Source organism: Trachypithecus francoisi, unplaced genomic scaffold (assembly GCF_009764315.1).
Source record: "Trachypithecus francoisi isolate TF-2019V2 unplaced genomic scaffold, Tfra_2.0 Lachesis_group4, whole genome shotgun sequence".
Taxonomy (NCBI): domain Eukaryota; kingdom Metazoa; phylum Chordata; class Mammalia; order Primates; family Cercopithecidae; genus Trachypithecus; species Trachypithecus francoisi.
This window is the reverse complement of record NW_022681469.1, coordinates 93,287,951-93,864,666: the sequence shown is the minus strand read 5'-3', so window position 1 is coordinate 93,864,666 and position 576,716 is coordinate 93,287,951. Positions and strand designations below refer to the sequence as shown.

The 576,716-nt window shown below is 39.8% G+C and overlaps 2 protein-coding genes across 5 annotated transcripts; one reads left to right on the top strand and one right to left on the bottom strand.

Moving 5' to 3' along the window:
- The first annotated feature begins 113,400 nt into the window (after positions 1 to 113,400).
- Positions 113,401 to 158,511, top strand: CDCA7L (cell division cycle associated 7 like). Of its 4 annotated transcripts, none has more exons than XM_033192172.1 (10): positions 113,401 to 113,677; positions 143,267 to 143,407; positions 148,377 to 148,514; positions 151,491 to 151,868; positions 153,337 to 153,408; positions 153,520 to 153,690; positions 154,395 to 154,520; positions 155,785 to 155,934; positions 156,916 to 157,052; positions 157,651 to 158,511. In XM_033192172.1, the coding sequence occupies exons 1-10, from the start codon at positions 113,654 to 113,656 to the stop codon at positions 157,679 to 157,681; spliced, it is 1,368 nt and encodes a 455-aa protein (XP_033048063.1). In that variant the 5' UTR covers positions 113,401 to 113,653; the 3' UTR covers positions 157,682 to 158,511. The 4 variants fall into 4 exon arrangements, with proteins under 4 accessions (XP_033048063.1, XP_033048066.1, XP_033048065.1 ...); XM_033192174.1 differs by having other exon boundaries at positions 113,546 to 113,677; positions 148,380 to 148,514; XM_033192175.1 differs by lacking the exons at positions 156,916 to 157,052; positions 157,651 to 158,511 and adding an exon at positions 156,729 to 156,908.
- Positions 158,512 to 158,605: 94 nt separating this feature from the next.
- On the bottom strand, positions 158,606 to 565,814 carry DNAH11 (dynein axonemal heavy chain 11). Its single transcript, XM_033192171.1, has 82 exons — positions 565,461 to 565,814; positions 563,910 to 564,053; positions 548,336 to 548,532; positions 547,535 to 547,727; positions 546,168 to 546,267; positions 542,992 to 543,203; positions 536,824 to 537,054; positions 535,196 to 535,363; positions 525,131 to 525,247; positions 518,644 to 518,781; positions 518,209 to 518,333; positions 517,428 to 517,623; positions 515,828 to 515,932; positions 515,271 to 515,663; positions 506,775 to 507,107; positions 505,980 to 506,234; positions 505,731 to 505,900; positions 505,297 to 505,519; positions 500,365 to 500,481; positions 500,170 to 500,256; positions 486,102 to 486,260; positions 485,102 to 485,185; positions 483,604 to 483,762; positions 480,323 to 480,445; positions 479,455 to 479,577; positions 465,452 to 465,676; positions 463,548 to 463,639; positions 462,233 to 462,359; positions 440,367 to 440,516; positions 437,215 to 437,448; positions 409,080 to 409,211; positions 407,124 to 407,284; positions 403,722 to 403,878; positions 403,450 to 403,595; positions 400,118 to 400,234; positions 392,663 to 392,801; positions 388,031 to 388,123; positions 386,328 to 386,522; positions 385,425 to 385,502; positions 383,035 to 383,171; positions 380,171 to 380,321; positions 378,994 to 379,142; positions 372,255 to 372,405; positions 369,126 to 369,257; positions 363,620 to 363,793; positions 353,421 to 353,625; positions 350,235 to 350,400; positions 349,361 to 349,463; positions 346,873 to 347,112; positions 344,431 to 344,592; positions 343,969 to 344,162; positions 340,314 to 340,476; positions 339,255 to 339,378; positions 338,700 to 338,842; positions 323,449 to 323,610; positions 314,975 to 315,208; positions 308,744 to 308,890; positions 303,005 to 303,118; positions 300,858 to 301,001; positions 300,044 to 300,226; positions 298,302 to 298,403; positions 279,672 to 279,810; positions 272,936 to 273,102; positions 264,499 to 264,734; positions 262,848 to 262,970; positions 224,121 to 224,325; positions 208,305 to 208,469; positions 206,478 to 206,618; positions 197,692 to 197,862; positions 194,913 to 195,035; positions 192,937 to 193,130; positions 191,594 to 191,742; positions 190,610 to 190,737; positions 186,489 to 186,716; positions 179,467 to 179,658; positions 175,635 to 175,754; positions 167,420 to 167,662; positions 165,303 to 165,485; positions 165,109 to 165,224; positions 160,661 to 160,773; positions 159,995 to 160,135; positions 158,606 to 159,093 (listed from the first exon to the last, which is right to left on the bottom strand). Exons 1-82 carry the CDS (start codon positions 565,812 to 565,814, stop codon positions 158,846 to 158,848), a joined length of 13,557 nt encoding a protein of 4,518 aa, XP_033048062.1. The 3' UTR covers positions 158,606 to 158,845.
- Between the last annotated feature and the right edge of the window lie 10,902 nt (positions 565,815 to 576,716).

The window sequence follows — 576,716 nt, the reverse complement described above, 5'->3', positions numbered from 1 at the left end:
TCTTTTTTCTTTTTGTTTTTTTGCTCTTGTGGCCCAGGCTGGAGTGTAGTGGTGCCATCTTGGCTCACTACAACCTCCGCCTCCCAGGTTCAAGCGATTCTCCTGCCTCAGCCTCCCGAGTAGCTGGGATTACAGGCGCCCGCCACCATGCCTGGCTAATATTTGTATTTTTAGTAGAGACGGGGTTTCACCCTTGTTGGTCAGGCTGGTCTTAAACTCCTGACCTCAGGTGATCCACCCGCCTCAGCCTCCCAAAGTGCTGGGATTACAGGCGTGAGCCACTGTGCCTGGCCTAGCTTTGTTCTTTACAGTGTGGAAAGAAAAGAGCTGATGAGGACCTCATAGTTCCAGGCTGTCTTCCCACAACCTCACGTCATTGCTACAAAAGGCTCAGAACACACTTTCAACCAAAAACAGTTCATCTTCCTATCAGCCAGGACCTCAGGCAAAAGAAAAACAGTGGGGCTGATGTGAGTGAAACCTGCTGGAGACTTCAGTCCCCAGAAAGCAGTCCCTCTCCGTATCCCAGCCAGCTTAGCCTGAGATCAGCTAGCCAGAGGCCTGAAGGCAAAAGTTTGGGACTACAAAGACCTTGACATCACCCTCTCTCATTTTACCTTTTTTGTTGTTGTTGTTGTTTTTCAAGCTAATCTAATGTGTTTTAAGCTTTAGCATGCAAGTGGGGTTTCTATTAGCAGCCAAGTCTGCACTGTTCACAGAATAAAGAACCAAAAGGGGATCTACTGTGAAAATAAAAGCCATGAAGCTTTTTATCACTGTGATTTGCATCACTAACTTCCTAGCAATCCATCTGATTTACAATGACGTCTTCATGACTCCAAATTTAGAGCATTTATTTGGGAACTTTGCTTCAGTCTCTTAACAGCTACCTCCTGACAAGGCACATTGAAATGTATGCTGTATGTTTTGGGTTTGCTAATCCAACAGTCAGTTCTGAGATCCATGCAAATGAAAAACATACCAATAAGACACAGAAACCCTTAATTACCCTAATGTATGTGCCGAGGCTCTCCTCCCAGCTCCTCTCTCCCTTCCTCCCTCCACCCCAACCTTTCTTAACTCCTCCGGGCACAATCCACTAGATGAAGCATCCAGCCCATCGCAGTTCACTTAAACGGCTGCAGGAAATTTGTTTTACAAGGCTGGTTTTAACTGAACTACCTGCTGTGCGCCACATTGCTACTGTTTGTGAAATGAATGATGGGAAAGGCAAGTCTGTGATTTCATTTGTTCAGACCGATTACTCACACGTTGCACAAGGTATCATTTGCTTGTCACTTAATGACTGACCAGCCTGCCTGAATCATTAGTGCTGCAGTGCAGTGAAAAGAAGACCTCACGGCATAATGAGGAGCTGAAGGAAGTGGAGTGCTGTTTTACCTAAAAGAAATGGTGCGCAGAAATCCAGCACAGCTGCAGGTGTTCCGATGACAATGTGGGAAGCAGTTAGCTTCCAATTTAGCAGAAAATTAAGAGCGAAAAAACTGTTATTTGTGAGAGAAGATACTCATGGCAAGCAATCATCCTCGCTCTGCATCCACAAGATGAGCATTCAGCTGTCTTTGTCGTGACTTAAAACAATTGGTATCTTGGGCTGCATTCAACACCAGATTGGTGCTTATTATCTGCAGTTTATTCTTTCTTGGGATATTTTGTTCCCCCCCTCCTCTATTTTATGGTTAATTTGCTTGCTTGAATGTAAAGCCATTTAAGCTGAAAAATCTGGATTGTGGCTGATCATTGTGCCAGGGCTGTGAGCTGTATGATACAAGATAATTGGCAATTTTCAAATTCATAATCTATTTTGTTTCACTCGCTTCCCCCCTCCCTCTTCGTCTCTTCTGCTAGTTTTTCTACCCCGTTCTTTGGCATAGTCTTCAAAACTGGCCACAGAGGGAACATGAGAGCACACAAATTCCTCCAGTTGAGACCCCAAACTCCCAAGATGTCTCTTTGGGGAAATGGCAAAGCTCTGTGATGTGAATCCACATACCTCCAGGGAAGGCAGTCACAAAACAACACACACACACGCACACACACACACACTGTTTTCCCAATGAAAGATTTCATTCCGTTTGGAGCCAACACTCAAAGTCATGTTGGTAGTAAAAATAATAAAAAGATTTTTACTTTATTTGAGGTTTTGGTTTGAGGCAGGCAAGAAAATCCTGACATTCTATAAATCAACTGACATGTTCCCATTTGGTTGTGGTCCAGTGGATAGCTCAAACATAGCACGTTATATTCCTATTACCCCTCGCTATGGTAATCAGGGTGATGATAGAGAAATGTGCCCATATCCATGCTGACCAATACCATTTTCTACTTTAAACAAGTCTAGCCCATTTACTCCTAATAGTGTGATCTCTTCTTGTTTTATTCTTTTCTGCTCTTCTGATATGTTATCAGAGTTTACACATTTCAGTCAAGTAATTTGGGACCTGCCACGTTTCCCTCAGATATCTTTAGAGATGAAGTAGTGTGCTCCTGTTATTCTACCCTGACCTGAACACAGAATAATGGTAGTACTCTATGTACAATTTATCAGTGGAACTTGCAGGGGTGATAGCAATATGTTAAGCAGACCAGTGAGTTGTCAACAGCGATCCTGTTGCCTCAACTCAACAAAATAGGCAGAGATTCTCTCTCATCAAGAGGGTTCAGTTTTCAATGAAATGTTTTATTCTTGCCAATGGCCAAGCCTCATTTCCTTGAAAGCAGGAAGGTAATGTCCTGGTTCACTTTTCTTCATCTTACTGATTCCAATGTATTTCTTTTTCCATTCTGTCACTCTGTTATGTCTATGGACACAGCTGCTAATAACATCAGTTAAAACTGTAAAACATCATGTTTCCCATTTTGCAATAATTTTCCACTTGAATTGTATTTTTCATGTATATTTGGGTAAATTCACAGAATGAAAACACAAAAGAGAATAGAAAGCACCAATATGGTGACCAATCATAGGTAAGACAAGCAATAACTTAGCAGACGGAGGAGAAAAACAAGCAGAGAGGAGATAAAAGGGTTTCCACCTGCAGATCCTATTTTATGTTCTGTGTTTATCTTTCATGACTGTGTCTTTCTGCTTTCATGTTACTCCCCAACTCAGGTACTCAATTCCCTTTCACTGTGGCTGTATTTATTTTTCAAAATACTGGCAGGCCGAAATTTCCAACTGATGCGCTGCTTTCTGTGGTGTAACTTGGATTTCCAAATACTCCCCATCCCATGTGGGTTTCATTTTACTACTTCCTCATGCGGATATTCTGCTGTCACCAGCTGGCCTGAGAAAACAGTCAGCCACACTCTATGTTTGTCACCACTAATAGTGACTCCGTCTTCGGCTCTGCCAATTTGGTGCATAATATTTTCATTTTCTCTATATTCATTTCCAATACTGCTGTCAGGTTCCAGCGTCTCCTTCATTAAGCTTCTCCTCTGGTTTCGTAGCAATCAGCAATGAAGGATCTTTTGTGAGGCCGGGGGAGAATTGATCTTGTTCTCCCACCGCACTTGTGGAGCTGCCAGAGCGGGAGGATTTACTGCATGTCACGCAGATTGCCTGGAGGATGCTCTGTGTCCCCATTTGTCACGCGGCTCCCATTGCTCACCAGGCGTGTGGGCTTGTAAACTTATTTCTGAAAACGTGAAAGGATTATCCTCGCTCATAAAATGCAAAATTTGCTTAACTGCCTTAGAAGATTTAAGGCTGTTCCACTTGTTTTTAAAGAAAGGCTTATTTGAATTACAAAGTATGACTGCTGTTGTGGTCGAAGAGAGGGAGGGGATGGCTACAGGCTGGCCAGACAAGACTCACTGTCAATGGTGCATAAAGGAAGCGATCATGTTGACTTCCACGCTCGTCTACACTGTGAAACAAAGTCGTGGCACAGGACATCTATTTCTTTAAGGGTTCTTGGTCCAATCTGCCTAATTTTCCTAATGGGCAAAAATGCCAATGCAGAAGAGCATTGGAAAATAATTAAACTCCAGTTGGCTATTTAACTTTTATTTAGCTCCTAAGGAATGGTAGATTTGCAATAGAAGATACAAAGGCCCAGACCAAGAGTAGAATCTCCATATTTGGTAAGTCTAGTAATATCCTAAATAGGCACATGAAAACCTTCATTTTTTTTATCATTTACAGAATCCCATAGTTATTTTTATACCCAACCCAGAGATAAACCAACTCCTACAAACTGAGTTGTATGTGACATTTATAACGGAATCCAGATATGACTATACTTTTGTAAAAACATCAATAAACAACAACAACAAAAAAGCCCCTTTGTTCCCTTGTTAAAGCTATATCCTTCAGACAAAACACCCTCTAGGACTAGCAATAAAATCAAATCATCTGTGAGAGGGGGCAGCTGTATCTCTTGAGGATCCTTCCCCAAGGCCAACCTAGAAAGCCAGTCTCACCCTATCCATCTCTCTCTGCAGATCCCTTGGCAATGATGACTATGTCCTACTGGATTTTGTATCCCCCACACCCGTATTGGTGATTGGTACATGTTAGTGCTCAGTAGATGGGTGTCTGGGTAAATGGATGAGGTGTGTAGTTCTGTGGCCATTTATTTCTTCCTCATTCTCAATGAATACTTTCAACTCAGATCTGTTCATTCAAAGCAATCCATAAATTCACAAATTTGTAAATGGAGGTGATATTTCTGGTGAAGAGAAAACTTCTTGAGGAAGTCTCAAAATGTGAAGTTAAAGGAGATTTATAAAAGAGAATATCAAAGAGAATGCTCAAATGTAACCCCATGGAATGGATGAAATAAATGATAGATACAGAGATAGAAGAAAGAAATAAGGGCTGTTATGCAACCAGCTGAGACAAATGCCCATCTTCTTCATCTTCTTCAGAGGTGTGTGACAGGAGACTGATTTTAGCACCTGCAGAAAGGGGTGTTTCATGAGCAGCCTTCACCATACTTGTGAGTCAGGAAAAGTTTGCTACTCTTTTTCTGTCACTCCATTTCTTGTCCTCACTCCCAGGTAACTATGCTACATTACTCTGTCACAGAGGGAACTGTGGCACGCTTCACCAGTTCTTACTAAGGCAGGACAACAGAAAGGAGTTCTGTCATGACTCCCTGCAGAAATTACACAGGGTATACTAGGAAATTCTCTGGGGATATAGAAACACACAACTGTTCTACCTAAACATAATCGAGCACCTCTTCTTAGCCCCACATTGGCTGTATTTGACAATGGAATTTTTCCCCTTCACATCCTCCATTTGTCCATTTTGGTGCCACTGCCTTCACTGTTTTTGTTTTCTTTTGCTGGATCCTTTGAGTGGCTCTCTCCTGACTATGAAATAGGCCTCAGCCTCCCATTTGGAGATCACGTGCTCTCTCTCAGGTCCTCCCTGGGCTGGTTCCCTGTGGGTGTCACCATTGGGCTCTATGTGCCGCCTGTCTGTTCCTTCCCATTTATGGCAATGGCAGCACCCTTATCCTGGCCCCCAACGCTGCACTTACGGCACCACTCTGAGCCCTCTGTCTTTTTGCCTGTCATCTAATCAGTCCGGCTAAGGGATATCAAGAGTTTATTCTAAATCTCTTTTCCATTTTTCTGATTTTCACGGTCGCTACCCCAATCTAGGCCTTCATAACTTTGGGGCTGAATTGTTGTATTAGCTTAGATTTTATTTTTCTCATTACCACCCCTCGTAAACACATGCCCACACCTTCACCTTCTCATGCATCTGACATGTAGTTGCTAGATTAATACTACAAAAAGACCATTTCTATTAGGCTTATCTCCTTTTTTCATTTTTAAAAAAAACTTTGATTTTTTTTAATTCACAAATAAGCATTACATATATTTATGTGTGCAACATGAAGTTTTCATATATGTATACATTGTGGAATAGTTGAAGCAAATTAACATATTCATTACCTCACATACTTATCCTTTTTCTTTGCAGTGAGAACATTTAGAATTTACTCTCCCAGCAATCTTTGAGTGTACAGTGCATTGTTATTAACTACAGTCACCATGTTGTACAATGATCCCCTGGACTGATCTCTAAAGAGCTAAAAATAGTCTCCTTTTTGGGGGAACAGCATAGATTTTATGTAATTTTATTAAATATTATATCTTAATATAAGTTTAAATGTGACAATTAATTTGTACCTTAGTGCTAGGAGTACTACTCTGTACAGTTTGGAATGCAACTAAAATGCCGCAGGACAACTACCTGTATTCAAAAATCTCTCTCTTTAGTTTCACGGATCTCCAAACTCTGATTCCACTTCATTAAAAGATGACTTTGACCACAATTAACTCCTTCTGCATCTTTGATATTTCTCCTCAAAGATAAAAGGGTTTTTTTTTTAATCCTTAGAGATGGTTTTAAACAGAAAGAAGGGGAGTATAGATACACTCAGAGGGTCTGATGATGTTACATAAACACCTATATGCATTCCTTTTCACTTAGGACAGGCTTACCCTGACACCCGGAGGATTCTTTCCAAATTCTGTCCCTCACCCTGTGCCTTACAGCGCCTACATTTATTGAAAATTTGCTTTGCACAGATTGCTTAAGACAATATTTAAGATTATATTTGAATTGTCTTCACTTATCCAAGGACAATTGGATATCCAAGGGCACTGGATATCTTTCAGTAAAAGGACTATGGATATTTTTCTCTCTAATTATTTTAAAGCACATCTGGACAAAGCAAGTTTTGAACTACAATTTTTTTTCATAATTTTGCATGAATGAGAGGTGCCAGGGAAGAAGTAGGGCAGGGGTCCCCAACTCCTGGGCCACAGACCAGTACCAGTCTATGGCCTGTGAGGAACCTGGCCACACAACAGGAGGAGAGTGGTGGATGAACAGGCATTACTGCCTGAGCTCCGCCTCCTGTCAGATCAACAATGGCATTACATTCTCACAGGAGAGTGAACCCTACTGCGAACTGCACGTGTGAGCATCTAGGCTGTGTGGCCCTCATGAGAATCTAAGGCCTGATGATCTGAGGTAGAACAGTTTTATTCTCAAGCCATCCCCACCACTCCCCCCATCCATGAAAAAATCATCTTCCATAAAACTGGTCTCTAGTGTCAAGAAGGTTGAGGACCGCTGAAGCAGAGGACCTCTTTGTTCAGCTAAAATCTTGAATGGTTTGTAGCTATGCAGAGGCGAGTTGGGACTTGTATTTGTGAGAAGGGACAAGAAAGCTGAGCAACTGTGCATGAGAAGAAAAGACTTCAGAGCTCTAGAGGCCAATCTGAGAGGAAGGGGATAAGGAGGAAAGTGGAAGGGGAGGGAGGAGTCAGGCAGCCAGACTAAGATGCAGAGTGTTGTGTGGAATGAGTTAGCCAGTGAGAAATCCCTGTCTGGGCAAACAAAGGCAAATAAAAGGACTTCAACTGCAGGAATGACAGAACACCCTACAGGTCCATCAGAGGGATCAACAGATTTGTAGAACTTGGAAAGATGTAGGCCAGAAGTCTAAACTGATCTAGTCTTTCCGTGTTCTTCTACCTGCTTTTATTCTGGCTATGCTGGCAGCCCCTTAGACTGTGCCCACCCAGATTGAGGGTGGGTCTTCCTCTCCCAGTCCACTGACTCAAATGTTAATCTCCTCTGGCAACACCCCCACAGACACACCCAGGAACAGTACTTTGCATCCTTCAATCCAGTCAAGTTGACAATATTAACCATCACACCTTTTTTGTATATCTCTTTAATACTCATAATACACTTTTCAGAATAAATTTTATTTTTGGAAGTTTCAGATTCATTGAAAAATTACAAAGATAATATGGAGAATTCCCATATACCCCAAAGGCACCCAGTTTTCTCTATATCCTAATATGGCACACTTCTTATAATTAATGAACCAGTATTGATCCATTATTATAAACTAAGGTCCATACTCTATTCAGTTTTCCTTAGTTTTAACCTAACATCCTTCTTCTATTCCAAGATCCCACCCGCATACCATGTTACATTTAGCCATTACGTTTCCTTAAGTTCCTTTTGTCTATGACTGTTTCTCAGACTCTCCCTGGTTTTTTTTCCCCCTTGAGATGGAGTCCCGCTCTGTCGCCAGGCTGGAGTACAGTGGCACGATCTGCAACCTCTGCCTCCCAGTTTCAAGCAATTCTACTGCCTCAGCCTCCCGAGTAGCTGGGACTGCAGGCAGCCGCCACCAGGCCCAGCTAATTTTTGTATTTTTAGTAGAGATGGGGTTTCACCATATTGGCCAGGATGGTCTCGGATCTTTTGACCTCATGATCCACCCGCTTCAGCCTCCCAAAGTGCAGGGATTACAGGCAGAGCCACTGCATCTGGCCAACTTTCCCTGTTTTTGATGATCTTGATAGTTTTGAGAGTGCTGGTAGGTATTTTGCAGAATGTGCCTCTTTTGCAATTTGTCTGATGTATGTTTCCGGATTGGACTGGGGTTATGGGTTTGGGAAGGAAGACCATAGATAAAGTGCTGTTCGTGTCACATCATATCAAATGCATATGTTAACATGCTGTCAACATAACTTATCACTATTGATGTTGACCTTGATCACCTGGCTGAGATGGTGTTTTTTAAGTTTTTCCCCTAAAAGTTTACCTTTTTTTTTTTTTTTTTTTGAGATGGAGTGTCACTCTGTCACCCAGGTTGGAGTGCAGTTGTGTGATCTCGGCTCACTGCAAGCCCCACCTCCTGGGTTCACGCCATTCTCCTGCCTCCCGAGTAGCTGGGACTATAGGCACCCACCACCATGCCCGGCTAATTTTTTGTATATTTAGTAGAGACAGGGTTTCACTGTGTTAGCTAGGATGGCCTCCATCTCCTGACCTTGTGATCCACCCACCTCGGCCTCCCAAAGTGCTGGGATTACAGGCGTGAGCCACCGTGCCTGGCCAAGTTTACTTTTTAAGCCTCTTTCTATAAAGGGGTAAAAAACTTCTTTCTTTTGTTTTACAGCAAAATAAAAGGCCCACGTTATCCACGGGGGATAAGTTCCAAGCCCCCCAGTGATCACCTGGAACCTCGTATACTATGGAACCTGACTGCCATCGCTTGAAACATTTATCTTCATGTCCTCCACTCACAAATTTAATACCCTTTTCATTATAGCTAAGCACTTTTGAAAATCATGCACCATGACTATAACTTTTGTAGTTTGAAGTAAGACAGCAAAATTGCATGAATTTATTTTTTCTTCTTCACAATTTCACAGATAGAAGATTAATTTTTACCAGGTAATTTAGCAACCTGAACATATGGTTTTTTTCTTTGTTAGGTTGAGAACTTTCACCTTTTCATTTAAAGGAAGCCCTTTATGGCTCCTCTTGGGCATAGATGAATTGCTGGCATCACCACTCTTGTGCTTCAGGCCATGATTAAGTAAAATAAAGGCTACTAAAACACAAGCATGCTGCGACACTGCAACAGCCTAAATTGATAACTGAGATGGCTGCTGAGTGACTACTTGGCCTGTAGCTTTTGGAGCATGAATACTCTAGACAAAGAGATGGTTCACATCCCAGGCAGGATGGCAGGAGATTTCATTGCATCATTCAGAATGGTGTGCAATTTAAACCTTATGAATTGCTTATTTCTGAAAGTTTCCATTTAATATGTTCAAATCACAGTTGACTGCAGGTAGCTGAAACCTCAAAAGCAACACCATGAATAAGAGGGGATTATTGTAATCACTTCCTCACTTTTTGGCACATGAGATGTTCCAGGTTCACCTTGTGTAGTTTTCACCTAGGTCCTAGAATCAACCGTTTCACCAAGGAGACCTGGTTGCTTTTACTGACAAATGGGATTAGACACCAAGATTTGGATGTTAGATGTGCTCATTGCTACTGGGATGCTGTTGCTTCTATGCTCTCTCCACAGACAAAACAAGGAAATTATATACATATCTGTATGTAATCATACCCATACATATATACATTTTTATATATGACCATCTCTATTAAGCTAAATAAGAGTTCATGTTTATATCTCCAACTCTAATCATTACCATATGGGACATTCTAGTCTCTTCCCCCTTGCTTACCTGTAAATTTTCACTCCAACAGCGAGAAACGTGGCTCCCACAATAATACACTTAAGTCAGTCTAAAATTTGGAAAAAGAGAAAAAGCTGTATATAAATAAGGAGTATGCTAATAGTTTTTCTGTTACAGAAAGCAAATTCTGCCTATCTTGTGTACATTGAGAAGTGAAAACACATTGAATTGTAATAAAAGTGTTCATAGCCCAGAAACAAAATATATGTGTATATTCTACATTAATATACAAACTACACATACATAATTTAAATATAGGACAATAAAACTGAAACATACATATATATGTAACATATTTACAAAAGAAATTCATAAAACGAGGAAGCCTAAACATTTACAAATCAAGTTTTATAAAATATTCAAATTCAAATTAAAATAATGTAATATTATTTTTCTCCTAAATCATTATGTGTGTATGTGTGTGTGGCACTACTGGTGAGTATGTGGTGAGGTAGGCATTCTACTAATACATAACCAACAATGATATAAAATTGTAACTACTTTCCCAGAAAGAAATCTGAGAATAAGAATAAAAAATCTTAAATATATTCTTAGCTTTGGGCTCAATAATTTCTCTTTTCAAAGCCTATTCTAGAAGCTAACACTCAGAAAAGTAGACAAATATTTTTGTTACAAAATGTTTATCACAGGATAACTTAAGACAGCAAAAGATAGAAATGATTACATTAGCAACTAGAAAACAATTAATTTATGGCATCTTCATAGAAAAATATTGAAGTCATTGAAAATAATGTATATAAAGTATTTTGAATAATATGGGGAAAGGATAACATAAAATCAGTTAAGTGAAAAAATTCAGAAACTAAAATTGTTTTATAGTACAATCTCACCTATATTAAAAATTAAATAGCATAGTTTTATAATACATAGCAAAAACTTTTAAATGTACATGTCCTTAGATTAAACACTTCTTATTCCAAGAATTCATCCTATAGATATACTGACTTAAGTGTCAAATGCGTATGTGCAAATATGCATCCCAATATTGTGGTAGAAGATTGGCAACAACTTACATGTTCCCAAAATAGGACTGGTTAAATAAATTATAATACATGAAGACAATGAATAGCATGCATTGAGGCAATGCTGTATGATTATATGCGATCTTGAAGATTTAGCATTAATTTTTTTTTTTTTTTTTTGAGATGGCGTCTCGCCCTGTCACCCAGGCTGGAGTCAGTGGTGCGATCTCGGCTCACTGCAAACTCCGCCTCTTGAGTTTACGCCATTCTCCCGCCTCAGCCTCCCGAGTAGCTGGGACTACAGGCCCCTGCCAGCACGCCCAGCTAGTTTTTTGTATTTTTTTTAGTAGAGACGGGGTTTCACCGTGTTAGCCAGGATGATCTTGATCTCCTGACCTCGTGATCTGCCCGTCTCGGCCTCCCAAAGTGCTGGGATTACAGGCTTGAGCCACCGCGCCCGGCCAAAGATTTAGCATTTAATGAAGAAAGTTGCAGGATAGTATTTTTATTTTCTTAAAACATAATATATTCATATAATTTTTTATACTTATAGGATAACTCTGGATGCACAAGAAACTAGTAACAGTACTAGCCTCTGTGGGATGGGGAATATGGTAACTAGAGGATTGGAGGTGGGAGGAAGAATTTTCACTTTTTTAGATCTTGCATGTTTTGAATATGTTACTAAGTGCATTCATTGTCTTTTGAAATTAAATTAATATTTTAATTTTAAAGAAAAGTACAAGAATATGTAGTAAATTCATTTCAGTTAAGTAATAAGTGGTTTGCTATGTGTTGCAGTCTTTTAAAAGCTGCAACAGTCTTTTAAAGGCTCCCAATCTCTCCCAAACATTCAAGTCAAGGCTTCATACCAGGGCTTTCTGGGAGTAGGGCTTTTGTTTTTTGGTTTTTGGGTTTTGAGGTTTTTTCGGCAATCAAAGAAAGCAGTTGAATTTCATATCTTGTTTGAAGCCCATTAGGAAAAGAACAGCAGTTTTGAGACAGTAAAAGCATCCTCAAAATCAAAGCCACAGAAGAAGCAGCACAGAAAGCCAAGGGTAACTATAAATGTATATTATGGTTATAACATAACCATAAAATATAAATATAAATGTAAAAATTGATATACATTTTATATGCTTATATAAATATATAATTCCCCAGAATTACAGACATTATGGGGAAGTCATCAGAATTCATGGAGGACATGAAAATAGATGGAAGGGTGGCTGAGCCTGTTTTATCTAGATGTGAAGGAGAAGTGTTACTCCATCTGGCATGGAAATCTACATTTCTATGTGAAAACTGTGGACACTTTCATTGACAGTTTCTCAACGAAAACTGAGCAGAGAAAAATAACCAGCAGAAAATATTAATTACCAATCTTAAGAAAAATCAAACGATAAATTCAACTGTGTTGAAAAGGTCTTTTAAAATTCCAGGCAATGTTTAAGACTAACTCACTCATTAGAATTCTTCAATGATTTTTTTTTTTTTTTTTTTTTACCCAGTGGGAAATTTCCTTTCATGGATGTATGATACATGGATCATATTAATGCACAATTCTAACAGAGGTGTCACAAAATCTTATATGCCCATTCCACTGCCAGCTAAAATATTTACATCTATGTTTAAAAAAAAAAAAAATTGGATGTAGGCCTGGCGCGGTGGTGCATGCCTGTAATCCCAGCACTTTTGGAGGCCGAGGCGGGTGAATCACGACATCAGGAGTTCGAGCCCAACCTGGCCAATATGGTGAAACCCTGTCTCTACTAAAAATACAAAAATTAGCCAGGTGTGGTGGCAGGCACCTGTAGTCCCAGCTACTCGGGAGGCTGAGGCAGAAGAATCTCTTGAACCCAGGAGACAGAGGGTGACAAAGCGAGACTCTGCCTCAAAAAAAAAGGAAAAAGAGGATGTATATCCCAACAAAAGATTTATCATGAATAGGCTCCTAGAAGATAACAAAAGAAATTTAACACACTACCATTAAGTTTTGATAGATTGTCAGTTTTTCCTAGTAAATATCACTAATAGAAGCTAGAAAAAATGATCAATTGCTTATGAGTGGTTACTATTTTTAAAATTGTGATTTCAAGAAAACCTATTCCAGTCACTAACACTTTGCAATGGGACCTAAAGCACACAAAATAATAAATAACCATTTGCTTTTGGAATTTCCATCAAGGGGATAGGAGACTTGTGAATGTTGGAACAGTCTTCTTTCCTCTTCAGTGGAGCCTCTAACAGTTTTTATAATGGTTAGAACATTATGATCCAATATACGGCATCATGCTTGGTAATGTCATGCAGGTATTAGTCTATTTGCAGATTGTGTTTTATTACTGCTGCTCTTAGAGTAATAAACAATGCTCTGTGTTATTTGTAGGATTTTGAAACCATCAGAAGCTCTTATATTTGTCACCACTGCAGAGAAAAGACAAAAGGCAGCCTGTTGTTTCCAGTGAGTTCACAATGTATTGGAGAACATGGGGCTTGCTTGAGGCAGAAAAAAATAAAAGTAAGTTCATTTGCAGTTCAGTTATGTCTGAACTGATTAACGGTAAGTATAATTTGTGAACTATTACTGTTTCCTACCACAGGCAGGTTTTATGATTTTCCATAATTATCTGAAACATATTTTACAAACTTTTGACAGCAATAAAAATATAAAGGTCTACAATTTAAGTGGCTCAAGACAAGTTCTGTAGAAATTTGACAAGTTTCTTGCCAACACAGAGAATGAATTTACAACATAATAATTGAAAGGAAAAAAATGAAGTGATCTTAGATCCATGGAGATTAGTTTACAGTCTTCCTTTAATTAGAAGTTGAATTCCTTCTTAAATGGAGATTTGTATTTCTGATTTCATATTATCCTTACTAAAAAAGGGGATTTATATTATTTGTAACACACTGTCATATTTACTGTTAAAAATGTAGATACTTAAATTTTTTTCTATCCAGTGGCCGCAAATCTCAGATTATAAAATCAATGATAACAACTCAGAATTTGTAGCAATGCATTTAGTTAACAGCTTTCTTTGTTATCTCTACTTATGAAAATATGTAATTGTGGAAATCACTACAAGTAAATGTATCCCTTTCAATCTCCAGTTGGGTCACAGACTTTTTACACAAAATTATTTTATTGAATCAAAAAACCTTATTATATTGAACAAATCTCTGAATATCATTAAGTAGAAATATAGTTATATTGCCTTTAATTATATTTATCTTTTAAACAACTGCATCAAGTTTGTATTGCTGCCTAGCAACCAACCCCAAAACTTAATAGTCTGAAATTACCTTCATTCGAGGTGATTTCTTAATTCTCCTGATTCTGTACATTAGCTGGCAAGTTATCCTGCAGGATTCATCTGAGCTTACCTGTTCAGCTGCATTCAGCTGGTGAGCCAACTTGGGCTAAGCTTAGCTATGACAGGATGGAGGCCCATTCTCTCCATGGCTGACAATCATCTGGACATGTCAGCTGGGACTCTTCCATTTTCCTTCAGGTTGGACTGGACTTCTTCATAGAAGAGTAGAGGAGTTCCAAAGCTTCTGCTTCAAAAGCAGAAGCTGCAAGGCCATTTGAAACCTACACTCCTCAAATTGGAGAATGTCACTTCTACCACATCTTGGTCAAACTAAGTCACAAGCTAACCCAGATTCAAGAAGTAGAGAAATAGATTCTATCTCTTTATTGGGGTAGCTACAAAAATATTCTGGCCGTGTTTTCCAATCTACCGTGCCCATATAATTAGAGATACCAAATTTCAGTCCCCACTGGTAGCTCTGCAGATTATGTCTTTTCTCAAGACATTTTACTACCATCTTCTAGAAAACTGTAATAACTACATAGATCTAAGAGGATTACTAATTAGAATGATATCTCTTGCAGTCATGCAGAGCACACATACATGATTGTAAATGGTTGTTCTGCTCAATTTCATACTGATTACTATATTAAAGGCAAGAAGGGGCTGGGCTTAGTGGCTGCTGCCTGTAATCCCAACATTTTAGGAGGCTGAGGCAGGAGGATTGCTTGAGCCCAGGAGTTCAAGAACATCCTGGGCAACATAGTGAGACTTCACCTTTACAAAAAATAATAATAATTAAAAATAGCTGGGTGTGGTGGTGCACATATGTGGTCCCAGCTACTCAGAGGGCTGAGGTGGGAGGATTTCTTGAACCCAGGAAGTTGAGGCTGCAGTGAGCCATGATCACACCACTGCACTCCAGCCTGGGAAACAGAGCAAGACCCTGTCTCAAACAAACAAACAAACAAAAAGGTAATAAGGGCTGGAATATCAATAGGTACTTAGAGATGATAATGAAATAAAGGGGTACTGGAAACCAGAAATATAGGCTCAAATATTTATGATGATAGTAGATTGTAATAGTCAAGAGGTTAGACTGCAGAATCAGACGATTTGAAATGAAATTCCTTGATCGTGAGCTGTGTGATCTTAGGCAAAGTACTTACTCCCCTGTGCTTCAGTTTCCTCATCTGTAAAGTGGGGATAATTATGCCACTTCTCACATCGACTTGTAGTAAGGATTGATTGATATAAAGCACTTGGAAAGTATCTGGCATCTAGTAAGCATTGAAAAAGTATTCATCATCATCATTGGTAAAAGAAGGAGGCCATCAAATTGGGTACACCATTAGAAAGGAGAAGAGGGATTTTTTTCCTGAGTGAAATAATTCTGAGAACCAAAACAATAATCATGTTAAATCAGATCTCATCTTCCAATGCGAGCTAAATGTTTAGGACAAATAGAAGAAAATTTAAGAAGATGATAACGTTGAACATTTCTGAAACAGAATTTTAACCATTTATCTAGAAAGCTTCAAAATCTGGAAAAATGTGTTACTTCATCGAATAATTAGGAATGGCGCAATGCTAACAAGGATAGAACAAAACAATGAAAAGCAGAAATTGTCCAAGGACTTTTGTTGGGTATTTTATTAAAATATCTGAAGTCTGTAAGGAGCCTCTGGGTAATTTCTTAGAAACTGAGGAGTTCAGACCAGGTACAGGGGCACACATTTGTAATCCCAGCACTTTGGAAGGCCAAGATAGGAGAATTGCTTGAGCTTATGAGTTCGAGGTTATGGTGAGCTATGATCACTGCACTCTAGCCTGGGTGACAAAGTGAGATCCTGCCTTCTAAGAAAAAAAAAAAAAAGAAATTTAGTAATTCACAGTGAATATCAGTGAGTTTCCATAGGAAATGTATCTATGTGTCTAATACATATTTATATACTACAAGATGAACATCCCAAATTCAAGTTTGAAATGCTCCAAAATCCAAAACTTTTTGAGCACCAACATGATGTTCAAAAGAAATGCTTATTGGAGCATTTTGAATTTCAAATTCGTGACTTCGGTATGCTCAGCCAGTAAGTATAATGCAAATATTCCAAAGTTTGAAAAAATCCAAAGTCCTAAAAATTCCAAAATCTGAAACACTTCTGATCCCAAGCATTTCTGATAAGGAATACTCAACCTGTAGACATTAGTAACCTTCCAAGTCCCCAAAGTTCTGTTCCATGAACACAGGTAGGGGTGTGTGTGTGTGTGTGTGTGTGTGTGTGTGTAGTGGAAGGTCAGGGTAGTGAGGTGTTTACACTTGGGAGAGTCCAGGAATCTATGTTCCTAATAAGCATCCTAAGAGATTCTTACCATTAATCAGAACTGTGATACACTGCTCCCACTGAAATCTGGTCGATGGGCCAGCAGCATCAGCATCACATGGGATCTTATTAAAATGCAGAGGCCTGGCCTGGTGGCTCACTTCTGGAGGCTGAGGCAGGCAGATTGCTTGAGGTTAGGTGTTTGAGACCAGCCTGGCCAACATGGTGGAACCCCATCTCTACTAAAAATATAAAAAATTAGCCAAGTGTGGTGGCAGACGTCTGTAATCTCAGCTACTCGGGAGGAGAATCACTTGAACCAGGAGGTGGAGGTTGCATTTAGCCAAGATCGCACCACTGCGCTCCAGCCTAGGTGACAGAGCAAAACTCCAGCTCAAAAAAATACATAAATAAAATGCAGGATCTCAGGCCCCATTCCAGGTCTCAGAATCTGCATTTTAATAAGATCATATGATTCCTATGCACATTAAGGTTTGAAAATAACTAGATGACAACGTTTGGTCACAGTTGCATTGTGGTTCCATTTTCCAAATCATTTTCAAACATTGCCAAGTTGGCATTTAAATTACTAGCTATGTAATTACTAGTAGTGTTCTCTTAAATAATGCCATTTCAATAAATTCTACAAGAAGATAAACCAAAGGTTTGTTTTTGCCACACCTGGTGTTTATGTCTCAAGGTATTAAGTTTTGAAATAAAGGCTTTAAAATAACAATTATATGTGTAGAATAACAGAATCATTTTACTAATTCAAAAGAGATAATAATAACTACAACAACAAAAGCTACCCTTTGACGGCATCTTTGTCTAACAATAGGCTCTATTATGTGTTGCTGTGGCTTACATATGTTATCTTACAGAATCCTCAAACTTCTCATTGTAAAACCACAACATTATTTTATCATTATATGGTAATAATTTACATACTTTTGCTAAGGTACAGGTAAAATCTCTTGTAGCTATGCTTTTTTCCTTCTCCCTTTTAAGAAACATTAAAAACTTCACTACTTTGAAGCCAATTCTGCTTTAATTAAATTGCTCAGTTGTGAATCACTTCACTAGTAAATAGAGTAAGCCAGTGGGTACGGCATAGTGCAAATTCTTTTTGTGACTTTTGCCCATTCATTCATTCATTCATCTAACAAATAGTTATTGAGCTCAACATGTTTTGGGCTTTATACTCATACAAGAGATACAGAGGAGAACAAAATACAATCTGTCTTTAAGAAACATAAATCTAATAGAAAAGACAGATGAGGCCAGGCGCAGTTGCTCACTCCTGTAATCCCAACACTTTGGGGGACTGAGGCAGGAGGAAGCTTTTGTGTCGGGAATTGGTAGGTTCTTGGTCTTGCTGACTTCAAGAATGAAGCCGCGGATTACAGTTCTTAAAGATGGAGTGTCCGGAGTTTGTTCCTTCAGACATTCAGATGTGTCTGGGGCTTCCGCCTTCTGGTGGGCTCATGGTCTTGCTGACAGGATTGAAGCTGCAGACCTTCGCAGTGAGTGTTACAGCTCTTAAAGGTGGTGCATCTGGAGTTGTTTGTTCCTCCCAGTGGGTGGGTTTGTGGTCTCCCTGGCTTCAGGAGTGAAGCTGCAGACCTCCGCGGTGAGTGTTACAGCTCATAAAGGTGGCGTGGACCCAAAGAGTGAACAACAGCAAGATTTATTGCAAAGTACAAAAGAACAAAACTTCCACCAGTGTGGAAGGGAACCTGAGTGAGTTGCTGCTGGCTAGCTCCTGGAGCCTGCTTTTATTCCCTTATCTGGCCCCACCCACATCCTGTTTATTGGTCCATTTTACAGAGAGCTGATTGGACCATTTTGACAGGGTGCTGATTAGTGCATTTCCAATCCCTGAGCTAGACACAGAGTGCTAGACAGAAAAGTTCTCCAAGTCCCCACTAGGTTAGCTAGATACACAGTACTGATTGATGTATTTACAAACCTTGAGCTAAACACAGAGTACTGATTGGTGTATTTACAAACCCTGAGCTAGACACAGAGTGCTGATCAGTGCATTTACAATCCTTTAGCTAGACACAGAGTGCTAGACAGAAAAGTTCTCCAAGTCCCCACTAGGTTAGCTAGACACAGAGCACTCTGTATCTAGCTCAAAGTTTGTAAACGCACCAATCAGTGCTCTGTATCTAGCTCAGGGATTGTAAACACACCAATCAGCACCCTGTCAAAACAGTCCAATCAGCTCTCTGTAAAATGGACCAATCAGCAGGATGTGGGTGGCGCCAGACAAGGGAATAAAAGCAGCCTGTGGGAACCAGCCAGGGACAACACACTGAGGTTCCCTTCCACACTGGTGGCAGCTTTGTTCTTTCGCTCTTTGCAATAAATCTTGCTGCTGCTCGCTCTTTGGGCCCATGCCACCTTTATGAGCTGTGACATTCACCGGGAAGGTCTGCAGCTTCACTCCTGTCAGCGAGACCACGAACCCACCGGGAGGAAGAAGCTCCAGACACATCTGAACATCTGAAGGAACAAACTCTGGACCCACCATCTTTAAGAACTGTAACACTCATTGTGAGGGTCCATGGCTTCATTCTTGAAGTCAGCGAGACCAAGAACCCACCAATTCTGGACACACTTTGAGCCCAGGAGTTTGCTACCAGCCTTGGCAACACAACGAGAACCTGTCTCTACAAAAAAAAAAAAATTAACCAGGCATGGTGGTATGCACCTATAGCCCTAGCTGCTCAAGAGGCTGAGGTGGGAGGACCAGTAGAACCCAGGAGTTGAGGGCTGCAGTGAGCTATAGTCGTGTCACTGTACTCCAGCCTGGGTGACAGATTAAGACCCTGTCTCTAAATGATAAATAGATAGATAGATAGATAGATCGATAATACATATATAACAAGCAATCATAACTAGATTCAATACATAGTTTTAATAGCATTTTAAAGGATGCATAAGTGAGGCTCGGGGAGCACTTACACAGAGTTAATGGCCTGTGAGCTGTCATAATAGACAAGGGGACTTGATGAGGAAAGGTGCTACATACAGACAGTGGAAACAAAACAAGCAAAGGAGTGAAATCGCCTGATGTGTTTGGGGGAATGTTCTAGTTCACTATGGTTGTGGAGTGAGTTAGGTGCATGTGTTTAGACATGTGGTTTGAAATGTTGGCAGAGGCTACATTGAGAATGTCAGGCTAAAGAGTTTGAATGAATATTGTCCTGATGGCAATAGGGATCCTTTGGAAGATTTATTCAGGGGAGTGAGATCATCAGAAGTACAGTTTGGAAAGATCATGCTGGCAGAGATGTGGAAGATAGAATTGAGACAGTGGAGACAGCATTGAAAAATAAATGTATAGGCCAAGTCAGTGGGCATAAGGAGAAGAAGACAAATTAGAGAGAAGTGTAAAGTCCAAATGGACATGGCTTGATGTCCAGTTGAATATAAGGGATGCTGAAGAGAGCAGCCTCTAGGATCCTGCTTAGCTTTCTGGCATGGATCCTAGGTGCATGATGGCATCAGTCACCTCAGTGGGGAACACCATAGGACAAACAGGTTTGGAACAAGAGAATAAGACTTGCCATTTGGAGCAGGTTGAGTTTGAGTAAGTTTGTACATTATCCACTGGAAGTGTGCAGTGCACGGCTAGTCTGGGGCCCAGAGGAAAGGCCTCAAATTATTTATGAAATGTCTATTGTAATGGACCATTTATGGAGTGACTGACCATAAGACGTCGTTATTCTCTTATATGACCATTTTAGCTGTCACATGCTTGGAAGGGATTTTCTTCCCTCTGCGTGACATTTTTCTTCTTAAGCAATGCTGTACAGTGGAAGTTGTTGACCTCCATTTGAACAATATATAGAATTAAGTAAAATTCTCCATTCCTTCTTGTAAATCATAAACACTAACCTCACTGAACATTCCCAGGTAGTAGGTTTCTCTCAAATATAACCTCATACATCCCCTCATACCAGGTGAGTTGAACACTTACCAAGAGTTAACTTGATTGGTTCCCAGACCTATTTCATATCAGTGTAGTTGCTATTGTAATTACATCATTTAAATAAATGTTATATAGAGCCATGAAATATGAATGTGAAAGTAAAGATATGGTTTTTATGAAGACAATAAAATAAGTTTGCTGAAAAATTCCTGTCAAACAAGTGGGTAAGACAAGTGTGATAGATCAGGGGAAATCATCAGAGTTTGGAAGAACTCACGTATTCAGATTGCTTTGCGTACATGTTAATTTCCCACTCCACTTTGAGGAAAGAAAGCTGGAAACTGTGCCAAAGGATTGTGGCTATAGTTAATGCAAGAAAGATGTTGAGAGATTCTAACCAGAGGACCCGTTTTCAAAAAGTCTTGACTCTCCATAGTAAAGTTAAATTGTCAAGTTAATGTCCATTTGTAATTTTACATTGAAATAAAACGTATAAACTAAGAACCTTTTAAAAAATATTGTCCCACTTTAAATGACTTTTTTGACTAAGTAGCCAATATTGGTCCTGATCTCTTGGTTAAGGGTTTCTTTGATCTGTGATAAATGTGTCAAATGTTGTCTATAGCTTGAACTTTTGAAGAAACAAAGTGACCACAAAGAACCTAATTCTGAAACCCCCATAAAGCACAGGAGATGGGATCCTCTGGTTGTAGCTCTGACTTTAGTTATGTGCTTGGCCTCAAACAAGTTTTCCTCCTCTCACACCAGTTGTTTCTCTTGGAAAATGGTCATTTTAAGGCAACTCAACCACATTAAAAAAAGAAAAAAAAAGGCCAGGCGTGGTGGCTCATGCCTGTAATCCCAGCACTTTGGGAGGCCACGGTGGGCGGATCACGAGGTCAGGAGAGCGAGACAATTCTGGCCAACGTGGTGAAACCCCATCTCTAGTAAAAGTACAAAAATTAGCTGGACATGGTGACGTGTGCTTGTAATCCCAGTTAGTTAGGAGGCTGAGGCAGGAGAATCGCCTGAAACCAGGAGACGATGGTTGCAGTGAGCCGAGATCGCGCCACTGCACTCTATCTAGCCTAGTGACAGAGTGAGACTCCATCTCATTAAAAAAAAAAAACACACACACACACACAGAGCGAGAGTTTTGCTTTACAAAACACAGCAACAAACTTTACAATCTCTTGCTCCAACACAACTGAAAGGGATGATGTCAGTATCATTTAGGATTTTCTGCTGCCATGTAGATGTTGGGCATGTAGGGATCCTCTAAAACATGGTCCTGCTGTCTTATTTACTCTGGCTTTTTAAAAATGTATAGGCCGGGCGCAGTGGCTCACACCTGTTATCCCAGCATTTTGGGAGGCCAAGGTGGACAGATCACTTAAGGTCAGGAGTTCGAGACCAGCCTGACCAATGGTGAAACTCTGTCTCTACCAAGAAATAAAAAAATTAGCCAGGTGTGGTGGTGTATACCTGTAATCCTAGCTACTCAGGACTCAGGAGGCTGAGGCAGGAGAATCGCTTGAACCCAGGAGGCAGATGTTGCAGTGAGTCAACATCACGCCACTGCACTCCAGCCTGGGCGAGACAGTGAGACCCTTTCTGAAAAAAAAAAAAAAAAGTGTGTGTGTGTATGGTGTGTGTGTGTACATATATACACATATATAAACAAATATATAGTATTTGTTTAAGTGAAAGCAATTAAAGCCACCAGTAAATGTTTCCTGAGTTTCATGCATCATGCCACATTACACCAGCCTGCAGTGAGGGGACTAATGGGCTTAAGTGACACCGCAGTGGCTAATCCCTTAGCTGCATTTGGGAAAACATGGGAAAAATATTGCAACCAAATGTATCTGAAAAGCAAGCCTCTCTAGAAGTCGTATCCTCAACAATGATTTAAGAAGATCAGCAAAGAAAATATTATCTTTCTTTCCTTGTTCTTTTGTTTTAAAAAACCTTTATGAAATACATGTAGCACAAAAAGATTTAAACACAAATCGGTGGCTCATGGATCCAGTTTTGCTTACGTTGCTCTGTAGGATCGACTGATTTTACGTTTAAAAATTGGGAGATTTCATACAAGACTCTGAATCAGGATTTGGAGCTTTTTCACAAAATCAGAAAGGCTGACAAGAATCAGCTAGATTCAGCCATTGTGGCAGAGTGTAGAATATTCCGCAAACAGGTGCCTGTATGTTGCCTGTTTGCTATAAACGTTTAAGTTTGTAGCTCCTAAATTTTGAAAAGTAACGCGGTGGCTCAAGCCTGTAATCCCAGCACTTTGGGAGGCCGAGATGGGCGGATCACGAGGTCAGGAGATCGAGACCATCCTGGCTAACATGGTGAAACCCCGTCTCTACTAAAAATACAAAAAATTAGCCAGGCGAGGTGGCGGGCGCCTGTAGTCCCAGCTACTCGGGAGGCTGAGGCAGAAGAATGGCGTGAACCCGGGAGGCGGAGCTTGCAGTGAGCTGAGATCCGGCCACTGCACTCCAGCCCGGGCGACAGAGCGAGACTCCATCTCAAAAAAAAAAAAAAAAGTAACAATATAAAATCAGCCATTGATACAAAACTCTGGCCCAAACTTCATATTCATTCAGTTATGCTCCTTCAATTATTTTCAGTTTACTTCTATCAATAATTGGTGTCTATTTGTATTTAGCCATATATCAACTTCTGTATTTTCTTTCTTTTTTTTTTTTTTTTTTTTGAGACGGAGTCTTGCTCTGCCACCCAGGCTGGAGTGCAGTGGCCGGATCTCAGCTCACTGCAAGCTCCACCTCCCGGGTTTACGCCATTCTCCTGCCTCAGCCTCCCGAGTAGCTGGGACTACAGGCGCCCGCCTCGTCGCCCGGCTAGTTTTTTGTAATTTTAAGTAGAAACAGGGTTTCACCGTATTAGCCAGGATGGTCTGGATCTCCTGACCTCGTGATCCGCCCGTCTCGGCCTCCCAAAGTGCTGGGATTACAGGCTTGAGCCACCGCGCCCGGCCTACTTCTGTATTTTCTAATTAATAATATCCATTGCTGTCTATATTCCTCTGTATAGCTGCTACATTGCTACCTGCTTCTAATATGTCTTGAGGGCTTTTCTCCCCTCTTTAAATAAGAGTCTTATTCTCTGTATACGGTTTTGGAGGCTGGAGTTCTGTATCAGGCATCAACAAACTTTTGCTGTAAAAGGCAAGATAGCAAAATTTCTGGTTTTGCGTGTAACAGTTTCTATCCAACTGCTCAAATCTGCCATAGCCCAAGAGAGGCCAAAAACAATGGTTTAGTCAGCTCAGGCTGCTGTAACAAAACACCATAGACTGGGTGGTTTAAACAACAGAAATTTATTTGCTCACAGTTCTGGAGACTGTAAGTCCGAGATCAAAGCGCCAGCGGGGTCAGGTTCTGGTGAGGGTCCTCTTCCTGGCTTGCAGACTGTCCCTTTCCTGCTCAGCACTCTCATGGCCTTTCCTCAATGCATACATGGAGAGGCCCCTATCTCTTCCTTCTCCTGTAAGGCCAGCAATCCTATCAGATTAAGACCCCACCCTCAGGAACTCATATAACCTTAATACTTCCTGAAAGTTCTGTCTCCAAATACAGTCACATTGGGAGTTAAGGCTTCAAAAATACGCATTTTGAGGGGACACAATTCAGTCCATAGCAGATAGTCGGTGAGTGAATGAGCATGACAATATTTCAATAATATATTATTTCCAAAACCAGGCAGCAGACTGGATTTGGTCTGTGTGCTGCACTTCACCAGCCCCTGTTCTAAATCATTTCTTGATTTATTTTGAAAGTATATTTTTAGGTTAAGTTTTCTTTCCATCTCTTCTTGCTGTTGAAATCAGTCTCTCCCTAGTAAGCTAAATGGAAAGTGGTTTTTGAATTGCAAAGATAGCTGAGCATGTGCAATATGTATTGATTAGCCTTGGAGAAGAACAGAAGAGGCCAAGATGTGAGGCTGCTCATTAACCTAACTGGCGTAACCGTCCCATTCAGGTAAGTTGCATATAAGGTGCTGAAGGACCTAGGATTATCTGAAATGAACCTGAAGGTCACATCAAAATCATTGACATCCAGATCCCTGCAGCACTGGAGGCCATGACCACAATCTGTTTAACAGAAATTGTTCTTGCCTTACAAGCCTGATCCTTCAATCAATGATGTTGGTACACTTAAAATGAAAACTGGCCAAGAAACTCGCTGTACAAGGTAACAAAACAAACCTTAGTATAATATCCCACAACAGAATCTTTTAATCCGAGAGGACTGTTGGTTGAGAAAAAAAAAAAAGATCTCATTTCCCAAAAACCCAGAGTGCTTCGCAAATTTGCGGACTTGCTCGGTAGATGAGTTGAGAATATATATTTTAACCCTGGGCAGCAATGTTGCCCCCTTGGCAAGGAGGGAAGGAAAGGAATCCATCTCATCCCATGGCTGGAAGCTGCATTTCCTTCCTGGTGAACCGCCCCACAGCCTGATGCTAAGTGGAGCACCCCCAGCCTCCTCCTCTCCTTGTTTACATTCTACCCACACGACCTTTGGCAGTCAGCATCAACAGTGTCAAAGCAATATTCTCTGTTGTTTTCATGGAAGGGATGTGTTGACACGAATTCCCTAGCTGTGAACGTAAACACGATGCTGACAGCAGTGAGGCAGATGGGTTAGCAGGTACCTCTGCTTACCAGGGGCAGATGTTTAACCTTGACATGAATAGCAATTAAGCAGAACTTCAGAAACCAGGGCCTCCCCAGGGGCCAATTAATAATTTGGTGGGGGAAATGCCATATGCAAATTTCCCCCACAAACCACTCCAGAGTGGGCTTTCACCCTCCACTCAGTGGACTGAGCAGGGGAGTCATTTGTAACAAAGCCCTATGGTGTGGGTGTGAACAACTTGTAATTAGGCAAATTGAATGACTGTTACATGTACATCAATTAATTCCTGGTACGAGATACTCAGTGATTGGTACTACCTGTGTTGTACATCGAAGGCTTAACCTTGACAGCAGCCTTTACCCGCCTTGCCTCCCTCCTGTCCCTTCTACACCCACTGCCCTCACTTAATTCTCCTTGAGTTACTTCATCCCAGTTTACATTTATTTATTTATTTATTTAGAGACAGAGTCTCGCTCTATCGCCCAGGCTGGAGTGCAGTGGCCGGATCTCAGCTCATTGCAAGCTCCGCCTCCCGGGTTTATGCCATTCTCCTGCCTCAGCCTCCCGAGTAGCTGGGACTACAGGCGCCCGCCAACTCGCCCGGCTAGTTTTTTGTATTTTTTAGTAGAGACGGGGTTTCACGGTGTTAGCCAGGATGGTCTCGATCTCCTGACCTAGTGATCCGCCCATCTCGGCCTCCCAAAGTGCTGGGATTACAGGCTTGAGCCACCGTGCCCGGCCTACTTTTATTTTATAACAACTAAGTATCAATATACACATTCCAAGCAGTCTTCTAAAAAGAAAAAAGCATCCCCTCCGTCGATTCAAGTGATGTTTATAAAACGCACGTATCTAGCATGTATTGCTCTTTCTGGGCACAACAGTGATAACATCCATTTCCTCTCCCACTGAGGCAAACAAAATAAAATAAGGCTTCTGTGAAAGAATGGCAGGCACAAGTTGGGGACTTCCCCACAGAGTAAATTGTTTGGGGAAGGCACATGATTCAACATAATTGTCCCAAGTTAGGTCCCCCTACTGTGGATTTATGTGGGACTGAGTCATCCCACTAAGAAAAAAGCCGTAGAGGAAATGTAGTTAAATAATCGGCCTCACAGTTCTCATTGCTTAGATTGCGCAGCGTTAAACCCCCTCAGTGCTGTAGTCGTGCCCCTGTAGGGCCGTCTAAATTTGCACACTAAAATGTTATGGAAGGAAAAACAAAATAATTTTTCTACTGTATAGGGCCCCGACAGGAAAAGAATATATAAAAGCAAAGTTTAGGCCTCCACTATAATTTAGTCCTAATGCTTCCTTCATCTTGGACTGAAGGTCCCTGATGCTAAACCCTCATTCGCCACCATTGTTTAGTTTTCTACAGAAGCAGTTAGCTATTTTTTGTCCTGGTAAAGCTGACTATTCAAGAGGTAAGGGATTTCCAAGTAAAAAGGCCAACTGAAATGGAGCAATGGTGAGCTGGTGGGCTCCAGCGGGCCAGGTGTTGCTATCCTGGTAGATCAGCACTCCCTGAAGGAGAGGAAGGTCCAAGGCCAAGAGGAAGCAGCTGGGGGTGGGATGGGTGCCCAGTGAGCACATGGCATAGGACACCTCAGCCCTGGAGGCTGAAGCTTGGGTTGCCTCTTCGGTCCTATATGATTTGGGGCAAAGTATTGTATGGACCATGAGCAAAAGGACCCAAGGACACTCTGTTCAGCATTCATAGAAGAACTGGGCCGGGCGCGGTGGCTCAAGCCTGTAATCCCAGCACTTTGGGAGGCCGAGACAGGTGGATCACGAGGTCAGGAGATCGAGACCATCCTGGCTAACATGGTGAAACCCTGTCTCTACTAAAAAAATACAAAAAACTAGCTGGGCAAGGTGGCAGGTGCCTGTAGTCCCAGCTACTCGGGAGGCTGAGGCAGGAGAATGGCGTAAACCCGGGAGGCGGAGCTTGCAGTGAGCTGAGATCCAGCCACTGCACTCCAGCCCGGGCGACAGACCGAGACTCCGTCTCAAAAAAAAAAAAAACAAAAAAAAAAAAAACCGATGCTCCTCCCCAAATCAAAGCCCCAGATTCAGCAAAATACTCAGATTCAATTTGGGAATGCTTTTTATAGCTAAGTGTTTTCCATTTACATTTATTATATATATAATATATAGTTCATATATATTATATATTCATTTATATTTATAATTTATCATTTGTATATATTTCATTATATTTATAATATATATTTCATTTATAATTAATATATAGTATACTTATATAATACATTATATATTATATTTATATAATAAACTATATATTATATTTATAAAATAAAATTGATTTTATTATATGGCTGGCTGGGTAGATGATTATTTATTGAAATTTTTTCCACACCCCCGTCATGCATCCCATCTGCAGCTCTGACTTTGTTCCATCATCCTACACTAGACACTGTTGTCTCCATGCAACTGTAAGCTCTTCAAAAGTAGACCCTGGGCCTTTTCTCTCTTTTCCACCACTTCCCCTAGTTGCACTGTTGTGCAGTGCTGAGCACAGCATGGCATGGGTGCTCAGAATACATCCTCAAGTATATATTTCAATAGATCCAATATCCTCAAATTGAACCTAGCAAAGGAAAATAAAACCCTTAAGAATTTCAGGAGTCGGGAGCCAGGGAATTGCCTTAGAAAGCACTGAAAAGGAACCAAAACAAAAGAAGAAAAGAAAAAGAAAAGAATTTCAGGAGTCAAGGAACTAGAGTCACATTCATGATATTTGGGATGAAGCCCCAGCTGCTGGGTATACCCCACCTGGCTTCTGCCAGCATCACCAGCACCTCCTCTGACTACTCCCCACCCCTACTCTCTGCTCCAATCATATCTGTTTTTCGGTTTTTCAGAAAACACCAAGTTCTTTCCTGATGCTATGCCTTTTCTTTCCTGTTATCCCTTTATTCTTGTCACACCAGCTGATGAGCAACTTCCGGTTGTTCTTTTCTGTTCTTAAAACTCCCCTCCTTTGGTAGCCTCCATCACCCTTTCAGAGAGAATTTAGATTCTCTTTTACAAACTCCCATATCAGCCTACTCTCCTCTTTTGTAATTCTCATCACATATGTAATGTTCAATAGCCATCCTTACGATAGGCTTCGGGTTTGAGGAGAGGAAAGGGACTGGGGCTGCCATGCCTATTATTTAATGCCCAAGCATCTAACATAGTAGACATATGTGTTGAAGGCATGGGTAGATGGATGTGTAGATGGATGGAAGGATGAGTGAATGAGAGGATGAATCTGTACATGTGTAGGTGGACAGATGGGCAGATGAGTGAATGGATGAGTAGATGGATGGGTGAATGGATGGATGGATGAATGGATAGATTTTTCTGTCCTTCCCTTACTTTTAGGTTTAGAAACCCAGGCCTCTGCTGTGGGCTGGGCTCTCTGGGGCTGAGCTGAGAAGGGACTAGGGTTTTATGGAGGCCAGCCGCAGCAGGAGGTAAATCAAAGGGCAGAACCAAAGATGTTAATCAGAGGTGGGGGCCAAAGGAAAAACCAGAAGACTATCCAAAGAGAAGACCCAGGGGAAGACAGACAGGTATGTTGTGGGGTTGAAAGGCTGCAACCAGTCTCCCCAAGGTAAGAATTAAAAAGCAGCCTGGAAACTGTCTTGAGAGGGGCTATAGTTTGTGTAAGCCTTGTTAAATGGTGTTTTCCTGGTAGATTGGCACTCCCTGAAGGGGAGGAGGGTCCAAGGCACAGAGGAGGCAGCTGGGGGTAAAATGGGTGCCCAGTGGGCATGTGGTATAGAATGCCTCAGCCCTGGAAGCTAGAGCTTCTTCTGATGGTTTCCCAGCTTCTAATGATGAGGAAGGAGCTGTTGAGCATGCTGAATTGTTTTAAACATACTAACTTGGGGAAAAGGTCATTTCAAATATTTTCTCCCAGAAGTTTAACATAGGGATATGCTCTATTATTCCACATTTCTAATTTCCTCAAGTCAGTAGCCCAATGGTGAAACATAAATCTCAAATGGATCATGCGTAGCTCAGTGGTTCTCAAACCTAGCTGGAGATTAGAATCACTGGAGAGTTTCTGAAAAATATCAATGTCAGGTCCTGCCCACAGAGATTCCAATATATTACATTGCAAAGTTATTCTCAGTGAGTGATTCTAATGTGAAGCCAGAATCGAGAAGCCCCTTGCTGCTCAAGAATGCTGTAATCGTGCTACTCACAGTGTGGTCTATGAACCAGTAGCATTGGCATCACCCAGGAGCTCATCAGAAATGCAGAATCTAGCCAGGCGCAGTGGCCTGTAATCCCAGCGCTTTGGGAGGCCAATGCAAGCAGATCACCTGAGCTCAGGAGTTCAAGACCAGCCTGGCCAGCATGGCAAAACCCTGTCTCTACTAAAAATACAAAAATTAGCCAGGCATGGTGGTGCGTGCCTGTAATCCTAGCTACTTGGGAGGCTGAGGCAGGAGAATCGCTTGAACCCAGGAGGCAGAGGTTGCAGTGAGCCAAGATTGCGCCACTGCACTCCAGCCTGGGTGACAGAGCAAGACTCTGTCATTAAAAAAACAAACAAAAAAGAAGGCCAGCGTGGTGACTCACGCCTGTAATCCCAGCATTTTGGGAGGCTGAGGTGGGCAGATCACAAGGTCAGGAGATTGAGACCATCCTGGCTAACACGGTGAAACCCCGTCTCTACTAAATGTACAAAAAATTAGCTGGGTGTGGTGGCGGGCGCCTGTAGTCCCAGCTACTTGGGAGGCTGAGGCAGGAGAATGGTGTGAACCCAGGAGGCGGAGCTTGCAGTGAGCCAAGATCGCGCCACTGCACTCCAGCCTGGGTGACAGAGCAAGACTCTGTATCAAAAAAAAAAAAACAGAAATGCAGAATCTCAGGTCTCACCTACTCTATCGAAATTTGCATTTCAGCAAGATCCCTGGGAGATTCACATGCACATTAAAGTTTGAGTAACACAGCTCTAGTTAACCCAGATGTTATGAGAACCCAAAGAACATTCACTAAGGGCTGGACCAAGAGACACGGGCTTTATGAGTTTCCTAGGGCTGCTGTCACAGAGCACTACACCCTGAGTGGCTTAAACAACAGGAATTTGTCTTCTCACATTTCCAGAGGCTAGAAGTCTGAGGTCAAGGTGTTGGCAGTTTTGATTCCTTCTTGAGAGCTGTGAGGAAGGATCTGTCCCAGGCCCTTTCCCTTGGCCTGTAGGTGGCCATCTTCATGCTCACATGTGTCCTCACTGTATGCGTGTCTGTGTCTAAATTGTACCTTTTTAGAAGGACACCAGTCAGATTCGATTAGGAGCCCACACTACTTCAGTATGGCTCATCCAACAACTTAACTAATTACATTCGCAATAAACTGAGTTCCAAATAAAGTCACATTCTCTTGGGGTTTAGGACTACTACATACGAATTTTGAGGGGACAAAATTCAGCCTATAATAATTGCCTAAGATTTTCCACACAGTTTAATCCAAGGAAACTTTTCTAAGGCAGGACAATAATAAGAAATAAAGGACAAAATGAGGAATTTGAAGTTCTCCTTCCACAGGATGAAAGTGGGCATCCATTCCTAGTCTCTTTGTTTACTTTCATTCCCAGCACAAAATAGTTGCAAAATGCTCTTTCCTTAGCAGAGTCTTGAATAAATCAGCAGCCAAATGCAAATTTCTACCTCTCCAGATGAAATCCAGGGGCACTCCTGAAAAGATCTGGCTGCCACCTTTTGACTTCACCATTTAGAAAATTATCTTCCCAAATGTGCTTTAAAATACCCAGGCAGCTTTAAAAGGATCAGCGACATTTCAAATGAAAAATAGCAAGCAATTTTACCTGATGTGGCCAAATAGATGGTTGGCAACAAATTCAAATTTTGTAAAACATGCCTTGACAGAAAGTGGTTTTCTCTTCATACTCATAGGTCTCCCAGACTTTGAAGGAGATGGGCAGATGGGGTTCCAGTGTGCCAAAGTAACTTTAGTCTCTTCCTGAAATTCTTTTCTTTTTCTTTTCTTCTTTTGTTTTGGTTCCTTTTCAGTGCTTTCTAAGGCAATTCCCTGGCTCCCGACTCCTGAAATTCTTAAGGGTTTTATTTTCCTTTGCTAGGTTCAATTTGAGGATATTGGATCTATTGAATATATACTTGAGGATGTATTCTGAGCACCCATGCCATGCTGTGCTCAGCATTGCACAACAGTGCAACTAGGGGAAGTGGTGGAAAAGAGAGAAAAGGCCCAGGGTCTACTTTTGAAGAGCTTACAGTTGCATGGAGACAACAGTGTCTAGTGTAGGATGATGGAACAAAGTCAGAGCTGCAGATGGGATGCATGACGGGGGTGTGGAAAAAATTTGAAAATAAAATAATGATAATGGGTGAGACTTTTAATCATAGGGAGAGGTTTTGTACTGTTAAACCGGGCTTTCTCAACCTCAGACTATTGACGTTTGGAGCCAGATAACCCTTTGTTGTAGAGACCGTCCTGTGCTTTGTGGGTTTAGCAGCATCCCTGGCCTCCACCCACAAATGCCAGTAGCATGTCACACCCTTACTGTGTGTGACTACCAAAAATATCTTCAGACATTGCCAAATGCCCCTTGAAAGTTGAGCAGCTCTAACCCAAAAAAACCTATCTTAATTCTCCTAATATCCTATATTGTTCTTATTTTTTAATTCATGTAACAAAGTCCTGCTTTGATTAAAATAAGATTTACATAGATGATAGAGCTCAACTTTCTCTTCTTCCTTGTAGCAACCACCACTGTTCTGAGCTTTAGAGAGATGATAAGAAATAAGGGACAATGTGATCAATAAGTTTAAAACTACTGGCATAAGAACATCTTAAATTTACCACAATGCACCATAGTCTAATAATACTGTTTCTTAAGATGCAGCCAGAAAGCATCCTTAAACCCAAGTGAATTTCACAGGAAAAACAAAGTCAACATTTTCTTAAGTTTCTTAATTTAATGGGTTCTAAAATTTATCTAAATACAACAGAGAGATTTGGGAGGCCGAGGTGGGTGGATCACTTGAGGTCAGGAGTTCGAGAACAGCCTGGTCAACATGGTGAAATCCTTTCTCTACTACTAATAAAAAATTAGCCAGGTGTGGTGCTGGGCATCTGTAATCCCAGCTACTCCCAGTGGAGGCTGAGGCAGCAGAATTGCTTCAACCTGGGAAGTGGAGGTTGCAGTGAGCCAAGATCCAACCATTGCACTCCAGCATAGGTGAGAGAGCAAGACTCCACCAATCAATCAATCAACCAATCAATACAACAGTGAGAAAGTTAAACTGCATTAAAAGTAGCATATTTTTGGCCAGGCGCGGTGCCTCACACCTGTAATTTCAGCACTTTGGGAGGCCGAGGCAGGTGGATCACCTGAGGTCAGGAGTTCAAGATCAGCCTGTCCAACATGGTAAAACACTGTCTCTACTAAAAATATAAAATTAGCCAGGCATTGTAGCATGTGCCTGTAATCCCAGCTAATCAGGAGGCTAAGGCAGGAGAATTGCTTGAATCCGGGAAGTGGAGGCTGCAGCGAACTGAGATCGCACCATTGCACTCCAGCCTGGGTAACAGAGTGAGACTCTGTCTCAAAAAAAAAAAAAAAAAGGTAGCGTATTTTGGGATTCTTTGGGTCAGGGTGAACCAGCAGTCATTAGACCAAGTGAGTAACAAAACAGGACCAGCTCTTATTAAGCATGGAAAGCAAAAATGATGTCTTTAACCAAAATTTCACTTAAAAGAACAATTAGTTTAAAGTCTATAGCTTTGCTCTCTCAGAATTATCTTAAAACAAAATTTCACACTAAATTATCATGCGTTATCACAAACGATAGAGGGAACATTTTTCTGCAGTTAAAAAATACATGTAGGAGGCCAGGTGTGGTGGCTCATGCCTGTAATCCCAGTACTTTGGGAAGCCCAGATGGGTGGATCACGAGGTCAGGAAATCGAGACCATCCTGGCTAACACGGTGAAACCCCATCTCTACTAAAAATACAAAACATTAGCTGGGCGTAGTGGCGGGCACCTGTAGTCCCAGCTACTTGGGAGGCTGAGGCAGGAGAATGGTGTGAACCTGGAAGGCAGAGAGCCGAGATTGTGTCACTGCACTCCAGCCTGGGGGACAGAGTGAGACTCCGTCTCGAAAAAAAAAAAAAAAAAAATACATTTAGGCCGGGCGTGGTGGCTCACACCTGTAATCCCAGCACTTTGGGGGGCCGAGGCGGGCGAATCACGAGGTCAGGAGATGGAGACCATCCTGGCTAACATGGTGAAACCCCATCTCTACTAAAAATACAAAAAATTAGCTGGGCGTAGTGGCGGGCGCCTGTACTCCCAGCTACTCGGGAGGCTGAGGCAGGAGAATGGCGTGAACCCGGGAGGCAGAACTTGCAGTGAGCAGAGATCGCACCACTGCACTCCAGCCTGGGCGACAGAGCATGACTCCGTCTCAAAAAAAAAAAAAAAACCATGGAAATGCATATGTGTGTGGGTAAGCAGATGGTCCTCAACTTATGATGGAGTTACATCCAGTAAACCCACCATAAAGCTGACAAATAACAAGTCAAACCATTGTAAGCCAAGGGTGTGTGTGTATGATATCTTTTTCTGTTACAGTTTTGTGTTGCCTCAAATCCTGTGGAATGTTATGTTATAAAAAGAAATGTACAATAATATCTCTCTATATGGATAGATACTTTTTTCTTTTTTTAACTTTTAAGTTCAGGGGTACATGTGCAGGTTTGTTACATAGGTTTGTTACATCATCCGGGTATTAAGCCTAGTATCCATTTGCTATTTTTCCTGATCCTCTCCCTCCTCCCACCCTTCACCCTCTGAAAGGCCCCAGTGTGTGTTGTTCCCCCCATGTGTCCATGTGTTCTCATCATTTAGCTCCCAGTTATAAGTGAGAACATGTGGTATTTGGTTTTCCGTTCCTGTGTGAGTTTACTGAGGATAATGGCCTCCAGCTCCATCTGCGTCCCTGCAAAGGACATGATCTCATTCTTCTTTGTGGCTGTGTAATATTCCATAGTGTATATGTACTACATTTTCTTTATCCGATCTGTCAGTGGTGGGCATTTAGGTTGTTTCCATGTCTTTACTATTGTGATTAGTTCTGCAGTGAACATATGTGTGCATATGTCTTTATAGTAGAATGATTTGACCGGGTGCGGTGGCTCACGCCTGTAATCCCAGCACTTTGGGAGGCTGACACGGGCAGAACACAAGGTCAGGAGATTGAGACCATCCTGGCTAACACGGTGAAACCCTGTCTCTACTAAAAATACAAAAAATTAGCCGGGGGTGGTGGTGGGTGCCTGTAATCCCAGCTACTGGGGAGGCTGAGGCAGGAGAATGGTGTGAACCCAGGAGGTGGAGCTTGCAGTGAGCCGAGATCGCGCCACTGCACTCCAGCCTGGTGGCAGAGCAAGACTCTCTCCAAAAATTTAAAAAAAAAAAAAAAAAGAATGATTTATAGTCCTCTGGGTATATACCCGGTAATGGGATTGCTGGGTCAAATGGTAGTTCTGTCTTTATGACTTTGAGGAATCACCACACTGTCTTCCACAATCATTGAACTAATTTACACTCCCACCAACAGTGTATAAACGTTCGTTTACAACCTCACCATGTGTTGTTTTTTTGGCTTTTTAATAATAGCCATTCTGACTGCTGTGAGATGCTATCTCATTTGGTTTTGGTTTGCATTTCTCTAATGATCAGTGATGTTGAGCTTTTTTTCATATGCTTGTTGGCCACATGTATGTCTTCTTTTGAAAAGTGTCTGTTTATGTCTTTCCCACTTTTTAATGGGGTTGTTTGTTTTTTTCTTCTTGTAAATTTGTCTAAGTTCCTTATGAATGCTGGATATTGTATCTCTGTCAGATGCATGGTTTGCAAAAAATTTTCTCCCATTCTGTAGGTTGTCTGTTTACTCTGTTGATAGTTTCCTTTGCCGTGAGGAAGCTCTTTAGTTTGACAGATAGTATATCTTCCACATGTGTTGCACATAGCAGGTGCTTAATAAATGGCTTCAGAAGAACAAAAGGAGGAGGTTTAATTTCCCAGCTGGCAGGACTAAGGATCAGATTCAGAAATTAAATCAATTTTAAGAAAACACAGCATGTGATATTCTTGTACATGTGAATCTGTGGACTGAGATTCATGCTAGTTATGTACATTTATGCTGCAAGATGTAACAAAACCAGCGTGTTAGCATTTGCCATCTGGGAGCCTCTCACCTACAGACTACTTAATCCTATGGGGTTGCAGAGATAAAGTGTTCCAGAAAAGACCAGACCCTACTTGCTGTCTACTGTAAATAGACACAAGCTATTTTGTGTAGCCTTTATCATCAATGCCCACCCAGCAACATGCATGAATGAACCCCTACAGGAGATTGTGTTCTAGGGATTACAGTCAGAGATGACAAAGACACAACTCCTGCCCTTGGGGAGCTCATAGTCTCAAAGGGGAGATGGATTTAAATAAGAAATATTCAGCAACTGCATAAAGAAATAAATAATAAGTTGTTGGCAAGGACCAGGGGGAGGTCGGAGATGTTTTGCACAAGAGATGACTTTTTATTGAATCTAGCAAGATGTGTTTGTGTTCATCTGGGTGGAATGATGAAGGAGAAGGGAAAATATCAGGCATAAGACATAATGCATGCAAAGACAGAGGATCATAAAATCAAGCTCAGCAAACAATGATGAGAAGTTCAGGGTTACGTAGGGCTCTGGCAAGGCGTCACACACAGGAAAGGATCAGATAATGAAGGGCTTATATCCCCGTGAAGAAATGTGGATTATATTCTGAAGGCAGCAGGAAGCCACTAAAGGAGAGGAGAAAAGTAATAAAACCCTCATATTGATTTTAGAAGATGAGGCAACAAAGAATCCATGGTCAAGTGTAGCTCTCAGAGACAGTGAGAACTTTCATTTCCATGAAAATGATGGGAACACAATTAGAACAATTTTAGACCTAGGACATACAGCACTAAGTGTACTTTCAAATCAATGAGAGTCCAGGTCAGGAAGAAGAAGGGAGAAGTGCCCCAGGCTGGTATCTCCCAGCTCTTGACTTCGGGTCTTAACTGACGAGTGGGCAGCCCTGGGATCCGGGGACAGCTTGTAACGAGAATGGAGTGCAGAGCAGAAGAACATTGTAGAAGACAACGACGAGGTGATTTACAGCTGCAGTGAAAGCCCTTTCTCTGGAATGCTCTAACATAGAGGAGAGGGCCTCATGGTCAGCCTGTGCTGTGCCCCCTGGCCACCACTGACCAGTGGAGAGGTGGACACCTCACAGCAGCTGAGCCTGGAAGTGGGCATCATCTAAGACTCTTGCAGGCAAGAGGGGTTGGAGCCAAATCCCATCAACATCAGGGCTCCACAGAGCAAGTCTACGTGCTTTATCGTGTGACGTCCTGGGAGAAGGCCCTGTTCTGACCCCAGGACTATTCGTTCAGCCTTTCCATAGATACTGAGAGCTTCTCAAGTATCTTTCCAATACAGCTCTACCTTTTTGAGGGAAAGTGGGAGGAACAGAGTTGTTTTCAGCTACCTTACAAAAAGAACCCAAAACGGAAAAAAATAAAAAAAACCACTTAACTAGTACAGAGGATTGATATGTTGCAAATGCTTTAATTGTTTTAAATGGTGGCCCCCTCTACATTCAGAGCCATGTTTCCAGATAGATCTCTCATACTGGGAGCGGACAGTGCCTTATGTGGCAACAGCCCTTGTGCCTTGACAACCCCAGCCCTGTGTTTGGTGAACCAGGACACCCAGGTGAGAGAGACGACACGGTCTTCCAGGTCTCCCTCTTTCACAGTCACTGGGATCCCCAGTCCTGCAGAAAAAGCTGTGGTCGAGAGCTAATGCGGTACAAAGCCCTGTTCAGTGAGGCCGAACGAACCCAGCTGTCAGCAGGATGGCACGTCTCTCTTAGCTCTTTTCCTTCTTTAAAGCTTCCACTAAGATTTCCAGGAAATGTCAAGTTGCTTTTCTGCCCAGTCTCCCTGTTACTAATACTTGAGCACCAAGAGATGAAACACTTGAAACAGGACAGACTAGAAGTAGGAGAAAATCCGAGGTGAATTCCAAAGTAGATGGGCTTTTCTTTTTATGTGTGGCCTTAACACTGTTTATAAAATTTTATGACATGCAAAAGCTGGGAGGTTGGGGACACCCCTAGCCTCTCCACTAGTAATTTGTTTCAGTTAGGTAGAATCATATTCAGATTCTAAATTTGAGATGAATTCTTGGTTAATATGTATTTCTATTATATATAGAACCTAATTAAAATGCTTAATGTTGATGTATCTTAACATATATTTCTATAATGTGTAGAACTACTTAATTTAGCGTAATTATCAAAATGAACCACATCAAACCTTACAAGGAAATTACAACCTGTTATAAAATAAGAGGGCCCGTATTATAGCCGAGCCCTCACCCTGTGAGATACCCTGTTAGAAAAGCCAAATATTGCAAATAAATCCTCACTTCCCAATTCGATGCTGCTTTGGTGACTTGATTAATTATTGTGAAGTGAAACAGCGAACAAAGAAGGATAAATAAAAATAACTTCTTGTATCCAAAAAAGGGTGTAAATTTTAACTCCAATGCATGACAGCAAATGTAAGCAAGAATTATAAACAATGGAGCCTGCTGAATAAATTAATATGCACCAGCCTCTGTTGCTAGAAATAGGCCCCTTATTGTACTGGTAAACTGTGGTTCCACTCAACCGCAAATCTAGCTTTTCTTCTCTACCCTCCTGGGAATTCAGAAACTGTCTTCTTATTAACAACAATGAGGAAACACCACAGCCGAGAGGATCCTGAAAGTGTCTGTCTGTGAGCTTTACCCTTTTCCCTAGACCTTACTATTTTGATAAAGCATTTCTGGGTTTGGTGTGGCTTCCATTTCTCTTAATTCTTTAATATGGATTAGATAACTCTGCCGACATTCAAGTCCCACTACAAATTCCTGCTGGTCCATTTCCACTAGACTCTCGCTGATCTACCTTCTGATTCATTGTTTTTTCTGTTGTTGTTTTTCTTTTCTTTCTTTTTTTGGAGACGGAGTTTCGTTCTTGTTGCCCAGGCTAGAGTGCAATGGCACAATCTCGGCTCACTTGCAACCTCTGCCTCCCAGTTGGGTTCAAGTGATTCTCCTGCCTCAGCATCTGTGTAGCTGGGATTACAGGCAACCGCCACCATGTCTGACTAATTTTTATATTTTTAGTAGAGACAGGGTTTCACCATGTTGGCCAGGTTGGTCTCAAACTCCTGACCTCAGGTAATCCGCCCACCTTGGCCTCCTCGAGTGCTGGGATTACAGGCGTGAGCCACTGAGCCCAGCCTGATTCATTGTTGAAAGTCAAATTCCAACCCCAAAAGTTTATGTAAATATCTTACTTTTCTACAAGCCCCCAACACAAGCTGGTTTCTAAGCACCTATTTTATCGAGCTTAAGACAAGAGGCAAACACTGACCCAGCAACTACTAGGCACGTAATAGTTGTACGTGGAGTGAGAGACCACCCTGATGATGTGTATCACATCCATCAGTACATTGTCTTCCCTTCATGCTCCATCCTCAATCCCATCCTTTCCTGTTTCCTGAGTAACCTTCCTTCCACATATTTGCTTCTTCCACTGCTCTCTTTCCTGCTTCCTTTCTGCCTCTCAACTTGTTGCAAAAAAAAAAAAGTCTTTCTTTTTTTTTTTTTTTTAAACCAAAACAACCACAAAAGTCAACCAACCAACTGACTACATAAACCAAAAGACATCATAACCTTGCCCTTAGGACTCTGAATTCCTGGAAAGCTGGGCAGGTCCAGTCCATCACAAAATAGGCCTATCCACCTAGCAGTGAGATATACGTACAGTCAGGTCCAGAGGAGGCCGTACACTTTTCTTGACTGAACCTTTCAACCCAGAAGAGCCCACTTTCCATGGGTGTCCAAGAATCCCCTTGCCCTGAGTCTCCATTATCCCTTTACTTCCCATGTGGGTGCAGCAAATATCCCCTTTCTTGCACTTCTTGGATCCATGCAGCAATGCCATTTGTCCTAGGCTGTCATATTCTTCCATTAGAACACCTTCAATACCAACAGCCCTCCCACTGTTCATCACATAGCTTTGATGTGTGTCCTTGCCCAAAAGCCCCATCCCACAAAGCTGGATGCTAGGGAGGGCTAATGGGGGACAGGGGTTCACCTGATCTGACTGCTCCTTCCATCTGCCTATTTCTCTTTATTTCCTGACAAGTTTCTCTAACTGGTCTACAACTGCAGCGCCCATTTCCTTGTTATCTAAGACTGGTTCTGGCCAATACTACCTTTTGCCCCTGCCTTTCTGGGGCCATGCTCCAGCGCCCTTCTGAGTGTACAGTTTCCTTGGCTTCCTCTTTGTCTGACTCCCTGGGTACCCCTTCCAGATCGGCTCCTGGGCTCTCAGTTATCCCTTCTTCCTCACCCGCTAAATATTTCCAGTGCTCGTGACTTTAAACATTCCCATTTCTTCTCCCCATAAAAACTTCCATTCCCGTTTCCTTGGAGAGGCTGGTCTCAGCTTGATGTTTGACTTTAAAGGGGGTTTTGCATGCTTTATGGCACAGAAATGACTGAGCTGCAAATTCTAACTATTCATATTTAATAGCTTCTGCCTGGTCTGCTAGGTTCAGAGTGCTTATGGACTGTGACTTCACCCAGACTCAAACCAGCTTGTCAGGGAATCATCAGATTCAGTCACCTCTCCAAAAGAACAAGGTGCCAACATTTTTCTTTGGCATTGTGTTTAGTGGGCATCTGGTCTTAGCATTGCTAAGTACCCAATTTCACCAAGCCAGTCATGCGTTCCCATATCATCAGCTAAAGCCAGAAGTGACACAGGAGAATGCTATGTTATAGTATGCACGTGTGCGCATGTGTACGAAAGCACATGCACAGCTACTGTGGGAAACTAACTCAGTTTGGGAGTCTTATTGCAACATGGAGGAAATACAGCAAGGTCACATTAAGGTCTTTTAAAATACATGATACGTTTTCATTCTTTCCTACTGTAACTGCAAAGTGCAAAAGCTACAGTTCTGTATTTTAATTTACTGACTATGATGTGTCCTTAAATCTCCATTCACTTATTATTCTCGGCACTGGCCCTACTTTTGTGAGTGTACTTGTGACCACCTCATGCTCAAGTGATAGATACACCATAAACTTGTGGCAACAGAGGACTTGTCATCTTGTGGTCATCATCAACATGATTTGAGAGTGCCATGGTAGGACATGATTGAAGAGCTTCAGTACCAGGCGGTGTGAGGTGAGGGTGTCATCCTAAAGGGGCTATAACTACATGAAATAACTAAAATCTCGTAGTAGTATAGAAGTGACATGGTAAATAGGTGCAAAACCATGAACAAATACATATGGAACAGAGCAGAGAGACGGAGAGGCAGAAAGGACTTCAGGATTGAGTATGAACGTATTAAACCTGGTGCATTATTAACACATCTAAAGAAATAAGCTGTTGATCATGAGAACACTTGGACACAGGAACGGGAACATCACACACCGGGACCTGTCATGGGGTTGGGGGATGGGGGAGGGATAGCATTAGGAGAAATACCTAATGTAAATGACGAGTTAATGGGTGCAGCAAACCAACATGGCACATATATACCTATGTAACAAACCTGCACGTTGTGCACATGTACCCTAGAACTTAAAGTTTAATTTTTAAAAAATTGGAAAGATTGGTCTCAGAAGAGAAATAAAAATAAAATGTACAAATTTAAAAAAAAAAAAAAGAAAGAAAGAAACTGTTGATCAAAAAGGAGAGAGGTCAACAAAGAGGACACAACCCAGGACGAGTTTGAAGACAATGTCTGGCAGGGTCCATTGGAACCTGCCCAAGACGGAAACCAGTGTGATTGTCCATCTAGTGCGAGGATGGAAGTGCGGGCCAGCAGAGACACGCCATTGTGTACTCAGAGCTTCTGATTCTTTGCTTACCAAGCAACCCCCTGGTAATTTGGGCCCCCATGCTGCTTATAATATAACATGGAACAATTGTGCTTATAACAACCCATCCATCCTGTCTCTTTGGAAGTAATATTTTTTGTGATAATTTTTATTGCATTCTTCTTTTATACATCAGTCTGTTGTAAGCTTTTAAATGTGAGTCAGCCTCCCTAACAGTAATCAATTCTGGGACTTTGTAAAGGTCAGAGCCCTCTGAACTTCCACAGCTGATGGCCAAACTTGATACCCAGGGCAGAGATTGCTATTTGTTTCTTAAGATGTATTTCCCTTCTTCTGTTACCAACTGTACTTCTAAATTTTAGCTGGATACATGGCCTCAAGTAATAAAAACCATATTTCCAAGCTTCACTGCTCCGTGTGGCCATATGACTAGTTTCTGGCAGAAGAAATACAAGTGGAAGTGATGTGTACAACATCCAGGTCATGTCCTTAAAAGCAAATAATGCGCCCATGTCCTCTCCTTGTCCTTTTTCTCTTTCCTACTTGCTGGAATGTTGACAGGTAGACTCAGATGAGATGAAATGTCCTGAAGGATGGTGTATCCAGGAATCCAGTTCTCTAACACCACAGAGTCACTAAATCATTCTTGAACTTCTTACTCTCAGTAACTCCATAAGAAATAAGTAACTTCTTTGCTGTTTAAGCTATTCTTATTTAGTTGAGTAATTGTTACAGCAACAGAAATTGTAAGACCTAATAGTGTACCATGAGCAGCTGATCTCCTAGGGGACTACTGTTGAAGTTCCCTCAGGCTGACTGGGCGTGGTGGCTCACGCCTGTAATGCCAGAACTTTGGGAACTGAGGCGGGTGGATCACATGAGGTCAAGAGTTCAAGACCAGCCTGGCCAACATGGTGAAATCCAGTCTCAACTAAAAATACACAAAAATTAGCTGGGCATGGTGGCGGACACCTGTAATTCCAGCTACTCAGGAGGCTGAGGCAGGAGAATCGCTTGAACCTGGGAGGCGGAAGTTGCAGTGAGCCGAGATCATGCCACTGTACTCCAGCCTGGGCAAAAAGAGCAAAACTCTATCTCAAAAAAAAGTTCCCCCAGGCCATACTGTTCCATTCATCACGTTGGGAGCTTTCCCACTGGAAATGTCTAGCTAATACAATAATAATCAAGCAGAAAATAAAATGGCAAAAATGGAAACCAAAGTGCTAAGGGGAAATATGCACAGGGACAGATTAAAAGGGAAAAACAGCAGCAGCCACCGTTATCCAACACTTGCTACATGTCAGGCATGTTAAAGGATTAGCATAGAATTAATCCTCAGAATAACCAGATGCAGTAGATATTATTTCTGCATCTACAAATAAGCCAATCAAGGAACCGGCAGTTAAAAAAACTGCCCAATGTAACACAGCTAGAAAGTGACAACGTTAGGATTCAAATCTAATTCTGTTTGAATCCAACACATTAAACTGGCCAAGTCAAGCGCCATGAGTAAGTTAAGTGGACAAAGCAGCAAATTCTCTTACCTTAGACATCAGCATCCTGGCTGGAAGAGGACCAGACTCAGAAACAGTCAAGATTATATACTTCAGAAAGATTTTTAAATATACTCATTCAATCCCTAAATATATATGTACAGGAAGATACAGGAAGAGGAGGAATTATTCAAGACAGCAACTATAAAATTTCATCTGATCATTAACCTGTAGCATAAATAACCACCATTTCAATTTAGAACTTTCTGTGGAATAACTTAGGAATCTGGGCAACCTTGCTCGATGCCTGTTGTTCAATTGTGTCATTAAATCTCATTAAATCTCATTGTAACCATCACATTGATCAGCTCTCATGTTTTTAACCAAAAAGATTGTAAATGTTTTTCACCAAATTTGTAAAAATATATTTATTGTTAACCAAATGTTTTTATTTAGTGATTAACTGGAAAAGACTCCCATATTTAAAATGCTTTAATTTTTTAAAATAACTTTTTTTTTTTTTGAGAGAGAGTCTCACTCTGTCGCCCAGGCTGGAGTGCGGTGGCTCCATCTCAGCTCACTGCAAGCTCCTCCTCCCAGGTTCACGCCATTCTCCTGCCTCAGCCTCCCAAGTAGCTGGGACCACAGGTGCCCGCTACCATGCCCGGCTAATTTTTTGTATTTGTAGTAGAGACGGGGTTTCACCGTGTTAGCCAGGATGGTCTCAATCTCCTGACCTCATGATCCACCTGCCTCGGCCTCCCAAAGTGCTGGCATTACCGGCATGAGCCACCGCACCCAGCCTAAAATAACTTTTTTGAAAGCTGCTAAATTAGAATCCTGTTTGCTCACCAGTTGATTCTCAGAATAGATATTAAAATTGAGAGCTCATCATGCCAGACAGCCTGTTGCCTTTGGGGGCACATGGAGGAATCTGGAATGGGCTAGTCCCAGAGCAGCCTATTGGAGTAGGAGGCACTCATTCCTATTGTAACTGAGTACCCCCATTTTTCTAACAAAAAGAGAATGAGTTAATATTTTTAAACTTTTTCTCTTCTATTCTTTTTTATCTGTTTCTTTCTGTTCCCCACTTCCTACTTAGTCCTTTAGAAATGCAATTAGAACCTTTTACCTTCCCTTCACCAAACACTTCCTACAAGGCAAGTTGAGGTAAGTATGAGCTTAGAAGCTCTAGAGTGGAACTCTTTTCCACCAGGAGACTGCCTCGAAGGACAACAGTTAATCCACAGCCCAAAGTCCGCCCACCACGCACTCTTCCATCTGCAGAGTTTCGGCCACCTTTACAACCTAGTTCTGCCCACACAGGTGCTAACTTGACTGCCTGGTAGATAAGGCACCAAAGCGAGTACTCGGATCCCCACCTGCTCGCTTCCTCCCTTGGGTGCTATTCATGCTAGGCCCCCTTTTAAAAGCGCCCACATTCCTGTTCCAGAAGCCATGCGATACCCTTAAGGCAAGAAGACTATATTTCTTCCCCTAAGCTAGCTTTGGAATAAAAGGTCACTTTCTTTATACAAGACTTTGCTCTTGTTAATTGCACTCTGCAAGTGGTAAGTGAATGAACCTGCAATTTGGTTATGCTCTCAGTGAAGAGTCACAGTCAGACTTGACGGGTTGAATCACAAAGGTAAAGAGCCTTGGAGAATGGGAGAAAGAGCAACCGCTGTATGGGAGTGGTTCTTTGGCCTTTCTCCAAGAGAGGAGGATTTCAGAGCAGTCCCATCCTCTCTCCCATTCTTACTCTCCACTCTCCTCTGCTCCATACCTCTGACACCTTGGGAGAGAGAGTGACTGTGACTATGTGTCAAGTTGATAGTTCCTTGTCAACACATTATAAAATGTCATATTTGTGCCAGGAAACTTGAAGTTGAAATACAGATGAGCTGGTCGGTATTTTTCTTCTGAACAATTGCCCCATCATTGTTGCAGGAGAGGTGAAGTTCTGGTTCCCAGGAAAAATCTGTGGAGCTAAATTACCTTGGTAGTTTTTAGAAAATGTAATATGCTTGTCTGGGTATGGTGGCTCACGCCTGTAATTCCAGAACTTTGGGAGGCTGAGGCAGGTGGATCACCTGAGATCAGGTCAGGAGTCGAGACCAGCCTGGCCAACATGGCAAAACCCCGTCTCTACTAAAAATAGAAAAATTAGTGGGGAGTGGTGGCACACGCCTGTAGTTCCAGCTACTCAGGAGGCTGAGGCAGGAGAATCACTTGAACTCAGGAGTTGGAGGTTGCAGTGAGCTGAGATTGTGCCACTGCACTCCAGCCTGAGTGATAGAAAGAGACTCAGTTTCAAAAAAAGAAAGAAAGAAAGAAAGAAAGAAAGAAAGAAAGAAAGAAAGAAAGAAGAAAGAAAATGTAATGTGCTAGATTAATCATCTAGCCATTAAAAAAAAAGATGTGATTTTCAACAGTTTGAATGTGTGAAAATACTAGTGGTAGAATGTGAATTTAAAAGGCAAGATACATAATTGAATGTGCAGTGTGATTTGAACTTTGTAAACAATGAAACGATGTGAGTTTAGATGGTTGAAAGAGCAGAGAACAGATCATTAATAAAGGTTATTTCTTAGTGGGATTTTTGAGTAATTCTTATTTTCATTTTTGTATCTTGCTATGTTTTCCAAATCTCTATAACGAGCACATACTATTCCCTCCCCACTTCTTCTTCTCCCCTTTCCTCTCCCCCTATTTCCCTCTCCCCCTACTTCCTTCTTTTTATTGATTACCTAATAACTGCCAGGCAATATACCAGTTTCTGAGAATAAACAGATGGAAATAATAGAGTTCCCTGAGGAAGTAGTCACACTAAAACTTCCAAAGTGCAGCCATAAACAGACTAAAGGATCCCTATTCCAATCCCTCCATGGGACAGAGAGTGCTGTTCGGAAACATATCATCATCTCTTTGAAATTTTCATGTGAAATATAGCCAGTGATTATGCTTATTGTAAATTGTGGATTCCCTTGGACAGATGTTCCCTTCAATACAGAAATGCACTAAATAGAGACTTTGGCACCTATTCTTCAAACGAGTGTTAGGAAGCGCAATTCATTTTGGATCCTTCCCAGAACATCCTGGACAAAGCCTGTTGCTGTGACAGCTTGGTGGGGGCATTGGTGCTCCTGTCACATCGTCCCATGTCCCACTTCTGGTTTACTACCAAGAGACCAGACATCAGGATTCAAGGCCAAGTCAGCAAGGCAGCTGGGTTCCCCCCACTCTTTGCATCCTGGTGCCCTCTGATGACTCGCAGCACAGCCTGTCTGCTGCTGATTCTCTTGGACTCCTCATCCTGTCCCAGGGACAAACTCTGGCTCTCCAGTGGAGCCCTCAGCAAGGACCCCTGAGGGTCTGTAGTTGGCAAAGACAAAAGTGTTAAATACCTGGGGTTAAACAGCTGCAGGAGAAAATAAGTCTTTCTCTTTCTCTGGCCTGGCTACACAGCTTTCTTTTTCTTTCGTACTGTTCTTTTTTCTTTCTTTGGCCTTACAGACTGTTTTCAAAGCCCGGCTGAATGGTAGCTTGTGAGAAAAAAAAACCAAAAAAACAAAGAAAAACCATATTGAAAAGACAAGTAAGCATCCAGAAATCTGGAAAGAAGAAAGAAAATCTCATGACTATAACTCTGACCTCAGCTGACTCAAATAAGGTGTTCATTACCGAACGATTAGAACCACCTACACAAGACAAAGTGAATTTCTAATCAACAGGTAGTAATAACAAAACCCCTTCAAAGGCCAAGAAGCATTAGAGTGGATTATCCATGAAGAGAGGATTAGAAAAAGAGAGACCCGGAACCCAGCAAAGGAAACCCCAGCGGGCCAGCTGGCTAATGTTTGGGATAATAATTCCAAATGTATTAAAATAAATTGTGAGAAAGAAAAGGCTGAAGGCAATAAAAGCAAGCTTCACATGATACTGTATATTGTGGATAAAACCATGCATATTTGCAGTAGTCAGTTCCCCAGAGGCAGGCTGTAAAGACAGCCCCAGGAGAGATGGCAGAATTTAAAGAGACAGGAAGTCCACTGTATGCTAATAAGAGTTGCTAGAATAGGGATGGGGGAGGGAGGTGTTTATAACGAAACCTGCCTCACAGAAACTTCTTGTCCATTTTTCCTGTGGCCTGAGGCGTACTGTTTCACAACGTTGAAATGAGAAGGATATAACAGTACTAGACAACTTCACTCCTCCACAGTCTTAAATGCAGTCTTGCTTCATAAAGGACTTCTTCATTCCCTTAAGAAAGGAGAGAAATGTTTCTTTTTAAATTATTTTTTATTTTTTTTGAGACAAGGTCTCATCCTGCCATCCGAGCTGGAGTGCTGTGGTACCTTCACACTCACTATAGCCTTGACTTCCCAGCAAAAAGTGATCCTTCCACCTCAGCCTCCCGAGTAGCTGGGACCATAGGTGCATACCACCATGCCTGCCTAACTTTTTCTTTTTTTTTTTTTTGAGACAGAGTCTCACTCTGTCGCCAGGCTGGAGTGCAGTGGCAAGATCTCGGCTCACTGCAACCTCCGCCTCCCAGGTTCAAGCGATTCTCCTGCCTCAGCCTCCCGAGTAGCTGGGATTACAGGTGCATACCACCACACCCGGCTAATTTTTGTATTTTTAGTAGAGACGAGGTTTCACCATGTTGGCCAGGCTGGTCTTGATCTCTTGACCTCATTTTCTGCCCACCTCAGCTTCCCCCTGGCTAATTTTTAAAACATTTTTTGTAGAGATGGGATCTTTCTATGTTGCCCAGACTGGTTTAGAACTTCTGACCCCAAGCAATCCTCCCACCTCAGCCTCCCAGAGTGCTGGGATTATAGGCATGAGCCACTGCACCAGCCAAATGTCTCTTCTTTTTTTCTCACTTCAGGAGTTTCACCGGAAATCCTTCTCCGCTCTTGACCCTCAAGAGAAGGACTAGAATTCGGAAGGCCACAGCAGAGTAGAGTGATCCATTTTTGTTTTCCCTATATCCAGAGCCTGCCAACATTTTAAAAAACTGTCATTTCTAAGTTTTCAATGATAAGATTTCTCACAGATCCATCACTACACTGAAACATTTGGGAAGAAGCTTGGAATGGATTAAACAGCCTTAGCTTCTCCAAAGCCTTGTATATTCTGCTCTCTTTTTGTCTTCATTTCATTTAAACATTTTTTTAAGATCCAAATTTCATTAGATATCAGCAAACCTTAAACTTTCTTTCTTATTTAATATATTTCAAATATACATAAAGTATAGATAATATTTTTTAAAAATCTACCAACCCACCAGCGAGCTTTATCAACTCTGAATATTTCTGCCATCGTTTTTTATCGTGAGTGTCTGACTTTTTTTTGGTTAAGTTTTTTGTTTTTGTTTTTTTTGCTTATTTGAGATGTCTTTGTTACTTCCAGGAAATCTGTAAATGCTATTTATTGGAATGTTCCTCCTAATTTTTCCATTTTTAGCCTAGGTCAATGAAATAGAACAACTAGTCTAAGCTGGAGGAACTCACTAAGCCAAAGATTATAGGCTCCTTATATAATCACTGGGCCAAAGATTCCTGCAGTTACAGGCTCCTTCTTAACTCTTTAATTTATGAATCTGAAATTCCTTTATGGTTAACTTTTGGATAACTGGTGGCCTTATTACTGAAGGATTTCCTTTCTGACTTGATTTGAGAGTGTGCATTGAGCCTGTGGTTCCGGTTTAATACAGTCCATCCATCAATCCATTCAACTATTAAATGCCTAACACTTAGTAGGCACTGTTGAAGATGAAATAAACACAAAGACAAATAAATATGATTCTTGTCCTCCAGCCTTTATGGTTTATTGAGGAAATAAGATCTACAACAAGTAATGAGAGCAATGGTTTAAGAGACAGGATCAAGGCTTTAGAGGGCTTTATGAGGATCTCCATGAGAAAGCTCCTGATTATTTTGATGAGTACTCAAAGAGGTCTCTATAGAGGATCTGAACATGAATTAACCCTGAAGAAAGAATGAGAAGCCAGAGGTCAAGGTTATGTGTGGGAAGGACATGCCAGGGAAAGAGCAGGAGGCAAATGCAAGTTCAAAAACTGGGAGGGAAGAAAGAGCACAGCTTGTTTAGAGATTAGCCATGTTTAGTTGCATGGCTGGAATGCAACTGTGTGTTGTTGATGGTTTTGAGGTTGGAAGAGGAGGAGTAGAATGAGGAGAAATGAGAGGAGATGACAGAAGAAAGCAAACCAGGAGCCAGATCATGCCCGCTATTTTGCCCATAAAGGAATGTAGCCAAAGCAGAGATTCCTGGATACAGTGTTCCTTTCACTAATCTCCCTTGGCTCCTAGTCTAGCTTCCAGCTAATTAGAACTTGCTAAATGCTCCAGCATCCTCTCTTTTGGATAGCTGTGCATCTAGTTGGTTTTGATTTATTTGATACATGAGAATGTCATGAGGCCATTAATTTACCTCTTTGTAGATTTCTCAAGGAATAAGACCAAGATTAAATCTGTTTTTCCATATCCGGGTGTTGCCTTGTATAATCTTCCAACCAAAAAGTTTCAAACCTTTCTAGCAGAGCCGAGGACAGAAAATTGGGGATCTAGATCCACACAAATGAATTCAAAATTGAATGGTGCTCTCTCAACTTTACCAATCTATTGCACCACAGGTGTTCAGCTCTGCAAGAGACACATGTACCTTTGTAAGGACGAGGAAAAGACAATCTAATAGGGTTAGCCTATTAACATAATAGTGCGGGTTCAGAACTTTTTCTTTCTTGTTAAAAAGCATTTATTGAATAACACTTGTTGAAACAAGTGAAGTAAAACACAGATAGGAGGGAAGGCAAAATTATAATTCAGGATAATCTGCATCAAACACAATAAAACTACATAAGATTGGAGGCACTATGATGTAGTGGTTACTGGCCTGGGTATGTTGCTCAGACAAATCAGTTTTAAACTCAAGGCAGAGCTCTTATTAGCTGGGTGATCTTAGACAACTTACTGGGTCTCTGAAATCCTCAGTTTTCTCATCTACAAAAAGAATCATGCCACCACTCCTAGAGAATTGTAGTCAGGATTAAATAAGATAATGTGTCTTGGGTGCATGCCACATGCTGATCAGGTAATAAGCATGTGCTAACTGGGGCTATTTAAAACCCAGTGGGTTAAGTACAGTCCTAGCTCATTCATCAATTCCCCCAGGAGGTATTTTTGATGCCCCCACAGTACCCCACCATCCACCCTGCAAGACTAGGCTAATGCTCCTTCTAAAAAACATATTCTCATAACATTTTATTCCACCCTTACTTAGGAACACATTCCATTTTCCAATTAGTGGTCTAACTCCCCCCGCCAGCCTATGCACAACTGAAGCACAGGACTGTATCTTGTTCCCCATTGGCTCTCCAGACCCTGCTACAATGCCAGGTCTATGCAAACACTCAGAAGGTAATATATTTCAAAATGTATTACAGGCTCATGATTACATGCCTGTAATCCTAGCACTTTGGGAGGCTGAGGTGGGAGGATCATCTGAGGTCAGGAGTTCGAGACCAGCCTGACCAACATGGTGAAACCCCCATCTCTACTAAAAATACAAAAATTAGCTGGGCATGGTGGCAGATGCCTGTAATCCTGGCTACTTGAGAGGCTGAGGCAGGAGAATCACTTGAACTCGGGAGGTGGAGGTTGCAGTGAGCTGAGGTTATGCCACTACACTCCAGCCTGGGCAACAGAGAGACACTCTGTCTCAAAAGCAACAACAACAAATTAATTAGTTAAATAAATAAATAAAATAAGTTGTAGTTTAAAAAGAAATTGTTGGCAGGCCACATCAGATAAGCAATGCAAAAATGTTAAGATATGTTAAGATGGCAAAACTATTGCCATCTAGCTTAGTGCATGGAACACCCACAGGCTTTAGCAATGGAGGAGCCTGGATTTTAGGTCAACCTTTACTGCTTGGTGGCTGTGTGACCTTGGGAAAATTAATTAATTTCTCTGAGATTCCTATTTGCCATCTCTAAAATGAGGATAAAACAACAAATAAAGCGTGTAATGTGTCTGGCATATAGTAGGCACCTATCAAATGGAAATAGCTGATTTTGTTAATGTCATCTAAATAGTGACATCTAAATGTCATCACCTTTGCTGATGTTTTGGGGAACTTACAATAAATAGTATACGATTTCATTGGGCATGTAGAGAATGGTAGCAAACATTTATTGAAAATTTTTTTTTTAATCTGCCAGGTACTGTCTCAAATCCTTTATTAATTTGTTCAACATCCTAAGAACTCTGAGATAATGTACCATGATTGTCATCATCCCATTTTACAGATGAGGATATTGAATAAAGAGATGTGCCCAGTGCATAGTAAGTAAATTACAGAGCCTAGACTCAAACCCAGGCACCAGGTCCATACCCTTGACCAAGCCAAGAATATAACTTCAGAGAAACGCACTGTGGAAGGAAGACTGAGATGCCAGCCTCTACTCTGCTTTTTATGAGACAAAGTCGCTCCAGCTCTGAAACTTCATTTCCCTTCTGTAATGTGAAGGATCATGCGTGTCCTTACAAGATTCCAAAGTCAAGTACAGACATACTACTTTTTGTTTCCATAATGGTCTCCTGGAAACCACATTGTGAGGTAAATCATTGCCAAGTGTTGCATATTTTCCCACAGGAATGATGTTCTAATTGCAGGTTATATTCCTGAACAAGGCCTCAGAATCAAATAAATCATTAATAGGACCCAAAATGTGTCAAAGGAGAAGATATTAAACAACTGTAAACCTTTAGCATCCTTTTAAGAATAAAACTGTCTTCCAGGTTCTGCAAAATAGGCACATACAAACTATTCCCAGGTTAAGCAAGTACATAAAGAGAAAAAGGACTGGTAACAAATTGAACCCATATGTTGAGTATTCTTGCTTTTAGTAACACTTAATTATTAATGGTATTGCTCTTTTTAGAATTTAGAATAGTTTTGGAGGCAATCATTTAATGGCTCATGGCTAACATTTTTGTTTTCTATGAAAAGCAGAGGCATTGAAAAGAACTCCAGTGATCTCCCTGTTCCTCTTAAAATGGGGATTAGTGTTTTACCGTTTAGTCACCACAGAGTCCAAATATTTAAGGCACCCCTAAGAACTGGTTGTTGGGGGCAGAGAAGCCTCTTGAAACTGGTCTTTTAATTTATTTTCTGTTCTGTGATTCAACTTTGCCTCCACCTCACTTCCCCTCTGCCATATGAGGGACAGTTAGAAAGATGGGGAACCCAGCAGGTTGGAAAATATTGAGCTTCTTGTTCTGTTGCTGCTTTATTAATAGAAGGTATCTGGGGGCTGATTGAATGGATAAACACCCCAAAGAGACGAAAGTCCCTGTTTAGAGTTGTCCTGAGACCCTACTGTTCACATGAAACTGAGGGGAAATAGTGACATACATTGTAAGGATTAGAGCATTTGGAACAATGATGATTATGTCTGTTACTCAATGGAAAAATCCATTTACAGTACAATAAGTGTAATATGATTCCATAATTGTAAATAATTGAAACACAGGGAAATTTCAAAGGATAGCTATATTTTAGCAGGAGAATTACAGTGATTATGTTTTCCTTTGGTCGCTTCCCTAAATGTCTTTATCTTTCTACCAAGGACAGATTCTTTGCGATCCTTTTTTTCTATTTCAAAAGAAAAAGAAACTTGGACTGATAGATGCTCATCTGTTTCTATTTGGTCTGGTATGAAACCCTTCAGCAACATTTGTAGGCTGGTATGTGGTTTCAGTGCATATCCAGGAATTGACCATGTCTTTGCCCTATGATAACATATTAATTAATAAAATAGAGCTGTTCATAACACTGAGAATTGAGATATTAACATTTTTAGCCCATACGAAAATTTCTGGAGTGTCCTGTAATTCTGAGTTACTCCAGTAGATGGCAGTGTTGTACAAAACAGCCAATCAATTGAGGCTGAAGGACCAGAGGTTTTTGCTGTCTTTCTAGAAGAGCGCTCCCTCCCTCAATGCACAAATCACCGGAATGAGGTGAATAATAAAAACGGTATTTTCTTCCGTAGTACAATGTGGATGGTGTTAACGGGAAAGTTGTTTTATCTATTTAAATATGTATGTATTTGGTAATTCTCAGGCCGGATGCTTTTATCCACGATATTAACAGAGAGGGTTAACCCTCTCTGTCCCCACCCACCACCAACTTTAACAAATCTTTGGTTTAAAGAAAGAGGGTCTCAGAGACCTTAGCTGTATTTTTATCTCTTTTCCTATATTACTACTCTGAGGTAAAGGTACAAAGTGAGGGATTGACACCCTTTTGTGGAAAGATCAGATGCTTTGTACCCTAAAGAGTTCTCATCTTGGGTTTTCCACTCACTCCCGGGCTGATTCCCTGATCTCTCCAAGCCTCAGGTTCCTTATCTGGGAGAAATGGAGCCAGCAACTAGTTCCAGATGTGTGTCTCTAGGGATTAGCCGTTTCCACACACACAACTTGCTGACATGCCCTGCACAGCATAGATCCCCAATAAACGGTGGCGATTCATACTAAAATTGATATTGCCATATCAATTGCCTGTCTATCATCTACTCAACCGCCCGCACACACACATATGTGTGTGTGTGTGTATATATGTGTGTGTATATGTATATAAACACGGGTTTATACCGAGATCTGTAACTCGAATAAATTCCATGGATTCATTTTTGCCTTGCCCCTTTCCTTATGTATAACGTCTTTCTCCAACAGTGAGAAACTTGACTCTTTATCTGATCTGGTATATAATTCTAGTATCCTTGTTGGAATACTAGAATTAGTATTAATCACATTAATGGATTAAACTATGCCACGATTAATTTCTGCTTTTATTCAATCTTCCAACATTGCCGTAAACTGAGGCAAGATAATTTTGCCAGCCTTGAGGTGGGATCTGTGTCATTTCTTTTCTTTCTTTTTCTTTTTTTTGAGATAGAGTATCGCTCTGTCACCTAGGCTGGAGTGCAGTGGTGCGATCTAAGCTCACTGCAACCTCCGCCTCCTGGGTTCAAACCATTCTCCTGCCTCAGCCTCCCGAGTAGCTGGAACTACAGGCGGGGGCCACCATGCCTGGCTAATTGTTGTTATTTTTAGTAGAGAGAGGGTTTCATCATGTTGGCCAGGCTGGTCTTGAACTCCTGTCTTCAGGTGATCCACCCGCCTCGGCCTCCCAAAGTGCTGAGATTACAGGTGTGAGTCACCGCGCCCGGCCCTGTGTCATTTCTTAAAGAAGTGTGGACATCAGCCACTACCTTAAATTGATGTATGTATGCTCGAGTGCTGTCTTCACCAGAAACAAAATACTGTTGTTTTTTGTTTCCTTTTATTTTAAATAGGGTCTTACTCTGTCACCCAGGCTGGAGGGCAGTGACATAATCATAGCTCACTGCAGCTTCAACCTCCTGAGCTCAAGCGATCCTCTTGCCTTAGCCTCCCAAAGTGTTGGGATTACAGGCATGAGCCACCATGCCTGGCCACAAAATCCTGTATTAGTATATGAAGATAACAGTTATTGCTTAAGCACATACATTGATGGTGGAGGGATGATGTTTGCCCAGCAGGGTGACTAGGGACTCATGATCTCATGCCCCAAATGAATGGATCTTACACATCATATGACTCAACATACTCATTGTACAGACAAGAAAACTCAGGTCCAACAAGGGTTCCATTTTTTAAATTTTTCTTTTGAAATAATTTTAAACATACAGAAAAGTTGCAAAATTGAACAAAGAGTTTCTATATACCCTTCACTCAGTCTTTTCTAATACATGGCCATAACATAATCTTACATAACCACAGTAAGTTATGTAAAGAAATTAAGACTGGGTGCAGTGGCTCACGCCTATAATCCCAGCATTTGCGAGGCCGAGGCGGGCGGGTAACCAGAGGTTGGGAGTTCGAGATCAGCCTGGCTAACATGGTGAAACTCCGTCTCTACTAAATATACAAAATTACCTGGGCGTGGTGACGTGCACTTGTAATCCCAGCTACTCGTTGAGGCTGAGGAAGGAGAATTGCTTGAACCCAGGAGGCAGAGGTTGCAGTGAGCTAGGATTGTGCCACTGCACTCCAGCCTGGGCGACACAGTGAGACTTGGTCTCCAAAAAAAAAAAAAGAATTTGAACACAGTTACAATACTGTGAACTGAATCTACTAACCTTTTTTGAATTCCTATTAACATCCTTTTTCTGTTCAAGACTCAGCCTAGGAGCCCGCATGGTATTTAGTTATCATGACTCCTTAGTCCCCTCTAGTCTATAACAATTTCTCAGTCTTTTCTTGCCTTTCCTGACCTTGTCACTTTTGAAGACTACGAATCAGTTATTTCATAGAATGTGCTTCAGTCTGGGCTTATCTGATGTTTTCTCATGGATAAAGGAGGTCAAACATTTTTCGCAGGAATGCCGTGGAAATCAGTTTGCACCCTTCTCTGTGCATCATATGACATCCTATGTCTATTACTACAGATATGAACCTTCATTCCCAGACAGGGAGGTGACTACCAGTTTTTCCAAAGTAAAATTACTATTTTCCAATTAGTAATTGGTTAATAAATGTATCTGGGAAGATACTTTAAGACTATGCAAATATCTTGTGTCTCCTTAAACTTATAGCCACTAATTTTAGCATTCTTTGATGCCTACAACCATTTTTACTATGGGGTTTTACCCCCATTTCCTCTTTTCCTTCTGCATTTATTAATAGGATTTCTTCTGTAATGAAGATGTGTCCCTTCTCTCCCATTTATTTACTACCTTATATCACTGTAGGCTCATGGATATTTATTTCAGTCTATGGCTTATAATCCAATGCTATTACCCTTTCTTGCTTGCTCAAAATTACTCCAGCTTTGGCCATTGGGAGTTCCTTCAGGTGGGCTCCGTGTTCTTCTTATATGGCTCTATCCTTTGTGGCTACTTCCTTGTATTCTGGCACATGATGTTCCAGGCCTTTTTTTTTTTTTTTTTCCTGAGACAGAGTCTTGCTCTGTCACCCAGGCTGGAGTGCAGTGGCACAATGTTAACTACCTGCAACCTCTGCCTCCCAGGTTCAAGCAATTCTCCTGCCTCAGCCTCCCAGGTAGCTGGGATTGCAGGCGCCCACCACCATGCCCAGCTAATTTTTGTATTTTTAGTAGAAACGGGATTTCACCATATTGGTCAGGCTGGTCTCAAACTCCTGACCTTAGGTGATCCACCCACCTCAGTCTCCCAAAATGCTGGGATTACAAGCATGAGCCACTGTGCCCAGCCTCCAGGCTCATTTTGTATTTTGTCTGCCCCGGTCTTAGAATCACCAACTTGTCCAAGGAGCATGGTTCTTTTTATTCAAGAGAGATATTTAGAAACTAAGATCTAAGCACTAAATGTGTTCATTGCTACTAGAGAGTCATTGTTTCTAGGACCTTCCAGCAGAGCAAGGAACTGTGTGTACGTATACTAACTCGTGCAGGCACACACATCTGTATGTGTGTGTGTCTGTCTGCCTGCCTATCATCTACTCAACCGCCCACATATGTGTGTGTGTGTGTATATATATGTGTGTGTGTGTATGTATATAAACATGGGTTTATACCGAGATCTGTAACTTGAATAAATTCCATGGGTTCATTTATGCCTTGCCCCTTTCCTTATGTATAACGTCTTTCTCCAACAGTGAGAAACTTGACTCTTTATCTGATCTGCCATATAATTCTAGTATCCTTGTTGGAAACAAATTTACTAACTACATTACAGTAATTGTATACTGTTTCTTTAGACTTTAGACTTCCACTTGCAAGTCAAAATTGTGTTTTTCAAATTTACTTAGGTTTTTTTTTAAGGTATGGGAAATTTTGCTATAATTCTGAAAGTCAAAGTTATAAAAAGTCTGTGCTCAGAGAAAGGTTACTTCCTCCTTGTTCTTGCTACCCTGTTCCCATTCTCTCATCCTTTCTACCTGGTTGCTTGCCATTCTTTGTAGGTAACCAATGTCTTTAATTTATGGTTTATAATTCCTGTATTTCTTTTGCACAAAAAAGCAGATACAGTTATATTTCCTTATATCTCTTTTCTTACATAAAAGGTAGCATATAATAGAAAGGTTTATAAACTTTGCCTTTTACACTTAATATATCCTGGAAACTATCTGTTCACAGAGATCTTCCTTTTTATCTTTTATAGCTGTGTAGTATTTCATTGTGTGGCTTTATCATAGTTTATTCAACCCACTTTCCTATAGACAGATATTTACATTGTTTCCCATATTTTTCAATTATAAACAATACTGTAGCAAATAGCTTATACATATAATTTTTAAATGCTAGATGTGTATCTTTAAGGCAGATTTTTGAAAGCAGGATTACTGGGTCAAAAGGTAAGTACAGCTATGGTAAACAGATTGACAGCTCCTCAAGATGTTACACATAGAGTCCCAGCTACTTGGGAGGCTGAGGCAGGAGGATCACTTGAAACCAGGAGTTCAAGGCTGTTGTGCCTATGATCATGCCTGTAAATATCCATTGTACTCCAGCCTGAACAGCATAGATCCTCTCTCTTAGAAAAAAAAAAAAGTTAAACATAAAATTATACAATTTGGCAATTCTACTTCTAGGCATATAGACAAAATAATTGAAAGCATGGATTTCCAAATGGATACTTGTACTCCAGTATTCATAGCTGGATTATTCACAAAGGCTAAAAATGTCCATCAACAGATGAATGAATTAAAATAATATCGTATATACATACCAGGAAATCTTACCCTTAAGAAGGAAGGAAATTCTAAGACATGTTACAACAGGGATAAACTTTGAAAACATGCTATGTGAAATTGGTGAGACACAAAAGACAAATATTGTATGACTCCACTTACAGGAGTTACCTAAAGTAGTCAAATTCATAGAGTCAGAGAGACAGAAAGTAGAATGGTGATTACCAGGTGGTGGGAGAAGGAGAAATAGAGAGTTAGTGTTTAATGGGTAGAGAGTTTCTCTTTAGGATGATGAAAAGGTTCTGGAAATGCATGATGGTAATGATTACTCAACATTGTGAATATACTTAATGCCACTGAACTGTCTTTAAAATGGTTAAAATGGTGAATTTTATGTCATGTATATTTTATTAAAATTTAAAAACTGGAAAAAATAGGTACATATGTAGTTTTTTTTAGGTATTTCCAAAATCTGCCAGCAGGATTTTGAGTCTGCAGTCCCATGAGTTATATAGGAGTGCCTGTTTGCCCACAGCCTCACAACAGCTATTATACAATGAAAAGTATGATAACAAGTGCATCAAAATGTTATACTTTTTAATTATTGTGAATCTGTTAGGTGAGAAATTGTATCTCATATTGTTTTATTTGCATTTCTCTAATTATGAGTGAGCTTGAATATATTTTCATATAGTCAAGGGCTATTATATCATTTTTGGTGAATAGTCTGCTCATATCTTTCCTCAATTTTTAGTGACTTTTTGGTATTTTTGTCTCTCAATTTTTATAAGTTTTTTTAAAAATACACATTAGGGATATCAGCCTTGTGGTTGTAGTGTATGCTGTAAACAGTCTCTTCCAGTTTGCCAGTTGTCTTTTAGTTATAATTTTGATTATAGTGCTTTCACCATGCAAATGTTTTAATATTTATGTGAACAAATGCATTGTTTTTTTTCTTATATTGCCTCTCGATTTTGAGTCATAGTTAAAGGAAGTTTCTCTACATTGAGGTTGAAGAATTCATCAATATGTTCTTCTAGCACATGTATAGTTTCATTTTAACACTTAGATTTGCTAAAACATTTGGAGTTTATTCTTGTGTATTTTGTGAGATATGGATCTAATTTAATCTGTTATTCCAAATGGACACCCAGTTGTCACTGTGCCATTTATTAAAATTTCCATCATTTCATTTAAGATGTCACTCTTTTCATATACTACATTTCCATATGTCCTTAGGTCTTTTCCTGGGCTTCCGTTCCGTTCTGTCTGTGGATGTGCCGTTACCACACTGTTCAAATTATAGGGCTTCATAATATGTTTTCATGTCGGTGGGATTAATTCTCCCTCATAGTTTTTCTTTTTCAATGTTTTCCTGGTTATTCTTGCATTTTCGCTTTTCTGTGTGAACTTTACTGTCAACTTGCCTAGCTCCATCAAAGTGCTCCACTGACATTTTTATTGGAATTTTATTAAATACATATATTAACTTAGAAAGAACTGGTATCTTTATATTTTTCCACTTACATGAATTTAAATTTTTTAAATATATTTTAATTGATAAAAATTATATTCATTGTGTACAACATGTTTTGAAATATGAAATTGTGGATTGGCTAAATCAAACTAACATATATAGTACTTCATATACTTACCATTTTTTTGAGGTAAGAATACTTACAATTTATTCTCTTGGCAATTTTCAAGAATACAATACACTGTTATTAACTGTAGTCACCCTGTTGTAAAGTAGATCTCTTGAACTTTATCCTCCTATCGAGCTTATATTTCATATCCTTTGACCAACATCTCCCAACTCTCCTGCTTCTCAGCCCTGGATAGCCACCATTCCACTCTCCACTTCTATGAGTTCCACCTTTTTAGATTCCACATGTAGATGATATCATGCGGTATTTATTTTTCTGTACCTGACTTACTTTACTTGACATAAGGTCCTCCAGGCTCATCCATGTTGTTGCAAATGACAGGATTTCATTCTTTTTTATTCTGTTTTTGTTGTGTACATATATCACATTTTCTTTATCCACTTATCCATTGATAAACACTTAGGTTGATTCCATATCTTGGCTATGATGAATAATGCTGCAATTCACATGAGAGTGCAGATATCTCTTCAAAATATGGATTTTATTTCCTTTGGATATTTACCCAGGAGTAGGATTGCCGGATCATAAGAACTAGTATCTTTATAAAGTTCAGACATTCTCTCCAAGAATGGAGGATGCTTTCCCATTTGTTCATGTCTACTTTTGTATCTTTCAGAAGTGTTTTTAAATTTTCCTGATTAGGTTTGTACATTGTTAAATTTATTCCTAAGTACTTTATCTTTCTGTTGGTTCTCTAAATAGATTTTTGTCTCTCATAATATCCTCTAACTGGTTACTGTTTGTGTATATTAAGGCTACTGATTTTTGTTTGTCAATTTTATGTCCTACCACCTTATTATTTTTTGCTAGTTTGTTGATTCTGTAGGATTTTCTCGTTAGATTATCATATTATCTGCAAACAGACAGAGTTTGGTTTCTTTTTTACCCATTCTATTTGATGTGTCTAATTAATTTATCTCATCTAATTGCACTGTGAATATGCTAATATAATTTTCAGTAATAGGGAAGAAAGTGGGTATTCTTGCCTTGTTAGTAATTTTAGTGAAAACACTTTTACTGTTTTCCCATTAAACAAGATACCAGATTTAGGGTTTAGACAACACACACACACACGTAAGCATAAGCAGATATACATGTATACACATATAAAGAAAGCATTTCTCATTTTCTATTCTCTTGAGTGTCTCTATTCTCTGGAGTGCTAAAACAGTTCTGAGTTAGGCTGGGCACAGTGGCTCACGCCTGTAATCCCAGTACTTTGGGAGGCCAAGGTGAGCAGATCACCTGAGGTCAGGAGTTTGAGACCAGCCTGGTCAACATGGCGAAACCCTGTCTCCACTAAAAACACAAAAATTAGCCAAGCGTGGTGGTGTGCACCTGTAATCCCAGCTACTTGGGAGGCCGAGGCAGGAGAATCATTTGAACCCAGAAGGCAGAGGTTGCAGTGAGCCAAGATCACACCGCTACACTTCAGCCTGGGGGACAGAATGAGACTCTATCTCAAAAAAAAAAAAAAAAAAAAAAAAAAAATCTGAGTTAATGGCTTAAGAACACTTTTTTCCCTGTTGAAAGTATTTGAGGTTCAATTTTCATAATTTGTGGAGGGGTGGTTAAAGAATATTCAATTTGTAAAAATGCTTATTTAAGCCAATCAGAACAGAGCTCCTTTGGATTTTATAATCTAATTTGCTAGTATTTGGAAAATCTTACACAGTAAGGAATCGAACATATCTACAAATACAGAGAGCTTCTAGATGCAGTTCTAAAATTTCAGCATGGATAAAGCATAAATAAAGAATTACAGAAGCTACTGGTCTATTTCAAAGAACTGTTCTCTTTCCAGTTGGTATAAATTCTTAATTGATTTGAGCTCAAAGCAAACAAATAAATAAATCAACAGGAAAGGCTAACATACCAGATTTTACCCAACAGGGATCTCTAAGAACCGTCATCCATTTACAGAGGTCACCAAATGGTCAAGTCATAAAACTAAAAGAAGCAGGCACAAGAAATGAAGCAAGCACTCAAAAATAATCCAAATCAAGTCTTGACTATGCTACCAATGGACAAGAATCTGGAGTATAAGACCAAGAGTTGGATTCACCATTGGGTCTCTGATCACCGGTCAGGTGTAGAATCACAAAAGGCTCCAAGGGGCTTGTTGCTTAGGTAGAGTTCATGGAGAGCAGAAAGTGAAGTCCAAACCTATCCAAGTCACAGAATCAAACTGTGCAAGACAAAATGTACCTCAAAATGAAAGAGATTAACTTATTTAGAGTATAGCATTGGGAAAAACCTTCATTAATGCAGGATGTCTCAAAGAAAAGGAAGGGATCCTGGGGTTTTTAAGAATCAAGTGATGCAGGGGAGGCAAGCCCCAAACTGGAGCTTAGTCTGGGAGGGTTCTTTGCTTCACCCAGGAAAGAATTCAAGGGCAAGCTGATGGTAGAAGAAACAGCTTTATCGAAGTGGCAGTGTTACAGCTCCGTGACTGCTCCTGCAGAACAAGGCTATTTCATAGGCAGTGTGCTGAGAGTAGCAGCTCAGGGGAATTCTGCAGTCATGTTTATACCTACCTTTAATTGCTTGCAGGTTAAGGGGTGGTTTATGTAGAGATTTCTAGGAAAAGGGTAGTAACTTCTGTCATATTCTGTAGTGTTAAGAATTTTTACATTGTTGTACAAACAATGTCCAGGACACTTTCATCTTCCAAAACTGAGACCCCATACCCACTAATTGACTCCCCATCTCTCCTTATCCCAGCTTTGGCAACTACTTTCTATTAGTTTGACTATTGTAGATATCTCATATAGGTGGAATCATATAGTATTTTTTTATGATTGCTTATTTCAGGTAGCTTGATGACCTCAAGGTTCATCCAAGCTGTTCATCCAATTCATGTGTCAGAATTTCCTTCTTTAGTTTAAGGCTGCATAATATTGTATTGTATGTATATATGACATTTTGTTTACCATTTATTCATCGATGGACACTTGGGTTGCTTCCACCTTCTGGAGATTGTGAATAATGCTGGTAGATCTTGACGTTTTAAAGAGTAATTAAAAACCTGGGCCGGGCACGGTGGCTCACATCTGTAATCCCAGCACTTTGGGAGGCCGAGGCAGTCAGATCATTTGAGATCAGGACTTTGAGACCAGACTGGCCAACATGGTGAGACCCATCTCTACTAAAAATACGAAAATTAGCCGGGGTACTGGTGCGCAGCTTTAATCCCAGTTACTCGAGAAGCTAAGGCAGGAGAATTGCTTGAACCTGGGAAACAGAGGCTGCAGTGAGCCAGTTGTGCCACTGCACTCCAGCCTGGGTAACAGAGTGAGACTCTGTTTCAAAAAATAAGTAAATAAATAAATAAATAATAAAAACCTAACTGGCTGGAAAATATCCAGAGCTTCAAGTCATACATTATGCATTCTTTCATTCATTGCTTCAACATTTATTGAGCAGTTACTGTAAGACACTATTGAAAGCACTGCACAGAGAAACAGTACAGTGAATTAAATGTAAAGTCTAGTCTCAGTAGTGTGTGTCTAATAAACTTTGTTTTATACTGTTATTCTTAAATTATGCTCTCCTGTAAATAAATCCTGGCCATTTCAAGGCTTAATAAAAAAGACTAAAAGAAGGATAATAGAGATCAAGGGAAAGCAACTGAGATCAAAGGCAAAACAGGAATTCCCCAAAATGTCATCTGGGAGAGTCCTTACACGCATACACTTTTTCATGAATGTGTGAATCCTTATGCTCTACTCTCTCGGAGTGCCTTGTGGACTCATCAAAAAGCCCTGGTACTTGGTTTTTTACTTAAATTATTTTTAAGGCCCAAATAGTTGTACGTATTTATGAGGTACAGAGTGATGTTTTAATACACATATACAATATATAATGGCCAAATCAAGGTAATTATCGTATCTGTCACCTCAAACACTTATCATTTATGTTGGGGACATTCAAAACGCTCTCTCGTAGCGATTAGAGAATATACAACAAATCATTGTTAACTATAGTCACCCTCCAGTGCTATAGAACACTGGAACTAATCCCAGTACTTTGGGAGGCCGAGGCGGGCAGATCACGAGGTCAGGAGATGGAGACCATCCTGGCTAACATGGTGAAACCCCATCTCTACTAAAAATATAAAAAAATTAGCCTGGTTGAGGCAGAAGAATGGCGTGAACGCAGGAGGTGGAGGTTGCAGGGAGCCGAGATCACGCCACTGCACTCCAGCCTGGGCGATGGAGCGAGACTCCATCTCAAAACAAACAAACAAACAAAAAACATTGGAATGTATTCCTCCTATCTAGCTGTAATTTTTATTTTTATTTTTATTTATTTATTTGTTTGTTTATTTTTTTTTTTGAGACAGAGTCTTACTCTTGTCACCCAGGCTGGAGTGCAGTGGCATAATCTCAGCTCACTGCAACTTCCACCTCCCAGGTTCAAGCAGTTGTCCTGCCTCAGCCTCCCTACTAGCTGGGATTACAGGTACCCACCACCACGCCCACCTAATTTTTGTGTTTTTAGTAGAGATGGGGTTTCGCCATGTTGATCAAGCTGGTCTCCAACTCCTGAACTCAGGTGATCCACCCACCTCCGCCTCCCAAAGTGCTGGGATTATAGGCTTGAGCCTCCGTGCCCGGCTAATTTCATATCCTCTAACTAACCTCTTTGCTTTCTTCCCTCCCTCCTATGCCTCACCACCTCTGGTAACAACTATTCTGCTCTCTACTTCTTTGAGATCTACTGTTTTAGCTTCCACATATGAATGAGAACACATGGTATTTATCTTTCTGTGGCTGACTTATTTCACTTAATGTCTTCCAGACTCATACATGTTGTTGCAAATGTCAGGATTTCATTATTTTTAAAGACTGAATAGTATTTAATTGTGTATATATACCACATTTTCTTCATTCACTCATCCACTGATGAACACTTAAGCTGATTCCATATCCTGGCTATTATAAATAATGCTGCAATGAACATGGGAGTGCAGGTATCTCTTAAACATACGGATTTTATTTCCTTTGGATATGTACCCAGTAGGATTGGTGGATCATAAAAACTGTTATCTTTATAATGTTCAGTCATTCTATCTGAGAATGGAAGATTCCTTTCCATTTGTTCAAGTCTACTTTTGTATCTATCAGAAGTGTTTTAAAATTTTGCTGATTAGGTTTGTACATTGCTTCTTTTTTTTTTTTTTTTTTTTTTGAGGCGGAGTCTTGCTCTGCCACCCAGGCTGGAGTGCAGTGGCCGGCTCTCAGCTCACTGCAAGCTCCGCCTCCCGGGTTCACGCCATTCTCCTGTCTCAGCCTCCCGAGTAGCTGGGACTACAGGCGCCCGCCTCGTCGCCCGGCTAGTTTTTTGTATTTTTTAGTAGAGACGGGGTTTCACCGTATTAGCCAGGATGGTCTCGATCTCCTGACCTCGTGATCCGCCCGTCTCGGCCTCCCAAAGTGCTGGGATTACAGGCTTGAGCCACCGCGCCCGGCCTGTACATTGCTTCTTAAATTTATTCCTAATATTTTATCTTTTTGTTCATTCTCTAAATGGGTTTTCTTTATCATAATGTCCTCTAATTGGTTATTGCTTATATATAAAGCCTATTGATTTTCATTTGTTAATTTTATAATCTACCACTTTATTAAATTATTTTTGTTGGCTCGAATGTTGGTTCTGTAGGATTTTTCTATTTATGCTATCATATCTGCAAACAGACAGGTTTTTTACTCATTCTTATGCCTCTAATTGATTTATTGTATCTAATTGCATTGGCTAATACTCTAATACAATTTCTAGTAACAGGGACTCTAACAGGCATCCTTGCCTTGTTATAATCTTAGTGAAAACACCTTGAATGTATTTCCATTAAATAAGATGTCAGCTTTAGGATTCAGACACACACATACCACATATAAAGAAAGTATTTCTCATTTTCTGTTCTCTTGAGTATGTTTTGGTTTTTAAATTATGAATGGATGTTGAATTTTGTCAAGGGCTTTTTCAGCATATATGGAGATAATAATATGATTTTTCCCCATTAGGTTTATAAATTTTGTTTATGATATTAATTAATTTTCTGATACTGAACTAATCTTGTGTTCTCCAGAAAGGTTTTGAAATGTATTAAAAGTAATGGTGAAAACCACAATTACTTTTGCACCAATCTAATAAAACTTAAAGTGAGTTAAGTTAAAATTTTATATCCAAAGTGAAATATTGTATCCTAAAAATTGCTCAAAAGGCCTGAAAAGTGTATGCCCTCATCATTAGATGCATCAAAAAGATTTCAAGGATTATATATGTTACTATATAAACGGAAGCTTACATAGGCTAAGAATAATTTAATAGAAGAGTACTTTATGGAGTTATCCCATGACTAAGTGTGCCATACAAAAATAAACACTCATGTATATATGTATAAGAATATACCACTCAGGAATCAAAATCAGACCACATAATTACAATAACCAGGCGCGAGCACTTCTTTGCAGTACTGAAGCCAGGATGGCCTGTGTGAAGTGATGTTTGGAGTAAGCTCTAAATCAAGTTTCTCAACCTGAAATCACCTGGAGCTTTACAAACTTTTGATGCCCTCCGGAGAGTGCAATTTGGGTAGTCTGAAGTCCATTCTGGTTTACTGGAGCGTTAGAAATCTTCCCAGGTGATTCTAATGTTCAACCAAGGTTGAGACCCTCTGATCTAAATGCTTGCTCTACCTTGTTATTCACTTCATGAATATTTATTGGATGCCCACTACATGCATAGTGATAACTACTCTGTGAGTATGGTTGTGCATGAGTCTTCACAAACATTTTAGTTTTCCTTCTAGGTGTATGATAGGATAACATTTCTCTTCCCTTTAAGTTAGACATGGACAAGTCACGTGCTTTAGCTAATAAAATGTGGGCAGAAATTATGTGTGACACTTCCAAACTGAACCTTTAAAAGCCAGTACACAATTTATAACACTCCCTTTTCCCTTGCTTCTGTAATTGAGAAGTCAGTGTTGAGATGGTCTCCTGTCATCCTGGATCCCTGATGGCTGCAATGAGTGAAGCTTCCCTGCTGACCTGTACCAGGCAGGTATGTAGCATGAATGAACAAGTTGTGTTGGGTTAATCCACTGGGATGTTGGAGTTCTGGCTGCAGCATAACCTAGGCCATTCCTCCCATTACACTCAAATACAGAGATGAGTCCAATGTAGACCTGGACTTCAAAAGGTTCCATTCTTAAGGGGAGACAAAACATGGACATGAATAGATATAACCTAGAATGCAAAGTGATATGAGCATGTGAAGCATTAGTCTTGAGTTTGATTTTTTGGTTTCATTCATTTAACAAATATCTGTATAGGTATACTGCACCTTTAATTTCCCTTCCTTCCTTCCTTCCTTCCTTTCTTCCTTCCTTCCTTTCTTCCTTTCTTCCTTCCCTCCCTCCCTCCCTCCTTCCTTTCTTCCTTTTTCTTCCTTTCTTCCTTCCTTTCTTTCTTTCTTTTCTTTCTTTTCTTTGACAGTCTTGCTCTGTAGCCCAGGCTGGAGTGCAGTGGTGTGCTCTCTCCTCACTGCAACTTCCACCTCCTGGGTTCAACTGATTTTCCTGCCTCTACTATCCAAGTAGCTGGGACTGCAGACATGCGCCACCATGCCTAGCTAACTTTTGTATTTTTTAGTAGCGACCAGGTTTCACTATATGTTGGCCAGCCTGGTTCTGAACTCCTGGCCTCAGCTGATCTGTCCGCCTCGGCCTCCCTAAGTGTTGGAATTACAGGCGTGAGCCATCGCACCTGGCCTGCACCTCCACTTTCTTATGAGGATCAAGATGCCTACATGGGAAGGGGTGTTACATACACAGGTGTGTGTGTGTGCGTGTGAGATAAATGGAATTATCCATGCAAAGCACCCAAACTAATGCCTGAATCATTTTTTGCCTCTTGACGAATGCTGATACTAGCTAACTTTTGCATAGCACTTACTGTGAGCCTGGTATGGTTTTAAGGGCTTGACATATGTTAGTTCATTTAATCCTCACAACAACTCTGATACTATTTTTAATCCCAATTAAAAATGAGGAAACGGAAGCATGGAACATTTAAGTGACTCCCCCAGGTTATTCAGCTTGTAAGCAGAGGAGCGTATCTGCTCTAAAGCTCATGCTGGTAACTTCCTCATCATTATTAACCACAGGTGCAAGATCCTTCCGTTCAGAGTCTTGTCTCTTAGTAATTCGAGTCTGGCCCATGATATTTACTCATCTATGGGTGAGTAACACTCCTCAGTGCTCCTAAGACTGTGATGCCATGAGCAATAATAGGTAACCTTGTGCGTGGAGATAAACCATGTATCAAGGTAATTTTGATGATGTCGGGATATAGAGATTAATAGATACTTAAAAATAGTTAGGCAATTCTAAAAGCAAATAAGCCTTCTTTCTATGCCCTGGAATATCCATGCCTGAGAGCCCGAGCAGAATTTGGGGAAATAAAAAATGGTCTCCCCAGGCCAAGCTAGGGACCTGCTGATGAGCCCTTATAGTCAATGTAAGCTCTCATTTACTTTAGCTGCATTTCAGATTTGTCTCCCAAGTGACATAAGGGAGAGGTTTTATAAACATAAAACACAAATTTGATGTTTGAATTTCAGCAGCCGGCCCTGCTCTTGGACTCCCAGACTCCCGGTTCCCGTTTCTGAAGGCCTGGGCTCTGCTAGTCTCTGGCCCTTGAGGTGCCACTTGGAATCCTTCACTTCTTTCTCTCCTCTCTTCACTAGATTTCAAGCCCTTATGAATGGCGGCAGCTCATACTTCACAGGTGCTTTCAAGGCAGTTAATTGATGCTAATGAAGCTGAAAATATTTAAAATTTAATTTGATAAACATTCATCAAGTTCCCCATTGCATGCCAAATACTCTTCTAAACACTGGTAATGAGGGCAGAAACATCTAGCCTGGTGATTTACACTAAATAGCAGTTCAATAAACGTGTGTAGCATAAAGGAAGGGCTCTTAGTTTGCTCATCATAGGGCTCAGTATCTGATGGGAAAGGCAGACAAATAAGAAAGTACCTGCCACGTAGAGTGGGAATTACCAGCGAGGAAGGTAAGCAAGAACTGCTTGCCCAGGAAAGAGGTCACACTTGTGAAAGGACAGGTAGGAGCCAAGTCAGGTCATTGAGGGAGAGTGGGCCTAGGATGGGGAGGCGCAGAGCAGCATGCTGCATTCAGTCCTCTCCTGGGGCTGCTGCAGGACAAGAAGGCATTTATGGGGAGAGGGGAGGGATGAGGCTGCAGAGCGTGGCAGGGGCCAGCCCAGGGAGGCCTCACTTGCAATTTAACCTGGGGAGTTTGGAGGAATTTAAATAGGGGAATGCATGACCAGATTTGTGATTTACAGCTCTCTGACAGCAGTTCAGAGGTGTATTCGGAACGTGGGAGCACAGGGCAGAAAACTAGTGACAAGAGCAATTGTGTAGTAGGCCCAGCAGGGATACGGTGTGACCGAGACAGTAGTGGCAATGGAGAGAGGGTCAGAGCCTGAGACATTTAAGAGAGAAACTTTTTAAAGGATGTGAGCAGGGAGGGCAGAACAGAGATGAGGAACACTCTAATTGTTTTTGCTTGATCCCTTGGGAAGAGAGGAATGAACTTCACCAAGACAAGATGAGTAGGAAGAAGAGTAGGTTTGGGAAAATCGAAATAGTCTTCTTATGATGGGTGGAAGCATCTATGATGCTTTCAAAGGAGGTATCCGGGAGGTACTTGACTGTCCTGTATGATGACAATGCAGGTGATGATGGTGATGCCATCCTGAAGAGAGGGTAAGCAGGCAGAACAACCCCATGTATACTATTCTTTGTAAAATGATTCTTTTCGGTCAGGTGCAGTGGCTTGTGCCTATAATTCCAGCATTTGGGGAGGCTGAGGTGGGCCAATCGCTTGAGCTTAGCAGTTCCACACCAGCCTGGGCTACATGATGAGACCCCCATCTCTACAAAAAATACAAAAATTAGCCAAATATGGTGGCGGGTACCTGTAGTCCCAGCTACTCAGGAGACTGAGATGGGAGGATCACTTGAGCCCAGGAGGTTGAGGGTGCGGCGAGCTGAGATCATGTCACTACACTCCAGCCTGGGCAACAGAGCAAGACACTGTCTCAAAATAATTAATTCATTTAATTCAATAATTTTTTATTGTACTTAAAAAAACACATAACCTAAAATTTATCATCTGTACCATTTCCAAGTGTACAGTTTGGTAGTGTTAAGTATATTCACATTGTTCTGCAAACAATTTCCAGAGCTTTTTCCTCTTACAAAACTGAAACTCTATAGCCATTAAACAGCAACTCCCCATTTCCCCTTCCCCAGTCCCCTGGGGACTATTCTCTTTTCTGTTTCTATGAATGTGACAACTCTAAGTATTTAAAAATCACACAGTATTTTTCCTTTCGTGACCCGCTTATTTAACTTAATATAATGGCCTTGTTATAGACTGAATTGTGTGCCTCCTGATTCATATGTTGAAGCCCTAACTCCCAGTACCTCAGAAGTTGACTGATTTGGAGATAGGGGTCTTTTAAAAGGTGATTAAGTTAAAATAAGGCCTTTAGGATGGGCCCTAATGCAATCTGACTGGTGTTTTCATAAAAAGAGGACATTTGGACAGAGAGACTCCAGGGACACATGTGTGCAGAAAAAAGTCCATGTGAGGACACAGTGACGAGGCAGCCACCTGCAAGCCATAGTGAGTGCTCTCAGGACAAACAAAACTAGCTGGTGCCATGATCTTGGACTTCAAGCCTTAAGAACTGTGAGAAAATAAATCCCTGTTTGTAAGCCACCTAGTCTGTGGTATTTTGTTATGGCAGCCCTAGCAAACTAATACAGGCCTCAGGGTTCATTCATGTTCTAGCATGTATTAGAACTTTTTTCCTTTTTAAGGCTGAATAATATTCTAGTTTTGCTGCTGTTGTTGTTGTCATGGAGACAGGATTTTGCTATGTTGCGCAGGCTGGTCTTGAACTTCTGGTCTCAAGCACTCTGCTAGCTTTAACCTTGCAAAGTGCTGGGATTACAGACACGAGCACTGCACCAGCCCTGTTGTATTTTTAGATTACGTTTTCTTTATCCACTTATTTGTCAATAGACAGTTGAGTTGTTTTCACCTTTGGCTAGCGTGAATCATACTGCTACAAATGTGGGTATACAATATCTCTTCAGTATCCTGCTTTTAATTCTTTTCAATATATACTCAGACAAGGAATTAATGAATCATATAGGAATTCTATTTTCAAATTTTTGAGGAACTGCCATACTATGCTATTTACCCCGTTTTAAATCTGCACCATTTTATATTCCCACCAACAGAGCACAGAGTTCCAATGTACCCATATCCTCACCAGTACTTACTTTCTGTCTTTCTTACGGAAGCCATGGGTGTAAGGTGATATTTCATGTAGTGTTGATTTATGGTTCTCTAATGATTAGTGATGTTGAGCATCTTTTCATATGCTTCTTTAGGCCATTTGTATAAGATCTTTGGAGAAATGTCTATTCAAGTCCTTTGCCCACTTTTTAATCAGGTTTTTGTTGTTGTTGCTGAGTTGTAGAAATTCTTTATATATTCTGAATATCAACCCTTTATCATATATATGATTTGCAAATATTTTCTCCCATTCCATAGGTTGCCTTTTCACTCAAAGGATTGTGCCCCTTGATGCAATGAAATTTTTGGTTTTGAGGTAGTCCAATTTGTCTATTTTTACTTTTGTTGCCTGTGCTTTTTGGTGTCATATCGAGGAAATTCTTGCCAAATCCAGTGTCGTGAAGCTTTTCCCCTGTGTTTTCTTCTAAGAGTTTTATAGTTACATATACACTCTTCTTTAACAAGTTTGGCTATGTAGGAAAGGGGGGGGGAATCTGAAACCAGGGAAGAACTATTTTGAGATGAGCAGAGACGTATCCTACTTCTAAGCTAAGAGAAAATACCAGAGCAGAGCTAGAACTTAGAGATACAGAAGAAAAAGAATAATGAGTGGGTCTCAGACATCATGGAGGTATATGTGTGAGGGAGAAGAAGGTGATATCCAAAGGCCAGAAGAAAGGGGTGTACCAGATATAAGAGAAGCATCTTTTCCTCTGACAGGAGGTGAAGAAGGTAGGATGAGTGTGGTGGAGCTGAGGTTGTTAACTGAAGGCATATTATGGCAAGATATGCTTCAAGAGGGCTTCCATTTTTTTCAGTGAATCAGTCCCAACATCATCTAATGAGAGTAATGGAAGAGATGATGGTGAATGGTGAAGCTGGGGAGAAGTTACTTAGGGAAACAGGGAGGGGCTGTCTTTGGACATGTTAGAAGAACTGTGAAACCCATTAGGCCAATGGATGTGAATTGATGCTGGTACCAACCCCATGTAGTTTTATCATACAGTCCCTAGCAGCTCAAGTGGAGAATGAAGAAGTCAGGCTGTTGGATTGACTTAGTGTCAGGGTTTTCATCTCTGACATTGTATTTTTCATCTTTAGAAATTTAATTGGGTCTTTTAAAAAATATCTTTCACGTCTCTGTGTAATATGCACATGCTTTTGTCTGTCTTAATATAATGTTGAATTGTCTACAAATTTTATCATTAATGCCATTTCTAAGTCAGTTTCTATTGATTTTTTTTTCCTCCTCATGACAGACCATGTTTTCTTGCTTCTTAACATGCCCAGTGATTTTTTATATAATCCAAGTTATGGTCGGTTTTATGTATACATTTTCCTTTTTTTTTAGATTTTATCACAAAGTTAGCATTTAATATATGTCCAACACCAGAAATTCTGAAAGCATGGAAAAAAATATACATTTCTGACAGGTAATAGAGCACAACATTTTGATTTCATAGAAATTTAAACTTATAATTTGGACTCTTTGTATATTTATTTTAAACAATTGATATTATTACCGCTTTTATCTTTGATTAATACATACAATTTTTCAAGTAAATCAAGGCCTGAGGTATATATTGTTTATGAAATTGTTCCAAATATATGTGAAATTTTATTTTAAGAAGGAATAATCAGTAATTTTTCTCTCACTTTTTTTTTTTATTAATCTAAAGATACCGTATGGTACAGTGGAAACAGAAAGAGATTGGGGAAATCAAGAAATAGTTGAGTTTCAATCCTGCCTTCGTTTAATATTTCTCTGGGCTCAAATCAATTACCCGTCTGCCTCTCATTCTCCTTATCTATAAAGGGATAAGATTGGAGTTAGTATACTGAAGTTTCCTTGTATATCTAAAAGTGCATGATTCTAACATAAATATTTTTAAAATATTGAATAATTCTTGAAAATATGTATATACACGCAAATACCAAATAAACCCTATATAATTATCAGGAAAGCCATTGTAGATTCTAGTCTTCTTTCTTTCTTTTTTTTGAGACAGAGTTTCACTCTTGTTGTCCAGGCTGGAGTGCAACGGCACAATCTGGGCTCAATGCAACCTCCGCCTCCTGGGTTCAAGCGATTCTCCTGCCTCAGCCTCCCAGGTAGCTGGGATTACAGGCATGCACCACCACACCTGGCTGTATTTATACACTTTTCAAAATTTGTAAAAATAATCTTGAGCCTTGTTCTAAGATGCAGTTAACTTACTTTGTAACACCCATTTATTGAACCATTCATGTGTTTGTTCTTGCCGCGTTTAGGGAAGGCCATCAGGCAGGGACAGGGTGAAGGAGAAAGGACAGTACTACTTTAGACTTTCTGGGAGTCTGTGCAGGGGTTTACCAGTAAAGAACTGAGCAGAACTATATTGGGAAGGAAACCAGGGGGTTGAAACCAGTGAAATGGCTGAGACATGTTCTTTAAGATGTGACTTCATGCCCTGTGACCTACAAATATTGACTGAGACCCCAAAACTCATGCTATGCTTACTGTGATTGGGTTTCCTGTAGAATCCAGCAGGGGACATCCATGTCGCCACAAGGCCAAACCAAGGTGGCCCATGAAGACTTAATTTGTGAAATAGAGAAGATTAGGAAGAAATAGGTCTGGGTTTGCAAAAATTATGAGGAGGATGGAAAAGGTACAGTTCTTCTGTTCTCACACATGAACGTGATGTTTGGATCTGCTCGTACACGGTAGATAAGCAGGGGAATAAACCAACAAAATGCGATGTTAGTCTGAGTACCCCCGAGAAGGAGACATCACAGCAGGATTAAACATGCAAGAAACTTATAAGGAGAAACATCTGTCACAGAAAATGGGGAGGGAGAGGCTGGGAGAATCATCAGACCCTGAGTGAATCCCTAGTGCAGGAGAGAGGGAAGGAAAGAGGGGTGTGTGGGTGGAAGTGTCTGAGACTTCCTTAAATTCTGTCAGGAATTTAAGATGTTTAAAACTAAGGTCACATTTTTATTGGGCCAGGAGGAACATGGCAACACCACCAGGCAGTCTTCTAGCCAGTCACCTGATAGAGGATTCTTGTGTCTCCTGGAAATGAACCTGCCTCGTTATCACTGTCACCAGAAAGAGCAGATAAAGAGGTGACCATGCTTTTTGCTAGTGTCAGCAGAACCAAAAAAACTCATGACCTCATTGAAGACATTGACCCATGGAGGAGTGGACCATGCACTGAGGCACACACGCAAACACACAGAGCCTCATCTTTTTCTTCTTAGCCCAGTTCACCTTCCCTGTGGTTATCTCACATTGTTGTCTCAAGTTTGTATAATTTTCTTGATGCAAATGTTTAATAAATGTGCCAATGTCAATTTCCTGGTTTGGATCATATACTATAGATGTGCAGGTTATCACTGTGGTGAGGAGGTGGGGGCTAAGTGAAAGTTCTCCTAATCTCTCTATTATTTTTGCAACTTCTGATTAGTCTATAATGATTTTGAAATAAAAAGTTTTTGAATAATGTTTAACACAGAATCCCAAACATGAGTAAGCCTGCTGGTTTTAAGAACACAATAAAACACACAAAAAAGATAGCCTTCATTATGGAAGCAAATCTCGATATAATAAAAGACGTCTGAAAGAAATGATAGAAGAATGAATGTCACACCACAGAGCAACAGGCTAAAGGAATATACGGTGTGCCTTCAGAGACAAGGCTGCAAACTTAGCAGAAAGGAGAACGGAACACATCACAGTTTTCGTGGCTTTAAGTGGGGTTGAACAGCACTTGAAGTGGATTGAAAATGATGACTATGATGTTAAGCCCAGCAGCCTACCATTTCGTGGAATCTAGTTTTGCTTGGAGCCATACAAGCTGCTGCTTTAATAAAGGAAGAAGCCGAAAACAACAAAAGCAGGATTTCTCTTTGAATCCAGACCAGAAGAAAGAAAATCAGGGCAAATGAGCCATCTACCTCTGCTACTGCACATCTGGCTTCTAATATGATGGTCCTATTCACCACCTCTTTCTCCATCCTTTGGAAGCCACAACATCTCACCATATCACTCTCACCAAGCAAACGTTACCTCTTTTTCTTTGTTTGTTTGTTTGTTTGAGACGGAGTCTCGCTCTGTCACCCAGGCTGGAGTGCAGTGGCGCCATCCCGGCTCACTGCAAGCTCCGCCTCCGGGGTTCACGCCGTTCTCCTGCCTCAGCCTCCCAAGTAGCTGGGACTACAGGCGCCCACCACCACACCTGGCTAATTTTTTGTATTTTTAGTAGAGACAGGGTTTCACCCTGTTAGCCAGGATGGTCTCCATCTCCTGACCTCGTGATCCACCCGCCTTGGCCTCCCAAAGTGTTGGAATTACAGGCGTGAGCCACCACTCCTGGCCACGTTACCTCTTTTATCCAGGCTGAGTCCTACATTTATTCTATTAGGAATTCAAAATGTTTAAAACTAGAGTCACATTTTTGTGGGAGCAGTTTGTTTTATTTTAATTAGTTTTTTCACATATTACTCTTGAGATTTTACTGTTGAATTTTTATTTTTGAAGGGGGAGTTTATTTTTTGTTTGATTTAGAGCAAGGGTCTCACTCTGTCACCCAACCTGGAGTGCAGTTGCCCAATCATAGCACGATACAGTTTCAAACTCCTGGGCTCAAGTGATCCTTCCACCTTAGCCTCCCAAGTAGCCAGAACTATAGGCACATACCACCACAATCAGCTAATTTTAAAATTTATTTTAAAGATGGAGTCTCACTGTGTTGACCAGGCGAGTCTCAAACTCCTGGTCTCAAGTGATTCTCCCAGCCTCAGCCTCCCAAAGTGCTAGGATTACAGGCATAAGCCACCATGCCTGGCCAAACTTTATAGTTTTTAATGTTGTGTCTGTAATTTCTTTTTCCCATCAGCCTATTATTTATATTGTACAAGATCCAATAATAACATGGTGATTTTTAGTAATATATATCCCAGGTTGCTATTTCTTTTTGTATTTTAATTTGCATTTCCCTGGGTACTAAAGCCATCCTTTCTTGTATTTTCTGAGCATTTGTGTATCTCTTTTGTTGTGACACAGATAGCCTAAATTTTTCTCATTTTTCTATTGCCTTATTACCTTTCTAATGTGTCTGAGGTTTTTTGTTTTTGTTTTTTGAGACGGAGTCTCGCTCTGTCGCCCAGGCTGGAGTGCAGTGGCACGATTTCAGCTCATTGCAACCTCTGCCTCCTGGGTTCAAGTGATTGTACTGCCTCAGCCTCCCGAGTAGCTGGGATTACAGGTGCCCACCACCACGCCCAGCTAGTTTTTGTATTTTTAGTAGAGATGGGGTTTCACCCTGTTCATCAGGCTGGTCTGGAACTCCTGGCCTTGTGATTTGCCCCCCTCAGCCCCCCAAAGTGCTGGGATTACAGGCATGAGCCACTGTGCCCAGCCATGTGTATGACTTTTTAAAAATCTACTCTGCCTGTAATCCCAGCACTTTGGGAGGCTGAGGTTTGCAGATCACTTGAGATCAGCAGTTCGAGACCAGCCTGGTCAACATGGCGAAACCCCATCTCTACTAAAAATGCAAAAATAGCTGGGCGTGCTGGTGCATGTCTGTAATCCCAGCTACTTTGGAGGCTGAGGCAGGAAAATCGCTTGAACACGGAAGGTGGAGGTTGCAGTGAGCCAAGATCGTGCCACTGCGTTCCAGCCTGGGCAACTGAGAGAGACTCCCTCTCAAAAAAAAAAAAAAAATTCTACTCTGGAAGTTCATCTTTTATCTATCATATATGATCCAAATATTTTAACAGTTACTCTTTATTTAATGTACTCTTTTCTCACCACTCTGTTTTTAATCAAGATATGTGCACACAGTTTAAAAAATAATAAGCTCATGCCTAGAAGTAGGTTTTCCTTGAAGCTAATGAAGCTTAAACTTCAGGGCCTTCACTTGCATAGGTTCTTCCCAAGGCCCTGGGAGAGGCTCTGTTATGAGGCCATAACAGAGTACCACATTGTCATGAGTTTTTGTAAAATTTGCAAAGCAAGATGTATATTAATTTCTATTTTTGTTTTGTGCAGGTTTGTTACAAGGGTATATGGTATTGATGCTGAGGTTTGGGTTTCTATTGATCCTGTTGCTCAGATAGTGAACACAGTACCCAATAGGAAGTACTCAATAAAGTTCTCGTCTTTATATCTGTGTGTATCCAAGATTTAGCTCCCACTTATAAGTGAGAACTTGTGATATTTGGTTTTCTGTTTCTGCATTAATTCGCTTAAGATAATGGCCTCCAGCTACATTCATGTTGCTGCAAAGGACATTATTTCATTCTTTGCTGTGCCTGCATAGTTTTCTATGGTGTATACATACCACATTTTCTTTATCCAGTCCATGGTTGATGAGCACCTAGGTTGATTTCATGTCTTTGCTATTGTGAACAGTGCTGCGATGAACATATGAGTACATGTGTCGTTTTGGTAAAATGATTTATTTTCCTTTCGGTATATACTGGATCAAATGGTAGTTCTATTTTTAGTTCTTTGAGAAGTCTCCAAATTGCTTTGAACAGTGACTGAGCTAATTTATATTCCCACCAACAGTGTATGAGTGTTCCCTTTTCTCTGCAGCCTCACCAACATCTGTTATTTTTTGACTTTTTAATGATAGCCATTCTGACTGCTGTGAGATGGCCTATCATTGTGGTTCTGATTTGTATTTCCCTGATGATTAATAATGTTAAGCATTTTTTTATATGTCTGTTGGCTGACAAAGTAATATATATTAATGACAATCTGTTGCGACTGCTGCCTCTTCCTTCTGTTGTGTTTAGTGGTGTTGGAGCAGCTGCTGGAATTATTGGGGTTTGGCCAAGGGGATACTGAATTGGGGACATATGCTGTTTGGGTTTAGTGAGATACATTTATGTGGCTCACAGTCACTTCCACATATGGTAAAGTTATTGTTGGACATCTTGGTGTAGGTGTGGCTTTCAAAAATACATCCGCTCATCATGCTAACTCACCCAGCACTGTGACACTAAGGTTTGAGGCCAGAGGTCATAATGAGATATAAATGGGTTCTATTCTCCCAGCACTGGAAGTATGTGAGTAAGAGAGGAGAAATGAGGTTTGAAATTTGTAGAGTCAGAAACTAGTCTATGGAAAATCCTTCCAATGTTCGGCTATGTAAATTATAAACAGAGGACAAGGTTCTCATCCATGCCTGGTCAAAATGGAAGTTCTCAACTGTAATAATGAATCATTATATCAATACACAATACAATACTACAAGGAGAACGTAGATAACAAGTTGGTTTGTGAATAGTTTCAATTCAGAATATTAAGATTAATCACTGCACAAGAAAACTTTAAATGCCCTGAAATTTTACTGTTCATGTATTAAAGAAAGTGAATAGAGCTTTTCAAAATTTTTCATAAATTCTATTAAATTAAATGGCATTACCAATAGCAAGGTGTGAAGCTTAGAGAAACTTTTCTGTCCTTTTCTTTTTTTTAAGAGATAGGTTCTTGCTCTGTCATCCAGGCTGGAGTACAGTGGTGTGATCATAGCTCACTGCAGCCTCAACCTCCTGGGCTCAAGTGATCCTTTTTCTTCAACTTCTGAGTAGCTAGGACTACAGGCATGGACCACCATGCCCTGGTAATTTTTTTTTTTAATTTTCTGTTGTAGAGACAGGGTCTTGCTATGTTACACAGGCTAGTCATGAACTCCTGGCCTCAAGTGGCCAGGAACTCCTGCCTCAGCTTCCCAAAGTGCTGGAATTACAGGTGTGAGTCACTGCTCCTGGCAGAAACTTGACTAAACTGTCAATAATAAAGAACAATTTCAGTTATCTGTGCTAAGTAAAGACTGTTTTATTCCTCCAAAAGAAATGGTGTGACATTATTTTTATATTACAAATGAAGAGGCAGTCAAAAAATATGTACCAAAAAATCAGGAAATGTTTTAAAGGGATGTGTCAGGTAGTTAATAAATAAAAATATGTTTTTTTTTCCCACATTTTGTGGTGTCTGTGGATTTGTATTTTTTAAAATTTGTAACTTTTGTGTTTTTTAAATTCTAAATATTCAATTTTATAACTATTTTTATTTATAAATGTTTATTGTTTTGTTTAAACAGAACTCCCCTCTCCACATATTGTAAGAACTTCAAGTGCCATAGAACCCAGGTGTGCCCCAGTAGTATTTTGAAAATAAGCTTATAATAAAAGCAAGAAGTCTCCTCTGCTACTTCTCCATCCTTCCCAATCCCTAGAGTCATATATATATATATATACATATTTGCATATATATACACACATTTTTTTCAGACAGAGTCTCGCTTTGTCACCCAGCTGTGATTCTATTAGTAATTTTCATATTCCAAAATAATACACTTATACTATTTCTTGATTTATCCAATTTTAGGTATTATGTAATGGCTTCTTCCTTGACAGATTCCAATTTAATCTAATCATTCACTTTTACTCCTTTTACCATCTTTATGTATTTCATCATTACTTTTAGTCAAACAAATAATGGTGCAATGGTGCAATCTCAGCTCACTGCAACTTCCCCCTCCCAGGTTCAAGCCATTCTCCTGCCTCAGCCTCCCAAGTAGCTGGGACTACAGGCGCCTGCCACCACACCAGGCTAATTTTTTTGTATTTTTAGTAGAGGCGGGGTTTCACCGTGTTAGCCAGAATGGTCTCGATCTCCTGACCTCATGATCTGCCCGCCTCAGCCTCCCAAAGTGCTGGGATTATAGGCGTGAGCCACCATGCCTGGCCCATATTTTTCTTTTTTTAAAGCTGTGATTCTATTAGTAATTTTCATATTCCAAAATAATATGCTTATACTATTTCTTGATTTATCCAATTTTAGGCATTATCTAATGGCTTCTTCCTTGACAGATTCGAATTTAATCATCTACATTTACTTCTTTCACCATCTCTATGTATTTCATCATTACTGTTAGTCAAATAAATAATCAATATTTATGTCACAACTCTGCAAACATCATACATTTCAGAACCAAGACTTAAACCACAATTACAGCTTCTCTGCAATACAGCTTTGTGTTTTTGTTGAAGTTTCAAGTTGCTCATCTCTTTCCTTGTATAATATGCTATCCTCTAGTTTCCCTAATGCTTCATTTGATCATTCACAGTTTTCAATTTCCCCTCTTTTCTAGGGCTCTTCCCTTTGGAGTCCTCCACTCTGCTCCAATCTGAGCTGTTACTTCCTCTGGCTGCTTTATAGCTGCTGTTCAAGATTTTCCTTTGACGTTGTCCTTATTGGATCCATATCTACTAGGTCTCTCTCTAATTTTCCTCCCCTGTTTTCCCTGAGATAATCCTCTAATATATGGGAAGTAAATTTTCATATATCAAATAATGTCTTTATTTTATACTTACATCAAACTGCTAGTTTTGCTAGGTATTTAATTACAGTTAAAAATCATTTTCTGACGGGGTGTGGTGGTTCATGGCTATAATCTCAGCATTTTGGGAGCCTGAGACAGGAGGATCATTTGAGGCTAGGAGTTCGAGGCCAGCCTGGGCAACATAGCAAGACCTCCATCTCTATAAAAAAATTTTTTTTAAATTAGCAAAACCAAAAAACAATAATTTTCTCTCTGTACTTTGGAAATATTGCTCCATTTTCTTCTAGATCCAGACTACCTGCTAAGAAGTTTGATATTATTCTGATACTTGTGATCTGTTCTTTCTGTAAACTTTAGGATCTTTTTTTTTTTTTGAGATGCAGTCTTGCTCCATCGCCCAGGCTGGAGTTCAGTGGTGCAATCTCGGCTCACTGCAAGCTCCACCTCCCGGGTTCACACCATTCTCCTGTCTCAGCTTCCCGAGGAGCTGGGACTACGGGTGCCCACCAACACACCCAGTTAATTTTTTGGTATTTTTAGTAGAGACAGGGTTTCACTGTGTTAGCCAGGATGGTCTCGATCTCCTGACCTCGTGATCCACTGTCCTCAGCCTTCCAAAGTGTTGGGATTACAGGTGTGAGCCAACATACCCCACCAACTTTAGGATTTTCTTTTCATTCCTTGTGTTCTGAAATTCTGTGATGACTTGGAATTGCATGAAGGTGAGGATATATCATCACTTGTTATGTTAGCTAATCAGTGGATTCTTTCTGTCAGGATATTTAAGTTCCCATTTCTGGATTGATTTATTTGCCTGTTTATCTATATATGCATCCACATATCCATTTATCTACCACTCTATCTATTTACTTACTTACCTAGTTCTTTTCTATTTTCTCTGTTATCTCAAACTCCCTTAGTCAATATTGGAACTCCTGTATTCATTCTATACATGTCTCATCTTTTCTCTAATACTCTCTACCTCTTTTTCTTTTGCTTTACTTTGGGAAATTTCCTGGACCTTATCTTCAAAATCTTTCATTGAATGTTTCTTTTGACTATTATATGTTTAATTTCTAAGAGCTCTGTCTTGTTCTATTTTGTTCCTTTTTCATACCATCCTGTTCTTATATATGAGTATAATCTAACCTTTCTGAGGATACAAAACAAAGATTTTAAAAATGTTTCATTTTGGCATGTTTTTGCAATGGCTGGTACCGGTTGTTCCTTTCCATGTTTAGGGCTTCCTTCAGGGTCTCTTGTAAGGCAGGCCTGGTGGTGACAAAATCTCTAAGCATTTGCTTATCTGTAAAGGATTTTATTTCTCCTTCACTGATGAAGCTTAGTTTGGCTGGATATGAAATTCTGGGTTGAAAATTCTTTTCTTTAAGAACGTTGAATATTGGCCCCCACTCTCTTCTGGCTTGTAGAGTTTCTGCCGAGAGGTCTGCTGTTATTCTGATGGGCTTCCCTTTGTGGGTAACCCGACCTTTCTCTCTGGCTGCCCTTAAGATTTTTTCCTTCATTTCAACTTTGGTGAATCTGGCAATTATGTGTCTTGGAGTTGCTCTTCTGGAGGAGTATCTTTGTGGCGTTCTCTGTATTTCCTGAATTTGAATGTTGGCCTGCCCTACTAGGTTGGGGAAGTTCTCCTGGATGATATCCTGAAGAGTGTTTTCCAACTTGGTTCCATTTTCCCCCTCACTTTCAGGCACCCCAATCAGACGTAGATTTGGTCTTTTTACATAATCCCATACTTCTTGCAGGCTTTGTTCATTTCTTTTTCTTCTTTTTTCTTTTGGTTTCTCTTCTCGCTTCATTTCATTCATTTGATCCTCAATCGCTGATACTCTTTCCTCCAGTTGATCGAGTCGGTTACCGAAGCTTGTGCATTTGTCACGTATTTCTCGTGTCATGGTTTTCATCTCTGTCATTTCGTTTATGATCTTCTCTGCATTAATTAGTCTAGCTGTCAATTCTTCCACTTTTTTTTCAAGATTTTTAGTTTCTTTGCGCTGGGTACGTAATTCCTCCTTTAGCTCTGAGAGGTTTGATGGACTGAAGCCTTCTTCTCTCATCTCGTCAAAGTCATTCTCTGACCAGCTTTGATCCGTTGCTGGCGATGGGCTGCGCTCCTTTGCAGGGGGAGATGCGCTCTTATTTTTTGAATTTCCAGCTTTTCTGCCCTGCTTCTTCCCCATCTTTGTGGTTTTATCTGTCTCTGGACTTTGATGATGGTGACGTACGGATGGGGTTTTGGTATAGGTGTCCTTCCTGTTTGATAGTTTTCCGTCTGACAGTCAGAAGGACTGTCTGTTGGTCTGTTAGAGATTGCTTGAGGTCCACTCCAGACCCTGTTTGCCTGGGTATCAGCAGCAGAGGTTGCCGAAGATAGAATATTGCTGAACAGTGAGTGTACCTGTCTGATTCTTTCTTTGGAAGTTTCCTCTCAGGGGTGACGCCACCCTGTGAGGTGTGGGGTATCAGACTGCCCCTAGTGGGGGATGTCTCCCAGCTAGGCTACTCAGGGGTCAGGGACCCACCTGAGCAGGCAGTCTGTCCGTTCTCAGATCTCAACCTCCGCGTTAGGAGATCCACGGCTCTCCCCAAAGCTGTCAGACAGAGTCGTTCGGGTCTGCAGCGGCCCCGCTCTTTCCCCTAATGGACTGCAGCTGTGCGCTGTCCGCAGAGGTAGAGTCTACAGAGACAGGCAGGCTTCCTTGAGCTGCTGTGAGCTCCACCCAGTTTGAGCTTCCCAGCGGCTTTGTTTACCTACTTAAGCCTCAGCAATGGCGGGCGCCCCTCCCCCAGCCTCGCTGCTGCCTTGCGGATAGATCGCCGCAGACGGCTGTGTTAGCAGTGAGGGAGGCTCCGTGGGCGTGGGACCCTCCCGGCCAGGTGTGGGATATATTCTCCTGGTGTGCCTGTTTCCTTAAAGCGCAGTATTGGGGTGGGAGTTACCCGATTTTCCAGGTGTGTGTGTCTCAGTTCCCCTGGCTAGGAAAAGGGATTTCCTTCCCCCTTGCGCTTCCAGGTGAGGCGATGCCTCGCCCTGCTTCAGCTCACGCTGGTCAGGCTGCAGCAGCTGACCCGCACCGATTGTCCGGCACTCCCTAGAGAGATGACCCCAGTACCTCAGTTGAAAATGCAGAAATCACCGGTCTTCTGTGTCGCTCGCGTTGGGAGTTGGAGACTGGAGCTGTTCCTATTCGGCCATCTTGCAAATGTAAAGACCATCGAGGCTAGGAAGAAACTGCATCAACTAACGAGCAAAATAACCAGTTAATATCATAATGACAGGATCAAGTTCACACATAACAATATTAACCTTAAATGTCAATGGACTAAATGCTCCAATTAAAAGACACAGACTGGCAAACTGGATCAAGAGTCAAGACCCATCAGTCTGCTGTATTCAGGAGACCCATCTCACATGCAGAGACATACATAGGCTCAAAATAAAGGGATGGAGGAAGATCTACCAAGCAAATGGAGAACAAAAAAAAGCAGGGGTTGCAATCCTAGTCTCTGATAAAACAGACTTTAAACCATCAAAGATCAAAAGAGACAAAGAAGGCCATTACATAATGGTAAAGGGATCAATTCAACAGGAAGAGCTAACTCTCCTAAATATCTATGCACCCAATACAGGAGCACCCAGATTCATAAAGCAAGTCCTTAGAGACCTACAAAGAGACTTAGACTCCCATACAATAATAATGGGAGACTTCAACACTCCACTGTCAACATTAGACAGATCAACCAGACAGAAAGTTAACAAGGATATCCAGGAATTGAACTCATCTCTGCACCAAGCGGACCTAATAGACATCTATAGAACTCTCCACCCCAAATCAACAGAATATACATTCTTCTCAGCACCACATCGCACTTATTCCAAAATTGACCACATAATTGGAAGTAAAGCACTCCTCAGCAAATGTACAAGAACTGAAATTATAACAAACTGTCTCTCAGACCACAGTGCAATCAAACTAGAACTCAGGACTAAGAAACTCAATCAAAACCGCTCAACTACATGGAAACTGAACAACCTGCTCCTGAATGACTACTGGGTACATAACGAAATGAAAGCAGAAATAAAGATGTTCTTTGAAACCAATGAGAACAAAGATACAACATACCAGAATCTCTGGGACACATTTAAAGCAGTGTGTAGAGGGAAATTTATAGCACTAAATACCCACAAGAGAAAGCAGGAGAGATCTAAAATTGACACTCTAACATCACAATTAAAAGAACTAGAGAGGCAAGAGCAAACACATTCAAAAGCTAGCAGAAGGCAAGAAATAACTAAGATCAGAGCAGAACTGAAGGAGATAGAGACACAAAAAACCCTCCAAAAATCAATGAATCCAGGAGTTGGTTTTTTGAAAAGATCAACAAAATTGACAGACTGCTAGCTAGACTAATAAAGAAGAAAAGAGAGAAGAATCAAATAGACGCAATAAAAAATGATAAGGGGATATCACCACCGACCCCACAGAAATACAAACAACCATCAGAGAATACTATAAATGCCTCTACGCAAATCAACTAGAAAATCTAGAAGAAATGGATAATTTCCTGGACACTTACACTCTTCCAAGACTAAACCAGGAAGAAGTTGAATCCCTGAATAGACCAATAGCAGGCTCTGAAATTGAGGCAACAATTAATAGCCTACCCACCAAAAAAAGTCCAGGACCAGATGGATTCACAGCTGAATTCTACCAGAGGTACAAGGAGGAGCTGGTACCATTCCTTCTGAAACTATTTCAATCAATAGAAAAAGAGGGAATCCTCCCTAACTCTTTTTATGAGGCCAACATCATCCTGATACCAAAGCCTGGCAGAGACACAACAAAAAAAGAGAATTTTAGACCAATATCCCTATGAACATCGATGCAAAAATCCTCAATAAAATACTGGCAAACCGGATTCAGCAGCACATCAAAAAGCTTATCCACCATGATCAAGTGGGCTTCATCCCTGGGATGCAAGGCTGGTTCAACATTCGCAAATCAATAAACGTAATCCAGCATATAAACAGAACCAAAGACAAGAACCACATAATTATCTCAATAGATGCAGAAAAGGCTTTTGACAAAATTCAACAGCCCTTTATGCTAAAAACGCTCAATAATTTGGTATTGATGGAACGTACCTCAAAATAATAAGAGCTATTTATGACAAACCCACAGCTAATATCATACTGAATGGGCAAAAACTGGAAAAATTCCCTTTGAAAACTGGCACAAGACAGGGATGCCCTCTCTCACCACTCCTATTCAACATAGTGTTGGAAGTTCTGGCTAGGGCAATCAGGCAAGAGAAAGAAATCAAGGGTATCCAGTTAGGAAAAGAAGAAGTCAAATTGTCCCTGTTTGCAGATGACATGATTGTATATTTAGAAAACCCCATCGTCTCAGCCCAAAATCTCCTTAAGCTGATAAGCAACTTCAGCAAAGTCTCAGGATACAAAATTAATGTGCAAAAATCACAAGCATTCTTATACACCAGTAACAGACAAGCAGAGAGCCAAATCAGGAATGAACTTCCATTCACAATTGCTTCAAAGAGAATAAAATACCTAGGAATCCAGCTTACAAGGGATGTAAAGGACCTCTTCAAGGAGAACTACAAACCACTGCTCAGTGAAATCAAAGAGGACACAAACAAATGGAAGAACATACCATGCTCATGGATAGGAAGAATCAATATCGTGAAAATGGCCATACTGCCCAAGGTGATTTATAGATTTAATGCCATCCCCATCAAGCTACCAATGACTTTCTTCACAGAATTGGAAAAAACGGCTTTAAAGTTCATATGGAACCAAAAAAGAGCCCGCATTGCCAAGACAATCCTAAGTCAAAAGGACAAAGCTGGAGGCGTCACGCTACCTGACTTCAAACTATACTACAAGGCTACAGTAACCAAAACAGCATGGTACTGGTACCACAACAGAGATATAGACCAATGGAACAGAACAGAGTCCTCAGAAATAATACCACACATCTACAGCCATCTGATCTTTGACAAACCTGAGAGAAACAAGAAATGGGGAAAGGATTCCCTATTTAATAAATGGTGCTGGGAAAATTGGCTAGCCATAAGTAGAAAGCTGAAACTGGATCCTTTCCTTACCCCTTATACGAAAATTAATTCAAGATGGATTAGAGACTTAAATGTTAGACCTAATACCATAAAAACCCTAGAAGAAAATCTAGGTAGTACCATTCAGGACATAGGCATGGGCAAGGACTTCATGTCTAAAACACCAAAAGCAACGGCAGCAAAAGCAAAAATTGACACATGGGATCTCATTAAACTAAAGAGCTTTTGCACAGCTAAAGAAACTACCATCAGAGTGAACAGGCAACCTACAGAATGGGAAAAAATTTTTGCAACCTACTCATCTGACAAAGGGCTAATATCCAGAATCTACAAAGAACTCAAACAAATATACAAGAAAAAAACAAACAACCCCATCAAAAAGTGGGGAAAGGATATGAGCAGACATTTCTCAAAAGAAGACATCCATACAGCCAACAGACACATGAAAAAATGCTCGTCATCACTCGCCATCAGAGAAATGCAAATCAAAACTACAATGAGATACCATCTCACACCAGTTAGAATGGCAATCATTAAGAAGTCAGGAAACAACAGGTGTTGGAGAGGATGTGGAGAAATAGGAACACTTTTACACTGTTGGTGGGATTGTAAACTAGTTCAACCATTATGGAAAACAGTATGGCGATTCCTCAAGGATCTAGAACTAGATGTACCATATGACCCAGCCATCCCACTACTGGGTATATACCCAAAGGATTATAAATTACTCTACTACAAAGACACATGCACACGTATGTTTATTGCGGCACTATTCACAATAGCAAAGACTTGGAATCAACCCAAATGTCCATCTGTGACAGACTGGATTAAGAAAATGTGGCACATATACACCATGGAATACTATGCAGCCATAAAAAAGGATGAGTTTGCATCCTTTGTAGGGACATGGATGCAGCTGGAAACCATCATTCTTAGCAAACTATCACAAGAAGAGAAAACCAAACACCGCATGTTCTCACTCATAGGTGGGAACTGAACAATGAGATCACTTGGACTCGGGAAGGGGAACATCACACACTGGGGCCTATCATGGAGAGGGGGAGGAGGGAGGGATTGCATTGGGGAGTTATACATGATATAAACGTCATGCACATGTACCCTAGAAGTTAAAGTATAATAAAAAAAAAAAAAAAAAAATGTTCTTCTAGTGTCTGTTATTTCCTTTTTTGGTGAGTTTATTTTTCCTATTGGTTTGGTCAAATTTGTTTCATGTTGGAGCATTCCCAAAATTATCTGGTATTCCTTGTTGTATTGTATTGTTTATATTCAAGAGTAGCCCATATCATGCTGATTAGAAACTCTGGTGGCATGGAGCTGACGTCTTGGCCACTGGGCTTCACTTTTGGACAACAGAAGAGAGCACTGAATATTTCACTTGAAGTACCACAGATGTCAGTGTGCGTGTGTTTTCCTCCCCCGTTGTCCAGCCTGCAAGTTGGATTCCAGACTTCTGATATACTGCATGAGGAGTAAAGGAAGAAGTCTCGGGTCCAATCACAGTCCATGCAGACTTTGAATCAATTTCTCTGTTTTCAGAGCTTCACTTCTCCCTGCCTTAGGCCATACTTAGCCATACTAACCCTCTTCTGGTTGTTGGAGTAAATTGTATCTCTTCTCTTCCATATCCTTCTCAGGATTTTGGCTGCAAATTCTTCCAGTATGCTAAATCAGTTACCAGCCATCCATTTGCTGTGATTCTTCCGAAAGTGGATTGAAATATCTCATCCCGATATCTTTTCTTCTATATATTTTTTTTTTGCTCTTGTGGGTTTATACTTTTGTTTATAACTTCCCAATCATTTTAGTGAAGCCCTGAGAAAGGGGAAAGATAAAAACAGTCAATCTAGCATCTTTAACAGAAGGATTGCTTATCTTTTAACTTTGCTATGGTGATTTCTTAAATACAATTTTAAAAAATGTTAATATAGGTAAACTTGTCAGTTTAATGTAAAAAATTTCCCCCAAATGGCTCAACAATTTTCCCAACAATATTTGTCGATAGTCTTTACTGTCCCCGTTAATTGTAAATGTTGATTTTTGTCGTATACTAAAATCTCTTATGTACATGGTCCTCTTTCTCAATGTTCTATTATTTTTCCTGTACTAATGATGGCAGTGGTTGCTGCCATCATTCTGGTTGCAGCTGGGAGAGGTGCTGGGGTTGCATACTCCATGGAGCCAGTGGGAGCCCTGCCTTTTCTGAGTTGCGAGGGGCCCTCCCCGTGCCACTGCAGCCACCCAAATCGCAGTGTCAGACCCAGGCCTCCTACTCTAAGGAGCAGGCAGGATCCCTGCCCTCCTGGATGGGGCTACAGCCACCCAAACTGCAGCTGTGGATCTGAGCCTCCCTGTGCTCTTGAGGGAGCTGGGAATAGGCAGGATCTGCCCTTTCAGGTGCAGCTGCAACCGCTGCACCCATGGCTGCAGACCTGGGCCTCTTGATCCAGGAAGCAGGCAGGAGCTGGGGACAAGCGGGAGCTCCTGGATGCAGCTGTGGCTGCCCTCCGGGGTGCAGGACCTGAGTGTCTCTGAAGGCTGCACCCTCAAGTGCCCCAGGAAGGACCCCCTGTCCCTGCAGGCTCAGGGGTGTCTGCTCCCACTACCTGGCCTCTCTCCACTCTCAGCGCTAATTTCCATCTGGGTTGGAATGGCAGCAGGAGGCAGACAGAGTCCTGGGTGGAAAGGAGTGGGGTCCCCAGTAAGGCCCCATCCTCAGGTTAGGGAGGTCCTGAAGGCTGGGGGCTGGGCTGCCAGTCCCAGGGACCTGAGTTGGGACTCGTGGTGCCTCTTCTGGGCCCACCCATGGCCACCCGTGGATCAATCGGCACACACATCCTCCCCTCTGAGGTCCATAAAAGCCCTGGGCGCAGCTAGAACAGGGCAGAGGAAAGCCAGAGACAAAGAGAGCAGAGGTTGGAGGGACGAAGAGACGACCAGCTGCAGAAAGGAGTGGCCTCTCGGCTGATAGCTGGAGACGATGGGATGACCAGCTACAGAGAGGAATACCCTCTCCACTAAGAGCAGCAGCTGCAGCAGATAGCTGCAGAGACATCAAATGTCTTGCCTGCAGAGAGGAGCCACCCTCTCCAGGGCCTCCTTTCTGCTGATAGCTGAACACTCGAAGGAGGACCTGCCTATAGAGAAGAGCTATCCACCCCTCTGAGCTGTTCTAACACTAAATGAAGCTCTTCTTCACCCCTAACTTGTCTGCGTACCTCATTCTTCCTGGATGCAGGATAAGAACTCAGGCAAAGATACTGTGGCCACAGTTTCTATCCAGAAAAATTGACACCCCAGAGATCCTGTAACACTGATACTACAATAATTACTCTATATAATATGTTTTGGTCTTTGGTAGGGTAAGTCTCCTCTTTTACAGTTCTTTTCAATTCCTGAAGTCTCTTCTCACATATAAATTTTAGAATTCAGGACAGACACAGTGGTTCATGCCTGTAATCCCAGCACTTTGGGTGGTTAAAGTAGGAGGATTGCTCAAGGCCAGGTGTTTGAGACCAGCCCAGGCAACATAGCAAGACCTCGTTGCTACAACAAATATTAAAAAATTAGCCAGGCATGGTGGCTGAGGAGCCTCAGCTACTCGAGAAGCTGAGATGGGAGGGTGGCTTGAGCCCAGGAGGTCGAGGCTACAGTGAGCTATGATCACCACTGCACTCTAGCCACTCCAAAGAGGAGGCCCTGGAGAAGGTGGCTCCTCTCTGCAGGCAAGTCATTCGGATGTCTCTGTAGGTCTCTAAAGCTCTCTGCTGTGGCTGCTACTCTCAGTGGAGCAAGATCTTGTCTCAAAAAAATATATCTATATATATACACAAACACACACATATACATACACATATACACACATATGTGTGTATATATGTATACCTGGAGAAGGTGGCTCCTCTCTGCAGGCAAGTCATTCGGATGTCTCTGTAGGTCTCTAAAGCTCTCTGCTGTGGCTGCTGCTCTCAGTGGAGCAAGATCTTGTCTCAAAAAAATATATATATATATATATACACAAACACACACATATACATACACATATACACACATATGTGTGTATATATGTATATATACATAATTTGTCAATTGGCACACAGAATTTTGTTGTATTTTTAATTATGTTTATTTTACTTTACACATTAAATACAGGATTTTGAATAATGAAGTTTTCTCATTCATCAGTATAGTATATCTGTCCCTTTATTCAGCTCTTCTTTTACATGTTTCAGTAACACTTTTTTTTGTCATATACTTCATTTATGTATAATGGTTTCATCATGTAGAGGCATTTAATAACCCATTTCAGTTTTCCAACAGCTCTTTTGATTTTTGAAGATAGGCTATGTAACACAACCACTTGGCATTCTTTTGGGCCGTGTTTTCTATTGTTGGCTGGTAGAATGTGTGCCCTAGATGGAATAACATTAGGTTCAAGGTCCTAATTAATTAAGATTTGCCCTGTATAATGCTAGCTGCAAAACCTCTGAAATAAGAAACAAAATTCCAAATCCAAAGAGACACGAGCTTCATTCAGAACACAGCAGACTCCTCTTGCTCTATGGACAGGGGCCTGATATAGTCCATCTGCCAGCAGTGGGGAATGCATATGCATTTGAGATTGTGCCTGATTATATTTGCTTTGTCCATGTTCTGTACCACCCTTTTGATGTTTGACCAAAGAGACCTACCTCAGCATGACCCGCAGCCTGCCATGCCCTGACACCCTATGAACCCACTTGACATTCTGCAGGTTAATAAAACATTCATTGTTATGTACTATTCAAACTTGACCTTGATAGGACCCCATTTTCCCCCCATTAACTGTTGAGCTCAAATGCAGTCTATTTTATACTCCTCAATTGTTCATGTCCACTTGGCCTTATTGCACCTTTGGAAGTTATCCAGGAGTTGCTATGAACCTGTGCCAGATGGTCTACAATCATGGCTGGCCACACTTTGCCCTATAGGCTGATTGTCTTCTATTCTTTCCACTTAGATGCTACAAAGTTGGGCCACAGAGAGGCAGCTTTCCATCGACAGCCTAAGGCTATCAGTAAACCAAGCAAAGGCTATCAGTCTAAGGCTATCAGTAAACAAAGCTGTGGCTTGTAACTATTAAAGAAGAATCTCAACCTGGCCCTATGGCTCATGCCTGTAATTCCAGCACTTTGAGAGGCCAAGGTGGGTGGATCGCTTGAGCCCAGAAGTTCAGGACCAGCCTGGGCAACATGGTAAGACCCCCATCTCGATAAAACATACAGAAATTAGCTGAGCGTGGTGGCATATGCCTGTGGTCCCAGCTTAGGAGGCTGAGGTGGGAGGATCCGTCCAGCCTGGGAGGACTAAGCTGTAGTGAACCATGACTGTTCCACTGCACTCCAGCCTGGGAGACAGAGCAAGACCCTGTCCTCCAAAACAAACAAACAAACAAACAAACAAACAAAAATGAAAGAATCTCAGAAGTATAGCCCATTGATCCACAGATGGAGACCACCATTTGGATTTCATGAGAGGGCACTACAGCGTCATCTCTGAGCTCTGCTGGGCCTTATTCAAGAGCCTGGTTCTCTCTACCTAGAACTCCCATTTGGCATGTTCCTGACTTCCTGGCAGCTCCTTCTTATGTTAAAGTTGCTCTGACATACCCAAGACATGATTGAAAATGGCGAGGAGAGTAATAAAATGCCCATCAGTAGTTAATGTGAGCTCAAATGAAGCTTAGTAATAATCACAACAGTGATAATGAATGATAATATTGAAGGCTTACTCTGTGCCAGGTGCTGTTGTGTTTTATATATGTTAACTCACAAAATTCTCACAACTACCTCTATCATGATTCTAACTTTACAGATTATTAAATTGAGGTACAGAGGGCTTAAGAAACTGGCCGAAGGTAACACAACCAGGAAGTACCAAAGGTAGAATTTAAATCCAAGCCAGCTGGCTCCTGTGTCTTTAGATCGAACCACTTTCCTCCTTCCAGATTTAATGCAAATTGTGAATATCAGTTTCCGGGAGACACGGGGTTCAAAGCCAGTGCTACACTGCCCACTGTCAGGCTAAGAAGTCGCAGCTGATGCCCCAAGCTTCACAGGATCATGTGGTTTGGCTCCCGCAGTACAGCTCCTGTCATGGCCTTTTGGGAATACCCTAGAGCAGCTTCTACTCAGTTCCCCACACAGTCAGTCTTCTTTCCAACCTGGAGGGCAGGACCCAAAACAGTCCACGATCATGGGATACAATTTTGCCAAAATTGTAATCGTCTTACCAGGTGATGGGCTTATTGCATGGATTTGGGCAGAATCAGGGCTGAAAACTTACTCTTTTTTTTTTTTTGAGACAGAGTCTCGCTCTGTTATCCCAGCTGCAGTGCAGTGGCACAATCTTGGCTCACTGCAGCCTCCGCCTCCCAGGTTCAAGTGATTCTCCTGTCTCAGCCTCCTGAGTAGCCGGGACCACAGGCATACACCACCACACCCAGCTAAGTTTTGTATTTTTAGTAGAGACAGTATTTCACCAAGTTGGCCAGGCTGGTCTCGAACTCCTGACCTCAGGTGATCCACCCATCTCGGCCTCCCAAAGTGCTGGGAGGACAGGCACGAGCCACCGCACCCAGCCCTAATAACTTATTCTTGACTGTATGTCCCTCCTATTTTGTTCCCTAGAGCAGGGCTGACATCCACTGGGCACAGAAGGCTGAGGCCTGTGATACTTCAGGGCCTAAAAAAATGTTTTAATTTTGTCTACAATCAGAAGAAAAAAATGGATATAATAATAATGAACCCAGCCTTAATTATATTAATATTTGTCTTTATATCAACATAGTCACGAAATATCATTTTTAACATAAGTTATGGAGGAGGGCACCTACAAAGGCACAAGCGTCGAGGGTCCACAAAAGTCACCAGGCAGCCCTGCCGGTGTGTATTAGTTATTTTTTGCTGAATTATCCTAAAATTCAGTTGCTTTACACAACACACATTTATTATTTCATGGTGTTCCTGAGGGTCAGGAATCTGGGAGCGGCTTAGCTCGATTGTTCAGGCTCGGGTTTGTCCTAAGGTAAGGTTGCAGTCACCTGATGGCACTGCTGCGGGAAGATCTGCTTCTTAGCTCACTCCTGTGGTTGTTGGCCTCAATCTCCTCCTGCCTGTTGACCAAATACTTCAACTCCTCACCACTGAGCCTCCTCACAAGCTGCCTGGTGTGTTCACAAGGTGGCAGCCGGCTTCCCACAAAGTGAGTGATTTGAGAGAGGGAGAGAGAGAGAGACAAAGATAGGAAAGGGAGAAGACACACAACTGTGACAGAAGCCAGTCTGTGCATTTGATGTTGTTTTTGTTGTTGCTTTTGCTTAACACAACAAAGCTTATTTCTCACGTCTGCCACATATATGTCATGGGTGGCCAGTGAGGTTCTGCTCATCGCGGTTGCCCAGAGACCCAAGCTGATGTAAGTTCCATCTTGGCATATGCATCCAGAACTGCAGAGCCCCAGAAAAGATGTTGAACCACATGCTGGTTTAAAACTTTTTTTTTGTTGTTTTATGATTTGAAGTCATTATAGACTCACAGGACGTTATAAAAATAGTATTGAATTTTTAATGTTCCACTTAGAAAGCAAGTTCTTCCAAATAGAAAAGTGCCTTGCAAGACCCTGACCTCTGAACTCTGTTTTAAAACTCAGTTAGCTTCACCAAACCATATAGTTCCAAGGACTCCACTCATTTATTGGTTGATTGATTGATTGATTGATTTGAGGCGAAGTCTGGTTCTGTCACCCAGACTGGACTGCAGTGGCCCTATTTTTGCTCACTGCAAAAACAGCTGGGATTACAGGAGCCTGGCACCATGCTCAGCTAATTTTTGTATTTTTAGTAGAGAACGGGTTTCACCAAGTTGGCCAAGCTGGTCTTGAACTCCTGACCTCAGGTGATCCGCCCACCTCAACCTCCCAAAGTACTGGGATTACAGGCATAAGCCACTGCACCTGATCTCTCTCTGTCTTTTTTTTTTTTTTTTTTTCTGAAGCTACAGGTTCAAATATGAAAAGAATGGGAAGATGGTTTCATAAACATTAAAACAGAAATTCTTCTTAAAAGTAATAATGTGACATATCTGTAAATACAGATGAAAAAGGCCTGGGCAGACACATACCTTTGATTCAAGATCCCCCCCTGGGTGTTTGTGTGTCGGGGAGTGGGGAGTTGGGGGGAGAGGTGACAGAGGTAAAGAGGAACTGTAACGTCGTCTTACACTTTGAGTAAGTTCATGCAAATGTCTTCGTGTGCTATATGTGTAACTAAATGTTTTAAGAAAAATATAGAGAAGTCAGTGAAACTTTCATTTTTTCATCCTAATCGAACTTCCTCTTTTTTTGATCAATCACGCAGGTAGAGTCACACCAATTAAAATATTTTTGGTTCCATTCTCACTTTACATCAAAAACATCAGCAATTACCTAATTTCTGCCTGGAAGTCTCCATTCAGAAGTCTAATGGGGTCCTGAGGAGCCCTCAGCCGCTAGATCTTTCCTAATATCATGGCCCAGGTTTCAGATATTGGCGTTCACTCAAGGTACCTGGTCCAAACTTTAAGCTTCCCCCTCACTTCAGGGATCCTTGGCTACTTGGCTGTGTGCTTCTGGGAAACCAGGGAACCATATCTGGGGTAACTCTGCCCTCAGCTCCGATCTCTTTAACCACTGAACAGGACCAGTTGGAGTTAGGAGAAAACTGAGTAAATTCCATTAACACAATTCCTTCACTGGCACAAAGGCTAGCCTGTCTCTACACAGGAGTCCTCGGCATTTTTTTCTTCAGCTTCCAGATGTTCCTTCCAAATAACTGAGGGGAGGTGGGGGCTGGGGGTAAGGCCAACCCCAGTGATGACACTAAATACAACATTTAGTGACGAAGGGGAGGACACACACACACACACACACACAATTACCAATTTATGCTCCACAGTCTTAACAGAAAAAAGTGGCCACACGGGATAAGGGCAGATACAGATAAGATAATCTTATTTTAGGGCAGTTTCCCTTAATCCTTGAAATCCTCTACGAGGAATGTGAAGTAACTAGAGACATTGACAATGTCTGGTGAGAGGTCTGGGACAACTGGGAAGCCTCATTCTGTGCTTTACTGCTGACCTTTTTACATCACTGCTGAGGAAGAACTTGCCTAAATACAGTGCTCAATGCTTCTATTTAAGGAAGTGCTTTAAGACCTTGGGCTTTCCTATGTCTTCAACCAAGCTGAGCACCAGAAAAGTCTCCCTGTCACTGGAGGGAAAAAGCAGTCAATGCTGGTGTCTGAATCAGTATCCCTGCCTTCAGCTTCCCTGGGCTCAGGAAAATCTACAGCCTGAACAGTATTTGCTCTTGTTTGTGTCCAGTGGTTCTCTATCTTTTCTCTCTTTTTGTTATCATCAGTCTTGTCAGAACTTTGTAGAAATTTGTGTCTTTTCTAAGAACTGGCTTGGTTTTTTACATTGCTTTTACTCTTTGATTTGTTAGGTGTTATTTTTAATCCTTATTATTTCCTTGGAATTCATTCTGAAATGGGACAGTTCTCTAGCCCTCCCTCACAGGACAGGGGGTTGGCTCTCTGTTCGGCCACCATGAGCTCAAACCCCCTATGCAAGGAGGAGCACACAGGTGCTGGAGCTGGGGTGAGCGATTTGGGCTCCGGCTCCATGGTAGCATCTACGGGTGGGTGTCTGTGACTCTCGAAGCCCAAGTGGGCATGTTACAGCATCGCTTTTTCAGCTTTGCTGTCCGCAGATGGCTTAAGTATTAACCTGTTCAATCCTCTCTTGGTATCCAGGTCTTCATGCAGAGTCCAGGAATAATCAGGTCACACACGGGCTTGAAGAGTGAATGCAGGGGTTTTACTGAGGGTTGAGGGTGGGATGGATGGAGAGCTGGAAGGGGGATGGAGTAGGAAGATGATCTTCCTGTGGAGTTTGGCTGTCCAGTAGCCGGTCTTCTCTCCGATAGTTCCCAGCTGAACTCCTGTCAGTGTTCAACATTCCTTCTCTTCTCTCCTCCTCTGTTGTGCTCTTCTGCTGTTTGTCTGCTTGTCTTCTCCTGGAGCTGGGGGTTTGGGGTTAATATGGGTACAGGTTGGGGGTGTGGCAGGCCAAAAGACAACATTTGGGGCTTGAAAACAGGAATGTCTGTACCCATTTAGGGCCATGGGTTTCCAGACTTGCGGGTGGGGTCTTTGCTGGGGAGCTACCCTCTTCTACCCAGTATTTCCCTGTCTCCTGTTTTATCAATTCTATCCCTTTTTTTTTAAACCTTCAGATGAATGATTAGTTCATTTATTTTAAATATGTATTGTATATTAATAGATGCATTTAAAGTTTTACATTTTCCACAAGTTCGTCTTTAGCAGCAGCCCCCAAGTTGTGACTGGCAATACTTTGGATACTTTTTGGTGCTATTTCATATTTTTTATTTTATTTCCTTTGAAATTATAAGTTAGTCAGAAATAAGTTTTTGGTTTCTAAGAATCTGTTTTTGGTTTCTTTTTCTTCCTGTTATTGATTTCTTTTTTCTTTTCACTGAGACTAGAGAATATGATAGTTGTGATTCTGAGTCTTTGCAAATAACTGATACTTCCTTTATTCCTACTGAATTTTTGAATACGTTTTAGGATATGCATATCCTACATGCACACAAATGTGTATTTTAGATGTTTCTCAATATTTTGTAAGCTTGATCAAAAACTTTCCAGAGATAGATTTAAAATTTCTCACACTAGCTTTATGGATGTTTCAGTTTCTGTATCAGGCTGTTCTTGCATTGCTACAAAGAAATACCTGAGACTGTGTAATTTATTTTAAAAAAGAGACTTGCTTGGCTCTTGTTTCTATCAATATCTCCCCAGCAATGTTTTTTCACCCAGGCAGCAGCAGTTCCTTCCCACAGAGGCAGCAGAATCCAGCTTGGGTTTTTCTGACCCTTGTAGAACCAGGTGTATTGGGCCCACCTCAGAGACATCAGCATCAGCTGAGCAGCACGGCTCTTCAGGGTGTGCTTCATTCTTCAGGCCCTCTTCTTGAATTGAATTGGATTGGATTGGATTGGATTGGATTGGATTGGATTGACATAAAATAGATTAACAGGAGAAAAGCACACAAATCTATTTAACACAAGTTTTATGTGACAGGGGAGTCCTCATAAGGAAATGAAGACCTGAAGTTACAGTCAATCACTTACATGACAAATTGGACAAAGAACAGTGAGGTGTGAAATAAGAGAAGGCAAAGAAACTTGGGCTAAGGTAGTTAATCGGGTGGAGAAGTGACTACGAAGATAAGAGTTGGTTTAACAAGGTTCCTGGCAGCTTGCAGTGGCTCACACCTGTAATCCCAGCACTCTGGGAGGCCAAGGCAGGTGGATCACCTGAGGTCAGGAGTTTAAGACCAGCCTGGCCAACATGGTGTAACCCCGTCTTTACCAATAATACAAAGATTAGCCGGACGTGGTTGCTCACGCCTGTAATCCCAGCTACTCAGGGGGCTGAGGTAGGAGAATCGCTTGAGGAGGTTGCAGTGAGCCAAGATCACACAATTGCACTCCAGCCTGGGCAACAAGAGTGAAACTCTGTCTCAAAAAAACAAATAAATAAATAAAAAATAAACAAGATTTGTTTGTACAGATTTTCCTTGGCTTCAATTTTCCATCTTTGATAAGAATGCTGCTTTCTTTTCAGGGTAGAGAGGGCATCTTCCACATGGGAATTTCATCTCTGGCTTTTAAGAAACAGCATGAAGGTCACAGTGATGTTCATGTACCTACTATGTATTTTTTTAAGTGCCTTTAACTTAAAATAGTGAATATGCCAGAGCAGCATATTTTGGAGTGACATATTCTAAACTCCCTTAATAGTGTGGGCTGGCTGACTATACCAGAGGCCTTTTTCCCTGTGTGTGACCGATACATATTTGATGTATTAGTCAGCTTGGACTGCCTTAACAAAATACCATAGACTGAGTGGCTTAAATAACAGAAGTTTATTCTTTCACAGTTCTGGAGGTTGAAGTCCAAAATTAAAGTGTTGGCCAGTTGGGTTTCTGATGAGGGCTCTCTTCCTGGCTTGTAGATGGTCACCTTCTCACTGTGTCCTCACATGGTGATGGGTGGGGGGCGGGAAGTGGTGGGAGGGGGAGCGAAAGGGGGGAGGGGAGAGAGGGAGAGACAAGGGAGAGAGAGGAGGGACAGAGGGAGAGAGGGAGGGAGAGAGAGAGAGACAGAGAGAGGGAGGGAGGGAGGGGGAGGGGGAAGGAGGGAGGGAGGGAGGGAGGGAGGGAGAGAGAGAGAGAGAGAGAGAGAATATTTTCCTCCTCTTATAAGGCCACAATCCTATTAGCATAGGCTCTCACCCTCATGACTTTATTTAACCTTAATAATCTCTTAAAAGGCCTATCTCCAGATACAGTCACATTGTTCAGGCTTCAACATATGATTTTGGCATGGGTTGGCAGGGGCACAATTCAGTGACTCTAGTTCATAATTCATTCAAGCATTCATAATATCCAACACAAATGTATGAGTGTGCAGTTACCCTATACAATGGGGCCACAATGAAAACATATAAAATGCTTATTCATTCAACCCTGTAAGAAGCACTACATTGTTCTTCCATTTTTTTAAAAACCACATCTGTGGACCACTATTTAACATTCTAAATAATGTCCAGGTGCCAGATGTTGTGGTCATCAAGAAGGAGAGAAGGCACATGAGACAGAAAGGTTGGAGAGGCATTTTGCTCTTTATCAGAGCCTAAAGCTAAAGTGAGAAGCATTTAGAAAACGCAAGCATTTTAAATGGCAGTGTTATTCAACATTGTACTAGGACTTCTAGCTATTGCAATAAGGCAAGAGAAAGAAATATAAGACCAATTGAAAAGGATAAAATAAAATTGCCTCTATTTGAAGATGAGATGATTGTCTACTTCAAAAATACCAAATATGCCAAAGATTGCTGGGTGTGGTGGTTCATGCCACCTGAGCCCAAAAGGCTCAGGCCTTTTGGGAGGCCAAGGCAGGCAGATAACAAGGTCAGGAGTTCAAGACCAGCCTGGCCAACATGGTGAAACCCCCATCTCTACTAAAAATACAAAAAATTAGCCGGGCGTGGTGGCACGTGCCTGTAATCCCAGCTACTTGGGAGGCTGAGGCAGGAGAATCGCTTGAACCCAGGAGGCGGAGGTTGCAGTGAGCCAAGATTGCATCACCACACTCCTGCCTGGGCAACAGAGCAAGACTCTGTGTCAAATAAAAACAAAAAACAAAACAAAACAAAAAAACCCAAGGAGTCTCCAAAAAACTTCTAGGGCTAAGTTCAGTCAGGTCATAGCATAAAAGATCAACATACAAAACCAACTGTATTTCTATATAGTAAGAATGAATGAGTGGAAATTGAAATTAAAAACTATAGGCCAAGCATGCTGGCTCACAGCAGTAATCTTAGCACTTTCAGAAACTAAGGCAGGAGGATCCTGAAGCTCAAGAGTTCAAGACCATCCTGGGCAACATGGCAAAATCCTGTCTCTACAAAAGAATACCAAAATTAGCCAGGTGTGGTGGTGCATCTCTGTTGTCTTCCCAGCTACTCAGGAGGTTGAGGTGAAAGGATTGCTTGAGCCCAGGAAGTTGAGGCTGCAGTGAGCCATGTTCATGCCACTGTACTTCTGCCTGAGTAACAGAGTGAGACCCTGCGTCAAAAGAAAAAAAAAAAAAGAAACCACTTATGATACTGTTGTAAAAGTACCACTTACAATGTCTCCAAAGAAAATAAATACTTAGGTATATACTTAAAGAGCATATACAATATGTATACTCAAAATTACAAAATGCTGATCTAAAAAATTAAAGAGGATGTCTTAGTCCATTTGTGTTGCTGTAAAGGGATACCTAAGGCTGGGTAATTTATAAAGAAAAGAGGTTTAATTGTCTTATGATTCTGGTTGCTAGACTGGGCATCTGGTGAAAACCTCAGGCTGCTTCCACTCAGGGTGAAGGGCAGAAGGGTGTGCAGAGATCACACAGCAAGAGAGGATGCAAGAGAGAGCAGGAGGGGTGCCAGGCTCTTTTTAACAACCAGCTCTAGCAGAAACAGAGAACTTGCTCATTACAAGGACACCACCATTCATGAGGCATCTACCCCTATGAGGCAAACACCTCCCATTAGGCCACACCTCCAACACTGGGAATCAAATTTTATTTTATTATTTATTTATTTATTTTTAAGATGGAGTCTTGCTCTGTCACCCAGGCTGGAGTGCAGTGGCTCGATCTCAGCTCACTGCAACCTCCGCCTCCCAGGTTCAAGTGATTCTTCTTCCCTCAGCCTCCTAAGTAGCTGGGATTACAGGTGCCTGCCACCACGCTCAGCTAATTTTTATACTTTTAGTAGAGACGGAGTTCTACCATGTTGACCAGGGTGGTCTTGAACCCCTGCCCTCAGGTGATCCACCCACCTCGGCCTCCCAAAGTGCTGAGATTACAGGCTTGAGCCACTGCGCCTGACTGGAATCAAATTTTAACATGAGGTTTGGAGGGGTCATATATCCAAACCATAGCAGAAGACATAAATTAACATACATACCTTGTTTATAAATTTAAAAAATCAACATAATAAAGATATAAATACTCTGCCAATTGATCTGTAGACATAATACGATTACTATCAAAATTCCAGTAAAGTTTTACGTAGACATAAGCAAACTTATTCTAAAATTTATATGGAAAGGCAGAGGCCCTAGAGTAACTAAAACAATCTAGACAAAGGTGAATTGAGTAGGAGAGCTCTATCTGAGGTTAAGGCCGAGCTACATAGCTGTAATAATGAGACAGTGTGATATTGGTGGAGAGACAGACACATAGATCAATGTGCCAGAACAGAGAACCCAGAAGTAGACCCACATAAATATGCTCAACTGATTTTTGACAAAAATGCTGATATGGTTTGGATTTATGTTCCCACCCAAATCTCATGTCGATTTATAATCCCCAGTGTTGGAGGTGGGGCCTGGTGGAAGGTGATTGGATCATGGGGGTGGATTTCCTCCACTGGTGCTGTTCTCATGTGATCTGGTTGTTTAAAAGTGTGTAGCACTGGCTGGGCGCTGTGGCTGATGCCTGTAATCCCAGCACTTTGGGAGGCTGAGGCAGGCAGATCACGAGGTCAGGAGTTCAAGACCGGCCTGACCAACATGGTGAAACTCCATCTCTACTAAAAATACAAAAATCAGCCGAGTGTGGTGGTGAGCACCAATAATCCCAGCTACTTGGGAGGCTGAGGCAGAAGAATCACTTGAAACCGGAAGGCGGAGGTTGCAGTGAGCCGAGATCGTGCCAATGCACTCCAGTCTGGGCGAAGGAGCAAAACTCCGTCTCAAAAAAATATATAAAAAACTGTGCAGCACCTCCCCCTCTTTCTTCCTTCTGTTATGGCCACCTAAAACGTGTCTGCTTCCCTTTCTGCCATGGTTGTAAATTTCCTGAGGCCTTCCCAGCCATGCTTCCCATACAGTCTGTGGAACTGCGAGCTAGTTAAACCTCTTTTCTTTATAAATTACCCAGTTTCAGGTGTTTTTTATAGCAGTGCAAGAACAGAGTAACAAAAGCAATTCTACCGAAGAGAGATTTCGCCTTTTCACCCAATAATGTTTAAACATTTCGATAAAAGCCAAAAAAAAAGCCTTAACCTTAACCTCATCTTATAAAAAATTAACATAAAATGGATGATGGACTTAAACATAAAATGTAAAATAATAAAAGTCAAAAAAAAAAAAAGAGAGAGAAAATCTTCAGTATCTAGGTCTAGGCAAAGAGTTGACACCAAAAGTAGGATACTTAAAAGGGAAATTGGCCGGGCACAGTGGCTCACACCTGTAATCCCAGCACTTTGGGAGGCCGAGGTAGGTGGATCACCTGAGGTCAGGAGCTCCAGACCAGCCTGTCCAACATGATGAAACCCCATCTCTACTAAAAATACAAAACTTAGCCAGACATGGTGGCGCGGGCCTGTAATCCCAGCTACTCAGAAGGCTGAGGCAGGACAATCTCTTGAACTGGGGAGGCAGAAGTTGCAGTGAGCCAAGATCATGCCACTGCACTCCAGCCTGGGCAAAAGAGCGAAACTCCGTCTCAAAAATAAATAAATAAGTAAGTAAATAAATAAAATGGAGATTGATTAATTGAAGGTCATAAAATTTAAAACTTTTGTCTTTGAAATCACCTGAAGAACATGAAAAGACAAACTAAAAATTGGCAGAAAATACTTGCAAACCATGTATCTGACAATGGACTAGTATCTAAAACATATAAAGAATTCCTGGCTGTGCGTGGTGGCTCACGCCTGTAATTCCAGCACTTTGGGAGGCCGAGGTGGGTGGATCATGAGGTCAGGAGATTGAGACCATCCTGGCTAACATGGTGAAACCCCATCTCTACTAAAAATACAAAAAATTAGTTGGGCGTGGTGGTGGGCACCTGTAGTCTCAGATACTGGGGAGGCTGAGGCAGGAGAATGGCGTGAACCTGGGAGGTGGAGCTTGCAGTAAGCCCAGATCCAGCCACTGCACTCCAGTCTGGCTGACAGAGCGAGACTGCATCTCAAAAACAAAAAAAGAATTATCAAAACTCAATAGTAAAAAGAAAATCCAATTAGAAAATGGGCAAAAGACACTGAATAGTCAATTAATCCAAGAAGATATACAGATGGCTAGTAACAAATGTAAAGATCTTCAATATCATTAGCCATCAGGGAAATGCAAGCTAAAAACCACAGTAATCTATCACTACACATTTCTCAGAATGGTTAAAATGACAAATAGTGACAACACTGAATGCAGGAGAGGATGCATTTGGAGGATACTGGGATCCTGGAGACTGGATAACTCATATATGTTAGTTGGAATGTAAAACAGTATTGCCACTCTGGAAAACAGTTCAGTAATTTCATGTAAAACTAAATTTCAACTTTCATATGACCCAGTAACTACTCTTGGGCATTTACCCCAGAAAAATGAAAATTACATTCACACAGATATTCCTACAAGCCTTATCTGCTATACCCCGAAACCAAAATCAGCCCAGATGCTCATCCACAGGTGAATGGTTAAAAACTGGTGGCACAGGCCGGGCACGGTGGCTCAAGCCTGTAATCCCAGCACTTTGGGAGGCTGAGACGGGTGGATCACGAGGTCAGGAGGTCGAGACCATCCTGGCTAACATGGTGAAACCCCGTCTTTACTAAAAAATACAAAACACTAGCCGGGCGAGGTGGCAGGCGCCTGTAGTCCCAGCTACTCGGGAGGCTGAGGCAGGAGAATGGCATAAACCTGGGAGACAGAGCTTGCAGTAAGCTGAGATCCGGCCACTGCACTCCAGCCTGGGCAACAGGGCGAGACTCCGTCTCAAAACAAAAAAAAAAAACAAAACTGGTGGCACATACATACCATGGGATACTACACAACAATAAAAAGGAACCAACTAATATACATTGCTACTTGGATGAATCAATCTCCAGAGAATTGTACTGAATTTTTTTAAAAAGCCAATTCCAAAATGTTATATACTGCATGATTCCATCCATGTAACATTTTTTAAATGAAAAGGTTTCTGAAATGGAGAATAAATTAATGGTTACCAGGGGTTAAGAAAGGAGGAGGGGATGTGGGAGGAAGGTGGATGTGGCTATAGAGGGCAACAGGGGGAACCTTGTGTCCTCCTTGTGGTGGTGCATGGACAAACCTATACAGGTGGTGCCCACGACAGAGAAGTAAAACTGGAGAAATCTGAGTAAGTTTGGTGGATCCTATCAATGTCAATGTCAATATCCTAGGTGGGACAGTGTACTGTCATTTCCCAAAATGTTACCATTGGGGGAAACTGGGCAAAGTGTACATAGAGTCTCTCTGTATTACTTCTTACAACTGTCTGTTAATCAGCAATTATCTCAATAAGTATTGTAATTAAAAAGGACACTTCTAGAGGTCTATGTCAACCTTCATATTTGCTCCCAAAGAGGATGAAATAAGAAACAGCTGACTTACAGCTTTTGCCACAGGAGCACATGCTCTGTCACGTATTTGTAGCTGTAACTTGGGGATTTCTAAAGTTTAGAGATCTACAGTGACTACCAAATGGTCAGTGAAAATATGAAACAAGGTTGCACACCAGCCCTGTTGCTGGAAGTGATCGAGATGAAGATACTGAAGCAGAAGCTGTTAACACAACTGTTTTTGCTCACCTCCTGGGTTTCAGTTAAAAGATTTCATGAGGATGAAGAAAATCTAAACAGTTTCAAGCAATTATACTTTTGCCCAGAAGTTAATAAATTTCAAAACTGCTGATTTTAGCCTATGACTTCTGCCTAACCTATTTTGATACATTTAGTTTGCTTTTTTTTTTTTTTTGAGGGAAAGGAGTAGAAAACCAAAGATAAATTTATGATGTCAGGTAAATGGCATGTTTACGTTGCCGTTTCGTTCAGTTTTTCAGCCTTGTAGCTCAGCTCCTTGTTGTTTGTAACATAGACACTTCTTTACTTTCTCTTCTCTTGGAACATGATCTATAAATGTCCCAGGCACTAGTAGGTCAGAGAACACAGGCAGTTTCTGGAGAAAAAAAAAAAAAAGAACTCCATCTCCAACTAATATTATTATCACTTTGACTTTGTCTGATTATTTCTTTTCTTTTCTTTTTCTGTTTTTTTTTTTAGACGGAGTCTCGCTCTGTTGCCAGGCTGGAGTGCAGTGGCACGATCTTGGCTCACTGCAACCTCCGCCTTCCTGGTTCAAGCAATTCCCCTTCCTCAGCCTCCGGAGTAGCTGGGACTACAGGTCCTCACCTCTAAGCCCAGCTAATTTTTTGTATTTTAGTAGAGATGGGGTTTCACCTTGTTGGCCAGGATGATCTTGATCTCCTGACCTCGTGATCTGCCCACCTCGGCCTCCCAAAGTGCTAGGATTACAAGCATGAGCCACTGCGGCTGGCCTGTTTTGTTTTTCTTATTACTTTAGGGAAGCTTGTTTCAAGTATGATGGATTTCTGTCTTGGCCCTCACATGCCCCACCTTTCCTAAGAAACTGCAAAACCTATGCTTCCTTCCAGAAAAAATTCATCTATGTCTCTCCTGATCCCTATGGAGAACTGCAAGTTCTCTTATAGAAAATGCTTGAGAGTTTCAGAGTGTTCTGAAAGAAAATGCAAGCGAGAGATGGAGTGGGAGCAACTGCAGGAAAGAGGCAGGGAAGCTTTTGTTGCTTATGTTGCTTTTCTTTAAAAAGAAAAAGACTCAGACTGTAACATCATTACCTTTAAGTTTACTTGTTCAGAGTCTGATGGAAACAGAACACCTCCTGTTTGTAAGAGCAGTGTGGAAAGGCTGAACATAACAAGCCATATTTAACATGGTTTCAGACTAGCAGAATTTGTTATATTTCATATACAGATATGATTTGCTTTGGAAGTAATGGCCAGAAATGCCAAGTCCTGTTGTACTGAGCCCATCTTGGAATTTATGGTTATCAATTTCATGAATAGTCTTAAGATTAGGCCTTGAATTTTATACTGTCAGAAATCTCCGGGTGCTGGGCTATAGTTAGCAAGGTCAGGAGCTTGTTTGGACTCAAAAGCTATAAAAGAATCCAGACATGACTTGTAGGTCAGAGCTGAAAGCTGTTAAAGACATGATGATCAGATTATCAGATTCGAATAACCAGCTGGGGCAAATTTTACAGCATTAAAGTCTAGACTATTAGTGGATTGCAGAAAAAAGAGCCAGGGATGTGTGCGTGATGAAATGGGGAAAGTCTTTTGAAAAGAATTCAGGAATACTGTTAAAAATGGCCTATAAACAGATAAATAATCATTTTCAGACAGAAATGGGGGAAGGTATCAGAATTCTAGGCACAGTAAATAAACAGGTTGGGATGGTAGTATGTAAAGGACCTAGTTCCTCAATTTTATTATTTTGTTTATTAACTTGATCTTTTAATTTAATGCTTTTTGAGATTTATGCTTATTGATTGATAAATGTAGACCAATTTATTCATTTGAACTGATATACAGTATTCTAGTGTATGAATTAAACAGTTTACATCTACATGTCCTGATAGACAAATTAGGTTGTCATTAGCCTTTTAAATATATTTAGTTGACATGTAATAATTGTATATATTTATGGGGTACAAAGGGATATTGGATACATTTTATACAATGTGCAATCCTCAAATCAGGCTATTTAGCATATCCATCACCTCAAACATTTATTATTTGTGTTGAAGACTTTCAAAACCTTTTCAGCTTTTTAAACATATACAATACATTACTGTTGACTGTATTCACCCTACAGTGCTACAAAACACATAGAACTTATTCTTCCTCTCTAGCTATAATCTTGTATCCATTCCCAGTCCCATTTTAATTAATTAATTATATATATTTTTGAGTCAGGGTCTTGCTCTGTCCCCCAGGCTGGAGTGAAGTGGTGCCATCACAGCTCACTGCAGCCTTCACCTACAGGGCTCAAGCGATCCACCTACCTCAGCCTCCTGAGCAGCTGCGACCACAAGGGCATGTTACCACACTTGGCTAATTTTCAAAAAACTTTTGGAGAGATGGGGGTCTCACAATGTTGCCCAGGCTCCATTTTTAAAATTGAAGTTTGAATCTCTTTTCCCTCTCTCTCTGGCTCTCTGAAGAAAGGCAAAAATGTGAGAGGGTATAGCCTGATAGTAGCACAGATCTGAGTCCTAACTTGGCTCTGCTGGGTCACCCTGAGCAAGTGTTTTAAACCCTCAAAAGCCTCAGTTTCCTCATCTGAAATAAAAAAAAAAAAACGATGGTATTCTGTACAACACATGTTTGTGGTAATGACTGAGTGGTATAATGTGTCAACAGGTTCTGGAACATGGTTAGTGATCAATAAATGGAAGGATTACAACTATTAATACTACTTTATTAGTGTAAAACACTCTAGCTTTCTCAAAATACAATTGCATTTGATACTACATGTTCATCTTTGTAAGAATACTGTCGAAAGGGGTGGGAGGATTGGGGAGATGTTGGTCAAAGAATGCAAAATTTAGATTTGACAGGAGGAATGAGTTCAAGAGAGCTCTTGTACATCACGGTGACTACAGTTAATAACAAAATATTGTGTATTTGAAAATGCTAAAAGGGCTGACTGTAAGGTTCACAAAAAGTGTCAACTATGCAAAATAATGCATATGTTAAATAGCTTGATTTAGCCATGCCAAAAGGTACACATATATCAAAAATCTCATGTTGTACACCATAAACATATACAATTTTTACTTGTCAAATAAGTAAATAAGAACCTTCTCTCACATACAAAAAGAAGAATACTGTTGAGGGGGTTAGGCAGGTATATAGTATCCTGATTTTATAGATGAGAAAAATGAAGCTCAATGATTAGTCTCTAGATTGCCTGGTCGGTGAGCAGTACACCTTGGATTACAACTACAGAGGTTTGTAAATTTCAGTGAGGATAAGAATGACTAGAATGGTGACTAAAATCCAGATTGCTGGGCTCCACCCCCAAAGTTTCTGATTCAGTAGGTCCAGAAGGGGGCCCAAGAATGTGAATTTCTTACCATAGCTCAAGTGATATGGATGCTGCTGATCTTGCCACACTTTGCAAGCCACTGAGCTACACTAGAGCAATGATTCTCAAATATGCCTGCTCATTAGAATCAGCTGGAGGCTTAAAAGGACTAAATAAACCCATAACTGCCTCACTTCCATACCTGTTCTGTTATCACAAATGCGATCCAGCCTTAACACCAGCATACAAATACTTGATTATTCCAAGAAGTATAAGTCTGTACCAACTTTGGAAATTCTGCAAAGCCTGGAAAGTTGTGTGTGTGTTTTTTTTTTCTCTCAGGAATTTAGTATTACTATATTCCTTGGTCAGGCGCCGTGGCTCATGCCTGTAATCCCAGCACTTAGGGAGGCCAAGGCTGGTGGATCACTTGAGGTTAGGAGTTCGAGACCAGCCTGGCCAAAATGGCGAAACCCCATCTCTACTAAAGACACAAAAATTAGCCAGGGATTACATGTGTGTAATCCCCACCATTCGGGAGGCTGAGCCAGGACAATCGCTTGAATGTGAGAGGCAGAGGTTGCAGTCAGCCAAGATCGCGCCATTGCATTCCAGCCTGGGTAACAGAACAAGACTCCATCTCAAAAGAAAAACTATATATATATAGTATTACTCTATTTCTGATCCCAAATTTTCCATTTTATAACCCAAGATTTTCTATTTTTGCCTGTCAAATACTGAATCGGGGCTAGCAAATAGAGATTACTTACCATACCTGAAGCAATAAAGTTTTCCAAATATTATAACAAATATTAATACTTTGACTTTCGTTTCTAAAATACTATATGGTTGGTTATTTTAGCCTTGACAAAATAGAAATTTAAAAACTGCTTTTAAAAATATCCTGCATTTATCTATTGAACTAATGAAATATTTTATGACTTTTTGTTATTTAAGAAGTAATTTAAGTCATTTTTATAGATACATTTATTCTGAACTCTGTATATTGACATTTTATAGATAATTTTTAAGTATACTGCCTAAACGATTATGAAGAAAAATGTAGTTCTTTAAAATCTATGCACCAGAGTGCTTTTGTTGATACCACTAATTAGAAATTAAAAATTTTCTTTTATAAGACCTAAATTCATAGAAAGATAAGAGTTATTGAATAACATGTTTTCATTTTCACTCATTTATTGTCAGTGCCTAGTCAAAATAATATTTTATGTTCACATACTAAATGATAAATAATGCACTTTCTATTGCAAAAACCTATGTAATATGGGTTGCATTAATCGTATTTGGAGTTTACATAGCATCTTTAAGAAATCCCAAATGCTTTGAAAATATTGTTTTACTTACTTTTACAGCACTAGTTTTGAAAAGATGTAGAACTCTCAGTTGAAGGATTCAAGGAGGGAACAGATTCAAAGGTTAATTCAGCACAGGGCTTAGAGCATGGTGAGTACTCCTTAAATTAGCTGCTATTCTTGATATCACTATTACTACTGACTTTTTGAAAGACCACGGGCATTAAAGTTTCATCATGATGTGTATTTTTCTGCATCTGATATATGGACAGATCTGATTATTGATTGTCCAGGTTATTTTATCATAAGCCATTAGGGCGATTTTCATCAGAGCGTACTTACATTGTGAGATTGTGACAACATCATCTTGACATGCCAAGTCAGGAAAATGGAATACCAGGTTGTAATAATAATAAAGAAAAACATTTGAGAAAGGCACCCAGTCAGTATTAGATGATGATTTTACAAAAGACTCAATTTTAGATCTTTGATTCTGCAGCAACTTGGAAATTTTATATTTGAATGTTTCAAATTTAGGGAGGTCTCCCCCTTCTAGGGTAGGTGTTATATAATCACAATGAGATGGAAGTTTCAAAAGACCAAGATCTAGAGAACAACCAGTGATGTTTTCTTGTTTAATCATCACTTTATTTATTCATGACCACATACAATGCTAAGTGGTACTCAGATACTGTTACCAGCTAGGTCCTAGTGTGTTCTGCCCTGAACAGTAAATTAATCACTGTGACAAGAGTTTTTCAAAAAAAAAAAAGGTTTATTCACAAGAGCATGGAGTGAGGAGGTGGGAGAATAGCTCTGAAATAAGCCTCCCTGAAGATAAGGCTTAGGGATATTTATGGTTTAGGGAAAAGGGGTGGTCTGAGGTATGAGGAAATGTAATTGGCACTGGGAAAAAATGAAGTAACAGGCTCATCCTGCACAAATGGAGCCAGAGTTCATGGCATTATATAGGACGTGTGTACAGAAAAATGGCAGTGTTAGCATAATCTGAGGTTGGAGTTTTTGACCCTCTGACATCTCTCAGGCACTTGAAGAATTAGTGGTCTCAACCAGTTTGAACTGGACAGAGGCTGGCCTAAGTTTCTGGAAAGAAAAAAAAAAAAGGAAGCAATAATTACCATGGTGACCTATGAATGTTATCTATAAAGTAGCCAGTGAAGGTTAAGTTTCAGTGTTCAGTGGCCTGGTGTTCAGCAACTGCAGCCTTCAACTTCATGGGAAAAGGATACAACACCAAGAGGCAAATAACCAAAAGCAAGCAGGGGAGGCAGACCTAATGAAATTACCTCTCAGTTGCTCATGCTGCTTCCAGCTCTCTGCAGAAGGTAGATTCTCTGGTGAGTTGTCCAGAGCACAACACCAGCACGATTTTCTGTTATGTGGGGAGGACTAGGGAGTTTGCCCACAACTAAGGTCTGTGGGGAAGGCAGAGATACTACTTCAGATAGAGATGTTTGGGTTCCTTTTACAAAGCAAAAATTGTGGGCCAGGGTTGACATCCAATCATAGCTCTCTCACATCATTTAATGAGGTTAAATAATGGCTTTGTAGGGGAGTAAAACTTCATCTCCATCCTTTTGAGTCCTGGCTGGGTCTGAGGATTAAACTGACATAAAATAGATGAACAAGATAAAAGCATATAGATTTGTTTAATCGAAGTTTTACGTGGCATGGGTGCCTTCTTAGGGAAATGAACACCCCAGGATGAAGTTCGAGTTGGACATTTATATAGTGAATTGCACAGAGTAGTAAAACTGAAAATGCAATAAGGCAAAGGGGCATGGGCTAGTGTAGTTAATTGGATGGAGAAGTGTCTAAGAAGATAAGGGTTAGTTTAACAAGGTTTGTTTGTACAGATTTCCCTCAGCTTCAGTTTCCTGTCTTTGATAAGAATGTGGCTTTCCTTCTTGTGTAGGGAGGACATCTTTCACAGGGGAATTTTATCGCCTGCTTTTAAGAAACAACATTAAGTTCAGAGAGATCTTCTTGTACCTGTTTTTTTTTTTTTTTTTCCTTTTAAGTGCTTTTAACTTAAAATAGTGAATATGCCAGAGCAGCATATTTTAGTGTGGCATTATTAACTCCTTTGGCTTCTAATCACAAATTTCTTACCTTGTTCAAGGTACTGGGGACCAAGTTTTTGCTCTCTCATAGAAACATTTAAAAAGCAATCAAGCATAGATTTCTGACAGACTTCTTAAAGGAAGTTGCAAACATTATGTCTTCTTTTTTTCTGTTGCAGTATGTACACTGTTGCATCTGGGAATGGACACTCATTCTTGCAGTGCCATGATGAAACCCAGTGCTCACATCCTGTGAACCCTATCAATAATAATTATTAGAAAGTATTACTGCAGTGTGATGTTAAAATCCTCTGGTTCCTTAGGGATTTTCCCAAAGCCTGACCAAAACAAAACAAAACAAAACACACTACTATATAACCAATTACTAAATACCATCAAGGGTGCACAGGCTTTGCTAAGTCCAGGAAGAAAATTTCCGGGTTGTCATCTGAAGACTTAGGGCTGGTTATGGCAAATTTCTAAAGAGAAAAGTTCAACAGCTTATAGGTTTCCTGATACAGAAGTAGCTAGGCTACGCTGCTTCAAGTGCTTTGCAAAATCTGACCTGCTTCAAATTTGTGCTCCCTTTTCCAAAATGGATTTGATTTAACCTACAACGAAAAGGAGTGCAAACAAGATCAGCAGTTCATGAAGAAGCAATTATCTTAAAAAAAAAACAAAAAACAAAAAACAAGGAAGAAGAGCTCTGATTGAATTAATTTTCACTCTAAGCTTCCTGGCAGCCAAAGGGAAAAACTTCAGAAAATGGAAAGAATGTTGGATCTGGAGGAATAAGGAATGGTTTTCAGTTTGGCAGTCTGCTGCTGTCACTTAGTGGCAGGGTGGCAGGGATCTCTTAATGTATTTTCTTAGATTCTCTTTCCTTATTTTAAAAATGTGGGCAATAAGAATCTGGAAGGATATTGAGAAGATGCAAGGAGATACTGCATGTGAAGGAAAACTAAAGCATAATAAAAATGAAGTAGCTACAATGAATAATTAACATTATCCAATAAAAATAAAACATTTTAAGTTAGACAATGTTGTATTGGTCTTACTACTACCAGGAAGTAAGAACACTGAGGACTGGAACATGAGAGCACATAACACATGTTGTTTGCTGAACTAACCAAAGAAAGGAAGGAAACCTTTTCCACGTTTTCTCTTCAAGCTTGAGTAAATGTTTAGCAAATTTCATTCACTCACTCAATAAAGATGAACGTCAGATCCTAAGCAGTTGAGAGGGGCTGCAGAAGGTCCTATGCATCCAGGATGCTCTACTGTAAATCCATGACCACGCTTCTAAATAGGCGTGCGACACTGTCCAGCAAAGCTGCTGTGATTTCAGGACAACTTCATTTACCATTCTCCCCACTCTCTACTTCAAGTGTCGCACAATGTCCACAAACTTAATTCCTCACTTTTCATACCTGAGCTCTAAGAAGTATTCCCTGACCTCTACCAGATTGTCTCCCTATTTTACACCACCATAATACCACTTGCCTTTTTTCTCATGGCATCATCGCTCCAAATTGACATTTATGTGCATCATCATTACATTTGTCATTGCTAGTGGTATCAAATTAATATTAATTATAAATCTAATTTATAAAATTTACATCATTGTTATTATTACGCTTATTTGCATCATTGTTTTATTTATTTAGAATAATGCAATTAGGTTGGTAACTGGCTCTTCAGGCTGTAAACTCCAACAGAGCAGGGGCCTGTTTTTGTTCACCCTTCTGTTCCTAGGACTAACCCAGTGCCTGATGCTTAGTAGGTGCCGGGGTCAATTCTACTAAATTAATCAGCATTCCTGACCTCTACAAACTCTGGTGGGTGTGGAGGCCTACTGTGTAATGGCCATTTAAAGTTTCAGAGGGATTTGCAGTGTCCACTTGGGCCCTGGTAAAGAAACCTGGGTTGCCTGTTTTGCAAAGTGAACCCTGTAGCAAATGTTTTGGGAGACAGAATCCTCCCAAAGAGAACGCTGCCCCTTTACAACAACAAAACAAAACAAGCCCCAAAACCGCCCTACAATATTTTCCTGGATCAGAGACAGGGGTTGCAGCAGAAGCTCGAGCCCCAGGGCATGACCTGGAATAAACCCTGCCAAGTATCCTGCGCGCGTGCCAGCTGGAGGCTGCGCCGGGACAGCCCCCTCATTTCTCCCGCGCTAAACCCCGCCGGACGGCTCCACTCCCTCCCTCCGCTGCAGGGGGGAACCCGGCGCCCTAACACTGGTAACTGCTCATGCCGCCCCCAACTGCAGCTCCCTGTCGCGCCGCCTGCGAAGAGAGGGTCAGTGGCCGCGAAGTTGGGACGGTGGTCGGAGCCACGAGGCCCAGTGAGGCGGCACCGAGGGGGCAGCGCGACGCGCTCCCCCCATCCCGGGCGCCGAGTGCGCCCCTCCCGGGGCCCGCCTGTGCTCGGGCGCGGGGCGTTTTTGGTGTGCTGGGCCGTGGTGAGTACGGGCTTCCGTGGCCGCGTGCTGGGAGGAGACTGGCGCCGCGTCAGGAAGCATGGAGTTGGCGACTCGCTACCAGGTGAGGGTCCGGCCGCCCGCCGCCGTCCGGAAGCACCCACAGTTTGACTTCCCTTTGCGACTCGGTCCTGGTGGCCTTGGGCTGGAAACGTGGCCCGTGGCTGCTGCGCTGGGAATCTGGCGCGCCCAGCCGAGTGAGTGCCGGAGTGGGCGCGCCCTGCAGGTGTGCGCGGTGGATCACGTTTGTGCCATGCAGACCACAGAGCCCGGTCGCCGCAGCACACAACTGCGCTCAGCCTGGCGCTCTGCTCAGTCTCGGGTGGCTGCCGGGGGTGCAGGCGGGGAGCTAGCGGGGCGCAGCGCCTGCGTTTGCAGCCCTCCTGAGACGGGGGAGGGGCTTTTTTGTGCACTCCCCGCACTTTCTCCGGGAATTGGCACGGAGATCAGGAAGCTTAAGAAAGTTGTATTTTTTTTTTAATAGTCGATCGCCAGACCAGTCCAGCTTGGATAATGGAGTTTAAAAAGAATAACTTTAGTGTTTATTCTAGAACTTTTGTAAACGTTCTCAAGGAATTAGTAACCATTTGGGGGAAATGGTAACGTCATTGGGCCAAGTTAAACAAGCTACAAGATCCCAAATCATGCACAGCACGACCCCAATTATGCGTTAAGGGCGTAACTATCCTTTAAAACTCATTAGCAAACAGTTGAGTAAGTTCCTCCAAACGTTTCAGTGAGTGGTGGGAATGTGAACGTGACTTCAGTTTTCTCTTTTTACTTCTTAAAAGAGCTTTACGTTATCGTAATGGAGATACACGTTTACTTAGAAGTAAGCAATAAAAACATTTCAAAAGAACTAAAAATACAACCTTTAAAAAGGGAAACAAGCAACCACGCCTCTGCTTGTGGGAGCACAGAGATGCTTTGTGCGAGGATTGTTTTTTTTTTTTCCACTTGTTTTTGTGAGAGTCGCTAGACTCACTGCTTCCACTTTGCCTCCGACTGGTGTTGACTTTCCTCCACCTGCGTGCCTGGCCAGGGAGAAGGGGAGGCGGGGCCGCCAGCATTGGAAGGCGCAGAGTGCCAGGTGCCCGAGCCCAAGCCGCTGTCACCTGCCCGAGTCTGGCGGCAAAGACCGAGCCACTAACGGTAGCTTTGGCCTTTTAGTAGTTTCTGAAGCCTTCCTGAAAATGGTCGTTTGAGAAAAATCTGTTGTTGATGTTTCTGAGAGTATTTAAAAAATGCCTCCTGTGAGAGAAACTATTAAAAGCAAGGGAAACAAACAGTAAAGCCTAGGGAATGAGACAGGGTTCGATTTTTTTTTTTTTTGCCACTGGCTTTTACCGTGCTAATTTTAATACCGTAAAAAATTTAATTACCGTGCTGATTTTAATACCGTAAAAAATTAGCATCCAATTTTTTTTTTTTTTTTGAGACGGAGTTTCGCTCTCGTCCAGGGTGGAGTGTAATGGCACAATCTCGGCTCACTGCAACCTCCACTTCGCCGGTTCAAGCAGTTTTCCTGCCTCAGCCTCCCGAGTAGCTGGGATTATAGGCGCCCGCCACCACGCCTAATTGTTTTTTATTTTTTTTATTTTTTTTAAGTAGAAACAGGGTTTCACAGTGTTATCCAGGCTGGTCTTGAACTGCTGACCTTAGGTGGTCCACCCGCCTCGGCCTCCCAAAGTACTGGGATTACAGGCGTGAGCCACCACTCCCGGCCAGCGTCCTAACCTTCTAGGAGTTTCTGCTGTTGCAGGACTCAAAACAAAAAGCAAACCCTCTGGATGGAGATTTGAGCTCCTTGTGAGTTTAATCAGGAAATGTATCTGGAATTTATCCTGAGCGCCTTGTGAATGTAATCAGAAAATGTTTCTGGAATGTATCACTCCTGCTGTTAGGCTGGAGAGTCCTTTGTACTTCCACCACTGATATATAATTCATGCTTAGGAAACTCAGAAGTCCCAGAATGTATAGTTGGAAGTGAACGTTTACTGCCACATAATGAGGCTAATTTTTGGTAGTTCTAAAACGTTAAATAAACTATTTATCATGTAGGGATTACCCACAAATTATATCCGATCCATTATGCACCAATTAAGGCCAATTACTATATGTAAGATGATCAGGGTTTTTTTTTTTTTTGTTCCCCTTTTCTAAAGACCTAATTGGCAGTGCAAATCAAGATATGTGATGATTTTTCCAGTGGAAATGTTCCCGTTCATCGTAATTTAAATGTGCACAGATTATAGTCTCTAAATTAGTGGAGAGTGGTTCTATGGGATGGGCAGGTGACTGCAGATAAGAGCACTTAATGAACATTTCGGGCACAGCAAGATGTTAAAATTGTGTGGTTCCACCCTGTCTCCCAGCCTTATGAATAAAGCAATGTGATGAACCGCCTGAAGTGGCATTGCTGCACATCGAATGTCGTTCAGCTCAGTGTGCAGTGGGTTTTAATCTCACACATTGGAGTAGGTGTAATTTCTGTCGCTTGGAAAGCACAGAGCTAAGTGTTTTAGCAAAGCAGCTTAGGCCTATGTTATGAGTAACAAGCAAACAAGGAGACTCATTTACTCTGAACTACTTTCAAGTCTGTTTTCCTGCCATCCCACCAGTGTGTTGGATTTGATGTCCTCTGACAGTGATTACGCTTCCCACAGGCAGTAGTCTTGTGCTGACCACTGTGTCTTTGTGCTTTTATATAAAATGACAGAAATACCTCATAAAGGCAAGGGTGTGATCTCTTACTAAGAGCTGTCAACAGTGCAGCTCCCCAGGAGAGAAACTGGTAGGCACTGAATGTCAGTGTTCTCCTCATACTCTCTTCTAGCTCCAGAGTACAGGATGGCCCATCTGAGAAGGAAATGATGCTAAATATTCTTGTAAATAGGCAGGAGCATGCTGTTGAAGGAGTAAAGGGAAATTTTTCTGGTATTGGTCTCTTAGCTACAAAATGCTCCCATCTGATCCTGTTGCTTAACATGTAATCCCAGAGCCCCAGAAGCTGGTCACAGAAAGGACAATGATTTGCCACTTTAATAGTCTTGTATTTAAAAGGCTCCTTGGTTGGTCTGTCTGTGTTCTGCTGGCTACCCCATCCATAGCAGAGCAGGATTCTGAAAAATCAGGAGAAAACCTCCGAGATCATAACGATTCTAATCAGGTACACAGGCCAGGAAACAGTGAGATAATTGTGGCCTAAAACAATTATGAACATTAGAGTAAATAATAAAAAATATTAGAACATCATTGGAATAGAATAAGCCAGGCATATTACATTTAAACCGCTCTTGAGAGTTTTCCTTTACTAAAAGTTATGGTTTAGAATTTTTACCTCCAGTATACAGTTTTGTTTTAGAAAAGACTCAGCTTTATTCACTAAAGTAGAATAGATACAGGCTACTTGAAGTAAGTAGGGATAGAGATAAGAAAGTATTACTGGGGCCATTTTGTTTTCTTTTTGTTTATGAAAAACAGTGTTTTCTGTAGTTTTTTTTGAAATGGGACCATTCAGAGGCATATTTGGTAAATATCACTGAAGTTAACACTCAGAAAAATGTATCTTCCATAGTAGTAAATGCTAGCATCCTGTATGCAGCACAGAAATAAGCTGCGGAGTCTCACAGTGCAAGGGGCCTGAGCTTTAGTTCAAATAAATAGATGGTGCTTCCTGCCTGTTTTCCTTTATGATCATCAGTTGAGGACAGAGGGCTTGCTGATTAGTCCACTGATCAGATACTCAATTGAGCACCTGTTGTGTGCTAGGCATTGGTAGGGTGGAAGAACAAAGACACAGAAAACACTCCTCTTTCCCCACTCTCTACCAGAAGGCCACGCTTGAACTCCCTTCCTCTTGTGCTTTTGCCAAAGCTCAGCTGGCTCCTGCTCTGTGCTATGGAGACCTGGGGGATCTTGGGTTTGGAGAGTAGAGGGAGACCTTAAGAGCCATCCATTTTTGACCCCAAGGAATGGAAACTAGCACTTCCTGTTAAAAGTCATGCTGTGCTAGGTGCTTAAAAGTTAACAAATTTAATCCCCACTGTAGTTCTGTGAAGTAGTTTGTGTTATCTGCATTTTAAAGATAAGGCTAAATTGACTGGTTTGCTCAGGGCAATTTGTAAGGAAGGTTACTCAGCCAGGATTCTGTCCCCAGAGCCTCTGCCTGGCCCTTGCTGCTGGAATCGTGGGGCCTTGGCAAGTCAGGAAACTTGCCTTGTTCCTTCCTCCCTTTAACTGAAAGGGCTGGAGTGTTAACAGCAGCTAGCATAGTTCTTTTTAAGGAACGCACCAGATTATGCTTTATAAACTGCCTATAAAAGTCAATTTGGGAATGTGAGTAAGATCCACCAAGCTTTTACATAGGAATGACTTTTATGTGAAATTTGCATTGTGCAAACAATAACATGTTACTGTAAGCTGCACTGAACCACTTCTCTGCTTCCCCTACTCTCCATGTCCCATTTTCGGCAGAGTTTCCATGTAGTGTTTGCCTGTAGCATAATTGTCATCTTTGTCTAACCTTTACAGTATAATTGCTGTTGGAATCTGCTTTCCTTAGCACTGTCAGCATTACTTTTCCTAGTAGCTTAGAGGTCTTTACGGTTTTCATTTTTAGTGACTGTGTAGTGTTTCTAGATGTGTATTTTGTATATTTTTCTCTTGAAAAAAATTTTTTTTATTAGAGGAACTTTGGTAAATATCTCAGGGTGGTATACTCTAGATCTTACAGCTTGTGTTGGAGTCTGCACTATTTTTAATCACTCTTTATAATGTATTTAATATGTCGTAAAGGGAATGTCCCTGATTTTCAATGGTTAGGAACCTCTGACACATTGTTTTCCTAGGGCATTTCCCATTTTGTTGCACTGTATTAGCTGAGAGAAAGCAGTTTTTGCTGAGTTTAGAACCAAGCTTATGATAACTGGACTGAAAGAATGTTGTCTCCTTGAACTTAGAGCATCTCATAGAATGTTCTAGTTGGGGGGAAAGTGGAGAGTAGTCCCAGAGATCTGTTCTTTACATCTGGTCTGCCTAGAAAACCAAGAAAACCCATAAATGTGTCAGTGGACATTTAGTGGAAGTGACTGGATTAGGGCTATGGGGAATTTGTGCAAGTTGGTCTCATTGACTTGGTGGAAGGCAGGGACACCCCATCCAGAGCTTCAACATTCATGCTTCCACCTGTGCATCTACAGCAGGTTCTCCAGGGTGACTGCATCCTGCAGCTGTGTAGGTTACTGCTCTTGGAAGTCTTCCTGACCATTGCCCCCACCACTGGCTCAGGTGCTTGCCCTGGGAACTTCTGGAGTATCTGGACTGACTTCCCTGATCACATTTATCATACCACACTGAAATTGTTTTAAAGATTGTTTCTCTTACCCTACCACTTACGACTCAGTTTTCATTAGATCTCTTAGCATGGTGTCTGGCATATATTTGATGCTTAGGAGATGATGTCCAGCATGTATTAGATGCTTAATAAATATCCATTGAATGGATGGAAGGGCAAAGTAGTACTGTTACTAATACACTTTTAATTAACATTTACATAGCGTCTTCTACTTTTCAGAGCACTTTGCAGGCATAGTTTGGAAGTCATCAGGGCTGGTTCTTTTCTTTCCAGGTAAGTGGTAGGGTTGCAGTTTCCTGGCCCTGAAGCAGACAAGGCTTTTTGACTTGCTTTGGCCAGTGGAATATGAGAAGTACTGTGTGTCACTTCTAAGTGAATTATTTAAATGCCAACATACCACTTACTGTATCTCATTCCCTCTGCCGCTGCATCTGCCAGCATTCTGCAGAGTGGTAGCTCTATCAGCCCAGGTTCTGGTGTGAGGACAGTGTGGAATAGAGCCTTGGGCTGGCCTGTGATGGACATGTAATGTGAACAAGACAGAAGCCTTTTTTTTTGGTTTTAAGCTATTGATTGAGATTTCGAGTTGCTTGCTACTGCTTTATAGCTTGTCATATCCTAACAGACCAGGACGCTTATATTTCAGTTTTGGATTCATTCACTCTGAGTGATCTGGGGTCATGATAGTCGTGGTAACAAACGTGGTGGGTTTCTTTTTGATTGTTAGAGTGATGAGGGTGATGGGAATGCCCCTGGTAAGTGGTTTGGAGTTCAGGGATGTTAAGTACCATATGGCAGGCAGGAGAGTCCCACAGGATGAAGCAGTTGTTCTGTCCAAAATGTCAGTTGCACCTTGTTGGAAAACACTGAGAACAGACTTGTCCGATTTGATAATCTTTTACTTAGACTCCAGAGAAATCTTAACATTGGCTTCACATGTCCTATCTGCTGACCTCCTTGGAGGAGGAAATTACTTCACACTTCCCAAGTGACTTGGTTCACTTCACTCCCAGGATCTCTGCCAAAATTCTGGTTCATTAGGTACTCATCTGCTGAATAGCTCTTCTAAGCCCTCTGTAAATACATGTCTGAAATGTCTCCCCATTTATACCTTCTCTTTTAAACATAACATTGACAACCTTGCAGGGCTTTTTATTGTGGTAAGATATACATAATAAAATGTACTCTTTTATCCTTTCAGTGTTATTAAGTACAGTCGCATTGTTGTGCCACCATCACTGATCTCTCATGAGCTTTTCATCATTCTAAACTGAAACTCTCTATCTACTAAACAATTACCCCTGTGACCTCTTCCCCCAGCCCCTGGTTACTTCTATTTTAGTTTCTGCCTCTGAGGATATGACTATCCTGGTTATCTCATATAAGTGGAATCATATGGTATTTGTCCTTTTGTGACTGGCTCATTTCACTTAACATATTGTTAAGGTTTGTCCATGTTGTAGTATGTATCAGAATTTTTTTTTTAATGATTTTTCTTTTGAGACAGGGTCTCACTCTGTTGCCCAGACTGGAGTGCAGTGGTGCTATCGTGGCTCACTGCAGCCTTGACCTCCTGGGCTCAAGTGGTCCTCCCACCGCAACTTCCTGAGTGCTGGGACTACAGGCATGTACCACCCTGCTTGGCGAATTTTTCTTTTTAAAATTCTTGTAGAGATGGAGTCTCTCTGTGTTGCCCAGGTTGGTCTTGAACTCCTGGGCTCAAGCAATCCTCCTGCCTTGGCTCCCAAAGTGCTGGGATTAGAGGCGTAAGCCACTGTGCCTGATCTCATTTCTTTTAAAGTCTGAATAATACTCTATTATATGTACATACCACTTTTATTTACTCATCTATTTATGTTGTCAGTTGTTTCCACCTTTTGGCTATTGTAAATACCAGTGAATAAACATTGGTATACAAATATCTGCTTGAGTCCCTGCTTTCAATTGTTCTGGGTGTATGTACCTAAAAGTAGAATTGCTGGGTTATGTGATAATACTAAATTCAATTTTTTCAGAAACCACTATACTGTTTGGCACAGTGGCTGTGTCATTTTATATTATCACCAGCAGTGCATGAGGGTTCCAGTTTCTTCACATCTTTGCCAGCCCTAGTTCTTTTCTGTTTTTTTGATAATAGCCATTCTGATGTGCATAAAGTGGTATCTCATCCTAGTTTTGTTTTGCATTTCCCCAATGATTAGTGATGTTAAGCATTTTTTTCTTGCGCTGATTGGTCACCTGTATATCGTCTTTGAAGAAACGTTAATTCAAGTCTTGTGCCCATTTCTTAACTGGGTTTTTGTAGTTGTTAAGTGAGTTATTTATATGTCCTGGATATTAATCCCTTATTAGATATTATGATTTACAAATATTTTCTCCCATTCCTTAGATTGCCTTTTTACTGTCTTGATAGTGTCCTTTGCACAAAAGTTTTTAATTTTGATAGTCTAGCTTATTTTTCTTTGGTTGCCGTATCCAAGAAATTATTGCCAAATTCAGTGTCATGAAGCTTTTCCTCTATATTTTCTTCTATGAGTTTTATAGTTTTAGCTCTTATATTTAGATCTTTGATCCATCTTGAGTTAGTTTTTATAGATAGTTTAAGGTAAGGGTCCAACTTAATTGTTTTACATGTGGATATATCCAGTTTTCCCAGCACTGTTTGTTGAATATACAGTTTTTTGCCATTAGTCTTGGCATCCTTGTTGAAAATCAGTTAACTGTATATGTAAGGGTTTGTATCTGGGCTCTTAATTCACTTCCATTGATATATATGTCTGCCTTTATGCCAAGACCACACTGTTTTGATTACTACAGCTGTGTAGTAAGTATTGGAAGTCAGGAAATGTGAGTCCTCTAACACTATTCTTCTTCTTCTTCTTTTTTTGAGAGATGGAGTCTTGCTCTGTCCCCCAGGCTAGGGTGCAGTGGCGTGATCTTGGCTCACTGCACCCTCTGCCTCCCAGGTTCAAGCAATTCTGCTTCAGCCTCCCAAGTAGCTGGGACTATAGGCGCATGCTGCCACACCTGGTTAATTTTTTTTTGTATTTCGGTAGAGACGGGGTTTCACTGTGTTGCCCAGGGTGGTCTCGAACTCCTGAGCTCAGGCAGTCTGCCCACCTCAGCCTCCCAAAGTGCTAGGATTACAGGAGTGAGCCACCATGCCTGGCCTGTTCTTTTTTAAGATTGTTTTGGCTATTTAGGGTCCTTTGAGATTCCACATTAATTTTAGGATGGACTTTTTTTGTTTTTACACAAGAGGTCGCTGAGATTTTGAGAAGAAATGCGTTGAGTCTGTACATAGCTTCAGTTAGAATTGTCATCTTATATTAAGCCTTCCAATCCATGAACATGGGATGGTTCCCCATTTCCTTGTCTTCCTTGATTTTTTCGGGGATGTAGTTTTCAGTGTACAAGGCTTTTTTTTTTTTTTTTTTTTTTTGAGGCGGAGTCTCGCTCTGCCGCCCAGGCTGGAGTGCAGTGGCCGGATCTCAGCTCACTGCAAGCTCCGCCTCCGGGTTCACGCCATTCTCCTGCCTCAGCCTCCCAAGTAGCTGGGACTACAGGCGCCCGCCATCTCGCCCGGCTAGTTTTTTGTATTTTTTTTAGTAGAGACGGGGTTTCACCATGTTAGCCAGGATGGTCTCGATCTGCTGACCTCGTGATCCACCCGTCTCGGCCTCCCAAAGTGCTGGGATTACAGGCTTGAGCCACCGCGCCCGGCCTGTACAAGGCTTTTTTCGCCTTTTTGGTTAAACTTATTTCTAAGTACTTTATTATTTTGATGCCATTGTAAATGGAATCATTTTCTTAATTTTCTTTTTATAATTGTTCATTGTTAGTGTGTAGAAACATAGTTGATTTTTGTATTGATTTTGTGTCCTGCAATGTTGAATTGTTAGCTCTCACTACATTTTGTATAATCTCTAGTGTTCTCTACATACACAATCATGTCTCTTATAGCAGAGATAAATTTTGCTTCTTCCTTTCCAATTTGGATGCGCTATTTTTCTTGCCTGATGGGTCTGGCTAGAGCTCACAATACTGCATTGAATAGAAGTGGTAAAAACAGGCATATTTGTCTTGTTTCTGATCTTAGGGGAAAAGCTTTCAATCTTTCATTCATCATTGAGTATCATGTTAGTTGTGGGTTTTTCATATATGGCCTTATTATGTTGGTGAGTTTAAGTTTCCTTTTTTTTTTTTTTTTTTTTTTAAGATGGAAGGGTGTTGAATTTTGTCAGATGTTTTTCTGCATCAATTGAGATGATCTTTGTTTTTCCCCTTTATTCTGTTCATATGGTGTACTATATTGATTTTTATATGTTTGAACTATTTTGCATTCCTAGAATAAATGCCACTTGGTGATCTTGTATAATCCTTTTGCTACACTGCCAAATTTGTTTTACCCACATTTTGTTGAGGATTCTTGTATCAGTATTCGTAAGGGATATTGCTGTATAGTTTTCTAGTATCTTTCTTTGGCTTTGGTATCAGGATAATGCTGGTCACATAGAATGAGTTTCAAGTGTTCCTCCTTCAAGTTTTTGGAAGACTTTGAGAAAGACTGGTGTTAGTTCTTCTTGAAGTGTTTGGTAGAATTTACCAGGAAGCTATCTTGTCCTGGGGTTTACTTTGTTGAGAGGTTTTTGATTACTACTTCAAATCCTTATTTCAAATATATTCAGATCTTTTATTTCTTCATAATTTAATCTAGCTAGGTTATTTCTAGGGATTTATCCATTATATCTAGATAATCCAATTTGTTGGCATATGGTTGTTTATAGTACTCTTAAAATCCTATTTATTTATTTATTTTGAGACGGAGTCTTGCTCTGTCGCCCAGGCTGGAGTGCAGTGGCACAGCCTCGGCTCACTGCAGCCTCTGCCTCCCGGGTTCAAACAATTCTCTGCGTCAGCCTCCCGAGTAGCTGGGATTATAGGTGCCCGCCACCATGCCTGGCCAATTTTTTTGTATTTTTAGTAGAGATGGAGTTTCACCATCTTGGCCAGGCTGGTCTTGAACTCCTGACCTTGTGATCCACCCACTGCCTCCCAAAGTGTTGAGATTACAGGCGTGAGCCACTGTGCCTGGCCAATCCTTTTTATTTATGTAAAATTGGTAGTAATGTCCAATTTCATTACTAACATTAGTAATTTGAGTTTTCTGTGTATATTTTCTAGTCATGTAGCTTAAGATTTGCCAATCTGTTGATTTTGTTTTTCAAAGAATAAACTTTTGGTTTCATTACTTTTTCTCTATTCTTATTCTATTATCTATTTTATTTATATCTATTTTAATCTTTATTTCCTTCCTCTTGCTAACTTTGGGTTTGGTGTGCTGTACATTTTCTGTTCTTCTAATGTGTACAGTTTGTTGGTTGGAGATCTTCATTTTTATTGTGTTTACAGCTGTAAATTTACCTCTTAGCAGTGCCTTTTGCTGCATTAACATTTTGGTAAATTTTGTTTTTGTTTACATTTGTTTCAAGGTATTTTCTAATTTCCCTTGTGATGTCTTCTTTGACCCATGGTTGTTTAGGAATATGTTATTTAATTTCCACATATTTGTGAATTTTTCATTTTTCCTTCTGTTACTGATTTCTATTTTCATTCTATTGTAACAAAAGATAGTTTTATTTCAGTCATTTTAAAATGTATTCACACTTGTTTTGTGGCCTAACATATAGTGTGTCCTGGAAAATTTTCCATATGTACTTGAGGAAAGTGTTCATTCTGTTGTTGGGTCGAGTGCTCTCTGTATGTCTATTAGTTTTATTTGGTTTATAGTGTTACTCAAGTCTTCTGTTTCCTCATTGTTCTGTCTTGTTCTGTTCACTATTGAAAGCGGAGTGTTGAAGTTTCCATCTCTTGTTGCAGAACAGTCTTATTTCTTCATTCAGTTCTGTCAGTGTTTGCTTCATATATTTGGGAGCTTTGATGTTTGGTGTGTGTATATATTTATAATTATTCTATCTTCTAGTGAATTGGCTCTTTTATAAATCTGTAATGCCTTTGTCTTTTAAAACAGTTTTTGACTATCTATTTTGTCTCATATTAGTATAGCCACTCCATCTCTCTTTTGGTTACTATTTGCATTGAGTGTCTTTAGATCTAAAGTGAATCTGTTGTAGACAATGTATAGTTGTATCCTATTTTAAAAAAATCCTTCCTGCCAGTCAATTTCTTTTGATTTGGAGTTTAACACATTTAAATTTAAAGTAATTACTTGTGGGGAATTACTTAATCTTGTGATTTAAAAAATAAGTTTTCTGTATATCCTATGGCTTTTTTGTCCCTCATTTCCTCCGTTATTACCTTCCTTTGAGTTTAGTTGATTTCTTGGTAGTGACGCATTTTGACTCTCATTTCCTTTTCTTCTTAAATACTTTCTGTGTTACCATGGAGATTACATATAACATTCTGAAGTTATAGCAATCTGGTTTGAATGATACCAACTTCACTTCAGCGACATACAAAAATTCTACTCCTATTGTAGCTGTGTCTTTTTCCATCATTTTATGTAATTGAGATAAGGAATTACATCTTTATGTGTTGTGTATCCATTAACAGATTCATAAGTATTTTTAATCCTTTAGAAAATAATGGAGTTATAAGCCAAATTTACAACAATACTCTAGTTTTTATATTTGTCCATGTATTTACCTTTACCTGAGAACTTTATATTTTTGTATGGCTTTGACAAAGTTACAGTGTAGTGATTTTCATGTCAATGGGAAGTACTCCTTTCAGCATTTTCTGTTGCAAATGCCAGTAGTAATGAATTCCCTTGGCTTTTGTTTATTTGGGAATGTCTTAATTTTTATCTCATTTTTGAAGGGCAGTTTTTTTGTTTTTTTTTTTTTAACCAGATAGAGAATTCTTGTTTGATAGTTTTTTTTTCCCCTCAGCATTTTAAATACATTATAAATGTGTCATCCTACTGCTTTCTGGCCTTTAAGGTTTCTGTGATAAAACAGCTGATAATCTTTTTTTTATACTTTAAGTTCTGGTATACATGTGCTGAATGTGCAGGTTTGTTACATAGGTATACACGTGCCATGGTGGTTTGCTGCACCCATCAACCCGTCATCTACGTTAGGTATTTCTCCTAATGCTATCCCTTCTCTAGTCCCCCACCCCCGACAGGCCCTCGTGTGTGATGTTCCTCTCCCCATGTCCATGTGTTCTCATTGTTCAGCTGCCACTTATGAGTAAGAATATGTGGTGTTTGGTTTTCTGTTCTTGTGTTAGTTTGCTGATAATTTAGCTGGTTTCCCGATTCATCCATGTCCCTACAAAGGACATGAACACATCCTTTTTTACGGCTGCATAGTATTCCATGGTGTATATGTGCCACATTTTCTTCATCCAGTCTATCATTGATGGGCATTTGGGTTGGTTCCAAGTCTTTGCTATTGTGAACAGTGCCACGATAAACATACGTGTGCATGTGTCTTTATAGTAGAATTATTTATAATCCTTTGGGTATATACCCAGTAATGGATTGCTGGGTCAAATGGTATTTCTGTTTCTAGATCCTTGAGGAATCGCCACACTGTCTTCCACAATGGTTGAACTTACTTACATTCCCACCAACAGTGTAAAAGTGTTCCTATTTTTCCATGTCCTCTCCAGCATCTGATGTTTCCTGACTTTTTAATGTTCGCCATTCTAACTGGCATGAGATGGTATCTCATTGTGGTTTTGATTTGCATTTCTTTAATGACCAGTGATGATGAGCTTTTTTTCATGTTTGTTGGCTGCATAAATGTCTTCTTTTGAGAAGTGTCTGTTCATATCCTTTGCCCACTTTTTGATGGGGTGGTTCTTTTTTTTCTTATAAATTTGTTTAATTTCTTTGTAGATTCTGGATATTAGCCCTTTGTCAGATGGGTAGATTGCAAAAATTTTCTCCTGTTCTGTAGAGTGCCTTTTCACTCTGATGGTAGTTTCTTTTGCTATGTAGAAGCTCTTTAGTTTAATTAGATCCCATTTGTCAATTTTGGCTTTTGTTGCCATTGCTTTCCGTGATTTAGTAATGAAGTCTTTGCCCCTGCCTATGTCCTGAATGGTATTGCCTAGGTTTTTTTCTAGGGTTTTTATGGTTTTAGGTTTTACAGTTAAGTATTTAATCCATCTTGAATTAATTTTTGTATAAAGTGTAAGGAAAGGGTCCAGTTTTAGTTTTCTGCATATGGCTAGCCAGTTTTCCCAACACCATTTATTAAATAGGGAATCATATCCCCACTGCTTTTTTTGTCAGGTTTGTCAAAGATCAGATGGCTGTAGATGTGTTATTTCTGAGGCCTCTGTTCTGTTCCATTGGACTATATATCTGTTTTGGTACCAGTAGCATGCTGTGGTTACTGTAGCCTTGTAGTGTAGATTGAAATCAGGTAGCGTGGTGCCTCTACTTTTGTTCTTTTTGCTTAGGATTGTCTTGGCTATACGGGCTCATTTTTGGTTCCATATGAAATTTAAAGTAGATTTTTCTAATTCTGTGAAGAAAGTTAATGGTATCTTGATGGGGATAGCATTGAATCTATAAATTACTTTGGGCAGTATGGCCATTTTTACGTTACTGATTCTTCCTGTCCATGAGCATGGAATATTTTTCGATTTGTTTGTTTGCTCTCTTATTTCCTTGAGCAGTGGTTTGTAGTTTCCTTAAAGGGGTCCTTCACTGCCCTTGTAAGTAGTATTCCTAAGTATTTTATTCTCTTTGTAGCAATTGTAAATCAGAATTCACTCATGATTTGGCTATTACTGGTGTATAGGAATGCTTGTGATTTTTGCACATTGATTTTGTATCCAGAGACTTTGCTGAAGTTGCTTATCAGCTTGAGGAGTTTTGGGGCTGAGACGATGGGGTTTTCTAAATGTACAGTCATGTTATCTGCAAACAGAGACAATTGGACTTCCTCTCTTCCTATTGGAATGCTTTTTATTTCTTTCTCTTGCCAGATTGCCATGGCCAGAACTTCCAATACTGTATTGAATAGGAGTGGTGAGAGAGGACATCCTTGTCTTGTACTGGTTTTCAAAGGGAATGCTTCCAGCTTTTGCCTATTCAGTATGATATTGGCTCTGGGTTTGTCATAAATAGCTGTTTATTTTGAGATCTGTTCCATCAATACCTAGTTTATTGAGAGTTTTTAGCATGAAGGGGTGTTGAATTTTATTGAAGGCCTTTTCTTCATCTATTGAGATAATCATGTGGTTTTTGTCATTGGTTCTATTTATGTGATGGATTATGTTTATTGATTTTCATATATTGAACCAGGCTTGCATCCCAGGGATGAAGCCAACTTGATCCTGGTGGGTAAGGTTTTTGATGTGCTGCTGGATTTGCCAGTATTTTATTGAGGATTTTCACATTGATGTTTATCAGGGATATTATCCTGAAATTTTGTTTTTTTGGTTGTGTCTCTGCCAGGTTTTGGTATCAGGATAATGCTGGCCTCATTAAATGAGTTAGGGAGGATTCCCTTTTTCTATTGTTTGGAATAGTTTTAGAAGGAATGGTGTAAGCTCCTCTTTGTACCTCTGGTAGAATCCGGCTGTGAATCCGTCTGGTCCTGGACTTTTTTGGTTGGCAGGCAATTAATTACTGCCCCAATTTCTGAACTTGTTATTGATCTATTCAGGGATTCAACTTCTTCCTGGTTTAGACTTGGGAGGGTGTATGTGTCCAGAAATGTATCCATTTCTTCTAGATTTTCTGGTTTATTTGTGTAGAGGTGTTTATAGTATTCTCTGATGGTAGCTTGTATTTCTGTGGGATCAGTGGTGATATCCCCTTTATCATTTTTTATTGCTTCTATTTGATTCTTCTCTCTTTTCTTCTTTGTCTGGCTAGGGGTCTATTTTGTTGATCGTTTCAAAAAACCAACTCCTGGATTCATTGATTTTTTTGAAGAGCTTTTTGTGTCTCCTTATCTCCTTCAGTTCTACTGTAATCTTAGTTATTTCTTGTCTTGTGCTAGCTTTTGAATTTGATGGCTCTTGCTTCTCTAGTTCTTTTTTTTTTTTTTTGAGATGGAATCTTGCACTGTTGCCTGGGCTGGAGTGTGCAGTGGCACAATCTTGGCTCACTGCAACCTCCACCTCCCAGGTTCAAACGATTCTCTTTGCCTCAGCCTCCCAAGTGGCTGGGATTACAGGTGCCCGCCACTATGCCCAGCTAATTTTTTTGTATTTTTAGTAGAGACGGGGTTTCACTATGTTGGCCAGGCTGGTCTTGAACTACTGACCTCATGATCTGCCCGCCTTGGCCTCCCAAAGTGCTGGGATTACAGACGTGAGCCACTGCACCCAGGCCACTCTCTAGTTCTTTTAATTGTGATGTTAGGGTGTCCATTTTAGATCTTTCCTGCTTTCTCTTGTGGGCATTTAGTACTATAAATTTCCCTCTAAACGCTCCTTTAGCTGTGTCCCAGAGATTCTGGTATGTTGTTTTTGTTCTCATTGGTTTCAAAGAACTTATTTATTTCTGTCTTGATTTCATTAGTTACCCAGTAGTCATTCAGGAGCAGGTTGTTCACTTTCAATGTAGTTGTGTAGTTTTGAGTGAGTTCTTAATCCTGAGTTCTAATTTGATTGCACTGTGGTCTGAAAGACTGTTACGATTTCCGTTCTTTTGCATTTGCTGAGAAGTGTTTTACTTCCAGTTATGTGGTCAATTTTAGAATAAGTGTGATGTGGTGCTGAGAAGAATATATATTCTGTTGATTTGGGGTGGAGAGTTCTGTAGATGTCTATTAGGTCTGCTTGGTCCAGAGCTGAGTTCAAGTCCTAATATCTTTGTTTATTTTCTGTCTCTTTGATCTAATAGTGACAGTGGGTGTTAAAGTCTCCCACTATTATTGTGTGGGAGTCTAAGTCTCTTTGCAGGTCTCTAAGAATTTGCTTTATGAATCTGGGTGCTCCTGTATTGGGTGCATATATATTTAGGATAGTTAGCTGCTCTTGTTGGATTGATCCCTTTACCATTATGTAATGCCCTTCTTTGTCTCTCTTGATTTTTGTTGGTTTAAAGTCTATTTTATCAGAGACTAGGATTGCAATCTCTGCTTTTTTTTTTTTCTTTCCATTTCCTGGGTAAATATTCCTCCATCCTTTTATTTTGAGTCTATGTGTGTCTTTGGGTGTGAGATGGGTCTTGACTCGGTCTAATTTGCCAGTCTGTGTCTTTTAATTGGGGCATTTAACCCATTTACACTTAAGATTAATACTGTTATGTGTGAATTTGATCCTGTTATTATGATGCTACCTGGTTATTTTGCCCGTTAGTTGATGCAGTTTCTTCATAGTGTCGATGGTGTTTATAATTTGGTATGTTTTTGCAATGGCTGATACTGGTTTTTCCTTTCCATGTTTAGTGCTTCCTTCAGGAACTCTTGTAACGCAGACCTGGTGATGACAACGTCTCTCAGCATTTGCTTGTCTGTAAAGTTTTTTATTTCAGCTTCGCTTATGAAGCTTAGTTTGGCTGGGTGTGAAATTCTGGGTTGAAAATTCTTTTCATAAAGAATGTTGAATATTGACTCCCACTCTCTTCTGGCTTGTAGGGTTTCTGCAGGGAGATCCGCTGTTAGTCTGATGGGCTTCCCTTTGTGGGTAACCTGACCTTTCTGTCTGCCTACCCTTAACCTTTTTTCCTTCATTTCAACCTTGCTGAATCTGATTGATGATTATGTGTCGTGGGGTTGTTCTTCTCAAGGAGTATCTTTGTGGTGGTCTCTGTATTTCCTGAGTTTGAATGTGGGCCTGTCTTGCTAGGTTGGGGAAGTTCTCCTGGATAACATCCTGAAGAGTGTTTTCCAATTTGGTTCCATTCTTCTCATCACTTTCAGGTACACCAGTCAAACGTAGGTTTGGTCTTTTCACATAGTCCCATATTTCTTGGAGGCTTTTCCTTCCTTTTGCATTCCTTTTTCACTCTTCTCTAATCTTGTCTTCATGCTTTATTTCATTAAGTTGATCTTCAATCTCTGATATCCTTTCTTCTGCCTGATCGATTTGGCTGTTGATACTTGTGTATGCTTCATGAAGTTTTCGTGCCATGTTTTTCAGTTACATCAGGTCATTTATGTTCTTCTCTAACCTGGTTATTCTCGTTAGCAATTCCTCTAACTTTTTTTCAAGGTTCTTAGCTTTCTTGTATTGGGGTTAGAACATGCTCCTTTAGCTCGGAGGAGTTTATTACCTACCTTCTGAAGCGTACTTGTCAATTCATCAAACTTATTCTCCATCCAGTTTTGTTCCCTTGCTGGCGAGGAGTTGTGATCCTTTGGAGGAGAAGAGGCATTCTGGTTTTTGGAATTTTCAGCCTTTTTGCGCTGGTTTTTCCTCATCTTCGTGGATTTATCTACCTTTGGTCTTTGATGTTGGTGACCTTCGGATGGGGTTTCCAAGTGGAAGTCCTTTTGTTGATATTGATGCTATTCCTTTCTGTTTGTTAGTTTTCCTTCTAACAGTCCCCTCTTCTGCAGGTCTGCTGCAGTTAGTTTGCTGGAGGCCCACTCCAGACCCTGTTTGCAAGGTTGCAGAACAGCAAAGGATTGTTGCCTCTTTCTTCCTCTGGAAGCTTCGTCCCAGAGGGGCACCCACCAGATGCCAGCCAGAGTTCTCCTGTATGTGGTGTCTGTTGACCCCTGCTGGGAAGTGTCTCCCAGTCAGGAGGCATGGAGTCAGGGACCCACTTGAGAAGGCAAGTCTGTCCCTTAGCAGAGCACGAACACTGTGCTGGGAGATCTGCTGCTCTCTTCAGAGCAAGCAGGCAGGGACGTTTAAGTCTGCTTAAGCAGTGCACACAGCTGCGCCTTTCCCCCAGGTGCTCTGTCCCAGGGAGATGGGGGTTGTATCTGTATGCCCCTGACTGGAGCTGAACAGTTGATAATCTTATTGAGCGTCACTTATATGTGACAAGTAGCTTTTTTCTTACTACTTTCAACCTTGTCTTTAGGCTTTTAATATTTGATTATATGGTGTCTTTGTAAGGATCTCTTTCGACTTGTCCTACTTGGAATTCATTGAGCTTCTTGGATGTATTCCAATTCATGCCTTTCAGCCAGTTTGGGGAGTTTTTGCCCACTGTCATATCAAATAATATTTGTCTCTTTCTATTTTCTGTCTGAGTCTCCCATCATTCCTATATTGGTGTGCCTAAAGAAGTATTTTAGGCTCTTTCACTCTTCTGTATTGTTTTTAATTTTTTCTCCTCTAATTTTTTCACCTCTGACTCAGTATTTTCAAATGCATTATCTTCAAATTTGCAGATTTGCTTGCCTCCTGAAATCTGTTTTTAAACCACTCTAGTGAAGTTTTCAACTTGGTCATTCTATTTTTTTCAGCTCCATAGTTTCTTTTGGAGTCCTCCTTCATTTCTCTTTGTTGATAGGCTCATTTTGCTCATTTTCCTGATTCACATTAGTTCTTTGTGCCTTTTGTTCTTTCAGCATAGGATAGTTGTCTTTGTCTAGTAAGTCCAGTGTCTGTCTAGTAAGTCCAGTGTTTTCCTCTGGGAAAGTTTGTCAATTTATTTTGCTTCTTTGAATGGGCCAGAGTTTTCTTCTTTTTTATATGTCTTTGTTCTTTTGTTGAAAATTAGATATTTGAGAAAGTGGCCACCTCTTCCAATCTTTGCAGACTGACTCTGTGCTAGGGAAATCTTTAAAAGATTGACTGGGTATGTTCTGTGTCTGAAAACTGAAGATCATCTTAGATCTTTTCTGAACATATTGTCTTGCCTGGACCTGTGTGTGGCTTTTTTCAATTCCCCATGGCTTCTATTCAACGTCTTTATTATTATTATTATTATTCCTCTGTCACCAGGCTAAAGTGCAGTGCTTTGATCACAATTCACTGCCGCCTCCAACTCCCGAGCTCAAGAGCTCCTTTTGCCTCAGCCTCCCAAGTAGTGGGGACTACAGGCATGTGCGCCATCATGCCCAGCTAATTTTTAATTTTCTTTTTTTTTTTTTTAGAGATGAGGTCTTGCTACATTGCCCAGGCTGGTTTAGAACTGAGCTTAAGTGTTCCTCCTGCCTCAGCCTCCCAAAACGCTTGGATTACAGGCATGAGCCACTGTATCCAGCCAGTATTGCCTATTTTTGATTTGCAGTTCCTTAATGATCGCTGATGTGTGTATTTTTATGTACTTGTTTGTCATGTGTATATCTTCCTTGGAGAAAGGTCTATTCCAATTCTTCACCTATTTTTTGATTGGTTGTTTGCCTTTTTCTTGAGTTGTAAGAAATCTTTATATATTCTAGATAGTAGATCCTTATTGATACATGATTTGTAGCTATTCCTCCCATTCTGTAGATTTTCTTTTCACTTTCTTGCTGTCCTTTGATGCACAACAGTTTTTAATTTTGATGAAGTCCAATTTATTATTTTCCTCGAATTGTTACTTATGCTCTTGGTGTTAACATGAGTTTTTTTTTTTTTTTTTTTAAGTGCTGAATACTAATTAACATATAGTTACAGAAAAACAGATCGTTTTCCTATGTAGATGCTTGGAAATGTTTTTATGTAAGGACATTAACAAGCTACATGCCTTTGAGTAAGTCCAACTGTGGTTGCCCTAATTTTATTTTATTTTTATTTCTTATAGAGATAGGGTCTTGCTTTGTTGCCCAGGCTGAAGTTGAACTGGACTCAAGCTATCCTGTCTAGGCCATCTAAGTAGCTGGGACTACAGGTGTGTGCCTCTGTGCCTGGCTGTCACTCCATTATATGAAGAGAGACGCACAAACTGATGGATGAGATCCCATCACAATCTGATGATCTTTCTTTTTTCTTTTGAGATAGGGTCTTCCTCTGTTACAGTGGCAGATCATAGCTAACTGCAGCCTTGAACTCCTGGGCTCAATCAATCCTCCCTCCTCAGTCTCCCAGGTAGCTGGGACTACAGGCACATGGCACTATGCCTGGCTAATTTTTTATGTTTTGTAGAGCTGGGGTCTTACTGTGTTGCCCAGGCTAGTCTTGAACTCCTGGGCTCAAATGATCCTCCTGCCTTGGTCTCCACTCCTGCTTTGGTCACGATTGCAGGCGTGAGCCACCTCACACATGGCCTGATAATCCTTGATTTTATGATTCTCTTAACTGCTAATAGTAATTCACATACTCCTTCACCCTGAGTTTAGCCACATTTTCCTGGCAGTCTTGAAATTGCACTGTATATAATTTTTAAAAAATTAACTGCCCTATTTGAGATGTATATGATGATACTTAGTTTCTGAAGCCTTGGGTTCAGTGTCCTCATACCAGTTCTGTATAGGAGTGTTTGTCTCCTCATACCTTCCTCATCATTGAGCATGCACTTAAAAACGGAACCAAAATGTTGCTAAATTGCTAGATGAAAAGAATACTTGTTTAACTTAACATTCTTTTCATTACTAGGTAGGTTGAGGACTTTTCAAGTGTTTTTAGCCTCTTTTGTTTTCTCTATTCAGTGAGTTTTCTTTATTTTGCCATTTTGTCTGTGTGGCCTTGGTGTATATTTCATCTCGTATGAGGTTTTTAGCAATTTTAATAATTTATCATATTTTTGTCAGATCTTTGCCCTACATTTTTTTGTTTTTGTTTCTGAATTTTCTTCTTTTAAGTAAGAAGCTTTAAATTGTTACATGGTCAGTGATGTACTTTTCCATTTTGGTCTCCTTTATGTGGATGGTGAAAGTCCTCCCCATTCAGAAATCAGATACATGTATGTGTTAATTTAATTCTCTTTTGTGCTCATTGACCATTTAACTCGTCGACCATCTGATTTATTTGTTTTCTTTTTATTGAGTTTTGAGCGTTCTTTATATTTTCTGGGTGCAAATCAGCGATAGCATTTTCAGGTATTTTCTTCCAGTTTGGGACTTTCCTTTTCATTCTCTTAACGGTGTTTTCTGAAGAGCAGAAGTTCTTAACTTTGATTGTTTAATTTACACATTTTAAAGATCTGTATTGTGCTTCTGGTGTTTTATCTTAAGAATTCTTTGCCTAAGTTAAGGTCACAAAGATTTTCTCCTCTTCTAAAAGTTTTACAATTTTACATTCAAGTTTGTGATCCATTTTGAGTTAGTTCTTGTGATTGGTACATGGTATGTACTTTTCTTATGGGCCAACCAATTTAATTGTCAAAGATTTAAAGAAATGATTTTGCATAAGAAAATAACAGAGTTCTCACCCTTCGTGGTGTATTAAAGAGGAAGGAATGCTCTCCTCTGTATAGAAGATCTCGTCATAGATGCAAGATAGTACACCCTGCAAATTCTGCTGTCATTGCTATCAAAATTGCTTTCAAAACACTTAATAACGAAAATGCAGAAGTGTGCATAAATATCTTTTGTCTGCTTTGTAAATCTTAAAATGGAGCTTGTTTCTAGGTGAAATGTACATTGAATATTCTTGGAGTATATAAAAATCAGCCCTTGTATCAGTTGGCCTAAAAAGTGAATCTTATTTTCTTTCTCTTCAAACACTAATACTGATAAATGTGTTCCTTCTGGGTAGGAGGTTGTATTTTTTTAATCCAGGAAGGATGAATTTAGATATCATTGAGATATGGAAAAGCTTTAATTTAAAAATTATTATATTTAATTTCACTGTATAAAGTTTTAAATTAATATTTCATATTAAAATATTTTCAAAGGTAAATACTTGATTGAAAACCAACTGACAGTTTGACCATCTTTTTATAGCTTATTAGTTTTTTAAATTGAATTTTAATGGAGACTCAGGCTGACAAAAGTCAAAATGATACGGAGACCTCCAAAGCACTGCTTTGTATGCCTGAAAGGCACCTACTCAAAGAGAAGCCAGCAGCAACTCAGCAGGGTTTATTTTTATTAGTATAGCTTAGCTGGGATAGAGCAAAGCTGGATTTCAGCCAAGTGTGGTTCTGCAAACAGCTCTGTCCTCCGGACTATCAGTTATCTTCTGGGCTTACAGGCTCAGATACCTGGTTGGTCAGACACTAAAGCTGAAGCCTTGGCACCTATGATAATGTATCTGAACCTTCCTTAGGTGAGAGAGTTGGGTTCTCAAGCTACATGCCCCTGAAGTGATGGTAGCATGAAAACTAGGCTAAAGTCTGGACTTGTTCTGTCAGTTTGGAAGATTTCATTCACTTAAGGAAGGAAAAATTCCCCTCCACCTGGGTTTTTCTTTCTCTCTCTTTTAGAGACAGGGTCTCGCTGACACCCTGACTGCAGTGTAGTGGTACGATCATGGCTGGCTGCATGCAGCCTCTAACTCGTGGGCCCAACCGATCTTCCCATTTTAGCTTCATGAGTAGCTGGGACTACAGGCACACGCTGCCACAACCCAGCTAATGTTTGTATCTTTTTTGGCAGAGGCGGGGTCTCACCATGTTGCCTAGGCTGGTCTCAAACCCCTGGGCTCAAGTGATCTTCCTGCTTCGGCCTCCCAGAGTGCTGGGATTACAGGTATGAACCACCATGCCTGGCTTAAATTGTCTTTCTTAATTTGCCTTTTTTTGTTTTACTCTTTTTAAGTTGTGCTAAGATACATATAGAATCTACCATCTTAGCCATTTTAAAATGTATGGTTCAGTAGTGTTAAGCATATTTAAATTCCAGAACTCTTTTCATCTTGGAAACCTGAAACTCTGTATCCATTAAACAGTATCTCCACGTTTCTCCCTCCCCTCAGCATCTGGCAACCACCATTCTGCTTTCTGTCTCCAGGAATTCAACCACTCTAGGTACCTGTTGTAAGTAGAATCATACAGTTCTTGGTTTTATGGAGACTGGCTTATTATTTAGCATAATGTCTTCAAGGTTCATCCATGTGGTGGCGTGTGTCATAATTTCCTTCCTTTTTAATGCTGAATAATATTCAATTATATGTATGTTTCACGTTTTGTTTATCCATTTATCCATCGATGGATACTTGGATTGCTTCCACCTTTTGGCTCTTGTGAATAATGCTGCCATGAACAAGGGAAAGGATATAACGTTTTTCTTAATCTTCTGAACACTTTGATGCCCTCTACTATTACTACTAAGCACTAGTAGATATATTAATACTGTTGGTAATATTTGGAATTCTGGCATTTGCAGTTTCCTTGGTGTTCCACAAAGCCCTATGAGTTCCACTAAGCCCTGTGAGTTCCACTGTGTCCCGACCTGCAGGACAGTCGAACGGGCCCTGGAAGGGGGAGTGGGAATGGAGGGGACAAGAAAACACGAGAAATGGAGACAAGACAAATAGTCTGATCAAGTCTTGTTTATTGAATGCAGGGTCATGCCTTATATAGGCTGGCAGAGGAAGAGGTTGGGCCAGGGCGGTGACGGGGGGGCCGGTCTTCTCAAATTACAATTGCGCATGTGCCGTGGGTTTGTAATTTTCCCGGGCGTGGGATCGCGCTTGCTGCGCCATAGGCTGCATATCTTCCTGGGCGAGAAAAATATTTGCGCGGGCGCGGGAAAGGTTGGCGCGCGCGGGAAAAGTCTAGGCGCGCGCGGGAACAGTTTGGGCGCGTGCGGGAAAAGCTTTAGGCGGGCGCGGGAAAGGTTTGTAATGAGGAACCCGGAAATGTGCCATTTTGTCTCTGCTTTGCGGAGATCAAGCAACAGAGGTCGGCTAATTCTGGGCATCATGGCTCTGGACACCACTGTGCGTGTTCCCTGAACAAGTTTGAGATCCAGTCTGTAGATGGGAAGTTTCTTACCAGCACTCAGATTCCCAGATTCTCTGGGAATGTTGGAGGTCAGGCACACTAGACCCCTGTTCCTGCAGGGCAGTGATCAGCTGGAGTGGAGGAGTGGCCTCCTTTCCTGGATATATGTGTTCAACCCACCAGTCAGCACCATCCCATATTGTCCTAACAAGCTGACCTACTGCCCTGTTGCCCACCTGCTTGGCCCCAAAGCCTGTTGAGTTTGCATAATCTATTTCAGAGAAAAGCTCTCAGGTAATCTGTATGGCTTATAAGGGAAACCTGCAGTCCTTTCTGAAAGGGGAGCTGTGAATATGACTGCTTTGTAGATAGATGTCCTAGGATTCTGGGGAAAATTCTTAATTCCCCTCATGTAGGAATGTCACAGAGTGTACCTTTTTGACTTAGTATTTTCCTAGTAAAATACACCTTTCTTAAGAAAATGACCACAAAGTCAGATGCATGTAAATGCTTTCAGCCAGGGTTTATTGTTCATCTGCTTTAGGCTGGGCTCTATGTTAGGTGCCCAGGGATTCCATTCTAGTACCTGTGTTCTTAGGGAGTTGAATCCTGGTCCCCCACATGACTTTTGATGATACTCACACTGTTCATTCCAATAAAGACAGAGTAGACAAACTGAAACTGTGTGTGAAAGTTAGGAATAGCATAAAGTTGTCGATTTTTAAAAAGTATTATAAATAATGAAATGGTCTTTTCACTTTCAGATGAGAATTTTCCTTTTTTTGGTTCACTAGACTGTACTTATCCTAATTTTGTAGAAGTTCAACAAAAGTAAATATCCAGTAATTGAGAAGTTTTGTATTTTTGTTGTTTTCAGTTACTTGCTGTAGTTTTCTTTTTGGTGAGTCTTACGATTGGCATTATTGTAATAGAATGGAACACAAACTTTGAAGAAAAAAAAGTCTGTTGCATTTTGTCTAGACTGTGCAGCTACCCAGTGGATCACTGCTGAATGGAACAGGAAAGTGACAGATCCTTGGGCCTAATGTATTGCTATGTTGTGGGACTGGTCATTCATTAGAAGAGGTCCCTGTGTATCCTTTCTATCAGGTCCTTCTCAAATAAATCTTGCTGCCTTTGTTGCATCTGTTAAACGAATCAGTTTGTTGCATTGAGGACACTTGAATATTTTACAGAGTTTTGTTTTTTTGTTTTTTTTTTGCCAAATCCTGAAGCTTGTGACTATCTGAAACTCTTTTAATACGCTTTGAAGGATCAGAGCCCTGCATACCCCAGGAATGCACACTGTTTTTTTGAAAGTGTGCTCTTTCCTTTTGTTCCTAATCAGTAATTACAGCCCCTTAATGGTACCTCTGGAGCAGATGCAGAAGTCAAAGATGCAGAAGGAGGAATTAGCTAGGCGGACACAGGTTCGCAGCAGGGGTGGGGCTGAACACAGTACCACAGGGATTAATGCAGTTGCCGCTGGAAGCAGTTTATTTCTATCACCAACACTCTCCATTCCTTATATGTATTTCCATTACATCCATAAATGGGGTGCTTCTCCTCCTTTAAACCATTTATGTTCAAAGAAGCTTCTGGGCCAGCAGGGCTTTTTCGTTTTTGTTGAATGGTGAGAAGTTCAAAAGAAAAAGACTGAAGTTGACACACTGTCCCTCTCAGTGCCTCTGCAGGGACTGAACTTAGTGGTTATTATGTAACTACAACACAGGCACACTTTCATAAGTATTGTCTGTGTTTCTCTAGTCTGTTTTCCTTGTGTATTAGTTCTGAGTTCTGAGTGCTAAACAACAACAAAAAGTGTCTTTGAAAAGATAAGGTGGCAAACATTGTTTAACATACCGCCTAGAGAAAAGTTTTAATATTTTCCCCAAGAACGATGTCAGAGTTAGGCTTTGCTAGTGCTGCCCTACATGTGGCTGGTAAAAAAATTGTTAGTGGAACTCTACTTCTGTGTTATTCTTGTGTGTCCTTTGCAGTGATTTTATTAGGAGGTGGGAAAGTGTTTGTATTAACCCTTCAGCATCACTGAACTTGGGGTATCCCGTTTCTGTATTTATGTTATACTTCCTTTGATTGAACCATTATTTTCTAATTGTTTTTAATCAAGAAGCATTAAAATAATGATGAAAGTAAATAGATTAAGGATTACCAATTTCTTAAATGGAATCTGACTAAATGTAAAATTAAGTCAACACACCCACACAGAATTCCAAGAAACTAAGTAGCTTTTGAATACACAGCTCTGTGTATGGTAGCACAGTGGTCAAAGTGTGAGATGGAGGACCCTGAGACCCTTTCACGGGTCCATGAGGGCAAATGTAATGTCATAATAATACTAAGATGTTATTTGCTCTTTTTGCTGTGTTGATATTTGTACTGATTGTGCAAAAGCCAAAGTGAGAAAACTGCTGACATTTAGCATGAATCCAGGTGGTAGCAGCAAACTACATTAGTAGTCATTGCATTATTCACCTCCATGCACTCAATTTACAAAGAAAATGTCAATTTCATATAAGAATGTTCTGATGAAACAGTAAAAATTATTAAATCTCAACTGTTAAGGACATCTCTTTAATATACTGCATGATGAAATGGGAAGTACATGTAAAACATTTCTGCATAACCATACTTTGTGCAGTGATCATCTGGTTAGCTGAAGGAAAAGATCCTGTGTATAGTGAGACTATGTTCCAGGGCTAGAAAGAACCGCAAAGAAATCTTGAACTGCACTGTTAGTTGTTGGTATATATCGGTGGTGTCAGTTTGGCACTATTTTGTATTTATTGTAGATAGAGCACCACATGGATAAGTATATTAAAAATTTTGGGGATCGAGGGTTTTCCTTGTGGTGGAACGGCGATGCTAATGTGAGATGAGGGAGCAGAGGAAGAAGCCTCTGTGTTGGATTTGAATTCAAGGTGTCAGCATGAACTTGTGATTTACCTATTTAAAATATCCTTCCTCTGTCCAAAGAGCCTACAAGCAATGATATTTCATTAACCAAGATACACCGTGTTCTCCAATCTTGGTTTTTAAATGCCATTTCCCAGTGAAAGGTTTCAGGGCTCCTTGGAGAAATGGCTGATTTGAGGTCTGGGACAGGAAACATACAAGGTTAGCTTGCCATGTTCGTTGCGTCAGAAAGTAAGGAGGTGTTGAAAGACCCCTAGTGCCATGTCAGAAGGACAGAGGATGACTTAAAGGAGCTCCCAATGGCCAAATTTGGGACAGTCAGAAAGAATTATGAGAGTATGGATTATAACACATTGAATAATACTTTTAAAAAGTCCATGGATGTGCATGGTAGAAGAAAAGGGGGAGAGTGAGAGAAACACTGTGTTATACAAGAATGCCAGCTACTTTATGAAGGAGAGAGAAAATCTGAAAATTTCTCTTTTGCAGTTCCTAATGTAATAATTGATTCAGGGGTGCACTGACTCATGCCTGTAATCCCAGCACTTTGGGAGGCTGAGGTGAGAGGATCACTTGAGGCAAGGAATTTGAGACCAGCCTGGGTAACATAGACCCTGTCTTTATTACAATAAAAAATAATTTTAAAAAAAGCACTGTCAATGATTGCTGAAACTATTGAGCGAGATGTTATCAGGGAAGATATTCACAGAATCTCAAGTATCACTCTGCATATTCCTTATTAGTGACAAAGAAGAAAAGGTGTTTGTTGTTGTTGTTGTTGTTTTTAAAGCAAAGAACAAATCAGGCCGATTCCACCATAACTTATTGACCAAACAGCAACACCACTAAAAAAGAGACAGCCAGACCTTACGTGCTTTCCAAAGGAAGAGCACAGCACTTCCTACAAAGTAGTCAAAGCCTGGCAAAAGCAAGCAAACTAGAAGTGAGCCTCCAGATTCAACTCCCAAATTGTAAATCCAGATGAGTCTGTTAAATGCCACCTTGGGGCTGCAAAAAAATAAAACTTCAGATTTGGACAAAGTCCACAGTCAAATGACCCAGTTTCTTCAAAAATAAACTGCAAGAGAAAAAAAGATAAAGGAGTGATGAGAAGGGATTTAAGAGCCATGTTGATCAGTGTGTGAACCTTATTTGGATCACGATGCAGATAAACTAAGTTTTTAAAAAATGAGGCAGAAGAACTGGGAATACAGACTGCACATTTGATGATGATACAGAGTGACTTGATACTCTGTCTACAGTTGCTTCACAATAATTTGGAAGAAGGGGAGTTGGGTCGGGATATGGGGGAAGCAGTTAGCCTTGGGCAGATAGCTACTGGGAGGATCAATGTGTGCTCATGAAAATATCTTCCTGTCTACTTTTGAAATACCTTTGCAAGTTTTTATAATTAAAAATTAATTGTGGGATAACTTGACATTTTGTGCCCCCTTATGCAATGCATTGACGAGTACATGTCACCTATGTAGAATGGTGCCAAAAATACATAACCTGAATCTAATCATGAGGAAACACTCAGATAAGCTCAGAATACAAGACAAGGCAGTTGTCATGGTCTATCTAAAAAAAAAGTCAGTGTTGTGAAAAGCAACAAAAAACACAAAATCAAATAGAATGCAAAAACCTCCAAAAAGTTATAAAAGACATTTTGGGAACAATTGCAGGTATTAAAATATAGAATTACAGTAAATCGTACTATTAATGTTAATTACTTTCGGTATAATTATGGTTTTGTGGTTCTATGGGAGAATGTCCTTATCCGTGGGAGATATATGCTGAATTATATTAGGGCCAATCAATACAATGTCTGCAAATTACTTTAATGTGGGTATATATGGATTAGGTTGGCTCATATTAAATTGCTGTTTTCCTAAGTTAAAAACAGCCAAATATCGGCAAATGCCCATGGTTCAACCTCATACTTGTTGAAACAGAGAAAGAAAGCAAATGCAGTGACAGATAATGGGTCTAGATAAAGAATCGACAGGTGTTTGTACTATTTGTTCACCTTTCTGTGTCTTTGAACTTTTTTTAAAACAAAGAATTGGGAGAAAATAGTCAACTTACAAAAATGAACTCCAGCAGATGCATATTTGTGGATTAAGTGTGCTGACACTGTTCCCTCTGGGATCAGTTATCCCCTAATAGTATTTGCATTCTGTTAGAATTAATCCCCAACTACTTAAGTTGACTTACAATATAGAAAAAGGAAAACTACTTATTTCATTGTATGAACTTTCTACTTTCTGAATCAGCCTATGACAAAGAAGAGAAAATAAATAGTGTAGCTGAACACTAAGAAAAGAACTTAATAATATTTTATGGCATCTTTTTTATGTGGATGACATTTAAAGATGCATCCACTGTAGGAGAAAAAAGAGATCATTGGTTCTCAGAAACAATTTTTCTTTTTGTCAAGAGATCAAAAATGTCTTCTCTCGGGCCTGGTTTTAACATTCTCTGTAAAATAGGGTATATCTAGAATTTTAAGTTTTATCTCCCCCACCCACCCCACACCTTATTTTGCCATGAGTTCTTAGCTGAAGCGTGTTTTGCTCAGGGTTACTGGGGACTTTTGGGCAACCGTGGCAGTTGGATGAAGTGATGAGATCTCTTACTCCCCTCCAGAAAATGTCCCCAAGTGATTAGCAAGAGCCCCTGGTGTAATCCTGCCTCTTTTGAATCCAAAACAGATCCCTAAAGAAGTGGCTGACATCTTTAACGCCCCCAGTGATGATGAAGAGTTTGTCGGCTTCCGGGATGATGTTCCCATGGAAACCGTCTCGTCAGAGGAGAGCTGCGATAGTTTTGACTCACTGGAGTCAGGGAAACAGGTACGGATGATTCCTTCCAAGTAGGTGTGTTCATCTAGAGGCCTGAATCTTGGTTTGGATGTTCTTTTATTTGAACATGGTGTGAGATTGGTGATATCAGTTCATTGTGTAGCATTTTATTTTAGAAACACTATGTCTTCCTGTTTTAAAAAACTGGTGAGAGAACCTAGTTCACTTTGTTGTGTTAATCCTTCCCTGTACAATAATTCTTTTTTTTTTTTAAATGGACTTCACGTGATCAAGTGCATGTTCTTGGCTGCCTTGGGGCTGTAACCTGCGGCGAGGCTGTGTTCAGTCTTCCCACAGAGGCGAGGCTGCGGCGAGGCATGAGGGATCGAGTGGTTACGAGGAGACAATTGCACCTCTGTGGTCCTGTGGTGCAATTCTGTTGGCATGTCACTCTTGGGATTGCTGGGGGGAGCCTTATTCTTGCGTTAATTACTTTGATCTCTAGCACACACAAGTTAGTGTTCTCTGAGAGGTAGATTCCTGGAGGGTCACATTGTGTCCTGTAGTAGAATGGCCAATCAAATCTCTACCCTTCAGTGGCATTTTCTTCTGAGTTCATTGCAGCACTCAGAATTCCTCTTTCTCCCTTGACTACGGCCTCTCCAAAACGGCAGCAAATTAAATCCACCTTGCCTCCACTGGGCAAGTACAGGAAGTACAGTGAAGTGCCTCCTTAATTATGCGGGCCGCTGTAAGTTCTGGCCTGGGTGGGAGCTGTGCTTTCTTTTCTGAGATTGCTGGGGGCTCCCTGGTCTCTGCTGTCCTCATCTCATTTGGCATCTCCACAGCAGTTGACCCCACCAGCCACCTCCTTCTAGTCCCCTGAGTTTCTTCCTCTCTGTTGCACTTTTTTCTCTATTATTATTTTCTTTCTTTCCAAGATGGAGTATCACTTTGTCGCTCAGGCTTGAGTGCAGTGGCGTGATCTCAGCTCACTGCAACTTCCACCTCCCGGGTTCAAGCAATTCTCCCAGCCTCAGCCTCCTGAGTAGCTGGGATTACAGGCTCCTGCCACCATGCCTGGCTTATTTTTGTATTTTTATTTTTATTTTTTTTTTAGTAGAGAAGGAGTTTTGCCATGTTGACCAGGCTGGTCTCGAGCTCCCAACCTCAGGTGATCTGCCCGCCTCGGCCTCCCAAAGTGCTGGAATTACAGACGAGAGCCACCGCACCCGGCCTGCTCTTTGTTACTGTCGCTTGTTGTCCCTGTCCCTGTTCCTAAATGCGGATGTTCTCTAAGGTTTTGTCTTCAAACTTCTCAGTGAACTTGTCTGTTGTCCTGCTTTGACCTGTTACTGTATTGTTTTGTGGAGCTTGTCTTCTCTCTGCAGCCCCCAGGTGGTTTCTGACTACCAGTTGGACTGGTCCTGGTTGCTAAGGGAGATCTGAAGCTCACTTCTCCTTCCCTTGGTTGTCTTTCTGGCTTCCCCCTTTCCCCATCTGGTTCTCCATCTTTTGTTGTTCTTGGCCTTCCTTCCCCTCTTCCATCTCCTTGACTCCCATCTAGGAGTTGATGAAACTTCTGCTGTGTTCCTGGTGTCCATCATTCCCTTCCCTCTGCAGCTGCCGTAGCCCTCGTAGCTCTTACCTGAATGCTCATCCCTTCCTACTAGGATCTGTTATAGGATTGAGCTGTGGTCAGCTCCTCCCTTACTCAGCCCTCCATTTGAGCACAGTCAGGCAGTGGGGAGAGCAGAGCCTGTTGGATCCACCTTGAGGAGCATTTGAGCAGGGCAGAACACGTCTAAAGGGCCAAGCACAGAGCCTGGCAGGCCCCGGGCATTAAGAAAGAATAGCTGCTTCTGCTGCTATGATGACTACTTTTGTAGTCAGGCATGTTCTCCCCGGGGAGGACAGTGTGCCAACTGCTTTTCATACAAATATTGCATTTAATCCACAGAACTCCCTGGGAAGCTGCAGGTGCTGTTACTATCCCCATTTTGCAAGTGATGAAACTGAAGTTCAGGAATGTGTAATGACTTGCCCAAGGCCCCACATCTGGGAAGTCCCAAGCTGGGATGTTCCAAATCCAGGGCCACCACTTCTCAGCCTCTTACCCCCGGGTCTCTGTTCTACCTGCTATGCTGCAGGACGCAGGAACTGAATTGACATGCTCATTATCCACTGTTCTGCCCTTTCTGCCCACTGGTTCATGCTGTTCTTCCTGCCTATCTGTGCTGTCACCATTTTTCTAGCCTCTACTGTGGCTCACATCCAGTTATGCTACTTCTTCCATGAAGTCTTACTGGATTTTCTTTCCCTCCACGTGCCATATTGCTTGTGTATCCCTTAGAGCACTGACCCTCACCAGGGTTATTCGTGGACCTATCTGCCTCCCTGTTAGATTGTAAACTCCTTGAAGAAGGGGGGATCTCATACTTGAATGGTGCTTTGTAGCTTCCCTGGCTCTGACTTTTCGTCCCCATGTATTGTTCCTTTCCTCTCATTTCAGGCATCCAGCACCCCACGTGACTGTATACAGTGAGCACGGGGGTTGTTTGCTGGGTGCAGTTGAAATGGGGTGTTTGGCTGGCTGTCTGGGTCAACAGGCCGTTGCTCTCTAGTGTGTTTCTTCATGTCACATGGACTTCAAAATAAGTTTATCCACCTATGTTAGCTTCTCCTCTGATGTGTTACTTGCTTATTGTCCTGATCATGGTAGATGACCACGGCCCATAGCATAGTGCCCAGTATTGATTTTGAAGGAGAATGAACCAGTGCCAGAGAGCAATTAGCAGCGCAAGGGTTTCTAACTCAGAATGCAGTGGAGCAGTATGGAGTGGAGGTTGGCATCATACAGACCCACATGAAAAACAGTGTTTACACACTTTGGAGTAAGGAAACTAAAGCATAGGCCTCAGTTCAGGACAACGGTAAGTTGTTTTTCTCTATCAGGACTGACCATCAAAGATGGTGATTTCTCCCAGGATGCCCATTGCCCTGTGAGGCTAGCACACAAGATCAAAATAGCCAGAAAAACTGGAAGATGGGAACTCACTGCTTCAAGGCTTGCCCTGTTCTCTTCAGGCCCTAGGCAGGGGGCCTTTAGGTAGTTGATGAAATTTACACACAGAAATGCTGCTCTAAATTAGCCTGCAGGGGCTGGCCCAAGGCTCTGTGAGCCAGATGTTTCTTGTACTGAGAGGCCTCAGGTGCATGGTGGGTTTCCTTAACAGCAGCTGTGTACCATTCTTCCTTAATAATCAAGCCCTGGCTGCTTTTCTACCCTGACCCCACACACTCACGATCCATTTTAACCAATAGAGAGAAGCTGTGCGAACTTGCACACAGTATGTGTATGCTAACTCTGGTCTCCCTTAAACACGATTTGAATTTCACTTTAAAGAAACTTCCCTTTTGTGTGTACAATTTTTTTTTTCAAGCAGCTGCACTACAGCTATCAACAAAGGAACGAAGTAACTTAGCTCTGAGCAAACTCACTCCAATTACCCATAATAATTCATAGGAGACATTTTTAAGCTTACAGAATGCTAGATGTAGGCATTTCTTTGTGAGTCCCTGTGAGTTTTTCCACTTGTCTGTTGTATCTGTTTTTCCCCAGAGATATATGAGCCCAAAGAAGTATATAATTAAAATCGGGGAAAGGCAGGGGGTTAGATACAGATTCTCAGCCAAGTGTGGTGTTACAAGGGGTCATTGCTTTATCAGAGATGGAGGGAAGAGACGTCAGAGGAAACTGGGGACAGACTCGAACACTGATGAGGCATGGCGGGCTTACAGGAGGCTGGTCTCATGGGTCTCCCTTTGGCCTGCAGTTTGTTATTTCCTCTTTCTTTCAAGCATACTTTTAAGAGAGCTGGGTTTCCTTCTTTGCCCTATTTCAAAAGCAAGAAAAAGTATTAGAAAATGCCTTTTCTTAAAGAGTCACATTGCATCTTTCCTTCTGCTCACTTGGCCACCTAACCATGGTTGTTCACCTCTCACCTCCTGCAGGAGAGAAATTCGTGGGGGTGACCTTGGGTGAGCTTTCCATCAGGGTGCCGTGGTATCTGCTCATGGAGCAAGTCTAGGCTCTCTGGTGTTGGGCAGTGGGGGCTGGGAGAGGCCCCAGCCTTTTCCAAAGAGAAACTCGCGGTTGGTGAACGGGAGCCATGCTCATCCACTTGGAGGAGACTCCGGCTTTGAAAGGCTGTTGGAAAGGGAAGCCAGCATGTGGGAGGGAGCCAAGTTTTCTCCTCATGTCTTCTTTCCATGTGTTTTGGTTCTGTGTGAAAGCAGACGTGTCTGGTTGCCAGCTTTGGCAGGAGAAGCTGAATTCCATGAGCACTTACCAGTCACATTAGAAGCTGATTGAGACTACACCCAATTTTTAAAAATTGTCTGAATTGTAGGTCTGAATTTTGTAAGCTTTAGAAAATGTGTATATATATAATTTATATATGTATGTGGGTCTTTTTGAGAGAGGGTCTTGCTCTGCCACCCAGGCTGGAGTGACAGGGGTGTAATCTCGGCTGCAACCCAGGCTGGAGTGCAGTGGAGTGTAGCTCACTGCTGCCTCGACCTCCCAGGGTTGGGTAATCCTCCCACCTTTACCTCCCAAGTAACTGGGACTACAGGTGCACACCTAGACCCCAGCTAATTTTTGTAGTTTTTGCAGAGACGAGATCTCACTATGTTGCTCAGACTTGAACTCCTGAGTTCAAGTGATATGCCTGCCTCGGTCTCCCAAACTGCTGGGATTACAGGGTGAGGCACTGCACCCGGCCAGTGTTGTGTTTATTTTTTTTTTATTGTGGTAAAATACATATAACATGAAATATACCATTTCAGCTGTTTTTGATGTGTACAGTTCAGTGCATTAAGTACGTTCACATTGTTGTCCATCCATTTTCGTCATCTCCATCAGAAACTGCACCCGTTCAGTAGCTCCTCATTCTACCCTTCTGTGGTAACCTCTGTTCTACTTTCTGTCTCTGATGTATGTGTGTCTTTAATTTAGCAGGATGTGCGCTTTCATTCCAAATACTTCACAGAAGAGCTAAGAAGAATTTTTATAGAGGACACTGACTCAGAGACTGAGGATTTTGCAGGATTTACGCAGAGTGATCTGAATGGAAAGACTAATCCAGAAGTAATGGTAATAAATTACAACAGGAAGGGATGTGGGTGGTAATGTTTTTAATCCTGTTTCTAAATTAGAGTTTTACTTTCAAGAATTCACTTCACAAGTGAAAATATTTTACTTTTTCTTACATACTTCTTATAAGCAATTAACATAACCTAAAAAAATTGCTCCTGGAAGGCTAATCCCTGGTCCACCAGTCCATTATTCTCTTAGAGAAAATCCATTAATTTTCTCCTCATGCCTGTGGGGTCTGGGGATGTGTCCCAGGCGTCCTTTATTGTCCTTCTCAAAGAATTTCTCTCTCGGCCAGGCGCGGTGGTTCATGCCTGTAATCCCAGCACTTTGGGAGGCCGAGCTGACCAATATGGTGAAACCCCGTCTCTACTCAAAATACAAAAATTAGCCAGGCGTGGTGGTGGGCACCTGTAATTCAAGCTACTCGGGAGGCTGAGGCAGGAGGATTACTTAAACCCGGGAGGCGGAGCTTGCAGTGAGCCACTGCACTCCAGCCTGGGTGACAGAGCGAGACTCCATCTCAAAAAAAAAAAACCAAAAAACAGAAAACATTATCTCAAGACTTTCTTAAACCTCTTTTATCTAAAAGTTTATCTTAGAGTGACAACTTCCTTGAGATACTTTCTTAATGTGTGTGAAGTGACAGTTTTTGGTTTGAAGTTAATTTGGCAAAAATTTGGCTGTGGTACAAGCTTGGTGGATTTGGATTTGTCATGCTTTTTAGTGTTAAAGATGACCCAGGCCTGCCTGGATTCTGGAGGGAAGTCTACTCTCAGCACTTCCTATGAACAGACTTGTTAGTTGATTTGCACACAACACAGTTAGGCTGGTTTACTGCCCACTCGTGTTTGAATCTGAAGGTAACTTTAAGGCACAGCCTTCAGATTTAAGTGCAGAAATGTTTTCTGCTAAAAATAGCATACATTTATGCAAAAAATAAACATGCTACAGTATGAAGATGGAACGTCGAGTTTAAGCCTCCTCACAGTCAGAAGCTGCTAAGGACTAAGTTTTGGCAGAGACTCTGTAGAGGTTAAATAAGCTGTGACTCCTAGGCCTGCCTTATCCTTCACTTGTCCTAGGAGAGAATGTAGAGCATAAAAGCCCGCATGGTAGGCTGCTTTGTTTGATGGTGATTTTTTGCTATGAGTAGCAACATAGAGCTGTGCCAGCCTGGAGGCCCCAGGTCTCCTTTGGCTTTCTTTGCAGAAGCTGTTTGTGTGGCAGTTCATCAGTTCTGGCCAGCAAGTCCCCAGTTTCTTGCCAGCACGATATTAAAATCCTTCTAAAACCCTAATGGGCATCATTTGTTAGTGACGTACTTATTTTCTGTTCTTTAGTGAAGTGATGTCTGGTTATTTGAAGCATTTGTGTTTCTAGTGAGAGAAAGTGAATTACCCCAGAAGTCTTCCCTCCCACCTGCCCCCAAGTCTGTGGACTGTGATGTGTTACGTGGATGATACAGCTTACAGTTCAGCACAGGCCCCTGCAAATTTTATTTTAGAATCCAGTGAGAAGAAAAGCATTGTTGCCTCCCAGCCCAGCCCCCTGCCCACCCCTGTGGGAACTGGCGAGCCTTGGTTTCCAGGGGCCTGCTGGCTGGATGCGAAAGAGCCACATCCACGTGCTAGACCTGTGCTCTTCTCTCGGGTCTGATTCTGGGCTGCTGTGGACCATTTGTTCTTTCCTTCCTTCAGGCCTCTGTAGTGAGCCATTCTACATCTAGTAAAGAGAGGCCTGTAGATGATGAGGATGGTAGATAAATGGATCAAAAACTGAAGTTCTTCCCTGACAGTGTCCCCTAACATTGGGTTCCTTTGCCGTACACCATTTTGAATTCTGAAGCTGTTAATATGGAAAGTTCAGGGTATTAAAAAAAATAGATAAATCAGTGCCGTATAGTCTTATTTCTCACTTGGCTTGGTGTGGATATACCAGAGTTGGCAGTTATCTGCATTTTTTTTCTCCCTCTGTCTTATTTCTAACTTTAGTCCAACAAGAATTTGAGGTTGGTGGTGGTCACTGGGGAAGAAGTAGAGTCCCTGAACTGATCTTGGGCCCATATTGGTGCCATTCCATGCTCTTGGTAGATTTTCAGAATTCCCAGATAATGGTTCCCAAAGTTTCTAACTTGTGGTCATGGAAGGATGCCCAGAAGATGTCCTGGATCTCACATACTTAAACCTGTCTCTGTACCACTGCTAAGAGTCCCGTCACATCTAAGCCATCACCTAGGTGATGTAACCCTGTTACTGCCTTCCATATTTACTGTGTTCTCACTTGTAAAACGGAGCAATGTTTGAATGCTGGAGACCTCTACCATGTGGAATTTGAAAATGTCAGGTGAGGATTTATGGAGTTGACTGAGTGGTGTTTTGCTACAACCTGTCGAGCTTCCTGACCTGGTTTCACCTCATGGCTCTGAGGGTTCCAGGAAAGGGAAAGGTGCCCCTTGACTGAGGACCCAGTGGCAGGTCATCTGGCTGTCCTGGGTCACTGCCCTGAGGTGCAATCAGCTCTCCTGCCCCGTTACTCAGGAGTCCGGTTCCTGCTATTTAGAGACCAGTCAGCATTTTCCCCCCATAGCACCCTTTTCTGTCTGAAGATCACGTCTGTCAGTCATACCCTTTTTTGTGACTGTCTCTCCTCTTGCTGGTGCTCCTTGGTCGTCCCACGGTGGAGGAGCCCACCCGGTCAGTGTTTCGCTTATAGCCCTCATGTTCCCAGTGAAACCCAATTCTGTCATGGGTGTGACAGTGCACCGTTCGGTAGTAGGTTGCCTGCTCTTTGATTTTATTCATCAACCAATTTCTTGGACATTTAAAGGAAATTCAGAGGGAACTCATAATATGAAGGAGAAGCTTTTCATTTTTCAGTTTTTTCTCATATGCTGTCAGAGTTGTTTTAAATGCATGTCTTTTTTGTGGGTCTGTAACAGTGTCTTTGTGCTTTTTCTTGCTCTTATTTTATTAGGTCGTGGAGTCAGATTTGAGTGATGATGGCAAAGCATCTTTGGTGAGTGAGGAAAAGGAAGATGAAGAAGAAGATAAGGCTACCCCAAGAAGAAGCAGGTCTAGAAGAAGTAGTATTGGTCTTCGAGTAGCCTTTCAGTTCCCCACCAAGAAGCTGGCCAACAAACCAGATAAAAACAGTTCTTCCGAGCAGTTGTTTTCTAGCTCACGCTTACAGAATGAGAAAGAAACAGTTCTTGGAAGAAAGAAAGGCCGTAGACAGGTGGTGCAAAGGGAAGATTCTACCTCTGAGTCTGAGGACGACTCTCGGGATGAGAGCCAGGAGAGTTCGGATGCTCTGCTGAAAAGGACCATGAACATCAAGGAGAACAAAGCCATGGTGAGGCTCCACGGAGGGCGCCCTGGGAGTTGGCATCAGGCTCTGGCAGCAGTTGCTGGGCTCCCAGAACCACTTTGCTCCTATAGTTGCTGCTGTTGCTTTGGGTTCTGTCAGGAAAATGTACTCTGGGTATTGTGTATCCTTTTTCTTTTCCAGAACCCAGAGCAACTATTACATGATCAGCTCTGGTTTGGGAACAGAAAGAGATTCCCCAGGATCATTTTTAGCCCTTACACAGTGCCATCATGCTGCTTACTGTTGACCAAGCTAAGTTCTAAGTATATAGTTGTGTTGGGGATGACAGGGGCTGAACAACTGGCCTGTTCCCAGCAGAGGAAAGCAGGGGAAGTGGGATGTCACCAAGTCCACTGAGGAGCTGCGAGGAGCAGGTTGGGCAGGTAGCTTTTCACCATGGAACCACTCTTCTGTGGTGACCGGCCCTGGTTCTGAGACTTCTCAAGGAATGGAAGAGGTCTAGGAATTAAAACAACCTCAATAGTGTTAATTCACTCTAAAATGTCTTCATTAGAACAATGAATGGAACAAGGTGAAATCTTTGTTACATATATTTGGTTTTTCTATATGTAATCAATTACTGTTAATCTGATCATTGTAGAGAATCATTGTTTGCTTCGTAATTGTTTAGAGTTTTTTTTAATAGTTCTACCACTTACAATCACTGTTAGCATTTTTGTGTTTTTTTAATCTTTTCCTTTTAAAAAAAGAATGATGTAGTGATACTGTATATGCAAGCTTATATGTCTAATATAAATTACTTACAAAAATGGAATGCCTACTTTCGGGTTATTTTTATCCTAAGAAACATTTTTACTTAGCTAAGGGAAATTTTCAGCACTGTATCCATCTGCATCTTTAAAGTAAGAGCTATTTTCTTTATGATTTTTTTGGTGGCACTCATATAATTGTATAAACTAAAATGAATCCTAATTAAATTCTCTGGCATATTAATGCCTATTATTTGGTGTTATTGTTCACTTAGGAATATCTTCATAAATTACTTTGATAATTTATTTAAAGAATCAGATTTTTGGAGCTCTAACCATCGAAATAATCTTAATTGAGCTTTTTCTTTTTTGAACATCCTGAAACTTGAGACTCACATGTGCAAAATGAATTGTCCCAGGGTCACACTGCTTTGGGTTAGCCTCTGGGTCAGGATCGGAACCTCATGCTCCAGGTCTTGATCATTCCAGGACTGTTTTCCTGGTGTTGTGTTGTCCTTATATATAAGGAATGGGCTACTGTTCATTCATATGATGACATCAGCATCTCGGGTCTGGAGATAAAATCTTTACACGTGAGGTTAAAAGTATAACGTTGCGGGTTATGTAAACTATTGAAGTTAGATTTCTTACGGTAGCAAAACGGAAGACTTGAGATAGGTGTTGGATGACCTAACCCTGGAGCACTATTTATGTAAGATCCTTTCTTATGTTCTGAACTTCAGCTTGCCCAGTTATTGGCGGAATTGAACTCAATGCCAGATTTCTTCCCAGTACGAACCCCGACCTCAGCTTCTGTAAGTAGAACTCCTTATAAGTATACCAATACTGATATATGGTGATCAGCTACCAGATGGCTTTTATTCAAGAGAGTCCCCAGTTGCCTCTGTCTGCACTCTTGATTTCAGAGGAAGAAAACAGTGAGGCGAGCCTTCTCGGAGGGACAGATCACGCGGCGCATGAACCCGACCCGGAGTGCACGGCCTCCAGAGAAGTTTGCTCTAGAGAACTTCACTGTCTCAGCTGCCAAATTTGCAGAAGAGTTTTACAGCTTCCGAAGAAGGAAGACAATCAGTGGGGTATTTTCTGACTAATACGTGAATTCGATTTTGTCTGAGCTACCGTTCCTCCAAACGTGAACGCACATCACTGTCACCCCAGGGCTGTTTCTGACCCTTTGGGTCTGCGGCAGCTGAGAACTTGCATTTCTATCTGCTTCCCAGGTGATGCCGTTGCTCTCGAGATCATACTTTGAGAAGCAGCCCTGGTCTAAGCTGGAGGTCACAGAGAGAGTCTTTTATCCAAGCCGAGCTGAGAAGCAGCTCATTTGTTAGGACCCTGCTTTGATCTCTGCTGCAGGCAGTAAAGGCCTGTCCACAGCTCCAGTCAGCTTTGTGGTGTCCACTTCATGGAAAAGTGCAGTGATTCCTCCTTGCCTTTCTGTTTTAGGCATGAGGCGTTTCAAGCGATTTCAGTTTGGAGGGAGAAACTTTGGACTCATTTGTGGGTTTGGCTGTTCAGTGTGGTTCACCTCTTCACAGAGTTTACAGCAAAGAACCAAAAACCTTGATTTTCTCCTTTATGACTGTATCGCCTTGCTGAGAAGGAAGCTTGGCAGGTGGCAGGAGCTCAGTAAATAACTAAATGAAATGGCTGCAGGGAAATAGAAGAGGGAGAGGGTTAACATTAATGGTGCTAGATTTTTGAGAGTTTAAAATATTTATAATTTTTTATAACTGCTCAAAACATCACACTCCAGGTTCTGCTTGTGTTCACTGTGCAGGGGAAGTGCCGGGAGTATAGACGACGTCACCGTATATCTTCTTTTCGGCCAGTGGAGGATATCACTGAAGAGGACTTAGAAAATGTTGCCATAACTGTTCGAGATAAAATCTATGATAAAGTTCTGGTAAATTATATATTATGAGTAATTTGCATGATTGTCATTCTTATTAGGAGTCTAAAGCATTGATATTTGGAATCTCACTTGTTTTTAAACTCTATCAGGGCTTATGCCATCTCACCAAGGGCTCAGAACCAGGTTCTGAATTGGAGGGTCAAGGGTCAGCTGTACCTGGGAGGCAGCCCTAGTGCAGTAATTCCCATCAGGACAGCAGTCTCTCTTAGGGATGCATACAATCTGGGGGAAGGGAAAGGTATAGTTTAAAAGGAATTTTTATATGTAACTTATGGTTTAAATATTTATATAGTTTTATGTTTTAAATATTAAAGTATATTTGGGGGGTAATATAACCATAGAAAATAAAGTTTGGCAGAATATCTGGTAGGAAACGGGTTAAATTTCTTTTAAATGGTGATTTACAGGGAGGTTTTGCGTTTTGCTTTTTTTGTGTGCTTTTCCTGGATAATGGGACACTGTCAAGATAGTATTAAAATGCTTTAAATTTAGTTGTCAATATTAAAAAAATAGATTTCACATTGAAGATGTCCAGGTCTGCAGAGCTAGGCTGGGGCCAAGGTGATGCCACCCAAGGCTCATTGCCACTCAGTCACTTGTCACCTTTCAGGGGCTCTGCCCCCTCTGACTTAAGCTTTTCTCTGGTCTCTCTTCCTGACAGCCTGATCATTTCATTCCTCCTGGGTCTCTGCTCAGCCTCATCTGACTTAATATGCTTCTCTGGCCACAGACCTGTGATGGTTACATTCTAGAGTAGTAGTCCCCAACCTTTTTGGCACTGGGGACTGGTTTTGTGAAAGACAATTTTTCCATAGATTTGGGAGATGGGCAGGGGATGGTTTCAGGATGAAACTGTTCCACCTCAGATCATCAGGCATTAGATTCTTTTAAAGGGTACGCAACCTAGATCCCTCACATGCACAATTCACAAAAGATGGTTTGTGCTCCTATGAGAATCTAATGGTGCCACTGATCTGACAGGAGGAGGCAGAGCTCAGGTGGTAATGCTCACCCACCTGCTGCTCAGTTCCTGCTGTGCAGCCCGGTTCCAAACAGGCCACAGACTGGTTCTAGCCTGGGGTCTTGGGACCCCTTGTCTAGAGACGATGCTGTGGTTCTTAGGAAAACAGTCCTGCTTCATTTGAGGAGACAGGTGGTATTTCTTCATACATTTGGAAATGCACATGATGGCATCTGGCCTCAGTGGGCATCAGCATATCCCTGTGTTCACCTGCTCACTGCCTTCCCCCCGTAGGGTAACACGTGCCATCAGTGTCGCCAAAAGACCATCGACACCAAGACAGTGTGTCGGAACCAGGGTTGCTGTGGTGTGCGAGGACAGTTCTGTGGACCATGCCTGCGGAACCGCTATGGGGAGGATGTCAGATCGGCGTTGCTGGACCCGGTAGGAGCAGTGTTTGCATTTGTTGTAAATTGTACTGATGAAGGAAGCAAGCTGAAGATGGGCTTCCTGGGTTCTCACCGGAAACTGGGAGGTCCAGAACTCTGGTTTTTCCCTTCCATTTGTATCTTAAGGCTCCAGGGAAAATGAAAAATAGGGATTCATTCTGGAAGGAGAGCAAGCTGACCAGTGAATAGAAGAATTTATGTTAGATTTTCCATTGTCAGAGCAAAACTTGCTTACAGTCTTCTAGTTTTATACAAGTAATCCCTGTACCTGTCCTTGAGCAGAGTGATTTCCCTCTCATTTGTTTTTCTGGGCCAGGCTGAGAGGGAGGTGTACACTGCAGTATTGAGTGCTTTCTGTGTGCCTGGCACTGTGCAAGCTGTCGCTCACTCGTAGAAATTTGTTTAATCCCGTGAAATAGGTGTATAACCTGTCTCTCTCTCAGCTCCCTTGGTAAAATGAGACATAGTATCATGGTGAGTAGGCACGACCTTGAGCCTGGGGCAGTCCTGCTCCCAAGTGTGGCATCTTAGGCAGCAGTCATGGGGTAAATATATCGTCCTCAATTGACCAGCATAAACTGCTGCTCAGGTTAGTCGTTCAACAATAAACATACATTGAAAGGGCTGAAATTCATACCTTGATCTTTTGGAAACCTTGTGCTCCTAAACCAGGGCTGACATCCTAGGCCTGTGACCTGCACACTCACACAGGGCCCTGTGCTTGGCCAAATGCTTGTGAAACTCTCCATAATTTTCAAGCAGGGAGCCCTGAAAGGTGTCGTTTTTCAGTGTTTGCATGTGACGTGGGGTGATCAGCCTTCCTGCCTCGTGAGGAGCCCCCTGGGACGTAGACTGAAAGATGCCATGTGATTAAAGGTTGGAGGAGAGGCCAGCTGAGCCAGTCTGGATCCGAATCCCAGTTCTTGCCAGAGCCTGTAGATAATGAGCGAAGTGTCTGCTGTCATCTCTCTGTTAGGATTGGGTGTGTCCCCCCTGTCGTGGGATCTGCAATTGCAGCTACTGTCGGAAGCGTGACGGCCGCTGTGCCACAGGAATCCTCATTCATCTGGCCAAGTTTTATGGTTATAACAATGTTAAGGAATATCTGGAGAGGTAAGTCTCCTGCAGCTTAAAAACAGCTTGAAATCCCGAGGCCGAGCATGGGCGATCCTCTTGGCAAATAGTTGTTGCCTGCCCCTGTAACTTATATAAACCACGAGTACCATCCATTCTGTACCTGGGTGCATTGGAAAAGCTCAGGCCCAATATTTTCCCTATTAGGGAATATTCTCCTTTGCTAGATTTTTCAACTCAACTCCATGTTGCCTTTAACCAAAATTTCTCCTTGAGGTGTATGACAGAAATGGAAGGAGTAAACAAGGCAGGCTGAGGGGAAACGACACAGATTATGAAGAGGCAGCCATAATCCTAGTGCGAAGAGAGAGTTCAGGGCAAGAGGATAGAATGTGAGCTACAAGTAATCGTGGTTCTGGAATGCGGGAGTGAGGCAAGTCATGCTTGGGGCGTACTGTACCGGAGGGTGTACCGATACTGATGCAGAAAATGTCAGGATTTCGAGTGTCAGGAGATACGGGTTCTGGCTTTGGCTTTGTACTCTTAGATGATTATAGAACCTCTCAAGCTTTGTACTAATTACTTACCAAATATTTCTCATCTACTACTTACCAACTATTTCTCATCTTTTTCTCAGCTTACAAAAGGAGCTGGTAGAAGACAATTAAGAGGAAAACAGAACCAGCCACCTCACCATAGAGTACTCCAACAAGACATGCATACCATTTGTGCCTAAGATTTTTTACGGTTGTGTTTTTATACAGAAATTCTTTGTAGAGATTACTGTTTCTAAATACTATTTTTTTTTAAGATTGTTTATATGCTTACAAAGATTTCTCAGGAAGACAGCAGAGCAGAGGAATCTATATAGATGTATGCACAGACCTATTTGTATGCTGAACTTTGTTCAGTGATTAAAAAGCACAGTTTAAATTGGGTGGGGTTAAAGTTCAGATAAGTTAGAGAGAAAACATTGTATGAGCAGCTCTTGCCTTGATCTCTTTGGCTTCCCAAACAGTAACTCCAGGCCAAGTTTGCCTTAGCACAAGTGACCACAGTTTAATAGACCACACACATCGTTTAACCTGCTCTTGGTCATTGAAAATTTACACTGAACAAAGTGCAATTAACTGCAGAACAGTTTTACTAAAACTTGACTGAACAAAAGGGGACTGTCAACATTGTAGACACTGGAGGCCTCACAGAGTGCTAGCCTCTTCCTTCAGGACTTACCTGGGGCCTGCTGCTTTTATATTTTAAGAGAGTTTAAGGGCTAATAATTTTTAATTTAATTGATTGGTTGTTTAAGAACTAAAATCTCCTTTCTGGCTGCATTGCTTTTGCATGTTCAGATGTGATACACATTTTTTTGAGATGGAGTCTTGTTCTGTTGTTGCCCAGGCTGGAGTACAGTGGTGCAACCTCTGCTCACTGCAACCTTTGCCTCCTGGGTTCAAGCGATTCTTCTGCCTCCTGAGTAACTGGAACTACAGTTGTGTGCCACCACACCCGGTTAATTTTTTGTAGTTCTAGTAGAGATGGGGTTTTGCCATGTAGCCAGGATGGTATTGATCTGACCTCGTGATCCACCTGCCTCGGCCTCCCAAAGTGCTGGGATTACAAGCGTGAGCCACTGCACTCAGCCCTGAATAAGTTTCTAATATTTTGTCTGATTTTCACTCTCCTTTCTTCACTTTTTAAGGATAGCGTTGAAAAAAGAATGCACGTGTGAGTTACTAAAAAGTTGTACTAGAATACATTAATGTGCATGGGAACAGTGCAGCAACACAATAGAAAATCCTCACTGCACTCCAGCCGAGGCTAGAGTTATCTTACACTTCTAGCAGCAGAGCCACTCCGGCTAGAACCCATTTTGCAGTCTTCTCTTTGCTCTTCAGCCTGAAGGTCCAGATGTAGCTGGGGCCTCTCAGTTTGGTTCTGTACACAGGGCACTCGTAGGTCTGTTTGGTTTCTTGTCTCTCCACGGGGGTGGCTTTTGCAAAGATGACTGGCATAGGGCATGTCAGCTCCTTGAGACGGGCTTCAACAATGGTTCCTGATTGGGTGTCCCAGCGGGCGCCTATAGCAAAAACACAACGGTTGCAATTGTGTGGCAGGTTGCTACTGATGATCAAGTTGTTTGATGCAATAAACATTCTGGTTTTGTCATACTTTTTTGCTTGTCAGTGGTATTTTTACTGAGCTGGCCAGACTGAGCTTTGAAAGGTAGGTTACCCTGCCTGCAGTGGAGGCACTGCTTTGCTTCCATGCTTAGTGGCTAAACTTTCCTGTAGAAGTAAGCTGATTTTATGAAATGGGATTCTAAGAGAATTCACATACATTAAACTAGTTTGCCCTCCCTTTAAATCTGCAGTTCAACACATTCCCTCCCTGTCGCACCTTATTCTCTTACACCAAGTTCCAGTCTTTCATTTATGTCAGAACTTGTGGCACTTGCTTTAAAGTAAAAAAGGAACATCTTGGTAGGGACTAAGTGTCCTGTAGAATAAATACGTGGCCAGATAAATTTGGAAAATATTGCATAGTGTAGCCCCCTCTCAGAGATTCACCCTACGCATTAGCATCTTCAAGGCTTGGAGAAGTCTTGTAGTAAAATATTAGAGCAAATTTACTGACAGTTTTCAAACAGTAGAAAAAAGATTTTAAAATCATTATATTGAAAAGCAAAATAATGTAAATTCAGTCTAAGTCTAAAGTTATTCAGTGGCATTACCACCCAGATATCCACCCAGATATATGTGCAAAATTTAAGTGATAGCCATTACCCCAAATATTACACAATTTGGTTCACATTGGACACACATCCCAGCATTTAAATTATTTAAGAGGAAGAAATGAGATAATGACTAGCATAAGGTTACTGTGTGAGTGAGGAGATGCTGAGAAACAGTAAGAGGACAAACACCAATCTGAACCTGAGTAAGGAAAAGGTTCCCCACTTACTCCTTGGGGTGTCTTACCCTCCATGAAGAGTCCGTGGAGGTATGCACCTTCTCTTGGCGGGTGGCCATAATCTTCCTTTGTTTTTTTGGTAACCTCAACAGTCAAGCACGTTTTATCCAGTGGCCACTCATTTTTTCGAGCCATCGTCTGCATGATTGCTTTGGAAACATAACAAACATTGAATAGGATAAAAATGTTGCATATAAGGTTCCCAGGAGCTACCAGTAAATTGAGGCAGCCTTTAGTCCCATAGGGTGTTTTAGGTTTTTGGGCATTTGCACGTAGCTGCGCTGGAGCAGGCTCTGACCAACTAAGGCCTGCAGGACAAGCTTGTTGTTTCTGTAAATAGTTTTATTGGAATAGCCACAGCCATTTGTGTATTGTCTGTGGTTTTTGCACTACAATAGAGTAGCTATGCGGCCCTTTCCAGAAAATGTTTACTAGAGGACACCGTGCCCCACCTCACGTGGCTGCTCTTGCTGCTCTAGGCGGCCTTTTCCCGCCTGCTGCTACTCGCCTGTCCAGGACTTTGTTTCCTTTGTAGCTGCTGGTCCTTTCTATAATGGCTGCTGCTTGAGGATTGGTTAGCAGGGCAAGGAGATGCCATCATAGGTAAACAGGGCAGGGCTTCTGGTAGGGTATGGTCCTGTCTGCATCAGGGACTGCACTGCCTCAGCCCTTACCAGTTAAGAAGGACTGAGGGTTGAAGAAGCCAGAGAGCCACACGACAGCTGGAAGGGCAAGGTCTTGTGTCCAAGTATCGAGTTCTCGGCATCGCAGGAGGAGGTCATTGAACCTGGTTTATGGGAGGTAGGAAGAAATAAACTTGTTCAGTAAAATAGCCATTTTCCAATATGTTCTGGTGGTGGGGGGGCGGTTAGGGCAGGGTGGTGGTAGAGAAGTATACTGGTAGCTGGTCAAATCCTTCCCTGACAATTTGCAGGGCACTGTCCCTTTCAAGGGCTAGTTTGTTTCCCATTGGAGACTTGATGCCTGTAGCTCTTTTTCTTTGTTTGTTTGTGTTTTTTTTTTTTTTTTTTTTGAGATGGAGTCTCGCTCTGCCGCCCAGGCTGGAGTGCTGTGGCCAGATCTCAGCTCACTGCAAGCTCCGCCTCCCGGGTTCACGCCATTCTCCTGCCTCAGCCTCCCGAGTAGCTGGGACTACAGGCGCCCGCCACCTCGCTCGGCTAATTTTTTTTGTGTTTTTTAGTAGAGACGGGGTTTCACCGTGTTAGCCAGGATGGTCTCGATCTCCTGACCTCGTGATCCGCCCTTCTCGGCCTCCCAAAGTGCTGGGATTACAGGCCTGAGCCACCGCGCCCGGCTGCCTGTAGCTCTTAACAGTAGGGCAAGATACACTGAGGAATGTGGAAAACTCATTTCCATTTATGCAACAACTTTTATTAGCGCCTCTTCGTGCTATATGGTGACTGTACAAAGGTCCTCACCCTATGGGAGGTATGGACAGAGTGTCTGAGGACCAGGGATGGCAAGGCTGTGATGGTGGTTACAAGACCAGAGTTGCCAGGAAAGCCGATAGGCAGAGGGAACAACATGTGCGGGGGCAGTGGGGCACGTGACAGCAGTCTAAGCACGTGCAGTCGCTGCCTGAAAGCGGGGAGGAAAAGGTTAATAAGGAAAACAAGTCAGCCACAAATGGCATGCCAGTGGTTTGAGAAACGCTGCTGTTACGTACATGTTCTCTTCTCGGCTCCTCACAATTGGGCAAGGTAGGAAATATCTGCAGCTGACCTATAAGGAAGCTGGCTCACAGAGGCTAGGGACAGATGAACCTCTTTGATAAAATTAAGAGACAAGTGACACCTTGAATTGTCAGTTTCAGAGGCTGCCTAAAGGGGACCAGGAGAATGAAGTAGAGAGAGCATAGCCTCAGTGTAAAAGCCAGAGTTCTCCAGAAGGAAGGGCTGGCACTGAAGTTTTTAGGACCTTGTCTGCTTCAGAGTTGCAAAGGAAGTGGGGGTGAATGAGGAAGCACCCTGGCAAACCACATGGCAGAAAATGTCTGCCTGAGATATTTGGCTGACTGGGCTGTGAAGAAGAAAAGGTTCACAATACTCACGTTCAAACTTAACGTCACCACAAGGAAAATTCCTGTGCCTGGACCTATATTAAATTCTTCCAGATAGCTAGATCAGAAAAGGCATACTTGACGGTAAGAAGAAGAAACAGCATAGGCACCACACAAAGGAAAAAGGTGAAGAACAAGAAAAGCAAAGGCAGGCAGACATTTCTCTCAAAATGTTGCCATCATGAGGATAAACACTGCAGCCAATTTGTAATAACTAAAACAAGTGATTGTTGATATAAACAAGATCATGACTTAGAAGGGATCAGGTAGGAAAAAGTAAGGAAATTAAGTTTGAAGACCCCAGAAAAGAAGTAGAAAATATAGAAATGAAGCAAAAAGTGAAACAGCATAAGGGAGAATAATGAAAACAAATGGAAGTGAAGAGGTAAAGGGTTAGAGTGAAAGCAATAAAATGAAAGCTAAAATGAGGCCAGACATGGTGGCTCACATCTGTAATCCTAGAACTTTGGGAGGCTGAGGCAGGTGGATCACTTGAGGTCCGGAGTTCGAGACCAGCCTGGCCAACATGGTGAAACCCCATCTCTACTAAAAATACAAAAGTTGGCCGGGCATGGTGGCACATGCCTGTAATCCCAGCTACTAGGCAGGCTGAGGCAGGAGAATTGCTTAAACCCAAGTGGCAGAGGTTGCAGTGAGCTGCGATCACGTCACTGCACTCCAGCCTAGGCAACAGAATGAGCATCTGTCTCAAAAAAAAAAAAATGTAATTCTAGAAAATTTGAGTTTTCCTAAATTATACCTTTGAATCTATATAATCAAGGGCACATCATGTTCCAAGAAAATTTGGTAGAGAGTAATCAATACTAGTATAAAGAATAATATGAACAATAAAGATAAAGAATCCCTGGATGGCCAGGGGAAAACACGAAGCCATTTATAAAGGGAAAAGAAGTATGCTAGCTTTTGATATCTCCATGGCAGCATTTGACAAGAGGAGAGTGATGGCTACAAAGGCCTCCAACTGAGGGTGTTACTATTTTTTAATAACTAGCCAAACTGTCATTCAGGTATAGATAGAAGAGTATATGGCATGAAAAACCACCAGCAAATCCAACAAACAGGAAGCTTTATAACCCAGGAAATAGAGAAGTCTTGAAGAAAATACTTATTTGTAAGTATATTTAAATTTCTCAGGAAAAGAGAATAGTCATAAGAAGGAAATTATGAAACTATGCTGGGCACCCTTCCAAAAACATAAACAACTTGGAACTGAAAATTATGGACAATGAAATATATTTTATTTTTTGAGACAGGGTCTTGCTCTGTCACCCAGGCTGGAATGCAGTGGCATGATCATGGCTCACTGCACCCTTGACCTCTTGGGCTTAAGCAATCCTACCACCTCTATACCTTGAGTAGCTAGGACTGCAGTCGCATGCCACCACACCTGGCTAATTTTTATTTTATTTATTTTATTTTATTTTTTTAGAGACAGGGTCTCATTAGGTTGCCCAGGCTGGCTTCGAACTCCTGGGCTCAAGTGATCCTCCTGCCTTGCCCTCCCAAAGTGCTGGGCATGAGCCACTGCACCCAACCTGGACAATGAAATCTAAATAATTAAGAGAAGAAACAGATTGGATACAGTTGAAGATGTCATGAAGATCACCCGGAACTGATGAAGTCTACAAGTATACTGCTGAGAGATACACTGAAAACGTTAAGACGTCTGGCAGATAAATGTAGACATGAGGAGAATAGAGAGAAAGACGCTATTCGGAGAAAAAAGCGCTCAGAATAAAAGCTATGGATGGAGTCTCACATTTATAACAGTACTTTAAAAATCCACACCTCAATACGATAGTAAAATTGTTTAACATCAAGGGTAAAGAGAAACATTTTAAAACTTTACTTGGGAAGGAATGCAAATATTTAAGACCAGACCCACCTTCTACAATCAATGCTAGAAAACCATGGAGTTAGAACATCAAAGTCCTGAAGGAAAAATAATTGTTGTGTCCTGGAATTCTACGTATAAGTAAACTATCAGTCAAGAATGAGAGTGCGGTAAGGACAGTTTCAGATACACAAGATGATTGCATCCCCTGCCCCGCAAGCCCTGTTCTGTATTTTATACTCTGATTAAAAAAAAAAAAAAAAAAAAGCCCAGAACAAGATACAAAAAAAGCAATGATGAGCAAAGAAATCAGTACAGTATATTGAAGCAAAAATAATGATTGACCACAAGCAAAACAGAACAAAAATAATGTGATTTAAAATAAGATGGAACTACAATTCCAGACCAGAAGGAGGCTGGTGTTCAGAGGAAAGCTGAAGGGTCTAACATTGTGTTAGAAAAATCAAAAATGCGTGCTGCAATGTACAGAGTCTCCACTAATATAATAGGAATGGTACAGGGATAGTTGAGGTTCATGGAATAATGATTCAGGAAAGCAGGGGGAAAGAAAGTCAGCACCGAAAAGCCAGGAATAAAGAACTTTGAAATTCCCTGAATTGTCTGCCAAGACCAAGGAGCAATTAGGTGTAACACCAGCCTTCAGTGATCTGTGAATTTCTGCCCTAGCTTTGTGACACATCTCTGCAGTTATACTCCCGGTCTAGTTTACTGCATACTGCATACCATGTTACAAACTTTTCAAAAGTTGTCTATGAGAAGGCATAGAAATCTCAGGTTTGCAAAGTAAAGTTACAAGATGACACAAAGGCAAATTCAAGTTGCTTTCCATGGCCATTTAACTCTTACAACAACTCAGTGAGGGGATTCTATTGCCATCTACATTTTTCAGATTTAAAAAAGAGACAGATTATTTTGTCTAAGATCATATACCCAATGAGTGAGAGGCAGAATTTGAATCTTGCTCTGACCCTGTCTTTTGACTGATTTTTGCCTTTGATTCAATATACCAAGTAAACTCAAATGAAATTGGTGGAAGAGTTTTTACAGTTACAGGTTGAGTACAGTCACAAATCCCAGTCTGCATAGTTCTTAGGAAGCATTATTCAGAACACTAACCCAGCACTGAGGCTGCTCAGGGCCAGTGGCAGTGAGGATGGGTAGCTTACCATTGGGCTAGGCCATAAGTAGAAGGATAAGCCAGTTTGCTCCAAGTGTCTGGTACCGTGTCATAACTCAATGCAAACTGCTGGGCTTCCAGAGCAGGAGATAATGCCAATTCCCCCTTGCATGGAGAAAAAAAGCCACATAGTGAATATCTTCCAATGTGCTGAAGTCTGCTATAGCCTCACTTTAAGCTTACCTTCAAACTAAGGTCCAGTTGTTCAAGTGATATACGTATTTCCCGAATGAGAATATTCATCCTCTCACATTCTTGGAAGCAAACAAAAACATATGGGCTTCTATTTGAATTTTTTTGCATTATCTCTGCCATGTTGAACTCTTCTGGAAGTTTCTCCAAAATGTCATCCAAGACATTCTTAACCTTAAAATATTAAAACAAAGATTTAGCTCCTATCTGTTTCAGTTTTGGTCATGGTGACTATGTATATCCTCTACTTTTTGAAGTTCCAGAATATATCATACAATTTCTGAAGATGCCTGCGAATGCATTTGAAAGATGCCTACGGCTCCCAGGAGGTGGGTGGCGTGGCAGTACCAACTCCCTCAGCTGCCTCATTGGTGCTTCTGCACCAATGCCAGCACTCGCCCTTCCATGGAGCTGCAAATCTAGTCAAGAAGGAGCTACAGTTATTTGCAGTTTATTCACTTAACATTTAGGGAGTATAGAACTGTCATCAACTACATGTTATTTATATGTAAAGATATGATCAGAGGAAGTAGAAGCCTATTATTTGGGTACTGTATTTTATAATCTGCTAAATTAACAAGATCCTTTTAAAAGCCACGTGAACCAGGGGCTGGGCACAGTGGCTCACGCCTGTAATCCCAGCACTTTGGGAGGCCAAGATGGGCAGATCACGTGAGGTCAGGAGTTCGAGACCAGCCTGGCCAATCTGGTAAAACTCTGTCTCTACTAAAAATACAAAAATTAGCTGGGCATGGTGGAGCATGTCTGTAATTCCAGCTATTTGGGTGACTGAGGCATGAGGATCGCTTGAATTTGGGAGGTAGAGGTTGCAGTGAGCCAAGATGGTGCCACTGCACTCCAGCCTGGGCAACAGAATGAGACTCTGTCTCAAAAAATAAAAAATAAAATAAAAGTCACATAACCCAAATAAGCCTTTTAAGCATAAGCAAATTCTGGTGAACCATGATGCTGCCCTCCCAACCACAGCATCCTAAAATTCCTAGAGCAACTTAGATCAACATTTTTAACAAAGAAACTTCTATCTTCTGTAGTTGCTCTGAAGGAATGAAAGATTTATATATTAAAGGTATGAGTATGTACATGGTATTCATTCTATCTAGACAGCACCACTGAGCTGGAGAAACCAGTCAATATCTAGAGAGGAGAAAAGATGGAAGAACTTTGCCTGTCCTTAGCCTCAAGCAGCTTTCCTTCTTTCCTTGGTTTCTCAGACTACTGCCTCTGGTTCTGACATCATGCCTGCCAGCTGGCATCACTCTGACAGGTAATTTATCTGGTCCTGAAATCTTAAACTCATTTACAGCAAGGGTAGACAGTATATCCAAATGGCCATAAGCATGTGAAAAGATGCTCAATATTATTCCTCAACTGAGGACTGCAAAGTTAAAACCACTATGAGATATCATTACCCTTACAAAATCACAAAAAGATAGAGCAACTGGAACTCACATGCACTGCTGGTGGGAGAGTAACTGGTACAACCACTTGAGAACATTGATTGGGAATACTATTAAAGCTAAACATTATACCCTATTATCTGGCAATCCCACTTCTGGGTATAGAGAAATGGGTAGTAGGAATGGATGCCTTTGGGAGTTGCCTTTGCATATTGACTGTAGAAGAATGTTCATGGTTGTGATATTTCTATAAAAGTGAAAAACAAGAAACAACCCAAACATTCATTCACAGTAGAATGAAGAATTTTATATTCATATAAAATTCAAAGCAAAAATGAACCATTGGTACATGAGCAACATGGATGAATCTCACAAATGTAATACAGAATGAAAGGAGTTAGACATAGATCAATGCACACTGTATGATTTCATATATTTGGAATTAGGTAAAGCTAATCTGTGATGATGGAGGTAGAGATATTGATTATCTCTGGGGTAGACGAGGGGTACGTTGACTGATCAAGGGCATGAGTATCCTGGAGTGTTGGAAATGTTATTTTCATCTAGGTGGTGGTTAGATGAGTATAAACCTAGGTAAAAACTTATAGATTTGCACAATTAAGATTAGTACACTTCAGTACAAGTAAGTTATACCTCAATGAAAAAGAAAAGGAAGGAAAGGTTCTCTACCTTTTCTTCTGTAGACTGCCCCAGTTCATCACCACTGAGTGCATTACTGGGCTGCATCTCCAGCAAAGTTCTGAAGAGAATGTTGGACGTCACTGTCAGGAATTCTATTTCAGCATTTGGGTGGAGGCCGTACAGTGCCGGGCTTTCTGGAGGAAGCATCTCCTCTATGTACTGGTGGTAGCCTGCATAATCTAGGTAGGGTGGGGCAGCAAATCCTGGTGCCAGCATCAGTTCATCTTCAATCTTCAACCACAAAAGAAAAGTCAGTTATTCCAAATGTAGGTAGGCATCCATTTTCACTTCCTCAACACTTCGAGAAGACCCTGACAAGAAGGCCCCAGCACAATGCTGGCTGAGTAGCAGGCTCCCTAAACTGTTTTATAATCAACCATTCTGCTCTATATGCAACACCAGACTGATCTCTGGGGAGGATCCCAAGGAACACCCGTTAATCCTATCCCTAAGAAGACTCAGTTTGCAGTGTGCATGGGGCAGTGTGACACATGCACATAAAAGGAATGAGCCATCGCGGAGCCTGGGCTACCCTATAACACACTCCTATTCAATGATTCTCCCAACCATCCCCATTTCCCAGAGAGGAAATCAAGACTCTGATGTGAATTTGCTGAGGTAGACATTTGATTTAAATCTTAATTCTGAACTCATTTTAGTAGGACTCTATAGCCTGTACTTCCCCAGGGCACCATAATTCCCACAGTACTGCATCCCATCATTTTATATATGATGTGAATGTATATACCTGAATTTTATAAATATAAATCATGATACATGCATTTAATGAAAAATGTGTGTGTGTATATAAGTACCATTTATAGGCCATATATACTAAGAGTCAAATGGATCCTACCTTCCCAGGACTTTGAGCTACTCACAGCAGAGTCTGTCTTGTTTAGGATCTGCAGACCCTGAGAGCTAAATACAGTTACCTACTGAGTGAAAGGCTGGACAAAGTGGGCTTTTATCATGCCCATCTACTTTAATAAGGCTGGGGCAAGAGAGTAGACATTCCATTTAGAGGGAAGTTTTGAACAAAGGCAATGTGAATAGCAATAACAAACCCTCTAAACATTAGAACGTAGAACTTCAAAATGTAACAAAAGAATGTATGAGCCTGAGTCTCTGACCAGCCATAAACACAGTCAATCAAGTGCTTACAATTTTCTAAGTGACAGTATAATCTCAGATTTATTTTTCCCTGATTGCTCTTTGGTTTCCAGGGACCATTAACCCCTCTGTCTTAATTCTCCCAGTCTCTTGCACCATAAATCCTGCCTGTATGTGCATTTAAATGTACAGGGGAATGTTATTTTTAAACTATCACCTAATGTAGCTATTTTCTGCCTAGATTTTCTAAGTGGGTTTCTGAAATGGATTTGTCTGTAACTGTGTATGCTACGCTGTGGTCCCCTTGCTATCACCTGGAGACAAAGTGAATATTATTTAATTCATTTAGTATATACTCACCACCCAGTACACTACAACAAACCTTAGAAGTACAAGCTCCATATGACCTCGTTATTAAGGAACTCAGAGTCTAAAGAGGACAAAGTAAGTGTGAATTTCCATAAAATCATGTGCGTAACAGTGGTTTTCTCTTTCCTTCTTAAACCTGCAATCCAGGTTATGTAGAAAGCCTACGTCCTTAATAAGGATGCTCGACTGCTTTCTGTGAATTCCAAGCGCATTTTAAATATTCGACTCAGCATTTTAATTTTAATTTTGTACCAGGAGGATTTTTAAGTTATCTAATCCTTCATATTGCCAGAAATGGAAATCTTGACCCAATGAATATGGGAAGGAAGAAGTTGGACTATTCCACCACCAGTATCCATTGGCTTGGTTTTATTTATTCACATTTGTATCATTTCATGTTTATATATGAGAATAATCAAAATTTAAATGTCACCTGGCTCTGGGTGACCAAGATAAAACCATGCAGGAGAGTTAAACTCATCATTATTAGTCTACAATGGATAAAGTAGCCAGAATAAACATATGAGCAAAATATGAATAAGAAAACCAAAACCTAGAATCCACACATCCCAACTGAACATTGTTCCCTACAAACAAGTACTTGGTCTTCTCTGTTTATGCTTACTAGATAATTGAAAGAAGTTTCAGAAGCCACAGTTAATCTGTCCTTAATAAAAACAAAAAGTTAAAAACAGAATTTCAAGCAAAGAAACTGACCAAAACCAAAATCACTTGGAAAGGTTAAGCTGCCATGGGGACATTTGTTTGAATGCATGCTCATGTACTGTTGATGGGACTGTAAATGACCCATGCTCTTTGGAAAGAAAATTAGTCTTTATAGACATGTGACAAGGGCCTTCCATATGGTAGGCAATGAGCAAAGCAAAAGAAAACAGCCAACTCGAAACGGCCTGAGGTTTACAGCTAGACAGCCTGGTTCAGCTCCCATCACTTAATGGGTTGGTGGCCTTAAGAAATGACAATTTATCTGCATTTCAGTCTCTTTATCAGTAAAATGTTGCTCATAACAGCAACCTAATGGTTGTGGCTATAAGAATTTAATAAGGTATGCAAACAGCTCAGCACATAGCAGGCTCTTATGTTAGTTTTGGTTTTCCTCGTACCCTAGCAGCAGACTTGATTTTAGTACATCTTGATTTTTCCAGAAGGAAAAAGCAAACAAAACCTGGGAAATGTCCTCCATATAGAGACTTGTGTTCCCTTTTACTTTAAGAAAACTATCAAGACGTTAATATACTCAAGGAGCCCGGTGAATCCTGAAGCTGAATCTAGACTTTCTCCTTTCCCACTCAGGAGTTTCTATGAAAAGCTGCTTTTTGCCAAAGGGGACATAGTTGTAGAGCTCTCTACACAGTGGCCAACTTTCTTGCCTTGGGGGAGGTTTGTTTGAGAAAGCTGTTATAAAGCCTCAAAGAATCAAAAATTCTAAATAGACATTTCTCCAAAGAAGATACACAAATAGCCAATAAGCACACGAAAAGATGTTCAACATTGTTAGTCTTCAGGGACATGCAAATCAAAACTGTAATGTGACATCACTGCACCTCCACCAGAATGGCTAAAATAAAAAATGTGGACAGTAGCAGTGTTGGTGAGGATGTGGAGAAAATAGAACCATCATACATTGCTGCAGGGAATATGAAATGGTGCAGCCACTATTTAAAAAACAGTTCGGTGGTACTTGCAAATGATAAACATAAAGTTATCACTTAGCCCAGCAATTCCACTCTAAGGTACATATACAAAAGAAAACATATGTCCACACAAAATTTGTACATAAAAGTTCATAGCAGCATTATTCATAATAACCAAAAAGGAGAAATAACCCAAATGTCCACTGAGAGATGAGATAAACAAAATGTGGTATGTCCACACAATGGAACATTATTCGGACTTAAAAGGAATCGAGTACTGATATATGCTACAGCATGGCTGAAGCTTGAAAACATTATGCTAAATGAAAGAAGGCTACATACTGCATGAAACCATTCATATAAAATGCCCAGATCATGCAAATCTATACAGACAGAAAATAGATGAGTAGCTGCCATGGGCTGGGGAATAGGGGAATATGGGGTGGGAAATAAATGGTGACTGACTGTTAATGGTTACAGGGTTTTTTTGTGGGGGTGGGTAATAAAGCTGTTCTAAAACTGGTAATGGTTGCAGAATATACTAAAGACCTTTGAGTTGTGTAATTTAAATTGGTGTGCAAATTGTATCTTAGTAAAACCTTTTTAAAAAAATAATCAATAGAATCATGCTCATGCAGAAAGAACCTCCACATCATGAAAATATCATCAAAAATTTGGATGATATTTTTAGGCGTGCACAGTGGCTCATGCCTGTAATCCCAGCATTTTGGGAGGCTGAGGCGGGCAGATCACAAGGTCAGGAGTTTGAGACCAGCCTGACCAACATGGTGAAACCCCATCTCTACTAAAAATACAAAAATTCGCCCGGCGTGGTGGTGCATTCCTGTAATCCCAGCTACTCGGGAGGCTGAGACAGGAGAATGACTTCAACCTGGGAGGTGGAGGTTGCAGTGAGCTAAGATCACGCCATTGCACTCCAGCCTGGGCAACAGAGCAAGACTCTGTCTCAAAAAGAAGGAAAAAAAATTGAAATCATCTTTGTTGAAATTGGGGGCAGGGACAGTTACTAGAAACTGGAGAACCAGCATCCAGCCCACTATGTTGGACTCTATGAGATTATTGTCCTTTTTACATTTTCCTTTCTGGCATTTAATAAAAAACCGGCCCCCACTCCACTACCTCTCCAAGTAGTGTTGGTAATGACAAGGAGCTCCAGTTCATTGTGAATTTAAACAAATGCATTTGCCCTTGGCCTTTTGGGTCAAAGATACCATGGCCCCAAAGTGCTGTTAGGGATTTTTAGAATTACTCAAGGTTGAATTATCATGGTGTCTTGAGAATAAAAAGGTACACTGGTGATTTTCCAGGCAATACCTTAATTTTACAAATGAATGAACTGAGGCACAGGAAAGCTATGCACAAAGCTAGACAGCAAGTCAGTAGCAGAACCAGAACTCTGGTCTTCCGTATTGCCCGTGTTGTTCTCAGTGTCGGCCTGTACACCATCTACATACAGACACAAGTCATTGTTTTGGTGACCTGTGCTACAAACAGCTCAGCACTCCAGCCACGGCAGTATGGTGCAGAGAAAGACCAGCCTTTGGAGTCTGACTGCGAGTTTAAATCATGGTTCAGCTGCTTGACCTCTCTGAGCCTGAGGTTCTTTTTTGATTAAGTGGGATAATACTTACTCTTCCAGATTATAGTAAGAAGAAATCATACATATAAAGTGTGTGGTAATGACCCTTGGCAAAGAGCAGGTATTTACTAAAGGATTCCCATTGTTATCACAGATTAATGTACAGCCAAGTATTAAATATATATAATGAAAATGTATACTTCATAATAAAAAGATTTCCCATCTATTAAGCATATTGTTCTAGCATTGTACCAAAGTTTAAACCTGACAGCAAACCTGTAAGTTGATCATTCTTGTTTTGTAGATGATGAAACTGAGGCTAAGAGAGGGTCAATTACATCATACAGCAAATACATAGAGGTACATCGAGGTACTTCAATGGTGTTTTTTGTTTTTGTTTTTTACTTCAAAGCCCAGGTTCTTGTTATTCTATATCACTAAAATAGTTTGTATTATATAACTTTAAGATGACCTGGTACCTTATTCTCTGAAAGTTATTTACTGTATTTTTTAATTAACACTACCAAATACATGTTTTATGTGAGAAAATGTTTTCTTTCTTAACTTTGGCTGGAGACCCTCTAAGGCCCATGGGAGAACTCTCTCTGAGTGCAAACTCATTTATTCAACAAGAAACTCACTGATCCTCCTAACAGCAAGATATCACTGAAAGCACTCTGATTCTTTTGATAAGAGCAGGAGAACTTTAAACCCCACACCATGAATGTGTTGCTTTTTGATCATATTCCATTGCAACCAAAGACACTAATTTCCAAATATGTTAACCACTTGTGGGAAGTGGCAAAAAGATGTCCTGCAGATGAAGTGTTAGATCATGTTGCTAATCATATCAACAGCATGAACAGGAGAAACACGCATGAGAACAAAATAACTGGGATTTGCAGCCTCTGACAGCAAGTCAGTTAAGTGCTTTAATTTCCCCTGGTGTGTTGAGGAGGTACCTCTCCAGTGAGGATGCCAGTTTGCAAAGAAGCATTTCGATCCTGAAAACCTCACCAGATCTGTATGGAAGGTCAGGTACCTAAATTTCTGAAGGGCTTACACACACCACTGATGCCCCTTCAGGTTTCATCACCTATATTTATTTTACAGTCATTTGAATGGGAGTTCAGGCTTGTGAAGGTTAATGGACTGCTGCATTTGACAACAGTAATTCTCCCCTCAGCCACAGGCCAGAGCCAGGGGAGGGACCATCCGCGGGAGCTCCTCGCGGGCTCCTTGCCCTCCACCATCATTCAGAGAAATCAGCCTCCGTAAAGGTCGCATGCCTGGCGCTGTTTAGCTTTCCCATCTCCATGGTAACTTGCTCCCAGACCTCTCCTGAGGAGTGACTTCCAATTGTGCTAAATTGGAAGTCTCTCTCTGACATGTGAAGTCCTGCTCATTAGAACTAAGGAAAGACCATGAGACTCACAATCAAAAGAAACAATTACATAACATTGTGCATTTTTTGCACTCTCTCCAAATTGTTCCACATTATTAAAATTAGTAACAAAATAATGTTCCCAGTTTTCTATATTAGACTAAAATACACTATGTTTTCCTGGTGTATTTTAGTCTAAAGCAGACTAAATATTAGACTAATACGATTTTAGTGATTTAATCTAATATAGACTAAATATTAGACTGATAATATGATTATATTACTTCTCAAAATGAACTCGAGGAAGGTGATCAAATCTATATAATGCTTCTCTGAGGTGAAATTTTCAGAGAAACTATAAATAGGACATTGCTCAAACTATTAAAAGCATTGCTTTAAACATAGTTGGTGTCTCACTCAGCTGGAAATAGACATGATATGGTGCACGGGTGCTTTAGGTTTCCAAGAAATAACCAGGAATGGCCATGAACTTGGATGCCATGAGAGAGAGAGCATGAGAAAACTACAGCCACCACACTCAGCTTGGGCAGTATGAGAAACAAAAATGGAGTACTTTTTCCAGAAAACACAGCCCTGGACTGGAACCATTTCTACATAGACACGGGATTACTAAGATGAGAAATGGGACAAGGATGCCTGGTCTTTAAAAACTCCACCTACAGGGGTGATCTGCCTCTTCCTCACGAGAGAAGGAAGAATGAGGCTCTCAAATCACCACACTTGTCTTTTTAACTGACACATAATAATTGTACATATTGATGGAGTACAATGGGATGTTTTGATACATGTATATGTTGTGTAATGATCAAATCAGGTAATTAGCAGGCACAGCATCTTAAATATTTATTTCTTTGGGATGGGAACATACAAAATCCTCTCCTAGCTATTTTTAGATATACAATATTGTATTGTTGACTGCAGTTACCCTGCTGTGCAATAGGACAGACACTAGAACTTATTCTTCCTTTCTAGGGATGGTAACTTTGTATCCATTGATGATTCATTCCCCATTCTCTCCATCCCCAGTCTCTGGTAACCACTGTTCTATTCACCACTTATAGGAGATCAGCTTTTTAGGAGTCCATGTGAATGAGAACATGTATTTGTCTTTCTGTGGCTGACTTATTTCATTTAACATAATGTCCTCCAGGTTCACCCTGGAGGATCTTCTCTCTTTTAAAAAAACATAACTGTATTACTTTATTATCATACATAAAATATTAACAGGAATTCTATATTACCATGATAGGTTAATGTTAATTTCCCATCGTGTCATAAATCTTTTTTTTTTTTTTTTTTTTTTTTTTACAGTTCATTTGGAACAAGATCCAAATAAGGTTCTTACCTTGCACTTGGTTGATATAATCTTTTGGACTATCTTGCTAGATTTAATTTTATTTTCAATTGACAAATAATAATTATACATATTTATGGGGCACAGTGTGATGTTTTGATACATGTGTACATCATGGAATGGTTAAATCAAGCTAACAAATGTACCCCTTTACATACTTATTCACCACATTTTTCTAGAGCACATATTATAATAGAGTAACTGATACTGGTCAAACTGTAGACTATTCTCTAGGACTTCTATGACAGGCAGAAAAGAAACTTTAGTGAAATGAACTCTGGAATATAAATCAAAAGACTTCTATCAAAAGATGCACACATCTCTTGCCCATGCCAACCTAGTGGCCTGGGGCAAATCCCCATGTTTCAGCATCTCGGCCTATAAAATGGAATAACAGTGTCAGCTCTGCATACCTCATAGGGTTTTTATAAAGAACCGATGAGTCAGTGTATGTGAGCATGCCTCACGCTGGTACACTCTCTAGCACGCACAGAAATCACCTGGAAGACTTGTGAAAATGCAGATTCTGATTCTGTAGGTCTGGGATGGAACCCGAGATTCTGCTTTCCTAAGAAATTTCCCAAGAGGCCAAGCATCCTCAATAACATTAAGAATTACCCATAGTATAATTCATTTATAAAATTCTTACCAGAATTTTTTCCTCAGTGAAATTAATTTACAAAGTAATTAATTTACAAATGTCTTACCAGAGATGGATTCATGAATTCTTCTAAATATACCCGACACAGTTTGCGATCCCAGTCATCTGTGATGTGGCCTCCATACATGATCTCACCAAAGAGATAACGGAGATCTTCCCACGGGACCTGGGGGGAGAACCACACAAATACTCAACTGCTGGGTGCAGAGTTTGCCTCAGAGTAGCCAACCAGTGGCACGTGTCCCTTTAACACAATGCCCTCCAAGCCTCTGTCAATATGAGGATTTAAAGGTGGTTCAGAAATTATCTAAGTTTCTGCAGATAATTTCTTGGGAGAATTATTTTCAGTATCTTCTAATATAGTCAGTGAAAATTCACTAACATTGAGCTGTTTATGAAGATTTTTTTTAAGAGATGAGGTCTGGTTTTGTTGCCTAAGCTTGAGTGCAATGGCACAACCACAGATCACTGCAACCTTGAACTCTGCGCCTCCAGCAATCCTCTCTCCTCAGCCTCCCAAGTAACTAGGACTACAGGCACAGGACACCACATCTGGCTAATTTTTTAAAAATTTTGTAGAGACGGGGGTCTCACTACGGTGTCCAGGTTGGTCTCGAATTCCTGGTCTCAAGCCATCCTTCCTCCTTGGCCTCTCAAATTACTGGGATTTACAGGCTTGAGCTGCCACGCCCAGCCTTATGCAGATTTTAAAAGAAACCGAGTCATCCCTAGAACATGTTTGCAGGGAAAGTTTATACATTCAAAATCTCATCTAAAAATTGTGAAAGGATGTTGGTTCATAAGGCCTTTGAAGTATGACATGTTTTTATTATCTGATTTATATCAGCTTATATTATCAGATTCAGGAAAAGAAAGCAACATCCACACAATTTGAATTTGGGGTGTATTTAGAATCCTAGTACTTTCCAAAAGTCCAGGCAAACAAATCCCCTTGCCACAGATGGAATTGAGGGCTTGTCTTATGGCATGACTGGCCTCATGATTGTTGTAAGGGTTGTAACTAATGACTCTACCATGTTTTATTCAAGAAATCACTGTATCTCCTCTTTATTTGGCTGAGCAGGGTTTGAAGCCTCTCTTGACTACCCTTTAGCTTCTTCTGGGTTTGCAAAACATGCCAGTGTGTGATGAAGCCTTTCTAGACAGGAACCTTTACACCCTCGGGGGCAGTATACTGCCTCCCAACAGTTCAAGTAAAAACGTAATTATAGCCTTCGCTTGTTGCATGATGTGACAGAACAGAACAAGTAAAATTGCTTCAACTATGCCAATGTACTTGCTACAAGTTTATTTGAATTTGAATAAATGAACTTCAAATATGTCTTTTAAGCTGGGTTGAGGTGAATGAAAAATAAGAGAGGGGTGCCTAGACCACAACATGCTCTCTCAACCACTGCATGGACAACCTTCCAAATAGCTGAAATGGATGGAAAACAAAGGCTTCTGACTTTTAGTTCTTTGTCTGCTTACATTTAATTGATGCCTGCTACACATTTCAGTATTCAATATGTATCTCTTTTCAATTTTTATTTAACTAGGGATCTGTTCTTTTCAATAATTATTTATTTCAATAATTATCTGTTCTTTTCGATAATTATTTAGCTAAGGATTTGCTCTTTCCTCTTGTTTTTGAGACAGAGTTTTGTTCTGTTGCTCAGGCTGTGGTGCAGTAGTATGATCTCAGCTTACTGCAACCTCCACCTCCAGGGTTCAAGCAATCCTCTCACCTCAGCCTCCTAAATAGCTGGAACTACAGGCACACACCACCATGCCCAGCTAATCTTTTCTATTTTTTATAGGGACTGGGTTTCCCCATGTTGCCCAGGCTGGTGTAGAACTTCTGGACTCAAGCTATCCTCCCGCCTTGGCCTCCCAAAGTGCTGGGATTATAGGCATGAGCCATCATGCCTGGCCTCAGATCTATCCTTTTCAATAATAGATTCTCTTTCCCTCAATCCTGGTCTTTGTTTTTTACATATACTTTCTGGAAAAGGGCATTTTGTACAACTAAACATGTGCTCACAGGAATTTAATTCCCAAATCCTGATAAGTCGCTTTGTGATGTGCAGAAAATGACTAAGGTCAAGACACCTGAGAAACATGAGAATGTGTTAAAAACTGAAGGCTGTGCTGATCCTGGAGCCCCAGGATGAAAAAAAGCAGGACACCGTGCGACTCAGTTGGTCAAGTGGTGTTTCCAAGACTCAGGATGCAAGAGCTGGAGAGAAACGTATGTGTCCACTTCCCTCTTCCTCCCCTTCCTTTCCACCTCAACTGTGTATAGGATTCAGCTAAAATACGATTCTATTCCTGGTCTTAGCCTCACAGGGCAGTTATGAAGGACTTGAATCAAAGTCTTAAATGGTCCATTCCTTTTCCTACCTAGAACTATTATAATTTTAAGTGTAATAGTTTAGACAAAATGTGCTGGGAATCAACACAAAACTAGTACTATTGGAATGGTCAAAATATGCTCAAAGTTTTCAGAATTACTTTTTAATTCTATAAATTAAAAAATGAGGCCGGGCATCGTGTCTCACACCTGTAATCCCAGCACTTTGGGAGGCCAAGGCAGGCGGATCATGAGGTCAGGAGATCGAGATCATCCTGGCTAACACAGTGAAACCCCATCTCTACTAAAAATACAAAAAAATTAGCCAGGCATGGTGGCAGGTGCCTGTAGTCCCAGCTACTCAGGAGGCTGAGGCAGGAGAATGGTGTGAACCCGGGAGGCAGAGCTTGCGGTGAGCCAAGATCGTGCCACTGCACTCCAGCCTGTGAGACAGAGTGAGACTCCGTCTCAAAAAAAAAAAAAAAAAAAAAAAAAAAGAGAGAGATATGGAACACTGAACATCAAATACCATATTAAAACCATTTATTTTGGATACAACTTATTTAAAATTTGTTCCTTAGGAAAATACACCTATGTTAGGTACCAAAGGTATCTATTCTAATAGCAATCAAGTCACCACTGAAGCTTGAGAAAACTGACAACAAAAATTATAACAATTGTTACTGAAGGAACATAAAACAATAGTTTCCATTTAGAAACAGAGATGGGTGATTTTTAAAACGCTTTATAGAAAATGTGGCCTAGAGTACAACACTTGATTGGTTTTGACACATGTATCCTAGTTTCAACGGATTTAACTTAATGAAAGTTTCCCTTGTGAGGATTAAGCTAGAAAATCCTTAGGAATGAATGGTTCTTGCTTTTTGAAATCCAGTCATTGGGTTGATGAGAATTTACACAAATGTTCTTGATGAGGCATTCCCATTCCCATCTGTAAAACACATTTTAGCTATGAAATAAAATCATTCATCTACCTTTAACTTCAAATCAAGGGGAACATTACTGAGAAAGTCACAACAAGGTGGCATCCTTAACACATAATAATGACATATGCAGGAAATGCACCATTATTTATACATGTGACGTGCTGTAAATTGCTTCCATCATCAGAACTAATTGTAGTGATTATTAATGCAGTGTTATGAACTGTCAGAATTGCTGTATGTAATTACATTTGTGCAAATGCTTCATTACCTGCCTAATGAATCTGGCATATACGCACATGTAAACCACTGTTTTTGTTAACATAATGAAGGACATTTTTTTTTTTTTGGCACTAAGCTGCTGATGTAGAACTGGTTTGACCTATCTTAGGAAGTTCGAATATCCACTGCTGGAAAACCTTTGATCTGGTTTATTTTCATACTTGGCAGAAGATACATACATAGTGTTGGCTATTTCAATAATAGCTTCAAAAGAGAAATTATGGTTAATTTTGATAGTGCCCAAAGACTGACAGTTTTGTAAACTCCTTGGAAGAGGTTATTTGACCACCAGCACCTACTTTAGGGTTTGCCTCTAAGTAGTTGTAGAGGACATTGGCACAAATGGTGAGGTCTCCAGGATTAAAAGGATAGTTTCGGCTCCAGCCCTGGGGGCCAAACCTCAGTCTCCCAGCAACACAGGCATGGAAGTAGCAGAGAGAAAAGAGGATGCTTTTAAACTCCTGCTCCTTGGAGCATATTTCAAGTGTATCCTGGGAGAAAAGAGAAGAAATACTTGATTATTTATCCATCTGTATGGTTTCCAAGAGCAACGGTGTGAGTTTTCAATATCTTGTAAAGAACTTTGAGAGCAAGATACCACAGAGGTAACATGTAGTTTTCAGCATGGCTACTTATCCTATGAGAGCACAACAGGAGACGATTGGGCATTTGCCAGTCTGTTGGTCTAAGAGGAATACTTTTATTTTGCTTCAGTCATGCTTCTAAATGCTTCTAAGTTCACTAGAAAATGAGTCACTTCATTTTAACCATTTCATACTGCTTGACATCATTTTCCCCTGCAAAAGTTTCCTTGTAGAATCTGGATGACATAAAGCCATCATCTTTTTTTTTTTTTGAGGCGGAGTCTCGCTCTGTCGCCCGGACTGGAGTGCAGTGGCCGGATCTCAGCTCACTGCAAGCTCCGCCTCCCGGGTTTACACCATTCTCCTGCCTCAGCCTCCCGAGTAGCTGGGACTACAGGCGCCCGCCACCTCGCCCGGCTAGTTTTTGTATTTTTAGTAGAGACGGGGTTTCACCGTGTTAGCCAGGATGGTCTCGATCTCCTGACCTCGTGATCCGCCCGTCTCGGCCTCCCAAAGTGCTGGGATTACAGGCTTGAGCCACCGCGCCCGGCCAAAGCCATCATCTTGATTTCATCACTGTAGTAGAACGCTATTAGAGTTTGGAGAATGCTAGTTAACCACAGCTATCCATTCTTCCCTAGTTCCATTGCAGTAGAGATCGCCTGGGCACACGGACACCCATGACTGTTTCCCAGCCTCCCTTGAAGACATTTGTGTCATAAGACCAAATTTTTGCCAAAAGAATTTCAGCTGAAGTATTGTGTATAACTTCCAGGTCATTTGCTGAAAATGAAATTGCTTGTGTTGTCACTCCTCCCTTTTTCCTGACCCCTTTTTTTTTTTTTTTTGACATGGAGTTTTGCTCTGTCACCCAGGCTGGAGGGCAGCAGCACCATCTCAGCTCATTGCAACCTCTGCCTCCTGGGTTCAAATAATTCTGCTCCTGAGTAGCTAGGATTACAGGTGCATGCCACCACACCCAGCTAATTTTTGTATTTTTAGTAGAGATGTGTTTTCACCACATTGGCCAGGCTGGTCTTGAACTCCTGTCCTCAGGTGATCCACCCTGCTTGGCCTCCCAAGGTGCTGGGATTATAGGCATGAGCCACGGGGCCCAGCGAACTCTTTTATTTTCTATGGCTAGAAATGATGACGATTGGACAAGTCTGGAAACCTTGAGTCAGGTATGGCAGAGACACCCATCAGTCTGGGCGTGTGAATGATCTCATGGAACAAAGCTGCCTAATATGTGAGAGAAAAAAACCTCCTATCTTGTTTGAATTCCTAGAGCTTTGATTCTCTTTCTTACAGCAGCTTAGCCTGTACCTTTAATAAAACCATCATGATACATTATTTCCTTCCAATGAACTAAAAGTAAAATTCATTGTTGGGATGGCTAGGTGACATACGGAAAATTGGGAAACACGTGTCTAGACCTGTGAGGTTGTTTTTGTTTTGTTTTGGTTTTGCTTTTTTGAGACGGAGCCTTGCTCTGTCACCCAGCGCCCAGGCTGGAGTGCAGTGGCACTATCTCGGCTTACTGCAACCTCTGCCTTCCGTGTTCCAGTGATTCTTCTGCCTCAGCCTCCCAAGTAGCTGGGACTACAGGCATGCGCCACCATATCCAGCTAGTTTTTGTATATATTTTTAAATAGAGATGGGGTTTCACCAAATTGGCCAGGGTGGTCTCAAACTCCTGACCTCATGATCCACCCACCTCGGCCTCCCGAAGTGCCGGGATTACTGACGTGAGTCACTGCGCCCAGCCTAGACCTGTGAGATTGTTTTGAGAATGCAGATGGAAAGTGGAATCCTGGAATGCCACATTGATATGGTTAATGCTCAACAGCCATAAAATTAAAAGGAGAAAAACAGCTGTCCAATCTATGGCTTAAAAGTCATATTTCACCCATGTTCAGATTTGGCAGTTCTGTGAGGCAAGGAAAGGAAGTTGAGGACTACTCCTTCAATTGGCATTGAGCAACAGGGGAGGAAGAGGCCAAAATCTGCCCTTCCCTGCCTAGTCCTTTAAAATGGGCAAACTATAGCCAGTTCACATTTGAAATGGATCTGACAACTTGGGCCACACATGAAGTATACATAGAACCAGTGAGTAGGAGTTCAGACTAGTCTTCCAGAGGACTTGTGGTACTAAACCAAGACCAGATTTGTTCTGTGTAGGCCAGGACCAGAGAGCTTAGTTTCTTTAGACAGTGCTTTTAGCAGAATCCAGGGCTTCCACCAAATATGGTTCTAGAATTGGCTAGGAAGCATGTAGTGCAGATGCAATTAAATCACTAGCTCACTCTAAATCATTAGGCCATTTTTAGGTCATTTATGGGGCTTGGAAATATACAATCATTAAAAAATAACTTTTCCACAAATAAAGGGCAAGCTTGTGAAGGCAGAAAAGAGAAACTGTATAACTGGAATTAACCTTGAAGGGTATAAAAGAATATTACTTTTAAATGTAAGAAAAATCTAGGAGATCCATGTAAGTATCAAAATTTCACTTTGGAATTATGATCTAACAAATCACTTAATACCTTTCTAAATTACAGGTAGTCCACATAAAACCCAAGGCACTACAATAATTAAGCATATCACTTCAATCTTTATTTTATATAACTGACTTGGCTTTATCCTCAGTGTTAAAAGAAACAAGTCAATCCATTTCATTGTGTTCTGATAACATAAACGATGTAGGAAGAAAATATGAATCAGGCTTTCTGAAGAAAAGGTATGAGTCTACCTACCAATCCACATTTCAGGCCAGTGGTATTTTTGCAAACCAAGTGATAAGTAAATTAATATTTTATAAATAAAGACTGCATTGTGAACAGAGAACAGGCATCTGCATACACATAATAGTGCTATTTGTACACAATCACCAATTTTATATGCACAATGATCAATTACTTGTTTTTGCCTGCAAATTTTACAGAAACAGAAATCTATATTCTTACTCTAAAAAATATAGTTATCTGGGTGTGAAGGGAGCCAAAAGAGTACTCCTTTATGACATCTTCCTCAAGAGGCTCTTTAGCTGAAAGGTGTAGGTAGATGGCATCCGACAAGAAATGGTTCTTTATGCCTTGGTCACTTAATTAAATTTACAAAAATATTATGCAATGCTAGGGATAATAAAGCACTAGTATTAAACAAACTGTTCATTTTGAATACACACACCAAAGTTTGGAGGTAAATTCTAGTTTGAGAGGAAAGATTAAAAATATGGATTTAAAAATTAGCCAGGCATAGTGGCATATGCCTGTAGTCCCAGCTACTCAGGAGGCTGAGGTAGGAGGATTACTTGAGCCCAGGAGTTCAAGGCTGCAGTGAGCTGTAAGTGTGCCACTGCGCCTCAGCCTGGGTGACAGAGCAAAAAAAAAAGAAAAAAAAAAGAAAAAAAAAGGATTTAATTCGATTTGAAAAATATCCTAGCAGTACAGTTGACTTGTATAAACCTCTTGGATATTTTACACCACTGTGAGGGACACCCAGGCAACAAGAACAACTGATCCTCATTTACCTAACCCATATGGGTAACAAGAGAGATAGCATTCATCACTCTATCCATAGACAGGCTTTAACAAGATCGGACCACAGCAGCAACACAGAAGACCCAGGATAATACAAGGAGATGTGGGAAAGGACATCTGGGATGGAGACTGCTGATTGCCTTCCTTAAAAAGTCTTCTTGCTAATTTTTAGCTGGGCATATGGTTGCTTAAGATAAATTCACTTTTCCTAGCCTCTCTTGCAGCTAGGTAATGCAATGTGACTAAGTTTGACCAATGAGATGAAAGGAGAATTTCTGTATGTTAACTTGTAGGAAGCACTTGCACACCAACGCAAACACAGTATTTTTTCTTTTGTCATCTTCTTTGTTTCTTCTTTCTTCCTCCTGTCAGGAATGTGGATATGGGGGCTGCAACTCCTGCAGTCACCTGGGACCATGACAACCCCATTCTAGAAATGGTGAACCATAAAGAGCCAGACTGATGACAATTTGTGGTAACACATGAGTTCTGAATGGACTATCTGTAAAACTGTCGTGTGGCAGAACTACTTTTTGGCCTTGTGTATAAGCCACTGTTATTTTATAAGCACTTCTTTCAAAAGTAGCCAACTCAACATTCTAACTGATAAAAGAGTAATGGGAACTTATTCACAGAGAGCCAGGGAGCACAGACTAAATCCCTTGAATTATATAATCTGATTAAAAACTGCATTTTGTTTTCTAACATACTGACAGGTCAACATTCATAAAAGACTCTACCATTTTAGATTTCCTGCAGAGTTTTTATTTTGTTGGTTGGTTCTGGCTAAAATAGGTTTGATGAGAAGATTATTTAGTGAATCACTTTGGTTATCTTTGCTTTTGCTACTTATTATTAAGTTCACTCTTAATATTTCAGAGGATCCTCTCCACTAAATAAGAAATATTCTTCCTTCAAGTTCCTAAAAGTCTTTTCAATAAATGTAACCTTCAATTAATAAAAGTGGCTTTCCAGATAGCAGTCAAAAGAACTGACAAGTTCATGAAAAGACTAGAACAGGAGTTCTTAACTAGGGAATTCATGCATAGGCTTTGGGGGAATCTGTGAATCTTCATCATTATATGCAACATATTTTTAACAGTTATTATTTATTATTTTTTGAGACACTGTCCCGCTCTGTTGCCCAGGCTGAAGCACAGTGGTGTGATCATAGCTCACTGCAGCCTCGAACTCCTGGGCTCAAGTGATCCTCCTCTCAGCCTCCTAAAGTGCTGGGATTGTAGGCGTGAGGCACTGTGTCTGGCCCAATATGCAGTACATCTTCGAATGTGTATTTCCCTGGGGAGAGTGTCTATGAGATTCTCAACGTGATCTTTACCAAAAAAACAAAACAAATGAACAAAAAAGCTGAAAGATAATTGGGCTGAAGCGTATTTGTTCATGAAATGTTCACTTTCATGAATAAAGATAATTATTTCAGGGGGTAGATAAGTCCTATTTAAATAAATCAAATTCCTCTTTGTACTTACTTTGGAGAATAACTTGAAAATGTCATAAATAGCCAGAAATTATAAATTAAGGGATGATTAAAAACATATATGTCTGTCATAGTGGATTACATAAGGCATATTGCAAATATTTAATAGTTTCAAAAAGATTTTTTGAGTCCTACTATTTACACAATCTTCTGTCTATATATAGGATACAAATTACTCAATTATTTAATGAAGTAATTAACTGCATTCTTCAACACTGTATTCTTAGGTAGTCAATTATCATAATTCCTTCATAATGTTGGTTTAGATATTGACCCAAAAACTCCCAGAAACGAAGTTAAGGATGTTGACATGCTTCACAGAAAACGACATTTCTAGGAGGGGGTTGAATATTTATCACCAAATCATATGTATTTCCTCTTTAGAGTTCATTCTACTCTCCTAACAAGAATGCGATTTATCAAGGATTTCCAAAAAATTCGAGGAAGGAAGGAAGATCTCAGAGCAATAGCAAGAACGGAAACTGAAAGACTTGATAATGATCTTGATAAATAGGATAGTTTGGGTAAAAAGAGTAATGGTAATAAAGGTGTCATTAATTTATATATGTATTCGGCCAGGTGTGGTGGCTCACACCTGTAATTCCAGCACTTTGGGAAGCCAAGGTGAGCAGATCACCTGAGGTCAGGAGTTCGAGATCAGCTTGGCTAACACGATGAAACCCTGTCTCTACTAAAAACACAAAAGTTAGCCGGGCATGGTGGTGGGCGCCTGTAATCCCAGCTACCCGGGAGGCTGAGGCAGGAGAATCACTTCAACCTGGGAGGCTGAGGTTGCAGTGAGCCAAGATTGTGCCACTGCACTCCAGCCTGGGCACAAGAGCAAAACTCTGTCTCAAAACATAAATACATGCATACATACATACATACATGAATTTTTTTGTCTTATCTTGGAAAAACATGAAAATATAAATAAGGTGTCATAGATATAACTTAGAAAGAGGGCTTTAAATTTACTCATATCAAACGAGGGCTAAAACATTACACTGAAACTTTTACCATGTCATTACTGTCGCCATGATCAACCAAAACAACAATGACTTCTCCTCTTTCTGTGGTCAGAGATACTAGTCTGCCACATTTGTTTTCAAGAAGTTCCAGCCGGGCGTGGTGGCTCGTGTCTGCAATCCCAGCACTTTGGGAGGCCGAACGAAGCAGGTGAATCACCTGAGGTCAGGAGTTCAAGACCAGTCTGGCCAACATGGTGAAACCCCATCTCTACTAAAAATACAAAAATTAGCTGGGTGTGGTGGTGTGCACCTGTCATCACAGCTACTCAGGAGGCTGAGGCAGGAGACATGCTTGAACCTGGGAGGCGGAAGTTGCAGTGAGCCAAGATCATGCCACTGCACTCCAGCCTGGGCGACAAAGTGAGACCCTGTCTCAAAAAAAAAAAAAAAAAAGCAAGTTCCTTAAGAAGTTACCTAGCTTGCTTTCCCTACACAGTAGCTGAAGTTTTCTGAGTGTTAGGGTGAAACTTAAATATATTTACTGGTCATTAGAATAGGAAATGATGGGGCAATTCTTTCAAGAGATTAAAACACACCCACCCCAACCCCTCCACACGTGAACACTGAGAACTTGTTTCTTCCCTCTCGATAACATGCCTGGGTTGATGCTGGGCCCACAGTGAGAAGACTCTGACTTCACTGTCTGCCTAGTATGCTTCACTTTCTTACCTGATCAAAGTTGCAGAGGGCGGCATGCAAATTGGCCAGCATCCCTGTGGGAGGTTCATTAGTGATCTTAATGGAATTTTCCAGGAGTCCTTGAGGGATGATATGCTCATCTGGTGTAGGTGCTGACTCAGCACTCATGAAAATCCTGTAATCTCTGTGGCTTCCTTGACTGAATCTTTCAAGGAGCTTCTCCAAGGTTCCTAGCCACTTGGCTACCAGATGAACATTCTGAAAGATAGTATGGTGTGTAATTCCTGTGAAGGTGAGGCATATTACTTGCATTATAAGATTACATTTTCCTATATATAATTGCACTGAAAACTCAGAGAACCATGATTCAATATTTCCTTTATCAATACATCACAAAAAGAAAAAAAAAAAGCCAAAAGGAAATTGAACCTTGAACATATTAAATGTTGCCAATCGACACAGATGATCTTTGTAACCCAAAATCTCCATACAATACACATACCTACTTCAAACACCCACCAGTCACTTCTGAGATGGAGTTGCCTAGTACTTTTCTTTGTTATGGTTCAAATCCAATCACTGAGATTTATCGGGGTTAGTTTGAGAAAATATGAAAACTAAAAGCCAGAAATGTGCCTGATCATCCACTTCATTGGTTTCTGATGGAAACCTCTTCAACTCAAACTTCTGCTCATAAGCATATGGACTCAAAAGGATACAAGGGAAGCAAGGCTAGCTGAAAGAAAGCAATCATTCATTGTTAAGATACTTTGTGTATTCCTAACAGATTATCTTCCTTAAATCCTAGGGCTGTCAGAAATCACACACAAAAAATTAAATGCCACCACCATCATCATTCTTTGCTTTTCCATTTTATGATTCACATATTTGCTCCTGCAATACCAAACACCCACAGGGTATAGCTTGGTAGTTGCTGCTGGGAGGGAGGTATAAAGGCTGCACCTTACCAGCTCTCTGGCTTTGGAGAAGTCCTTGATATAGTAATTGAAACATCACACCCAGATATATATAATTATTTCCAACAAAGAAAAACATTTAAGATCACAGCAGCCACAAAAATACACAGAATGAAGGCAAATGTGGAACAAAATAATAATGCAGGTATTCTTCTTTAAAATTTCTATTGCAAAAAGACCTAAGCCAACTCAGTCATTCACATTATTGGCTTTTATTCCCTTGGCAAATAATGAACATTGGTAGATGTGATGGGCTGAATTGTGTACCCTCAAATTCATATGTTGAAGTCTCAACCCCCAGCATCTCATAATGTGACTGTATTTGGAAATAGGGTCTTTACAGAGACGATTAAAGCTAAATGTGGTCCTTATGAAGGGTCTTAAACTAATATGACTGATGTCTTTACGAGAAGAAGGGATTAGGACTCAGAAACACAGAAGACACAAAAAGTTGGCTGTCTACTCTAGCACAGTAATACAGTAGGTAAGGGCTCTATGTTCCTTCCTTTACATGCTTGTTAACACGTTATAAGGAAAGAGTATTTCTCACTCCTAATTGTGCCAATCATAAAAGAAACAATAATAAAACCTGCTTTGTAAACTCAATTATATCTTCATTCTCTGTCTTATGGGGTACAGCAGTACCTTACTTGAAAAGTTTACTTGAAACAAATGTAAAAATATTCAAGGCAGTGACTTTGGAGTTACTGAAGGGGACAGAAAAACCTCCAAGTGAGCCATCGTGGAGCACAGGCACACGTTGGAATCTAGCTTGGCAGCTATTCTTGAGGGTACTGGCTTCGGGACTGGCTAGATCCTTATGCCTATTTTTCCAAGAACAGCAATGCTTGTTTAGACAATCTATATGTCTTGGAAACACATGAAAAATGGTCATTTTGCCCTTGAAAAATGGTTTTCAGTATGCTATGTTAATTTACAAACCTTCTGGTGTGCATATGAGATAAAGATAGTTGCCAGCCTGCTACTTTTATGATAGTTTTCTTCGGAACGTGGGCTTTTGATTAGCTACTATCTAAACACCTTTAGAGGGCTCTATCTAATCATAATAATTGATCATATTGGGGCTTGGGTAAGAACTAATTAACATGTACATACATATCATATACCCATATTAATATAATTTAATGTAAATTATGAACAGTATAACAAGTTTCCATTATGTTTGTCTTCTCTTTCTTCAAAGTCCTGCTTCTCTTTTTCCTGCTGATGGAATGATACTAGAAACTTCTAGACACTGGGATGGCCTAAAGCCTGGTATAATCTCTCCTTACCAATTACTCTATGTGGGTACGGGGATGGAGAGTGAAGAGGTTTAAACAGTTACATTCTTGGTTACCGGCTTAGCCCTAAGAACAAAAATCAAAGGTCTGAAACAAATATCCAAAAGTAGATCCTTGACAAAATAAGATCTTTTACATTTTTTTTAATGTTAAAACTTACAACTCGCAATTTTAGGGACAACAAGTAACTCAGCATAGATACAAAAGTAATGGAAACAGCTTATTTTGAATATGTTCTTTTGAGGATGACTATAGCCCTCCTAATGGTCTCTCCAGTCTGAGCCACTGGGAGCATGAGAACGCTCAAAGAGCTCTTTCCTTTCTGAGACAATCTTAAAATTTACCGAACTGTCTAAGCCTCAACTGTTTTCTCTGAAAAAGCCAACCCTCCTGTGTTTCTGATTCTGAGCCTCAGAAGGGGATGCACTACACTGCCCTCAAGTCCCCTTACAAAGGTCTCTATTAAGGCCTCATCGAAGCAGTGGGTATTGTCCCAGAAGGTTACATTCCTGCAATCATAAGCCTGCTTGGACTCTGGAAGCTTCTTTATGAATCCAGTTGCATTTCAAGCACAAATGCCAAAGGCACCGAGCCTGGATACTGGAGACACTAAGGGAGGCCAATGCTGTATCTTGCATGAGGGTGGCTATTTTCAGGAATGTCACCTGTTGCCAAACAGATCTAGTCTCAAGTACTAGCTCTGCCATCCAACCAGGCGTGTGGCCTTGAGGCTCTCCAGCTACTAGGGTGCTCACTTTTCTCATCTTTATATGGAGAATGACGACTCCTACCCTTGGAGCTTTGTTGTAATGATTCGAGATAAGGTAGCCTGTGAATTGCCCACTGACAAGAAACTTTGCATGACTGAGCTGAAAACTAAACAGCCATTCCTAGACCTGCTAAGACAGCTAGCAGAGCTTGCTGTGGATGGAGTCAGCACACTTCTCAGGTGTCCCCTAATGCTGGCCTTTGCTCCACTGGTTCCTGTAATACTCAGCCAAGGGGGCCATCCCAGAGGACACTGGGGTGGGAGAACCATAGGTCTGTATGATGCTTGCCTGAGAAGGGATAAAGGAGTTTTCTACCCAAATTTCTTTAATTTATAATCAAAGGGAATGTTACACACTAGGTAGAGGCAGAGTTGGACTTGTATGAGATAATGATTAACGCAGGAGCCCCAGGTATTGGGGAGGGTCCCCAGAGAATCTCTGACCTGCCTGTGCATTGGGAGAACGCGGTGGAGCCGTAGGAAATTGGCACCATTTGCAGCGGGGAGGAGCCTGGCCTCTACAGCTCCTGTGTGGTGGCCTGGTATTCAATCTGTGAGGTCGGGGTGTGTTAGCAGGATCCCCTCTCACTTTGCTGAGAGTATTTTTTTTTCTTTTTCACTCAATAAATTCCATTCCCCCTAACCTTCAATGTGTCTGTGTTCCTAGTCGTTTCTGGTTGTGTGACAAGAACCCGGTTTTAACTGAGCTAAGGAGCAAAATTCTGCAACAATAATATACATTAAAAAGAGTTCTGTCGACTCTAACGTCAACCCAGATACTATGATAACAGTGTTGGCAATCTAAACAAGCCTGTTTGTTCTCAGGCAGTATTGAGTGTTCCAGATATCTCTAAGTGAAGGGAATGATGAAGCTCTTCCTAACAGTTTTAATTTTAAAGCACAGTGGCTAGACAGTCTCTCAGAAGATGACAGCCATCACTGTCCGCAGAGCCCCTCACCGTCTTTGCAGGCATCATGAACACTGACAGAACTGGTTGGACTCTGCAAATCGCCATGTTAATGGGGCATTCTGATGGGCTGGAGAGCTCTGCCCTGGCCCTCCTGTGTTTATGCCCAGTGTCTTCCCTGAAACTTAATACTCACTTGGAGGATGACCCAGTGTCCTCCTTTGGAAGCTTTCTCCAGTGCCATTTCTGCCACCATCTCCTGACCTTGTCCTAAAGACACGTTGTGGAATTTTCCAGAGTCAATTGTAAAGCCAAGTCTTTTGCCTGTGGGAGAATATACCATGGTGAGAGGAAACATCTATGTAGGAGGGTAAGAGGAGCCTGGAATTCTGTGGTCTAATGCACATCTGTGGTCACCGCAGCCATCTTCTGGGTGACTGTCCTGAAGAATCCAAATGAAACTTCTGTTGTATCCACAAGCAGCATTTTGAGCTCTCCGCAGCTGCCTCATTGCAAGCATTAGAAAAGCCTGTGGAAGCCAGTTCCTTTGGTTTTATGATAATGAAGCTTTTGACATTTTGATAGATGGCAGGCATTGTTATGGAGCTTTATAAACTCTTGCAGGAGTAGCAAAGCATTTCTCTCATAAAAAGGAGCAACATGTGGTAGATATCACATCATTTTCTTCAATGGAGCTGTTCATTGGGTAAACGCACAAGCCTCTCACCTTGTGAGGCTGCATTTAAATTGAGCACAGTCAGGTCACAGCTATATTAACCTGGTATTCTTGGTGCAGGCCGTGGGGAATGGTAATCCAGAACACAAAGGCGACAGTGCCTTGTGCAATCAAATACACTTGCTCTAATGACCATTATTTAGTCACAGGGGGCACAAGATTACATGAGCATGGGGGAAAATTGCCCTCTGGCCCTCATATAGTCAAAAGGTGGAAAACAGTACAAAGGAAACTTGCATTATGCCAGCCAGAGGAATGTTCCATTTCAACATTTCTTCAGACTATGGTGTTATTAGCTTTACATTTTCCATACATCCAATCTTCAACAACAAAAAAGAAACTAAGATCACTGTGAACTGAAAGGAAGGGAAGGGGGTGGGAGGTGAAAGGGAGGGAGGGAGAGAGGGGAGAAAGGGCAGGCCAGTGAGCCTCCCTGCCACTCACCAAGAATCTCCAGGTCTTTAAGGGCATCTACCCCTGGAGACAGGATGAAGAATATGGGGGTGGCCGGGCTGCTTTCTTCGAATGCTTTAACTAAGTCCAATCTGGTCCTCTCTACATACTTTGCACCCAGTTTTTCCTCTACAAAATTTCTATAAAAAACAAGAATACAAAAAAACATGATCAGTGGTTTTGACCTTGAAGAGAGTCACCATTTGGATAAGCTTAAACCACACAGGCACAGGACAGAAGTAACCATGTTTATTATGTGGGATGTCTTGTTAGAATAACAATATGAATCCAACTAGATGTATGGGGTAAGTGTGTCAATGAAATCCCTCTCTTCCTTAGAAGCTCTGAAAATCAGAAGCCTACAATTCCATTTTGGGGGGCTACTGAGACCTCCCTCCAAGTGTCATCAGCTGTCTGCTATGGCTTTGTATCCCCCAAATCCCCTGCCAGATTCCCCCATTACTTATTAACAGTTCATTAGATTTGCCACAGTGCAATTTTCCAGCCTGCTGGGCTTCTCATGAATATACAAATGCTTTTTGGGGTGTTTCTAACACAGGGAGGCTCAATTAAGCAAGTATTTTCCAGCAGCATCAGATTTAGCAGAAAGTAAGTACTACTAAGCAGAATTAACTTGTAAAGTAGAGTTCAGCAGAGGCTTCTGCAAAGGGAAAACTGGCTGAACTAGACAAAGCAAAGGAAAAAACCTGAGGCACATGAATATTACTGAAGAAACACAATAGGGAAGGAAGTTGAGAACTCTTTCGTTGGTGAATTCAAATTAGAATAAGACTTGTATGAATTAAGCAGCACATTACCATTTAGAAGCCAAGAGGGCAAAGAAAAAGGACACTTAAACCAAGATGTAGACAAGGGTTTCTGCTTTGAAATTGCATTGGTTGTAAAGTCAGAGGGACTATGAATGACTCCATGAAAGGAATTCATTTTGGTTTGACATGCAAAATCTTCAGAGCCAAAATGCCATCACTGAATGAAAACGATGGAAATTACACTTGGATAATGCATGAATGCATGTTCCTGGCCTCTGAACTCTGCTGACACCCATTTCTCTTCCAGGAGTATTTCCATCAGTACCCTGTCTCCCCTCTACTGATTTCAGAATTAAGTTTTTCAGGAAGAATGTGCTGAGTCTGCCTAGCACATGGTTTAGTGTTTAGCAAATTTTAACAGTAGCAATGATTATAATATCAAAATCTCAGCAGAATCACTCCCCAACAATATGGATGGTAAACACTTCCACCAGATTCTCCAAACTCCTCAGACTACATTTCCTCTATGTTTACTTGTGTTTCCAAAAATGCTGATCACCCCACCTGAGAGCATATGTCATTCTGTCAGGACGCATTGCTCTCAGAATAATCAGCTTCTGTATTAAACTTTTCTTCTTCCATTCTTGAGGTAATTTTTCTTTTTCTGGACACTCGGATTCTACCCACTTCCTCCACTGCTTGGCAGATCCTTCCACATCTCGGTCTATGCCTCGAAATTCTTCCAAGAGGGCAATTGCCTGTAATATGATAGGGAAACAAGTAGGAATGGTGTGAACGATACTTTATAGTTTGAGATGAAGACTTGTGAATGTATCTAATCTTATGTAAAAAAACCGTGCTGGATAGTGTTCACTTTCCTCTCCAGATTTCCTAATTTTGCTTTTGTTTTTGTGTTTTGCTCTGCTGAGGGGGTGAGCGCAAAGGACACTTGAGCTAAGTTCCCTGGTTCCCTGACCTAGTTGGGTTTGGCCAACAAAAAGCAATGACAGGAGCCTGGAAGACTGGAGAAGAGAGAGGTGGGGGTACTTCTGTCAGAGGCGTTTGAACCAGAGCAACTCCATCTTGAATAGGAGTTGGGTAAACTGAGGCTGGGACCTGCTGGGCTACATTCCTAGGAGGTTACGGCATTCTAAGTCACAGGATGAGACAGGAAGTTGGCACAAGATACAGGTCATAAAGATAAAACAGCTTCAGTAAGGAAGCTGGCTAAAACCCAACAAAACCAAGATGGTGATGAGGGTGACCCCGGTCGTCGTCACTGCTACACTGCACCAGTGCCATGACAGTTTACAAATGCCATGGTAACGTTAGGAAGTTACCCTATATAGTCTAAAAAGGGGAGGTATGAATAATCCACCCTTTGTTTAGCATCACAAAATAACCATAAAAATGGGCAACCAGCAGTCTTCAGGGCTTCTCTGCCTATGGAGTAGCCATTCTTCATTCCTTTATTAATAGACTTGCTTTCACTTTACGGACTTACCCTGAATTCTTTCTTGCACGAGATCTAAGAACCTCTCTTGGGGTCTGGATCAGGACTCCTTTCTGGGAACATTTCCACCCCAGCTCTTTCTCATAGGAAAGTGGTTTGGCAGGGAATATGTTTCTCCGCCACAGGCCATAGATCCCCTACGGTTGGCTCTCTCCCACAACTTCATTCCTCAGTAGTTCCAGTAACTGTCCTTTCCCTCCTTTTTCCTGCCCCATCCCCTGGTTGATTTCCTAATCCTTCTTGCCCATACTATGAAAATAGACTCTTGGTTAAACTTTCTTCATCACCCTTTTGAATGTGCCATCTGTTTCCTATTGACACCGAGTGATACACATTTGAACTTGAATTTTGAATTCTAAAGTTACAATCTAATTACAAATACTAACTTAAAAAACTGAACATATATAAAAATAAGAGGTAACAGTTATTTTCAATGTATAGAAATGTTTCCTTCTTAGAAAAAAGAGTAGGGCAAAGCTTAGCATATGTTGAACATCATTAAGATACTCCAGATCCTGGGAGAATTAACTCCTAACAATAGGGCCTTTGACAGAAAAATGCAATGAGCATTGATAATTGAGGTTTAAGGCAACTGTCACTTTTTTCTCTACAATATTCTGTTTTGCTTAAACATTTTACAATGAGAATAAACGAACCTATTGTGGTGTAATTTAAAGAACTATTTAGAAAAATAGAGAGACAATTTAAAAAGAAAACAAAGTAGATTTAAGGAAATTTTAAAAAATATTCATTTGTATCACTTGGCTTTTATCAAAGATCCTGACAAATTGTACATGTTTATTAACTTTTCCACCCATACATAAGTTAATGGCTCCTTTACATCTAAATGAGAAATTAACCAATTTAATAATACAAAGATTAATAACATTACATTATATAGGACATTTCTAAACTGAAATGGTGCTTAATACATCACCTGTATTCTTTAATGTTTACATTTCAACACTGGAGAGAGCTAGTATTTTAAATAAGATCCAGAAATTAAGAAACTGTATTCCTAACATACCTTGATAGCACTCCATGACTGAGAAGTTAGGAAGTCAACGGGACTCAGATGAGTGTGTTCAACAGTGAATCGAAGCAGGAAATCCAGTTCAAGGGGGTCTATCTCTTTCTTTCTCAACAAAATCTTGAGAGTAGACAAAATTGAAAAGGATTATTTGGTTTACATCAAAATCATGACACAGGAAGTAGTCACACATTTAACAGACATGACTGAGTAGGTAGAACCACACCTGCTGGGAAGTCCAGTTGATATCTGTTCTATTGTTGAAATAGTGAATCTCAGATTATGTCAATGATCTCAAAACCATGATCAGAAATCTAACAGAAAATAATTATGAAGGCTGATTTACTCCAATCTAACACCTATCTCTATTAGCAACATATTTAAAATATGCATTCATAAGTGTTTTATTATTAGATCAAACTTGTCTTAACACATTCAGAATGAGAAAGCCTCTAGTGACAATGGATTAAATTACTAAACAGAAGGTAGAACCAGTATTATTAGTTAATTCTGGTATAGTAGTTATTCAATAAACTACAAGGTACATGAAGTTTAATATATAAGATTATATTGAGAATGAGAAAACCTTTTACAGGTATAACTAAACACATTGTGAAGTGGAATAAACTTTAGCTATTCTGCTCACAGAACTGATAAAAAATCCATAGTATATTTTGGAGAGTACAAATGAAGTATTCCTAATTTTCATATAAAAACCATAACACCCCACAAAGCTAAACGGGTAACATTTTTGAGCTTTATCTTAAAATTCCAGATATTTTCAAAAGGTGTTATGAGGGATAACATGCATTAAAATATTTTATTAGATATTTTTTCTTGAGTTTATTTCAACAAACAAGTAATTGTCCATATAGATATGAAACTTTGATTTATATAGATTGTCAGGACTTGAGGTTATGATACAGCTACGGCTTCCAAAAGGAAGTTTTAAACAGATGTTCATGTCATGTACTATCATCCCTGGCCTTTTCCTATTAATGAGCAGTACATACAAAACAAGTATTTCACGGCTGTAATCCCAGCACTTTGGGAGGCAGAGGCGGGTGGATCATGAGGTCAAGAGATCGAGACCATCCTGGCCAACATGGTGAAACCCCATCTCTACTACAAATACAAAAATTAGCTGGGTGTGGTGGTGCGTGCCTGTAGTCCCAGCTACTTGGGAGGCTGAGGAAGGAGAATTGCTTGAACCTGGGAGGTGGAGGTTGCGTAAGCTGAGATCGCGCCACTGCACTCCAGCCTGGCAATGGAGCGAGACTCTGTTTCAAAACAAACAAACAAAAAAACAAGTATTTCATTGTGTAATGCCTTGCTCCTGTTTATTAGATACACAGTTCATCATTAGCTGCAGGTGTGTATAAAGTGCCTTCTTTGGCACACACAGAATAGGTAAGACATAGACATTTCCTTAACACTTGGATAGAAAAAGACACAAAGCAAACTACCTGATAAAAGGACAACCTGCTTATTTTATCTAGGAATGTGGTCTGCAAGGGTTTCTTTTTTCTTATCATGAACACTTTTTTTTTTTTTTTTAAAGATGGAGTCTCCCTCTGTCGCCCAGGCTGGAGTGCAGTGGCGTGATCTCGGCTCACTGAAAGCTCTGCCTCCCAGGTTCACACCATTCTCCTGCCTCAGCTTCCCAAGTAGCTGGGACTACAGGCGCCCGCCACCACGCCCGGCTAATTTTTTGTATTTTTAGTAGAGACGGGGTTTCACCATGTTAGCCAGGATGGTCTCAATCTCCTGACCTCGTGATCCACCAGCCTCAGCCTCCCAAAGTGCTGGGATTACAGGCGTGAGCCACTGCGCCTGGCCACAAACACTTTTATTTAAACAAAGTCTTTCATAGAAATTCATGTGAAAAAGGAAAAAAAAAAAAGGAAGCAGGTTTCACTGAAGGTGTGGGCAAGAAACCTGGAGCTCTCTTTACCTATTCACTGCTGTCATTTTCTTAATTTTAATTGACAAATAATAATTATATATATTTAAGTGGTACAGTGTGATGCTTTGATACATGTTTATATTGTAGAATGGTTAAATTAAGCTAATTCATATACCAGGTCACATAGTTATCTTTTTTGTGATGAGACTTAAAATCTCCTTTAGCAATTTAAAAACATACATTATTAACTACACACAATGAAAAAAAAGGAAAATTCAGTCATTTGTGACAACATGGATGAACCCAGTTGCTGTTTTGTAAGGAGACTCTGAACAACTCTCAGCTCCACTCAGATCTGGACTCATAACCCTCATCTCAAAGAACCTTCCTGGTAGGGCCTGGACGATTCTTTACAGGACCCGAGGAGGTGAGAACAATGTCTCATGAATGTTTTTCAGGGTGACCACTGTGGTAGGAGTGTAATGTGTATACCCACCCCCAAGCCCCCACTCCCCAAACCAAAGCACTGGGACCTAGGAGAAGGCTGTCACATGCCCAAGTTCCCTGTGGGAGGCAAATTCTCCTCATGCCACCAAGGGCTTCTGAAAAAGGTGTGTATTATATTTTGCTTCAACAGAAATAAAATATATAATATTTTATATATTATATAAAAATATATATTATATACTATTTTATATAAAAATACATATATAATATTATATATATTTTATATATATACATATATAGAGAGAGAGAGAGCGAGAGGGAGAGACAGAGAGAGAGAGAGAGAGAGAGACAGAGAGAGAGAGAGAGAGAGAGACATCTGCCTTTGGTTCTGGGGATCCTTTTTCAAGTAATTGATCTCCTTACCTGAAAAGCCATCTGGGACAGGAAGGTGAGCTTGTCCTTCTCAAACAGCGCCTGGCTGGTGTAGAGGAAGACGGCGTGGGTGATGCTCTCCATCAGGATAGAGATGCGTCCCTGCATGTCTTCCACCTTGTCAGCCTGCTCAATCACTCTGTGGAACAGCACGTTAAATGCCTGGGAAATTTAATGTGACTATTAAAATGTGACAATTGGTGCCTGGATGTCTAGCTAGCCTCAGATACACAGGGTGACGGTTTAAGTTTTATCAATAGGGAGTGAGAATGAGGCAAAATTTTTAGGAGGATTATAGTTTCTGGCACATGGTACATGCTCATTAAATGTTTGTTGTCATTACTGTTCCATGAAATCCATTCAGTCTCCTTCCAAGCAACTAAATTGCATCATTTTCTCTCCTTCTGCCCATATACTTAAAACAATATTTTAATATTTAATTGTGGTAGGATACACATAACATAAAAGTTACCATCTTAATTTTAAGTACGCACATTCAGTTCAATAGTGTTAAGTATATTCACATTCTTGTGTGACCAATCTCCGGAATTTTTTTTTTTCATGAACATAAATTACACTGTTCAATGCAGACTCAAGGCCATACATTTTTGGGGGAGTAGGTTTTACTTACAGTACAGATTCTCTTCACGTAAGATTACAAAAAGACAACACAATGTGATGAGTCCATTTTAAACATTACGTGTGGCAGTCCATATTAACACAAATAGCTCCCAAAGAGGAACAAGAAAAGCTAAATGCAGTGTCACTAGGATGCCATAGCTTTTTCATTTTGCAAAACTGAAGCTCTGTACCCATTAAACAACTGTATATTCTCCCTTCCCCCCATCCCTGGCAACCACCTTTACTCTACTTTCTGTTTCTGTGAGTTTGACTATTATAGGTACCTCACTGATATGGTTTGGCTGTGTCCCCACCCAAATCTCATCTTGAATTATCGCTCCCATAATTCCCATGTGTTGTGGGAGGGAACTGGTAGGAAATAACTGAATCATGGGGGCGGTTTCCCCCATACTGTTCTGGTGGTAGTGAGTAAGTCTCATGAGATCTGATGGTTTTATAATAATGGGAAATCTCTCACTTGGCTCTCATTCTGTCTTGCCTGCTGCCATGTAAGAAGTGCCTTTTGCCTTCTGTGATGATTGTGAGGCCTCCCCAGCCACAAGGAACTGTGACTCTCTTTTTCTTTATAAATCACCCAGTCTCTTGGGTGTGGCTTTATCAGCAGTGTGAAAACAGACTAATACTCTCATATAAGCAGAGTCACAGTCTTACTGTGACTGGCTCATTTGAGTTAGGATAATATCCTCAAGGTTCATCCATGTTGTAGCATGTATGAGAAATTTGTTTTTTTTTTTTTTTTTTTTGAGACGGAGTCTCGCTCTGTCGCCCAGGCTGGAGTGCAGTGGCTGGATCTCAGTTCACTGCAAGCTCCGCCTCCCAGGTTTACGCCATTCTCCTGCCTCAGCCTCCCGAGTAGCTGGGACCATAACGCCCGCCACCTCGCCCGGCTAGTTTTTTTTTTGTATTTTTTAGTAGAGATGGGGTTTCACCGTGTTAGCCAGGATGGTCTCGATCTCCTGACCTCGTGATCCGCCCGTCTCGGCCTCCCAAAGTGCTGGGATTACAGGCTTGAGCCACTGCGCCCGGCCGAGAAATGTGTTCATTTTTAAGGCAAAAGAATATTCAACCGCATGGATATACATTTGATCAATCTATTCATCCCATGATGGACACTTGGGTTGCTTCCACCTTTTGACTATTGTAAATAACGCTATTATGAATTTGGGTGTTTGGATATCTCCTAGAGACCCTCATTTGATTATTTTGAATAAACAGCTATAAGTGGAATTGCTTGATCATATGGTCATTCTATTAGTAATTTTTCTGAGGAACTGCTACACTGTTTTCCACAGTGGCTGTACCATTTTGCATTTCCACCAAAAGATTCCAATGTCTCCACATCATCACCAACACTTGTTATTTTTTTTTTAATAGTAGCCATTCTAATGAGTGTGAGGTGATATCTCATTGTGGTTTTGATTTGCATTTCCCTAAAAATTGGTAATGTTGAGTATTTTTTCATATGTCTGTTGGTCTTTTTTTTTTGAGACAAACTTTCATTCTGTCATCCAGCCTGAAGTGCAGTGGAGTAATCATGGCTCATTGCAACCTCAGCCTCCTGGTCCTAAACAATACTCCCACCTCAGCCTCTTGGGTAGCTGAGACCACAGGCATGTGTCATCACGCTTGGCTAATTTTTAAATTTTTTTGAAGACACAGGGTTTCTCTGTGTTGCCCAGGCTTGTTGACCATTTGTATAAAATCTTTGGAGAAATGTCCACTTATGTCCTTATCCTATTTTAAAATCTGGTTATTTGCTTTTTTTTTTTTTGGTGCCATGTACTTTCGGGATGCCCTTTGGTCATCTGTTCTTCTTTTAAGGATCACTCTTGATATTTATTACTCTCGTTCATGCCTTGGTGATAATGGCATTGTATGGATTGCTGTATCTCTCTATATAAATATAAATTTGAAAAATATATCTGTATATATAAATAGCTGTCAATATAAAAATATCTATTTATTTATTTTTGGATGATAGGGACCAGAGACCACAGATTAATTCACCTTGAAGTATGTATATTTGAGTGAAAGTAAAATCCTACAATTACAGATACATACAGTAAACATTGGTAAGAAGGCATTAATGAAGAATAGCTTGAATATGTCTTATCTGAAATGGTTGGGGCCAGAAGTGTTTCAGATTTTGGATTTTTTCAGATTTTTGAATATTTGCATATACATAATGAGATATCCTGGGGATGGAACCCAAGTTTAAACACAAAAGCATTTATAGGTTGGGCTTGGTGGTTCATGCCTATAATCCCAGCACTTTGGGAGGCTGAGGCAGGTGGATCACCTGATGTCAGGAGTTTGTGACCAGCCTGGCCAACAGGGTGAAATCCTATCTCTACTAAAAATACAAAATTTAGCCAGGCATGGTGGTGGGTGCCTGTAGTCCCAGTTACTCAAAGGAGTGGGACAGGAGAATTGCTTTAACATGGGAGGTGGAGGTTGCAGTGAGCCAAGATCGCGCCACTACATTCCAGTCTGGATGACAGAGTGAGACTCTGTCTCAAAAAACAAAACAAAATGAAAAAACAAAATTCATTTATGTTTCATATACACCTTATACACATAGCCTGAAGTTAATTTTATACAATATTTTAAATAATTTTGTGCAAGAAGTGCTTGAGGTGAGGTGTAGAATTTTCCACTTGCGGCATCTTGTCAGCATTCAAAATGTTTCGGATTTTGGAGCATTCTGGTTTTTGGATTAGGATGCTCAATCTGTACTAACCCGATATTTACACTTTTTTGTTTTTGATATGGAGTCTTGCTCTGTCGCTGAGGCTGGAGTGCAGTAGGGCGATCTCAGCTCACTACAAGCTCCGCCTCCCGGGTTTACGTTATTCTCCTGCCTCAGCCTCCCGAGTAGCTGAGACTACAGGCGCCCGCCACCTCGCCCGGCTAATTTTTGTATTTTTAGTTGAGATGGGGTTTCACCATGTGTAGCTAGGATGGTCTCAATCTTCTGACCTTGTGATCCGCCCTCCTAGGCCTCCCAAAGTGCTGGGATTACAGGCATGAGCCACCATGCCCAGCCGATATTTACACTTTTTTAAAATCAGTTTTTCATTTACACACAATAAAATGTGCCTATTATATGTACAGCTTGATGAGTCTTGACAAATAGATATATCCTAATAACTGTAGCAATCAAGATATAGAACCTTTCTACTTACATCACCAGAAGAAGTTCTCACGTGCCTATTTACAGCCAATTCCCACCACCATCCCCAGCCCCAGTCAATTACTGACCTAATTTTGCCTTTTCAATAATTTCACATAAATAGCATCATATGGTATATACTCCTTGGTATCTGGCTGCTTCTTTTCAACATGTTTTGGTGACATATCCATGTTGTTGTGTACACCAACAATTCATACCTTTATGTTTTGAGTAATAGCCCACTGTGGGAACATGCAAAATCTGCATAACTATTAATGTGCCAGTCCTTTGGATTGTTTTCAGACTTTGACTTTTATGAATAAAGTGTCTATGAGCATTTGTTAACAAGCTGTTTGCAGGGATACATTTTTATTTCTCTTAGGTAAATGCCTGGAGTAAAAGTGTGAGATCATATTTTGTAACTGTATATTTGTCTTTATAAGAAATTGCCAAACTGTTTCCCAAAATGGTTTATTGCGTTTCCTCCAGCAATGTGAGAGAGTTGTAGTACCATATCTGTGTTACACTTGCTATTAACCGTCTTCTAAACTTTTAGCCCCCCGCATTCTTTTATTTTGAATTTTTCTGATGCCTGATGAGCATTTTTAATGTGCTTGTGGATAATTCATATGTGTTATATGTCTGTTCAACTCTTATTACTGAGTTGTACAAATTCTTTATATAGCCTGATACAAATTCTTTGTTTTATATGTATGTATTGAGAATATTGTCTTTGCTTGTCTGTGGCCTACCTTTTCATCTTCATATCTTTTGAAAACCATAAACTTTTAAGTTTGATAAGGTTCAATTTATTAATTTTTTATTTTTCTATTGTGTCCTAAGAAACCTTTACCTAACCCAAAGCCCAAAGCTTTTCTCTTATTTTTTTCCTAGAAAATGTATAGCTTAATCAATTCATTTTGAATTTTCTATATAGTATAATAGTTTGAGGTTTATTTTATGTCATATGGATATCCAATTGTCCCAGCACCATTTGTTATAAAAACTAGCCTTTTCTCATTGAATTGTCTTGGCACCCCTACTGAAAATCAACTGACCATGCATTTGTGGGTGTACTTCTGGATTCTCTAATCTGTTCCACAGATCTATGCATTTTTCTTCAGGCCAGTACCACAACATCTTGATTCTTGTAGATACGTCTTTTCATTCTTTGAGACGGAGTCTCACTCTGTTGCCCAGGCTGGAGTGCAGTGGCACGATCTCATCTCACTGCAAGCTCTGCCTGACAAGTTCATGCCATTCTCTTGCCTCAGTCTCCCGAGTAGCTGGGACCACAGGCATCCCCCACCAAGCCTGGCTAATTTCTTGTATTTTTAGTAGAGACGGGGTTTCACCGTGTTAGCCAGGATGGTCTCAATCTCATGACCTCATGATCCACTTGCCTCAGCCTCCCAAAGTGCTGTGATTACAGGCGTGAGCCAACGCACCTGGTCACAGATACAAGTCTTAAAAACAGAAATTGTAAGTCTTCCAACACTGTTTTTTTCTTTTTCAAAATTATTTAGCTATTTTAAGTCCTTTAAATTTTCACACAAATTTTTAGGATGAGCTTGCCAATTTCTACCAAAAGGAAAAAGGAAATGTCTTCTGCTGTTTTGATTGGGACTGAATTGAGTCTATCAGTTTGGAGTGAACTGACATCTTAATATTGAGCATTCCAATTGATAAACATGGTGTATCTATTTAGTTAAGCCTTAATTTTTCTCAACAATATTTTGTAGTTTATAGAATACAAACCTTACGTATATTTTAACAAAATTATTCCTAACAAGTTTCATGGCTTTGGAAGCCACTGTAAACAGTGCTAAGATACTGATTTTATTTTCCACTTGTTTCTCATGTATAGAAATACGAGGTACTTTGTATATCGACCTTATATCCTGCAACCTTGCTAAAAATCCACTTCTTAGTCCTAGCAGGGTTTTGGTGAGTTTCTTGGGATTTTCTATATATATAATCAGGTCATCTGTGAAAATACAGAGTTTTCCTTCTTCTTTTAAATATCTTGCTTTCTATTGTCTTATTGTACCGACTGTAACTTCCAGTGCGGTGTTGAATAGATGTGCTGAGAGAAAGATATCCTTGTCTTGTTCCTGATTTTGGGGAAAAGCATTTCATTTTCAACATTAAGTATAATCTTAGGTGTAGATTTTTTTCTAGATGCATTTTATCACGTTGAGAAGTCACCATCTATTCATTAGTTGAGAGTTGGTTGTTGTTGTTTTTAACTAATTTGTTGAAATTTTTCAAGTTCTTTGCATCAATTAAAACGACCATACGAACTTTTTTTCTTTTATTCTCTTAACTGATTAATTACACTTCGTGATTCTTGAATGTTAAACCAATTTGATTATTGGCATACATTCCACTTGGTCATAATATGCTGTGCTTTTTGTATATGGTTGGATTAAATTTGTCAACATTTTCTGGAGTTTACCAACAATGTTTACAAGGGGGACTGCCCAGTATTTTTCTTTTATTGTAATGCCTTAGTGTAGTTTTGGAATTTGGGTAATACTGAGCTGACACTGATGATTTAGTTTTATCCTTCTCGTCATAACGCAGTTACTCTCAAACTCCAACCACACTGTGCTTGTTAAAAGTTTTGCATACTAGTTCTGTACTCTTAGGAAACCTGCCAGTTATGCTCGAGTAGCTGGGACCACAGGCATCCCCCACCAAGCCTGGCTAATTTCTTGTGTTTTTACATATCCTCTAAAAATAATATCCTCTTTATTATTGCCCGTAACCAGTCCATCTCCAAGAGTCAATGATTCCAGGTTCAAATCATATCTCAGGTCTGTTCATGTATCTCTGAGTCTTTTGTCATCACATCAGTTATCTGCTTGAAATCTTCCAATGGCTTCTTGTTGCACCCAGAATATAAATCCCCAAATCCCACACACAGTGGTCTACAAAACTCTGTGTGATCAAGTCTTTCCCACCTCTCTAGATTAATTTCTTGCTACCTTTCCCCTTGCTCATTACCCTCCAACCACAGAAATTCACTCACTACCTGGAATCCCTGAATTCTTTCATCTCACACATTCCTGTTTTCTCCAAATGCTCTTTACATAGCTAAGTCCTACTTATCCTTCAGAAATAAATGTTACTTCCTCTGGGAGGCCTTCCCTGAGCCCCCAGTAAAGCAGCCTCTCCACCTCTATCATTCTCTCTTACAGTACTTTCTACTTTTATAAACTGATGTGTGTTCATAAAGGTGGAACTATATCTACGTGTACATATATATCTATATGTATCTACATATAGATATAGCTCCACCCTTATGTTTTTTCCAAAACTATACCCTCAAGTGACAAGCATCTGACATGATGATTGATCATAATAAACATTTGTCTAAAAATGAACAGATGAACAGAATGAATGAGCACTGTCCAGCAGGCAGCAGCATGATACAAGGTATGGAGCATGGGCTTTGGAAACAGTTACAGGTTGAAATGCTGGCTCTTAACAATAACAAATACACTTTCTTGGGCAATGTATTTAAAGTCTGAAAATGTCATCCTTATTTTTTTAATGGGGATGATATTATATTCTTTATTGAGATGTAACAGGGATAAAGAATGAGCCAAAGTATAAAAATGTCTTGCATGTAATAGTGACTTAATAAATAGTTGTTCTTATTATTTTTCTTTCTTTAGCAAAGAAATATATGCATTCTCTTTCCAAGACACATTTTCACAAAGACAAAATAGGAGCCTCAAGAAAAATTCCCTTAAATTTAAGAGTCGGCTGGCCAGGCGCTGTGGCTCACACCTGTAATCCCAGCACTTTGGGAGGCCGAGGTGGGCGGATCACAAGGTTAGAAGATCAAGACCATCCTGGCTAATATGGTGAAACTCTGTCTCTACTAAGAATACAAAAAAATTAGCCAGGCGTGGTGGCGGGCGCCTGTAGTCCCAGCTACTAGAGAGGTTGAGGCAGGAGAATGGCATGAACCCAGGAGGCAGAGCTTGCAGTGAGCCGAGATCGCACCACTGCCCTCCAGCCCAGGCAACAAAGGGAGACTCCGTCTCAAAAACAAAACAAAACAAAACAAAACAAAATTAAGAGTCTGCTCAGGAGCAATACACCAACATAATATGATACCATATCCATAGTTTAATTACCTCAAAGCCTTACTGAAAATTATAAATGAAAATTCCTGAGAATGAGGATTTTGCTTTTGCTATTTTGTTAACCAGATCCTCATGACTCCTTACTGGGTATACACTGATTGCTTAAAAATACATTCTGGGCCCGGCGTGGTGGCTCAAGCCTGTAGTCCCAGCACTTTGAGAGGCCGAGACGGGCGGAACACGAGGTCAGGAGATCAAGACCGTCCTGGCTAACATGGTGAAACCCCGTCTCTACTAAAAAATACAAAAAACTAGCCGGGCGAGGTGGCGGGCACCTGTAGTCCCAGCTACTCGGGAGGCTGAGGCAGGAGAATGGCGTAAACCCGGGAGGCAGAGCTTGCAGTGAGCTGAGATCCGGCCACTGCATTCCAGCCTGGGCGACAGAGCGAGACTCCGTCTGAAAAAAAAAAAAAATACATTCTGGCCACACGCAGTGGTTCACGCCTGTACTCTCAGCATTTTGGGAGGCCGAAGCAGGGGGGATCACTTGAGGCCAGGAGTTCAAGACCAGCCTGGGCAACATGGCAAAACCCTGTCTCTACTAAAAATACAAAAATTAGCCCGATGTGGTGGCACACTCCTGTAGTCCCAGCTACTCAGGTGACTGAGGCATGAGAATTGCTTGAACATGGGAGGCAGAGGCTGCAATGATCATGCCACTACACTCCAGCCTGGCTACAGAGTGAGACTCTGTCTCAATAATAATAATAATAGTTATTATTATTAATAAAATAAATTCCAAATTTCCAGAAACAAATTGAACTCCTAAAGTTTTCCATAGTTCTTAGCTTATTCAGCATTACCTTCAAAGAGAACTGGTAGATGGGGTTGATTTTCTGGAGGTTATTAATAACAAAATAAAGAAGAGATGCTCTTGCTGCCACTGGTCTATAACATTCTCGGGCCTCGTTGATTTTTCTTTCATTTTCTTTGGCTTCAATCACCTATGGTGGGATCAAACAAAATAAGTAACTTATTTACTCTTTATATTCTCTACATATATCCAAGGAATGGAAGACGTACCTGAAATGAAAAATTATGAGTATTAAAATAGATAACATGCATGGCATCCATGTGCATGAGCTTTTCTAAAATGATGACATTCATATTTTAAAATAATTTTTTAAATAAACTGAGTTTCAGTGGGAATGGACATAACTCTAGCGGTTTTCTAGGTTACAGATTAAACAAACCTAGTTGTTTTCGGTTCTACAGAATTTGTTTCTGAGTAATGTCACCTTTCTGCTTCCTCTCTCTCTTTCAAGGCTTAATAACCCAGCTATATCACCTCCCAGGGATGGCTCTTAAAAGTCTGCTGGGTCAATTCAATGCCAATAACTTTATTAGGCAACAAGGCATACGAAAGCAGTCAAGGTCAATAATATATCCAGTAACTATGCTTACTAAAAAGTCTTAATATAAAGACTCTCATGCCTAATTCTGACTTTGCACTGAATCATCCATATGTCCATGTATTTCCATTTAGTTTATCTTTATGTATTAGCCTCTGGGCACATTCAGAGAGATAATTAAAAAAGAAAAACCACTACCACCATCAACCAACATATTCAGTTTTACCCAAGGCTCAAATATCTATTATTTTATCTAGGACTACCGCTGGTTCCACAGAATACAGTATTTTCCCCAACCTTCTCTACAGACTTGACTCATAATATTTGTGTACAAAAGGAAATAAAATGTAGGGCAGAGAAGGAAGTCACTACATGGTGATATATGAAGAAGACAGGAAGACACATTTTAAGAGACAATTGGAAGTTAACTTCAAAGCTAAGTTAATTTACTTAATTGTTCTAACTTTACCATCTTAGGAGCTGCCTAATATTCATTTACTTGAAAAGATAGAGTAATTTGGGATTCCATTTCCTCGCTTAATTTAAGACAAATACATAGGATGTGTAGTGACACAGCTTCTGCTGGGTAATTAATAGATTACTTAGTAATAAGGGTATTCCAGAAAGCAAATAAGGGTCTAATTCACACTGAAACAATGGAATTTTAAGGGTTAACGGTCATTTGTGAAAGTCCAAAGTGCACATCACACATAAAGCATATTGGGACCCGTGCTGGACGTTAGCAGGAAGCCTATTTCATAAAAATTTCTACTGGCTTTTAGGAAATGTCATTTTTCCAGGGGTGAATAGTGCATTTGAGTACAGCAGGAGACTATCGTTTGCTCAGTATCCTGCCACGGCAGGCCAGTAAACAAAACTTCCACTCTAAGAATTTCTTTAAAATGTCCAACAGTTTGGAGAATCTGCAGAGAATCTGTAGGATATAAGTTTGGTAGAGCCGGATGCTAAGGCTTTTCAGATTTTCAGCCATAGAAGCCAGCAGGCCTCAACTTCCTTTACATTTGATCACCCAGGAGAAATAGGAGCTGGACAGTGTCTGATTTGAATGAGATCTCTATGGAATTAGGAGAAGCACACATCCAACCATCTCCATCTCCATTTAGAATCCCACACAGTCCAGTTGCAGCTTATTAAATCACCTGAATTCCACACACCGGTCCTCTTAGAGGAATTACCAAGTCTGATTACACTGCCCACCCCATGTGTCTCATTCAAACAGACCGTTAGAATCTGCCAGGTATCCTCTGCCCTTCCTACCTTGTGCTCTATCTCTGCCGCAGTGGCCTTTGTTGCCTCCAACCTCTCTACCAGTTTGGTGTCATCCAGAAAGCTTCCCTCTGCTGCAGAAAGGTGCAAAAGGAGGTCGTCTTCCAGATGCTTGAGCTCAATCTTAAAATCATTTTGGTGCTTTGTCAATACCAACTAATACAAACCAAGAAAAGTGTGAGAAATGGTGGTTAAGTACATTTATTTTTTATTTATTTATTTATTTATTTGAGAGGAAGTCTCGCTCTGTTACCCAGGCTGGAGTGCAGTGGTATAATCTCGGCTCACTGCAACCTCTGTCTCCCAGGTTCAAGCGATTCTCCTGCCTCAGCCTCTTGAGTAGCTGAGATTACAGGCGCCTGCCACCACATCCAGCTATTTTTTTGTATTTTAGTATAGACGAGTTTCACCATGTTGGTCAAGCTGGTCTCGAACTCCTGAACTCAAATGATCCACCCACCTCGGCCTCCCAAAGTGCTGGGATTACAGGTGTCAGCCACCGCGCCTGGACAAGTACATATTTTTAAAGCAGAGTTTCCTTAATCACAAATTTCACGACATCAGTATATAGTAAAACACCCTTAACATTGAAACCATACCAATCATAATTTTTAGAAATTCTTTAAAAAACTTTAGAAGGTATGTTAAGATCTAGTTGCACTCCAGGGCGCAGAGTATAAACACTTACAATAATTTAACATCATGAACCATAGGAAGAATCTGTTTAAGAAAACATCAGAAACTTCTGGTTTCTGCTCAGATGTATAAAGGCTTAGAAGTCTCGTTTCCGTTCGCAAAATAGGAAAAACACTCATCAACAATTCTTCTTACATGTATCAGAAAACTGAGGTCACAGGGCAAATTGCCATCCTAAAAATAGGCAAACACAGAATCACAACTTCTCAGGAACACTGACATGGTGATTGGCTAATTGCTGAAGGTAGAACTTGAGTTAAAACTTTAGGGGGGACCAGTCTTTGGAGTCTCTATACTTCTTTGAGTTTTACCTCCAGGAAACGCCACCAGGTTCTTACAGTGAAGGTCAGATAAAATCTACACCCGCTCTGGGCTCAGGATGGGAAAAGTAACCATTATGGCATAAGCTCAGAGGCAAAGTAATTATTTTAAATATGTCCAGAGCTTTCTGTTCTCCTTAACAAAATCCTGCCCACAAAGGAAACTACTTGGTCAGTGCCTAATATGACCTGGATGTATTAGTCTGTTTTCAAATTGCGATAAAGGATTTCCTGAGACTGGGTAATTTATAAGGAACAGAGGTTTAACTGACTCATAGTGCCACATAGCTAGGGAGGCATCAGGAAACATATAATCATGGCGGAAGGGAAGCAAACATGTCCTTCTTTCCTTGGCAGCAGGAGAGAGAAGTGCCCAGCAAAGGGGAAAAGCCCCTTATAAAACCATCAGATCTCATGAGAACTGACTCACTATCACAAGAATAGCACGGAGGAAACCAACCCCATGATTCAGTTACCTCCCACTGGGTCCCTGCCACAACATATGGGGATTATGGGAACTACAAGTCAAGATGAGATTTGGGTGGTATCACAGCCAAACCATATCTCTGGGGAAGGGCAGACTTCCTGTCCTTTAAAAAAGGCTAAGTAATTCTTCTGAAGGTCACATTCCAGTGATTCAGGCTCCTAAAAAACCCTGAGATTTAATTATAAGATAAAAGAATGTTTCCCGTCCATAATACCTTCCCAACACATTGACAGACTCCAGTATAATATCAGTGGATTATAACTGAGAGATTTGCCAAATCAGTTTTTAGGGAAACCTAAAGACAACAAGGGAGACAAAAACAAGGACACTAGATAAAACTGAAGTCTACAATAGGAGCAGCTACAATGAACATGAAACACAGCCTTAACTCCTAGCCCTAGAAACATAAAACCTAACACTAAAATAGTATTTACTTTTGTGACAATTATCTAATACATCATGTCTGGCTTTCAACAAATAAGTACAAGGTGTACTAAAAAGCAAAAAAACAAAACAAAACAAAAAGAAAACAAAAGACAAACCAGAAGAGAGAACTCAAACCTCAGCACAAGACTCAGATGTGGCAGAAATTTTGGAATTATCAGACTGGGAGTTAAAAGTAACTACTTAATGTGCTAAGAGCTTTACCGGAAAAGTGAACACCATGAAAGACCACATGGGCAATATAAGTAGAGACAGAAACTCAAAGAATAAAAAGGAAATACTAGAAATAAAAAACAATGTAACAAAAATGAAGAATTTTTTTTTTTTTTTTGGAGACCGAGTCTCGCTCTGTCACTCAGGCTGGAGTGCAGTGGCATGATCTTGGCTGGGTCTTGATCTCCTGACCTTGTGATCCGCCCACCTCGGCTTCCCAAAGTGCTGGCATTACAGACATGAACCACTGTGCCTGGTTGAAGAATGTTTTTGATGGGCTCATGAGTAAACTAGACACAGTGACAAAAACCAGTATGCTTAGACATATGTCAGTAGATACTTGAAAAGAAAAAAAGAATAAAAATTAAAAAGGAAAGAATATCCAAGAACTGTGAGATGCTAACAAGGAGAAGAAAGAAAAAAATGAGCAGAAGAAAGATTGGAAATAATGGTAGCTGAAAATTCTTCAAAATTAATGAAAGATACCAAACCATAGATACAGGACACCCATAGCACGTTAAGCAGGATAAATACCAAAAAATCAGCTCCTAGGCATTTAATATTCAAACTGCATATCAAAGAACGAAAAAATCTTGAAAGAGTCCACAGGAAATAAATTACCTTACCTATGAAGGAACAAGGACAAGAATTACATGGAATTTCTCTTGAGAAACTATGCAAAAAGGAGAGTTGAGTAAAATATTTAAAATGTTTAAGGAAAAAAAATCAACAAATAATTTTGTATCTTGTAAAATTATCCTTCAAAAGTAAAGCAGTAATAAAAGCTTTCTTAGACAAACAAGACTGAGGGATTTTGTTGTTAGTAGACCTGCCTTACCAGAAATGTTAAAAACAAAAATTCTTCATAGAGAAGAAAAATGATATCGGTCAGAAATTCACATCTATGTAAAGAAAGAAAGAGTACTAGAGGAGGAGTAAATGAAGATAAAATGAGTTAGTTTACTAATTGAGCTGTCTTTTCAAAACAGTAATAACAGCAATATAGTCAGTGATTATAGCTTATGGAGAAGTGAAACGAATGACAGCAATGTTATAAAGGATGAGAGGAAGGAAATGAGAATAGTCTCATTTTACCTGCATTGGTAATGCGGTATTTTTTACCTGCATTACCAATGAGGCAGTAGTGTTATTTGAAAATGGAGTTAGAGGCTGGGCACGGTGGCTTATGCCTGTAATCCCAGCACTTTGGAAGGCTGAGATGGGTGGATCACCTGAGGTCAGGAGTTTGAGACTAGCCTGACCAACATGGTGAAAAACCATCTCCACTGAAAATACAAAATTAGCTGGGCATGGTGGTACATGCCTGTAATCCCAGCTACTCGGGAGGCTGAGGCAGGAGAATTGTTTGAACCCGGGAGGCAGAGGTTGCAGTGAGCTGAGATTGTGCCATTGCAGTCCAGCTGGGGCAACAAGAGCAAAACTTCATCTCAGAGAAAAAGAATAAAGAAAAAAAAGAAAATTGAGTTAGATTAGTTGTAAATGTATACTGCAAATGCTAAGGTATCCACTAACAATTTTTTAAAAAAGAAATACAATTTATATTGTACTTATATATAGCAATATATTTTGTTAAGAGAAGATATACTAGAATCATATAAAATGCTTAATTAAAACCAAAGAAGGCAGAAGAAGAGGAAAAGAAAAATATTACAAATACAAAATACATATATTTATATTGTAATATATAAATATTACAGCAATATATACATATATATAGAAAGAGTACATGAGAGTGAGCATGCAATATATATAGCTAAGACAGAAGAGACACTGGAATCATAGAAAGTGCTCATTTAAAACCAAAGATGGCAGAAAAAGAGAAAAAGACAAAAAAAAAAAAAAAACTAGTGAGAAACAAGTATAATGAATAAAAACCAATAAAATATGGTAGATATTGATCTAATTATAGCAGCAATCTCTTTAAATGTGAATTATATTGACATAGTGGATAAAAAACAAGACCTAACTATCTACTGTCTATAAAACCCACTTTAAATATAAAAATTAAAAGTGGAGAGAGAGAGATGGAGAAAGATATATCATGCTAACACTAATCAAAAGAGAGTTGGGGTGGTTATATTAATTTAAGACAAAGTAGTTATCAGAATAAGAAAAAGTATTGAGAACAAAGAAGTGCACTACATAATAAAGGGGTCTACTCTCCATGAAAGCATAACAATCTTTAATGTGTATGCACCCAATGACAGAGTGTCAAAATACACAAGGTAAAAACTAAGAGTTGCAAGGAGAAATAAACAAGGCCACAATTATAGCTGGACAATTCAAAATCCTTATATCATAACCGATAGATCCAGCAGGCAAAAAATCAGCAAGGATGTAGCTGAACTGTGCAACATCATCAATCATCTGGATTGAATGTCACTGACTACTTCATCCACCTACAGAAGAATATACATTTTTCTCAAGCTCACATGGAACATTCACGAAGATGGACCAAATAATACACCAAAAAGGCTTAAAAGAATAGAAATCATACAAAGTATGTTCCAGACCAAAACAAAATTAAATAAGAAATCAGTAACAGAAAGCTTAAAATTCAAAAATATTTAGAGATTAAACAACACACTTTAAAATAATACATGGGTCAAAGAAGAAGTCTCAAGAGAAACTTAAAAATATTTTGAAAGAAATGCAAACAAAAATACAACATATCAAAATTTGTGAGATGCAGCAAAAGCAGTGGTTAAAGGGAAATTCATAGCATTGAATGCATATATTAGAAAAGTACAGAAGAAAACCTAAAGGTATTTATCAAAGCTTTTACCTTATAAAATTAGATAAAGGAGCAATGTAAATCTAAAGCAAGCTTATGAATACATAATTAAAATCAGAGCAGAAGTCAGTAACATTTTAACCAGAAAATCAATAAAATCCAAAGCTGATTATTTGAAAGGACCAACAGAATGTATAATTCTCTAGCCAGGCTAGCCAAGAGACAAGAGAAGGCACCAATTATTAGTATGAGAAATGAAAGAGGGGCATAAATACCAATTCCATGAACATAAAAGGATAATAAAAGAATCTTATAAACCATTACATGCTTACAAATTTGATTACACTTCAAATTAGATGAAGTGAACTGATACTTTGGAGGACAGAATCTACCAAAAACACATACATAATCTGAAAAGGCCTATATACATTAAATGAATTAATAATCTTTCAAAACAGAAAGCACCAAGTCCAGATGATTCCACTGGAAGAAAAGAGTTAAGGGGGAAATAGTATCAATTCTCTACAATTTTTTTCTAGAAAACAGAAGCAGAAAGAACACTTCCTATCTCATTCTATAAGGCAAGCATCACTCTAAGACCAAAACCAGATAAACCCACTACAGGAAGAAACAAAAAAACTACAGACCAGTATCTCTGATAAGCATATATGTGAATATCCTCAAAAAATTAGCAAATCAAATCCAACAACATACAAAAATAACGAAACACCACGACCAAGTGGGATTTATTCCAGGTATGCAAGTCTGGTTCAAAAGTGAAGTAATGATCCATAACAAGCTAAAGAAGAAAAAATGTGGTCATATCAATAGATATAGAAAAAACATTTGATAAAATTTAACAGTAATTGAATGATAAAAACTCTCAGCAAATTAGAAATAGAGGGGAACTTTCTTGATAAAGAACATCTAAAAGAAGAGAATCATAGCTAACATTGTACTTAATGGTGAGAAGCTAGAAGTTCTTGCCCTAAGATCAGGAATGAGGCAAGGTTCCACTCTTATTCAATGTTGTACTAGAAGTCCTAACTAATACAGTAAGACAAGAAAAGGAAATAAAAGGTATACAGAATGGGAAGGAAGAAATAAAAAATTGTCTTTGTTCACACATGACATGATAATCTATGTGGAAAATCCCAAAGTATGAACATAAGGCCTCTTGCAACTAATAAGCAGGTAGAACACATTTGCAGGATACAGATTAATATACAAAAGCCATTGCTCTTCTATACACCAGCTTTGAAAAATTGGAATTTGAAATTTAAAACACAATGCCATTCACATTAGTACCAAAAAAATGAAACACTTAGGTACAGATTTCACAAAGTATGTTGAAGATCTGTCTGAAGGAGTAAAAAACTGATGAAAGAAATCAAAGATCTAAACAATGGAGAGATATTGCATGTTCATGAATAGGAAGTCTCAATATTGTTAAGCCATTCATTATTCCTTTCTGAAATTCAGCACAATATTATTCAAAATACCTGTACATTATTTTGTAGTTATTGAAAATTTGATTCTAAAGTTTATATTAAAAAGCCTAAGATCCAGAATACAGAAAAACAAAGTCAGAGAATTGACACTACTTGGCTTCCAGACTATTAAGTTACAATAATCAAGGTGGTGTGATATTGATGAAAGGATAGACAAACAGATCAATGGAATGAAACAGAGAAAGCAGAAATATGAACACATCCACAGAAATATGGCCAACTGATGTTTAACAAGGATCAAAGGCAATTTAAGGGAGAAAATATGATCTTTTCTTTTTTTTTTTTTTTATTATACTTTAAGTTCTAGGGTACATGTGCATGACGTTTATATCATGTATAACTCCCCATTGCAATCCCTCCCTCCTCCCCCCTCCCCATGATAGGCCCCAGTGTGTGATGTTCCCCTTCCCGAGTCCAAGTGATCTCATTGTTCAGTTCCCACCTATGAGTGAGAACATGCGGTGTTTGGTTTTCTCTTCTTGTGATAGTTTGCTAAGAATGATGGTTTCCAGCTGCATCCATGTCCCTACAAAGGACGCAAACTCATCCTTTTTGATGGCTGCATAGTATTCCATGGTGTATATGTGCCACATTTTCTTAATCCAGTCTGTCACAGATGGACATTTGGGTTGATTCCAAGTCTTTGCTATTGTGAATAGTGCCGCAATAAACATACGTGTGCATGTGTCTTTGTAGTAGAGTAATTTATAATCCTTTGGGTATATACCCAGTAGTGGGATGGCTGGGTCATATGGTACATCTAGTTCTAGATCCTTGAGGAATCGCCATACTGTTTTCCATAATGGTTGAACTAGTTTACAATCCCACCAACAGTGTAAAAGTGTTCCTATTTCTCCACATCCTCTCCAACACCTGTTGTTTCCTGACTTCTTAATGATTGCCATTCTAACTGGTGTGAGATGGTATCTCATTGTGGTTTTGATTTGCATTCTCTGATGGCGAGTGATGATGAGCATTTTTTCATGTGTCTGTTGGCTGTATGAATGTCTTCTTTTGAGAAATGTCTGTTCATATCCTTTCCCCACTTTTTGATGGGGTTGTTTGTTTTTTTCTTGTATATTTGTTTGAGTTCTTTGTAGATTCTGGATATTAGCCCTTTGTCAGATGAGTAGGTTGCAAAAATTTTCTCCCATTCTGTAGGTTGCCTGTTCACTCTGATGGTAGTTTCTTTAGCTGTGCAAAAGCTCTTTAGTTTAATGAGATCCCATGTGTCAATTTTGCTTTTGCTGCCGTTGCTTTTGGTGTTTTAGACATGAAGTCCTTGCCCATGCCTATGTCCTGAATGGTACTACCTAGATTTTCTTCTAGGGTTTTTATGGTATTAGGTCTAACATTAAGTCTCTAATCCATCTTGAATTAATTTTCGTATAAGGGGTAAGGAAAGGATCCAGTTTCAGCTTTCTACTTATGGCTAGCCAATTTTCCCAGCACCATTATTAAATAGGGAATCCTTTCCCCATTTCTTGTTTCTCTCAGGTTTGTCAAAGATCAGATGGCTGTAGATGTGTGGTATTATTTCTGAGGACTCTGTTCTGTTCCATTGGTCTATATCTCTGTTGTGGTACCAGTACCATGCTGTTTTGGTTACTGTAGCCTTGTAGTATAGTTTGAAGTCAGGTAGCGTGACGCCTCCAGCTTTGTCCTTTTGACTTACGATTGTCTTGGCAATGCGGGCTCTTTTTGGTTCCATATGAACTTTAAAGCAGTTTTTTCCAATTCTGTGAAGAAAGTCATTGGTAGCTTGATGGGGATGGCATTGAATCTATAAATCACCTTGGGCAGTATGGCCATTTTCACGATATTGATTCTTCCTATCCATGAGCATGGTATGTTCTTCCATTTGTTTGTGTCCTCTTTGATTTCACTGAGCAGTGGTTTGTAGTTCTCCTTGAAGAGGTCCTTTACATCCCTTGTAAGCTGGATTCCTAGGTATTTTATTCTCTTTGAAGCAATTGTGAATGGAAGTTCATTCCTGATTTGGCTCTCTGCTTGTCTGTTACTGGTGTATAAGAATGCTTGTGATTTTTGCACATTAATTTTGTATCCTGAGACTTTGCTGAGGTTGCTTATCAGCTTAAGGAGATTTTGGGCTGAGACAATGGGGTTTTCTAAATATACAATCATGTCATCTGCAAACAGGGACAATTTGACTTCTTCTTTTCCTAACTGGATACCCTTGATTTCTTTCTCTGCCTGATTGCCCTGGCCAGAACTTCCAACACTATGTTGAATAGGAGTGGTGAGAGAGGGCATCCCTGTCTTGTGCCAGTTTTCAAAGGGAATTTTTCCAGTTTTTGCCCATTCAGTATGATATTAGCTGTGGGTTTGTCATAAATAGCTCTTATTATTTTGAGGTACGTTCCATCAATACCAAATTTATTGAGCGTTTTTAGCATGAAGGGCTGTTGAATTTTGTCAAAAGCCTTTTCTGCATCTATTGAGATAATTATGTGGTTCTTGTCTTTGGTTCTGTTTATATGCTGGATTACGTTTATTGATTTGCGAATGTTGAACCAGCCTTGCATCCCAGGGATGAAGCCCACTTGATCATGGTGGATAAGCTTTCTGATGTGCTGCTGAATCCGGTTTGCCAGTATTTTATTGAGGATTTTTGCATCGATGTTCATAGGGATATTGGTCTAAAATTCTCTCTTTTTGTTGTGTCTCTGCCAGGCTTTGGTATCAGGATGATGTTGGCCTCATAAAAAGAGTTAGGGAGGATTCCCTCTTTTTCTATTGATTGAAATCGTTTCAGAAGGAATGGTACCAGCTCCTCCTTGTACCTCTGGTAGAATTCAGCTGTGAATCCATCTGGTCCTGGACTTTTTTTGGTGGGTAGGCTATTAATTGTTGCCTCAATTTCAGAGCCTGCTATTGGTCTATTCAGGGATTCAACTTCTTCCTGGTTTAGTCTTGGGAGAGTGTAAGTGTCCAGGAAATTATCCATTTCTTCTAGATTTTCTAGTTGATTTGCGTAGAGGCATTTATAGTATTCTCTGATGGTTGTTTGTATTTCTGTGGGGTCGGTGGTGATATCCCCTTTATCATTTTTTATTGCGTCTATTTGATTCTTCTCTCTTTTCTTCTTTATTAGTCTAGCTAGTGGTCTGTCAATTTTGTTGATCTTTTCAAAAAACCAACTCCTGGATTCATTGATTTTTGGAGGGTTTTTTGTGTCTCTATCTCCTTCAGTTCTGCTCTGATCTTAGTTATTTCTTGCCTTCTGCTAGCTTTTGAATGTGTTTGCTCTTGCCTCTCTAGTTCTTTTAATTGTGATGTTAGAGTGTCAATTTTAGATCTCTCCTGCTTTCTCTTGTGGGCATTTAGTGCTATACATTTCCCTCTACACACTGCTTTAAATGTGTCCCAGAGATTCTGGTATGTTGTATCTTTGTTCTCATTGGTTTCAAAGAACATCTTTATTTCTGCTTTCATTTCGTTATGTACCCAGTAGTCATTCAGGAGCAGGTTGTTCAGTTTCCATGTAGTTGAGCGGTTTTGATTGAGTTTCTTAGTCCTGAGTTCTAGTTTGATTGCACTGTGGTCTGAGAGACAGTTTGTTATAATTTCTGTTCTTGTACATTTGCTGAGGAGTGCTTTACTTCCAATTATGTGATCAATTTTGGAATAAGTGCGATGTGGTGCTGAGAAGAATGTATATTCTGTTGATTTGGGGTGGAGAGTTCTATAGATGTCTATTAGGTCCGCTTGGTGCAGAGATGAGTTCAATCCTGGATATCCTTGTTAACTTTCTGTCTTGTTGATCTGTCTAATGTTGACAGTGGAGTGTTGAAGTCTCCCATTATTATTGTATGGGAGTCTAAGTCTCTTTGTAAGTCTCTAAGGACTTGCTTTATGAATCTGGGTGCTTCTGTATTGGGTGCATAGATATTTAGGAGAGTTAGCTCTTCCTGTTGAATTGATCCCTTTACCATTATGTAATGGCCTTCTTTGTCTCTTTTGATCTTTGATGGTTTAAAGTCTGTTTTATCAGAGACTAGGATTGCAACCCCTGCTTTTTTTTGTTCTCCATTTGCTTGGTAGATCTTCCTCCATCCCTTTATTTTGAGCCTATGTATGTCTCTGCATGTGAGATGGGTCTCCTGAATACAGTAGACTGATGGGTCTTGACTCTTGATCCAGTTTGCCAGTCTGTGTCTTTTAATTGGAGCATTTAGTCCATTGACATTTAAGGTTAATATTGTTATGTGTGAACTTGATCCTGTCATTATGATATTAACTGGTTATTTTGCTCGTTAGTTGATGCAGTTTCTTCCTAGCCTCGATGGTCTTTACATTTTGGCATGTTTTTGCAATGGCTGGTACCGGTTGTTCCTTTCCATGTTTAGGGCTTCCTTCAGGGTCTCTTGTAAGGCAGGCCTGGTGGTGACAAAATCTCTAAGCATTTGCTTATCTGTAAAGGATTTTATTTCTCCTTCACTGATGAAGCTTAGTTTGGCTGGATATGAAATTCTCGGTTGAAAATTCTTTTCTTTAAGAACGTTGAGCCGGGCGCGGTGGCTCAAGCCTGTAATCCCAGCACTTTGGGAGGCCGAGACGGGCGGATCACGAGGTCAGGAGATCGAGACCATCCTGGCTAACACGGTGAAACCCCGTCTCTACTAAAAATACAAAAACTATCCGGGCGGGGTGGCGGGCGCCTGTAGTCCCAGCTACTCGGGAGGCTGAGGCAGGAGAATGGCGTAAACCCAGGAGGCGGAGCTTGCAGTGAGCTGAGATCCGGCCACTGCACTCCAGTCCGGGCGACAGAGCGAGACTCCGCCTAAAAAAAAAAAAAAAAAAAAAAAAAAAAAAAAAAAAAAGAACGTTGAATATTGGCCCCCATTCTCTTCTCGCTTGTAGAGTTTCTGCCGAGAGGTCTGCTGTTATTCTGATGGGCTTCCCTTTGTGGGTAACCGACCTTTCTCTCGGGCTGCCCTTAAGATTTTTTCCTTCATTTCAACTTTGGTGAATCTGGCAATTATGTGTCTTGGAGTTGCTCTTCTCGAGGAGTATCTTTGTGGCGTTCTCTGTATTTCCTGAATTTGAATGTTGGCCTGCCCTACTAGGTTGGGGAAGTTCTCCTGGATGATATCCTGAAGAGTGTTTTCCAACTTGGTTCCATTTTCCCCCTCACTTTCAGGCACCCCAATCAGACGTAGATTTGGTCTTTTTACATAATCCCATACTTCTTGCAGGCTTTGTTCATTCTTTTTCTTCTTTTTCTTTTGGTTTCTCTTCTTGCTTCATTTCATTCATTTGATCCTCAATCGGTGATACTCTTTCTTCCAGTTGATCAAGTCGGTTACTGAAGCTTGTGCATTTGTCACGTATTTCTCGTGTCATGGTTTTCATCTCTGTCATTTCGTTTATGATCTTCTCTGCATTAATTAGTCTAGCTGTCAATTCTTCCACTTTTTTTTTCAAGGTTTTTAGTTTGTTTGCACTGGGTACGTAATTCCTCCTTTAGCTCTGAGAGGTTTGATGGCCTGAAGCCTTCTTCTCTCATCTCGTCAAAGTCATTCTCTGACCAGCTTTGATCCGTTGCTGGCGATGGGCTGCGCTCCTTTGCAGGGGGAGATGCGCTCTTATTTTTTGAATTTCCAGCTTTTCTGCCCTGCTTCTTCCCCACCTTTGTGGTTTTATCTGTCTCTGGACTTTGATGATGGTGACGTACTGATGGGGTTTTGGTATAGGTGTCCTTCCTGTTTGATAGTTTTCCGTCTGACAGTCAGAAGGACTGTCTGTTGGTCTGTTGGAGATTGCTTGAGGTCCACTCCAGACCCTGTTTGCCTGGGTATCAGCAGCAGAGGTTGCTGAAGATAGAATATTGCTGAACAGTGAGTGTACCTGTCTGATTCTTTCTTTGGAAGTTTCCTCTCAGGGGTGACGCCACCCTGTGAGGTGTGGGGTGTCAGACTGCCCCTAGTGGGGGATGTCTCCCAGCTAGGCTACTCAGGGGTCAGGGACCCACCTGAGCAGGCAGTCTGTCCGTTCTCAGATCTCAACCTCCGCGTTAGGAGATCCACGGCTCTCCCCAAAGCTGTCAGACAGAGTCGTTCGCTTCTGCACCGCCCCCGCTCTTTCCCCTAATGGACTGCAGCTGTGCACTGTCCGCAGAGGTAGAGTCTACAGAGACAGGCAGGCTTCCTTGAGCTGCTGTGAGCTCCACCCAGTTCGAGCTTCCCAGCGGCTTTGTTTACCTACTTAAGCCTCAGCAATGGCGGGCGCCCCTCCCCCAGCCTCGCTGCTGCCTTGCGGATAGATCGCCGCAGACGGCTGTGTTAGCAGTGAGGGAGGCTCCGTGGGCATGGGACCCTCCCGGCCAGGTGTGGGATATATTCTCCTGGTGTGCCTGTTTCCTTAAAGCGCAGTATTGGGGTGGGAGTTACCCGATTTTCCAGGTGTTGTGTGTCTCAGTTCCCCTGGCTAGGAAAAGGGATTCCCTTCCCCCTTGCGCTTCCAGGTGAGGCGATGCCTCGCCCTGCTTCAGCTCACGCTGGTCAGGCTGCAGCAGCTGACCAGCACCGATTGTCGGCACTCCCTAGAGAGATGACCCCAGTACCTCAGTTGAAAATGCAGAAATCACCGGTCTTCTGTGTCGCTCGCGCTGGGAGTTGGAGACTGGAGCTGTTCCTATTCGGCCATCTTGAAAATATGATCTTTTCAACAAATGGTGCTGGGACAACTACATATCCACATGCAAAAGAATGAAGGTGTACCCCTACCTCACACCATGTAGTACCCCTATCTCACACCATGTGCAAAAATTAACTCAAAATGTACAATGGAGCTAAATGTAAGCACTAAAACTACACAGCTCCTAAGAGAAAACATATATCTTCATGAACTGTCAGTTAATGATTTCTTACATATGATACCAAAAACACAAGCAAGAAAAAATAAATTGAACATTACCAAAATTAAAAACTTTTGTGCTTCAAAGGACACTAACAAGACAACCCACAGAATGGGAGAAAATTTTTATAAGTCATAGATCCAATAAGAATCTGACATTCAGAACACAAGAACTCCTGCAACTTTTTTATGCTAACATAAAAAAAAAAAATACTATTTTCTTACATGGTCTGATGGTGCCTTGATTACAGACATGGTCCCTGATCCAGCTTGGCAATTAGTGCACAAGGCAGCAAGCCAGTGGTCCTTTGAACTCTGACTTGGTGAATGACTCACTCCTGGCATGTTGCAGTTCCACTGAATGTAGCACATTTGTAAGGAGGCCTCAGGGAACCATGTCCACTCATACTCAGCCTTGATCTCACAGCTGTCTTTGCCTACATGGCAACTGCTGCAGTGGCAAATTCAAGTAAAGCAGCCTCACAAAGAGTGTAAGCATGGACCAGAATTTCTTGCATGGCTTAGTAAAACATGATTGCTGGACCCCCAACCAGAGTTTCTCATTTAGTGGGATCTGGGCTGTGGCCAGATAATTTGCATTTAAAGCATATTTGTATCAGCACCAGCTGATGGTGATGCTGCTGTTCCAGGACCAGCAGTTTGAGAACCACTGATTTATACCAGGGTGGCAATCTTTTTCTGGAAAGGGCCAGATAGTAAATACTTTTGGCTTTGTAGGCCATAAGGTATCTGTTGCAACTACCCAACTCTGCCATTATAGTGCAAAAGCAGTCATAGACAATATGTAAATATATGAACAAGTCAATTTTTTGTTTCCTTTTGTTTTTGTTTGAGACAGAGTCTTGCTCTGTCCTCCAGGCTGGAGTGTAGTGGCACTATCCCGGCACACTGCAACCTCTGCCCCTGGGTTCAAGTGGTTCTTGTGCCTCAGCCTCCCCAGTAGCTGGGGCTACAGTTGTGCACCACCACACACGGGTAATTTTTTGTATTTTTAGTAGAGATGGGGTTTTGCCACGTTGGCCAGGCTGGTCTCAAACTCTTGGCCTCAAGTGATCCAGCCTTGGCTTTCCAAAGTGTTGGTATTACAGGTGTGAGCCACTGTGTTTGGCAATGGCTGTGTTTCAATAAACTTTATTAACAAAAAGAGGTGACAGGCCCAATTAGGCATGGGAGCCACAGTTTGCAGACTCCTGATTTGTACTAAGAAAAAGTATTCTAGCTGAGTTTTTCAAAATATGAATAATGTTGTTCATCCGTGGGAAGAAATCCTTTCAAGTTCCAAAATGTAGGCCATGAATCTCTAACATCTGAAATATAAATCCTTGTTTTAATTCTTAATATATCTCATTTAAATTTTTGAGACACACTATTGCCAAATTTGCCCAGGTTAGCATGTAAATTCTTTTTAATTTTCACATCACCATTTCAATATTCAAATTTATTGTTAGAAAGCTGGGCACAGCATGACCAGGCACGGTGGCTCATGCCTGTAATCCCAGCACTTTAGGAGGCTGAGGCAGGATGATCATGAGGTCAGGAGTTTGAGACAAGCCTGGCAAATATGGTGAAACCCAAAATACAAAGATTAGCTGGGCATGGTGGTGCATGCCTGTAGTCCCTACTCAGGACACCGAGGCAGAAGAATTGCTTGAACCCGGGAGGTGGAGGTTGCAGTGAGCCAAGACCATCCCACTGCACTCCAGGCTTGGTGAGAGAGTGAGACTCCCTCTCAAAAAAAAAAAAAAAAGAAAAAAGAAAAAAGAAAGCTGAGCACAGCATTCCTTTATAGTTTATAACCTCTGTGTGTAGTTATGTGCCTTTGTCTTCTTTTACTTGCCTTTTATCTTTTATTCTTCACTAGTCCTTATGGAGGTATATCTACTATATCACTTCCTCACCCCTTCTTGCCAAAGAACTAGCTTTTTTATTTTGTTAATCTTTTCTGTTTCTCTATTTTCTGATTTTATTTTTATTATTGCCTTTCTTCTACATTTTAAGGTTATGTTGTTTTGTTTTCTGTATATAACACTAAATTTCATTATTTTCAGCATTGTTTCTTAATATACTTAGGGCCACAAATGCCTCTTTGAATACTAGTCATAACTAGCTACCAGGTCCTTAATTTTTCCAAGTTTTCTTCATTACACCTCTTTTTCATTCTTTAGCCCAGGCTAAATTAGTTGATTACATTCCAACCTACCGGGGCATACCTCTATTTTACATGACTCGTATGCCTCTTTGTTTGCTGTCAGTTAAGATCCAGAGCCACCCTATCTCCTACTTGTGGCATAACCGTAACAATCTAGCATTTATGAAGAGCAACTTTGAATTGTTTCACTTTTAACATGTATACTTATTTTTCCCAATTAGATTGCAAGATGCTAGTGGGCAAGAATCCTATTTTATACTTCTATGTCTAGCACTATGATTTGTGCAAAGCAAGTGCCGAATAAGTGTTGATGGTGACATAAACGTTTTTACCTTAAGTTTCTCCAAATCTGGCCTCTCAATACTGACAACCTCTGCCAGCAGTTGGGCTTCTAGACCATCTTCTGTGACTGTGAAATTGAGGAGAGTTGTCTGAGCTTGTAATTCCGGCTTATAGTGAGGATTTGCCAATTTTGTGTGAAGGATAAGGCGAAAGTTCTTGTGAAATTCGCATTCTTTATCTCCAATCCTGATATACCTAAAGGGAGCAAAACACAGACTTTCAGGAGACTCCTATGACCCATAACTGATACTAAGGTGTCATTCCATTCCTGTATTCTTATAATGGACCTTGGCCAGAAGCTTAGGTGATTTAGAATTTTTCAGCTGCTCCCAAATTTCCTAAAGTACAGCAGGATCAGCAATCACCCACCAAATCTCTATATGATTTAGTTTCCTCATATGAGAAATACTGACAGTAATAGTACTCACCTCATAGTATCACTATAACAATTAAATACAATCACATAAAAGACCTATAACAACAAGTAGTAGCTTTTATTATTATACAGGAAGTCCTTGATGTCACTGATAAACTTGCAAACTGTGACTTTAAGCAAAACAACATATGTAGAAACCAGTTTTACCACTGGCTAATTGATACAAACAAGAGTGAAATTTCTATGGCATGTTCCTGGTCACAAAAACATCATCAAACTTCTAACTAAAGGCCCCAAACACTTCTAATATTAAACACTGAAATAAATGTGAGCTACACATACATTTAAAAAGGTTAATAAAAACAAGTAAGATAATTATTTACTCAGTTTTTGGTGCGTTAATGAGAAATGGTGGGCATAATGGGGGTAGGTTAAATTGAGAAATAAATGTGTACAAAGCAGAAAATCTTAAGCAGCACCTCCTACCACCACACAGTTCAAAAGCAATGACAGATCTGGCAGGCTTCAGAAAGGCTTTTGTACTGCAATGTTTAGTGTCGTGCATTTGTATGATTATCATCTAATTTACAAATTTTTATTTGACAACTTTGTATTCACTCATTCATTCCTTTTCCAACCCACTGACTCCAGTGCAGGCTCACGGGTGGCTGGAGACTACCCTGGCAGCTCAGGGCGCTGGGTGGGAACCGGCCCTGGACAGGATGTCATCCCATGGCAGGGCCACTCACACACCCCTCCCTCACTCACTCACACTGGGACCATATAGACATTCCAGCTCACCTAACGTGCTCAGCTGTGGGATATGGGAGGAAACAGGAGGACAAGAGAAAACCTAGGTAGACATAGGGAGCATGTGCAGACTCCACACAGACAGTGGTCCCAGCAAGCAGGAAGTGATTTGTTTTTTTTTCCCTCATCAACATTAAAATGAAAGGATGTTATTTCAGGGCCAGCTGTACTTTCTGTGATTAAATGTACATTAAATGCTGCTATTCTTTAAGGATAAGATGTGTATGTATGTGTTTATGTGTATCTGTATATATATGTATAATGCATCTTAAGTGTATATGTATTTAATATACTTATGTATGTTAAATAATGTATTAAAATATTTTATTTTTATAAAGATGAAACGTTAAAAACACATATATTCTTTTTTTTTTGGGACAGTGTCTCTCTCCTTCACCCAGGCTGAAATGCAATGGTACGATTTTGGCTCACTGCAACCTCCACCTCCTGGGTTCACGTGATTCTTGTGCCTCAGCCTCCTGAGTAGCTAAGATTACAGGTGCACGCCACCACGTCCAGCTAATTTTTGTATATTTTTAGTAGAGGTGGGTTTTGCCATGCTGGTCAGGCTGGTCTCGAACAACTGACCTCAGGTGATCCATCTGCCTCGGCCTTTCAAAGTGCTAGGATTACAGGTGTGGCCACCTTGCCAGCCCCAAACACATATATTTTAAAAATTACTTTCCAATACTTTCTGCATTGGCTTCCTGTAACTGCAAATCCTTGGTTGCCTCAGCATTTCTACCTAACCCTTTCCTCTGAAAATTATTTCTGTAAATAGTCACTAGGCTAATTCTATTCAAAACTCCCAGCTTAATTCATGTTATTTTTTTTTAATTTAAGGGTACATAGTAATTGCATGTGTTTATGGGGTATATGAGATGTTTTCATACCGGCTTCATGGTCTCTTTCCTGCTAGGAACCTGTTATGACGATCTAGTAAATTCTAATTTCTAATTCATGCAAGAGACAGAGAAGCCAAAACCACAAATACTGGAACTTCTCAAAGTGGCCTAAGCTGCTTAGAGTGAAACTTCTTATGAGGCCTAGAGGCATGGTTGCAGCAAAGAGTCTCTTCTCAGTCTTCTATTTTACCTTACATATGAAAATGCTGGATTCTTCCTTCCTTAAGTGTATAACATATTTAAATTGTATAGATATCACCATGAGAGAAAATTAGCCAGACCCCAATTATTTTAACTGAAATTACTTTAAATAGCCATGAGAAAGAAACATTTATTTCTTATCTTATTGATTTCCAGGTGAGATGTTATTTCACTGAATTTGTCAATTTTGAACAACTGGGTCAATTCTAAAGAAAAGATATTCTATCACATTCAGACAGGGCTCCTTTTTATCAAAATGTCACAATATTAGCAACAATTTTCAATCTGAGGAGCAATATCCAGAATACCATAAAGTGGCAATGTTTTATGTGGTTCTTGGAGGATGTTTTATAATTATGTCTTGCTCAGAGATCAGGTCTCTTGTGTCTATGGTAAGAAAAGTGCCTCTGAACCACTGGCTGTGTTATTTGACTGGAAACATTTTTAATGAGACAACTGGTTTTAATGTGTAAAGACTATTTAAAAATTATAATTTTCTGACATTACTAAAGCTTTTGTTGCCTGAATATGAATTTAAAATCCCAAAGAACTGATCAGACTTATGACCTACTGTCTTCATCTAACTCTCAAATTTTGTTTTCCCTGCAGAGTGATCTTACACCGGCAACAAAAACCTTCCAAATTGTTGATTAAGTGTCTAAACTTGAAAAAATTCTGACAAATAAACCACTTTTGAAAACCCTGTTAGTTGAATGGTGAATTTATTCACTTTATTCAGTTTGGATTTGTTTTTACCTCGTCAGTACCTCTTACTTTTTAATTGTTTTCCAAGAGGAGAATAAGCAATTCAGTTAGCAACCCTCTTCTGTCCCAGCCAGTCCCTTTTTTTGTTTTGAGACAGTCTCGCACTGTCACCCAGGCTGGAGTGCAATGGCACGATCCCGGCTCACTGCAACCTCCGCTTCCCGAGTTCAAGCTACTCTCCTGCCTTAGCCTCCTGAGTAGCTGGGATTACAGGCATGTGCCTCCACACCTGGCTAATTCTTTTGTATTTTTAGTAGAGATGGGGTTTCACCATGTTGTCCAGGCTGGTCTCAAACTCCTGACCTCATGATCCACCCCCCTTGGCCTACCAAAGTGCTGGGATTACAGGCGTGAGCCACCGCACCCGGTTGGCATCAACTTTTAATATACTGATTTATTCTGTCACCTATTCAGCCAATAAATACGTATTCAGTCATGTTTCTACAATTTGATAGGCATACAGGGATCAAACATCTGTACAAGTGAAAGAAGGGTAAAAGAGCTAAATAAGTATTTCTCCAAAGAAGAAATGCATATAACCAATAAGCATATGAAAAGATGCCTAATATCACTAGTCATTAGGGAAATGCAAATCAAAGCCATAGTGAGGTACCACTTCACACCCATGAGAATGACTATAATAAAAAAACAAAGACAGTGACAAGTGTTGGTGAGGACATGGGGAAACTGCAGCCCTCATACACTACTAATAGGAATGTTAAATTGTGCAACCACATTGGCAAACGGTTTGGTCATTCCTTAAAATTAGCAAAGTGTGGTGGCGTGCACCTGTAGTCCCAGCTACTTAGGAGGCTGAGGTAGGAGGATCACCTGAGCCTTGGGAAGTCGAGGCTGCAGTGAGCTGTCATCAGGTCACTGCACTCCAGCCTGGGCAACAGAGACCTTGTCTCAAAAATAAATAAATAAATAAATAAATTAAATCGTTTAAAAATCCAAACAATGAAATATTATGGAAAAACCCACAATTACTTTTGCACCAACCTAATATTTGGCCATAGAATGGAATGAAGTATTGATATATGACACAAATGAACCCTGAAAATGTACAAAGTGAAAGAAGTCACAAAAGATCACAAAAGATATTATATGACTCCACTTATGTGAAATGTCCAGAACAGGCAAATACAGAAAGACACAGGAATTTCAATTCTAAAACAGACTGTGCTGACGGTGGCCCAACTCTGCAAATATACTAAAAACCATTGAATTACAACTTTGAGTGGGCGAATTATATTATATGTGAATTATATCTTGATAAGGATGCTACCAAAAAAATGGAACAATTATCAAGAGGTCAAATCATTAACATTTGGGCTTTTATCAACCTGTGAGTTACCATGCTAATACAGTTTCTCAGAGGTTCATGCTTGTCTTTTGAGTATAGCAATGTGTATCACAGGATGAGCTTGTCTGATAAGGACACTTTTCTAAATTAACCTGCCTCTTTTGACTGACAATCTAGTCAAATATGTCTACAATGGAGAGCATCATCGAAATTTCTCCTATTATTTGAGTTTCCTCTTTCCAAGGATTTACAAAACCATCTCATAAGTAACTTTGAGAAAATCTCTGTTAGTACTATTCACTGTATAGTTCACTGCTAGTTCTGTTGACTCAGCCTAACTTTGGGATTTGTATGATTGACTTTTAAAAAAACTATTTTTAATTGACACATAATTGTACATATTTGTGGGGCCCCCTGTGATGTTTCAATATATGTATACATCGTATAATGATCAAACCATGATATTCAGCATATCCATCATCTCATTGATCATTTCTTTGTGGTGGGAATATTCAGAATCCTCTCTTCTAGTTATTTTGAAATATACACTATAATATTGTTTACCATAGTCACCCTACTGTGCTATAGAACACAGAATGTATTCCTCCTATCTAACTAAAAACCACTGAATTGCACACTTTCAGTGGGCAAATGGTATACAGTATGTGAATTATATCTTGATAATGGAACTACCAAAAAAAATTAACAATGATCTGTTAAAATGATCAATGGGCAATTTTGTAACCATTGACCAATCTCTCCCCTCCATCCCCTCTCCTTTTCCCTCCCCTGTCTCTGGTAACCACTTTTCTACTCTACTTCTGAGATCAGCTTTTTAAGATAACACAAATGAATGAGATCATGCAGTGTTTGTCTTTTTATGCCTGACTTATTTCACTTAACATAATGTCCTCCAGGTTCATCCATGTTGCCACAAATTACATGATTTTCTTCTTTTTTATGACTGAGTAGTATTCTATTGTGGATATATACCGCATTTTCTTTTATTTATTTATTTATTTATTTTTTATTATACTTTAAGTTCTAGGGTACATGTGCACAACGTGCAGGTTTGTTACATATGTATACTTGTGCCATGTTGGTGTGCTGCACCCATCAACTCATCAGCACCCATCAATTCGTCATTTATATCAGGTATAACTCCCAATGCAATCCCTCCCCCCCACCATGATAGGCCCCGATGTGTGATGTTCCCCTTCCCGAGTCCAAGTGATCTCATTGTTCAGTTCCCACCTATGAGTGAGAACATGCAGTGTTTGGTTTTCTCTTCTTGTGATAGTTTGCTAAGAATGATGGTTTCCAGCTGCATCCATGTCCCTACAAAGGATGCAAACTTATCCTTTTTTATGGCTGCATAATATTCCATGGTGTATATGTGCCACATTTTCTTAATCCAGTCTGTCACTGATGGACATTTGGGTTGATTCCAAGTCTTTGCTATTGTGAATAGTGCCGCAATAAACATATGTGTGCATGTGTCTTTAGAGCAGCATGATTTATAATCCTTTGGGTATATACCCAGTAGTGGGATGGCTGGGTCATATGGTACTTCTAGTTCTAGATCCTTGAGGAATCGCCACACTATTTTCCATAATGGTTGAACTAGTTTACAATCCCACCAACAGTGTAAAACTGTTCCTATTTCTCCACATCCTCTCCAGCACCTGTTGTTTCCTGACTTTTTAATGATTGCCATTCTAACTGGTGTGAGATGGTATCTCATTGTGGTTTTGATTTGCATTTCTCTGATGGCCAGTGATGATGAGCATTTTTTCATGTGTCTGTTGGCTGTATGAATGTCTTCTTTTGAGAAATGTCTGTTCATATCCTTTGCCCACTTTTTGATGGGGTTGTGTTTTTCTTGTAAATCTGTTTGAGTTCTTTGTAGATTCTGGGTATTAGCCCTATGTCAGATGAGTAGATTGCAAAAATTTTCTCCCATTCTGTAGGTTGCCTGTTCACTCTGATGGTAGTTTCTTTTGCTGTGCAAAAGCTCTTTAGTTTAATGAGATCCCATTTGTCAATTTTGGCTTTTGCTGCCGTTGCTTTTGGTGTTTTAGACATGAAGTCCTTGCCCATGCCTATGTCCTGAATGGTACTACCTAGGTTTTCTTCTAGGGTTTTTATGGTATTAGGTCTAACATTTAAGTCTCAATTTTCCCAGTACCATTTATTAAATAGGGAATCCTTTCCCCATTTCTTGTTTCTCTCAGGTTTGTCAAAGATCAGATGGCTGTAGATGTGTGGTATTATTTCTGAGGACTCTGTTCTGTTCCATTGGTCTATATCTCTGTTTTGGTACCAGTACCATGCTGTTTGGTTACTGTAGCCTTGTAGTACAGTTTGAAGTCAGGTAGTGTGACGCCTCTAGCTTTGTTCTTATGACTTAGGATTGTCTTGGCAATGTGGGCTCTTTTTTGGTTCCATATGAACTTTAAAGCCGTTTTTTCCAATTCTGTGAAGAAAGTCATTGGTAGCTTGATGGGGATGGCATTGAATCTATAAATCACCTTGGGCAGTATGGCCATTTTCACGATATTGATTCTTCCTATCCATGAGCATGGTATGTTCTTCCATTTGTTAGTGTCTTCTTTTATTTCACTGAGCAGTGGTTTGTAGTTCTCCTTGAAGAGGTTCTTTACATCCCTTGTAAGTTGGATTCCTAGGTATTTTATTCTCTTTGAAGCAATTGTGAATGGAAGTTCATTCGTGGTTTGGCTCTCTGTTTGTCTGTTATTGGTGTATAGGAATGCTTGTGATTTTTGCACATTAATTTTGTATCCTGAGACTTTGCTGAAGTTGCTTATCAGCTTAAGGAGATTTTGGGCTGAGACAATGGGGTTTTCTAAATATACAATCATGTCATCTGCAAACAGGGACAATTTGACTTCTTCTTTTCCTAACTGGATACCCTTGATTTCTTTCTCTTGCCTGATTGCCCTGGCCAGAACTTCCAACACTATGTTGAATAGGAGTGGTGAGAGAGGACATCCCTGTCTTGTGCCAGTTTTCAAAGGGAATTTTTCCAGTTTTTGCCCATTCAGTATGATATTGGCTGTGGGTCTGTCATAAATAGCTCTTATTATTTTGAGGTACGTTCCATCAATACCAAATTTATTGAGCGTTTTTAGCATGAAGGGCTGTTGAATTTTGTCAAAAGCCTTTTCTGCATCTATTGAGATAATCATGTGGTTCTTGTCTTTGGTTCTGTTTATATGCTGGATTACGTTTATTGATTTGCGAATGTTGAACCAGCCTTGCATCCCAGGGATGAAGCCCACTTGATCATGGTGGATAAGCTTTTTGATGTGCTGCTGAATCCGGTTTGCCAGTATTTTATTGAGGATTTTTGCATTGATGTTCATCAGGGATATGGTCTAAAATTCTCTTTTTTTGTTGTGTCTCTGCCAGGCTTTGGTATCAGGATGATGTTGGCCTCACAAAATGAGTTAGGGAGGATTCCCTCTTTTTCTATTGATTGGAATAGTTTCAGAAGGAATGGTACCAGCTCCTCCTTGTACCTCTGGTAGAATTCAGCTGTGAATCCATCTGGTCCTGGACTTTTTTTGGTTGGTAGGCTATTAATGATTGCCTCAATTTCAGAGCCTGCTATTGGTCTATTCAGGGATTCAACTTCTTCCTCGTTTAGTCTTGGAAGAGTGTAAGCGTCCAGCAAATGATCCATTTCTTCTAGATTTTCTAGTTGATTTGCGTAGAGGCATTTATAGTATTCTCTGATGGTTGTTTGTATTTCTGTGGGGTCGGTGGTGATATCCCCTTTATCATTTTTTATTGCGTCTATTTGATTCTTCTCTCTTTTCTTCTTTATTAGTCTTGCTAGTGGTCTGTCAATTTTGTTGATCTTTTCAAAAAACCAACTCCTGGATTCATTGATTTTTTGGAGGGTTTTTTGTGTCTCTATCTCCTTCAGTTCTGCTCTGATCTTAGTTATTTCTTGCCTTCTGCTAGCTTTTGAATGTGTTTGCTCTTGCCTCTCCAGTTCTTTTAATTGTGATGTTAGAGTGTCAATTTTAGATCTTTCCAGCTTTCTCTTGTGGGCATTTAGTGCTATACATTTCCCTCTACACACTGCTTTAAATGTGTCCCAGAGATTCTGGTATGTTGTATCTTTGCTCTCATTGGTTTCAAAGAACATCTTTATTTCTGCCTTAATTTCGTTATGTACCCAGTAGTCATTCAGGAGCAGGTTGTTCAGTTTCCATGTAGTTGAGCGGTTTTGATTGAGTTTCTTAGTCCTGAGTTCTAATTTGATTGCACTGTGGTCTGAGAGACAGTTTGTTATAATTTCTGTTCTTGTACATTTGCTGAGGAGTGCTTTACTTCCAATTATGTGGTCAATTTTGGAATAAGTGCGATGTGGTGCTGAGAAGAATGTATATTCTGTTGATTGGGGTGGAGAGTTCTATAGATGTCTATTAGGTCCGCTTGGTGCAGAGATGAGTTCAATTCCTGGATATCCTTGTTAACTTTCTGTCTCGTTGATCTGTCTAATGTTGACAGTGGAGTGTTGAAGTCTCCCATTATTATTGTATGGGAGTCTAAGTCTCTTTGTAAGTCTCTAAGGACTTGCTTTATGAATTTGGGTGCTCCTGTATTGGGTGCATATATATTTAGGAGAGTTAGCTCTTCCTGTTGAATTGATCCCTTTACCATTATGTAATGGCCTTCTTTGTCTCTTTTGATCTTTGGTGGTTTAAAGTCTATTTTATCAGAGACTAGGATTGCAACCCCTGTTTTTTTTTGTTCTCCATTTGCTTGGTAGATCTTCCTCCATCCCTTTATTTTGAGCCTATGTATGTCTCTGCATGTGAGATGGGTCTCCTGTATACAGCAGACTGATGGGTCTTGACTCTTGATCCAGTTTGCCAGTCTGTGTCTTTTAATTGGAGCATTTAGTCCATTAACATTTAAGGTTAATATTGTTATGTGTGAACTTGCTCCTGCCATTATGATATTAACTGGTTATTTTGCTCGTTAGTTGATGCAGTTTCTTCCTAGCATTGATGGTCTTTACATTTTGGCATTGCTTTTGCAATGTCTGGTACCGGTTGTTCCTTTCCATGTTTAGGGCTTCCTTCAGGGTCTCTTGTAAGGCAGGCCTGATGGTGACAAAATCTCTAAGCATTTGCTTATCTGTAAAGGATTTTATTTCTCCTTCACTGATGAAACTTAGTTTGGCTGGATATGAAATTCTGGGTTGAAAATTCTTGTCTTTAAGAATGTTGAATATTGGCCCCCACTCTCTTCTGGCTTGTAGAGTTTCTGCCGAGAGGGCTGCTGTTAGTCTGATGGGCTTCTCTTTGTGGGTAACCCGACCTTTCTCTCTGGCTGCCCTTAAGATTTTTTCCTTCATTTCAACTTTGGTGAATCTGGCAATTATGTGTCTTGGAGTTGCTCTTCTCGAGGAGTATCTTTGTGGCGTTCTCTGTATTTCCTGAATTTGAATGTTGGCCTGCCCTACTAGATTGGGGAAGTTCTCCTGGATGATATCCTGAAGAGTGTTTTCCAACTTGGTTCCATTTTCCCCCTCACTTTCAGGCACCCCAATCAGACGTAGATTGGTCTTTTTACATAATCCCATATTTCTTGCAGGCTTTGTTCATTTCTTTTTCTTCTTTTTTCTTTTGGTTTCTCTTCTCGCTTCATTTCATTCATTTGATCCTCAATCGCTGATACTCTTTCTTCCAGTTGATCGAGTCGGTTACTGAAGCTTGTGGATTTGTCACGTATTTCTCGTGTCATGGTTTTCATCTCTGTCATTTCGTTTATGACCTTCTCTGCATTAATTATTCTAGCTATCAATTCTTCCACTCTTTTTTCAAGATTTTTAGTTTCTTTGCGCTGGGTACATAATTCCTCCTTTAGCTCTGAGAAGTTTGATGGCCTGAAGCCTTCTTCTCTCATCTCGTCAAAGTCATTCTCTGACCAGCTTTGGTCCGTTGCTGGTGATGAGCTGCGCTCCTTTGCAGGGGGAGATGCACTCTTATTTTTTGAATTTCCAGCTTTTCTGCCCTGCTTCTTCCCCATCTTTGTGGTTTTATCTGCCTCCGGTCTTTGATGATGGTGACGTACTGATGGGGTTTTGGTATAGGTGTTCTTCCTCTTTGGTAGTTTTCCTTCTATTAGTCAGGACCCTCAGCTGTAGGTCTGTTGGAGATTGCTTGAGGTCTACTCCAGACCCTGTTTGCCTGGGTATCAGCAGCAGAGGTTGCAGAAGATAGAATACTGCTGCACAGCGAGTGTACCTGTCTGATTCTTACTTTGGAAGCTTCCTCTCAGGGGTATACTCCACCCTGTGAGGTGTGCGGTGTCAGACTGCCCCTAGAGGGGAATGTCTCCCAGTTAGGCTACTCAGGGGTCAGGGACCCACTTGAGCAGGCAGTCTGTCTGTTCTCAGATCTCAACCTCCGTGTTGGGAGATCCACTGCTCTCTTCAAAGCTGTCAGACAGAGTTGTTTGCGTCTGCACAGGCCTCTGCTGCTTCCCCTTTTGTTGTTTAGCTGTGCCCTGTCCCCAGAGGTGGAGTCTACAGTGACAGGCAGGTTTCCTTGAGCTGCTGTGAGCTCCACCCAGTTTGAGCTTCCCAGCAGCTTTGTTTACCTACTTAAGCCTCAGCAATGGCAGGCGCCCCTCCCCCAGCCTAGCTGCTGCTGTCTCAGTTAGATTGCAGACTGCTGTGCTAGCAATGAGGGAGGCTACCTGGCCGTGGGACCCTCCCGGCCAGGTGTGGGTATAATCTCCTGGTGTGCCCATTTGCTTAAAGCGCAGTATTGGGGTAGGAATTACCCAATTTTCCAGGTGTTGTGTGTCTCAGTTCCCCTGGCTAGGAAAAGGGATTCCCTTCACCCTTGCGCTTCCCAGGTGATGCAATGCCTCGCCCTGCTTCAGCTCTCGCTGGTCGGGCTGCAGCAGCTGACCAGCACCGATTGTCCGGCACTCCCCAGTGAGATGACCCCAGTACCTCAGTTGAAAGTGCAGAAATCACCGGTCTTCTGTGTCGCTCGCGCTGGGAGTTGGAGACTGGAGCTCTTCCTATTCGGCCATCTTGCTCCGCCCCCTCTATATACTACATTTTCATTATGCATTCAATTGTTGATAGGCTGATTCCAGATTTTGGCTAATGTGAACAATGCTCCAATAAATATGCAAATGCATCTTTTTGACATGCTGATTTCATTTCCTTTTGATATATCATAGTAGAAATGCTGGATCTTAAGAACTGGTAGTTCTTACTTTTTTGAGGAATCTCTATACTCTTTTCCATAATGGCTATACCAATTTACATTTCCACCGATGGTGTAAAAGCATCCCCTTTTCTCCACATCCATTCTAGCAATTGTTAGTCTTTTTGATAATATCCATTCTAATTGGGGTGAAATGATATCTCATTGTGGTTTTGATTTGCATTTCCCTGATAATTAGTGATGTGGAATATTTTTCATGTACCTGTTGGTCATTTGTATGTTTTCTGAGAAATGTCTATTCAAGTCCTTTGCCTGTTTTAAAATCACATCCTTTTTTTTTTATTGTTACTAAATTGAGTTCCTTACATATTCTAGATTGATTGTCAGAGACATATTTTGAAAACATTTTCTCCCGTTCTGCAGGTTGTCTCTTTGTTGGTTATTTCCTTCGTTGTGCAGAAGCTTTTTAGTCTGATGTAATCCCATTTGTTTATCTTTGCTTTTGCTGCCTGAGCCTCTGAGGTCTTATCCCAAAAATCTTTGTCCAGACCAACGTTATAAAGCATTTCCCCAATGTTTTCTTCTAGTAGTTTTATAGTTTCAGGTATTACATTTAAGTGTTTCATCCACTTTGATTTTTGTCACTGATGAGAAATAGGGGTCTAGTTTCATTTTTCTGCATGTGGCTATCATTTTTCCAGCACCATTTATTGAAGAGACTGTTCTTTCCATAATATGCATTCTTGGTAACTTTGTTGAAAATCAGTTGGCTATAAGTGTGTGATTTCTGGGTTTTTTATTCTGTTTCATCTATCTGTGTGTTTGCTTTTATGCAAGTGCCATGATCTTTTGGTTATACAGCTTTGTAGTATACTTTGAAGTCAGGTAGTATGATGCCTCTAGCTTTGTTCTTTTTACTCAAGATTGGCTTGGCTATTTGGAGTCTTCTCTGATTCCATATACATTTTAGGATTTTTTTTCTATTTCTGTGAAGAATGTCACTGGTATTTTCATAAGGATTATATTGAATTTGTAGATCACTTTGGGTAGTATGGACATTTTTACAATGTTAATTATTTCAACTCATGAACAAGAAATATCTTTTCATTTGTTTGTGGCCTCTTCCAGTTCATTTCATCAATGTTTTACAGTTTTCTTTGTAAGGATTTTTCACCTCCTTGGTTAAATTTCTTAGGTTTTTAATTTATTTGGTAGCTTTTGTAAATGGAATTGCTTTCTTGAATTTTCAGATAATATTGGTGTATAGAAACACTACTGATTTATGTATGCTGATTTTGTATCCTATAACTTTACTGAATGTGTTTATTAGTTCTAACACTTTTTTTTTTTTTTTTTGAGGAGTCTTTAGGGCTTTCTATATATACAATCATGTCATCTGCAAACAGGGACAATTTGACTTTCTCCTTTCCAATTTGGATGCCCTTTATTTCTCGTACTTACTTCTGCCTAGAACTTCTAGTACTGCACTGCATAGAAGTGGTGGAAGTGAGAATCCTTGTCTTGTTTCAGATTTTACAGGAAAAGCTTTCAGTTTTTCCCTGTTCAATATGTTAGCTGTGGGTTTGTCATATATGGCCTTTATTGTTTTTGAGGTATGTTTCTTCTATATACAATTTGTTGAGAATTTTCATCATGAAAGGATCTTGAATTTTATCAAAGTTTTTTCTGTGTTGATTGAAATAATTGTATGCTTTTTCCCCTTGATTCTTTTAATGTGATGTATCACATTTATTGATTTGGATATGTTGAACCACTCTTGCATTCCTGGAATAAATTCCACTTGGTCACAGTGAATGATCTTTTTAATGTGCTGTTGAATTTTGATTGGTCTTATTTTGTTGAAGATTTTTATAGCTATGTTTATCAGGCATATTGGCCCACAGATTTTTGTGTATGTCCTTATCCGGTTTTAGTATCAGGGTGATGCTGGACTCAGGTTGAGTTTGGAAGAACTACTTCTTTTGTGTTTTTTTTTTTCTTTTTTCTTTTTTTGGAATAGTCTGAAAAGGATTGGTATTAGTTTTTCTTTAAATGTTTGACAGAATTCTGCAGTAAATGCATCAGGTCCCAGGTTTTTCTTTGATGGGACACTTTTGACTATTGATTCAACCTAATTTCTCATTATTAGTTTGTTCAGATTTTCTATTTATTCATGATTCAATTTTGATAGGTTGTACATGTCTAGGAATTTATCCAGTTCTTCTACGTTTTCTATTTTGTTGGCATATACTTGTTCATAATAGTCTGTTATTACTGTGGTATCAGTTATGTTTTCTTTTTCAGCTCTGATTTGAAACTTTTGAAAATTTTAGTCTAAGTAGAGGTTTGTTGATTTTGTTTATGCTTTTTGTTTTTTGGGACAGCATCTTGCTCTGTCATCCAGGCTGGAGTGCTAGACTGGCGTGCAGTGGTGTGATCATAGCTCACTGCAACCTTTAACTTCTAGGCTCAAGCTATCCCCCTGCCTCGACCTCCAAGTAGTTAGAGCTACAGGCATGCATCACTATGCCTGGCTAATTTATCTTATAATTTTAAACATTTTTTGTAGAAATACGGTTTCTGTTGAGCAGGTTGATCTCAAACTCCTGTCCTCAAGTGACCCTCCTGCCTTCGCCTCCCAAAATGTTGGAATTGTAGGTGATTTTGATTTTGTTTATCATTTTCAAAAAGCCAACTGTTTTGTTTTCTTTTGTATTTCTTTTAGTCTCTATTTTGTTATTTTTATTCTGATCTTCATTACTTCTTTTCTTCTACTAATTTTGGGTTTAGTTTGTTCTTCTTCTTTTTTTTTTTTAAGATCCTTGAGGCATAACCATGGGTAGTTTGAGATCCTTTTAATTTTTTGATGTAGGAATTTATTCCCTCTTAGAACTGCTTTTGCTGTGTTCCACAGGTTTTGGTATGTTGTGCTTCCATTTTTCTTGTTTCAAGAAATCTATTTTAATTTCCTTTTTTGACGCATTTGTTGTTTAGGAGTACATTTTTTAATCTCCAAGTATTTGTATAGTTTTCAAAGTTTCTCCTGTTATTGATTTCTACTTTTATTCTGTGTGGTCACAAAAAAGACTTGACATAATTTCAATTTTGTAAAAAAATTGTGTTGGGACTTGTTTTGTGGCAAAACATATGTCCTATCCTGGAGACACTTGCATTTGCTGATGAGAAGAACGTATATTCTGTGCTATTGGGTGCAATGTTCTGTAAACGTCTGTGAGGTTCATTTCTTCTAGAGTGTGGTTTAACTCTGATGTTTCTTTCTTGATTTTCTATCTGGATGCTCTGTCCATTGCTGAAAGTAAGGTGCTGAGGTCCCCTATTATTATCGTTTTGCTGTATTGACTGACGTTTAAATGAAATTTCAAGAGTGAAGGTTTCATGTAATTAGGGCCTAGGGTTCTCACAGATAAGCGATACCAACATTTATATTCATCTGCATCTCTACAATAAAACTTATATTTTAAACACACCTCTGTGTACATTCTGTGATTTTTTTTTTTTTTCTTTTTGAGGTGGAGTCTTGCTCTGTCGCCCAGGCTGGAGAGCAGTGGCGAGATCTTGGCTCAACGCAACCTCTACTTCCTGGGTTCAAGCGATTCGCCTGCCTCAGCCTCCCCAGTAGCCGGGATTACAGGTATGCGCCATCGTGTTGGGCTAATTTTTAGCTAGTAGTAGAGACGGGGGTTTCATCATGTTGTCCAGGCTGGTCTTGAACTCCTGACCTCAGGTGATCCATCCACTTTGACTTCCCAAAGTGCTGGGATTACGTAAAGGCATGAGCCACTGTGCCCAGCCCATCCCGTGATCTTTTCATTGCCACTCTACCTTGGGTGGAATTCACTCCTCCCAGTCTGTCACCACCTTCCATCATTTCAGGTGGTTTGACTATTTCCTCACTTGCTTAAGAATTTTCACCAGGTTTATGTTCATATTTCACAAACTTCCTGTTTCAACCAGTAACATATATTCCCCAATGAAAAGATAATTTATACATTCCTATAATTAAAAATTAAACAAATATAAAATGTAAATTTAAGTCAAGAATACTGAATCAGAGAAGTCTAGAATTTTTGTTATTGTTCACTGTCATGGGATTAGGAACTGCGGTAAGAAGTCAGGTTAATTTAGAGATTTGTGTGGTGTGTATGTGTTTATGTATGTGTATTCACACATGCATGAGAAGTAGCACAAACCACCAGCAAGATGATTATTTTTTAAAGTAGCAGGTGTTCAGACTTCAGTGAGAAATCCCTCTAGAGCAGGAGTTGACAAATTTCCCTGTAAAGGGATCAGAGAGTAAATATTTTAGGCTTTGTGGGTCATATATATCTCTGCCATATATTCTTCTTGTTTCCAATCCTTTAAAAGCCATTCTTGGCTCCTGGGTTGCACCAAAACAGGCCCCTTGTTCAGTGCCACTCTAGAGGATCACATCGGCTAATGGTACTAGTGTAATCTCTTCTCAAAGCACTAGGAGCTAATTTTTCCAATTAGCCACTATATATAACGATGCTCTTTCCTCTAGGCTTTCAAGAATAAATGTGTGAGACTAGTCATCAGGAAGCATGAGGTTCTCAGACACAGATTGCAAATTGGATAAAGAGTCAAGATCCATCAGTGTGCTGTATTCAGGAGACCCATTTCACGTGCAAAGACACACATAAGCTCAAAATAAAGGGATGGATGAATATTTACCAACCAAATGGAAAGCCAGCCAAACTAAGCTTCATAAGCAAAGGAGAAATAAAATCCTTTACAGACAAGCAAATGCTGAGAGATTTTGTCACCACCAGGCCTGCCTTACAAGAGCTCCTGAAGGAAGCACTAAACATGGAAAGGAACAACCGGTGCCAGCCACTACAAAAACATGCCAAATTGTAAAGACCATCGACACTATGAAGAAACTGCATCAACTAACGGGCAAAACAACCAGCTGGCATCATAATGACAGGATCAAATTCACACCTAACAATATTAGCCTTAAATGTAAACGGGCTAAATGCCCCAATTAAAAGAAGCATGAGGTTCTCACACTTTTGCTTCTGTGTGCAAGTGACAGAAGCTTTTTTTTTTTTTTTAGATGGAGTCTCACTCTTCACTCAGGCTGCAGTGCAGTGGCACAATCTCAGCTCACTGCAAGCTCTGCCTCCTGGGTTCAAGCAATTCTCCTGTCTCAGCCTCCTGTGTAGCTTGGACTACAGGTGCCTGCCACCACACCTGGCTAATTTTTGTATTTTTAGTAGAGATAGGGTTTCGCTTTGTTGGTCAAGCTGATCTTGAATCCTGACCTCAGGTGATCCACCTGCCTCGGCCTCCCAAAGTGTTGGGATTACAGGCATGAACCACTACGCTTGGCCAACAGAAGCTTTTAACTGGTTAAATGTTTAATCAAGTATCTGAGTTAATCTCCATAAGATGCTTCATGGATGACTTCCTCCCTCTGTGTCTCTCTTGCATATCTACATATACCCTGAAGCATTCAGAGATTCCAGTTTGAAAAGCAGAAATGCATCTGCTTGGGGAACAGGTTTGATTTTCTGTGTGAAAAGAGAGGTTGATAGAGGGGAGGAGGATGCTGCTGTGCTGTTGGAAAGGAGAAGGATGTCTGCCTATAAAACTGCGTTTTATATCTTGCTGTGAAACATTATTTGATATGTTTAGATTTCCCAGGGATAGTAAATTATCCTCAATTGGGGTGTTTATGATCTATGAAAGGCAAAAATTGTATAATGATTCAGTGGGTTTTATCATTGCTGCTAAATTAATTTTTGGTTAATTTCCTATCTGGGAAAATTAAACAGACTGCTAATGTTCTCTCATGACTTGAAGGATCAAAAAGCAACAAAGTTAACCAGAGGGGTGGGAAAAGCAAACAGAATCACTTTGTTGTTTCTGCGAAAGACATGAATCCAGAGGTTATGACTTCTAGAACACTAAAGGTAGCTCTGAGCTCTTGAACTTAAACTCCAAACAAGAGCAACAGCAGGTGTGAAGAGTAACATAAAACTTGGAAGTGTGGCTACTTTCTTAAAATAGAGGTCCTTAATCCATCTTCCAGCTTCACCCCCCGCAGGAACAAAATACACTGGCCCTTGTCACTGCATCACACTGAGAGTCAAGTGGGTGTGAATCTCCCAATCTGGCATGGGGCTCTGCTCCCATAGGATTTTTATACATCTCTCTGCAGGAGTGAGCTCCTCCTCTGTCTCTTCCCACTGCCCGAGATTTGCTGGTTTGGAGGTGAGAAGCTGCTTATGCAATCTCAGAACAGAAATAAAATTATTTTTCTGAGTACAAATACCATGGTTTAATTGGCTAGGACATGGGGTGAGTAAAAAAAACATGCTGTTTCATCTAGCAGAGCATAATTTTAGACCAAGAAGAGCCACTAGAGATCATCCAACTGATTTCTTTTTATGGACCTCAAGAGTTTATGGCTTGGCCAAGGTCGCTTAGCTCAGTGGCAGAGCTGGGACTAGAACCTGGGTCTCTAGACTCCTAGTATAAAGTTCATTTCACTGCATAACATTGCAGGTTACTGTGCTCTGACAGTGGCAGCCTGTCATGTCAGCCTCCGTCAACCTGCCTGACTTTCTATCACAAGAGGGTACTGAGAGAATATGACTGACTCAGTACCAATCAACAGCCACTAGAGAAAAACAACAGACACAGTTCAGAGCACACGTCCTGCTGGTCTTTGGTCAGAAACTCTGTCCTTGTTTATGAAGGAGAACAGTAACAACTACTGAAGTATTAAATCCTAATCTAAGATCTATAATTTCTGGTCAATAGATTCATAAATTGAATTATTAATTCATAGTATTTTTTACAATACATTATTCAACTTATATAAAAGTTTTCTACTGTTTACCTCTCAGGGAAAGAAAATGTATTAAGTGTGCCAAAATGTTTGCTAGTTAAGCAAATGAATTATTTTATAATAACAACAGCCATCTTCAAACATTTATCATCTATAAATTAACCTTTCACACATTAGGTTTGCATAAAAGCCAGGTACACTGGAAATATCAAAATGCTTTCAATGTTTATTTAAAACTTGGCCAAAAAGTGAGTGTCCTGGGACAAAAAAGAGGTCTAACTTCAAATCATGGAAAGTTGTTACCATTGTGGAGGATAGCTATGGAAATTACGTTAAAAACACTTGGGAATGATTTCTTGCCTAGTTTTCAAAGGACTTCTGTGATAGAACAATTCAAACACTGGTCCCAATTATCAGTTTCCTGAAAACCAGAATCTCTGTGAGCTGAGAGAGGAACCATTATCTTAATATAACCAAGATGAGAACTTCAATTTAGCGATTACAATCTGAAATTCTTATTTCTAGAATCTTCATCTGAAAACGTCAGACGTCCCTTGTACTTTATTGGAAACGTTCTCAAGATTTAGTACAGTTACTGTTGGAAATGCCATCAGTATTGATTATAAAACCAAAATGCATTTATTTAGCTATGAGACAGTCTGAGTATCTGAACAAACACCATCACTATTTTTCATTGCTATCTAAAACCAAACATGGAAAGCAACATATTTAATTTGGAATGAAGACCTACTACTGTGGCAGACCAGAGTCTTTAATAGCAGTGGCTTTATTAAAAATGGCTGCAGCAGGAATCTTTTCAAAAGATTTGCAAAACCCGCTGTTTGGAGAGAGATTTCCTAAGATATTGTATTATTATATTGAAGATTCTCACTCTAAGTTGGACAATTCAGATAGCCAACATGTTCTCTGAATAGGAGAAATTCAATTTTGGAGGCTTCATCGAGCCATTTTGTCAAGGTAAAGAGATAGTAGCTGCTTTTTAAGATAAGCAAATAATATAGCCTACTAGTTGGTGGGGGTGGGGGGAACACAATTAGGAGAAGAAATAAACTTTTCAATGGACATCTAAAAGCCTTACTGCACATCCTGCTGTTTAAAATTAAAAGCTTCTAGATTAGACTTGGGAGTTCCAACAGCTACAGCCAAGAGTACAGCGGAAAAGATCAGGTATAGCAAACGTAGCAAACCACAAGAGGGGAGTTGTTACTTAGCAACCTCAGCGGGAAGGGCTGTGCAAGTTGGTCAAACCCGTTTACCGAAGAAAGGTTTTGGTTGAAAGCTGCACAGCTGGCAAGATGTTCAAGGAAAAAAAGGAAAGAAAATCCTGAATAGAAATGAGTTAATTGTCTTGCTGCTTCATACAGTTAATATAACCAACACGTCCTTCTAAGATAAAAGCAAACTTCAACCAGAATTAAAAAAACAAAAAACAAAAAACAAAAAACATTGGTGTTTCAGGATTCCAGGTAACATTGTACAGAAAAAAAAAAAAAAGAAAAAAAAAAAAACCCAGATAACTAAAAAAAAAGTCATAGATTATTTCTCTTTTGATACACACATACACACACTTCAACATATCCATATTTAAACATCATAATGTAGCATCCAAAACAAAGAAAATTGCATTTGTTTGTTATTTTATTGGAAGATTGCTTTTTAAAAAGAAAATAAAAGAATCTGAGGATTCTTTATCTGAAGTCCTGTTTGGTATTTATTTTCAGATAAAGTCAAACAACTATTACCAAGATGACTGAATGTGAGAATGCTTTATCTGCAAACACTAAAGATTACACTATTAAGGAAAAAAAAAAAACTTTACTAAATTTAGGAATAGAAAAGCTGTTGGAGATTTGTGGCAATTACATTTTATTTTGAATTTGGAAAATCGAACAGACTAGAATGCTGAATTCTGTTATAGGAGAGCATGAATGAACTTGAAAATAAATCTATTCTTACCCACAAAGGAAATAATGAGAGAACTACATAACTCTAGAGTTTATTTAAAATCCATAAGCTAGGCCAGGCACGGTGGCTCATGCCTGTAATCCCAGCACTTTGGGAGACTCAGGAAGGCGGATCACCTGAGGTCAGGAGTTCTAGACAAGCCTGACCAACATAGTGAAACCCCCATCTCTACTAAAAATACAAAAATTAGCCAGGCATGGTGGTGCAGGCCTGTAGTTCCAGATACTTGGGAGGCTGAGGCAGGGGAATTGTTTGAACCTGGGAGGCGGAGGTTGCAGTGAGCCAGGATTGCACCACTGCACTCCAGCCTGGGCAACAGAGCAAGACTCTGTCTCAAAAAAAAAAAATTAAAATTAAAAAAAATTCATAAGCTTCTAGCTCAAGACAGTACAGTCTACTACAGCATAGTGTTCAATTTAACATGGTCCTGTCTTAAATCTAACCTAACTTTTCATTTGAATAGATCTATAGTCAACTATAATCGCATGGCATCAACTCCAAGAACAGCAACATAATAATAGTTAATAAACTGGAAACTTGTTAACTGAAAGCAATTCTTCTTAATGTTAGCATAACTTTCAGGAAATCTAGTCATTATAAAATAAATATCTGTAAAATGCCATCTCCCTCTTACCACTTCTGTAAAAATATTTTAAAAATCATATAGCTAATATTTCTATTAGCCAATTTTAAGTTCCTTTCTAGGGCATGCTACTTTAAGACTTATTAAATTAATAACTGTATGAAAAGTAAATACAGAATGAAGTATAAAATATCTTTTAATAATACGTGTATACACTCCAAAACAACCTGAAATACGTAGTGCAGTAAAGTTACTCCAGTCTTTAAAAAATTATAATATTTAATATTTTAAAAAATTCATTAACATTTAGGGGTATTTGAAAGATTAAAGAGAATTTTATGAAGATGCTTCACAGATCAGCAACTTCTCCAATATGTAAGCCAGTAAATTTGCTCTGGAAAAATTACATGTTGATAAATCTTTCCAGGTATGTTTTCTGTCGATTGATATAAAATATATTTTATTTAAAATTAGGATTGTCTGGAGCTTGGTGGATTTAATTATTTGTAATTACCCAGCTGTTGTCAGCCTGTGGCCATTTTATGACAGTGGTATCTACTGTGTGGGCCAGGTTCACCTGTATATCTTCTCAAACTCAGATTTAATGTGCTATTGATGAAACCATTACTCGAACCAAATTAAAGTCTGGGCTGATATATTGGTCCACAGGGAGCTGTCAGACATGAAAGGAGTAATTAGTATTCATTACTTCATACTCCATAACACTCCAATTATTAATGAACTTCAACTTTTGGACTATGCTGTATCTATCACAAACATTTCTCAGACATTCATTATTAGGAAGAATAAACTAATACTGGTTAAAAAAAAAAAAAAAAAAAACACAACTCCCCCAAGCAAATAGAACTAGAATAAACAAAAACACTATTGATAGCCAAAAACTTTCTGAGGGACGTGAGTTTCTCAAAGGAGGATGGTGTTATCCCACCTGAGTTTGAGGATATGATAAAGACCTTCTGGGTGAATGTGGCAGATCAACAGTCCCTGCAGGCTGTTTTCCTTGCTCTCTCTTTTCAATGCTATCTTTTGTCTTTACAATACCAAGGAAAATGCTTGTAAACCCACAGGTTACATAGACACAGAGTCACATAGGAAAAAAAAAAAAAAGAGGACAGAGAAATCAAGTAAAATGTTCATTGTTGGAGGTAAACAGGAAGATTCATTATAAAATTTACAAACATGTAGATTAATTTTCAAAAATTTTCTGTTCCTGTTATAACACTGCAAATTAGTAGCTCTATTATTAAATGAATTTTAATTTCAGCAACATTTTCCCATTTTCTTTTATATTTTCTATTTTCTCCGAACTTTTATTGCATTGAAAAAAGAAAAATAATTCCTATTTGTACCAAACTAATTTTTATTTTACCATATCTCTTCCTACTTTGCATATGTATGAATACTTTTTAGTTTCTCTCCTTTCTTTTAAAGAGTTAGATGAGGAAATAAGAAAGCCTTTATTTTGTTTCAAAGATACTTCTTAACAGGCAAAAACAATGCAATAACAAAAATATCAAAATTTATTCAAAATGCTTTTTAAGAAAATGACTTTTATAGATTTAGGGAGTACAAGTGCAGCTTTGTCACCTGGATATATTGTGTGGTGGTGAAGTCTGTGCTTTCAACGTAACCATCATCCAAAAAATATACATTGTGCCCATTAGGTTACTTATCCCTCACTCCTCTCCCACAGTCTACCTTTCAGAGTCTCCAATGTCTATTATTCCATTAAAGCACTTTTTAAGCATTTGTAACAAAACTATTTTGAAAGTTTAGCGTGCCCTCAATTTGTTCATTCAAAACTAAAAGTGGGGGAAAAAAGGAGGCAGGAATAGTTTGTCGAAGAGGTGGCCAATAGTATTAAATATGGGAAATCGTTTGGATTATAAAAACAGCAGAAGCATAAAAGGCCCTCTCAGTTCTCTGAAAGACTCCACAATTCTTACATACAACTAGTGAACATGTACATTTCTAAACACTTTGGAAAACAATTCGGCATTATCTTTTAAAGTTGATCGTGCACACGTTCTACAATCTAACTATCTTACTACAGAATATAAACACTGAAGAATCTTGCTGTGTGTACCTGTAGTTATATGCATGAATGTGTGTACCTGTAGATGTATATATGAATGTGTGTGCCTGTAGATGTATACAGGAATATTCAGTAATATTCACAGCAGCGTCATTAATAGCAAAAAATCTAAAAATAACCAAAATGATCTTCAATAAGAATGTTAAATAAATTGAGGAATAGTCATATCATTGAATATTACAGTAATAGACCCAGCGTGGTGGCTCATGCCTGTAATCTCAGCACTTTAGAGGCCGAAGTGGGCAGATCACAAGGTCAGGAGTTCGAGACCAGCCTGGCCAACATGGCAAAACCTGTCTCCACTAAAACTACAAAAATTAGCCAGGCGTGGTGGTGGGCGCCTGTAATTCCAGCTACTTGAGAGGCTGAGGCAGGAGAATCGCTTGAACCTGGGAGGTGGAGGTTACAGTGAGCCAAGATCGCGCCACTGCACTCCAGCCTGGACAACAGAGCGAGACTCTGTTTCAAAAAGAATATTATAGTAATGAAATTGCAAGAACTAGAGCCAGAAGCAGCAATGTAGCTTAAATCTTAGAAACATATGATTGAGGGAAAAAATCAAGTCCTTTTAAACTATATACACCATAATGGTGTTTTTATTTATTTATTTATTTATTTTTTCAGACGGAGTTTCGCTCTGTCGCCCAGACTGGAGTGCAGTGGCCGGATCTCTGCTCACTGCAAGCTCCGCCTCCGGGGTTTACGCCATTCTCCTGCCTCAGCCTCCCGAGTAGCTGGGACTAGAGGCGCCCGCCACCTCACCCGGCTAGTTTTTTGTACTTTTTAGTAGAGACGGGGTTTCACCATGTTAGCCAGGATGGTCTCGATCTCCTGACCTCGTGATCCGCCCGTCTCGGCCTCCCAAAGTGCTGGGATTACAGGCTTGAGCCACCGTGCCCGGCCCATAATGGTGTTTTTATAAAGCTTCAAAAGAATATGTTGTTTCAGAATACACACACATATGATAAAACATTATTTGAAATAAAACAATGAAGTGATAAGCAACATTCAGAATCTTCACCTTCCTATGTTTTTGATTTGCATGTCCCTGATGACTAACGATGTTGAGCATATTTTCATGTGCTTATTAGTATGTCTTTGGAGAAATGTCTATTTAGATCTTTTACTTATCTTTTAATGGGAAAGATCTTTGATCTTTATATGCCAGTCACATTCTAGAAACTTGACTAAATACATATTTATTGACTGAATTAAAAAGATATTTAATGTATGTTATTTAAAATATTAAATAAATAATATTTACTATGTCCTCTCTGTTAGGCTTTATGGAACTGATCATATCATTCCAATATATGAACACTGGTTACCTTTGGAAGTGGAGGCAGAACTGTCAAGGAGGGGAGCACAAAGGTAGCGTAAAGGATATTGTCAATCATTTGAATGGCAGATACATGTCTAATTTATTATGCTTTATAACTTTATATATTATGTATTTTATAGATATCAGTATTAAATAAAATTAAAACACAGTAAAAACCCAAAATACTTCTCCTAGGATGCAACTAGGATAGGACATTTTTTCTGCCTCTTCTCAGTGCCAAGCTAGACAAGGAAAGTTTTTTTGATTTAGTAATTATTTGTGTGTGTTTATTAACAAATTTAACCTTAAATGGAAGGAGTGTCCTCTAGCTTTATACAGGAATCTCTTAGCAGACTGCATATCCTGAATAGGCTCTAGCCTTGTCCAAGCTTTGTACATTATCAAAAGAGAACCCCAAGGTCATCAGGTTTTAGCAGGCACCCTCAGGAAGGAAACCATCTTTGGTGTTCCTTGTCTCTCTGAGTTTCTGCTTTTTGGTTGTCCTTTTTTTTTTTGTCTACTCATAATACATTTCGAAAGGTGTTTTAAATATTTTAACTGACATATTTAGTTTTTAGTATTTGAATACCTAATCCGCCATAGTAAGAGAAATAAAAGTTTTACGTTTGTATTGTTCTATTTTTGTTTTGGTTAACAATCTTTTTAAAGACATACAGTATATGATTCTTATCCATAAAGAACTTATAATCAATTAAAGTTATGTATGAGTGAAAAAAATTAAGCATATTGTAAGGGGGAGAAAAAACTGCAAAACGACACACGGAAAATATACTATGTAAAGGAGACATTAAATATGGAAAATTAAAATGTCCAGTTAACACTTAACTGCTATTGGCTAAATAGCAGTTAAATCCTAAATACAGTGAATTTAGGCTGTGAAAAGAACAGTTAAGTAAAATAACATATCACAGGAGGGGGGAATCATCTGTGGCATGAAGAAATGAAAGGCCTGGGCTATATTATAGGCAACTGAAGGTATGAAAAACATAGTTTCCAAAACAATGATGGGGAAATAAATGAGGCTTAGGAAAAAACTGAGGGGGAAAGAGTTAGACTGGTAACATGGCACTCATCAACACCCTACCAAAAGATAGTAGTGCCTGTTTATTTGCAAAAGCTTGCTAAAAGATAAAAGGTTTTGGGGATAAGACCTCAAAAAGAACAGCAACAAAAGCAACAATATACAAATGGGATTACATCAAGCTAAAAAACTTCCGTACAACAAAGGAAACAATCAATGGAGTGAAGAGACAACCTACAGAATGGGAGAAAATATTTGTAAACTATCCTTCTGATCAAGGATGAATAACTAGAATATATAAGGAACTCAAACAACCACTAGCAAATAAATAAATAAATAAATAAAAGCAAATAATCTGATTTAAAAATGCATAAAAGATCCGAGTAGATCTTTCTCAAAAGAAGACATACAAATGGCCAACAGGTATATGAAATTGCCCAACATTATTAATCATCAGAGAAATGTAAATCAAAACCACAATGTGGTACCATCTCATCCCAGTTAGAATGGCTATTATCAAAAAGACAAAAAATAACAAAGGTGAGAAAGGGGAACACCTGTACACTGTTGGTGGGAATGTAAATTAGTACAGCCACTATGGAAAACAGTAGAGAGATTCCTCATGATCACATCACATGATCCCGCAATATGGCTGCTGGGCATACATCCAAAATAAATGAAATCAGTATATCGCAAAAGTATCTGCAATCCCACGTTCACTGTGGCAGTATTCACAATAACCTAGATAAGAAACCCTTTTGAGTATCCAACAACGGGTGAATTGTGATACGGTTTGGATATCTGTCCTCTCCAAATCTCATGTTGAAATGTGACTACCAATGAATGTTGGAGGTGGGCCTGGTGGGAAATGTTTGGGTCATGGGGGCAGATCTCTCATGATTGGCTTGGTGTCCTCCCCTGTAAGAATGAGTTATCTTGAGATATAGTTGTTTAAAAGAGGCTGGCTCCTCCTTCCCACTCTCTGTTGCTCCCTTTTTCTTGCTGTGTGACATGTCTGCTCTCCACTTACCTTCCACCATGACTGTAAGCCTCCTGAAGCTTCACCAGAAGCAGATGCTGGCACTATGCTTCTTGTGCAGCCTACAGAACCATGAGTTAAATCAACCTCTTTAAAAAATAATAATAAATTACCCAGTCTCAGGTATTCCTTTATAGCAATGCAACACAGATGAACACAAATGGGTAAAGAAATTGTGGTACATATACACAGTGAAATACTATTCATCCAGAAAAAGGAATGAAGCTGTCATTTGCAGCAACATGGATGGAACTGGAGGGTATTATGTTAAATGAAATAAGCCAGGCACAGAAAGGCAAATATGGCATTTTCTTACTCATATGCAGGAGCTAAAAAATCGGGTCTCATGGAGGCAAACAGCAGAATGGTGGTTACCAGAGGCCAGGAAGGGAAGTTGGCAGAGGAAGGGAAGTTGGTGGGGGAAGGGGAAGATAAGGAAAAGTTGGTTACTGGGTACAAAAATACAGTTAGAAGGAATAATTCTAGTATTCAATAGAATAGTAGGAAACTCACAGTTAATAATTTATTGTATATTTTGATATAGCTAGAAGAGAAGAACTGTAATGTTCTCAACACAAAGGAAAGTGTTTGACACGATGGATATCCCAATCACCCTGACTTGATCATCACACCTTGTATACGTGTATCAAAATATCTCATGTACCCCCCAAATATGTACAACTATGAGGTAGCAATTAAAAAACACAAAAAAGAGAAAAACCTGTTTAAGAAACTAGGTTTTCATGTAAACTTCATATAGTTATAAGGTATGCAAGAGGACATTAATTAATATCTCTGGGTCCCCATTTTTCTCATGGGAAAAGGGCAGAGGGTAGACAGGGTACCCTCTGTATTTTTCTGGCTATATAGAGTCTCCCTAGATAATCACATCCACCATGATGGCATAACTCCTCCAGATAGATATTCCCCAATCTACATGGTCAACCAACATCCTTTTATTAAGCTCCATATTCACATATCCAACTGCTTTTTAGACTTCTGTTTTAGAAATGAGTGTTAAAGAAGTACCTCAACCTTTGCATATCTAGTAAGAGAAATTATTAGTTCTTTCCCTACACTTACTCTTATTCCTATATATACCTCACCATAAAGCACAGTATCATTTACCTGACAGAAGGCAGAAGAAAACATTCTCAAACCTCCTTTTTTACCACCAATAATATCCAATTAATTACCATAAACTGGTGGTACTAACTCCTTGATACTACTACACTGATTTGTCCTCTCCTCTCTTTCCACTGTGACTGCCTAAGTTTAGGCTCATACCATGTCTCAAATGGATTACTGCAATTATTTACTAACTAGACTCTGGCTCTAGGTCCACACCCTTTCAGTCAATACTTTCAGAAACATTAATCTGATCACATCGCTTCCAGTGTGCTCAAGAGTTCTTACTAGCTTCCCCACTAACTTATGATCATGATACTTGAGTGAAAATATGGAGACTCCAGGAAGGCATGGTCCTTTAGTTAAAAATAATTGGTATTACCAACTAGTGTAACTGATAGAAATAGGCCCCTTGAGCATACTTAGGAGGGGTTGGAAATTATCAACACATAGCAAAAGGCCAATGTAGGGATCAACCAAGGAAGTCTGTGCTCTGGGTCCTGCTCTCCTCTCCAGTCTCATCTGTCCCAGTCCACGTCCTTCTCTCTTCCTCCCCAACACAGACTCTCCACCCATTTGGATTCTGTTTGCAGTTCCCCAAACCTGTTGGATTGTTTTGTGTGTTTTACTATTTGAAATTAGGGCTCTCTGTCCAGGATTCTCTTTTCCCACTTGTCTACCTCACAAATACCTACTTAACTTTTGAGCCTTGCATTAAATAAAAATGTAATCAAAGGTAATTTTTTTCCAAGAAGTCTTTCCAAGTCTCCACTATGGAACTGACAACTCCTTGCCATGTATACGTCAATCACCACACCAACGGTTCTGTTGGATTGTTTATAGGTCTATCTTTCCTTATGGAAATGTAGCTTTCTCAAGTGCAGGGTCTGTATCTTACCACACTAAATCTGCAGCCCCCAGTATAGTATCTGGCATATAGCAGTGCTCAGAGAAGGTTTACTCAATGACTGACAGGATATGTAAGGACTCCACTGGCACTCATAGTCTCTGGGTGAAAATACTCTAAAAACATCTGCATGGAAGGGGGAAGAAGGAAAAGCTGAGGATAAAGAGTTGAGATTTACCCACAAACAAGTGGTTTTTCCCACACATAAGGGTTTAAGAGCCAGGATTAAGGTAACAACTGCATGCAGTCAACACCATTTGTTACATTCTTACAGATTATCTTTAATCTTCTTGGCCTTAAAAGAAATGCTAGAATGATATCAAGGGAGAAGACTACCCCTCATATTGTCTTACACCCAATTTCTGCTTCCAAAGAAAGAAAAAGTAAAAACCAGAAGGCAGAAATGAAATCCACAAGCAGACAGCCCGGTGCCATACCCTGGGCCTCGAAAAGATCCACCCCTGACCTGATTGGTTATGTTATCTACAGATTACAGACTTTGCATAGAAAAGCACTGTGAAAATCCCTATCCTGTTTTGTTCTGAGCTAATTACCGGTGCATGCAGCCCCCAGTCAGGTACACCTTGCTTGCTCAATTCATCACGACCCTCTCACACACACCCCCTTAGAATTTTGAGTCCTTAAAAGGGACAGGAATTGCTCACTTGGGGAGCTCAGCTTTTTTTTTTTTTTTTTTTTTTTGTTGAGACGGAGTCTCGCTCTGTCGCCCAGGCTGGAGTGCGGTGGCCGGATCTCAGCTCACTGCAAGCTCCGCCTCCCGGGTTTACGCCATTCTCCTGCCTCAGCCTCCCGAGTAGCTGGGACTACAGGCGCCCGCCACCTCGCCCGGCTAGTTTTTTTTTTTTTTTTTTAGTAGAGACAGGGTTTCACCGTGTTAGCCAGGATGGTCTCGATCTCCTGACCTCGTGATCCGCCCGTCTCGGCCTCCCAAAGTGCTGGGATTACAGGCTTGAGCCACCGCGCCCGGCCAGCTCTTGAGACAGGAGTCTTGTGACGCCCCCGGCAGAATAAACCCCTTCCTTAACTCGGTGTCTGAGGAGGTTTGTCTGCTGCTCGTCCTGCTACATTTCTTGGTTCCCTGACTTGGAAGTGAGGTGATTGGCAGATGGTCGAGGCAGCTCCTTAGGCGGCTAAAGCCTGCCCTGTGGAACACCCTTGCAGGGAACTCTGACCAGCCCGAGCGAGGCGGATCCTGAGAGCGCTTCTGGATAAGCATTTGCCTCAGTGGGCTGCCTCGCCAGAGCAGTGTGTGGCAGTGGCAGGCCCCCCCGTGGAGGATCAATGCAGTGGCTGAACACTGGGAAGGAACGGGCACTTGGAGTCTGGACATCTAAAACTTGGTTAAGACTAGTCTTTGAAACTTGCCCACTCCGTTTGAGTGGAAGTGTGGCCTGAGCACCCATGGCGTGCCTTTATTGGCACTTTGGTTTTTGTTTTAGTTTTGACTTGGTTTGAATTGCTTGACAGGACGGGTCTTGGAAACTTGCCCACTCCATTTGAGTGGAAGCATGGCCTGATCACCCATGGTGTGCCTGTACCAGCAGTTTGGTTTTTGTTTGTGACTTGACTTGGATTGCTTGATACTTTGGTTTTGGTTTTGACCTGGATTGGATTTCTGGATACTCTGATTTTGTTTTTGATTTTGGTTTGGTGCAAACTGCAAAAGTGTGTGTGTGCCCTTCTTACCTGTTCTTTGTTTTGTGGTGTGCACGTGGTGTGAGCGTGGTGTTTTGTCTCATAGAAGCATAGGCCAGACACAAATAAGTCCACCCTACTAGGAACTATGTTGAAAAATTTCAAAAAAGAATTTAAGGGACATTGGTTTCAGCAAGTGTCACTTGTCTTTTTACTGATTGAGTAAATCAGTACTTTTTACTGATGGAGTACTATGACACCAGGAAAACGGAAAACTGTGTGTAAGACAGACTAGCCAGCATTAGAGGTAGGTTGGCCATTAGAAGGAAGCCTGGACAGGTCCCTTGTTTCAAAGGTATGGCACAAGGTAACCTGTAAGCCAGGGAACCCAGACCAGTTCCTGCACATAGACACTTGGTTACAGCTGGTTTTAGACCCCCTGTCCCCAACACACAGTGATTGAGAGAACAGCAGCATAAGCAGCTGGCAGAGGCAAGGAAAGACCAGCAGAGAGAGAGAAAGGAAAGAGACAGAGAGGAAAAGAGGCAAAGAGAGGAAAAGAGGCAAAGAGAGAGAAGAAGACACAGAGAAGAAAAGACAAAGAGGGAGTCAAGGAGAGAGAGAGAGAGAGCAGGAAACAGGCAGAGAGAGAAAGAGGAAGAGACAGAGGCAAAAGGAAAGTCAAAGAGAGACAAAGTCAAAACGAGAAAGAGAGATATACAAGTAGTTAAGAAAAAAAAAAGTGTACCCTATTCCGTTAAAAGCCAAGGTAAATTTAAAACCTACAATTAATAATTGAAGGTATTCGCCAACCCTATAATACTCCAACACCACTTAGTTGTCAGTGTAAACAAGGGCGTATCCCAAAAGCACCTAGGTCTTCCTATCAAAAATCCTTAACCCAGTAACTGTCGGATGGCCCAGATGCATTCAATCTGTAGTGGCAACTGCTTTGCTAACAACTTTAAAAAAAAAAAAAAAGGTAAAAAAAAATAACGTTTAGAGGAAACCTCATTGTGAGCACAGCTCACCAGTTCAGAAGTATCCTAAGGAAAAAAAAAAAAAAGGAAAAAAAAAGGTGGGGGGGGGGCGAAATTTATATAAACAGAGTATTATATGGTAAATTCTTATCCTGAAATAAATTAACTGCTTGTTTAAAGAAAAAAAAAATTTGTAATAAGTCAGAAAGTTGAGGCATGTCGAAGAATTGTGAAAGTCATGCAAGAGAAAACTGTTATAAAAAGGAATTTATGCAAGAAATGTTGTATAATTCAAAAGTAGGCCTCCTGCATGTAAAACTAATGAAAAAAAAAAAAAAAAACAAACCGGGCCGGGCGCGGTGGCTCAAGCCTGTAATCCCAGCACTTTGGGAGGCCGAGACGGGCGGATCACGAGGTCAGGAGATCGAGACCATCCTGGCTAACACGGTGAAACCCCGTCTCTACTAAAAATACAAAAAACTAACCGGGCGAGGTGGCGGGCGCCTGTAGTCCCAGCTACTCCGGAGGCTGAGACAGGAGAATGGCGTAAACCCGTGAGGCGGAGCTTGCAGTGAGCTGAGATCCGGCCACTGCACTCCAGCCTGGGTGGCAGAGCAAGACTCCGTCTCAAAAAAAAAAAAAAAAAAACAAACCCCAAAAAAATAGTTTATGTGCAAGGTGTATAAGAAAAGTAAAATATACTTTTAGTAAAAAGATTATAAGGAGGCATAAGAATGTACATTTTTACTTACATTAAAAAGTTAAAAAAATTATTGTTTTGAAGGTTTAAGTTTTAAAATGTTAATTGTAAAGAAAATTCTGTGTGTAAATGTATTAGCTAAAGAAGTATCATCCAGTTTTTCTGTAAACTGGACATTAAAGTAAAAGCATAACAGCTTTTTCTTAAAGCACCAATCTGTTCTTTAGCAAAAAGTATAAAAGGTTAAAAAGAGTCTATAAAGTCTTACCTTACGGTCAAACATTAAAAATTAGATAAATATGTCTACAATTTATTAAAATTAGGTTTAACATTAATAACACACTAATTTAAAGACAGAATTTAGCTTATCTGGTATAAAAATCATACGAGAAGCACCGTTAAATGTAAAATGATATTTGGCTTTCTTTGGTTTAAAAACTAATAAAATAGGTGCTAAAGGAAATTTCTCAGTAAAAACACACTAAGGACTATAAAGTCCACTGCCAAGTTCCCCACATTTAAAACGTCAATTTCTTAAAAATTATATACTTGGTTTATCTTCCACTTTCCTTTCTCTCAAAAACTAAAAGTCATTTAGCACATGTACCACCCCTAAAATTTCTGGTAAACCAGCACCAGCCTGAAGATCACGTTCTCATCAAAGAGTGAAAAGAAAAAAAACTCGAGCCAGCCTGGGAAGGACCCTACCTTGAGCTGCTAAGCACCAAGACTGCTGTTCGTACAGAAAAAAAAAAAAAAAAAAAAATGGATGGGCTAATAACACCTGAGTCAAGAAAGCGCCACCCCCTCCAGAGTTGTGGGCCACAGTCCCAGGGGAAAACCCTACCAAACTAAAGCTAAGAAAAATTTAACTCTTTTCATCTATTCTATTGTTTCTTCTTTCCTCGTTCTAATGCTGACCATCTAGTTATTAACATAACCAAGTCAATTTTGCCTCAAACTATTGCATTTAATGCTTGCCTTGTTATACCCTGTGGAGATTGCCAAGTCAAAGACAGCTTTCTACTTCAGAAAAGTACTTCTGTCCCTCCTGATTCTCCTCAGACCGGGCATTAGTAAATTAGGACCATTTAATCCAATGAGATTTCGATAAAGACCCCAGTGCCAACCAGGAGTCTTGCCCCCTGATGTACAGCTTTCATGCCAGAGTTGGTCCAACATTCTGTGGACCACTAAAGAGCAAGGATGGACCGCCCCAACCAGTATTTGTAATTTCCTAAAACCATACATTCATTTTACTAGAGGATCAAAGAAGTTAAAGACTTGAAACAAACTTTGGCAATTAAGACAAGATACCAAGATGCAAATGCCTGGTTAAAATGGATCAAATATTCCATCTGCACATTAAACAAAAGCAATTGTTACGCTTGTGCACATGGCAGGCCAGAGGCCCAGACTGTCCCCTTTCCACTAACATGGTCCTCCAGTGGATCAGGTGTAGGCTGCATGGTAGCTCTTTTCCAGGATTCTACAGCTTGGAGTAATAAGTTGTGCCAAGCTCTCTCTGCTTATCCCAAAGTCTGGCACCCTGCGGGTCAGCCCCTGAGGGGCATCCAGCCTCTGTCTCCCAACACTAAGTTCACTTCGTGTCTCTCACAACAGGGAGGAAACTTAGCCTTCTTTGTAGACCTGAAAGGATGCAGTGAGTTTAAGAATTTTCAAGAGCTTATCAATCAGTCAGCCCTTGTTCATCCTTGAGCAGACGTGTGGTGGTATTGTGGTGTACCTTTATAGGGCACTCTGCCGAATAACTGGAGTGGCACTTGTACTTTAGTCTAATTGGCTATCCCTTTCACCCTGGCATTTCATCAACCAGAAGGAAAAAAAATAGTAAGACATCGTAAAGCGAGAGAAGTGCCTCATGGGTCTTTCAACTCTCATGGCTATTCAGGCGCAACTGGAGTTCCACAAGGAATACCAGATCAATTTACAGCTTGAAATCAAATAGCTGCAGGATTTGAGTCAATATTTTAGTAGGTGACAGTTAATAAAAATGTAGATTAGATAAACTATATGTATTACAACCAACAGCAATGAGCTTTTCATGAGTTAAAAGAAAAACTCATGTTGGCCCCAGCCCTGAGGCTACCTGACCTGACAAAACTCTTTACACTCTGTGTGTGAGAAAGACAAAAAATGGCAGTTGGAGTTTTAACCCAGACTGTGGGGCCCTAGCCAAGGCCAGTGGCCTATCTCTCAAAACAACTAGACAGGGTTTCCAAAGGCTGGCCCCTAGGTCTAAGGGCCCTAGCAGCAATGGCCCTGTTAGCACAAGAAGCAGATAAACGAACCCTTAGGCAAAACCTGAATATAAAGGCCCCCATGCTGTGGTAACTTTAATAACTACCAAAAGACTTCACTGGTTAACAAATGCTAGAGTAACCAACTACCAAAGCTTGCTCCATGAAAATCCCCACATAACCATTGAAGTTTGCAACACCGTGAACCCCACCACCTTGCTCCCGGTATCAGAGAGCTCAGTTGAACATAACTGTGTAGAGGTCTTGGACTCAGTTTATTCTAGCAGGCCCAACCTCCGAGACCTTCCTTAAACATCAGTAGACTGCGAGTGGTATGTGGACGGGAGCAGCTTCGCCAACCCCTGCAAAGTGACTCTGAAGAAGACAACAAGCCCTGCTCCAGTCACACCCGGAAGCTGACTGGTCCATGCACGGCTGAAGCATGAGGAAACTCATCATGGGACTCATTTTCCTTAAAAATTTAGACTTTTACAGTAAGGACTTCAACAGACCTTCCTCAGATTGAGGACTGTTCCCAGTGTATACATCAAGTCACTGAGGTAGGAAAAAGGTTGTTACGGTCCTATTATTTTATGGTTATTATAAGTGTACTGGAACTCTAAAAAGAACTTGTTTGTATAATGTTATTCTATACAAGGTATGTAGCCCAGGAAATGACCAACCTGATGTGTGTTATGACCCATCTGAGCCTCCCATGACCACAGTTTTTAAAATAAGATTAAGGACTGAGGACTGGTGGGGGCTCATAAACGATACGAATAAACTGTTAGCCAAAACAGAAGAAAAAGGGGTGCCCAAACAAGTCACCTTAAAATTTGATGCCTGTGCTGTCATTAATAGTAATAAGTTAGGAATAAGGTGTGGTTCTCTTAATTAGAAAAGAAGCTATATGGCAGAAAATAAATACATCTGTCATAAATTAGGACTGTGTGGAAATAAATGTAAATACTGGTCTTGTGTCATTTAGGCCACTTGGATAAAAAAAAAATGAAAAAAATCCAGTCCACCTTCAGAAAGGAAAAAATGGCCCTTCCTGTACTAAAGGACAATGTAACCTCTTAGAGCTAGTGACAAGCAATCCCCTTGATCCTCGCTGGAAAAAAGAGGAGTGTGTGACCTTAGGAATCGACGGGGCTGGACTGGATACTCCAGTAAATATCTTGGTTCGAGGTGAAGTTTACAAACACTCTCCTGAGCCAGTGTTTCAAACTTTCTATGAACTAAATGTGCCAGTACCAGAAATTCCAGGAAAAACAAGAAATTTGTTTTTGCAATTAGCCGAGCATGTAGCCCAGTCTCTCAACGTCACTTCATGTTACATATGTTGAAGAACTGTAATAGGAGATCAATGGCCATAAGAAGCCCGAGAATTAGTACCTACAGACCCAGTTCCTGATGAATTTCTGACTCAAAAGAATCACCCTGATAATTTCTGGGTCCTAAAAGCCTCAATTATTAGACAATATTGCATAGCTAGAGAAGGAAAAGAATTCACTCACCCCGTAGGACGACTTAGTTGTCTGAGACAGAAACTGTATAATGGTACCACAAAAACAGTCACTTGGTGGAGTTCAAATTACACAGAGAGAAATCCATTTAGTAAATTCCCAAAGTTGCAAACTGTGTGGACCCACCCAGAGTCCCACCGGGACTGGACAGCCCCCACTGGATTATACTGGATATGTGGGCATAGAGCTTACGCCAAATTACCTGACCAGTAGGCAGGTAGTTGTGTTACTGATACTATTAAACCATCTTTCTTCCTACTGCCCATAAAGACAGGCAAACTCCTGGGCTTCCCTGTCTATGCTTCCTGTGAAAAGAGGAGCATAGCTATAGGAAATTGAAAAAAAATAATAAATGGCCCTGAGAGAATCATACAATATTATAGGCCTGCTACTTGGGCACAAGATGGCTCGTGGGGATACCAGACCTCCATTTACATGATCAACCGAATCATACAGTTACAAGCTGTCTTAAAAATAATCACTAATAAAACCGGCAGAGCCTTGACTATTCTGGCCTGGCAAGAAACTCAGATGAGAAATGCTATCAAAATAGATCAGCTCTTGACTACTTGCTAGCAGCTGAAGGAGAGGTCTATAGGAAATTTAACCTTACTAATTGCTGCCTACACATAGATAATCAAGGGCAAGTAGTTGAAGACATAAAGATATGACAAAACTGGCACATGTGCCCGTGCAAGTGTGGCATGGATTTGATCCTAGGGTCATGTTTAAAAAATGGTTCCCAGCACTAGGAGGATTTAAAACTCTTATAATAAAAGTTATAATAGTAATAGGAACCTGCTTACTGCTCCATTGTTTGCTACCTGTACTTCTTCAAATGATAAGAAGCTTCATCGCTACCTTAGTTCACCAAACTGCTTCAGCACAAGTGTACTATATGAACCACTATTGATCTGTCTTGCAAGAAGACATAAGTAGTAAAGATAAAAGTGAGAACTCCCACTATTGATTGAGAGTCTCAAAGAGGGGGAATAAGGGAGGAGACTACCCCTCATATTGTCTTATGCCCAATTTCTGCCTCCAGAGAAAGAAAAAGTAAAAACTCAAAGGCAGAAATGAAATCCACGAGCAGGCAGCCCGGTGCCACACCCTGGGCCTGGTAGTTAAAGATCAACCCCTGACCTAATTGGTTATGTTATCTATAGATTACAGACATTGTACAGAAAAGCACTGTGAAAATCCCTATCCTGTTTTGCTCCAATCTAATTATCAGTGCATGCAGCCCCCAGTCACATACCCCCTGCTTGCTCAATCAATCACGACCCTCTCATGCGTACCCCCTTAGAGTTGTGAGCCCTTACAAGGGACAGAAATTGCTCACTCGGGGAGCTCGGCTCTTGAGACAGGAGTCTTGCCGATGCCCCCAGCAGAATAAACCCCTTCCTTCTTTAACTCGGTGTCTGAGGAGTTTTGTCTGTGGCTCGTCCTGCTACAATATGATCAGTTTTATAAGGCTTAACAGAGAGTACATATTCAGTAAATATTATTAATTTGAATTAAGTTGTTCTGGCCTGATATTTGTGATAAAGACTTGAAGCTCTATGTAAAATTTGTTCCTAAAATTGAAGACCTCTAGAATCCTCACGGATAGTTAACTACATCCATACTGAGAATCATGACTCAAATTTATCAGTCTTTGGAAATTTCAGATTGTCCAACTATATATGTAATAAGAGTCATCAAATTGCTTACACCTAAATTGTGCTATTGAAGTTGAAGTTGAAGATCAGAGAACATGCATTTCACTGATAAAAATTTTAGGTCTTCATAATAGAGTCAGAACCTTAATAACAAGGATTTCGCTTCAGTGACATTCAACATTTTACACTATATTTTTAACACATCAGACACAGCTACAATTATATTTATGTTAAGAGTTGCAGTTTGTCAAGTGGCTTGTTAGATTGTTCTAAATGTGTGCCTGGGTAAATTTTGGTTTATTAAACAATAAGCTGTCAGTCGCTCTAAATGGATTTACTTAGTGAGTTATATGATAAATACCATACTAATCAGTTAGAGACCAAGAAGTTAGTCATCCTAATGTAGGCCTATTTCCACTTAAAATTGACAAGAATAAGCTAGTGATGAAAAAGGGGACAGATACCTTAGAGGCAGAGCGTGGGCGTTAAGGAAGAACAGGGTGGGGAAAGTTCTGAAATTATATCTCTTTGAAGAAAAAAAGAAGAGAGGGAAGGAAATTCAGTGAATTAAGTCTAATGAATGTTGGTTGCTTGTGTGAAGAGGCATAGGGAGTCTCTGGAGTGCCAGTTTCCCCTATGCCCACCTAAACTTGATTGAAGACACAATTGCTGCACCCGACCTTTCACACATTCATAGGAAAGTGACATGATGACTCCTCAGAAATGGCTTCAAGGCCCCTGAGAGAATGTTCTGGAAAGTACATTGTCTTGGGGGAATGGCCACCTCTTAGAAAGTCACATATAGCTCCTGGAGGGGTAGGGGGAAGTATTTCTCTGTTGTTGATAATCCAATATTGCTGGCATAAGGGATGATTTCAGGGATCCACTAATGAACTCTCCTTTTCTGAATGGTTACATTTTAAATATATTAGGAAAAACAGAGCTAGCACAGTAAACCCATGCTAATTTTAAAAAATAGTGAATGGATTTAAAATCTAGTTAAAGAAAAATATTAAGTAAACAGGGCACAAGTGATATGTAGATTGGCAGCCATATTCAAGGTGTTCTGCAAAGTACTGAAGTTAGAGAAACGTTGGTATAAATTTTAAAAGAGGCAACTATTCTCAGATTTATAACAATGCATTTTTTTGGCCTATAGATCAGGAATTGGATAAAACAAATCTAAATCCACCAAATAAATAGTCTGAAAGTCTGGATTATGTTGCGGTTGCTTTGGTCTTGGAGTGTAGGTGCATGAAATGGAAACTCAGAAATATCACTAAGATTTCAATAGACTGCTTGATTATGAAGCTAAGAAATAGATGCTGCTGCTGAAAATCATTTAGCATGATATACATGTTAAAAATTCAAGAATACTTACTTTCCTTTTTTAATAGTATTCCTGCCAAGTAGTGGATCCAGGACTGGATCTATTGTTTCCTCGAGATTTTCAATTAAGATGACATCACCAAAGGCCAAAGCAGTTTCAATGGCATTCACAAACCTTAAAAATCAGTGGGATTTGAGATAATAAAATGTAAATTGGCACAAAATGTTCAAAAATTTTTATATGATCAAATTATATTTAATGTAGATATTCTAAATGGGACAAACTTAGAGAAAACTATTTTATAAAGTAGTAGTTTCCTTTAACTAGATTACACAGAAATTAAATATGAAATTTTAAGATACATTTTAGTTGTATTTTCCAAGTGAAATTTAATAGTTTGAACTAATAAATCTATATATAGATTAGTTGCTTGTAATAGCAACCATAGTTGAAATAAGTGTAAGTTACCCAAATATCATACATGTAAATTCATTTGATGGGCCTTTCTAAAGTAAAATTTCATGTATTAAATGCTTTATAATTTGATCAAACTTTTATTTTTTAAATCTTTAAGTTTAGTCACTTACAATGGGGAGATATCATTTTACTTTGGTCTTACTCTCCAACAAATATCTCCCTACCAAAAATAATTTTCTGCAAGTATTCAGATAAGCAAAGACTACATTAAAAAAAAAAACAAAAAACAGAAAAACAGAGATGGTGGACTCACTCTGTTGCTCAGCCTGGAGTGCAGTGGCATGTTTACGGTTCAGTGTAGCCTCCATTTCCTGGGCTCAAGTGATCCTCCTGCCTCAGCCTCTCAAGTAGCTGGGACTACAGGTAGGCACCACCATACCTGTCTACTTTTTTTGTTGTTGTTTTGGTAGAGATGGGGGTCTCACTATGTTGCTCAGACTGGTCTCAAACTCCTGGCTTTAAGCAATTCTCCTGTCTCAGCCTCCTAAAGTGCTGGGATTATAGGCATAAGCTACTGCACCCGGCCTAAGAACTACATTTCCTTGTATAACTACAGAAATTTATTATTTCATTCTATGTATAAAAAGAGGATGGAAGGGTCAAGTGAAACATCCATAGTTCTAAAATAATTTATTCAACATTAACTGAATAGCAACTGCATACAAGACAGCTTTCTATCTATCAGACAGTATTATCATGATGACTTAGTAACAGAAATTCTTGGAGTAGATTCAGTTCTCAAAAGTGACATGTAAATCTTGACTAAGATAATAAATTAACTTCAGGCATCCAATGTTGGGACTTGTAGCCATGTTAAGATCCTTCTATAAGCAGAGTGTAGATTTAGAAATATGACCGTAAACATCATTAAGCCTGGAGGCACCACTGACAATTCTTGTGTTACTATCCAAACACTCCAGAGAAGGAATGTAATATACATCCATTGTTGGCTTTAGAAAATTCACATATTTTTCCCCACAGACACAATGTTTGTTCTAACCTTCAATTTTATTATCTCTTCTTCAGATAATTGGATGCCATCCAACAAGAATGCCTTTTCAACAGAGATACTTTATATGAAACACGAGCAGGCAGATAAACAAATAGCACCAAATTGTAATACATCAATGTGGTGGAGAGGTCTAAGAAACATCACGACTTTATACAAATCAGACCCACTTCACAGCAGGTAAACAGAAAGCCAATCTCTTCAAACTTCACATACCCTTTCTGGCCCAAATGTGTGACTTTCAGGTCCGTTCCATACTTATTCTTGATCCACTTAATTCCCTGTTGCTGGGGATCTATCAGCAGAGGCCAGCGCTCACAGTGTGTTAGGATAGCAGCATTTTCGGTGGACATTCTGTCACTGGGCAGCCCTTCGTTATTCCAGGCGGCAACTGTAGCATCATCCGTCAACATGGAGATCAAGTCCAGGCCTTCAGTTAGTGGAATGGAGACCTTTAAATTCAGAGTTGAATGCAACAAATTGGCCATGTGGCAGAGAGAGAAGACAGACAAGAGAAGAAGAGAACAAAGCCATGAGAAAGTAACTCTAGGTAAACACATGATAATTTTCTGTGGATTCTTAGAAGCCAAACACAACTCATCATTAAATGCAATTTGACTTGATAAACCTAGTATTTTATATCTCAGAATTCTGTCAACTTTGGGATTCAACATCAGTTTTATCAATTGCATCTACTGGGCTTCAACTGAGAGAGACTTTGCCCCATACTTAGGTAAGAGAGAATGGACACACCAGGAAGAATGGCAGGACACCAGAAATGTATTTGCCCATGGAGCAATCGCCCCCCCCACCCGCGTATAAGCAATGCTAAAATTCAGTATCTTGTTCAGGCACTTCATTTTTTTTTCTACAGACCAATGCTACAAAGAGATGACCTCTCTTTCTGGGATGGGTTAATGAAAAGTACTCAGTTCACTGGAATTCCATCAGCTCCTCAGTTGTGCAAAGGAACTTAGGATATCACTTTAAGGCTGAGAGGAAATTATCCTTGCCTTGATTGCATTGCAAAGTAAGGGGTTGGGGAGGGGCAAGCAAGGAGGAAGGGGCAAGCAGGGTGGACAGAGTGATCCATTTTAAAGAATAAACATAATTCTGTATAAAAATTGACAACAAATAATGTTGTAGCAAAAATTGTGTTAAAGAATGTATTTGTTCACTCCTCCAGTCATCAATCACCAAACATTTATTGAGCATTTTCTACATAAACACTGTCCAGAGACACCAAAATGTGCAGGATGAATACCGAGCTAGCTCCCCAGCTTGGTGGGGTGGTTAACATGGAAGCATGCCTCCATAAGAGACTGTAGTAAGAACCCTACCTGTAGTAGGTAGGGGAGGCTATATCAGCAGTAACAGTTTGGTTCATTGGTTTGTCACAGAGCTTCAAAACAAAATGCTGAAAGGATTCCCACATTAAGGCTGGGATGCAATTTGATATGAATATAGGAAAAGTAGCACAATATTCTTACTGCCGCTGACTACAATGTTATCTTAAAAATGAATCAAACCCTATCTCCTAGTGATATTGAACAAGTTTTGGTATCTGACTTGATACATAGTTCCCTTAGAGACATAGGCAATTTGATGTTTTAGAATAAGCACTTTTCTACTGGCAAGAGATATGTGCTTTGTTACCTACTTTCTACTTAATACAAACAGCTGAAACAATTGGGGGCTGTGAGTAACTTTGATTTCTGAAGCTCTAAGGACTAACAGAAGGGGCACCTGCAGATTTCATATCCAAAATCAATGGTGTGAGTACCTACTCTGTGCAGAGTAGAGAGCCAGGGATCAAAGAGAATATCAATCTCCCCCTTTTTTCCTGGTCAGTAGGGGAAATAAAACCCATTTCAATATAAATGAAGAAATAAAACCCATCTTAATCTAAATGAAGACACCTACATTAAAGAATATCATAACCACAATGACTACTTTCAGACTCAAATTTTTAGGATGTTTTAATAGTATTGTGTCCAAATAGCTAGGAGCATAGCTACATACAGAATTTTTTTCATCAAAATATTTTTTGATAGTCATAATACAGGCATCATTTTCACAATTAGTATTAACCAAAGTGTAGGCTGAGGAAAATAAGCCTCATTTCATATACAGGCATGCACCATATGATATATTGGTCAACGATGGACTGCATATACAAAAGTGGTTTCATAAGATTATAATGGAGCCGAAAAATTCCTATCACCTAGTGACACTGTAGCCATCATGATGTTGTAGTACATTATTTTAAAAACAAATTTTGTGTAGACTAAGGGTACAGTGTTTACAAAGTCTACAGTAGTATACAGTAATGTCCTAGGCCTTCACATTCACTCACTGACTAAGGAAAAGTAGCACAATATTCTTACTGCCCCTGACTACAATGTTATCTTAAAAACGAATCAAACCCTATCTCCTAGTGATATTGAACAAGTCTTGGTATCTGACTTGATACATAGTTCCCTTAGAGACATAGAGCACATAGAGACTTAGAGCAATTTCCAGTTCTGCATGCTCCGTTCACCATAGGTGCTCTATACAGGTGTACCAATGTTAGTCTTTCATGCTATATTTTTTCTGTATCTTTTCTACGTTTGGATAGATTTAGATGCACAAATACTTATCATTGTGCTACAACTGCCTATCGCATTCAATAAAATAACATGCTGTGCAGGTTTGCAGCCTAGGAGCAATAGGCTATGCCATGTAGCCTGAGTGTGTAGTAGGCTGTCTCATCTAGGTCTATGCAAGTACAACAAAAGGCATTTCTCAGAACATATCCCCTTCGTTAAGTGACATATTAGAGTATACCTTTTTATCATAATTAACTTGTCTTGTCAGAATTTCTTGGAGTCTGCAGCAAGGAAAATGGGTTTGGAAACCAAGTGTAAAGAGGGAACCCTTTAGTTCAAAGTCTGCTTCTAGAGTTAGCCTGTTGCGAGGCTCCATCTAATTGCTCTGTTAAGTAGGGTCAACATGTTGTGAGTCGGGATGTTACTATGAGGTGGAGCTGAAAGAAAAAAGAAGGCTCACTCTTTGGAAAAGAACCATTTGCTAGAGAGAAAAGACAAGGCTGGAAGCACATGCCAAAAGCTGAAGTGAAATTAGTCATAACACCAAATGCCCATCTGGCCTCTAGAAACTGACCAACTGGCCTATTCCTAAGATAAAAGGGTAATTTCCTATGGAGGTAATACTCCCAGTTTCTCCTAATGTTACAGTAACATAACAACTCATGTTTACGTAAGGCTTTACCTGTTCACAAAGTTTATTCATATAGATTCATTCTTGCCATTTTTTCATTTAACCCTTACAAGAGTTCTTCAAGGTAAATATCTCTATTTTATTGCATAGGACACAGAGGCTTAGAATTAGTGCTTATAATAACTAATAACTAATTATTGGCACAAATAACTCCACATATTTGCTCTGTCTGTAAACTGCTGGGTCAAAGCAATGAGTGGAGTGCAAAGGCTGCCTTGAACTTGCCTATGATTCTGTCCATCTGCCCAGCAAACAGCAATTCTGGATGGAAACAACTTTGGAAAACAGTGTAATTTGGACCCTCAAGGCTGTGTATGCCCACAGCCCCTGTCCTTTTCAGCCACTACCCTCTGTGTTACTGTTTTCTCCCTGTCCCATCCCTCAAACTCATGCCCCAGTGGTTGTACTTTCTGACAACCCTTCCCCCATACCCTTTAGTATCTTAGTTCTGTTTGGACCAAATTGCCTTATCTTCTCTAACTGCTTGTCTTAACCAAAACCAGGCTCTCCCCCAAGGGCAATGGCTGTCAACCCCAGGCTGGATATAGTACTTATGGGAGCGCTTGAAAAAGCTGCCAACATGCATAGCCCTTCCCCCAAGTGATTCAGCATCAATGGGCATCAATACATTTCAAAAGTTCTCTCTCACATGATTTTAATGAGAGGCTGGGGTGGGGTACAAGAGTCATTGTTCTAGAGTCTCATTTCACTTGAGGGCCTTCGCAAGTGGAAAGAGTTCATTTTCCTCCCTTCCCACCTCTCTCTCTCTCTCTTTTTCTTTCTTTCTGAAATAAGGTCTCACTCTGTCACCCAATCGGGAGTTCAGTGGTGCCATCAAAGCTCGCTGTAACCTCTAACTCCTGAACTCAAGTGATCCTCCCCCCTCAGCCTCTTTGCCACCACAACTGGCTGGGTTTAAATTTTTTTTTTTTGTATAGATAGGGTCTCACTGTGTAGCCCAGACTGGTCTCAAACTCCTGGCCTCAAGGGATCCTCTTGCCTTGGCCTCCCAAAGCACTGGGAGACGTGAGCCACCACACCCAGCAGACAGTTCATTTTCTTAAGAATCCCATTACTGAAAAGTGGGTGTGGGAAAGAGTTGCCATTCCTCTTTCTTCCCTGTAAGTCAACCCAAATCATGATTCTTCCATCTTTAAGTCAAAATGTCACCTTTAAGACCCGTGGACTCCAGATATACAATCTCTGATCTATTTCTTCATCTTTTGAAGGATATAGCTATTGGTCCTTCTCGCCCTTCCAAGTTCTGCTTTCAATCTTTGACAACCTCAGTGCCCATGGAGATGACGAATCCCCTCTCTGGCCTTGACATCTTTCACGTTAAAGCACTGTATTTCCTTTCTACTCCAGCATGCCGGGGGAATTGAGGGAGGAAGGGGATGATATCAGAATCACCTGGGAAGATTATACAATGCCCCCATCCCTGGCTTTCGATATGCATACCCCCTCCTCCCATGATGGTGATATGTCTTTGGAGCGGTATTAGAGTGACTCCTTTTTTGATGGGAAATGTTGTCCCAGACTTTGTAACAATCTGAAATTATTTCATCATTGAAAGCTAAAATTCCTGTGCCCAACTCTTTATGATTGTCTACATCTCTTTCACATCTTTAAACATAACACTTATTCTAATAAATACCATGAATACACCAGGCCTTTACCCTATTTACTGTTTTACTTTGGCAAAATATACTTAACATAAAATTTGTCATTTTAACCATTTAAGTGTACAGTTCAAGTGGCATTAAGTACATTCACATTGTTGTACAACCATCATCATCTATCTCCAGAATTTTTTAATCTTCCCAAACTGAAACATACCTATTAAACAATAACTCCCCATTCCTCCCTCTCCCAGCCCCTGGTAACCACCATTCCACTTTCTGTCTCTATGAATGTGAATGCTCTAGGTCCCTTGTAAAGTGGAAGTATTTGTCCTTTTGTGACCGGCTTATTTTAATTTTTTTTTTTTTTTGAGATGGCATCTCACTCTGTCGCCCAGGCTGGAGTACAGTGGCGCGACCTTGGCGCACTGCAACTTCCACCTCCTGGGTTTAAGCAATTCTCCCGCCTCAGCCTCTTGAGTAGCTTGGATTACAGGCATTCACCACCATGCCTGGCTAATTTTCAGTAGAGTCAAGGTTTCACCCTGTTGGCCAGGCTGGTCTTGAACTCCTGATCTCAAGTGATCCACCCGCCATGGCCACTCAAAGTGCTGGGATTACAGGCATTAGCCACCAGGCCCAGCTGTGACTGGCTAATTTCAGTTAGCTTAATATTGACAAGGTTCATCCATGTTGTAGCATGTACCGAATTTCCTTCATTTTGGAGGCTGAATAACATTCTAGTGTATGTTTATACCTTGTAAACATAAGATAAAATCTATTCTGTCCATGGACACATGAATCACTTCCACCTTTTGGCTATTGTGAATAGTGCTGCTATAAACAATGGCACGCAAACATCTGTTTGAATTCCTATTTTTACTTCTTTGGGGTATATACCAACAAGTAGAATTTCTGGATCATGTGGCAATTCCGTGTTTAAGGTTTTGGGAAACTTTAACTTCTGGCTAACCTCCCGTCTCTTTTCAGCTGAAAGTGCTCCTCCCATTCCTTAACTGTTCTGCTAGTCACTGCAAGACTTTCCTCACCTCCTTTCTTTCTGGCTTACCTGCCTATAAACCTGGCTGGATTTGGCATTCTCTTTCCCCTCTTTTTACTCCTATACTTTGAATATTGCTGATGAAAACTTTATTACTGTGACTATAAACTCATCTTGTCCAAATACATCTTGGGTTTCTTAAAGCTGTGTGGCGACTCTTACCATCTACTCCCCTGTTGCCCTTCACAGGTATTTTTGATATTTTTACCACTCTCCTCAAAGCTGTTCTTCTAATTTCAATTTTCTTTGGTTTGGCCAGCTTGCATTGCATTTTCCTACTTCCCTGAAGTAACAGAGACTAGCAGGTGTGACTGCTTCAATTTTCTATTAATATCTGCACCCATGTCCATCTTTGTCTCCATACCCCAGAAAGGGCTAGATACATAAACTAAGAATCTGTTTTAATCAATTGAGATGACAGTGTTATATAGAAAATAGAGTCCTGGAAATCAGGAGATCTGATTTTCTACTCTCTATGACTGAAGTGGAGTCATTTGTCTGTCTGTTTTCTCATTTGTACAAGGAGTATCTTAAACTAGATGATTTTACATTGTGCAAATCTATTATTTCACTTGACTTATGGGTTTGAATTTTCAAATTTAGGGTAAGCTACCCTATACTTACATACATAATGCTACACTTTAAGTCTGAAAGTAGTCTTTTAAAATTTCTAACAAATAACCCATAATATTAGTAAGAAAACAAAAGTTTCATGCTATTCAATAACATGATGATCTGAGTTTGATTTCAGTTATCACTTCTGTTTAAAGCACTTTTCCAACTATAACTCTGTAGTTTACATAGTTAATTTTTATGTTCTTGTTGAAATCATCACTAAAATAAGAAAAACTATTTCCATCTTTCATCATAAGCAAAAATCAAATCAGGCCAGGTGTAGTGGCTCACACCTGTAATTCCAGCATTTTGGGAGGCTGAGGCTGGTGGATCACCTGAGGTCAGGAGTTTGAGACCAGCCTGGGCAAATGGTAAAACCCCATCTCTACTAAAAATACAAAAAAATTAGCTGGGTGTGGTGGCAGGTGCCTGTAATCCCAGCTACTTGGGAGGCTGAGGCAGTAGAATTGCTTGAACCTCGGTGGCGGAGGTTGCAGTGGGCCGAGACCGCACCATTGCACTCCAGCCTGGGCAACAAGAGGGAAACTCCATCTCAAAAAAACAAAATGAAACAAACAAAAAGCAAAACAAAAACAGAAAATCAAATCAAAATGGATTAAAGACTGAAATGTAAGACCTGAAACTATAAAACTTCTATAGGAAAAATTGGGAAAATGCTTCAGGACATCCGGGCAAAGGTTTTTTGGGTAAGACTTCAAACAAACACAAAAATGGGATCGTATCAAGCTAAAAGGCTTCTGCCTAGCAAAGGAAACAACCAACAGAGTGAAAAGATAATCTAGAGAATAGAAGAAAATACTTGCAAACTATTCACCCAAAAAGGCACCAATAACCAGAATACATAAGAACTCAAACAACTCAATAGCAAAAAAAAAGCAAAAAACTTGATTGTAAAATGGTCAAAGGACTTGAATAGATATTTGTCTCAGAAGAAGATGTACAAATGGCCAATAAGTAACATGTGAAATGCTCAACATCACTGAGTCATCAGGGAAATGTAAATCCAAACCACAATGAGATATCACTTCACCTCAGTTAGAATGGCTATTATTAAAAAGACAGAAAATATTAAATGCTGGTGGGGATGTAGAGAAAAGGGAAAGCTTTTGTACTGCTGATGGAAATTTAAATTAATATAGCCACTACAGAAAACAGTATGGAGGTTCCTAAAAAAAAATAAATTAACTACCATATGATCCAGCAATCCAGTTGCTGAGCACATACCCAAAAGAAAGGAAATCAGTATGTCAAAGAGATATCTGCACTCCTATGTTTACTACATCACTATTCACAAGAGCCAAGACACGGAATCAACTTAAGTGTTCATCAACAGATGGGCAGATAAAGAAAATGTGATATACATGCACAATGGAATACTATTCAGCCATAAAAACAATGAAACCCTGTCATTTCCAGCCACATGACTGGAACTGGAGGACTTTATGTAAGTGAAATGAGCCAGGCACAAAAAGATAAATATCATGTGTTCTTACTCACATGTGGGAGCTAAAAAAGTGGATCTTATGGAGGTAGAGAGTAGAATGATGGTTACCAGAGAACTAGAGGGAGGGAAATGGGGGAGAGGGGTTGCAGAGAAGTTGGTTACCGGGTACAAAAATACAGTTAGAAGAAGTAAGTGCCAGTATTCAATAGCATAGTAGGGAAATCATAGTTCATAATTTATTGTATAATTCAAATAGCTAGAAAGGAAGAATTATAGTGTTCCTAACAGAGAAAAAAATAAATGTTTAAGGTGATAGATATCTTACGTACACTGACTTGACGATTACACATTGTATACAGGTATCAAACTGTCACATTACCCCAAAAGACATATGAGTATTATATATCAATTAAAACATTTTTAAAATAATGAAATATGAATGTTGTAAACATAAGAAAACCTGCAGCACATAAGACACACCCTCACCGTGGAGTTTGTGGTCAGTTTTCGTTACAGAGGTCCAAAAGTGCCTGGCATATACATGGGTTTTACTACTGAAATCTCAGTATGATCTTTCTACCTGTTCACAAGGTAAGGAACTGAACTTACCTTCTGTTGAAGAAAGGGAACCCACTCGCAGTGCACCAGCTCCTGGCGATACTGCTTTGTAAAGGGTCCGACATAAGACACAAATGCTGCCGTGAGAAGAACATCTCCACAGAGTGTCTTCTCTTGAGCTTCAAAGGACTTAATGGATTGACCCCAGCGAATCTTCTCTGACTGAAAGATGAAATTACTCAGCTGTAATTGCAGGGTGAACGTCAACTCCACAAATGCTTAATGCAATTACCTTACGGCACAGTTTATGTCCTTCCACACAGTCACTAGAAGGAACAGAGTGTAATGGTTTGGTGTGACTATTATAATCTCTCATGTGTTTGAAACCCATCATTATGATGGAGTTCTCATACTCTCCTCAGTGGAGTTTATCACAAAGTGACATTAGTTCTTTAACATCTCTTCTCACTGGACATCCCAACTCTTCCATTATGATTGAGGTCCTTCTTGAAAGGCTGACAGTCTCTCCCCTGTCCCTCTGGGAGTGGAGGATGACCAAGAGCTGTGGCCAAGAATGAGTGATGTTAGGATTACTTATTTATTTGACAAGGTCTGGTTCTATCGCCCATGATGGAATGCCGTAGCACCATCTCAGCTCATGGCAACTTCTACCTCCTGGGCTCAAGCCATCTTCTCACTTCAGCCTCTCAAGTAGCTGGGACTACAGGCATGCGTCACCATCCCTGGCAAATTTTTGTATTTTTTTGTAGAGATGGGGCTTTGCCATGTTGCCCAGGCTGGTCTCACACTCATGAGCTCAAGCAATCCACCTGCCTTGGCCTCCCAAAGTGTTGGGATTAAAGCGTGAGCCACCACACCTGGCCTGATATCAGGATTTTTTTAATATCAGCCTGGCTGCTCTCCATTCTTCCCACTACACTGCCCTAGTCAAACTTTTTATTTACTTACCTATTTTTAACATGCTGGCAATGGTCTGATTACAGACAAAGGGAAATGACAAACACAACTCTTCTTAATTAGTTAAAACATAAAGCTGAAATAGCCATCTATCCTGGATTCTACTGAAAGAGTAGCATTGGTAGTTACTAAAATCAGGTTAGTTTTCTAATATAATCATTAAATCAGTGGAGGAAGCTATGATCTATGTAAAAAGGTGGAAATCAGGACTTCACAACACCCTCCAAGAACGCTGTTGAAGTCCTTATATCTAGTTGGATGGCCATTTAAAATCTGATTTACAGGTTAAGTATGTGAAGCCCTTAATATTGGATTTGAATAAAACTGCAATAAATATGTATGGATTGACTGAACTGCAGGGTAGTTCACTAATTTATTTTGTTTCAAGGTACGCTAAAAATACAACATTTTAAGAACATGCAGATTAATGGAACCTGAAAAGAAATCAGCAATTTGTTAGTACAAGCAACGAGGCACCCTATGGAATTTTGCTTTCCCCATGAAAGTAGATTGACCACAGAAAACAAAAATGATGTCATAATGGATTGGAATGCCAGTTCCCTGCAAGCCATCTTAATATCTACAACACTGAGGTCGGAGGTCATGAAATTAGCATGTGAAAATGGTTATCAAAGTGGTTTCAAGATCATCTCCTTGCTTTGCTTGATAAAGATCACCCCAAGTTAACTATATAATTAAACACTAAGGAACTTCAGCTCTCTAGCCCTCTACAGAATTTATTACTTTCCTTCCTCAGCCACAGACAACATATCCATTAATTTTCAGGAGGAATCTCTCATTCACCTACCCTCCCATCTTTGTTGTTTTTGGTTTGTAAAGGATAAACAATAAAATGTACCCACCTCATTCTCCAAAACAGCTTTGAAATTTGAAGATTTACTAAACATAGACTTATTGGCTATCGAAATCATCAATAATTTTGCTATAGTATCCACACAACATAAATCATTACTGACATTGGCTAACAAGGGTTTAAGAGTTGGAACATGTCCTGTAATAAATTTCTAGACAGTTAAAAATCACTATAATTTTATTCTAATGCATTATAGATTGCCTGTAATGTCATCCTGGCTGGGGTGACCCATTTCTAATTTTGAACAGCTGCTCAACTCAGGAGTTAGTTAATGATTAAATATAAATTGCCTGATTTATTAGTCTGAATGGCTGAGCTTCCAGGTCAATGCTATATAGACAAAATCATCAGTCTTGATGTTTTTCAGAAGTTAACTGTCTCCTGTTCTAGTCAGAAAGAATTCATCCTGAAAGAAAAAGATCTGACATCTTCAATTAATCCTTTAAAAATATATATTTTTTCTTAGTTAACATACTACAATCTTCTTTTCCTTTCCTTGTCTAAATCATCATGAGTAAGTAAAGCCTTTGGAAATATTGCTATATGTTAGAGACACATGGTAGGACCTGCTTTCCCCTTGATAAAACTTTCAGACATTCTGTAACTAGTCCAGGAAAACAGTCTAATTACATGACACTTTTTCTCAGGTACCTCAGAAATGGTGAACTCTTCACACTGCTTAAATCTTACCACTTTAAATGGCAGTAGTTTTAAGTACTAGTACTGCTGAAATTTCTCAACTCATCTAAGAAAAGCAAGTCTTCAAAAGGCTCCAGAATTTTAATACAGGAGGCTCCCAAAACTCACCCATTTATTAATGTATTCATTCAGTAAATATCTAGTGATGCTGATGACATGCCGGGACTGTTCTAGATGCTTGGGATCAAGCAGTGCACAAAAAAGGTAAAGTTTCCTGTTCTTGAGAATCTCATATTTCAGTTGGGGGAAAAAAAGACCAAAACAAGTATTTGTGCCTATGCATACATGTGCGACTATGTTCATGCAATAAATGCTATCAAAAAATGGTAACAGAGCAAGTGGAGAAAATAGAGATGCGTATGTGTGCTTGTATGTGTGTGTGTGTCAATGAGTGGGGGGGACTCATGTGTGTTGGATGAAGGCTCTTTAATGTGGGGAAGTCAGAGAAAACCAATTGATGAGAACTTTCAGCAGAACCTGACAAAGAGCCAGTGATGTGATTGTCTGGGAAAGGCTAAGGCACAAAGAAGGAGAGTGCCTGGAAGTATGTGGGAGAGACAGAAGGCCAGTGAAGACAGGGCAAGAGAGAAGTGGCAGAGGTGAGGACAGGGGGTATCCAGGAGACAGATCATCATGTAGGGCCTAGTAGGTCAGTAAAGCCTTTAGACTGGACTTTGAGTGATTAATTAGTTATCGGGGAGTTCTGAGTGAAGGGGTGATGGGAATGTACTTAAGTTTGTAAAATATCACCCGGCTGCAATGAGGGAAGTAAGCTTTAGGAGGTAATGGTGGGGCCTGCAGAGGCACCCTAGGGGAGAGATGCCAGCAGCCTGAACCAGCATGGTGAGGTGAAGAGAATGCGAAGTGCTGGGATTTGGAATGAACCTGAAAAGCAGAGTCAACAGAATATGCTGATGGACTGGATGTCAGAAAGAGTCATGGGTGATTCAAAAGCTTTGGGCCAGAAAAACTGGAAGAACAGAATTGCAGTTACTGAGATGGAATGGAGAGGGGATTTGCAGGGTGAATTATGAGTTTCTGCATAATGAACTATGCATTTCAGAGAGAGAGTGTATTTCAACTTGTGATGAATTAAATTTGTGGTAATAATTTAGGGTTTTACAAATCTACTATAGGCTGGGTGTGGTGGCTCACACCTGTAATCCTAGCACTTTGGGAGGCTGAGGTGGGCAGATCATGAAGTCAGGAGATCAAGATCATCCTGGCTAACATGGTGAAACCCCGCTCTATTAAAAATACAAAAAACTTAGCTGGGCATGGTGGCGGGTGCCTGTAGTCCCAGCTACTCAGGAGGCTGAGGCAGGAGAATAGCATGAACCTAGCAGGTGGGGTGAGCTGAGATCGCGCCACTGCACTCCAGCCTGGGTGACAGAGCGAGACTCCTTCTCAAAAAAAAAAAAAAAATCTACTACAAGAAATGAAGCTATCATCTAGCTATCCTCAAACATGTTTCCCCCTTTCTTGCTAAGAGAACCCTGAATCTGAATAGTATGGTAATGTGCCCAGTTCCATGAGATGAACGGTGACTTGCTAAGCCAGTGATGATAGCCCCATTCCCCCTTTTCCAGACACTTTTTTTTTTTTTGGGCAGGAGGTGTGGGGTGGAGTTAAGAGTTTATCTAGTTCTGACTAAAGAAACTTAAGTGGGGGTCTGTCAGAGACATTTCCAGAAAAACATAAGATTTTCTCATAAAAGGAGAAAACCCCAGCTGATATAGATTGTTCCCTTTCTCTGCTGTCTCTCTGAATCTGAAGGTGTAGCAACTGACTTGAGACCATGAGGCAAAATGCATGAGGGTGAATGACCACTTGCTAAGTGTGGAGAGGCAGAGGGCAACAAAGAGCCTAGGTGGCTAGTCACTAATCATCTGGATCAACACTGATAATGGTCTAGCCTTAGCATTTTCTGTAATATGTGAAAAATAAGCTCCCATTTGTTTGAGCCACTGTAAAAGTTAGATATCACCTCCAGCCAAATGCATTTTCTAATAGTGCAGTTACATATTTTAGTGCAGTTATACGTTTGTCAGCTAAAGGCATTTCTAATAATACAGTTATATACTTTTTAATTATACACTATTACTACTTTTTAGTTATATATTTTATATACTTTCTAATAGTGCAGTTATAGACTTTATACTTTAAAAAGTAACTACTTTATTGAGATATAATTCACATACCATGAAATTCACCCTTTAAAATATACAGTAGAGTGGTTTTTACTATCTATATAAACTTGTACAATTATCTCCTCTAGCTCATTTTAGTACATTTCCCTCACCCCAAAGACAAACCGTGTATCCAGTAGTAGTCACTCCCCAAACCCCACACCCTTGTCCAGCCTCTGGCAACCATTAGTCTATTTTGCGTCTATAAAGTAGCCTGTTCTGGACATTTCGTACACAGGTAGAATGTGCCTCTGTACGATATATGATATCACATATCATGTCATATGTGACCTTTTGTGTCTGGCTTCTTTCTTTTAGCATGATCTTTTCAAGACTCATACATTGTAGCATAACTCAGTATTCATTTTTTTGTTTTGTTTTGTTTTTTTTTTTTTTGAGACGGAGTCTCACTCTGTCGCCCAGGCTGGAGTACAGTGGCCGGATCTCAGCTCACTGCAAGCTCCGCCTCCCAGGTTTACACCATTCTCCTGCCTCAGCCTCCCGAGTAGCTGGGACTACAGGCGCCCGCCACCTCGCCCGGCTAGTTTTTTGTATTTTTTAGTAGAGACGGGGTTTCACCGTGTTAGCCAGGATGGTCTCGATCTCCTGACCTTGTGATCCGCCCGTCTCGGCCTCCCAAAGTGCTGGGATTACAGGCTTGAGCCACCGCGCCTGGCCCAGTATTCATTTTTATAGATGCATACTATTACATTATATGGATAAACATTTTATTTATCCATTTATCAATTAATGGACATTTGGGTTGTCTCTGTTTTTAGCTATTATGAATAATACTGCCATGAACATTTGCATATGAGCTTTTTAATGGACGTTTATTTTCATTTATTTGGGGTATATACCTATGAGTAGATGACGGCATCACACGCTAACTTTATGTTTAATGTTTTGAAGAACTGCAGAACTGCTTTCCAAAGAGGCGGAACCATTTTACATTCCAATCAGCATTTCTCCATATCGTTTGCCAATACTATTACTGCCCATATTTTTTATTACAGTCATCCTGGTGGTTATGAAGTGGTATCTGATTGTTGTGGTTTTAATTTGCATTTCCCTAATGACTAATGGAGTTGAGCATCTTTTCATGTGCTCTCTGCGTATCTTGTATGGTGAAATGTCTATTCACATCCTTTTCTTATTTTAAAATTTGGTTATTTATCTCTTTGACTTTTGTTAGGAAATACTTGAACATACATTATGTCTTTTGAGCATCATCACAACCTTGTAAGGGAAACATTATCCACATCCCTGTTTTAGACGCAAGAAAACAAAGTTGAAGACGTTCGGTGATTTCCCCAGAACTGTTGAATGCCACATTGTAGAGCAAACACAATCTGTGAACACTGATGTCACAGAACATACGTTCCTCTACCACTCACGTTCAAGCAAGACAATAAGAATTATAAAAAACCTTTACCTAATGGAATACCTATTAACATTAGCATGTCAGTCACCTATAAAAAGATGTAACAACAAAACCATAAGCCAACCAGGTTTAACTTGAAAGAAATCATTTGCTGCTAGAATTCAATGGCAAATGTATATTAAAAGGATCAGACAACAAACAGTTCAATTTCACAATTATCTAGCAGCCATCCTGAGTTTTATAACCTATTTCAAGAAAACCATGCTTTATTTTTGTTTTTAAAAGACTTTTTCACAATGTGGTAAGAAAGGAAGGAAGGAAGGGAGAAAGTAGAAAAAATAAATACATAACCCACCCACAGCTGATGTACTCCATTGTCTTAAAGTGGATACAAGACCACTAACTTCTGATAAAGTATATGTCTTCCCTGTTTTCATTGGAGATCAGACTGATGGCACACTGAGTTCAGGACTATATATTAAAAGATATGTACTTGATCATTTCTTCCTTCTGGTGAGTTAGAGCCACAGTATGAATGATTTTTAAATATTATCCTTTGTTGTTAATTCCATGTCTATTTAGTTATTATTGGTGGCAAATAATAAAATTCCCACGAGCAGATCTGAATATTTTAGTTAGAATGTTTGGAAGAAAAGGTTTAACTTGCCTCAAGTTCCTTGACAAGTCTATTAGCTAATTTGATGGTTTTGTCGGTTTGGTTCACCTCTTCTTGACACCGGACTTTCTCAGCTGTTGCTTTTTCAAATGATGCTGTGAGTCTGCTCAGATTTCGATCCAGATCCTGAATCAGAATTGAATTAACTTTTCAGTCATTTTTAGTTAAAACAGAGAGATTACAATCATCTTAAAACATCTGTTACTGTAAGGTAAATGGACAAACCTCTTCCCCCCATTAACCTTCGTCCCTTTACCATACGTATTTTGGGAAGAAGGAAAAGAAGGATATAATGAAATAAACACATCAGTGCCACTATAAACTAACAGCTCACGATGTGGTCTTCTTCCCTTTCATCTCCACTGGGCAGAATGCAAGGAGCCACTGGGGTGAATGGATGCGCCCTGAAGATGCAAATGTGCTGTAGGTGCACTATCATTCCCCTCTGCTCTTCTTGCACCTAAGCCTCATCCTCCAATACCAGCTTTATTAAAGACAAGAGTGACTTGTTTGGTTTCTCCACCTACTGATTCTTTTCTCTTTGGGTTCATAATTCAGGCAGTGAAGAGGGGTGTTAATTACTAAGCCCTTTAGATCCGGCTAGGCCAATCAGATTTTTCTTTTTCTTTTTTTTTTTTTTTTGGAATGAGTATTGCTCTGTTGCCCAGGCTGAGTGCAGTGGTGCAATCTCAGCTCACTGCAACCTCTGCCCCCCAGGTTCAAGCAATTCCTGTGCCTCAGCCTCCTGAGTAGCTGGGATTACAGGTGTGCACCACCACGCCCAGCTAATTTTTGTAGATTTAGTGGAGATGAGGTTTCGCCATGTTGGCCAGGCTGGTCTTGAATTCCTGGCCTCAAGTGATCCACCCACCTCGGCCTCCCAAAGTGCTGGGATTACAGGCGTGAGCCACTGTGCCTGGCCCACATTTTTCTCTTCTGGAGGTAGGAATTGAAACTCAGAGATAATCCATTGTCTTTAGCATTGAAAGACCTTGGAGGATGTGTGAATCAGAGGGCTTCATTTAAAGAGGGAACACCTTCCACCAGGGCACAGAAAAAACAGAGAAAACCATTATGGAGAAAGAGAAAAGGATGAAAGGGACATACAAAGAGAAGCAAGATGAGAAGTCACACAGCCCTAGAGACTCCAAGAGAAGTTCATGGCAGCTTCTTGTTTCCTAGATCTCTTGGGGCCCTGGTCACCTTTTGTCCAGGAGTTTGTCTTTGTGTCCTTTCTGGCTAAGGTGTTTTGAATGAGTTCGTATCACTTACAGCCAGAAAGTCTTGACTGAGATGTCAAATGCTTGTGAGACTCCTCACTATGGTATCTTGCTAGCATATTAAGTTCCAACAAACCTAATAAGATTTATAACACTGCTTTTGTAGATGCATGCAAAGTTCCTAGAAACTTTAACAAGAAAACTTGCAGAATATAACCTATTAATAATTTAGAGACTATATTTGTCGATGACCCAGTTATTTCACCATTACTTTATATTGCTAAAGCAGTATATATATACATAAATATGTATATACATCAAATTTAAGATTAATATGTAAAATAGCATCAAATTTATGAGAATTGATGGAGATATTATACATCACCAGTTAGAAATAAGTTTGAAATATGGCAGGGTGTGGTGGCTCATGCCTGTAATCCCAGCACTTTGGGAGGCCGAGGCGGGCGGATCACAAAGTCAGAAGTTCGAGACCAGCCTGGCCAACACGGTGAAACCCCATCTCTACTAAAAATACAAAAATTAGCCAGGCGTGGTGGCAGGCACCTGTAATCCCAGCTACTCTGGAGGCTGAGGCAGGAGAATCGCTTGAGCCTGGGAGGCAGAGGTTGCAGTGAGCCGAGATCGAGCCATTGCACTGCAGCTTGGGAAACAAGAGCAAGATCCCATCTCAAAAAAAAAAAAAAAAGGAAAAGAAAAAAGAAAGAAGATTGAAATAAAAATATTACAGGTCTATTTTGGGTTATTAAGGGTACTTACAGTTTTACCAAGCACAGAAGCACATGAAAGCTCTAGTATCAGACTCCGTGGGTTGATATTTGAATGCTGCTACGTAAGCTAAGCAGTATCAAGTTGGGGCTATTTATTTACCTTCTTGATGCTTCAACTTCAGTATCTTAAACATGGAATTAATAACGTTACCTAGCTCAAAGGAGTGTTTTTTTGAGGATTAATTCTGATGATTCATAGAATAATACCTAGGACAGTGGAAGGCAATGGTTCTTAAATTTTTGGTCTCAAAACTCTTTTACATTCAGACCCCTACAGGGCACTGGTTCATACAGATGATATCAAGTAATATTTATGGTATTAGAAGTTAAAACTGACAAAAATTTAAAAATTAATTTAAGAATATGAATAAACTCACCATATATTAGCATAATTTTATTAAAAATAACAATATTACCCAAACAAAATTAATGAAAAATGGAATTTAAATTTTTGTGAACCTAATTTTAATGTCTTATTTAACATAAGACTGTCAGATTCTTATACCTGCTATTGCGTTCAATCTGTTGAGGTGCTGCATGTCATACAGCCGCTGAAAAGCTCTGCTCTATGCTTGCTGGAGAATGAAGGTGAATAAAGCAGACAATGCCTTATATAACTTGCAGGAGAAGAAACCGAGACAAAAATCAGCTGAGTGATTTGCTATAGTTTCACTAGCTAGTGAGTGAAAAAAACAACAAGGCTATGAACCCAAACCTTCTGAGTCCTGGACCAATTTAATGGAAGGCATTTAACAAAATAGATGTTCGAGAAGGTCCAGTTGTGAAGAGACAGAGCAAATATGTCCAGGCTTCCCAGTCAGATCACACATGGTATACTGTATAGTTAACAGTATCTAGCTTTGAGTTTAAAAATGTCTTGGTTCTGCCAGATACGGTGGCTCACACCTATAATCCCAGCACTTTTTGGGAGGCTGAAGTGGGTGGATCACCTGAGGTCAGGACTTCAAGATCAGCTTGGCCAGAAGGGTGAGATTCCATCTCTACTAAAAATACAAAAAATTAGCCTGGTGTGGGGGCGCATGCCTGCAGTCCAGCTACCCAGGAGGCTGAGGCACAAGAATTGCTTGAACCTAGGGGTCAAGGTTGTAGTGAGCTGAGATCGTGCCACTGCACTCCAACCTGGATGATGGAATGAGACTGTCTCAAATGAATGAATGAATGAATGAATGAGTGAATGAACGAATGTATGTATGTATGTCTTGGTTTTAGTTCCTCTACCTCTTATTGGTCCTGGTGGTGTGGGCTCATTTTTCACTTTATGTGAGCTTTATATTTTCTCATCTGTAAAATGGGACTACTGCTACTAATACCTACTTCATAGGTAGGTGTGCTATGGAATCAAATGTGTGTTAATGCATGTAAAATATGGCACAGCACATTCAGCAAGCACATGTGAAGTGAGCTTGGTCTGCAAATATCACTGGAGTTTATTTCAAATGGGATACAAATTCACTTTGGTTCATTTTTTCATTGAATGAAAACATAACTTAATGGCAAATGTTTGAACCTGGGAGGTGGAGGTTGTAATGAGCTGAGAATGCACCACTGCACTCCAGCCTAGGCAACAAGAACGAAACTCCGTCTCAAAAGGAAAAAAAAAAAAGTTCAAAGCAAATATATAATCATCAAGATGATTTTACTTTAAAATAAATATGATTAGGTTTCCAAAATATTTTCTGATGGGTCTTAATATTGCTTGTACCTTTCTCCTTGTTTTCAAAAAATTTTTCTCTATAGAAAACTCTATTCTTGCTGTTTTTCTTTTCTCAACACCCGTTCTCTCCTTCATCTATTTTAATCTGACTGTTATTCCTATCACTTTTTTCTTTGTTTTTCCCTACCATTTTACTGAAACATATGTGATACAAACCACCTATGAATCTGATAAACAAGCTTCATTCTCTCAAGTTACTAATCATTGTTTGAAAAACAAACAAACAAACAAACAATAACAACTAACAGTTACTGATCCTCTAGCAAGCACCCAGCACTATTCTAAGTATTTTCCATGTGTTAATGCATTTGATCAGTTTGGTAAGTCTCAGAGAGATTTTTTCATTTTATGGGTGAGGAAATTAGAGTCAATAAGGCCAAAAAGTTACTCAAGCTCACACAGACGGGAAGTACTGGGCTAAGATTCGACACGTGATGTTTGGCCCCACAGCCTGTGCTCAGATGCACTGTGGTATCTGCCCTCTTTACTGTTTGTTCCAGGTGATGGTTCCCTTCCCTCCCTTGGCCCCCATGACAACAATCTCTCCTGGCTCCTCATTCACCTTCCTAACCATCTCTTCTTCTTGCTCTTTCAGATATCATCATTCTGTATCCATTTTATAAACTGTTTGTAACCCAAGTTTCTCTCTTTGACTTTGTTTTCATTCTGCTTCCCTCACCCATGTTCATTCTGCCTCCAGTCTCTTCCCCTTTGTTTGCTGGCCCAGAGTTATCTTTCCAAAAGGTAAATGTTATCAGTTTATCCCTCCTGCCCCCAACTGCGGTTCTTCAATTGCGCTCCCTGTCTGACAGCGGCAGTACTCACATACGGCTCACAGATCCCTACTGGGGCTAGTTTATTCTGCTAGGGCTCACTGAATCTACGTTTGCCTTAGTTATTGTCTGTAACATGGTTAAAAGAAAATATAACTACTATTCATGACTGTCTGGGACTTTTTTTTGGCATTAAGAGTCTTCAATATTAGGGAGCTTAGTATATTCTGGCCCACAGGACAAACACTTACTTCTTAACCAACCCCTTGCAATTTCCTGTGTGATCATGTCCCTGCCTCACTTTTCACCACAAGTGACCCCACACAGTGACATTTATACTCTACTCTTCAGCCATGTTGAGGTACTTATTGTCCACAGGACACAAGACCCTCTTTCTTGAAATACCCTTTCCCTATCTTCTGGGTGAAAACCTCTTCATCTTTTAAGACTTGATTCAAGAGGAAACTGCTTCTCCAAACCTTTCCTGAGCACCCAACCACATCCTCACCTGCAGAACTGACCAATGCCATTCTTTGCACTCCAGTGGCAGCCAGTGCAACCTCCCTTGGCAGCACTTAGCAAATTAAACAGCATTTAGTAAATCTGTAAGATTTTTCAGAGCAGGGACTGAGCCTTCTGTGTCACCCAGACTCCAGTGCCTAGTCCAGTGTTACAAAATGTTTGTTGACTGTTAAAAGGAAAGTGAGTCCTTCAACTAGAATAAACCTTTTAGTTGAAATATAAAATATGGTTCTGTTTGTCAATTTAACTAATAGTTTTTGAGTTCCTCTCGTGTCAGGTGCTAGGCATAAAAAGTTAGAAGACTTTAAGGAGCTCACAGTGTGGAGGACAAAGGAAATGAAAGTTCACATGTTAGGATGACGTGTACAACTGATGTGTAGGGTGTGTGGAATAATAGGGAAACTGATCAAGTATTTTCTCCAAGGAGTTCCCCTAAAGTCCAAGCTTGATCTAGGAGAACAGCGAGAATTAGCAGATGATAAAGTACGAGATCCCAAATAGCTTTTAGTGTTAGCACACAGCAAAGGTCAGTACCCACTAGGTACTAGGTACCAGGACCCACACACCAAATCTAGCAGCCATCTGGTTTCGTGTGGCCCATGAGTAAAGAATGGATTTTACATTTTAAACGTTAAATGTAAAAAATATTAACCTTTACCTCAGAATAGTTGTGCAAAGATTTGAGAACACAGAGGGATATCACCAAAATGGCAGAGTCGAAGTAATCTGGCTTCACTCTCGCCTACAGAAAACCCAAAACAAATATCCAGCGCTAAGACTATCACCAGCAACATCCCAGAACTCAAATCTGAGGCTGAGACATTACCCAGAGCCACAGAGAAGTAAAAAACTCTGAGCAGCAGAAGAAAGAATGTCTCTATTTGCAATGCCCCTACCCAAATTTACTCAGGCACTGCACGTAGAAAATGCCCCCCAGACTCATGGTTTCTACACTGGAGAAAGTGAGACTGAGGTGGGCAGTCATTTTCCCCACTCAGTCACCTTACATTCCCTTGCAGGAAAACTGCTTTTTACCTCAACCCGTGGGAAGTATTCCAAGTGTCTATAGAGACAAAAATCCCTGCAAGCATCTAGTGATAAAGAGGGAAGGTGAGACTAGCAACTGCAACCCATGAAACTCTGCTCTTTATCTCAGCCAAAGGAGATGGCAAATCAGAGTAGCTTTTCAACAGCACCACACTGTACGAGGCACACTCCATAGGTCTTCTGGGCACAAAGCCCCTAGCTAGCTTTGCCACAAAGTCAGAGTATTTTTGGGGGGCCCCTTACTCTCAATTTAGGATGGTCAGTACTTCGAGCATTTCTAAGAGTTAAGGCAAACCTGGGCTTAATGTTCCATATAGTGCTGAAAAGGAAGCAGTGATCTAGAATTAAGGAACTCAACAGGCAAATACAAATAACCTCTAAGCAAACATACTCTACAAAGACCAAAATAAGCCAGTCAGCAAAGACTGGCATAAATAACTGATCCTTCAGTGTAAAGCCATAGATGTATGTCCACAAGAAACAGCAGCAAACAGGGAGCCATGTCCTCTCCAAACAAAGCAAGGAGTGAATGACCAGCTCTAATGGGATGATCATATGGGAGCTCTCAGATCAATAATTCAAAATAGTAGTTTAAGAAAACTCAGCCAACTCCAAGATAATACAAAAAAGCAATTCATAAATTTATCAGAAGTTTAAGAGATTGAAATAATTTTTAAAAAATCAAACAGAAATCCTGGAACTGAGAAATACATTTGCTGAAGTGAAAAATGAATTTGAGGCTTTAAAGAGCAGAATGAGTAAAGCAGAAGAAAGAATCAGTAATTTCAAAGACAGGCTATATGAAAATATGCAGAGGTGAAAAAAGGAAAAATGAAGAAACGAACAAATGTCTACAGAGAATGACCTCAAAAGAGCACATCTAACAGTCACTGGAGTTTAAGAGGGAGTTTGAAAAGAGCAAGATGCAGAAAGCTTGTTCAAAGAAAGAAGTATATATAGTAAACATGAACAGATCTAAGTGGAGAGATAGACTGAAATACAGTAATAGTAGGGGACTTCGACACTCCACCCTCACTAATAGACAGATCATCCAGACATGAAATCAACAAAGAAACATTAATGATAAACTAAACACTAGACCACATATGTCTAAATGACATTTATAGAACATTTCATTGAACAGCTGCAGAATACAAATTCTTTTCTTTTTTTGAGACAGAGTCTCACTCTGTCACCCAGGCTGGTGTGCAATGGCACGATCTCGGCTCACTGCAGCCTCTGCCTCCTGGCTTCAAGCAATTCTCCTGCCTCAGCCTCCTGAGTAGCTGGGACTACAAGCATGTGCCACCACGCCCAGCTAATTTTTGTATTTTTAGTAGAGATGGGGTTTCACCACGTTGGCCAGGATGGTCTCTATCTCCTGACCACGTGATCCGCCCACCTCAGCCTCCCAAAGTGCTGGGATTATAGGCGTGAGCCACTGCGCGGCCTGACAAATTCTTTTCATCAGCACATGGAACATTCTCCAGAACTGACCACATGTTAGCCCACAAAACAAGTCTCAACAAATTCAAAAAAGTAAAAACCATATCAAGTACCTTTTCTGATCACAATGGAATAAAACTAGAAGTCAATAACAAGAGGAACTTTGGCAACTATACGAACACAGGGAAGTTAAACATGCTCCTACTCAGTGGGTCAATAACATTAAGAAGGAAATTTAAAAATTTTTTGAGACAAATTAATATGGAAACCCAACATATTCAGTCTATGGAATACAGCAAAAGCAATACTAAGAGAGAAGTTTACAGCAATACATCAAATGCCTACATAGAAAAATAAAAACATTAAAATAACAAACCTAATGATACACCTCAAGGAACTAAAATAGCAAGAACAAATCAAACCCAAAATTTTTAGAAGGAAAGAAATAAGAAAAATCAGAGCATAGTAAATGACTGAGATTAAAAAATACAAAATATCAATGAAATGAAAAGTTCATTTTTTGAAAAGGTAAACAAAATCAACTAACCTATAAAGAAAAAAAAGGAGAGAAGACTCAAATAAAATAATAAATGAAAATGAATATATAACAACTGACATCACAGAAATATGAAGGATCATTAGAAACTATTATTAACATGTACATGCCAACATATTGGGAAACCTATAAGAAATAAATTCCTGCACATATACAATCTACCATGATTGAACCATGAAGAAATAGAAAATCTGAACAAACCAGTATTGAGTAATGAGATTGAAGCAATAATAAAAAGTGTCCATCAAGAAAACTCAAGGACCTAATGGCTTTACTGTTGAATTCTACCAAACAATTGAACAATACCAATTCTACTCAAACTTTTTCAAAAAATTGAAGAGGGAACACTTCCACACTCATTTGATGAGACCAGCATTACCTGACACCAAAACTAGACAAGAACACAACAAAAAACTACAGTCAGTATCTCAGATGAAGACAGATGCAAAAATTCTCAACAAAATACTAGCAAACTGAATACAACACCCATTGAAAAGATTATTCAGCATGACCACGTGGGATTCAACCCAGGGATACAAGAACAGTCCATATGCAAATGAGTAAATGTAATACATCTTATTAAGAGAATAAAGAACAAAAGCTGTATGATCATTTTAATAGATGCTAAAAAAAACACTCAACAAAATTCAGTATCTCTTTATGATAAAAATGCTCAACAAACTGGGTATGGAAGGCACATACCTCAACACAAAAAAGGTCATATATGACAAAGTCACAGCCAACATCACACTTAATGCAGAAAAATGGAATTCCTTTTCTCTAAGATGTGAAATAACACAGGACATTTTCACCACTTTTATTCAACATAGTACTGGAAGTTCTAGCCAGAGCACTTACGCAAGAGAATGAAACAAAGGACATCTACGTTGGAAAGGAAGAAGTCAAATTAGTCTTGTTTACAGATGACCTGATCTTATTCTGAGAAAAACCTAAATAATTCACAAAAAAACTGTTAGTAAAGTTGAAGGATACAAAATCAACATACACTGACATTTCTACACACCAACAATGAACAGTCTCAAAAAGAAATCAAGAAAACAATCCCATTTAAAACAGCTACAAAAAATATAAAATACCTAGTAATAAATTCGACCAAAGAAATAAAATCTCTCTACAGGAAAAACTACAAAATTTTGATAAAAGAAATTGAAGAGGAGACATAAAAATGGAAAAGTATCCTATGCTTATAGGTTAGAAGAATACAGTTAAAATGTCCATACTACCCAAAGCAATCTAAAGAGTCAACACAATCCCTATCAAAATACCAATGACATTGTTCACAGAAATAGGACCACCACCCTAAAATTCATACAGAACCACAGAAGACTCAGCAATCTTGAGCAAAAAGAATGAAGCTGGAGGACTCACACTCTATGATTTCAAAGTATACTATAAAGCCATAATAACCAAACCAGCATGGTACTGGCACAAAACAGACACATAGACCAATGCAGCAGGATGGAGAACCCAGAAATAAATCCACACATTTATAGCCAATTCATTTTTGCTAAAGGCACAAAGAACATACACTGAGAAAAGGACAGTCTCCTCCATGGTAGAGAGAAAATTAGATAACCACATACAGAAAGTGAGACTAGACCCCTATCTCTCACCATACACAAAAATCAAGTAAAAATGGATTAAAGTCTTAAATCCAAGACTTAAAACTGTAAAACTACTAGAAGAAAACATTAGGGAAATGCCTCAGGACATTGGTCTGGGCAAAAATTTCCACTGTAAGACGACAAAAGCATAGGCAGCAAAAGTAGAAAGAGACAAACGGGATCATATTAAGATCACATAGCAAAGGAAGTAATCAAAGTGAAGAGACAACCCACAGAGTAGGCAAAAGTATTTGCAAAGTATGTATCTGACATGGGGCTAATATCTGGAATATATGAGGAATTCAAACAACTGAACAGTAAAACAACAAATAACCTGATTTAAAAATAGGCAAAAGATCTGAAGAGATATTTTTCAAAAGAAGACACCAAAAAGGCCAACAGGTATATAAAAAATGCTGAACATTACTAATAATCAGGGAAATGCAAATCAAAATCACAATGAGATATCATTTTACCCCAGTTAAAATAACTCTTATCAAAAACACAAAAAATAATGGATGCCAGTGAGTATGTGGAGAAAGAATATGTAAAAGAAAGGAAATCATCATATTAAAAAGGTATCTGTGCTTCCATGTTTATTGTAACACTGTTCATAATATCCAAGATGTGGAATGAATCTAAATGCCCCTCAATGGATGGATAAGAAAATGTTGTATACTGACACAATGGAATATTATTTAGCCATTAAAAAATGAAATCCTGGCCGGGCGCGGTGGCTCAAGCCTGTAATCCCAGCACTTTGGGAGGCCGAGACGGGCGGATCACGAGGTCAGGAGATCGAGACCATTCTGGCTAACACGGTGAAACCCCGTCTCTACTTAAAAATACAAGAAACTAGCCGGGCGACGAGGCGGGCGCCTGTAGTCCCAGCTACTGGGGAGGCTGAGGCAGGAGAATGGTGTAAACCCGGGAGGCGGAGCTTGCAGTGAGCTGAGATCCGGCCACTGCACTCCAGCCTGGGTGGCAGAGCAAGACTCCGTCTCAAAAAAAAAAAAAAAAAATGAAATCCTGTCATTTGCAAACACAGATAGAATTGGAGGTCATTATGCAAAGTGAAATAAGCCAGGCACAAAATGATAAATACTGTATGTTCTCACTCATATGTGGGAGCTAAAAAAGTGGATCTCATGGAGGTAGAGAGCTGACTGATGGTTATCAGAGTCTGGTAAGTGTAGGAGGAGGTGGGGGATAAAAAGAGGTTGATTAATGGGTACATAGTTAGAAAAAATTAGATCTAGTATTTGATAACAGAGTAGGGGGACTATAGTTAAGAATAATTTGTTGTATAGTTGACAACAGCAGGAGGAGAGGAATTAGAATGCTCCCAAAATAAAGAAGGATAAATGTTTGTGGTGATCAATGTCCCAATTGCCCTGATTTGATCATTACAGACTGTATGCATATATCAAAATATCATGTACCCCAAAATATATACATTATGCATCAATTTAAAAAGGTAGCAGAATATGTCCAAGCTAGCTCACGAATTAGCTAGCTAAATAAAGTTTTTAAAAAAGAGTTAAGAACATTGACTCCTGGCCTACAAAGCCTAATATAGTTACGATTTACAGAAGAAATTTGGTTATCTGGTATAGAGTAACAGTCACCCATCATGGCAGACTGCCCTTGCTCCAATTCCAGCTCTATCTTCCTCCTTGTGATGTTCATCTATAAACTGGAGCTGAAAACAGTTCCTTCTTCTTAAGGTTTTTGAAGATGACTCTATTAAATCACTGTATGCTTAGATCTGCATCTGGCACAGACCAGGTAGTCCTTTAAGTGTTAGCTCTGATGATGATGATGATGATGATGATGATGACGACGACAATGATGATGACGATGACAACATACTAAATGAGATAGGATTTTGAAACCATGGTCTAACCTGACTAGGTCCACCAAACTTTACTTGCCTCACTTGTTTTTAGTCACTTGCTTTTTGTTGACTGAAAAACCCTATATAGCTAAAAGTCACATGGCTGAATAATATATATCTAAATTCCCACTAGCTTCCTTATAGATAACATCTCTGATGTATAGGTCACCACACTAATGATTGTTTTTCAGGGACCTGGAGTCCACTCTTGCCCAGTTCAAACTGGCTGAGCCCCTCTATCATTCAACTGGGCTTGCATGAGTGTCTGATGGGTGACCTTTTGACATCACTGGGCCCAAAACTCCACCCTCAGATCATGCTAACACTGCCATTTTCTGAACTTGTGTCCATGAAGAGCCATAAATTCTGACTATGCTTGTGAAGACTGCCAATTACCTCACTTTTCCTTACCTCCAATCACCTTCCCATCATAGACCATCCTACTTCTTTATCCCATAAATATCCCTAAAACCCGTATTCAAGGAAGTAGATGTGCAACTTGTTCTCCCATTTCCTCACTTTGCTGCCTTGTGGATAAACCCTTTCTCTGCTGCAAAACTCATTGTCTCAGTGATTGGCAAGTTGTGTGATGGGCAAAACATGCCTGGTTCGATAACACTTTTACCAAGAGGATGGTATTGGCTGAATGAAATATGTTTTTTACATCCAAGTGATAGGGTTGAATTTGTACTGTATAAAAGTTCATTTGAAAGGACAAGAGACTGGCACTAGGGAAATCAGTGAGGAGGTTATTTTAGCAATCCAAATTAACATGAATCCAATTCACTGTAAATCAGAAGATGGTAGGGCCAAAGAGATTGAGATAGATACATAAGACAGCCTTAACAGTGATTTCTTAGAGTGAAATCTCCTGACCTACTAGCATTGGGATCTTCTGGAATTCTTAATTAAAATTCAGATTCTGGAGCCCCCAGTTGAAAACTTCAGAATCAGAGTTTGTACTTGTGTGGCGTCTAGAAAACTGTATTTTACAAGCTCCTTGGGTGTCTTTTTCTGCACTCTAATATCGATGACCTCTACTTTGGGAGTTAAATTTACCAGACTTTGGTGACTATCTCTCCAGTTTGAGGAAGAATAGAGGTTTTGCCTGTGTTTCTTATTTGGGCACTGGAAACAGAATAGGATATGTGGGAGCTGTATAAGTCTCTATAGAAAGTGACATTAGTGACTGTTGCTTCACAGGAAATACCTCCTAGCTCCACACTGAGATGCACAGCCCTTCAAGATTGAAACAGAATGACCTAAATACACATAGAGCTAAGGTATAAAATGACTCACATCAGTTCCCTTCATAAAGTTGGGAAAAGGAGCTGGGTGTTGGGAGACCACAGTTTCCTTTGTTTCTGTGCCTCTTGTGAAGAAGAAATGGCAGATCTTGTTCTGGATAATCTAACCATATTTGGATAGATCACGGGCTTGAAAGACAGAGATGTTGTTTCCCTGGAAGTAGGAGACAGCTTTGTTACCTAACCACAATACCAAAGATAATGTTTCCATCTGGGGCAAAGGTTCAGGAGGATTTGCCTGTGGTTCTCTTTATCCTGGGGTTTCCTAAGCTTGGGATTTCTCATCCATGACATAAACCCACTGTGTATGTAGCATCCACCTATCTTCTCTGCATCATTCCCACAGGACTTGGGAGGTAAGCGGAACTGGTATGAACATGAAGCTCAGTCTCCTTGCTGTGCTGTGAGTAATGAAATCCTTTGGTCTCTGACTTACGAGTCTCATGTCTTCTTCCATCATCCATGAAACTGTGGCAGACTAACTTGTTAGTTTGCAAGTAGGGTAAAATGTTGGTGCCTTCACAGTTCTTGACAGACTCTGGCCTCTCAGGTTCTAGAAGTAAATAGAGTGAGGAAGGAGGGACTTGGCCCAAGGATTTGAGTGCACCAGAAACCCTAAACCAAGTTTGAATTCTCAAACTTGAACATTCATCAGAACCACTCAAAGTGCTTGTTAAAACCAAGGTTCCTGGGCTTCACCACCAGAGCTTCTGATTCAGCAGGTCAGGGATTAGATCTGAGAATCAGTATGTCTAATAAGTTTCCAGGTGACATTGACACTGCTGGTCAGGGAACACACTTGAGAAACACTGCCCTAAAGAGACTGAATTTGAATTTTATTTAGAGTAAGCCTTAGGCCCTGTATGTTTGCAAGACATGATGGTCTTTGTTCCATCCAGCTCAGCAATTTTTTTTTTCACTTCAGTATGAAGCCTTCTTTTAGTCTGAAGTTAGAAACAAAGCCTCAAAAGAACAAATACATAGAGATCAGCCCACTGGTATAAATGAATTTCCATTGCAGCATAGATGTTGAAATCAGGCACATCCTGGCTTTGAGAGGCAAGAAGGCAATAGGAGGCATAAGATCAGTAGGAGGGAAAGTTCATGGAGGAGGAGAAACAAGAGGCTGGAGCAAATGAAGGCAAAGCTAGCAAAAATTATACCTTCACATGTGCTCAAACCTTTATCTGACTGCATCCCAACAGGCAGAAACTATTCAAAGGTACCTTGTCCTTAGCATAACCAGCCACATGGCCTTGGTAGAGACTTAAACCTTGGTGGGAACTACAGCCAGAGGTTTTGTCATATTCATACCAAATCCACTCTTGGTAGGGGGACCAAGGTGACCCACTCTTCATAAAGCTATTTTGATTATTACTTTGTGCTCCTTTTCTCCGTATTTGAAAAGTTAGTTCTGAGGCTTATTAATATGTAAACGTCTGTTTAAATTGTAGATCTCTGAAAATAATTGGTATGAATAATTCTTTTCAGCCAGTTGCAGGCTACATCCAAAGGATTACTAGTTCTGCAACCACAAAAGTATTAACTGTGGTTAACTCTATGGTTATCTTAAGTATCCTCATATTTTTCCTATAAACATTTAATTACTTCTAATATTGATATAAAACTATTAAGAATAGATACCATTTTCTAAAGGTTTTAGTTAAGTTGAAAGGGAGAATTTTGACTACTGAACAATGATAATTACTGTAAAATTAATATGTTTGTCCTAAACTTGTCTAAACCAGCAGTTGTGGTTGCCCACTTTTCTTTTACCAGTCACCAGGTATTTATTGAACAGTAAATAAACTGTATGAATGAACTGTAGCTTCATGCTACAGTAGGAATATGCCCTGCCTGGAAAGAGAGGAGGGGATGGTCAGGTCACCTGGCCAGGGAGTGGTGGTCAGGAGGGCCCATTAGAAACAGGAGCCTTAAAAGATAAGAGGGAGTGCATTATTGTGGGAGGGGCTGAAATTATCCATGTTGTAAGGAGAGGGCTTTTGGGACTGTTAACCATCTTATTAAAATAATGTCATAAAAAGATGCATTGTAATTACTGAAGGTCAAAACGAGAGTGGCAATTTAAGCCCTTTCTGGTATATTCGAGAAATCAGTCAATGCCTTGGGCTCTGCTCTGACAAGTTCATCTTATTCCTCTGCTTTTGATAACTTGCCCTGAAATCTTGGAGGTGCTGTTAGAAAATGTCCTTCACCTTATTTTTATTGCCAAGTTGCCAAGGAGTGGCCCCAGCCATAAGCAGGTTAAATTCAAACCCCATTCTACAGGAAGCCCGGCTTGACTGCCTGGCCACTCTGGGCACCATATTCTAGACTGCAGTGGCTGCCGAGTTTACCTCCTCAGGGACCAATGGCAGGATTTACTTTGAGTTAGAAGCATCCTCCCTGAGGTCTACCCTAAGTTCCCATTGCTTCTTAATCTTCACATTTTCATTGGGCAATATTTCTACACACATGATCTTTACACCAACTAGTATGGTTTGAATCTGTGTCCCCATCAAATCCCAAGTTGAATTGTAATCCTTTATGTTGGTAGTGGGGCCCGGTGGGAGGCAATTGGATCATGAGGATGCTTAGCACCCCATGAATGGTTTAGTACCATCCTCTTGGTACTGTCTTCATGACAGTGAGTGAGTTCTTGTGAGATTTAGTCATTTAAAAGTGTGGAGCAGCCCCTCCCCATCTCTCACTCCTGCTTCTGCCATGTAAGATGCCTGATCCCCCTTTGCTTTCTGCCATGGTTGAAAGTTTCCTGAAGCCCCGCCCAAAGCAGGAACTGTGATGCTTTCTGTACAGCCTATAGAATCACGGGCCAATTAAACTCCTTTCTTTAAAAGTTACCCAGTCTCAGGTATTTCTTTATAGCAATGCGAGAACAGACGAATACACCAACCATTCCCAAATATATACTTCTGACCCAGGCTTTTCTCTCAAATTCCAGTCATGACTGCTGCACACTTACAAATGGATTTTTCTATAAGAAGAGGGTGGGAACTAAGATTTATGAAGTGTCTACTGTGCGCTGCACACTAAATAGTATCTTAATGCATCAGGAATCATAGGTGGGTATGATGGAAACCACTTCTCGCTAATTTAAGCTGAAGGGAGCTCGCCAGAAGTAGATGGGGGAGCTCTTAGGAGGGAAAGAAAGGCTGAGAACCACATATAGGCACCAAGGTGTTCCAGAGAGTCTTGGGAGCAGGAGCTGTTTACAAGTCTCATCAGGACATTATCTCTGCAATGTTATGGACTCTGTTTTCAGTCTTTTATTCCTTTTGCTCACGACTCAAACCCTAGAGATGGGGGGATCAAGTTGGGCAAGGTTGGATCATATATCGAGTCCCTAGCGTGAAAAGGTAAGGTCATTCCTGCTAAAAGCCTCACCTGAGTGCATCCGATGCGGAGAGATTCTTCCCTAAAGAAAATCAAGCTGTTTTCACTCAAAGTTGGCAGACTGGATGCTGGGTAGTCCCAAATCACACATGGCCACCTTGAGAGGTAGTTTCTGTTACCACTACTTGACAGACGAGAAACTGAAGCGCCAGGGGTTTCTGTAAGCTGCCAGGGTTGTGCCGCCTCATCGCTCTGCTGGCTGTCCTCCATGCTGCCCTGCCAGGTACCTCATGCTCCTCATCCTGCTCCTGTATTCCTCCCATCTCTGTGTATCCCATCAGCCAGGCTTGAGCGTGTCTCCCTCCCTCCATCATGACTGCTCCTGCCTGAGCTGAGGTCCTAACAGGATCCACAGCAATGGCTTTCTCACTTGTCTGCCTGCCTCTAAGTTCTTTTCTTCTTCCAGCATCGATTCACTTCGGTTGTATCATTAACTTGTTAAAATCTTTCAAAGGCTGTGTCACCAATCAGATAAAATTTAAATTCTGTAGCATGAAAGGCAAAGAAAGCCTATGCTCACCTTTGCAAGTTCATTTTTCATGATTCCCTGCTACTCTCCAAAACCTTCATTGCAGTGCTCTGGCCTGCTGGACTCTTCAAGTGTCCCAACTGCTCCTTCCCTCTTTTCCTTGCTTTCTGTCAGGAAAACCTTTCCCATCCTAGTTATCCTGGTGGTTCCTAAGCAACATCTAAAGCCCGTGTCAACCCACCTTCACTAAGCAACTTCCTCTAATTTCTTTGGGCTCAGTACTTTTTGGTGTGTTCTGTATACAGACACATATATAGATAATGCTAGACTAGGATGACTGGTTTACATATTTGTAAAAACAGTAGTGGTATTTAGCAGTACATATAATATTCATTGAAAATATTTTCTTTTTTCTTTTTTGAGATGGAGTCTCACTCAGGCTGCAGTGCAGTAGCGCGATCTCGGCTCACTGCATGCTCCGCCTCCTGGGTTCACGCCATTCTCCTGCCTCAGCCTCCGGAGTAGCTGGGACTGCAGGTGCCCACCACCATGCCCTCATGTCTGGCTAATTTTTTTTTTTTTTTTTGTACTTTAAGTAGAGACGGGGTTTCACCATGTTAACCAGGATGGTCTCTATCTCCTGACCTCGTGATCCACCCGCCTCGGCCTCCCAAAGTGCTGGGATTACAGGCATGAGCCACTGCGCCCGGCCAAAAATATTTTCGAAGCTCTTACTATGTGCTAAGTACCATGGTAAATTCTTAATATGAATTACTCTTATTTAATTCCCACAGTTCTATCTAAGAAATGGATGCTACTCCGGAAAAATAGCTAATGTATGATAGGTTTAATACCCAGGTGATGGGTTGATAGGTGCAGCAAACCACCATGGCACATATTTACCTGCATAACAAATCTGCACATCCACCCTGGAACTTAAAAAGAAGGAAGGGAGGGAAAAAGAAAAGAAAGAAAGAAAAAAAAAAGGAAGGAAGGAAAGAGAGAAAGAGAAAAAGAAAAGAAAAGGAAAGAAAGAAAAGAAAAGGAAAGAAAGAAAAGAAAAGAAGAGAAAAGAAAAGAAAAGGAAAAGAAAAGAAAGTTTTATTATTGGCCGGGCGCGGTGGCTCACGCCTGTAATCCCAGCACTTTGGGAGGCCGAGGCGGGCGGATCACAAGGTCAGGAGATCGAGACCACGGTGAAACCCGGTCTCTACTAAAAATACAAAAAATTAGCCGGGCGCGGTGGCAGGCGCCTGTAGTCCCAGCTACTCAGGAGGCTGAGGCAGGAGAATGGCGTGAACCCGGGAGGCGGAGCATGTGGTAAGCCGAGATCGTGCCACTGCACTCCAGCCTGGGCGACAGAGCGAGACTCCGTCTCAAAAAAAAAAAAAAAGAAAAGAAAAGAAAGGCTTATTATTATAATACCTATTTCGCAGATGAGAAAACAGAGGCTCATAGAGGTTAACTACCTTGTACAGGATGCAACATTAAACAGCGGAGCCAAGATATAAGCCAGATAGTCTGACTCCAGAAGACTTGCCTGGAATCACTATGTGCTGCCCTCCCCTTTCTGCTATCAGACTGCAAATGTTTCTTAGCTGTAGAAACCACGAACATTTGCACTTTCCCAGTTCAGTGTCTAGCACAGAGCAGATAAGAAATACCTACTGAACGCTATATAAGGAAATACACTCATGGAAGATCGAATTCCTTTCTGCTTGATAGGGCTCAGATATGGTGCTGTCTGAGGGTGGAATCCTAAGGTGGAGGCAGGGACCACCTCTTGGGAACCATTTCAATGTCATAGTTTGCACTTACCACAAGCTTTTTCCTGATAGCCTCTAGTTTTTCAGTAGCCGCAGCCAATTCTAAGTTTGCTTGGGCTAATGCTTGGCGTTTTGGCTCCACATCACAGTAGACCTGAAAATTCATGAATTCATAAAGATACAAAGAGGGTAAGTAATCATTCAATCCTGGATAGGATGGATGCTTTACAACTAAAATCTCTAATTCACCTAGCAATTTCTCTTTTTTTTTATTGAGATGGGGGTCTTCTCATGTTGCTCAAACTGGTCTTAAACTCTGGGGCTCAAGGGGTCCTCCCACCTCAGTCTCCCAAAGTGCTGGGATTACAGGTATATGCCACCACACCTAGTCTGTTATTTTTCAGACATGGTACCACCTAAAGGCAGAGCACAATCCACATAGCCTTCCACATTCTCTCTGGTCTATCATTATTTTACTTATGTAATCTGGACCTTAGAGTTACAAGTACTTGCATAAAATGTGATGTAAGTCAAACACCATTAATATACTAAAATCAATTTGTCATAAAATGTGAAGATACTCCTCATATTACTAGAAATTACATTGTGCAGAAACCATAGCCAAAGCTGAGATCATGTCTAGCCTTTAAGGCAGAAAATAACTGTGGAAAAATTCTCAACACAGAAAGGAGAGTGGGAGATATCCACACAACATCAACCACATTGTTACTTTCTTTTCTAAGTTCCCGACCACCTTAAGCGCACGTTGTTTGAATGGACCATCTGAGAATTCAGGTGGATCAATTTTTCTGCTGGTAGGGAGAGAGGAAGGCAATTAAATTTTCTTTCCTATTTTACAGCAAAATAAGACAGAATGCAGCCACAGTCAAGCTCTATGCTTGTCTTTTCACCTACTGTACAAGTAGAAGACAGGGCTGAGACATTTCATTAGGGAGAGAGGCTGTACATCAACCACAACCTGTCTAAACTCTTGCTTTATGAAGATTTCCACTAAAGAGAGAGATCAAGACAGTCCTATTCTTGTGGGCCCCACAGTATAAAGGAAATAGCCTGGCTTTATGAAAATTACTTTGGGAATTGAATTGACTATATTGACTTTTTCTAATTCCATATTTGAATATAACATACAACCCTTCAAGACAAAGATGAGAGTTCTTCAGAGTCATGGGCCATGCATGGTTCCCTTATTAGATCAAGTACCCTGCAAAGTGCTTGGGATACAGTTGGTTGGCGATAAATATTTGATAAATAAATGCATGAAATTATAATCTATCTCTACACTGCCGAAAAGTACAAATTTTAGATTAGATCACATATAGGCACAAAACTTACCTGTCATTAAAATACTAACGCAAAGAAATGGTTATTTCCTTATCTCACTATGTCAACAATACAGATGGTTTGAATATTTGCTTTGAGAGCAGGGGCTACATTTAATTTGAGGTGACTTCAGATTTGCAGTTGTTTTAAGTCAACATGAATTAAATATTTAAATGTAAATAAGTAAAATTCATACATAAGTTTTCATCTAACTACTTATTGCTCTTTAATATAAAGCAGCCAACCACTCTACCCGAAAAAAAGATAGTTTCTAACATTTCAAATAACCTCTTGTAGATAACTGTTCAACATGCTCATGTCTTATTCTTAGAACTATATATCCATATTCAGAAAACGAAATAACAAATTTTACTCTTTTTGCTGACCTAGAAATTGATGTGCTTGTGGCCCTTTGTGGATAACATCTGTAAACACTCAATTTAGGATTGATACCTCATAGAATTTAATGATGTTGATGACCCAGGCACAGAGGCCAGCTGCTGCAAAAGATTTGGTTCGAATCAGGTTTGGATTAAACTCTGGGTCTTTCAAATACTGTTCATTCACCACTTTTAGACAGTTCTCTGGAATGTGCTCTTTGTCATAGTTAATTAATGCTTGCAAAAAATCATCAACCTGCAAAGCAAAAAGATTTATTGCAACGAACCCATTTTGGCTGCAGGGAAAATTCCAAGATCAAAAGTTAAAATCAGCTTTTAGGACTCACATTACAAAAGCAAAATTGGCAAGCTGCATTTATCCTACTGTTCGACTTTTTCAGTCTTTATAGTATGAAGTTAGAATTAGCAATGGACACTTTTAAAACCTCTTCTATCCCGGGGTAAAATATTCAGTCCCAGCACAGGAGGTATTCACATTTTGAAGAAAAGGCAGGCAGAAAAGAAAAAGCAAAAACACACCAAAAAGCCCCTGTGCTTCACCTTCCTGTACATTATAACATTTTTCCAGCCTAAGAAATCCATGTAATTTTCTCCCTCCTACACTTAACTGCTTTCATAATTTTGCAAATAATTAGCAACCTTCCACCTGCTGCTGGCATTGACTTAGGTATGCCATAACCCCAAGCTAACCTCCAACTTGGCAAACAAAATCTGTAAGTCTAGAGAACATATACAGTAGATTACATTCAGCAACTGTGAAGATGATTTCTTCTGACCTGAACATCTTTTGCTATTAAGCATAACCATAGTACTGAAAACAGTATGGAAATTATCAGCGTTTTTATCTTGCCAGGCTACGCTGATACCTTTCCCATGAAGACTTTAGCAGCTTTCCAACTTCGGTCTTTGGGCACTCTTCCCCGAGGAGCCAGAAGGACCATCACGGCTGCAGTAACATTGGTAACTGCAATGGGCGGGTTGGGAAAGGCTTTCAGCTCACTGAGGTTGACCTGAAGAAAAACACGCATGTGCGCACACACATATAGACAGACAGGATTAGGGGAGGTTTGGAGAAGCTCTGTAAGTTGTCATGCTAGTCTTCAGTGGCCTACTCTCCTTATCAAACCAGTCTCAATTTGGCAATTCTTTGCCACCTGGGGACTCCGCCTTGGAACTCCAGGAGGTTCAGTTCTTGCTGGGAACTTCTCTGATACTCTGGAGACATCACTGCCCTTTCTTGCCTCCAAGAAAAATGATCTATGTATCAGTCCTGCAGAGCTCTGCTCACTGAGACCAGGATATACACACACGTGTGTGTGCGTGTGTATGTTGTAAGATTATTTATAGGTTCTATCCCACTATGTAATAGATTTGCATCTTAACCAAACCTCTCCCAGACACGTAATTCCTTAATTCAGTGTCTCTTAGGTTTGTTTTTCTGTCTTACATGTACAAGCAAGAAATATCTTCCGTTACACTACAGGGACTCTCAACTAGGAGAGGGCCAAGATAGGCTGAACCTTCTTCTCTACTCCTTTATCTCCTCAGGTCAGACCATTGATTAATCCAACAGATGATGTTAATAGTATAAATTATATGGTATCAGGGCAAATACTTTGAGGCAGGAACTAGCACATATAAGAAGCTCATGTAGGCTTATGATATTTAATACATGATTTAAAAAACAAAACCAACCAGGTATTTCCTATGATATTTTATGTGCTACGTAATACACTCTTGCTTATAAAACCTCATCAAATGTTGAACCTGATTCTGCTCCCTTATCAGAAGCTGCCTATTTATTTGGTATATGATTACAAAGAATGGAAAGAGAGTGAAAGCAAGAACAAAAACAAATACTTAAAATATGCTAATAATTGAGAGCTGGCTAACCAAGATTCTTTTATAATTTATAAATATACACAGCTTTATAAGTGGTGCTATTTTGCCTGAGTAAAGAGTAATTATTCAGATAAAAATTTGCAAATTTAGAGAAACACAATAAAGAAAATAAATATTCCATTACTCAGAGATAACCAATTAATCTTACTTTTTACCAATCTTTTTCTGTGCACATATTCTTACCAAAAGAATTAGTCATATAAAATATCTTACTTTATAATCTGCTTTATTCACTTAATATATCATGGTTAATGTGTCACATTGCTAATTAGCATTTAACAATATTATTTTAAAGGCATAAGGGTATTTGAAGGTGTAACAATTGGAATTCTATCATGGTATGGTTCCATTTAAAATTTTTCAGTTTTATGTAAGACTGTAAGAAATACCCATGTAAGTATCTCTTTAGTCACAGTCAAAATTATTTTCTTCAAAAAAATACTTAGAAAACGAATTCAGTATTTCTATGAAGAAGAGTGAAAATCTAGATTCTTTACTTTTTGAAATGGAATCTTGAGAATCTCAGGCCCAGTGATTTCCTGAGCTCTCCCCAGAGGACTGGGAGAAGACCCCAGGATGAGATTAGCTGCAGGCTCTTAAAAGAACATTGGCCCCCATTTCACTTTCCCTAACAATATGCCTGCGATGAACACAGCTTACTTTCTAAGAATTTGAGTGCTTAGGGAGGTTTCACCAACAACATCAAACTCAAAGAAATGGTGGGGACCAAACCTACGTATCTTTGCTCCCATTGTTCTTTCCATGAGGGTCTCTTAAAGCAACACATGATATGAAACATTGGATTTGGGTCAAATCCAGTTACCAACAATCCAGTTGCCTTTCATAAGAGTATAAATCCCATGCTGTTGGAAATATTCAAAAGGAGACTGCTTATTGGGTTGCTGTAGCACAGAGTCCTGGATGGCAAAAAAAAGTTGAACTATAATGACAACCTCAAAGGTTTGTTTCAACTTTAATATTTCATGGGTGTTTCTTTCCTTTTAAAATACTTTTTCGCTGCATGGGCTACACTCTCAGCTCAGTTATTCAAACTCTAATAAGCTTTAAATATTACTTTGAGGAAACTCAGGGACCAATAAATCATCTTTACCCTGTTGAGTGTATTGAGTGCAGCTGTAGCAGCCACCAGTGCAGGCTCAGCCTTGAGTAAGTCAGCCTCGCATTCTCTCTGTTTCTGGAACACTTCAGTCTGAATGGCTGTCACCTAATTAGAGACGAAAAGCACACAAAGCCATACAAATTATTATCACAGATATCTCTAAAGAGAAATGGAGGTTGACTCAGATGCACTGCTAAATAATTCATTTCTCTGTGCTTTGAACAGCTGACGAATTTGTTAAATAGACTAATTTTCCTTTAGACATAGTATGTATACAAAGTTTTGTAAATGTAAAAAATACACAGTAACAAATCTCAATATAAATGGACTCAAGTTTCAAAATGCTCCAAGAAAAGCTTTGACTAATTTAATTATAAGGTACCACTAATAGTAAAAGCAAGATTAAGTGATTCCTCTGTTCTTCAGTTTTCTTTTTCAGAGAGTCCTGGATTAACAAACATCTGGGTTAGCTTAGTAACCTAGACCACAAAATATTCTTGCTAGGATTCTCTAATTTTTGCTAACTTTTGCTTAGAAGCCATGTTGGCTATTACTAAAGAACAGATTTGAAGCTCTTTTGATCAACTGTCTACAATATATTCTATTCTGTGGTTGTGGATTGCATGCCTAACTATAAATAAAATTTTAGTGAAGACTACTGGTTGCTCCAAGGACATGGTAAGAAACCACAGATGCAAGAGCCCACATCTGCCTTTGGTATTGGAACAATAACATTGATACCCACTCTCCTCTTGTGGATCCAGTGGCATCTCTTCCCAGGACACAGAGGGTGCTGCATCAGCCTTCTGACATGATATATAATATAGAGGAAACTCATGCTGGTAAACCTGAACCAAACCAAAATGAGAAGCAAGGGCAGAGGTGGGAGGTGGCTTATCCTCTTCCCCTTAAGATACCTATAGAATCTGAAAGGCCAGGAAGAGTGAATTTTCAGTCCTCAGTAGAAATTTGAATTTCAAAGCTGTGGCACTGGGCACCAGGATCTAGCCACCATGGGAGATGGTTCCTGTGGTGATGGTGATTGTGGAATATAAAGTGTGAACAAAAGTATATTTCTTCAGATGTGTTTGAAATGAACAAGTTTAACTATACCATAAAATTAAACACTGCTCACAACAAATTATGTTGTCTACTATAGCTTTATTAGCAGTAATTACGCTTCTCCTGATTAACCATTATTTTGCTGCGTACTGTACCTTTTATGAAGATAATTGGTTCGGGGTAGATATGTGGCCTCCTGCTAATACACACACAGCTATCGTTAATGTAAATAAGAAAACCCTGCATGCTTACTGAGAACTACTCGAAAACCACAACCCTCAAAAGCTGCCAGGAATGGACCATGAAAATTTTCTGTATGCTACAGAACACTGCTACAGATAAACGGGTTTATGTGAGCAAAGGAGTTATCACCTCAGGTTTATTTAACCATAAGGATACAGTGAATCTATAAATGCTATTTGTTACCATTTATAATGGCATCATTAAAAAATCATTTTAAATTGGACTCGGGATCACAGGTTTTTAGTACTGGATAAAATCTTAAAGAGTACTTCTTTTAAGTGCTCTTTCTTTCCTTTTTTTTTTGTTTTTGAGACACAGTTTCGCTCTGTCACCCAGGTTGGAGTGCAGTGGCATGATCTTGGCTCACTGCAACCTCCACCTCCTGGATTCAAGTAATTCTCCTGCCTCAGCCTCCCGAGTAGCTGGGATTACAGGCGCGCTCCACTACACCCAGCTGATTTTTTATATTTTTACTAGAGGGGTTTCACCGTGTTGGCCAGGCTGGTCTTGAACTCCTGACCTCAAGTTATCCGCCTGCTTCAGCCTCCCAAAGTGCTGGGATTACAGGCATGGGCCACCACGCCTGGCTCAAGTGCTATTTCTATCAGCCTAGTAGCTGCTACTCATTTCTGACTCCTTTACTATTAATGGAGTATTTTTCGTTTGGGTAATTTTTATAAACAAAACAATTTTGAACATTAAATAAAAACCCACTCATACAAATGAAGAAAATTCTCAGGTTGGTCAACTTATTTCTCATTCTCAATACTTCTCACCCTAAGGTGCAACAATACTAGAGGAGTGAAAATTCTGTATATCTCAGTAAGCTGTTAAGCCAGTGTACAATTTCCTTTGCCCAATGGCTCTTAGGTATTGGTCAGCAATGCTCAACCTATAAAATAAGAGAAGAGTTGCATAGAGTGCCTACAGAGTGTGCTTTCCCCTTACTGCTGTAAGTTAAAGCAGGAATTTGGAGACAGTTTCATCCATGGGCAGACAAGAAATTCTCTGCCTTGCATTCATCAACAGCCCCTTGCAGAAGTTCTTAAGATTTAGTGGTGAACACAGGCAGAGGATAAAGAGAATAAAGTCCCAATAACTGCTTGTTATGAGCTAAATTGTGTCCCCCCTAAAATTCATATGTTGAAGACCCAAGCTCAGAGTGTGACTGTATTTGGAGACAGGGCCTTTACAAGGTGATCAGGTTAAAGTGAGATCATTAGGGTGAGCCCTAATCCAAACTGACTGGGGTGAGAAGTTCAGACACACACAAGAGACATCAGTGGAAATAATCACGGAGAAAAGATCACGTGAGGACACAGCAGAAGGCAGCCATCTGCAAGTCACAGAAGGAGAAACCTAACTTACCAATACTTTGATCTTGGACTTCCAGCCTCCAGAACTTGGAGAAAATAAACTTCTACTGTTTAAGCCTCCCAATCTCCCAGAAGACCCCATGTGGTATTTTTGTCATGGCAGCTTTGGCAAGCTGACACAGTACACTTATCTGCCTTTGGATTGTAAGAATTTCCTTATGATCCTCTAAAACCCAGGCCCACCCACATTCAGAACAGAAACACACACAAAAACTGATAGCCATTCCAAATCAAGATTGATGCTCAACTTTTGAAGAGACGATATTAGCGCTTCAATTTAGAAGGTGCCTCTACTCATGAAGGTTTACACTCCACTCAAGGGAGAACACAGTTTGAAAGCAATCAGAGAATTCTTAGCATTTTAGAATTTGGAGCTGAGAAGCCAAACCAAGGTGGAAGAAGAACTAATTTTCACAGGCTTGATGATGCTTGTGTGACTTGAAGTCATTGCTGGCAATGCCAGTGGTTCAAATCGCCCTTGATTACCTTATAGATTTGAAGCAATGATTTCAACCTGCTTCTCTACGTGGGCTGTCGAGGTTCACGGCAAGACATTCTCTAACCCCAACATTTGTTTAGTCATATTAAACATGGCTGTGTACTTTGTGAGCTGTGCAGCATTACTTTTAAATTAGTGCTCATGTTTGAAGACTTGAGACCCCAATTTCATAGGACCAGAAACAGTCCATATTCACCCCCGTTAGTATGGCATAGCATAGTATCTAGCACATTGCTGAACATATGACAAATATGAGCCCACAGCATGGACTCAAGTGTTGATGAATTTCTAGATGCTTCCTAGTTTAATTACGAAAGAACTTTCTTCCATGAATACCCAGTTTACAGTAGTTCCTTCCCACCATCATGTCTCTCTACTTGATTTTCATCAGAGCACCTATCTCGAAATATCCAGCTTCTCAATGTGTGACTTGTCTCTTGTCAGTCTTTTCCATTGCAATGTAATCTACATGATAGCACCCTGCTTGAGAAATATCCCTAATAGTCTACAATAGTGCCTGGTGAAAAAATAGACGTTAATATTTGTTATTTATAATTAAATTAAGCTCCATGGATAAAATGAAAATGCTTAGAAGTATTATTTTTATGTCTTGGTATGGATTAAACATAAAAAATAGTATGTCCCTTCTTTGTGTTTGAAGAACTTCACTGAACAACCTGTCAGATGAGTTATAATTCGCTAAAACTTCTTTCTCCTTTTATGAGGGTAATTTTACCTTAAGAATTCACAGGTAAAAATGCAAAAAAAACCCCTCTATTTATATTTTAAGTTTCCAAAAGTATCTGTGATGATAGGTTATAATAACCACTCGAACATCACACGTTTGTGTAATACCTGAAAAATATTCCTTGGGTAGAATTAGCTCATGGTGATTGTATCATGTGTGATGACTAATTGCTCAATATAATAATATACTTTGTCTTTTTTGTTCCTGTTTTATGGAGAATGGGGTCTCATTATGTTGTCTAGGCAGGTCTCGAACTCCTGGGCTGAAGCAATCCTCTTGCCTCTGCTTCCCTAAGTGCAGGGATTACAGGCATTAGCCACTGTGCCCAGTCCAGTAATATACTTTTAAGGACATTCTCCACTTATCTGCAACTCAACAGAAACATTTACAACTCAAATTAGGAATTTTATGCCCGTTGATCACATAGGGCATGCCAAATGTGCCTTATCTTCAATTTTAAATGCCATAATCTTATTTCTTAAAACTGCCTGTTTAGAGTTTTTTTTTTTTTTTTTTTTTGATGCGGAGTCTGGCTCTTTTGCCCAGGCTGGAGTGCAGTGGCCGGATCTAAGCTCACTGCAAGCTCCGCCTCCCGGGTTTACGCCATTCTCCTGCCTCAGCCTCCTGAGTAGCTGGGACTACAGGTGCCCGCTACCTCGCCCGGCTAGTTTTTTGTATTTTTTAGCAGAGACAGGGTTTCACTGTGTTAGCCAGGATGATCTCGATCTCCTGACCTTGTGATCCGCCTGTCTCGGCCTCCCAAAGTGCTAGGATTACAGGCTTGAGCCACCGTGCCCGGCCTGTTTAGAGTTTTGATGTTCAACAAACTTTTCAAGCCTTTAGTTGTGCGAGGAAGACACGCTCAACACACATTGGAAAAAAAGAAAAACAACTCGATTGTATATGAATGGCAACACCACTGGAAAAACTCAAATATTTTCAGGTAACCTAAAAGATAAGAAAAATGGCATAATCACTACCGATTCAATGGCTGTGAGAATGTTAGCAACTTATAACTTTTTATTAATTAGGCCCTGATTATAATCTTTTGTCTAAAATAAGAAATTTTTACTTTACACATATACACTCAATTTTTAAACAAATATGTATTAAATTTTTTGTTTACTATGTTATTTCTTTTGAGAAATCAGATGTACAAAACTATGTCTTCCATTTGTAGCTGATGTTTTGGTAAAAGAAGATGATAAAAGACATTGTATTTATTTCAGAATTGCTAGAAACCCGAGTAGAAAGAAAGCAGAATCTATATGATGTTAAAAGGAACTATTTCCAACAATAAAACATAATACAGAATGCCAGGGCCTCAATCGAATCAAAAAGAACAAATTTAGCTTAGGACTTAATAATAAACTCCAGTTGTATTATTAAAACGCAAAATTTGAAAACCATCTTGCAAAGTGACGGAATGGGCTTTGTTAACAATTGAGTTGTTCAATTTGCCTAAAAAGTGGAAACCTTTAAAAACCTCAGAGGTGACTTCCTGACCTTTACTGTATTACAAATAGGCCTGATGTTCAAGATCCACATCCATTATATGCTTGAATGAGCTCAGTATTTATTGTTCTTTCATATCATTAAAAGAGCTAAAAGGTTGGGGAAATGCATAATGTAAAGAAAGGTCAAGTGGTAATCATGGTGTGAAATGCTGTTACATGTGTAACTATAATAATTCTTTAGACTTTATGCTCCCTGGAGAGGAAGTTGTTCAAAATTGTTCACCTACCAAGGTTTATTTTGTGCTAAATATAGCTCAGTACTCTAAGTGGTGGAATTAGCCTGACCTTTTGCTCCTCAGCATCAGCGACGGTCTTTTCGCGGCTCACTTTCTCCGTCTGAAGGCCGATCTTTGTGATCAGAGCTTCCGCATCGTGATTTCTCAGTTGCAACTCGGCTTCTTGAGAGGCAAGTCTGGCTTTTAGATCTCCCACCTAAAGCAAAAGTCTTATGTCACTGGCCTTGCTCACAACAAATCCCACGTAGAGCTTATGGTTGGGAATGAATTCAGGGATTCCTAACAATTTGTATCTTGCATCTGTCTCTACTCTGATTTTCACTGTCTTCTGATTGGCACAAATGCAGCCACATTGCTTTTCTCCACATGAGAACAAACAGAAGAATATTTTCCAATGATTTTTGCAGGACATATAATTATTTTTTGTCAGTACTAACAGGTTGAGTCGGGAAGTTGCTCTTCCCTCTGTCTGACCGCATGCTCCTTCACCCATGTCTGCTTTTGGGTCCTAGGCAGCTCGGGCTCAAGGAAGCCGAGGTCGTGGGAAGACATACTTGGTAACGACCTGGAAGAACTATGCCTCTTCACTGTCCAACAGAAGGTTGCTGGAGGCTTCAGCAAGTTGAAGACATGAATACTCCTTGCCTGACTGCAGATTAATTGGCTGCATATTAAAATGCCCACTGTGGCCGCCGCGGTGGCTCACGCCTGCAATCCTAGCACTTTTCTGTAATCCCTCACGCCTGTAACTACCACGAGGCGGGCGGATCACAAGGTCAGGAGATCCAGACCATCCTGGCGAACACGGTGAAACGCCGTCTCTACTGAAAATACAAAAAAATTAGCTGGGCGTGGTGGTGGGCGCCTGTAGTCCCAGCTTCTAGGGAGGCTGAGGCAGGAGAATGGCGTGAACCCGGGAGGCCGCGGAGCTTGCAGTGAGCGGAGATGGCGCCAGAGCGAGACCCCCGTCTCAAAACAAACAAACAAACAAACATAAAATGCCCACTGATAGGTCTTACCTCTTCCCATCAAACGGAAAATGGCCCTCTTGATTTTTTTCACCTCATTGATGATCATGAAGCTAACCCAATATTCAACTTAATACCTACTAAGAAGAGCAAACCGTGTGTTTGAGGTATTACTATGCTGTGGCCAAAACTCAGTGAGCTTCAGGGACATACATGTCTCCCATCGGTCTATCACTAAATAACCTTACTGAGCTCTTGGAGAACTTAGCCTTCCAAGGAATCCATAAATTCATCGCTAAAAAGAACTGTCCATTTTTTTCAGCTAAAATTTCATTAGGTTCAGAAGGCATTACTAGGTTCCTCAGTTTGAAGGTCATGTAACTAAAAGCAGAAGTGAGGCAACAGAGAAAAAGACATGATTCAGTTCTCAGAAACACCTGAAAGCAGCTTTATGCATCACAATAATTCTCTCTCCATTGCATTTCTCTTCCAAAAGTGTAAGTATTACCATTTTTAAAAATCACAGCAGCAAAGAACAATCATAACCATTTATTAACTCAATTGCTAAAGACATTTCAGTGGTTTCATCTTGTGGAACAACATCCCATTACTATATCCAAGTAATCTTGTAGTTTCCACCCAACATAGTATATTCACACTCTATCTAAAAAGCATGATTACTACTATGACTGCTACTTGTACTATTATAGATTAAGCTATGACTGATTTTTCAGCCTCTCTATGAATTCAGGGTAACTTTGCATACTGACATGCTTCTCCATTCTTTTTAGCCATATGAAACTAGTGTTATGTTAGGCCATAGACAAAAGAATCATCCATCAGGAATATGCAAGTAAAAACACACCTATTAGAATGGGTAAAATAAAAATCAGAGATACCACCAAATTATTGCAAAGAAGCTGAGAAGCTGGCTCTCTCATACACTGCTGGTAGTAATGTATAATGTCACAGCCATTCCGGAAAGTATTTGCCTGTTTTCTCTAAATGTAAACATGCAAGTACCAAACAGTTCATTTTTGGTCATTTGTGGATTTATGTCTACAAAAAGAAACCTGTACATGAGTATTCGTAACAGCTTTATTATAATAGCCAAAACCCAGAAATAACCCAGATGCCCTTCAGTGGTTGAATGGTTAAATTGTGCTACCTTCATTCTGTGGAATACTACTCAATAAAAAAGGACAAATTATGGATACACCTAATACTTTGGCTGGATCTCAGGGAAATTACGCTGAGTGAAGAAAACCAATAACCAAAGGTTACATATTTTATGACTCCATTTGTATAGCATTTTTGAAATGACAAAATTACAGAAATGGAGAATAGATTTGTGATGGCCAGGAACTAGGATTCAGGAGGTGGGGAGGAAGTGGGGGTAACGTAGGTGTGGCTATAAAATGGTAACATGGGATATTTCTGTAGATGGAACTTTTCTGTGTCTTGACTGTGTGAGCACCCAGACCTACATGTGATAAAACTGCATAAAACTAAACACACACACACACACGTACAAGTAAAACAGGAAATCTGAATAAGGTCTGTGGATTGTACCAATGCCATTTTCCTGGTTTTGACATTGTACTAGTTATGCAGGATGAACCTACCATTGAATCCATAAGCTGTGACAGGGACCTGTCTGTAGTATGTTTTGTAATTTCTTCTCAATCTATTATCATCTCAAAATAGAAATAAAGCAAAAAGAATCACCCAAGAGACTAGGACAAATTTATGTTATTTCAAGCCCTAATTTCAGTTTCTAAGGAAGCTGTTAACTCTGAAATATTCAAAGTGACTGAAGGTGTGGAAGCAAGGCTTTATCTATGAAGAAAGGTAACTAGGACTATCTGTGATGACCTAAGCTGACTTCTAGAGAGAGGTTATTTGGCTATAAAAGGGGCTTACAGCTTTACTGTAAAGAATGACCACTGCTAAGGTTTTCAAATGGCATGGCATTCCTTAAGGCAGACCCTTAGAGGATGCCTGCCCCAACATATAGGCATTACGCTCTCCATACAACCTGATCTGACGCTATATGGCTCTCCAATTCTCCATATAGGAAACCACCCTTCCTTTTTATAACCCACTTATTTCTAAAACTGTCATATAGCTGTTGAATATTCCAACCACGTTTTTGATATTAAGACCATTTCATGCACAAATACCCAATGAAAAGAAATCACCGTCAGTCTTTCCATCAAGACTTCATAGGCCGGGCGCGGTGGCTCAAGCCTGTAATCCCAGCACTTTGGGAGGCCGAGACGGGCGGATCATGAGGTCAGGAGATCAGACCATCCTGGCTAACCCGGTGAAACCCCGTCTCTACTAAAAATACAAAAAACTGGCCGGGCGAGGTGGCGGGCGCCTGTAGTCCTAGCTACTCGGGAGGCTGAGGCAGGAGAATGGCGTGAACCCGGAAGGCGGAGCTTGCAGTGAGCTGAGATCCGGCCACTGCACTCCAGCCTGGGCGACAGAGCAAGACTCCGTCTAAAAAAAAAAAAAAGGACTTCATGTGTCAGTCAAGGCATGTTGTGTCTTTATAGACTTTCTGCCTGGGATTCTTAGCTAAGGGGGAGTAAAGAGACTCAAGCAGCCCTGGACTTGGCAGACACAGTAAATTAGCTCTCCCTTCTCCCACTCTTCGCCCATCCCCTTGACTCATCAATATATAACTGAGGTGATTATTAAGAAATCACAGTCTCTCTCCTCTTCTTTTTTCCTTGGGCTGAGATGCTGCCACCACTGCAATGGTTCAGGATGGTACCCCACTTGCTTTTAGCTGGGAAAACAACCCTTTAAGTATGGCAGAAGCACTTATTTCCTTGCCAAGGATGCCCCCACAGTATTGAAAGCTCAGTTTGAGTGACAACACTATCATTTCCTGATAGTGGGCAAAGTCAACAGGTTCAGTAAGGGATGACACTCAAAGGGATATAAATGCTTTGTGACACAGAGCTCCTTCCTTGTCCTATTTAGCACAACAAGACTCCAGGGAAAATCTTTCTTACAGAAAGCCATCTTGATTTAAATGAGATAGACAGATAGAAGAAAATAGACATGGAGAGGGGCAAAAGACAAGAAAGTAAAATAAGGTGTAAATAAAAAGAAACAGGAAAGACAGACTTTTTTTTTTTTTTTAGATAGGGTCTTGCTCTGTTGCTCAGGTTGGAGTTGAGTGATGCAATCAGCACACTGTAACCTCAAACTCTTGGGCTCAAGGGATCCTCCTGCCTCAACCTTTCAAGCGGCTGGGTGTACAGGTGCGCGCCACCATGCTTGGCTCATTTAAAAAAATTTTGTGGGCCGGGCGCGGTGGCTCAAGCCTGTAATCCCAGCACTTTGGGAGGCTGAGGCGGGCGGATCACAAGGTCAGGAGATCGAGACCATCCTGGCTAACACAGTGAAACCCCGTCTCTACTAAAAAGTACAAAAAACTAGCCGGGCGAGGTGGCGGGCGCCTGTAGTCCCAGCTACTCGGGAGGCTGAGGCACGAGAATGGCATGAACCCGGGAGGCGGAGCTTGCAGTGAGCTGAGATCCGGCCACTGCACTCCAGCTTGGGCGACAGAGCGAGACTCCGTCTCAAAAAAAAAAAAAAAAAAAAAAAAATTTTGTGGAGATTGGGTCACATTTTGTTGTCCAGGCTGGTCTCAAACTCCTGGACTCAAGCAATCCTCCCCCTTCAGTTCCCAAAGTGCTGGGATTAAAGGTGTGAGCCACCGTGCCTGGCCTAGATAGGCATTCTTTGAGAGGAAAGGATAAGGTGCACAAATTTGGATATGCTATTTGTGGGCTTCCTAGAAACTATTCTTAATGCCACTTGATCCCAACCATCCTGGAAACCTCCTCACTCTGGTTTCTCTTTCCTAATTGTGGTCCAACTACTCACTATTAGTACAGATCACAGTGTTTTGCCACAGAGTCATTCTTGGTGTAGAAAACTAAGAGGGAAAGAGGCAAGTGGTGCTTTGGCTCAGAGTGACTGAAGGACATGGCCAGAGAGCCCTTCAGAGTGAAAAGGTGCCCATGTGAAAAGGTGCTCCCTCCTTCGGGTCTCGGTTTATTTCAAGCCTAGCCACAGGTGGGTTACCCAGGCCACTTGGGGAAACCACTGGCCCAATCCTTGTAAAGCATATCAGAGTCTGACCTGACAACATTCACTCTGAGAAGGCCACCAGTATTTCTAGTCTTGAGGTGATCACTAAAGAGAATTCTTCTCACTCCAGCTGTAAGTCCTGGCTGGCTCAGAGAAAGGCTGGGCTACTCTTCAAAGTCTCCAGAGTCTCTCATTCCAATCTCTTCTTTCCAGCCACAGAGAGGCAGCATGGTGCCATGGACAACTCACGGGCATCAGTGCACCACATACCTGGGTCTAAAACCCAACCTCACTGACTCTCTGGCCTTAAACTCTTTACACCTCATATATAAAATTATAGTAGCAACACCTACTTCATGAAATCCTTTGTTTTTTAACAACTAAATAATGATGATATGTGTACAGACCCACACATGATTAACATCCTGTGCTGATTCTCTCCTGATTTACCCCTGCAAGTTAGAGATATCACCCTTTGAGGGAGCAGAGGCCTTAGGACTGAGGACACAGATGACCCTGGACACTTTTATCTAAGAGAGCTGGTGGCTAAGAGGAGCAGACCAATCACTAAGGTAGGAGAAACGACTCTACTTTGGGATCTCGCCACAGTCATTAGCCAGAAAATGATGCCCTCACTGGAGGTTGAGAATCTGAGACCAAAAAAGATACTGGTCCATCCTAGGATGATAAAAACTTTGACGACAAGTACCATGCACTGAAGAAGTCACAGACAAGTGAGGCAATCCGCTGTGTCTGCTCCTTCAATATTCCACACTGCCTTGCACTGAGTCAGGCCAGGAAGAGGTTTCTCCCTAATCCAGCTGTGACACAGTAATCAGCCAATTCCATTGTAGGCTTTGGAAAGCAGTAGCAGTGTGTTCTTGGTGTCATGAAACTGTAAATTTCACCAGTTGTCATCTTATAGAAATGGATTTGGGGGGAGGGAGGAGGGATAGCATTAGGAGATATACCTAATGTAAATGACAAGTTAATGGGTGCAGCACACCAACATGGCACACGTATACATATGTAACAAACCTGCACGTTGTGCACATATACCCTAGAAATTAAAGTATAATAATAATAATAAAAATAAAATAAATAAATAAATAAATGGATTTAGTAGTGCTTCGAAAGGAAATATATTTTTCTACTAAACAGCATAAATGTTACTCAGTAATAACACATCCTGGTCGTACCTGAGAGGCCGTGGTTTTTAGTTTTTGGATGCCGTTCACCAGGTGTTCTTTTTTCTTGGATACCTCATTTTGCTTCTTCTTCAACAGGTTCTTAAACAGTGATATTTGCTCTAGAAAACTCTTTGCGGTGGTATAGTTGTGCCTTCTCTCATTCTGGTAATATCTGGTGCTCATTTCATTTACAGTGGTGTGAACATGTGCCATGAAAAGGCTAATAGAGTCTTTGTGCAGTGGCTGAAAACATAAACATTACAGTTCATGTGAAATCCTTTCAAGTTAAAAATACAACTAAAAAAAAAAAAGAAAAATCAAGAAAATGATCATTTTGTTTTCTAAAAGTCAGAAAAAGATTATAGTATAACCTAGGAAAACTTATTTAATCTTTAAGCATTATCCACAGGATTTGGGAGATTACAATAAAGCATTCAGCTTGACTAACCTTCTTCTTGCCAAGTAGGACAAAGGGTTTTTCTGTGCTCCACACACCAAACGCAAAAGCCAACATATACAGCTCTTCACAACTTGATTTTTATCTACCAAGTGTGTGAAAGAGAAGGTGGAGAAACAGACATGATATCCTGAGAAATATTTCTGCTACTGCTTTCAAACTAAGCTTTAGACAAAGAGAAGCAATAACCCTGCAAAGTCACTGGAAAAAAAAAAAAAAAAGCCAAAACTTAGAAACTCACAGTTTTGTGAGAACTCATGTAAACACAAACTGGATAGTAGGGTATAAATGTCACTGCTGCTGGGAGAAAAATATCATGGCCATTTCTATTCTTATTTGGCAAAGAAAACCCACAAAAGAGCAACTCTCCTTCAATGAGTTACTGGAAGACCCCCCACTATACATTCTTTCTATTTTGTCCTCTATGACTTCTGAAGTAGTTAACTTTTTAATTTGTGGAGTCACATCTCCCTCATTTTAATGATTATTTATTGCATTCTGTACAAGATGAACCAGGTTCAATTAATCAAGGGAAGCCTAAAAATCAATTAATATGAATTAAATGAGCTACACCAACTCTTAGGAAAGTCACACATAATTTACCAAAGTGTTGTCAATAATGCCCAGACATCTTTGGGAAAACTGCATACAAGTGGCTGGTGATGCAGTTAAACGTTTCAAACCTGCACCATTAATATTACAAGCAGAGGTGTGAGGAGAGATAGGTCAATTCTTGTTGGTGAAAAACAACTGCTCCTGAACAATGTCTTTAAACAATCAACTTTCCAACATCATGACAAATTCCCGAGTAGGTTTAAAGTACCTCCATATTGGATTGTGCTGCGTATTAAAAATCCATCTCACTAGTAACTGAAATAATGTATTACTAAAACAAAAGTTAAAAATAATGTGATATAAATTCTGAATATTCTTGGTTTCTAGTGGACCCTATCGATACAAATACATTTCCAAACAGTGGACTCAGAAAAATAAAATTTATGAAGAAGTTTATATAAACTTCATATAAATCATAATCCTTTGGAGACTTTATTTTTACAAGAGCTTGACTTCAATACAGACATGTGCAGGAATTTACTCCTGTCCTGTCTTGTTTTAATGGGAACTAAAGGTACATACATACCTTTCTACAATATAAATAATTCCTCAGCCAAGTGTAACCTCCTTATAGGAAGGGGAAAAAAAAGAAAGAAAGAAAAAAAAACACTCTGGCTTCTGCCCAGCCATGATCCTTATGAGGAGGCTCCTTGGAGGCGCTGAAAGCTCTCTTTAACAACAGTTTCATTTGTAAATCGGGGATGGAAGAAGTGGTTTCCGGTAGAGCTGAAAGTGGCCCGAGACAACTTGTCTCAATGGGGCAAAATAACTATTGTTATCGGGCTTAACAAAATGGCACAGCATGAGAGACTCGCTGAGCCAGGGAGCAGCTGGTTGTAATTCACACTGTTTTTCAGAAAACTCTAATCGTTCCAGAACAGACCTCTTTGATGACTGGTCTTCCCTGCATTCTCAATTTGTCACTTTCTCTTATGATAAGGTCAGTAGTGACAGCACTTCCTGACATTAACAGCTGTGGCTTTTAAAAGGGTCATTGTAGAACTACTAATTGCAGTAATTTCATTAGCATAAATTATTTATTCTGCCATTCATTTATCTCCAGGTTTTTTTTTTTTTTTTTGGTGGGGGGCGTGGGGGAGAGTTGAGAGGAGTTGCTGCTGGTGCCGCTGCAGCGAGGGCTACACAATGCTGTATTTTTCACTTTGAGAGACGTGAGGGGAGAATATCATTCCTGCTAGATTTGGCCTCTTAATAAAAACCAGTTGATAACCATTTATAGTCATTTAGCAGCTAATCATGATGATGGCAAAAATAAAAATAAGCAGAGTGCCAGTACTGAATGGTTATAAACTCAAGGTTTCCTCACTAAGATGTTCTGGAAAGTGATGCTGTCTCCAATGCATCATCAAATGCAAAGATGAAACTGCTTTTCCCCACATTAAGAAAATGTGTTTAATTTCTACTCTCTCAGTTGGCTCACTGTAAACACAAAAACAGAAACAGATCTCTGCTATTTGGTGTGACAGTTCTCGGGCAGTAGTAGTCTCTGCCACACCAAGTACTCCAGCCACCTGGCACTTCAAGCAAGTGCCCAGTATATTCCTCTTGAAAATGACAAACAGCAGGGTGGAATGTAAACCAATACCCAGAGGTCAGCACTAAGTCAATTTAGGATTTGATACCTTCCCAAGACCGGTAAAGAAGACTACACTGGTCTGTAATCCTAAATTTGGGCTTTCAAAAGCATTGTATTCAAGGGAGGGAGGGAGGGAGGGAGGAAGGGCAAAAGAGAAAGGGGCAGGTGAAAGAATCTACTTTCTCTCTATTTGAAGTTTAACTTGGGACAATTTTGTCACATTTAATGCCATATACCTACAGTAAGTCTTGAACATTTTTCTCAGAAATTATTTATGTGTTAATTTTTAAATATGTCAAACGGATGTGCTATACAATCTATCTGATCTTCTTGCTCCTTTTAGGGCTGGTAAAAGAATATATTAATAAGATATTTGTGGTTGTACGATGGCTTATAAAGAAAACTCACTAATGCATAAAATGAGCAGTGTTGCATTTTAACACTTGTCCTAAGCTGTTCATAGCTGTTTCACTCTGAGAAGAAGATTCTGGAGGGAGCCAGGGACACAGGGTTTGAATCCTAGGACCTGGGCTAGATTTCCAGTTCTGAAAAATCTAGTAAGATACTGCATACCTTCCTGTACTTCTTCCTGCCCACAAAATTGCTCCTTTAAAAATTCTGTTTCCTTTCTTCCTTTACATCTTTCCCAATAGTCAAACATTCATGCAATAGTCAAAAGAAGGATTTAAGACTATGGGCTCTGGTGTCAACCTGCAGATGTGCCCCTTACCAGTAGCATTATTTACGCTTGGGCCTCCATCCCAGGGGAAACTAGTGGCCCCTCACTCCTGAGGCTGGTGATGAGAGGTGGTAAGCAATGCAAATTCACAGCAGGAACTGGTTGAGCATCCCTAATCCGAAAATTCAAAATCTGAAATCCTCCAAAAGCCAAAACTTTTTGAGTGTGAACTTACCACCACAAATGGAAAATTCCACATATGACCTCATGTAATGGGTCACAGTCAAAACTTTGTTTCATGCACAAAATTATTCAAAATCTTACATAAAAAATTACCTTTGGACTATGTGCATAAGGAGTATATAAAACAAAAATGAATTTTGTGTTTAGATTTAGGTCCCATCCCCATGATATCTCATTATGTAAATGCAAATATTCCAAAATAAAAAAAATTCTGAAGCCCAAAATATTTCTGGTCCCAAGTATTTTGGAAAAGGGATACTCAACCTGTATCAGTTCTGCTACTGTGGTAGAAGTAGCACCAACAGCAGTTGCAGTAAGATTACTACCATTACACAGGGCAGCGACAAGTGTTAAATGTAGCACCAAGTACAATTTTCTAAATTGTATGCTGGTTTTTTGTTTTGAGTTGTCTGGTGAGTGCATTATATTGTTATTTGCTTATGCTTTTTGTATTTTGCCTTTAATTCTGGAGCTCAACTACTGGTCAGAGGCAAGACAAAGTCCAACAGAAGCCAATAATTTCCTAGGTGAGTTTTCAGTCATTGAAAAAGGTAACTTCAATGGTTCTCTGCCAGAAAATTAAAACGAAGAAGCAATTGAAGACTCAGGAGGAGTGGAGGAAAAATGAAATCCAGGCCGGACGCAGTGGCTCATGCCTGTAATCCAGCACTTTGGGAGGTGGAGGCAGGCAGATCACCTAAGGTCAGGAGTTTGAGACCAGCCTGGGCAACATGGAGAAACCCCTGTCTCTACTAAAAATACAAAAATTAGCAGGGTGTAGTGGTGTGCACCTGTAGTCCCAACTACTCAAGAGGCTGAGGCAGGAGAATCACTTGAACCCAAGAGGCAGAGGTTGGAGTGAGCCAAGATCACGCCACTGCACTCCAGCCTGGGTGACAGAGTGAGACTCCGTCTCAAAAAAAAGAAAGAAAGAAAAAAAAAAATCCAGCTGCCTCTTTTATAGCAAGAGGACAAAGCAGGAGATGGTGTGAATGGTGTGGCTGCTTCTGGTGAGGCCAGCACCTAGAGAAGAGCCTCAAAACTACAAACTTACAGTGACAGCTCCATTTAAGTCAATTACACTTTCAGCTGAATATCCATGTCCAGATTCCTAGGCAGCTACAAAGTCTGGACCCTACTTATGAGGTTGAGGCCTGAAGAATGGGGAAGGATGTTTACAACTACTTGGGTCTTTCCTCAGCCATCTGAAGATATGCTTAAGCCTGGGCAAGACTGCATTCATTAGGAATTATTTCAAAAATCCAGAGCTGGCAGCCAGTGGGAGGTTTTTCTATATGGATGTGCACCTCCCGCATGCTCTGGTCACAGACAGGACTGGGTTGGTAAGAGGGCCTGATGGAACCGTGCCAGGCCCAGACATAAGTCTTAGAAGATTTAGGCAGAATGAAGATAAATTTGGTTGCATTTGTTTTTGTCTTAATATTTTTAAATGGCTTCAATATTCCTTAGAATGAGAATTATTTTTCTCAAATTCACACAATTTCTATTGCATAAGGTTATCTTTCTACTTTTTATTCATATTGAATAATCCTAATTTATATTTCAAGGAAAGAACTGTGCTTAAAGTCATTAATATAATAGAAACTCTGCTAATATAGCTATCACTGACGAAATATTGTTTTATACCCTTTGTGCTTGGCATGCCATTTTAAAAATGAATTTACAGACCATTGAAGAAACAAGTCTTTAAATATAGCAGTAAAATAACTGTCCTCTTAGAGTGCACTTTCTCACAATCAGTTGTGGAAAACAGTAGTAAAATATTTCCTTCACAAGCTACCAAACTCTTCAACAATTGAAGGGGTGATTGCATGGGGAATAACTGCTTTTCCCTGAAAAAGCTGACGATACAGAGTTTGTGTCATTACTTTTAAGTGGCACCACATAAGGACAGAGGATTTTAACTCATTGGTTGGTCAACGTGCCCCCAAAAGATGACCTCTTTCACCTTGCTCAGATCTACTCTACACCATCCATCAAACATCTCACTCCTTCACCAGACAGCTCACTGTTTCATTTCCATTCAGTAACTTCTCCTTTCATCTGGTCCCACTTTCAAAGACGTTTATGATTCATTTTACCTTGAAAAGCAAAAACATCACTTGTTTTTCAACACCCCAGCTTCTCTTGAATTTTCTTTGTAGAACCCATGTACTAATCACTAAGGTCTTCACCCAATTCTCTCTCCAGTGAGCTTCTCGCAGCCTTTCCAACACTGTTGCCAGGTTTACCCAGAGGGCTTTTCCTTCTCTCCCTCCTTACACACCTCCTCCCATCTCCATTTCAAAATCTCCTTGGAGAGGTAGTGTGTGTTGACAAAGTCTTCAGATAAACACTTAAGCGTCAAACTGTTTCGGTCATTACTTGTCAGCTGTCATTTAGTTCAATATGAGGCAAGAGAAAAATAGCACAAACATTTATTTAGATGCAGTCAACCCGTACCCCTGGGTGCTGAGTGTGTACTGATGGAAAATTACATGTCAACACACACAAAACTGCTTGCCTTTAATGAATCCCTTCTCTGTGGCCAAAGGTGGTCACCTTGCATAAGTACCTTACGCTCAGCAAATGAGGTCAATAATTAAGAAGTGCCTAAATTATGCTGATAACTTTCAGTCTTAAAAAAGGAAATTAAAACTAAAAGAGTGATCAAATTGTGCTCATTCAAAAAACTTAAAAACTGTTTTTGACCTCTACAGAAAAGATACCACACGTTTTTAGAAGATGATGGACACACTGTACTCTGAATTAGAATAATTGCTCCTGCGCAACAAATTAGGAAGGTGGGGAAGTTAAATAAGCACTTTGCACTGAAATGAAATCATCTAATTTGTTTTGAGGCACAATTCAGTTCATCAGAAATGGTAAAGTGCTTTTAAAATTCCTATTTGGCGCTCAGCATCCTATAGGAGGCGTTATGACACCATCAGATCGAGCTTAGCACCTGACAGGAGCCCTCTGCACTTAACATGATGCAAGTCCTGCCTCATCCAGCAGATGTCAACGGTCACTGGCATATCAAAGCTCCTTTAGCTGTTTTCAAAGCGGCACCCACCTGGACAAGAAAAAGCCTGCAAAGAGCAGCAAAGGGAAGGAACTTCAAAAGGCACTGTGCCAAATGCCAACTTAAACCATGCTACTAGCTCTAATTTCCTACCATTTGAGAAAGCAACATGCAGAAACAAAGCGTTCTGGTCCCTTTCTCTTCGTTACCAAACTAGCCTGATAAAACAGAATGTTGCTATCGGAAGATACATATTGACTCTCTCCCTGTAATAAAGCAGCATTTTGAACCCTTCTTGTAACTATCACAAGATAAAATGATGCCCTAGAGACAGAAATGCAACAGACCTGGAAATTGCATAAGAAATTTGTGTTAATATTTATGACAATTATTTGTCATATTTAATGATTTTCCAGATGTTAGAGTACAAAATGTTCCTGGAAGACTTTAGAAGAGATAATTTATTTGTGGAAACGTTTTAAGTGTAGAGGAGAGAAGGAGAGGGGAGGTAGTGGAATATCCTAAAGCCTCTACCATATATATAATATATGTGTGTGCGCATATATATATGTGTGCGTGTATATATGTATGTGTGTGTGTGTGTGTGTATATATCTTCCAAGTTAGAAATTGCTTGACAGCTCTTCCCTAGCAATCCAGCACCAAATAATTAGATTAATAAACATTTTGGGAAAAGACTAAAGGAGAAGAGGTCTCCCTCCACAAAATTCTGTAGGTATCTGTGAATACCTGCATGTGTACTTACCTCTATAGCTGCTTCTTTTTGTAGTAGAAGCAAAGGAAAATGATATTATGAACAATAAAGCTAGCTGCATACAAACAATTAAATATGTAAATATGACCAGGTTTTTAACCATATGGCTGCCGAACGATACAATATACAACAAAATGTAAAAGGATTGCTTTGGAAAGGCGGCAGTTATGCCTTTTGGAGTAAGGGTGGGACTACAGTGGGTTGTACCTGTTCATGATAATCTTTCAACTAGAAACAGACATCATTCCTTACATATCTCCAGTTCTGTGTTTGCCTCTGAGAGTCATTTTCAGTGTCTGACCTATTCTAGGAACCTTTCACCTTATCACTCAATGGAATGAGAAGACAAAGCTCCCTGGGAAATGTCCACAATCACTTTTCCAAGCTATGTAATCAGAGAGGCACTAGGCATGAATAAAACTTCATCTCCAGGAAATCTAAATGATAACCTCATATCTACATCCTTTTTCCCTCTGAATCTGAATGTTTGAGGCTTTTGTTGTTTTGTTTTGTACAACCATTTTAAAATGCCATGGGAGGTACAAATTTCATCATGAAGAAATGACAAATATAACCCATAAATCTATAAAACAATAAGCAGATATATTATTTGACTTACTGGTTATGGGATATGGGGGCTGATGTTTCAACTATCGATACTATGAAAATAATCACAATTCATTGCCTTACTTGGTTAAGAAGCAAGCAGTGCATGGCTACGGTGGCTACATTTCTGTTTGGGCTTTTAGTTTGGACTTAAAGGATTTATAATCAGTAAGTCCCATTATGATTCAAGGAGGTAATGATCCTGAGCTTCCAGTGAGTCAGTGCATGAGTAAGGACATACTCAAGTGCTGTGTGCATGCTCGTGTTCACACACGTGTGCACATCCTCCTCAATATGTATGGCGGAAAAAAGGTCAGCCATCATATTCCTTAGAAGGTAAACTAACGGACAAGTTTAGCATCTTAACAAATCAGGATAACTTTCTGATAGGAGATATATTTTGGAAAGTACTTATCTACTGAGGATTTTCTGTGTGTGTGTGTGTGTGTGTGTGTGTGTGTGTGTGATGCAGGCTGACACAGCATACCTCAATTCCCTTGGTTTCCTCAATGAACCTCCTGCTGACGGAGACCAGAGCCTCCTGCGGCCACGCATGAAACCAGTCAATAGCCGTGCAGTTAACTATGGCTGGGAACTTCCGAGCTCTAACTCTCAGCGTGTGACCAACCGGAGAGAAACACAAAATGATCTGTGGAGACATGGGGGCAAGGCAGAAACAGGCGGGTGATGAGTGAGCAGATAATTACATTGCAGTCTTAGACAATGAGAGAAAGGAGTGCAGCCGACCGTGACATTAAACTACCCTAAAGTCCTAGAGAGTGGACAGCAACATTAACCTCCTTGCTAATCAAAGTATAAACCTGTCCAAAGAGGCTGCTCAACTGGACACACAGAAACACTGCTGTGTGCTTTCCTTAAAATTTGTCTCTCTGTGCTCAAACATTTTTGATGATTATCATTAATGGGGGGAAATTTTATCCATTTACATTACACAAGTAACATTATAATAAAAAATAAAAATTAAAAAGAATCACCATGATACAATAATACCAATGTTTTCATCTTCTGTTCCTTCCATTTTGTAATTCATCAGGCTCCACAAAGCTGCATAATACACTTTAAAAACAATGTTTTATCATCTTTAATGTTTATGTTTCCATTTAAAATGAAATACATCTACTTGAGCTCCCACTTCAGATTTTTAAAGGAATTAAAAATTCTGTTTATACTATCACACTCGTCTTTAAGAAAAAAAAATCAGTTTAAACATTCTCTTGCTGAGAATTTTTTAAGTTTCTGCTGTAAATCTAAAGTTTTGTATAGTTATGTAATGATTTAAAAGTTAATTTAAATCTAAATGTATTTCCATACTTTTTTTAGGGACATAAGGAATTCTGTCAGGAGTCCCGAGGGTGGCTATGACATCTGGCTATGACAGTGGGTCACAGAAACTCAGTGAGAGAAGCACCTGGTCAGCTCCTGTGTGTTTCAGAAGGTTCATCAGAGACACCCTGTGTACATGCTAAAATAAAGGAGGTGTTCAGTGAGCATCCTTTCCTTCTCTGCTTTTCTTCTCAAGTCCTTGTGTACGTGAGGACACTGGGAAGAGAACTGTCAATCGGGGTAAGGTCTGAGAAGGAGAATCTTGGTTTCCTCTTCTCTAGAAATGGCTCAGACCTGATGATATCAAACCCCGTGACTGCCTCTAAGTCTCTAACACTTTGAGATCGGGCAATTGATGAAATCATTTTTCAAAGGATGTGATTTTTTTTTACCTACAGCATTTAAAAAATCCATGTCATAAAATATTCCAGCATATATGAACCCATATAGTACCTCATTTAACAAGTGTTTTATGTTTATTTTATATGCCATGTGTATTCAACAATTCAAGCTATATAAATATTAAGATCAAAATGTTTTCTTTTATTGTTCAAAAAACATGAGATCTACCCTCTTACATTTTTAAGTGTACGGTACAGTTTTGTTAACTGTAAGCCCAGCGTTGTGCAGCAGATCTCTAGAACTTTTTCACCTTGCATTACTGAAACTCTACACCCATTGAATGGAATCTCTCTATTTCCCCTCCCTCCAGTTCCTGGTAACCACCATTCTACTTTCTGTTTCTAGGAGTTTGACTACTCTCAATACTGCACATAAGCAGAATCATACAGTGATTGTCCTGTGACTGGCTTATTTCACTTAGCATGATGTCCTCAAGGTTCATCCATGTTGACATATGACAGGATTTTGTTTTACAGATGAAAATATTGTGTGTGTGTGTTGTGTGTGTGTGTGTGTGTGTGTGTGTATATATATATATATCACATTTTCTTTATCTAATTGTCTGTTGATGGACATTTTTGCTGTTTGCATGTCTCAGCTATTGTGAATAACGCTGCAGTGAACATAAAAGTGTAGATATCTCTTCAAGATCCTAGTTTCAATGTCCTTGGCTATATACCTAGAAGAGGGATTGCTGGATCTTATGGCAATTCTGTTTTCAATTTTTTGAGGAACCACCAGACTGTTTTCCATAGTAGCTGCAGCATTTTACATTCCCACCAATAGGGCACAAGGGTTCCAATTTCTCCACAGCTTCACCAACACTTATTTTCTGCTTTTGTTTTTTTAATAATGACTATCCTAACCTATGTGAGGTGATGCCTCATCGTGGTTTTGATTTGCGTTCCCTGATTAGTGATGTTGTGTATCTTTTCCCATACCTGTTGGACATTTGTATGTCTTTTTTTTTTTTTTTTTTGAGACAGAGTCTTGCTCTGTTGCCCAGGCTGGAGTACAGTGGCACAATCTCAGCTCGCTGCAACCTCCGCCTCCTGAATTCAAGTAATTCTCCTGCCTCAGCCTCCTGAGTAGTTGGGACTACAGGTGTATGCCACCACGCTGGGCTAATTTTTGTATTTTTAGTAGAGACAGAGTTTCACTACGTTGGCCAGGCTGGTCTCAAACTCCTGACCTCATGATCCACCCACCTCAGCCTCCCAAAGTGCTGGGATTACAAGTGTGAGCCACCACACCCGGCCTTGTATGTCTTCTTTAGAGATATGTCTACTGAAGTCCTTTGCCCACTTTAAAATCAGATTTTTAATCTTGAATTATAGGAGTTCCTTATATATTTTAAATATTAATTTCTTATCAAATATACAGTTGGCAAATATTTTCTCCTGTTTCACATAGGTTGCCTTTCATTCTGTTGATCATTTCCTTTGCTGTATAGAAGCTTTTTAGTTTGATGTAGTACACTTGTCTGTTTTTGCTTTTGTTTCCTGGGATTTTGACGTCATATCAAAGAAATCATTGACAAGATGAATCTTCTGAAGATTTCCCCTGTATTACATTTAAGTCTTTAATTTATTTTGAGTTGATTCTTCCATAGGTTGTAAAAAATTTCATTTTTTGCATGTGGTTTAATGGTTTTTAATGTTGCATAAGCTGACCGATCATTTTTTCATTATATAAAATTCTAATTACAAACTAAATAATTGCTGTAATATTTAATGTGCTAACTTAAAAAGTCTTAGTTAAAATGCATAGTTTTTACTTATATCTCAATTCTTAGGTTTCTTCTATCAGTTTTCCCCCATACTTGAATATTTATCCTTTCTTCCCAAGAAGTTGGTTTCCCACACCCAACTTATCAGTCATATGTGCCAATTTTAGAAATGTCATTTACACATAATGTTAGCAAAGGCAGAGGAAAAAAAGCATCTTTTATTTGACAAGATCCCAAGTGTTTCCATCACTTCTACACTTATTTCCATGCTTGTAACTGGCATAGTATCCGATCTTAGGAATGTGTTAGAAAATAGTGTATCTGAATCATATTTGTTCAACCTCAGACAAAAATGCTTTCCCTGAGTTACTTGAGTGATGAGCCTTCGTTATTGGTATGGTTTGCCTCTGTGTCCATACCCAAACCTCATCTCGAGTTGAAATCCTCATAATCCTCATGTGTCGAGAGAGGGATCAGGTGGGAGGTGACTGGATCACGGGGGTGGTTTCCCCCATGCTGTTCTCATGAGATATGATGGTTTTAAAAGCATCTGGCATTTCCCCTGCATGCACTTCTCTCTCCTGTCGCCATGTGAAGAAGGTTCTTGCTTCCCCTTCTGGGATGATTATAAGTCTCCTGAGGCCTCCCCAGCCCATGTGGAACTGAGAGTCAATTAAACCTCTTTCCTTTATAAATTACCCAGTCTCAGGTATTTCTTTATAGCAGTGTGAGAATGGACTAATTTTTTACTGAAAAATAATATAGAATGGTCACTTAGAGAACTATTTTTCTTTTCTACAATTTTATTATTGAAGATATTTTCTCCTATGTTATGTATTATTACTTAAATAAGGATCCTTACAACACTATGTAAAATTGCATATTGTGAGTGGGCCTGGGAGGGTGGCATGGAGACCAGTTGTTCTCAAAGAAGTGTCTAGGAGCTGGTTAGAAATGCAAATCCTTGGACTAATGCTAGACATAAATAATCAGAAACTCTGGGGGTGGGACTCAGCAATGTGTGCCTACAACAAACACTCTCAGGTGATTCTGACACCCACAGTGACAGCCTGATAGTTTTAAATTGTCTACAGGAATACTTAAATGAAACATTGACTTTTTCCATGTTTTTGCAGTTCATTAAATATGCATAGACTCTAGGTCTCTACACACAGAGTAAGATGAAAAATTTAGAGAATTTTAAATACATAATTATATGTAATCTAAATTCTATCAGCTAAACTAGACTCTGGGAATTAAATTACAGAAATATACTTGTTCATTAGTAATTCCTTTGAAGGGAAAGGAGAGTGTCATGCTAGCCTTGAAAGTGCAGTAATTGACCCAATTCACTGCTCAGTAATTTCTAGTTTTGCTAAAAATTGAGCATAAAATTTCTCCTGCCATCCAGCTTTCCTTGGTAGTGGTGTCATGTGAGATTTTTCCAGAAACCCATGCTAATGTCTGGAAACCATTGGTTATTCTGCTCTTTTCTAAGACAGTTTATACAACTTTACAGATAAACTGAGGTAAACCCCAGTTGTCACAAGGAACATTACCGTGAGGGAAAAATCATTCCAAATAAGTTTCCCATTATATTTCCCTTAATTTAATGAAAGCTTAATATAGCAAAGGGCTTATCAGAAATAAAAACAAAATAAATAATTTTAAAAGGGTGTTATATTGTCTATAATTTAACTAGTAGTATAATATGCATGTGAATAGTCATTTTATTTTACACCTTAGGGGCTGTTGGTTAATATCTGGAATACACCACCAAGGGCTACACAGACTGGTGGGGAGGTGGCTAATCAGTCTTGCATGGACTCTAATGGAAGCCCACACTGCAGAGCCAGCTACCAGAAGCTCTTAGCCAACTACTTCTCTTATCAACGTAAATGTTTGGTTAGGCAGCATCATGGATGGTAGACATGACTTTTCACTGAGGAAATAAGTAATGTTCAAGATACATGAAGCAAAATCTCCTCACCAAAAATGTGTGCATAGCTCTGGCAAGGTATGAACAATATTTAAAAATCTAAGTATCAAGGTATCCCAATAATTATATTTTGGACAGTGGCCCTTGGGATTTTGGAACTTGACCAGTCCTGTGGTAAACTGCTTAGAAAGAGTCTAGCCTTTTGATGTGATTCCAACAAGATCAGCTGAATCTTTCCATGAAAATATTGCCACATCTGCCCCAAAGAAACCTCCAGGGATGGGCAACCCAGGTCCCCAAAAGAACAGAGCTGGGATTACACTAAGATTATAGGGCAGGTTGTAAGGCTTCTGTGTGTGTCTCCTTATTATCAGCAATCAGCTCTCTGTAGGAGGCTTCAGTCTGAGACATCCTTTCCTGGAAGCATACCTTGAGTTGGGAGATTTGGGGAAAAAGTCCTCTCCCTCACCCAACAGATGTCATCTACCTTGAAGTACCTACATTCACTGAACTGCACCGTCCTTTCTCTTCCCGCCCCCACCAAAAAGTTCTTGACAATTGCAAGTGAGCAAACTGGCTTAAGTTAGTTTCCCACAGTGGGATTAGAAAGGAAAGTCAGTGGGAAAAAAAAAAAAAAGTTAAAAATGCCTCTGGCAGGTGTGCTTTTTTTCTCAAAGCAAATTCTCACAAGTAAAAAGCAAACCCTGAAATCACCATCTATGTACTTCCTGCAGCTCTAACATTTGGATGTCAGGAACTTGCTTTTGGAATTCATACCACAGAATTTTCTATTCCTTTTTTCTCTTTTGCCCACACAGGTGTCATGACTCATTTGCAGGAATCCACTTTTCCCCGTGCTTTGTAATATGTTTTCGTTTCTTTTAGATAAGATCTCATCGTAAGTACATATTTATTTGTATATCACTAACGGGACTCAGTCCATTTCATCTGGTAATGAAAATGTGAATTGCTACAGTCACTCTGTTTTTTTTTTTCCAGTTGATATAGTTTATTCTCAGATGGTAGTAACCCTCCCACATATTTACTTCAGAAGCTTCCGTTCATCACTTACGTTTGCATTTATCCTCAAAAGTGTCAGTATTTTTCAAGAATAATCAAATCTAAATCTGAGGAAACCCTCGCAGGAATGGAGGTTTAGTGTGGAAAACCTTCCCAGGTTTGACTGCCTCAGTGTCACTTTATCATGGTCCTCATATCTTCCTGTATGTATCACTCCCCCCATCTAATTACCTTTCAATTTCAATTTGTTCTTAAAGATCCAATAGCTTCAACATGTGCACACTCAATACATTTTCTTATTTATTTCCCTTTTAGATAGCACACAATGAACTCATTCCCATAACCTTTGACTTGTGTAAATACTGGACATTACAGATTTTTGCTAGAAGAATGTTTGACATCAGGGAGTTTTAGTTAATTTTTCTTTTTCTGAACAAAAGTCTGCTTTTCACAAAGAAAACTGTATGTGGAATCCCAACAGAGAGCAAAGAGCAAACCTATTCCTGAGGGGGAAGACAGGAAGCAGATCCCTCGTCTCAGCTGCCGTGCTTGTCACCAGGGCCTGCACTGGTCACAGACTGCGTTCCAAGCCAGTCTCTAGCCCCATAACAACGTATAAGTTTTGTTTTGTTTTTTAAGAAAATCAGATGCCTATTTTTCTTTCTTCTGGCTGGGGCTGTATTTGAATTGTGTCATGCCAAGTCTCTGGCTTTCGATCAGCGCTGCTCTGTTAGAGTAGTCGGTGTTTCTGCTGACGCAATGGGGTAACTCTACACACATGCATCATTGCAAGAACAGGCCTCAGACTCTACCAGCAAACCCCACAGCTGAATGCTAGAAAAATGAGAAAAGCACGACATGCTTTCCAACATGCAAAGGATATTCAACACACAGTGATATTCTTACTCAAGGGATTAAGCACTGGATTTCTGGTGTAAAAATTTCCTTTTACAATATAAAATAATAGAAAGACTTCTATTCATGCTTTGGAACTCTCTTCTTGATCATTATTTTTTCGTGACATCTTCCTTGCCCTGTCTTCTGTTATCCTACATAACCTTTATCTCTCAAGTACATCGTTGTGATTTTACTTTTTGTGTGTGATTACTGGATTGAATGAGGTGGCTCTAGGTGGGCAGTGGCTGGGTTAGCCTTTGCTCCCTGTCACATTCCAAGGACTCAGCACATCATGGGCACTCAGTACATATTTGCTGAGTGATGAATGGCTAAATGAATGAGTAAACTTATAGCAGTTTGAAAAAAGCTTTTCTGGGCAAAATAAAACATTGATATTTGTGTCCTAATTTTTTTGAGGTTTCATTGTTTATCTAATCTTAAAGAGGGTGAAGTTCAGATACAGAGTACAAGGTTGCACCTTTTGTCTTTCTCTAAAGTTCTTTTCATTCTGCTTACATCAAATAATAACAGAAAATGGGAGGACAGAAACTAGAGCACTGTATCCAGAGAGATGTGGTCCTGCAAAGCAAAACACAGTTGGCAGAATAGAGACTCACAGAGCTCTGGAACCAGTGATGGGCAAGCCAGCTGTTAGAGTGTTTCTTGTTCCTCATTAGTGCATGTGTCAGGATGTACGGCAGGAGGGGTGAAGAGTGTCCCTCTCATGGATGAAGCTGTTGAGATGGCTATCCGTATAAGGGAAAGAAGTCAAACGTTCTGCTCCTCAGCCAGAGGTAGGTTTGAAGAGACTCGACTACACAATCTTACAAGGATAAGGTTCTGCGATAACTGATTTTCCACTGGCCAGGTGAGTAGTTGAGGTTTTACACAAAATGAAAAACATACCCTGAAAATTACTTGCGTTACTACTAAGTCTTTTGGCTTATGCCATGTGTGTCTGTGTTAATCTGTTGCTTGCATACAAGTGGGCTTGACATTTTTGTTGACACTCTCAGGTCCCTGTACATGACGCAGTGTGAGCCAGGAGGACATCACCCACTTTGTCTGTTGCCATACTTTAGCTGTGAAGTGCTGTCTCTACTATCCAAGAAGGAAGAAGAGGAAAGAAGCCTAAGTGGAGCCAGAGGAAGAAATACTGTAAAACCAAGAAAAACAGAAAAGCATCCTGAAGATTGAAAGGCAGCTAATTCCTCTGAAGTTGATTTAATATAAGAACCTGAAGAAAAGAATAAAAACTTGCATAGCACTCTCAAGAGGCTGGAAGGAAAGAAAATAAGAGAAATCCATAGTAGAACTGGCCAAGATGAAGAAAGAAGATAAAAGAAGGGGGTTTAAATAAAAACGGAAAGGATAAACTGCAACACCTTTTACTAAAAAATATTTAAAATACCTCAGGTCAACATTTCATCCAATACTCAACGATGGAAAGTTAATGGCATTCGCATTACATAAATAAATAAATGAATAAAGATGATCACTATAGTTACTTAAAAATTTTAACCGTTGTTCAGAAAGTATGACTGTCCCAAGATATAGGAAAGTGGTGATTATTAAAAGGATTAAAAATTAAAAGATGATCTGTCTACCCAGCAAACTCTAAAGAACAAAATGCAAAAGCTAGTGGAGTTAATGTGTGCACTGAATTGGTTGGTAAAACAAACACATAACTAAATATTCATCATTCCTCCTTCCCTCCATCCAATGGCTTTCTTTTATGTCCATAGTGATCAGTTAGAAATTTGGCAGGAGTGGAAAATGCTATAAAATATTGAGAAAAGAACTTAATGAGAAATGTGTAAAATGAATTGAAGATAATTAGTTGCTTTTTCAAAGCTCAAAGACATTTTGACTAAAGGAAGAGATGTGCCACATTCTCGGAAGAGGTCAATTATTATAAAGATGCTAATTCTTCCCATATTCATTAACAAATTTTAGGTGATTCTAATAATTCCCAATGGATTAGCAGAATTTAGCAAAATGATTTTAAAGTTCAGCCAGAATAAAAATGAGTAAGAAGATCAAAGGATATCTGGAAAAATATCCTTTGTGTTGTGAAAGAATTCACACTATCAAGAATAAACCTTAAATTATAACAAGGAAAACAGTGTAGGTGAATGAATAAAAAATTCAATATTGCAATTATATCCATTATCCCCCAAAATCAGTCTATACATTTTCATTGAATTTTTTAAAAAGTCGTCAAACTGATTTCATAGTTAATCCAGGAAATTAAAGGTGGAAATAACTAAGTAAATGTAGAAAAGGAAGGTGATCTTGCTCTACTAGATTCCAGAATACACTGTAAGGTTATAATAAACACACCAATTATGTGTGTTTATTATGCAGTGTGGCAATTACGCAGAAACAAATTAATGGGACATAATAGACAGCCCCAAATAGAATCTTATATATTTAGGAATTTAATAGATGAGATAAATAGCATTTTGAATCAGTGATAAAAGAGAGTTTACATAATAAATGGCATTGAGGGTATTCAGGGGTGGAACAGTAGGAAAGCCATCTTATAATTTACACAAAACTGTCTGGCCGAACATTAAAAATATTATAAATTCCTGTAAAGAAAATTCAGAATAATATTTTTATAACCATGGAGTGCAAAAATTGCTTCCTAAAAAAGCCTTAACACATGAAAGCCATAAAATAAAAATTTAACATTTTTAATACACATGAATGTAAAACAGGAGGTCATCATAAAGTTAGCAGAATTATGATAAATAAAAAAAAAAAAACTGGAAACACATAAAACCAGAACATTCTGGACATATAAATAATATCCACTATATAAAGTGCTCATATAAAACAATATGAAGTTACAGCAAACCAATAGGAAATTTGGAAAAAGCTATAAATGGATAAAGGACATTTTCTACAAAGAGTTGTTTAGAATAAAGTACATCTCAGTTAAATAGTTCATTCCATTCACCAAATTCTTGAATCATTTGATTTTTACCTGCTATGGGAGACTTCTAATCAGAAAAGGAAATGGGTAGGTAATTAAAGAAGACTGCGTGAGATGTGAATAAAAATTTTTTAGTTCTGAATATATACTTCATGTTTATATGCACTTAGAAAACTGAGAGGAAAGATACCAATATGTTATCTCTAGGCAATATTATTAAGGGTTGTTTAAAAATATTGTTTTCATGTTGTTCTGTATTTTTGAATTCTCTCCAATGAGCATATATTTTTAAAATTATCAGAAATGGATCTCTATATATACACTTAAGTAGGTAGATAACGAGGCAAATATCTAAAATCTTGGGAGGGAATCAGAGGTTGCCACATAAATCAAGTGTCCTCTGCACTACAGCATCAGATGGCCAGGAAGGAAAGTAAGAAAGAAAAGTTACTGGGTTAACTAAGGTCCACCAGAGAGGAGTCGGAAGTTCTGTATTCTAGCTGTAAGATAAGAACTGTGTGGGAAAAGATGCACATAGACAAATGTGAAGGAGAGAAGGCATCTGGCATTGCTATTCATTGGCTTATTTGAGGCAATCCAAGGACACACATCTGATGGTTGTTAATGGGAACTGCCCTCTGGGATTCAGAGGTCACATTTTGCATGCCAACAGGTTCTCATTGTCTCTGCATTCCAAGTGGGAACTGACTTTGGGTGGTGAGCATGGGTAATGGGGTGGCAACTTCACATCATTTAGCTTGACCTGCCAGGTGTGCTCACCAACCCCCGGTAACACATTAAGCTTTCCATGGTGTCCAGCTTGGAATGTATGCAAAGGAGATATCAGCTCATCAGAAATTCTGAGTCTTTAGTACACACTGGTGAGTATCATGATATCTGAAAATAACATAGAGCAATTTGGAATTCTTCTTTAAAATTCCAAGGATGTGGGGGTAATATACATAAATTAAAAGAAAGAAGTTGGCATTTTCAGGCTAAAATACTACTCATTTTTACCATAATAATTCTCCTTCAAGGTAAAGAGGTCATGGTGCTGACCATCAGCCTTCCACAGGATGGATCGAACTAAGTGACAAGGCCAAAGGGGATCAGAAGTGGGATCCCTTCTTCTGACAGAGATATCCTATTTCTACTCGATGTTAAAAACAAAATAGCACATAACAAAAACAAAACCAACCTCCTACTCATTTTAGTAGGGAAGAGATAAGTCATTCAATTAATAGTCCTGTGATGATGGCGGGGTAGGGGTGGGGAATTATCCAAATCTAATTCCAAAATAAATTCCATCTTGCATTGGGTTAAATACTAAAAAATAAGACCATAAAAAGGATAAGACAACAATAGAGATGAATATTAAACTGACCTCAGTTTCGGTAAGGTCTGCCTACACACAGACCCAAAGGAAACAAAGAAAAAGGCTGATGGATATAAAAATATAAAAATGTAAAACTTCTGTATATCATTCTGTATTATATGAATATTAGTAAGTATAAGGAAAAAAACATATACCTATCTCAATAGATGCTGAAAACGAATTTACTAGGTTGATACTTCTTTGACAAGATACATATTCTGAATCAAAAGCCAACAGAAAACCTAACTGTGAAACATTAGATACATCCCCATTAAAGTAAGAATTAAGAGAGAATTCCTACTATTATCAAAATTACTTAATGTTCTGCAATATTTACCAATGCAATGAGGGAGGAGAGCAGAAAAACAGAATAGCAGGAAAGACAAAATATCTTTACCTGCAGGCTATATGATATCCACCAACTATTAGAAACTATAAGAGAGACAGTAAGGTAGCTGATTATAAAGTTAAAAATCAATAGCTCTCCTATATACAAATAATACACCATTACAAAACTTTATGAAACAATCCTTCTATAAAAGCAATAAAAGACATTGTACCCTGAAGATTAAATTCTAATATAAAATAAGCATTCGGCATGATTTCAATCAAAGTTGACATGGAGTGTGTTGAGAATTTGACAAAATGATGCTAATACTTATCCAAACATATACACACAGGAGGGTAAGTAGAAAAAGCTTAACAAGAAAGAGCAACTGGAAATGAAAATAAATGATAAAGCTTTACTAATTTATAGTGCAATGCTGAAATCAGTAGCAGAGAGTTAAGAAGAAAAGAGAACAGAGAATTTAGAAACAGACGCAATTAATATGACTACTGGACATACACTAAAGATGGTATTTGAAGCTGGTAAGGAAGAAATACATGGTGTTTAGACAAGAAGACATCTTTTTGGGAAAAATAACCTGAAACCTCTCAGCTCACACTTCACCATATTTAATAAAAAATATATTTCAGAGGTAGCAAAGTTTTAAACAGAGCATGAAAGCATATGGGCACTGAAATGACTGATACTGCTTCTTTTTAAAACTATTCCAAAATCCATTTCAAATTTTACTCATAAAGGCAATGTCCCCAAATTAAATATTTACTCCTGCAGACTCCTTAGTAGCTGGAGACAGCATGGGAAACATTTGAGGCCAGTCAGACATCAGCTTAGGGTTTTGGGGAGGAGCTTAGGTTTCCTGGTACAGAGTCTCCAGGTCCTCTTCCCCTTCCATCCCCCTGCCTGGAACATAAACATACTGTACCCACCTGTGATCAGGAGGCAAGAGGCATCACGATGAAAGCAGGCAGAAGGGAAAGACAAGAGATGAGCATCTTTTCTAAGGGACCTCTAAGGATAATACTGAGCCAGTCTGGACTTGATATTGTGAAAGGCTTCAAGAAACTGTTGAGTTTTCTCTTACTGTAGCTCAATGTGAGTTCCAACTGCTTCTAGCAAAGATTATCTTGCTCATGCCTGTAATACCGCACTTTGGGAGGCCAAGGCAGGTGGACATGAGGCCATGAGTTCAAGACCAGCCTGTCCAACATGGTGAAACCCTGTCTTTACTAAAAATACAAAAAATTAGCCAGGTGTGGTGGCCGGCACCTGTAATCCCACTTACTTGGGAGGCTGAGGCAGGAGAATCACTTGAACCCAGGAGGCAGAGGCTACAGTGAGCTCAGATCACGCCATTGCATTCCAGCCTGGGCAACAAGAGTGAAACTCTGTCTCAAAAAATAAATAAGTAAATAAATAACAAAAAATAAAAAAAAAAGATTATCTTGAAGAGTAAAATACTTTTCTAAGAAATGGATCTGAGGATCCATTAAGGAAAAAACTGATTAATCTAATACATAAACCTTTAAAAAATTGGAGAGTTACAGACCTATAAACGAACATGTGCCATAAGTACGTTTAAAAGACAAAAGAATAGGAAAAATATACATGAGACACATATATAAGAATAATTGCCTAAATACATAGAACTCTTATAGACAAAAATATGTACAATCCAATAGAAAATTGAGCCCTTTAGCTCAGCATCACCTCTGTCATACTGGATATTAGCTGAAGATTCATAAGCTCCCCACCCAAATTCAAGAAGAGGGGATCTAGATGCCACCTGTGAGTAAGAAGAGCATCAAAGAATTTGAAGGCATGTTTTAAAAGTATCACAAGCTGTAACTATTGAATCTAGCAATATCCATTCTAGGAATTTATCCTGTAGAAGCAAGCAAAGTTGAGCATGCAAGATATATACAATGTTCATTCTAGCACTATTTATAACAATGGCTCTTAAATTTCATCATGCCTCTGAATCACCTGGAGGCCTTGTTAAGATAGATTTCTGGGGCCACCCAAAGTTTCTGCTTCAGGAGGTCTGGGGTGGAGTTGGAGAAACTACATTTTTCAAAAGTTTCTTGTTGATGTTGATTCTGCAGCTCTGAGCAATAGAGTATGAGAACCACTGATTTATACTACTACTACCTCAAATTCTAACATTGTACTTGTTTTCCCATTCGATAAAGAAAATTTGATTCTAGTATATCACAATGGAACAGGAAGAAATCCCTGGCCTTGTTACTAGCTGACAAATGTATTCTTAGTCTATTTTTGATGGGAAGAAAGCTCTTTGGGCAACTGAACCTTAAGTTCTAACCTTCTAACCTCAGCCCAGAATTGCTTAGTAAGATTAATGTGAAACTTGAAATAGCAGAATGTTGGAGAAACTTAGTGACTCTGCTCCCTAACGTCCAATCAAAGGCATATTCAGGGCCAATGCCAGTCCCCATCTCCTGTCCTTAAATACTCCAGCTCTATAGCTGCCGCAGCCTGCCACTAACTTGACAGGCAACAACATGGAAGCAACAGTAAAGTAGCAGCTTTCCTAGATTACTAACCATTCCATACCAGAAAGCCTGAATTTTCCTAGCAGCATTCTTAAATTGGCTTCCTGACGAGTTTAGAGGCTCTCCCTGTTATCTTGTGATATTTGACCTTTATTGTTCTATTATCTGGTTATATTGTCTGCCTATGTGATACACTATAGCACAGAGCAGCTAATGAGGAAGAACACTGGGGTAATCCTTCAGAACATCTGAGCATTACTTCTTTTGTTTTTGAGACAGAGTGTCACTCTGTCACCCGGGCTGGAGTATAATGGCATGATCTTGGCTCACTGCAACCTCTGCCTCCTGGGTTCAAGTGATTCTCCTGCCTCAGCCACCCCAGTAGCTGGGATTACAGGCACATGCCACCAAACCTGGCTAATTTTTGTATTTTTAGTAGAGATGGGGTTTCATCATGTTGGCCAGGTTGGTCTTGAACTCCTGACCTCAGGTGATCCTCCTGCCATGGCTTCCCAAAGTGCTGGGATTACAGGTGTGAGCCACTGCACCTGGCCCATCTGAGTGTTACTTCTAAATTCCTTTCCCTGAAGTTACTGACATCATCACCACTTTCTTAATTCAAAACTCTCCTCACTATTCACTTCATGATTTAGAAACCTCTTATCTCATTCCAATTTACTTTTCCAGATTTATTGATCTCACTCTCCCTATAAGAACTCTATGTTCCAGGCCTTTAGAGGTAACTTGGGTTTCTCCAAATGTGTACCATGCACTTGACCTTTATATAAATGCCATTTCCCGTCCCTGAAAGCTCCTCCCTTTGAATTCTTCTCCATGCTTGACACGTGGCCCATCATTTCCTCCAGGATGACCAGCTCCGGTGACGAAGGATACTGCGCTCCTCTGTAATCCCACAGCACTGTTTACATTTATATTGTATGATAATTACTTGTGATGTCTCCTGTGTTCTATAACAGTGTAAGTTCCTCAAGGGCACAGACCACAGGCGCTTCAGCTGAGGACTGCACACACTGCTCAGCAGTGCTTTGCAGGAGCCCAGCATCATGGGACACTTTAGGAAGGTACACCCCAGATACAGGTGTGTAAAAATGCACACATCCTTTCCAAATGCATCACTGAAATTCAAACTCATAATAAAAAACTCAGAATAGAACCAGATAGTTGCAATAGCAGGTTTTAACTAATATGCCAATTAAGCAAGTATTTCTTACTTTGAGCTGCAGTCGCACCCTGGCCAAAAAGAATTTCCAACAGTTTTCTCTGGAGTCCACCATGCCCAGAGCATGAACTTCATTATGAATTCCAGAAATTATCTTGTCCACATCTTCATCGCTGAACAGATCTGGGATTTCTCCTGCCCCAAAGAATGAGTAGAATTACTAAAAGATCATTGCAATTTAAATTTTACATATAACTTTTAAACGTTTGACATGTTTTACAAGACAAAGTTCAGCATAAATGATGAGTTTAAAATCAGAAATGTCATGTTTCTTTTTTATTTACAAGAATACGACACATACAAGCCATGATGAATACATCCTCTATACCCACAAGTGTAGGAATAACATTTACTTCACTGAAGGCCTTCTCATCCATAAACAGACTAAGAAAGCAACACACCTCAAATTAGTTAGGTTTATAGGTTTCTCCCTAAAGACTGCCCAGCAAACATCTCAAAGACGAATTCTCTCTCTTTAAAGTTCACTGAAACTACAGATAATTTGTCATTGGGGAAGATCTTTCAAGAAATGTGTTGGTTTAATCACCTGATGCCAGCAAGTCATTAATCAGCATGAGGAAGCTCTCATCTAGAACCTGGGCATCTGTCAGCAGGAACACAGTGGGCATGTTCTTGGCTCCAGTTCGGATGTACAAATTGGCAAGATCTACCTGTAAGGAAAGGCCATCACTCATGTTTTGTTAAAATGCTGATACCGCGTTGAGAGGATGTGTGTGAGTGCCGGGGAGAACTGAGTAACTGTATCGCCATAGCACTGTGGGGTGCCTTTCACTGGTTCACGTATTCCTTCTCTGAGAGACCTCATTCTAGGGGATAGCAGTGTGACACCACCTCCATTTCCGACATGTAAGGATGAGTGTTGTGTTTCTGGCTTACTGCAGCAGAGAGATGAAAACAGGCTCAGATCACCAACTCCCTTCTCACTGAGTACAAGCGAATTCATTGATGCCTTTTTCAAGCAGTGCCATAAAAAGAAGTCTGCTCATTTTAACAACTGTCCTATTTTACTGAAAATGGGTTTTATTTCATTAGTAATATTAAAAATATGTGATTTTTTAAAATTTAAATTATCACTTGGCACAAATTGTAGGTACTATTTTGTAAGTACATTTGTTACTAAAAAGCAAAGCTTGAAAAACACACGAGAGTTTCCTGAACGTGTTATTCCTATTGCATCATCTTCTCCTATTCTTATCCAATGTGGAAGAAATCTATTTTCACTTGTGAAGTTAGTGTCTTTTTTCCCCAACCTGTCATACAGGAACACTAACAGCAATAAGCATCAGGTTTGATTAATAGAAAATAGAAAGACATTTGTGTAAGCAAGTATTTAAGTAAATATTTTCTAAGTCAGGTTTACATGTTATTAAACCTACATAAAACTTGTAAAAATTTATTATTACTAATTTGACCATAAAGGCAAAACTGCCACAGGTCAATTACTGCTCTAAAGAGCTCCCGCTCTCCTGTGGTTTGGGAGGCCTTGGCCAAGTCTGGGAGTCACAGCCAAGGTGGGCGCACTGGGAGCCTCGGCTTTATCTACCAAGCAGAAGGGTCAGAAGAACTGCCTGTCTCCTTTACTCACCCGAAGTTCCTGGATTCCACAGCCCTCGGTCAGAGTGATCTGAAAGACCTCAAGGCCACAAAGGTAAGCTGCCAGCCTGGACAAGCTCTGCTTGCCACTGCCCCCCACTCCAACCAAGAGAGCACAGCCCTGAGGGGTTCGTAAGATCCGGCTGATGCGACACCTGAGGAAAGAAAGCGCCCATCGTGGCACAGAATCGAAAATGCCCTGGGACTATGTCTGTTTTGTTTATTTTTATATATTTATTTATTTTTGAGATGGAGATTTGCTCTGTCGCCCAGGCTGGAGTGCAGTGGCGTGATCTTGGCTCACTGCAGCATCTGCCTCCCGGATTCAAGTGATTCTCCTGCCTCAACCTCCCAAGTAGTCAGGATTACAGACACTACCACCATGCCCCGTGAAGTTTTGTATTTTTAGTAGAGACGGGATTTCACTATGTTGGCCAGGCTGGTCTTGAACTTCTGACCTCAAGCGATCCACCTGCCGTGGCCTCCCAAAGTGCGGGGATTACAGGTGTGAGCAATCGTGCCTGGCCTATGTCTGTTTTGTTTATTCTTTAGATAAATAGTGAGAGACTAAATTCCAGTTTTTACTGGAAACCTCTAGTCGTTGTTCATTTGTTTCCCCATCAAAGATGGTATCTTCACCCTCACCCTTGAACTGCTCCCATGACAAACCATCCTATGCTAATAACATTTTGAATTCTCTTAGTGCTTTGCTATCACCACCAAAAGTCCAAAAATAAAATATATGCAAAGGCCTTGTGTTAAAGTCTTCAAAATATTTTGATTGGCAAGAAAGATCCGAATTCCACACCAGCATCCAAGTATGAGGACATCAAAGGAGGAATAGCCTTGTGCCGGAAATCTTTGCTGTAAAATTATTTTGGAAAGAATGGATTCGTTCAGACCAACAGATCTCTCCGTGTGACTTACTCAGCAAATCAAGCACTTGTTTCTTAATGTAACTTTTGCTTCCTTCACACTAGAGCCTTCCCTTGTAACTACACCATTCTAGAATAATTTTCTGAAGCCATTCAGTACCACAAAGTTAAATTTCCACCAAGCCAACTAATCCCTTGTTCTGTAATATCCAAGGCATTCTGAACGCTTAATGTATTTATACTATTGCTATATTTTACAGCTATAAATAAACTGGCTTTAACGTTAACAAAAGATGGGTTTGGTGGAATAAATAGTTCATAATTATGTTAAAAATATTAAGAAAACCAAACAAAACAAAATATAAGCATGTAGATAGTAAAACACCCCAAATTTGATGTCATCATTTTGCTTTAGGTTGCTTTTCTGAAATGAACTTAAACTTCAGAACCTGAATAATCTACATAAATTGTTTTAAATAGTGCTTTTCGAAAAAAATTAAGTTGGGATCACTTACATTAGGACCAGCACATGTGAACATTTTCTGAAAACCTCCAATAACAGAAAAGATAGGTTATTTTTACAAGCTCAGTCATCACATTAAATTTTACTTCACATGACCACACAACAAAACAACCTTGGGGAAAGCTATAAAATTACTCTGACATGAGAGATACCCCAAGCTATAAAGCAGGGTTTTCATTTCATTTTAATGTATGCTTTGAGGTTTTTAACCTCACAAGATTCACTAAGTGGCAAAGTCCCTTTCTATAACACTCAAGGACACTCTCTTAAATCACTTCTAATGCTGAGTAAATCAGCTTCTGGCTCATAATCCCTGATCAAAGAAACAGCCTTACCTTTTAGGCCACTGAAAATTCCATACTGAGGGATTATATGGGAAAACGTCTCCTCAGTATCAATGGGAGGTTTCTGTTTCACCTGAGCCGGGACGCACATACACAGTGACTGTATATTAACCCAACGAGAGACAGCATTGCTAATAGTTGATTTAACACCATGGTCTTAGATTCCAACTGAAACTTCCTTTGCATAATCAGAGGAAGGATCACAACTGCAAAGGGATCAATAAAACTACCAACACTTAGTTGTGATGACAGGAAGGGCTCTACAATTTTTGTAGGTTCTGGGGCCGAACATAAGTTTAAAGATTAATTCTTCTAAAAACTGAATTCTCCACATCTTATTTTCTCTGGATTTTTCCTTCTTCTTTTATTTTTGAGAGATAGGGTCTCACTCTGTTGCCTAGGCTAGAGTGCAGTGGCATAATCCTAGCCCACTGCAGCCTCGAACTCCTGGGCTCAAGCAAGCCTCCCTCCTCAGCCTTCTGTGTAGCTGAGACTACAGGCACATACCACCACACCCAGCTCATTAAAATAAAAAAAAATTGTAGAGATGGGGTCTCACTACATCATCCAGGCTGGTCTCAAACTTCTGGCCTCAAGTGATCCTCCTGCCTCAGCCTCTCAAAGTGCTGGGATTACAGGTGTGAGCCACCACACTCAGCCTCTTCTTGTTTTCAATGATTTTTTTTTTCTTTTTAAGTCTTTGGCTGTTGTCACTTATTTAAGTCTTTGCTGGTGTCAATGAGAGATGAAGGTGACTTGGACTACCAGAGCAGTATTAGATGTAAATATGTGATCAACTTTCTACACAGCAGTGGCAATGTTAAGTTGTTTAGCCCAGACAATGAACTGTGTCATCCCCATGCTAAAACCCATCCAACCACTTCTCACTGCACTTAGAATAACATCAAACTTCCTTCTTCTGGTTACAAGGAAATACTCCGTATTGGTAAGGCCATTTCCTGCCTCTCCATTTTTGTCATATTTTTTTCTATGCTGCAGCCTAACTGGTCTTCTTTTCTGTATCTCAAACATTCTTGCCTTAGGGTCAGATGCAATCTTATCTCTGTCTAGAATGTTCTTCCTCCAGATCTTTCCATGCTCAGCACCTAGGTATCATTCAGGTCTCACTTTAAATGTCACCTCTTCACAGAGATGCCCAGTCCGTCTTTGGAAATTCATATATTGTGTTTTTCACAGAATCAACCTATTTTCCTTCTTGGCATGACACATCACTTTCTGATATTTTTCTTGCTCACTCTCTTGCTTAGTTGTTCATGTCCTTTTAGATGTCCATTTTCATTGCTAACATATAAGCTCAACTATAGAGGGGACTGGATTGTGCTCACTGCTGCTGTATCTCAGCACGTAGAACAATGTCTGATAGGAGGGGCTGTAGATGGTTGCACAGTCTGTGCACTACGTGAGGTACCAGGTCTAGGAGGTGAGCGAGAACCTTATCAGCCATGCTCTATCCAAGGACAGATGCCTTTTTCTAATTTTCTGCCAACACAGCATGAGCCCTCCCCCATTTTAAATAATTTGCACAAAATTGCTGAACGGCTGGCAATATTCCTAGCTGGCACTCAACAAAACCTGCTTAATCAATGAAAATCAGTCCTTTGTCCCTTATGAACTATGTGACTTTGAACAAGTAATTTACATTTCCACTTTCTTAATATTCAAGTAAAATAATGGATATGATGGCATCTCAGAAAACAATGTGCCTATGTAAGACATTATTAAGAATGTGACATTAAAAAGCAACCCTCTTATACTTTAAAATTATACGTCAAACAGCAGATAAGAACTGCTGGTTCAGAGTGCTTAGTATGATCTATTGAAAAATGACAGTTGTGGATACCCAGCCATTCTTCCTTTTATGAAAAAGCATCGTGACTAACTCACACATGTTGCATCGCATCTTCAAATAAAACTAGGTGCATGGCAGCATTTAGTTCGTTGTAGTTGTCTAAGGTTTCCGTAAGAATCATCTTCAGCACTTTCCAGTCCTTCACTGGCATGTAATGTGGGTCCTTCCCTCTGTTAGCAAAGTGGCAATAGATGAGGGGCTGTTGAAGTAGCATGTGACTATCTATACCCTGCAGGACGAGAAAGAAAAATATGGCATGTCAACCATCCACAGAGGTCCGGCTGCGGGCAGCATGGCCTAGCTAGAGAAATGTTTGCAGACCCATGCATGGGTAGGTGGGTGGAATGTTCCCAAGTATAGACCAAGTGTATTCTGGAGTCAAAGCCATTGCAAAAAGGTAAGCCCTTGTGCACCTCTCTCATATCCTCATCTAACTTTGGTCCCAATACCCAGTTGGTGTTGGAGTAAGTAGAGACCTCTGATATTCACACACTTACTTCAAAATATTTATAAGCAGTTTCCAGCATTTTTTTCTGAAACAAATCACAATCTTTTGTGTCTATCAGTTTGTCTCCATAAACACGGGCAGATTCATGAAGCCACAGACGTATTAAATCAAGTGGACCTTTTAAACACTCAGGAGAAGCAAATAAAATCCCCTACAAGGCAACAATGGGGGAAAATAACTTAAATTCAGAGGTTGATGACATTCCAAATAAGTTTAACATTTTTTAAACTAAAATGTGAATTTAGCAAATGCTTAAGTTAAAAGAAATATCATCAATAGTAATGTGCATGTTTGTGTATAAAAGTAGGTTTACTTTTTGAAAAGTGCAATATTTTAAAATTTTAGTATGCTTATACCCATTTTTAGGTATGCAAGTAAGACCATTTCAAGAGCCAGCACAGATGTGAAAGATCACATCTGAGTACTTGAGCCTATTAAACCTTACAATGGACTAAGTTTACAAAACCAATGTACAAACAGAAAGTCACAGTACTAACATGAAAGTCACAGAATCATATTTTTTTTACTATAAAATCATTTGGTATCAGTCTAATCATTTCACAGATGAATACAAGACCAAAAGTAAAGTACCCAAATTCATACTTTATGGGTAGATCTGGGTCTAGCACCAACACACTGTGACTCCTGTGCCCACTCATGGTGCTTTCAGTATCTTAGATTCACATCCACTCCCTCCTCATGGAGAGAGGCAGGTTACTCTGGATGCACAGGAGAATAGTAAGGGAGTTGTGCAGAATTAAGTTGCAAAAGGCTAAAAAATTATTTGGCAGTGCCAGGTGCTGCGGACAGGCTGGATATGAAGAGTGAGGAGGCAGTCCTCTAGTCCCATTTCACCTATGACCTCTCTTCCCTGTCCTTCCGAGATTAAAATTCTGCTTTTAAACAGCACGGTATTAAGCAATCTTTCCGGCAGGAGCTAGATACACAGACATGAAAAGAACTACTCCGTGTTCATAAGAAGCAACTGACTAATGCTGTGTTATGGACTTGAGGCAGTTGTGGAGTAATTCTGAAAAGACGGTTATAAAAATATAAAGAAGTCCTATGGAGTTTCCATATTTAATCAATATACCACCTCTCTCACAAAAGAAATTTCAGCCATCCATTTGTACTGTACAGAGTAGACCGCATTAGTTGGATTTAAAAAAATAATTCCAGACTTTCAATTCCCTCTTCAGAATTTGCTAAGTCAAATACATAAACACTGTCCTTTTACCTGGTAAGCAAGGTAATTTTCAATATTAAACCAAAATGATCCAACAATTTAAAAATTACTATTTCTCTTAACATATGGTTAAAATCACACATAAATGCCTTATGCAAATACATGATCAATTATCCTTCTTACTTGGCACTCAGAACAGTAAGCACTCACTCACTCAATCTGAAGAGCCCAGACATCTACCTTTGCTTCCACTGCCAAGTCACCATATGCCATGGCCTGAATGGCCCCTACAATTCATGTCTTGAAACTTAATTGCCAATGTGACAATATTAAGAGGTGGGGCCTTTAGGAGGTGACTAGGTCATGAGGGCAACGTGATCTTATGAAAGGGGTACTGGGCATTTGCCCCATTTGCTCTGTCCCTTCTGCCCTGTGAGGATGCACCACGCAAGGCACCATTTTGGAAGCAGAGACCAGGCCCTCACCAGACACTGAATCTGCCAGTGCCTTAATCATGGACTTCCCAGCCTCCGTAACTGTGAGAAATAAAATTCTATTATTTATGAATTACCCAATCTCAGGTATTTTGTCACAGCAGCACAGACAAAGACATTATATGACTTGAGGAGAAGCACTGTTCGCATTGATGCAATGGGAATAATAAACCTGCCATATTTACTTCCTGAGAAGTTTACGAGTAAAGTTAAAGAACACATATGAAAGTATATAACCATAGTTTTAAGCTGTTTTATAAATGAACACCGTTAACAGTATGGCATGGTTTGGATGTGTGCCCCTCCAAATCTCGTGTTGAAATGTGATTCCCAGTGTTGGAGGTAGGGTCTGGTGGGAGGTGACTGGATCATGGGGGCAGATCCTTCATGAATAGTTAGACCATCCCCTCCATAATAAGTGAATTCTCACTCGGTTCATACAAGATATGGTTGTTTAAAAGTTTGGGGACCTGCCCCGACTCACTCTTGCTCCTGCTCTTGCCATGTAAAATGAGAAATACTGGCTCCCCATGACCTTCCACCATGATTGTCAGCTCCTGAGGCCCTCATCAGAAGCAGATGCTGGGGCCATGCTAGTACAGCCTGCAGAACCATAAGCCAGTTAAACCTCCTTTCTTTGTAAATTACCCAGCCTCAGGTGTTTCTCTATAGTGACACAAAAAGTGGGCTAATACATAGTATTATAATTATTTGTCTACTCAAGAGGCATAACATAGAGCAGTCAAGGTACCTGGAAGACGTTTGATAAATCTCTCAGATTAAAGATGTAGTGGAATTTAATAGCCGTGGGTAAAAAGTTACACATCATTGTTTGATGGAATGCTATTGTTGCCTGGATCAAAGTGGGGCCACTCCTGAGAACTGATGGAGCAAATGCTTGCCGTTGGAAGTGGAAACTAAAGATTTGGCCATAGATGGTGCTGAGTGCATCCAAAGATGGAAAATTGTATGCAAACACTGTGAAATGTCTCTGAAAAGAAAAACAAATATAAGAGTGTAAAAATTACGATTGTACCAGAAAATTGCAAAGACCTGATTTTTTCACTCCTCCCTGCATCCAGGCCCACTACCATGTAGCTTTTTAGTGTTCCACTCTGACTCTGGGGTTGACCATGTGATTTACTTAAGCCAACAGAAGGAGGTGGAAGTGACAGTGTGCCAGTCATTGTCAGAGGTGTGTATTTCTACTTACTTTGTTAAGCCTCTGACTTTGCCATAAACTCTACAGGCCCTAAAGTATGAGAGACACATAAAGCAGGGCCAAGTTGTCACAGTTACTCCAGCCAAAGCCACATCAAATTAACTGACAGTTTATCCCCAACATGCACAGATGAGCCCAGCCAAGATCAGCAGTCACTGAGCTCAGTCTCAGCTGAGTCCAGATGAATAAGCAACCACTGTATGCTACTGAACATATGTTGGTGGTAGCTGCTGCTGTTGTCATGATTAAAAAGCTTACATGCGTACACAAAACCTGCACACAAATGTTTATAGCAACTTCCTTCATGACTGTCAAAAGGGAAAGCAACCAAGGTGTCCTTCAGTAGATGAATGGACAAACAAGCTGTGATGCATTCATACAGTGACTACTATTCAGCAATAAAAAGAGATGCACTATCAAGCCATGGAAAGACATGGAGAAATCTTAAGTGCATAGTTAAGCTAAGTGAAAAAAAGCCTATTTGGAAAGACTACATACCCTATGACTCTCACTACATGAAATTCCGGAAAAGGTAAAATTTATAGAAACAGAGAAAATATCAGTGCTTAAGGGATTAATATCCAGAATACATTGAGGCCTCCTAAAACTCAGTGACAACAAAATAAACCCATTTAAACATGAGCACAAGACTTGAATAGACATTTCTCCAAAGAAGATACAAAAATGAATAATAAGCACATAAAAACATCACTAATCACTGGGAAAATGCAAATCATAACTACGAGATACTGCCTCACACTCAACAGCATGATTGCTGTCAAAAAAACAAAACAAAACAGAAAATAAATGTGTGTGAGGATGTAGAGAAACTGGGACCCTGATGCACTGTTGGTAGGGAATAACATAAGGTATAGTTGTCATGGAAAACAGTACCATGATTTCTCAAAAAATTAAAAGTACAATTCTGATATGATTCAGTAATTGTATTTCTGGGTGTATACCCCAAAGAATTAAAAGCAGGGTCTTGAAGATATATTTGTTCACCCATGTTCACAGCAGCATTATTTACATGAGCCAAAATGTGGGAGCAACCCAAGTGTCCATCAACGAATGAACGACTAAGGAAAATGTGGTAAATACATGTACTAGAATATGACTCAGCCTCAAATAGGGAAAAAATTCTGCAATATGCCACAACTGGATGAACCCTGGACATTATGCTAAGTGAAATAAGCCAGCCACAAAAAGACAAATACTGGACAATTCCACTTATATGAGGTACTTAAAATAGCCAAAATCATAGACACAGAAAGTAGAATGGTGGTTGCCAGGGGAAAGTGGGGAGGAGAAGAAGGGGAGCTCAATGGATACAGAGTTTCAGTTTCACAAGATGAAGTTATGGAGGTGGGTGGTGATCTTGGCTGCCCAACATTATGTATGTAGTTAATATTATTGAACTGTACACTTGAAATGGTTAATGTGGTAAATTTTATGTAACATGTATTTTACAACAATAATAATAGTAAAGAAAAGACAAAAGATCAATTGTTACCAGGGACTCAGAGGGAAGCGAGAGAGGAACGAATTGGTTGAGTACAGAGATTTTGGGGCAGTGACACTGTTCTGTATGATATTGTTAACAGATGATACTTGTCATTATACATCTGTCAAAACCCATGGAATGTATAATACAAAGAAGGAATCCCAATGTAAACTCTGAACTTCAGTTAATAATAATGTGTCAATATTGGCTGATCATTGTAACTAATGCAAGATGTTAATAATAGGGTAAAACAAGTGAGGGCATTAAGAGAGTACATAGGAATTATTTGTACTTCCAGCTGATTTTTCTATAAACTTTGATATAAAAAGTAAAGTCTACTAATTAAAACAAAAAGGCTTATTAGAACCCCTGTCTATTGTTAGTGGGAATAAAATATGGTACAGCTGCCATGAAAAACATGCTTAATCAGATGTCCCATAGGAATCCTAATCTGTACTCAAAAGCAACACAATACAGATCTACAGTTTTTGAGTGCAGTATTCAACACCCTACCTGTAGCCTAGGATTGATGGTGAAGCTGCCCACCATTGGATTCATGCAGGCGACATACTGGCAGTTGCGGATTTCTTTAAGCATCACCTTCTGTCTATCATACCTGAAAGACAGAAAATAGAACCTTAAATCCAAAAACTGGAGATGACAAGACAACAAAATATAACAGTTCATCAAGGACTTCATCACATATTATCTCCTTATCCTTACAATCACTCTGTGAGGTTGACCTTGTGAGCCTTATTTGAGAGACATCAAAACTGAAGCTCAGAAAACTGAAGGTGACTTAACTCCTTTGATGCCAAAATCAAGATCAGGAGCTGCATCAATATAAGCTATTACTGCTTATTGATTTTCATGTTACTCTGTAGAAACTATCTTGTATTCACAGCAAGACTCCATGGATGGGCTGGGGGCTGTCCCTATAGTTAACTGTCAGGAATTGATGACTACAGTGCCCAAACATTTACACCCTGCCAAATCAGATCAAGTTTCTCTTAAATAATTTGGTGTGAGTTAACTCTTAAAGAGGACATGATTTCTGGACAGTCTTAACATTTCTGAGATACTTTTCAATCCAATCTTCCAAAGATACAAAGGGAAACTATTCCATTTAATATGATGAAAAGAGATACAAAGTAAACCCAAAAGATATTCCTTAGAAGAAACTGGGGATAATTCCACTTGACCAAGATCGCGCCACGGCACTCCAGCCTGGGCTACAGAGCAAGGCTCCATCTCAAAAAAAAAAAAAAAAAAAAAAAAATTCCACTTGAATTCATCCATAATAATTATTCATAATAATTCATCCATAATTATTATCCATAATAATTATTAGATTTTGGGAGACAGTAAACTACAGAGAATTGCTTACCAATGTCCATAATCAATATGCTGCCGGATCAGGGTGTGAGGCTGAACAGTGCCATATAAGTCCACTTCAGGCATGTTCATGTCATCGATAAAATAAATCAATTTTTTATTTCCTCCAGGACCATAGTTATGACCAGCTTTTTTCTCTAGGGGTTTCTCAAGAATTTCTGAAATAAACATATATTTCTGTCCACCAATCAATAGAACGTCAATGTTCTGTTTAGTCATTTTTCTCTTGTTCTTACCTTCTTCTGTTGATTTCATCTACCCCATGGTTTCAGGTGTCACCTCTTCATAGGTTAAGAGACCTGACATGTGTCTCTGGCCCCTCCTTTTGTGTCACGCTCTCCTGCCAATCTCCCTCCTGTTGCCAGAAGTCACTCCACCTCTCCTTTATGGAGACTGCAACATGTGCAGCATGACATCACCTTGTCCATCACAGCTGAAACAACCCAACTCCTGATCTGTGTACTTCCTTCCCTGTACCCATTCTATATGGCCACCGCTAGTCCAGCTATGGCCTGGTCTCTCAGTTCCCTTATCATCTCTGGAGGACAGCCTGGGAACAGCTCAGGAAAGTCTCTCCTACCTGTCTTCTTAGGCGGCTGGAGTGCAGAAGCACAAGAACAGTGTACGTAGACACTATCCACAATGTAGACACCATCCGTGTATACATAAAGTTACATTTCTTCCTGTGTCTATATGACTTTGTGTCTATTTTTTAAAGTCCTGGGTGAAGGAAATCCAGACCAGTGTGTGTCTGAGATGTAGTATCTAATTACTTGTTGACTCTCCAAACAGACTATAAGTATTTTGAGACCAATGAACTATGTCATATTCGTTGCTATACCACCGACAATGGCCACAACAAATACTTTTTTTAAATGAGCAAACAAATGAATGAATGAATGAACAAAGAATCATACAATAAATAAACACCTTTTCCAAGAGGCAGACCCACATTTCCAAACACTTGCTGAGCATTAATTCTTACTAGCCACTACCATCCAACGTTCAGCCAACACTAAATCTGCCTCTTTTCCAACTCAGCTTAACATCTTCTCTTCCTCACTCATAATTCACCTCTTCCCTTTTGCCTCTGTGCTCTTGCTTATGGGGTTAACATGCCCAGTCAGCCAGATGCAAAGCCTCCCAGTAATCTCTCTCTCTCCTGGTCCCGTGTTTGTCCAACCACAGCCCATAAATGGTACTTCACCTCATTTCCATATGTTCCCAACTTGCCACCCGCTTTTCTACAACTGTGGTCCAGGGTCACATTACATATAGCGCTTATACTACTCAGGGGGACTGATCTCCCCACCTCAGATCTCTCTTCTCAAAAGACAGTGCCCACCTTGTCAGTTACTTGCTTCCCTATCAATGGTTCACAGTCCCCTCATTTTGTGTCTTAGCATTCTCTACAGTTGGCATGATCAACCATCGGTGGTTGCCTGGGATTGTCCCAGTTTTAACACTACAAGTCCCATGTTCCAGAAAACACTTTGGTCTTTTGGCGAACTGGATAGGTGGTCACCCTATCTGCAGTATAACTCCACATCAATAGCTTAGCCTTTTCCTTATCTTCCACCCAATCACTATGCTTCAGGCATCACAGAGATTCAATTCATTGACTGTGTCCCACAATTTTCTCTCTTCCACGTCTTTCCTTAAGCTGGTCCTTCTATCCTAATCTTCTTCTTTGCCCATTTGTTGCCCCAACTCAAATGTTTGAAACCATAATTCTCTTTACAAGTATACTGACAACTATAGCTCTTTCTACTCCTCATACTAATAGGCCATCTCTAAATCTTATTCATGCCTGTATTCCTTTTAGGAATTAGCAAGATGCCCTCACATCATGGTCAAGTAATTTGTTCAACTACTGAACTGTAGCCTAATCTTCCATTTATAAATCATAGAGTCTTTCTTTCATATCTGTAAATGAAAAACATATACCCCACACAATGCTTGGGAAAAAGTAGGTAAATAATATGTATTTTCTGAAGAGATGAATGAAATAACTGACTCTTTTTGGGGGACAGGTATCTCAATACATTTCCCAGGCTTGACTCAAACTCCTGGGCTCAAGCAATCCTCCGACCTCAGCCTCCTGAATAGCTGGGACTACCAGCATGTACCACCACACCTGGCTTGAGTTGGCTTTCTAAGGGTTCCATTTATAAAGACAAGACCAAATGACTAATAAAAAGTTGATAGAAAAATCACTATCGGCTGTTAATGATGTCAATGAGTAAGAAAATGTATTTAATTTTTTTTTTTTTTGAGACGGAGTCTCGCTCTGTCGCCCAGGCTGGGATGCAGTGGCCGGATCTCAGCTCACTGCAAGCTCCGCCTCCCGGGTTTACGCCATTCTCCTGCCTCAGCCTCCCGAGTAGCTGGGACTACAGGCGCCCGCCACCTTGCCCAGCTAGTTTTTTGTATTTTTTAGTATTATTAGTCTCCACTGATATAGCTAAGAAAACAACATATATCCACATATAAACAGACACCTCGGGAACCCACATTCAGGACAACTCAACAGTTTTAATAAACAATTAGACATCAGAGAGTTTGGCTGCCCCCCAACAGAGCTCCCTTTCCCTGCTGGAGAGTGACTGGCCTTCCGACATCAGCTGAGATTTCCCCTCTACTTCCCATGTCTCTTGCTCACCCTACCTAACTCTGGGAATGCCCCAGATCTGTGAGGTTCTTTTGATTACATTGATTAGTTATTCAATAGTTCAAAATTAGTTCTAGTGACTTTAAGATTTCATTAATGCCTCTTCGTTCTGTCATTTACTCAGTTTTAATGAATTTATCCTAAATTAATCTCTTACTTGAAAAAGTAGCCAGAACATACCTCCTTGAGTATACCCTTATATTGGTAAGACTCCATGCAATTAAAGGCAACCAGTGGTTTTGAGGTACCACATTAACACTACTGATGTATATTCTTGCTGTTCTAAAGCATAATCACCCAAATAAAGCCATGAGTGACATAAAAAGCTAAAATCACAACAATATTTAAAGAACGTATATTTGACAAGGATGATAAGTACAAATTCATCTGAGGCCCAAGCAACAACTCTAAATTCTAGGGAAAGGTATTATTAGTCTTTTGGGCCACATGTTCCCACCTTGATGATTTTTGATCCCTTGTTTCTGGAAAATAAACAGGTGCACTTACTTTGCAGAGCTGCAGATGTTGTGTAGTAGTTGAAAGGCACACGTGATATTATGTAATCCTGAGAAAGACTTGCCAATGTGTCACCTACAAAGACTGTTTTTCCCACTCCTGCATTTCCTACTAGCATTAGAGGTTTTCCTTTCTCAAGCAACAACTCCATGAAATATCTAAGACGAGTTGTCTCTGATGTGTGAACCAGAACTGTCTGGGAGGAGAAACAGAATGGAACAAAAATCAGAAAGAGAGAGCAAGCTCATGCGAGTGAGAGGCATTTCAAAATGTTTTATCAAACTCAACACAGTCACTTTAGAATTGAGATCCAAATAATTCATAGTTCAGATTAGCACCCAACGGGAGAGATTCCACCTTATTTTCAGTTTTGAATGGTCGTCGTTCAGACTTTGTAGCTTGAGGAGAGCAATTAGATAATGCCATCAAAGTACCATAAAGTAAACAACTGATTTATCATTTCCAAATTAAGTACTAGCCCCCAAGGCTCCTTATTTCAGAATACCTACTCTCTACCCAACATTGTGATAAGCACAGAAGGGAATATAGTAAACATGTAAGAAACTATCTACAACATTTCAGGAGATGAGAAAATGTTTGAGAAGTCAAGACACACACAAATGAAAATTGGGACGAATTCCTTGCCCTCATTAAATGGCTAAATGATTCAGCATGCTAAAGGAGTTCAGTGTGGGAAGAGACCAGTTTAGGGAGAAATGATGGCTTTTAAGTGGAATATGAAGAAACCAAAACACATTTGAAACATATCATGCCTTGCTTCAGAACAAGAAGTAGATGTAGATATGCAGTAAACAGAATTTTGCTCAGTGATTAAAAGATAGCTGATCCTGGGTTTTGGCACCAAAACAAAACACAAAATACAAAAGATAATTAATTTTTTTTGTTTTGTTTTGTTTTTTTTGAGACGGAGTCTCGCTCTGTCGCCCAGGCTGGATCTCGGATCTCGGCTCACTGTAAGCTCTGCCTCCTGGGTTCATGCCATTCTCAGCCTCCTGAGTAGCTGGGGCTACAGGCGCCGGCCACCTTGCCCAGCTGTTTTTTTTTGTATTTTTTAGTAGAGACGGGGTTTCACCGTGTTCGCCAGGATGGTGTCGATCTCCTGACCTCGTGATCCGCCCGTCTCGGCCTCCCAAAGTGCTGGGATTACAGGCATGAGCCACCGCGCCCGGCCAATAATTAATGATTTGTTGCATTTCTTGGTGTTCAAATTTAAAAGGAGGGGAGAATCTACCTGCAAGATTCATATTGTTCATAAGAAATTCACATAAAGTCTATAATGGATGAAATTCTTCTCTACCTGGCTAGCATATACTAAACACAATGGAATATTGTGAGGTTTTTTTGTTTTTTTGTTTTTATTTGTTGTTGTTTTTGAGATGGAGTCTCACTCTGTCACCCAGGCTGGAGTGCAGTGGTGTGATCATGGCTCACTGCAGACTTGACTTCCCGAGCTCAGGTTATTCTCCCACCTCAGCCTCCCAAGTAGCTGGGAATATAGGCACCTGCCACCACACCCGGCTAATTTTTTTGTATTTTTAGTATAAATGAGGTTTCACCGTGTTAGCCAGGATGGTCTTGATCTCCTGACCTTGTGATCTGCCTGCCTCAGCCTCCCAAAGTGCTGGGATTACAGGCATGAGCCACCGTGCCCAGCCGATTGTGAGTTTTTTTAATGACTATTTTTTTTTGAGACAGGGTCTTGACTTCCTAAGCTCAGGTTATTCTCCCACCTCAGCCTTCCAAGTAGCTGGGACTACAGGCATGCACCACCATGCCCAGCTAATTATTTTGTATTTTTTGTAGAGATGGGGTTTTGCCATGTTGCCCAGACTGGTCTCAAAAACCTGGGCTGAAGCAATCACCTGCCTCAGCATCCCAAAGTGCTAAGATCACAGGTGTGAGCCACCAAGGCTGACCCAACTGAGTCTTTTATATACAATTCAAGATCATCTTCATGACTGAACATTTACTCTATAACTTCATTTTAATTCAGTGATGCTCTTAGGGCTTACTAAAAGACAGACTGTTCTGTGCTACACTAAACAGTTCTAGACTACTCTTTAATAAACATTTGAGCTGCATCTCATATTTTTTTCTCCTTTCTTGCTGCTAGTTGTCATCATTTGCTTTTAAATTTGTCTGCTGGCCTTTTTCACATACTAATACCAATAATTCACACTTACTGGGAAATGAGTATGTGGGTGTGGCAGGTACCATGCTAAGCACTTTACATGCATAATGTCATAAGACACCCATAACAAACCTGTAAAGACAGTTGTTATTTTTATTTCAGAGGTGATGAAACTAAAGCTAAAAGAACATAACTGACTTGGTCAAGGTCATGGTTACTAGTAAGTGGCAGTACTTTGATTCAAACCCAAGTCTGTCAGAGCCTGACCTCTCTCTTATCTACACATAGAATGCTCTTCAGAGCATGGACTCTGGAGCCAGGCTGCCTGGCTGTGAATCCTGCTTTGCTTGTTTTAGTGTGACCAACTCTTGTTAGTTTGCTAGGGATTTCCCAGTTTTAAAATTTAAAGTCCAGTGTTCCCGAAACTCCTTTAATCCCAAACTAGAACTGTTGGTCATCTTATACTTACTACCCATATGTATTTCTTCTCTTCGTGCCTGTTTCTCCGTATATTAAAAAAAAAAAAGGCGGGGGTGGGGTGGGGGGAGCTAGTGACAGTCCCTGCCTTAGAAGGTTGCTATAAGGATTGCTTTATGTACAGCATTCAGTAAAGCACTTGACATACAACAGCATAATATTAGTATTTCTATTATTATTGACTTCCTATGGTTATCTTCCACTATATTTAAGATGCTGTTAATTAAGTAATCACATTTGGTACAACTGTGTGGAAAGAAAGAGCACAAACTGCTCATAGGTTCTCTGCTGAATACAAGATATCATCACTAAGGTGCATCAACCTTGTGATAGCAGTTTTCAGGTCTTCAGCAGTTCTTGATTACAGGTTCTCAGCCTTCAACCAGCTAGATCATACTTGTAGATAGCTGAATTCTAGGTAGCTTGAACAAAAAGCAAGATTTTCAAATAGATAAAGCAGATGGAGAAGACACTTTTGACTTATTTTTGTTTTTTGAAATGGAGTCTCGCTCTTGTTGCTCAGGCTGGAGTGCAATGGCGCGATCTTGGCTCACTGCAACCTCTGCCTCCCGAGTTCAAGCGATTCTCTGCCTCAGCCTCCCAAGTAGCTGAGACTGCAGGCACCAGCTACCATGCCCAGTTAATTTTTTGTATTTTTAGTAGAGAAGAGATTTCACAGTGTTGGCCAGGCTGGTCTCAAATTCCTGGCCTCAGGTGACCCAGCCCACCTTGACCTCTCAAAGCACTGGGATTACAGGCGTGAGTCACTGCACCCGGACTTCCCTGCTGCTTCTTTGTTGGGAAAGACTCCACTTTGTCCAAGTCCTCACCCCTCCCCCACATAGCTATGTGTGCCACAGGAAGCTCTGCCTGGCTCCTGCAGGATGTGAGGACTCATCAAAGCCCATCACGGCAGCCCCGCTGCCAAGGCCTGAGACTGAATTAGAGGTGGCACATGGTCCAGTCCACAGAATTAGATGCAGGAGGCAGTCAGCTCCAGAATTCTGAGGAAGGTTTCCTCACTGTTAATAAAAAGATAAGAGAAAGTCCCTGCCTCCTTTGAAGTTGTTTACTACCAGAGACATCTTGAGACCAAAGGGATGGCTGTCTTAAATTCAAGTCAATGTTAAGAAGAGCAGAAAGACGGGATGATCAGAATCCTTGGTGATGCTGCCAAGTCACAGAATTAATCTGCATTGTGGTTATTCAACCTCTGAATTCCTTGTTTGTGAAATAATAAATTTCCTCATTGTTTGGGGTTGAACTGTCTCCTCCCCAAATTTCTATGTTCAAGTCCTAATCTGCAGTATCTCAGAATGTGATGTTATTTGGGAATAGGGTTGCTGCAGTTGTAATGAGTTAGGATGAAGTCATACTGGAGTCATATTACAGGCTGATAATGTTGTGTCCCCACAACATTCATGTCATGAAGTCCTAACCCCGGTATTTCAGAATGGGACTGTATTTGGAGACAGGGGCTTTAAAGGGGCGATTAAGTTAAAATGAAGCCATTCGACTGAGCCCTAATCCAATCTGATAGGTGTACTTATAAGAAAATTTGAACCCACAGGGAGACATCAGGGATACATACACACAGAGAAAAGCCATGTGAGGATGCAGAGAGAAAGTGGCTATGAGGAGTGAGGCCTCAGGAGAAGCCAAACTTGCTGACATCTTGAGCTTGGACTGCTAGCCTCCAGAGCTGTGAAGAAAGAAACTTCTGTTGCTGAAGTTGCCCAGTCTATGGGATTTTGTTATGGCAGCCCTAGCAAACTAATAGAGTTGTCCTCCTTTAACCTTGGCGAGGTATGTGCCAAGGCACCCAGGGAATGCCTGAAACCACAGATGGTACAGAACCCTATATATACTGTTTTTTCCATACCTATATACCTATGATAAAGTTTAATTTATAAATGAGGTACACTAAGAGTTAACAATAATAAAATAGAACAACTCTGTCAGCAGCACTACTCTTGCACTTTGGGTCATTATTATGTAAAATAAGGGTTACTTGAACACAAGCACTGCAATACACAATAATTGACCTGGTCTCCAAGACAGCTGGATGAAGGGATGGTTACCATCCTGGGTGGGATGAAGTGGGGTGGCACAAGATTTCATTCTGCTACTTAGATCAGTGTGCAATTTAACTTATAAATTGCTTATCTTTGGAATATTCCATTGAATATTTTTGGACCACTGTTGACCACAGGTAACCAAAACCTCAGGAGGCAAAGCCATGGATAAGTGAGGGACTACTGTACAGATATGCTTGTTTATTTGAACTTTTATTTGTAAATTTATGCAACCAGTTTCAGAATATACAGATTATTCTGTAGTTTGCTTTTTTCAATCAACATTATACTTTCGAGATATGCTCATATTGGTGTATCAAGGTCTAGGTAATTTTGCTTACTGCTGTGTAGATTTCCATTCTACTAATATATTACAACTTAGTTTTTCAATTTTCCTTTTTTGGTTGTTGTCAGGAACAATGTGGCCATGATCATCTTTGTATGTGTGGTTGGGTTTCTCTAGGTTACAACTATAATTAATTTTTTTGGATCACAGAGCTAAAATATGTTTTTAAAAAAAAAAGTTAATTTTTAATTGACAAAATTGTATATATTTATTGTGTATAACCTGATATTTTGAAATATGTATACACTGTAAAATGGCTAAATCCAGCAAATTAACATACACTTACAATTCACATAGTTTTTTTGTTGTTTTTTTTTCCTAAGACACTTTCACCCTTGTTGCCCAGGCTGGAGTACAATGGCGCAATATTGGCTCACTGTAACCTCTGTCTCCCAGGTTCAAGCAGTTCTCTTGCCTCAGTCTCCTGTGTAGCTGGGATTACAGGCACATGCCACCACACCCAGTTATTTTTTGTATTTTTAGTAGAGATGGGGTTTCGCCATGTTGACCAGGTTGGTCTTGAACTCCTGACCTCAGGTGATCCACCTGCCTCAGCCTCCTAAAGTGCTGGGATTACAGGTGTGAGCCACCGCACCCAGCCCCATGTGCTTATTTTTTATGGGAAGAATACTTACAATTTTTTCTCTGAATGGTTTTTTAAAAATACTATACATTGTTATTAACTATAGTCACCATGTACAACAAATCTCTTGAACTTATTTCTCCTAAATGAAATTTTGTATCCTTTGACCAACATCTCCCCAACCTCCTAACTCCAGCCCCTGGTAGCCACCACACCACTCTCCACTTCTATGAGTTCAACTTTTAAAATTTCACAAATAAGTGAGAGCATGCAGTATTTGTCTGTGTCTTATTTCACTTAATGTACTCCAGGTTCATCCAAGTTGCTGCAAAGGACAGGATTTCCTTCTTTGTAAAGGCTGAATGGTACAAGTTGAATATTCCCTGTGTGAAATGCTTGTGACCACAAGTATTTTGGATTTCAGTTTCTGGGGGTTTTGGGATATTTGCATTATACGTACTGGTTGAGCATTCCTAATCTGAAATGCAAACTATTCCAATGAACATTTCCTTTGAGCATCATGTCAGCCCTCCAAGTTTTTAATTTTGGAACATTTTAGATTTTTGAATTAGAGATGCTCAATCTATATGCCATCGTGTGTATGAACCTCATTTTCTTTGTCCGTTCATCCATTGATGGACACTTAGGTTAACTCCATATCTTGGCTATTGTGAATACTGCTGCAGTAAATATGCGAGTGCAGATATCTCTTTGACGTACTGATTTTGTTTCCTTAGGATATACACCCAGAAGTGGGATTGCTAGATCATATGGTAGCTCAATTTTTAATTTGAGGAACCTCCATACTGTTTTCCATAATGGCTGTACTAATTGATATTCTCACCAACAGTGTACAAAGGTTCCATTTTCTCATTTTTCTTGACAACACTTGTTATCTTTCATCTTTTTGATAACAGACATTCTAACAGGTGTGAGGTGGTATCTCATCATGGTTAATACAGATTTTGATTTTGAGAAGTGGGCTGCTGCTGTAACAGATACCTAAAAAAGAGGAAGTCACTTTGGAACAGGATAAGACAACAGGATAGAATAGTTTTAAGGCACAGGCAAGAAAATGCCTAGATTGCATTGAAGAGATTGCTGGTGGAAATATGGACATTAAAGAGGCTTCTGGTGAGGCCTCAGATGGTAATAAGGAATATGCTACTTGACACTGACAGAAAAGCAATTCTTGTCATAAAGTGGCAAGGAACATGGCTGAATTGCATTCTAGTGTTCTGTGGAAGATAGAATCTGTGAGTGATTAGCTCAAGTACTTAACTGAGGAGATTTCTAAGAAAAGTGTTGAAGGTGTGACCTAGTTTCTCCTTATTATTAGCAAAATTAAAGAGGTGAAAGACATATTGAAGAAGTAACTGTTAAGCAGAAAGGAACTAGAACTTAAAGATTTGGGAAATTCTCAGCTTGTCCATATGCAGAACATGAGAAAGTGTATTCTGGAGAGAACACCAAAGTGTGACCAGAGGATGACTCCATGAAGAAATTATGGGTGTAATTCTTAGACAAAATCAGCTATTTCAAAAGAAGTCAGAGATACAGATGCGGTTATACCAGCAGAAATATTGCCAGCTTGGGGTAAAAAGGATGGAAACAGGACAAAATGAAGGAAGGTAAGACTTCTTAGATTCTATAGGACAAGACAATTTAGCAACCTGGCTGCAGGTATGTATTAACCTCCAAGAAAAGGGAAAGTAACTCCAAAGGCAATTCAGAGATCAGCAGAACATCCACTGATGCCATCACTGGCCCAAAAGTTACAGAACAGGGAGATGAAGCTATTTCTCCCTCACTTTCAGGGAGTGGGGTCAGTGAGCTAGGATGCTACTGCCCGGTGCCCCAGGGACAGGGCTGTTGCCCAGGGCCATGGAGGTGGGGCTGCCCTCAAGGGCAACACTGCCGCCGTAGTGGGTCCAGAGGCAGGGCCATCATCCCAGTGGGCCCTGGTATAGGGCATTGAGCCAAAGAAGATTATTCTGAAGTCTTAAGAATCTAAAGGAATTTGCTCTGCTAAGTTTTGGACTTCTGATTTCTCCCTTTAGGAATGGAAAGGTCTATCCTATGCCTGTTCTACCATTGTATTTTGCAAGCAGGTAACTTCTCTGGTTTTGTAAGTTCACAGCTAGAGAGGAATTTTGCCTCAGGATGAATTATACCTCAATTTATTTCATGAATTGATAGATGAAATGTATCATGTAGATGATATTTGGATCATACTTGGGACTTAGAGTTGATACTGGAATGGATTAAGAATTCTGGGCTGTTGGTAGGCCGGGTGTGGTGGCTCATGGCTGTGATCCTAGCACTTTGGGAAGCCAAGGTGGGTGGATCACTTGAGGTCAGGAGTTCAAGACCAGCCTGGCCAACTTGGTGAAATCCTGTCTCTACTAAAAATACAAAAATTAGCCAGGCATGGTGGTGGGGTGCCTGTAATCCCATCTACTAGGGAGGTTGAGGCAGGTGAACTGCTTGAAACCGGGAGGCAGAGGTTGCAGTGAGCCAAGATTGTACCATTGTACTCCAGCTTGGGCAACAGAATGAGACTATCTCAAAAAAAAAAAAAAAAAAAAAAAAAAAAAGAAACAAACAAAAAAAGAATTTTGGGCTGTTGGAATGGGTGAATGTATTTTGTATGTTAGTAGGATTTGAATTTTGGGAGTCAAGAGGGCACATTATTACAGGCTGAATTATGTCTCCTCCAAAATTAATCTCTTGAAGCCTCAACCCCTCAAAACTCAGAATGTGACTGTATGTGGGAATAGGACTTATAAAAGAGATAATTAAGTCAAAATGAGGCTATTAGGGTAGGCCCTTATCCAATGTGACTGGTGTCCTTAGGAGAAGAGGAAATTTAGACATACAGGGAGACAGTGCCCATGAATGTGCACAAAGAGAAAAGGCTATGTGAGGTCACAGCAAGAGATGCCTATCAGCAAACTGAGGAGAGAGGCTGCAGGAGAAACAAAACCCCTCGGTATCTCCATCTTGGACTTCTAGCCTCTAGAACTGAGAGAAAAATATGTTTTTACTATTTACACCACCTGGTCTTTGGTCTTTTGTTATGGCAGCTCCAGGAAATGAATGCACTGGGCCTTCTGTTATTTGACACTAACTGCCTCCTAATAAATGCCACAGAAATCACCTATATGCCACTCATACAGCACTCCCAAAATAATAAGCTCCAAAATGAATCAGAATGACATGATTTCGAGGAAGAAATAAAATGAAAAGGAAAACACATTGAGGCAGAACAAGATGATCAAAGAATAACTGAATCTAAGGGAAATGTAGAAGAGCGATCTATGAAAAGAAACAGTGAAGAGAGAAAGTTTCATTTGGATCATCAGCTGTCATGTGACTTTGAAAGGTGAGAAGAGGAGATTAAACATATTCATTTGATAGCTGGAGGGTATAAGAAGAAAGTTATATGTGAAAAGTGCTATCTAAGAAATTTACAGTAAGTTCAGAAATAAGAATCACTGAACAGAAATATGCCTTCAATGTTTACAAACTCACAAAGTTTCTAGGAAAATATAAACTATTTCTTTATATTTTATAGTTATTGCAGATTTAAGTTGTAATATTTTTTAAAAAGAGGATGCAGAAATATAACAGCCATCTCACTAAGCATTCTTTTTTGTTTTTTTTTTGAGACAGGGTCTCGCTGTGTCGCCCAAGCTGGAGTGCAGTGGCGCGATCTCGGCTCACCGCAAGCTCCGCCTTCCGAGTTCCCGCGATTCTCCCGCCTCAGCCTCCGAGTAGCTGGGACTACAGGCGCCCGCCACCACGCCCGGCTAGTTTTTTTTTTTTTTGTATTTTTAGTAGAGACGGGGTTTCACCATGTTAGCCAGGAGGGTCTCGATCTCCTGACCTCGTGATCCACCCGCCTCGGCCTCCCAAAGTGCTGGGATTACAGGCTTGAGCCACCGCGCCCGGCCACTAAGCAGTCTTATAACTGCGACTCTTCTCTCCCAGTGATATATGTCATATGCTGAGCATATTAACACAATAACTTATTCATCAGGCAAGAAAGAAAAAAAAAAAAGAATTTTTTTTTAAAGGGATCACATCAGCACACTTCACTTGAATATTGGTGATATGGTTTGGATCTGTGACCCCACCAAATCTCGTGTTGAATTGTAATCCACAATGTTGGAGTTGGGGCCTAGTCGGGGGTGACTGGGTCATGGGGGCGGTTTCTCATAAATGGTTTAGCACCATCCGTCTTGGTACTGTTCTCATGATAGTGAATTCATTCTCATGAGATCTGGTCATTTAAAAGTGTGCAGCACCTACCCCCTCACTCTCTCTTGTTCCCGCCTTGGCCAAGTGAAGTGTCTGCTTCCCCTTCCCCTGTGATCTCCTGAGGCCTTCCCAGAAGCCCAGCAGATGCCAGCATCATGCTTCCTGGGCAGCCTATGGAATCATGAGCCAATTAAACCTCTTTTCTTTACAAATTACCCAGTTTCAGGGTTTTTAAAAAATATATACAGCAATATGAAAATGGACTAATACAATTGCTATGTTCCACACACCTACCTGCAGAGGCACATCTGGATCCATAGTAAATTGGGCAATTTTGTCAGCCCAAGGCAATAATTTCTTCGTTTTGTGGTCCACATAATAATCAAAGATTGTTCCCTGGGATGGAAATTTCACTGCTTTCATCTCTTTCTGCCACCACCGGCTGAAGTCAGCTTGGTAATCAGAAAGCTAAGGAGAACAAGAGAAATACTTACTGTACATTCAAAGGTAATTAAAACTATGAAAAAAAACAAGAAGCAAATTATGAGTAATATCATCATAGGAGTAGAAACCTAAAATTACCATATACCCATCAAGCACAAATTTTGTGAAATAATTAACTTAAAAAGCAAGGTAAAGTTAGGTAAACACCAGATTACCTGTTGGTTATTCAATCTAATGACAATGTATTATGCAAATTCCTATGCTAGGTAGTCACTATTGAACAGTGGTGTTCACTTCTACCGATGTTCACACCAATTTATGGGAAAATGGGAAAAATAAGAATGGAGTACTTTTAAAAAATTAATAACATTATTTGATTTAAATACTGTCCTTTGTTCTGAGCTTATAGCTTTCCTGGCCCTTTCAATAATAAAATAATTTTCCCTTATAAAATTATGGTGATAAATTGTTATTTTTATAAATGCTCTTGCTTAGAAAAGTAAATAACTGGCAACTCTATACCATTCCTACACATCATTATTGAAACTCTGTTGATCTCTGGAATTCTAAACCTGGGAATCCCTGCCATGAGATATGGAGGAATGGAGAAACACATGGACCTGTTTTCCCACCAGACCAAATCTAAGGGTTGTAGTTGAAAACTGCATAGGGACCAACTTTCAGCCTCCAGAGAGATTTATAGTAGCAAGGAACAGACTCTCTTTACTGGGAGTTGCTTGTTTTAATATGAGTATAGATATAAGCCATTTACTGCTAGATTAGGGTTTGGAAAATAAAGAGGAGGACAACTGTGTGTAACAACTAGAAAAACCCTTCTATATCCACAGGATGACCTGGCCCAGTGATGCCCATGTCCAGAGGATGACCTGGCCCAGTGATGCCCATGTCCACAGGATGACCTGGCCCAGTGATGCCCACGTCCAGAGGATGACCTGGCCCAGTGATGCCCACGTCCAGAGGATGACCTGGCCCAGTGATGCCCACGTCCACAGGATGACCTGCCCCAGTGATGCCCATGTCCACAGGATGACCTGCCCCAGTGATGTCCATGTCCACAGGATGACCTGACCCAATGACTCCTATATCCACAGGATAATCTGGCCCAGTGACTCCTATATCCATAGGATGATCTGACCAGTCACTGCCATAGCCACATGATGACCTGGTCCAGTGACACCTCTATCCATCCACAGGAGACCTGGCCCAGTTACTCCCATATGCACAGATGACCTGCCCCAGTGACTCTTGTACTCATAGGATGACCTGGCTCAGTGCCTCTGATATCCACAGGAGACCTGCCCCGGTGAATCCTATATCCATAGCATGACCTGACAAAGTGAGTTTGATGAACTTTTAAACATACTGTGTGTGTCTACTGCTTTCAGCAATCTCATTTTTATCTATGACTTCAACTGTGATTTTTCCCCAGAGAAGTTTTTAAACCTGCTTTTACTTTAATGTCTCTATGTCATAGATTATGGCCTATAAACTGGGCAGGGGGAGTGATCAGTGTTTGCAGGGAGAGCTTGCCCCACCATCTTCCAAACCATCTGAGAGCATCCTTCTACCACCCCATGCATGAGTTATGCATTTAGGTTCATTTAAGTTATTTTCAGATTGGTGGCAGAAGACATTTCTTCACCCTATAAAAGTTGGTCTTGAGCCAGGACAGTTCAGATGATATTACTTATCTGGCACCATTCTCTGTAGGCAGACTACATTTAACTTTTACTTTACATCGAACTTTGCTTCACTCAACCACTACATAGGCAAAATGATTTTGGTGACAAATCTTTCATTCATTCATTCATTCAACTAAAGTGCATTTGTTCTAAAGTAGAAAAGAAAACAAACAGGGTCTCTCCTCTCACAGAGTTTATGGGGAAGATAGAAGGGAGACACATGAAGATGTGTCATCCAGCTGAGACTAAGTCAACAAATGCAGAAATCAACAGTTGCCTTGAAAGTAGTTTGCTATAAGTGAGAGTAACAGAGGCAATGTATTTTAATTGGATGCTCAGGGAAGGCATCTTTAAGTGCCATTTCAGGAAGAGTCCAGCACATACAAAGTTCCTGTGGGATGAAAGAACTTGGTGTGTTCAAGAAACTGGACCCCGTAGCTGGCGGGCGGGCGGGCAGGCAGGCAGGGAGCAGGGGAGGGAGTGGCAGAGGAAGAAACAGGGAGAGCTAAGCAGGGCTAGATTCAGAGGCCTTATAAATAGAATTAAAATTTGAAATGTTATCTTAAAGGCAATAAGGAGCCATTCAAGTGTTTTCAACTCTAGAGTATATAATATGATTTCATGTGCATTTCAAAAAATCACCCTGACTGCTGAGTGGATGATGAATTATCAGAACAAATGTAGAAAAAGAAAGCCCAGTGAGGAGGCTACTTCAGAAGCCACGTGAGAAATGATGGTGGTTTATGGGAATTCAGATGAACTTGAATTGAAACTCGTTTTGGAGATTGGCTGCAATGACTAAAGAACACAGGTCCTAAGTCAGTCAGCTGCTGTTTGAACCTGGCTGAGGCATGGGTTAGCTTTGTACCTGGAAGCAGATTAATATACCTTTCTAAGCTTCAGTTCCTTATTTGTAAAAGAATAGTTGTACCAATCCATATAGGGTTTTATTATTTTTGAAGATTAAATGAGGTACCCTATGAAAAGCTCTAAGCATATTCCCTGACACATATTAGGCACTCAGTTTGTTAAGCTACCAAGTGGCTATCCTGAGAACATTTCTTGTGTCTGTTTCACGCATATTGCCAACATCATGGCCTCTCTTTTGAATGCTTTGTAGTTAGAGCCTTTTTGAAAATTTTAAGCTGCTGTTGATGCTCATGTTAACTATTAATTACGGAAAGGAAGGTGCCAGTGATATCCAGCTTCTAGCTTATGTAACTAGCGGGGGGAAGGCTGATACATTTGGAAATTGGAAAGATTAAAAGAGGGTCAGCTGGGAGGGAGGTGAGGGGTATGAGCAGGAGGGGGAAGATGTCCGCTGTCAACATCCCACTGATTTTACAGTCCTAGAAAGGGAGAAAACTTGTGGTAAATATTGAAAGAAATACCTGGTGGATGAGGAGGGTTGCCTTCTGTCTGCATGTGGCTTCCATAAACAAGAAACCCACACATGTTGTAAACCATGGCTCTGAGAAAGCCACATAAGTCCCTGACACGAACACTTGACTCTCACTCACATAGTATCGGCTGCTAATCTTTAGAGAGCACTTGGAAATGACAGAAGGAATCTGGCTTCTGAGAATGGCTGAAATAAGATCTAGGAGGCCAAGTGAATTCCAAATATATTATTATAATAATAGGCACAAGTTATGGTAACTTAGTGGCGAGAAGTGGAACTGGCCAACAGATTATATCAACCATTTATTTTCTGATCTACAGTGAGCAAACCAACAGCAATATAGGTCACTCTTGGCTGTGATGCCTTTCAATGTAAATACCCCATTTACACCTGGAAAGAGCAAGGAAGCCTGGAAAACGTGTTATCTATTTTTCGTGTAAAAATTCAGGGGTGGCCGGGCGCGGTGGCTCAAGCCTGTAATCCCAGCACTTTGGGAGGCCGAGACGGGCGGATCACGAGGTCAGGAGATCGAGACCATCCTGGCTAACACGGTGAAACCCCGTCTCTACTAAAAAATACAAAAAACCAGCCAGGCAAGGTGGCGGGCGCCTGTAGTCCCAGCTACTCGGGAGGCTGAGGCAGGAGAATGGCGTGAACCCGGGAGGCGGAGCTTGCAGTGAGCTGAGATCCAGCCACTGCACTCCAGCCCCGGCGACAGAGTGAGACTCCGTCTCAAAAAAAAAAAAAAAAAAATTCAGGGGTACTCATAGAAGCACTATGAACCATGAGAGGTCCTGAGGTACCATGGAAGGTATGGCTTTTGGAGAAAGACAAACTCTGGTGGGAATCCTGATGTTGCCATTTCCCATCAGTGTGACTTTGGACAAGTTACTTTGCCCCGCTGAGCTTTACTTTACTTGTGCAATGAGGACAGCTTGAAGAATCATAGTAAAGATCACATGAGAAAAATTCCACATAGAGGTACATGGTGGCAATTAGATCTGCAAATTTCTGAAGTTGAATAATTCCCACTTGGCACTTTGGTAAGCCCTTATAAGCAGTTCGTGGGATATGTGTGCTGGTGCAAACATTTGTCTCAAGTGTTAATCAGAAGCCACAAAAGGGCTATGCAAGCAATCTGTACAGGCATGAATATTTCACTTTCAGCTAAAAAAAAAAAAAAAAAAAAGACCAGCGAAAAAGAAATTGGCCCAGGGTTGACTATGGTTCACAAATGACTATCCTGGAATAGTGTGTGAGACTGGTTAGAAGTAAGAGGGACTGGACACAGGGAGACCAGTTTGAAGGTTATCATATGCTACAAACTGAATTGTGTCCCCTCCACGTCCCACCCCCAAATCCATATTTTGAAGACCTACCCCTCGGTGTGATGGTATTTGGTGGTGCAGCCTTGGGACATAATTAGATTTAGATGATGTCATGAATATAGGGTCCTCATGATGGGTTTAGTGTCCTCGTCAAAAGAGAAACCAGTATGTCTTTCTCTGTCACATGGGGACACAGTGGGAAAGTGGGGGTCTGAAAGGTGGGAAGAGAGTCCTTGCCGGAACTCAACCATGCCGACACCATAATCTTGGAGTTTTAGTCCCTAGAACTGTGAGAAATAAATTTCTATTGCTTCAGCCACCCAATTTGTGTTATTTTGTTATGGCAATCTGAGCTACTAAGACACCATGATAGCCAAGGCCAATCTAAAGATGCATTGCCTCTGAATTTAGGCTGCAGGAATGGAGAAGAGGGAACAGGGTTGGCAGCTGTTTTACAGGTACAACTGAAAAGGGTCTGAGATCATAGGACACAGAAATCAGGAAGAGTGATGTCTCCCACATTTTTAACTGGAGCTACCGGGAAGAATGTACCACTGAGCAAAAGAAAAGAAGGAAGAAAAGGGGCAAGTTGGAGTATGGGGCAGAGGAGATGGTCTGTCTCAGGCACACTGAGTGGGGCTTCTTGTAGAAGAGCATGCTGGAGGTGAAGCCCCAGAGGCAGCTGGAACACAGAACTTTTTCAGAAGACACAGCCAGGCTGGGGGGTGTGGATTTGGCATTGTCAGCTGGGGTTAGAACCATCAGGGATGGGACTACCTAGAGAATGCACGGATTAGGAGAGAAAAGGCAAGTAGTATAGACCTATAACATAACAAAAACGTATGGATCACATATTTTAACCTCCCCCGACCCTGTCCCACACAAAACTGGAAACTGGTCCTGTTAACTATTTCTAAACATACCTGATCTTGTAGCAGGGTGCCTCCAAAAGCCCAGATACAAGCAAATACAAAATAGACTTCATAAACTTCTTTTGGACTGTCAGAAGGGACATTTTCAGGAGTCAGCAAGCACTCCAAAAGAACACATATAGTCTAAAGAAAAAGAAATAGTCAAATAAGGCAACATCTTTCAAATAGTGGAGTAAGTTCAAAGAATATTTTTACAACTCCGTGTTACCCTTGACAGAGTACATCGTTTCCCAACTGTGATTTGCTACATTGGGAGAGACAAAAATGACCACCTTGGGTGTCTAAGTTAACAGGAGAAAACTTGTCACTTTCAACCAAAATGATCTAGGTAATAACAAACTATTTTTTAAAAATAAAAATTTAAACAATCCAGTTAATAATCAGTACACAGCCAGGCGCGGTGGTGGGCGCCTGTAGTCCCAGCTACTCGGGAGGCTGAGGCAGGAGAATGGCATAAACCTGGGAGGCGGAGCTTGCAGTGAGCTGAGATCTGGCCACTGCACTCCAACCTGGGCCACTAAGCAAGACTCCGTCTCAAAAAAAAAAAAAAAAAAAAAAAAAAAAAAAAATCAGTATACAAACCAAAATCACATATAAGCCAAAAAAAAAAAAAAAAAGGGCATATATCCATATTCGCTTTTTTCTAAATAGGAAACCATTTTCTAAATAGTATTCTATAATCCACTTCCTTGACTAAAAACTGAAGACATCTTTCATTATCAATAAGTGTTACTCTACACCATCACTGGAATGGATGCAGAAGATTCCATTGGATGAACAGGCATTTATTTTACTGTTCCTTCTTGTTGGACATTTAGATAAACCACTTTCGGTAAGCGCTTTGGCAGCCACTTTCCCACCTGTTGTCATAAATTTAGCATGTTGGACTGGCAGCTTAAGCCTGTGGCAGTTTTTTGGACACCGAACTGAATTTAACCTTGAAAGAAATGCTGTTCAGGAACTCAGGCACGTGTTCTTCATACCCTCCAGGTGAAATGGCAACATGCTGGGCGGTCCTAATATACCTAGCCCATGCTTAGGGCAGTTGCGTCAGCAACGAGAGGAACGCGGCTGCTGCAGGGGACTTCACCATGTGAAATAATAACAAGTAATGAACAGGTTTGGGGGCTAGTTCTCTAAAGCACAGAAAGTTGTCATTAATTAGCACTGTTACAGATCCTAAAAACTCAAGAGACTCTTCCCCCAGTTTTTGCAGGCAAAGATAGATTTTCATCTCTATTATACACACAGCAACGCAAGCTATCACAAATCAGATCAGCACTGTGCGTGTGCCTTTCCTTTCTTGCCATAAAAGATGGGGAAATACTTTTCATTTAAATTGTTGAGCACTTATTACATTTTAAAATCTTCTTTCTTGATTTCTATTATTTCAGGTTGTGCCACATTTGCCAATTTTAAATAATCTTTTAATAGAATAAAACTCACCAACTTGCTATTAAGAAAAACAGTGTAAAACTGAGGCTTTGTTAGTTTTTAGTAGAAGCCATGTTGTTCTAAGGAACTGTTGAAATCAAAACAAAAAAGACTGAAGGGTCTCAATGTGACGCTATCTGCTGAGACGAACACATGAATAAGGCCACATGTTTCTTCTATTTTCTCCCACAGTACTTGAGAAACATTTTGAGTTCTGTGTCAGCACTTAACATATTTTAATGCACAATCTGAAAGAGTTAATACACCTTACCAAATTTAAAGAGGCATCATACATCAGAAAACAGAGTGCGTTAATTTCTCAAGATAGCCATTTCAGGTTACTATCTTCTTACATTCATTTTTGTCTCAAATTTCCATACTTATTAGTAACCACAGAAGAGAAATTACTCTATAAAACAACAGCTTACAAGAAGCTAAAAATTAAATGCCATTTCTGAATACAGTGAAAGAAAGAAGTAGAGCAGAAGTCATATTAATTCCTACTGACCTATTTTCACACTACTCTTGAATGGAAAAGTTCACACCACAGAGAATCACACAAATATATGTCAACTTGAGAAAGAACATGATCATGCTTTTTTGCAAGTATTACACCAGAGGAAGTCTAATTAGGCTAACTACATAATTAATTCATAATGAATAAATTCAGACCTGCTTTCAGAAATAAATTATACCTCAGATAATTACTGTTGAAGACTATCGTTTATTTAGTTGGTGCGCGAATTATCAAAAAATCTGAACTTTCTCTTATTATGCTTGTGACTATGTCTAATTTTGCATCAAACAAATTTGGTAACGCACTCACTTAATGGTAACAAAGCACTTAGAAAGCAATTTTGCTCCTACAGGAAAAAAGGGGTGTGGGGGGTTTTCGAATTGTAAACCTTTCACGAAGCTTTTTGCTTGTAAGGGCTGGGGATAGTTTCTCTTCATGCTGAGATTAAGATCACAGCCTTCTTTCTGTGTGCTGTGAATTATTTTCATTGGCTTCCATGACAACCTATCATGTGTGCCCTTCACTCTTACCAGCTGTCTCAAGATGAAAATGAGAAAAAATATATCCCTGGGATATTATGAACCCTTCATCCAGACTGACACGCCTCCCTGAATATTTTTGGGAGGGGGAGGTCTGTGAGTGGTGGCACCTAGGTGGCAGAATTCAGAGGCTTTCTCTTACTCACTGGCTGGCATCTTTAATTGCACAAATTTATTTTATTGAGAAAACATGCTGAGCACCTTCTCTGGGCAAGTTACTTAGGAACCAGAAAAATAAATAAAGCTATTGAAACTTTGTTGTTCTAATTCTGTGCAAAGACACTGGAAAGGAACACAATGGTTCAACAAACACATATCTGGCACCTACTATGTGCTAAGAGGTATCTGGGGATATTAAAAAAAAAAATCAATAAAACCTGGTTCCAACCTTCATTCACAAGATTGTGAAAAGAAGGACAGCACAAACTGAAACGCTAACAGAATGTGATAGAGGTTTGCAAAAAGCTCCAGAGAACATGGGGGGTGGGGGCAGGGGCTGGAGAGTTGGGGCAATCTAACAATTCCAGAAATCTTCTCATTTTCTTGGGTAAGCAAGAACTTCTGTTGTCTTGATCAACAAACACTACTGCATCAGGACTGGAATGTTAAATGGTGTAACCGAAGACAAACCTGCACCAGGCTACTCTCAGGAATTGAAGTGATGGTTTTAAAGCTTGTTCTCAGCTTATCCAAGCATGCGGGGACATATTTATCAAAAAGAATAGTCAAATTGGCCTTTTCTGATTGATGCCGCCTTCTGTCTATCCAACTGGCCACATACCTGAAAAGGAACACAGAAAAGCTTTTATTGAACACTAGGCTTGAAAAGCAGAATTTCACCAAGTCAAAAGTTTCCTCCTTCAACACAGCTTGGTGCAACAATTCAGAGACACGTTTAGTGAGTTCGTTCTATTTCTCAAACTGCAAATATTTTAAAATGGTCCTTTAAAAACTTGTTTTAGTGGCCATTTTACCTTAATGAAAAGACTGTAAAAGGAAATCCTAATAGCACTTAGAAGCCAAACATAATGGAATATAAGTAGACCATTACTGAGCATTGATGAGGAAGTGCAGTGTGTCATTTCCTGAAGGGCTCAAACTATTCCCATAGTGTAGGCCTTATTTATGAAAACAGTTTGCGATTTTTCTTGATTAATCTTGGCATCAATTATTTAGTAATGAGAAATCAGTTACAAATAAAAAGATGAAAATTCCATAGGGGCTATTTCAAAGTGCCTCCTTTTTCAATGGACTGAATGTAACTCCAATCTGACAGCTGCAAACAAGTTTCCAATAGGTGGCTCTGATACCACGTTTCATGCTTGGGGTGTGTGTGTGTGTGTGTGTGTGTAATCTGAAACATAAAATGTTATCAATTTGATACATTAAATATCTTTAATGTATTAGTAAAATAATACTTATCAGTAAAACAAAGCATGACTTAGTAGCACCTATAGTAGTCTACAGGGCAAAAATGTATGACGTTAAACTAAAAATAATCCCTCAGAAAGTTCTCATTAAGGATGAAGCAGGGGGAATAAATACATTTGGAAGCCAGCAGAGAAGCAGTATGACCACAGGTCAATTTCAGCTACACCTTGCACTTTGAGCATCAGGAGACATTAAGGCAAGAAGATTATCTGACAAAAGGCTCCTTTCACTTTTCGCAAGGCTTCACAATAGAGTTTACTAAACAGTCAGTTATGTTACACTCTGATGAAATTTATAAAATGTCAACTGTCAAAACTTTTTCAGGTCTAAGATAAATGGTTTTCAATAGAAGTCCAATTGCATAAGAGTAACCTGATAGAGTGTCTCTGTGTGGTAGTGACAGTGGGAACTGCGGAACGATGGAAAGCAGGTGTCAGTGCCTGGGGACAAAGGAATGAAGGCCACCCTCTCAACTACTGATTTTACCCTATATCAGCTGCCAGAGTGGAAAGTGGAAATTTTGTATCTAGAGCTTATCAAAAAGAGGCAAAAGAGGATTGCTCAGGGAAAGGAAAGTCTAAAGTGAGACTGCCTGGATATGCATCTCCGTTCCACCATTTTTAAACTGTGTTACCTTGGGCAACTTACTTAACCTCTCTGTGCCTCAATTTTCTCCTCTGTAAATGGACATAGTAATAATATGAACCTCCTGGGGTGGTTGTGAGGATTATGTAAGTTTGCATGTGCAAAGTGCTTACATTAGCATCTGACAAATTCCCAATAAATGTTACTCATTAGTACAGAGTTGGTGGCATTGGGAAACTCAGGGTTAGATCACGGCTCCATCTCCCTGTGTTTCTCCTAAAGGCAGTAGTGTCCCATTGGGCACAAGAGTTGGCATCCTGGATTCTGATGGATATAACAAAACCCACACCCCACTTCCCAACAAAGTTTCTTCCAGGTTTCTGTGGGAGCAGAAAGCCATGGCAAGGATCACTAGGAGCAGTAACTTCAAAAAGTAGCCCAGAAGGAAGAAGTGGGCTTTGCACTTAGGGTGCAGGTAATAGCGACTTCACATCAGCAGCAACTAAAGTCTCAGAGAAAATCTACCGAGCCCACTAGCAAATGATGCTTCTGGACAAATTACTTCCACAAGTGAGAGTTGCTCCAGAAAAAAGTCAGTCCAACCAAACCAGGAGATGTGGTAAAAGCTGATTCTGCTTGAGAGAAAAAAAAAAAAAGTGTGTGTGGGGGAGAATCAGATAAATGACCTCTACTAGGGATCAATCACACCACACAGCACAGGACAGAGAGTAAAAATGGCTATGTTGCTGGACAGTTTACAAATTTATGTAGAAATTATTGCTAAACTTTCATAGCTTAGGAATAAAATACACATTAAAAGACGGTAAATTTAGAAGGAGAAACTGTTACCTTCAGCAAACACTGAAGCTATAGAGCTGCACTTGTGTGCAATTCTTGCAACACTGCTTCACAAAAAAAATCCCTTGATTTTTAAAAGATGCGATAGATGTGAACATGACTACTACTATATTACATACAATTGAAAATGGCATACTAAAATGGCATATTTTTTCCTTGCCCACAGAAAAGATCACCCACGTTGGTGCCCCACCTCAGGAAATGGCTACATTGTAATGCCCCAATGTATCATCTTAATGGCAACATGCAGGTTATTAACAGAGAGTTTTGGCTTTCCAGAATTTGTAAATGAGTCCTCCTATCAGCAGCTCAGTTGTTCCTCTTTCCTCCAGAACTGTACCAGGTTTATTAAGTGAAGTCTAAAACCCTGTGGTTTCTAAACTTTCTAGAGTAGCCAAAGTTCTCAGACCTCTGAAAACTTTTTATTTATTACTCAGTCCTCTGGGGTTGGATCCTGTTGTCTCGGATAGAAGGAACTGAACAGACTGTAAGTCTACCCTCAGAGCAACCTTCGAGTTCTCTGTCATTCACCATGGCCTGGAAAAATGGTAGACAGTTAGCAGCACATGCTGACTAGCAGTGTACACCAATTATTTCTGAAGTTGCATGTTTATAATATATACAGTATCCAAAGATGAGACATTGGGATTGTAGGGAAAGAAGACAATACGCTCATTTGATACAGGTGAAAGTATTAGTGATACAAAGCCAGAAGAATATTTTAAGCTCAAATAATAGAAGAAAGAGGATGATCTAAAGCTGTGGCTTCCAAGAGTCATCTAGCAGTATCTAGTCTTTCATAATCAGACTTAGGGATGAGTTTTTTTTTTTTTTGAGATGGAGTCTCGCTCTGTCACCCAGGCTGGACTGCAGTGGCATGATCTCAGCTCACTGCAAGCTCCGCCTCCCGGGTTCACGCCATTCTCCTGCCTCAGCCTCCCGAGTAGCTGGGATTACAGGCACCTGACACCACGCCCGGCTAATTTTTTGTATTTTCAATAGAGATGGGGTTTCACTGGGTTAGCCAGGATGGTCTCGATCTCCTGACCTCGTGATCCACCTGCCTCGGCCTCCCAAAGTGCTGGGATTACAGGCGTGAGCCACCGCGCCCGGCCAGGATGACGTGTCTTAATGTCTCCATCTTAGTTTCATATATCTCAGCAAACATTAACAAAAGTAGAAAATGTACCTCTATGCCAGAGAAAGAGAGAAAGAGAGACAGAAAGTAAAAGTGGTAAAATGGTTAGTGATTGCAGGAAAAGCATCTCTGCTGTGCATTATACTACCTTTCCAGCTTTTCTATAGCTTTGAACTTTATTTCAAAGTTTTGACTCTGAGAAAAGCATTGCTGAAAACTGAGACTTAAGCAATTGGCTTGGAAAACTGGGTTAATAATTATGTCTATTTCAGAAGGTAACTGAGTACTAAATGAATTAATATGTATAAAGCTATCATTTTGTTACTATAACTACATTGAAGTAAGATGTTAAGGTCTCCAATAACTATGGAGGGGAAAAAATACCCTTTATCCTAAAATAGCTATTTCGTGACTTATTGAAAGTTTATTGCAATGGGAGGTGAAAATAGAAAAATACCTTTTAGAGAAGATTTCCATTATTTTGGAAAATGACTTGGATGAATTCTTTGGTCACACCCATGAAAATTAACACCTACCCAATAATTTTGGATAAAACAAAACAAAAAAACCCAAAAGCAAAATCGAATGGTGAAGACAGAGTTGTTTGACTCTCTTAGGAATATAAATTGGGTGTCTCTTTAGCCAACCCATGACCTTTGATGTATTGCATGAAAGTCCTTCTTTAAACAGAGATTTGGACCAAGCTTTTGTTAGCACAAATCTCCACAGGATAGGATTGAGATTGAATGACATGTACCTCGGGAGCTGTGAGGTTCACTACTGCAATCAGAGCACACCCAGGAGGGGTAGGAGGTCTCATGAAGGAAATGAATGCTGCCATGCACTGCAGTGCCCGGGTTCTCTGTACAGAGGGAGTCAGGGCTGCTGCAGAGGCTCCCTCAGGTAGCTCCCAACCAATAGAAGCATCCCAGGAGACAGAATCCCAAGTGTGGAAAGGAGTTATTATACCAAGAAAAACACTCCATTTAAGACTTTTGAAAATCACTCCTTCTCCAAAACATATCCAATAAAGACTTTGTCAAAAGCAAAAGTCTGGGCATGGCTCTACTATGCTGCAGAGGTAAGGAATGAGACTTTTAGTGAGCACGTCAGTACACACAGGAAAGGCAGCCTGGAGAAGTACAGCAGTTAGGCATCTGGCAGGAAACACATGTCATCCCCAAATCACGATAATAAGGGAAGGATCAATAAAAGGACTAGTTACAGAAGTGTGGGCAAGGAGTAGAGAAAATGGAAGGGACAGTACCATGCCAAGAGAGTAATTACAAGGAATGGTTACTGTACCTATGCCTGGAGGGACAAGAGAATGAAGAATTGCCAGAACCTGGAAGGAAAGAGCCTTAATGGAGAGATATAAGAAGAGCTGTGACCTGCAGTCACAGAGGGACACAACCATCCTGACATGACCCTGTTGGGAAGGAGAATAAATAGCCTGACCTCACTGTCCTCTCTCCCTCTCACTTCCTGCCAGGATTCTTCATTAGCCAAACCAACCAGAAGCCGGAAGGCAAGGAGCCCACTAATGTGGTCCACACAGTGAGAAGGCTGGAGAGTGTGTCCAGAGAGGTAAACAAAAGATTTCTGACATAAGAAGCATGCCAGGCACAAGCATGGGTTCAGAGGCAGAGCTCAGCGATTCCTACAGTTCTGAGTGCAAATGCTGGAGGTGACAAGTTACAACCAGAATGAACTGTAGAAAATGTAAGCATTTGAGGAGTAAGCAACTGGGCACCGTAAAGTTGCTCTAAATCAAAGTGTTACAACTGTTCATATACGCATAGTATATATACATGCAAACATACATAACCTAAGTGATTTCTTTTTATATAAGTGTTCCATATAAGCTTTCATTATTTATTCACTTACTCAACAAATATTTACTGAGTTCTTAACATCTTCAAGGTATGTGAATCAGGTAATGTCCAAGTAAAAATGACAAAGGCATTCCAGTGCTAACTTAATTATCTTTAAATTAGTCTAATTCATTAGCCTTAAATTTAATTGCTAATACCTTCAAGTGAGCATATAAATATTTAGAATTTTATACTAAGATTTTAACAAGATCCAGGCACAATTTAAAAAAGCACTGAATAAAAAATGGGCAAAGAACTTATGTGAACATTTTTCCAAAGAAGACGTACAAACAGCCAATTAGCACATGAAAAGATGTTCAACATCACTAATCATCGGGGAAATGCAAATTAAAATGAGATATCACCTCATGCCCATTAGCATGGCTACTGTTAGAAAAAAGGAAAATAGGCCGGGCGCGGTGGCTCAAGCCTGTAATCCCAGGCCACTGCACTCCAGCCTGGGCGACAGAGCCAGACTCCGTCTCAAAAAAAGAAAAAAAAGGCCGGGCGCGGTGGCTCAAGCCTGTAATCCCAGCACTTTGGGAGGCCGAGATGGGCGGATCACGAGGTCAGGAGATCGAGACCATCCTGGCTAACACGGTGAAACCCCGTCTCTACTAAAAAAATACAAAAAACTAGCCGGGCGTGGTGGCGGGCGCCTGTAGTCCCAGCTACTCGGGAGGCTGAGGCAGGAGAATGGCGTGAACCCGGGAGGCGGAGCTTGCAGTGAGCTGAGATCCGGCCACTGCACTCCAGCCCGGGCGGCAGAGCAAGACTCCGTCTCAAAAAAAAAAAAAAAGAAAAAAGGAAAATAACAAGTGCCGGCACAGATGTGGAGAGATTAGAAGCCTCATCCACTGGTGGTGGGAATATAAATGGGTAGCAGCTGTGGAAAACAATGTGTCAGCTTCTCAAAAAATTAAAATTAGAATTAACATATGATCTAGCAATTCTTCTGAGTTCTAGCCAAAAGAATGGAAAGCAGGGTCTTGAAGAAATGTTTGTACACCCATGTTGACAGCAGCATTATTCACAATAGCCAAAAGGCAGACGAAACCTAAGTGTTCATTTATAGATGAATGGGTAAACAAAATACGGTATATACACATAATGGAGTACTATTCAGCCTTAAAAAAGGAAATACTGCAATATGCTGCTAAGTGGATAAACTCTGAAGACATTATGCTAAGTGAAATAAACCTGTCACCAAAAGACAAATACTGTATGATTCCATTTATATGAGGTACCTAGAGTAGTCTAATTCATAGAGATAGAAAGTAGAATGAAGGTTCCCAAGAGCCGGGAGGAGGGGACAATGAGTTGTTTAGCGGATAAAGAGTTTCAGTTTGGGAAGATAAAAAACTTCCGGAGATGGATGGTGGTGATAGCTGTGCAACAACATGAATGTGCTTAAGCAAAATTTATTAAAATGGTAAATGTTATGTTACATACAATTTACTACAATAAACAAAGAAATACTCACGGATTCCAGCCCAGATCTTGTGGGTTCACATACAGAATACCAGCTCTGGAAACAGTGGCCGGGGTTGCGCTCCTTAAGTGATGTATTTCAAACAGAAGCCTCATGAAGGGAGTGAGGGTGATGCGCTCATTGCTGGCGAGGGTCAGCACCTGGAGTGAGCAGCACAGTGGTGCACAGAGGTGCACTGTCACCCATGGGCAAAAGCAATGCTGCAAACATATAGAAGCAACAAGTACTTTCCCCTATCAGAAGTACCACAGGCTGTGCGCTCATTGTCCTGAATCAGAAGTGCAGTCTGAATAAAGATCTAAGCTCACCACTGAGATGACCTGACTGACCCTTGAGGAACAAACTCACCTAATTGGGCTTGTGAATGGCAACCTTTACATAATAGTAGTAATTTTATTACTAAGCCAAAGATAAGACATTTATTATAAAAATTAATCACATGAAAGGACCTGAATACCATAAAAAAACTTTCTTTAGAATCTGAAATACCATGATTATCAATTGTCCAAAGAAACTTACACAAGTATAAAGATCCCAAACCTGTATTTTATGATGAACAGTGTCTCAGTTGAGTAAGCAGTAATTACTGTTAATTCAAGGTGGTTACTAAATCTATTCTGGAGTAATGATGATTACTGATCTCTCTCTGCTGACCCCAACAATAGACCTTGTGTTGCTTGAATGATATCTCACAGACCTGTACCATCACTTTTTGTTTTTGCTGGGAATGCTGAATTAACTGTGGCAAAAAGCTTGGAAAAACATTTTAATTCAATCCATAGCCATAGGAACTAGTTAATTTCAATTATCATATGGCACAAACCCGTTCTTTCATTGTCTAAGTATTTATACTTAAAGATGACAAGATATAATAATTTATGCCTACCTCTTAGAAAGTGGTAAGATGTGTAAACTAAATTCTTAGATCTGTATCTAACTCTCAGTAAAGGTGGCTGCATTCAAAGAAACAAAGAGAACATATTCCCTGAAATTCTTTAATGGTGAAATTAAAAAAAAATTATCAGGAAAACAGCACTTATCGAAATAATAGTTACATAAAGAATCCCAGGTTAATGAGCAAAAACCAGTATTAACATCAACAAGTGAATGGAACTCTTAATACACTCAGGATGTTATAATCAAGGTTTACAACTGAAGTTTTATTCACCTTGTTATCATCCATTACAGTATTGAGCGATTCAATCCACATGGGGTCAATATCTCCATCCAGGACTATCCATTTTGGTCCATCATTCTTAAGATTTGCTTGTTCTCGCAGAATGGATGAAAAGAGACCTATAAAACAAGAGTAAACAATCCTAATATATAAAGTCGTTGAGTGCTGTTTATTTCTACAATAGGTTGGTATAATTCATCTTGGAAGCTCTTTTATTAACTAAATAAAAACCATTTTGCTGCCTCTTTCTAGCGGGCAGTGTGTTAACACCTTTTGAGCTACACATGGGTTCCAGATCCAGCTCTGTTATTTACCAATGTGCAAGCTTCACCTCACTGAGAAGGACCCTTAACTTCCACAACTGAGCTTCCCCATACGCCAAACAGAGATAACAAAAACTTCCCTTCATGAACAGTTGTGGGGATCTGTAGAAGGTAATGTACATAAAACTCAAAACTTACACCAAACGAAGACCCACAATCCTTCTTCATACACATATGTTCAGTATCCATTTTAGATCAAATATTTGTTTATTTCACCTTTCTCCATTTTTCTGTAACAATTTTCAAGGGCACAATTCTGAAGCTAAAGCATTCAGAAGCACTATACATCTCTTACAGAAATGTGTTCATTGGGATAGTAACTCATCATTCCTTAACAAGATGTATATGCAATAACATTTTAAATCTACAGTCCTTTTTGCCATTAGTACATATCTAAGCATTGTGTGTTTGATGTGACAGATTTACCAGTTGCAAATTTTTCAAGCTCTAGTAAATCTAATAGCATTGTGAGCAAAATTGTTTTGATGCATGTATGATGTTTCCTCTGTGATGTATTTTGTGCCAAAAGTGACAGTATCTAATGGAACTTGCCACCATGATTCATAAAGCAGCCAGCAAACTTTACTAACAGTCACTGATTTGAAGAGTTTCCACAGTTTTTCAGCCTAAACAGATATGATTCTCTCCCTGCCATAGTTCTTTACAAAAAGACAGAAGCTAGCCTGAGACAGCAAAAACTGTCCCACAGAAAAAGGAGTGTACACAAGACAAGAGGATAGAGAATGACAAAGGGTGTCCTGCTTTATTATTACTGTTTTTTAAATTTCAACTTTTATTTTAGGTTCAGATGATACACATGCAGGTGTGTTGCATGGGTACACTGTGTGACATTGAGGTTTGGGATACAAATGGTGCCATCGTCCAGGTAGTAAGCATAGGAATCAACAGGTAGTTTTTCATCCCCTGCTCCTCTCCTTCCCTCCCACCTCTAGTAGGCCTCAGTGTCAATGGTTCCCATCTTTATGTCCACACGTACCCAATGTTTAGCTCCCACTTGTAAATGAGAAATGCAGTATTTGGTTTTCTATTTCTGCATTAATTCACTTAGGATAATGGCCTCCAGCTACATCCATGTTGCTGCAAAAAACATGATGTTGTTCTTTTTTATGGCTACATAGTATTCCATGGTGTATATGTACTATGTTTTATTTATCTAATCCACCTTTCATGGCTACTTAGGTTGATTCCATGCCTTTGCTATTGTGAACAGTGCTGCAATGAACATACGAGTGCATGTGTCTTTTTGGTAGAACAATTTGTTTTCCTTTAGTTATATACCCAGTAATGGGATTGCTGGGTGAACTGGTAGTTCTATTTTAAATTTTTTGAGAAATCTCCAAACTGCTTTCCATAGTGACTGAACCACCAAGTCTATAAGTGGTCCCTTTTCTCCACAGCCTCACCAGCATCATTTGACTTTTCCATAATAGTCTTTCTGACTGGTGTGAGATTCTATCTCATTGTGATTTTGATTTGCATTTCTACTTTAGATCAGCCATCAGGGAAGTCTTCTCTGATGTGACGTTTGACCAGATGCTGAAATAAGATAAGGAAGCAAGTCATGCAGGCATCCAGAAGAGTGTTGCTGATGGCAGGAACATGAGGTGCTGAGGCCCCGTGATGGGAACAACTTCAAGGAATAGCAAAGAGGCCAGAATGAATGGATTATAGTAAGCGGTGGGAAATGAAGTCAGGGATGGTGGGATTTGGGGACAGGGGCAGGGATCCAATCATATAGAGCCTTAAAAGCCATGGAAAAGGTTGGATTCTAAAGGTGATTGGAACCCACTTGAAATCAAAAGCAGAGAAGTAACATTTGAAGCCCCTCTGTCTGCTTTAGGTCAAATGAACTGCGGGGAAACCAGGAGGAGGAGGTTACCTACTGCCGTAGTACAGGCGAGACATGATGGCGGCTTCAACTAATGTGGCATCTATGGAGAAGGTGAGAAGAACTGGAATTCATATACATTTTAGAGGTAAAGCCTATAGGATTTGCTGTGAGGTTGGATGTAGGGTGTGACAGGGAGACAGGCCTCAAAGATGATGCCAAGGTTAGCGCACTTACTGTAAAAGGAACTCCTAACAGATTGTCACAAAGGGATCTGTTTGCTTACAAATACTCTCAGGGCAGGAAACATGCCCCATTTACTTTTGTCCCTGGCACCTGGAATGTCTGCCTGAACTTCAGTCAGTGTCTCGTATCAGGTACTTTATAGATGTTTCCTGAGGCATTCATGTTGACTTCACTCCTGATATACAGGGAGCCCTGACATAATTGACGTGGGATAAAACACAACAGCTCTGAGTACGAATCCGTGGAATGCAAATCAAGTACTTATTCAAATCTAGTTTTAATTTATACATTATAAATGCTGTTGTGATCTGCTATATTTCCAATAATGCCAACATATAAACAGTGAGTCTGTGACTATGACTAAAATTGGCTTGTATTGAAAAATGGCTTTCTGGATAGAAAAAAAAATTTTAGCACTTCTAAAGGGGAAATACTACTTGCCATCTTTCCATTCTCGGGTAGCATGATGTATGAAACCAAAGAGTTCATCTGTTGTCACAGCTTTAGGGTTTAAGTCATTCCAAACCGGCTTCTGTTTCATGTTAACATATGTTCGGTTCAGTGTTCTCAAAATCTGAGGGGAAGGAGGAAAGAGCCAAAAAAATTAATACTAACATAAGCCAAATGGAAAGTAAAAGATTTCTGAAGAGTTTTCCTTATTCATTATATGCTCCTAGATGCTCTGTGTGTGCTAAGATCCAGAAGGGGAAAAATGCACATATGTGCATTTCCATTACCATCTTGAAAAGCTTTATCTTACAAATACTCAGCAAGACAGAATCAGTTCACTTGACTCTTTGAACCATTTAGAGTAAAGGGAGTCACTTTCTCATTTGAGATTTTTAATCATGTGTGCCAAGTGGAGGACCATACATAAATAAGCATTCATGTTGATTACAAAATCTACCCCGCCTGCTGCACTCCAGCCTGGGTAACAGAGCGAGACTCTGTCTCAAAAAATAAATAAATAAATAAAATAATTCTACCCTGCCTGAATCAGCAAGATTGGTTTTTCTCAAAATGTAGCCTACATCAGAACTGCTTGGAGGGTATTAAAATACAGATTGCTGGGCCCAATCCCAGAGCTTCTGTTTCAGTAGGTCTGAGGTGGGGCCAGTAATGTGCAGTTCCAACAAGGGCCCAGCTGATGCCAATGATGCTGGTCTGGCCATGCTTTGAGATCTAGCGACTTAGGGCAGTGGTTCTCAAGAACAGACTGTCTTGACTAGGGGGAAGAAAGGGGAAGGGGTTTCTGGGCATCTAGTGGATAGAGACCAGGGAGGTTGCTAAATATCTTTCAATGCACAGGATAGCCCCCTATAGCAGAATTATCCAGTCCAGAAGGTCAACAGTGCTGAGGTTGAGAAACCCTGATCCTGATAATTGAGGAAAAGCCTTGAGAATGCGAACTCACAGAACAGGTGCTCAGTGTACGTCTATTCAATTAATTGATACCTTCACTCAAATATCTGCCCTTACTTTCCCTTTTGCTCCTTTGAAAAGCTGTAGCTTTTGTCTTAGATATTTATCATGCTGACAAAACCCCTACTCACAGGGGTTTTGAAAAAACGGATAAACAATTGACAAACACTTCGAAATGATAAGATGCTAAAAAACGTCATCCTGAGCTGCAGTGCTCCGGTTATCTTGGGTTACGTACCTGTTGAGTAGAACAGAACTGGTGAAGACTAGAAGAAAGAAAATAAATGCCTTAGGAATATTAAGCTTATATTTTTAGAAACCATTAATCTACTGGAAAGTATGGAATTTAATTTTATCCTTCCTTGAACTATGGCCTACATCTGTAACTTACTCTAACAAAATAATTACAGGTCTATCAGTTATCTTCTTTAATATTTCATTTATTATATTTTTCACTAGAAAAATGTCTATACAGAGATTTTTTTTTATCTTACAGTTGTTCCACTTTGGGTTCTGATCTAAATACTGGCAAGTTCCATATACTGCCATCCTCTAAAATCTCATATGCTCAATCTGATTATTTTTAGGTGTTGGCTACCAAGTATGTTTATACCCAAGCATCCTGAATTAAAATGCATGCAGTTCTGCATATACCGTCTGCCAACCAAGAAAATAAGTATGTTGCCAGGACTGTCAGTAAGACCAAACAAAATCAAGCGGTGAACTAAAAATGGGGATAATAACACCCATAGTATATCATTGTTGTGCAGAGTAAATCATACATAATGCACCTAGCACAGCATGTAATAGGTACCTCAAAAATGTGGGTTTTGCCACTTCCTTTTATTTTTAGGTTTTGTTTGGCCATATAGAGGGTTATATTTCTGAGGGAGTACTGAAGGAAAATATTTGGGTTTGTTTTTCTGAATGATATGAGGAGGAGAATCAAGGATGACTTGGAAAAGAAAATAGGTTTGATAAATGTGGCTAGAGCCAATCAAATCTTCCAGCCAGATATCTTATTCCACAGTCTCTTAATATGTTTATCTTTGATAAAAGAATCCAAGCATAAATGTACTGAAAGGTGCATAAGGTAGGATGGCGTGTATCTAAATGCCTTCATCTGATACTGAAAATCTCACGTGGAAAGCTCAATCTTCACGTCGGCTTGCTTTTCCTATGTGAATGCAATGCTCTATTTGTTTCTTGTTCTCCCTACCGCTGACCCAATATAAAGGAAAAGATCAATTGATCAAGCAGCAAGATTAGAGTCTCAGATTCTGATCCCAAATTATGGCGGGCTTCTTGGTGGGGAATTCTTTTGAGTAGCATTGAAAATAGGCCAAACCACAATAACAACAAATGTTCTTTCCATAGCTGTAAGCTATTAGGCAATTTACTATACCTTACTCTTCCCTGTGCCTGCATTTCCAACCACAAAGACTGAGTGCCGCACAGCCAACAGTTCCTCAAGCTGGACAACCTGCAGAGCAAACGGTCAGTTGCTGGTTTCCTTTAATGAGTTGGTGACAAAAAGATAACCTACCATTTTTGCCCAATTCTTCTTTCCTTACACCCAAGCCAGCCCCCACTGACAACAGTACGTTCAGAGAAAGTTAAAATAGACCATAAGTGAAAATTATAGTTTTTCCTGGATTTCCCACATAGACCACAGGGATGAGACTAAAGCCAAACCATGATTTTATGCAGTACTCAGTATATGGCAGGGGTTACTTACAAAAATCATTAACTCTTCATGAAGTATTGAACAAACACTGTACAGAGCCAATCACCATCTACAACTGAGTAATGATTTATATCCTATATCTAAAATGGATAATGTATACAGTGTTTAATGTCCATGCATTCACTGAACTCAAACTGAATAATATGCACAAGGCTTTGATATGTCAGATAATATCTACCTAACTTATTCTCATACACGTTGTCATTCTCCTCTCATTAAAAGCATACACTAATGATTTTACTTCTGATGCTCTCTAAAAAGGAGGAAAGAACAAAGTAAATTTTTAGTGCGTGTCTCCAAGAACCAACAAGTTTTTAAACCTAACTAAAAGTATGCTTACATTTAAAGCCATGTCAATCATATCTGTTTTCACCTTACAGAGTGGGGCTACTAAAATACTTACATTTACTTAATCCTGCCATATGAAAATGCTTGAAAACATATATTAAGATCCTGTTAAGCTTAGGGTACAAGTTAACATCTTGCTTTAGCATCAGTTAGCCACAATTATTTCAACTGACAATCCCAACAGCTGCCATGAAAAGCAAATGCTCCTTTTACTTTGAGGATGAAGCTCTCTTCAGGCTGCAGGCGGAGCTCCAGGGTAGACTGCCTGACCATCTGTTCAAAGTGCAGCTTCCTCCTCCGGGGCACATCCAGGGTTGGAAACAGGTCACCGACCAGGCCCAGAAACACTGGGATGTCATCAGTCACTATCTTAGGCATATTGAAATCCCTTAATGCTCTCATGAGTACCTAGGGGAAAAAAATATATTTTATAAAAAAGCCAAAACAAGTTCTAACAAACACCTGAAGAACTAAAGATGTTTGCTATTTTTAATCCTCATATGTGAAGCATGAGATATTGGTACTGTTCTCCATTAAGATGGCATTCTATCAATAGGGAGGTTAAATGTTTAAAACTCAGGTATCAGAACATGAGAAGGCTGAACTGATACCATGGACAATCCTTAGAATAAGAACAGCAAAGAGGACTTTTCCTTCCCTGCCAATGATCTGTTTTGATCTTTAGAAACAATCTAAGGGCCTTCTCTCTTGAATCCTCAAACTCCAGAATTTAAATTAATCAAGCTCATCAGATCATTTTGTCCAAAGTCCTCTGCGAATCTTAGAATGATAATCTCAAACGTTTTTAGTTTTGTTGTTGTTGTTCTATCTTAGCTGTAAGCCAAAGATTTTAAAAGCAGTAACTCAAACGTCAGGATAACTTTTACAGAAAGAGCTAAGCATTCCAACAAAAATTTAAAAAAGCAAGATAACAAATAAACGAAAGAAAATCTTGACCTAGTACTAAATTACAAGGAAATTAAGAGGAAAAGAGAGAAATATTGGCAAAGCAGAAAAATGCATAATAAATATCCCTCAATTTAAAATCTCATGTCAAATTGGAGGGCTTAGTGGGAGGTGATTGGATCATCAAGGGGCTGGATTTTCTCCTTGCTGTTCTCAGGAGATCTGATAGTTTTAAAGTGTATGGCACTTTCCCCTTCACTCTCTCTCTCTCCTGTCACCATGTGAAGAAGCTTCGTGCTTCCCCCTTGCCTTCCTCCATGATTGTCAGTTTCCTGAGTTCTCCCAGTTACGCTTCCTGTTAAGCCTGTGGAATTGTGTGTGAGTCAATCAAACCTCTTTATAAATTTCCTAGTCTCAGGAAGTTCTTTGTAACAGTGTGAAGATGGACTGATAACACATATTCATTGCTCTCGCTACTTAAGGGAAAAATCCATGATGTGTTGTTATCATTTCTCTCCAGGAATGACAGCAGAACATTTCTCCAGTAGCTCTGACCAACCAATCAAGCATTTCATTGGTGTTAGGCACCCTCCTTTCCTGTTTCATTCTGCAAGCCCATCTTACATCCTATGAAATGGATGTTCTTTCTCCCATTATGTCTTCACTGATTTTCCAGGATTAATATCCCAACTCAGTCAGATTTCTTAAATGTTCCTGAGAGGAAATCAGTGATTACTGAATTATTTGATTATGACTGTCAAAATAGTTTTTGGGGCTATTTCAAAAGTACTTGTAAAATCACATTTTCTTTTCCAGATTCATATCTTTGTACTCAAGAACACTTGTGACCTCTTATAAGGAACGCCAATCCTCAAATCCCCTGCATTAACAATAGATGTTATGCTTTTTAAAAGTTGTGCTGTGCATGCCCCACCATCCAGGCATATACTTTCATTTCTGTGAAGCTGGCCAGCTACTCACTCAACAAACTCATATTAGCACTGCAGTACCTGATCTTCAGGTCTATTTTTATCTCCTCGTTTCAGAGAACCAGCCACAACCAAGACAGATTTAATAGCACGAAGTCCCCAATCATAATGATCCTAAAATCAAAACATAGGTTTATTTTCTCAAAAATTGTATGAGGGAGTAAGATTCTCGTTCCAGAGGTAAGAACTGAAAGTTTAAAAAAAGGAGTTCAGATAAATACACACTTTAATGATTCAAAATACCATTTTCTTCTCCTCTTTGAAATTGTGAAAATCATGTCCCCGTAGCATCGTCCTGTTTCTTTCGCCTGTGTTTTTGTTTTTGTTTTTTGGCCTCTGTCAGCAAGTCTCTTCTTTCCATAGCACTTAACTGCAACATTTGCCCAAGGCTCCATCCACCTCCCTTGCTGTACTCTCTCAATAGACCTGGCGAACTCAGTAGCTCAACACATTCCACCTTTTCACCTCCAACCAGAAGCACATTTCTCCACCTGTGCTGGTTTCATCACGAGCCCTGATATTCTACTTCTCCCCAGTCTTCGATCCCTAATGGCCCTAATTACTTCATCTCTTAATCAGACACTTCTGCCTAGATGCCAGCACATAATATAATAAAAACCATGTCCTTAAGATTCAATTATCTTTTTATGAGACTTCAACATTATCCCTAAGACTCCTCCCACAGGGTCTGAGCTCCTGGAGGATCTCAGAATATTACTTCTGAGATTGGATACAATTGCAACTCCCTGCTCCCTTGGTCCAATTACATTTTTCTTCTGTTTTTTTCTCATGATAAACTTATTTCCCATATATTCACTGCCTTCTTGGGGCTAGTACAGTGCATGGCACAGGGTAGGTGCTCAGTAAAGGTATTCCAAATGAACTAACTGCTTACACAGGACTGGTCTTCTCTCTTTCGCCATCCAGCTACAATCCACATAGTAACAGCCCATCTCTCAAATGTCTCTCAGCTGTGTCTGTGGGAAAGCCACTTTACCTCCCAGAGCCTCAGAATCATCATCTATAAAAAGGCAGATAAACGCATCCACCTACTTTATAAGTGGTTGTAGGAGTAAAGTGAATTAATGTGAGTACAATTTTTTTTCTGTGGGCAGTGAAACAATGTTACATACGTAAATATCCCATTTACTCCATTAGTGGATAATAAAATCAGTTTAGTAGGTCTTGACCATCATTTTTGTCTGTAATAACATGGAACGAAATGAAAAACACCGTGGTGTGGTGCAAATAAGAGCAAAAAGTGCCTGAGTGTGGTGGCTCATGCCTGTCATCTCAGCACTTTGCGAGGCTGACGCGGGCCGATTGCTTCCGCCCAGGAGTTCCAGACCAGCCTGGGCAACAGGGGGAAACCCCACCACTGCAAAAAATAGAAAAATTAGCCAGGTGTGATGGTGCACACCTAGAGTCTCAGTTACTTAGGAGGCTGGGATGGAAAGATGGCTTGAGCCAGGGAGGTCTAGGCTGCGGTGAGCTATGATCACATTACTGTACTCCAGCCTGGGTAACAAAGCGAGACTCTCTCTCAAAATAATAATAACAAAAAAAAGGAAAAACTGTTTGGTGAAATGTATGGTTCAGTTGTATATGTATGTATACACTGAGTCGCAATAGAAGAAGTATTTTTTACTGTGGGTCACGGTAAAGACCATTTGAAAGCCACTGATGGAGTAGGATGAGGCTTGAAGAGAAAAGGGAGGGGAAAGAACCAGAGGTTTTGTTGTTGTTGTTTACTTTAAGTTCTGGGATACATGTGCAGAATGTGCATGTTTGTTACACAGGTATACACGTACCATGGTGGTTTGCTGTACCCATCAACCTGTTATCTACATTAGGTATTTCCCCTAATGCTATCCCTCCCATAGCCCTCCACCCCACAACAGGCTCCAGTGTGTGATGTTCCCCTCCTTGTGCCCATATGTTCTCACTGTTCAACTCCTACTTATGAGTGAGAACGTACGGTGTTTGGTTTCCTGTTCCTGTGTTAGTTTGCTGAGAATGATGGTTTCCATCCTCATCCATGTCCCTGCAAAGGACATGACCTTATCCTTTTTTATAGCTTCATAGTATTCCATGGTGTATATGTACCATATTTTCTTCATCCAGTCTATCATTGATGGGCATTTGGGTTGGTTCTAAGTCTTTCCTATTGTGAATAGTGCTGCAATAAACATATGTGTGCATGTGTCTTTATAGCAGAATGATTTATAATCCTTTGGGTATATACCTAGTAAGGGGATTGCTGGGTCAAATGGTATTTCTGAGAATCAGAACTTTGAGGACTCAATGGGAAGTCGCTAAGTTATGCAGTAACAATAAAAGGAGTGGATGCAGAAGAAATTTTGGACCACAGATTTCAGAGGACTTGGTGCCTCTGCTAAACGTTTAAACAATGCAAATTACTAAAAGTATCTTCACAATTTTCAGTATATCATTCTATTGGTCAGAAATGCCTACTGATTCTTTTCCCAAATCCATTTCTATAGCACAGAAAGGTATCCCTGAATTGTGTTCCTAACACAGCTCTTCTGTCCTGGCTAGATTTCTTTCTGCTCATCTCACTTGTGACATTTCTGAGTTAGCAAACTCTTTCCTTCTTTGTTCTACCTGTACTCCCAACACCTTCCGCTTGTAATTGGCCACAGGTGTGTCCTAGACAGAATTAGAAAGAATTGAAGTCAAATCTTGCTCTTACCACTTGTTAGCTATACGGACTTGGGACAGGTTGCTTTGCTCAGTTTTCTCATATGTAAAACAGGGCTAATAAAATCAAACTTGTAAACTTCTTTTGACAATCTTGTAACATAACACATAGTACCCATTCAATAAGTACTGGTTCCTTTCTCCCTTGAAAACTCTGATAATCTTTTCATTCTCCATTGTCTCCCAATTTTTATGTCATGTAAACTGAATTACCTAATTTCTTCAAAGTCATAAATCTGGGTGTGTGTTTCATTTGTTTTGAATCTTACTCATTCAACATGGTCAGCAAAAAGCACATTACTTAGATATACCAGACGCTCATTAAATGTTTAACTATGACTACTGAAAATGGATACAGTTGAAACTCCACATTCCCTAGGCTCTATTACATTTTTTCTTCTGACTTTTTACCATGATAAAATTAAAATAGGCTCATTAAAAGATAAGAATAAGGAAAAAAAATACCCATAATCTTACCATCCAGAGACAACTGTTAAAAATTATGATTCCACCCACCCAATGTAAATTCACAGTTACTAAAAGGACAACATAAATCACTCTCATATTCCATATTTTGCCCTAACAATGAGCAAGTTAAAATGAATATGTGGCAGTAAGGTAACTGAGTGGTTGCAACTGTGGTATTTTGATACTTTCATTTTGACTACAGAATAATGTCACCAGTAATTAATGAAATGTTATCAAAAGATCAAAAGTCAAAAATGATCATACAGCTAAATTTTAAAATATTGATGCTGACATATATGTAATTTCTGTGGCTTACCAGCAACTTCAATACACCTTCAAGAAGCTTATGATTGGAGAGTAGAGAGTATGTAAATCTGACCCATTTTAGAGACAAGGAAATTGTAGAGCAAAAATTTAAAAGAACAGAAAATCAATCAACCCTACCTTTAAATAAAGAATTACCAATAAAAGAGAATAATTTTAACATTCCCTGAGATATTCTTCAGAAAATTAGCCTTATCTTACTCTTATGAATACTCCTGCCCTATCTTAGCAGAAAATATTTTCACGAAGAAAGGGAGGCAACATAAAATTCCATTTATAATTACAAAATTGACAAAGCTAAAGAAAATCACACAGCTCATTGGTTTAAAAAAGTATTAATACAAATAAAGTATCAGAACTAAAATATCTCAATTTTAACTTCAGAAAAAATAAAAATTATAAAATAAGGTTTTCAAAATTTGTAAAAAATATAAAAATATTTCTAACATCAAATCAAATGGTAGTTCTAGTTTTTAAAGGAATCTCCATTTGATCCAGCAATCCCACTACTGGGTATCTTCCCAGAGGAAAAGTAGTCATTACATGAAAAAGACACTTGCACATGCCTATTTATAGCAGCACAATTTGCAATTGCAAAAACACAGACTAGCCTAAATGTCCATCAGCCAATGAGTGGATAAAGAAAATGTGGTATATACACACCATGGAATATTACTCAGTCATAAAAAGGAATGAAATAATGGCATTTGCAGCAACCTAGATGGAGGTGGAGACCATTATTCTAAGTGAAGTAACTCAGGAATGGAAAGCCAAATATCATATGTTCTCACTTATAAGTGGGAGCTAAGCTATGAGGATGCAAAGGCATAAGAATGATATAATGGCCTACAGGGACTTGGGAGAAAGGTGGGAGGTGGGTGAGGGATAAAAGACTACACACTGTGTACAGTGTCCACTCCTCAGGTGATGGGTGCACCAAGATCTCAAAAACCACCACTAAAGAACTTATCCATGTAACCAAAAAACATCTGTTCCCCCAAACTGTTGAATATTTTTTTAAAGTACAAAAAATTTTTAATGTCTAATGTAATTTGAATGACAAATTACCTAAAATCCATACTTCAAAAGCTTTTTCAATTGCATGTAAAAACCAAGAAAATGTAACAAATGATCCCTCACCTGATTGGAGAGGAGCTCCTTGCAAAGCGTGTACAACATAATGAACTTTCGGGCTAATGCACGCGCATCCACAAAACCTTCAGCAACTAACATGATTTCACAGATTAGTTCAATGTCTGGGGCCACCATGGCACAGGGTCTAAAACGTAAATATGAATTTTAGTTTTAAAATGTGACAAGGTGATAAGTACAAATTGCTGAAATCAACTGATTATTTCATACCAACATTTTAACCATTCCTAAGCAGATCATAATTATGTCTGTCAATCACAGCTAATAAGACCCTTCACTTCAACTTAAAAAATGTCCACTCATTACTGGACACAAAAAATGATAGAAAGTCTGGAATGGCAGAAGCACAGTGTAGGAGTTCAAATACAATCCATGAATACGTTCCGTAAACTTCTGGTGTAAGTTGTCACTGCAGAAAGAGGAATAATGATGTTTTGAGCTAGGGCCAAGGCTTTACCTGTGGTTAATGGTGTGCTGGTTAATGTTTTCACAACCGGCTGTCTAGAAAACAGCATTTGCTTATTTCCATGGAAATAAAATTTCCCTTCCACCATGGCTGATTCCAAGATACCAACACAGCATCACTAAATGTGGAGCTGAGAAGTATACCACCGTATAGACACAACAGACAGAAATAACCTCAAGAGCCTAAATATCAGTAAAATAAATACTTATAAAGTGACCAGTTTGGAGTGTTTATCACCTTTGTTTTTAATACAACTTATTGAATCAAAAGTTGATATAATTTAGTTGTCATTAAACTAAAGAACCAACTCAGAACATTCATGAAAACTTAACCATCAGCTACTGAGAGCTTGTACCAGCCATCGCCAGCACACCACAACCTAGGACCAACTTGGATAGACTTTTAAAGGGACTTTCAGAAAAACACAGCTTCAAATCCCCTTTCTTTTGGAGAGGGACTTCCAAAAAGTCCCTCTCCAAAGATAATTGCTATTCATAGCAATGTTTGAAAACATTCCACTCAACTGAAGTCAAGTGCAAAGAAGAAGGAAGAGTAAATAAATAAGGTCATTATTTTAGACTTTTTTTTTTTTTTTTTTTAGGCGGAGTCTCGCTCTGTCGCCCGGACTGGAGTGCAGTGGCCGGATCTCAGCTCACTGCAAGCTCCGCCTCCCGGGTTTACGCCATTCTCCTGCCTCAGCCTCCCGAGTAGCTGGGACTACAGGCGCCCGCCACCTCACCCGGCTAGTTTTTGTATTTTTAGTAGAGACGGAGTTTCACTGTGTTAGCCAGGATGGTCTCAATCTCCTGACCTCGTGATCCGCCTGTCTCGGCCTCCCAAAGTGCTGGGATTACAGGCTTGAGCCACCGCGCCTGGCCTAGACTTCTTAAAGTATACATTCCAATACCTACCTACCTGTTTTTGTAAATATAATTGTAGTCTACTTCTTGCATACCTGATTTTCATCCCAAACATCCAACCTTAGAGTATCTTTGGATCTAGGTTATTCTACATCTCTTCTATCTAAACTAACCCCGTATTTCTTCACACATTTATTACTCTTCGTGTGACACCAGAAGATGAAGAGTAAACGGAGAGAGAAAAAGCTAGCGTATCTATGTATTTTATATTTACATTAATATAGGCAACTAATGTTTACTGAGCACTTCATACCATATTGGGTGCTAAAATCTTTTTATGCATTCTCTCACTTAATCCCCACAACACTATGAGGTGCCCACTCCTCTTATCTTCATTTTACAGAGATGCAGTCTGATGTTCCCAGAAGTTCAAGCACATGCTGTAGGCCTCATGGTTGGTGAGTGGTGGAATCAGAATACTCCAAAGACACAAGCATATGGCCTCCATGCATGAGTAATACTTTCATCACCCACTAAACAAAAGTTATTAAAAAATTCATAAAACAATTTCAAATTTCAACCCAAATGAAAGAAAGTGTGAGATAAGTTGGGTCACAAATAGGATACTGGAAAGGCATACAGTTTTCAAACAAAGCTATTCTGTAGTTATTACATTTATTTCTAGAATGGTTATTCTCTATCTAGAATTTTTCAAGAAAGTTAGACATTATAAAATCATTATGCTAGAGAAAGCGGTTATTATGATGAAAGAAAAACATTCAATACACAATGTTAGAATAATTGATTAACTATTAGGGAAAATAATTGTTTAAACACTCATTTCATATTATCAACCAAAATAAGTTCTCATCAGATTAATAAGTACAGTAATACTATAAAAATTAGAAGAAAATACAAATAAAATATGGTTAAATATCCAGATGGATGGACAAGCAAACTTTAAGTTTGAAAGAATGGAAAGAGATCACACTAAAAATTGTAGAGGTTCTTAGATTATATGTGAAGTGGAATATTATTATTTTAAAAGCACACTGAAGAGTATTGAGCACACATATTGAGCACCCTAATAAAAACCCAAAATAAAACTGATAATCCTCTAGTTCATCACGGAGGAAAAAGGAAGGGAGAGAAGATACAAGTTACCCATATATCAGGCATGGAATTCAAGACATCACTACAGATAATAAGGGAATACTGGCTGCATGAATGTCTCCCTTTGAGAAGTATCTGTTCATATCCTTCATTCACTTTTTGATGGGATTTTTTTCCTCGTAAAATTTAAGTTCCTTGTAGATTCTGGATATTAGACCTTTGTCAGATGGATAGATTGCAAAAATTTTCTCTCATTCTGTAGGTTGCCTGTTCACTCTGATGATAGTTTCTTTTGCTGTGCAGATGCATTTTAGTTTAATTAGATGCCATTTGTCAATTTTGGCTTTTGTTGCAATTGCTTTGGTGTTTTAGTCATGAAGTCTTTGCCCATGCCTATGTCCTGAATGGTATTGCATAGGTTTTTTTCTAGGGCTTTTATGGTTATAGGTTTTATGTTTAAGTCTTTAAGCCATCTTGAGTTAATTTTTGTGTAAGGAAGGAGTTCAGTTTGTTTTCTGCATATGAATAGCCAGTTTTACCAGCACCATTTGTTAAATAGGGAATCCTTTCCCCATTGCTTGTTTTTGTCAGGTTTGTCAAATATCAGATGGTTGTAGATGTGTGGCATTATTTCTGAGACCTCTGTTCTGTTCTATTGGTCTATATATCTGTTGTGGTACCAGTATCATGCTGTTTTGGTTACTGTAGCCTTGAAGTATAGTTTGAAGTCAGGTAGCGTGATGCCTCCAGTTTTATTCCTTTTGCTTAGAATTGTCTTGGCTATACAAGCTCTTTTTTGGGTCCATGTGAAATTTAAAGTCGTTTTTTCTAATTCTGTGAAGAAAGTCAATGGTAGTTTGATGGGAATAGCATCGAATCTATAAATTACTTTGAGCAGTATGGCCATTTTCAAGATACTGATTCTTCCCATCCATGAGCATGAAATGTTTTTCTATTTGTTTGTGTTCTTATTCCTTTGAGCAGTGGTTTGTAGTTCTCCTTGAAGAGGTCCTTCACATCCCTTGTAAGTTGTGTTCCTAGGTATTTTATTCTCTTTGTAGCAATTGTGAATGGGAGTTCAAACTTATGGAAAAAAGTTCATCTTCACTGGTCATCAAATGGAAATCAAAACCACAATGAGATACCATCCCACGCCAGTTAAAGTGACAATCATTAAAAAGTTGGGAAACAACAGAAGCTGGCCAGAATGTGGAGAAATAGAAATGCTTTTAAACTGTTGGTGGGAGTGTAAAATAGTTCAACCATTGCAGAAGGCACTGTGGCAATTCCTCAAGGATCTAGAACCAGAAATACCATTTGACCCAGCAATCCCATTACTGGGCATATACCCAAGGGATTATAAATCATTCTACTATAAAGACACATGCATGTGTATGTTTATTGCAGTACTATTTACAATAGCAAAGACTTGGAACCAACCCAAATGTTCATCAGTGATAAACTGGATAAAGAAAATGTGTTGGGAGGCCGAGACGGGCGGATCACGAGGTCAGGAGATCCAGACCATCCTGGCTAATACGGTGAAACCCCGTCTCTACTAAAAATACAAAAACTAGCCGGGCGAGGTGGCGGGCGCCTGTAGTCCCAGCTACTTGGGAGGCTGAGGCAGGAGAATGGCGGAAACCCAGGAGGCGGAGCTTGCAGTGAGCTGAGATCTGGCCACTGCACTCCAGTCCGGGCGACAGAGCGAGACTCCGCCTCAAAAAAAAAAAAAAAAAAAAAAAAAAAAAAAGAAAATGTGGCACATATACACCACGGAATACTAAGAAGCCATAAAAAGGAATGAGTTCATGTCTTTTACAGGGACACGGATGAAGCCAGAAACCATCATTCTCAGCAAACTAACACAAGAAGAGAAAACCAAACACCACAAGTTCTCACCCATAAGTGGGAGTTGAACAGCGAGAACACATGGACACAGGGAGGGGAACATCACACACCGGGGCCTGTCAGGGGTTGGGGGGCAAGAGAAGGGAGATCATTAGGACAAATACCTAATGCATGGGCGGCTTAAAACCTAGATGATGGGTTGAAGGGTGCAGCAAACCACCACTGCACATGTATACCTATGTAACAAACCTGCACATTCTGCACATGTGTCCCAGAACTTAAAGTATAATAAAAGTAAAAATTAAAAAATAATAATAAGGGAATATTAAAATGATATGGTTTGGTTCTGTGTCCCCACCCAAATCTCATGTTAAATTGCAGTTCAATGTTGGGGGAGGGTGGAAGGTGATTGGATCATGGGAGCAGATTTTCCTCATGCTTCATGAATGGTGGTTTTCGTGATGGTAAGTTCTCATGAGATATGTGGGCTGAAAGTGCATGGCACTTCCCCACCTCATGCATGTTCTCTTTCTCTCCTGCTCCACCTTGTAAGACATGCTTGCTTCCCCTTAGCCTTCTGCCATCAGTGTAAGTTTCTTGAGGCCTCCTAGCCATGCTTCCTGTACAGCCTCTGGAACTTTGAGTCAATTAAACTTCTTTTCTTCATAAATTACCCATTCGCAGGTAGTTACTTACAGCAATGTAAGAACGGACTAATACAATGAACGAATGTGTGCCAATAGATTCAACTAGATAACACCAATAAGTTCCTTAAAAGATTTAAATTATCAAAATCAAATGAAGAAAAAATTAAAAATCAGAAAAACCCTATATCTATTAAAGAAACTAAATTCATTATTAAAAAGATTCCAATAAAAATCTCTAGACCCAAATGGCCTGATTAATTCAATCAAATACTTCAGGAGTAAATAATAGCAATTCTACACAAACTCTTAAGAAGATGAGAAGAAAACACTTGCCAACTTATTTCATGATGTCAGCACTACTCTGATGTCAAAGCCAGACAAAAATTTTACAAGGACACTGTAGAACAATATCCCTCATGGCATAGATTTTTAAAAATTTCTTAACCAAAGAGTGTCATATTGAATCCAGCAGTAACTATTAAAAATACCTCCTGACCAAGTGGAGCTTATCTCTGGAATGCAACACTGAAGGACTGTTTAGCCTTTGAAAATCAATCAACATAGTTCAGCACATTCAATAAAGGAGAAAACCCACATGAAAACTGTAAAATAACAAAGCTTATAAAATAAACCATAGTTAAAAATTTTTGCAAGCTTGGGCTAAGCACATTTTCTCGAATAGGATATTAAAAAAAAAACAAATTGATAAATTGTATTTCATCACATTTAAAACTTCTATCTTTGATGGGCACAAGAAAATGAAAAGGCAAGCCACAAATTGAGAGAAAAAATATTTGCAATGTATGTATCTAACAAAGGAACTGTATGCAGAATACAGCATTTCACAAAAGATGGTATAGCAATAGACAAGTAGGTAAAAGAGGCTCAACATCATTAGCCATCATGGAAATGCAAACTAATGATGACACACTACTACCTACCTATTAGATTGGCTAAAAATAAAAAAGGCTGACAATATCAATTTTTGACAAGAAATTCTCATACATTGATGGTGAGGATGTAAACTTGTAAAATCACTTTGGAAACCAGACTGGCAGATTCTTATAAGTAAAACATACATTTTCCATGTAGACTAGCAATTCCAGCCATAGATATCTGTCCCAAATAAAAATATATGTTCATATAAAGATTGCACATGAATGTTCATAGCCGCTTTATTCATAATAGCCCCAAACTGGAAACAGCCCAAGTGTCCATCAACTAGTGAATGGATCAACAAATTGCAGTAGGTCTGTATAATAGAATACTAATCAGTGAGAAAGAGGGGCAAACTACTGATACGCTCAACAACTTGGATAAATCTCAAAATCACAATGCTCAAAGAAGCCAGATGCAAATAAGTACATATTGTCTGGTTTCATTTACATGAACTCTAGGAATGACAAATTTAATCTATAATCACAGAAAGTACATCATTGGTATGGCAGGCTCACTTCAAAGAGGCAGAAGAGAATTCCTGGGGGTGTGAAAATATTCTGTACTTTGATTGTGGTTATGCTTTCACCAACTGTACACTTGATTGTATTAAATTACACCTGAATGTTTTTACTATCACTTGGTATGGTGATAAACCTTATAATTTTATCTCTAAACCTGATCTCTCATTCTCTAACAAAACATAAACCATATTTCAATTCTGTAAAATTGTAATACAAAGTTTTCTGGAAAACTGAACCAAAAAAATGATACCTGAATGAAGTTGACTTAAATTATAAATGAATCATAACTGATACTAGATGTAGTAACACGTGTTCTCTTATAGACTCCTGCTAAGCGCATACATTGGCAGAGTACTTTTGAAAAGCAGGTCATCAATAGGGATTTTAATCATTCACTTAAGTAATTCTACATTTAGAAATCTATTCTGAAATAAGAGTAATTTTTCATGTGAATAGAAGTTTACAGTCTGCTACTTCATTATAAAAAAAAAAAAAGGAAGAGAAACCCTACGTGACAGACAATAGTGAATGGTTAAGACATTTATGAACGAGGCATTTCTAAAGGTTTTTTAATAATATGATAAAATATGTATGTCAAAATATTAAACGAAGAGAACTAAAGAAAAATCGTGCCTACTGTAATATCTTAATTCCACAAAATATAAATTATAAAAGAGGCAAAAAACATACCAATCGTTATTTCTGGATGGTGATGTAATTTTTTCTTTATTCTTTTCTATATTTTCCAAATAGTTCATAATTTATGAAAATTATGTTTATAATAAAAATGCACATTACAAAATAGCTAACAGTAAATATGCAAATATACCACGTAACTTTTAAATACTGATTTTGAGTCCTGGTTTTATAATTCAAAAGGGTTAATTTATCGTGGTGAAAGTTCTATCTGTAAAAGAAGCCCAAAGAAATAATACAGGGTTTTCCTTAGGAATTTTCAAGCGAAAGCAAATCACTTAACAGTGCAAACCAACAACATTAGGTGGCATGAGTGCACCAGATGCTAAGCCACAAAGCATAACACTTGCCTGAAAAGAGCTTTGAGATTTTCCGGTAATTCGGTTCGACCAGCATAACCCGGGTTCATAGTAATAAATATTCCAACTGATGGCTTCAGTGTGATAGCTTCCCCAAGAAATACAAATCTACCATAAAAAGAATGTTGATGAAATTAAATGTGTTCATTGAATATGAATGCACATTGACAAATGCAAACCACTGCAAAATGCAAATTATTAGGAAGCTGTTTATTCTGTGTAATTTTCTTTAAAATTCATAAGCATACATATTTTGAATATGTTTTGAAGCATATTTATTAAAAATACCCTCCCTTTTCCCAGAGGAATTATAAAAATGGGAAGTATTCTTTTTTTATTTTAGCCTTAGAATCCTAGAATATAAAAATAAAGACTATTTTAACATGTAATGGAAGGTGATGTCATTTTTAACATCAACACGGCTGCAATTCCTTGAATGGGATGCTGCAGAGAGAATGCCCAAAGTAAGAGGAGAAAGGGACATCCTGTTCAGTCTTAAATTTTGTCTATTTCTTCAACTTCTCTCTCTTCCTCTTTCCCTCCATACCTTCCACTGACCCAAGAAAAATCCATTAAATATCACTAAGAGGTACAATAGCTCTGGAGCCAGACTGTGAGTATTCAGATACCAGCCATATCACTTTAGGCAAGTTGATTATCCTATGTTCCAATTCCCTCATCTACTAAAAATAATAATCATATTACCCACCTTATTGGATTATGCAAGGATTTAAAGGGATTATAAATATAAATGGGTAAAAGTACAATGCCTAGAACATGAAAAATACTCAAGAGATGTTAGCTATGACTAATGCGATTACTGTCACTTAAAGGCATTGGAGAAACAGTGAAAGATTTGCATTGGAGAAATGGTGAAAGGTTTTCACAAAGATTTGCGAGGACCCAAGTGGGTTGTTGCTGGCCAGGGCAATGAATGGTAATGTGCTATGGGAGCCATATTGAGAGACAGGTAGAAGGAAACTTTCCAATGAGGGTAAATGAGACAAAATATAAGGCTGATCTCTTGCATTGCTGAGAGGGGAGGGCTGAAGCAGTTAAGGAGCTGGGTCTGCATCATGAAAGAGAGAGGATAGAAACCACAGTTTTTAGGACTAAGAGTGTCTTAGATACTAGGTAATTAGGAGCAGGTGGATTTTGTATAGTCAAGATTAAAATGGAGAAAACTTCATTTCCCAGAATGTCAGGCTAGGGAAGGTAGACAGGCTGACAGGGCTGCTCACACACAGAGAGGTGGCTCTTAGCACAAGATAACTGCCTCCTCTCCCACTGTACACAGGAGAGACAGCCACGGTCAAAGGTGTGAACCTCCAGAGGGTAGAGCTGGCAAGGCACTAGAAGGCTTTGTAAACGAGGCATGGTCCCATCTCTTAAATCTTCATGTGTAAAGAGAATTTAATAAGCTCATGAAATAAGAAGGAGCAGAGCTGTCTGCATACGGACTAAAATAAGATGAAGAGAGAAGACCCACAGACATTCAGACAAGAGGAGACTACCAAGGAGTATTCTTGGCAATTTTCGGAAATCAGTACATGGATCAGTTACATAAATCTCCATAAGAAAGGATGGCCTCAAATGACATCTGGGTTACAGCAAATAAAAATATTTTGACTAAAAGCTAGATAAAATATAGCTGGAGATCTAAGAAGAAAGAACTGAGCTTCTCTATCACGGCCTTAGGGATGGGGCAGGTCAGGAAACAGACACCCGAACACATAAAACTGGGGCCCAAGGTCCATGTGGCAGAAGGGCTGAGTGAGATATTTTCTAGAAGGCAGAAATATCCAAATGTATCTACTGATAACCTGGAAACTTCTACAACAGGTACACAGTCCAAGAAGCTAGATAATCCTTGGGAGATTGAAAATGTTCCTATGGACAAGATAGCTAGCTGAGAAAAATATTCTAAAACCTAAGGGGGCACAGGTAGGCCAGATAAGTAAGATTGCCCTGTTGATAAAAATGTTACAAAGAGAACCAGAACTGTGCTGCATACTATATTAATTTATTTCTCAAATTAAGCCATCAAGGGTAAGTGCCAGTTGTGTTTTGCTTTTTGGGGTGTGGTATCGTGTTTAGAAGCGTTTAGATTTCAAATATAATTTGAAAGGTCTTGGCCCAAGTTACTGGAAGAACATGAAGGTACAATCTATTGGGATGAGACAACTAGCAAAGGAGGAGTTGGTGGAAGGACTAAGATTTTGATTTTCGATATATTAAATATGAGAAGCCTGGGAGACCTCCAGTAGAGTCTTGTGATGCTCCAGGCAGTTGTTTAGGTCAGTCCAGAGATGATGAGAAAGGAGGCCTGAGCATCTGGTACTCAGCAGCATTGACAGAGTTTTTTAAAGCCCTGTGACTAGTTGAAATCAACAAGGGGAGAAAATATAAAGAAAATAAACCCAAAGAAGGGCCTGTGATGTCTAACATGAATTGGCCAGGAAATAACAACAATAAAACACAATAGCAAACACAGATATGGTGCTTACTATGTGGTAGGCATTTGTCCAGGTACCTTGCATTTAATCATCACAGTAGTCTATAATGCAGGTACTCTTCTTTCCCCCATTTTATAGATGAGAAGAAACCAGCAATGAAGCAGCTGTGAGGGGAGAGAGATGTAGGAGAGGTGTGGTCCTCAACCCACATGAAGAAAGTATATCACGCAGTGGAGAATGACCAACTGCATCAGATGCTGCCAGAGGTCAAGAAAGATGAGGACTGAGAATTGATCAATGGAATGAGCATCTTAGAAGTCTTTTGGATTTTTGGAGAAAGGGTCTTGCTCCGTCTCCCAGCCTGGAGCTCGGTGGCACAAACACAGCTCACTGCAGCCTTGACCTCCTGGGCTCAAGCAGTCCTCTTGCCTCAGCCTCAGAAATAACTGGGACTACAGGCACATGCTACCATGTCTGGCTAAGTTTTAAAATTTATTTATCTTGTAGACACCAGGTCTCGCTATATTGCCTAGACTGGTGTTGAACTTCTGGGCTCAAACAAGCCTCTCACCTCAAACTCCCAAAGTGCTGGGATTACAAGCGTGAGTCACTGTGTTTGGGCAATCCTAGAAGTTGTTTGTTTTTTAAGTGATTAAAGTAATGTAATACACATGGGTTGTACTCAACACTTAGAAACCACTAATAAAAATGGGAGACCATTCAAAATAATTCCCCCAAATCGACCAGACTCTTCCTTTATCTATTTCATGAGACAGGGAGAGGTAGCAATAGACAGTGAAGGGGAAGTTACCTTCATTACTCCATGCTTTTCTATTTGTAACAAGAGACAACCCACATGGCACTCACCTCTTTTTCCTGTTTCTGATGGCATCATGAATCATTTTCACCTGCACTGCCACCACTGACAGAACTTCCACAGAGATTCGGTTGAACTCATCAAAGCAGCCCCAAGCTCCTGTCTGCACCAATCCCTTATAGATATTTCCTATGGACTAAATGATAAAGTGAGGCACTCAGAATTTAACAGAAGGGGTTTTTACGCTGTTATGCTGAATAATTCCCAATCAGGAATAACGTTATAGAATACTGTTTTATACATTATTTTATTACTAACTTACTTTGTAGTCCATTTGCTCTGAACAGTTGAATACATAAACCATCATGCCAAGGGCACGTCCTAGGTCTTTGGTGGTCTCTGTTTTGCCGGTACCCGCTGGGCCAGCAGGAGCCCCACTCATGGTTAGATGAAGTGATTGAGTTAAAGTAATATAACACCTTTAAGCAACAGAAAACACAAATATCAGAGTCTAATATGAGATTTTCATAAAATATCAGAGGCAATACATTACAAAAAAAGCTTAAGAAGCTCTAGAATGTGACAGTAGCATCAAATACTGATATACTTCTCATTTGTTCATGGCGATAAAGAATCAGAATATTTTCTATCACATTTATTTTTAGGCTAGCTGTCTAAAAATACTAGAAAAGAATGTATTTCTTTGTTTATTGATCTCATTTCCTAAGAGCTGTGTATTTGAATACCAGTAACACTGGATTTGTACCGCTATTAAATTTCTGATATTTCTAAGTAAAGATATTATTAATACGGCAGACAACATCTCAAACTATTGTTTATCAAGGAAAAGTAGAAGAGAAGTCTTAGATGATGAATGAATTAGACATTGGCTGAGTTAAACTGCTACTTAATACATTAAGAAATGTGTAATGTCTATAAATACATAGCATACAAATAATATATCCCTATTTCAATATACAAAGCAAATATAAAAGGGCAATTTATTGTATTTAGATATACTTTAGAAATTCCTTTGGAATGTGTTGCTACATGCACTTAGATTACCATAATACTTATTTTTGCAGCAAAGACTCAGAGGTTCTTAGAAAATCATGAAACAAGAATATCTAATAAAAGAAGACAAAACACATAGCAAGGACATCAAATGGCTGTATTCTTTATCTGGGGTTTCCTCCGATGCATAAATTGTTTTTCTCTTAGTACAGACAGCAGGTCTAGTGAAATGATACACACATGGAGGTCAGGAGATGAGAGACTAATGTCTCCTTTGCCAATCATCAGATGCTAATATTAAGTAAGTCTTTTGACATCAACACACCTCAGTTTTCTCCTCCATTAAATGAGGTTAATTGTAGGAAAATATTCAGAAGGCCAAAGGTAAATGCCTTAAAAAATTGAAAGTACTATGCAAATAGAAGCGATTAATTATGAAAACAGAAAGCGTTTCTGCATTTTATATCCATTTGCATGTTTTGGTGTATCTTACAATGAATGAGTGAAAAGGCTCCCAGACTAGGAATCAGAGTACTTTTTGTAGTAGAGATTTTCGCCTTGTAATTTTCTCCAGTGGTTCCAAGTTTTGGGTAGGCATATGGCAGCCAGTGTTTAGAGGCTACATTTCCTGCCTTCCTTCCAGTCAGGAGTTGCCAAGTGACCAAACTCCAACCAATGGTATATGTGCAGAAATTATTAGTGCCATTCTTAGAACACATCCTTGGAGATACTTGACCTGGACTCTCTTTTTTCCCTTTTCACTGGCTAAAACATGTGGAAACCATGTTTAGCATGTTAACCACCTGCCAATCTGTACTCCTGTCCCACTCACCTCTGGATTGTGAGACACCCGTTTCTGTGTTATTTCAGCCATTGTGTTTTGTTTGGAATATCTAACAGCAGCTTAACTGGCATCCTCCTAGCCAATACATAGTTGACTTAAGTCTCTGAACCTGCCCACATATGGAAGAAGGAGACACTGTCTCCCCTGCCTACCTCACAAAGGGATAGTCAGCATCAAATGAAATATAATGGAAGAATTTGAAGGGCATCATTTTGTCAATGTAAACAACTAGGAAATAATTCAAAGAATGAAATGGAAATGAAATCATTTTGTCCAAAGCAATTCACACTATTAAAAGGAACATTCATCTTCCTTTTAGCTCCCAAAAAACCCACATAGTGATTTTTCTAATTTTGAAGTTAATAAACTATCAGGCCTCACATAATGATAAACTTTAAAATGCCTCTTCCCTTTTTCTCCTATACCCTGGGCCTCCCTTTCCTCCTTCTCTATTGACAATGGGATGCATACAGTAGACTCTTCACATTTGCAGTTTTGACTATTCTCAAGTGACATTGTCAAGCTCCAATTTTAATCCCTCTCACTGAAAGCGGTGCATAAATTAACTAATGAGGACAGTGAATGCTGACTTTTAATCAGAGACAAGTTAGAACTGAATTAGATACAATTATAGAAACTATACAATACACAAATGTTGCAATTATGAGATTAATATGTGCAAGAACAATCACAAACGTAGTGTGAGAATCCTACCAGCCTCTCAGGACTACCATAGCAAACCAGCTTTATAGACTTACATTTGAAACTGTCTACACTTCGGTGATAGTGGATAATTGGGCCTGCTGCTATGACCTTGAGGTGTGATTTCTGCTTCATGAATGCCAAAGATTAAATGTGCTGTCTCCCATCAAACAGGTCAGCAGAGATTGGAATACTAACAAAGAAATTCCTCTCAATGTGACATATTCTTATCTCTGCAATATTCTGACTAAGTATGTATTTACTTGGAGTCAAGTGGAAATGAACTATTAATAATAGTAACCTCTTGCCCCCTTGCAGTACTTGAGCCACACTGGCTTTCTTTCTATCCCTAGAACTGGCCACGTGTCTCCCCGCCTTGGAAACTTTGTCCTTGCTGTTGCCTGTAACTTTCTGACCCAGGATCCCTGCCTAACTGGTTCCTCATTTTTTAGGTTCCAGCTCAAGCTCTCCACAATAGTAGGCTCTCCCTTCAAGATAATTTTAAACACATTGACCTTTTTAAAATTTTTGTCATAGCATATATTACAGCCTAAAATAATTATATTAGTTAATTTATTTGTTTATTGTTTCTCTTTATCCCCACTTACTAGAAAGTAATCTCTGTGACGGCAGGAACTCTGTCCGTTCAACACTGGAATAGTACTTAGCAGAGTACTTCAGAAGTACTTGTTGAATCATTTAATGAACGCTTTGTTCTTCCCCTTCCCTTCCTTTCACTGTATGCAATTCCTCAAATATGAATTTGAACACAGGTAATTCCTAGTTATTTTTACCCTTTCAATAAAGGAATCCTGTGGGGGTGGAGGGAGGTGGTGATAGATCCTGAGACCAGAATGTTAGTTGTAGATAACTGGGCAGAATCAAAAATGCTTCCTTGAGCCATATTAATCCACTCATGATTTCATCATTTGTGCATTGTGCAGCTTCTGTAATTCTGTTTCTCTAATTCAGTTCTCTTCACCTTTTCCTAAAGTCAACATTCACTACCTTACATTATTTATTAATTTACATACCACTTTTGCATAGTTGTCTGTTCATGTTTTCCTCTCATTCCTTCCTTTTTATTCTCACACATCTCTCCTCAAGCTAGGGGACTCTTTTGGGTTGGTTTTTCCCATCTGGATGGAAACTTAGAATTGTTACCTGTCAGTCAGAGGAGTGATCACCAGTCGAGGACTGTTGCCTAAGTATTCATAGAAGTACTGGAATTGAGCATCACAAATATTAACAAAGCAGTGTTTCTGGGTATCCTCCCATCGGTGACGAAGTTGAGACAGCCATGTAAAAGTTTGGGGACTGACAACCTAAAAGCATTGCATAATCATCACACGCAGGACACTGGTAGTTTGGGGGCCACAAAGTATTAATCTAATCAACTCTACGGCTTCACATTTTATTTCTAAAATTCTCACAAACAGGAAATCTCTTGCATGTTATTGCAAATTATAATTGCACATACATGGTTAAATACTTAATAAGAAAAATGCATGTAATAAGTCTTCATTTTAAATTGACTTTTACATAAAACAATATGAATTTCTTCAAGCAATGCTTTTTCCCCCTTTTATGAATCACCCCAGGGGAATAGATAAATTTTGTAACTTTATACTCATCACCAAAGTCAGATGGAAAAATACACTATCCATATTTAAATGACACATAATCCATAATTTCTGCATTGCAGAGGCATAAATAAACTACACTTTCAACCAAGTTCAGTCTAAAACCAATCTGCTTTTAGTACAGAGATTTTCTGCTTCATTTTTAATCACATCAAATAACAGTATTTTTCATTGCTATTCTTTCCCATCTACTCAATCCTAACTATTCATCTTCCAGTTAAAAATCCCTGTCTCTTTCAAGATAAATGTGACCCTTGGATTTCTTGAGAATCAGCTGAACTTACCAAAATTACTGTATACTAATTTGTCTGATGACTACATAGGTTTCAGCATTGCATATTCATGTATATAAGATGGTTGGGAATTAGACAAAAGTATTTTTAGTACAAAATAAAGGACATATTTTAAATCAGAATTTATCCTACTACAAATTATCAGACTTATAAAACAGAATAAAATATATAAGAAGATACAAGACCATATTATAGGAGTAGTTATCAACAGTTCATTATTAAAATGAGAACATATGGTAAGTGATGTTTTGCAAGGAAAAGTTTTGTACTAGCAATTAAAGAATATCACTCACTAGTGGTCCTGAAGCTGGATCAAGGAATATTAATGTATGTTTATGGTTTACATGAAGAAGCATTTTCTTGCACTTTATACAAATAATTTAAATTCACTTTGCTTTTAATAAATTGGGAAAAAGAAACAGAAACACCACAGAAACATTTCACAATACATACAGGCATTCGAATTGTGAAAGGAATTGCCTTGTTTTAGTACTACCAAACAAGTGTAACCCAGTAGACAGGCATATTCCTGACTTTTGTAAATAGGAATATATTTTGGAAAGAAGGATGACAAAATTCTCCTTTCATGTTAAACACTGCCAACCCTTAAAGACACACAGACATTTTAAAGATATGTAAAAGAAACGTTATTAGTATACTAAAAGAATTAGAAAATAACTTCTTACAAGACAATAATTTAGTTGTTCAAGGAAGAGACAAAGGATTACCCAAGTGACAACCTAGAATTATGACCAACACCTCTTTCTTCAAGGGGAAATGTATCAAAGGCACACAGACATGGTTTAAATTACATACACATAATCTTACTGCTATTGGCTGTGTAAATCACAGAGGTGAGGCTCACAGGCCAATGACCAAGATGGTCACACACAGAGAGATGAACACAGTGATTTCTCATGGTTCTTCCGTTGTGATAAAATTTTTTTGATGATCTGATGTTCCTAACTTGGCAAAACCTTTTAGGATATCACTTGGAATAAGTCTCATCAGGATAATATATTGGCTAACCAAAATCAAATGTACCCAAGTTAATCATAATCTTTCAGGACTAATTAAAACATACAAACTTGCAAAAAACAATGACTTTCTTGGAACTACTCTGGCAATAAACATCACTTTCAGGAAACAATAATGAATACATAAAATTTCTACAAACAACTTGCCTTCTGAGAAATAAGTTTTGCCACCACATCTCTGGCATGGACATCTATGGTACAAACTGTCATGATCTTCTGTCTGTCTCCAGGTGGAAGTTCTCCCAGCAAAAGTGTAATCAGTGTATTCAGCTGAGAAATCTAGAAGGAATCATTTTTTAAAAAGGAGGGGAGGGTTACAAATATAAAATTTAAGAGCCCCAAATTCTTCATATTTGTAAAGACTGATTTAGTTTGCAAAACAATTTCTTCCTTTTTTTCTTTTTTGAGATGGAGTCTCACTCTGTCACCTGGAGTGCAGTGGCGCGATCTCAGCTCACTGCAACCTCTGCGTCCTGGGTTCAAGCAATTCTGCCTCAGCTTCCCTAGTAGTTGGGATTGCAGGTGCCCGCCACCACACCCAGCTAATTTTTATATTTTTGGTAGGGACAGGATTTCACCATTTTGGCCAGGCTCGTCTCAAAACTCTGCCACCACGCCTGGCCACAAAACAACTTCAAATGTGTTACCCCAGCTGGTCCTCAAAGAACCTTGGTATAGGAATGACAATATTATTATCCCCTCACACAGATGAAGGCCAAGAGAACCTGTGAGTAATGACAAAGCTGGGGCAGACACAGGGTTTCCTGGCTGCACTGAACTGACCCTCTACCCTAATGATAATCTGGTCCATAATATTGTTGAAACGGAAATGACTACAAATCTTAAAAGGCCAAGTTAGACTAAAAAAGCATAGTAAGAGCTAAATGACAAATTATATTTTTCTTTAGAGAAGCATTCACCTAACAATTTGTGTTTGCTCTGGTTTTTAAAAATACAAGATAGTGATGATTACCGAAAAAATATTTAAAATGTAGAGCTGAAGAATGTCCTCCTCTACTCTTATTCACATCCCTACTCTTGTTTAGGTCTGTCAAACTCGTAGATAAGTATTTTTCAAACTGCTGGTCTTTTTTCATAGAATGGAAAGGAATAAAATGGAATGCCATGAATGACAATTCATTGAAGTGACTGGAATAGAAAATACAGCATTACAGGTAGTAAGAGAATGTATTGTTTCATGCTGTTTTATTTCTGTTTTGACTATCTACATAAACATGTGAACTTGGATCTGATAGAAAATATTTCTTATGGTGAATTGTGGTCAGAGAGGTTTGAAAGATTCTGTCTTAGGTGGTCATTTTGTTAGTATGGTTATTTACACAAAAAGATTTCTGCCTTAATCAAGCCTTATTTATAAAAACAGTATTTCTGCCTTATTCCAGGTATCATACTGTGAAACAATACCATCCCCTTTTCTCTTCAGCTTTGCAAAAGGACAGTCAATGACAAACTGCTAGCACCTGAGAAAGCTGGCGGTAAGCGAATATGACAGATCACCAGAGACTCAATCCTTTGTAGCCTACTGTCAAATACAGGTTCACTATTGCACTACTATCACGCCCTGGAAAATGCAAAAGCCTGCACACTTCCCTGAGATTGCCGTGCAGCTGGAGGCTGGAGAAAGTCATACAGCTGGAATAAGAAGGGAGAAGAAAGGCAGGAAGAGACAACCGTAACATGCGCAATTTCCATGAAACGAGAACACAGAAGGTTCCAGGCACTGACTAAGCACGTTGCTGATCTCCTTGTACTTAATGTTAAGACAATCTGTTATCCGAACTTTGCAGAGGAGAAAACTGAGTCAAAGGCCTATTAACCACATTTGCCAATCCAGGGAGGGGAAATTCAAATTCCAACAGTCTGACTTCAGATTCATCACATAGACCCTCTCCAGCCTCCACAAGACCTACCCATCCCTTCAGGTCTGAGAAACTGTAGCTGTGCAAGAAGCATTCAGGACAGACTTAAAGTCAAACACAAAGGAAAGCTGGCTTAAAGAAATAAAAATATTATTATATGTCCCCTAGACACTCAGGATACACGACAGCTTTATAAGCATTTGCCCTATTTCCCCCACCCTCCGGCTTTATTGAGGTATGATTGAAAAATAAAAATTGTATAAATTTAAGATATACAATGTGATATTTTGATATATGTATATATTGTGAAACTATTACTCCAAGGAAGCTAATAGACATATCCTTCAGTTCACATATCTTTTAAGTGAGAATACTTGGTATTTACTCTCTTAGCAAATTTCAAGCGAACACTACATTATTATTAACTATAGTTGCCATATGTTACATTAGGTCTCTAAAACTTATTCATGCTATAACTGCAAGTTTGTACACTTTGACCAACATCTTCTGTTTTCCTCCCTCCCATCCTCTGGTAACCACCATTCTACTGTTACTATGTGTTAGACTTTCTTTAAAAATCCACTTATAAGTGAGATCATGCGGTATTTGTCTGTCTGTGTTTAGCTTATTTTACATAGAATAATGCCCTTCAGATTCATCCAGGTTGTCACAAATGGTAGGATTCCTTCTTTGTAAAGGTTAAATCATATTCCTCGGTGTGTGTGTGCATGGGTGTTTGCATGAGTGTCTACACATTTTCTTTATCCATCTATCAATGAATACTTGGGTTTTTTCCCACATCTTGGTGATTGTGAATAAAGCTGCAATGAACATGGGAGTGCACATATCTTGTCAAGATAGTGATTTTATTTCCTTTACCTATATACCCAGAACTGAGATTTTTGGATCATATGGTAGTTCTACTTTTAATATTTTGAGGAATGTTCACAATGTTTTCCATAATGGCTATACTACTTCCTACTGACCACCAAGGAGGTCAAAGATCTGTACACTGAAAACTACAAAACTCAATGGAAAAAAATTAAAAACAAAAATAAATGGAATGATCCCATGCCCTTGGATTAGAGGAATTTATGTTTGTTAAAATCTCTGTACTGTCCAGAATTCTCTGTAGACTTAATGCAACTGCATCAAGATTTCAATGGCATTTTTTTTTTTGCAGTTGTAGAAAAAACAATCTTAAATTTTATATGGAATCACCAAGGACCCCGAATAGCCAAAGCAATCTTAAGCAAGAAAAACAAAGCTGGAGGCAGCACATCTTCTGATTTCAAATTATATTACAAAGCTATAGCAATCAAAACAGTGTGGTACTGGCATACAAAAAGGCACAAAGACCAATGGAACAAAATAGAGAGTTAAAAATAAATTTTTCAACTAATTGTCAGCATAGGAACGAAAAACAGTGAAGAAAGAAGGTTCTTACATAAATGGTGTTGGAAAAAAACGGGACATCACATGCAAAAGAATGAAATTGGACCCTTACACTATACACACACACAAAGAAACAACTCAAAATGGATCTAAGACTTAAAGATAAGACCTGAAACTGTAAAACTCCTTTAAAAATGTGGGAAAAGCTTCATGACTTTGGTCTTGACAATGATTTTTTGGACTTGACACCAAAAGTATAGCAACAAAATAAAAAAATAAAAAACAAGTGAACTATATCAAACTAAAAAGTTTCTGTACATCAACAGAAAAAATCAACAAAATGAAAAGGTAGCCTATAGAATGGAAGAAAATATTTACAAACAATATATCTGATAAGGAGTTAATATCTAAAATACATAAGGAACTCATACAACTCAATGGCAACAAATAGCCTGATTAGCAATGGGCAAAGGACCAGAATAGACATTTTCCCAAAGAAAACATACAAATGGCTAACTAGTATATGAAAAGATGCTCAAAATCACTAATCATTAGAGAAATCAAAACCACAATGAGCTATCACCTCACACCTATTACAGTGGCTATAATAAAAAAAGTCAAAAGATATTGTTGGTAATGATGTACCTTAACCTACTACAAGAGTGACATCAAAGATGGCTGATCACAGGCCGGCCGTGATGGCTCACGCCTGTAATCCCAGCACTTTGGGAGGCTGAGGTAGGTGGATCACTTGAGGTCAGGAGTTCAAGACCAGCCTGGCCAATGGGGTGAAACTCCATCTCTACCAAAAATACAAAAATATCAGCCAGGCATAGTGATGTGTACCCATAATCCCAGTTACAGGGGAGGCTGAGGCAGGAGAATCGCTTGAATCTGGGAGGTCTAGTCTGCTCTGAGCTGACATCACACCACTGCACTCCAGCCTGGGTGACAGAGTGAGAGTCTTTCTCAAAAAATAAAAAAGATTACTGATCACAGACCACTATGATAGATACAATAATAAAAAATTTAAATATTCCAAGAATTACCAAAATGTGATGCAAAGACACAAAGCAAGTTCATGTTGTTTGAATGATGATGTCAATGCCCAGCATAGATGGGGTTGCCACAAATCTTACAAAAATAAAGCAGTATCTGCAAAGCACAGTAAAGCAAATCACAGTAAAATGAGATATACCTGTATTTTAATAAACTGCATCTTTAAAAAGTAGTTACATGTTTAAAAAGCAGATGTGATTATGGTTTTATGTCTAATATGTTCACTGCTCATCATCCCCTAAATTTTATGTTCCACAAAGTCAAGGACTGCGTCCATCTTATTTGGTGCCTTATCCCAGAGCCACTGAAGAACTGTCTGAGTGTGGGTGTTCAATGTGTATCTGCTGAAAAGATGAATTAATGTACAATAACAACCCATGCCTACGCAAGTTTCTAAGGAAAAGTAATATACACTTTAGTGAGAAAAGAGTTATTTAGGCCTTGGATATTTTCTCACCTGGGTCAAGATACCTGGTCTTTGCAGTATCCAATCTTATACCACTATCAGTATTTGGTTAAAAAAAAAGAGTTGATTGCAACAACAGTAATAATATTGTATACCTTATAAGAACATTTATAATTTTAAGTGCATTCACATGCATTGTCTTATCTGAGCTTCCCAACAACCTGTGATTTCTGCATTATTGATTCATTTTTCACAGAAGTGCAGTCAAATGGAAGATGATTAAAAACACAGCTTGTCAACAATCTGCACAGCATCATATGTTGGGGATCTTATACTGTATATCAAGATTAAACCTTCTCTGATGATACTCCTTAGTAAGTAATAAAATTCTGCACCCATAGTTATGTAATGTAGTTAAAAAATGTCTGTAGTATTTGGGCAGTGGTAACAGGTAGCAATCATCATGGTCAGTACTGTACTTGCATATAAGTTTATGGTATGTGACATATAAAACATTCCTTAGCAACTTTAAGAAAATATACCCTATCGTGTAATCATATTCTTGCCACTGATTACAATAGTGTTACATGATTTTCTACCAGATCAAGGATGTCTGGCTCAAGTCTACCTACGTCCCTTTGAAACTCAAGTGGCTGTTTTCCTGGTTCATATTGATTAGAGTGCAAGTACAGCATATATCTTGAACTAGAAATAAGCCCAACTTAGAGTAAAATCCAAACTTTTGTTCTTGGAGTACAAAGTCTTCCATGACCTCACACCACTCCTTTCCTATCTCACTTCAGTAACCATGCTGGCCTTCCCTTTTTTCTCCTATCACAGCTGCTTTAATGCCACAGCAACCATTTCATGTGCCTGGAGTCATCTTCCTTCTAATCCTTGTATGACTGGCTTCCTCTCATTATTCAAAGTTGTAGTTAAAATTTACCTCCTCAAATTGGCCTTCCTTGGCCATTCTAAATGCTTCTATTATCTTTATGGAACTTATGAGCATCCTACCAATCATGTATTTCTTTGTCTGTCTCCTCCACCCTAAGCTCTAAAGGAGCAAGGCCCATATCTGTCTTATTCTGGGTTGTATTCTCATGTTTAGCATAGCAGCCAGCATAAAGCATGTGTCCAAGTCAACATTCGCTGTATGAACTGATGAAGGAAGAAATGAACAAATGAACAATAGCAACAATACACACCAGAACAACAGTTTTTTGTTCTCTCATTCACTCATTCATACAAGATGACAAATGTGGTTCTTGTTTCCAGACCTTACAGGACAACAAGGAATGCAGATAAATAATTTAAATTGGTTTGCTAGGGCAAGTAGAAAGTACTCTGACAGCACACAGAAATAGGGCTTGCCTGATCTAGGGCTTAGAAAGGCACTTTAGAGGAATGTATACTAAGACCTAAAGAATGAGCAGGATTTAGGTTGAGAAGAATTTAGCGGTTGGCCAACAGGGAGGCAGTCGTTAAGCCCCCGGGAGCAGCCTGCGGAAAGGCCCTGAATGGACAGGTGGCTCTGTGGAAGGACTGAAAGAGGTCACCCATGGCAGGAGTGGACGGCAGGGGAAGCACAGGTGTTTAAAGATGCTGCAGAGGAAAGCAAGTGCCCAGGTGTGCAGGTCTTACCCAGCTCAGTTAGGACAATGAGATGGTGCTGAAAGGTCTAGAAGGCAGGGTGATAATGAGATTTGTGTTATTAAATTATCTCTCTGGCTATGCTGTAAACAATGAATTGGAGGAAAGTAAGACTGGAAGAAAAAAGACCTGAGAGGAGGATGCTACAGTCATTTAGATGAGAGAAGAGAGTGGCTTGGTCTAGGATATTATCAAAGCAGCTGGAGAAGGCAGTGAGAATAGGGATCTTCAGGACAGTTAAAGAGATTTGGTGGTTGATTGGCTATTGAGCAAAAGAAGAGTCAAGCGAGCTTCTAGTGTGAGCAACTAGTGAAGAATGTTGGGTTGTTGTTGTTGTTGTTGTTGTTGTTGTTGTTCTTCCTGCAGCTGGGCACACTGGGAGGCAAGTTTGAGAAGAGCGAATGTACACTGGATCTTTTAGGTTGGGTGTGCCTGTGAGACTTCAGTGAAAAATCCCTATCTGTTTCTGGCTGTGCTTCCCGAGAGAGATGCAGACTGGGGTAAAGGAAACTGAGTAGCCATAAAAGTGGATGAAATTAGTCAGGGATGTGTGGAGAAAGAAAAGGGAAGGAAAAAGAAAGATTGCGGGAGGCTGAGGCAGATGGATCACTAGAGTTATCCATCTCTTGACCAGGCCAGCATGGTCAACATGGCAAAACCCTGTATCTACTAAAAATACAAAAACATTAGCTGGGCATGGTGGTACACACTTGTAACTCCAGTTACTTGGGAGGCTGAGGCACAAGAATTGTTTGAAGCTGGGAGGCAGAGGTTGCAGTGAGCCAAGATCACACCACTGCACTCCAGCCTGGACGACAGAGCAAGACCCCATCTCAAACAAAACAAAACAAAACAAAACAAAACAAAACACAAAAACAGGTCAGGCACAGTGGCTCACATCTGTAATCCTGGCACTTTGGGAGACCAGGGCGGGTGGATCACCTGAGATCAGGAGTTCAAGACCACTCTGGCCAAGATGGTGAAGCCCCGTCTCTACTAAAAATACAAAAATTAGCTAGGCACGATCACGCTTGTAATTCCAGGTACTTGGGAGGCCGAGGCAGGAGAATTGCTTGAACCTGGGAGGCAGAGGTTGCAGTAAGCCGAGATTGCACCACCTCATTCCAGCCTGGGCGACGGAGTGAAACTGTCAAAAACAAAATGAAATAAAACAACCTCCCCCTCAACACACACACACACACACACACACACAAACCAAAACAGAATACAGCCATAAGGAACAGGAATATTTAAGGAGCAGGAGGAAGACCAGCCAGGTGAAGTAAAGAGCAGCCCAATTTTCTAGTTAGAAAACTAGAATTCAAAAAACATGAATATAAAGGAAGAGAGTATGCGAAGAAGTAGGAAGCATTTTCTAAGTTAAAGAAAACAGAAATAGACTCAATCAAGTGGTAGAAATAGGTTGTGGTGATGAGAAAAAGGAAAGAGCAAGTATAGACATTAGGTCAGCAAGCTTGATTATAAAAAAGGTTACAGAGATAAGGCAGGAAATAAAAGATGTGGCATGAATGAACAATTTTTAGTTATTTTGAGTAATGAGGGAGTTGGGCACGTTTAATTACTGATGGGAATGAGCAAGAGGTAGAAACTGAAGAAACGGGAGGAAAGAAAGTCAGGGCAGCCTTGAGAGAGTTCAGAGCAGAAGGGACCCAGAGCAGAGGTGGAGAAATGCTCTGGACAGTGGAGGTCACCCTTGCCTCCTACCTGGAGGATGGTATCGGGGGAGGGACATCAGCCTGATGGCCATTGCTCTAGTCCCTCTCTGATGATGTCAGCAGATAATAAAAGCACTGACTGATGGGCATTGTATGTATACATGTGTACGGTGTGTTTTCTAATTTAATCATCACAACTTTATGAAGTAGGCACGATTAGTATTCCAGTTTTACATATGAGAATATGAGATAATCTGCCCGAGATCACACAGTTATAAATGGTGGAGCCAGGTACTAGCACACAATTCTAAGATCTTACTATTTATTCTACAAACACAAAACCTTCTTATGTGGATAACAGGGCGTCAGACCAGGCAAGTGCTGGCCTCCAATGATTGTGGTGAGGAGACAGAGGTAACTCAGTATACCCCACCTATGAATTCTCTTATTTATATAAACACAGAAATGCTTCCTAACAAAAAGACAAGATCTTACACCTTGTATGTCACACATCATGAAAAAAAGAAAAAAGGAAAAGGCACGATCTTGACCACCATTGGGGTTTATAGGATACACATATCTAAGGGACTAGTGTTCCCAAAGAGGGCCAGAGAGCGCGGTAGGATGATGGTGGGTTCACCATGTAGGACAATGTCAGACCTAGAAAATAACAGACTCAAGGTCAGAGAGAAGCAGTGATTCCTGATACATAGTGGTGGCTGGTCCCCCATTTTTTTCCGTCCTGGCTCCTATGGCATCATGGTAGAAAGAGGCCATACTGTGAATTTAAAGAGTGTATCCCTAAATAATATAGGTTTAAATCAGGCAACAAAGAAAAAAAAAGTCTTCCTTGCAGCGGAAGCATTGCAGTTTTACCAGCATCAGTCATAGCATATCTCCCAATATGGGGACACCCAAGCCATGGTGGCAAAGAAGCTGGAAGAGGCCACTCTGCAGAAAAGTTGAGATCTGGAGGTCAGATTCGCTGGCTCATGCCTGTAACCCCTGTGCTTCTGGAGGCCAAGGAGCAAGGATTCCTTGAGGCCAGGAGTTTGAGACCAGCCTAGGCAACACAGCAAGACCCTATCTCTACAAAAAATTTAAAAATTAGCCAGACATGGTATCAAGCCTCTGTAGTCCTAGCTACTTGGGAGACTGAGGCAGGAGGACTGTTTGAGTCCAGAAGTTTGAGACTGCAGTGAGCTATGATCACGTCACTGCACTGTAGCCTGGACAATAGAGCAAGACTCAGTCTCTTAAAAATAGAAAAGTAGTCTGGAGCTAGAAGTCCTCAGCTTAGCAGATCAAAGGGAACATTACAATATAACTAGTATAGCACCTTGGGGATCAGTTACCAGAACTCTCAATCTCTTTCTAACAGGACATAATACTGAAGTTCTTCTTGTTTCATAACAGCAACAAGGACCTCTAATCTTGAAACCTACCAGTTTCACCTTCAGCAGTATCAGAAACAATGAATTTTCATTTCCACCAGCCAGAGCAAAGGAAATGACAAAGAGACCAAGTCTCATGCTCTTAAAACTATCAGAACATGGGTTGTTGAATCTCAGTTTGTTGTCCTCCTTTCCAATGCTCACTTCCTACTTCTCCTTTAATATTACTGCTAAAACCACTAGTGCAAAACTGAGTAATGAATGTCAGAGATAGTGAGCATAATTACCTCATTCTTGACACTAATGGAAATGACTCTAATGTTTCACCATTAAGTATGATTTTCTCTGCAGGTTTCTGGTAGATATTTTTCAAGTTTTAAAAGTTCCTTTAAATGCTTATATTAGAAAAGAAAAAGGTATGAAGTCAATAAGCACTCACCTTAAGAAACTTGAAAAAAAGGAACAAATTAAGCTCAAAGCAAGAAGAAGAAAGGAAATAATCAAAATAAGGGCAGAAATAAGTGAAATCTAAAACAAACTATAGAGAAAACCAATAACATCAAAGGTCAGTTCTTTGAAAACAGAAATAAAATTGATAAACACCTAGAAAACCCAATCAAGAAAAAAAGGAGAAAAAAATTACCAACCCTAGAAATGAAAGTAGGACATCTGGGCAGACCTTCCAGATGTTCTGAGGATAATACTGAAATAGCATGACCAACTTACATCAATAAATTGAAAAGCGTAGACCAAGAGTGGCCCCTTTTCTGTAAAGGACCAGATAGTAAATATTTTTGGATTTGTAGGCCATGTAGTCTCTGTCACAGCCACTCCACTCTGCCATCGTGATGTGAAAATAGCCACAGACAATAGACACTGGGCCAGATTTGGCCAGAGGTCTGTAATTTGCCACATACTGAATTACTTAAAATGGGCAAATATCTTGAAAAATACAAACTTCCAAAACTGACACAAGAAAAGAAGCCCAAAAAAACCTAAACAGCTGCATATGTATAAAAGAAATCAATTTACAATAAAAAATGTTCTACAAAGAAAACTTCAGGCCCAGATGCATCACAAGTGATGCCTATCATAAACTCTTTCACAAAACAGACATAAATGGATCACTTTCCAACTCCTTCTAAGAGTATACCCTGATTTCAAAATCTGGCAAAGATATCATAGAAAAAGAAAATTACAGACAAATGTCCCTGATAAACATAAATGTAGAATTTGTTAACAAAATAATAGCAAATAGAATCCAGCCAAAGACACACACACACACACACACACACACACACACACACACCCCTACACACTTAAAGGATAATTCATAACCAAGTGTTTATTATTCAGGAATGCAAAGTTGGCTTCACTTTCGAAAATTCACCACAATAACAGAATGGCATGGTCATCTCATGAGATTTGAGAAAGCTCAATGCTGATTTAAGATGCAAATTCTCTGCATGTGGTAATGGAAAGGACTTTCCTCTATCTGATAAGGGGCATCTCCAAGAAACATTCAACTAACATCATATTTACTGGAGAAATATTATTCTTCCCAAAGAATGTAAATGGACAAGGATGTCTCACTACCTCTATTCGACATTGTGCTGGAGGCTCAGTCAATTCAATAACTCAAAAAAAGGAAATAAAAAACAAAAGGAAAAAGAATGGAAGAGAAGAAAACTGTCATTACTTATAGATGATGTATTTCTGTACATAGGAAGCCCTGTACAGTATACATATATATATATTTAAAAACTACTAAATGTAGTAAGTAAATTTAGCAAAGCCCCAAGATATAAGGTGAATATTTAAAAATAAATTTCTATATACCAGCCAAAAACACTGGGAAATAAAATTTAAAAATTAGTATATAAAATAGAATAAAAAACATATCAACTACCTAAAAATAAATCTAATAAGAAATATGCAAGACTTCTACATTGAAAACTACAGAAAATATTGTTGAGAGAAGGTAGAAAAAACTTATATAAAGAGATATACCATGTTCTTGGGTTATAACAACCATAATTATTGAGATGTTCATTCTTCCAAAATTTGTATTTGGAGGCTGCCCCAGTCACAATTTAATTAGGCTAAAAATTAATTAGGTTTGTAAAAATAAACAATGTGATTGTAAAATTTATATAGAAAAGAACCTCAAACAGTCAAAGCAATCTTGGGGAAAATAATGAACAAAGTTGAAGGATATATATAAAATGACTTTAAGGATTACTATAAAGCTATGGTAATTAAGAAAGGTGGATTTGGCATGAAGACAGAGAAACAGATCAATGAAACAAGAGAATCTGAAAATAGACCCACATAAATATATAGTCAGTTGACTGTTGACCAAGGTGTCACATTAATTCAATAGAAAAAGGAAAGAGGTAAGGATTGTAGACCTAATGGGAAAAACCCAGAACCATGAAGCATCTTGAAAGAAATAGAAGTATATTTTCATGACTTTTGGACAGGCAATAACATCTATCTCTCACACATCTCACACACACACACACACACACACACACACAGAGCACACAGAAAGAAAAAAAGGTTTAAAAAGACACAAAAAGCACTAGCCATGAAAAAAAAATTTGATACACTACACTGCATCAAAGTTATACCTTTCTGATAAAATATGCCATTAAGAAAATTAGTCCATTTTGTAACAGAAAACTTGTATCCCAAATAAAGAAATCCTACAATCAACAATTAAAAAAGACCAGGCACAGTGGCTCACACCTTTAATTCCAACACTTAGGGAGGCTGAGGCAGGAGGATCACTTGAGGTCAGGAGCTCAAGAGAACCTGGGAATCATAGCAAGACCTGCAAAAAGAATTTTTAAAATGTTTAACTGAATATGGTGGTGCTTGCCTCTAGTCCTAACTACAAAAGAGGCTGAGGCAGGAGAATCATTCGAGCCCAGGAGTTTGAGGCTGCAGACTATGCCACTGCACTCCAGCCTGGTTGACAGAGTGAGACCCTGTCTTAAAAATATATCAGGTAAATCATCCAATTACTTGAACAAGGAGCAAAAGATCAAAAGATCTTAATAGACGCTTCACAATAGAGGATGTACGAATGCTAATTGCCCCATGAGAAGTTGCTCAACATGTTTAGACATTAGAACAATGCCAATTAAAATCACAATGATATACTATTTTATACCCACTTGAATGGTTGCAATTATAAAGACTGACAATATGAATATGGGCAAATATGTAAAACAGCTAAAATTCTGTCACATTGTTCATGGGAGTATAACAATAGAGAGCTGTTTGGCTGTTTCTTAAATGGTTAAATGTATACTTTCTCTGTGATCCAGCAATTTCACTTTTAGGTTTCTACCCAGGAGATATGAAAATGTATGTTCACAAAAAGACTTTATCCAATAATGTTTAAGGCAGCCTTAGAAACAATAACCTCAAACTGGAAACCCAAACATCAAGTAACAGGATGGGTAGAAAAATTGTGGTATATGTATACAATGTAATATTAGTAAGCAATAAATAATAACAGCAAATACATGCAACAACAGACATGAATCTCAAAAATATGTTCATTGAAAAATGTGAAGGGTATGACATTTTATCCTACTTGCAGGCTAACAAGTCATGGATGCTGGCAGAAGACATGAAACTCCTGGGTCAGAGATAAAGGACAGTTTATTATAGCAATATCATGAGTAACAGTAGAACGTTAACATTTGCACTATCTCTGAGTACAAACTTTCAAAGGATATTCAAAGAGGGCTAGCACATGCAGTGAGCTGTGTTACAATAGAAACGTTCTGGATTTTTATAAAAGACAGCATGTCTGACATTTGCCCCAGGAAGAGATATTATTTTTATTATACGAAATAATAAGTCAACATGCCCTTTGCTTTGGAGAGAGATACTGTCTCTATTTTCAAGAATGTTCACTATAAAAATGTATCTGGAACAAAGGGCAGTCATTACCTCTGTTCATAAGATGTATACAAATGTAAGACCCATAAGGACTGTCTCCCAATGTTAAGTAAAAAATCCACACAAAAAAGAAGATATGCTAACTTAGGAGACTTGCCGAAAGAATTTTCCTTTGTATTTTATCATTGTGTGGTTTTTGTATCAAGTATATTAGAATTTTATAGAAGGAGTGGAAAATCCTTACATCTCTGTTTACATCCCAGAACAGTTGATGTAACATGGTGTTTATCTTTCCCATGATAAAATCACTGAAAAAGGGTCCTTTTTAGGAAGGAGTGCCCATCTTTGACTACCATGACTACCATTTCAATTCTTCCATTGTTAATGGTCTACTTGAGTTTTCTAAATTATTTTGATTCAGTTCTAGAAAAAGTATTCATAGAAAAACATCCATTTATTTTAGATTTTGACTTAATTATTAGAAAAAAAAAATCACATACCTACACAGTCATTTTAAAATCTCTTACTTACAGGGATGTTTTTCCCCTATCCCTTTATTGTATGTTTTTTTATTTCTTCTCCGAACTGTAAAAATTTGTCGGCATTATTGGTCTGTTCAAAGAATCAACTCTCATGTTAATGGATCATATTGAAATCAAATGGCATATATGGGTGACAAATCCTTTTGTCTCTTACCTCCATCTCTCATTGTGGGGATTTTCAGTTACTTCAGGATTTGTTCTGCTTCTTTCTCTAAAGCAAAAGTGGTAAACTATAGGCCATGAACCAAATTTGGCCCACCACCTGTTTACACAAATACCATTTTATTAGAACCCAGCTATACCTATTCACTTACAAATTACCAATTGCTTCTTTGCAACCACCACAATAGAGATGCATGCATGCAGAAGACACTATGTGGCCTACAAAGACAAAAATAATTACCACCTGATTCTTCCCAGAAAAAGTAGGCCAACTCCTGCTCTTCAGTCGAGACATATTCATGACAGCAGCCCTCTATAAATGGCTCACTTTGCTTGCAAAGCATTTCTCAGGGCTTTGTACTGGGGACAAACACTTCTACTAATAGCCTCTTGAGATATACAGGGGAGAGAAGCGGCTCCAGTTGTCCATTTCTTCTAGATTTAATCCTTATCACTAACCATAAATTCCATGTTTTTTATATTTGTTTAAGGTGAGTTCATAATTTATCTGAAATTTTGCTGAGTGAAAATTGGCTTACCATTGCAATAGCTTCTTCTTTTTATAGGTTTGGACTGATTTTCTCTGTTCTTAGTCAGCTATCAAATCAATTTCATATGTTCCTGGCATTCCTCAAATCATATGTTCCTGTATTTCTAAGAACAATATGATTTTTTTTATATATCTTACCTGTCATTCAATGTAATATTTGATGAGAGAGGAGGTAGAGAGTATGTGCTCTACTCATGATCTTGTGAGTTACTGCTAGATTATAAAGCATAAAGCTATCAGATTATGTTGTTATATAAAGGTCAAAAAAAAAAAAAAATACTTGTGTCCAGTATACACTTCGTAACTCCAGGCTTGACCGGCCTCTCTATTCAGGTAATAGGGCTGAAACAAGAAAAGAATGCTAGCAATATTGCATCCAAAATTTTCAAAAAAATTTCTTAGCAACTAAAAGTGAGGCCAAAAATTGGCTTTCAGCAGCAAAATGCGGGTCTCTTTCTTATATGTATACTGGTATTTCTGAGTCTTTGTTGAGAGGGAGAGGATGGTTAATAAGAAAAGTTTTATATTATTTATCTTGAGTTCTTAGCAAAAGTCTCTGGGTAATGTCCCTGCACACTACAGATATTACTTTTTTCAAGTTTAAAACACTTCTATCTCTCTTTTGATGATTTTCACACAGCTCAATAATAAAAGAGGAGTAGAGAAACTTTCTTACCATATCCCAAGCCTCCAAAACAAAACACTTTCACCAAGGAACCCTCAAATCTGAGAAATTAAATTTATCATACTTGCCACTTTTTTCAAAGACTCTGTCAAGGCAGCATATATATATATATATATATATATATATGATTGATAAATATTCAAAATGCAGTATTTTTGCCTTTAATCCTAATACTAATATGCAATCACCATAGATCCAGGGGGAAATAGAGTTTAAAATTATTACCTTGGTTTATTTATCTCACTACAATTTGGGATAACCAAGGAAAGGAATTACTTATAATCATCAATTATATACAACTCTGATACAAGTTTTAAAATTACGTTATTTTAAATGACTAAAGCTCATTTAAAAAACTGCTTGCAGTATTAGTAAGAATAATTTTAATTAAAAGCACACTCCAGCAGATGGTTACACTCATTTTGAAAGGAAGAAAACTGAAAAGGTTTCAACTTAGATGCAAACATTTCTCATGACCCAAACCACAGCTTTAGTAGAATTCAAATGTTAGCTTCTGTAACATACATGTTAGTGCCAGTCACAAAACTGAAACACTGTAGTAAAGGCATCTGTTTGTCTGGTCTGTCAAACACTTCAATTCATGCGAGAAGTGTTTTATAATTACGTGGATAAATGCTTTCTTCACAAATCATTCCCTTTCTCTACTTCTCACCCAACATGAAAAAAGAAGCACTGTATAACTCTTGAACAAAGTGGAAAACTTTTAAAAGATTTTAAGAGACGAACACTAAATTCCATTAGTTAGTTGAACAAACCAAAGCTACTGGGATATGAATACCTTTATAAGAATGAGAAGAAAAAAAAGAACCAGTCCAACGTTGCTGACAGGGGAAGGAGTGGACACTTCTTATACACTGATATTGGGAACGTAAATTTGGCACTATCTTGCAAAGGCTTTGATCTAGCAATTTGACATCTGGAAACTTATCCTGAATAAATAAAAATGCATGTGACATGTCTATACAAGGCTGTTCCTTGCAGTATTATTAACGATAACGAAAAATGAAAAAGCAACCCAACTAGCCAGTATTATCAACAATAATAATAATCATAATAGCTGGTATTACAATGTATTAGATTAAATGAACATGGACAATTTATTAACACAGAAATATTAAATAAAACAGAACATACCTAAATACAAAGTACACAGCCAAACATGAGAAAGGTGGAAAGGGAGAGGAGAGAGAAAAAGGGGGAGTGGTCAATAGTGGCGTGAGAGAGAGGGAGTGAAAGGGAGTGAGAGGGAGGGAGGGAGGGGAAGAGAGAGAGAGTGAGTGAGTGAGTGAGTGAGTGAGTGAGTGAATGAGAGAGAGAGAGATTGATCCCTTCCTGACAACAGGAATGAGCCTCAAAGTGAAGAGGTATGATGAGGTTGATAAGTGAACGCCATGGCAGCTCAAAGAATTTGTACAGAGAGCCAAACATCCGAAGCTGAGGTTTAAACTGCCACATGGGAACAAAAATGTTCCCATTTCAGTTGTGCCTCTCATACTCCCTCGAGCAAGGCAGAAAGTTGGAACTGAGATGTTGAACATAAGATACTGAAAGTGTTACAATTCTAGAAAAACTCTACCCATCAGCTCAAGGAGCAACATGAAAGCTGGAAGTATCTGGAGGCTTTGGACCAGAAAAAATCCCTTAAAAGAAATCAAAATCTCACATTTATACCACGTGAAGCTGTGGCATCCAAATTGACCCTGCTAATGTGATCAGAAAATCCTAAACTGAGTAACTGCAAAATTAATCTACAACTGGCCAAGGCAGTGGCTCATGCCTGTAATCCCAGCACTTTGAGAGACTGGGGTGGGAGGACTGCTTGAGGTCTGGGGTTCAAAACCAGCCTGGTCAACATAGTTGGACCACCTCTCTACAAGAAAAAAACAAAAATTAGCTAGGTATGGTAGTATGCACCTGTGGTCCTAGCTACCAAGGAACATGAGGTGGGAGGTTTGCTTGAGCCCCGAAGTTTGAGGCTGCAGTGAACCATGATCACTCCACTGAACTCCAGCCTGGGAAAAAAGAGTAAGACTGTCTCTATCATAATCATAACCAATCATAATCATAATCATCATCCAGAACGTACAAGATTTATAGAGACCTGAAAGAATTGCCGGGCCGGGGGAGGGGAGATACACTGTAGTGACATTTGTTCAATTTAGGGAAGAAAATTCCTGCAGAAAAAAAAACATAAAGATAACCTTTAAAAATGAACATTAAAACACAAATCAAATTTAACAGGAGATCCAGCCTCAGAACTAGAGCTAATAGAACAATCTAAGTAAAACTATTAAACATCTCTTTAAAATAATTAATGAGATGAAAGAATAGAAACCACAATGAAAAGATAGGTCATCATAAAACTGATTTTTTTTTTTTTTTTGGGACGGAGTCTTGCTCTGCCACACAGGCTGGAGTGCAGTGGCCGGATCTCAGCTCACTGCAAGCTCCGCCTCCCGGGTTTATGCCATTCTCCTGCCTCAGCCTCCCGAGTAGCTGGGACTACAGGCGCCCGCCTCGTCGCCCGGCTAGTTTTTTGTATTTTTAAGTAGAGACAGGGTTTCACCGTATTAGCCAGGATGGTTTCGATCTCCTGACCTCGTGATCCGCCCGTCTCGGCCTCCCAAAGTGCTGGGATTACAGGCTTGAGCCACCGCGCCTGGCCATAAAACTGATTTTTAAAGAAGCAAAACAAAAAACAAAAAAAACCCAATTTTGGGAAACTGAGATATAATAACTGAACTTAAACTGAAGAATTGGGTGTGTAAATTGAAGTGTTTGAAAAGCGAATCTTTGTACACCGTTGGTGGGAATGTAAGTTAGTGCAGCCATTATGAAAAATAGCATCAAGTTTCCTCAAAAAATTAAAAATAGAATTACCATATGATCCAGCAATCTGACTAATGGAGATACACACCAGAGAACTGAAATCAATATGTTGAAGAGATGTCTGTATCTCTTCCGCCTTTTAAAAAAAAGGAAATCCTGTCATTTGTGACAACCAGGAGGACATTATGTCAAATGAAATAAGCCAGACATAGAAAAACAAATACTATATGATCTCACTTATATGTGGAATATAAAAATGTCAAACTCCATAAATAGACATTTTTCAAAAGAAGATACACAAAAACCAAAGGACACATGAAAAAATGCTCAACATTACTAATCATCAGGGAAACGCAAATTGAAACCACAATGAGATATTATAACAGCCAGAATGGCTATTAAAAAGACCAACAACAACAACAACACAGATGTTGGTGAGGATGCAGACAAAAGGGAAGTCTTTTTTTTTTTTTTTTTTTTTTGAGGCGGAGTCTCGCTCTGCCGCCCAGGCTGGAGTGCAGTGGCCGGATCTCAGCTCACTGCAAGCTCCGCCTCCCGGGTTCACGCCATTCTCCTGCCTCAGCCTCCCGAGTAGCAAAAGGGAACTCTTACACACTCTTGGTGAGAACATAAATCAGTACAACCCCTGTGGAAAACAGTATGGAGATTTCTCAAAGAACTAATAATAGAACAAGCATTTGACCCAACAATTCCATTACTAAGTATCTACTGAATGGAAGATAACTCATTGCATCAAAAAGATATCTGCACTCCTATGTTTATTGTGACACTATTTACAACAGCAAAGTTATGGAATCAACCTAAGTGGCCGTTGACGGACAAATGGAAAAAGAAAATGTGACATATATATACAATGGAATACTACACCACCATAAAAAAGAATAAAATCACGTCTTTTGTAGCAACATAGATGGAACTAGAGGTCATTATCTTCAATGAAACAAGTGAGACATAGACAAATATCACATGTTCTCACTTATAAGTGGGAGCTAAACGATGTGTACACATGGATATTGAGTGTGGAATGATAGACAATGGAGACTGGGAATTGTTAGGGGGCGGTAAGGGGTAGATGATGAGAAATTAATGGACACAGTATACATTGTTCAGATGAAAGATACCCTAAAAGCCCTAAATTCACTATTACAAATTCAATGCAGGTGGCAAGATTGCACTTGTACTTCATACATTTATGCCAATAAAATTTTTAAAAATTTTAAATGAGAAACTCCAATTTATATATACAGCAAAATAGTGGTTACCAGAGGCTGAGGGGTAGAAGGTTTGGGGAGATATTAGTCAAAGGACACAAAATTTCAGATGGCAGGAGTAAGTTCAAGAGGTCTATTGTACATCATGGTTACCTCAGTTAGTAACAAAATAACATATTTTTGAAAAGTGCTAAGAAAGTACCTTTTAAACACACCACACAAAAAAGTATGTGAGGTAATGCATATGTTAAATACCCTGATTTAGGCATTCCATGATACATACAGATATCAAAACATTATGTGTACCCATAAATATGCATGCTGTTTACCTTTCAATTAAAATGTAAAATTTTAAATAATGAAAAATTTAGGGGTAAAGATTATGGTATGTGTAACTTCCTTTGAAATGATTCACAGATACAAAATGAATTGATGGTTGGTTAGGGTTTGATAAATGACATGTGATAAAGAAAATAAAACAAGATAGTAATTATAGAATCTAAGTAGTAGGCATACATGTTACAAAATTCTTTCAGCTTTTCTGTATGTTTGAAAGCTTTTATTACAAATTACTGAGAAAAATCTGTTAAATGAGTTGTGTATCACATTGGACACCATTGTCATTATTATGATAGCATTAACAACAGCAGCAAGAGCCAGCCCTTATACAGCACATCAACACTATTTAAAAATAGTATTTGGCTGGGCACAGTGGCTCACATCTATAATCACAGCACTTTGGGAGGCCAAGGCAGCTGGAGCATCTGAGGTCAGGAGTTCGAGACCAACCCGGCTAACATAGTGAAACCCTCTCTCTACTAAAAATACAAAAATTAGCTGAGCATAGTGGCAGGTGCCTGTAATCTCAGCTACTCAGGAGGCTGAGGCAGGAGAACTGCTTCAACCTGGGAGGCTGAGGTTGCAGTGAGTCAAGACTAAGCCATTGCACTCCAGACTGGGCAACAAGAGTGAGTGACACTCTATCTCAAAAAAAAAAAAAAAAGTATTTTCCATATACTAACTAAGTAATCCTTCTAATGATCCTACGATGCAAGTACTGTCATTGTCTGTGTTTTGCAGATGACGAAACTAAGGCACAGAGTAATTAAATAGCTTGTCCATAGTCATACAGCTAATAAATAGCAGAAGCTGAGATTTGAGCCTACTTAATCTGGCCCTGGATTCCTCTTTCTTCTTAATCATATGCTACAAGGAAAAAAAGTTTTATCAGAACCACGAAAAGAAAGAAATCTTAAAATTATCCCAAAATAAGACAGACAGCTTATAATGGAAAAATACTTTGAATGACATAAGATTTTACAATAACAACAATAAAAGCCATAAGATAAACGGAAAAATATTTTTAAGGTATAAAAAATATTATCAACTCAGAATTATATACCCAGCTACATTATTAAAAAGGAAGTCAAAATAAAGACAAGGAAACAGAAATTTTCCTGTAACAATTCATCACTGCACAGTGCTAAAACACATTCTATAGAAAGAAGGGAGCTGGATTTGCAAATAAGGAATCAGGTAAAAATTAAATAAAAAATGAGCAAAGTCATTAGTAAATATGTTGGTAAATCTAATTAAGATCTGAAATAATACCACTCCCACCCTAATTAATGGATAATTTTTTAAAAATAAGGTTTAAGAGCGCATCTCCCCCTCCAAGGAAACGCAGCTCATCGCCAGCAACGGATCAAAGCTGGATGGAGAATGACTTTGACGAGTTGAGAGAAGAAGGCTTCAGTCCATCAAACTTCTCAGAGCTAAAGGAGGAATTACGTATCCAGCACAAAGAAACTAAAAATCTTGAAAAAAAATGGAAGAACGGATAACTAGAATAATCAATGCAGAGAAGGCCATAAACAAACTGACAGAGATAAAAACTATGACACAAGAAATACATGACAAATGCACAAGCTTCAGTAACTGACTCGATCAGCTGGAAGAAACAGTATCAGCGATTGAGGACCAAATGAATGAAATGAAGTGAGAAGAGAAATCTAAAGAGAAAAGAGGAAAAAGAAATGAACAAAGCCTTCAAGAAGTACGGGATTATGTAAAAAGACCAAACCTACGTCTGAATGAGGTGCATGAAAGTGAGGGGGAAAATGGAACCAAGTTGGAAAACACTCTTCAGGATATCATCCAGGAGAACTTCCCCAACCTAGTAAGGCAGGCCAACACTCAAATTCAGGAAATACAGAGAACACCACAAAGACACTCCTCGAGAAGAGCAACTCCAAGACACATAATTGCCAGATTCACCAAAGTTGAAATGAAGGAAAAAATGTTAAGGGCAGCCAGAGAGAAAAGTCGGGTTACCCACAAAGGGAAGCCCATCAGACTAACAGCAGATCTCTTGGCAGAAACTCTACAAGCCAGAAGAGAGTGGGGGACAATATTCAACATTCTTAAAGACAAGAATTTTAAATCCAGAATTTCATATCCAGCCAAACTCCAGCCAAACTAAATTGCATAAGAGAAGGAGAAATAAAATCCTTTACAGACAAGCAAATGCTTAGAGATTTTGTCACCACCAGGCCTGCCCTACAAGAGACCCTGAAGGAAGCGCTAAACATGGAAAGGAACAACTGGTACCAGCCATTGCAAAAACATGCCAAAAAGTAAAGACCATCGATGCTAGGAAGAAACTGCATCAACTAACAAGCAAAATAACCAGTTAATATCATAATGGCAGGATCAAGCTCACATTTAACAATATTAACCTTAAATGTAAATGGACTAAATGGTCCAATTAAAAGACACAGACTGGCAAATTGGATAAAGAGTCAAGACCCAACAGTTTGCTGTATTCAGGAGACCCATCTCACATGCTGAGACACATGTAGGCTCAAAATAAAGGGATGGAGGAAGATCTACCAAGCAAATGGAGAACAAAAAAAAGCAGGGGTTGCAATCCTAGTCTCTGATAAAACAGACTTTAACCATCAAAGATCAAAAGAGACAAAGAAGGCCATTACATAATGGTAAAGGGATCAATTCAACAGGAAGAGTTAACTATCCTCAATATATACACACACAGTACAGGAGCACCCAGATTCATAAAGCAAGTCCTTAGAGACTTACAAAGAGACTTAGACTCCCATACAATAATAATGGGAGACTTTAACACCCCACTGTCATCATTAGACACATCAACAAGACAGAAAGTTAACAAGGATATCCAGGAATTGAACTCATCTCTGCACCAAGTGGACCTAATAGACATCTATAGAACTCTCCACCCCAAATCAACAGAATATACATTTTTCTCAGCACCACATCGCACTTATTTCAAAATTGACCGCATAATTGGAAGTAAAGCACTCCTCAGCAAATGTAAAAGAACAGAAATTATAACAAACTGTCTCTCAGACCACAGTGCAATCAAACTAGAACTCAGGACTAAGAAACTCAATCAAAACCGCTCAACTACATGGAAACTGAACAACCTGCTCCTGAATGACTACTGGGTACATAACAAAATGAAGGCAGAAATAAGATGTTCTTTGAAACCAATGAGAACAAAGATACAACATAGCAGAATCTCTGGGACACATTTAAAGCAGTGTGTAGAGGGAAATTTATAGCACTAAATGCCCACAAGAGAAAGCTGGAAAGATCTAAAATTGACACTCTAACATCACAATTAAAAGAACTAGAGAGGCAAGAGCAAACACATTCAAAAGCTAGCAGAAGGCAAGAAATAACTAAGATCAGAGCAGAACTGAAGGAGATAGAGACACAAAAAACTCTCCAAAAAATCAATGAATCCAGGAGTTGGTTTTTTGAAAAGATCAACAAAATTGACAGACCACTAGCAAGACTAATAAAGAAGAAAAGAGAGAAGAATCAAATAGATGCAATAAAAAATGATAAAGGGGATATCACCACGGACCCCACAGAAATACAAACTACCATCAGAGAATACTGTAAACACCTCTACGCAAATAAACTAGAAAATCTAGAAGAAATGGATAATTTTCTGGACACTTACACTCTCCCAAGACTAAACCAGGAAGAAGTTGAATCCCTGAATAGACCAATAGCAGGCTCTGAAATTGAGGCAATCATTAATAGCCTACCAACCAAAAAAAGTCCAGGACGAGATGGATTCACAGCTGAATTCTACCAGAGGTACAAGGAGGAGCTGGTACCATTCCTTCTGAAACTATTCCAATCAATAGAAAAAGAGGAAATCTTCCCTAATTCATTTTATGAGGCCAACATCATCTTGATACCAAAGCCTGGCAGAGACACAATGAAAAAAGAGAATTTTAGACCAATATCCCTGATGAACATTGATGCAAAAATCCTCAATAAAATACTGGCAAACCGGATTCAGCAGCACATCAAAAAGTTTATCCACCATGATCAAGTGGGCTTCATCCCTGGGATGCAAGGCTGGTTCAATATATGCAAATCAATAAACGTAATCCAGCATACAAACAGAACCAAAGACAAAAACCACATGATTATCTCAATAGATGCAGAAAAGGCCTTTGACAAAATTCAACAGCCCTTCATGCTAAAAACACTCAATAAATTTGGTATTGATGGAACATATCTCAAAATAATAAGAGCTATTTATGACAAACCCACAGCCAATATCATACTGAATGGGCAAAAACTGGAAAAATTCCCTTTGAAAACTGGCACAAGACAGGGATGCCCTCTCTCACCACTCCTATTCAACATAGTGTTGGAAGTTCTGGCTAGGGCAATCAGGCAAGAGAAAGAAATCAAGGGTATTCAGTTAGGAAAAGAAGAAGTCAAATTGTCCCTGTTTGCAGATGACATGATTGTATATTTAGAAAACCCTATCATCTCAGCCCAAAATCTCCTTAAGCTGATAAGCAACTTCAGCAAAATCTCAGGATACAAAATCAATGTGCAAAAATCACAAGCATTCTTATACACCAGTAACAGACAAACAGAGAGCCAAATCATAAATGAACTTCCATTCACAATTGCTTCAAAGAGAATAAAATACCTAGGAATCCAACTTACAAGGGATGTAAAGGACCTCTTCAAGGAGAACTACAAACCACTGCTCAGTGAAATAAAAGAGGACACAAACAAATGGAAGAACATACCATGCTCATGGATAGGAAGAATCAATATCGTGAAAATGGCCATACTGCCCAAGGTTATTTATAGATTCAATGCCATCCCCATTAAGCTACCAATGACTTTCTTCACAGAATTGGAAAAAACTGCTTTAAAGTTCATATGGAACCAAAAAAAGAGCCCACATTGCCAAGACAATCCTAAGTCAAAAGAACAAAGCTGGAGGCATCATGCTACCTGACTTCAAACTATACTACAAGGCTACAGTAACCAAAACAGCATGGTACTGGTACCAAAACAGAGATATAGACCAATGGAACAGAACAGAGCCCTCAGAAATAATACCACACATCTACACCCATCTGATCTTTGACAAACCTGACAAACACAAGAAATGAGGAAAGGATTCCCTATTTAATAAATGGTGCTGGGAAAATTGGCCAGCCATAAGTAGAAAGCTGAAACTGGATCCTTTCCTTACTCTTTATACGAAAATTAATTCAAGATGGATTAGAGACTTAAATGTTACACCTAATACCATAAAAACCCTAGGAGAAAATCTAGGTAGTACCATTCAGGACATAGGCATGGGCAAGGACTTCATGTCTAAAACACCAAAAGCAACGACAACAAAAGCCAAAATTGACAAATGGGACCGCATTAAACTAAAGAGCTTCTGCACAGCAAAATAAACTACCATCAGAGTGAACAGGCAACCTACAGAATGAGAGAAAATTTTTGCAATCTACTCATCTGACAAAGGGCTAATATCCAGAACCTACAAAGAACTCAAACAAATTTACAAGAAAAAACAAAGAACCCCATCAAAAAGTGGGGAAAGGATATGAACAGACATTTCTCAAAAGAAGACATGCATACAGCCAACAGACACATGAAAAAATGCTCATCATCACTGGACATCAGAGAAATGCAAATCAAAACCACAATGAGATACCATCTCACACCAGTTAGAATGGCAATCATTAAAAAGTCAGGAAACAACAGGTGCTGGAGAGGATGTGGAGAAACAAGAACACTTTTACACTGTTGGTGGGATTGTAAACTAGTTCAACCATTATGGAAAACAGTATGGTGATTCCTCAAGGATCTAGAACTAGAAGTACTATATGACCCAGCCATCCCACTACTGGGTATACACCCAAAGGGTTATAAATCATGCTGCTGTAAAGACACATGTACACGTATGTTCATTGTGGCACTATTCACAATAGCAAAGACTTGGAATCAACCCAAATGTCCATCAGTAACAGACTGGATTAAGAAAATGTGGCACATATACACCATGGAATACTATGCAGCCATAAAAAAGGATGAGTTTGTGTCCTTTGAAGGGACATGGAGGCAGCTGGAAACCATCATTCTCAGCAAACTATCACAAGAACAGAAAACCAAACACCGCATGTTCTCACTCATAGGTGGGAACTGAACAATGAGATCACTTGGACTCAGGAAGGGAAACATCACACACCAGGGCCCATTATGGGGAGGGGGGAGGAGGGAGGGGGAAGGGATTGCATTGGGAGTTATACCTGATATAAATGAAGAGTTGATGGATGCTGACGAGTTGATGGGTGCAAGTATATATATGTAACAAACCTGCACGTTATGCATATGTACCCTAGAACTTAAAGTATTAAAAAATGAACAAAAAAAGGTTTAAATAACTGCATGTAAGATGGGGAGTGGAGAAAAGAATAAATGATCCTAAGATTCTTGAGGAGAGATGTAAGATCTATTAATAATTAATTAGAATGTAAGTGTCTAAGTGGAGGAACATCACTGCTAGAACCACAGAACCTAGAACAGTGCCTGATAAGAAGTTAGACAACCAGAGTAAACTGAAAGAAAGGAGAAGAAAGAAAATGAATTCTGGTGTATCCATACCAAGAAATAATATTCAGTCACTTTTAGTGTGGATCTGATGTATATTTATGACAAGAAAAAATGTAGATAATATATTGAGAGAAAATATACAGTAATCAAATAAATGTATGGAATGTCAAATAATTTTTTAAAATGTATATCTACAGACACAGATACACAGCTACATAAATAACTACACTTATATATAGCTAGAGATTTATACATGTTTATACCTATAAATAGAGATGTCTATACACACATAAGGAAATACAGATAAAGATAGACAGTAAACAGAGAAAAAACTTTTGATGTTTGCATGTCAAAATGTTAATAATTTTTCTCCTGAAAATGAATTCATGGATGTTTAAATGTTATGTCCCTTCTTTTCATTTTCTGTGACTATATTTGTTTTATCTTTAACAGCAAACAATAACAAAGAAATCATAAAATAAAAATAAAGCTGATATAAATAATACCCATAAAACATCATTTAACCTTATAAGCAATAAAATAGTCTAGCAACAAAAAAAGACAAGTTGGAAATAAGAGTTAAGAGAAAAATAACAGAGTAAAATAAGTAGGAATATGCTTGTAGAAAGATTTGAGTAGTGATTGATAATAGCTGAAATTTAAAAGAGGATATTATTTTAACCAAGTATTTTTAAATGTCCTTAAATGCATAATGTAAATGGTCATAATAAAAGCATAAATATCAGTAAATTAAACAGAGGCTATTTTATAAGAAAGGTATAATAGAATTGCATTTTAATTATCTCAGTTATTTATGTCCATGAAAATAAAATTTAACTACTCAGCTTCAGCAACCAAGTGGCAGTTACTAGAATTGCAAAAATGGCACCCTAGGAAGAAACCAGCCACTTCTTTAAATTGAATCCTGTAACTTCAAGCCTGTTAAACAGAAACCATTACCTTACCTTCCTAAGAGTGTAAAATCAAGAATTTCTTTTTCTCCAAAAGTAAGCGGTACAAAAACTTCTTTAGTATTATAAATAAGCTGGGTGGTCGCTATGCAATATTGAAAGAGCAAAATTAAAAGGAATAATCTACACTTGAATCTTCAAATGTGTTAATAATACAATGATCACTCGCTATCTAAATCCATTTAATTCTTAAGGTATTGAAGTAAAAGTACTGCTAAGGCAGAAAAGGGGTGATGAGGAACATTGGGAAGCATTTTAACTCAGTACCAGGAAGAGGGTGCAATCCTACCAGGTTCACTTATAAACTGTGTAACATTGGGAAAGCCACTTCATATTTCTGGATTCAGATTTTATCCATTGATAACCAGAAGAGTAGACAAACTAATACTTAAACTCCCTTTCAAGCCTAATATACTCTGATTCTATAAGCTCAAAGAAAGACTACATCTCTGAACTGTTATATAGCTCCCAGCACACAGTAAGAAGAAAGACTTAAGGAAAGGTCACAGGATAACTGGGACCAACAGAATTCAAAACAGATTATTTTTCAAAGTTCTCATCTGTAATTTATAATTAACAGAAAACCAAAGCCCATGAAAATATTCACTCTTGCTAAGCCACTCTCCACTATTTTGAATAATGCAAATCATACACATATTTTCTAACAAATACATGATCTACCTAGTTGGAGAGTCTTACACAGAAGAAAATAAGTATATACAGTATCTAGGATGAGTGCTATCCTAGAGTCTTAGAAGACAATAGACATGATGTACTTTTTAAAAACCTGTATAGAAATTTAGAAGGATACCACAAAGGTAAAAAATGATTTAACAACTGATTGCTAAAATCTTCCCAGCATAGTATTTTGCACACAGAAGACACTCTGTAAATGAATGACTAAAAGAATGAATGAAGCAAGCTTACATCTTGAAGTTCCTTTATGTCTCAAAATCACAAATCTATAAAATACCTGTTTTTTATGGAAATCCTTCAGGGCTGTTTCGTAGCCTTCTTCCAGTCTACTGAAGGCTATTCCTACATCTGTGGTCCACCATATTTGTGAGCTGGTTAGCGCAACTTGAGCCGGGAAATCAAAAATCCACAGTTCCCTAGGTTTTTCCTCATAGGCCACTATGGCTTCTGTGATAGAATGACGCACTGTGTCTTGCATAGTCTGTTCAAGTTGCAGAAGCCATGTTTCCACCTTTGGAAGCAAGTTGAAATGTTATAACACAGGATTAACTACGGAAGGATAATTTCATCCTCCTACTGGCTCTAAGGCCATGCAGAGGGTAATGCCCCAGGTGGATTCATTTTAAACCTAGGTAGAAAACTGCAAGAGGGATAACTCATAGAGGAAAGTGAGCAACTGATGGTGAAATCTTTCTCCTACATGAATCTGTCTTCTCCCAGGAATAATGCTCATCTTTATTAGATGCAAGATGCAAGAGGGATAACTCATAGAGGAAAGTGAGCAACTGATGGTGAAATCTTTCTCCTGCATGAATCTGTCTTCTCCCAGGAATAATGCTCATCTTACTTTACCCACCAGCTGGCTAACAACTTTCAACAGCTTAAACAGAAAAGGGGTTCTCCATTACTCATTTCTCAGCTTTGAAAGCAAGGAGGTTCTAGACCAAGATTCCCCTCTGGTAACACACAGTGTTTTCAGAAACCAAATGTTACAGACACCTGTAGAGGTATGAGTCATATTCTAGAGCTTTAATAATACAAATTCAGTTAAAATTTTTTTCTATTAATTTTTAAATCTACTGAACACTTCTCTAATATCGTCATAGTTCCTAGTTTTAAGATAAAATGTTTCCAGGAAGTACCTTAATTATATTCCCTACTAGTTCTAATCTTCACACTTGTCAGAAATTAGACCATAGGAGAGTATGAGAGATAGGACAACTGCTGACTTGTCAAACTTAATCTTTTTTTTTTTTTAATTGAAGCTTACTTTGCTCCCACAAATACAACTTAGCCCGTTTTCCACCCTGTCAAATGTATTTTGTTATATTAATCCAGGTATTTGTTTGCTTGGGATATAATTAAAAGGATACATATATTATTTGCAAATAATTGACCATAGCAATAAAAAGTGACTATAATAAATAAATACCAAGAATTACATGAGATTCTTAAGATGATACAACTGATTTCTTCCTCCACCCCTGTGAAGAGAGCAGCAGCATTCCTAGAACCTCTAGAGAACTGGGACGGAGTGATATGTGGTTAACGAGCTGACAACCTCCTCTCTTGAAAGAAACAGGAAACACTGCCCTGGCAACGGCCTCAGTATCTCTTCTTAAGGGCCTTCCCTCTGGCTTCACAACTTTGCTTTGTTAACAAGCAGGAGTTCAGATTAATTGAATTAGATCAGGTTGTTCTGATCTAACCAATGGGGTCTGGTATCTCTGCCTTAATAACTAAGGGTAACTCTTAATGTCACCAAGCAACAAGTTCCCTCATTAATTCAGTCATTACTGTACGTCTCCTGGATACCCTGGGATCCATATCCTCCACATGGCCACCTGTTCTCAAGAACTCTGCAGTCCATTTGGGAAGACCAAACACACATATATGTCAATACGTCAGCTCACGTACAGATGACTGTGCCAACAATGACAACCTAACTCAGTATGCTTTGAGAACTAAGCTCTGATGAGGTGCTTGCTGGATCCTTCCCTTTTTGGTACTTCTCAACCAACCCCGTATAACAACAATTGCTACCTCCATTATTATAGGCATATCCATTTTCTCAATGGGCCTAAGAGCTCCTCGAAGGCAAGGACCATTTCTGAACTCCCAAAAGCCTGACCTAGCATCTGACGCACAGTAGGTATTCAACACTTGCTGAAAAATATACTAATGGACTAAATTGGGGGGAATCCAATTAAAAGAGTGCAGAAATAAAAAAAAAACACCAAATTAAAAGCATCTTTTTATAAAAGGAAAGCAATTAGAGGGTGAATTTGTATATGTTTACAAGTCTCCAGCATAAGTTGCTTATACAGAATAAATTAGAGCACTATAAAAACTTTCAATATCAAGGGTTCCTGCTAGTGACAAACACATCCATCAATTGGACTACCCCTCTCCGGGCATCATGCCAGTCAGCGAGCAGTTTGCTGGGAGGCAGCAGACAGCAACACACTTTTGTCAAGAGAGTTTATGGCAACTTTTTCTAATCATTATAATATCATCCTAAAAAGCCCAAGAGATCAAAAAATATATTTTAATCAAAGTATTCCACCATCTGCTTCTCCTTCATTTGGCAGGATTTTTCTGGTACAATATTAAAAAGGAACAGAAAGGAGTAAAGAAAACCCTTGTAAAACAAGGTTGCAACTCGCATTTCTGCAAATACTTTAAGGAGCCCCTGCCACAACCCAAATGGTTCTCCAATAGACGCTATTCCTTCAGTCACTCTGTGGATTAACCCAAGCTATGAGAGCATCATCATAAAAAGATGCAATTTCCCTAAATCATCTGAAAACACCAGAATTGCTTTCATAAATTATAATGAACCATTCTTGTGGATAACTGTTAAGAATATTTTTGAGGTATTTGGCTGCGAGAGGAGAGAATATGCTAACTTAATTCTGTGCACATGGTAATTAGAGTATAGGACATCAGCTTGCTAGACTCAATCAACTGTATTTACGAGGAGCCATTTATAACATTCACAATGGACTACTGAACCATAAAGCCTCTTTAAAACAAGCTTTATTGCAAGGTGCTGCTTTACTATAACCCTTCTCTGTTCTCTGAGCAGTGGTGAAAACAGAATACGCTTTGTAGGAGACTCAGTCACTGAGTTGCATTTGCCACTAATTCTGGGGTCACTCATTCAATCTGTTACAGTTGCTTCTGTCTAGTTCAATTCCTAGCATCTCTGAGACCCTGCTGGGTGCCAAAGCCACATGAGTAGAAACAGGGATGCACGGCAGAAGAGCCCTCTGTCACAGTGGATACAGGTAAAAAGGAACCTCTGAGCCCAAAACTAAGCAGAGCCTGATTTGACCTGAGTTGAATTTTGTTCTTGTTTAATAAAACCTTCTAAGAGTATGCTGAAAATACTCCCCTAGCATGGAAAACCTCATAATCAAATCTTACATGGCCCACACATTCACATTCGGCTTGGAACGGGACATACTCCTTTTCTTTGCTGTACATTCCAACTGCCCTGTGTGCAGAAACATCCTGATTGTCTTCAAACTGCAGATCCGCAATGCTGTCGAAAAGTTTGGCAAGGTGATGTGTTACCTAAAATGAGAATATTAGAAAAGATAAGAGCATTTCTTACTTAGGTGTATTCTGATAATCTAGAGATGATGCCATATGAAGTCATGAAACTTGACGGAGTTCGAGTTTTCTCAAAATGTTTTCCCTCAAGATATAAGTTACTTCTAAAATGTCAGAGCTTGAAAGGATCTTGGTGGAGAAGTGGCCAGGCACTCTGGTCAAATCATCACATATTGGCTGACGAATATTTACCATGAAAAGTGACCTATTTTCTAATTGATGACTGGAGGCTTACTGACTTCTCTGTCTCTACCGTATTCCTGTAGACATGCATCCTGCTGGGGCTTCTGTAGTCAAGTTTCAAAAATTCAAATTCACAGCATTAGTGTACACTATGAAAAAGCTATTAAAGTGTCTGAAATGAAAAATGTCAATTAGAAAGAATCTTACTTTTTTGGGGGGCGGGTTGTCTGTTAACATGCACTTGCCTTGATACTTTGGTGAGCCCCCGGGTATCCTTGGTACATAAGAAAGGTGAGTAGGATTTCCTCCTTTTCATTGATAAGGAAATTGAAACTAAAATATTAAGTAAATTCTCCAAGTTGACATAACTAAAAGTAAGTGGCAGTTAGATATTGAATCTATAATTCCAGGCCACACCTATACAGATCAAGTTCTTCTGGTATCATAACCTCTTACATCCTAAGTTTTTGCATTCTCCAGTACAAAATCAGTAAATAGCACACTGAACTCTATGAAGGTTCCAGACAATTTGGGGAAGAAAAAAAAAAAACAACACAACAACAATAAAGATCAGATGAAAGACAAAATATGAGCATTTATTTTGCAGAAGTCAGTTTGAAGAACAAAATCTAACTGGCCTCCAACCGCAATCCCAGCATGCACAACACTTATTCATCCCGTTACGTTAGCACAGACCAGAACAAGCCTCCTCTGGGGAGCACTGCCCTATGTTTTTGTCATGGAGGAAAGGAAACAATGACATGTGTTGTGTAGGTAAATTCACACCCAAGGGGACAAAAGAGAACTGACTTTATTAATCATGGAAGTTACTCTATCATCTCTCTTGGGGTAGACTGAGTAAAGGGCAGGGTTCAGCCCAGAGGAAGCATCAGAAATGGGAATACATGTTCCCTTGTTATCATGGTGCAAATAAAAGCTGCTAAGTGGAAAACAGTTTTGTGGTTCCTCAAAAACTTAAACAGAATTGCCAATGATCCAGCAATTCCTCTCCTAGGTATATACCCATAGGGTTGAAAACAGGAACTCAAACAGGTATTTGTACATCTCTGTTCACTGAAGCATCATTCACAACAGCCAAAAGGTGGAAACAACCTAAATGTCCATCAAATGATGAATGGATAAACAAAATGTGGTATATCCATACAATGGAATATTGTTCAGTCATTTAAAGGAATATTACTGATACACGCTGCAACTTGGATGAACCTTGAAAACATAAGCTAAATGAAAGAAACTAGTCACAATATACTACACGTCACATCTTGTATTATCCAATTTATACGAAATATCCACAGCAGATAAATCCATAGATACAGACAGCAGATTGGTGGCTGCTAGGGGCAGGAGGGAGGGGTATGAGAAGCTACTGCTTAATGGATAGGGGGTTTTACTTTTGGCTTGATGAAAATGTTTTGGAATTAGATTAAAGGTGGTTGCAAGACGCTGTGAATGTACAAAATACTATTGAATTGCATACTTAAAACAGTTATTTTTATGTTATATTTTATCTCAACAGAAAGAAATAAATATGAGCTGCTGATAACCAGAAGATAGGGTGAAGCAATACAAAACATTTCCAAGCTTATAAGCTCCACTGCTATAACAAACTTTTCTTGAAATGCAGTTTAACCGGACATGGTAAGTATACCACAGCAGCTTCTAGAAACAATAGCAACCTGCCTAAATTTTCCGCATGACAAGACCAACACCAATACTGGTAAGGAACTTCTTTAGGGTGATTTAATCTTTGAAGCTTTCAGCCTTTTCATTTTTGCTGTACATGCAGTTTTAGTATCAAAGAAAATCACAGCAAGAAGCCCTCTGAGTTTAAAATAGATGAGTTTTTGAGACTCTCGCTTACTTTAAACACAGATAGAGTGGTAGCTGCCTGATCACAGCTTGGGTTCTGTTCTCCATCCCTGTACATTACCCAGAGGATATTAATATAGAGAAAGTCTCCAATAATCTCATAAATCATTCTCACAGCTGAAGTGGCCAGGAAGTACACAGATGTTGAATGGCTTCTACTGTGTAATGGGCCTAGATAATATTCAACTGAAAAGCCTTCGGATAAATGAGACTTCAGCCATCAGACACCCTCACACATTATTGCTTGGGTGAGAAAATAATTTCGAGAACTTCTAGCTCTGTAGTAACTCAATGACCAGGAAGCACAAACCTTAGGCAGAGTTTTCCTATTTCTTATATATGGCATAGTTGAAGTTAGATGTTTTCATATTGTCTTCTATTTAAACTTTCTGAGGGAACAAGACTATTTTTTTAACTAGTGTGGACCCTGTTGCCCTCAGATTTGTTCTATTTTTAATGAGATCTCTTTGTATTTGTTAACCCAAAATTAAAATTCCTTCTTCCCAGTGAGCTGTTTGGAAAGGCCTTTCATTTTACAACTAAAAATAATAAATTAGGCTGGGTGCTATGGCACATACCTGTAATCCCAGCACTTTGGGAGGCCAAGGCGTGTTTATCACCTGAGGTCAGGAGTTCAAGATCAGCCTGATCAACACGGTGAAACCCCGTTCCTACTACAAATACAAAATTATCTGGGCATGGTGGCGCATGCCTGTAATACTAGCTACTTGGGAGGCTGAGGCAGGAGAATCACTTTAACCAGGGAGGCGGAGGTTGCAGTGAGCCGAGAAGGCACCACTGCACTCCAGCCTAGGCAACAACAGCAAAACTCCATCTCAAAACAAACAAACAAACAAATACTTCGTAGGCCCCTCTTTTGATAGACAAAGGATATGAGCACTTCAAATCATTTTTTAAAAAGAATCAATAACTCATCATGTATTTTAAGTAGGTTTCTAAAAGATTAGTGCAAAAATTGAATACACTTAGTCCTGGCTTTGCAGAATAGTACAAAATCATAAAAATGACCACACCGGCTGAAATCACATTATGCAATCTGAATGATCAATAGGAGAAACCTATGATGAGACAACAACCTTTACACATTTTTGTCAAAAAATATAAAGCTTCTCACTGTGTGTTATAAACATACAGAGTGATCAAAAAAATCCATCAACAAATATTTTGTTGACTGCATTTTACAACACTAAACAGTTTTCTTTGCAGAAAACTTAAGTTATTTGAATAGCACTTGCCTCCTTCTCATCTTACTACTTAAGGTTCAGAATGAGCATCTTTTCTCTGCCTTGACAAACTCATACTCTCTTTGAATTTGTATCCAGCCATCAACATTTTATCTTTCAAGCATTCAATGTCATGAAATTTCTTGTAAATCTCTTTAATGTGAAGTCAGTTTTTGTTGTTTGGGGGATTTGTTTCATTTAATGTGTTTGTTTTTGCTGGTATCACTTTCTCTGGTACATTTTCATCCTTTTTGTCAAAACCACTGTTGTCATTCATGTTCCCAAGTTTATCTTCACTAAGTTTCCCTGGCTGCATATCACTCTCTCCAGTGGTGTTTGGTCATAACTGCCCATCATCTCTCTCTTCTGTGACTCCCATCTATGTTCGATTCCATTTTTGCTTCTAGCATTATCAATTTTCATTTCTTTGCTACACTTCCAACTTTGTTACTATTTCCTTCTGTCCATTAACTAAGGAAAAATATCATGTAGGTTCATCATAGAACTAACTATAAGCTTAGCTGCCTGTGTGTGAAGTGAGTAAAAGTAGCACAGTGGCTGATCACTGACAGAATTAGAAAGATGTGACATGACTGTCACTGATCATGATGCACATCTGTTACTTAGGCAGTGATTTTTGTGGGCTGAAGAGTTAGTAATCAAGTATGTGCTTTATGCAATCACTCAGAGTTAATATACCATAGTATCTGAAATGTGAACCGTGTTGTCAGGGCACTACTGTTATTTAACCAAACCTTAGTAACTGAAATTCATAAATATCAGAACTGTGCACAGGGAGAACCTCTTATGAAATAAAAGAACTTACATTTATCTAATTGTAAGTAAACTGAAAATACTTAATCACTAGGTAATTTTATAATTTAAAATGCATACCGGTACAGTGATCAGTTGATCTACCTTCATGACTTACAGCTACTGTTCACTCAGAAAACAAAGGGAAAAAAGATGAAATTACAACAGCTTACAATTATATTCTCAAACCTTAATGCTTGCTTTCTGCCTATATCTAAGTTCGTATTTGCCCTATCTACCTAAAGATGCAGCTGCTGCTTATAAATGGGATAAAATATACACCAAGTCTAGTGCCACTCCTGGCCTGGTGAGCACCTCAGGACTCATTCATATGTCTTCATTAACTGATTTATTCATGACAATACTCACAATAATAATATTTGTAACAATATAAATCACGACCAAAACATGGGCAACCCTGGTCTTTCGTGGATGATATCTCTAGAATGAGATAAAGTGAGTCCATGATTTTTACATGTGTAAAAACTTAAGTCAATGTGTCAAAATAGTAAATGGTTGCGTGTGTGTGTGTGTGCATGCGTGTTTTAAATAACAGTTTTGGGCCGGTTGCGGTGGCTCACGCCTATAATCCCAGCACTTTGGGAGGCAGAGGCAGGTGGATCACCTGAGGTCAGGAGTTTGAGACCAGCCTGGCCAATATGGTGAAATCCCATCTCTACTAAAAATACAAAAATTTGCTGGGTGTGGTGGCATGCACCTACTCTGGAGGCTGAGGCAGGAGAATCGCTTGAACCTGGGAGGCAGAGGTTGCAGTGAGCTGAGATTGCACCACTGCACTCCAGCCTGGGTGACAAGAATGAAACTCCATCTCCAAAGAAAATAATAATAATAAAATAATAAAATTAAATAACAGTTTTGGTCATGGTACAGGGAAATAGGCATGCAATATGGTTAAGAGACTAAATAAAGAAAGTCTTCTAGAAGCTAGTTAAATCAGTATGGCACATTCATAAAATGAAACCTCTTACAGCTACAAAACATCAAATTGTAGAGGAATATTACAATTTTGATTAAGTATATATGTTATAACTCACAAACACAGACACATTTATAAAACTATGATCACTCAAAAATAGCAATGAGTATATTAATCTCATTTTTAATGTATTTCTATATTTTTCAAACTTTCAATAATGAACATGCAATTACTTACATAATCCAGATTTGCTTTTACCAAAAATAAAATCACAGTATAATATTTTGTAATTTGATTTTTCACTTACTACTGTAACTTAAACATATCCATGTATCATCAGTGCATTAGGATTGATTTCGTGTTTCTTTCATAAAATGTTTACATATATGAATTATATAATTTTGTATAAATGTGTTCACAACACAAATGCTGGCTTTTTTAAATAAACTTTTGGAAATTGGAATACATATGCAGAAAAACGGGAAAACATCATGTGTGTACAACTTAATAAATTTTAACAAAGTAAGCACAACTCTTGTGATTACCACAAGATTAAGGAATAGAATACTGGTTGGGCATGGTGGCTCATGCCTGTAATCCCAGCACTTTGGGATTACAGGACAATGCAGGCAGATCACCTGAGGCCAGGACTTTGAGACCAGCCTGGCCAACATGGCAAAACTCCGTCTCTACTAAAAATACAAAAATTAGCTGGCCGTGGCAGTGCACGCCTATAATCCTAGCTACTCAGGTGGCTGAGGCATAAGAATTGCTTGAACCAAGGAGGTGGAGGTTGCAGTGAGTCGAGATTGCACTATTGCACTCCAGCACTCCAGCCTGGGTGACAGAGTGAGGCTCTGTCTCCAGAAAAAAAAAAAAAAAAAAAAAAAAGAATAGGATACCAGCACCCATAAAACTCCTCATGATGCATGCCAGTTACTATTTCTCTAAAAAGCGATATTATCTTTACAGAAGTGAATTCACATAGTATGCACTCTTTTGCATCTGCCTCCTATGGTTCAATATTATGTCACTTGAATTCATTCATGTTATTTGGTATAGCACTAGGTGTTTTTCATTTTTATTACTACATGGTATTCCACTGTGTAAAGGCAATACAATATATTTAGCCATTCCACTGTTAAGGGACATTTAAATTGCTTCTCGTTTGGGACTATTATCAAAAAGCGGCTATGAAAATTCTTGTATACTTCTTTTGGTCCATCTATGTATGTATCTCTGCTGAATGTACACTGAGAAGGTGAACTGCTAGATAAAAATGTATGATATATTCCTATTTAGAAGATGCTGTTAAACAGTTTCCCTAAGTAGTTGTATTAATTTATAATCCTGATGGCTAGATATGAACATTCCCATTACTCCACATCCTTTCCATTGTTTAGTGCGCTTTAATTTTAGCCTTTGGTGAGTTTGATCTTGATATCTCATTGTATTAGCAAGCATACGTGTTTTTTGAATCCCAAATCATATCAACAATTTAGGAAATATCCACGCAAAATCCAGAAACACATTAACTTATGATGTTTTCACCAATCTTCCCAAACTCACTGATGTCAAAACAATGATATCAATGTATTCAAGAAGGGAAAAAATAAAAGAAAATAAAAACTTGAATTAGTACTTGATTTTAATAAATTTTTTGCTTTGTTTTAAAATTTCAAGTAAAATATTTTAAATCAGTAGCACATAAAGTCGTTGATATTGATGAATGTATATCCACATACACATATATAAATATGTAAACACATAACTAACATATATTAATTAACTTTGCAGTATAACAAAACACCCCAAGATTTACTGGCTTCTTCACGGGCCACAATTCTGTGTGTTGGTTTTGGGTTGCCTTAGCTAGTCCAGCTGTGCTCTCCCACACATTTGTAGTCTGCTGGTGATCGATGGCTTCTCTCACGTGTGTGATGGTTGCCCAGCTGGTAGCTTGGGTATGGGCATGTTCATCTCATTATCCAGCAGGCTAGTGTTGACTCATTCATGACGGGGTGGTTACAGGTTTCCAAAGAGCAGCAAAAGGGCAAGTGTTGGTATACAGAAACTTTTCAAGCTTTTGCTAATGACACAGTGGCCAAAACAAGTGATATGGCAACCCAAATGGAGAATTAGTATCTAGCCTTGATCAATACTACCACATCACATTGAAAGGGCATGGATAAAGGAAGGGAAAGAATTTGTGGCCAATTTTACAATATTATATGTTATGTACTTTTACTGGTTCTTTATGCACTTTGTTTTGCCTGTTACTTAGAAGCCAAAGAGACAATACCTAATGCTTTCCTCATTTGGTATATAAGGATATTGAGGTTCAGAAACATTAAGCAATAACATTGTCAGTAATCAATAGGGCCAGTATTTAAACTTACATATATATTATTTCAATGTTCCTTTTTTTTGGTACTATTCCATCTTCTAATGATTGGCTAATGCTCCAATTTTGTCTACTTCCATACAGTTGACATTTCAGTGTTCATAATTTTTTGGTACAGATCCAAATTTCCATCTAGTGTCATCTTCCTTTTGCTTGAAGAACTTCCTCTAACATTTCTTGTAGTGTCAGTCTGGTGGTGATGAAATCTTTGAGTTTTTGAATGTGTTAAAACATCTTTATTTTGCTATCATTTTTTAAAAAGGTATTTTTACTGGGTATAAAATTCTAGGGTTACAGGTGTTTTTTTCTTTCAGTACATTGAAATTGCTACTCCACTGTAGGCCATACGTGGTGGCTCACGTCTGCAATCCCAGCACTTTGGGAGGCTGAGGCGGGTGGATCACAATTCAGGAGATGGAGACCATCCTAGCTAACATGGTGAAACCCCGTCTCTACTAAAAATACAAAAAAATTAGGTGTGGTGGCGGGTGCCTGCAGTCCAAGCTACTTGGGAGGCTGAGGCAGGAGAAAATAGTGTGAACCTGGGAGGCGTAGCTTGCAGTGAACTGAGATCGGGCCACTGCACTCCAGCCTGGGCAACAGAGCAAGACTCTGTCTCTCAAAAAAAAAAAAAAAAAAGAAATTGCTACTCCACTGTCTGCTCACTTGCATTGTTTCCAATGTGAAGTCTGTTGTCATCCTTATGTTTGTTCACTTGTATAAAATTTGGTTTTATGCATGATTTTGAGAATTCCATATTGTTTTGACCAATTGGAGCAATTTGGTGTAGTTTTCTCCCTGTTTTTGTGTGTTTGGGCTCATTAAATTTCAGGCAAGAAGGTAAATCCAGTTCCTTTCATCTTGGCTAGAAACAGAAAATATACCTCTTGTTGTGGTTTTAATTTGCATTTTCCCCCCATAACTTTTGAAGTTGAGCAACCATTCTTATGTTTACTAACCATTAAAATCTTTTTCTGTGAACTGTCTAAGGATTCTGCCCACTTTTATATTAGATTATGTGCCTTTGTTCTTTTGTAGGAATTCTTTATATATTCCATATATGAGTCTTTTGTTTGTATTGCAAACACCTTTTCCCACTTTGCAGCTTGCATTGTTATTCTCTTAACAGTATCTTCTGATAAGCTAAAGTTTTAAAATTTTAACATAGTCAAATTTATCCAATATTTCCTTTGTAGTTAGGACTTTTGTGTCCAGTTTAAGAGATTTTGCTTATTCCAAAATCATGAAGATATCCTTCCTCACACGTTGTATATTGTTTCATTGTTTTACTTGTCACATTTAGATCTACATCCATCTGGAACTGATTTTTAGATATGGTAGAGATCTAATTTTTAGATATCTGATTTAGATATCTGATTTTTAGATATAGTAGATTCCTCCTCCCCCAACCCTGGCAAATTTCTATCCAACCCACCTTAGAACCATTTATTATTATTGTTTGATTCTCTGTATAATATCCTCCTTAACGGGGTCTGAGTTCCAGTTTTTATTTTCTTCCTTCTTTCAAGTTCCATGAGCCTCCTGAAACCTCTGATAAGCTTCTCATGCCATTGGCCACATCTATGAATTATCAAATGTCTCAAGGAGAAAAGCAGCATCAAACATTAGGTAAATCTCTTTGTGCTTTCTTCTGCTGCTATCTTAGCCCCTGAAACACTAACTTCTTCAATGCTCTTTAAATGCTCCTCAGTGCATTCAAACAGAGTTAGTTAAATATTTTAACCACTTTTCTAGTTGTTCCCAGAAAGAATGGTACTCTGTTAAAAGCTAATTTGTTATAGCTGGAAGCTCTACGCACTGAGTTTAAGCTGGAACTGGACAACCTTCATCAAGTGGCATCAAAGCGAGGCTGAGACCAGAACAATTTCATATTCCACACAAGGGCCTAGAACTCCTTGCTGGCAAGACCCCACATTCACAACATTTAATGTTTGGATCTCATAACATCGAAGTGATATTTTACTTTAATCTCACATTATAATAACCCTAATGTTGTTGTATAACTTATACATTGGCCATGGAGAGAATTCCAAAGGGGCTACAATAGAATACAATGCAGTGGCAACACATACGCGAAATGAAGAAAAAATTGTGCATATTGTTATACAATTTGTGATTAACCACATATTCATCATTTTGAGAAGATAATCAAGGATAATCTCCATGGGATATATAATTTGACATTTATTTTGAAACAGATTCTCGATTTTCTTGTCATACACCTAAATACCTGAACCTCTAAGTGAATCAGGCTGCCTTTATATTAAGGTATCTATTTAAAATATTACACCTTCCTAAGTCATGACAAGTAGAGTTGCTCTTATGCTGTACTTTCTGTGACAGACTACACTTTCACGAGCAGCTGCTATTCCTTGCTCCTCAGCAGCACGTAAATAGAGCCAATGGCAAGATGGTCAAAACCACCACCCCTTTTCTGCGTCCTTCTGCTCCTTCTTTCTCATTCCTTCCTCAGCCCCAACTTAAACTCAGGAGCAACTGCTTCCTCCACTTTAGATACCTCATATCTTTCCAGCTTTCTACTTCCTTTAGGAAAGTTAGAAGTTTTTTACTGATTTCATTTTAACTAAAATTCATTCTTGCATGCCCTTAACTTACCATGTACATTTTGAGTCCTTTTCCTATTAATTTTCTAAAGAACAATCTCCTCCTGTCAGTGAAGGTTTTGGCATACTATGAATGATCATTGAGCTCCATCCTCTTGAAATGCATATGCTGAGACACTTCCACTCCATCAGGAAGATAACCAAATGGAAGCTCTGCATAAAAACATACAGTGCTTGTGGGAATGTGGGGTCTAGATATTTGCTCCTTTAAGATCCAATGGTGCTTTTCATCACCTAATATAAAGCTCATTTCTCACAAGCACCTTTTTGAATGCCAATATTTACAGTCTATTAGAGGTATCAGTTGAGTGCCATCTGTCTCATCGCTGTAATTTAGGAGATTTCTCCAAAGACAAGTTGGCAGATTTCCTTGTGTGTAGACTGGTGCAGATGCCCTTGAAGGGCATTTCTTCATGCAAACATTCAGCATTCCTGAGTGTATGTATCTTGTCATTTTAGAGAATGCATTGTGGCTTCAATTTGCACAGCTACAACCATCTAACAGCCACATTAAGTCATATTTTAAAAAGGTGAAATTAATTTACATGTATATTTAATCCAGTATATCCCAAAATATTATCATTCAACATGTGAGTAATATAAAAAGTGAGATCTTTTCCATTATTTTATTTGTGGCAAGTCTTTGAAACCAGGTACGTATTTTATATTTATAGCACACCTCAATTTGGATTTTTCATCTGAAAATGCTACACCTGTATTTTTCATTTCATAGAATATGCAGGGGCAAAGGTAGATTCACACACCCAAGTTGTTTCAAACACACAATGTTTTCCGATAACTGAATCATATATCAAGGTTTACATTTAAATCAATTGCAATTCATTACAATAAAAAGTCAGTTCCTTAGCTGCCACATTTCAAATGCTCAGTGGCCACGTAAGGGTCACAGCTACCCCATTAGAAGCACAAGTAGAAGGGGCGGAGCAAGATGGCCGAATAGGAACAGCTCCAGTATCCAATTCCCGGCGCGAGCGACACAGAAGACTGGTGATTTCTGCATTTTCAACTGAGGTACTGGGGTCATCTCACTGGGGAGTGCCGGACAATCGGTGCTGGTCAGCTGCTGCAGCCTGACCAGCGAGAGCTGAAGCAGGGCAAGGCATCGCCTCACCTGGGAAGCACAAGGGGGAAGGGAATCCCTTTTACTACCCAGGTGAACTGAAACACACAACACCTGGAAAATCAGGTAATTCCCACCCCAATACTGCGCTTTAAGCAAACGGGCACACCAGGAGATTATACCCACACCTGGCCAGGAGGGTCCCATGGCCACGGAGCATCCCTCATTGCTAGCACAGCAGTCTATGATCTAACCGCAAGGCAGCAGCGAGGCTGGGGGAGGGGCGCCTGCCATTGCTGAGGCTTAAGTAGGTAAACAAAGCCGCTGGGAAGCTCGAACGGGGTGGAGCTCAGAGCAGCTCAAGGAAACCTGCCTGTCTCTGTAGACTCCACCTCTGGGGACAGGGCACAGCTAAACAACAACAGAGGAAGCAGCAGAGGCCTGTGGAGACCCGAACGACTCTGTCTGACAGCTTTGAAGAGAGCAGTGAATCTCCCCACACGGAGGTGGAGATCTGAGAACGGACAGACTGCCTGCTCAAGTGGGTCCCTGACCCCTGAGTAGCCTAACTGGGAGACATTCCCCTCTAGGGGCAGTCTGACACCCCACACCTCACAGGGTGGAGTACACCCCTGAGAGGAAGCTTCCAAAGTAAGAATCAGACAGGTACACTCGCTGTTCAGCAATATTCTATCTTCTGCAACCTCTGCTGCTGATACCCAGGCAAACAGGGTCTGGAGTGGACCTCAAGCAATCTCCAACAGACCTACAGCTGAGGGTCCTGACTATTAGAAGGAAAACTACCAAAGAGGAAGAACACCTATACCAAAACCCCATCAGTACGTCACCATCATCAAAGACCAGAGACAGATAAAACCACAAAGATGGGGAAGAAGCAGGGCAGAAAAGCTGGAAATTCAAAAAATAAGAGCGCATCTCCCCCTGCAAAGGAGCGCAGCTCATCGAGAGCAACGGATCAAAGCTGGTCAGAGAATGACTTTGACGAGATGACAGAAGAAGGCTTCAGTCCATCAAACTTCTCAGAGCTAAAGGAGGAATTACGTATCCAACACAAAGAAACTAAAAATCTTGAAAAAAGAGTGGAAGAATTGACAGCAAGAATAATTAATGCAGAGAAGGTCATACACGAAATGACAGAGATGAAAACCATGACACGAGAAATACGTGACAAATGCACAAGCTTCAGTAACCGACTTGATCAACTGGAAGAAACAGTATCAGCGATTGAGGATCAAATGAATGAAATGAAGTGAGAAGAGAAACCAAAAGAAAAAAGAAGAAAAAGAAATGAACAAAGCCTGCAAGAAGTATGGGATTATGTAAAAAGACCAAATCTACATCTGATTGGGGTGCCTCAAAGTGAGGGGGAAAATGGAACCAAGTTGGAAAACACTCTTCAGGATATCATCCAGGAGAACTTCCCCAACCTAGTAGGGCAGGCCAACATTCAAATTCAGGAAATACAGAGAACACCACAAAGATACTCCTCAAGAAGAGCAACTCCAAGACACATAATTGTCAGATTCACCAAAGTTGAAATGAAGGAAAAAATCTTAAGGGAAGCCAGAGAGAAAGGTCGGGTTACCCACAAAGGGAAGCCCATCAGACTAACAGCAGATCTCTCAGCAGAAACTCTACAAGCCAGAAGAGAGTGGGGGCCAATATTCAACATTCTTAAAGACAAGAATTTTCAACCCAGAATTTCATATCCAGCCAAACTTCACTAAGTTTCATCAGTGAAGGAGAAATAAAATCCTTTACAGATAAGCAAATGCTTAGAGATTTTGTCACCACCAGGCCTGCCTTACAAGAGACCCTGAAGGAAGCCCTAAACATGGAAAGGAACAACCGGTACCAGCCATTGCAAAAACATGCCAAAATGTAAAGACCATCAAGGCTAGGAAGAAACTGCATCAACTAACGAGCAAAAAAACCAGTTAATATCATAATGGCAGGATCAAGTTCACACATGACAATATTAACCTTAAATGTTAATGGACTAAATGCTCCAATTAAAAGACACAGACTGGCAAACTGGATAAAGAGTCAAGACCCATCAGTCTGCTGTATTCAGGAGACCCATCTCACATGCAGAGACATACATAGGCTCAAAATAAAGGGATGGAGGAAGATCTACCAAGCAAATGGAGAACAAAAAAAAGCAGGGGTTGCAATCCTAGTCTCTGATAAAACAGACTTTAAACCATCAAAGATCAAAAGAGACAAAGAAGGCCATTACATAATGGTAAAAGGATCAATTCAACAGGAAGAGCTAACTATCCTAAATATATATGCACCCAATACAGGAGCACCCAAATTCATAAAGCAAGTCCTTAGAGACTTACAAAGAGACTTAGACTCCCATACAATAATAATGGGAGACTTCAACACTCCACTGTCAACATTGGACAGATCAACGAGACAGAAAGTTAACAAGGATATCCAGGAATTGAACTCATCTCTGCACCAAGCGGACCTAATAGACATCTATAGAACTCTCCACCCCAAATCAACAGAATATACATTTTTCTCAGCACCACATCGCACTTATTCCAAAATTGACCACATAATTGGAAGTAAAGCACTCCTCAGCAAATGTAAAAGAACAGAAATTATAACAAACTGTCTCTCAGACCACAGTGCAATCAAACTACAACTCAGGACTAAGAAACTCAATCAAAACCGCTCAACTACATGGAAACTGAACAACCTGCTCCTGAATGACTACTGGGTACATAACGAAATGAAGGCAGAAATAAAGATGTTCTTTGAAACCAATGAGAACAAAGATACAACATACCAGAATCTCTGGGACACATTTAAAGCAGTGTGTAGAGGGAAATTTATAGCACTAAATGCCCACAGAGAAAGCTGGAAAGATCTAAAATTGACACTCTAACATCACAATTAAAAGAACTGGAGAAGCAAGAGCAAACACATTCAAAAGCTAGCAGAAGGCAAGAAATAACTAAGATCAGAGCAGAACTGAAGGAGATAGAGACACAAAAAACCCTCCAAAAAAATCAATGAATCCAGGAGTTGGTTTTTTGTAAAAATCGACAAAATTGACAGACCACTAGCAAGACTAATAAAGAAGAAAAGAGAGAAGAATCAAATAGATGCAATAAAAAATGATAAAGGGGATATCACCACCGACCCCACAGAAATACAAACTACCATCAGATAATACTATAAACACCTCTACGCAAATCAACTAGAAAATCTAGAAGAAATGGATAATTTCCTGGACACTTACACTCTTCCAAGACTAAACCAGGAAGAAGTTGAATCCCTGAATAGACCAATAGCAGGCTCTGAAATTGAGGCAATCATTAATAGCCTACCAACCAAAAAAAGTCCAGGACGAGATGGATTCACAGCTGAATTCTACCAGAGGTACAAAGAGGAGCTGGTACCATTCCTTCTGAAACTATTCCAATCAACTGAAAAAGAGGGAATCCTCCCTAACTCATTTTATGAGGCCAACATCATCCTGATACCAAAGCCTGGCAGAGAGACAACAAATAAAGAAAATTTTAGACCAATATCCCTGATGAACATTGATGCAAAAATCCTCAATAAAATACTGGCAAACTGGATTCAGCAGCACATCAAAAAGCTTATCCACCATAATCAAGTGGGCTTCATCCCTGGGATGCAAGGCTGGTTCAACATTCGCAAATCAATAAACGTAATCCAGCATATAAACAGAACCAAGGACAAGAACCACATGATTATCTCAATAGATGCAGAAAAGGCTTTTGACAAAATTCAATAGCCCTTCATGCTAAAAGCTCTCAATAAATTCGGTATTGATGGAACGTATCTCAAAATAATAAGAGCTATTTATGACAAACCCACAGCCAATATCATACTGAATGGGCAAAAACTGGAAAATTTCCCTCTGAAAACTGGCACAAGACAGGGATGTCCTCTCTCACCACTCCTATTCAACATAGTGTTGGAAGTTCTGGCTAGGGCAATCAGGCAAGAGAAAGAAATCAAGGGTATCCAGTTAGGAAAAGAAGAAGTCAAATTGTCCCTGTTTGCAGATGACATGATTGTATATTTAGAAAACCCCATTGTCTCAGCCGAAAATCTCCTTAAGCTGATAAGCAACTTCAGCAAAGTCTCAGGATACAAAATTTATGTGCAAAAATCACAAGCATTCTTATACACCAGTAACAGACAAACAGAGAGCCAAATCATAAATGAACTTCCATTCACAATTGCTTCAAAGAGAATAAAATACCTAGGAATCCAACTTACAAGGGATGTAAAGGACCTCTTCAAGGAGAACTACAAACCACTGCTCAGTGAAATAAAAGAGGACACACAAACAAATGGAAGAACATACCATGCTCATGGATAGGAAGAATCAATATTGTGAAAATGGCCATACTGCCCAAGGTTATTTATAGATTCAATGCCATCCCCATCAAGCTACCAATGAGTTTCTTCACAGAATTGGAAAAAACGGCTTTAAAGTTCATATGGAACCAAAAAAGAGCCCGCATTGCCAAGACAATCCTAAGTCAAAAGAACAAAGCTGGAGGCATCATGCTACCTGACTTCAAACTATACTACAAGGCTACAGTAAGCAAAACAGCATGGTACTGGTACCAAAACAGAGATATAGACCAATGGAACACAACAGAGTCCTCAGAAATAATACCACACATCTACAGCCATCTGATCTTTGACAAACCTCAGAGAAACAAGAAATGTGGAAAGGACTCCCTATTTAATAAATGGTGCTGGGAAAATTGGCTAGCCATATGTAGAAAGCTGAAACTGGATCCTTTCCTTACTCCTTATACGAAAATTAATTCAAGATGGATTAGAGACTTAAATGTTACACCTAATACCATAAAAACCCTAGAAGAAAACCTAGCTAGTACCATTCAGGACATAGGCATGGGCAAGGACTTCATGTCTAAAACACCAAAAGCAACGGCAACAAAAGCCAAAATTGACAAATGGGATCTCATTAAACTAAAGAGCTTCTGCACAGCAAAAGAAAGTACCATCAGAGTGAACAGGCAACCTACAGAATGGGAGAAAATTTTTGCAATCTACCCATCTGACAAAGGGCTGATATCCAGAATCTACAAAGAACTCAAACAAATTTACAAGAAAAAAACAACCCCATCAAAAAGTGGGCAAAGGATATGAACAGACATTTCTCAAAAGAAGACATTCATACAGCCAACAGACACATGAAAAAATGCTCGTCATCACTGGCCATCAGAGAAATGCAAATCAAAACCACAATGAGATACCATCTCACACCAGTTAGAATGGCAATCATTGAAAAGTCAGGAAACAACAGGTGCTGGAGAGGATGTGGAGAAACAGGAACACTTTTACACTGTTGGTGGGATTGTAAACTAGTTCAACCATTATGGAAAACAGTATGGCAATTCCTCAAGGATCTAGAACTAGATGTACCATATGACCCAGCCATCCCACTACTGGGTATATACCCAAAGGATTATAAATTATGCTGCTCTAAAGACACATGCACCCGTATGTTTATTGCGGCACTATTCACAATAGCAAAGACTTGGAATCAACCCAAATGTCCATCAGTGACAGACTGGATTAAGAAAATGTGGCACATATACACCATGGAGTATTATGCAGCCATAAAAAAGGATGAGTTTGCATCCTTTGTAGGGACGTGGATGCAGGTGGAAACCATGATTCTTAGCAAACTATCACAAGAAGAGAAAACCAAACACCGCATGTTCTCACTCATAGGTGGGAACTGAACAATGAGATCACTTGGACTTGGGCAGGGGAACATCACACATCGGGGCCTATCATGGGGAGGGGAGGGGGGTAGGGATTGCATTGTACCTGATATAAATGACAAATTGATGGGTGCTGACAAGTTGATGGGTGTAGCACACCAACATGGCACAAGTATACATATGTAACAAACCTGCACGTTATGCACATGTACCCTAGAACTTGAAGTATAATAAAAAAAAAATTAAAAAAAAAAAAAAGCACAAGTAGAGCCGATCACATTGACAGCGAGTCTTTCTTTAGTATAAGCTCCATTGTGGGTTAGCTTCTCCAAACCTCACCTTCATGGAGAAGTTAATTGTTTCATAGACGAGAGAAAGAAAATGTGCAAACTGTTCTCACACAAAAAGACCTTTCACATTAGGAATCAGTGGCTAAAATCACCTTGATTGCCCAAAGTTGTCAGTTATTTTAAGGTAGTATATAACAACCTGAAAGGGTGCAAAAGGGTAAACTGATATTATTTTGTCTAACTTTAACCACTGTACTAGTTCAGTTAAAAAATACAAATTTTTTCTGAAAGGGGAAAAAAATACCAAAGAATGTTAATACTGAATCCCACAGGGACTTCAGGTCAGTTGTCCGTAACTATTGTACTATGTCAGTGAATCCTGCAAATACACCTTTAAGTTTTATTTCTACAGCAACTACGAGAGAGTTTTACCACTGAAGTTAAGCAGCACCTGTATCCACCATCCTCTAGTTAACTGATAACCTTGGGAGGTCAGGCTGAATTTGGGGGAAGAAAATTTTTAAAACTTGATGTTAACCAAACTTACCAAAACCTAATAATTACTGACAGCATTCTAGAAACACCAATTTTATCCCTCTACCATTCCAACTCTTGTATCTTAAACTGGGGGTTTCTGCTTACAGAATGCGGGTTGTAGTGGTTATCAGACCTCCCTGGCTGGTCTATTCAAGCTGATCACACTCCACAATTAACTACAGAAACTCTCACTCAACACTCTTAAATGGAGTGTGGGTGGGTAAAGGAGGGGGGCCTGGAAAATTCAAGTCATTCACAAGATGTCAAGATGAGTTATCTACCCACAAAGGGTGCCTTTTATGGGGAAATTGCATTGTTGCTCCACAAGCTGCAGCTGCCATGTTATCTCGGTCACACTACAGGGAGCACATTCAGGAATGTTAGCACACAAGGCATAGACGGAAAGACTAAGTCTGGTGGTCTGAAACTGAATCTAATATTGAAAAGAGGGTAAGAGAGTGTGGCAAGATCACACTATCTAGCGTTAACAGCCTGTAGCATTAACTATTCCATAGTTAGTGAGCAAGAATTAAGAATGCATGTTGAATTTGCAGAACCATTTCCTTCAGGGAAAGAAGCTGGCTATTCCTCTAGATGACTCAAATGGCCCTTAGCTCCTTTTCAACAAGTCACTTTTGGATGGTTATCTGTACCACAAAGGCTGCTAAACACTTCTTCTAATAATAGACCTTTAGTAACAGTGTGATAGCATTTTATGTAAATTTTAATTGTTCAAAATTTAAGTAGTGTACACAAAAAGACCTCAATTAAATCACATTTTGAGCACAACTTGAAATACAAATTTTCTCAAAATTTCAAAATACATCAAAAATATATCTAACCACTTCAAATCTGTGTGTCAGAACTGTAAGCATGTTTATTCTGTGGCCACAGGGCTAGATCCTATTAGCTGGCAAGAAGAAATACCCACCTCCCTTTGTTAGCATGGTGGCATTTATCAGCACAGCTGTGAGGGAGTTTGGAGAGCTCCATGCTGTGATTTTAATATTCAGTTTCATCATAATTTCAAATGTTTCAAAGGCCTTATATAATCTAGTCATTCATTAAGGAGGGGTACTAGTACTGAGCAATGTACCTGGAATTCACAGATTTAGAACTCATGGCTAAAATGCTATGAATGGGGTAGGTGAGGACACATCCACAGTAAGTCACACTGATAAAGGAGAAGACAGCACTCTGTAAAATACCGAAGTCATGTTGTGAAAATTTTTTTAAAGAGTTTAAAAAGCACATCATTGAAATCTGAAAAATAAACTGGCATCAGGGATACACAGACTGTGAGTCAACATGTAGTTTAGCTAAGGCATGAAGGATTTTTTTGAGGATTTCAAAGGATGGTGAACAGAGTTGGTGACAAGAATTCATTGAGGGATCTTTTCCTCTAGCACAGAGTGGGACTTCAATTAAGGACAAAGAGGTAGTGAGTATGTGCACATTCTGAAGGTAACAGATGTGGGTTAGGACAGTTAGTCTCTCCAGGGTTTGGTAAGACACATCTCAATACCCCACCCTCCTCTACCTCCATGCACACCTTCCATAGAAAGTACCATAGGGAGGAAGAGGGCAAAGGAGGCCATCTGCACAGTGTGAGTTATCAGCCACGCTGGGGAGACCATGGCATCTCCCTCCCCTTTTGTGGGTAAGATAGAAGACTGGGTACCCCAATCTCCACTCTAAGGTCAAGCAAGAGGAACAGGAGAATCACTCATAAAAACTCTGGGTACCAGTAAGAAGTGAATCTTTGATGTGCCCCTTGTTTGGACACCTGCCTAGGTAGAAAAGGAGAAGGAAGATGGAACCAGGTGGCTGGTTACACTGCCAGGAGCAAGAAGTGGAAGGATTAAAGTGGGGGTGGCTCTGGCATATACATCCCTAGGGAGGTTCCCTTTGTCCAGAGGACCTGCACACATGTTCCATCAGAAACCCAGCATGTGGATCCTTGCTGTTAAGGGTGAAGATGGACAGTCACTGCTGGCGAGGGAAGCAGGAGCAGTCATTAAGAAAGGGCAACAACAGACAGATCACACTCCTAAACCCCTCTCCATGATAAATGGGCAGAGACGGGGGAGTAAAGAGCCAAAGTTTCCCTCCCAATCCCTAGTTATTAAATGAAAGCTTAGCCTTGACATGAAGTGAGATGGAAATTTCCAACTAGAATATGATGAGTTGCTTTTGGTTTATTTTTTAAGTTTTTAATAAGAAAGGAGGACCAGGAAATTACAATACCTGCCCGAGATATTATAAAGGGGTCTGCTACGGGTGCAAAGAGATTCAGAAGGGCACATGTGAGATTAGTAATTGCAGAAAGATAAAACTGTTTCATGACTGTTATTCCATGGAATTAATATTATTCAATAAACCAGTCACATTAGTGTTCGCTGTGTTTAAATAATATGATTAAAAGAAAAAGAATGCTTACCTATTTACAGATTTATGCACCTCTCTGCTAACTTACTTATTGAAAATTCATTTTGCATTGTAAGCATGTCAGATTTGAAAAGTATTCAGAAACATGTACTTTAATGAAATATAATACCTGCTACCCCCATATAGGCACCCTGGGCAGAGGGTTCAGCTGCTGGTCATGAAGATGCCCTCAGGGGCTTATTGAAGCATAGTCTAGTTACAACTATTATGTTTCAAAATAGTTTTTTTAAAGGCATCTAACTGTGTGCTAATAAGTATGTAAAAGATGGATATAGTAGATTCATAGTCAATTTAATCACAGAGATTTTATTTGCAAAGCCATCTGGAAATTAGCATGAATATACAAAACAATACTACCTGAGTGGTGACCCTGAACACGTTGCCCAAATTGTCCAACAATTCTGTTACTAATAGCACAACTGCACTTACATTATCAACAATAAGAATAGCCAACCAATTGAATTTAGGTTCAAAGTTAAATGACGAACAAGAGAGAAATCATTAAGATAAATACTGTGCCCAAAGAACAGCAAAATTCAGGGAACTGCAGTGTGAAGAGACACACATTCCAAAGAAAACGGCATAAAAAATATCTAGAGAAAAATTTTTCCAAGAAAAAAAAGTGGAGAAAACTCCACAATTATATAGCACAAGCTTGAGTTTCAAAATAATCTGTAATACACAGTCAACTCTAGGAGCGTCCAGCTATGTCAGCCACAACAACTGTAAGATCTTAGTGAATAGGAACGATTGAGTAGGTCTAAATGAAAGACAACATTCTCTTAAAGTTTATAGGAAGTATTGCTTTGGAATTTGTACAAAGTTTGTCTGTGATCTGAGCTCTTGGATTACACACGATAATATCTGTTTTGATTTGCTTTAAATATTGACGTGGGAATCAGCAAAAAGGTGATGCATTATTTTTGCACAGATAGGGGAAAATTCGAGGGTTAATTCAGGATGATCCTGAAATTATACAAATCTAACTTGGAGAGCACTGAAAATTAGCCCAATGTCATAATTATGAAGGTGACTCTGGAGGGAGGAGTAAGAAGGTACCAGCCATGATCTCATTCCAAGTGACCCTTTCTCCCCTAGGAAAGCTGCTAACCAGGCAATGGATGCCTCAGCTCTTGTCCCAGAATTCTGGGGGATTTGGCGACAGTGTTTCTTTCCATCAACTTCTTTCAGCACTGTAAGCCTTACACATTTAATATCGTTCCTCTTTACTGAGCACTAGACAGTTATTCTTCCTACTCCCTTCTGCACAGCCTCTGACATCCCTCTGATGCTGCATTAAAAATTTTAACTGCAGATTTTCTAGTTCCTGGCCCATGTGACATGACAGGTAGCATCTGACAATGATAGAGACACTATGACTTTCCTCCGCTAACACAGTATAATACGAGACTTTCAAAAAAATATTACCTGTTTAGGCTGAGCTCCTTTTGAGAGAATGTCAAGTAAATCAGCGGAAGAGATGAAATAGAAGCGAGGAAAGGCTATGCGCTTGGTTTCCAAGTATTCAGTGAGAGCTTTTTCACAAAGAGAAAGCCTACATGAATGAAAAATCTTTTTAAGCATATCTTGTCCATTCAGTCATTAAAACCTCAGCAAAACAAAACTCAAGTCCTGTCCATTTATTACAGTAAACTTACTGTTTAACAGGTAGCTTACTTCCTTTTTTTGACACCATCTATCTTGCTTATGACTAATATACAAGTTATGCCAAGTAGAAGAGGACTATGCCAAATACACACACACACACACACACACACACACACCATTAGTTGTGGCTAAATATGAATTAGACTTAGGATTACGTTATTCATTGCTTTTCTGAATGACACTCCTAAGCAGCAGTGGAGAAGACCAGGTTGCCATCCTTCAACCTGAGAGCAAAATGCACTAGTAACATGAAATTGGTTTACAGTCTTCTTTTCCCCCACTGGATGTCTACAAAACACAAGTGACTTCCCTCCTGTCAGGTATTCAGAGGAGTCATAAGATCCAGAATTGGTTCCACTTTATTGCCCTTAGCAGAGCAGAAATTATCCAGAGGCAGAGCCCTGAAGCCCCAAAGAGCATCACTCAACTGAAATAATTAACTTTGCCCTTTTCCTTACCGAAAAAACTTTCAGACTCTAAAACTGCTTTGTTTATGTAATATAAAATTTTATCTAGGTCTTTCCTTACCTTGCAATAAAAAAAGGATCGCAGTTCTACAACCCATCATTTTAGTAGCAGATCTGACCATTTTTAATCAAAAGCCAGAATTAAATGTGAAAATTACTTTACAAATGGCCCTTGGGACAATGATTTCAAAAGTGCTACTGTGCTGCCTCAGGATAATTTCTAATCAAATGAAACTGTACAGAAACTAAAGGACTACATTAACAGAGTGCAGTCCCAGTTCCTGGCACACAGTAGGTGCTCAGTCAATATTTACAGGATAGTTTGATGAAAGAATTGATCAATAAACCATGTCAATTCTCTTGATAAGAAGATATACTAACATAATACTCCTTTCAGAAAACAAATATTTTTGGATTTATTTACATTAACTTACTATATATATGTTCCATGTAATATGTACGAGACAACTAGCCAATTATAAGCAAAATTACAAAATAATTTACAAGAGGTTGCACCTCCGTAACACAGTATTAAACACTATTAGGTATGTGAAAGAGACTTCATAAAATTACAGTAAATTCATCATCTTCGATAGCTTTATTCTTACCTGGACTGTAAATCTTTAAGTTTTTCATAGAGATTAGGTCTGCATGTTGCTTCTAACACATTTTCTACTTTGGCTGTCTTGAACATTAACTCCTGTATGAAAGTGCAATACGGAGCCGTGGATATTAGAACAATCTTTTCTAAACTTTTAAACGTTTCGAGAATTAAAAAATGAGGAACAAAGAATGAAGAGGCAAGGTTAAAGATACTTCTAAGAATGTCTGACACCACATCTGTTTACTTTTGCTTTTCAACTCTTAGATGAAGATCAAAAGCATGTACAAGCACACTGTTTTTATCAAAACAAACGTGAGAAGCTCTCTCACCACTTTAGGCCCACAGAGAATTTTTCTCTTCCAAATCAAACGAAAAAGAATAAAGAAAGGCAAAAGGAGAAAGGGAATGGAGAATGGGAAGAGGAAAGAGAAGAGAAAGGGAGACAGGTGGGGGGGGAGGAGAGGGAGAGAAAAAGGGAGAAAGGGAGAGAAAAAAAGGGAGAAAGGGAGAGAGAGAGAATGAGAGAGCGCCTAGAATCTTCAAAAGCACACCTACATATAAAAATGAGAGAGACCTAAACAATCTATTTTTTCTTCCTCAAAAGTGAAATGAATTAAAATTTATGTGTGACTTCTACTTTAGGTAGAAAGAAAAAACATTTAATCTCAATTTTTATGAGAAATAGTCATTATCCTTTGCTAGAAATCTCTCCAATTATCATTATGTGCACCATGCCACGTGCTTTCTATGGCTTTTACAGAAAAGAAAAACCGAAACTAGTCGTATTATTTTCTACCTGTTGTCTTTTCTCAGTCTTTTACCTCTGAGGATGAATCTGTTTACCTTTATTACCACAAGGGTCGGCAATCTATGGTACCTGGGACAAATATGGCCTGATGTTTGTTTTGCTTGACCTAGAAGCTAAAAATCGTTTTTACATTTATTTTGGAGACAGGGTCTCATTCTGTCACCTGAGCTGGAGTGCAGTGCTGCAGTCATAGCTCACTGTAACCTCAAAGTACCTTGGCTCAAGTGATCCTCCCACCTCAGCCTCCCGAGTAGCTAGACAAGTGTGGGCCACCTTGCCCAGCTAATTATTACAAAGTTTTTAGTACAGAAGGGGTCTCACTATATTGTCTAGGCTTGTCTCGAACTCCTAGCCTCAAGTCATCCTCCCACCTTGGACTCCCAAAAGGCTGGGATTATAGGTGTGAGCCACCAAGCCTAGCCTACATTTTTAAATCACTGAAAAAAATAACCAGCCAGGTACGGTGGCTCACGCCTGTAACCCCAGCACTTTGGGAGGCCGAGGTGGGCGGATCACAAGGTCAGGAGTTTGAGACCAGCCTGGCCAATATGGTGAAACCCCACCTCTACTAAAAACACAAAAATTAGCCAGAAGTGGCGGCGGACGCCTGTAGTCCCAGCTACTCAGGAGGCTGAGGCAGGAGAATCACTTGAACCAGGGAGGCAGAGGTTGTAGTGAGCTGAGATTGGGACACTGCACTCCAGCCTGGGAGACGGAGCAAGACTCTGCCTCAAAATAAACAAATAAATAAATAAAAATAAATAAAAATAAAAAACAGTATATTTTGTGACACATGAAAACTATGTGAAATTCAAATTTCAGTGTCTACAAGTAAATCTTTATTGGCATATAACCATATCCATTTGTTTATATATTACCCATGTCTTCTTTCATGTTATAATAGCAGTATTCAGAAGGTGTTACAGAGGCTGCATGATCCACACAGCCTGAAATATTTATTACCTGACCCTTTGCAGGAAAAGTATCCTGACTCCTGCTTACTCATGCAAAAATATATCAATTTTTATAAATATGATGCTCCAAATCATATTTCTTTACAAAACTTTGCTAGAATAGCATACAACCTGTCTTTGACAAACCTTAAATTCAGCATCCACCCCATCAAATCTTCTAGCATCTTTCACAAGCTGGATTCGAATATCTTCTGAACAGACAAAAATGCTTTCCAGGTGAGACCAAGTTCGCTGGACTTCCATCCAAGTGAAGATGACCGAGTCTGCTATGTTTAATTTATTTTGCCAGCTTAACATTTGCTCAATGAAATATTCTACATACTTGCTTTGAAGAAGAGTCTGCAACTGAACCTAAAATAAAGGTGAAGAATTTTAAATAGTAGCTAAATTTAGTAGAATGTGAGTGCTATGAGGGAGGCACAATATCTATTCTGTTTATTGCTGGATTCTTAGACGTAACATGTAATATCTGGAACTGGCATTTAATAAGTTTTTGCTAAATGAGTGAATGAGTGAATTAATGGTAGTAAATATTCATATTAACATTTTTCCGAAAAGAAAAAAGATAAATATAAGCAGCTGTATCTCATATGTCTTCCTCAAAAAGGCCCAGGATCTACTGCCAGCAGAAAACAAAATTGTGTATCGGGGTTCAGCATTGGGAATTAAACTGTATTCTTTCATTGCTCTTCCCCTCATCCTTGCCTATTAGTCATGCCAAGATTGTGTAGGTATGTGTTTATTAATCTTAAAAAAATAGGCTGGGCATGGTGGCTCACTCCTATAATCCCAGCACTTTGGGAGGCCGAGGTGGGCGGATCATGAGGTCAAGAGATCGAGACCATCCTGGCTGACATGGTGAAACCCCATCTCTACTAAAAATACAAAAATTAGCTGGGTGTGGTGGCACACACCTGTAGTCTCAGCTACTCAGGAGGCTGAAGCAGGAGAAATGCTTGAACCCGGGAGGCAGAGGTTGCAGTGAGCCGAGATCAGGCCACTGCACTCCAGTCTGGGCGACTGAGTGAGACTCCACGTATCCAAAAAAAAAAAAAAAAAAAAAAAAAAAAAATAGGCTGGGCACAGTGGCTCACGCCTGTAATCCCAGCACTTTGGGAGGCTGCGGTGGGCGGATCACAAGGTCAGGAGATTGAGACCATCCTGGCTAACATGGTGAAACCCCGTCTCTACTAAAAAATACAAAAAACTAGCCGGGCGAGGTGGCGGGCGCCTGTAGTCCCAGCTACTCGGGAGGCTGAGGCAGGAGAACGATGTGAACCCAGGAGGCGGAGCTTGCAGTGAGCCGAGATTAGGCCACCACACTCCAGCCTGGGCAACAAAGCGAGACTCCGTCCTAAATAAACAAATAAATAAATAAAATAAAATAAAACTGGCCCCCACCAGCCTGCTAGGCCCTTGAGCTTCCACTTTCCTGCCTTTTCAGTTACTGCTAAGCTCCACAGCACTCCTATCACCAGTGCTTGTTTTTGTTTTTTGTTTTTTTTTCAATTATTGGTTGCAGTTTTATTTTGAAAAGAATGCTATAATTAATGTGGTTTTTGTTTCTCCTGTTTATATTAAAAGAAAAGCTAACAAATTATATTTTAATTAAAATATGTCTAGTATGTCTGAAACGCTTCTATCACAGAGCATTACATATCTGCCTAACTTAAATGTTTTCAGTCTGTCCTCATATGTCTTTTTTTCCCTTCCAACACTTATTTTGGGTTTGGGGGGCACATACGCAGGCTTGTTACACAGGTAAACTGCATGTTGTGGGGGTTTGGTGTACAGATGGTTTCATCAGCAAGGTAATGAGCATAGTACCTGCCAGGTAGGTTTTTGATCCTCACCCTCCTCCTGCCCTCCACCCTCAAGTAGGCCCCAGTGTGTATCATTCCCTCCTTTGTGTCCACGAGTACCCAACATTTAGCACAGGAGCGCTTGTTTTAATGCCATGCAGTCTAGCTAGTACTTCTCACCATTCTATGACAATGAAATCTCAGACAGTCACTGAGTAGAATGACCTCTACTCCTCATTTTTCTCTGCTCTAGGTATTTAACATTCTTGATTCTTCTTTGAGGGAAAACCCTTATCCCTTGACTTTTCTATGATATTACAGTATCCTGTTTCAACTATTTCTCTTACCACTCTCTTGCTGCCTCATTTTTGTCTTCTCCTCTTGTTCACCAAATTCAGCCTTTTCCAATGCTCTATCCTCAGCTGGCTTATCTCCTTTACTCTCTAGCTAGTTCATCAAGTCTCAAATACTGACAGTGAACTCCCAGACACCAGTTCTTGGCTGAACCTCTGTGTTGAGCTGTGCTCTGGTTTCACCTTTGCATAAACGGCTCTCACACTGAATAAACCAATAATAACAGTGTCATCTCTCCAAACCAGTTTCTTTTCCTAAATATCTCACATCTAGTAATAATACTACTGTTATTTCCTCTGAATAGTTTGTCTCTTCCACAATTCTTCTCATGTCTGAAGAGACGCTAACACCTACGATTTTAGAATTCAAGACCATACAGTACATGCTCAGACTATCTGTCCAGGCCTACCTTTCACTATCCTCATAAAGAAAATCTGTATTTCAAGGAAACTAGAGTCTTAACATTACCTTTGAATGCTAGAGACATCCTGTCATTCCAAGGTGCTACTAATATTGTCCTCATTGCCTAAACACCCTTTTCCTGACTGTCATTTTTTAAAGAATAATAGACTGAATAACAGAGTATCTGTCAAGTCTCAGCATAGGCACCATCATCTTCTAAGGCCCTCCCTGGGTCTTTCACCCACCTTAATCACAAAGCCTCCCTGTCTCTTCTGAGACTCCTTGGAGTCCTTTTGCCTGTCTCCCTACTCAAGTGCATCTTCCTAGAGAACAAGTGCTCGTAACTTTAGATCACAAATGGTATCATACCTGGAGCCGGTAACAGTTAGATGCTCAATGAATAAATAAATACATGTTGAGTATTAGAACTAGAAAAAAGTAAAAAATCACAATTTAAAATAAAATCTGATTTAAACTGCATATGTAACCAACATCAGAGAACCTAAATATATAAATCAAACATGAACAGATCTGCAGTATGAGATAGACTGCAATACACTAATAGTAGGGGACTACAATATTCCACTTTCAACAATGAATAGATCATCTGGACAGACAAGAGAGAAACAGTGGACTTGAACACCTTAGGCCAAACAGACCTGATGGACATAGACAGACTATTTCATCCAATAGCAGAATGCAGATTTTTCTCAAGTGCAAATGAAACATTCTCCAAAACAGATCATGTGTTAGGCCAGTGATATGGTTTGGCTGTGTCCTCACCCAAATGTCATCTTGAATTCTCATGTATTGTAGGAGGGACTCAGTGGAAGGTAATTGAATCATGGGGGCAGGTCTTTCCCATGCAGTTCTCATGACTGTGAACAAGTCTTGCAAGATCTGATAGTTTTAAAAGGGGGAGTTTGCAGGCACATGCTCCCTTCTCTTGTCTGCCGCTATGGAAGACGTGCCTTTCACCTTCTGCCATGATTTTGAGGCCTCCCCAGCCACATGGAACTGTAAGTCCAATAAACCTCTTTCTTTTGTAAATTGCCCAATCTTAGATATATCTTTATCAGCAACATGAAAACAAACTAATACAATAAACTGGTTCCAGTAGGGTGGGGTGCTGCTGAAAATATACCTGAAAATGTGGAAGGAACTTTGGAACTGGGTAACAGGCAGAGGTTGTAACAGTTTGGAGGGCTCAAAAGAAGACGGGAAAATGCCCAGGCAGAAGTTTGCTGTAGCGGCAGTATCCTCATGGAGAACCTCTGCTATGGCAGTGCAGAAAGAAAATGTGGGGTCAGGGCCCCACACACAAAGGGAAAGTTTGGAACTTCCTAGAGACTTGAATGGCTTTGACCCAAATGCTGACAATGACATGGACAATGAAATCCAGGCTGAGGTGGTCTCAGATGGAGATGAAAAACTTGTTGGGAACTGGAGCAAAGGTGACTCTTTTTATGTTTGAGCAAAGAGACTGGTGGCATTTTTCCCCTGCCCTAAAGATTTGTGGCACTTTGAACTTGAGAGAGATAATTTAGGGTATTTGCAGAAAAAATTTCTAAGCAACAAAGCATTCAAGAGGTGACTTGTGTGCTGTTAAAGGCATTCAGTTTTATAAGGGAAGCAGAGTACAGAAGTTCAGAAAATTTGCAGCCTGACAATGTGATAAAAAAGAAAAACCCATTTTCTGAGGAGAAATTCAAGCTGACTGAAGAAATTTGCAAAAGTAACCAGGAGCTGAATGTTAATCCCCAAGGCAATGGAGAAAATGTGTCCAGGGCATCAGAGACCTTTATGGCAGGCCCTCCCATCACAGGCCTGGAGGCCTAGGAGGAAAAAGGGGTTTCCTGGGGCCCAGGGTTCCCGTGGTGTGTGCAGCCTAGAGACTTGGTGCCCTGCGTCCCAGCCACTCCAGCCATGGCTGAAAGGGGCTAACATAGAGCTCAGTATGTGGCTTCAGAGAATGCAAACCTCAAGCATTGGCAGCTTCCAAGTGGTGTTGATCCTGCCAGTGCACAGAAGTCAAGAATTGAAGTTTGGGAACCTTTGCATAGATTTCACAAGATGTATGGAAATGCCTGGATGCCCAGGCAGAAGTTTGCTGTCAGGGCAGAATCCTCAAGGAGAACCTCTGCTATGGCAGAGCAGAAAGAAAATGTGGGGTCAGGGCCCCCACACAAAGTCCCTACTGGGGCACCACCTAGTGAAGCCATGAGAAGAGGGCCACTGTCTTCCAGATCCCAGAATGGTAGATCCACTGACAGCTTGCACTATACCCCTGCAAAAACCACAGACCCTCAACACCAGCCTATGAAAGCAGGTGGGAGGGAGCCTGTACCCTGCAAAGCCACAAGGCTGGAGCTGCCCAAGACTGTGGCAACCCACCTCTTGCATCAGCATGACCTGGATGTGAGACATGGAGTCAAAGGAGATCATTCTGGAGCTTTAAGATTTGACTGCCCTGCTGGATTTCAGACTTGCATGAGGCCTGTAGCCCCTCTGTTTTGGCCCATTTCTCCCATTTGGAATGGCTGTATTTACCCAATAGCTGTATCCCCATTTTATCTAGGAAGTAACTTGCTTTTGATTTTACAGGCTTATAGGTGGAAGGGACTTGCCTTGTCTTGGATGAGACTTTGAACTGTGGACTCTTGAGTTAATGCTGAAATGAGTTAAGACTTTGGGGGACTGTTGGGAAGGCAAGATTGGTTTTGAGATGTGAGGACATGATTTGGGAGGGGCCAGGGCAGAATGATATGGTTTGGCTGTCTCCCTACCCAAATCTCATCTTGAATTCCCATATGTTGTGGGAGGAACCCAGTGGGTGGTAAATGAATCATGGGGGCAGGCCCTTCCCATGCTGTTCTCCTGACTGTGAAGAAGTCTCAAGAGACCTGATGGTTTTAGAAAGGGAAGTTTGCCTGCACAGCTTTCTTCTCTTGTCTGCTGCCATGTGAGACATGCCTTTCACTCTCCACCACGATTGGGAAGCCTCCCTAGCCACATGGAACTGTAAGTCCAATAAACCTCTTTCTCTTGTAAATTGCCCAGTCCTGGGTATGTCTTTATCAACAGCATGAAAATGGACTAATACAGCCACAAAACAAGTCTTAACAAATTTAAGAGAAAAAAGAATGAAAAGCAGTAAAGATTATCTACAAGATAAATAATATTAAAAACTTTTGAAAACCTGAGAAAGATATAAATATCCAGGTACAAGAAGGTCAGAGAACACCAAATAGAATGGACCCAAATAATACTACTCCAAGTCATATAATAATCAAACTCTCAAAGGTCAAGGACAGACAGAGAATCCTAAAGCAACAAAAGAAAAGAAGCAAATAAGATATAAAGGAGCTCCAATTTGACAAGAGACATCTCAACAGAAAGAATACAGGCCAGTAGAGTGGAATGACATTTTCAAAGTGCTAAATGTAACAACAAAAAAAAAAACCCTGCTAACCAAGAATACTGTGTCCAGAAAACTTATCCTTCAAATATGAGGGAGAGATTACAGTCTTTTCCCCAACAAACAAAAGCTGAGCTAATTCACTACCACCCGACCAGTTTTATACAAAATGCTAAAGGAAATTCTTCAATTTGAAATAGAAAAACACTGACATTGCCGGGCGCGGTGGCTCAAGCCTGTAATCCCAGCACTTTGGGAGGCCGAGACGGGCGGATCACGAGGTCAGGAGATCCAGACCATCCTGGCTAATACGGTGAAACCCCGTCTCTACTAAAAAATACAAAAAACTAGCCGGGCGACGAGGCCGGCGCCTGTAGTCCCAGCTACTCGGGAGGCTGAGGCAGGAGAATGGCGTGAACCCGGGAGGCGGAGCTTGCAGTGAGCTGAGATCCGGCCACTGCACTCCAGCCTGGGCGGCAGAGCAAGACTCCGTCTCAAAAAAAAAAAAAAAAAAAAAAAACACTGACATTAAACAATTTATTTAAAGTCATAAAACCCACTGGTAGACCACTGGTAGAATTAAATACATGAATGAACACAGGATATTCTAGTACTATAACTATGGTGTATAATCCACTCATACCTCTAGCATGAAGCCCAAAAGACAAATCTATCAAAAACAATAGCTACAGCAAACTGTTAAGAGGTAGATGATATAAAAATATGCAAATTGAGACAACTAAAGCTCAAAATGTGGGGTGGGGGAAGGAATGGAGTTTCTTCTTTTTTCCTTAGTTTTTTTTTTCTTTGTGATCTAACAGAAGTTGTCATCTCTTTAAAATAACTTGTTATATTTTTTCTAAGCCTCGTGGTAACCACAATGCAAAAACCTATAATAGATTCACTAAAAATAAAAAGCAATGAATTAAAACATACTACCAGAGAAAATCACTTAACCATAAAGGAAAACAGTAAGAACGTAAAAAAGAGGAATTACAAAGCAATGAGAAGATCAGTAACAAAATGGCAGTAATAAGTCCTTAATAACACTGACCATAAATGGACTCAATTCTCCAATTAAATGCATAAAGTGGCTGAACAGCTAAAGAAATATAACAGAACTTTACAGTGCCTACAAGAAGCCCACTTCACCTATAAAGACACACATAGACTGAAAGTGAAAGAGTGGAAAATGATATACCATGCACCTAGAAATCAAAAAAGAGTAGGAGTAGCTATACTTAGATCAGGTAAAATACATTACAATCAAGACTGTAAAAAGAGACAAAGAAGGTGACTACATAATGATAAAGGAATCAATTAGGCAAGAGAATATAATAATTACAAATATTAAATATCTGTGCACCCAACACCTAAACTCCCAAGTATATAAAACAAACTTTAATAGACCTAAAGGGATAAAGGGAAAGATAGACTGCAACACAATAATAGTACAGGACTTCAACACCCCATTCTCAGTAATGGACAGATCTTCCAGATTTCAAAAACCAACAAAGAAACATCAAACTACACACTAGACCTAGTAGGCCTGTCTGACACAGAGCATTCCGCCCAACTGCTGCAGAATACACATTCTTTTTGTCAGCACATGGATCCTCCAGAATAGGTTATGTCTTAGGGCACAAAACAAGTTCCAAAAAATTCTAAAAAGTACAAATCATATTGAGTACCTTTTCTGATTACAATGAAATAAAACTAGAAATCGTAACAAGAGGAACCTTAGAAATATCACAAACACATGGAAATTAAACAACATGCTCCTAACCAACCAATAAATCAATGAAGAAATTAAGAAGGAAATGTAAAAATTTTCACTCTTCATATTCAATATAATACTAAAAGTCCTGGTCAGAGCAAATAGGCAAGAGAAAGAAATAAAAGGCATTCAAATTGGAAGGTAGAAGTCAAATTAGCTTTATTCTCAGATTACACGATCGTGTACCTAGAAAAACCTGAAGATTCCACCAAAAAAAAACTGTTAGAACTGATAAACAAGTTTAGGAAAGTTGCAGGATATAAAGCAGACATACAAAAAACAGTTGCATTTATATGTACCAACAGAAAACATTTGAAAAAAGAAATCAAGAAGACAATCACATTTACAGTAGCTACAAATAATATCAAATACATAAGAATCAAATTAACCAAAGAAGTGAAAGATGAAAAGTGAAAGTTTGTACATGAGAAATATTATGAAACACTAATGAAAGAAACTGAAGGCACATGCAAAAAACAGAAAGATATTCCATGCTCATGGATTGGAAGAGTATTGTTAAAATGACAATACTACCAAAGCAATGTCTAAATTCAATGCAATCTCTATCAAAGTACCAATGACTTTTTTTCCACAGAAATAGAAAGTTTCAAAATTTATATGGAATCATAGAAGACCCTGAATAGTCACAGCAATCCTGAGCAAAAAGAACCAAACTAGAGGCATCAAACTACCTGTCTTTGAAATTTACTACAAAGCTGTAGTAGCCAAATCAGAATAGTACTGGCATAATAACAGACACAGAGACCAGTGGAACAGAATAGAGACCCAAGATGTAAACCCATACATTTACAACCAATTAATCTTCAACAAAAGTGCCAAGAATATACAATTGGCGAAAGGACGGTATTTTCGATAAATGGTGCTGGGAAAACTGGATAACCATATGCAGAAGAATGAAACTAGATTCCTATCTCTCAATGTAAACAAAAATCAAAACAAAATGGATTAAGAGTTGAATCTAAGACCTGAAACTATAAAACTACTAGAAGAAAACACTGGAGAAATGCTCCAGGACACTGGTGTGGGCAAAGGTTTTTTTGTGTGTGTATAAGACTTCAAAAGGCCAGGCAACAAAAGCAAAACTGGACAAATATGATCATGCCAAAACAAAATGCTTCTGCACAGCAATAGAAACAATTAATGAAGTGAAGAAGCAACCTACAGAATGGGAGAAAATATTTGCAAACTACTCATCTGATAAGGGATTAATAACTAGAATACATAGGAAATTCAAACAACCCAGTGGCAAAACAAAACAAAACAAAACAAAAACCCAATCTGATTTAAAAATGGGCAAAAAATTTGAATAGACATTTCTCAAAAGAAGACATACAGGCTGGGCTCGGTGACTCACACCTGTAATCTCAGCACTTTGGGAGGCTAAGGCAGGCAGATCACGAGGTCAGGAGATCAAGACCATCCTGGCTAACACAGTGAAACCCCGTCTCTACTAAAAATACAAAAAATTAGCCAGGCATGGTGGCCGGTGCCTGTAGTCCCAGCTACGCAGGAGGCTGAGGCAGGAGAATGGTGTGAACCCGGAAGGCAGAGCTTGCAGTAAGCCGAGATCACACCACTGCACTCCAGCCTGGGCAACAGAGCGAGACTCCGTCTCAAAAAAAAAGACATACAAATGGCCAACAGTTATATGAAAAAAAATGCTCAACATCACTAATCATCAGAGAAATGCAAATCATAATACAATGAGATATGATCTCACCCCGGTTAAATGGCTTTTACCAAAAAGATAAGCAACAATGGATGCTGCTGGCAAGGATGTGGAGAAAGGGAAACGCTTTCACACTGTTGGTAGAAATGTAAATTAGTACAGCTACGATGGAGAACAGTATGGAGAGTTTTCAAATAACTAAAAATATAATCCAGCAATTCCACTACTAGGTATATACCCAAAAGAAAGAAAATCAATATGTTGAAAAAACATCTGCATTTCTATGTTTTTTGCAGTACTAATTTATAATGGCCAAAGTATAGAATTAACCTCAGTGCCCACTAGCAGATTCAAGAATGGTATATACAATAGAATACTATTCAGCCATAAAAATAATAATGAAGTCATGTCATTTGCAGCAATGTGGATGGAAATTATGTTAAGTGAAATAAGGCAAGTATAGAAAGACAAATATCACATATTCCCACTCATATGTGGGAATGTTTTTTAAAAAGTGGATCTCATAAGACCCACTGTTAGATAGGTCAGTAGGGTGGCTACAGTTTACAATAATCTATTGTGTATTTCAAAAGAGCTAGAAGAGAAAAATTCCAATAGTTTTAGCACAAAGAAAAGACAAATATTAAAATGATGGCCATCCCAATTACACTGATTTGATCTTTGTGTTTTATATGAATATATTAAATTATCACATGTACCTCCAAATTATGTACATCTCTTATGCATCAATATGAAAAAACATAAATGTTTTCTAAGTCTGCCAGATAATCTTAGATAAAAACTTAAGAAGATCAAAAATAACATAAAGTATTTTTCCAATCACAGTGGCATAAAAGTAGAAATTAATAACAGAAGGAATTTTGGAAACTCACAAATACATGAAAATTAATAACATGCTCCTGAACAACCAATGAGTCAAAGAAGAAATCAAGAGAGAAATTTTTAAATATATTGACACAAATGAAAACAGAAACACAACATACTAAAACTTATGGAATGCAGCAAAACCAGTTATAAGAGGGAAGTTTTTAGCAATGAATGCTTACAACAACAAGAAAATCTCAAATAAACAACTTAATGCTAACCCTTCAGGAACTAGAAAAAGAAGAACAAACTAAGCCCACAATCAATAGTAGGAAAAAATGATAAAGATCAGAGCAGTAATCAATGAAATAGAGACTACAAAGACAACAAAAAGACCAATGGAATGAAGAATCGGTTTTTTGAATAGTAAACAAAATCAACAAACCTTTAGCCAGACCAAGGGAGATAACTCAAAATCAGAAATGAAAGAAGAGTTATTACAACTGATACGACACAAATGCAAAGGATCATAAGAGACTACTATGAACAGTTATACGCCAACAAATTGAAATGGTTAAGTTCCTAGAAACACACAATCTACAAAGTCTGAATCAAGAAGAAATAAAAGGTCTGAACAGATGAGTAAAGACACTGATTTGACACTAAAATATTTCCCCTCAAAAGAAAGGCCTAGGACAGAAGGGCTTCATGGTGGAATTCTGCCAAACATTTAAAGAAGAACTAATACTAATCCTTCTCAAACTCTTCCAAAAAAACTTAAGGAGAAATACTTGCAAACTCACTTTATCAGGCCATCATTATCCTGATACCAAAGCCAAGCAAACACTCCACAAGAAAAGAAAATTAGAAGCTAATATACCTGATGAACATACGTTTAAAAAATCCTCAGCAAAATACTAGCAAACTGATTTTAACAGTACACTAAAAAGGATCATTCACCATGATCCGTGGGATTTATCTCAGGAATGCAAGGAGATGCAAATCAATCAATGGGATATACCATATTTAAAAGGACAAAATGATATGAAGATCTGAATATATGCAGAAAAGGCATTTGATGAAATTCAACATCACTTCATGATTAAAAACTCCCAACAAATCTGGCATAGAAAGAATGTACTTCAGCACAATAAAGGCTGAACATGAAAAGCACACAGCTAATACACTCAACGGCAAAGAATGGAAAGCTTTCCATCTAAGGGCAGGAATAAGAGAAGGTTGCCCACTCTCATGCTTCTATTCAATACAGTACTGGAAGTTCTAGCCAGAGCAATCAGACAAGAAATAAAAAGCACTCAAATAGGAAAAGAAAAAGTGAAATTGTGTCTGTTTGCTGAAGACATAAGCTTCTATTTAGAAAATCCTAAAAGCTCCATCCTAAAACTGTTAGAACTAATAAATGAATTCAGCAAACTTGTAAGGCACAAAATTAACACACAAAAATCAGCATTCTTTTATACTAACAACAAACTATCTGAAAAAGAAATTAAGAAATCAATCCCATTCATGATAGTATCAAACAATAAAATACTTAAGAGTAAATATAACCAAAGGAGGTGAAGTATCTGTATACTAAAAACTACAAAACATTGATGAAAAAAATGTAGATAGTAGAAATAAATGGAAAGGTATTCAATATTTAAAGTTATCCCAGTATTTAATATTGTTAAAATGTTCATACTACCTGCTATTTATCGTACTACCTGCTATTGTGTCTCAAAGCTCATGTGTTGCAAACTTAACCAACAATGCAACAGTGTTTGCGGTGGGACCTTTAAGAGATATTGTGAGGGCTCTGCCCTCATTATTGAATTAGTTATATTAAGAAAGTGGATTCTTGTCAGTCACCATGTGCAAAAAAGTTTTAAAGAAGAAAAAAACATGTAAAAGAAAGTGGACTCATTATCATGACTGGGTTTGTTTTAAAAGTAAGTTCAACCTTCTCTTTCTCTCTCTTACCATGTGACGCCTTCTGCCATGTTATGACACAGCAAGAAGGCCCTTACCAAAGGCAGCCCTTTGATCTTGGACTTCTCAGTCTCCAAAACAGTGAGCCAAATAAATTACTGCTCATTGTAAACTACCCAGTCTGCAGTATTCCGTTGTAGCAGCATAAAACAGACTGAGACACTACCCCAAAGAGATCTATAGAATCAATGCAATCCCTATCAAAATTCCAATGTAATGTTTTCCAGAAATAGAAAAAAAAATTCTAAAATTTGGATGAAATGACGAAAGACCTAGAATAGCCCAGACAATCTTGAGCACAAAGAACAAAGCTGGAGGCATCACTCTACCTGACTTCAAAATCTATTACAAAGCTATAGTGATCAAAAGAACATGGTACAGGCATAAAAACAAACACATTGACCAATGGAACAGAATACAGAGCCGAGAAATAAACTTACATATTTATGGTAGATTGATTTTGAACAAAATTTAGAAGAACACACAATGGAGAAAAGACAATTTCTTCAATAAGTGGTGCTTCGAAAAGGGAATATCCACAAGCAGAAAAATGAAATTGGACTCTTATCTCACACCATATAAAATAAACCAACTCATAATGGATTAAAGACTGAAATGTAAGACCTAAAACTATAAAATTACTAGAAGAAAACTAGGGGAAGTGCTCTACAACATTGGTCTACAGAAAGATTTCTTGAATATGACTTCAAAAGTACAGGCAAAAGCAAAAACAAAGAAATGAGATTGCATCAAACTAAAAAGCTTCTGTACAGCAATGGGAATAACACAGCAAAGCTACTATGCATGGATTGGGAAAAATATTTGCAAACCATAGATATAATAAGGGGCTAATTTCCAAAATATATAAGAAACTCAAAAGCAAAAAACCAAGTAACCTAATCAAAAAAACGGGCAAAGGACCCAAACAGATACTCTCAAAAGGTTACTTATAAATGACCAACAGATATTTGAAAAAATGTTCATCATCCACGATCATCAGGGTAATGCAGATTTAACACAGTAAGATATCACCTCACACCTGTTAGAATGGCTATTATCAAAAAGACAAAAGATAGGTGTAGGTGAGAGTGTAGAGAAAAGGGAACCCTTTTGCACTGTTGGTAGGAATATAAATTAATACAGCTATTACAGCAAACAGGATGGAGGCTCCTCAGAAAACTCAAAATAGACTTACCATATGATTTGACAATCCCACTTCTGGGTATATACCCAAAGGAAATGAAATCAGTAGCCTGAAGACATATCTGTACTCTCATGTTCATTGCAGCCTTATTCACAGTAGCTAAGATATGAAAGCCACCTAGGTGTCCATTGTGAGATGAATGGATAAAGAACATGTGGTATATAAACACAATGGAATAACACCCAGCCTTTAAAAGGAAGAAAATTCTGATTTGCAACAACATGGATGACCCTAAAGGACATTATGCTAAGCAAAATAAGCAGGAACAAAAGGACAAATAATGCATGATGTCACTTATACACGAAATCTAAAAAAGTTGAACTCATAGAGAGTAGAATGATGGTTATCAGAGCCTGGGGGAGGGGGAAAGAGGAGCTGTTGATCAAAGGGTACACATTTTCAGTTAGACAGGAGGAATAAGCTTTAGTGATCTATTGCACAGTTGGTGACTATAATAAATAATAACACATTGTATGTTTCAAAATTCCTAAAGGAGATTTTAAGTGTTTCACCACAAAAAAAAAATGTTAAGTATGTGAGACTGATTTAATCACTTCACATTGTAAACATGTATCAAAACATCACATTCTACCCTATAAATATATACAATTATTTGTTAAATAAAAATAAAATTTAAAAAATATGTGCAATAGAAATATCCATCTTACTTGGTTATGCTCTAGAGTTTCAAAAAGTTGTTCATCAGACTTTAGTAATGGAATGCCTGTTCGATAGTGAACTTCGTAAGAAAACTTCATGGTTGCCCAGGTCTGACTGATTTCATTAATAACCTAGTAATCAACAATATAAATTAATTAATGTGCACAAAATTCAATTGAGAATCAACATCTAGGCTATTATGTGGAATTAATTATTTTTCGATTTTCAAAAATGCAAACTGATATCAAATATTATTGGCTTCAGTTTTTTCCTCCAAGTAATTCATGGTGATGGGGTTTGAAGAATGAATATTGTCACATCAAAGGAATGAGCATCACACTGATATCAAACTTCTATTGAATGTGAGTTTATCATCCCTAACCAAAACAGAATTTGAGAGCAAGAAGGGACTTCAATGATTACCTAAATGTTTGGTAGATATTATTTACAAATTAGCCAGCATGGAATTGGTAACGCCTTAAATGTGAATCTCAGTCTTCTGTGTGAATCTGGGTAAGCTAATTACCTCTCTATCCCTCAGTTTCCCCATCTGTAAAATAGAGATACTATTACTTACCTCAGAAGATTAAATGGGTTAATATAAATAAAGCACTTAGAGCGGTGCTGACTACCAAATAAAGGATATGTAAGTATTTTCTGCTATAATCATCATCATCAACAGGACCAATCCTCCTGTTTTACTGTGGCTTAGATGATCCTAGTTCCTGCTCATCCCACACCTAATGAACAGCAAGGAACAAAGTGGGACTCATCTCTCCAGGCTTCCAGGACATCAAAAGGACTTTTCTCTAAGTTGGCTTCTATGCAAATACCCAAAATTAACCAAGTAGAAATGAACCAGCCCTAGGACACTACCTTCTCAGTCCCCAGCTCTTTCACCGCTTTGTCCACGATCCTTCGGACATCATCTTCCGCTCTGTGTAACTGCAGTGCTAACAAATCTGCCAAAGTTGTGGCTTCATTTATTAAAAACTTGACCTGATTGGGGTGAAAAAAAGGTAGACTTTATATTCCACATATATTAACGGTTCCTTTTGCCTAAAGGCTGGTGAAATGAATCCTAACTAAAATATACTCAAGTCAGGTGCTGAATACATCTCTCGTCTTGAAAGATGTGGACAATCTAAGACATTCCTTTTTAACTCACAATTCCTGAGGTGTCACCTGCCGGAAGCAAGGGACAAAGTTTAGTCACATTCGTGCTACCCTATTTTCTTTGTTTCACATCTTTCCCTTGTCAGCACATTTCTTAGCTCCTTTGCCCACAAAACCCATTTTTAAAGAGAATCTCTTTGTTCATTTATTATAATTTGGTTGAAATCCCAGGAATCAGGTAGTGGCTCATTTGTCTTTTCTTCCTAAATAACCCTATTCACTGAACATAATTTCCAGCTGCTTCTGTGATTTAACCTAGTTTTACCACTAATTTAATCTCAGTTCATTGGCAAAAAATTCTCTTACTCATAGTGTCATTATTCATATTTACCATGTGAAAAATAATTCTCATTTCCACATTGCCTTGTGACAATGACTCCTATTCTCTCACACTGACTCCCCTTCCCTACCCTATATTTGGTCTTGAAGACATCTTCAGCTCTTTGACATACCCAAACTCACTCATGTCTCCTGTAAGTGAAGAATGGAGACAGGCACAGGGTTGCAGGAAAGCCATTTTCTTTCCTGCTTTTGCTAAGAATATCCAGAATCTGCTTCTGGGAAGTTGCCACTCTCTGCTCTGCCCCTCCCTACCCTCTAACATTCTTCAATACCATCCATCCCTCTGCGTAAGAGGACCAAATGCCCTGGTTTGCTCAGGGCTGAGGGGTTTCTAGCAAGTGGATTTCAGGGATGTAAGACTTTCAGTGCTAAAACCTGGAAAGTCCTGAGAAAACTAGATGAGTTTTGCCAGGCTATCTGTCAATTTTGGCCTCACTCTAGAGTTGCTGGGACCAGGGAGCTAGGTCTGCCCTTGAGAAGGAATGAGCAGAGATGTGTAATAGGGCCACCCTGATTAGTTGTGCAATTTGTGTACTGAACATGGACACCAGCCCAGATGACAAATGGAGATGGAAGCCAGCCTTGCCGGGCGCGGTGGCTCAAGCCTGTAATCCCAGCACTTTGGGAGGCCGAGGCAGGTGGATCACGAGGTCAGGAGATCGAGACTGTCCTGGCTAAAACGGTGAAACCCCGTCTCTACTAAAAATACAAAAAATTAGCCGGGCGTGGTGGCGGGCGCCTGTAGTCCCAGCTACTCGGGAGGCTGAGGCAGGAGAATGGCGTGAACCCAGGAGGCGAAGCTTGCAGTGAGCCGAGATCGCGCCACTGCACTCCAGCCTGGGCGACAGGCGAGACTCCATCTCAAAAAACAAAAAACAAAAAGGAAGCCAGCCTCTGCTCTGCTGTCCTGGGGACAACCTGGAGGAGGGTGCCTTTTTCTAAATTGTCTGTCAGAGCAGGTGACTTTTTCTAGCTGGCAAAAAGGCATAACACAGGCAAGTAGAGGCTATGCTGAGACAAAATTTTATTGGCAGAAATATGAGAAGGGGATGGGGAGCAGAGCACACAGTCTACTACACATTCAAAAATTCGATAAAAATTTTCTGAATGCACAAATTAATTACAAAGTCTAAATAGCCAATGTCTAAAAGACTCTATAAAAAATACAATAGTGACAATAGCTTCAGAGATCCATTTATTGAGCACTTACTACATACTAGGTCCTTTATATACAGTCATTCATCACTTAACAATGGGGATATGTTCTGAGGAATGTATTGTTAGGTGATTTTTGTCATTGTGTGAACACTATGGAATGAACTTGCACAAACCTAGATAGCATAGCCTACTACGCAACTATGGTACATGGTGTGTAGTAGGCTATCCCATTTATGCCATGCTCCTAGGCTACAAACCTATACAGCACAGTACTGAACACTGCAGGCAATTATAACACAGTGCTAAGTAGTTGTGTATCTAAACATACTTAAACATATAAAAGCTACAGTAAAAATACAGTATCTTTTTATGGGACCAGTATAGTATATGTGGTCCAGCACTGACTGAAATGTCATTATGCAGTGCATGACTATGTGTATATATGTGTATGCATATGTGTGTTTTAAATATATGTGTATACGTGTGTACATCTATATTTCATATATTATTTCTCATGTGTATGTGTGTGGGTGTGTGTATATATACATACACATATATAAAATTTCCAATGTGTTCACCCAGTCTGCATGGGAAGTATTATATTTATTTTATAAAAGGGCCAACCGAGTCATAAAGAACAGGCAACTTGTCCCAGATCCCAGAGCTGCTAAGTGTTAGGGTTAGAACCACAAAGCCCAGGCTGTCCCCACTTCTCCACAATGCCCTTGCCCGTTTTCCTACTCTGCAACACCCCTTCACATCCTGAAAGCCTTTCTTCAGTGTGCCCCTCAAACTCTTGATTTGCTTAATGAAAACATACACACATTAGACTTTTTATATATTTTAAACTCATAAAGGTCACCTTCCCTGAAGAGTGCATAAGGTTGTTACATTTGCTTTCAATAGACATAGAAAGGCAAGAAAATAGAAGCTCAAGTGGCATGGACACATGAGAAACCACTTTATGCCTTGCAATAAAATCAAAATCATCAAAAGACCACGAAAAAAAGGCACCATTATTAAATGAATTATGGGTGAAAAAGAAATCACAATTTTGGATTCCTTTTTCCCACAAATTCACTTCTATACTTTCTGACCCTTTCCATAGTAAGATTATTTGCAGCCATCTCACCAGATGGCTAGCTCTATAAAATGTTTTCATATTATCTCACTTATTCCTTGCAAGATTCCCCTAATGTATAAGAGCAGATAGCATCCCTTCTCATTTGATTACTAAAAAGCAAAACTCAAATGAAAGAGGTTAAGTGACTTGCTTAAGGTCACATAGCCAGTAAGAGAAAAAAGGGGAGCAAGAACTAGGACCTTGGGCATCCAGACCACTGATCCCCTCAAAGAGCTTGATCTCCTACGTCTGACTAGAGACCTTTTCATAAATTACACTTCATCCTGGATGATGCAAACCAAGAAGTAACACTTCACAGTCACAAAAATATTCAATTAGTGAGACCGAGGATACTGACCCCAATAGCTTTCATCAGCTGGTGCCAATGCCTGTCCCTGAGGGCAGGGCTCTGTAACTCTGTGATGGCCCTCAGGGAGGCTGTCATGTCCTTAACCATGCCTTCCAGGCCTGTGTAAGCATCCCAGATGCGGACTTCCTTGTTGAGTGACCCAATTTCCTAAAGAAAAGTGGAGGATAAAACCTAGCTCCAAAGATATAATAACAAGTATATATTAATAATTTGCCTCCCTTGGAAGAATAAATATGTGCATTTCCCAACTCCCGGATTAGAAAAGAGTGAAAGCATTTGAACTCCTAGACCAAGGACCAAAACCAGAGAAACAGAAAGGGATCCACTCATTTGTACATTACAAGTCCACTATGTACAAGCCACTTGGATATACTGCTTTCTCATTCACAAGATCTAACTGAATGTCCCATGAGGAAACATAGGTAGGTAACAGAGTTCACAGGACATGTGCAATAAAGAATGTTTCCTCTATAAACATAAATAAGTGGAAACAGATTATTATTGGATTACTAAGATCTCCTTCGGAATACATGACTCATTTGAACAATAGCTTTGGAATGATGATTACCTTTGAGTGCCTGTTTCTTGAAACTTAAATATTTCACCATCTTAAAATGCCAAATAGGTACCTTGACTTGGCTGGTCCTCTCAGCCCAAGGAACAACATCAGCAATTGTGAATGAGAAAACTCGTAAGAATATAACTAGAACTCAGCATAAAATAAAGGGCAATGTGACCCCATGACATCCAAAAGAATGAAGGGACATCTTAGTTTGGGTCTGTGGGACTGGCATAATATAGGGGAAAATACAGGCGAGAGTGGGTAGGAGCAGAAGCAAAGAAGCCCTGGGGTGGAAAGAAGCAAATGGCCCTGTCACTTTTAACTGCCTTTCACTGATATGCATTTTGGCTTTATCCAAAGATGCTCTGTCTTCAGAGGGCATACTGCTATGCAGAAAAGATATCAAAGTCCAGTAAGTACCAAATTACAATCAGTTCAGTTCTGTATATGTTGAGCTCCCTTGGGATACCAGAGTCATTAATAAGAACAGAGATCACAGTATTCCACATAAATCCAGAGGTGGCATACTCCTATTAGTTGCCCCAAATTCCAGAACCAAAAGGTACCTTTTCAGATACAAAATGTTTATGGTTGCTAAGTAAAGAAATCAAAAGCTTTTAGAAGCCTGACCCCTTGGCCCTGACAATGTTCCTCTCTGTTCTAGGAAGCTGTAGGAAGCTCATAATTAGAGCAGCTTCTCATAAATTCATTAACCCTAATATGCTTCTATCAATTCACTCACAGAAAGGCAGGCTTGATTAGAAGTGCAACTGACTAAGGGTGAAAAAAAACACTGTCTGTTATCACTCTGTTAGAAGTAAATAAGTACATGCAGCCCAATACACCAGATACTAGGTTAGGGAAGATGGAAGGAGGTGGTGCTGAGAAAGATAAATTGTTGTAATAGACAGCTATGGAACTCGCCTTGGCAAACCTTCTGAGTTCTACATCCATCTGTTCCACATTAATCTGTCTCCACTGGGTTTTAGTCCAATTATCAATGCTTCTCTGAAAACGCAAAAGCAGATAAAAGTGTCAACAACATTTGGTGAAAGCAAGTCTCTGCAGCAAAATATATAAACTGATGATACACAGTAACTCTGTCATCCAGTGGAAAGTCAATTTTTTAAATATTAACTGCACTTGTCAAAACTTCCCTATCACCAAAACAAAAAAGTTGTCAGAACCATGTCAAGCTAAAGGCTAAAACATTATGATATATTAATTTCTAGTAGCAATGATAAATTCCATACACATACCATCATTATCACTTAATCCTGTGTACTTTGAATAAACTGATAAGTAGATTAAATAACAGACTTTTATAATTCTACATGTAATAAGCCTTCACATGAAAATTTTCATCCATTATAAACAATACTCTCATTAACCATTTCTTGACCATATTTTATAATTATATTTCTATATGGCTTTCAATTACCTTAAAAGATTATAGTGCTTGTTGCAATATGCCTCATTCCCTAGAACTTATTTTTTCACGTAAGTTTTTAACTTAATTAACCATATACAAATTATTTTTAGTAAGGGTCTGTTTGTATATGCCCAGGCATGTAAGTATAAGCATAGGTATATGTATGAGTTGGTATGCACAGATGACTACATGTGTAATATATATTTATATATTAATTTTTATTTATATTCTATACAATCTCCCCAAAGGATTTGAGGCAGTTAGCTTATTATACAAAGTTTCATCCTGAACTAAAAATAAAAACAACTGCTATTCAAAGAATAATCATCCACTAACAGAGATATATGAATTCTAATTTGGGGCTGGGGTGCAGACCTAATTTCCACATATTTCAAGGCATTACAAAACCCAAATAGAATGCCTGGCCTCTACAAACTGCATATATAAAAGAACTACTAAATAAAAAGCATATTTTGAAAAAGCACATCTTACTCGAACATAAATGATGACATCCCACAGTCCCTTGAGCAATTTTATTTCTTTGCGACACTGTTTCATTTGTTTGTACTCTGGAAGAGCCACTTCAAAAAGACGAGTAGACTCTTGCATCTGCAACATTTCTTCTTCTAAGGCCTCGAGCTCTTGATTTGCCTAAGGAGAGAACATAAACACCTGCATACAAACTGCCAGAGAAAGAGAAGACATGCAGTTCTGGAGTTCTGGTTATCTCGACATTTCAATCTTTGATTCTAAAAGGAAAATAAAAAGAAATCTGCAGCATAATTATTGGCAAAATGTAGAAGGTTTTAGAAGAGCAAACTCAGCTACTCAAAAAGTGAGAATAGACTACTATTAAACACAGTAACTTAACAATACTCTCCCTATACACGTATTTTAGCAAAATTTCCTCCTCATCAGATTTCTCTGAATACAATTTTTCCTCTTGGTTTTTGTACTGAGAACTGGGGAATTTTCTGAGGAACAAAAGGTGGGGCTCTAGAAACTTCCACGTAAGAATGAATTATCTTTTTAATAATGACTTAGTTTATTAAAACTTTCAGATTTAAAAAATGCCCTACAGATTATCAATAATATCAAATGCACTGAAGAGAATTTGTGAAATAAAACACAAAGCTAAAAACACAGCCCACTATGAAAACATCACCATAGGACTATCTTTATCAAGGTTCACTTATATATGCCATCTATGTAGAACAGTTTACATTTTACACCAGACTTAAATACTGGCATGTTTTTTCTTTTGTGATGAACCAACTCTTAATTTTCATCTTTAATTAACAAAATGGTACTATGTTTATATGGTAAAAGTTCAAGGTATAGAGGAGCATTTGCAAGGCAGGAAAGCAATCCTTCAGGTTCACTCTCATTCTTTCGGATGCTGTTTCTGTAACTCCCAATTCTGTGTTCAAGCTGCTCTTTCTTGATTGATCACATTTAGACATTATATTAGGTTACTACTGGCTTTGCAAAAGAAGGATTTGACTTTGTTTTTCCACTTTTTACTTTCTCCCATCCTCCTCCCAAGATTCAACAATTGTATTACTTCAGTTTCTTTGAATTTTAAATACTCATACTTAATGCTCTTGTGTTCCATCAACCTTCAACTCTTTTTCAATTGACAAATAAAAATTGTACATATTTATCACGTACAACACGATGCTTTGAAATTGCAAGACCGGACACAGTGGCTCATGCCTGTAATCCCAGCACTTTGGGAAGTTATAGTGAGTGGATCGCTTGAGCCCAGGAGTTTGAGACTAGCCTGGGCAATGTGGCGAAACTCCATCTTTATTAAAAGTGCAAAAAAATAAAAATAAAAATAAATTAGCTGGGCATGGTGGCATGTGCCTGTAGTCCCAGCTACTCGGGAGGCTGAGGTGGGAGAATGACCTGAGACCGGGGAAGGTTGGGGCTGCAGTAAGTTCAAATCACGCCACTGCACTACAGCCTGGTCAGAGAGACCCTGTCTCAACAAAACAAAAAAAATCTATACATTGTGAAATGGCTCTATAGAGCTCATTAATATATGCATTACCTCACATACCTCATTATCTCACAATTTTTATGGTAAGAACACTTAAAATGTACTCAGCAATTTTCAAAATACAAGATGTTGCTATTAACTATAGTCACCATGTTGTACAAGAAGTCTTGTGAACTTATTCCTAACTGAAATTTTCTGCCCTTGCCTAACATCTTCCCAACCCCAACTCTGCTCTCTTCATTACCTACTATGTAAAGAATATTAGTATCCTGCTTTCATTTTTACAAGTTATATCTTCACAAATAAGAACTGCAATTCTTTTAGTTTTAAAATGTTTTATTATGAAACATTTTATACACGTAAAAAGATATGAGTTTGCTCCCCATCTAGCCTAAGAAATATGAGTAATAATTTTTAATGCCTTTCTCAATTTTATCCCTCTTTTCCCTACTATTTAACCACAAAACCTAATTTTTTATTTAATAATTTTTATATTTTCACATTAACGTACTGCTAAAGGCTAGATATTAAAATTTATGTTTGTGAAATGTAGTTTACTACATATGTCACGTTTCAATTGATATTTATGTTCACCTATATATTCACGATGATGTGTGTGAAGCTCATTTCCTCTACTGCATAGTACTACATTATATGAATATGTACTATTTTTTTTTTTTACTTCTAATAGTCACTTTGGCTTTTCCTATGTTTCACCCTTATTACTAATGCTACTAGGAACTTTCATGTTCCCTATCATATAGTATTTTACGTACAGGTTTAATTCTTTTATTAGGTCAAAATGTCTTCTAAGTGTTTCTATCATGAATGAATGTTGAACGATAGCTAAAGTTCTTTTGGCATTTCTTTCGATAATCATACGATTTTTTCTCCCTAATTTGTTAATGCAATTAATTATAATGATTTTCTAATGTTAAGTGAAACTTATTTTCCTTAAGTGAAAACTTGTATATTGATATAATTTGATTGCTTTGTTTAGTATGTTTGTATCTACATGTACATGAGAAAGACTGATCTATATTTTTTTCCTTATACTACGGTTTTATAAAAATCAGACATGCTTCATAAAATAATTTTTGAGTGCTCATTCTTCTTCAGGTTCCTGGAATCATGTGAATGGGATCTGTTTCTTGAAAGCTTCTTAAGAGTCACCTGTAAAGCCATCAGGGCTTCTTAGTCTCTCTTTTGGAATTTTTTTTTTTTTTCGTTTTTTAACAACTGGTTAATATTTTTCTTTTTATTTTCACGCTGGCTAAGTTTGAATAGTTATATGACTACTCAGATTTACTGAGGCAGTTTTGGTAAATTCTATTTTTCTAAAAATTTATCCATTTTGTTTAAGTTTTTAAGCTTATTGTTAATAGTGCTCTATATTTTTCAATGTATGCTGTTTCTGTACAATCATTCCCTATTTTATTCTAATACTGTTAATTTTGTTTTTTTTTTTTCTGTTTTTCCCTTGATGATTTCACCAGAGGTTTGTCCACAGAGTTAGGCTTTTCTAAGAACCAAATTTGGCACTGTTTGGAGTATAACTAGTTATTCATCACTATAAATAACTAGAGCTATTTTAGTGATGGTTCACTATAAATAACTAGAGTTATTTTAGTGATGGTTTATTGGTGGTAAATATATTACATTTTTGTTTACCTGAAATATCTTCATTTCACTGTTACTGAGATATAATTTTTCCCAGCAGAATTGAAAGACATCATCCACTACCTTCTGGCTCTCATTTTTGCTAATGAGAAGTATGCCCTTAGCCTAATCATCATTTCTAACAAGTGACCAGTCTTTTCTATCTGGTTGCTTTGAAAATCTTGTTGCTTTTGGTATTCTGCAGTTCACTGTGATGTGTCTAGACGCAGTCTTTGTATTTATCCTGGTTGGGAGTCAGTGAATTTCCTGCATCTATTGATTTATGTTTTGACCAGCGTATTAGTCACGGTTCTCCAGAAAGATAGAACCAACAGGGAAAAATAAATAGATATATGAGGGAAGTTTTATTAGGGGTATTGGCTCACACAATTATGAAGGCTGAGAAGTCTCACAATAAGCCATTTGCAAGCTGGAAATCTAGTAGTGTGGCTCAGTGCAAGTTCAAAGGCCTCACAACCAGGAAAGCTGACAGTACAATCCTCAGTCTGGGGCCAAAGGCCTAAGAATCAGATGCTGAGGGTAGGGGGTTGTAGGTTCAAGTCTAGGAGTCCAAAGTCCAGGGACACTGGAATTCTGATGTCCAAGACGAGGAGAAAGGTATTCCTTTTCCAGGGGAGACAGTGAATTTGCCTCTCCTCTGCCTTTTTCTTCTATCTGGGCCCCCGGCCAGTTGGACAATGCCCACCCACACTGCAGGTGGATCTTCCCCACTCAGTCCACCAACTCACAAACCAGTCTCTCCTGTGTCCTCATGGACACACCCAGAAATAATGTTTTACCAGCTCTGTAGGTATCCCTTAATCTAGTCAAGTTGACACCTAAATTTAACCATCACAACCAGTCCTTTAAAAGTCTCAGCTATTATCTTGCAGACTATATTCTGTTCATTCTCTCTTCCAGGAAGTACCAAGAGAAGAGCTGGATGGCATTCTAACTTCTTTCTGTGTGTCCTTTAAAGCTGTTTTATATTTTCCATCTCCTTACACCTATTCCTGCATTCTGAGTGATTTCTTCCAACGTAATTTGTATTTCACTAATTCTCTTTCCAATTTTAATGAGCTCTTTAACCCATCTGCTGAGTTGTATTTTTTTTCACAACTGCATTTTTCTTTTTTTCTCTTTTTAATTTTTTTTTCCTTTACTTTTTTATTATTATACTTTAAGTTCTAGGGTACATGTGCATAACATGCAGGTTTGTTACATACGTATACTTGTGCCCTGTTGGTATGCTGCACCCATCAACTCATCAGCACCCATCAATTCGTCATTTATATCAGGTATAATTCCCAATGCAATTCCTCCCCCCTCCCCCCTCCCCATGATAGGCCAAGGTGTGTGATGTTCCCCTTCCCGAGTCCAAGTGATCTCATTGTTCAGTTCCCACCTATGAGTGAGAACATGCGGTGTTTGGTTTTCTGTTCTTGTGATAGTTTGCTAAGAATGATGGTTCCCAGCTGCATCCATGTCCCTACAAAGGATGCAAACTCATCCTTTTTGATGGCTGCATAGTATTCCATGGTGTATATGTGCCACATTTTCTTAATCCAGTCTGTCACTGATGGACATTTGGGTTGATTCCAAGTCTTTGCTATTGTGAATAGTGCCGCAATAAACATATGTGTGCATGTGTCTTTATAGCAGCATGATTTATAATCCTTTGGGTACATACCCAGTAGTGGGATGGCTGGGTCATATGGTACATCTAGTTCTAGATCCTTGAGGAATCGCCATACTGTTTTCCATAATGGTTGAACTAGTTTACAATCCCACCAACAGTGTAAAAGTGTTCCTATTTCTCCACATCCTCTCTAGCACCTGTTGTTTCCTGACTTTTCAATGATTGCCATTCTAACTGGTGTGAGATGGTATCTCATTGTGGTTTTGATTTGCATTTCTCTGATGGCGAGTGATGATGAGCATTTTTTCATGTGTCTGTTGGCTGTATGAATGTCTTCTTTTGAGAAATGTCTGTTCATATCCTTTCCCAACTTTTTGATGGGGTTGTTTTTTTCTTGTATATTTGTTTGAGTTCTTTGTAGATTCTGGATATTAGCCCTTTGTCAGATGAGTAGATTGCAAAAATTTTCTCCCATTCTGTAGGTTGCCTGTTCACTCTGATGGTAGTTTCTTTTGCTGTGCAGAAGCTCTTTAGTTTAATGAGATCCCATTTGTCAATTTTGGCTCTTGTTGCCGTTGCTTTTGGTGTTTTAGACATGAAGTCCTTGCCCATGCCTATGTCCTGAATGGTACTACCTAGATTTTCTTCTAGGGTTTTTATGGTATTAGGTCTAACATTTAAGTCTCTCATCCATCTTGAATTAATTTTCGTATAAGGAGTAAGGAAAGGATCCAGTTTCAGCTTTCTACTTATGGCTAGCCAATTTTCCCAGCACCATTTATTAAATAGGGAATCCTTTCCCCATTTCTTGTTTCTCTCAGGTTTGTCAAAGATCAGATGGCTGTAGTTGTGTGGTATTATTTCTGAGGACTCTGTTGTGTTCCATTGGTCTATATCTCTGTTTTGGTACCCGTACCATGCTCTTTTGGTTACTGTAGCCTTGTAGTATAGTTTGAAGTCAGGTAGCATGATGCCTCCAGCTTTGTTCTTTTGACTTAGGATTGTCTTGGCAATGCGGGCTCTTTTTTGGTTCCATATGAACTTTAAAGCCGTTTTTTCCAATTCTGTGAAGAAACTCATTGGTAGCTTGATGGAGATGGCATTGAATCTATAAATAACCTTGGGCAGTATGGCCATTTTCACAATATTGATTCTTCCTATCCATGAGCATGGTATGTTCTTCCATTTGTTTGTGTCCTCTTTGATTTCACTGAGCAGTGGTTTGTAGTTCTCCTTGAAGAGGTCCTTTACATCCCTTGTAAGTTGGATTCCTAGGTATTTTATTCTCTTTGAAGCAATTATGAATGGAAGTTCATTCATGATTTGGCTCTCTGTTTGTCTGTTACTGGTGTATAAGAATGCTTGTGATTTTTGCACATTAATTTTGTATCCTGAGACTTTGCTGAAGTTGCTTATCAGCTTAAGGAGATTTGGGGCTGAGACAATGGGGTTTTCTAAATATACAATCATGTCATCTGCAAACAGGGACAATTTGACTTCTTCTTTTCCTAACTGAATACCCTTGATTTCTTTCTCTTGCCTGATTGCCCTAGCCAGAACTTCCAACACTATGTTGAATAGGAGTGGTGAGAGAGGGCATCCCTGTCTTGTGCCAGTTTTCAAAGGGAATTTTTCCAGTTTTTGCCCATTCAGTATGATATTGGCTGTTTGTCATAAATAGCTCTTATTATTTTGAGGTATGTTCCATCAATACCGAATTTATTGAGCGTTTTTAGCATGAAGAGGTGTTGAATTTTGTCAAAAGCCTTTTCTGCATCTACTGAGATAATCATGTGTTTTTTGTCTTTGGTTCTGTTTATATGCTGGATTACGTTTATTGATTTGCGAATGTTGAACCAGCCTTGCATCCCAGGGATGAAGCCCACTTGATCATGGTGGATAAGCTTTTTGATGTGCTGCTGAATCCGGTTTGCCAGTATTTTATTGAGGATTTTTGCATCAATGTTCATCAGGGATATTGGTCTAAAATTCTCTTTTTTTGTTGTGTCTCTGTCAGGCTTTGGTATCAGGATGATGTTGGCCTCATAAAATGAGTTAGGGAGGATTCCCTCTTTTTCTATTGATTGGAATAGTTTTAGAAGGAATGGTACCAGCTCCTCCTTGTACCTCTGGTAGAATTCAGCTGTGAATCCATCTGGTCCTGGACTTTTTTGGCGGGTAGGCTATTAATGATTGCCTCAATTTCAGAGCCTGCTATTGGTCTATTCAGGGATTCAACTTCTTCCTGGTTTAGTCTTGGAAGAGTGTAAGTGTCCAGGAAATTATCCATTTCTTCTAGATTTTCTAGTTGATTTGCGTAGAGGTGTTTATAGTATTCTCTGATGGTAGTTTGTATTTCTGTGGGGTCGGTGGTGATATCCCCTTTATCATTTTTTATTGCATCTATTTGATTCTTCTCTCTTTTCTTCTTTATTAGTCTTGCTAGCGGTCTGTCAATTTTGTTGATGTTTTCAAAAAACCAACTCCTGGATTCATTGATTTTTTGGAGGGTTTTTTGTCTCTATCTCCTTCAGTTCTGCTCTGATCTTAGTTATTTCTTGCCTTCTGCTAGCTTTTGAATGTGTTTGCTCTTCCTTCTCTAGTTCTTTTAATTGTGATGTTAGAGTGTCAATTTTAGATCTTTCCTGCTTTCTCTTGTGGGCATTTAGTGCTATACATTTCCCTCTACATACTGCTTTAAATTTGTCCCAGAGATTCTGGTATGTTGTATCTCTGTTCTCATTGGTTTCAAAGAACATCTTTATTTCTGCCTTCATTTCATTATGTACCCAGTAGTCATTCAGGAGCAGGTTGTTCAGTTTCCATGTAGTTGAGCGGTTTGGATTGAGTTTCTTAGTCCTGAGTTCTAGTTTGATTGCACTGTGGTCTGAGAGACAGTTTCTTATAATTTCTGTTCTTGTACATTTGCTGAGGAGTGCTTTACTTTCAATTATGTGGTCAATTTTGGAATAAGTGCGATGTGGTGCTGAGAAGAATGTATATTCTGTTGATTTAGGGTGGAGAGTTCTATAGATGTCTATTAGGTCCGCTTGGTGCAGAGATGAGTTCAATTCCTGGATATCCTTGTTAACTTTCTGTCTCGTTGATCTGTCTAATGTTGACAGTGGAGTGTTGAAGTCTCCCATTATTATTGTATGGGAATCTAAGTCTCTTTGTAAGTATCTAAGGACTTGCTTTATGAATCTGGGTGCTCCTGTACTGGGTGCATATATATTTAGGATAGTTAGCTCTTCCTGTTGAATTGATCCCTTTACCATTATGTAATGGCCTTCTTTGCCTCTTTTGATCTTTGATGGTTTAAAGTCTGTTTACCAGAGACTAGGATTGCAACCCCTCCTTTTTTTTGTTCTCCATTTGCTTGGTAGATCTTCCTCCATCCCTTTATTTTGAGCCTATGTACGTCTCTGCATGTGAGATGGGTCTCCTGAATACAGCAGACTGACGGGTCTTGACTCTTTATCCACTTTGCCAGTCTGTGTCTTTTAATTGAGCATTTAGTCCATTTACATTTAAGGTTAATATTGTCATGTGTGAACTTGATCCTGCCATTATGATATTAACTGGTTATTTTGCTCGTTAGTTGATGCAGTTTCTTCCTAGCCTTGATGGTCTTTACATTTTGGCATGTTTTTGCAATGGCTGGTACTGGTTGTTCCTTTCCACGTTTAGTGCTTCCTTCAGGGTCTCTTGTAAGACAGGCCTGGTGGTGACAAAATCTCTAAGCATTTGCTTATCTGTAAAGGATTTTATTTCTCCTTCACTGATGAAACTTAGTTTGGCTGGATATGAAATTCTGGGTTGAAAATTCTTGTCTTTAAGAATGTTGAATATTGGCCCCCACTCTCTTCTGGCTTGTAGAGTTTCTGCTGAGAGATCTGCTGTTAGTCTGATGGGCTTCCCTTTGTGGGTAACCCGACCTTTCTCTCTGGCTTCCCTTAAGATTTTTTCCTTCATTTCAACTTTGGTGAATCTGGCAATTATGTGTCTTGGAGTTGCTCTTCTGGAGGAGTATCTTTGTGGTGTTCTCTGTATTTCCTGAATTTGAATGTTGGCCTGCCCTACTAGGTTGGGGAAGTTCTCCTGGATGATATCCTGAAGAGTGTTTTCCAACTTGGTTCCATTTTCCCCCTCACTTTCAGGCACCCCAATCAGACGTAGATTTGGTCTTTTTACATAATCCCATACTTCTTGCAGGCTTTGTTCATTTCTTTTTCTTCTTTTTTCTTTTGGTTTCTCTTCTCGCTTCATTTCATTCCTTTGATCCTCAATCGCTGATACTCTTTCTTCCAGTTGATCGAGTCGGTTACTGAAGCTTGTGCATTTGTCACGTATTTCTCGTGTCATGGTTTTCATCTCTGTCATTTCGTGTATGACCTTCTCTGCATTAATTATTCTTGCTGTCAATTCTTCCACTCTTTTTTCAAGATTTTTATTTTCTTTGCGCTGAGTACGTAATTCCTCCTTTAGCTCTGAGTAGTTTGATGGACTGAAGCCTTCTTCTCTCATCTCGTCAAAGTCATTCTCTGATCAGCTTCGATCCGTTGCTGGTGATGAGCTGCGCTCCTTTGCAGGGGGAGATGCACTATTATTTTTTGAATTTCCAGCTTTTCTGCCCTGCTTTTTCCCCATCTTTGTGGTTTTATCTGCCTCTGGTCTTTGATGATGGTGATGTACTGATGGGGTTTTGGTATAGGTGTCCTTCCTGTTTGATAGTTTTCCTTCTAATAGTCAGGACCCTCAGCTGTAGGTCTGTTGGAGATTGCTTGAGGTCCACTCCAGACCCTGTTTGCCTGGGTATCAGCAGCAGAGGTTGCAGAAGATAGAATATTGCTGAACAGCGAGTGTACCTGTCTGATTCTTACTTTGGAAGCTTCCTCTCGGGGGTGTACTCCACCCTGTGAGGTGTGGGGTGTCAGACTGCCCCTAGTGGGGGATGTCTCCCAGTTAGGCTACTCAGGGGTCAGGGACCCACTTGAGCAGGCAGTCTGTCCCTTCGCAGATCTCCACCTCCGTGTGGGGAGATCCACTGCTCTCTTCAAAGCTGTCAGACAGAGTCGTTTGCGTCTGCAGAGGTTCCTGCTGCTTTTTTTGTTGTTGTTTTTTAGCTGTGCCCTATCCCCAGAGGTGGAGTCTACAGAGACAGGCAGGTTTCCTTGAGCTGCTGTGAGCTCCACCCAGTTCGAGCTTCCCAGTGGCTTTACCTACTTAAGCCTCAGCAATGGCGGGCGCCCCTCCCCCAGCCTCACTGCTGCCTTGCGGTTAGATCATAGACTGCTGTGCTAGCAATGAGGGAGGCTCCGTGGTCGTGGGACCCTCCTGGCCAGGTGTGGGATACAATCTCCTGGTGTGCCCGTTTGTTCAAAGCGCAGTATTGGGGTGGGAGTCACCCGATTTTCCAGGAGTTGTGTGTCTCAGTTCCCCTGGCTAGGAAAAGGGACTCCCTTCCCCCTTGCGCTTCCCAGGTGAGGCGATGCCTTGCCCTGCTTCAGTTCTCGCTGGTCAGGCTGCAGCAGCTGACTAGCACCGATTGTCCGGCACTCCCCAGTGAGATGACCCCAGTACCACAGTTGAAAATGCAGAAATCACCGGTCTTCTGTTTCGCTCGCGCTGGGAGTTGGAGACTGGAGCTGTTCCTATTCGGCCATCTTCTAATATCTAAAGCTTTGTATGGATCCATATCTGTGGTTTATTTCAACTGACTCTTAGGCGTAATGGTGTGTTTATTGTTTTATCGTGGACTCATATTTGACTGAACTTAATCTGTTGGACTCCCTAAAGGGACTGAATGAGAGTGCTTTTTTCCAGAGATGATTTAGGTTTGCTTCTACTAGTTGCTAGGAAGATACTTGTAACCATTTCAATTTCCTGGCTTAGAAATTCCTTAATCATAGGGGTAGTATAAAACTGGACCATAGACCCTTGTGAGAACAGGAATATGTTAACAAACTCCCAGAGCATCGTTTTCTGTTTTTTTCACCCTACTCTGAGCATTACTGAAGACCCATAGAGACTCATAGGCTTCCTTTGCAGGCTGCAGACCTTCCCTAGCTCACTCACCAATGAGGGTATCACCCTTAAGAACATCTTCTATTTCTTCATGAGAAACTTAATGTCATAGTTCTAGACTTCTGATATTTTCATTTTCATTACAGCAGCACAGGCTTCTGCATTTGCCTCTACTTTCTCTTGTCCTTTAGAGATTTGTCTTATGTTCTTGTGAGCTCAGCAATAGATTAAAAATCATACATTTGTGAATATGTGTTCAGCATCTGTTTTGTGAAAGAGGGCTTTTCAAAATGTCTGGTCTACCATAATCTCCAAAGTCAATATCCTTTTGATTTATCTTTAATCATTTTTTTCCTATTATGTATACTAATTCCATTATTCCTAGAAATATATACCCAGTTATGGCCAGGCACAGTGGCTCACGCTTATATTCCCAGCACGTTGGGAGGCTGAGGCAGGCAGATCACTGGAGGTCAGGAGTTCAAGACCAGTCTGGCCAACAGGGTGAAACCCCATCTCTACTAAAAATACAAAAATTATCCAGGTGTGGTGATGCGTGCCTGTCTGTGGTCCCAGCTACTTGGGACGTTGAGACAGGAGAATCACTTGAACCTGGGAGGCAAAGGTTGTAGTGAGCTGAGATCATGCCACCATACTCCAGCCTGGGCAACAGAGTGAGACTCTGTCAAACAAAGAAAAGGAAAGGAAAACAAAAGGAAAAGGAAAGGAAGAAATATCCAGTTATGTTAATTCAGCTGGTTATTCTACGGTTACTATTATCTTTGGCTGTGAAGAAATGGTAGCACTTTACCAGGGAGCCTCATTTTAAAGGGAGGGGTTCACTGCACTGTTCCCCTTATTTGTGGAAAGTCAGTGGTTTCTGTCTTGTGGATTGAGATTCCTTCAGTACCAGGGTCCACTATACCAACCCAGAGCAAGAGTACATATGCCTTTCGCTGAGTCTAACTAGATTAACATTAGATATGTCTGCTGAACAAACACACCAACAACATGACTTTAAGAAAAAGTTCACCCAGCCCTACTACATTCCTGTAGTTACAAGCATACGCATCTCTGACTTTTAAATATGTAACTATATGCTGTTATAGTATAGCAGGAACATGATAAAATTCAATAAATAACTGTAGTAAATGTTTACATACAGCATGTTGGTTAGTCAAGTAAAAACGTTTCCCCATCCACAATCTGTTCAGACCACCTGCAATTTAGACATAATCTTTAAAAAATAAAAAATAAAACCAAGTATATTAGCATACTCTAACCTACTCCCTTTTCAATGAATATGTTAACCAATTTTCTTCTGCCAAGTGAAAGAGGCAACATGATGCTATAGAATGGTGTTTTCTGAATAAGTTTAAAGCAATTAAATCTAAATTCAACCCAAAATTTGGAAAGAGAGGTAAGGGCTCTGTCAGCTGCACCCGGCGAAGGAGTTAAGACTATCTCCAGCATGAAGTGAAATCAGGGTGACAGGCTAGATGAGCAATGCAGAAAGGGGCGCAGCTCCTAAATCTAAACTTCACACAACTATTTTCTTACTTTGGTTGCTAGGTAAAGTTCCTAGAGAAACAAAGACACCATTTCTCTAACAAAATTTTAAAACATCTTTTCAAGTGTTCTGTGAATTACTTACCATTTGGATTCTTTGTGCACCATATTCATTCTTATAGTCAACTATAATAAAGTACAGTTGTTCATTATAAAGTAGGATTGAATGACTCAACAATCTTCATTTCCAGGGTTAAGTATAAGTTATGGGCTTCCTTGACTATGGTTAAAAGTTATAAGCAAAAGAATCACAAGAGAAGGGGTATCGTGTTTAAAATTTCTGATAAAAAAAAATAGAAAAGTTTAGCTAGCCAGAATGTTAATCCTACTTCTGTCACTTACTACAGAAATCTGTAAGGAATTACTTAATTATACGAACCTTTTTTTTTTTTTTTTTTTGAGATGAAGTCTTGCTCTGTCACCACGCTGGAGTACAGTGGCGTAATCTCGGCTCACTGCAACCTCCGCCTCCCGGGTTCAAGCGACTCTCCTGCCTCAGTCTCCTGAGTGGTTGGAATTACAGGAACCCACCACCACGCCCGGCTAATTTTTTTTTTTTAATATGTATTTTAGTAGAGACAGGGTTTCACCATGTTGGCCAGGATGGTCTTTATCTCCTGACCTCGTGATATGCCTGCCTCGAATCCCAGAGTGCCTGGGTTACAGGTGTGAGCCAATGTACCCGGCCACAAGCTTGTTTTTTTATTTGAAATAGGAAAAGTAATACAAGCCATATCATAAGGAGACTGTGAGAATTTAAAAAAAATAATGTAAGTGACATGCTTAACAAAATTCTTGACATATATAAAGGACTCAAAAAATAGTAGTAGTTGTTACTCTCTCTAGTATGATTACTATGATGATTGTAATGGTTAATACCAAGTGTCAACTTGATTGGATTGAAGGATACAAAGTATTGTTCCTGGGTGTGTCTGTGCCGGGTGTTGCCAAAGGAGATGAACAACTGAGTCAGTAGACTGGGAGAGGCAGACTCACCCTCAATCTGGGCAGGCACCATCTAATCAGCTGCCAGCACAGCTAGGATAAAAGCAGGCAGAGGAACGTGGACAGCCTAGACTGGCTGAGTCTTCTGGCCTCCACCTTTCTCCCATGCTAGATGCTTCCTGTCCTTGAACATCTGACTCCAAGTTCTTCAGCTTTTGGTCTCTTGGACCTACACCAGGGGCTTGCTAGGGACTCTGGGGCCTTTGGCCACAGACTGAAGGCTGCAATGTTGGCTTCTCTACTTTTGAGATTTTGGGACTCAAAGCGGCTTCCCTGTTCCTTAGCTTGCAGATAGCCTACTGTGGGACTTCCCCTTGTGATGGTGTGAGTCATCACACCAGTTTATTAAGGAGTAATATATACATCTATATATACATTATATATATACAGTAATATATACATCTTTCATATATACATCTATCCTATTAGTCCTGTCCCTCTGGAGAACCCTAATACAATGATGATGATGGTTTTGGGAGGCATGATTTGAAATACAATACAATTTACTTAAGGGGAAATTGCTTATAACTGGGTTTTAAATAAATCAATTCCTATTACAACAAAATAAAGAAAAATGTGGCAGTATTTTGTGTCTAAACTTCCATTTTTTAAAGTAGCTATTTTAAGGCACACAGGATATTTGAGATCTGTATTACCTTATCAAGCGCTGTGTATGGATTTTCTGCATTAAATCCAAGAGGGGCATAGCGTCTGAATCTCTCTCTGAACTCAGCCTGCTTTCCCTGATCAGTGCAAAAAAAAAAAAAAAGAAATAGAAAGTGAATTTCAAACAAATACTTCAATTATCCTTGTAAAATCTTTCTTAAAGCAAAACTTGGTAAGTAGCTTACGTCAAACAAAACACATTTTTTCCTTATAAGAGTGACTTCCACATTATGGAGAGGCGAGACTTCCTGTCTGACAGTTGCTGCGATCTTTTTGGTAGTTTCCCATCTTTCAGGTAATTCCTGCAAAAGCAAAGATATAAATGAGAAATTACTTCAATTCCTAAAACAAATCAACCCTATAGGATTAAATTACTCTAATTTCTTTCTCCCCCCCCGCCCCGAGACGAGGTCTGGCTCTATCCCCTAGGCTGGAGTAGACTGGCACGGTCTCAGCTCACTAAAACCTTCGCCTCCCAGGCTCAAGTAATCCTCCCAGCTCAGCCTCCCCAGTAGCTGGAACTACAGGCACGTACCACCATGCCCGGATAATTTTCATATTTTTTGTAGAGACAGGGTTTCAGCATGTTGTCTGGGCTGGTCTTGAACTAGTGAATTCAAGCAATTCACCTGCCTCTGGCTCCCAAAGTGCTGGGATTACAGGCATGAGCCACCACGCCCAGGTAAATGATTCTAATTTCTTTACACTAACCCACGACATCTCTTCATTCTTATATAATGAGTTTATTAAAAGAAAAAAAAAGGATGAAAGTGATGAAAAGGCTTAGAACCAGGGCTGCAGTACAGGCTGATTCACTCGCACTGCTGGGTTCAGAACTCCAAAACATGTACCAGAACTGTTTTCATCTCAGAATCCATGGAAATCTTTTTAAAATAAACACAAATCTCCCAATTGCTTTGCTGCTGTGGGAATAAAATTAAAGTGCTCTGGAAATGCACTTTGTTGCAAATGACTTTGTTGATCTCTAACAACTAGAAATGGAAGCCAGCCATATTTAGTAACTTAGCAAGTGAAAAAAAGATGCTTTGAAAATGCTGGGGCAAGGATGAAAATGTGAATCAATCTCATCCTCAGCTTTTCTCTAGCTCCCAAAGCTCTGTACATTCTCCTTCTTGTTGGAGAATTTGAGGATTGAGGTTGGGTTTATTTTAGGGGACTAGGAGTTTTTAAAGGGAGAAGAGGCAAAGGGAAGAAAGGTGAATTCCTACTCTATGTAGGACAAAAGACACAATAAATAGTTCAGGTACCAACTCAACTCTGCTCTCCCTGCCTACAATGCAAATAGGACAAAATCAAGTTATTTTCTTTGAGGAGCCATGCATGGGGCATAATTACTGCTGAAAAGCATTCCTTGTGTCCCAGCTAACAAAGCACTGTTCCTCTGGGTCATCTCCTGGGACACTGAAATTGTTTTGTCATACAAAACCACCCAGAGTGATGGAACTCTACCTGTGTAGCTGAAGTGCAAAACTCAAAGGTTCTAAAGACTATTTTGTAATCCTCAATAAATATTTGATGAATGATTCAGTAACTGCCAATTATGAAGAACGCACTGTGCTACGTCTAAATACTATTTGTGTGGTGAGCAGGGTGCTAAAAAGGCAAAACACATTCTCTGACTTAAATTGTTTTATAATCTGTCAGAGTGAGCAGGAGGCACACACAGTAACTATTCTACACAACAGAATGTGTTAACTATCAGGATGTCTATGTGTTATGGAATCAAAACAGCTGGGAGACAATATGGTAACATGACAGGAATACCAAACTAGCTCAGGAAACAAGGGACCTGGGCTCTAAACCCCCTTGTCCTTCCCTCTTGTGGCTTCTCATCAAAACTCTGCATTTTCCCTCTGTACAGAGTCTCACTTTGCATTTCCAATTCCATTCCATGGAACCTAAGTATTCCATGGAGTCCCTCAGAGGCCGTGGCTGGGAAGCCAGGAAGTAGTTACATCCATGAGCTCAGGCCCCCTTATCCTTCTTCAAACACAGCAAATCTGCTTTATATTTGGGGATTCCAAACAAGTTTTACTTGATAAAAATAAATTTTCTTGAAAACCAAAAGATCAGATGATCTCCAAAGCCTCTTGAAGTCAGATGATCCACTCAAGGAGGAGGTAACATTGAAACTGAGGCTCAACAAAATGACCAGGTTTCAACAGGCAGAGATTAGGGTGAGATCCCTTGAGGTATGACAACCAATACAGGATAGTGTGAGTGTGTGAGCTCTTATGGAAGCTGGACAGCATTTGGGAAGTTAGGGGCAGTTAGTGAACGTTTCTGAACAGAAAAGGGACTGGATAAGTCCTACAGATTAGAATATTCATCTTGTTTCAGAGTATATTGTGGGTGGGGTGTGAGGAGGAATGGGATGCATTAAGGAGCTATTGCTGTGAGGTGAGAAGTAACAAGAGCTGAATTAAAGTGGGTGTAACAGCAATGAAAAGAGGCAAAAAACTGAAGAGATGCTCCATGAAGAGAAAGATCATCTTGCTGGTGGTGAGTCCCCATGACTTTAAGGAAGTAATACTTCAATTCTTAATAGGCACAGCCAGACTTTAGGGTGTTTTCACACAGAACTAAGCATAGACAAGTATTTGGAAAATGTTATGACTTCTCATAATAATAAAGGAGAAACTGAAAGTAACTATCACTTGCAGTTGCTTAAATTAAAATAAAATTGGGCCCCTTACCCTCCAAATACACCACATACCACCTATGAATCTTATTTTTCCTCCTGACAAGTCTAAATTACTGACACACAGCTAAAATTGTATCCTGCTTCTGAAATGTTGAAAAGCCTAATACTTTCAAATACTACCATCACCTGAAGGAGTGAACCAAACTTTTATAACACAAATTCTGGAGGCCATAGCTAAACTTCCCTCATCAATTACTTATGTTATGACTACTTTCTCTATGATATATAGTTTAAGGTTCAACATCTGATTCAAGGAATATATAAATCTTCCTAGAAACAAGAAATATTTATAGTTGCTTCTACTGGAACTGTTTTATCTCTTGGTCTTGTTATGTATCTATCTGTCTAGAATTTGTCATCTTGCTCTATGTCTAACTGGCTTGCAAGCTATAAGGGCAGTTTTATACTCAAATAGAATTTAACAATTCACATACAGTAATTCTCACAGTCTCTATAGTCAAGAGAGCACTTGTAAATACCCTGCTGCATTTAATCCTCACAAAGCAAAATGACAGAATATAAAACAAAACAGCCACTGTGAAAAATAGCTTGGCAATGGCTCAAAAAGTTAAATATAGAATTACCAGATTACCCAGCAGTTCCACTCCTAAGTGTACTGAAAAGAATTGAAAACAGATACTCAAATAAATACACACGAATATTCACAGCAGCACTATTGACAATAGCCCAAAGATGGAAACAACCCAAATATCCATTGACAGATGAGTGGATAAGCCAATGGTGGTATGGACATACAATGGAATGTTATTCAGCCATAAAAAGAAATGAAGTACCAATACATGCTACAGTGTGAATGAACCTGGAAAACATTATACCAAGTGAAAGAAGCCTAACAAAATAGGTCACATATTGTATGATTCCATCTATAGGAAATATCTAGAGTAAGTGAACCCATAAAGGCAGAAATAGATTGGCAATTGCCAAGGGTTGGTGGGTAGGGCTTGGCAGGGCTTGGCAGGGCATGGAGGAGGATAATGGGGAGAGACAGAGAAGTGGTATGGGATTTCTTTCTGGGAGTGATGAAAATTTCTGGAACTAGATAGAGGTGGTAGTTATACAATATTGTACTAAATTATACATTTTATAATGGTTACTTTTATATGTTATCTGAATAGTAAATTTCACCTCAATAAAAAAAGAAGAAAACAGAAATTGATGGGAGCGAGTATAGAGAAATTGTTTAAATGAGGGATCGAGGCATATTTTACCAAAAGGAAGTGTGGTCTCAGACATTAACAAACTTGCCAAGGCAAGCAGAAAAGATGAACTCATACAGTACTTCAAAACAAATCTAAATTTGAGTTCTGTGCTCTGACTACTAAACTAGATCAACTAGAATCCAGTGAAAGCTTTCTGGTTAATGCATCCACTGATCACACTTGCAAAATTCAAGCACATATGTGTACACACACACACACACACAATCTATAAAATATCAACATTGGCATACAAAAAGAACCTCAATTGTGAGACTGTGGTTCATGGTTTCAGTTATAATTAAAGAAACTTTGTTGTTAAAAAGCCCCCAAATCTTTCCACAGCATGGAAACAGGTGGATGGCATAGAAATCTGTTTAGAAAACACAGTGATTTCCCCATCCAAATTGAGTTTCATTTACTTATTACTATTATTGTGAGACACAGTCTTTTCTAGCATGGGGACACAGTCTGTCCCCACGCTAGAGTGCAGTGGTGTGATCTCAGCTCACTGCAACCTTCACCCTCCCAAGTTCAAATGATTCTCCTGCCTCAGCCTCCTGAGTAGCTGGATTATAGGTGCGTGTCACCACGCCCAGCTAATTTTTGTATTTTTAGTAGAGATGGGGTTTCACCATGTTGGCGAGGCTGGTCTTGAACTCTGGACCTCAGGTGATCTGCCTGCCTCAGCCTCTCACAGTGCTGGATTACAGGTGTGAGCCACCATGGCTCGCCTATTTATTCTTTATTAACGTGTCCATGATATGTTTGCAAGACTAGGACACTTCTTGACTGACAGGTAGTTTTTTTCAACGAAAAAAAAAAGTATGGATATATTTCATATGTGAAAATGATGGTAAAACTGAACTCAAAAAAGCAACTCATAGGTTCTTTACAATCTACATTCTTTCTAATAAGAAGGCAGTGGAGCACAGTGGTTAAGAGTATTTTGTCATAAAACACACTTAGAGTGTTGGCTGGCTTTACTATTTGTGTGACCTTGAGAAAGTTATTAAATCTCCTTAAGTATCAGATTCTTAATTTGTACACTGAAAACATCAAATGTGTACAGTATAGATTGTTGTAAGGACATCATAAGGGAGTACATGTAAAGTACTTTAATAAAAGAGATGCTCAATTTATGGTAATTACGATTATTTCACCTCTGCACTTACCTCTAGCTGAATATAGACTTGCTCAGGCATCTTCTGGCCATAGCTTTCCAAGAGGGTGATGGTTTCTTTTAGAGGTTCAAAGAGTTCATCAGTAGCTCTCTGTCGGCTTCTTACGGCCAAAATATTCCCCATGATGTCAACTAAACCATCATGATCACCTTCATTTAATTCTCTTTGAAGTCCTGCATCTGTTTCCTTTATAAATTCTTGTAGCTCATTCAGACTATTAAATATATATGTACATACACAAAAAATAAGTTTATTAAAACATTTAGTATAAGACTTGAGTGAATCGCATTTTCATTATGTACCTGATTAAATGTTATTTATCTCTATCATGAAATTGACAACATTAATACTCTTAAAAGTAACATCTCAGTTTCAGAAAGCAGTTTAGAAAGTTATAATTCCAAATACCAAAGTACAAAGGCTACCTGTCAATGACAAATCTCAAAAGATGCTCCTGAAACATCCAGCTCCATTTCTTAATTATGGTTAACAAGCTCACTTTGAAAGGCTTCATGTCCACCTTGAACCAACTATCAAACACTCTGAAGTCATCAAATTTGCTCATCTGAACGTACAAAGCTTCATAAATGTCGATCTGTAGTTAGAAAAAAATTAACTAGAACAACTCAATGAAAAGCCAGTTCACTGCATTAAATGCTAAGGGTTTTCCTTGCCTGTTCTTTGAATTGCTCAAGAGTTGGTGGTTGTTTGGGAATGTCTTCATTTGCACGAGCATCCATTTCATCAGAAGATACAGCGTGGCCATACAAGAGAAAATGCTTCATAAACTCAGCTCGATCATCCACCCAGAGGTAAGCATGGGTCTCCAGGGTGTTTCTGAAATCTAAGACTTTGTTGATGACATTCGACACTCTGTTCATGATCTCCTGCCTGACCTCTGCCAGGCCTAACATGTTATCCATATCATTCTAAATGAGAGGAAAACACAGCACTTATTCAAACCAACCTTGCTTTATCAATTATCTACAACCAAGGTAATTCTTCAAAGGGAAAGTAGTTAGAAAAATTAAAAATCATGTTGCTTTTTCCAACTTCCTTTTTCCCTGTGCTTACCATTATTCTAATTTGTTCTGGGTTTTGTTTTCTGGTGATTTTGGGTTTTTTTTTTTTCAGACAGGGTTTCGCCTTGTCGCTCAAGCTACAGTGCACTGGCTTTATCACAGCTCACTGCAGCCTCTAACTCCTGGGCTCAAGAAATCCTCCTGCCAGAGCTTCCTGAGTAACTGGGACTACAAGTGCATGCCACCACACCCAGCTAATTTTCTAATGTTTTGTAGAGATGGTCTTGCTATGCTGCTTAGGCTGGTCTTGAACTCTTGGGTTCAAGCAATCCTCTTGCCTCAGCCTCACAAAGTTCTGGGATTCCAGGCATGAGCTACCACACCCAGCCACAATTTGTTTTTGAATTATTAATATAAAAGCTAAATACCTATTAACTAAGAAAATACCTGATAATTTTTAATTTCCAGGTGTGTTGCTATTCGGTTCATCTCGGCAGACATTCTAAAACTATTGCACAACATTTCTTCTACCAGATCATAGAAGCCATCCCCAGCCTCTCTGTCTAGAGAAGGTTTAAACACAATCTCAGGAGGCAACAACATCATTTGTGCTTGAAAAAATGGTGCTGGTTTCAACTGTTTCTCTGTATTCTTCAGAAAGAAGTCTAAATCGTGCATTATAGCCTGAAAAAAGCCTTCCACCACAATGTCATCAATGAATTCTACATAAATTTTCCAGTTATCCAGAGAGGGATCAGCTTTGAAGAGCTTCCTATTTTCCTAGAAACAGACAAGTATTAGTAGATGAATATAAGCAAATAATTAGCATAAAAATTAAAACTTTCCATTTAAATAGTTTGTAAAAGCAGAGACTGCATTTTTGTGCACAAGACAGGAACATTCAAATACTAAATTGCAGAACCTTAAGCTAGATGTCAAAGATCTAAGCAGGAATTAGAACATTAAGTTCACACATGAAATACATTCAAAAGTCATTTTTTCAAGGAAAGTTCTCTATGAAGATTGCTATCTTCAGATGCAGACAGGAAATACACTAGTTCCCAATGAATTCTAGACATATCGGACCCAGGCTCTAGTTCTTGCTCTGTCACTAACTCTGTGTCCTTAGACTTTGCCTTCCAGGGCCTTCCCTATACATAAAGAGATCTGTCGAACTGGTCCTTCAGAGAACATTATTCTGGAACATCTGAAGATTATCAAGTCAGGAAAGTACTATGTACTCTATGCCATTCTTGGAGACTCACAATGTATGTATTCTATGAAAGTCCATTGAGGCTATTATTAAAAAGTCAAAAATAACAGATGCTAGTGAGGTTGCACAGAGAAAGGAATGTTTATATACTGTTTGTAGAAGTGTTAATTAGTTCAACCACTGTGGAAGACAGTGTGAAAATTCCTCAAAGACCCAAAAACAGAAATATCACTTGACCCAGCAATCCCATCACTGGGTATACACCAAAAGGGATATAAATCATTCTATTATAAAGACACACATGTATGTTCACTGCAGCACTATTCACAGTAGCAAAGACATGGAATCAACCTAAGTGCCTATCAATGATACACTGGATAAAGAAAATGTGGTACATGTACACCACGGAATACTAACTAGCCATAAGAAAATGAGATCATGTCCTTTGCAGGAACATGGATGGAGCTGGAGGTCATTATACTCAGCAAACTAATGCAGGAGCAGAAAACCAAATACTGCATTTTCTCACTTATAAGTGGGAGCTAAATGATGAGAACACATGGACCCATAGAGGGGAACAACACGCACTGGGATCTCTAAAGGAGGATGGAGGTTGGAAGGAGGGAGAGGATCAGGAAAAATAATTAATGGGTACTAGGCTTAATACCCGGGTGATAAAATAATCTGTACACCAAACCTTCATGACACAAGTTTACCTATCTAACAAACCTGCACATATTCCCCTGAACTTAAAAGTTTATTTTATTTTACTTTTTACTTTTACTCTACTTTAACTCCATTAAATGTGGTTTAGCCCAATTGTTTTCAGACCTTGTTTAAGCACAAATATTTTGTTTCTATGTATGTATGTATTTATTTTGCAAACCATCTGTAATAAGCAACCTGTGGAATAGACCCAGTTTGAAAAACATTGGACTGGGGAAGTTCTAAGCTCCCTTCTTCCATCAACAATACGAGATTCTTGCACCTTAGTGTCTCCCAAGACTTTGGGCTACATTACGGACAAGTCAGTTGGGGCAAAACAGGACCTGAAGGCAGACGTGTGGTTCAAGATGACTACAGGCTGAGCACGTGGTGTGCATGGCCCAGAGACACAGGTTTCAAAAGGTCAGGTGGGCAGCAAAGTTGATTCCAGAGAGGCTATCTGAGTGGCTAAACTAGTCTATACAGATCAGACAGCAGATGCCCAAGGGAGGTACTGTAGCACAGAGCAAAGGAGACATTGGAATAAGATCTGATTATAAGGTGGACTATACTCTGTTTTGATTATTCTTTACTATGGATATATGATCCAAGATGCAAAGGTGTATGCTTTAAGCAAGAATCGGAACTAGAAAGGTGAGTATAGATTCTAGTAAGGCAGGGCAAAGATGAGAGAATCCTAGACTTCAAACAAATTTAAGAACTGCTCCTTCTCAGGAATGCTGTGTTGCCCATCAGCCAGGTGGAACCATTCAAATCTGGGTAATCATGTGACATGCACACCTGGAATTGTGCAGTACACATCCTAGGAAGTATACACAGCGGCCCTAGCCCCTATGTAGGCACTAAAAGGGAAAAGTATAGATCTTACAGCTAAAGAAAAATCCTTAGAGACCATCATCTTAGAGACATTATTTTTGACTCTGTGTCCTCACCCAAATCTAATTTGAATTGTAATCCCCACGTGTTGGGAGAGTTGCTTGGTGGAAGGTGATTGAATCATGAGGACAGACTCCCTGCCCCAATCCCCCACTTGCTGTTCTCGTGATAGAATTCTCATGAGATCTGGTTGTTTGATAAGTGCATGTTTCTCCCCCTTTTCTCTCTCTCCTGCCACCATGTAAGATGGACCTTGTTTCCCCTTTGCCTTCTGCCATGATTGTAAGTTTCCTGAGGTCTCCCCAGCTATATGGAACTGTGAGTCAATTAAATCTCTTTTCTTCAAAAATGACCCTGTCTCAGGTAGTTCTTTTTTTTCACAGCAGTGTGAAAACAGACTAACACAGACATGAAAACAAAGACCTAATACACATTCAGCGTCACACTAGTAGGAAGTTAACAGCTGAGCTAGGACTAGAAACCAGCCCTCTTAACCTCCCAGAGTAGGGCCTTTCCCATCATGTCACAGTCATATACACTTTTTCATACCAAGAGATCCACTTTATATCACTACAGTCACATTGATGAGAAATGCTGTATCTTCAGCACACTAGGATAAAGGGAGCAAAAGGAAGAGAAAGGAGAGCTTTAGACAACTGAATGATCACTCCGGTCCCTTCCAGACCCAATATTCCATGGTCCTGTTCCTCTCTTCTCTCCATCTTTAACTTTGACTCCAGACCACTCGCTGACATCCCACTGACCAGAAAACATGTAAAAGGCAGAACTGACTCACCCTTGGCCATATTTCTATAGCTTTTCCCCAAACCACGTTCCTCAAGTCAAGAGGAAAATAACCACTTAAAAGACCCAACTAATGGAAACAAATAATCATTTCATTTCCATTTTAAAGCTGGCTTACATTCCCTCAAGGCAGAAGCTCTCTTCCATTCTCAGATTGAGAACAGTGATTTCAAAGCTTCTTAGTTTTTGCCTGAAGGACAAAAATAGGAGGATCCACTTATTAATAGAACAAATTCTAACATTTTTCTCTGAGATGACAATGCAAAATCTTGTTTTATGACGATTTCTAGTCATGTCTTGGCCACACTTTTAATGCATTTTCATGAGGATTCATAAATCTTAATGGTTTAAAATCCTTGGAGTTTGGGGAGTATATTTTTTTATTACCAAGAAAATGCAACAGAAAAAAACTAATTGTAATCCATCATCTGTCCTCTATGAGACAGATTCTAACACATAAACGGTTGTAGAGGTGTCTTAAAAGTCACAGAATAATTCATAGCATTTCAGTGAACTAGAAATAGTCCATGGCGTGACTTAGTTAAGATACTGCTGAAAAATAAATTAATTTCCAGATAAATGCCTCCTTTACATGTCAGGACACCCCTGAGATTCTCTCCAGGCTACCCAGGTCTTTGGCAGAGCCTTCCAAGGGAGAATGGCCCTGCCCACACTTTGATTTCAGATTTCTAGCCTCTAGACTATGAGAGAATAAACTTCTTTCATTTCAAGACAGCCTGTTTGTGGACCTTGTCATAGCGACCTTGGGATGCTATTCCAGGCAGTACTTAAGGAAGACAGAAATAAAGTCTTTGCCCTAGCAAACTGTCATTGACGGGAAAATTAAAACTTTCTTAGAAATTTCAGAAAATGTTGGAAGTCAACAGAAACATTGAAACCCATGTTAATTATGTACTTCTTTTCTTCTAGAAAATATGCTCTATCCACTACAGCATATCAAATGTACTGTACTTTACTTTTTGGTAAGAAAATCTGTTACCCTTCAAAGCCTTTCTTCACTCAGCTTCCTGCCCTGTTTTCCTCCTCCTGTCTCAGGCTTTCCTTTTCTGCATCTTTGGCTGGTCCTTCTTCTCCCCAGTCTCCTAAGAGAAGAATGGTGGTCCAGCCAATAGTCCTTGATTTTCATCTATTCTCTAGCTAAACTCATGTTCTCAGTGATCTCATCTAGTCTCCTGGCTTAAATATCATTGCCACCCACTCCTCTTTCATTTGTGTTTTCAGTTTGGACCCCTCTCATTTACTCTAAATGAGTAAATCCAATAGCCCACTCAATTCCTCTACTTGGCTAATTAACATCTCAAATTCAAAAAGGCCAAAACTGAAATCTTGACCTTCCTTGCTAAGTCTCTTCCTCTCACACCCTTCCGCATCCGAATAGATTGCAACTTCACCTTTCCAGCTGATCATGACAAAATGTGTAGAATAATCTTTAACGTGTCTTTCTTTCACGCTCCACATCGTCTTTAGGAAATTCTGTTTGCTCCACTTAATTCAAAATATACCCAGAATCCAACTACTTATAATCACTTTCACTGCTACCACCCTGCTCCAGCACCATCATCTGTTACGTGCCTGTGCCATGGTCTGAATGCTTATGTCCTCCCAAAATTCAAAAGTGAAAATCCTAACCCCCAAGGGAATGGTATTAGGAGGAGGGGTTTAGGAGGAGGTGATTAGGTCCTGAGGGCAGAGCCTTCATGAATGGGAGTACTGCCTATATAAAACAGGCCCAGGGGAACTTCCTCCAAGCAAGGATACAGTGAAAAGTTGGCAGTCTGCAACCTAGAAGAGGGGCCTTGCCAGAAACTGATCATGCTGGCACCTGGACCTCCAGAACTATGAGAAAACCATTTCTGTTGTTTTTAAGTTACCCAGTTTACAGTATTTTGCTATAGCAGCCTGAACATACTGAACCCCTAGATTACTAGTAAGAACTGCAACCTACCAGGTCACCCTGCCTCTTCCCTTGCCTCCCTACAGAGGGTCTCAACACAACAGCCAGAAATCCTTTTAGAATGAAAGTCAAATTGTATTTACTCCCCTCCTCAAAATTCTGCAGTGTCTTTCACATACCTGAGTGAGTCAAAGCCAGAGTCTGCACAAAGGCCTATGAGGCCTCCCCTGAGCTGCCAGTCCCTCCCTACACAGCTTAGCATCTGACCTCACCTCAGCAACTCTCCACTCAGCTCCCTCTACTCGCCCCCCCACACTTCCCCTGCTCTTCCTCGAGCATGCCCAGGGAGCCCCTGCCCAACAGCTATCTCCTCTGCTTGGAACACTCTTCACCAAAGGTCTGCTTGGCTGACTCTATCACCTTTATCAAGTCTTTTTTCAAATTTCCCACCTTCTGGTTGAGGCCTACACTGATCATCCTACTTAAAACTGCATCTTCGACCCCACCCTCCAGAATTCCCTTGCCCTGCTCCAACTTGATCTTTTTTCTGCAGCATGTACCAGTTCTAACACACCACGACTTACTGTGTCACTGCTTATTATCTCCCTCCCCTCACTAGATTCAAGTTCCATGAGAGCAAGGATCTTTGTCTGCTCTGCTCTCTTTCATATTTCAAAAACCTAGAAAGGTGGTGGGTACAAGCAAGGCTCACAATAAATATTTCTCAAATAAGTGAATGATGATGGACTGCAGAGACAAGATAGATAATGGGTTGCATACAATTCCCAGCAGGAAAACCATAATCTATTTCTTGTTCTGCTGAGAATTAGCCTAGAGACAAGGACCTTCATTTTACACATGAGAAAATTCAGGCCCAGTCTCTGGAAGACTCTGGTTTCCAGCCTTTACCAAGTACACTTTCGCTACCCCACACTGTGCTACTTCATGACAGCTTCAGAGTATATGTGTGTGTGTGAGAGAGAGTGCATGAGGGAGAAAGAGTGTGTGTGTGTGATGTGAGAGAGGAAGAGTGTGTGCGAGTGTGTGTGAGAGTGTGTGACATACAGAGAAAAAGAGTGTGTGTGAAAGCCAGAGAGATTTTGTGTGTTTGTGGGTGGCGGGGTAGGTCTGTCTGCTTTGCCCAAAGGAGAGTACTCATGGTTTAAGGACCGTGCCTGTCTATAGAGAAGACTCCACATAACAAGGATGCTCAGAGGAAACATGAAATATGCTCTTTCATTCCCATCCCTTTTTTCCTTAAGAAATAGGAACGACAAGAAATCAACTCCCCATGTTCCCATCATCAGCACTGCACATCTGGGAGCACCACATTGCTACCTTTGCCTTCCCTCCCTCCTGTACTACAGATGAATGCTTCATGCTTCTATCTTAAGACACCTTCTACAGGTATTTATTGAATCCCATTCCCTCAATGGCTTTCTTCCAACACTTTTTTCTCCTTCCTAGACTACTGCAGTTAACATACAAACATCCTGAAACATCAACCGCTGTTAAAAAGAACCCTCCCCACCCTGATCCACAGACCCCAGGTACTGCCCAGCTGTCGGTTTGCCCCAACGCAGAGCTACTCAGGATCTCCTCGGCTGCCTCCACTCACATTCCCCCACTCTCTCATCAGCCCACTCCCATCAGGCTTCCACTCCGCCACCATATGAAATTGCCTCTTCTCATCCCAATGACTTCCATGTTGCCAGATCTGAGGGTTAGCCTCCGTCTTTATTCTCGGGTCCTACATCAGGATGGGACAGAGTTGAGCTCTTCCTCCTCCTTGAAATTCCTTCTTTATCGGTTTCCAGGGCATCACTCTCTCTTTTTTCAGCATCCTGTGCAGGATTTTCCTCTTCTGCCTGACCTAGTGAGGACTTTGAGGCTAGTTTTTGGGTCTCTTTTCTATCTATAATTCCTACATGTTCTTAATTATATGCCTCTAAATACCATATATATGTGCATGAATCTCAGTTCTCTGCTACTTACCTGGATTTTGTCCTGAACACAAGACACATGTGCAATTCTAGTCTACTCAAAATTGTCCCTTAGGACAAGCATCTCTAACTAACTTGTCTAAAAGCAAACCTTTTTTTTCCCCTACAAAATCTGCTCACCACAGTCTTCCTCATATCTGCCCTCATATTAAAGGGCAACTCCAGTCCAGTCCAATCACTCAGACCAAAAACCTTGAAATCATCCTTCTCTCTCCTCTGATTCCTCAAAGCAAATTCTGCTGGCCCTGCCTTCAAAATATATGCAGGATATGAACTGCCATGATCGCTAGCACCGTGACCCAAGGCAGCATCATTTCTCACCTGGATTATTAGCGTAGGCTCTGAAGAGTCTCCCTGCCAACCACTTCTTTGCTCCCCTGTGGCTTACCCTCCACAGGGAAAGCCTTTGAGCAGAAAGTCTCTGGCTGCTCTTTTTCCCCTTACAGTAAAATCCAAAGTCCTCATAACAGCCTGCTAACCCCACGCAATGTGCCATTAGTCTCTTCTACCTCATCCTCCACTATCACTCCCCTTGCAAATTCTGCTCCCAGTTTGCTGACAGAACCTGGGACAGGACAGGCTGCTCCCGTCTTGAAGTGTCTACACTTTTGCTCTCCAGAATGTCCTTCTCCTCATATCCGTATGCTTTGTTCCCTGTCAGTTCTCTGCAGAAATACTATCTTAGGAAAGAGTCCTGCCCAATCACCCTACCCCCAAGCGACTCCCTATTCCACCTGCTCTGCTCTATTTTTCATCATCATTACTCCTATCACAACTGACATATTATCTGTTTATTTCTCTTGCTAACTTTCTCTGACTAGAGTGTAAGCTCCATGAAATAAAGGATTTTGGCTGGGGAGGGGGGGCTTTTTTGTTTGCTTTTATTTTCCTGCCTTCTGCCTTTTGTGTTTGTTTGGGTTTTTTTCTGTTTTTCCTTGAATTCATAACCCTAGATTAGTGCCTGTTACTGTTTTAGGAACTCAAATCTTTGTTAAAAGGAGAGTAATTATTGTTGTCATCCTTAGGAGATGGTTGAGAGGGTTCCTTGAGATGACCCAAGCAAGGTGTTTGTTTGGCACATACGAGGCAGTCAACAAACAGTGGTAGCTATTAGGAGCATCCAAAAGAGGATGCAACTGTGACAAGGTAAAGATTCTATCACTAGCCTTTCTGTTTCATCAACACATCTCACATTCTGATCTCTTCCCTCAGAAATTAGAGTAGTGAGGGCTACAGAAATTGTAGGCAAATAACACAAATTCCCCCACTTCAAATGAATAATAAAACCATTCATAAAGTTCTTTCAGACTTGATAAAAGAGTCCCACATTATTAGGTTAAGTACTTTTGCTCTTCTCTGAACTCAATGAAAAGATCTATAAATCTTGAAAGCTTAAAAGCCATTACCTCGACCAAGTTGTGGATCTTGCAGCCATCTTCTTGGATTAACTTGTATTTTTTTGTAAACAAATCACCCTTGTCCTCCAAGGTGAAGGCCACCTCTCGTCTGTGCTCTCTCCTCGGAGGTAGCACGCACCCGGCCCAGGCCCTCATGGTCTGCTGGATCACCTTCACGTTGCTCTGCGTACGCTCAACTCTGTGCTCCAACTCGGACGTGGCTGCCCTCACCCTCTCGATGTAGCCCCAGCAGTCATCCTGCCACGTCAGCCACATTGTGGCTGCTGTCAGCTGCTCGTCAATAGCCCTCAGCTCATCTTCAATCAGAGGGTATTCAACTTCCAGGAGCGTCTGTTTGAGCTTATTATACCCTTGCACAAGAAGGTCAAGATTTCCAATGTACTGAGCAAAGAAAACAACAAAACAAAAAGTGCCAAATATGTTAGCTATTTTCTCTGTCTTAAAGGCATAAAAATGTCATATAGGTCTATATAATAATTACAATTCAAAATATTTATATTCATAATAGGCCCTAGTATCTTTTTTTTTTAACAAAAAACACAAACCTTTAAAATAGTGTTCCTTTTTCTGAAGATGGATAAAGCTGAATCTGGTATGTCTTGTTTCTTCAACATCAGAAGATATTTCACTTCTCTCAATACAGCCACTAGCTATTAAAACAACAATTATTAAAAATATTGCATATTTTCATAATGTCACTCTATTTTAACTCAAGTTTAACTTGAAACACTTAGGATATTATCCAAGGATTACTATATTTCCAAATCAACAAGGTAAATGGGCTTTTGTTTCATATACTTTTTAAAAACAAAAATCATACATTCCATAATATAGTAAAGGTATATGAATTATCCCTAAAACACCTCAAGAAATTAGTTTCTATAAATTGGTTTTATGAAATCAGAAAGTAGAAGGAATCCTCAGTTTACTGTGTCATATATTTAGGTATGTGTGCTGAGTTTTACTAGCAAAATAAAGTCAATTATTCTCTGTATATGTTTTAGGGAAACAGATCAGAATTCGGGTACAGAGTATGCTTATCCAACTCAGTGAGGCTAACTTTCCCACTTCCTAGGCATGCATATGGACTGTCATGAGAGACTCTAGGTAATCACTAAGAGTGAATGTATAATCTTCACTCCCTAAAAATCCAGCCAGATGTTTAAGGCATTTTGTGTTTTGTCATGGAAATTACAAATAGATATTCTTATAAGCTTGCCCCTTATCCTAAAGCATATCCATGGTGGTAAACAGAAAAGAAAGCTTATTTTGTGTCTCATATCCAGCAAGCTGCCAGACTTGGAGATTGTTTGTTTAAATATATACAATGTGTATACATATGTACATGTACATCTGGTATTTAAATATTTGCACATATAATTATATACACATACACATATATAAATGGTAACAAAGTCCCATTGTTACATAACATGTAATGAAATTATGAGAAAATGAATTGAGAAAATATATGAAATTTCCTTTGTTACATGATTTACCATGCAGTAACAAAAGACCTGTTTAATAAATAAAATATTCATCCTGGATATTATTTGTTAATATTTTTATATTGTTTTATGTTTTTTTAAATTACCATCAATTTAATTACCATATACAAGCTTACTGTCCCTTTGAAAGAAATGACGATAAGTTAAAATTTACCAGTGCTCATCAAAAACGTGACATGTCTTTCATTCCGTGTATTCTGTTGATTCCCCATATCTTATATGATGAAATTTTAACGAAAACACTGGTGTATGTTATGAATATATTTAAGTCAGAAACTATCTGGTAAAGACAAACGATTCAATTCAGTTGAACTAACATTTACTAAGTGTAACCAAGTACCAGACACTAAACTAGAAACACAGAGCATAAAGACGCAATGAAATGGATGCTACTCTCAGTGGCTCATTATCTAGTGAGGGTAGGGTGGTAAAGAAATAATTACAATACAAATTAATAGACTAATGAGTAGAATTTGAGCAATCTCTACAACAAAGACCTATAAGAAATTGTTTACAGTTATAGTCCTCGCAACTCTGACATTTTCCCAAATGTAAATTACAAATGGTTGGAAATACCAGAAACATGCTTATAATAAAAATGGCACTTATAAATCATCTTAAAAAATGAAATCCCTACCTTTGGGTCAAAATTGACACGGAGAAGACCATTTATGGCACTGAATTTAACCAAGGGTTGATTCAAATTGAATTCACAGATTTCATCCACATTACTTTTCCATTCATTATAGACACGATTTTCAAATTGATCAAGCAAAGTGGTCATTTCAACATACTTTTGATAAACTAAGGCATTATCAGGATTGCCCAAAAATCTGTAGGAATAAGGTTTTTCTACTGGTTTATACATATATTAGATAGATTTCAGCTTAATAATTGTATAGTAATACAATACACAATATAAAATATATAAAATATGATAATGCACTATAAACCAGGAAGAGAAACAGTCAAGACCAAATTATGCCTATGAATTGCTTTTGCTTTAAAAGATAAAGTTATAAGATGAATGAAACTCAGGATGTTACTAAATGTTGATAGCAACAAGCTACTGGCTCCTATGAAGAGAAGAAAAAGGCACAAAGACTGCATAATAAAAGCAGTGTTACTTATTGGAAAAAGGAAAAATAATAACAGCAAGAAACTCCAAACATGGTGGGTGGAAAGGACAAGTGAAAAGAAAAAAGGTCCAGAAAACATGTAAGCATATGAAATTCTAAGAGTCCCATTATAAATATTCCAAAATCACGGGAATGAATCCCTCTCCACAAACCCAACCAGTGAGAGAAGTGAACAGGGCAATGGCTTCCTAAGTGCTGATATGAACAGCTCACTCTCTTATATAAAACGTCACCCATACCATTAGAATAATTTGCCATGACCTAAGCCTAACTACTTACAGATAACGGAGAGATGCAAAGCTTGACCAAAACATTTGAAGTCGTTGGAGGACCTGTTGGGCCCATCTGATATTCCCTGAGGTAAATGGCATGTTCTTGTTAAGAGCTACATGTCCACGTTCAATCTGCAAGTTGATATTTTGGTGAAGAGGAAGAAAGGGAACATTTAGTCAGAATGGTTCCCAACCTTGTAAGCAATTGTTCATTTTGGTATTTTTACGGTAGTGTAAAACATATGTGTTTAATCACTTGATTACTAGAAGAGTTACAGTCCTAAAGCAAGTTTACCATCTCCATGAGGAAACCAGTTAAATAAAAGCACAAAAAGGTAGTGCCTATATCGAGTCTTTAGATATAATCACATAGAGTTCTAGTTGATGGTCATTATCTGCAAAAATGATGCTGTGAATGTGTCCAACCTTATCCACCACTTACCTGTTTCATGTGTTCATTATACAATTGCTTACACACATCCAGCTCTGTATTAAACATATGCACTAGTGTGCTGTAATGTAGGCTGAAAATTTCCATGACAACTGGCTTCTCTAGAAAATTTCCAAATACGGTCAAAAGCTATAAAAATCAAAGTTAAGGCAACGTTAAGCACTATGAGTTTTTAACACAAATACCCAGCTCACAATGTCCCCCTTCAAATCTCTTACATGACTGAAGTTTAGAATCTTAAAAGTATCCTGTGATGCTTCAAAATGTAAAATGTATTTTTTGCATCTCCCTAAAATTTCTGTACATCTAATAAACCAATTCTAGATGTAAAATAATTTCCCTTTCTCAGCAGAAAGGAACCATTGTCTGTCTGCAATTTCTGCTCACAGCTAATAGTATTTCCTGTTGGGTGGCAGGTAACGTTTCAGAAGACGCTTTGCAGACACAAGAAGAGAAACAAGATTCATGTGCTTGTTATTGTTCTTCCCTCCTACATATGTATTCTTTAGATATAAATATCCATATATCCATATTGAGGCCCTCTAGGTCACAGCATGAATAATTATACCAGACGTGCCAGTCACCATGGATGCATGCCTATGGCCCCTCGTACATCCACGTGACCCAGCCACCCCCAACAGTGTCCTGGGGCTACAGTGGTGACTGCTACAAGGACAACCACTCCACAAGTAGACGACTCCTTTGACATGAATGTCCTGGCTCAAATCAATGCCTTGAGCTAATCAGATTCTTTCTCAGAGTCAGGGCCTGGCTGAATCCACGCTGGCTAAAATTACCAGTGAGCAGAAACTACTAGCAAGCAGAGGAAGCCAACTGATGGGGGGACAGCAGAAAGCAGACACACAGACTGAACAGGATCACATCACCAGCAAAGCAGGAGTGAAGTCTCACAAGCTCCTCTTGTTCAGTCAATGGAGCCCCCTAGATTTCCAACTTACCTTCGCTGTCAGTGTTCACAAAGCTCAGTTGTCCAGCGAGTCTGATTTTAGATTCCCATTAGTCTCTTGTTTACTACCCAGTGTGGATTATTTTGCGTGCTAGCATAAAATAGCTCTTTCCTTGCAAGCTACATGACACTTATTTGTATATAAATTTGTATAAAACAAATTTTATTTGTATATAACCAATGTTTCTATAGTGCTATGTCCCAGGAACTATATGTCAAGGGCCTTAAAAGTGCTGTTATTACACACTCCAGGTGAGGAAACTGAGTTACAAGGAGAGAATGATTTTCCCAACTTCATAACAGCTAGTGGCGGAGCTGGGATTTGAAACCAGGCAGTCTAGCATTCGGGTTTGTGTTTACTGCGTAGCTTCTCATCAGCTAATATGCCATTGAAAGTTATATCATTTTGTCAGCTGATCATTCTGTGTGGCCTTCATAATACGTTAGTTACTAAGCCTGTCATATAGATATTTTCTTTGAAAGAAGACATATCAAAACAACTAAGTATATTTACAGTGGCAGATAAACTGTATCCAAGGTCATGCCTTGTTTAGCAATATGGCAAAGGAGGGGGCTTGTTCTTTTTAGGGAAATAATAGGTGTTCCCTAAAACATGTTTCACTTAAAAAAAACAGCTTTATAATAAAAATTTGCAAATATTTCCATAAACTACATTCACTGAAAATAAAATTACCATGAAAAAATTATAGAAACTAAAATGTAACTATAACTATACCTTAGGGGTCAATTTAGACAACACATTCCGACTTTTTCTGGTAACATCAGTTATAACTGCAGTAGAAACTGCTAAATATTTTTAAATCTACTACTCAGCTGCTACCTAGCAAAATGTAACTGATTAACTTTCTTCCCACAGCCATTGTTTTGTTGAGTTTGGGTTTCAAATAAAATTTCTAAAGTAAACATTGTCTCATATATTTAACAAGAAAGTATACTCCAACAAGAATTTATAAGTGTATTTATTTCACAACGTTATTTTTTAAACACTTATCATATTGACCACAATGGAAAGAATAGTAGAAGTTTCCTAGCTACATCACATCTTGCCTATCAGCTTAGCGGTCCTTAACTCCAAGTTTTCAAGAGAAAATATTCTGAGGCGAGGTTGTAAAGCCAAAAAGTAGTAGGAAAAGTCTCAAAGTTTTAGACAGTATACATTATTGTAATTGTCATCCAAAATGTATAAAAATTACCCTCCAGGAGGAGAGTAAAGGTCATTTCAAGCTCTTGCTTCTTTGTTCACAGCAAAACTAAAAGCTATTTTATGAAGAGTAGAGATGTTTTCTTTCACATTGACTTCAAGACTAAAGAGTAATTCCCACCACATGCTTCTCTTTCCAAATATCCCGTCTGAGATCTGCAAGGTTTGTCTTAATTTTGCTCCACTTCTTTCATTGCATAATACAGCTTTTCATAACACTATTGCCATTGTTCAGTGTAATACATATTTATATTGTTCCTAGGTGTGCCACTTTTAATGATTTTTAAAAATCCGTGGCCACCTAAACCATATACATTTCATATTTCAATAGTTTTCAAAGCAGAAGTCCTTTCTAGACACTTTTTTTTTTTTTACACACTTCGGTTTGCTTTCATGTAAATTTTAGAGAGCCATTCAGTAGTATTTGTTTTTGTTTTTTGGTGAGCACACCTAGCACTTTAGATTTTGAAGCACTATACTTTTATATTAGAGTAGAACAGCCCTCAGTTCCGGTGCCCTTCCTGGCCATGTCTTTGACAATAGCAGGTATTGTAACAGTAGTCTTCAGAGAACAGTCTACAAATATTTTTCTTCCCAGGGACTAACAGTAAATGGTCAGAGCTCATCATCCTATCCCTATAGGTGAAATATTTTTCTCTCTAAGTACACAGCCTTGTAATTTCTTCCTCTGCCATTACACTTGCAGCAGTTTACCCTCATCAGTAGGTTATTTCATTACTTGAACTACCAGCCAGTCCACCTTGCCTCAAGTAGTTATTAAATGTCACTTTGTACAAGTCACCATGGAAGGCAATCTACACAGAAGCTGTAAGCGGATGCCACACCTCCGCCAAGCTTATGACAGTAGGATCTCATATTTGTTCAGTAAACAGGTCAAATATGTGAAAAGTTAAAGAAAAACACCTTTTACCTAAGAGATTAAATTGTTTAGAAAAAAATTAACTGGCAGGTACTATAACAGAATTCATATTAATGGTTGGAGAAAGAGAGACTTGAACTGAAAATGGCAGGAGCCTCTGTAATTGAGATTTCATTCTACATTCTTTTTTTGGTTATTTATAAAAGCATGGAAGAAAACTAGTTCCAGTAGCAAAGAATATGATAGACTATCACACAGACATTTAAAAAAAAATAGTTGAATTCTGTTATAAAGGCAAGAAAAAATTGTACAACTCTTTGTTAAGCGAAGATTCCAGTAGAGGATGAAAATATGTCATTTTTGTCAAAGAGAAACAAGTATGCATATCTAGACAAAAAATAGTGGCAGTATTAAATGTAATAATTATATATGACTATTATAGATGTTAGACATGAGATATTAGATTACAGGTCATTTTATAACAACAGGCTGTATATTGCGGCTGACAGCACCTGAGTTTCACTGAAGAGTTCTTATAAAACAAAGAACTATTTGATGCTCATGAATTCTGTCTTTTAATACTTTAAGTTCTGGGATACATGTGCACAATGTGCAGGTTTGTTACATAGGCATACATGTGCCATGGTGGTTTGCTGCACTCATCAACCCATCATCTACATTAGGTATTTCTCCTAATGCTATCCCTCCCCTAACCCCCTACTCCCTGACAGGCCCCAGTGTGTGATGTTCCCCTTCCTGTGTGCATGTGTTCTCATCCTTTAACTCCCATTTATGAGTGAGAACATGTGGTGTTTGGTTTTCTGTTCGTGTGTGAGTTTGCTGAGAATGATGGTTTCCAGGTTCATCCATGTCCCTGCAAAGGACATGAACTCATCCTTTTTTATGGCTGCATAGCATTCCATGGTGTATATGTGTATATGTGCCACATTTTCTTTATCCAGTCTATCATTGATGAGCATTTGGGTTGGTTCCAAGTCTTTGCTATTGTGAACAGTGCTGCAATAAACATATTTGTTCATGTGTCTTTACAGAATGATTTATAATCCTTTGTGTATATACCCAGTAATGGGATTGCTGGGTCAAATGGTATTTCTGGTTCTAGATCCTTGAGGAATCACCACACTGTCTTCCACAATGGCTGAACTAATTTGCACTCCCATCAACAGTGTAAAAGCATTCCTATTTCTCCATATCCTCTCTAGCATCTGTTGTTTCCTGACTTTTTAATGATCGCCATTCTAACTGGCGTGAGGTGGTATCTCATTGTGGTTTTGATTTCCATTTCTCTAAGGACCAGTGATGATGGGGTTTTTTTTCATGTTTCTTGGCCACATAAATGTCTCCTTTTGCGAAGTGTCTGTTCATATCCTTCACCCACTTTCTGATGGGGTATTTTGTTTTCTTGTCAATTTGTTTCAGTTCCTTGTAGATTCTGGATATTAGACCTTTGTCAGATGGATTGTAAAAATTTTCTCCCATTCTGTAGGTTGCCTGTTCACTCTGATGGTAGTTTCTTTTGCTGTGCAGACGCATGTTAGTCTAATTAGATCCCATTTGTCAATTTTGGCTTTCGTTGCAATTGCTTTGGTGTTTTAGTCATGAAGTCTTTGCCCATGCCTATGTCCTGAATGGTACTGCCTAGGTTTTCTTCTAGGGGTTTTATGGTTTTAGGTCATCATCCTATCTCTTAGATTGAAGTCTTTAATCCATCTTAATTTTTCTATAAGATGTAAGGAAGAGGTCCAGCTTCAGTTTTCTGCATATGGCTAGCCAGTTTTCCCAACACCATTTATTAAATAGGGAATCCTTTCCCCATTGCTTATTTTTGTCAGGTTTGTCAAAGATCCGATGGTTGTAGATGTGTGGCATTATATCTGTTCCATTGATCTTTATATCTGTTTTGGTACCAGTACCATACTGTTTTGGTTACTGTAGCCTTGTAGTACAGTTTGAAGTCAGGTAGCATGATACCTCCAGCTTTGTTCTTTTTGCTTAGGATTGTCTTGGCTATGACGTGCTCTTTCTTGGTTCCATATGAAATTTAAAGTAGTTTTTTCTAATTCTGTGAAGAAAATCAATGGTAGCTTGATGGGGATAACATTGAATCTATAAATTACTTTGGGCAGTATGGCCATTTTCACAACATTGATTCTTCCTATCTAGATCCTCATGAATTCTTTATGTTAAAATGCTCAACTGGGGCCAGAGAACGCTGATGGCTTCACCACTGACTAGCCAATTCATTTACAGGTCAAAATTAAACAATATCTTTAAAAAATCTGTGTCTGCTATATTGTTCGACACTGCCATTCTCGATGAATTATACCCATGATTTCTTAGCTCTTTTTCTTCTGATATTGAACCCTCCATCCCTCTTTTGGGATGTTATCTGATTATTAATTTATACTTGATTTGTAATTTTTTTTGTCAAGCAAGTTTTATGTGGTGTTCCTATTCCCCATATTATAAGCTTTTCTTTTTTTTTTTTTGAGACAGAGTCTCGCTCTGTTGCCCAGGCTGGAGTGCAGTGGCCAGATCTCGGCTCACTGCAAGCTCCGCCTCCCGGGTTGACGCCATTCTCCTGCCTCAGCCCACCACCTCGCCCAGCTAGTTTTTTGTATTTTTTAGTAGAGACGGGGTTTCACCTTGTTTGCCAGGATGGTCTCGATCTCCTGACCTCTTGATCCACCCGTCTCGGCCTCCCAAAGTGCTGGGATTACAGGCTTGAGCCACCGTGCCCGGCCTATAAGCTTTTCATATGTGGACACTATTGAGATGCTTTTCTTTTATGTAACTCTTAATTGTATTTCATCAATTCTGTGACAAGCACACTTTTATGTTTCAAAATCTCTGCAATTGAAATACATTATGCAATCAATGAAATTATTATTATTTGGCAGCATTTTTTAATTGTTACACAAAATAATGGTGTGTCTGATCATCAATGACATCTTATGCCTGGGTAAATACAGTATATAAATTGCTATTTGTTTCAGTCAGAAAAATAAAATAGGCAGATGAACCTAACATATCTAAACGATGGTAAATAAAAGAAATTCCCGAATTAAGGTATTTTTCAGTTTTTACTGTGACTTAATTTTGAATCAGTATTTCACTGGCTAGGCCAAATTTTCTGTGAAGATAATGAGAGCTAAAACACTGTGAATGCAAGAAAAAAACAGTAACTAAATGTCCTAAAATCATCTTGTACAAAGTATCATTATTCATTAGCACATTATTCAAAGTGTATTATTCAGTGAGCTGAATTTGAAGGGAATATGACTAGTTAACCTAGTTAATACTCTACCTGAATGAGAATTCACCCCTTTCATCTAACAGCCTATATTATTAGTAAAACATTTTTTATGATAGCTTCTTCAGAACTAACCTTAAATGCAGCTTCTAAGCCATTGCAGTTAAAGAAAGCTTCACAAATAATTGTCCCAAGCCTTCTGTCAAATTCCAGAGTTTTGGACTTAAATGCCACATAATCACTTTCAAATTCCTGTAAAATTCAAAGTGAAATATTAGTGTATTGGAAAGAATCCAACAGCGAAAATAGCAATCACACAAGCGTGACCTTACTTTAGCTCTCTCTCGCTCTCTGAGTGAATTTATTTTTCATAGCAGGATTCCAGGGAAGATCAAGAAAGAGCTATATCTGACTGACTGCAAATGCCACCTTACAGAATCACTGAAAGCTTAGTACTTTTCCCCATGCTTTCCCAGTGCTTTTCAGTGGCTCAGGCCCCAACAGCAGTTGAAAACAGCAGTTTCACGGAGTTGAAAATCTACATGGAAACACTGTTTCTTCAGGTGTGAACTGAAATCCACAGGTAAGAAAACATCATTAGTGATACAGAGCTAACAAATACTCTTACATTTTCCCAGTTTTTTATTAGTATGCAGTTAACATCCCTCAGTTTCCTCCTAATACATAACCATCCACTCCCATAGTTAGAAAGAATGAAACGGTGAAAGAATAACTATCATCTTCATAGCATCACAGTTGAGTCTCCAGTAAAGAAATCCCAGGATTTCAGAAACATTTTGGTGCTTTACAGTCAAAAGGCCTCTGAACTACACAAAACAGATTTCTCATAATGAAGGCCTTTGCCACCTCTGTAAACTGAGCCTCCATCTATTAACAGTAATAACAGTAATAGAATAAATGACAGCTAGCATGTAAGTAATTCTGTTCTAAATGTTCCACATGATTAACTCACCTCTTACAACATCTCATATAGGTAATATTTTTTTCTGCATTATAGGTGACAAAACAAACTCAGAGAAGTTAAACGATTCACCTAAAATCACACCACTGGTAAATGTCAGGGCTGGAATTTAAAGCCAGGCAACCTGGCTCCTGATCCCAGATGCTATGTTTCTTTGAAGGAATATACCTGCTAGAGTCTGAATGTTTTATGTCCTTGCAAAATGTTATTTTGAAATCCTAACCCTCAATACGATGATATGAAGAAGTGGTGCTTTCAAAGGTGACTAGGTAATAAGTGTGGGATCTTCATGAATGGGATCAGTGCCCATATAAAAGAGGCCTGAGAGAGACCCCTTCATCCTTCTGCCAAGTAAGGACACGGCTAGAAAGTACCATCTGTGATCAGGATGTAGCCCTCCCCAGACACTGAATCTGTGGGAGCCTTGCTCTTGGACTTCTCAGCCTCTAAAACTCTGAAAAATAATTTTCTGTCATTTATAAGCTACCTGGCTTATCGTATTTTGTTATAGCAACCTAAACAGAGGTCACCTTATGCTGAATTTCACACACGGAAAAGCAGTGTAACAGCAAAGTTCTAGGACACTATGTGTCACACACCACAACATTATATTTAGCATCAAGAAGAAGTTTCCACTTCTGAATTAGAGCCAAGCAATCTCTTCATTCAAGGCTCCTTGGCTAATAAAGTAAACACAACTTCCCAACAAGTTTTAACAAGCCTAACATCCCTCTTCTTAGTATAGTAATAGAGAACATATGGCTTAAGGTCACCAAACATTAATTGAATATTTAGAAATAAATATCTCAGGGAGAGAAAAATATGCTAGTCTCCCTCTCTGATATCTCTCCCTCACCCCCCTCCCTCCTCACTCACTCATTCCTGAAAACAAATTTAGAACTGCACATGGGCCCTCTCCCTTGGAAAGTCCCACAGAAAATTCATACTTAATTTGTTCAAGTACAAATCTGAACTCGTTATCTTCTCTACAAAGCTGCTCTTCTTTTTATACACCCTAATAGAAACTTGGGCAACCTCCTTGACTTCTCTATCAAATGCTCTTCTAACTACCTCTGGAGTCTCTCTACTATTCTCAATCTCTCCAGGATGCCCTTGGTCTGGGTCACCATTATTGCTCATCTGGATATGTTAACCACTTTCTACTCTTTGCCTGTAGTCTTATCTGATTCATCCTCCAATGGCTGACTAAATAATCTTTTTAAAAATAGAAATCTTATCATGTCACTTTCTTATTTAGAATCCTTTAACTCACAATCTTAATTCAGAATTGTCAGTTTCTCAGGGTAATGTCCAAAGGTCTTAGCATAATCTATTACATAAGACCCTATGCGGTCTGGATGCCACTTACTGCTAACTATTCTGCCACCTCTCCCAATTTCACACTCTCGGATCCAGCCACGGAGCCTTATCACATTTTGTCTCTCTCCTTCACCCACTTCTCACCTGCTTCATTTCTATTTATGTTACAGGTCTCAGTTTACATCTCACCTCCTCTGGAAAGGAGGCCTATGTAAATGTTCTCAGAGCACTCTGTACTCTTCATACCCCAGCACTGGGCACCCATATGACAACTGCCTATCTACATTCTCCCTTGGATTTTAATCTCTGAGCGTAACTGCCAGGTTTATTTTTTCACAATTACAGTACCAATATTTAATAGAGTTTCCAGGACATACTTGTTTCTCAATAAATATGTATTACAGAATAAATGATGTGCTAGTATTATTCAGAAATCATTATAAAAATGTTGCTGTATTCTGAAAACTGCATAATTGCCTTTATTAGCATCATGAGAAGCTATTGAAGGGTTGTAATTAGAAAAAAGCCATGGTTTGACTTAGTATCTAAAAGGCACTCAGGCTGCCGTGTGGAGAATAAACTAACAAAGTCAAGATGGGGAAAAGGGAGCAGTTTGGAGGCAAGCACAATAATCCAAGTCACAGAAAAGACTTGGAAATACTTTCAAGGCATATCTGAAAGAACTGGATGTTTGTTGTGAGAAAATGAGCAAGATCACAGATGACTCAAAGGTTTCTCACTAAGTAGCCCATTACATATGCCATTTAATGAGTTGGAGAGACAGGCGAGAGTAGGTTTGGGGAGGGATAAGCAGGGGCTTAGATCTGAATGTGATTTTGAGATGTGTATGAAATATCTCAGTGGAGACGTTGAGTAGGCAATTATGTTTGGCATGTGTTTGGCATGTGTTTCTGTGGGTACATAGAAGCCAAGAGTTGAGGCTGGAGAATCTCCTCCTAGATTTCAGAGAATGTGTGGAAACACCTGGATATCTAGACTGAAGTCAGCTGCAGGAGCACAGCTCTCATGGAGAACCTCTACTAGGGCAGTGTGGGGTTGGAGAAGGGAAATGTGGGGTTGGAGCTCCCACACAGAGTCCCCACTGGGGTACTGCCTAGTGGAGCTATGAGAAGAGCGTCACTGTCCTCCAGACCCCAGAATGGTAGATCCACTGACAGCTTACACCACACACCTGGAAAAGTTGCAGGCACTCGACACCAGCCCATGAAAGCAGTTGTGGGGGCTGTACCCTGCAAAGCCACAGGGGTGGAGCTGCCTAAGGCCTTGGAAGCCCACCTCTTGCATCAATGTGCCCTAGATGTGAGACATACAGTCAAAGGAGATTATTTTGAAGCTTTAAGACGTAATGACTGTCTTGCTGGGTTTCAGACTTGCACGGGACCTGTAGCCCCTTTGTTTTGGCCAATTTCTCCCATTTGAAAGGGGAACATTCATCCAATGCCTGTACCTTCATTGTATCTTGGATAACTAACTTGTTTTTGATTTTACAGGCTCATAGAGAGAAGGGACTTACTTTGCCTCAGGTGAGAATCTGGACTGTGGACTTTTGTTTTGATGCTGAAATAAGACTGGGGGACTGTTGAGAAGGGATCATTTTATTTTGCAATATGAGATGGGCATGAGATTTGAGAGGGGCCAGGGGTGGACTGATATGGTTTGGATTTGTATCCCTGCCCAAATCTCATGTCAAATTGGAAGAAGGGCCTGGTGGGAGGTGACTGGATCATGGAGGGTGACTTTCCTCTGTTGTTCTCATGACAGTGAGTTTTCATGAGATTTGATGGTTTAAAAGTATGTGGCACTTCCCCCTTTGCTCTCTCTCTCTGAACACTATGTGAAGAAGGTCCTTGCCTCCCCTTCATCTTCCAACATGATTGTAAGTTTCCTGAGGCCTCCCAGTCATGCTTCTGTTAAGTCTGTGGAACTGTGAGTCAATTAAACTTCTTTTCTTCATAAATTACCCAGTCTCAGGTAGTTCTCTGTAGCAATGTGAAAATGGACTAATACACTACTTTAAAATCTTTCTCAAGTAATTCCAAAATCTCTATTATATTGGCATTGGCATCTAATGGTTGTCTTTTGTTCACTCAGTTGAGATCTTCCTGGTTCTTGGTATACTAACCAATATTCTACTGAAATTTCATATTGTTATAAGACTCTGACTCTTATTTAAACCTGTTGTTTTTGCTGACTTTCTCTGATACTGCTCCAGCCTCATTACAATAAAGTAGAGACAGAAGTCTAGGTTCTCCACTTGGCATCTATTCATCCCCAAGGGTGGGCAGGGCTCCTTGTTACAGCTGGGCTGGGACTTCCAGTTCCCCATGTGGTCTCTACTGATGCCACAAGTGCAGGTGGCCTTGTTACCACTTGACCTCAGGGTGATAGTCTGGACTCTCCATCAGGTTTGCTCCAACATCAGGCTGGGTGAAGAAGGAAATCCAGGGTTCCCACATGGTCTCCAGACACCACAGAGAATGAAGTTAATTCCTGGCCAGCAGGGATGAAAATCATGGCTTCCTATGTAGTCATCTCTGACACCACCCCGGCAAGGGTGGGAGTTGGAGCGTTTTCAGACAGACAGGGTGTAAGTCTAGGTTCCCCACTCACCTTTTCCTGGCAAGGGGAGGGGTGGAGCACAGTTTCTTCCATGGTGTTTGGCTAGAGTGGAGAGATTATGGTTTGACAAATCTTCTTTTGTGCTAAGTTCTCTCCTTCTTGAGCCTTTGGCTAGGGAGAGATCAGGCTTTTACTGGGCTTTTTTTCTGGTCTGTGCCCACTGGCATTTCCTGGTTGCCAGTGTCTTCAGCTCCAAGTCTGGATTACTTCCGGCAACAGGAAAATCCAGGGAACTCATCACGTTGTTGTTTCTTGAGTCCCAATATCCTTAGCCACTCTGCCTTTTTATTTTCACCTTTCAGATTCTTCTTATGTCTGTTTTATATGTAATGGCCAGTGGATTTTTTTTGTCTTTTTTTGCTCAGATACTGTTATTTCATTTCAGAAATAAGTAACACATATAGACACATATCTCTTCCTGCCTGCCCAGAAAACCACTACCCCAAAGTAAGTTTCAATCTTTCCCATGTATGTTTTTATACTTTTGTTATAAACCTCATACTATATATACATAAGTGTGCATTGAATACTTTGTCTTTACATTTCCTTGAAATGCACTTAAGAATTCTGTCTTTCTTAATTGCTTATAGCACAAAGACCAGGGCTTCATGAGTAAGCTGAAATAGAGCACTGACACTGACATTAGACTAATTTATGCCCACAAAATGCTTTGGCCTAAAATATTCTAAGAAGCAAGGAGAACATCTGTCTTACCTCAAAAGAGCTGTTTATAAGCACAATCTCCCACTTACTTGCTTGATAGGGTCTTGGCTTAAGCCCCAGAAAGGATCAAACACATCATCCATACCCTCTATCAGAGTTTACATCTTTCAAGAGGGTCTTGAGTCAGTATTAATATCTTCTGGGATCTTAGATCTTGGCTTCCTTTTATCTCCTCTCCCCTACAACCCCAAGAAGAATCCCTTAAACCAACTTGGTGCTTCCTTTCTGGGCTTCCTGCAATAGACATTTTCAAGGGCTGTCTGTGGCCGCCAAGCTTGCTGAGGCCTTTGGGGCAGGCAAGGAAGACACATTCTTGGAATATGTATCAATCCTATACAAGATGAATTGCTGTCCTTCTTGGGTAATTACCTTCCCGCCAAGCAGCTGTTTGGTCTCCTCAAGGGATAATACCATGTCAGAGCCTCAGAGTTAATCTCCATTGCTAGCAGGTAGGATAACCAGCAGCAACAAGAGCTAGAGGAGTCTCAGTGACAGGCGAACCATGCTATTGTATAATGGCCAGTGTTTTAGTTGCACTCAGTGGGAGGAATAGGGAAAAGTACATCTCCTTCTTTCCAGAAGCAGACGTTTCTAATTAAAAATTTAAACAATGATATCTACTAAACAACATTTTAAAATAAATAAGACACAAATTTGATGGATGTGCAGTTGTTTTAAGATGAGCAATGCTATTGTAGTGATACAGAATGACTGCCAAAATATAGTAAGTGATAAAAACAAGGTATAAATGTTATTAATGCAAAAGCAGAAAATAATGTATATGCCAGTACATGCACCAAATATCTCTGGAACATCATATAAGAAATTTTTAATAGAGATGCCTTTGGGGAGGACAAATGGAAGACTAGGGAAAAGGCTATAGGGTGAGAAAAAGAGGACCAAGTTTTTACAAATGTTACCTTTCCAAAAGAATTACTAAGGTTGCTAAATAATTCATTTCATCTTGAATAATATGCAGGCAAGACATGGAAATGCTGTGTATGACTAATAAAGATGAAATCTGTATAATTAAAATGAGAAAACACTACATAAAGTAATAGCAAAAGAATAGTTCAGTGGGTGACAGCAGAACAATAGACTTGTTCTAGGAATTAGAATACAACCTAGTACAGGTGAACTAAATAATTACTTTTAAAATGTATTTTAGATTCTGATACCATGGTGAGCTAGGCACCTGAATAAAACTTCCCACTGAAAATCAGCAGAAAAACAGACACAGCAACCTGGATCACTTCATCTCAGGGCACAGGTCCTCAGGTGAATTCCCCCAGATGAACTTATTCCTTTCATTTCAATGAGGACACAAGCAAGATAAATACTACAGGGTGGTGTAGTGAAAACAATGCAGCGGGTGGGCGTGGTGGCTCATGCCTGTAATCCCAGCACTTTTGGAGGCCGAGGCAGGTGGATCACTTGAGGCCAGGAGTTTAAGACCGGCCTGGCCAACATGGTGAAACCCCATCTCTATTAAAAATACAAAAGTTAGTTGGGCGTGGTAGCACACTCCTGTAATCCCAGCTACTCAGGAGGCTGAGGCAGGAGAATCATTTGAACCTGGGAGGCAGAGGTTGCAATGAGCCGAGATCATGCCACTGCACTCCAACCAGGGTGACAGAGTGAGACTGTCTCAAAAAAAAAAAAAAAAAAGCAAGCCCGGGTGCAGTGGCTCATGCTTCTAATCTCAGCAGTTTGGGAGGCCAAGGCGGGTGGATCATCTGAGGTCAGGAGTTGGAGACCAACCTGGCCAACATGGCAAAACCCCGTCTCTGTTAAAAGTACAAGAAAATTAGCTGGGCATGGTGGTACGTGCCTGTAATCCCAGCTACTCAGGAGGCTGAGGCAGGAGAATCACTTGAAGCTGGGAGGCAGAGGTTGGAGTGAGCTGAGATCGCACCATTGCACTCCAGCCTGGGTGACGGAATGAGACTCTGTCTTAAAAAAAAAAAAAAAAGGAAGGAAGGGAGGAGAGAAAATAAAAGTATGCAGGTATTGTGGTTGAGAGTTCTGGATTCAAACTTCCATTCCACCAACTGGAAACTATAATCTCAGATAATTTAGTGAAACTGTCATTTGCCTGGGGGACCACTCTCTGGGTTATAGTGAGAATTAAGCAGGTATATAATGTGGGAAAACTCTGGCTCAATGCCTGGCACCCAGCACTTGTTCCGTAAATATTAATTGGCTCTCATTAACAGAGACTAAGTAGAGACAAGAGGTTACCATTAACAAGAATAGCTACCATCTTTGCTTAGGTATCTGAGGAATTTCATCAAGAAACACCATAGAATGACAGCAAAATTACTGAGTCTAATATTGCTGGACTAACTGTTCAACATCAATTATGAAAAAAGCAAGTTTCCTCTCATAATTGTCTAGATTTCAAACAGTCCCCTAAAAAGATGTCAAAGAAAATACCTAAAGTAACATTCAATAATTGAGAAACCCAAAATCATTTGTGTGGGTACACCTGATAAAATCCCCACATTCTGTAAATGGACCACAGCAGCAAACCTTTTCGTACACTAAGGCTCAAAGCCTGATTAATAGGCTTAAGACTGATGAGAAGACAGATAAATAACAGCATTTCAAACAGCAAATTACCAGTGATCATTTCTTTAATTTACTGGAACATATTTAAACCATGTATATATCAAGGGCAGAATGGCTGACCCTGACACACTTCCCTGTTATATAAGCACTAGTTTGTAGTCAGAGCGGACGGAGCAGGAGCAGGAACATGGGGCTGTATGCAATGGGAGGGGAAGGGCAGGGTTTGGGCATGTATTCATATGTCCATACAAATACATGCATACACTAGGTTGGAAGTCATTTGTTGAAATAATGTCTCAAAAATTACCAACTGATTTCATCATGAAGTCAAAGTACAAGGAACTCAGCTAAAAAGCACCAAAATGAACAGCTTATTAAGCAAAAATATACAATACATGCAGTATTTTAAAGTAATAATGAGAGCCAAGACACGTTTTTTAAAAAAGCAATGGTCGTCTTGAATGTAAGTATGCCAATTAAGTTAACTTTTAGTTAATTCATGTTTTAATTTTAAGGAATGATCAAACTCAAGGAGCTTCTACACTGTAAGGCAAGAATCCGACAGGAGGATGAAGGGAACTTCAGGGGAAGGTTATGATGTCTCCAACCAGACTAAAGATCAGAGGTAAACACTGCCCACCTTCTCTGCAAAATAGAAGGGGCTTCCAAAATACAAATACCAAGCCAGTATATACCTCCAGAGCAAATGACTTTTCTATTCCTACATGTTTGTGGCTATGCAGGCCTCAGGCAGAGACAGGAGTAAAATCAGGACCTTCAGCATTGCCAAGGCAGTGACGTCAATCCAACCTGGCCACATTCTCTAATTCTGGCACTCTGAAAACTTGCCAGTTTTTGCAGTTGTAACAAAATCAAGATTCTCTTGCTATTCAAATGTCCCCAAGGATCTTGTGCAGGCTCAGTCTCACACTCCTCCTCCACGAGCTCATTCAGCGGGGCTAACCTAGAGGCTCTCTGAAGAATCCCATTCTGTACATATTTATTGAAAGCCTTCCAAGTGCCAGGCATCTTACAAGGCTTTGGGGATGAGTTCACTCAAATTATTCATCGCCATGATCCTATATTCCTCATACATTTTCACAAACTGTAGGACCCTGGTTTAGCAAAGAGTCACCCACTATAGCAGTGTCCTACCATTCACTCCACTTTCCAAAACTGACTACAATTCAGAGGGCTTAAGTTTGCTAACTACATCCTTATAAAGCTATCACACTGCACTCATACATCTCAAAGAATCGATTGTTCGGCCAAATATAAACAATAGTGAATAAACTCATGTATAAAATAATAAGAACAAGAGCTAAATCCTCATTCTTTTTGACTTGGGCTTCACTGTTCTTGGCAAACTACTAAAATGAAGCTATTTTTATCCTAGAACTGCAGGGATGCTCACAGGTAGCTCCCTGGCTACTAACATGCTGGAACTGACAGAGCACAGAAGCAGCTTAACTCAGAAAGCTTCCCCCTTTCCTGTGGTTGGAAATGTGAAGTTATAATCAGCTCTCAAGAATAACAAAAATTATAAGAAACAACCAACATGCTAACGATACTCGTAATGAATGGGGTGAAACCAAGTGTTCAGGTGGAAAAAAAAAATCCAGTGATTCAAGAAAAGGCTAAAATAAAGCACATGAGTTACATGGACATCAGATCAAATTGAGTTAGTGTGGAAAGTTTCTGTTTAGTATACACAAACAAGATACAAATCCAGACTGAGGTCTGCAGTTTTATCAGCCATCATTCTGAACTGAAAACGCAAAAGCTTAAGTTCTGATCCCTGATCTACTAACTAAGTAGCTACAAGACTTCAGCAAGTCATTTAACCTCTTTTGGTCCTAGAGATGTTGGAATGGATGGCTCCTATTATTACTGAGACCGATCTTCCTTTTCAGCTATAAAATTATAGGATCCCATGAAATGAAAATGCAAAGGTACAACATTACCATGTTATTGCAATCAGATGGGTCATAAGTGCTCTGTTTAAAAACTTTATAGAGTTCCATAAATTCTTCATTCATCTCATGAACTTGTCCATTTAAAATTGCTCCTTTGGTACCACCGAATTCCAGTCTTTCCAGCTTTTCAAATTCCAAAGTGCTGACAAATACATCCTTTGTAAAAAACACAGTAAAGACCTTTCCACTACACTGAGCAGCAAAATATTTTAAAGTTTCAAATCAAGAACATTTTCAAGTGTTCAAAATCAATGAGTCAATGGACACTTACAGGACAAAAAATAAATATTAATTATTTAATTAACAAAGTCATTGCCAATTTTTAAAATTACTCTCCCATTTTCATATTTATTAAAAATTAACTCTCACTGGCCAGGCGCAGTGGCTCACGCTTGTAATCCCAGCACTTTGGGAGGCCAAGGCAGGAGGATTGCTTGAGCCCAGGAGTTTGAAACCAACCTGGGCAACAAGGCAAGACTCTGTCTCTACGAAACACAAAAAAGTGAACTAGGCATGGTGGCATGCACCTGTAGTCCTAGCTACTTGAGAAGCTGAGGCGGGAGGATCACTTGAACCAGGAGGTCAAGGCTGCAGTGAGCTGTGTTCACACCACTGCACTTAAGCCTGGGCGACAGTATGAGACCCTATCTGTACAAAAAAAAAAAAAAATCTCTCAGTGTAAGCAACCTCTAATTCACCATAGCTAGACATGTAACTCTCCCAGTTTTATATCCTCCTAAATGTAAGTCAGATCCCCAGGTAGCATCCAAAACTCCTGTTTTCATCACCCCATACTTTGCAGTGAGTCCGTTGCTTTACTGAAAGTGAGCCCAGGAAACTGTTAAGGAAGGGATATGTAAGCTGCCCTTCATTAGGTATTTCACATTCAGAGACAGAAGAGGCATTCAGACTCATTTAAGCGATCATGAGAATTCTCAAGACATAAAGCTCTAATTTTGAATGAAATAAAACAAATCTGATATCAATGACAATGTCCAAAATTCTTACAGCTTTACAAAGAAAATAAGGCAGTGTCATCAATTTAAACTTTTTGTAAAAAAAAAATCTAAGCCAATAGGCACCATACAAGTGTAAGAGTTTGTGTGTTGTATGTGTTTAATTTACAAAGCACATATTTCCATGTTTTATTTTTACCAGTGGTTTTAATATTTTTATAGTATAGCATATATTAATATACTAAAAAATAGTGTGATAATTTAAATTATCCAATGGGTTTTAGGATATGAAACAGCAATTTTAAGGATTAAATATATAAAAGGAAAAGTGGATCTATTTACAGAGGATTAGTTTACTGCTTCCTGATTTACAACACTCTTCTAGATTAGTAAATTCTAACAGTCACTGATATATAAAGAGATTTACTTATACTCAGTGTAATAACAATCAAAAATGAACTTTTAAAAAATCAAAATGAAAGACTTAAAAATTGCCCTTGTACCATCATAGCATTGGCCTGCTGAGCTCCTTATTGAGAATCACTGAGAAAGGAGGCCTCCACCTACAATGTAAAGTAAACCGTTCCATGAATCATGTGAAAAGCTACCGCCTTTTTGAACCCAATTTCAACATGAATAAGTGAAAGAAAAAAAGAATACCTCTATTTTTATCAAACGATCAAGAAACTTGTCAAATCTGCAAAACACCAGATGAGACTGGAAATCCCATGGTCTCAGCTTACTTCCCATAAAATAGCTTGCCAATTTTTTTCTATAGTTGAAAAAGCAGTTTCTGAAAGTCTTTAAGATGTTAACAGCCACCTGCACCTTTTCCAGTGACTCCTCTATTTCTCCCTTCAAAAGGTCCTCAGGTGAAAGGAAAGCTGTTGCCTAGGATTTAATGAAAGGGAACAATGATCAAAACTGTGTTTAACAATTTTTCCCTGTAACTGTCTCTGTTTCGAAGAATCATTTTTAAATGCCAATATCTAAAGGTGGGCCAGCAATGACGAAAGAAAGAAAGCACAAATTCTAGAAATTCAGCTACTTAGACTTCAATTACATACTTGTATATGTTAGAATTAATATACAGGAGACCCTACTGTTTCTGGATTTTTACATTCTAGCAAATGACTAAATTGTCGCTAAATATGACAACTGTCATGTAATTTGCGTGAGTGTGCCTGCCAGCAAATATTCTGAACAATCATTTTCTCATATAAAGAATATATAAGCCAGACAAGGAAATCTATCAGAACACGAATTTTTAAAGTACAATCACTTTATCTGGTAGTTCAGGGCCACTTGCAAAGGGAAAGACCTGATTAGGAGTGTGTAACAGTGGAAATTCTTTCAAGTTAGCAAACTTCTCTTCTGGGGGCTTAAGTAACATTACAGGACATACAGTCTAGCTGACATGTGCCACATGAACTAGTTTTGAATAGAGGAAAAGAAAGGAAGAGAAGGGTAAAAGAGAAAGAAAAGACTAGAAGATCCATGTGGCACTGGTCAAATTCTCATGGGACCAACCAACACTCCCAACTTCTTCTCTCTTCATATTTGATACCCACATTCAGAATTCCCCTCTTCAAGGACCAAGAACTTGTGCATTCTGAAGGTTCTTTTGTATGCTATCTCTTCCTGATGCATCTTAACCTCATATAAATTACAGGTCTAATTTGTGTGCCTTCAATTTTGTGGTTGCTTAGAAAGTTGTTCAAGATGTCAATGGATAATGTAATGAAAGTCCTGAGTTCAAAATAGCAGAGGGAAGCACTTCTTCCCTAAATGTAGGCATATGACCTTCCATTTCCCATTAATGAAAACAGTTTTACAGGCAATATAGGCTCTGTGCCATGAATTTGTAAGGCAATAAGAAAATCATTCATTTAGTGTCTAAACCCCCTACTGATTAGACTCCTTCCCAATCTATGCTTTTATTTCCCAATCACGTTAGATAGAAAATTAACCTCCACATGAGGGCTGCTATAATAGCAAGTCATTTAGGACAGTGAAGAGAACCACCAGGAATCCCTTAGCAATGTGAATTTTAAAAGAACTTACACTTTGATATGGTACATGGTGTATTCCATATACCTTTATCTCTATGTATTCTTTATAGTAAATGTGTCTTTTTAGGATGCTGAAAAATCTATGGCAAACGACTCCATCTTTTGCTTGAGTGGCCCCTTCTGCTTTAGCAACCCCCTGTTACCTAATTACTTGTATTTAAAGTAACGTCCCTAGGACAATCCATGCTTAATGTTTATTCCTGTGCTTCCTGGCTGGCCCTCACACAGATGAGACAAACATAGACAAGGAATCTCCTGTTCATACAGACTACTGTTTAGTAAGGCCTCCTAAGACAGGTGATAGTACCTAATGTCCTAAATGAAAACACCCAGTCTGTCTCCTTGCATGGGGAGGCAGAGTGTGTGAGGGAAAAGGCATGACCTGAGGCAGGGGCTGGCTGTGACCCTTCTGGGGGCCACGAACTACTTTTGTGATACTAGCTAAGTTGTCTCAGAGGATCTATTTCCTTAGCTGCAAAATGAGGGAAATGAATTAGGTGAATCTCAAAATCCCTTTTAGCTCATAAACTCTAAATTCTTTTCAACCTCTCACAGTACCCGCTCTGGAGCATGCCTAACCACAGCAGCTCTATCATCGCATACTTCATGGTACCAGCACAAACAAGCTAAAAGCCACCAGATTTAGGATGAACTGGTCCCACTTCAGAGGCCTTATAAACTAAAATACTGTTAACCAACTTATTTATCAATAAGCTGATCGATTAACCAATTTACCAGTGATATTGTTAGTTTGAGGCTTGTCTCTCTGCTGCTGCTTCTCTATTCTTTTGCATGTGTTTTTATGGACTGTTGTTTTAGCTCAATCCTGACAGCTCTACTCCACACTCGACTACTCAGACTTAAACTCTTCCTTACCTAGGATCTTGTAGGTGACAATGTCTACAACAGATACACCAAGCCATGGAATAGACAAGGTAGTGGCTAGAGTGGTAATGACACACAAGGACCAGGGAGTAGAGTCAGGTTACCAGAGAAGAAAGGCAAGGCATTAAGACCCCATTAGCAAAGCCTGTGCTAGCATGCAAGGTGAATAGGTGATGCCTTTTATGTGTCTAGCCTAAATAATGATGTTAGTGTTCACCACTAGAAAACGAGAAAAGAAATACATTTGTTTTTAAAGTAACAAAGGGTTTCTGACTCTGACTGGCATTCCAGTCACAGGGTCAGGCATATAATGAAACTGAGTAAAGTAGATCAGAAACGACAGTGAACGGAGAAGGTCATGGTCATCTAGATAGCACCTGTTTCACCTAAAGCGGCATTTGAAGCTATAGTCACTGGCTGCGCCTACGGGGATGGCGCAAGCACTGTAGCAAGATCTCTGAGTTTTCAGTGGAGGCTGAAATGCTGGCATTTAAATGAGATCTATCCAATTTAAGTATTAACAACAATTTTTAAATTAAAAAATATTATACAAAATAGAAACACTGCATTGATCTCTGGGCCAAATGAGCTGATAGCATGTCAGCTTATGACCTCTAATATGTAACATAAGAAGGGTTTGAAATTTCACAAAATCTTGATCAATACATTCACGAAAGCAAATAACATGTAGGTGACAAGAGGAAATACAATTACAGAAAACATAAAATGTGTAATCACATATCATGCAAGGTATAAATTTAAAAACATGTTACCACTAGAACACAATAAATGACCCCCAATTTTTTTAAAGATGGCAATGCTCCAAGTTGACAGGTCATAGTGAAACCTTTTACACATTGATAATAGCAACGTAATCGATATAACCTTTTAGAAAATAATTTGTAAGTATCAAATATTGCTCAGGAGCCATGAAAAGATTGCATCCTTTGACCAACATCAGGAATTTATAGTAAGCCAATTATTCCAGTCAAAACAGGGGATCTTTGTATAGTTTTCTGCATGTTGTTTATAATCAAGGAGGCTGGAAGCAACTTACATATACAGCAATAACAAAATCATCTTTCAAGTAGTACAAAACTGTACATATGATAAAATGTATAAATGCTTAATAGAGTGATAAAACTGAAGAACTATTTCCACTGTTCCAACACTATGCAATGAGAATATTTTACAATTATCATTAGCATACCACGTATTAGGTCACATTTAGACATGAAAAAAACTTATTTTAAAATACGGAGCATGGTATAATGGGTGAGAATTCTATTATTGACTTGTTGCATTGGAAAGTTACTTATCTTCTTAGGCTTCAGGGTTTTTTTCATTATAAAATGAAGCTACTCATAATACCTATGTCGTAGCGTTGCTATGAGGACTTAACTTTTGAATTTTCGTAAAGGGCTTGGAAAAGCTCCTGAACAAAATAAGTATTATATAGTGTTTGTTAAATAACTATATAAAAGTAGTAAAATTGGTGGCTGGTGGTTAGTGCTTCAGGGAACCAGCTATGGACACTGGCTAATTGTTAACTTTTGACTCCTAACATGTTGGGCGTATTTACCACAAAGTCTGAAATCTGCCGTTCATAGAATCAAAGGAATCAGGTCAATGAAACCTTTGGATAGAAGCCAGAACTAAGGAACAAGAGAAGCCACATTATTTTATCAGGAGCTTGGCAGAAGCTGGCTGTTGACACAGACCAGAAGCCAGACATGAGAAGTTTACAGGCTTACAGATAACCAGGACTTAAAATAAGTCACCTGTGCTAACAAATAGTCTCCTCCGTCATTTATACATTAACAAGGATTTGCAGTGAAACAGTTTCAATTATTCTCAAAATGAGAAATAGGTCCTTAAATAGGAGTTTGGGGAAAGTGGTGGTTACAGTTTTTGACCCTGCAACAGTGATTGTGGTGTTTTACATAGAGACCCAAGCCATTAGGGTCCAGGGAACCTGTTTAACAAAACGGCAAAACTAAGTTTGCCCAACAGAGTAACAGAAATTGAACAAAAGCAGAGAGATGATGATAAAATACAGCAAGGGATCAACCTGTTGTTATCTCCTACCAACAGCCGCAACTAGCCTGTAAGTCAACAGTTTGTCGAAAGAACAAAAGGCAACTAACATTTACTGAAACTCGATTAAACACCAAGCAATGCTGGGGATTTCACTTAGGTTATGTTTTAATCCTCACAATAGCCATGGACTAGGCATTATCCCCACTGACAGATGTGGAAACTGAGGAGTCATTTAACTTCCCTTAAGTGGGTCAATTAGATTTGAATCCAGGTTGGTCTGGGTCCAAAGCCTTTCCCACACAGCACTCCATCTTTTCAGAATCAGAGAGGGAAAGAGATGAAAAACATTAACAATGCAACCTCATACTCCAGAAACTCTAAGCTGCAAGTCTGCAGACCTGTTCTCTGGTCTGGCTTTCCTCCTAACTTCTCAGGGAAATTGAGCAAATAACATCATTTTTCAAGTCTTGGTTAATTCATTTGAAAAATATCTGAATTGTGTCCCTTCAAATTGATATGTTGAAAGCCTAACTCCCAATGTGACTGTATCTGGATATAGCATCTTTAGGAGGTAACTGCGATTAAATGAGGTTATAAAGATGGGGACTTAATCCGATAGGACTGTGGTCTTATAAGAGGAAGATGGCCGGCCGGGCACAGTGGCTCACGCCTGTAATCCCAGCACTTTGGGAGGCTGAGGTGGGCGGATCACGAGGTCAGAAGATCCGAGACCATCCTGGCTGACACAGTGAAACCCTGTCTCTACTAAAAATGCAAAAAAAGTAGCCGGGCGAGATGGCGGGCGTCTACAGTCCCAGCTACTTGGGAGGCTGAGACAGGAGAATGGTGTGAGTCCGGGAGGTGGAGCTTGCAGTGAACTGAGATCTGGCCACTGCACTCCAGCCTGGGTGACAGAGTGAGATTCCATCTCAAAAAAAAAATTAAAAATAAAATTAAAAAAAAATAAAAAAGAGGAAGATGGCCAAGTGAGGACACAGTGAGAAGGCAGCCAGTCATCAGCAAGCCAGGAAGAGGGCCCTCACCAGAACCTGAGCACGCTGGCACTCTCATCTCAGACTTTCAGCTTCTAGAACTGTGAGAAAAAATAAATTTCTGACGTTTAACCTACCCAGTCCATAGTACTTTGCTATGGAAGCCTGAGCAGACTAATACACACCTCCAAATAAGAACTACTGGATTATGTAGCATCCAAGTATCTTTTAGCTGTCAAATTACGTAATACCCTGTGGTACTGTGAACATAGAAGAATCCACATTCACATAGACAGGATGAGGACACAGAGAGAGCTGGTCCTTTTTTTTTTTTTTTTTAACATTTCGCAGGTTGAGTAAGGAATAGAGAAGCAATTATAAAAGAGATTTTAAAAGACCAACAATGAATCAGAAGTTTTTCGACACAATTCTACTACTATATTTTTAGGATTTTCTTTTTGCCAGATGCTCTTAACTTATCACACTTTCCAAAAGGCTTTTATCAGTCAGTGTTTCTGTGAAAATGAAAGGAAGGCTACAAAGAAGGTACTACACATCTGTCTTTTACTGGAAGCTGCCTTAAAGCCTTTTGAAGAAAGGTACAGATATTAAACAAACAAAACCTGCCAACAACTTGTCCTTTATGTCTGACTTATTTTCATAGCTTTCTGTCATTTAGGATTAAAAAGTTACTTGGCCTTTGTTACCATAAATGTCCCTTCTCAAAAAAGAAAAAGAAAGATGGTGTTCTTACTGTATACTAGATTATTCTTCACTAGTCTAGTAAAACCACCTCACAGCAACAATTCTTATTGTTCCTGTTTTTTGATGCTTCATACCTGGTTAATGAAGAGATTACAAAACTCTTGCAATAAAACTATAACCCGAGCAGGGGTGTTATAAAACTTCGAATGACTCCAGATCAGACAGATGGTATGAAATAATGGAGCGATTAATATGCGGGTCTGTGGGAATTCCGTCTCCTGGAGACATTGGATGTGTCTCCTCAGAGGTCTCAGGTAAAGTTCCACATCTTGGGCTTCGAGAAGGGCTGAAAGCAAAGAACCATCATTAACGTGATTTTTTTTTTTCTAAATTCATTTTACATGTAGAAGAGGGCCACGTAAAACAACACAGCCACACTTAAATGTTGTCATAGTTCCCTTTATATTACTTATCCTACAATCTACACATGAGCAATGTGGAAGACTTTAGACACTGTCCATCTGTAACTCAGTCATTTGGGAGAGCACTGATCTAGTTACCCACATAGCATAAATAAATTGTGATGGAAAACCTAACGGGAAAATACTCCTGGAGTCTAAAGAAATTTACTCAACCCTGTGGAAACTGTGGGAATAAAACCTCTCTGCAATGTTGTCACTTTATGGCTTGGATTACAAACTTCATCACTAGAATGTTAATTCCTTCTAGGAACTTGGTATGAGCACAATTGAATTGTTTACTCTCATTCCAGTTTCCTATGACAGTAACTCATGCAATGACTGAGAAAAATTATATTATTAATAAAGGTTTAACTTAAAATTGTTAAGAACAGTGATGAAAGTATTTTGAAACTCGACAGAGGTGAGGTTGTACAACATCATGAATGTGCTAAAACTTGAATGAATTATACACTTTAAAAGTGTTAAATTATGTTATGTGAATTTTATTTCAATAAAACAAACGTTAAGCATGGTAAATATTTTTTTTTCACATGCTATAGAGGGCCAGGTGCAGTGGTCCATGCTTGTAATCCCAGCACTTTGGAAGGATTAGTTGAGTCCAGGAGTTCGAAACCAGCCTGGGCAACATACCAAGACCTCATCTCTACAAAAAACTTAAAAATTGGCTGCGCATGGTGGCAGGTGCCTGTGGTCCGAGCTCCTCAGGAGGCTGAGGTGGAAGGAGCACTTGAGCCTGGGAGGTCGAGGCTGCAGTGAGCCATAATCATACCACTGCACTCCAGCCTGGGCAACAGAGCAAGACTCTGTCTCCAAAAAAGAAAAAGAAAAAAATCAAACCAAAGAATGCTATAGATATGAAGAAACATTTAAATATTTAACTCTCAATAATGACTGCTTAATCTAATCCAAAGTTTTCTCTTGCTTAGCACTGGTCCTTTTAATATATCCTAAATGGATTTCCATGATATTCCATTTTGCTCCCAAGGCTGCAAATACCCCTGATGAACTGAGAACAAATTTTATTATGAAAGTAGGGAACAAGGTCAAGTAAATTCTAGTTTTTGGTGTTAACCCAAAAGGCCTGTGTCAAGAACAAAAAACAGAAAAACCCTGCTGAATTGTGTCACCAGGAGTCAAGGACGCACCCAGCCACTTGATGTGTAACCAATTAATCTGTCTATGTAACAATAAAAAGAATGTTCAGGAATTATTTTCAAGATGTACTGTTTCAAAATTAGTATTTTTATCAATGTTTATGTCAACATTAAATAACTGTATCTAGTAGGTAAGTGCCCTGAAATATTAAGTGTCCTTAAAATGTGATCAGCATGTCTGGTGACTCCACAATGCCTGAAGCACGTCTTTGAGAAGAGCTTTCTTCCTCCAACTTGACCATGGGTTTGGGCCACTTGTTCTATTGAGAAGTGTTTTATTTCTGTATCTCCAGGCCACACTCACATAAGGCTCAGAGGACCCCGGGATTCATTCCTGCAGAAGCTGTATCCAGAGAAAATTTTCGTCCTATGCTAACACAGAAAAAAAAAAAAAAATGCCAACAGCTTCTATTTATTGAAGCATACTTACTACACGTCCAGTACCTCGTACAGTGTATAATATGCTATCCCTAACCCAGTGGTTCTCAACCAGGAGACATCTTGCCCCCAGGGGACATTTGGCCATGTCTGGAGACATTTATGACCACCACAACAGGGATGGCACCAGCAGGTAAAGGCCAGAGATACTGCTAAATATCCTACAATATGTAAGATGTCCCCCCACAACAAAAAATTATCTAACCCAAAATGTTGATCATGACAAGACTGAGAAATACTAAATCCACGTAGCAATTCTTCAAGGAAGGTGTTAATAGGCCAATACAAACCAGAGGCTTAGCAAATTTAAAATGCTCAGTAAGCGGGGTTGGGACAGGAATTCAGATCTTACAGAGCCCCTGCTGTATATATTCCTCCTTATCTTATGCCTTCTTTTTAAACTGAATTCATGCAGAAAACCCTAAAGATGTATTAAAACATATTTGAAGTGAATTTTCAGTATTTCCTAACTTTCCAAATGTCACATGGGAAAAATAAACTTTTTACTGTTAGAAACAAAAAAAAGTTACTTGTCCATATTACCTCCAATTGTATTATTTAAAACCTCAGTATCATGTATATGCATAAGTAAATGCTTATCCACGTGCAAACAAACATGAACAGAAATCAAGGAACTGAGCAAGATTGTCATCTTTGGGTGGGGCTGAAACTAGATAGTGGAAGGACAAGGATGGTGAGAAGACTGTCAACTGGGTATCATTTTATGATTCCTGGTTTGTAATAAGATGCATGCATTGTCTATTCAAAATTCAACAAGCCCTCCACTCTCTACATTTCATCTTCACCAAAACTTCAATGATGGCTTTGAGTGTTTGCAAGCTAAATAACTGGTGGATATCAAACACACTCAGAGAACTGAACTGGTGAATAACTGGACTCATCATAGCCCAATCTGTTGACTGGAAAACCTCTATCCAGAGTTATTTTTTTTTCCTCTGCTAAATACTGAAGGCCTCACTCCTCCACAAACAGTCTAATTAAAATTTCAATCTGGAGCCACTCTGGCAGGTATCTACTACATACCAGATAAACTAAAAGTAGTTTAGTATGGGTGGAGAATAAAGTACAAAGGGTGAGATGAATTCATCATCAGAAGAGCCAAGAGCAATCACTCCCCGAACATGGCGGAAGGGTAAATGTCAAAGCCAAGCAGGCAAGGGCTGGATCATGAGCAGATGGTGATATTGATGCCAGGCTGAGGAACAAGAGTCTTACCATTTTCCACAGCCAGAAAAATATCCTTCAGAGTAGGAAAATAGCTGCTTTGTTTAGTTGTCAGGATCTTAACCATTTTGAGGACAATAGGTGCCTGAAGCTAAGGAAAAAAAAAAAAAAAAACTTTAATAAATATAAACTCGATGACTAAATACATGCATTCTGTAATAAAATATTTAAATTCTATTTCACTCACAAGTGATTCAGTATTTAACACTCAAAGTGATATCAGGTTTCAAGTTGAAAATAATTTTTAAAATACATTGTTTTCTTAGCCTTGTATTTGATTTTGCATTTAAGTTTTTAAATTTGGATATATATTATTATACGTGATAGTTATAACTGAGTGTCAACTTGATTGGATTGAAGGATGCAAAGTACTGTTCCTGGGTGTGTCTGTGAGCGTGTTGCCAAAGGAGATTAACATTTTGAGTCAATGGACTGGGAGAGGCAGACTCACCCTCAATCTGGGTGGGCACCATCTAATCAGCTGCCAGAGCGGCAAGAATAGAGCAGGCAGGCAGAAGACGGAAAAGCAGAACTGCTGAGTCTTCTGGCCTTCATCTTTCTCCCATGCTGGATGCTTCCTGCTCTCAAAGATCAGAATCCAAGTTCTTCAGCTTTTGGACTCTTGGACTTACAACAGTGGTTTGCCAGGGGCTCTTGGGCCTTTGGCGACTGACTGAAGGCTGCACTGTGAGCTTCCCTACTTTTGAGGTTTTGGGACTCAGACTGATTCACCACTGGCTTCCTTGCTCCTCAACTTACAGGCGGCCTATTGTAGAAGTTTACCTTGTGATCCTTGTGAGTCAATTAATTATCCTTAATAAACTCCCTTTCCTATATACATATATCCTATTAGTTGTATCCTTCCAGAGAATCTAATACATTATATATGTAAAATACTGATTTTTCCATATGAAATTTGTTTCAGAAAATCTCCAAAAGCCATGTGAATGGATGCCTTAACTTTTAGAACCTTAAGTAATTTGTATGGCAAGCACCCAGCAGAGGAACCGAAGTTAGTCCTTCCATAGCTGTGTCTCTCTACCAAGAAAGACCTCACTCCTTCCCAAATCAATTAAGTTGACTAATTACATTTTCCAGTCTTCAACATTTCCCTGGGGAAGTACTGCTTTTCCAGGGTAGCACAATATTTCCAATAATCTCAAATGCTGTCAAAATATTCTCCTAAAGGCAAAGTTACTTTAATGTCAAAAGTGCATACCATACATACAGAACTCTGGATTAAGAAAAGAGGGCAGACCAGTAAATTATACAGTGTGTTAAACCTTTAAAACTATTGGTCATTGCTGCTCAGGAGACTTTGCTAATTTAATTTACAATTTCTAGGGCTATCTACTTACTTGATCATAAATGCATGATAGATTTTCTCTCCTCATCATCCAGAAATCTAGCTCTGCTTGAGGAGACAAGTGAAGACCATTCAACAAAGGCTGCACTGCATCTTTTCCTATAATTTCTTGGATTTGATGTGACCATTCAATAACCACAGATTCGATTGCATGAAGTATTATCCTTTCATTTGACTGTGGTGGCCTACAAACATTAAAATAAAATAATTCAAAGATGAATCATTTTATCCAAAGACACAGATTTTAAAAGTTATTTTAGGCATCCATAAACTAGTTTCCTAAAAATAAATTCTTCAAAATCCATTATGTTCATGGTCTTGAGTTGTGGGGTTATGTTATTCTGTCATTGACATGTCTCTAACCCCAAAAAACACTGTTAAAGAATTATATCCTCAAAACCCATTTTACTAAAGGAATACTGCTATTGGCATGGCAATTACTATAGTTTGCTTTTTGTATAATTTGCTTTTTAAAAGCGTACTTTGAAAGGAAATAATACACATGGTGTTTCTGCACTTATTTTAAAAATATGATGTAGTTGTAATTCTCTATTTGCTAATGAATTTGTTAGGGGTGTAATATTAAATGGGTATGCTGACTTTCCATTTTATTTTATTATTTGATTTTATTTGTAGAGATGAAATCTCACTATGTTGCCCAGACTAGTCTTGAACTCCTGGTCTCAAGCAACCCTCCCATCTCGGCCTCCAAACTGCTGGGATTACAGTCCTGAGCCACCATGCTGGCCTGGCTCTCATTTTAATATCCTGGATATACTGTACTGTTACATACTTGTTCTCTGAATAATTCTGATCCAGATCAATCTTTCCTGCAACAGTGGGAATTGGTAGAAGAGTTCTTCTAGACATTTTGCCCCTAAAAATATACATCTTATTTTTCATGACTTCTATGTGATATTCCATATCTTGTGAAGTAAAACAGGACCAGGACTTATGGTTGTTCTTATTAGAAAGAACTGGCACTAAAATCTAGAGAAAGAGAAACATTGTTAAAAGCAGTTAAATTAATTTACAGAAAATATATTCCTTCAAAGGTTTTCTTGTTATACAAAATTGGCAACAAAACCGCCCAATTTCATAAATATCATCCAATAATATGAAATCTACAAAGAGAGGACAAAGTCAGTGACCCATTTAGACTTAATCAATTAGACATAAATTCTGTCAAAGTGGAATTAGCATACTGCCTGTTCATTCACTTACCCATTTATCAAACATTTGTGGAGGTTCCCAATAACTCAAACACTACATGAAATAAGCAGCCATGTCAAGTAAGTAAACTGCCCTCATAATGCAAACTGAGCACACTGGCAGGCACATTAATGAAAACAATCTTTCTGAATCATATGGAAGCTAGAGGTAAATTAATCTTCTCAAGCCCTGGGTGGCATCCCAGAGGATTAAAGTTTGGATAGTCAGAAACATGTTTATTCAGCCGCATGGACCTTATTCAGAACTTCTTCCACTATGAAACGGGAAACATCAATGATACTATGTGAAAACTCTCAAAAAGCATTTTTGCCATTTCCAGAGTCTGGAATATATTATGTAATCAATAAGAGAATGCTGCATTAATGAAGTTGGTCTCTTCTTGCTTTCCCTTGAAGTATCCATTTTAAACTTTTTTTCATTTTTCTTATATACAATCTATATGTAATCTGACCAGTTTATAAACATTTTACTATAAAACTTGAATTAGCCAAAATGCTCAGAAAATGTTTATTCTACCTTTTTAGAGTTTAGTTTGATGATACAATCTTCTAGTTAACTAAAAACAAGCTGAAAATTCACTTTCATTTTTGAATGGTGTTGAAACAAGTGTCTCCTAATGTTATTATATTATCTTTTCCTGCTTAGCACCCATTACATGTCAAGCTAGTAATACAGAAATTAGTACAAAATAGTCCCCGCCCTCAGCGAGCTCAGTAGGTGAGATCCTGGAACTGTGACGCTCAAGATAAGATGTGCCATGATTATACAGAATGAGACCACCACTTCTTCTGTTGTCCTTCCCAGCTTTTCCCCATCTCCCCTTTCCCCTAGTTTATAAGACAGGAGAAGGGGGAGAAAGCAAAAAGTTGGAAAGAAACAGAAGATAAATAGCTAGATGACCTTGGCACCACCACCTGGCCCTGGTCATTAAAATAATATTAACTCCTGACCAAAACTACTAGTGTTATCTGTAAATTCCAGACATTGTATGAGAAAGCACTGTAAAACTTTTTGTTCTGTTAGCTGATGTAGCCCCCGTTACATTTTCCACGCTTGCTTGATTTATCATGACCCTTTTACATGGATCCCTTAAAGTTGTAAGCCTTTAAAAAGGCCAAGTATTTCTTCTTCAGGGAGCTCGGCTCTTAAGACACAAGTCTGCTGACACTCCCAGCCAAATAAAAGCCTCTTCCTTCCTTAATCCGGTGTCTGAGGAGTTTTGTCTGCGGCTTGCCCTGCTACAATCAGAGGTATGTCTAGGATGCATATGAAAACATGGGAGAAATATGTGCCTCTGGGAGAGAATGGTTTTAAGAAAGATTTGCCAGAAAAGTCGTTACTTGGTTTGAATCTTTAAGATGAAAGAACAGGGCAAGGCAGTTGTTATGATGTGAATATATATGTCCTCTGAAAATTCATATATTGAAATCCTAACCCCCAAAACGATGGTATTAGGAGGTGGCGTGTTTGGGAGGTGATTAATCCTGAGGGCCCAGTCCTCATGAATGGGATTAGTGTCCCTATAAAATAGGCCCAACAGAGCTTGTTCGCTCCTTCCACCATGTGGAGAAATAGCTAGAAGGGGCCATCTATAAACCAGGAAGCAGCCTTCAGACACCTGAATTTACTACTGCCTTGATTTTGAACTTCCAGCTCCAGAACTGTGAGAAATAAATGTCCAGTGTTTATACCCCACCGAGTCTGGTATTTTGTGATAGTAACCTGAACAAAGTAAGACAACAAGCATTCCAAAAATCAGAACACTGATAAAATCATGGGGACTCAGGAAGTATGGTGCTTGTAGGAAATCACCAGTGTGACCACCCTGGAAATAGAGCCAGCACCCCTGAGAGAAATGGCAATACTTGGGCTGTGAGGAAGGCAGGGGTAGTTTGTGAAGAACTTTGCAAACAGGCTGAAGAGTTTAGGTTTAAGGAAATTAACACAGGAACAGAAAAACCAAATACTGTATGTTCTCACTTTTTTTTTTTTTTTTTTGAGACAGAGTCTCACTTTGTCACTGAGGTTGAAGTGCAGTGGCAAGATCTCGGGTCACCCCAACCTCCATGTCTTCTGGGTTCAAGTGATTCTCCTGCCTCAGCCTCCTGAGTAGCTGGAATTACAAGCATGTGCCACCATGCCCAGCTAATTTTTGTATTTTAGTAGAGATGAGATTTTGCAATGCTGGTCAGGCTGGTTTCAAACTCCTGGCCTCAAGTTATCTGCCCACATTGGCCTCCCAAAGTGGTAGGACTACAGGTGTGAGCCACTGCACATGGCCATCCATGTTCTCACTTATATTAATAACTAGGAGCTAAACATTGAGTACACATGGACACGAAGAAAAGAACAACAGACACTGTGGCCTTCTTGAAGGTGGAGGGTGGGAGGAGGGTGAGGACTAAAGAACTACCTATCAGATACTATGCTGATTACCTGGGTAACAAACTGTCTGTATACCAAACTCCCATGACACACAATTTACCCAGGTAACAAACCAGTACATGTGCCCCTTGAATGTAAGATAAAAATTGGAAAGAAAAAAGAGTTTAGATTTGTTGGACTGAACATGCATTACCTACTGGGAGACTGTTTTCTAGATTAAATCACTGACATCAACAGCTTTTTCTAAAAGTCAAGCTCAAAGATAATTAAAGTTATTCAACATTTCTAATGTACTGGGTACTGTTTCAGACTTCACTCTATTTACTATTCTGAGAAAACATTTTAACCGGTCCATTTTTGAGGCATAATAAATCTAAGTACGGGTAGCCAGCCTGCAGATGTGACTAACTGCACAGCTCATGCACCTAGAAAGTCACAAAAAGTGAACAGAATGTAGAGAATGGGTCAGTCCCTAAAAGGGAAGAAAGTTTCATTGTTGGGAAGTTGAAACTTAAGCGGAGAAAGGGACCAGGGTATAACCTTATAAGGGGAATAATGAAACTTAGGCAGTGTCCGTGAGAATTGTAACCCCATAGTACTCAACTAACGAGGAACTGGGGGAAGAACTTGCATGATAGGAGATAAATTACCTGCTATAACTGCCCCAGGTGTGCCTGCCTACCAGACACCCAATCTTGCAAGACCGCCATTAAAAGTCTTGCTTCCACTGTTCTTTGTGTCTCCAAGTCCATTCTTTGGGTTCAGAAGGGTAAATGTGTTTCTCACAAACTTGGGGGCTCGTCTGGGAACTCTGTGCCTGTGTAGAGTAGGACTCCAGCCAACAGTGGAAACACGTCCCACACAATTTAAGTGGCCTGCTCTGTCCAGGCATCCTGGATCCCTGCAGAGGCCATAAACAAACCCAAGACTGTGATTCAGGAGGCAGTGGAGGCAACACAGGGAGAAAAGCAGACACCATGGCAACCAGGCAACGTCATGCACGAGGCAAGGGAGGAAAATTGAACTATAAGTACTGCCTTGGTGGTTGGGCATTTTCAGAAGTGAAGTGTGTGTGACTAAGATGTAACCTAGATATGAAGCAAGTGCGGAGTTCAAATCCCAATCCGTCGTTCTGTTCTCCCATGAGGGAAATGTCCACAGACAGGCAAAGCAATTGGGGTGTGCAAGAAACCTCCAGTAGTAGGGGGCTGAGTACACATAGAAAAGCTTGGACACAAAGACTGACCAAAAATGGGATACAGAAATTCTAGGCCTATGGGCCAAAGGAAAGAGAGAGCCAAAGAGACTCCCTCTGACATTCCCCGGGATAGTCCTTTGGGAAGAATAAGGATTGAAGGGACAACCCTTGAATCAGGGACAAGGAAAAGCAAAAAATGATAAAGTATTGCTGCTTATCTGGCCTAAAGACCCCATTCGTAAGCCTTTGGTCTTTTGGCCTAAGTTTGGCTCAGATAAAAATGGGGTATGCCAAGCTTTAATTCTCTATGTGATTGATAAAACCCCATCCTCACAAGAGGAGATGGGTTACACTCTCTGCTGGATCAAGGAATTAGGCACCATGTTCCCCTTCAAAGAAGAAGAAAAAAAGCCTAGTAAAAAGCTCCTGCCCAGTGAAAAGCCCTGGGACCCCCTATCATCCATATGCCTCTATGTGTCTCACAAAATAGGGGACAGGAAAATCAAGGGGCAGTAGGATGGTTAGGAATAAAGACCTGCAGACCATGGTGGAGTCGAACCAACTGCTCCTTTAAATCCTTATCCAAATTTGAGAAAAGAATTAGAACAGTGTAAGAGGGATATTGAGAACTTCCCTATCCCTTCCACACAGCAGACATCTAGCATATTCCCTCTTAGGGAAGTTCCCATAGACAGGGAGAGACTGGCTTTGTAAATGCTCCTCTTACAAGTACTGAAGTTATGAGTTTCAAGAAGGAAATGAAACCACTTCTAAAACATCCCCCTGGGTATAGCAAACCAGCTGAAATCAATTCCTAGAACCCAGCTTTTACACCTGGGCTGAAATGATGTCTAGCACAAGTATCCAAAAGAAAGGGGAATGATTAGGAGAGGGGCCATAACCATCTGGGAGAGGTAACAACCCCATGGGCAAGAAGTGTTACCAGCTGAACAAAAATTTCCAAATGTCAATTGCAAACAAGATAATAATGATCCCAGAGGCCAGGTGTGGGTCATGCCTATAATCCCAGCACGTTGGGAGGCCGAGGTGGGTAGATCACCTGAGGTCTGGGCCTCAAGACCAGCCTAGCCAACATGGCAAAACCTCATATCTACTAAAAAATACAAAAATTAGCCAGGCATGGTGGTACGCACCTGTAATCTCAGCTACTCAGGAGGCTGAGGCACGAGAATCACTTAAACCTGGGAGGTGGAGGTTGCAGTGAGCCGAGATTGCACCACTGCTTTCCAGCTTGGGCAACAGAGTGAGACTCCATCTCAAAAAAAAAAAAAAAAAAAAACCCCAGAGAACAGACACAAATGCAGAACCTCAGGGAACTAATCGTAAAAAAGATCAAAAAGTCCACCACTAGGACACAAAAGGTCTCAAAGGCATTGGAGATTCAACAAAAACCAAGAGGAAACTTCCTCTGCATTCCTGCAGAAGGTCAGAGACTAGATAAGAAAATACTCCAGATTAGAGCCAGAGGACCCAGTAGGGCAAGGCCTTTTGAAAGTTTTAATATTCTTACTTTGTAAGAAAGAACTGGCCTGACATTAAAAAAAAAAATTACAAAGGACTAATGGATGGAATGAGAAACCATTTGAGAAATTACTAAGGGAGGCTCAGAAGGTCTTTGTAAGGAGAGAGGAAGACAAGCATTAAAAAAAAAAGTGAAACTCATGGTTCCACTGTGGAAGACGCAGTCAAAAAAAAAAAGGTTAGATCAAGATCCCCCTTGAAGGATACAAGGAGAATGATAGATTTCAACACAAAGAAAGAAGGGAAATACATGGGAAAGCTCCTAAGACTATGAGTGGACGTTACAAGTATGTAAAGCCAGGGCATTTTAAAAGAGAATGTCCTAAATGGAAAAAAGAAATGGGGATCTACCTCATGACTGCTGATGAAGAATGGGGGAGAGTTTCTTCTGAGTAGGTCCCACCAGGAACCCTGAATAAATTTGAAGGTGGGACCCGAGAGAGAAGTGACATTTTTGGTTGGTACTGGTGTGAATCGCTCCTCCCTAATTCACCAACCAAGGGGTACAGAACTGTCTAAGGAAAAATTGATAGTATCGGGTAAAGGGGAGAGATTTCATGTTCCGATATTCAAGAAAATGTTAATTAGACTGGGACCAAAACAAACTGGTCACTCTTATATGTTCCCAAAGCAGAAACTAACAGCCTGGGTCGAAACCTGATTGTGAGATTGGGTTTAGGATTAGGAATAAAGGAAGGACAAATAAAAGTAATAATGGGCCTTCCAAAAGAGGAGGAGGAAAGAAAATTAATAACCTCATGTGGGTTAGAAAAGGCAATGGGGAGGTTTAAAAATCACACCCTTACAAACTAAACTAAAACCAAGAGAAGTGGTTTGCAAAAAAAAAAAAAAATCCCATTTATACTGAAGGAAGAAAATATCTCCAACCAGTAATAAAGGGATTAATGAAAGATGGACTATTAAAACTCTGCATGTCACCCATACAGTACTCCAGTTCTCTCAGTCAAAAAGTTTAATGGGTCGTTGAGATTGATGCAAGATCTACGGGCTATGTATCAGACTGTCCAGACCCACCACCCTGTGGTGCCTAACCCCTACACTCTCCTCAGTAAGATATCCTGTGAACACAAGTGGTTCAGTGCGGTGGATCTAAAAGATGTATTCTGGGCATGTCTCTAGACTTTAGGAGTAGAGACCTCTTTGCCTTTAAATAGGAAAATTCTATAACTGAGAGAAAATAATTATACCGCTGGACTGTGTTGCCATAAGGTTTTTGTTTTTTTTTGTTTTTTTTTGAGTCTCACTGTCACCCAGGCTGGAGTGCAGTGGTGCGATCTCAGCTCACTGCAAGCTCCACCTCCCGAGTTCATGCCATTCTCCTGCCTCAGCCTCTTGAGTAGCTGGGACTACAGGTGCCCGCCACCACCCCCGGCTAATTTTTGTATTTTTTTTTTTAGTAGAGACGGGGTTTCACCATATTAGCCAGGATGGTCTCAATCTCCTGACCTCGTTATCCACCCACCTTGGCCTCCCAAAGTGCTGGGATTATAGGCATGAGCCACTGCTCCCGGCCTGCTGCCACAAGGTTTCATGGAAGTCCCAAACGTATTTGCTCAAATCTTAGAAAAGGTCCTGGAGAAATTCCAACCTTCAAGGGGAACCCAGTTGTTACAACATGTAGAAAATCTTTTAATTTCTGGGGAGAAGAGGGCCAAGGTATCAGAAACCACCATAAGCCTACTTAATTTCCTAGACAAACGGGGACTGCAAGTCTCTAAGAACAAATTGCAGTTTGTAGAAGGGCGCGGTGGCTCACGCCTGTAATCCCAGCTCTCAGGGAGGCAGAGGCGGGAGGATAGCTTGAGCCCAGGAGTTCGAGACCTGCCTGGGTAATACAGCGAGACCCCGTTCTCCACAAAAAGGAAAAAAAAAAAAAAAAGACAAAAAAGAAAAAGAAGTTAAATATTTCGGACACCTAATTAGTAAAGGGAAGTGAAGACTAAACCTAGAAAGAATTATCGGCAATAATGGATCTGCCTTTGCCTAAGACAAAGAGAGAACTCCAAAAGTTTTTAAGTTTAACTGGCTACTGTAGTTAATAAATTAACTCATATGCTCAAAAAAGACTCTATCTCAAGTTACTAGAAGAGAAACCCGATCCCTTGCAATGGTCCCAAAGGAAATTCAGGCAGTAAAAAAGCTAAAGCAGGCCTTCATTACTGCCCTGGTCCTGGCCCTTCCATCTTTAGAAAAACCATTCCATCTGTTTGTAACAATGGACCAGGGCATGGCCCCTGGGGTGCTCACTCAAACCTGGAGAGAGAGGAGGGAACCTGTTGCTTTTGTCTCCAAGCTTCTTGATCCTGTCTCTCGGGGGCCGCCGGAATGTGTGTAAGCAGTGCGGCCACCGCCCTGCTGCTAGGAGAGTGGAAAGTTAACTTTTGGTGGGGCCCTAATAGTAAGCAACCCACACCAAGTCAGGAATATATTAAATCAAAAGCCGGGAGACAGTTTGAACACATTCTCAGACTCTAAAATATGAAGCCATAGTAGTTTAAAAAAAAAATGATTTGCTCATAACAAATATTTGCCCAAATCCAGCTTGTTTCCTATGGAAAGGAGAGGAGAAAAAGAGAGACATCAGACCAGAACTGCTTAGATATCATAGAATACCAAACAAATGTTAGACCAAAACTTAGGGAAGCTCCACTACATGATGGGATAAGCCTGTTTGTGGATAGTTCATCCTGAGTGATAGATGGCAAGAGACATAATGGCCATGCTGTCATTGATGGGAATAAACACTCCTTGTGTGAGAAAGGTAGATTACCTAATGGGTGCTCAGCCCAAACCTGTGAATTATGTGGTCTTAACCAGGCCCTAAAGCTCCTTAAAGCCCAAGAAGGCACTGTATATACTGATTCTAAATATGCCTGTGGGATGGTACACACTTTTGGAAAAATCTGGACAGAGTATGGCCTAATAAATAGCACGGGAAAAGAACTGGTATATGGGGAATTGGTCAAACAGGTTTTAGAAAGCCTCCTGCTTCCAGCAGAGGTAACCATAGTACATGTAAATGGTCATCAGAAAGGGAACACCATAGAAGCTACAAGAAACAAGCTTGCGGATGGCACTGCTGAGCAAGCCTCCCTGGAGGAAGAAATTAGAAGACTATTTAGTATGATCCCAGACATCCCTAAGGTAGTATTAAGGCCCCAGTTTACCAGAGAGAAGAAGGAAGAATTAGACAGGATAGGGGTCAAACTGAAGACGTCAAATGGGTACTTCTTGATGGGAGAGAAATAAGTAAACTCCATGAGAAAACTAATATCTATATTACACAAAGGGAGTCTTTGGGGAGCCCAGGCACTGTGTGATGCAACACTTAGGAATTATGGGTGTATAGGGATTTATATCCTCGCTAAGTATGTGGAAGTAGTGTAACTTGTCAAAAGACAAACAAAAAGGTGATTAGAAAACAGGCCATGGGAGAAAGACCTCCCAGACTAAGATTATTTGAAAGCATTCAAGTCCAAAGTAGAAAGACTGAAGAATTTACTAGTAATCATAAATCACCTTTCTGGCTGGGTAGAAGCCTTTCCCCTTCCACAGTCACCACTGAGAATGAGGTCAAAATAATATTAAAACAGGTTGTACCTAGATTTGGCCTCATGGAAAATATTAATTCTGATAATGGGAGCCACTTTACCTCAAGGGTGTTAAGGGGACTTATGGAAGGTTTTCGAATTAAATGGGATTATCACACCCCTTGGCATCCCCCTTCCTCTGGAAAGGTAGAAAGAATGAATCAAACTCTCATAAAGCATATCACCAAACTAATCTTAAAAACTAAAATGCCTTGGACCAAATGTCTCCCAATAGCACTCCTTAGGATTAGAACAGCCCCAAGAAAAGACTTGGAATTGTCCCTCTACAAGTTATTATATGAGATCCTGTATTTGGGCACAGCTAGAGATCTCCCTACTATGGAAACCAAGGATCAATTCTTAAGAAATTATATACTGGCCATATACTCCACCCTGTTATCCCTTAGGTTAAGAGGACTTCTGACTCAAACTTCACCTCTTGAGTTCATGGCTCACCACTTCCAGCCTGGCAACTTGGTGCTGATCAAGACTTGGAAAGAAGACAAGCTCCACCTAAACTCGAAAGGTCCCTGTTAAGTGCTCCCGACCACTGAGCTGGCTGTGCAAACAGCTAAACTGGGGTGAACTCACTAAAGTCAAGAGATTGTTTTTTTTTTTAAAAAAAAAAAAAAAAAAGGAAGGGAGAAAAAAAGATCAGTGGAAAGTGCACAGGTCACGTAAGGAACTCTTTTTTTTTTTTTTTTTTTGAGACGGAGTCTTGCTCTGTCACCCAGGCTGGAGTGCAGTGGCCAGATCTCAGCTCACTGCAAGCTCCGCCTCCTGGGTTTACGCCATTCTCCTGCCTCAGCCTCCCGAGTAGCTGGGACTACAGGCGCCCGCCACCTCGCCCGGCTAGTTTTTGTATTTTTTAGTAGAGACGGGGTTTCACCGTATTCACCAGGATGGTCTCGAACTCCTGACCTCGTGATCCGCCCGTCTCGGCCTCCCAAAGTGCTGGGATTACAGGCTTGAGCCACCGCGCCCGGCCGTAAGGAACTCTTAAAGTTAACTCTGAGAAAAACCTAAAAAGAAAACATGGGCTGGCCCCATTTTGGAAGTTCATATGGCTGGGATGGGCTACTATACAAAGAGCAGGTCAAAACGGCAACTGGCAGGGGACTCCTCCCTACCCAATCAGTTTGCTAATTAACGTAACCAAGACAGTAGCACCCCGGACTATAAGATTTAATGCCTGCCAGGTTTTACCTTGTGGGAATGTGGAAAATCAGAAACAGTTCTCTCAGGTGGATAAATATCTTTGCCCTGAAACAAATACAGGTTACAGTAGAGTATCACCCTGCCCCAGCTGGGATAGTATATGGTGGACTACCCAATTTCAGGGTCGGATAGTAAACGTGGGGTGGGTAACTCCAACCTGGAGACCCCTAAAGAATAAATTACATCTGTCCAAGGGCTCCTCATCAAATAACTGCCAGAATTTAAAATGCAATCCTATACTCATCACCATTGATAATCCAGCTGTTCTAAACCAAGAACCAAAAGTAGCATCTCAGTTATATGGATTGGAGCAAATATTACAGGGAAAAACCCCTACGGCAATTTGTTCTCAAACTAACACAAAACTCAACCTGCCATTTGCCTGGGACTACTGCAACATCAAACCCTAATAAACACTTTAGTTCACCAAATAATGACCCTAAAAGGGTAAAAATAATTAAGGTAAAAGATTTAAGGCAAATCTTAGAAATCGAGACAGGGTACAGAAATATGAATGCCTGGGTCAAATTTTCGGTACAAGCCCTCAACAAGAGTAGCTGTTATGCGTGTGTGGTAGAACAACTTCAGGCACAGGTGGTTCTGTTTCCTCTAGGATGGAATACCAATCTTAAAGAAATGCACCGTGTGTTGGCTCTATACCAGGACAAGGATGCATGGGGAAATGAGACTTATAAAAGTCTGTCATTGGCCAGGCACGGTGGCTCACACCTGTATTCCCAGCACTTTGGTAGGCCAAGGTGAGTGGATCACCTGAGGTCAAGACCAGCCTGGCCAACATGGTGAAACCCCGTCTCTACTAAAAATACAAAGAATTAGCCAGGCACAGTGGCGAGTGCCTGTAATCCCAGCTACTCAGGAGATTGAGGCAGGAGAATTGCTTGAACCCAGAAGTCAGAGATTGCAGTGAGCCAAGATTGTGCCACTGCACTCCAGCCTGGGCAACAAGAGCAAAACTCTGTTTCAAAAAGAAAAAAAGTCTGTCATTGCTCTTTCCCGCATTGCAGAGGTCAGATCCCAGAGCAATTCCCTCGTTCTCCATAGGGAATACGAACCACTCCTCTTGCCTCTCTAGGCAGGGGGCAAAGTTCAATAAGCCCATGGGAGAACTCTCAATTGTACCCACTTCCTAAACATCACAAGTGAGTCAAGCAATGGCAATTACCCAGGTATCCATATGCCCCAGGCTAATGTCTGGTGGTATTGTGGGAAAGGGAACCTCTGTAAACTCTTACCCTCCAGTTGGATCAGGACTTGTACTTTAGTCCAATTGCCTTCACTCTGGCATTTCCTAAGATACCCAAAAATACACATGGCCACCAAAACTGGAGATATTTGACAAATTCTTTTAATCCCAATATATATGTTAACTCAGTAGGAGTCCTTAGAGGGGTGCCTAATACATTTAAGGCCCAAAACCAAAGGGCTCTGGGTTTAAGTTAGCACTCTTTCGGTGGTCAACTATTAATAAAAATATGGATTAAATTAACTATATCTATTATATTCAACAAAAATTCATCAATTATACTCAGGACGCCCTCAAAGGGGTAGCTAGCCAGTTAAATGCCACCAGCCAAATAGCCTGAGAAAACAGTCTTGCACTAGACATGATACCAGCAGAAAAAGGGGGTGTATGTGTTATGCTGGGTGGGAAGTGTTGTATTTTCATTCCCAAGAATACCGTCCCAGATGGCACCATCACAAAAGCTTTACAAGAACAACCCTAGCCAACAAACTAGCAAAAAGTGCTAAATTAATAACCCATTAAGGGGTTGGGTAGAAGGTTGTTTTAAAATATGAAAAGGTATAATAGGTTCAATCCCTACATCTCTCATAAACGGGGCAGGAGTCTTTTTTTTTTTTTTTTTTTTTTTTTGAGGCGGAGTCTCGCTCTGTCGCCCAGGCTGGAGTGCAGTGGCCGGATCTCAGCTCACTGCAAGCTCTGCCTCCCGGGTTTACGCCATTCGGGGCAGGAGTCTTAACAGCAGTAGGATGTTGTATTCCCCCTGTGTAAGGCAACTAGCATAAAAATTAAAATAGCTATTAATAAACAAATGTGTATAACTTACTAGCGAAATAACCTGTCCTATTAGAAACCAAATTAAACTTGCTCTCCTATAAAGAAAAAAGTGGCCGGGCGCGGTGGCTCAAGCCTGTAATCCCAGCACTTTGGGAGGCCGAGACGGGCGGATCATGAGGTCAGGAGATCGAGACCATCCTGGCTAACATGGTGAAACCCCGTCTCTACTAAAAAATACAAAAAAAAAAAAAAAAAAAAAAAAAACTAGCCGGGCGAGGTGGCGGGCACCTGTAGTCCCAGCTACTTGGGAGGCTGAGGCAGGAGAATGGCATAAACCCAGGAGGCGGGGCTTGCAGTGAGCTGAGATCCGGCCACTGCACTCCAGCCTGGGCGGCAGAGCGAGACTCCGTCTCAAAAAAAAAAAAAAGAAAGAAAAAAGTAAACAATTTCTAGAGTGATTCAAGAACCAAAAGGGTTTGGATAAAAATAAAGCCAAAGAAAGTAAATGGAAAAGAGGAGGGAATTTGTGAGAAAACATTTTAAATGGTCTGTTTTCAAGCCATGATAAATCTAAGTCCTGCGGATATGACAAACCTCATGGCTCATGCACCTAGAAAGTTATGATAAGTGAATAGAATGTAGAAGAGGAGTCAGTCCATAAAAGGGAAGAAAGTTTCATTATTGGGAAATCAAAACATAAGCGAGGAAGGGGGCCAGGGTATAAACTTACAAGGGGCATAATGAAACTTAGGCAATGTCCAGGAAGATTGTAACCCCATAGTACTCAACCAGTGAGGAACTGGGAGAGGGGCTTATGTGCTAGGAGATAAATTACCTGCTGTAACTGCCCCGGGTGTCCCTGTCTACCAAACACCCGATCTTGCAAGACCACCATTAAAAGTCTTGCTTCTGCTATTCTGCCTGTCTCCGAGTCCACCCTTTGGGTTTGGAAGGATAAATGTGTTTCTCACATTATTCTATGACAAAGCCAACTTCTTTTAAAACTTAATGTTTGTATCATGAGCTGTAGATAAAACACTAGGAAATTCTGAGCCACATGCTCTGGAAAGCAATTAGTAACTCAAACAGCTAAAGTATCTCTAGAAATATCATTTAAAGCAAATAGATCTGGAATGTACTTATTAATTACAATAAATTTTATCAAATATATACAAAGTAAGTCAATTAATTTGAGGTTTTGTCTTATTTTAGTTGTAAGTTTGTGTAGTTTTTGCATTTGTAAGAAAAATAAACTTTCTATATGAATCAAAGTAAGGTTCATCAAGCACATATACACCTGTAGATAAAGGAGCAAATGTGCCTTTGCTGTGGATCTCTTTACTTACCTTCTGTTTCTTTTTTTAAACTGTGGGGTTTCCCTTTATGACGGTTCTTAAACCATTCAATACAATTACTGAGGAAAGACTTTCAAAATACAGGAGCCTGGGCCCCTCTAGATTTTTTAAATTGGAATTTCCAAGGATGGGGCCCAGATATTGACTGAGAAGAACCAAATGATCTTTCCTTTATGCCTTGGTAAGCATTCACAATTATTGTTTCTTTTGAAATGTGGGCCAGCGTGATACATAAAGAAATAACCATATGACATTTTAAATACTTTTGCTAAGTATAATTATATAATACAATCCGGTGACAAATAATAACATATGGAAAAAAATCATAATGTTGAGGGGCAGGCATACCTCTTTCAGAATGTTATGCAGATCCTGGTACTGAGAAAAAGAGTAGAGAAATTTGGAAAATGCTTCTATCTTGTTGCCAGACACAGATAGTAGAGCAAGAATCTCATAATGTAATCCTGCCCCTCCAAGTTCCAGTTGATAGTGGTCTAGATTCACATAATGAACCGAAGTCATCAGATTCAGTTCAATTAAAATCTGAGCACTTGTTGCATATCAAAAATTGTTCCTGGCACTGAAGTTAAAAGACTGTCTTCCTAGCACCTCCCTGAAATCAGTTAAAGTCAATTAAATTCAACAGGAGCAAAGGGAAACCCAGGCAGGGTACGGAAGTTAGGGGTGAGAGACTTCAGTTAGTCCAGCAGGAAAACACCTCCCTTGAAAAAGACAGAAGACTCTCAAAAAGTAGAAGAGATGTGATCATGAGAGTCTGCTAAATAACTAGTAATAAATATGTCAGCAATTTTTCATACCTTAAATACCGGCCTTGGCAGGACTACACTGATTAAAGAGGTCTGATTTAGAAATTGGCCTGGTAGACAGATATCTAACCCAGCAGTTCCCAAAGCTCACTGTACATTAGAATCACCTGGGGATCTTAAACAACTGCTGCCACCTGGCTCCCATTCAGGACGTTCTAAATTAATTGGTGAGGGGTGACACGGGGCATTGTGTTAAAAGCTCCCCCAGGTGATTCTAATGTTCAGCAAAGTTTGAGAGCCGAGATTCTAGTTCCATGGAACCTGGTTATTCGGTAGGTGCTCTTCAAAGCTAGTCCACAAACAAACAGCATCAGCATCAGGTTAGAAATGCAGAACCTCGGGCTCCACTCTAGACTGAATGAACTAGCCTCTTCCACAAAATCCCCAGGCAGTTCTTATGCACATTAAAGTGTCAGTAACATTGGTTGAAGAGTATTTCTCTAATTTAAGAGGAGAAAAAGAAATTTTAAGAACTATTTCTAATACTTTCATCACCTTTTCCCATTATCTGCCATGAGCGAAACTTAGTCTTTAACTGTTAGTTTCTAACAGGTATAAAAAAGAACTGATAATACTCATTTTCAAAGTATAAATTTGTCTCTACTGTGAATGTGAAGTTTAAAACCTACTGCTAAGGTGCAAGAGCCTATTCAATGTTTTTTACTTGCTTCTATTATCTGGGAAGGAAGAAAGGGAGAGAATGATTCCTGCAACTGCCACCTATTGAATATTAGCATCCGTAAGCATGAGCTCCTTTCAGGAACAGTGTAGATGTTATGACTCCATTCACCTGGCTAGAGACTCGTGGCTTCTACAAGCTTTTCCCGCACCCTCCCCATCCGCTTCCCTTCCCCTCCCCATCCTAGCTCTTCTTTTAATTATAAGAGTTGTCCTAAATAATTCCAAATGTCACGGAGATAAGTGAAAGCTTTAAATATTAAAGACAGACCAGTACAGTACCTCATCGAGGAAAGCAGATACATGTCCAAGAGACAATGCAGGTAACCCTCCAAATAAAACCACTTGAGAAAAGTCATTCACTCCAATGCTTTCAGTAATCTTCTTGGAAATAAAAACAAGTTTATGGTTTGCATCTCTTGGAATCTAAAACAAGAGCAGGATAATTAGTTCTAGTTCACTGTGTCGTTTTCTTGTTAACGAGCAGGATTTACTATATCCAACTTGTTGCTGTATTGCTAGCAGAAGAAACAAAACCTGGTGTCTTTGCCTGCTCTATGAACAAGGTCCTTCTACCGCTCTTCCCTATTATGCAGAGAGTATACAGTTTTCTTCGTTCTTTTATAATGCTAATTTCACAGCATTACTGGTGTGGAAATATCACCTTTTTAAAGGCATGTCAATTATACCAGATCATTATATATAAAAAAAAATCCTATAACTAAAAACAAATAAGGAGCATGTAGGCATGTAGAATGTTTCAATCCTAATGGGTTTTTAGAATCTTCTCTGGTTTGGAAATAAGCCAAAATGAGATAAAGACAAGGCACAAGAGGTTAATTTGTATTTCTATCAAAGAATAGAAATGTATAAACAAAACATGCTAACATTTCCACAACTACTGAGTCATTTCATTGAACATTATAACTATTTAACTTAGGTAATACTAGAGTTAAGTGTTCTATCGTCTTATCTGACAAACTTTTTTTTTAAAATTACAATTAGAAGAGTACTAAAACAAAAGAATTCAAAATTCACAATACCCTAAGGCAGCCTTCCTGTTTCTCTCTTCTCTGAGATCCTATTTCCGAACTATTATAATGACCACAGCTAGTGATAAAAACGATATAACATGTTAAACTGAGCATGGCGCTATTTAAAAATTGTGAATCTCGCTCCGAACTCACCATACTTGAAAAATACTAAATACAAGTGCTGTACGTTAGGTGATATGTTAACCTTTTAGTGGACAAGTAATCTAAATTCAAAAAGAAAAAGGAAGAAAAAGAGAGGAAGGAAGGAGGGAACTGCTCCCCCTAAATGGTCAGTAAACACCCATGTGTGCGAAGACTGCATAGGCATTCCTTAAGGACTCAATGTTTTTCCCTGGGGTGAAGTGTGGTTGGCACGTAGTCAAAACACGTCACAAATTATATGCGCTCTGCCAAACACCACCTTTTTTAAAGGATGTGACTCCAGGGAGACCCAAGAGCAACTGAAACACAAGTTTTTTGGCACAGAAATCTCACCTTGCGGCTAACACCCAAGCAGCTAAAGAAAGCGCTGGTTTTCTTGCATTATCCTGGTCGAACAGGCTCAACGGGGGATTCTCCGTCAGATACAAACAGCTGACCTAGGAAACTAACCTGAAGCTGCTGAACTGCAGAGTGGGTGCACGTGGGGAGTTCTGCGGGCCTCAGGATGGGGACTTCAAGCCAAATTTCTTAAAGTGCCCGAGTGAGCGCCCCGCGGGAATGCAAAGGAGCCCGACTGGGCTGTCTCCCCTGGGTAGTTTTGTTGGGTGGGCAGGTCCCCTTGCCCGTCGTCTCTTACCTCCTGGGAAGCCACAAGGGGCCCCGCGGCGGCAACGCTAAACACAAGGCAAGCCGGGCTGGTGCTTTCCAGAAACTCCCCAAGAACCTGCCGGTTGTCCTCGCTTTCCAAATACTGGCTCCATTTCTCCTCCGTGAACCCCAGCATCATCTCCAGGCGGCCGCCGAGGAAGCGCACCCGCGCGTCTTGGGCGAAACTCCGCGCTCTCTTGGCCGCCGCCGCCTCCTCGTTCTCCTCCTCCTCCTCCTCGAGCTCCACAGCACCCACTGCCTCCAGGCCGGTCCCCGACGTTAGGCGAAGGGTCGGGGCTTCTCGGAAGTCTCGCGCCTCCCGGGCTACCACCGGGGCTGCCATTGGGCAACCGTCCGAGGGAACGCGGGGCCGGCTGGCTCCTCACCCGAGACTCTGGGCCAGCCGGAGGTGAGCGAGGACACCTCGGGAGGCGCCCACCCTCCTCCGCGGTTGCCGCGAGCGCAGATCCTAGTCTCCCACCTGCTGCTACTTAGCCGCGCCACTTGCGCACAGCGGTAGCCTGGCAGGCCGAGGCGAAGGCCTGGGACAAGCAGCGCGTCCCGTTTCCTGGGGAACGATGTCCCCGCCCCAGCCCGCTGGGGGCGGAGTGAGCGCACCGCGCCACTGTCCAGTAGACGCCAAGGCCAAGGCCGAGGGGAGCGGCCCTCGGGCTCTAGGTCCCGAACCTGGCAGAGAAGACGCGTGTCCGGGGTCGGTCTGAGCTCCCCCGTGCGCCTGCTCCACTGCCCTCAGGCTCCTTCGCCTACTGGACACTTGATGGGGATCCCAGCATTGGTTAAGTGCTCTGGATGAAGCAATGCTCTCTTGTGCCGAGTTCCGTGCTAAATCTCTTACCTTGACTAGTTGACATAATCTGTAGAAAGCCAAGTCTCTGACTGGTCAGCCTTTGTTTTATGGGCAAGGGACTAAGTTACAAAAATAAGTAACAGAGAAGTTTTGGGGCTCAAGTTGAAGGCTGTTATTCACCTTTCCCAAGGTGTCCAAATATTACCAGAGAAGCGCCAGTCCTGCAATTCAACTTTCCTAGTTGTGGGAATCCAAGATCTAAGTACTCGAAGTCCTCCTGATTCCCATCCTCAACCTGACACTTAACTGTAATGTCCATACACCCAGTAAGAGAACTCACAGTGCCCTTTCGTGATCTCCAAAACGTTCCGAAAATCTATAGATTTATCATTTAATTCAAGAGTAAAAAGGTCAAAGAGGAAAAGCTTCAAATTAAAAACAGTTTCATGATACCGAAATAGGATTTCACTGTGGTCCATTAGTGGCTTTTGTTGAGAATATTATGGAAATTCTAATTATTAAAGTAACCAGAATTTTGAGGAGGAGTCCTCAAACTAAACTTTTAAGTCTCCTTTGTTAATTGTTTATTTCAAACTAAAGTCTTCAACCCCCATCTCTTCCATGGGGGCTACTGAAGGACCGTTGCCCACAATAGTCCATTTAATACCTGAATGTTGATAAACATTTCCAGAAGATGGGGCTTCAACATTTTTTTTCTTTTCAGGATATTAACTGCCCCTGAAAACCATTTACACATTTCCAGTTATATGATCAGAATCTTGAAATAACACAGGCCCTTGGAAAACTTTGATAATGACTTCTAGCCTGTCAAGGCTGCTTTATATCATCCATGTTAGTCTTTGGGGCTCCCAGTTGCTGGTATACAAGGCTAGCAATCACCAGTTCCTTCTCTCCCCTCTTATATTCCAGCTTCACACCCCTGTACCTTAGAAAACCAGGAATTCTGTAAATAATAGTTGAATTAAATTGGAAGTGAATAACCATTTTCAAATCTAGCAGGAAAATTGTTTAAATAATGCTAACTTTAAAGTGCAATTTCCAAAAAGTTAAATATGTAACTCAAAATATAGGATAAAGACATGTCAAAGATTTATTTAACTCATAAATGAGAAAAGCAACAAAATGATGTAAGTTCCAAAGACAGTTAGAGAAAGAAATTTAGCAGCATTGGAGAAAGACAGGTTGAGTCAGATTGCTAGGTTCAATACAATACCATTAATGTCATACAGGGCAAAATAATTCTTTGTTTTTTAAAAAATAATTTGTTTTTCTGAAATAAATTACATCTGTAATGAACAAAAATCTGTAAATAAAAACGTAACTTCACAGAGTTTGAGCCTTTGATCAATAGTAGTTAATGAGTCCAAAAAAGATACTTTTCCCTAAATAATTAGTAATACTTTCATTGGCCAGTGAAGCAGTGTTTCAATGTGACAATGAATGAATATGCCTTTACCTTGTTCCCAAGTTTTATACACTTTTTCTCAATAATAATAGCTAACACTGATCGAATACCAACTATGTGCCATGTACTGTGCTGAGTTCATTCATTTGTCTAACAAATCTTTATTGAATGCCTACTAAGTGCCAAGCACTGTTCTAGGTGTTGAGAAATATAACAGAAAACAAAACAGATTAAGTTTCTACCCTCATATTGGTGATACAGGCTAGATTCTACTGGATAGAGTGGAGCTATACCAACTGAATTTGCATTCCATTTCTATTTTCTAGGTGCCTGAATTTCCTCACCTGAAATAGGAAAAATAAAATGGTAGATGAGATTATTTTTTAGCACATATCTCTCCCCCAACCCCACCTTCATGAAAAGAGTATGCTTATACCTTTTTGTGCTATTAAAGTTGTGGCTGGTCATGTGACTTGCTTTGGTCCATAGGATATTGGCAGACATAACAAACAGAGGCATCACTTCTTTTGGCTAAGATCAAGTGTAGTAGCAAACAGAGGCTTGGAATGTCTTTACATGGTGAGGCTTGCCTTCTTGTGCCTCTGCTACTGTCTTGAGAAGAACATCCCTAGATAGCTTGCTAATGCAAGGAACCAGCCTGGACCCGACTTTTGTAGCTCAGAGGCAAGTCCAGCGAGGCCTAGTCTTGATCAATCTACCCTCGGTCAGCCCACAGATGCATGTAAATAATGAATGATTATTGTTTTAAGCTACATAGTTGTGGTGAGGTTTGTTATGTAGTGATAGTGTGGTAATAGTAAATGATATACCACATAGAGTTGTGAGAAATAATTCGGCTTAAATATGTTAAAAGCACAAACACTTAGGCCATGCCTGGCACATTTATTATTAGTTGTGGAGGGGAAATATGAGAAACTAGGCAAGCAAAGATATAATATGTTTATTATGTCAGATGTGAAAGGAAATTAAATTTTGGGACTCTAAACTCATTTAGCCAATGGGAAAAGTCAAGCTGGGAACTGGGTCATGCAAACCTGCCTCCCCCTTTTGTTCCTAAATAAGATGGCTACAAGATGAAAGGCTACATGCCTCGCCCATATTTTGCCCACAGGGAAATTATTGGTGAGCTGTTAAAACTTCACCATGGCAATGCAAATTGATAGCTTGTCTTTCCAGGTGCAATCACCCACCACACACAAATGAGTATCTGATTGTTCCCCTACCCCATTTTGTTACCTTATGTAAAATGCGATTCCTCACATTCTTCCTCTGCCCCCTTTTGTTTATGTGAAAACTGTGTGCTTCTCAATATCCTGCCCTTTCCCCTTTAAATTTGGAGCCCTCAAATTTATCTTTGGAGAAAGGCATAGACTTGTCTCCCAGCATGTCCTTAACTTTGGCAAACAAATCTCCTAAAATGATTGAGACTTGTCTCGTCATTTTCCTTGATTGACACAGATGATAAATTCTAAGAAGAAAAGCAACAGACTGTAAAAGGTTGGGTATGGAGAGCATGTTAATTACCAGCAGTGTTTAAGGAAGGGCTTACTTTTGAGCACAATTCTGAGAATGAGCCACAGGTTCTGGAAGAACATTTCAGGCAGAGGGAAGAGCAAGTAGACCCACAAGAGAGGATGCTTGATTTTTGGAGAAACAGCAAGAATGCCAGTAATAGGGAGAATAGCAAGAGATGAGGACAAAGAAGAAATATGAGACAAAGATCTCATAGGGCTGTGATAAGAGCTAGGATTTTCTTAAAAGAAGATGGTGTAGCAGAAACTGCTAACTGTCCCCAGTGTCCATTCACCTTTTCCTTCTCTTGGTAATACAACATTTACCCCTATTCCAAGTTTTAATGGGATTCATGTTCACCCAAACTGTATACCTCATTTACGTTCACTTCACATTAGCTAAAAGGGAAACTAGGAAATTTTCTTTGTAGCTAATGTGAAGTGAAAGTAAATGAGGTATAAAATGCTTGTATCATACTCTTAGAATTTCTCAGTTCTCCATTTCCTCTTGTCTTTCCAACTTGCTGACTAGTATATCAACATGAAATGCTGAACTGTGTTCAATTATGCAAATGTCCCTTAAACATATAAGAAGATACTCAACTTCCCTCACAAAAGAAAAATACAAATTCAAACAAGAGTACAATACTACTTTTTCACTTATTAGCTTTAAGACTGACATCATATTATTGGCATGGCTGGGGAAACAGGCACTTTCGTACATCACTTCTGGAAATTCAAAATGATATAACCCCATAGAATTCACTGATTTCTAGAAAAAAATCATATGCATTTGTCCTTTGACCCAGCATCTTTCTTCTAGAAATCTATACACAAGGTTAGTCATTATAGCACTAATGGTAAGAGCAAAAGACGGGAAATAAGCCAAATATCCAGCCATAGGAGAGGACTTCAAAAAACAATTGTTGAATTCTAACATTCAAACAATGGAGTACTATACAGCTAAGAAAAGAGAATGCTGTCAGCTGGGGCCTCCTGGCACCCCTACCCATGTTCTACAGCCGACAGAGTTCTAAATTCCCCCTGGGATGGATTGCCCAGAGTGCAGGACAGGCTACCACCTTAGCTGTTTGGGTGTCTCAGCCAGTCAAGTCTATGGGTCTTGGAGAGCTCAAACCAATCAGGAGCTGAAGGGATCCCCAACACAGCACAGCTACTCTACCACAAAGCAGCCAGACTGCTTCTTTAAGTGGGTCCCTGATCCTGTTCTCCTGACTGGGTAAGACTTCCCAAGTGGGGTCTCCAGCCACCTCCTACAGGTGTGTTTGGGCCAGCAAAAGGTCAGCACCCATCTGGGATGGAGCTTCCAGAGGAAAGGGCAGGCTGCCATCTTTGCTGTTTTGCAGCCTTCACTGGTGTTACCTCTAGGTACAGAAAAAGTTGAGGTAACTAGGGTCTGGAATGGACCCCCAGCAAACCACAGCAGCCCTACGGAAGAGTGGCTAGACTCTTAAAAGAAAAACAAACAGAAAACATCAACAACAACAAAACCCACAAAAACCCCATCCAAATGTCAGCAACCTGAAAGATCAAAGGTAGATAAGTCAACAAAGATGAGAAAGAATCAATGCAAAAATGCTGAAAACTCAACCCCCTTTCATCCAAATGACTGCAACACTCCTCCAGCAAGGGCTCAGAACTGGGCTGAGGCTAAGATGGCTGAAATGACAGAAGTAGCCATCAGAATGTGGATAAAAATATAAAAATGAATTTTGCTGAGCTAAAGGAGCATGCCATAACCCAATGCAAAGAAGCTAAGAATCATGATAAAAACAATGCAGGAGCTGTGCATGGTGGCTCACACCTGTAATCCCAGTACTTTGGGAGGCCAATGCAGGTGGATGACATGAGGTCAGTAGTTCAAGACCAGCCTGGCCAACATGGTGAAGCCCCATCTCTACTAAAAATACAAAATTTATCCAGGCCTGGTGGCACATGCCTGTAATCCCAGCTACTCAGGAGGCTGAGGCAGCAGAATCACTTGAACCTGGGAGGTGGAGACTGTAGTGCGCCTAGATCATGCCAGTGCACTCCAGCCTGGGTGATACAGTGAGACTCCATCTCAAAACAAACAAACAAACAAAAAACAATGCAGGAGCTGACAGTCAAAACAACCAGTTTAGAGAGGAACATAATCAACCTGACAGAACTGAAAAACCCACTACAAGAACTTCACAAGGCAATCACAAGTATTAATAGCAGAGTAGACCAAGCAGAGGAAAGAATCTCAGAGCTTGAAGACTATCTTTCTGAAATAAGACAGGCAGATTAAGAACAGAGAAAAAAGAATGAAAAGGAATGAACAAAACCTCTGAGAAATATAGGATTATATAAAGAGACTATGACTAATTGATGTCCCTGAAGGAGATAGAGTAAAACTAAATTGGAAAACATATGTTAGGACCTCATCCAGGAGGTCCAATCTAGCAAGACAGGCCAATGTTCAAATTCAGGAAATCCAGAGAACTGCAGTAAGGTATTCCACAAGAAGATCATCCCCAAGACACATAATCATCAAATCTTCCAAGAAAAAAATATTAAGGGCAGCCAGAGAGAAACGCCAGGTCACCTACAAAAGGAAGCCCTTCAGACTAACAGCAGACCTCTCAGTAGAAACCCTACAAACCAGAAGAGATTTGGGGCCACTATTAAACATTCTTAAAGAAAAGTACTTTCAACCCAGTATTTTATATCTGGCCAAACTAAGCTTCATAAGCAAAGGAGAAACAAGATCCTTTTTAGACAAGCAAATGTTGAAGGAATTTGTTACCACCAGACCTCCCTTACAAGAGCTCTTAAAGGAAACACTAAATATGGTAAGAAAAACCATTACCAGCCATGACAAAAGCACACTGAAGTACATACACAGACCAGTGACACTATGAAGCGACCACATAAGCCTGCAAAATAGCCAGCTAGCATCATGATGACAGGATCAAATCCATATATAACAATACTAACCTTAAATGTAAATGTGCTAAATGCCCCAATTAAAAGACATAGAATTGCCAGCTAGATAAAGGACCAGGACCCATCAGTATGCTGTCTTCAAGAGACCTATCTCACCTGCAAAGACGCACATAGGCTCAAAATAAAGGGATGGAGTAAAATGTACCATGCAAGTGGAAAGCAGAGAAAAGCAGGGGTTTCAATCCTAGTTTCTGACAAAACAGACTTTAAACCAACAGAAACTAAAAAAGACAAAGAAGGGCATTACATAATGGTAAAGGATTCAATTCAACAAGAAGACCTAACTCTCTTAAATATATATGCACCCAATACAGGAGCACCCAGATTCATAAAGCAAGTTCTTATAGACCTACAAAGAGACTTAAACTCCCACAATAGTAGTGGGAAACTTTAACACCCCACTGACAATATTAGACAGATCATTGAGACAGAAAATTAACAAAGATATTCAGGACCTGACCTCAGCTCTCAATCAAGGTGACCTGATAGACATCTACAGAACTCTCCACTCCAAAACAACAGAATTTACATTCTTGTCATTGCCACATGGCACTTACTCTAAAATTGATCACATAATAGGAAGTAAAACACTCATCAGCAAATGCAAAAGGACTGAAATAACAAACAGTCTGTCAGACCACAGCACAGTCCGATTAGAACTCAAGATTAAGAAATTCACTCAAGGCTGAGGGCGGTGACTCATGCCTTTAATCCCAGCACTTTGGGAGACCAAGGCAGGTAGATCACTTGATGCCAGGAGTTCGAGACCAGCCTGGCCAACATGGCGAAACCTCATCTGTAATAAAAATACAAAAATTACCCAGGCATGGTGGTGCATGCCTATAATCCCCGCTACTCAGGAGGCTGAGGCAGAAGAATCACTTGAACTCAGGAGGCAGAGGTTGCAGTGAGCTGAGACTGTGCCACTACACTCCAGCCTGGGCAACAGAGCAAGACTCTGTCTGAAAAAAGAAAAGAAATTCACTTAAAACCGCACAACTACATGGAAATTGAACAATCCACTCCTGACTGATCCTTGGGTACAAATAATGAAATGGAGGTAGAAATCAAGAAGCTCTTTGAAACTAATGAGAACAAAGAGAAGGTACCAGAATCTCTGGGACACAGCTAAAGCAGTGTTAAGAGAAATTTACAGCACTAAATGCCCACATCAAAAAGCTAGAAAGTTCTCAACTTAACAACCTAACATCACAACTAAAAGAACTAAAGAACCAAGAGCAAGCAAACCCCAAAGCTAGCAGAAGACAAGAAATAACTAAGATTGGAGCTGAACCATGGAGACAGAGGCCTGAAAAACCCTTCAAAAAAATCAATGAATCCAGAAGCTGGGTTTTTTATTGAAAAAAAAAATAGGGGGGTGGAGCAAGATGGCCGAATAGGAACAGCTTCAGTCTCCAACTCGCAGCGCCAGCGACACAGAAGACCGGTGATTTCTGCATTTTCAACTGAGGTACTGGGGTCATCTCACTAGGGAGTGCCGGACAATCGGTGCTGGTCAGCTGCTGCAGCCTGACCAGCGAGAGCTGAAGCAGGGCGAGGCATCGCCTCACCTGGAAGCGCAAGGGGGAAGGAAATTCGTTTTCCTAGCCAGGGGAACTGAGACACACAACACCTGGAAAGTCGGGTAACTCCCACCCCAATACTGTGCTTTAAGGAAACAGGCACACCAGGAGAATATATCCCACACCTGGCTGGGAGGGTCCCACGCCCACGGAGCCTCCCTCACTGCTAACTAAGCAGTCTGCCGCGATCTATCCGCAAGGCAGCAGCGACGCTGGGGGAGGGGCGCCCGCCATTGCTGAGGCTTAAGTAGGTAAACAAAGCCACTGGGAAGCTCGAACTGGGTGGAGATCACAGCAGCTCAAGGAAGCCTGCCTGTCTCTGTAGACTCCACCTCTGGGGACAGCCCAAAGCTGAAGTCCAATAGGGGAAGCAGCGGGGGCCGGTGCAGACACGAACGACTCTGTCTGACAGCTTTGGGGAGAGCCGTGGATCTCCCAACGCGGAGGTTGAGATCCGAGAACGGACAGACTGCCTGCTCAGGTGGGTCCCTGACCCCTGAGTAGCCTAGCTGGGAGACATCCCCCACTAGGGGCAGTCTGACACCCCACACCTCACAGGGTGGAGTCACCCCTGAGAGGAAACTTCCAGAGGAAGAATCAGACAGGTACACTCGCTGTTCAGCAATATTCCATCTTCGGCAACCTCTGCTGCGGATACCCAGGCAAACAGGGTCTGGAGTGGACCTCAAGCAATCTCCAACAGACCAACAGACAGTCCTTCTGACTGTGAGACGGAAAACTATCAAACAGGAAGGACACCTATACCAAAACCCCATCAGTACGTCACCATCATCAAAGACCAGAGACAGATAAAACCACAAAGATGGGGAAGAAGCAGGGCAGAAAAGCTGGAAATTCAAAAAATAAGAGCGCATCTCCCCCTGCAAAGGAGCGCAGCCCATCGCCAGCAACAGATCGAAGCTGGACAGAGAATGACTTTGATGAGATGAGAGAAGAAGGCTTCAGTCCATCAAACTTCTCAGAGCTAAAGGAGGAATTACGTACCCAGCGCAAAGAAACTAAAAATCTTGAAAAAAGAGTGGAAGAATTGACAGCTAGACTAATTAATGCAGAGAAGATCATAAACGAAATGACAGAGATGAAAACCATGACACGAGAAATATGTGACAAATGCACAAGCTTCAGTAACCGACTCGATCAACTGGAAGAAAGAGTATCCGCGATTGAGGATCGAATGAATGAAATGAAGCGAGAAGAGAAACCAAAAGAAAAAAGAAGAAAAAGAAATGAACAAAGCCTGCAAGAAGTATGGGATTATGGAAAAAGACCAAATCTATGTCTGATTGGGGTGCCCGAAAGTGAGGGGGAAAATGGAACCAAGTTGGAAAACACTCTTCAGGATATCATCCAGGAGAATTTCCCCAACCTAGTAGGGCAGGCCAACATTCAAATTCAGGAAATACAGAGAACGCCACAAAGATACTCCTCCAGAAGAGCAACTCCAAGACACATAATTGCCAGATTCACCAAAGTTGAAATGAAGGAAAAAATCTTAAGGGCAGCCAGAGAGAAAGGTCGGGTTACCCACAAAGGGAAGCCCATCAGACTAACAGCAGATCTCTCGGCAGAAACTCTACAAGCCAGAAGAGAGTGGGGGCCAATATTCAACGTTCTTAAAGAAAAGAATTTTAAACCCAGAATTTCATATCCAGCCAAACTAAGTTTCATCAGTGAAGGTGAAATAAAATCCTTTACAGATAAGCAAATGCTTAGAGATTTTGTCAGCACCAGGCCTGCCTTACAAGAGACCCTGAAGGAAGCCCTAAACATGGAAAGGAACAACCGGTACCAGCTATTGCAAAAACATGCCAAAATGTAAAGACCATCGAGGCTAGGAAGAAACTGCATCAACTAACGAGCAAAATAACCAGTTAATATCATAATGACAGGATCAAGTTCACACATAACAATATTAACCTTAAATGTAATGGACTAAATGCTCCAATTAAAAGACACAGACTGGCAAACTGGATAAAGAGTCAAGACCCATCAGTCTGCTGTATTCAGGAGACCCATCTCACATGCAGAGACATACATAGGCTCAAAATAAAGGGATGGAGGAAGATCTACCAAGCAAATGGAGAACAAAAAAAAGCAGGGGTTGCAATCCTAGTCTCTGATAAAACAGACTTTAAACCATCAAAGATCAAAAGAGACAAAGAAGGCCATTACATAATGGTAAAGGGATCAATTCAACAGGAAGAGCTAACTCTCCTAAATATATATGCACCCAATACAGGAGCACCCAGATTCATAAAGCAAGTCCTTAGAGACCTACAAAGAGACTTAGACTCCCATACAATAATAATGGGAGACTTCAACACTCCACTGTCAACATTAGACAGATCAACGAGACAGAAAGTTAACAAGGATATCCAGGAATTGAACTCATCTCTGCACCAAGCGGACCTAATAGACATCTATAGAACTCTCCACCCCAAATCAACAGAATATACATTCTTCTCAGCACCACATCGCACTTATTTTAAAATTTACCACATAATTGGTAGTAAAGCACTCCTCAGCAAATGTACAAGAACAGAAATTATAAGAAACTGTCTCTCAGACCACAGTGCAATCAAACTAGAACTCAGGACTAAGAAACTCAATCAAAACCGCTCAACTACATGGAAACTGAACAACCTGCTCCTGAATGACTACTGGGTACATAACGAAATGAAAGCAGAAATAAAGATGTTCTTTGAAACCAATGAGAACAAAGATACAACATACCAGAATCTCTGGGACACATTTAAAGCAGTGTGTAGAGGGAAATTTATAGCACTAAATGCCCACAAGAGAAAGCAGGAGAGATCTAAAATTGACACTCTAACATCACAATTAAAAGGACTAGAGAGGCAAGAACAAACACATTCAAAAGCTA

What these genes read in the sequence shown, in the direction of transcription:
- CDCA7L (XM_033192172.1), top strand. Translation starts at nt 113,654, where the DNA reads ATGGAGTTGGCGACTCGCTACCAG. An exon ending in AGACTAATCCAGAAGTAATG is followed by an intron (nt 148,515 to 151,490) that starts GTAATAAATTAC and finishes TTATTTTATTAG; the next exon opens with GTCGTGGAGTCAGATTTGAG. An exon ending in GAACCCCGACCTCAGCTTCT is followed by an intron (nt 153,409 to 153,519) that starts GTAAGTAGAACT and finishes TCTTGATTTCAG; the next exon opens with AGGAAGAAAACAGTGAGGCG.
- DNAH11 (XM_033192171.1), bottom strand. Translation starts at nt 565,814, where the DNA reads ATGGCAGCCCCGGTGGTAGCCCGGGAGGCGCGAGACTTCCGAGAAGCC. An exon ending in ATCAGAAACAGGAAAAAGAG is followed by an intron (nt 400,235 to 403,449) that starts GTGAGTGCCATG and finishes TTTTTATGGTAG; the next exon opens with ATTTGTATTTCTTGGGGAAG. An exon ending in AGTCATGGAGTGCTATCAAG is followed by an intron (nt 193,131 to 194,912) that starts GTATGTTAGGAA and finishes ATCATATTACAG; the next exon opens with GCAATTGCCCTCTTGGAAGA.